Raw genomic sequence first — 576,716 nt, 5'->3', positions numbered from 1 at the left:
GTCTGAGGACTCTGTGCAGAGAAGGGTGAATCCCTTGCACTGGTAGGCCTTGCTGAGGCTCACCACCCCAGCGTGACTGGTCTGACATTGGTGTATACCCGTGCATCATCTTCTGCCCTTCTTTCACAACCTGACTTTATCCAGATTTCTTTTTCATTGGCCTCAACTTCATCTTGCAACTGTCTAACCTCATCCCATGTTTCTAGAGCTGAGAAAAACATAAGTTGGCAGCTGATTCCACTTGTTTCAATCTTTCTGTTAAGTGTCATATTATTTCTTGCACAATATTGAGCAATATGGTCAGCATATCTGTTACCTGCCGCCACATAGTAATTTCCTGACTGGTGAGCAACGCACTTAACCACTGCTATTTCTTTTGCCAATTGTATTGCTTCCAAAAATTCTTTGACAGTTTTGCCATTTCGTATTGGAGATCCTGAAGAAGTCAGGAATCCCCTCTGCATCCAGAGCTGACCAAAATCGTGCACAACCCCAAAACCATATTGACTATCTGTAAATATGGTTATTCTCCAACTTTTCTCAATGTTGCATGCCTTTGTTAATGCCACCAATTTGACTACTTGTGCAGGCTTGACTCCCAGTAAACAAGATGCTTCAATAACCTCTGAAATCTTACATATAGCATAAGGTGCACTAAGTCCTCCTTCTGTTCGCATGCATGAGCCATCTACAAAGAGCTCATGATCTGGTTCTTTTAAGGGCACTTCCTTGATGTCTTGGCGGGGCTTAGAACACATTTCAGTCACATCCAGACAAGCATGATCCACTTTATCTTTCACTTCTTCACAACAGGGGTCTGGTAATAATGTGGCAGGGTTCATTACTGTACATCTTATTACTGTCACATTCTCTGCTCCCAGAAAACTCTTTCATACTTAGTCATCCGACTAGGAGTAAGGTGCTGTGTTCGAATTCTTGTCAAGAGAATTTCAACTGAATGTGGGGCGTAGACTTTTACTGAATGTCCCATCACAATCGACTCACTTTGCTCCAGACTCATACAAGTAGCAGCTACTGCTTTTAAGCAGCCACGTAAAGCTGAAGCCACAGTATCTAGAGTAGCAGACGTTGACTCGATCCTTCCTTTTGAGTCAAAGCTGAAAGTGCACAACCCTCGCTCTCACAACAGAAGAATGCAAATTCTTTCGTATAATCAGGCATGTCTAACTCAGGGGCCTCGCATAGACAATTTCACAGTTTCACAAACGCGTCCACGCACTGATCATTCACAATAATTGGATCCTTTACTCTTTTCCGGTTTAATTGAATAAGTGGTTTTGCCAGCAGGGAGAACCCAATAATCTACTGCCTACAACACCCAACCACTCCGAGAAACATTCTCACTTCTTGTTTACAAAACTGCAATATCTCTGTAGACACCTTGTGTCATCCTTCAGCCAGATGGTTCACTAACGCAATTGTGTCAGTGACACAATCTTCTTGTGGCACTTTTTCAGGATTTGATTAAAAATTGAGGGCCTTTCAGTATTACCTTGAGGAACTCTGCACCATGCCATGACACGGTTTTCTAACTTAAAAGCAAACAAATACTGGCTATCGGGGTGTAAAGGAATAGAGAAAAAGACTTGGCATAAATCAATTACTGTAAACCAGCCTGCATTCCAGGGTATCTGATAAAGAATCACTGGTGGATTTGGCACTACTGGGCAACAAGGCACTACAATTCTATTGATTTTCCACAAATCCTGTACTATCCTGTATTTTCCGCTAAGCTTTTGAAGTCCCATTATTGGCGAATTACAAATACTACTCATCATTTCTTTTAAAATGCCTTGTTTAATCATTCAACCAATTTCTGGAGCAACTCCTGCTTTCTCTTCTGGACTCATTTTGTACAGTTTGGTGTTTGGATAAATTGCTCCTTCTTTCACTGTCACTTTCACTGGATCTACATTTGACATCAATCCAATACCTTTTCCTGTAAAATCCCACACCTCTGTATTCACTGTCATTCTTAACTCTTCTGGTAATTAATTCTCGGTAATCAAGGAATACATCTCATCTACCTCAGGGTCTTGCTTAGCAAGCATCATCTTATATACCACAGCTTCATCAGGGGTTTGGAAAGCAACACCATCCGGTGTGGAATAAATCGTGCAATTCATTTTGCACAGTAGGTCTCGTCCTAACAAATTTACAGGACTGGAACCACAGACTACAAACCTATGCATGTCTTTAAAATTTCCATTATGTACCTCCATTGGCTTCGTGATTGGCGTTCTAATCTGCTAATTTGATACTCCTACAACTTGGATCGTGTCTCCAGAGAGGGGTAGGTTTGGGATGTCTGCTGTTCTCACAGTAGACTGGGTAGCACCAGTAACCAATAGAAAAATGATATCACTACCTTTCACTTTCTCATCAATAAATGGACTTGACTGATCTACTGGTAAGGATACGCCAAGCATGCACTCCTCTTCCTCCCCCCTCAGGCACCGTCATTGCGTATATTCCATCTCGCCGTTATCATACTGTAAAAAATATTGTGTGGCCACAGAATTTTTCTTAGAACTTTCTCCTGGAAATCCGGTGCTTGCACTGTATTTCTGAGGGTTCACATTGGCATTAGAGCTGGTGGCAACGGATACTGTGGAGTAACTACCTGCCGCGGCTGATTCATACCCACTTCATTCTGCATCTGTGGATTTAAATTTTGATTTGGCCCATTATTATTCTGAACGCTCTTACACTTGTTCTTCCAATGTCCAAGCTTTCTGCAAGCATGACAAAGAAACTTCTTTGCTTCCTCTCTATTCGCTCGACTTCTTACTCTACTCCCAGTCACCATATGATCATTCTGATTCTGCTCTTTCACCTGACTATCAGTCTGAATATTTAATTTATTCTCCTGCTGTTCTGCCAATTTTACTAGTGCCCACACCATTTTCTCTTTCAACTTTCTATGCCTTGCCTCAATATCGTCTCCCCAATATTTTGCATATTTTAAAATATCATCAATCGGTTTTCCCTGCCAACACAACATGTGCTGCTGAATCACTTGACTAATCTCCGGTTTCAAACAATACACACACCGATACACAAAATGTCCCATATCGTTATCACCAATATTCTCAAAACTACTATACTGCTTAAACACTTGTAATAACCGCTCATAGTATGCATGTACCGACTCCTTTGGCTCCTAAGTTGTCCTATCCATCTTCACCCAATCTGTTTCTTTAGGAGGAATTTTCCCTTTCTGGAAAGTAATTACTTGGTCCTATTTCTTCATCACCTCTTCTGATGGTGCTCCAGTTTTCGAATCTCTAGCTTACTCCTCATTTGGCCAATCAACTGTGATCTTACACTCCGTTCATAAGTCAGCATGTACCACAATATCAAACAAACCATCCAAGTCCTTCACAGAACCTTTGAAACTTTCACAAATCTTTCAACCTGTTTGTACCATTCAAACAGGTTTTTCTCTCAACCTAGGAAAATCATTTGTGAATGACAAAATATCCTGTCTGCTCCAAGGAACATGAACATATCCACCTCCAGGAACCTCTCTCATGGGACACAATCTCTCTGCCTTTTCTGATTATTTTAGTAGGAATGCAGACGATGCTTCTTTTGCTTGTGCTTCCTCCTTCTTTCTTGTCCACCTAGTTCTCCACTTGTCAATGTCTCCCCACTTCTGCAAAATGTTCATCAACTCTTTTATCTGTAGTCTTTTACCACATACATTCATGTTCTCCAAGTCCTTATCAGTTAACTGCTCTCGATATGGTTTCTGTAATAATTTTGATCTCCCTATATCCACTCCAATTTCGGAAACACGCTCTGTCAATCTCTCATGGATCAATCTACATACAAATAACAATTCCTCATTATTATAAAGATTCAACTTTTCTATTCCCAAATTTCCAGCTATCATTTCTTCCAACTCCAATTTCAATCTGTAAATATGTAAAATCTTTGGTGTTGGACTTTGTTCTTGTATTCCCTGTGCCCATCTTCCTAAATCTTCTGGAGTGACTGCTGTCAAACGTCTTGTTCCTAAATGTACCACGGACCCTTTTCCTTTCGAATTTCGGATAAAGCTGAGATACTGATTTTTTAAATCTCGACTCAATTGTCTGAAGCTTGGAGCGTTAGTTTACAGACCCCCAGTACAAAAAAAAAATGTTTTAAACACTCTCATGGAATTTATTGCACCCTATGTCCTAGGCGTTAAAATTTTTATTCTCATAGGAGATTTTAACTATCATGCGGATGTAGAACAGGACTCTGATACAGACCTATTTCTAACCTCACTACAGACTTTAGGATTAATGCAGTTGGTAACAGGCCCTACTCATCAGGCGGGTCATACTTTAGACCTATTGTTTACTAATCTAACTAAACTTACTGTGGAACAACCTCAACCTTGCTTTGGTCGGACCATTATCTTTTACAATTTGTCATTAATATGGTGGCACCGATAATCCATCAGGACAATGACTACACCTCAATTAGATCTTGGTGTAAAGTCACTTCCAATTCATTTGCCACGTATTTTGATGCTGAGGATATACCATACATAGATAATGTAGACCAAGCAACAGAGACCTTTGAAGAGGCTATTTCACATGCCCTGAATAAACTGGCCCCCATGTCAAGAGTCAAAATTAAGGTTAAAGCATCCCCTTGGTTTACACCAGCATTAAACATTGAAAAACGTGCTTGTAGAATTGCTGAACGGCGTTAGAGGAAGTCTAAAACCATTGAAGATCAAATTAAGTATAAATTTACCCATCGCTCTTATTTAAATCATATTAAACAAGCTAAAACAACTTACCTAACAGCAATGATTAATAATGCCTCCAGCTCCAGTAAAGAGCCATATAAAATTCTGAAGGAATTTACTACTCCTCAGGTCAATAAGCGTACTCTTCCCCCACTCAAGAGTGGGTCAATAGAGTCTCCTCTTCATTCGATGAAAAGGTTAAAGCTATCTATAGATCCTTTTCTCATGACAATACAAGCAATGTTGATTCGCATTCAGTGGCCAACAGCCAATTGCAAGTGCCTTTGCTGGATGTCTTCGCAACTGTAGCCTGCGAACATGTATTAGACGCCATCTCTAGAAAATGGAAAGCAGCGCAAGTTAGGCCTATCTTGAAAAAGCCATCTTTAGATCCTAGTGTGCCAGGCAATTACTGTCCCATCTCGCTACTGCCTTATTTTGGGAAGGTGCTTGAATCTTTGGTAAATAAACAGCTTACCGTCCATATGGAAAGCCATGAATTACTTGATTTATTACAATCAAGATTTCGGGCAGCACACAGTACCAAAACGGCAGTAGTAGAGATGGTGGATGACATCCGGTTAGCTCTGGATAAAAGAGAATCAGCTTTGCTGGTTCTTTTGGACCTGTCCGCTGCTTTCGACACCATCTCCCATGACATTTTGAAACAACGGCTCTGGGAGATGGGAGTCCGCGGGAAAGATTGGGCTGGTTTAAAAATTATTTAAAAGACCGATCCACTACTGTACATGTAGATACTATGGTAGCTTGTAGTAGACCAGTAAGCATCGGAGTTCCGCAGGGTTTCATCCTGAGCCCAATGCTTTTTAATCTTTATGTAACTCCTCTGGCCAGGATAATCAGGTCATATGGGTTTAAGGCCGTGTCATATACCGATGACACCCAGCTGCTGATCACTTTTGGTACCGATCCTGCTTACACAATGGTCCGGTTTAAAAACTGCCTAACTCATAACAATAACTGAATGGGCAAAAACAAACTGCGGCTGAATGGCAGTAAAACCGAGATCATTCTGTTTGGCAGGGCCGAGGAGTATTGGTCTAGCAGCTTGTGGCCTCTGGCACTGGGCCCCTGCCCGTTCCCTAAACAAGTAGTCTGCAACTTAGGAATAACAATTGACAACAAGTTATCTATGAAAAATCATGTCAATATTGTGCTAGGCACTTGTTATGGGCTTCTGAGGAAGTTGCGTAAAATTTTTAAATGGCTACCCATTGAAGCCAGGAAGCCACTGATTCAAGGCCTAATTGTGAGCCGAATGGATTATAGGAATGCCTTATTGACTTCCCTAAACAAAGACCTCTTCTCCAAATTGCAAGTTGCGCTAAATACGGTGGCTAGGTTATTCTTAAACCTTCCACCTAGATCTCCCTCTGCCCCAAGTTTGCGGTCTCTCCATTGGCATCCAGTTAGAAAAAGAGATCACTTTAAAATCTTGTGCCTCACCCATAAAAGTACATATGGTACTGGTCCCGGCTATCTAGTGAAAAAAACGCTCTCACCCTTTCGCGTCCGTACTTCACGTAGTGGAGGTCGATCGTTTTCTTTTCTTGCTCTTTATCTCTGGAACAAGTTACCATCTCACCTCCGTTCTATGGTGGACCACCAGGGTTTTCGTAAAGAACTGAAAACCTGGCTGTTTGACTAATAATTATGTAAATCAGGACATGGATTAGGCTGCTGGACCCTCTGCAAGCGCCATGAGACCTAGGGGTGATTTGTGCGCTATACAAGAGTCTCTGACTTGACTTCCAGTTGTAACTCTTTTCAGAGTTTCAATTAAAGGTTCCCTTATTGGAAGATCCATTAAGGAAATGACTGAATCGCACTCACTAGCTTGATCACCAGATATTACTATCTCTTTTCTGGAATTATTCAAAGGAATTGTTACAGCTTGAGGTTTTGGGCAACTCACTTTATCTCCACATAATGGGATAACAGGACCTACGGTCACTGGTACTGTCAATGCTTCAGTATTTAAATTCAATTGACTTATTTTCTGCACAATTTTCTCCTTAGTTCTATCCAATGCTTCTCTTTCCTTATCTTGAAACACCATATTAACTGATGTATCATGTAAAATTTGAGGAATTAAAGGTGTTATCGGTGCACTTGGGGTAATTCTACTAGGTCCTTCATGATAAGGTGGGGGTTTTTTAGTTCAAATATCCTCCAACAATTCATCATCTGATTCACCATATCCCGTCACATTCATATGTTTTGTATTCTCCTTACACTTGCTCCCTGACTGTTCCTCAGCCATTAACACTGGATATAAACCTTCTGATACCATATCTCTTCTCCATTGCTTCTTCTGACCTTCTCGGGATTCATGCGAATATCTGGGGAAAAACCCTCTATATTTCCCACCTCAGCATTTCTCTCGTTCAAATGACTCAGTCTCCCACTCTTCCAAAGCCTCATACTGAGTTAACATAGGTCTTGGTTCCAACTCATTCATTCTCATTCTCAGATTTTGAAGGCTTCTCCCATTAAACGTACCATGTTCTGGAAAAGCTAAAACTGCATCACCTGTTGTATATTCTATCCAATTTTCCAACCATACACAAGTATGATATCCTCTTTCCATCATCATAAAGGAAGCAGGCGTTTCCAGCAGCGGAGTAGGAATTCCCTCTCTAGTCAACACAGGCTTATCTTTCATAAAGAAATTCTTAATTTTCTTTATTAGCGAAATTGTTCTCTTTTCTGCATACATTCTAGATGCACAATATATGAAAGAATACTCTGCAAACCCTTGAAGACTTTTTTCGGTGTGTCTCACACCAGCAGTCAAATCAGAATCCAACATACAATCTATTTTTAGCCAATGCTAACAAAGCTTCTATTTAATGATCAATTAAAACTCAGACTTGCACTATTTGTTTAACCAGCTAGCGCGGTTTCTATCTAACAACCAATCAGACTCGTGCTCATGTTTGTGGTGTCACCAATGCCAGCGCGGCCTTTTTATGATGTCAGTTTTGCTCCTTACTACTGATCCCTCCTTTACAATTTGCTTCTGTCTCACGCCAGCTGTTTCAACCAATCCGAGCACGGCTCTCTGTGATGTCAGCACAAAAACGTATTTCTTTACTTTTCTTCAAAATAAAATCCCTTAGTAACAACATCAAAACATTTGCTACTCTGCCTGTTCCACTAAAACAAAGAATAGATTTTCGACTTACTCTGGAGTGTCAGAATTGCTCCTTCTCCTACCGCGAGTAAAACCCTCTGTTTACCCTTCATTCAAGCTCGAGAGAACCTATTACTCCTTTAGTGTTACCCTTACTAGGAGATATAAGACCAAAGTTTCACCAGCGAACTCTCTGCTGTCACTCACACTCTACTCTTATACGAAAATAATCCCTACTTTAACACTGCCAGCCTTGTGTACCTTCTCAGAGCTATTCCAACAGACGAGTAACCTCACTGCAGCGTGGCTTCTCTCACCACCCACTATTCATTTCCCCGGGATTTTCCGGACAACATAAAACAAGACACTAACTCTTTTGTTAAACATAAATCAATAATCAATAGTTCTCAACAAATTAGTCAATAATAACCATAGCTCTGCTACCAGAAAACTGAACCAGCAGTGATCCAACAAAAGATACTCCAGTAGCATATACTCACCTTGGCCCATAAACTCACACAACACACACTTAGTTGAGTAAAACGCTGGAGTCAAAGTCTATAATTTTCCCTATAGTTTCAAGATTAGTAATTCAACACTCCTAACTAACCTTTCACTGATCAAAAAGTTCTTTCCTCTGGTAGGTGGACCATTTGTTGAACTAGTTGATGGTGAAGATGACATAAACTAACTTATTCTTTATTTAATACTAGCAGCCCGCCCGACGTTGTCCGGGGGCAATCAGGCTTGCTGGTATTCCACCCGCCGACATGTAATTGCACTGGTCCCGTACTTTTAAGCAGAGTTTTGGGCGCTGGTACTTATCCTTAACTCTGCTTAACCCCAGGCTCACTTCCATTCCCTCGTTGTCCGAGGGCAATCAGGCTTGCTCCCAGTCGCCGAAACCGAGGCCCCCAACCACCTCCTCAGCCCAAGTTCACCGCCACCTTCAGTGCCCCCAATCATCCGCACACGCCCTGCTCCTAACACTGTGGCCATGCATCCGACGCTGCAAACGAACAAAGCCAGTATACACGCCCCGCTGCAGCGCTAAACTTTACCTGTCATCCTGCTCCAGTCCGCCTTACTTCACCGCTCCTCCCCGCGGTTCACGTACCTCAGGCCGCTCCAGTGTGGCTAAGTTCTCCGCTCCTCCCCGCGCTGTTGTCCGCCGCTCCTCACCGCGGTCCTGTCCGCCGCTCCTCCTCGCGCTCCCGTCCTCCGATGATGATGTCAACACGCACGTGGTTAGCGCACACGGCCGGCGCTACTTCGAAGGGACTACTTTTTTTTATTGTACATTTTTTAAATAACGTATATATGTTTTTTTTTATATAGCCTATGTCCATCTACTGGACCTCCCCTTTCCAACGCTGTATTGGGTGTTGCGATTGGTGGTGTACTTTTCGAGTTTACCTGGCTCAAAGGACACAGTTCTCTCTTTATAATAGCAGTATAGATAAATAACCACAGACTCGGGAAAGTTTTAAATCTTTATCTAAATTAAATGCATGTGAACCATCTCAAATACACAGTACAGTCACCATTATCGGTAGGAGAGAAAAGGCAATCATCAATCAAATATACCACGGACTTACTCAATGAACGATTTCTAAGGGAAAGGAGAAGATAGAGAGAAAAGAACATCTACAAATATGAGAATTTTATAGTTACGAAGAATGGTGTGAAGACCAACCCCCTGGCCAAAGGGCTTGTGAGGGTCCTCTGGGATAGGATAGGCGACAAAGGCTTCAGGACAGGATTCAGAACAGGATAGATGACCTCTCTAGAATACTGACGACTGCATCGCACCCCTCTCGGACAGTCTCTTCCTCCTCGAGATTCTTCTGCGATCTTCTTTCTAACCCAATTAATTAGGATAGAGGTCTCAGCATTCGATTCTTCATCAGCATCTCACAGCTTCTCTCCTAGCAGCATCCCCCGCTCACAGCATCTGCATCTCCCGATCTCTGCAAAACGTCCTCTTCTCTCAGCATTGGGTTCTCACTAACTAACTAAACTTATCTCAAATATACCTTTCGTTCTACATGTTCCACCCATTAATGTTTCAATATCGTAAAAATACTAAATCTTATTGGTCAGGCAAGGGGGAAAGATCATCACAGATATGCTTACATATTATTAAATTCAGTTAGTCCATTGTTCACAAACCCATCTCCCTTATTTTTATTCATAGGTTTTATTTCCCACCCGCATTCACATTTCATCTGCAACATTTGTTAAAAATTTAACATGTAGGTGCATACAGTTGAACTTTTCACAGTCCGTTCTCAGAACCGGGCAGGCTGCGATCTTGCCCTTCTTCTGACCTTTGTGTCATCATTCCGAATTAAATTTCAGTGCCCATATGTGGTTGTCACATGGCTCAGCTTACTTCAGTTATACATGAGAGGCCCAAATATGCACTAGTGATAAAGTCAGAAAGACAGATGTTACTTTAAAAAACAAATGGTTTCACTGTCTACCAACCATCCCTACTCTATTCCCCTTTACTCATTAATACTTTCCCCGCATTAGCATTAGTAGAATAGCGTGTTTCCATTTCAGTCAAGCAGATGCCATGCACACGAGTCTTCAAGACTCCATTTTAGTGCCTTCTGCTCATGCGCAAGAATTTCCCTCCAAGCATTAGTTCATCATACTGCGTAGATGCAGTTGATGCATGCGCAGTAAAGTTTTCCCCACTTATAGCGAGATTAGTCCTTCGTTCATGTTCTTAACATTAGTAAACACATGAGCAAGCTTCACTTCTCATGTTGGTGTGGTGCGCATTAGTTTTAGACAAAACGTATTTAATAACCTGTTTGTGAGTTAAAGGAGTGGATTGCTTCCGAGCAAGTCTCTTTTCTACGAGTCCTTGCTCCATCACCTATAGTTCAGAAGTTTCGCAATAATTGGCCTCGGCTTGGCACCCGGTGGCGGCGGTGGAGCTAGGGATCTGTGCGCTCTATCAATGATGAAGACGTCGGAGAATGCTTCTTTACCCAAAAGCGTTATTAGCAAAGTTTCAAAGTAGTATCCAAGTTTCCTGTGTTCGTTGTCTCCGCTATCCCCATAAAATGCAGATTGTTGCGACGAGCTCTCGCTTTAAAATCTTCTGACTTCGCCATTAGTGCCGTCAATGTTTTGTCCATTTTCTCTTGTTTATTCTCCAGTTGCTGTTGTATGTCTTCAGCGTCCGAGATACGGTGTTCCGCCATGTCTATTCTTTCCGTGTGCCTGTCAAGGCGCTCTGACATGCGTTCTGCTCGCTACGTTAAGGAGTCTATTTTTCCATCAATGTTGGACAAGTTGGCTTGTAATGTCGAAAACATGGACTGGACTTCCCCAGTGGTTGCAGCTCCCGCCTCTGTTGTGACTGGTTAAGTAGCCTGTTGGTCATCTGGGCTGCTTTCAGTTATCTTTTTGACTGCTGAAAATGTAGTTTAGATTGGGTTCTGTCTGTTTTTCCCATTGCGTAGTGCTGAGGGTTGTCGTCGCACTGGCTGTCCCGCGTATACGGTGTGGCCTGCTAGATTTTATGAAAAAGTTGTGGCCAATTCTGATTCGTATTAGGTGCTTTGGGCTAAGCCGGTACTCTACAGGCTCTGCTCAGGGTTGGCACTCGCCAGAGGGATTCACAGTGGGGGATCTGCAGTCTCTGTCATGTGTTGCAGGCAGCCGATGTCGGCACAAGTTTGGTTGCGGCTACTCCTAGATCTCAAGGTACACTGGGCTGCACAGTATTGGCGCTGCTGGGCCAATTGCACTGTTGGAGTACAGCTTATGTCGCCGTGTGTATGCTAGTTGTAATTTCGCATTACCCCGGCATGCAGAAAACAGGTCATTGAGTGTGGGCGCCGGTCCCAGCCCCTGCCCCCATTTCTAGCACCGCAGGGCTCCGTCTCTGAAGGATATTGCTTCACGGGTGAATGTCTGACATCCGTTTGTCATTTATAGCGTAGCCTGCTCTTGGGGTGAATAGGGCTTGGCTGTGCTCTTGATTATCACGCTGGGGCGCTCTCGGTTGTGCTACGTACTCGCCACCTGCACTTACAGCTCCGTTTTTGGTAACCCATGCCGATCCCGGCAGTGTCTACCATTATTTTTCCCAGTACGGGTTGGTTACGTATCTACTCCTTCCCACAAGCTTTCTTTCCCAACTGGCATGTATTATATCGTCGTCCTTTCCCTATTGTTGCGAGGGCTGCACGCTAGGCCGCTCACACTGCTGCTCGTTGGGCTGCCGATTCCAGACGGTCTCCGCCTGCAATCTGCTTCAGCGCCTGCATCTTACCGGCGTGTTTCAGAAGGGGGCAGTGGTACCAGTGGAAAAAGCGTCGCTGAAGCAGTGGATCCACCTCGGGCAGGGTAGAGTTGGCCCCGTGTCGCAGACCAGCGGCCTCTTGTTCGTGCAAGCTCCACAGTCCGCGCCCCGGTCAAATAGTCACGGGCATTTTTTTTCTTACTTCGGAGACGTTTGGGACAGTAATATCAGGCTTCCTGGGGCGCAGCTTGTTTCTGATTTGTTTATCTCTCGTTTTTAGTGCATTTGGCAAGTGTATGAGGTAGGATAAGTGAAGTATTTGCAGGCAACCGAAGGAGCTCGTTCAGGAAGCAGCCATCTTCTGGCATGGCTAGCTCAGCCAGACCCCTGATAGAACTTACCACTCATACTAATGTTTATTAAAGGTTTCATTCCGCATCATATAGCTGTCTGCCTTTGCACATATGTAACTTTTACGCAATCACTGGGATCTAGGATTGTCTGCACTGTGTTTATATTGTTTGACCTGCAGTTCCTGCAGGAGTTACGATTGTCTAAAAATTATGATACTCCTGATCCATTTTGTTTCTTACAGGTGCTTGTAGGGCTATGGCCCATATTGTATCAGGAAATCCAAATAAAATTTGTTATTAAAAAATATATATATATATTAAAAGTTAGGCAAACAAGTAAAACCTGAAAATCTGCTAGGTATGGCAATGGCAGTAACATTTTAGGTAAAAAAGGACTTGAAAGACTTATGAAACAGAAACATAGTCAGGGCAAACCTAATCTCAATCAGAAGGGAGCTCCAGAGGGGTGGAAAAACCTGCAGGGAAGGCCTGAGCAGAATTTCTCGCATGACCACATTTCAGGATGAGAAGGTTGTAAGAATTAAATCCAAAAAACTTTTTAGAGGTTTATTGAAGATCAGCACAGCATAACTCCTGACTGGATGGCAGCAGGATACAACTGCCTTCTAAGTGCAGAATGCTACATTAACAAAGCTCTGTTTAGAATGCAGAACCTATACAGAACACAACAAGTCTCATGCCTTAAAGTAATATATCAAAATACATATAAATAATGTATTTGTACTAAATACAAAATGTAACACATCTCCCTCATTAAATAAAACACATAAGTAATAAACCAAAACTATACCCTTATACAAAATCTTGTAAGGAAATGGGCCTGATCCTGACCCGAACATTGCTTTTGATTCTTGATGCTACAGAATAACATTTTGGTTCATCACCACACTTGTTATCATGCATAGAGTTTTCCTGGTACCGGTTTACATTTTGTACAGGACACTTAGCTACTTTCCTTGAATTCCAAACTTTACCATCTTGGGTAACAACAGTATTCCTGAAAACTTTTTTTATTTGAATGGGTCTACCATATTTACTCATGCCTTTACTGACCAGAAAAGGTTTGAGAATCCTGACCCAATCACCAACTTCCAAATCATGTTCTCTTGTCTTCCATTTGTTATTGTACCATGATGTGACTTTGTCCTGTTTACAAACAAATTTATCAGCAACTTCCTGAATATCAACCTTGTTCTCTACTACTCTTTTACACTTTTCCTTAAACCACCAAGGGCAAATAACTGAAGCTGGTTCTCTACCCTTAAGTAATTTAAAAGGGCTAATCTCCGTGGTAGTGTGTGGAGTAATGCGATAAGTCCATAATTTTTCCCTAACAACATTCAACCAATCACCTTTTTCCTTAACAGCATCAGCTACAAACCCTTTCAACACCCGGTTAAAGTGCTCAACCTGGCCGTTCTCATTGGGTTTGTAAAGTGATGTGCAAATATGTTTAATCTGACAATCCTTCAAAAAGTTCTCCATCTCTGCAGAGACTAATTGCACTCCAATATCGGAAATCAAAGTGTCAGGACAACCCTCCCGTGCAAAAACTTCTCTAAAGAAACTAATGACAGCACTCGTAGTAGCCTTGGCGACAAATTTGACCTCAGGCCATTTCGAGTGATAGTCGATGATGACCAGTGCAAAACGTGAGGTTTCCGGTAAAATAGAAAAAGGACCAGAGATATTAAAAGTAATCTTATTCCATGGAACTTGAGGCCATTGAACAGGTTTAAGCGGAGGAATATGAACTCTTAACATTTTGTCCTTATCACAACATTCACTACATTCCCTGACAGTGCGATCTATGAATCTGTCCATGCCTGGCCACCAAAAATACAACCTTACCAAACGTTTCATCGCAGAAATTCCAGGATGTGTTTTATGCGCCAATTTTAAAATCAAATCTTGCACACCATATGGTGGAATACATTTTCCAGATTTAAATAGAAAATCACCTTCATATAACAATTCATCAGCAATGTGAAAGAATGGTAATAAATCTGATCTAACACTATTTTTGCTAGGCCATCCCTCCAGCACATATTTCTTGAGATGTACATACACTTCATCTGTATCTTGTGACTCTTTCCACTTTCTTTCAGTAATCTCTTGATATTGAGATGGAATTACATCCGTAATTCCCAACACAAAATCTATATCTTTAACTACATTCACCTTGTCTGAACAATCACTACAAGGAAGACGTGAAAGAAAATCCGCAGTAACATTTTCCTTTCCAGGAATATACTCTACAGTAAAATGATATTCTTGCAATTTAGATGCCAGACGTGCAATTCTTGACATAGAATTCCATCCTCCACCAACTGATAATATGTTTATTAGAGGTTTATGGTCTGTCCTAAGCACAAAATTGCTGCCCCAAACATAAATTCTAAAATGTTCCACCGCCCACACACATTCGAGCAACTCTCTTTTTCTATGACCGCATATCTGCGTTCTGTTTCATTAAGTGTTCTAGATGAAAAAGCGACATTCCACTCAGTATCTCCATCTCGTTGGGACAGAAAACAACCCAGACCATACAAGCTAGCGTCAGTAGTTATAATGCACTTGTGGCCCATCCTAAACGATTTCAAGGTAGGAGCACTAACAATATCATTTTTAATATCCACAAAAGCCTTGTCTTGTTCATCCTTCCACTCAAAGACAGCCTTTTGCCTCAACAATTTCCTTAACGGTTCCATTTTGGTTGCGAAATTTTCTACAAACTTACTGTAATACTCACACATACCTGAAAAAGAAAGTAGTTGTTCTCTATTGACTGGAGCTGGTGCCTTGAGAATAGCCTCTACATTAGATTTCTTTGGAACTAAACCCTCACCTGATAATGTATGTCCTGAATATTCAACTGATTTACAAAACAACTTACACTTATGTGCCTTTGAAGTGAACCCACTAGCCTCCAGTCTTTTGCAAACCTGATCCAAGTGTGAAACAGCTCCAGAGGGGTGAAAAAACCTGCAGGAAGGCCTGAGCAGAATTTCTCGCATGACCAAATTTCAAGGATGAGAAGGTGCTTCTGGTCTCGAAGTAACCACCAGCAAGCCACAACTTACAGCCAGCTAGGGAGTTTAGACCAGGAAAAGTAGCATATAAGTGATGCAATTTGAAGGATTTTGAAAAAAAAGAGGCTGCCGTGACCATAATAAAGCATTAAAGACATATGATAACATGTCCATGCCCCAGAGATAAGATGAGTTGCAGGTCGAACATACACTTTAAGGGGGAGAGCGAGGAAGACAGAAGGCCATACAGAAATAGCAATGCTACTTTTCAGTCTGGATAGGTCAAAGGTACGAATTCTGGTATGGAAATCAGAGGAAGAAAGTAATGGGCCAATACAACCTCGTACTGCTAGATGGAATGAGCAGGCCAAGCTTAGTCTGCTGGGATGTAATCTAGGGTTCAAAAGGAATTAAGAGTGAAACCAAGAGTGTCAGAAAAAGAAAATAGGAAGGATTAATACCCAAAGTAGTAAGAGAGGAAAACATGGAGTAATTTAAGATGGTTGTTGAGGGTGAGAAAATACTTCAATTTTAGAGGGATACAAGGCTTGACTTAGATCTTGGCAGGACTCCCATTGTCCCTCTGTGGCAGTTTTTAAGTACTCCGTCGAGCTGACAGATTAGTGCCCGCATTATTTAGAGTGTTTTCCTTTGCATAAGCGACTTACCGTTGACGACGCAGTGTACTCTTCTGCTGACTAACATTATTCCTTTGCTGTCAGGGTGGAGGGATTGCGCCAAGCCTATTTAGATGTCACAGTTGTGCTGGCATTGTCCTAGTGGCGGATTGCCGATGAAAGGATTCCGTGACAGGACGTATATGACATTTTACTTTTGTTGTGTTTTTTGGATAAATGCTTTGCATCACATACCTGATGTGTTTTGGCCAATTGTCTTCACCTGCATACACCCAAGCCCAAGGAACTGAAGATGTTTTCCCAATCCCCCTTACAACTGTCTCCCTAGGAAGAGAAGGTCTTGCAGATCCTACATCCTGAAGGCTTGACAGAAATCCCTGGTCTAGTGGAGACTGGTAAGTTAACATTTTGAAGGTATCACTCAATCTAAATGCTCCCTTTTATTTTAATGTAGCTGTGGCTATTTTGTTTTGCACCTTTTTAAAGCATATAGCATAGCAATCTCCTCATTCACCCCAGCCTCCTAACCAGCCCAACCTTCTGCCCCACCCAGGTCCCTTCCTCAACACATTTCCTAACTCCTACCCCAATCCCAAGCACACCCACATCTTTGCAGGCACCCACTAAAACCACAGACACACACACACAAAGAAACACAAACATGCACACACCATTGAAACTACACCACAAGCACCACAGCCACACCAACCACCACAACAACACACTCATCAAAAACAGCCCACTCACACAAAAGCACATCCACACACAAAACAACAGCAACCAAAAGCAAACACACACACTCACCAGAATATCAAACACCAGACAAACAACACACATCCAAACATACACAACAAAACCCAGACCCACGTGCAACTGCCAAAAATACAGACACAAGCACATCACCCGAACCAGCTCTTCTACCTTCAAAGCCAAGTCCTCCACCACCCCTTCTACCCTTACTCCTCCTTCCCAATTCACATATTTTCTGACCTTGACCCCTACCAAAGATAAACATGCCCCTGCCAAGAAATAGCCTTGCAGTGCCTGCTCAGTGCCCAATAGATGCCCCTTCCTGAGGAGGTTACCCTTTTGACTGAGTTTAGGAGCCAAGTTATGGGTGAAAAAGCCACAAGGTGTTGTTGTGGGAAACCTTTTTTTCTACATTTTTAAAATGTTATTGAAAAAAGTACGAGAGATCTATCTCAAATATTGATAAAAATATTTATTTTATTTTATGTTATTTTAACTTAAGTGAAAACATAAACACATGGGCATTAAACATTTGAAAAAGTTACTAGTTAGAAAAATTTGAAAATGCAGGAGTTGGAACAGAACAGGAATGGCCCGGATTCCCGTTCGAGCATCTATTATTGATCTAGAACCAGGTTCCAGACGGCCCCTGTGGAACGCCCCACTTGTCTCCTGGTCCAGCAAGTGGATATGACACAGAGTATCAGCACGCTCAGTATACGTGTCTTGTGAAGGTAACAGACAGCAGGAGTTAACAGGGCTCTTCTCTTTCCAGGGGGTTGGCTGCAAATATCTAATTTTACAGACAGTACCTTCCTGGGATCAAGTTACTCCTGGGCCGGCTGCGTGTATCAGAGGCCATAACTTGTCTCCGGACAGAACAGCCCTTGACTGGAACAATGGACTGTGGTGGCAGCTCTGGCCTGCAGAGGACTGTAGAGTCAAGTCTGGTGTACAGCTACCTGAGGTGGAAGCTCTGGGCTGCAGAGGACTGTAGAGTCAAATCTGGTATACAAGGTACTGCGGTGGAAGCTCTGGGCTGCAGAGAACTGTAGAGTCAAATCTGGTGTACAGGGACCTGAGGTGGAAGATCTGGGCTGCAGAGGACTGTAGAGTCAAATCTGGTATACAAGGGACTGCGGTGGAAGCTCTGGGCTGCAGAGGACTGTAGAGTCAAATCTGGTATACAAGGGACTGCGATGGAAGCTCTGGGCTGCAGAGGACTGTAGAGTCAAATCTGGTGTACAGGGACCTGAGGTGGAAGCTCTGGGCTGCAGAGGACTGTAGAGTCAAATCTGGTATACAAGGGACTGCGGTGGAAGCTCTGGGCTGCAGAGGACTGTAGAGTCAAATCTGGTATACAAGGGACTGCGATGGAAGCTCTGGGCTGCAGAGGAATGTAGAGTCAAATCTGGTGTACAGGGACCTAAGGTGGAAGCTCTGGGCTGCAGAGGACTGTAGAGTCAAATCTGGTATACAAGGGACTGCGGTGGAAGCTCTGGGCTGCAGAGGACTGTAGAGTCAAATCTGGTATACAAGGGACTGCGATGGAAGCTCTGGGCTGCAGAGGACTGTAGAGTCAAATCTGTTGTACAGGGACCTGAGGTGGAAGCTCTGGGCTGCAGAGGACTGTAGAGCCAAATCTGGTATACAAGGGACTGCGGTGGAAGCTCTGGGCTGCAGAGGACTGTAGAGTCAAATCTGGTATACAAGGGACTGCGGTGGAAGCTCTGGGCTGCAGAGGACTGTAGAGTCAAATCTGGTGTACAGGGACCTGAGGTGGAAGCTCTGGGCTGCAGAGGACTGTAGAGTCAAATCTGGTGTACAGGGACCTGAGGTGGAAGCTCTGGGCTGCAGAGGACTGTAGAGTAAAATCTGGTGTACAGGGACCTGAGGTGGAAGCTCTGGGCTGCAGAGGACTGTAGAGTCAAATCTGGTGTACAGGGACCTGAGGTGGAAGCTCTGGGCTGCAGAGGACTGTAGAGCCAAATCTGGTATACAAGGGACTGCGGTGGAAGCTCTGGGCTGCAGAGGACTGTAGAGTCAAATCTGGTATACAAGGGACTGCAATGGAAGCTCTGGGCTGCAGAGGACTGTAGAGTCAAATCTGGTGTACAGGGACCTGAGGTGGAAGCTCTGGGCTGCAGAGGACTGTAGAGTCAAATCTGGTATACAAGGGACTGCGGTGGAAGCTCTGGGCTGCAGAGGACTGTAGAGTCAAATCTGGTGTACAGGGACCTGGGGTGTAAGCTCTGGGCTGCAGAGGACTCTAGAGTCAAATCTGGTGTACAGGGACCTGGGGTGGAAGCTCTGGGCTGCAGAGGACTGTAGAGTCAAATCTGGTGTACAGGGACCTGAGGTGGAAGCTCTGGGCTGCAGAGGACTGTAGAGTCAAATCTGGTATACAAGGGACTGCGGTGGAAGCTCTGGGCTGCAGAAGACTGCAGAGTCAAATCTAGTGTACAGGGACCTGAGGTGGAAGCTCTGGGCTGCAGAGGACTGTATAGTCAAATCTGGTGTACAGGGACCTGAGGGGGAAGCTCTGGGCTGTAGAAGACTGTAGAGTCAAATCTGGTATACAAGGGACTGCGGTGGAAGCTCTGGGCTGCAGAGAACTGTAGAGTCAAATCTGGTGTACAGGGACCTGAGGTGGAAGATCTGGGCTGCAGAGGACTGTAGAGTCAAATCTGGTATACAAGGAACTGCGGTGGAAGCTCTGGGCTGCAGAGGACTGTAGAGTCAAATCTGGTGTACAGGGACCTGAAGTGGAAGATCTGGGCTGCAGAGGACTGTAGAGTCAAATCTGGTATACAAGGGACTGCGGTGGAAGCTCTGGGCTGCAGAGGACTGTAGAGTCAAATCTGGTGTACAGGGACCTGAGGTGGAAGCTCTGGGCTGCAGAGGACTGTAGAGTCAAATCTGGTATACAAGGGACTGCAGTGGAAGCTCTGGGCTGCAGAGGACTGTAGAGTCAAATCTGGTATACAAGGGGCTGCGGTGGAAGCTCTGGGCTGCAGAAGACTGTAGAGTCAAATCTGGTGTACAGGGACCTGAGGTGGAAGCTCTGGGCTGCAGAGGACTGTAGAGTCAAATCTGGTGTACAGGGACCTGAGGGGGAAGCTCTGGGCTGTAGAAGACTGTAGAGTCAAATCTGGTATACAAGGGACTGCGGTGGAAGCTCTGGGCTGCAGAGGACTGTAGAGTCAAATCTTGTGTACAGGGGCCTGAGGTGGAAGCTCTGGGCGGCAGAGGACTGTAGAGTCAAGTCTGGTGTGCAGGGGCCTGAGGTGGAAGCTCTGGTCTGCCGGTGTTTTTTGGGGACATCTTTGGTCTGTATGAGGTCGTGTGGCAAGGTGTGGGCTGCAGGGCACAGTGGGGCAAGGTCCGTATTTCAGGGTGGAGCTAATAGTGGCTGCTGGGGCCTTGGGTCCAGCTCTGGGCTGTTGAAGACAGCACCACCCGTCTGCAAAACTGGGAACTGTGAGTCATGGTCCTGGCTGCAGGCAAATGTGAGGCCAGGTCCAGGCTGCAGAGATCAGAAAGACCGACGTTTTAATTTTGACTGCCCACTTGACGAAATTGTGTGACCCTCTGTAAATCTCCGTGTCTCCCTGTGCCTTAGTCGTCTTACTCTGTAGGGTGGTACTTAGTTCCCTTTAATACATTTCTACATGTCAGTGTCATTGAGAGCAGAGTTTATAATAATAATAATAATAATAATAATACACAGGTCCTTGCAGCTCTTAGGCAGTTTGTCAATGACCCTCCTAACTCCTTCCTTTCCTAATCCTAAACCCTACACATTTCTCATTACTCTCCATCACTGAGCCCGTGCGCAGCCTCTCAATCAGTGGTGCTGGAACCATTATCAGAGTGGGGCACTGCAATCAATGTTATATCACTGAAGGCATAGGGGTGGTGAAAAATCCTAGAGTCACACAAAGTGAAAATGAGCCACATCTATTCAGCAAGCGTAAGTGTGTAGTATGTAGCTGGTGGTGCATTTTGGACTGCACTGTCACAAATATATTATTAATGCATGGTGTAGTAGCACACTGTCATTTACAGACAACACAATCTCCATTGAAATGACCTCTTTATTGGTACAGACATATTTTACTGATAAAACTATATAGCACACTAATGATAATGGGTGAAACTCGAGTTTCACTAAATATTTGCGCATCACTAGGTAATGTTTTGTTTTGTTTTGATCCTATTAAAATCTTTGTTTCCATCATGCTTTGGAATTACAAAAAAGCACTTATTATACGCTTTCATACCTACTGATATTTTTAAATATTTGTACAGGTTTTAAAGTTCATTCTTATGTATTTAAATGTTATTGTGTGTTTGAAAAAGACAGCCTATGCCTCGCATTTCACACCAGCAAGATTGTCACTTTACAAATTCCTCACACTTTGCATTTGGATAAAGAACACTAAACCCCAATTCCCATGTCAAAAGAATAAGCAGCAGTTTGTCAGAAGACATAGTCTGACATTTGACCTCTGCCTCCTGCACCTTCAGAAACCCAGCATGGTTACATTCGGGGTGTGTAGCACTCCAGCACCCTTTCTTCCAGTGCCTATTCTATCAGTGTATTGGTTATAGAGCTATATTGTTTCACTTGCAGCACTGTCTGGCAGTATACACAACTTAATATATGCACTGGAACTGCCAAAGTATAGCTCCCTCTGGTGAAACTCGTGCTGTTACATGTTTGTCCTTTGTCAGCTACTGTAATAGAAGTAAACATCATTTGAATTCCCTCTTCTGCCACATCCTGGAGTGTTCCCTACAGGCCATGCTTTACTGTGAAAAGTAGATCTGTGACATGGCTCATCTGACCCAATTGACATCTGATCTCTGTGGCCTAGTAACTGTGTTGCAAATGGATGCCAAGAGGCTTAGCTGAGCTGACTTTCGTGTGGAGAAAAATTAGGTATTTCTGTGTGTGCCTTTGTGAAGCAAATGTTTCTACATTCGGTGCTGACACAGGTTTAGGACATCCAGGGGCTTTCCCAACCTGTGTTGTTCTTTAAGCCAGGCCCTGGGGTTTGGCGCTGCACGTTTGACCCCTGCCTCTGTGTTCTATAGTCCCCATTTAAAACATTTCTTGATGCTATCAAACACACACATAGCGTTGTCATACCATGGCCAAAGCATTTTGAAACTAGTAGTATGCAGCAGAATCACCTGAAATAAATTACATCACACAGGTTCTGTTGGATGAATTTTGTGGCAGGGTTAGTAAACATAGTTTTGGGCTAACGTATGGCAATTTTTTGGCAGTCAGGGATGAAATGACCTAAAGTGACTGCCCCCTGGTATTGTTTAGCTTCTGGTGTTGAATTTTCAGGGTATTTTATTCAGGGTATTTTAACATTTATATAGCACTTACAACAGCTATGTGTTACACTGAAGCGCTTGCCTACATCGGCAACAATCTATGCCATGTAGAATGTGCTTTGAAAGATACTGGGGCAGATTTACAAGCCCCCTTACTGTCCTTGTAAATGTGGCCCCTTTACACGTAGCACTTTGTGTGAAAGGGGAGTTCCATGGGTGTTGCTGTGGGTGTTCCCATGCAACACCCATGGAACGAGACACATTTCCAGATTTACGAGGAATCGTAAATCTGGAAATGCGTCTGAATGCTATGCCCCCCAGGGGAGGTGTAGGGAGGTGCAACGAGGAGAAATGTTTTAATTTCTCCTCGTGTTTTCGTCTTTCAATGCGCGCTGCATTTTACAGCATGCATTGAAAGAGGAAAATGCTTGTAGTGATTGTTTTTGTGCAGGAAGGTGCCCCTTCTTGCACAAAAACAATCTCCCCATGACGTAGGCATCCTTACACCATGGTGCAAGGGTGCCTGTGCCAGCGCATGGCAGTTGTTTGTGCGCCGGCATAGGAATGCGACATATTATTGTAAATATGTCGCATTCCTGTGCTTTGGAAGTGGAGCAGCCAAAGGGCTTCCATTGCCGTGCTGCAGCACTTCATCATAAATCTATCCCATTGTCTTTGTATTTATGACTAATATGTGAGAATTATTTCCATTTTCATACATGCTGGCCTCTAATGCCTGGTTACCATGTTATGTGGCACAGTGCTTAGCATGGTGATGGATAAAGAGAAGGTCCCTTTATGTATTTTTATGATAATAGTTCACTTAGCTGGTTGGGGGCTTGGCCTGACGCCGATGAAGTGAGCAGCACAGCTTGTGAGCTCCGGTGGGCAGGCCGCCATCCAGCTCCATTCTGAGGTATCCGACAAGGAAATAAACCCTCGCTGAAAACCCCCTAGGCAGGCAGAGCCTAGGTGTGAGGAAAATGCCCATACCAGCAAGAGTGGACAGCCGATTTGAGGATCAGCAGCCGTAACTGTGAGGCTCCCACAATGGCAGCGCCTGCCAGCAGGGACTAAGGGCAACACTTAGGAACAGCAGGGATGAGCAAACAGGACGGTGGGGCACTTGGTGAGGAAGAGGCGTGCCCACCGATACTGTCTGCAAATAAGACCCCCTTTTGGAGCAGTGGGTACCCCTATCGAGGTACCGCCAGAACATCCGGGAGGAGTGCGGGATGTCCCAGAGACCTCCCCTGCAGTAGCCTGCAAGGCTGAAGAGATGCGTTGCGGCTGCGGGAGCCCTGCAAAGGAACACAACAGAAGTTGGAGACGACGAACTACCAAACTTCTCTGCATCATGAGGTGAGACTGCCTACTGAAAATCCCCAATCTCAAAGCGAATGCCCGACAGACCGACACTCCAGGACATACTGTGGGCCGTAACCTCCTTAAATGAGCAGCTGGAGGCCAAGATAGACTCCATAGGCACAGACCTGGGCATCCTTAGAGAGGTCCACAAGCGATTAACGGAGCGAGTGTTGGAGAACAAACATCAACTGTCGGATACCTCCCCGGATATCGCAGCAATGAAAAAACAACTGGCAGCCCTTGAAACAAAAGTGTGCACACTTGAAACCCGAGCAGAAGATGCCAAAAACAGATTGCGCTGGAACAATCTCCGAATCGTGGGCCTGCCTGAAAAAGCGTCGGGCCCCAGCATGGTGGACTATCTTGAAAAATGGCTGCACTCCAAAGTAGCGCCAGAAGGACTAAAGGGGTTCTACGCGTTGGAGAGAACTCACCGAGTACCGGTGAGACCGCCTATACTAGGAGCCCCGCCACAGGTGGTAATAGCAAAACTACTCCACTATAAAAACAGAGACCATATTTTAGCCCAAGCACGCCAAAAGGAAAACATAAATGTGAACAATCTAATAGAATGAATCTTCCCAGACTTTTCCAGAGAAGCGCAGAGGCAACAAAGCCAGAGCGTGAAGCAAAAGCTGCGTAAACTAAACTACAAATACATAATGCTCTACCCAACCCTGCTATGGGTGACGATACCGGGTGGAACTGAGTTCTGAACCCCACAAGAGGCCTTGGAATGGCTGGAGAGGCACCAGGGAGCAGGACCGCCTCGAGAACCCAGACAAAGAAGACTGCGAGGGTGAAGATCCCACAACCAGCTGGCCACAAGGGATGATTTGGCCCCCACACAGGGGGAAACACAACTAGAATGGCAAAATAAATGAAGGTGTTGGCACTGATGAGCGGAAAAGAGAAGGAGCGCTCATCCCCTGAGGAAAGTGATGGAGCAATAGAGTCCGGCTTTGAGCAGGGGTCTAGTGAGTCTGAGGCTCTGAGCACGGTGCTCCCTGAAGTGACACCACAAACAGCTGAAGTCCATTATTTAAGAAGCACGTGGCTGCAGTAACCAAAAGGGGACTCAGAGGGACACATGGCGTCCTTGATCCAACAACAAGGTGTTGGGGTTCCTTTGGGGGTAATGTTGCAGGGGCTTCTTGATGTTCCTAAGCTGGCAGGTGGCTCTGAGGACTGGAGGAGCAATGGACCACCCCCTTTGACCGAACGAACTGCAAGTAGCCACTTGTGGACTTACCTTTTTAGTTTGGATGGGAGGCGTTTACCTACTTGTTCTACGGAGTGGGAGTTGGGAGATTTGTTTATTGTTACCAAAGGGGGAGGGCCTTGAGTTGCACTATTCGTAGAAAGAGTCACTGACTGAAGTCACCCACGCACTCATCCCGAGCAGACTGGACTATGGAAACGCTCTCTACGCCGGCATCATCAAATCCCTACTCTGCAAACTCCAGACTGTACAAAACACCGCGGCTAGACTCGTCTTCGGTATCCCCCGGCACAAACACATCAGCCAGCCCCTGCGGAGACTCCACTGGCTCTCCGTGGAGAAGAGAGTCACCTTCAAGATCCTCCCCCATGCCTACAAATGCATACATAACAACGGACTCAAATACCTCAACGACAGAATAAACTTCTACGGACCCAAAAGAAACCTCTGATCTGCCAACCTCGCACTAGCTGAAACCCCACATATCCACAGAGCCAGAGCAGGCGGAAGATCATTCTCTCACATTGCAGCCAAGACCTGGAATGTACTATCGACAGACATCAGACACGCTCCCTCCCTGGACACCTTCAGGAGGGCTCTCAAGACATGGCTCTTTGGCTGAACGAATTGAACCCCCACACCCCCTCCACCCCCCAGGCCCTTGAGACCCTCACGGGTGAGTAGCGTGCTTACAATTACCTGATTAATTGATTGACTGCTAGGAATACGTGCCGGCTGAGGAGACTGGACCAAGGGGGGAAGCGAAGTCCTACACATTCAGGGTCAATAACATATGGCTGGCACACATAAGTATAAATATATATGGCTTGGAACATTAAGGGCATGCATACAATGGCGAAGAGATATAAAGTGCTTTGCAGGTGAGGGGTCCAAATAGCCCTACTGCAGGAGATGCACCTCACGCAGAAAGAGGGCACAGCGTTGCAGAGGCGCTGGAGAGGCCAAATTTATTACAGTAAGTATTCGACTTATGGATCCAGACCGGGCTCCCATTACAGCTCATAGAATCCCTAATAGACCTGGACCGCCGCTATGTAGCAACTCGCGGATGGTTGGAAGGCCGCAAAATGAGCATAGTGAACGTCTACTCCCCAATACTAAACAGGATGCCTTTTTTACCCAACTTAGTCACTGCCAGGCTTTATATTTTACTGGCGCTATGATAATGAGGGGTGGATTTTAATAGCGTAGACGATATACACATGGACAGATCCCACCCCGCACTACGAGGCTCTTAGGCGGTGTGAGCTTCACTAACATTTAGTATCTGGTGATGCAGCTGGGGATTGCTGGAATCCTGGAGAACCCTACCTGTGGTAGGGATTACTCCTACTTCTCTGTAGTTCACGAGGTACATGCACGATTAGATGCCTTCCTATGCACGGCAGACATACAAAGTCTAGTTCATACTATACAATATCTTTGACACACAACATCAGATCATAACCCAGTGGTGCTGACTCTGGTGTGGACGCGCCTCAGACCTGCGATTCCTAACTGGAGACTTTGCCCAGATGTCCTAGAGGATCAGGTGTTTCGAGAAGCGATTAGAGGTATAATTACACAATACTTTACTGACAATGCAGGAACAGCATCTTCACCGCAGGCGGAGTGGGATGCTTTCAAGGTGGTTCTACGGGTCCTTTGTATAGCACAAACCACGGGGGTCAGTCGCACCCTCCTAAGGAAGGTTGAAGAGGTGGACAAGACTCTTAGGGGATTAGAACACAGACGACCAGACCACCCGGAACTCCAGCAGGCAGAACAAGAAGCCAAAGAGGAGGTAGCAAAGCAGACGGACAGGATCAGGTGCTTTGATTACAAACATTACCATGAGCGGACTCACGCGGAAAGTCAGGGTCCCGGTTGGCCTGGGTGTGTACCAGGCACTATACTCAGGAGAAGATAAATGATGTCTTTGCTAAGTACTATGCTGGGTTGTATAAGGGATCTACACAGTGTCACAGAACGACAGCCCGGTAATATCTGGAAGGATTACAGGTGAGACACCTAGAGCCAACAGAGAGGGAGGAACTGAGAACTGATATCGCGTTGCATTAAGTGCGGGCTGTCATCAAGTATATGGCTTGTAACACGACCTCGGGCACCGATGGGCTACCGGCAGAATTTTATGCTACATACTTAGAAGAACTATCCCCCAGATTGGTTTCAATATATCACACTGCTCTGGACACCAGAATACTGCCAGAGAGCACCAGAGAGGCACTCATTGTTTAGGTGCTGTAACCAGGGAAGCCGGCGCATGACTATACAGCTTACAGACCATTATCCATGTTGAACATGGATTATAAAATATTAAGCAAGGTACTAGCGACCCGACTTTTGCCACATTTGCTGACATTAGTTCACATGAACCAGGCTGGGTTTATCCAGGGCGGAATGCTGCTATTAACATACGGCTCCTAGGTATCATGGATTCAAAGATTCACGACAGGCCAGAGGCGGCGCTGTTTGCCGTAGACTGCGAGAAGGCTATTGAGAGCCTGGAGTGACCCTTTCTGCATGAGGTGTTGCCTGCAGTAGTGCTGGGAGAAGACTTCTTAGCTTGTGTAAAACTGGTCAACACAAACCCAAAAGCTAGAGTGCTCACAGAAAAGACTATCTGCCTTAGGCAGGCAGTGGAGAGCGGTACGAGACAGGAGTGCCCCCTATCCCCACTGTTGTTTGTCCTTGCCATGAAGCCACTGAGTTGCACGGCGAGAAGCGGGCAAGACTACACAGGCCTGATGCTCAGAGAGAAGAGTCATTACATAGCCCTATACGTGGACGATCTCCTACTGTTCCTCCGGAATACATCCATGGACCTGGCTGGAGCCCAATCCATGTTGGCACAATTTGGCAGACTATTTGGTGTCAAGGTCAACTGGCAGAAATCAAATTTGTTTCCCATGATGCCCAACAGACCTCCGTCGCCTGACTAACGGGGCCTCCAGAGGGAAACTAATTGCCTGACATACTTAGGAGTAAAAATATACCATGGCCCCACTGAGCTTTTAGAGGGCAATGTGGGTAGAGCGATACGCTCGATCCGATCCTCAAAGGATTTTAGAAGTCCTTGCCACCATTGGTAGCTGGGCGAATAGCTGTCCTAAAAAAATATGGTGGCACTCCCACAACTGTTGTACTTTTTTGGAACCCTCCCGGTGTGGATACCGCGAACGACATTCAGTGACCGTATCCTTCATATGGGGGACAGGCTGCAGGAGGGTAGCGCTGGTCACACTGCAGCACACCACGACAGAGGGTGGATTCGCAGTCCTGTACTTTGAAGTATACTATATAGCAGCTCAACTGAGCTGGATAATCCAGTGGCTGGCGGGTGGGAAGAACCTGGATAGAGCTCAGTACCCATTCGTGCCGACCATCCCAACACTAGTGAAAATATTGATGGGTATGAAGACAAACTTGTCGGGAGACACATCCAAGACCAGGGTGGTGGTGCGCTGCTGGGAACGGTATTTGAGGCGGGTAGGTGCTAGAATACCCTAGTCTCTGGACCTACCCATGGTCCTGCTTTGCTACCTCCCACAGGGGAGACACTTGGGAGGGACGGGAGGATTGGGAAGAGGCAGGTATGAGAGTGATGGGAGACCTCCACCGGGACTCTGAATTACTCCCCTTCGAAGAGCTTTGGACGGAATATGACTTACCAGGAGATCAGTTTTCAAAGCATAGGGCTCTCACAATGAGGATACGGAAACACTGGGGCACAGGCACTGCAGAACCTCGGGCGCTTGAGGGCTGCCGGTACATAGCACTATCTGCAGGAGCGATCCGATAGGACATACGGAAGCCTCTGGAACGATTATGAATGTAATGGGAGCAAGGTTAAAAAAGGGCAAAATGACACAGTTTATGGTAGTAGGAAAAGGGTGAGAAGGGTCCATGGATAAAGAAGATGGCGATGTGCCGCAGTAAAAATAGGGAGTGTGCATTCAAATTATGGTAGGAACTGAAGAAACTGAATGAGAGGCATGAAAGATGTGGACAAAGGTAGAGAGAAGAGAAAACTCAGTATAAGAAAAGCTAAAAGCATCATAGTGAAGAGAAACAATCACCACAGAATAGGCAGCAGACAGTGAAAGAAATAGAAAGGAGAAAAATTTAAATGAAGATTAAAAGTGATAAGAGAGATGAGAGATACATAAGAGAGGACAGAAGGTGACACATTGGAAAAACAAGATGGCGAGAATGGCGAAAAAAAAGATACCCAGGAGGAGTTAAGGAAAGGAGCATGAAGAATGACAGTCATAGGAGAGTAGTGAGCAGTATAGTGAATGCCAACCAGCCTAACTCCACTTACTGGAGTATCATCATATTCGAAAGTGTCGTGCACATGTTCTCTGGTAAAGAAAAAAAAACACGGAGCATTCCATTAAGGTGAAACACTGCTGAACTAGCTAGTCCTGATCCCTTGGTGCCAGTCTGGCTGATTGGTAAGATTGAATTGGACTTAACATGCCAGGTAACCTAAAAAGTCTGAGGGTAATTCATATGCCAGAGTGAAAACCACACAAGGTCATGTAGTGATAGCAGGGAAGAAGAACATCTACAATAGGCTTTACATATGAGCAAGGGATTAGAAAGAAAATGTTACAATGTAAATATATTTCTATACGGTATCACTCACCCAACTTCAGAACCAACAGCCTAAACATTAAAGGCAATTCTGTGGTTTGTTTAGCATTTAGCTGGTGTTGTACGAAGGAAGTCCACCCTTTCCTTAACTGGGCCTCTCTGCCGATCGCAAGATTCAACATTCCCTTTCCTCCACTCCTTCCACGTGTCAAACTTTCCAAAACAATGAGTCATGATTGACATACGGTTCTCAAATCATCATATTCTTATCCCCAAGAAAATACTCCTTGGTCTGAGTTTGCCCTCTTTCCTCGTAAGCATAATTATCTATTGGTGTATTTGCCCAAGTCTCGATTTTCATTTGATGTGAGTTTACTGTGTGTGTCCATGTCATAGATGGTACAGGAAAGAAGGCAGGCCTCTCTCCAAGCGAACCAATCCACCCAAGTAGCCGTCCGAAACCTGCTATAAACAAAAATGCTTCAGCAGCAGCATGTTTGATTTTCCCACTAAGCTAATTGTATAAAAAACACTGTTTGTTTACAGTACCATCAACTCTATGGCTCGGACATCTCAGACTATTGTGATATTTTACTTGCTGTTGTCCACTCCGGCACTGATGCTTGCCAACCCCCGGGGCCCTATACCTTGTAGTGTAGTTCCTATTTTCCCTATAGGCCCTGCGCATTGGAATAACATAAACAGTAGTATAGACGTAGAAGTGCGGTCTTCCAGGTCTCTACTGACTATGCTAAACTTAATTGGGTTTGTTACCAACTAGCTCAGAGGTCACTGGAAACTTTCTTGACTGAATAGGAAGTGATCAGCTTCCCTGGTACAGACAAGAAGGGATTCAGTTTTCCAACAACCGCATAAACATGACAACTTTGCTCCTTAGAATAAGAGTCAATCTCTAGAGTCATGTGAAACAATAGACAGTTATTTTACTCAGTCAGTTGTGCAGATTACTTTCACCAAGATGCAGAGAATAGAGAGACGGGCGTTTTCAATAAAAGGTATTATTTATTGAACAGTCTTTCTTCTCATGCAAGAGAAATGAATTGCCACAATTGCAAGACTAGTTATTATAAAAAGTGCGTACAGTAAAATGAGGATTGCGAAATAATACTGTAAAAGCATTGATATGGTTTCTTAGCCATACAATGGTTAAAATGAATAAAATATATACATTCATATATACATTTGGCTAACGTACTCAACTGGTGCTTCTAACTACGCCTACCCCAGTGTACCTGACCTAAGCCTAATACTTGGGAGGGAGTAAGTAAGTAGCAGTTTTAGTTAAGATGGTTTTGCCACGGTTTGCTTCAAGAATTCTCTCTAAGGGTTTATTCAACACCATACCTCTGAAATAGAATGTTGGAGGTCTTGTATCTCCTTCCAGGACTCGATATCCCAGTCACTCGCAAGAGTAGGCTGGAAACGCCGGAGCTGGATTTTCTCGGCAGGAGAAAAGACAGCGTTTCTCTCAGCGCGTCAAGGAGGAGGAGGGGCAGCGTCCGTGGGCTGCTTGCATCTGCTGGGCTCTGCAAGGGATAGCTGTTCTGCTCCTGTATTCACCACACCATCGCTATCATCGATGTTGCCGCCTTTGCTTAAGGCAACGTTGGTAATATTTATACCTGAAAGGTGCCTTGTTTGACGTAAGTTTTTGGACATAAGACGTCAATAAAGATGTCACTAGGAAGTGATCGTCCTTTCAGTGCTCATTAGAGTTCTATTACTAATCAAAACATAGCAAGCGGGGATTTCCCAGGTTGCTGAGTTTTATCTTGTTGAAGAACTCGGAGTGTAATCTAAGAATCTTAGATAGTGGCTTCTGCTGTGTCATGTACTGTAATGAGCTGCAGAGGCGAGTTTCAGGAATATGGCTCTGATCGTTTATGCCATTATAGGGGCATGAATGGATTATAGCCGTATGGGGGCATAAGGTCACAGTATTGATCGGGGTCCTAGATTAGAACACGACACCCACCCCACGAATTTATGTCCATCAAATTACTAAAAACTAAAGCAACAAGATGCATGTGTAACATTGCCCACCCCAAAATACATATTTGCATTTGAAATGGCGTATTTTGAAATACATGAAAATATAGGTACTGTACGTCTTTAAGCATAGAAATCATTCAAAATTATAGCATATGTAATCAGTGAACGATTTTGCGAAAAATTTACACATGAAATATCTCTTTATACAGAAAAGAAGGGCGAGATAATTTCATCACATAGAAATGCAATTGCTGTAACATGTGCTAGAGGCTGATGTAAATTTATTATGTCTCTAGATTTACCTAAAAATAGAAGTTCTGTTCTTTATGAATAGTTTTACTTTTAAGCAAAGGTTTTCGTGCCAGAAAAAAGGTAAATATTTTGAAAAAGTGTTCAATTTAAAAAAAAAAAAATTCTTGGTGAACGGGGAAATAGAGTTCCAACGCTTTTCAGTAGTTTTTGTTGATCAAAACTGAAGGCCGAATTCAGAGTTCATGGGAACGCTGTGTGTCGGAATGCTTTTCAAAAGTTATTGTTTCTGTTCATGGGAGAACATCATATCAGACAGGCTCTCAAAAAATTGGTCTACAAAATCAGGTGACAGTTCGACCAAGTTCGATAACGCTGTAACTTGGCAGGTGTGAGAATGATTGCTATCATCAAAGTCTGGATCAGCAATGCTCACAGAGGGTCGTACCTGGGTGATGTCGCTTTTATTTCTCGCTCCACTGTTACCACCTAGTCGTAGCACAGGAGTCTCAATGAATGCTGTCATCAGGATTGGTAGCCGCTGGGGACAACACAATGCGTGAGCCGTTACAGGACTTAGCAAAGTATCGATATCCATTGGTACTGCTGATGGAAGTGCAAGACAGGTGTCCAACACGCATTCATCTCCGCATAGCATACATCGAAGCACAGGTAAGATGCAGGTCTGCCATATAGGTCTGAATGAAAGAAACCAGGTCATGTTCAGATCTCTCAGCCTGGCCAATCCAAGGACTCTAGTTATTCGGTCCCGGTAGCGTATTGCTAGGATCGTTTCTTCCATTCCTGCCGGAGTCATGTCTGTATTTTGGCTTGCTATATCGGAGCAGGAGGGTCAAAAATAAAATGCCTGCTACAAGTCCCAAAATCAGGGGTATGCCGCCAAAGACTGAATGGACAAAATTGGGAATGATTCCAAGAATTGCTTTGAATGGTGTTAACAGTCCCGTAAAAATCGTCTTAAATATGCCTGGGATACCTACGGCATCTGACATGTTTAGAATTTGGCTAAGCATTTCTGTGAAATGCACGGGGCAATTTGTTGATAAAAGGTCATGTATCTCCGAAGCCGTCCTTGCAACTTGGAGATCATACGTCTCTTTTGATGACGTGATGGGCACTGTTGTCTGCAAAAGCACAGACTTCATTCTGCTTAAAGTATCAATTCGTATAGAAGAGACATTCAAACGAGGCCATATGGGAGTCTCGGAGTCTCCAGGGCCGTTTGGAAACAATGCTTGCATACAGCATTTGACCATGGAAGTTACTTGTACGAGATATGCTTTCCCTGGCAAAAGGCCACAACAGCTGTGATCCGTTATTAGAATGTAACTCCCGTTCGAGAGTTGCTTAAAGAAAGGCTCTATCTGTGTTGCAGGTGTGACATGTTATTATTATTATTATTATTATTATTCTGAGTTTTATATAGCGCCTGGTTACCAGAAAGGCATCCCAAGTTGGTGGCATGAAAGGTTGTTTGAAGTTCCTTCAAAGGCCCCGTGTAAATTAATACCCTGGCACAAAAGTATACCGCTTAGTGAATGTTTGCAGTTTTCACCACTAAGAAATACATTTTTGTTGCTGTCACTATAGCATGTGTGTGTATATGGTAATTTCCATGTTGACTTAATATACCCTTTACCCAAACGTTCATATTGGCCAGTCGGTATGTATTCAAGGCAATTTTTAAATCGGAAAGTTGTTATCGGAATTGTGATAATCCCGTGTATTATCTATTCAATGACAGGACTTTCTGACACTGTCAATGGTAATCTCTCAAGTTTTTCGATGCTCAGGATTGTATAGTCTGCTCCTTTCTGTGCCAATCTGATTTGTTTATCAGTAAGGTTAAAGATGGAAAACAATGACGTTGTGTTGATTAAACGCCATGGCACATAGCCTGAACGAAGATTTTGCAGCGTCCAGCCTAACTTTACAATAGAACGCAATTGTGACCATGGCCATGCTGTAACATTAGCAAGTCTTTGTCTATTATATCTATGGCAGATGATACAATACTGTCCAGTGAATATATTCTGGAGGACAGAGTCATTAACCCATTGTCCACTACAGAGAGTGATTTTTCCAAATTAATACGATCAATTTCTCGTATTTTTTCAGCTGTTTCAATTTGTGTGACTTTCCAAGCCTCGTTGTAAGCCGCATATATACTGGTCGCTATGAAACGTTTTTGGCGCTGTTTGCGTGGTCCCAGAATGAAATCGCGCAAATCAGCACCATCTTTAAGTAAAGATAAGTGTTGCTTAATTTCTGCCAGTGTGGATGTTTCTAGCCATTCGAGGCACAGTTTCCCTACACTGCATGTTGTTACTATCCCTGAATGTTGTCTCTGGGAGTATCTAGGGTCTGGTCTGGTCATTGCTAACCCCTGTGTTTTATTCAGGAATCTATCTTGACAGTTATTTGTGTCAGTAGGCCAGTCCCAGAATGAAATCGCGCAAATCAGCACCATCTTTAAGTAAAGATAAGTGTTGCTTAATTTCTGCCAATGTGGATGTTTCTAGCCATTCAAGGCACAGTTTCCCTACACTGTATGTTGTTACTATCCCTGGATGTTGTCTCTGGGAGTATCTAGGGTCTGGTCAGGTCATTGCTAACCCCTGTGTTTTATTCAGGAATCTATCTTGACAGTTATTCGTGTCAGTAGGCCAGATTAACCACTTTTTCCAATCAGGATGCGTTCTGTTTAGATGTAAAATTTTAGATACGTCTATTTCAATATCTGTGGTTGCATTATCAGGTATTGGCTTTGGAATAGACGGTTTGTTAAGTTCTTTAATCTTAGCTAGGCCAAGACAGGTTGTTTGGTGAATTGTGTCATTTAAGAACATAATTTTGTTCTGGGATCATGCAGGCTCGAAATAATGCTTCTAGGCCTTGTACCTGCCAATCTTTTGTACACCAGATGTTTTTTGTTTCAATGTTATTTCTCCAAAAATCAAAACCAAATGTCATCATTTTTTCATAAAATGCTTCTGAATATATCAATTTAGTATTTGTCAGCATTGTTTTCAACCCTGTTTTATATTACTGGTGTTAAACCCTGAGAAGTACTGGAATTTCTCATAGAATGTTTTAGAACTGCTTTTAGGTGGAGTAGCACAATGTTCCCATTGGTTATATTTAAAAACATTTCTAGGTTGTGCAGATTTATGTAAGTAATGGTCTCCGTAATGTGAGAAGCAATACATTTGTTCATAACTAGACGATCATGTTCTGTAAATCTTGCTGACAACACTAAATCAGACATCATATTATTAATACTTTCAAAATCCCAATCATCAGAAAATGTACTTGGTTTTACAAAGTCACTTAAGGAAACCTTGAACTGGTGAGGATATTTCAGGATTTCGACCGGACCATATATTTCATAGTCAGGTTTGTCCCATACTACCCCGCCGGGTATTGGAATGGCTGTGACATTTACTGATGATAGTTCTCTTTTCTTCACGGGGGATGATCTGTGTGGTTTGAGGACTAAGTTGATGTTCTGACTTGCTGTGTCCATTGAACTGTTATAAACTTTTCTAAAATTAAAACTAAAATTAGGCATAGTTGGAGTATAAGTACCCCTGAGATAATCCAATGCTCAATCAATGGTGCATCTAGATATACTTCTTTGATTTGATGAAAGAGTCCTGTTGCTTTTTCTTTAAAAGTCTTTGTTTCTGGCATCACTTCCGGGTCGTTTTGATCTTCAGAAAAGGTGTCAAAATTGATGAAGTAGCCAGAGGCAGTTCTGTCAATTGTTGGAATTGCTTTCTCAATTTGTCTTTCGGTAGCACATTCTGATGCCACATCATTGTAGACTGGTCTTTCTTGACGAACTGTTTCAATCTGTGTTCCAAGTGGCACGAGTTCCATGGCATTATTGCATAGTCCCTCTTTGTGCACTGCAGGTTTATCAAATGTGATTAGTCTTTCAGTTTGAACCTCTTGGATGGTTGCAAGTTTGGGTATTCTGTTGTTTCTCGGGAGTCCACTGGGCCTACTGTTGATTATAGGCCACATGCTTGTGGTATTACCAGGTCGATTGATACAACTCTGTTCTCCTTTTTACCAGCAAGAGGCGGTAGTACTACTGATCTTGTTCCGTTGATTGCAAAGACAGGTACTGCTTTTCTGTAAGAAGGCCCAAATTCCTTCTTCACCGCTATTTTTTCTCTGACTAGATCCCCAATCTTTGGAATCCAGACAGGTCTTGCTGGGGCTGGTGGTGCCTCGTCAGTGGTAGCCGGCTGTTGCTTTAACTTTATGTTGCTTAAGGATTTTCTTGTTTCATTCAAGTCCTGTAAAACAGCCAAACGATCTTTGAGTCAAAGTCTTTATTCTTATCTTCTACCACTGATACCTGACTATCTAAGTCCTGAATGTGCATTCTAGTTCCGAACAATAGTTCGTATGGGCTGAAACCTTTTAGAGAATTTCTTGGCAAATTGTTAAGACTGAGCTGGACACTTATTAAATGTTTGACCCACCCATCACCCGAACCTAATACCTTCGCTGTTATAGATTGCTTTATGTCCCGGTTTTTTCTTTCCACTACACTGTTCCCTTCGGGGTGTGATGGACAAGAGTATCGCAACCCAACGCCCATGCTGGCCATGGCCTCCTTATAAGCTCGAGAGCTGAAAGCAGGACCCTGGTCAGAATGGAACATGGCAATTGCGTATGTGCCGATAAAGACTTGCAGATCTTTTATAACCGTTCTGGCGTCAGCCGAGCGTTGGGGCCACATTTTTTAAGTGAGTTTAGTCTTAAATGATATACAATGGGACGCATTTCTCTTGTTTGATTATGCGTATAGATCGCCTTATGCTTTCTATTAGAGTTCCTGACACTACGCTGGCCGGTTCTCCACTGCGATCTCTGTTGCAGTCTTCACAATTTTTTGCAAAATAATGAATATCTACGCTCCTTCCCGGCCACCAGTACTCTGATTGTAATTCTTTCAGAGAGTCCCTGATTGTTTGGTGTCTCAGACCCAACCCCATATGTGCTTCCTGTAGTAGGAAGCCTCTCCTGTTCATGTTTGGAATTACCCTATCCCCCACTCCAGGGATTCGAGCAAAAGGAACGCTTTTTTGTGGCTACGGAAGCCGGTTTGGTTGCTTCCGCTATGGCTGTATTAGCCAATGAATTCCCTGCAACGTGAACGCCATCACGTTGATGACTCAGAGTGTGTATCACGTGAGTCTTTTGTAGTTCTTTCTGTAAAAGAACTACCTGTTTCCAAAGCATTTTATGCTTGATTGTGGCACCTGTGTCATCTTTGTAATCATTTTCAATCCAGCTCTGCAACTTATTGTTGTAAGAGTTGATGCAGAAATGCGAATCGCACACGATTAGTGTCGGGAATTCACGTTCTGCATTTTCAAGCGCCATCTTTAAAGATCTAATTTCAGCTCTCTGAGCCGAACATTTTCTCAACGATTCAGTTTTTGTTATTTTCGGTCTGAATTTACCGCACAGCCAACGACCTTTAACAATCGCACAGGCTGCATCATAGGATTTGTTTTCTACATTGTAGTGCTGTACAAATCTGTCAGTATAGATTATACAGGAGTATTGTTGGAGAGGCAGAAGTTCGATTGGCAGAGGATATTCTTGCTAATATTTTAAATCATTCAGTTTTTCGAATTGCGGAGCAAAATAGTATTTCATGTCGTCCGCAGCAAGAGAATTTTCCCACTGTATCCGTTTCGGATCCAGTGACACTGTAGGCAGGTTTACTGGGCTGAATAGCGCCTCGAAGGCAGATTTCGCTGTGAGGTCATTGATCCTTTTGCCATGTGCTAGTTCTCGTTCATTTGCTATTGCAGTTTGTACTGCTTTCACAGTATTTTCTGTGAGACTGAATGTTTTTTCTGCTTGGTGTACAAGTGAGATTTGTAAGCTATTGGTACCTTTTCTCCCTCATTAGAGGTCAGGTACGTGAATCCGCATCTTCCTGGGATGACTCGGATTACAAGGTTGCGTGTGTTATCGCGTGTTTCTAATTTAGTTTTAGCTAACATGTCTGTTTGCAGGGATCTCAAAACTTCTGTGTGTTTTTGAGTCCAGTTGATTGGTTTAAAATCAGGTTTAATTAATTTGTAGAGAGGTTTAACCCTCTCTGCATAATTTAGAATGTAAGTTCTACCGAAATTCAGGAAGCCTAGAATCGATTGTAAGTTCTTCAGCGTTTTTGGTGCTTGGAGTACAGCGTACTTCTCTAAGAAGTTGTCCGCTAGGCTTTTTCCTTCACTTTATAATTCGTATCCTAAAAATAATACTATCAGATGGGCAATTCTAGACTTTTTAAAGTTGAATTTGTAACCCTCTGCTGCAAACCCAAGTATAATGGTGTTCACTCTTTTCAAGTGAGTATCCAAGTCGTCGTCTGTTAGATAGATGTCATCGACATAAGATAATGCCTCATCATCATACATTTGTAGTAACTCGGTTACTCTGGCGGAGAATAGTCCTTGGCTGTTCTTGAATCCCTGTCGGAGTCTACAGAAATTTTTATGAGACCCCATTACTGAGAAAGCGGTCAAATATCTGCTTTCTGGTGCAATATTTTGACAAAAGAAACCATTAGATATGTCTAATGTTGTTTTATATTTTTTCCGAACTATGTTATTCATTAGTGCAGCACTATGCGAATTTTGTACTGCAAATGTTTTGCAACATGCGTTAAGGTGTCTGTAGTCCAAGACAAGACGATATGAATCGTCCGGTTTGGAGACAGGAAACAAAGGATTGTTCATTTGAGAGGTGCATGTTTCAATCACCCCCTGATATTCAAGTTGATCTAAAATCTCCCTGACTTGTTTTTTAGCTTCTTGCTTAATGGGATACTGCCTTTGTGCAGTCGGTTGACTTTTTAACTGGATTTTGTGAGGAGGAGAGTCCTCATCCCATCCTACATGATTTTTATATAATGCTGGTGCCTGGGCCCATTTCCTTGCATATATATATATTTAGTGTGAATCGGAATGTGATTCGAGAAGGCAGGCATAATCATTTCTTCGCCAACGAGGGCACTCCCTGACAAACTCTGGGGGCCAGTCTTTTTCAGCTAACAGGCTGTCATAGCCTTTTGAGAGGTTATCCCAAAATAGACCCCTTATTTTCCTAGTCTTATCACCCTCTATACGCAGTGTTATTTCGTATATCTTATGAGGTTCGCTAACTCTGGTGTCGGCAGTTTCTTCTTGAATGTATTCATTCATGTCCACTGTCTCCAGATGACTCATCAGGATCTTGCGAGCTATGGTTATTTCTGCTGCATTGTCTGTGCCCACTCCCCGTTTTTCAACTGTGTCCTCAGTATTCATGGCATGTTCGATTACTCTAATACTGGCTACCTTCTTTCTTGGAATTTTTACTTTGAGCAGGTTCCTTGTCTTTGGACTTGGTGTGCTCTCCTGGGTCTGACTGTCCTCTCCTTTCCGATTTCTGCGAAAAAGATCGAGAGGGACGTGTATCAATACTTTGATATCTGTCAGGCTTCTTCAAGTTATCCCTATTTCTAAGGTTATATCTTTTCTCAGAGGGCTCCCTCTGGGGAGACTGGTGGAGTTCTTTCCCTCCGTCGAGGAGACCTTCCTCTGGACTGGAAAACTTTTTCCTTGGGAGTGGATTGTTTATTTCCATCCCAGCTCTTTTTAGGAGTGTTTGAATTATTTTTAATAAATAATTTTTCAGGATTTTCGAGCAGTTGGGGCTTTACTGGTTTTCCACCCAAGCTGTCTCTACCTAGTTCTTCATAACATTTTTCTATAATTCTGGCAAGCTCAATTGGTTGATCTGTTATATCTGTTTCCTTCAACTTCTGGCGGGTCGCCACAGATGCTGCTTCTCCTTTTATGTTGGCTAGTAATATAGCCGAGACCTGCTTGAAGTCTTTCAGTAATTTCATACCAAGAGTTAAAGCAAGTTCTGGACCGTATTCATTCTGAATCTGTTTTAGTACATCTGGTATTACTGCCATTGACGAACACCATGTGTTTTTGTGTAAATGGAAGCAAAGACTGTACCCCAAGTGTCACAGTCCTCCACGTGTGGTGCGACCCCCATTGGAAGGCAGATGGTCAGTATTCTGTGTTTCTCAATAGTGGTAGTATTCAGAAATACTGCCTCTATTTGAGTAATTTTCTGCGCTAACCAGAATGGAATTTGTTCCCGTTTTATGGGTGTTTTACCAAGACATGATTGTATGTTCTGTGGTGTAATTTTATTGGTGTTCCCGTGATGAGGGGTCAGCTGTGGAACATTAACAGCTGTTTGGACTGTTGCAGTCCGCATTACATATTGGACTAATTGTCTCTGTATTTTGATTAAGGTTTTTAGCTGTGCTAAAAGTTCTTCTTTCGACATTTTTGCAATGTCCGGATGTGGTGTGTAGCTGGCTAGTACCGGCCATGTTGCTCCTGGGCTACCTAGTGGACCGAGCCTGGTAATATGATCATTATGTTTTAGGGCGCCTTTAAACCAGAGCAGGTGCTCTTGGTATTTTAATGGGATTTCAATCTCCTCAAAAGGAGCGTACTCTTCCGGTGGATCCCCTATTTTGTAACAGTGGAACTCGTGTGTTGCGGTGTTTGCCGCTGGAAATTTTATCCAAGAATAGAATACCTCTGTCTGCCGATATTCGTGTGCCTCTATCATGAAGACGACTGTGCCACCTTGTGTGGTCAGTCCATTTTCTATAAGTTTTGACGTTATAGTTTTTCTTATGTTGACAGGGATGATTTTCGCATCCGGTGGGTAAATCCCTGTTTCATCTGGACCCTGCTGAGTCGCATTTACTGCGGCATCAACGGTTCCATTTTCAGTGTCTGACATTTTATTGTCAGAAAGGTTTTTGCAGAGCAGGTCTCAAAGGAGACAAAGATTAGGTGCACAATATTTTGGAACACTGTATCCTTCAACGTTGAACAAACCAGAGCTTTACATAGGAATCTCTTCCTACTAAGTTTGGGCAGATTTTAAACTTTCACCCACTCCAGACGTCTATTGGAGTATTTACGGGAGAAAGGGGTCCGTGTGAAATATGCACGACTGAGTTACTCTAACGTCTTGTGTTAGTTTATCGCCTTACCAAACGTTGGGCGCCATGTAGTGTAGTTCCTATTTTCCCTATAGGCCCTGCGCATTGGAATAACATAAACAGTAGTATAGACGTAGAAGTGGGGTCTTCCAGGTCTCTACTGACTATGCTAAACTTAATTGGGTTTGTTACCTACTAGCTTAGAGGTCACTGGAAACTTTCTTGACTGAATAGGAAGTGATCAGCTTCCCTGGTGCAGACAAGAAGGGATTCAGTTTTCCAACAACCGCATAAACATTACAACTTTGCTCCTTAGAATAAGAGTCAATCTCTAGAGTCGTGTGAAACAATAGACAGTTATTTTACTCAGTCAGTTGTGCAGATTACTTTCACCAAGATGCAGAGAATAGAGAGACGGGCGTTTTCAATAAAAGGTATTATTTATTGAACAGTCTTTCTTCTCATGCAAGAGAAATGAATTGCCACAATTGCAAGACTAGTTATTATAAAACGTGCGTACAGTAAAATGAGGATTGCGAAATAATACTGTAAAAGCATTGATATGGTTTCTTAGCCATACAATGGTTAAAATGAATAAAATATATACATTCATATATACATTTGGCTAACGTACTCAACTGGTGCTTCTAACTACGCCTACCCCAGTGTACCTGACCTAAGCCTAATACTTGGGAGGGAGTAAGTAAGTAGCAGTTTTAGTTAAGATGGTTTTGCCAAGGTTTGCTTCAAGAATTCTTTCTATGGGTTTAGTCAACACCATACCTCTGAAATAGAATGTTGGAGGTTTTGTATCTCCTTCCAGGACTCGATATCCCAGTCACTTGCAAGAGTAGGCTGGAAACGCCGGAGTTGGATTTTCTCGGCAGGAGAAAAGACAGCGTCTCTCTCAGCGCGTCAAGGAGGAGGAGGGGCAGCGTCCGTGGGCTGCTTGCATCTGCTGGGCTCTGCAAGGGACAGCTGTTCTGCTCCTGTATTCACCACACCATCGTTATCATCAATGTCGCCGCCTTTGCTTAAGGCAACGTTGGTAATATTTATACCTGAAAGGTGCTTTGTTTGACGTACGTTTTTGGACATAAGACGTCAATAAAGATGTCACTAGGAAGTGATTGTCCTTTCAGTGCTCTTTAGAGTTCTATTACTAATCAAAACATAGCAAGTGGGGATTTCCCAGGTTGCTGAGTTTTATCTTGTTGAAGAACTCAGAGTGTAATCTAGGAATCTTAGATAGTGGCTTCTGCTGTGTCATGTACTGTAATGAGCTGCAGAGGCGAGTTTCAGAAATATGGCTGAAATATGGCTCTGATCGTTTATGCCATTATAGGGGCATGAATGGATTATAGCCGTATGGGGGCATAAGGTAACAGTATTGATCGGGGTCCTAGATTAGAACACGACAACCTCTCACCGAACAGGCTTTCAAATCAAATACAAACACATACAAACACACACACACTCTTGCATTCCTGGCATACAGACAAACACACTCTCGTACACATTTGGAGGCCGAGAAACACAAAATGCACTTGTTGCTTTATCTTACATGCAGGGTGTTGTGTCCCTGATCTGGAACCAGACCACCATTAGCACTTCAGGCCCCCAAGCTAAATAGGGAAGGCAAAAGACAACAAATGGGCACTGCATGATGGTGCTTACATCCATGCAGGGGTGCCCAGAGGCTCTTTATTTTCCATGCTGCGTCCCTACATCATAGTCGTGACTATTGGGACTGGTACGAATAGGGGTTTGTGCGAGCACCCCTCTGACTAGGGCTCACATGAGCCACCCCAACGGGGAACACAGAACACTCCTCCAAAAACATGGACCAAAGGGAAAAAAAACCCCAACAAAAACATGCCACATTGCGTTGCAAGAACAGTATGCACTAGAGATTACTGTTCGATTCATAAAATCAGTACAATACATTAATACAGTGGCGGCTGCCAGTAACAAACGGCGGAAGGAGCATGGGGGAAGAGTGACTGAGTGCGGGGATTAATAATAATAATTTTAAAACGTACGGCACCGCGCTGCTCTCAATACACGGGGGGAGGTGGGGGGCGCGGGGATGTGGGCCGGGGCTTTAAAAATAAAGTTTAAAAAATAACCTTAAGCTTACCTGACCGGGTGTGTCCACGCCGCCTCTGCTGACTGCTCCTGGGCCGGGTTCCGGTGCGTTGGCGCCTTCACTTCAATGTCTTCTGGGTGAGAGGCTGCTCAGGCTAGCAACCCCCCAGCCAATCCAGACGCTGCTCCAGCTGAGGGCAGGGATACTCCCTGCCCGATAGGAGACTGAGGGCTACGCATGAAGCAACCATCGGTCTCTTAAGGAGAAGGCTACTGCGCATATTTGGGCTGATCGTAAAAACGATCAGCTTAAAATCGAACATGCGCACTATTGTGCACTGCTGCCTGCTGTCACTCACCCTGACAGTGCTGCCGCTGCCCCGCCCCCTTCAGCGTCCGTGGCTTGTTCTACTTCTGACGCTAATTCCAATCAGGAGTCATGATTGCTGCAATTAATGTCAGAAGTAGAACTATTAAATTCTAAATGGGCCATGGCATAAGTGGGGCAACGCCCCCATTCCCCTTCGATGGACGAACCACCACTGACTCTGGCCCTGATTTAGAATTTTGCGGACCAACTCTCGGTCTTTCCCCGCCCCCAAAAGTTTGAGTCACGCAGACTGCCAGGTTCATGTCTACTTAGTAATATTTATTATATCTGCCTAAACTTTCCTCCACAAGGGAGTACATGCCATCAGATGCCAGCCATTTGACCATCTACCCTTATTTGAGTAGGAGGTCCGACAACTTTTTTTTGTTGCTACACCAACTGTATTATTTTCTTGGTATCCAAGAACAAAAGCATATTCCACAGTGGGCATATCCATAGTGAAGGCCCTCATGCACCAACCCCACACCCACCTAAACACGCCCGTGGCTTTTTCTTTACTGTCTGTCTCGGCCACGAGTTTCCTGGTGGTGAGGGACAGTAAAAATAAAATAAATGACCCATACACCATGTGAGAAACCTCCTGTGGTGTTAAGGCTATTATTGTTTACTTTTTAGTAGCTTTGGGTGTTTGTTTTTTGGAAAAGTAAAAATATTTAAAAGTTAAATGTAAGCATCCGTCAACAAAGACAGACATGCACCAAACAGTTCCTACAAAACTATAGAGTTCAACACTGGACTGAGGGTGAACTCTAAACTTTGTGGGCAGAGTAAACATAGGGTGGCAGACATAAAGTTCTCGACAGCCTCACTGCCTTTAATTGTTCTGCCAGACTCTTAATCACACCACTTGTAACTGTTATCGCAAATCTGATTGTCATTGTGAGATGTAAAGAAGCAGTCAAGGTGTGTAGCTAGTTGGGGCCTGCAGTGGTTGACTAGATTAGAGTCTTCCAGCTGGTCTGCAGTATGTACTTATTCCATGCCTGGTCAGTGGTGATGGCTGGTTTATGGAATGGTACATTACTGAGTTAGGGACAGGACCGTGCCAGATGTGTCTTAAGTGAGTGCAAGAGTATTAAGCAGTATAAGGCAGTTTTTATACAGTCTGTATGAGCTACAACCAGTTTCCAACTGCTGGGAGTTATGGTATTAGTATAAGTTTGAGTCAGAAGAGGTTATATATGAATTGAAATTAGAATATAATGCCCAGGCTAACCACAGGAAAGCTCTTCATAATGATACTGTTTTGATCCGGGCAGGGATGGGGGAGATGAAGTTAGTAAAATGTAATTGGTGCATGGTATCCCTCGGACTACAGAGTATCAACCGCTTGCAATAACACCTTACCAACCAAATGATTCCTCAAAAAGAAAATCCAGACGCCATAGTCCCAAAAACCTTGATCCTGCCGAAGATTGAACGATACCAGTCTAGTCCCAGAGTTGCTCAGTATTTCAACTGTCGAGGCCCCACCATAGAGGTTCCCAAGGCGTCTTTTTTTATCCTGGTTGGGATTCTTAGCTGAAACCAGTTGCCCTTAAATCGCCAATACCCCACCTGCAACTTTGGATAGTGAACAGAACAAATAACACAAACCAATCACAATAATCAGTACATCAAAAGACTGAAAATAAACGGTATGCAAAATGGTGGGATTCCTGCTTGCAGCGTTGAAAGCCTAACTTTTGGCAGTGAACAGTGTTCTTCCAGAACTATGAATTTTTAAAGCCCATCTGGGATTCTATGCAGCATAGCTACAAACCATTAGCAAAGCCAACAGGTCACAGAGGCAAGATCTATTGGCTTTGCCAATGTTTATTTTATTGATGTGACTATGATAGAAATGGACTAGGACCTAACGGAGTCTTTACAAATTGTTAAACCAACTAGTATTCCTAAAAACACTGAAGGTGAAATGACCTTGTCGCTAAATTCAGAACCTAAGCTTGTGCCTGCATTTATCTGTCATTTCTTAGTCCTCTCTTGTGAAACTGTTATATCCTGTGTTGCCTGTGTTTCTCTACCATATGTTTCCTTCTCTTTGCTATGTGTTCTTCTTTAGACTGCTTAGTCCTAGTGCTTAGGTTGCTAGGTTATTATAGAATGTTAAGGTTGTAATCTTCAGTTGAAGACTGTATCCTGATGAAGCAACACTCTGACAGATCTGGTGCTGTACTTGTATTGAAGAATAAACTTATCTACAAGTTTACTACTCTACTGTGATTACTGGATGCAACATAAATTGGCGACGAGGTGGTCAAGTCAGCACTTTCCTGAACCCACGTTGGAATTTCCTCAAGAAGATCTGGTCAGATTTCAGTGTTCATCTTTCGGAATGGTCATTCTTTGAATACTATTTTTTGACCATCAACTTTATAATTTTCTTCACTAATCCACGGATTTACTGAACTTTCTACATGAACTACTGATCTATTTTGAACTTTAAAGATCATCTTCTACATCAACCATCGAGATAAGTCTTGTTTATTTCTCATTTTATTTCTTTACACTATTGGGAGCTTCGCTGCATGTACTTTTCATACTGGTACACATCGATGCAGGCTCATAGACCTTTTATTCTAAAATTTGACTTTGGAAACGTTTTTTTTTCCTTTTAAAACGTTGTACTGCCACATTTTATTGCGTATTTTTTCGTTTATTTTACTTCAGTTTAACTAACTCATACTCTAATTCACCTGTGAGCTTTCTCCGATTTATTTTCTTTAAATATCGTCGAAGTTTTTCACATTTACGTTTCTGCGCTGTTTGAATTTAAGAAGTGACAGTTACCTACTTGCTTTGGTTCTCGAGAACTCTCCAGTGCGCTTCAGTGACGTTCTTCAGAATCTCCGGCCATCTTCGCTTGTTCTCCAAGAGCCGGAAGCCATCACCACGTCATACGTCGACGTACAAGCATTACGCAAGGTCATTGTGTTCTGTCTCCTAGCAACACAGGCAGCGCGGTGCGTCTTCGCAATTTCCAATGTTTTCTTCATACGCATTTTGTTTACTTTTCTACAACAACTTTATTTAACATCGCGTCTTCTGGCCTTTTAATTTGCGCTCGTTCAGACTGCTGCAAGAAGGTATTCATTTTAAATTTCTCAACTCTGCTTCTCATTTGTACTTTCACGCTGATACACACAGCTTTCCACAGAATTTCAAAGTTCTTGTGTATCTTTCACGCTGATACACGCATCTGTTATTTTAAACTTCTAAACGGTGCTTTTCATATGTACTTTTACGCTGATACACACAGCTTTTTACAGAATTTCAAGGTTTTCGCGTATCATTCACGCTGATACACACAGCTTTCAAACTTTCAAACTCTTGTTTATATTTCATTTTGATGCAACTATTTTACAGTGTTTCTTGTCATATTCACAGTCTGAATGTTTTCTGATTCAACTACCCTTATTCAAACAACAGTTTTACTTTTGAATTAATTATTTCTATTTTCTCATACAATTTGCTATGGCTCAACAAACTGCTGTTCTTCCTTCTCCGTTCCTTCCAGAACCAGGTACTCCTAAAATTAAGTGGATTCAGTGGTTTAAATCATTTAATAGTTATATTATTGCCATTGATGCTGTAAAATTTTCTCCTGTTAGGAAAAATGCAATGTTATATAGTGCTTTGGGTGCTGAAGGTCAGAGAATTTTTGATCATCAGCCCCCTGTAATTAGACCACCTTCAGATGACTGGAATGAATATACTGAAGCTATTGCACGTTTAGAAAAGTATTTTAAAGACGAACCGACTATAATTGTTGAGAGACACAATTTTTATACTCGTAAACAGAGAGAATATGAGAAAATTGATACATTTTTAGCTGAATTGAGGGTTTTAGCTGCGACTTGTGAATTTGAGGGTCCCATTGACCAATATCTTAGAGATCAAATTGTAGTAAATTGTTTTAATAACAAAGTTCAAGAGAGGGTTTTATGTTGTCGGAATCCCTCGCTGCCCGAAACCTTAGAACTTGCAAGGGGCATTGAAAGATCAGCTACTGCCTCTAAAGAATTGAGTATTAATAAACCTACTCAGGTTGATTTAGTAAACAAGTTTCATTTCAAAACACAAACCAACTTGACAAGTCCACTAAAATTGAATGGAAGAAAACTGATAAATCTCCTGCTTGCTTTCGATGTTGTTCAAAGTCACATCTGGCTAATTCTACTTCGTGACCTGCATTAAAAAAAACAATGTACTAATTGTAAACAAATTGGACATTTTTCCACTGTGTGCAAATTTAAATCTAAAACTATGTTTTTAGAAGTCACAAATTCTCAACAAGTATCTGATGTAAGTGAAGAGCAGGTTGTTAGGAAAATTCTATTGTCTGTAGACTTAGTTGATGATCAAGATGACTCTTCTGATCCTTTCTGTGATCTTAAAATTGGTGAAATTGTTGTGAAAGTTACAGTTGATTCAGGGTCGCCCATCACCATTATTACTGATGTTCTTTTCTTGGATAAGTGGAAAGGAATTCATCTTTTTCCCCCTGACATATGTACTGTTGCGTTTAATGGGAAAGTCATTGACTTAATGGGTTATTTTGTTGATAATCTCACTTTTGAAGATCGTTCGGTACAAGCTAAAATTTATGTTTCTAAGAATGGATACAATGTTCTTGGTTGGAGAGATCAAGGGAAGTTTCTTTGGTTTTGAGCCCAGGTACTAACAACCCCATTTCTTTAAATCGTTCTAGGGCGGTTAATACTCTGGTTACTGAAGAATTATCACTTGAGAAAATCATGAATAAACACCAAGCCGTGTTTTCTGACACTCTTGGTTCAGTTAAGGGGTTTTGAACACAGAATCATTTTGAAACCTGATGCTGTGCCTGTGATCCATAAGGTTAGGCATGTCCCTCTTAGCATTAGGGAGAAGCTTAAAACTCATTTGCATCAACTATGTGAGGATGGTGTTATTGAGTACATCATTCTTCATTATGGGTTTCTCCAATTGTGGTCGCACTCAAAAAGAACTGTGATGAGCTTAGGCTATGTGTAGACCTTAGAGCTGTGAATAAAAACATACAAGTCGATTGCTTTACCCTACCACGTATCCAAGACATGTTAGCTCAATTGAGAGGTACCAAAGTTTTCTCTACCATAGATTTAAGGGCAGCATATCATCAGATCGAATTGTGTGAAGAGTCTAGAGACCTCACAGCCTTTAATACTCCTTTTGGTCCTTACCGATACTTGAGTTTACCTTTTGGCCTAGCTTCGGCGGCCTCTGTTTTTCAGAAACTAATGTTTCAACTGTTTGTAGAGGTTCGTGATGTTTTAGCTTATCAAGATGATATCTTGATATCTACTAATTCTGTTGAAGAACATCTTGTCAAGTTAGATCAGGTTCTAGGCATTTTGAATAAACATGGTATGACTGTTAAAAAACAAAAATGTAAGTTTTTGTTAGATGAGGTTGAGTATCTTGGTCACACCATATCTCATAAAGGCATTGCTCCCAAACGTGACCTTTTGTAAGGAATTAGAGATTGTGCTCAACCCAGTAATAAGGACCAGTTAAGATCATTTTTGGGGTTAAGCAAGTTTTACTCAAGGTTTGTCCAGAATTTTGCACATTTAAGTGAGCCGTTAAGGATACTCACCAGAAGTAATGTCAAATTTATGTGGGGTAAGGAACAGAAATTGGCTTTTCAATCTTTGAAGGATTTAATTATAGGAGCTCCTGCTCTCAAACCTTTTGATGAAAATTCTGTGTCATACATTACTGTGGATGCTAGTAATGCTGGGATAGGAGCTGTCCTGAGTCAAGTTAATGCTGGTAATAAAAATATAATAGCTTTTGCCTCCCGTCATCTCACACTTTCTGAAAGAAACTATAGTACAATTGAAAAGGAAGCTCTAGCTTGTGTGTGGGGAGTTAAGCATTTCTCTACTTATGTTTGGGGTCGTGAATTTGTCTTGATTTCGGACCATAAACCGTTGATTTTTATTTGGAATGACAAAGGTTTAAGGAATGCAAGTCCTAGATTGGTTCGACTTTTCTCGAAGCTCTATGATTTTAATTTTGTGATGAGACACATGCCAGGAGGGAAAAACTTTACTGCTGATTTTTTATCCAGATGCCCTTATAGCTGTTCAGATTTTGCACCTATTCTTGATGACAAGGAAGTAGTTGTTAATTTGTTGGATGGTCTGGAATTAGCTAGGGAGGTTGTGTCTGAGCCTGATTGGGTCAAAGCTTCTTTATTGGACAATTCTCTGTGCACCTTAAAAAAATATATTGCAGAAGGTTGGCCAAGAGAAAATCAGGTTGACAAGGATCTTCTTCCTTTTTCAAAAGTTAAAGAAGAATTGAGTTTGGAGGGTGATTTTATTCTGAGAGGTCATTCCCTTGTTCCTCCTGTGTCTATTAGAAGCAAAGTTATTAATATTGCTCACAGAGGTCACGGTGGGATTACGAGTACAAAGAAGAGATTAAGACTTTGTTATTGGTGGCCAGGGATGGATCTTTGTGTGGATTCCTTCTTGAATGATTGTGTTGAATGTTCACATGCTGAGAAGTCTTTACGCACTGTGAATCAACCTTTGTGTCCTGTTGTTTTTCCTGACAGTCCATGGGAGAAATTAGGCATGGATTTTTTGGGCCCGTTTGGTGGATTAAATTTAGGTTTTAGATTTATTCTTACCATTGTTGATTATCACTCTAAATGGGTTTCCTTCAAGTTCCTGAAGGAGCCTAATACAACGAATGTAATTGAATGTCTTAAACAACTTTTTCAATCTGAGGGAATTCCTACTTATCTGGTTTCAGATAATGGTGTACAGTTCATGTCGCATGACAAGAAGGCCTTTTTGAAGAATTTTGCTGTTAAACATCTTACCACTGCTTTGTATAGCCCTCAAGGTAATTGTTTAGTGGAACGTGTGAACCGTATCTTGAAGGATGCTGTTCAGTTGGCTATTTCGTCTGGGCTTAGTGTCCAGGAAGTAGTCAGTGATCGTATTTGGTCTTATAACAACACCCCGCATTCGACTACTGGGGTTACTCCGTTCTTTTTGTTAAGAGGGAGACACTCTTTAAATGAATTATCACCTGGTTGGGTGGTAATAAAACTTACCATGATGAAGGTGCGAATTTGGATCAAATAAAAAAAAATGTTGAATTTTCTCAATGAAATCTAAAGTTAGATATGATCTAGAGAAGCATGTTAAAGAAATTTGTCTCAATGTTGGTGACAGGGTTAAGATTAGGAGACCATGTAAAGTGAAGGGTTCAAAATTTTATCCTGAAACTACTGTTGTACAAATTAGCAAGCATGCTGTCAAGGTACTTGGAGGAAAGTGGTGGATCAAAAGAAGGGTTGCTAAGACTAAAAGTCCTAGTTTGGATCTTGTCGAGTTGGAGACGGAACCGGATGTTTTGTCCCCATACATGTCTGATGTCCAGAGCTTGCATGATGATGGTCATTATGGGGTTGAAAAGAGCATGGTGAGTGAGGTGTGTGACGTGAATTCTTCCCTTTCTCCTGATGCAACTGCTTCCTGTTCTCAGGTGTGTGACGTGAATTCATCCCTTTCTCCTGATGCCACTGCTTCCTGTCCCAGATCCAGTTCTAGAATTAAGTCCAAACCTAAGTACTTAGAAGATTATGCCATTTGATTACCATATTTGTTTTACATCTTCTTATTCCTTAGTAAGTTTTATTTTTATTTTCTTTTTATTTTCTTTTATAGGAAGGGAGGTGTGTTATATCCTGTGTTTCGTGTGTTTCTCTACCATATGTTTCATTCTCTTTGCTATGTGTTCTTCTTTAGACTGCTTAGACCTAGTGCTTAGGTTGCTAGGTTATTATAGAATGTTAAGGTTGTAATCTTCAGTTGAAGACTTTATCCTGATGAAGCAACACTCTGACAGATCTGGTGCTGTACTTGTATTGAAGAATAAACTTATCTACAAGTTTACTACTCTACTGTGATTACTGGATGCAACAGAAACCTTTGCCTGGACTGACAGGGTCAGCCTGATAATGAATGCTCATTGCCTGAATCAATTGTCTAGAGTTCAAAAGGATAGGTCAAGGATAATGTACATTCTGTCGTGGTTAAAAATGTTATCCTTAATAGGCCAATCTGCTGTTCTTAAGTAGCCATCCGGGCTTAGATAGGCAATAATAATAGGTTGACCATCAGATTACCATCACCGCCTGATAATGGTGATATCAAGAACAGGTTTTGCACTGAAAGTGAAACCTTCAAGTACAAATCTATGCCGCAATACTTTTCTCACATTGTATGCATGTTGTATAGTGCAGCACAAATGCTAACTTGGAAAAGTGTGGAGACTTTTAAAAGTTCTCCCAATGTTATTCCTGCCATGAAGAGGTGTATTTTATTGGCACAAAGCCATGTCTACACAGGCTAGAGATAGGGATTTGTACTACAACTACTGGATGGTTGCATTGGAACGTCTATGGTTCCCCCTGGAATACCCCCTTGACACAAAGTAGTGCAAAGCTTTAGGATAGGGTATTTTACAATGGAAAACATGATTTGTATTGGAAAATAAATCAAAAACACAACTTTGCACCAGGTTTGCATCCCAAAAATGGTGCAAAACTAGTGCAAGGTGTTAGTAAATATGGGCCATAGTATTTACATTCCAGAGCAAAATTATATTTGGATAGAAAATTGCCCTAAAAGTAATGCAAATGTGTGCACTACATTGAGCTTCCTTGTGCCGAGTGGCTGTTGTATGGGATGTACCTGGGTGTTCCCATGCTACCTCCCATGGTTAGTGATACAAAGCTCTATCTACTAACAATAGTAAGCAGGACTTAGCACCAAAAATAAGAAAGAAATTTACAAGCACAAAAAAATTGATTATGTGCTTCATACATTTTTTAATTGTCTTTCGATTTGGTCAATTTGAATCTATTGTGGGCTAAACTTGTGAGTAAGGGTGTTCCTGGGGGCTACTCTCCTTATTAATAGAACAAGGGGGCTGCATTCTGCAGCACACATGGAAAGAAGAAAACGCCTCGCACAGGACAGTTTTTGTGCAGGAAGGTACCCCTACATTAGAGTAGGCAGTAAACTGTGTGCCGATGTGGGGGGGGGGGGGACAGGATTGCACTGTATTAGACAAATGCGGTGCATTCCTGCCCTTTCACATTGGTGTTGGGCAGCGCAGCAAGAAGCTTTGTGGCGCGGCTCTGCGCCAATTCCCCGTAAATGAGGCCCTGGTTGTGGATGGAAAAGCACATCATTGAGTGAGCAGCACATAATGGAGAGAGCAACACGGAGACTAAAGATGGATATTTAGTGGGGTGAAAAAGGCACAAGAGAGAGTCCTACAAGTCAGCAAACAAAAGGATGCTAAAGAGGCCGCGCTCCAGATGAGGGACACAAGATGAGATAAGGAAAGCCATTGAATAAGAAGCAAACAAACAACAATGATAATAAACCCTATCACTGGTTAGCAATGTGCGGAATGTTAGTTCCCTGTAAACCCTTGGTAAGCCGTCAGTAGGACTTTGCAACCACACAGTATAGGCAGACCCAATAAACCACGATTTGCCTGTAACACTGCTTGTAATTATTTATAGAGTTATGTGCACGGCACACTACTGCAATCTGGTGTTTGGTTCTATAACTGTCTCTGAAAAGAGTGAAAAATAACCTGTGGGCTTTCGTTTTTTATATGTATTTGTAAACTACGCATCACAAAATGAAATTGCTTCTAGTGGTCGGTGTTTTGGCTTTACGCTGATGAAGTGAATAGTTGTTTTTCAGTTAATATTCTTCAATCTGAAGTTTTTGGATTACCTATTTTGACATAAATCTGACACGCGTGTAATTGGGCAGACAAAAACATCGACTACAAAATAACCTGGTTCTCAAAATCCAATAAACATATTTAATTATATAAATGAAAAGAGGCTCTTGTTTTTTTGGTTAGCCTTAAGCAGTAATCCATCACTGTGGCCGCCACTACAAACGTCATTGACAAAAATGATTGAAAATATTTCATATGTCCTTTTTAGGGCTCGCACAGCCAGAGCCCTTTTGTCTGAGATTCTGAAAGCTACTCACACACTCCTGCCTGTGAGCAGGCTTTCGCCGCCCGCCATTGGCTTTAGCTGTTTTGTATACGAAAATACGGTATGCAATTGGGTAAAGGCGGGTGCATGTCCCGCCCTTGCTCCTCCCATTCCCACTGGTGGCTAGCATGCGCAGCAGCGCGCGTTCGCCTCTTTGACAAATATCACTGCTTCCTAAAATGTGTGACCATAGCAGCACGCTGCACGTGATGCTTAAAGAAGGCGCCAGCACGTTTGCCGCCCCCTATTACGGTTCTCACTACCTATACTTTTTCGTCCGACTGCTCCCGATATTGTGACTTTTATGTAGCCACATAACATATGCAGCTTGCACTAATACGAGCTTGCGTGCTCTGTGGTCCAAGCGGAGGGGGGGAAATGTATTGTGTTATTTTATTGGGTTCAGAGACAGGGGGAGGGCCGTTCAGTAATGGTAACATCCATTCATATTCACCACAGCCTATAACCAACTGGCACCAACCACGAACCCTCGTCCTCAGACTGTGCGCACTGCCAACCTTCCGAGACAGTCGGATGGCTCCAACAAATTTATGCATGCCTCGTCTCCGGAGTCCGGACACTCTCCAGGAAGAGTGTGCACCCTCCTCACATTGAGTTTGCACATGCTGCTGCACGAACACCCTCCCAAGGGGGGTTTGGGGGGGTGGACGACGCAGGGAGGTCCCCCACCCCCCGGGCGGTTTATGGAGGGGCGGGGGGGGGGGATGGGGTTTTTGGAGCACTGTCGGGCATTTTGAGTTTGGGCTTCCTTTCTATAGCCCAATTGTAGCCCAACGTATAAAGGCGTTGGGCTACTGCTCCCAGACACCATTTTGTCTTTTGGTGACCTGGTGGCTGGGAGCTTTAGTCAGGGAATTTTTTACTTTAGCCAGGGAATTTTTTGTGATGAAGTTAGCGTATTTTTGGGCTTGTTATAGTAGAGTTTTCAAGTGCCTTACAAGGGCATCAGGAGATTTTAGGGGCTCGAAGCGCTTCGGCTTCTGGTCGGAGCAGGTCGCAGGGATTTAGTAATTGGCGACGTAGCAGCGGCGGTGGCTGTTTGCACTTCGCGAAACGCCTGAAAATGACCCCGGTTTTGGAGCGGGCCGCCTGCGTTCAAAAAGAGCGGCCCCGGTTCGGCGTATCGTGTCCGGTGGCAAAGGCAGCAGGGGCGAGGTAAGCAGGGGGCTGCGGGAGGAGTGTGAAAGGGGGGAGCACGGACGCGGCATTGCATTTGGAGGCGTTGCCCATCTTGGTTCCTGGGCAGTGGGTTGCTTCTTCCCCCGCGCAGATGGGAAAATGCGGGGGGTCAGAGCGGCTACATCGTATGCGGCGGCGGTGGGGGAGGGGGAAGGGTTTTCTTTGGAACCGTTCGACGCGCCCCCCAGACTGACTTGTTTAAGGGAGGGGAGGCACCGACTGGCTATCGCCCCTGGTTCATCGGAGAACGATTTTCCTTCAGTTGGCAAAGAAGTTGATGGGGTACAGCTAGGTCACGGGCACCCATTTCTTTTTCGTGTCAGCAATTGGAGGCGCGTGAAGCTGGGAGCGGTGAAGGGGAGTGGGCAGCAGAGGTGAGGCCTCATTCCTGGGCAGGTTTTTTCAAAGTTTGGGCGCGGGGAGGAATCTATGGGGCTGCGGGTTTTGGGGAGGAGGCATATGGTTTATCCCCCGCCTTTTTCCCCTGCGCCTTCTTTTTTAGGGGAGGTGGTGTCATTGTGTGGCAGTTTTGCAAGGAAGGGGGAATGGGCCCGGGTTGGGGGGGTGGGGTGGGGGTTGCTTCCTCGGGGGGTGTCTCCTAAGAAGGTCCTGGAGGGGGGAGAGGGTGGCGGAAGTCGTTTGGATTTTCAGAGGTGGAACTGGCTCCGGCGGCAGGGGCGCAAGCATGGTGGGTATAGACCCCCTTTTCTTCTTGAGCGGAGGGCGTTAGGGGCATTGGGGTTGGAGGCCACAGGTACCTTAGTACCCCCCCATCAGAGTGAGCCCCCCCTTAAGGGGTGCAATCCAGCAATTCAGTCATTATGATGAGGAGGCGTGGTTGAGGTCTTTTGGGGCTGGTGAGGATTATAGGGGAGTTTGACATGCGGGGGCTGCCCCTGCTGTCTGGTTCTTTCGGGTTGTTTTGAGTGGAAGGGGGATAGGCACGGGGGGACCCCTCTGCCTTTCCCCCGGGTAAGTACGGTGAGTTCTGGTTCTGCCAGGGTGGTGATCGCTTTTTAGAGTGTGGTCCGTGGGCCAGGGGAGATTGTAGGCCAGTTCGTTTTTTGGAAGCTCCCAGCACTCCAGTCCAAACTTTGGTTGTCACAGGTTGGGGAGCGCCACGGGACAGCAGACTCGGTAGGGCGAAGTGCGGTCCCACTACACCGAGGAGAAGGGAGAGTGGAGCCTTGCGCGGCACATTCCGTACCGGCGGGGGAGCCCAGCGCGGCCAGAACACGAAGGTCAGGCGCGACCTCGCTGGCCCCAGCGTCAACGGGACTTGTTGCTCAGCAGGGCCACTGGACAAGAACGTGGAAGACAGTTAACACAGGGGGGAGTACCAGCGTGTACAGTCGGCTCCCCCATCTGGAGATCCTCTACAGATAGAGGAAGCGATTGTATTGGATTATTATGACAACCCCGATGAAGGGGAGTGGAGGGACAATGAGAAAGGGGGGGGTGCCTTCTCATGTGTCTCCTAGTGTTTTACAGGCACTAGAGGCGGTCCAGCCCAAGAGGGCAGTGGCGTTGGGACCCGGAAGAGAGCGCGGCCCCTCAGTGAGGGCTCCTCGGACGGTGGATCCGGTTGAGCGAGTTGCATGGAAATCGGCGCCTGGTCGGGCAGCCTTGTTAGAGCTAGGTGAGAAGGTTGTCCCACGGGCCAAACCAGCAATGGTGTCGGTGGGGACAGGGGGTGAAGTCGCATTGGAGGAGCTGGGTGGTAAGCTCCATAAAGGGAATCTGTTAAAGAGCAAGGTGAGAATGTTGTCCCACGGGCCAAACCAAAAAATGGTGTCGGTGGGACAGGGGGTGAACATGTACGGGAGGAGCCGGGTGGTAAGCTCTACAGGGGTAAACATGTTAGAGACCGAGGTGTGGGGACTGGTGAGGTGGTTGCATCAGGCACTAAAGTGGAGAGTGGCAGGAATACAGAATGGAAGGGCAAGGTAAAGAGCCTTTACAGAGTAAAAGAGCTAAAGTTTGTAAGAAAAAGCTCCCGTACATGGGTGCGCATTTGATGTTGGCCACGAAAGAGTGCTTTTGCACGGGGGAAATACTTTGACATTTTTGAAGCTACTTAACTGGGAGGTGCGGTCCAAAGAAGGGTCGAAGGAGGAGGAGTATGAGCTGGCCTAGCAGCCTAAGGTGCCATTGCCAATTGAAAACTGGACGGCGGCGTTTTGGAGATAGGACAGCATCTATTGCAAAAAGTTTCCTGAGCGCTGCGTAGCTATTCTTTCAATATATGAATGTCATCCAGAAAGCGCAGTTTGCGGGTAGCGGGTGTGCATGGGCCAATATGATGAGGAGTTCAGGGCCCGTAGGCTTTGGGAGGGGAGTACAACGGCTACACAGTCAGGATCAAGAGCGTGCTGGGAGTTTAATAAAGGCATGTGCACAAGGGAGTATTATAAATTCTGGCACATGTGCTCTCAGTGCGGGAGGAAACACCCCTTAGTCAGGTGTTGGGGAGTCAGGTCGCAAGGTAACCAGCAGTGGCAACAGACAGGTGCTAGTACATCTGGCCCACCACAGCAATCCCCGGGTGGTAGGGGAGGTAAGGGATGTCAGGGGCCTGGTCCCAAGAGCCCCTACACCAGTTAGACTGGCGGCTTTGTCTCAGGGTTGAGGGATTATGAGGATTTGGAAGCAAATCAGGTGCTGTTTGAGGGTTTGGAAGAAGGGTTTCGTTTGAATTACAAAGGGCCTCAGCAGAGGCGATGGGCCCAATATTTGAGGGCAGCAGTTGAACATAAGTCCGTGGTGCATGTCAAGTTGGACAAAGAAGTCCGTGAAGGTAGGATGGCAGGTCCTTTTGATGACTGGCCAGTGGATGATTTGATTGTTTCTCCAATTGGGGTGGTTCCTAAAACAAGAAGTGGATCAATAGGCTAATACAACACCTATTGTGGCCTGAGGGGTTTTCAGTACATGACTTCATTGATGAGGAAGCAGCTTCAGTGTGAGATTACTCAGTTGACGTTGCTATGTCACTGGTTGTGACCTCGGGCGCAACTGCAGAAATGGGGAAATGCAACATAAAATATGCATTTCGCTTGCTTCCTGTACATCTGGATGATTGGGGCTTTTGGGAATACAGTTGAAGGACGATGGTATGCGAATAATGCATTACCGAAGGGCTGTTAAATGTCTTGTGATTTGTTGGAGTGTTTCAGCGCTTTTTTACAGTGGTATTTTACACAGCACACTGGTAACACACTACTTAGACATCTTCCTTTTGGTGGGTTCCCCGGGCTCCACAGAATGCCAGGTAGCGCTGGACACGCTCCATGAGCATCATGGGGGAGCTGGGTGTGCCACTGGCACCTGAAAAAGCAATGGGGCCATGTACGAACATGTCATTCTTAGGCATTGAAATTGGCTCAGTAAGAATGCAGGCACGGTGGCCAGTAGATAAGAAAGAAACATGTTGGGGCTGTTGGAAGAAATGCTGGCAAAACATAAAGTAACATTGAAGGACATCCAGGTTTTGTTGAGCCATTTCAATTTCGCCTGCGGGATAGCCAGGGCTGGGGGGACTTTTTGCAGGAGACTGGGACCTGCAATGTCAGGACGTCAGATGCCTCACCACGATATCCGCTTGTCGGCTGGCAGGATGGGGACCTGCGCATGTAGAGGACAATTTTGCATTCTTTTATCGGAATATCATTGGTTCGAGATGATGACTTTCGTTGGGATGTTTAAATCTTTTCTGATGCAGCAGGCAGTTGGCGTGCGGAGAAGTGGCCTGAGCAGTTGAAATATGGTGGAAGGTACATTGCCTTGTTGGAGCTTTTTCCGGTGCTGGTGGCATTGACGCTTTGGGGTGAGGATTGGGCACATATGAAAGTTCTGTTCAGGATTGACAACTTGGCAGGGGTGGAAATTATCAACAGGGATGAGCATATTGTGAAGTTGTTGCGGGTGTTTGTTCTTGGCTGCTTTAGGCATGATGGTGCATGCAGGGCACTTCATATCCCTGGTGTGGACAAGGACATTGTGGATGCTTGGTCTCGTTCGCAGTGTGAGAGATTCCGTGGGTTGGCCTAGGAGGGGAACAGGACACCGACCCCAAAGCCGGAACATCTGGGGAATGTAGGCGGCGCAGGGTCATGCAGCTGAAGAACCGGGTTTTAGAACCTAGCGGCGCCAGGGGCATGCCCAATGTCTTCGGGTTCACCTATCTTAGAATACAGAGACACAGGATCCTTCTCGTTGACGTCATCGACCAAATTTATTGGCTGCAACCAGGAACAGAGATCTACGAAGCACAACACGGGTGGTTCGTCAGAGACTGTACAATTGTAGGGGAAACGTCGTTTACGACACAACTTTTAGCATGCAGTGCTATTACAACGCGGTTTTTAAATCGCATTCTATTACAACGCATGACTCTGGGGGGCGTTCAAGGATAGGGAATACTTTTAATTTACTATCCAACACCTTCCCTAGTGTCAACAGGGACTGGTGTTGGAATAGTAAATTAAAATATTCACTATCCAAAACCCGTTTGTATTATGCGTTGTAAAAGAATGCGTTATAAAAACCGCGTTGTTACAGCATGTGTGCTAAAAGCATGCGTTGTAACAACGTACATCCCAATTGTAGTATTGCAAGACATCGTCTTTTATGCCAAAAATCACATTCCTGACTAGTATCAATTATTTACGAACTGTCCAATCACACAGTGACATTTCAAAAGATATCGCATAACGACAAGCCCACTTTCAGTTGTCCAGCCCACCATAATAGACAAGGCAAAATACAACATTCTTGCTCGGACAGGCCGGACAAAACCCATAATAAAAGGACCTCAACCCAAACCATAAATAGGCCATAAAAGAAGGAAAAGAAACAGATGAGAAACAAGATAGAAGGGTGTGTGCATGTACCATAAACTCAGCAATGTCCTGCTCTTTGATCTCTATCTGACCAGCTGCCTAACAAGGAACTGGCTCAACAAGATCAGCTTCGGGCAATGAAGTCAGTTCGTTCAGGTCACACAGATGTTGACTAAAGGTGTACGTGTCCCAAAGACTCGCTCGGCCGTAGTCATCGGCCTATGTGAGGGCAACCACAAAATGGCTGCCGTACACAAAATGGAACCCAAAGGTTCGGAACGAAATCCTTGAATACACAGTGAATCCATCAATCGAACATGACGAAAACACTCGTACATACCGCACTCGTTATTTGCGGTCTGCTGATACCAAAATCGTCACAATACGACAACCTTTATTGAACGGGTTTAGAATCACGGAACCTCAGACCCTCCTTTTGCCCTTTCATAGGCAATAAACCCAAACTCATGTCAGCCTGAATCCAGGTCTATATTCATCAGATCATCAAGATGTTGCTGTAGCATCATCCTATTACTTAGCAACTCTCTCTGGACAGGTCTCCTAGAACACGCAGTAGCACAAAGGCCACATATAGCAGGAGCACACTGAATGCAAAGACAGAACAGGAAAAGGATAGCTAAGATCATCCCAATGACCATCAGAATCTTCCATCCCCAGGTGGATAACAATCCCCCAAACCATCCCATTAACAACCAATCTCCTTCGTCCACATGTACAGACTCGGATATCTTATGTAGCTTGGAAATGGCTTGTTACACTGTTGGAGCTTTGTCTGGAATAAAAACGCAGCAGCTCGATTGAATCAATTTGCATACCCCTCCTCTATCTGCAAGTATGACATCTAACACAACTCTGTTCTGAAGAATCATAAGGCGATCCGACTAGAGCTCAGCAGTCAAGTTACTAAGGGCACCGGCAGTTTCGACTATGGTGGACTCAACCACTCTCGTCAGTTGTCGAATGTTCCTGCTGTTAACCATAGGTCCCCAAAACGGCAGAAAACCCTTCAAGAAATCTCCTAAATCTTGTCCTGCAGTATCTTCCTTACTGAAGACACCTCTAACAACTCTCGTCTTGTGGTAATCTGCCGCAGCTGTATACGTAGAAGGCAACAGGAACGAAACAAAACATGTGCCCGAGAAATCAGGGGGCAACCATGTGTACGCTCTATCATAGCAAACAAAATAGGTACCCTTAGCCGCTAGAAACGATGGGGAAGTCTGGGACGCAAAAACATACGTCTCAGTGCAAACACTCTTCCCTACCTGAGCTCTCGGATTCTTGCCATTACCTTGCAGACAGTAATGACCCCGATGGGGTACAATCCAAATCGGAGAGGATCTTTTCGCTCGCTGGTTCTCACTCAGACTAACTCCATATCCAGTAACGTTTCATTTAATATACTCTAGTGTCTCATCTCTCGGGATAGTCTCATAAGAACTAATTCCTCTAATCATATCGACTATACCCTTGACTAGAGCACTATTCTTTGGACTATCCTTCACAGAACGTAGGGGGTAAACTTCACAAGCATAGATGAACATCGTTCTGTATGCCCACACAGAACCATTGTAGCTAAAAGGCAGAACCAGGTAAGGAATACCTTTATCAGTAGTATGAGGCATAAGACTACACACCCAACAATTAGTCGTGTTCACTACTAGCTGGTGTTGGTGCAGAAGCTGAACAAAGGAATTATTGACGAATTCCAATCTTCTAATAGATTCATGTTCGGGCAGAGGGTGAAAAGAATGCGAAGAAACAGTAGGAGGAGCATAGGTTGTGTAGTGGGTGCAAATGTCACTTTGAAAGAGAATATTATATATCCCATCATAAACATCATTAAACTAAACAGCATCAACAAACATAATATTAAAAAACGTTTTCTGCTCATCACTGTACATATTTTGCTCCTGAAGCTCGTTCTTTCAACAGGTCTCTCCATCTCGAAAATTTCCATCCTCTAACTGCGCTGTTCGCGGCGGTTGGGTCTTCCGTGCTAAGGAATGCGTCTGTCAGTCCAGGGAACGCCCTGAGACCAACCAGAACCGTCGAGCTTATGTCTTCGGCTTGCACTCCCAAGTCTTTGCACCGCGACCTTACAGCTGAACCAGCATGGCGGTTCGAAAAACAAAAATCAATCAAAACAGTTCCTCGGAGGAGAGAACATAATTTCAAAAATAGCAAAGAAAAATAATTTCATTTTATTTGTCCCACGACTCTTGGTCACAAATTATAACGGCCTTTGCCAGGCAATGTCTGATCACGGAACAAACGTTCAGGTTCAGAAGTGTCCAAACAATTTGACGGAGGCACAGCTTCTTGCAGAAGATCGTCGCTTTCTTGTTCAGAGTTTGTCCCAATTAAACGTGCATCGCTAAAAGGCAGAAAACGAGGCACGGTTTCAGTTTCAGAGTCAGGAATACCATTCTGGACCCACTGGTCGTATGTCAGAGGCAAAGGGGCCCTCTTACAATGTACGCCGTGGATCCAGTTCTTTTTACCGCGCACTCGCACTGCTGATCGCGGGACAGTAGCACCAAGTAGGTCCAATCCAGCGGGGCTTGGTCCGCTGGAAATTTGTTACCAAAACCCAGGAACCAGGTTCGATAACATGTCCTGGATCTTCAGATGCTTGTGGCAATGTATCATGAACCTGTTGGTACAAAACACGCAATTTAGCCGTCAATTCGTAAAGGTAATCAAGCAATACAGGGTGCTCTATTTCACTAAATTTGGTCGGCCGCGGAACTCCCCATATATTTGCCGGGCGACCAAAAACAACTTCATAGGGACTAAGTCCCATTCGCGAATGTACAGTCATTCTTGTTGACAGAAGTGCTAATGGCAAGGAATCGGGCCATTGTAGACCGGAGCTCGCCTGAATCTTGGCCAGTTTTAGCTTAAGGGTGCCATTATAGCATTCTACCAAACCAGCTGATTGGGGGTGATTTGCAGCATGACATTTTTGGCGGATTCCTAAACCATCACACACTCTCTTCATCACTTGACCCACAAATTCACTCCCATTGTCACTCCAGACCATTCTCGGCAATCCAAAATCAGGGAAGAATTCCTTGACAAGGGTTTTATCTGTGGACAAAGCAGTGTTATCTTTCAGGGGATATGCTTCTACCTATCTCGAAAAGGCACAAACAACCATGAGCACATATTTTAAGTTGTTGCACCTCTCTATGTGGATGAAATCTAGCTGCAAAACCTCGAACGGATACGTCGGAGGTGCAAAATGACCAGCTGGAGTTGGAGTTCCCTTACCAGGATTGTACATCAGACAAACCATACAATTCTTAACCAGGTTCTCTGCACACTTAGGGATTCCAGCATTTTGCCATACTGGAGCCACCAACTTACAAATCCCTTTCACACTGATATGAGCCATTCCATGCGCCATCGTAACCACTGGAAGCACATACGCATCGGGTAACAACCATTGCTGATGCTCTGACAACTCAACCCAACAACCATTCGAATCCAATTTACCCGTACTTTCTCTCCATTCATTCAACTCTTTCTCTGTAGCTTCAGCTTGAATGGACTTCACGCTCTCTATCGTATCTTCACACATACTTCTATCTGGAACCCATCTCGCCGGACCTGCAACATACATTCGACTCATTACATCTCTCGCCGTTTCTTTCGCAGCTTCATCTGCAAACGCATTACCACGACCAACATCATCAGTAATTTTCTTATGCGCACTGCATTTCACGATCGCAACTTGCAACGGCAAAGTAGGTGACTCAAGAAGTTCATTCACCAACTGACCATGCTGAATCTTGGTTCCACGCGAAGTCAGGAACACACGCTCTTTCCACAAACGTCCAAAACTATGAGCCACACCAAACGCATACTGGCTATCAGTGTACACAGTCACTCGTTTCCCTTTCCACAACACACACGCTCTTGTCAATGCAATCAAATCCGCTGCTTGTGCTGAATTATGTGGGATACGTGCAGCTTCAACAATCGGATGCAAAGTCGTAACAGCATATGCCGCAGTCGTATCACCATTCGGAAGCTTGAAGCACAAACCATCAACCCATAAGGTACCATCACACTCTGCAAGAGGAGTGTCCCTAAGGTCTATTCTACCTTTTGTTTCTTCCTCTGTCCTAAGGAAGCAATCATGCTGTTCAATAACATCTGTCTCAACTAAAATCGGCAACAACGTAGCTGGATTCAACGTATTACATCTCTTTATGTGCACATGACTCGCTAAGAGCGTTAACTCGTAACCTGACAACCGAGCACTAGTTAAGTGCTGTGTCTTGGTCCTGTTCAACAAAGTATCCACTGCATGTGGAACCATCACAATCAACGTATTATCCATCACCAAAACAGCAGACTGTCGAATAGAGACAGCCGCTGCCGCTGTAGCTCTCAGACAACTCGGCAACGCTCTAGCTACCGGATCTAAAGTCGACGAAAAATAGGCACATGGACGTTGTTTATCGCCAAACTGTTGTGTCAAAACTGACAATGCATATCCCTCTCTCTCATGGACATAAAGTGTAAAAGGCTCACTGTAGTCGGGAGTACCCAACACAGGAGCCGAACACAACGCATCACGCAATTCTGAAAAACTCTTCTGACATTCGTCAGTCCAAGGAATAGGATTTGGAGTATCCTTAACAGTAAGAGCTATCAAAGGTTTCGTAAGAAGCGAAAAATTAGGGATCCACTGTCTACAGTACGATGTGATACCCAGGAAAGCACGCACTTCTCTCTGTGTCTTTGGCACACTCATTTTCGCAATCGCTTGAATTCGTTCTCGGGTCAATCTTCTTCCCTCCTTCGATAGGAGGTGACCTAAGTAGGTCACTTCTTGTCGACAATATTGCAACTTTGAAAGAGACACCTTATGATGGAAATCAGACAAATGACGTAACAACGACAAAGTAGCCTCTTTACAAATCTCTTCATTTGCAGCAGCAACTAACAGATCGTCAACATACTGAATAAGGGCAGCACCATCAGGTAAGACAATCGAATCAAGTTGTGTTTTCAACGCCTGACTATAGATGGATGGACTCTCACAATAGCCTTGAGAGCGCGCTTGAACCGGAAACTTCGGCCTCGTAAAGAGAAGCCAAAAATATCCCTACTCTCCTCGGCAATCGGGATGCTGAAGAAAGCATTCTTCAAGTCAATCACCAAAAACCAGGTAGCAGAAGCCGGAATCAAAATCAATAAAGCAGTGATATCTTGCACAACAGGAAATTGCGGAACTACGATCTTATTCACCTCGCGAAGATCGATCACAAACCTATATACAGGCGGTTGTGAAGAATCTGTATGTTTCAAAACAGGCAAAACCGGACTATTGCACACATTACCTCACGTTTCTTCAATCACACCTTTCTCAATCAGATCATAGATGATTGCTAAAAGTGCTCTCTCACCATCACTGGAAATCCGATATTGAGGAATACGTGGCAATCTAGCATTCGCTTTCAACGTTACAACATATGGTGGAATCTCCAAAAGACCCACATTATTAGGACCAGTAGCCCAAAGAGAATCAGGAAGAGAAGACAATTCAGCTGGAAGTCGATCTTTAGACAAATACATCGGAGAGACCTCTCTCTTACCCAATGTAAGCTGTACTCCTAAAGGAGAGCAATGTAGCGTCGCATACAATCTTTTCAACAAGTCTAATCCCAACAAGTTCTCGCCGCAACCTGTCATCAGAATAAGGGGTGCTTCAAATTCACAAGGTCCAACAGAAAGAGACAAAGGACTAGAAATCGGATTACTAACTAGGGCGCCAGAAAAACCTACTGAAATATTTGTCAAGGCAGACAAAGGTGCACCAGGGAGTTTAAAGTGCATAATAGAACTCTTCGCTGCACCAGTATCTAACAGAAAAGGCTCTGACACACCTGATGTAATCACATCAACAAAAGGTCCACTCTGATCTACTGGAACTGAAACAACTCCCTCTCTTTGTCTATGGCTGTCCTAGCAATCATTACCATCCATATTCTCACCTTCGACATAATAGTCGTCCGCATAGTACTGAGCCGTCCTACCAGACGCACCATTCTGCTGATCAAAACTATTCATAGAATTCTGTGGAGGCAAGGAACGTGCATTCTGAGGAAACACACCACGTCCTCTACCTCTAGGAGCTTGCTGAACACCTGGACCTCTCACACCAGAAGCACCATTCGTGCGCTGTAACAGAACCGGACAACTACTCTTGAAATGACCCTCTTCTTTACAATACGCACACTGATTAGGGCCTACAGGAAAACGCGGCTGAGAAGACTCGAACCTTTGCGAGTTTCTCTGATACTGCTGAGGTTGCTGATAATCGCGCTTATCATTACAAGGCGGATACGCTTGCTGCAAAAGAACCTTTGTCTTTAACTCTTTAGTCTTTTTGTCGGCTCTATCTTCCTCTTCCTTATCCCTATTCCCTTAGTACTGTGCAGTAGCCAAAATCTGTGCTGACGACGAAACAGCCCAAGCACTCTCAGAATCCTTCAACTTAGTGCAAAAATCCGGAAGCAAATAATGCACGAACTTATCAACAAACAATCATTGACCACCTTCCATACTCATGTCCTGGCCACTATGGTCGATAAACATCTCTTCAAACCTAGTGAAGAAATCGGCCATACTTTTGTCTTTCTTCTGCTTACATGCAGACAATTTGTCCCAGTTTACACGCATAGCAGGCATCAACGTCTTCATGTAATTAATATTCCTACCAGGGAGTTCTGCAACTAAAGTTTCAGGTTTAGCACCACCAACTTGTCGGCCATCTGCAGCACCAATTTTAGCCCATGTATCACCTAATTCCTGCGCATGATCCGTATGACGAATCAGTCCCCATAAAGGCTGTGGAACTACATTCCCAAACAACATGTCTATGTCGGCTAAATTCATAACACATGAGTCTGCAGTCTGTGATAATTCCTTATAGTACCCTGCAGGATTTTTACGTGGATCAGGCAAAGTCTACTTAAGGGCCAAAACTTCAACTCGCTTCCACGGAACATGTACCCAAACATGCTGAAAATGTGGCAGAATAGGTGGATTAGCGGCTACATCTCCCGCTCTCCAAACTGGGGGAACCTCTCTCATCGGATTTTGATGCACTGTCCTCCTAACAGAAGAATCAGGCTCAAACAACGGCTGAGAAGGAGACTCACTCCTAAACGACAACAATGTCGCAACTGCCCTTTCAACGTCGAGACCCACTATAGTTCCCTTCGCAAACTCAGACTGTAGGCGGAATAACTCAGACGGAGTCTGTCCCAAATCACCATCTTCCCATTCTTCACGAAGGAACGTACACATCTTCTCAAAAACATATCTCTGCTTCGGGGCTTACCATTGACGGAAGACATCCATAACAGACTCTAAATTATATCTTAAAGAATGAGTCACCCATTTACGCGCTAAATGATCCAATACTTCCCGCTCATGGGGACCAGGCAGTTGGCTACGCAACTGTGTACGCGCCGAAACAGGGGTCATACCCAATGACCCAAAGAGAGGAAAAAAGAGACCAGTAACAGTATCAGTCATTCTCTGTTGAACAGAAGGAGAAGTTGACATAAGAACAGGAGACAAAGCAGACTGAGAGGAAACCAATGTAGGAACAATAGCAGACGAAGTAGCAAGTACAGGAGACCAAGTCGTAGGAGTTGGAGACGGAGCAGGTAGCAAAGTCGGCGGCCCTGGAGAAGGCTGCACCAAAGGAATAGGAGCCAACTGAAGAGGAGCTGGTGGTTGTACAATAGCAGGAAGCAAAGCAACCGGAGGTTGCGCAACTAAATGTTGCGGAGGTGCTGTAGCACTCTGCACATAAGGGGGGGGCGAACTCAACAAATGTGACATCAAAGGATCTTTCTCAAGGTCCTTCGTTGCACCTTACTGTTGAGGTGGCAAAGCTGGATAACACTTATCAATCGCCATTTTATGTTGCCTGTGCAACTGCTCGCTCGCTTGTTTTTCTTCGTTATCTTTAAACTGTATAGCAGCTTGCATTATCATATCTCTCTTTTATTTCTTTTTGCTAACTTAATTTCTTTCTGTTTGGCTTCCTTTCACCAGAGGTGGAAAGAGTCAAACATCGCCGGCCGGGCTTTCTTCTTGAAAAGTTTAACTTCTAAATTATCTAAACTCTCAGTGTCATAACTACCATATTGGGGCCACTTTAGGACACCATCCTTCCTAGTATATCTAATCCATACTTCATAATATGTGATAGGGCCCACGCCCTGTTTTAAATAGAGCTCATAGGTCGGAGTTCCAATCGGAGGCACTGGACACGAGTCCTCCAATCGGGAATCCCTATTACAACCACAACAAAATATATTTCCAAGTCTGCTAAAACCAGGCATCTTCGCTCACTAGTCTAGCTTCAAACTTCAAGGGAATATCGAATACGATAGCCTTGTGAATACACGAGTCCCTCAACTTTGGAGCTTGCAAGTCCCAAATCAAAGATCCCAAGGGATACCCAAAACAAAACTAAGGACTGGGAGAAGCTCCACTCATACTTAACTGAAATATCGATGACGTCGCCAGAAGACCCGTCTATTGTCTCGCTCTACAAATCGTCAAAAGGCTCCAAGACAGGGCGACAGTCAGGGCAGCATTCCTTCGTAGCCGTCGGAAAGCGGGGAACCTCGCAGCAAAGACTTTCGAACCTCGACGACATACAGGGGTCGATGAAGTGGCAGGCCTTCCTCCAGAATTTGCACACGAAGCTCCTCACGATCTTCAGGCTTGGACCGGTACCGCTGAAGTCGCCCCACATTGGGCGCCAACTGAAGAACCGGGTTTTAGAACCCAGCGGTGCCAGGGGCACGCCCAATGTCTTCGGGTTCACCTGTCTTAGAATACAGAGACACAGGATACTTCTCGGTGACGTCAAAGACCAAATTTATTGGCTGCAACCAGGAACAGAGGTCCACGAAGCACAACACGGGTGGTTCGTCAGAGACTGTACCATTGTAGTATTGCGAGACATCGTCTTTTATGCCAAACATCACATTCCTGACTAGCATCAATTATTTACGAACTGTCCAATCACTCAGTGACATTTCAAAAGATATCCCATAACGACAAGCCCACTTTCAGTTGTCCAGACCACCATAAATGACAAGGCAAAATCCAACATTCTTGCTCGAACAGGCCGGACAAAACCCATAATAAAAGGACCTCAACCCAAACCATAAATAGGCCATAAAAGAAGGAACAGAAACAGATGAGAAACAAGATAGAAGGGTGTGTGCATGCACCATAAACTCAGCAATGTCCTACTCTTTGATCTCTATCTGACCAGCTGCCTAACAAGGAACTGGCTCAACAAGATCAGCTTCGGGCAATGGAGTCAGTTCGTTCAGGTCACACAGAAGTCGACTAAAGGTGCACGTGTCCCAAAGACTGGCTCGGCCGTAGTCATCGGCCTATGTGAGGGCAACCACAAAATGCCTGCCGTACACAAAATGGAACCCAAAGGTTCGGAACGAAATCCCTGAATACACAGTGAATCCATCAATCGAACATGACGAAAACACTCGTACATACCGCACTCATTATTTGCGGTCCGCTGATACCAAAATCGTCACAATACGACAACCTTTATTGAACGGGTTCAGAATCACGGAACCTCATAGCTGGTGGTAGGTTCATGGTCAGCTTCTACTCAGGCAGGTTATGCTCGGGCCTGGAGAGAATTTATGGCATCTGGTGCTTGTCGGCGGGAGGTCATGGAGCCGATCATAGGATGCCATGCAGTTTAGAGGCATTGCCTGTAGTTTGTAGGGATGGTTTTGAGGTATGTTTGTTTTCTACGCTCATGTTTTGGTTGTTTTTGGAGCATTTAGGGTATCCAAGCTTTTAGGTCCTAGGTTAAAACTAGGTATTACCTGGCAGGAGGTTTTCTTTTCTGAGACGAGACGAGGATTCATATTTGGCTGGCTAGTGCTAAAACCGACCAGCGAGGTAGTGGTTAGGGAGTATGGCTGGAAGCAGTTTCCACGTTCTCTTTACATTGGGCCAGATGTTGGCAGTTCATGTCCGGAGGGGCTGTTGGTGTAAGGGTTTTTTGACATGCGGACGGGGGCAGTGTTATGGTCTATCAACAACGCATGGTGCTGTGTAAAGCAAGGGGGCAAATTGGTTTGGATGGGTCTCTGTTTGGGACACATTCTTTTAGAATCAGGGCAGCAACAGAGGCTTGCAATCGGGGCTGATCCAGAGGGGACTTTATGAGGCCTGGGCGCTGGTCATCCAATTGTTTCCAACGTTATGTGCGGAGTACTGGAGAAGAAGCGCTTGCGTCATTCTCCTTTTCATGACTCTCATATTGTGTTTTCTTGTTACAGGTTCTGTAGCGGGCCCTCGCTCCCAGGAATTGACCATTTGGATAGTGGGTAACTCTTTCGTTAAATGGGCTCAAGTTCCTGCCGCCAGTTGTTACTTTGGGAAAATGTTGGGTTTCAAAGAGCGCTTGTTTTTAAACTTGTCTGGAAAGGGAAGGGGGGGGATGTTGTGAAAGGAGTTAGTTCCTGTTTTGAACAAGTGGTTGGTGGGTGGCCAGTGCCCGGATGTCCGCCTAATTCATTTGGGAGAGAATGACCTTTGTGGAGGGATAGGTGTTGTTCTGTTAAGGGCAATGAAAAGGACCTGGCTCTTTTCTGGAACAGTGGTCTGGTTGCCATGTTTTGTGGATGGAGCTTGTGCTGCTTAGGATTTGGAGGGGAGCTCGGAATCCCATGGCGATGGATTGGGCTCGTAAAAAGGTCAACCAGGAGGTTTCTAGATTTTGTAGGAAGTTTAGGCTTCAGGAGAGTGTGTCATAGGGACGTTCGGTTTGAGTCAGTGGAGTTTTTCAAATGCGCTGGGGTCCACTTATCCAGGATGGGTATGGATCTTTATTAGTGGGAGGTCAGAGAAGTTCTATCCAGGTGTCTGCATGTACAGGAGTGTTCGAGAGAAGCTTACAGGAGTTGGTGGATTGGGGGGGCGGGGACTTGTGGAAGTTTGCCAGGGTTGGCAGAGTTTTTGTTGTTTAGTTTAAAGCTGGGGTCCTCGATAGGGACTGTTTAGGCAGGTTGATTGTTGGGGTACTTACAGAGGTTGGGTGATCGTAAGTGGTGAAGGGGCAGGCAGGGGAGTTTTGATGTAACAGATGGTTTAGATGTATACGCTTATATGTTTATGCATTGAATTATAGTGTTGGTAGTTTTGTAATGCTGTAATGGTCGGGTGGGGGCAGGTTTCGGAAAAATGTTAGGGGTGGGGGAGGGGGCGGGGTCAGGTAAATGTTTATTTAGTGAGGTATAGTTTTGGAAGGCATTCGCCGAGGAGTTTTTCATCGTTTTGTGCACCTGTTCCAATAAAGCGGCCCTTTACACTCAAAATCTGACTGTGGTCTGCTTCTCCCCCCCACCCCTCCCTCCCAAGGCGGGGTTGGGGGGGGTGGACGACTGCATGGAGGTCCCCCCTCCCCGGGCAGTTTGGGAGGGGCGGGGGGGGGTTTGCGGGCATTTTGAGTTTGGGCTTCCTTTTTATAGCCCAATTGTAGCCCAACGTATAAAGGTGCTGGGCTACTGCTCCCAGCCACCATTTTGTCTTTTGGTGACCTGGTGGCTGGGAGCTTTAGTCAGGGAATGCTTTGCCCCGCCCTCCCTCCCTTTTTAATGAGATTTTCAGCAATGTTTTGCAATTTTTATTATATTTTATCCCGGGTTCTTTTCTTTCCTTCTTTCCCTCTTTTTTCTTATATTGGTTTCTTTGTTGGTTCTGGTGCGCAGGGTAGGCTTTATGTATTGTCGCTTGGAGCAGGTGCAGTGCTGGGATTAGTGGAAGTTTGCAAGGGTTGGCAGAGTTTTTGTTTAGTTTAAAGCTGGGGTCCTCGGGGTACTTACAGAGGTTGGGTGATCGTAAGTAGTGAAGGGGCAGGCAGGGGAGTTTTGGTGTAACAGATGGTTTAGATGTATACGCTTATATGTTTATGCATTGAATTATAGTGTTGGTGATTTTGTAATGCTGTAATGGTCGGGTGGGGGCGGGTTTCGGAAAAATGTTAAGGGCGGGGTGGGGTAAATGTTTATTTAGTGAGGTATAGTTTTGGAAGCCATTCGCCGAGGAATTTTTCATTGTTATGTGCACCTGTTCCAATAAAGCGGCCTTTTACACACAAAATCTGTCTGTGGTCTGCTTCACCCCCACCCCTTCCCTCCCAATAAAGAGTGCACGCACTCTCGAGTTCGCTTGAGCAGTCAGTCTGCTGAACATGGAAAACCTAAGGTCAGCCAGTGTCACCTACTTTTCAAAATCTGTTAGAGAACAACTAGTATAGAAAAAGACTGCTCCCGATTTCACCTGTTTTAGGATGAAGAAATTCCAAGTAGGCCCTACAGCGATCGGAACCTGTTTTCTTCCTTCAGACAGCCTACAGATCTTTGCAGCAGGCGATTAATACTCTTTGTTGTGGTTATTTAAAAGGGCGTTAGTCTTGCAAGCAAGAACTTGAAAGAGCAAACATATAGAACCATGCAAACAGGATCAAGGCAGGGAACTGCGGGTGAAAGGGCACCCCTGCTGGTGATAGGCATTATCGGCAGGAGTCCTCGGGCACCAAAATAGCTTTCTGCACTATTTTACACTACACCTTCCTCAGATCCAGGCACAGAAGCCCTTTAGTGGTTTTTCTGACACCACTAGCAGAAGAACACTCTCCACTTGTGAACGGCCTCCTGCCTGTATTTTCTGTCTAGGATCCGTCGGCAATAGAAAACTGCACTTTCAGTTCTCCCTACCCACTGAAAACTGAGTTTACACGCACTACATGCTTGGTAGCCAGTTTCGGGGATCCCTGCTTGTGGGCTACGCTTTGCTCTGCTACTGCGTTTGGAAGGGTAACTGTGGAACCCTTTTAGAGGAGAAAAAGCATCATACATTCTATTAGAAAAACAAACATATAATCAGTCAGTCTAACTAACTTCCCCTATCGGTATCTCGGGCATAAATTAGGCAATCTGTTAGACGCATGCAGCTTCTGAATTCGCTCTTCAATATACGGTCAATTAATTCAATTTACTTTTAGGTATTTGAATTAGTGCATACCTGCCTCAAGAGGCAGCAGAGATCCTGTCGGAGAATAATCTTACTGCATGAAATTACAAATCTAAGGTGCTCTAAACGGAACAACATGGCGTTTATAGAACTAGTATAGCTTTCTTTCTAGTGCATTCATTTAAATATATTACGGAAACCACAGCCCAGCGCCGTGGCGGCGTGTTAGAAGAATCGCTGTATTGTTTGGTTTTCCCTGTCAAAATTATATTTAGTAATTCGGGCTCGGAGTTAACAAACAGGCTCGCCGGATGAACATGACTCCCTCGCAAAAGCCCTCTGAGTGCAGATTCGAGCTGGCTGATGTGGAGGCTGGTGAAGCAAGCCTTTGCGATCATGCTATAGGTCTCGCATTTACGCACGTTTAAGCTGTTGGCATTGTAAATGACAATGCCTTTTATTTAAGTTTTAAAAACAAAAATAAAAGGCATTTTTATTTGCAATGTCAATAGCTCAAATTTGTTTTTCATGTTTTCACTCGGTAGTAGGTGCAATTTTTTGTAGTAGATATTTTAGTCCATTATCCGTACATTCGCATACATTTGCACCCAGCTATTATGGATTGATAATTCAAGTTGAGAACAAAACTCGATTCTCACGGAGCAGTTTGTGAGCGAGCACTGCTCTCTGCTGGTCAGTGAGATAAATACAGGTCTCAGCGTTCCTTCGCAGAGATTATGCGCAACAGTATTCTCAATCGAGATACAATACATTGTTTCAATAATTGTTCTCTAATAATCACATTCATATAATGCTGGCTTCTGTTTGCACCTTTCACATATCTAATTTTGTTTTCCGAACACTCACGTTTTCAGTATTGAATGAATGAATGACAGTTTTATAGAGCGTGACTGATGCCCAAGAGCTCAGGTCTAAGAGAACAAGGAAAACGGTGAGAGGGCTCTGGCAGTTTAAGGGTCTTGATAAACCACGTTTTTAGTGCCTTCTTAAGGACAGCCTCGGAGTTGTGATTTCTTAAAATCTCCCTGGAGTTCAGTGAGTGGCGGCCAAGACCCCAAAGGCTGTCCCTCCTTCAAATCTAGGAACCCAAATGAGGAAGAGGCGCGAAGAAGCCTCCCTGGCACATAATGCCCAGTCAGGTGCTGGAGGTAGGATGGACTTTTTATTGCTAAGACCGTGGAGACAAACATAGGTCAGGGGTCAGACTAGGGTCTGTATATAAGGTCACTGAGAGATAGGTATGGTAACATTTCCCCATCTATAATACTTCTATTTCGAGTATATCAAACTGTAGATAATGGCCAGGCTCCCACTCTGGCGTCCTTCATGGTTAAGATGAAAGATCAAATAACCCTGAAGTCTTGTGAGGAAAATATCTGGTGATGAGGAGGCGTTTAGCCAGGTCTCTGTGAGAAATATTGTGTCGGATGCGAGGGAGTCAATGAGCTCCCTTATGTCACATGGCATTCTGGGAATGAGCTTACATTTAGGAGATAATAATAATATATTTTATAAAGCACATAGCTACCTCACATGAGGTGTCTCAGCGCTAGAAGCAGGACTCTGCACCCTAGGCACCACTTAAAACTCTCAAACCTCCTGCCTGAAAAAACAGGTTTTAAGTCTCTTCCTAAAAAAGTTATTCTGATTGCCCCTGACGAAGCGACAGGGGCAAGGCGTTCCATAACCTTGATCCTCAAAGAACTACCTCCAGAGCGAGCTCTCTTTACCCTAGGAACAATCACCAGCATCTTCTCTGCTGATCTAAAGTTCCTTAAAGGTATGTGCGGTTTCACTAGGGATTGAAGGTATCCGGGCCCTTTATTGTCAAAAGGTTTGTGACCGTAACACAGTGCTTTGAAAGCTTCTCTCTGATTTATCTGCATCCAATGTCATTGTAAAGATATAAATAAAATATGTTGCTGTTAAGAATGCCATTGATTTGCCATTGTTTAGCTGTTTGTTGGGTGAGGTATGGGAAAATGGAGACTTACACACCCCACATGATGCTAGTCGCAGACATAATTAGGTGAAAAGAGTGGGCATCAAACTTTCTACATACAGGGTTATTTGCTTCGAGTTTTCAGGTTGTGTATGTTAGCCAGTCTTTCAAAGTTAATCCAATCGAGGTAGAGGATGTGACGCTTGGCATATCATAGCATAGGCAGGGACGACTTGCCCTTTTGCACCGCAGGTGCGGGTGAGCAGTTGCAGCCTTTTTAGGTCTCGCCCTGGCGAAAGCGCGCTCTCGCCGCTTGAACTATAGCTGTCGGCTCAGCCGACAACGAGGGGAGACAAGAGCTGGCCACGCGCACAATGAGGAGCATGGCAGAGTCGGATTCCAACGTGCGCCTTGGGATTGCATCACGAGCGTGAGTCAGTCTCGGAGCTGCCGATGTGCAGTTCACGTGACTGACTTTGGAATGCAGGGGGAGTCTGCAGAGGGGCGCGCTGCGCTGATAAACAGGCAGGCTACAGGCTTTAAAAATAGCTCGCAGCGAGAGGTACGGCGGATGACATTTTCACACTTCAGTGACCGCAGATGGGCGCGGGCCCCGATAAACAGGCCGGCTTTGAAAACCAGAACGCTTATATATGCCGTGGTAGCCTTTTATTACAATAAAAACCAATGACGGGTGGGCAGAAAGGTTTACAGACTAGGGTTCTGGTTAAAAAAACTGTATGCTTTATTATCGCCGCTGCACACCGCGCTTCATCGTAAAGAATGGCAGCCGCGTGCATTCCCTGACCGCATTGCACGTCTATAATTTGTAGCATTTCTTGGTTTATCAGACGCGTTAAGAGGGCGCCTGCTCCAAGTGCAGCATCCACAGAGTGGGCATGAACGGCCACGCACTCGCAGTAAATCGTACTGAAGACTTCAGAGGGGCTTGCGTGAGTGGACACAGCTGGTGGGTCTTATTTTTGTTTTTCAGTTCTGAGAAAGTCAATGGGATGCGGGAGTGAAGTGACTGAAGGAATCATGACCCGTACAGCTGCTGGTGAGTACCGCCTGGCAGAGAGGCTTAGGTCCTGGGGGAAGGGGCAACAGCGCCTGTGGCAAGAAACACCGGGTGTTTAGCGGGGTCACAGGCGTTTCACCTTGTGTTGTCCCCTGCTCACTGCTTTCAGGCCAGAGGTATCCTGGGCCATCCTTCACCACTGCGTGCCCCGGCTTTTTATTGCTCCCTCCTTGGGACCGTGCTGGTGGCACCCCCTCCACCCATCCTTTCTCCCTCCCTAGTTTGCTCTCCCACTGCTTTATCCCTGTTCTTGTAAATTAACCCGCATTTCACTGCACGCAGCCAAAACGTTACTTTTACGGCCATGATATGTGCAATTTCACTTTTGCGGGCAGCGGCGGGCACAATGGCAGCTGCATTCCTTAAAACATGTGCACAACTCGTTATTGTTTCCTGCCTTGGCTCATGTACAGCTGTGGGTTGTATTCCAGCGACTGCCCCTCGACAAGCCCTCTCAGAGTGGCGCCCAGCCACTGGCAACGACAGCTGGCAAGCCAATGCAGGCAAAGCCACCTCCCATCTGCACCACGAGCTCGGAAGTGAGCTCAATGCTGCGCTCGGTGCCCCTTTCTTCTCGTTGTGATCGTAGGGCTGACAATGTGGGCTAAAAGCTTGTTAGTGGGTCGGCACACAGATGCTTCTGCAGCCTACATTTGCCCTGTAAAAAACCTCATAGTGTGTGTCTAGGAAAAAGTCAAATGGTGTCTTCTTTTGGACTTCTCGCAGTAGCTGATCACAATGCAATACATAGAGAAGAAAACAGCACCTGGGGTGCTTTCACCTGTCGTGCGCATCTCTGCCTGTACGTGACATCATGCACAGTTCACACAAATGCAATGTTGCCTGGTCGCCACAGCGTCCAAGTAACACCACCACATAAACATGTTTTAAATATTTTTTCTTTTACTGCAGCGTGCACAACATGCTTCTACAGAGTCTATCTTTTTTGTCAGTTCTCTAATTGTATCTCACTTGTGCAGCTTTTGAAATCACAGCAGGTCATGGAGACGGAAGCAGCACCAGATGTGCGTCACTTACCAACCACCCTGTGCCTCTGCTGGTTAGTGGCTTCATGCACTTTTCGTTTACTGGCCTTCTTCATCCCTACTTCTGTGGACTTGAATAGACAAACAACATTTTTTTTCCCCTTGGCTTCATTACGTTCACTGTGCTCTTTACACAGCTCGCCAGTTTACAAAGCAAGTTATAGTCTTTGTGGGAAGTTTGAGATCCTGGTGTTTATGGCAACTGTGTGTTCCACACAACTCAAATTACCTGCTTATCTTGACAGACACCTGGCTGACTCACACATCAGCTCCCATCATCGTCATAGCTATCACCCCAGGTATAAGATCAGAAGGCAGGACAATTACAATAACTTTTATTTAAATATTAATTAATAAAAAAATTGAAAGCCATTGTTATTTGTAATATCAATACATCTAAGTCACGTAAATAGAACACATATTGCATTACAAATGCTATGGGTGTCACATTTGCAAAAGTTATAACTATTGGCATTGTCATACACAATGCCAATAACTCAAACATTAATGCTGCGAGACCTATTGCATTGTAAATGCTTGTTATTGTCTGTCATGGAGGGCTACTCCCAATGACTAGAGTGCAAAAGCCTGAATAGAAACAAATGGGTAAATTAAAAACGAACTGGAGCAGATCTCTTCCTGTGCTACAATGCAGGTACCACTGCACGGAGCAGTGCTGCAGATAGCAATCCAGACTAAATAAAATATGCAAAAACTAAAATCATAAAACAAAAGAAGGACTCATCAAGATTGAGTCTGCCGCCAAGTCAGCGACAGGTATCCTCAATTAAATAGTAAATACAAGGCTATCAAAAACCTGCCTCAGTGTGGAACAGGCGAGAAATAGTGGATAGGTTGAGGCCCATGGATGCCTCATTTAGCCTTGGATTCCAGATCACTCAATCAATCAGGTTTTTTGTAAAGTGTGACTACTCACCTGCTAGGGTTTCAAGGTGCTGTATGGGGGATGAATCCGTGAGGTATGAGTAGGATCTTCCTCCAGCCGACGTCTTGCAGATCCATGGGAATTTGGACAGAGCAAAGATGTCCAGTGGGCGTGTAGAAGGAAAGGTGGTGGTTGGGGAGGCAGGTCCGGTATTGTGGAGGGCTTTATAGGCATGCATGAGGAGCTGGAATTTTTTTGTTGATCGGGATCCAGAGGAGGTCTCTCAGGTGACCAGTGATGTGTGGCTGCGGCGAGGGATGTTCAGGATGAGTCTGACGGAGGTTTTTTCGATGTTCTACTCTTTCATTAGTTGTTCAGTGGTGCTGGCGTAGAGTGCATTGCTGTACTTGAGTCTTTTGCTGATGAGAGCATGGGTGAACGTTTTCCTAAACTCAGTGGATATCCACTTAAAAATCTTCCGAAGCAGGTGGAGCGCGTGGAAGCAGTATGACAAGACAGCATTGATTTGGTGGTTCATTGAGAGCAAGGAGTCCAGGATGGTGCAGAGTTTTCATGCGGGTCCGTGAGTTTGGGGGGTTTCCAAGTGCTGCGGGCCACCAGGAGTCATCCTAGGAAGAGGAGGTGGAGCCCAGGATGAGGACTTTGGTCTTGTCTGAGTTGAGCTTGAGCAGCTCAAGGTGGCTCATTCAGGTGGTAACTGCCTTCATCCCATTGTGGATGTTACTCTTTGCATCTTTGGGTTTATCTGTGAGGGAGAGAATCAGCTGTGTTTCGTTGACGTAGGAGATGATGTTGAGTCCGTGGCTTCTGAGGATGGCTGGAAGCGGGACCATGTAGATGATGAAGGTTGAGCTCGAGGAGGAGCCCTGAGGCAATCCACAGCTGATCTGCGACCCTTTGTGTTCGGCCGATGAGGAGGGAGTGGATCCATTCTAGGACTTTGTTGCGGATGCCGGGTCTTGGAGTCTTGCACAGAGGCTATGGTGGGAAATGGTGTTGAAGGTGGCCAAGAGGTCCAGGAGGACGAATGCTGCAGTTTTGCCTCGGTCGAGAAGGGTGCTGTTGTCGCCTGGTTCTAAAGCTCGATTGGGAGAGGTCCAGGATGTGGTTCATTTCGATGAACTCGGTCATTTGGGCATTGATGGCCTTCTCAATGACTTTTGCTGGGAGGGGGGAGGAGAGCAGAGAGATGCGTTTGTAGTTCTTGATCTCTACATGTTTCCAGACTTCAGGGAAGGTGGCAGTTTCAATGCAGCAGTGGATGGTGCGGCAGAGTTCGGAGGCAATGAACATTTATTTATTTATTTTATTGAAAGAGTTTAATAAAGCACGGTCGTGACCCATCCGGCTATCTGAGCGCCGAACAAATCGCAGACAGGTTATATATAAAAAGTAAATGGCAAACAGTTATTAGAAAGAACAACATGAACTGCAGAGCATCCATCTAGCAGGCTGAATCATGATCAGACATTATCAACATTACAGTCATCCTGAGTCACTCAAAAGGGTTGTTATTAGAGATCTTTCTTCATCAGATTTTCATCTCTATTTTGAAGGCGGTAGTCGAGGGGTTGGTTCTGATAGTGGGTGGCAATGAGTGCCATATTCTAAGGGCTAGGCAAGAGAATGAATGGTTGTATGTTCTCTTCTTGTTGGGCTTCTACAGTTTTAGCAGTAGGGAATTGGCACTTCTCAAGGAGCATCTGCCTCTGACCATTCTAGTTTATTGGCCAGGTAAATGTGAGTGTTGTGGTGTAGAGCCTTGAGCCACGCAAGCTATTTTCAGTAGGACCCTTGCTTCAAGCTGGAGCCAGTTTGAAAGTTTTAGGTCTAGACTGATATGATCACATTTTTTAGATCCCGTGACTAGTCTAGCTGATGAGTTCAGCACAGCTCTTAATGGTGCTGATCTTGTTTTGGGAAGGCCTGCGAAAGTAGCAACCCTGTAGTCTAATCTGGAAATGGCAAGGGATTGTATTGCCATATGAAGATCTTCAGGGGGTAAGATGTCAGCTCTGTTAAAGATGTGGTGAGGGCAGGGATCCGTGTGGACTCTGGAGTGGATGCTCTTCATGATCCTGAAGTTGTTCTTAGAGGTGAGGGTAGTCCACTTGGTCAGGGTCTGCTGGGGTCTGGAGTCATTGGCTGCAGTGATTGCAGGTGTTGTGGGCGGGTCTTGGGTTGCAAAGCTGTCGTAGATTTCTTTGATCTTGGGGTGGATGAAGGTGGCAAGGTTGTCGCAGAGCTCTTGGGAGGGGGAAATGTCTGCTGTCTCTGTGCTGGGTTTGGCAAATTATTTGACCATGGTGAAGATTTCTTTGCTGTTGTGTGCAATGGCGTTGTTGATGTGTCCCTGTATGGTTGTTTTCTTTGTTTCTGACTGATGAGGTGGTTGTGTGGGGTGATGGAGGTTTTGAAGGCTGCATGGCCTGTCAAGGTCTTGATGCTCCTCTATCTGTTCTCGAGTTATCCACAGGTGTGCCTGGACTCTTAAAGGGCAGGAGAGAACCATCTGATCTTCTTGGAGGCGTGCTTACCTGGGGGTTTCCAGAGGGGAGCCAGTGAGTTGGCTCAGTTGGAGATTCAAAGGTGGGGTACGTGTGCTAAGGCGTTGACGTCCATTGATGTTGGTGGTTGGGTTTTGCTGAGGGAGGTGGTGAGCTGGTCTTTGGCAACGTGGGTCTTCTGTGAGAATGGTGGTCGATGTTGTGGTATACTGTGGGTTTTGTGAAGGAGAAGTGAACACAGTGGTGGTCGGTCCAATGTAGCTCAGAGGTGTGGCTAACAGAGATATTGTTGCTTGTGGAGAAGATGGGTTTGAGCATTTCTCCTGCTGAGCGGGTTGGAGAAGTGACCAGTTGTTTGAGTCTGATGGTGGCTAGGTTCTCCAGTAGGGATGAAGTGTTGTGGTCATTGAGGTTTGTGGAAAAGATACCAGGAAGCAGGATGAAGTTGGTTCAGGTATTTAATGGAAAGGCATCTGGTCACAAGTCTGGTAAAGGTAGTTATGTCCACATCATTCCAACCCCCAACTAACCCACTTTTCAAATGATGCAGCATGTGCACCAAGGAACAACAACCAACACGAGATAGACACGAGTCACCATCTCGTGCTATCTCATGCTATACAACACACCTCCCTTTCTGTAAACAAAAAAAACCAAAAAAACAAAAATAAAATACACATAATATAATGGTGTAACATATAAACAAAATTCATCTTGAACATTCTATGTACAGCAATCATTGGTCCATACAATAGGTATCATTCATAGTAATACTAATTCATTACAAAATCCTTGTACTTTTCAGGAAGACGATGAATTCTGGAACATTTTTTTGAAGAAATGATGGGGAGTGTAGGTGTAACATCTCCATGCGGAAAATTTCCATGCGGAGAATTTCCTTCATTGCTAGATTCAAAATCCAAAAATACATTACTGTCACCATCCGATCTAACAGCTTCCTTGCCCTTAAATATAGAAACCCTGTTCAAATTCCAAACACTTCCATCATCAATTCTAACAGCATGCTTAAAAACCTCAATAACTTCCTTAGGATGTGACCAGATCTGACCTCCTTTCAGAACACCTTCCTTTTTCTTAATACGCACTAAATCACCAACAGAAATCACATGTTTACTCACTGATCCTTGCTTCTTCTCCATTCTTTTCTTCATCTCATCCTTATATGCACTCACTCTATTGCGAACCAAATCATAGTCAACCTTTGAAAAACCACAATGATCACTTTGATTTTTTTTTAACCACCATGGAGTTAGTCGAGTACTGGGTTTCCGACCCCTTAAGAGTTCAAATGAGCTGACCAATGTGACAGAATTTAGTGATGCTCTATAAGACAACAACATGGATTGAAAAGCATTACGCCAGTTCAAATTACCTTTAACAGAAAGTTGGATAGCTTCCTTAACTACTCTATTGAATCTTTCAACCTGGCCATTGGCCTCTGGATGGAAAACAGCGATCTTATTGTGTGTTATCCCACATTTATTAATAAAACACTCAAAATCCTTCTTGGTAAATTGCGGTCCATTATCCGTTACTATCTCTTCCGGAATTCCTTCCCTGCAAAAAGTTTCATCCAAAAACTCTATCACATTTTTAGTTGTTATGTCCCTTACCATTTTGACTTCTGGCCATTTCGAGAAATAGTCTTTCAAAACAATGCCAAACCTTCCTTGTTCAGGTAAAACAGCAAACGGACCAATAAAATCAAGACCTAATTTCCGCCAAGGACCAAAAGGATACTCCACAGGGCAAGGTTCAGATCGCAAAGGAACAGCAGACTTGTCACTATTGGCACAATCTGAACACTTCTGGACATAGTGTTCCACACAGCTATCTACACCTGGCCACCAAAAGAAATCTTTCATTCGTCTCCTAGTAAACGAAATTCCTAAATGCCCTTCATGAGCAATGCTAATAATAGTATTCCTCAAGGAAAGAGGAGGGATAAATTTGTCACCTCTCATGAGCAAACCATTTTCAATTGCCAATTCATCTTGCACTTTAGCATAACTCATCATCTCGCCTTAAAATTTCCTTTGTTCTGGCCACCCTCGCAAAATGTAGTTCTTAACTTCAGTCAATTCAATACTTTTTTCCATTTCCCTTGTCCAAGATTCCTTACTTAAATCAAATTTCTCCCCATATACCATTATAACATCTTGGGAAGTAAATGCAACCTCACATTCCTCATCGTCAGAAGGAACTTCACAAGAAGTGTGCAGTCTGGACATGCAATCTGCATGGACGTTAGTTTTCCCCTTTACATAAACCATTTCATAATGGAACGATTGTAGCCTGGAAGCTAGTCTAGCCAGACGAGCTGACATAGTACGACCTCCACCCGGTGCCATCATATAAATAAGAGGCTTATGGTCAGTTTTTATTGTGAACTTTGTGCCCCATAAGAAAGTTTTGAAATGTTCAGCTCCCCAAACTGAAGCCAACTATTCTCTTTCAATAACTGAGTAATGTTTCTCAGCATCCCTTAATGCCCTTGAGGCATATGCAATTATCCATTCCTTTCCACAATCATTTTGCATGAGAACAGCACCTAACCCAGTGCTACTTGCATCAACCATGATAGTACACCTTTTCCCAACAACAAAAGGTTTCAAACAAGGTGCATTCACAATAAATGCTTTGAGACTTTGAAATGCTTCAGTCATCACATCAGACCATAAAAAACTTGCATTTCTCTTTAAAAGAGGTCTAAAAGGATCTACTTTTGATGAACAATTTGGAATGAATTTAGCATAAAATTCCATTAGTCCTAAAAAAGCTACTAATTATTCGTTTGAAATGGGTACAGGAGCTTTAATAACGCTTTCAACATGTTTCTGCTTCGGTTTAATCCCGGCACCACTAATGGAGTGCCCTAGGTATTCTACTTCTTTTTCTCTGATTTTACATTTATCAAGACGAAGAGTAAGACCTTTAACAGACAGCGCAGATATCACTTTTCTTAAATTGTCATCATGCTCCTCAACATTTTTCCCAAATACAAGTATATCGTCTTGAAAAGCGATCGCCCCTGTCAAACCATCAAGTGTCTCTTTCATAAGTCTTTGAAAGACTGAAGCGGCACTAGCCAATCCAAAAGGCATACGTTTATATCTGAAAAGACCTTCGGGTGTAATAAAGGCCGTCAAGTTTTTAGATTCATCATCCAAGACCACTTGATGGTAAGCACTTGCCAAATCAATGCATGAGAACACCTCAGCACCCCCTAATGTTGAGACCATCTCATGAAGATTTGGCAAAGGATGTGCATCAACCCAGATGGAGTTATTTAGACTGCGAAGATCTACACATAGTCTCAATTCGCCATTGGATTTAACCGAAATCACAATCGGAGAAACCCAAGATGACGACTCAATGGGCTCAATAATATCTTTGTCGCACAAATCTCTGAGCAAAATTTTAAGTTTATCCCTATATGTAAGAGGGACATTTCTGGCTCTGTGTCGAACAGGAACAACGCCATCATTAAGCTTTATAGTGTGTTTGAAACCCTGATACTCACCAAGTTTCCCACTGAAAACATTTGAAAATTCCGATTTCAATTTACTGAGCATAACGTTCCCATCAGAATTGCTAGTGCCTACAATGGAATACACAGGAGGATTAGCTCTAGGGTCAATCTTAATGCCCAGTTGATCTTGGTGTGGCCATCCTAATAAAGACTGGCCTGACCTTGCAACATAAATCTTTCCATATGTAGATTCACTTGCAGAGGTAATTTTCCCCCCCAAAAAAACCTACCAAATCAATTTTGTGTCCTGTGTAACCTCCTGGAGAAATGTCAGACTTGAGTAAAACTTTGTTTGGCTAATTCTTTTCTACTACATCTAAACCAATTAGAGTGTACCATGCACATGTATCAACAAATACATTTATAATCATTCCATCTGTAACCACATCACAAGATGGAAACTTACTTACACCCTCACTTCCACAAATATTAATGACAGTGTTGATATCATTTTCATTTAGCAATTCATAATCATCAACATCTTGAACAATGTTAACTCTCTTAGTGGTAGATTTGCAAAATGTAGTTAAATGCCCTTTCTTATTACACTTTAAACACATTTTATTAAGAGCAGAACAGGATTTAGAATTTGCTAAGTGGTTGGGACTTCCACATCTGAAGCAAATCCATTGAGTGTTCTTCCTTTCATTTTTAGTATATTTAGGTTTCCAATCGTTCTTATTATTAGAATAGTCGTTTTTTGGAATGAAAGATTTCTTAAATTTTTCTCCTTCTTTTGAAACACTAAAAACATCTCCTTTTTCGTTTCCTCTTATTTCCTTCACAAACTTCTCAGAATGTTCAATTGACCTCGCAATATCAATAGCGGCATTTAAAGACATATCTGATGTTGTCCAGAGTCTTTCCTGAACCTTTTTATTATTTGTTCTCATTAGTATTTGGTCTCTCAATACTTGTTCATAAGTGATATGCTCAAAGTCACAAGTAACAGCAAGAGATCTGAGAGTAGATACAAAATCTTCAATAGATTCATCGGCAAGCTGTTTACGAGAATAAAAAATAAATCTCTCCATAACAACGTTCTTTTTCTTGCCAAATCCTATTTTCAATTGTTCTGCAGCGCGGTCATAAACATTCCTATCACCAGGATTGATTAAAGCAAGTAAGGTGAGAAACTCTTTTAATCCAATTCCTCCAAGACAATGTTTTAAGAGAGAAAGTTTTCTCTCGGGTTCACATTCTGTCCCTTCCAAAACCTCTACATAAGCTAAAAAAACTGGTTCCCATATTTCCCAGTCCATGGGTGGATCACCTTCGTTTGCCAAAAATGAGGGAGGAGGAATAATACCACTTATTGTTTAATATTGTACTACTATTTTTAATAATGTATTCAAATTTTTTTTTTTTTTTTATAATAGTACAAAGTAAAACCAAAACATCCAGAATTAATTGGTACCTTAATCCAAGACTTAATCGTATTTTGAGTTTTAATCCGAGGATTCCATCAGTCATAAAGTTGAAATGTCGAAGAAACAATGAAAAGTTACTTTAAATCGGAGTTTACTCTTCCAAAATGGTCGCCGTGGTTATCACGCTTCTTTTTAAGGAAAATAGAGCTTGTTTTGCCAGCGTTTGACGTCACACGCTTATTCTTGTTTGAGCGTCTATTTTTAAAGGAAATAGATGTCCTCGCTCATGCTCAAAAGGGACCTCGCGCTGACGAAATCACAAGGTAAAAGTAATTATTAAGCAAGTACCTTGATATAACAGTAGCGATTCCGTTGTCATAGCGATTTTGCCGGCAAGAAGTGTAGAAGCAATATGTTCGATGAAATAAACTCCGAAATAAAAAAAAAAAAAATGAAATTAAATAAGTTTGAAATTTATGAAGAATCCTTCTCCTTAAGTACGATTTATGAGTTCTTTTCCCCTCGTCGCCAGTGTGGAAAAGATACCAGGAAGCAGGATGAAGTTGGTTCAGGTATTTAATGGAAAGGTATCCGGTCACAAGTCCGGTAAAGGTAGTTATGCCCGCATCATTCCAACCTCCCAACTAACCCACTTTTCAAATGATGCAGCATGTGCACCAAGGAACAACAACCAACACGAGATAGACACGAGTCAAAATCTCGTGCTATCTCGTGCTATACAACAAGGTTGACCAGGTGGAAATTGAGGTCGCTGAGGAGGATGTAGTCCATTAAGTCGAGTGCATGGTGAGCGATGGAGGGTGGTGCTCGGGTTAGTCTGGAATGGCGATGGAGGTATTCCATACTGGGTGAGTGGTCGTCGGAGCTGGTTGTGATTTTGTGTACGATGGAGATGCCTCTTACCCACTGGTTGGTGCTGTGCTTTTGGATGATTTTGTAGCCGTTGGGGATTGCGGTTGCGAAGTCCGGTGCTTAGGTAGGGTTTATCCATGTTTCTGAGAAGAAGCCGATGTCGGGGGAGATGGAGTCGAACAGGTCCCATGATGTGTCTTTTGAGGGAGTGAATGTTGAGTAGGATGCACCGAAGATGGTCGGGTCCTGTTACTGAGGATCGTGTGGTCGATGGTTCTGGTGTACACAGGCAGGAGAAGACACAGTTGTAGCAGGTGAATATGCCATGGGTGTCCTTCTATGATGCGAGGTGGCAGGCTGTGGAATGTTTAGGGTTGAGTGAGTGAAGGGTGCTGGCATCATAGTGGTGGAGTCCACGGGGACCAGAATACGTGGCGCTGGGTGTGGTCCAGGTGTGAACGGGCACAGAACGGCTAGCCTTTAGCACACCCTCTGCACACGGCTAGGCAGCAGCTGCTCTTAAGTAGTGTTTGGGAGGCGGGATGGCTGGTCCGCTTGGAGGTGGGAAACCGCGCTGGAAGGGGGCAGGCCACGGGGAACACGCAGTGACAAGGACAGGAGGGGGAGAGGGAACGAAAATGCGAACCAGAGCGAAGGTAAAGGACAGAACAGAATTACAACTGGACAGAAAAAAGAAGCAGAGAACAAGACAGAAAAGGCAGTAAAAGGAAAAGAAAAGAAACAACAGCAGACAGGAACAAGAGCTCACCACTGAGACACCAGGGATGAGGTACAGAAGGGAGCCTGCTGGTGGAGGAGGGCCTCAAACTCAGGATCTTGGGTATCTATTAGGTGGAGCTGCATGGCGGGGGAGCAACACAGGCTGACAAGGTCAGTGAGGTCACTGACTCCCAGAAAGAGATACTATCTAGAAAGATTCTCTCGATCAGTGGTAGAAGTGGGCGGGAACGAAAGGGCATGGCGTGCCCCTACTTCTAAAAAATATTTCAGTCCGTTCCCCTACTTCTTACTTTCATAAAAAGAATCCTGAGACGGCAAGAACAGTCCTACTGAAAAAACGAGAATTTTTTTCATTCAGCTTCCAGGGGCTGCTCGCACTTCTCTGTGAACTCCAGAGCTGCAGCAGCCCCTCCCTGACCTCGCACAGACCGAGGGCAGGCCCATTGTCATTCCGATTGAGGCAGATTAGATTATCCCATTTGGATTGACAATGTGCCCGCCCTCTGCCTTTAGCACATCAAGTGAGTGAGATCGGAGTTGGTGATTACCAGGGCCGGACAGGGTACAGAAACCGGCCCTGGCAAACTGCTCAGCGTGCCTCCCCTGGGGTGAGGGGGTGTGCAGCACAGCAGCTTGCGCATATGTGCTTTCTGTTTTGGGCAATAAATCTACCTTCTACCAAGTGAACTCACAAATAAGAATTAGTGGTCGTATTTCAGAGACCAGTTTCACCTAGACCTATAACAAAAAGCTTCATTGCACTAATATCGTAATGCTTTGTACCTTCCTGTTCTTTACTACAGACTTCTTGCTACCACCCATTGCCACTTGTGTTCAGCGGTCCTTATTGTCGGGAGTTGAGAGACATTTCTTGATTTTCTCATCCTCAGTCATTTGCAAATCAATAGGATTACCTCTCTTTTGATATTAGTCCTTATCACCGTCAACCCTATCCCTGTGTTATATTTGTTTATTTATTTACTATGCATTTATTTTTATAGTTTTATATAGTGTAAACTTAACATAATAGGTATAAGAGCACTTTACATTAAAACAGTTTCATACATACATTTTTCATGTTTTTTCCTGCGAAATTCACAAAGTACCAGTATTAGGTCACAGATAATATTTCCAGTTCTATTTCAGTTTTGGCCGATTTTGTTACAGGGGGCCGATATTGCCGACCCCCAGTAACAAAATCAGCCTCCCAGGGGCCCAAAACCGGCCACCACCCTAGCAGCCTACCGGGGCATGAGCTAGAGCAGCAACCGGGCGGGAGTGGTGAAAGGACAGGAGTGGTGAAAGGACAGGAGTGGTGAAAGGACAGGAGCGGTGAACTGGGCAGGAGCGGTGAACGGGGCAGGAGCAGTGAACGGGGCAGGAGCAGTGAACGGGGCAGGAGCAGTGAACGGGGCAGGACCAGCGAACGGGGCAGGAGCAGTGAACGGGCAGGAGCAGTGAACGGGGTAGGAGCAGTAAACGGGGCAGGAGCAGTGCCAGGGCAGGAAAAGTGATGGGGCAGGAGAGGCGACTGGGCAGGAGAGGTCACGTGGAAGGAGAGGCAACAGGGCAGGAGAGGTGGCCGGGCACAGAAGTGATGGGCAGGTGACATGACAGGCAGGTGGGGGCAGGAGAGTTGATGGGCAGGAGAGGTGATGGGCAGGAGAGGTTACGGGGCAGGAGAAGTGATGGGCAGGAGAGGTTACGGGGCAGGAGAAGTGATGAAGCAGTAGAAGTAATGGGGCAGGAGCGGTGATTAGGCATGAGCAGGAGCAGTGAATGGGGCAGAAGCAGTGAACGGGGCAGGAGCAGTGAACGGGGCAGGAGCAGTGAACAGGGCAGGAGCAGTGAACGGGGCAGGAGAAGTGACAGGGCAGGAGCAGTGAACGGGGCAGGAGCAGTGAACGGGGCAGGAGAAGTGACGGGGCAGGAGAAGTGACGGGGCAGGAGAGGTAGCCGGGCACAAGAAGTGACTGGCAGGTGACATGACAGGCAGGTGATGTGATGGGCAGGAGCGGTGAACGGGGCAGGAGCAGTGAACGGGGCAGGAGCAGTGAACGGGGCAGGAGCAGTGAACCGGGCAGGAGCAGTGAATTGGGCAGGAGCAATGAACAGGGCAGAAGTGACGGTGCAGGAAACGTGACGGGACAGGAGAAGTGATGGGACAGGAGAAGTGACGGGACAGGAGAAGTGATGGGACAGGAGAAGTCACAGGACAGGAGAAGTGACGGGACTGGAGAAGTGACGGGACTGGAGAAGTTATGGGGAAGGAGAGGCAACAGGGCAGGAGAAGTGACCGGGCAGGAGCAGTGAACGGGGCAGGAGCAGTGAACGGGGCAAGAGCAGTGAATTGGGCAGGAACAATGAATGGGGCAAAAGTGACGGGACAGGAGAAGGGACGGGACAGGAGAAGTGACGGGACAGGAGAAGTGACGGGACTGGAGAAGTGATGGGGAAGGAGAGGCAACAGGACAGGTGAAGTGACTGGGCAGAAGAAGTGATGGGCAGGTGACATGACGGGCAGGTGACGTGACAGGGAAGGAGAAGAGTAGTGACCGGGCTGGAGAAGTGACGGGGCAGGAGAGGTGACGGGGCAGGAGAGGTGACGGGGCAGGAGAGGTGGTGAGCAAAAAACAATTGATTTTTAAGCCCAGATTTCGGAACTGGGGTGAATGTATGACATTGTTCTGCATTCTGTCGATCAATTACTCTTTTTGCATTTGTCTCCCCGAGTGGAACGGGTATGCCCAGACGTGGGTTCCCTGCTCTCCATGCCACTGGAATCCAGCTATCCTGGCTGATGAGGGCTAAAAGCCCGAAACCGGTCGCAGGATGCTCGTTTCCAGTCCAGGGAGGCCCTGGCTTGGCAGTTCAGGCTGGGCTGTTCCCATGAGGCTCAGGATCAAGACTGATTTGCATATGGCTGGTTCCAAACTGGAATGGTGCGCAAAGAAACAATGATTTAGGCCCAGATCTCTGTACTGGAGTGAATGTATGATATTGTTCTGCATTTTGTCCACCAGTTGTTCTTTTTGCGTTATTATGATTGAGCAGCTAGCTGGCTGACATGAATATGAAGGAGCCTTTGTGGGTTTCCGTGAGCCTAGATTCTCCTGAAGAGTCCCTTTCTCTTCTGAGCCCTGCTTAACACATGTGTACAGGAGGAGCCCTGTATTCATGACCTCAAGGTTTGAGACAAAAAATAATCATGGATTTATGAACAACGCATTAAGGGAACATGTTGTTCCTGCTTATATTTCACATGCTTTACATAAACCTGTATTCCCTATGAGTGTTTGCTTTTTCCTGAATTAAACCTCAAATAAACATGTTTATCCATTGTTTTAATTAAATAACAGTATAAGCTGTTACTGGTCAGTGAAATGCTAAACGTACTAAAAATTGGTATGTTTTGCTATTTCTAGCCACACCCCTGACTCCGCCCACTGATTCAATCTTCGATTATTCCTGCCCCCTGATTCTCCACCCACAGTTCCCCTACTTTTTTTTCCCCACTTCGACCACTGCTCTCGATGATATAGTGCACTGGAAGGAACATGAATGTAAACAACGTAGTATTATTAATGTGCTATAAGGCATTACCGTGCGATAATCATCAGCCAAGAAATGCACTAGGAGTCTAAGGCTCATAATAAGTTTAAATGACAATTGCCTTCAATATAAAGTGCTATTAGTAGTTGGGATAATTGACCACAAATCTCTTTTTCAGAGTGCACAGTTAAGTGAAGCAAGTGGTGGCAACTCTTGTAGCTTGGACATACAGTGTCAGATTGTGATCTAACACCTTGCTGGGGACGGGGGGATGGAAAGTGCAGGTAGTGAGTCTACGATTTACCACCTTAGGGACTGGGCCCACTCTGCATGGCCTGAAGATGTACCATTAAAGATAATGTGGTAAACCCTGTGTCCCTCAGAAACTGGAAGTAAGCAATATAATCTACAGTGAGTTCTGTCGGGTAAACCAGTTGCTTAGTAGAGTATTTTTCCCGAATAACAATCAAGTGACAACTAATCGATGTGTAGTCATTTGTTTTTGGATAAGGACAAGAGTCAAAACACACCACAAGCAGAGATTCAGTTTTTCAGAAAATAAATCTATTGTTTATAATAGTAAATTTAATATATGACTATCAAATACACAAGTGGCAGAATAAACAACATAAATAATGTAACTTCGGTGAACAAAGCGAAATAAGGTGCATATGTGCTATGGAGGATAAATAAAACATATTAATTAAATACACCTATATTAAGCCTGTTGACCGCCACCGAGGAACTCCATTCCCCAGCTGCCTCAACCCATAGGAGGAGTGCTGCAACGTTTGAAAGGCACCAGAGTGCCATATAATCGCAAGAGGCGTCCCAGAGCGTGGGAGCCTCTCTATGCCAGCCCGTTAACCACCGCAGGGTTCTCCATTCTCCAGATTCCTCGGCCCACAGGAGGAGGGCTGCAACGTTTTCAAGGTGCCGAAGCGCCATATATTCGTAGGAGGTGTCCTGCAGCGCAGGAGCCTCGCTACACCAGCCTGTTGACAGCTACAGGGGGACTCCATTGCCCAGCTGCCTGGCCCATAGGAGGAGGGCCGCAGAGTTTGCAAGGCGCCGGAGCACCATATAATCACAGGAGGCGCCCCGGGCGGAGACCAGGCCAAGAGCAGGCCCATCCACGCCTGTCAGTGCAAGTAGGAGCTGGGGTGGGCCCCCCCTTAAATCTGCCACTAAAAGGTACTGAATTTTAGGTTGTTAGCCCCAGCCTATTGATCTGTTGGCCCCCTGAGATATAGCACCCTGATTTGTACCTTAAGCTTTTTCCTTAGCGTCAATGGGGAAACAGAGGGCTGCTCCTACCCACTGCAAATTGAATAGAAAGAAAGGACACCCTACCTCAGGATATAAAGGCCCCAGCTAGAGGGTCCAACAGATATATGCGAAGGGGTGATTAACCTAGGAGCTGACACTGCACATAACAATCACATGGTCAAACCAAATAGACTCTACAGTTCATGTTAGAAATATATATATTTTTATTTTTTTAAGATGGCAAGGATATAAACATTAAATATAACTTTCGTATCACAAATACATTTAGATCATAAATAAGACATACATAGATATGGGGGCAACAACAAAAGGGAAGATAGTCCTACCCAGTACCGGCCACACTTCAAACACACTGTCTCACTCACTTCAGTCTCTTCCCACTCTATCTCATCTTATACCATTCACCATTCATTCTACCATTCATTCTTCTGATCCTGGCGAGTACAACACATAGGTGGTTAATGTGTTGTATGGATCGGGATGTTGGTCCAGGTAGATGATTTTAACTACGGGTCCTGATGTAGTTAGGACAATAACCGTATTCCTGGGCACACAAGCCGACGCGCGTTTCGGTGACAGGCCAGTGAGGCCGCACCTTCGTCAGGGCTAGGGGCAGTATACTGGGAGGGGCACAAGGGTAAAATCTGCATGAGTATTTAACTCTGTTGTTAAGAGATAACAGGCATCTGATGGCAGCGTGTTATACAGGGGCACCACTGTTAAAGGTTTTCATATACAGGACTTCAGAGTGATTCAGATCCGGGATAACCGGCACGTCAGCGCTGTGTTTTTTTCAATGCCCAGGGGTCACACAAGTTCTTAATAATGGTTGGCATATAGCAAGCCGGAGAGACCGGCACGTCAGCGCTGTGTTTTTTTCAATGCCCAAGGGTCACACAAGTTCACAGTAATCATTGGCATATAGCGAGCCTTCCGTGAATTAGACAACCGTTTCTAGACGGGGTTTCAATTGTTTCTTTACTTTATTAATTTCCTCCGTGGGTACCGGGCCGATGCAGCGCCTTCTCTACTCGGTAAACTGCCTCCGCAGGAGACTAACTGAAGCAGAGCCTTATTCCTGAGGACTGTCTCCTTCAGATGGGGTTCCGCCGACCGCGTCTGCCGGCCCACTGCTGGAGACTGGAATCTGTCTGCCGGCCCACTGCTGGAGACTGGAATCTCCAGTCTCCAGCAGTGGGCCGGCAGACGCGGTCGGCGGAACCCCATCTGAAGGAGACAGTCCTCAGGAATAAGGCTCTGCTTCAGTTAGTCTCCTGCGGAGGCAGTTTACCGAGTAGAGAAGGCGCTGCATCGGCCCGGTACCCACGGAGGAAATTAATAAAGTAAAGAAACAATTGAAACCCCGTCTAGAAACGGTTGTCTAATTCACGGAAGGCTCGCTATATGCCAATGATTACTGTGAACTTGTGTGACCCTTGGGCATTGAAAAAAACACAGCGCTGACGTGCCGGTCTCTCCGGCTTGCTATATGCCAACCATTATTAAGAACTTGTGTGACCCCTGGGCATTGAAAAAAACACAGCGCTGACGTGCCGGTTATCCCGGATCTGAATCACTCTGAACTCCTGTATATGAAAACCTTTAACAGTGGTGCCCCTGTATAACACGCTGCCATCAGATGCCTGTTATCTCTTAACAACAGAGTTAAATACTCATGCAGATTTTACCCTTGTGCCCCTCCCAGTATACTGCCCCTAGCCCTGACGAAGGTGCGGCCTCACTGGCCTGTCACCGAAACGCGCGTCGGCTTGTGTGCCCAGGAATACGGTTATTGTCCTAACTACATCAGGACCCGTAGTTAAAATCATCTACCTGGACCAACATCCCGATCCATACAACACATTAACCACCTATGTGTTGTACTCGCCAGGATCAGAAGAATGAATGGTAGAATGAATGGTGAATGGTATAAGATGAGATAGAGTGGGAAGAGACTGAAGTGAGTGAGACAGTGTGTTTGAAGTGTGGCCGGTACTGGGTAGGACTATCTTCCCTTTTGTTGTTGCCCCCATATCTATGTATGTCTTATTTATGATCTAAATGTATTTGTGATACGAAAGTTATATTTAATGTTTATATCCTTGCCATCTTAAAAAAATAAAAATATATATATTTCTAACATGAACTGTAGAGTCTATTTGGTTTGACCATGTGATTGTTATGTGCAGTGTCAGCTCCTAGGTTAATCACCCCTTCGCATATATCTGTTGGACCCTCTAGCTGGGGCCTTTATATCCTGAGGTAGGGTGTCCTTTCTTTCTATTCAAATTGGTCTCTCCCCCCTACTACCTGCCCATATCCAAAAGCTACCCACGGGGAACCCCCTTCTTTGCTTACCTACCCACTGCAAAACCTAGCCCAGGTTCTACCTTAGATGACTTTTTGCGACGTTCTGTGGGGGTTATTAGTAGGAAAATTGACTTGGCGAACAGCGTTTGTCTTTGACATCTCTGCCTGAGCCGTTTCCTGAGCAATCACAAGCTCTCCCTGAGCCTCATGTGTCAGCCAGCATGCCCCTCTGCCCCCAGCACTGATCCTCCACTACAAGTCTTGGGCCCTGATCAATTAGCCATTTCCACCGGCACCAAAACCTTGACTGTTGCTACCACTGGGGAGTGTGATGATATTATGGCGAGAGACCAACCATCTGCATGCCCCACTAATTTGACTAAATCTGAGGCAACTAACAACAGAGTGGGCAAGAGGAAGAGACTGGACAGAAATGCTATAGCAAAAAGATTACATCCAGAACCACCCATTGTGTCTTCTACCCCAGCCCTGGCTTCATACTGTGAAATTAGCCCTCGATTAATGAGCTGGGTGCAGGATTCCTTGTCAGTTCTAGCTGGGGTAAATGTGTAAAAGTGTAATATCTTCACTTACTGCATCTCTGATGCCTATTATTGACCGATTAAGTAAGGTTGAGGAAGCTTTGGTTAAGTTGAGGAACACTTTGCTGGCGCAACATTCTGCAAGATCGTCTCTACCTGACCCACTAGGTTGCACTACTGACATGGCATATTGAACACACCCCTCGCCACCCCTCAGCAACTGCTGGAATGACAGATTCTTTCCTGGCTATTAGGGGTACTGCCTGTTGTTCTAGTCCAGCGAGGCCTATTCAGGTATCACGGGCATGTCCACAAAATTCTTTCAAAGGCACTAGTGGGGATCCTGTTCAGCAAGTTGAAGTGCGTGGTTCATCTCAGCGCACTGGTATTTCAAGGGGCCATACGTTGCAGCTGCCCCCTCAGGCTACCCCTTTTTTGACGTGATTTTAAGAAATGTACCCCCATTAAACAAGAGCTCACGTGAGGATCACCAGCAACTGGTCAGCAAGGTTGTCCACTGGGCTAACATTCGACTTGGTGGCTATACGCTAGGTCATAACCAGATAAATATTGTGAGTGGAGTTCCTTGGGTGGGTAATACGGCGAAACCAGACAACACTGATTGTATTGTTGTTAACTTCAAAGATAGAAGAGTGGCTAATGACATCTTAGCCAAGTTAAGTTTTACTCACCGTGTGCCAACTGCTATTGAGTCTCTCCCGCTTGGCTACTTTTATAAACCTCAGGGTCGTCTGCCCACCCTTATCCCATCTGGGCCTACTTTCCCAACCTCTACCAGGTTCACTCCTCTTTCCCAAGGATTGACTTCCTGGCGCAGTTACTCCCTTGTGGCCAAGTGATGTACTAGTAGAATGTGTGAAACCTGGGATTGATATTGAATATACGCCATCAATGTATTACAGTTACAGAGCTATTCCCATTGAGGTCACTGCAAGTCAAACAAAGCAATCACTATCTATAACCTCTCGGAGTACTGCGGGATTAGCCGGCAAATGGTACAGGTAAGATTGGCTTAGGTTCATTGAGTGCCATGCTTTCATATGTCTCCAAGAGACTTGGCTTACTGACCCTGTTTATGTGGACGGGTACCCTATCTCATTCCAGCAGTAGCTAGTAACATGGACAGGGCTAAGTATGAGCTGACATGTTTATTTCTCTCACATTTCCGGCAAAGGTGTTATGGTCAAATTGTGATTCAATATACTATCATATGGTCCTGTTTCAGTGTTCTGCAACAAGATTGTTGCTGATAAATGTATATAATAATGTATTTGATCATTCCAAGTTTGATTTAGCATGATCTCTCCTTAAAGATATTGAGAGATTCACTAATAACATTCAAGGTGGCTATGCTGTGGTATTCTTGGGGGATTTTAACTTAAATGTATGTCAGTTCTCTCAGGAAAATATCTGTGGGCTGGAGGATGAGCCTGGGGTTCCTTTTACCCACTTTGTACATTATCCTCTTGGCGAGAAACTGAATCTATGTCTGGCTAAATTTAACCAAATGTTTTCCTTTGATGCTTTAAGCCTAATACCAAATACTACACCCGCATTTGTGGGGTGAGGGACTTCGAGACACATTCATTTTATTCTTTTTTTTTTAATCATTGAGAGATTGGGTTCTAGATTACAATCTTGCTGATTCCCCCCTCAGTGACCATAGAATTTTGTATTTGTCGCCAGGGTCGGATTGGGATCACAATTCGGCCCGGGCACTGACGAAAAAAGTGGCCCACATTCAAGAGGCGTGGCCCACATTCAAGGGGCGTGGCCCACATTCAAGGGGCGTGCCCTTTCATGAAACACCAATTGCACAGACAAGGAATGAAAGTGGGGGGATACTGTTCTTGCACACGACACAGGGCCAAGGTGACAATGGCCTACATGCTGAGCAACTAAATAAAATAGCAAGGCCCCTTTTTGTCACAAAATTATTCCAGCCCTCCAGCACAGGAGCACCTGGCCCACATTCAAGGGGCGTGCCCTTTCATGAAACACCAATTGCACAGACAAGGAATGAAAGTGGGGGGATACTGTTCTTGCACACGACACAGGGCCAAGGTGACAATGGCCTACATGCTGAGCAACTAAATAAAATAGCAAGGCCCCTTTTTGTCACAAAATTATTCCAGCCCTCCAGCACAGGAGCACCTGAAAAGCAGCAAAGCCCCTGCTATTACTAACCTACTCAGCCCTCCCAAGACCTTCAGCTCAGGAGCACCTGAACAGAGGTAAGGCCCCTGCAATTAGTAAATGAATCAACCCTCCAGGCCTTGGGAAAATGTCCTGGCAGGGGAGCACAAAACACAGCTTTCTGGGTCATCCAAGGTAGCCAGGTAGCCAGGGGGGAGGCTGAGGTAAAGCTGGTGCATGGGAAGTGCCTTCCCAGTGTGTTCTGGCAGTTTGAGTATTTACCATTTACTGTAGTATTACCCTTGTACCTGTGTATGGTACCCTTTTGTAACTTGCACACGTCACTTTTCTCTTGTAACACACTGTTTGCTACCTCTCACTTTTGTTTGCTTTAGATACTTGCACAAGTGCCACCATTGCCTACGTAACGTTTGTTCTTGTGCTGGAGTGTCTGCGATTAATTGCAGTATTATACCTCTACTTGTATTTTGTACGCTTTGGTAACCTGCACACATATCTCGTTTTCCTCCTGTAATGTATCGTTTGCTCCTCTTGTATTTTGGTTGCTCACTATTGTCACTTTTGATTCATGTAACTTAACGTTTGCTTTTGTAATTTGTCGACTTATAATTTTCTCCTCATGTATTATTGCTGTTCCTAGTGTGAAGCGCTCTGACACCTTCAGGTAAAGTCTGCGCTATATAAAATTGCATAAATAAATAAATGATAACAAAAAAATTCCAAACATCACCAGGCCCCCACAGCAAGACCCATTCTTCCTTGCCCACTATGCCCTGAATGTGAAGGGCTGTGGGGGAGGTGTTAAGACTAACACCGTTTCTGGGCTGCATGGGCCCCAGGGGGGCCGAGGTGAAAATGGCTCAAAGGCCTGAGAAACACCTGGCCCCCAGGGAGGCCGATTCTTGCAAACAATCACCCCTCCCCAGCCCAGCCTCAGCTTGATTGCTTGGCAGGGCAGGGGTGAAGGAGAGCCCACAGCTGACAATCGCTGTCCGGCAGCACAGCGAGGCTGCTTTCATTTTTTCAGTCTCTTGTCTCCGTGTTTTTTTTCTCCCCTTTCCTAGTCCACTCTCTGTGGACTGGGACAGGGGAGAAAAAAAACGGCCCACAGAGGGCACTGGGGCACCGGCCCTTCGGCCCATTCCCGAATGCCCGCCTTGCCAATCCGCCCCTGTCTGTCGCTACATGGTTCACTGATTTTGAGAATGTCTGTACTGGTCTATCCTTCTCGCTATTATTTTCTAGGAATCGTTGGGTGATACTTGCCTGGTCTAAGGAAGATGAACCCACTTTCCGAGCGCATTTAGTGGCCTCTGTATACTCCAACCTTCTGGTCTGTTTATCACATTCTGGGTTGGGGTCCGATGCTTCTCAGCTAGTTTTGATAAGATCTGCAGGGCAGCATTTGACCTCCTTTTGGTCCCAAACAATATGGACCATAAGCCACCTGCAAAGTGGTTTGATGTTAACTGCACCCATGCACATAACCAGCTACCTGCTGCTTTGAAGAAAATTCCTACAGGACAGGATATGATGCAGAGATGTAGAGCTCTGTATCGAGGCGCCATTAGAATCATAACGAATACTATCAGAGTGGTAGCTTTTTCATTACTGGTGCAGGCTCGTGAACTAAGGGACTGCAAGGCCTTTTGGGCTACAGTGAATCACAGCTTTTTTGAGGCCAAAAAAGATCCTGGTATTGATACTGTCATTCCTTCTGATATCTGGGGCGCCGACTTTACCAAGCTTTATGCTGTCCCTTGTTTATTGCACTCAGATACCCCAATCATATCTCTTTAGTTTCACCTCAGCTGCCAACCGCCCCTTCTAATGTGTCCCCGTCTCCTGCAAAGTTTTTCCTGGCCCATCTTTTGAATTGGAAGAGGTTATGCAGGCAGTGGCTAAGCTGTCGGGTTGGGTACGCTCCTGGCCCAGATGGGCTCCCCTCTGATATGTTTAAAGCTAACACCCCATTGTGGGCCCCTCCATTGACAAATGTTCCTAATGCCACCTTAGTTACTGGCCGCCCCCACAAGAACTGGTGCCATGCGACTTTTTTTTAAAAAGGACTCAAACAATGATCCCCTCTGTTATCGTCCCATCTTACGGATTAATTCCACCGTAAAGACCATGGCCGAATTCTGTTGGACTGTTTGCAGTTATGTGCTGAGGAGCGTAACATACTCTTGGATCTTCAATTCAGCTTCTGATCCTGCCTAGGCACAGTCGAGCAGTCTTTAAATCTACATTTACTAATTGCCAAATATACTGTGCCCAAGCGTGGCAAATTGTATTTGGCTTTTATGGATTTGATTTTTGCGTTCAACACTGTCAATAGGTCCATATTGTGGGGCATATTGACCGATTCGGGGTTGATTTGTGCATTGTTTATTTTCTTAGAGAACTACACAATGATGTCACTGCAAGTGTAAGGTATGGCCTTGGGGCCAGGGGGTTTGGGGGACGACTATGCCAGCTTTTAGCCTGTAGCCTAAAAGCTGTGTGTTTGGCCCCCTTCCTTTTTTCTATTTATATTAACAGCCTAGAGGATAAATTGGTGGAACTTAGGACAGATTGTCCTCATGTAGGTGACCGTGGTATTCCCACGTTGTTTATTTATACAGACAACACTGTCCTAATTGCCAGGACTGCGAATGGATTACAATGCCTACTGGACTATTTTTGTAAGTTTATGGCCAGTTGAGATCTTACGGTCAACCAAAATAAGACCTCTATAATGATCTTTGTGGGGAAGGAAGTAGGACAGTGTATCCTTTTTAGTAAACAGCAAGAAACTTGGCTCTGTTCTCACTTTTTCCTATCCTGGTATGCCCTTTGATACATGTCTCTCATGGGGACCCTAGAAGTCCAGTAGAGCTGTTGCCTTTACTATTCGTGGAGGCCGTTCTTGATTTTGTCTGCAGACTTGACCAGAAGCCTATTAAGGAATTCTAGACTGTTTATAAAACCAAATACTGTGCTGCTGCTTTGTATGGGGCAGGGATGTGGGGTATTGAAGATCAGGGGGGCCTAAAAAAATGAGAATGGCTTTATTAAGAAGCTCCTAGCTCTCCCCCAAAGTACTAGCTCTTTTATTTTCCAGACGGAGGTAGGGTTTGGTCATATTAGCAACTTCATTATTCCGTTGGCCGCGGCCGCGATTTCGCGGCAGTGCGGCACTTCCTCAAAAACAGGCGGGGCCGCGTCGGCCGTGCGCAGCACTACGAAGGTAGTGCTCGCGACGTCCAATGGCCGACAGCAGCACTTAAGGGGTTAAAATTCAAGCCCTCCTTCTGTGGCTTTGAATTTGGGCCAAAAGCCAGACTTCCTTTTAACAGGGCTGTGTTTTAGACTGCATAAACTCGACCCCTTTTCGGAGTACACCTTGGATGAAGTATATCCAGAACATCCGTAGTAGTTTGGGGCGGTAAGTCTTGTTCATCTCCCTCAGCAATGCGCTAGCAAGCTCAATTGTGACTTCGAAGAATGCGTTTTTAGAGGGATGTCTGGAGGGCAGAATGCAGAGGACTGTAGCCAAGCCAACGGTCCAGACATTTATTGGGATTTGTTTGAGTGTCAGTCCTGCGCCATACTTAATATGGGTGGGCAATTTGCATCACAATTTTTTACTGGTTATGCACTGTGCACTTTCTGGCTGCCTTTCCGTTACAAGACTCCTATTTGTTTCAACCACCCCTGTGTCCTTATGAAGGCCAATCACCCAAACTACCTTACATTTTATGCTATTCTTTACATTTTACTCATTGTTGAGGAAACACTATCTGCTGCCTATTCTTAGGGCGGCAAATATTCGTTACTGTAGAGTGGCTTTTATTTACTTTCATGCTTTGTCCACTATTAAGATCTGGATTTGTGCTGCTGTATACATTGAACATGCTATTGAGCAGAGGGCCACTGTTATTATGTGATGTTTTATGAATGTTATATGGATATTTAGTGGATTTTTGTATACTTTTTATTCATGCTTCGATTGTTCTTATATTTTTATGGTCTAACTAGACCGAATAAAGATATTTGATGATGATGAGGTGTGGCAGACTAGGCATAAGCTGGGTGTCACCCGTGTACATATCAAAGGAACTGCATATAAAGATTACAAAGAAAAAGGGAACTGATGGACCCTAGTGGAACACCATAGCTTAAGATTTTTTGTCTTTAGATAAGAATGGAAAGAAAATTATGGTCTGGGTGACTCCATAAAGAAAGAATGTTATCCAATCAAGAACCATACTAAAGACTTTACCAGGAGGTTATAATCAATGGTGTTGAAAGCAGCCATCACATCTAATAGGACCAGCATTTTGACGCTACTGTCGTCTGTGAGCTACCTCATGTTATCCATGGCGGATGCTACCACCAGTTCTGTGCTATGTCCAGGCTGAAACTGGCTTGGTGGCTATCGGGCAGGCTAGTATTCTCTCCAGGACCAAAAACAAATATATTCGTTAAGCAGATTCATTTTTTCTTTAACAAGGGCTTCATCACTGCAGATTTACAAAGACTGGGGCAAATGCTGTCTCAATGAACTGTTAAAGAGAAGGATACGTTTGTCTTTGCTGGCCAAGAGAAGTGACTTCATAAATTTTGCTGAGCAGAGATTTCTGGGACAGGCTGAGGGGCTGCGGCCCTTGATGACTAGCACTTACTGGTCACCACAATGGGCTTAAGGATGTCCAGGCTGTCACCTGAGTTGCCACGCTATACAGGGTATCCCCATGTTATGGACTGTTTCTGAGGCAATAAAATTTCCAAAGTTTTACACTTCATCTATAAAAAAAAGGTATTGTCCTATAGCGGCTGGTGTTAGAGCAGAGTGGCGGGGCTGGGAGGTGGACGGCGACGAATATACATAAAAAGAAGAAAAAACAAGCATTACCAATGCAATAGGTCTCGCAATTGTGAGTTTTTGAGCTTTTGGCACTATAAATGGCAATGCCTTTTATAAAAAATTAAAAGGCATTGTCATTTACAATAGTTCATTCTTTTGCAAAAGCAATACCTATTGATTGGCCCACTGATTCCGGTCCAGGTTTTACCGACTGCTCCCGCAGAACGCCGCATCCATAGCAAGAGAGAGGAGGTAGAAGACGCCTCACCGTTCCTCGCTGCTTTGACGCCGTGCCCTCTAAGGCTTCAAAGCTGATCTCCGCTGTGGCCCTATGAGGCCCCCCGCAGCCCCCACAGCTGCAGCAGCTTGAAGCTTGTGACACAGGAATTTGTTAGGCAAGAAACCATTGGGCTGCTTGTATAGCCATCGGGCTGCTGTGTAGCCTGTGCGAGGAGCAGGTGGGCCGCTGGAAGTGGTAGAGGTGGAAGAGAGAACGAACCAAGAGGACCCGGAGTGTGTGCAAAAGGTGAGGGATAAGGGCCAAGGGCCCACTCCAGTAAGGGCCCTGGCAAGTAAGCATGGGCGGAAAATCCGTTCCGCTTGCGGATTTTGCGGATTTTCGGTAAATTCGCGATCCGCGAACGCTCACGAATTTACCGAAAATCCGCAAATTCGCACGCAGCGGATTTTTTTTTCTTGGTGATACAATTTTGCGGCGTGCGGCTTAAGTTCGCAATTGCGAACATGGAGGTGCGGCGGGCAGCAACAATCTCGCACTCGCGAAATTACAAAATTTGCAATTCTGCACAAGAAATCCACTAGCAAGCAGCATAGACCTTCTGAAAATGATGATTTTTATCAGAATAACTCCTCAGGCTGACATTTGCCTGCCCTTTTTTGGATTTGAGGCCTTTTGACTTTCTTTGGATCACTTTTGGATTAGAAATCAACTTTCACAAGTAAGTTTGTTTGGGGCATTACATTTGCTGTTCTGCAGAAAAACGAGTTTTGCTAAACTGAAAGCACTCAGCAGGTGCAAAAGTTCAAATTCATCATTAGTAACCATTCCCTGTAGTGCTTCCTGACTGGGGCCCCTCCAGAGTTCAGTTGCTAGTTGCAACAATTGTATGACCCTGCTCTGACCCTCACAGCTGATCATAGAATAGCTACAAGTAGGCCACAAAGGTCCTGGAAAAAAAATTGCACTGCAACAGAAAGCAAATTACAGATAAGAAAGCAGGTGCCAGACTGGAATTTTAAAACAGTGACACATTAATAAATCAACCCCAAATTAATTCAAGTCAGTTGAAGTAGGGCATGTGTGCTTGCTTTTTCCCCCCATAATCTACAGTGATGATGATGAACCAGAGGGTGGCATTGATGTACCAGAGGGTGGCATGGGTGAAACAGAGGGTGGCAGTGTTGAAACAGAGGGTGCTGTGAACCTGTGATGATGAACCAGACGTAGAAACAACATAGTCGCGACCGTTGCGTGCTGACAAGTAAGTTCGCAATTGCGAACTGGTACAAAATCCTCGCGAACTGGCAGAAACCCTTGCGAACACTATAAAAACCAAAAAAAATCCGCTAATTCGCGAGAATTTGCGGATTTTGCGGATTGCGAGTTCGCAAATACGCAAATTCACGAATGCCAGATTCGCAAAATTTGCCCATGCTTACTGGCAAGTACAGCTGCCTTAGCACGGCGGCTGCAGTGAGAGTGGCCTCAGGTGGTATCGCGGCGGCGGCCTGATCGGATCAGGTGCAGCCTGCGATCCGGCCTTGAGAGCCCCGCTTGATTTACCCTTCACCGCAGCCATCACCCTTCACAGCTGCCTTTTCCCTTCTTGTCCCAACACAAACTCGGCCTAGATCCTGCTGTAAACCTGTTGTGCCAGTATCCAGTGTCTGCATTTACGGAACTCAAGCAGTTCCAGTGCCGCCACAGCCCCCACTTGAGAAGTTAAAGGGGCCCAGTTAGGCACAACAGAGTCGTCACAGCCCTCAGTCCATAGCCTCTTACAGCCTTTACAGCTTCATACAGTTTCATATAATTTCAAACAGTCTACAAAGCCCACACAGATAAACCACAGTTAAACCAACTGACGAGTTGGACATCAGCACTGTGAGCCATGAGATCGGGCAGAGTAAGAAAAGCCCCAGCAAAACAAAAACCAGAATTGCAATCCAAAGCAGCCAAATGGAAGAATGAGGGCAGGAGGGGTCTTAGAGACACTAGCCCACAGGATCAACGCCCTGATAGTCACGAGACAGAATGAGAAAAACGCAATGGCAAGTTAAATAACTCGATGGCCAATGTAACACTCAATTCTGAGAGCAGTTTGCATCCTAACGTCACTGACAACATCTTCTTACCCCTGGAAGGCAGTAAAACAGCTGCAAGGGACAACGCAGCCAGCACACGGCTGGGTCTGGAAGAACAGGATCTAACTAGGGCAGAAGGAACACCTCCAAGGAGAAACCCTAGTCTCTTTCAGCCTAAAATATACACAAAGTTCTCCTTCCTGAAAGACCCTGGAACAGTAATATTCTCAAAAACTCCACCATAGAAGGGTTACAATCTCCTCTTTTACCCCTAGTTCCACACAGCCTCGACCAATCATTACCTTCACCGGCAGCGAAAGAAACCGTTGTTCAAATTCATCTTAATGGCAGACTTCATGTAAGTCCTCGATACAAACTAAAGGGAACTATTACGTAAGGCAAGCAATCGAAGAATCAAATCAACTCGAATCAAACGCACCATGCACAAACAAGGAGCATGATTGTGAACAATTGGAACAACAACTTGCACATCAGAAGGACAACAATAATGACCAACCCACCTCTTTACAAAATAATCCATTGGTTAGTTTATGCAACGCTCAGAAAACTACCCTGTACTCCCAACTATTTAGGCCAGCACCCGAGGACCCATCAGAGCCAGCAACTTCGATACCAGACCAGCTAGGGAGACCAACATCAGGTTCATACCCTCAGAGTCCTCAACCCCCCCTTATATAGCCGAGACTATCAAAAGGAAGGGCGCTTTTACCCTACTTCAACAAATGAGGTCTGACAAGGGACCTGCCCTGAAGCTTCATCAATGCCTTTTACTGGCAGTTGACCAGCAGGAGGAGCATAAATCGGGCCAATCAGCATTACAACTGAACAACTCTCTCCAACAACTCTCATCATCCAACAGTTCGGACGGAATATTGCCCGTGGCAGGTCCACAGGTATCTGGCAAACGTAACGAAACATCACATATAGTGCAAGGAGAGCCGCCCCCAAATGAAGATCAGTCTGCTTCGAATGGTGACATGTACTTCTTAGCTTCTCAAGAGTGGGAGGAATTAGTCGCCTCTTACAGTCACGACTCCAATAATCTTCCAAAAATTGTACAGACAGGTAAAGTAACACAAGCTACAATAACAAAACTCTAATTTGGGAATCTTTACTAAATACCATGTAATATTCAACTGCGGCCATGCAATACAAATCTCACAAATTGGATCTTCAGCTCACAGTTTTGCAAACTCTAGCTGACTTCACTTCAGGGAATGATAGGAAGTTAGGTGACTTGAACGGCCTAATAAAGAGAGGACAGGAAGTGGCCTCCAAAATACAGCCCGTGAAACAAGAATGTTCCTTCGCCCCAATTGTGGATAAATTACAAATGCTTAAGACAATATTGGGTGATTTGCTGACCACCCTGAAATTAACAGTTACAACTCAGAACATAGATAGTAACGACAAATTGACGGCAGACGAGACAGCAATGGGCCCACAACTAACAGGGTTGATACCATCAAGGTGTGAATTTTTATCAGAAGGAAACAGTCCCTCGCAAGGCATTAAAACCGGTTCATTAAACAAAAATAATTTATTTTAAAAATCTGGAAGCAAGCAAAAAAGAAAAGGTAGGAACAAGAAATCAACAGTCTAGGCCCTACATCTGGCCACCCATCTCCATCCTGGCTCAGCCACAAATGATCTAATAAGCAATGAAACATTAGACTCAGAAGCTCCAGTACTGGCAACATTTATGAGGGTCTTGACCCCAAGACCAAATCCAAAAAAAGCGTCAGGAAAGGAGTTCCTGCCTCCCAGACAGCGTTAGCAATAATTCAGAGGACGAGATGGAATTAATAGTGGAATCGTCTGGCAGTATCTCCTCTTTAGACCCCTCAATTCAGGGGAAGCATCTGGTAAGCATAAATCTAAGGCTAGAATCACCTACAAATATCTCTGACAGAAAGGTGCCTATTGAAGGAACACAAGTCATAACATCAAAGCCAGGCTCAGCCTCGCAGGACGCACAAAAAGAGCATCCTCTACCCTCAAGTCAAAATCACGAGCAAGATGCTAGAACGCACAACACAGCTCGTTTCTCTTCTGTCCAACTGATATTCCCACATAATAACCATAACCCAGAAACAATCAAAGTATATTCTCCTCATCAAGGGCTCTTTGTCAATATAGCACATAAGAGTGCATGGTTCATTAAATCAAAATCGGGACTCATTTGCACATACAGCAACTAGTAGTTACTGCACACAGCCTCAAGACCAGGATTCCAGTGAGGCAGAAGAGGGAGACACTATAATATTCCATCCTCACTACAAATCACAAGGTCATGTGGATATATTGAATAGAGGGAACATTTTACACCTTTTACATTCCATCACACCCCATGCCAACATCAAAACTTCTGACTTACTGTCAATTTAATTCTTGCCACCTAACACTAGCCAGGGCCCGAAGCGACCAAAACAAAATGGCGAACCTCAGAGGGTTGCAGGAAGAATCTTAGGTGAAAGAAACAGATTTAAAAACTGGGGGATAACCCTGAAATCAATCCCAAAGCCATTATATCCAACACCTTTTCTCAGTACAGATGCAAACAATCCAAGTCTGACGACTTTTTCAGTTTTGAAGGGAGCAAGGAGCAGAACACCAGGTACAACGACCGAGGCCAACTTAACAATCGCCCTGCTACCAACACAAGGTCTATCTGCCCCACCACATCCTTTAATAAGCAACAACTGGACAGGCATACATCGGCTAATAACATCTGCATGTCCAAACTGACATTCGACGGTTGTAGCACAGCCACCGCAAACAGAACGAGATGGAACCTCCATATGTGTTTGGAACATGCTTAGCTTCTAAAATGCATGATCAAGAAATTCTAAATTATCTGAAAACCTTTGATATAATCTTGCTTCAAGAGACCTGGGAAGACAAGCCCTTCGATTAGCAAGGTTACACCTCCCACTCTTTTCCGGCGACCAAGGGATCCGTCTTTGGCCAACGCTCGGGCGGTTTATTGTTTCTAGCCTCAATAACCAAAATAGGAGAGTTTATTCCTGTAACAATGGATTTAACATCTCCAAGCTGCATTCAGGCTGTGAAAGTAACTCTTATGCTTAGCCAACTAAAGCAGGATATAATAATAAGAAATGTCTATGTGCATCCTAAACAAAAACAGTGAAGGAGTTGGCAACAGAGTTACAGAGAGTAATCGAAGAGTAAGTAACCGATCTCATTATCCTGACTGGAGACTTTAATATGCACCTTCTAGGGTTCACTCAGGATGATGACTCAACGCAGAAACTCTTGAGCACATGGGGTATCCCAACGCAAGGCCTAATAGAGGCCATCAAGCCTTCAAGGACTGCGAAGAACTTGCTCCGGGAATTTGAACACTTAAATATGAGAGCTCTAAACAGCCGGTTTAAAGAAGATAATCCACCAGTAGCTACATACCACTCGACTACAGATCATCTCACTTAGATTATACCTTTATGACTCTCTCTCTGTTTAATAAAATCGCTACCTTCAAGATTGGCAACAACAAATTTAACGATCATTTGCCACAAGAGTTGTGTCTTTAAACAATACCTTGCGAAATACCAGAAACCAGCAACTCTATCGTGCTGGAAGAAAGAAGTAATCTTAAAAAAATACGGTGCAACTAACAACATAGAGGAAATAACATCAACAGCCAAAGCCTTCTACAGCCAAGGAGCAGCTAACTTAGCCTAGCCCTTGGAAAGCTAGGAAAAGTTTGTCACATCCCTAGGAAAAAAAATCTCAAATAGCCAAGGCCTGAAACAAAGAAAAAGTTGTTGCTACTCCAACTAACGCAGCGAAGAGCCCTGTCACAAAAAAACAAAAGCGAACCTTAAATCCAGTCTTAAAGCAACAACGCAAATTCCCAAACAACCAGAGTCTGCAAGGAACTCTCCACTAACTAAATACATCATTAAAACGGAGGAGGTAGGCAAATAAAAGCGCAAAGGAAAATGAATTATGGGCAAAACTTCTCCATGACGCAAACCAGAAAAACAGCGCCAAATTCTGGCAATCAGTAAACAAACTGCAGCAGCCTAATCATCCTGGCATAGACTCAGTTATAACTGAAGCTACTTGGGCTGACCATCTCTTTAAACACTTCAATAATCAGAAACCAGAAACAGTCTCTCCCCTTGTCCACACGGGAAACGATTACATCAATAACTTAAAAAAGGACAGGAATAAACCAACACCACCCAAGCGATGTCGACAGCGGACAACTCAAACCGACGCAGCCGGAGACGCAGCCGGAGACAGCACCAGGCCTTTATTGCCAACTAAGTGCAGAAGACGAGCAAAAGGGTTCCTTGGCTACAGCAATAAGGAAACAAATAGCCAGAGGTAGACTGGCGGGAGCCCCTGACCCAAAAGGCATACCACCAATGTTGTACAAACAGGATCCCAAATTTTGGTGCAATGCACTGGTTCCAGCGTTAGGACATGCTCTAAGAACCACAGCATGTCCGTAGTCATGAAGAAACTCAATCATTAGCCATATATATAAGCAAGGAGCGAGGTCTGCTCCAAACAATTACCGCCTTATAGCCCTTATAGACACCGAGGCCAAATACTACACGGGAATTATATTAAATGATTTGGCTAGCTGATCTTCTGCGAATCACATTATACCTATAACTCAAACAGGTTGCCATCAAGGGCATGGCACTATAACTAATATAATAGCCTTAACTATGCTTATGGATGCAGCGAAGCGGGGTAAATAGCCCCTATATTTCTGCTTCATAGACTACTCACCAGTCTTTGATCACGTTGACCGTGCCAGGCTCTGGCATAAGTTGGACAGATGGGGGATACCACCACCCCTCTTAGACCAACTCATACAACTGCACACTAATACGTGGATCAGAATTAAACTAGGCGCTGAGAAGCACCTTTCAAGCAGAATCACCACTACAAAGGGGTTAAAGCAAGGATGTGTTCTCGCCTCCTTGTTATTTAGCCTTTTTCTGGCAGACCTACCAGGAGAATTGGATAGTTGCTCTTCACACGCCCTGAAGCTAGGTGGTATGATATTGACAAACTTGCTATATACTGACGACTTAGTTCTGATCAGCCGGACTCCCATCCGCCTTCAGCACCTTCTAGACGCAACTCACAAATTCTAGGAACAGGATGCTCTAAAAATAAACTTAAAAAATGCCAAAATTATGGCAGTAAACCATCATAAGAAGGTATACCCTAGCTGGTATTTGGCCGATAAACGTCTAGACCAAGTAACGAACCATAAATATCTGGGCGTGCTTTTAGATCAAAATAACTCCTTCAAGCCGCAGCTGGAGTGCCTGCGAAGGAAGTGACCTATTTAGCACTAAAACCCTTGAAGAAGGTGCTACCGGACCTCACACTTGATCCTTTTTTTTTAAAGTTCTATGAGCCAAATTGCAGCCTACGATTACTTATGGTAGTGAAACTCTGATTGGAAGAGATGCAACAATTCTCGATAGTGTAATATCAACCTCCTACCGAGCGATTTTCCAGTTTCCCAAATATGTTTTGCCGACCCAAATTAAGCTGGAATTCAGGTCTCCAAAACCAGGCGGTTGAAAGAAAGGGAGCCTTAGTAAAAAGCTGGCATAAAATCAGAGCTGCTGACATAGGGTCCTTAAATAATCATCTCTGGGTCGAGCTGTACTGCACTGGAAAACTGGTAGCCAACGTGTACCTTCAGAAATCTACTAACACTAGGTCGGGCTGACGCCTGTAACACCTCATTGGGCCACTCGGTTTTCAAAAACTAGTAGCAAAGACAACAAGTCTCGTATCAGCCGTAGAAGACAAGAAAGCATTATCCAAACGAGCCCATGGCTGGGTTTTGCTACAAAATGATGATGTCCTTAAACCCCAACCCTATCGCAAGGCAGGAACTAAGAATGTGACCAAGGAAAAATTCTTAAGACTCCACTCAGGAGTCGGTTCAATCAATCCGTTTTTACCGCCTTGGGAAAGAAGAGGAGGAGAACCAGCCTTGCCGCCTGTGAGCTTGCGGCACGGAGAATCTCATTCACATCATATGTATTTGTGACAAGCTAAAGGACATATGGAAAACTTTGTTAAAACCATTCTTTAACCAGTACGGAGTAAGGACCTGAAAGCAGGCGGTAATGCTGTGCTTTAATCCAACTTTAGTACAGCTAAACAGCCGCCTTACAATTTTATTTGACTTAACAGCATTAGGACTGAAAAAATGTATTCTCAGCAGGTAAAACCTAGTCCCATGAAATGGTTTTGGGCACCATTTGAGCCAGCCCCGTAAAGCTCACAACGGTTTCTTATAATGGCATCGGAACGTTAAAATCAGCAACTTGTGTCAGGGATGTAAGTACATTCAAGATTAATTTTAAGTTTTCATGTATTACAGAAAGCAGTCTATTGTAAACATTGTAATCCTTGTATTACTGCAATGCTCTTTGATTTTATTGTTAAAGAACTGTATGCAAAGGTTTTAATTAATCACACATAATAAAATGTACTTACTTACTTACTATTGTATTGCAGAGCGCGGTGTCCATGAAGCGGGCGCTGCGCTCCTTAAAGTAAAAAAAAAAAAAAAAGAAAGCACAGTGTCCCTGAAGCGGGTGCCGCGCTCATTACTAAAGTCAAAATAAATAAATAATGAAACCAAGCGCGCTGTCTCTGAACCGGGCACCGTGCTCTGTATGAAAGTTAAAAAAAATTTAAACCGAGCGCGGTGTCCCTGAAGCAGGTACCATGCTCAACATCAAAGTTTTAAAATAAAACATTTAAACTGAGCATGGTGACCCTAAAGCGGGCGCCGCACTCAGCATGCAAATACAAAAACATAAAAAAGCAGCTGCATTGTCCCCATCAGTGTCCTAAAACAAAATAGTGCTCACCCACTAGACAAAGTGGACATTGTAGCAAACCAAGTGAAAAGTCCAGTCGTTATGGGCCGGAACAAATGCAGACAAGGCCGTACCAAGGCAGGACTAACAAGCCTATTTACGAATCAGAATTCACCATTTAAGAAGGACAATGACACAAAGCCAATGACAAATATGGGCGGGGAGTGGGCGGGGCGGCTAGTGCATACCCTAATACAGCTTGCATTGCAGAGCGAGCAGCGCATGTGCACTGCCGCTAGGGTCGACCTAAAAAAACAATTTAACCGCTGCATCGCCGCTCTTCTACTCCCCTACGGCCAATCCTGATGCTGCTCTTATGCATGAGAGCAGCATCAGGATTGGCTTGAGCGGCCGAAATGTATGACCCAGAGAGATTGAGAGCATGTGCCTGCTGTCTCCAACCCAACAACGCACCTCGGTTGGAAACAGATCAGTGCAAATGTTGATTTTGGCCATCCTAAGACGGGCAGTGAAACCGACATGCGCACTGATAGCAATGCCCACTACTCCCCCTCCATGACTGTCCCCAAGACTCGGCACTTAAATAAAACGATAAAGCCTCAAAGTTTGAAAAATAATACGAGAATAAAACTGGTTTATTGAGTGTGGGTGGGGAAGATATGAAGAAAGGATTTCCTTCATGTGAAATCAAAACTGATGGGAGACTTGTTACAGTGCTTGTTGATTCATATGCTTGGTATACTATTATTGAGAGATGTTGTTGATAATTTGTGATCTAATAGAAGGTTACTTTCTCTTGACGTATCTCCTGGAGGGTATACTGGTAATAAAATTGATTTAGCTGGCTATTTCTGGGCCACTGTGTATTTTCAGGATGGCCTACTCATGGCAAGGTGTATGAGAAAAGAAAGGACAATCTTTGCTAGAGTGGCCGCATCAAGAGGAGACGGGCATCAGATTAGATACCAGGTCCAAACCACAAATTCAGGTACTACATCCAGGAAGGATCTCAAGACCTGGCTCTTCAACTGAATCTCTACATTCAGACAGATCAGCAGCCCCCACTCATCGCCTTGAGACCCTCACGGGTGAGCAGCTGCGGTATACAAACTCCTGATTAATTGATTGATTGATCCTTTGATAATAACGTCACAAGTGGATGATTTTGAACACGATTTAAAGCAAAAATACAAGGATGTGTTTAGCGAGAAATTGGGTGACTTTCATGACTTGAAATACCATTTAATACACAAAGAAGATGCTGTTCCAGTTTGACATAAGGTTAAGAATGTGCCACTTCCGTACACAGTAAAGTTCAAAGTGATGCTAAATAACTGGTGTAAAGAGGAGATTATTAACCACATCGATGCTAGTGTTATTTTCCTCCTGTGCTGACATTTTGGATATTCCATTGTTCATGACGAGCTCAGCTCGTCATGAGTGTATGGAGGTGTACACCATGACGAGCTGAGCTCGTCATGAGCGTCCAAGGAGTTAAACCGGTGGAATGTTCTCCTTGGTTCTCTTCAGTAGTTGTTTACCATCAGGCCATGTTGGATGGTGATTCAAGAATATTCATCACACCGGAAGGATTCTTTTGTAACTGCAAAATGGCTTTTCGGTTGGCCAGTGCCGCTTCTGGGTTTCAGAGATTAATGAAAGAGACGCTTGAAGGCTTACCTGGTGCTAAAGCTTTCCAAGATGATCATTTGATTTTCGGATGGGACACAACAGAACATTATAGGAATCTAGAAAATATTCTATAAGCATTATCCAACAAGGGTTTGACTTTAAATATGACAAAATGTAAATTTTGTAAACATGACATGGAATATCTCTGACTATTTTCAAATCTCCCATTGCTGGTTCAAAAGAACAATTGATAGCCTTTCTTGGACTAACAGAATTTTACTCAAAATTTATTCAAAATTATGCTTCTAAAGTTGAAGTTTTTAGAGTTTTACTAAAGAAAAATGTCAAATTTGTATGGATTGATTCTATTACCCAAACATGTAATGAAATGAAAACCCTGACTGTTAAAGCACTTTGGGGTTACAAGCCCCTTGCAACACTTTTTCTCTGCCTTTACGTCACTTTTTGTGACGCAGCGGCGGCATGAACTATGTCCCACATTGCTGCCCATTTACAACGTGACACATCTAGGGAGAAATGTCACATTGTAAAGCCCTGCGCCACATTATACATGCATCAGGTATAATGTATGCAAGGTGGGCGTTCCTATGCGACTAAGCCTCGTAGAAGTGACTCAGTGAAATCTACAAGATTTCACTGCGCCACTTCTAGGACGCCAAAGCGTCACAACATTATGCTTTCTTGGAGCAGGTGTAAGGATTGACACAGTGTATTGAATATAGGCTTCCCCCAAGCATTGCTGGAGTTGCGTCATGCTTGCAACACAACTCCAACAATGTGTGACTTTTGTGCAGACAGATGCGTCAACATTTCTGATGCATCTGCCACTCCTTGCGCTCTGGTGCGCCATATTGTAAATTTTACGCATCCATGGTACCACAAGGGGTTCTTGCCCAGTGCAAGGAAACCAACGCATCTCTACTCTAATGCATAGATGAGTCAGTTTCTTGTAAATAATCCCATTTGTCTTAAACCATTTGTCGTGGGTGAAGAATGTGTGGTAGTAATGGATGCAAGTAATTTTATTTTAAGAGTTGTTTTCATGCAAAGCGAGAATGGAAAAGAGTGAATTGTTTCCTATCCACCTCGAATATTATGTAATGCTGAAAGAAATTATTCTGTAATAGAGAGGGAACTTCTTGAGATTGCTTGACAATCAAAGCATTTTCGGATGTTTTTATGGGAAACTAAATTTGTCTTAAAAACTGATCACAAACCTCTTGCCATTGCCTGGTGGTTGTCGTAGGATGACAGCCAGGTTAGCTAGATTGCCATCCAAGTTACAAGTACATCAGTATAAGATTGAGCATGTTCCTGGTAAAAACATAGTTCATACGTGTTGTATGTCAAGGCTACCTTTAACGGATGAGAGGAGAATCAGGAATCTGATGAATATGAGGTTTCATTCTCCTATATGGATATCAATATCAACAATAACGAGAATGCAGTCCTTGATAAAGTGAAATGGGATAAGGAGATGGAAACAGATTTGAATGTGAGTGCAGTGATTATGGCAGATGAGTGTAGCATGTCTGGTGAATTCATGAGTTATTTTAGGGTACTTGAAGAGCTTTCTATAGAAAATAGTATAGTCATGAGAGGGGACAAATGTGTACCTCCTATTAGTTTGAGAATTATTTTTTCATCATGCCCTCGAAAGTATATCGGAATTTCGGGCAACAGGAGGCAGTTATGGGAACATTTTCAGATGCCAGGCATGGACACAATGGTGGATCAGCAAGTCAGATCTTGTTATATTTGCTCTAATTGGGACAAATCGGCTAAACCAATGATTACAGAATCATGTCCAGTTGAACTTCCTGATGGACGTTGGAGGAAATTGTGAATAGATTTGATTGGCCCATTTGCCATTTGGGATTGTTGTGGTGGATTATTTTTCCAAGTGGCCTGAGATTAAAATGCTTAAAGAAGCCATATCTGAAATAGTAGGGGAATTTTGGGCTGAATTATTTTGTAGAGAAGAAATTCCACAAGACATTGTTCCTGACAATGGGCCACAGTTTATTAGTCCATATATTCAAGATTATTCTACCAAATGGGGATTTAGTGATAAGAGGATTTCTATTTCATCTTGAATCCAATGACCAAGTTGAGAGATTCAACAGAGTAGTGAAGGAGGCTATTCAATTGGCAACTAAGGGCGGAATCGACTGGAGGGAAGCACCACAGGCTATGTTGTTTTCTTATAGAGCTACTCCCAATTCTGTGACTTTGGTGAATTCTTTGGAGTTGCTAAGAGGACGAAAACCCAAATACTACGCTTGTGCCATTGTGGTTAAAAAACTTAGAAGGGGAGCAGTTTTGAAATTGACTTTCAAAATGTAAGCAAGACTGTGAAGATTTACAAACAACTTAGGGCCAGATGTAGGTAATTCCTTTTTACCGACTCTTAAATACCGAATTTTACCGATTCGGTATTTAAGAGTCGGTAAAAAGGAAGGGGGCAGATGTAGGTAATTCTACTTTTTGAATTACCGAATCGGTAGGATTCGGTATTTACCGATTCGGTAAATACCGAATCGGTATTGCCCATTGATTCCTATGGGCCATGAAGCCCATAGGAATCAATGGGCAATACCGAATCGGTATTTACCGATTCGGTAAATACCGAATCCTGCAAGGGTGCAGGGGGTGTCACTTTGACACCCTCTAGCACCCCAAATACAGGCTTGTGTGCCATGTGGCACACAGACATGCCTTAGGGCATGTCTGTGTGCCACATGGCACAGGTGTACATGCACAGATGTGCATGTACACCTGAATTCGTATTTTACCACCCAATCGGATTGGGTGGTAAAATACCGAATCCTGAAGGCCTGTAGCACTGTCAACAGTGCTACCTACATCTGGGTTTTACCGAATCGGTAACATTACCGATTCAGTATTTTACAGAATCGGTAAATTTACCAATCACCAAATACCGGTCGGTAACGGCTGAATTCGGCCGTTACCGACCGGTATTTGGGCTCCTACATCTGGCCCCTAAATATGGTCACTAAAAGAGAATCTTGCAGTAAATAATTGGTGAAAGTTGGTGATTATGTACGACCAGGAAAACCAGGGTTTCTGGAAAGGAATTAGCATGTTGGTCTGATCTTGTGAAAGCTAGTGAAATGTTTAAGAATGCAGGTGATTGGTGGAACTGAGTGGAATCTCCATCGGGTTTCTATATAGAAGGGTCAAAGGACATATGTGTGAAAAATGGTGTGGACAATGGTATTGTGTTTTTGGACTTGCCTGTGGCTGAGCATGGTTGAGACTACACCATTAACCAAGAGTGTACCGTGTGGTGAAGCTAAGCAGGCAAATCCTTCTATTGATCAGGGAAAATCATCCTTGGAAAAATAGGAACAATTGTGGAATACGTAAATGCTTATTAGTCTCATGATTATATTTTGCATTGAATATTACCCTATGTTATTTATTGTTATCATTTCTTTTGTAGAAAGGGGAAGATGTGTGGGATGTTTCCTTTCAATATTGTTCTTAGGAGGTGTGCCAGCATGGGCTGGAACGTTGAGGTGTGGGGATAAAAGGAATGCGTGCCCTGCATAATAGGTCAGTTGCTTGGAGACACAGGAGACAGTTACACTCCTCTCTCTTGGTTGCTATTTCTATTAAACCCTTTAATTTAATTATTCCATGTTTATTTGTTTGCTTCTACTTTGCCTCCAGCTTCATTCACAACAGTAGCCCCTTCTCACTTCCTCTATCTCTACTGACTGCTAATTTTAGATTTTGTTTCATTTCAAGAAAAAAAGAGGGTTTGTTTCTTCTGCGTATAGGAAGAGATTTCTGCTCCTGAACTGGGAATGTGGCATCAAGTGCGGCCGTCAAAGCGGCATTGAAATTATGTAGATTACTGAGGGTACTATCTGTGGAGATGGACCAGATATGTGTTGAAAAGTCTCTAAATGTTGAGGTCATAGTGTCCTGCTAGAAGGTTTTCCAGTTAGCCAGTGTGGAGGAATCTTTGAGATTGGCAACTTAATGTTAGATGGAGCCCCCTAGTGCTCAGACCATGTTAATGAGATGAATTTATTAACAGAAATAAATTCACAGGAGGAGAATAATGTGGTTTAATAGTTTTCCAGTCGTGTGTGTGCTGGCTCATGGTTTCAGAACTAAGGGCCTCATTTACAAGGAACTGAGGCATCTGCATAGATGCGTCAGTTTTCTTGCGCCAGCGCCAAATGTCCTTGTGCCACCATGGATGTGCTGTATTTAAAATATAGTGCTCCATGGCGCAAGGATTAACAGATGCGTCTTTTGGCACAAAAGAAACTCGTTGTTGGAGTTGCTCAGGAAAGTGATGCAACTGCTGCACTGCGCCATAACAGATACGCGAGTCCCATTCAAAAAGACCTGAGTCATTCCTTACGCCTGGTCTTAGCAGGCGTATGGATTTTGACGCCGTTAAGGCATAGATTGACGTAGTCAAATGTAAATTTCACCGTGTCAGCTGTACATGGCTTCTTGCGTGGGAACGCACACCATGCATACATTATACCTGATGCAGGTATAATGTGGCGCAGGGCTTTACAACATGACACATCTCTCTAGAGGAGACACGTTGTAAATGGGCCGCAATGTGGTGCATTGTTTACACCGCCTTTGTGTCACAAAAAGTGTTGCAATGCTGGTACAAAAGTGTTGCAAGGGGATTGTAAATCTGCCCCTAAGATTTAACAGTCAGGTCATTTACAAAATTCAGCAAAGTGTCGAGCACTGTCTCTAACCGCAGGCTAGGGTTACCTTGTAAGCTGCGTTAATATTGGCAATTGCTAACTACAATCTCTTCTACGAAGAAGGAGTTCTGACAGCGCTAAATAAGGTGGTTGATGGCCACGAATGGTTAGAGGACCAGCAGTGAGCTTGATAGTCAGAGTTCATGAAAGCAGTGCTTGAGCTGTGAAAAAAAAAGTGAAGGGGCCCAATGTGTTTCGTATGAGCCCAGAACCGGTGCACCCGAATGATCTAATTTCTAAATACCAAAGATTGGTTCCACCTCATGTCTCTTTCATCCATCACCCTACATTCCCTGTCTCTTCATCTCACCCTCACCTGTTCTTTTTGTTCTCCGCTTTCTTCCTTTGTCACTGTTTTCCTATCATTCTCTTTCACCTTCTTTCTCTTTTTTCTGTCTTTCTCAATCTTGGTCTGAGTCGAAGTCTCATGATGAACAAAACAGCCCTGGTCCCTAAACATGAGTGCCCGTGCTCACCACTAACAAACCACAGGCACAATTTAAGCAGTGTTAGTAAGGGTGTTAGACAAGTGATTTCTGTTGTAAAGCGTGAGAGTACTCAAGGCATGATAGGGTTCTCTGATTGATGCACTGAGTGTGTGACTCTGTGGTAGTAGTCAGAGTATCCTCCGGTACAGAGTGCAGGTAACGGTGCTCGTGTGAGCTCTATTCTATATCAGGTACAGAGTTGTTGCAAGTGGCAGACTCACATCCCCACCTCTGGTTTGGAGGCTTCAGGTGCATGAAGCATGTGGGTTCCAGTGTCTGGAGCAGTGTGCTAGTGAAAGATGTGGTGGTGAGTGTCAGGGCCATCTTAATAGCATTATAGGCCTCCGGACAAAGCAGTGCACTGGGATTTGCCTACTCACAGGAATAAAAATGTTTAACAGAAAATTAGTGGTAAATTCCGGTCTGCATGGGGCCACTATTTTCGCGAGGCCCCGGGCAACTGCCCAGCGTGCCCATGTGTTAAGACAGCACTGTTGAGGGTCCCAAAGTGGGGGAAAGTTTGCAAGAAGCATGTGGATCATAGCCTGGGGTTATGGGTTCAGCAACAGTGCCTTATCCTCCTGTATGGAATGTGCCAGCAATGAATGAATCTGGTCCATGTCCTGGATGCATGGAAATGTGTAAGATAAAGACAGTACAAGGTATCTCCTGCAGAGCATGTTTATTAGTGATGTTAGTGATGTGCAAGGTGGAGAGAGCGCTTGAGACCCTGCCACAAGTGAGGAAGAAATTGCGTGTTGGCAACGTGCAGCGTTATGTTTATTCATGTCACACCATGGCCGGAAGTGCTCGCCTTCATTGGTTACAAGGCAGATTTCCAGCATCAGGTAAACGGGGAGCATGAGCAGCCCTCCAACATTTTGTGGAGACTAGGAGGACTTCCTTTTCCTTCAGCGAAGCAGGATGCACTGGCCCATTCTGATGCCAGCTGGCCAACATCCTTAATAAACAGTTTTGGCCACGCATGATGAGTGACCCAAGCATGGGTTGGCGTTTCGGACGAGTGATTGAAATACTCATTCTTTTCTTTGTGAGAGTCAACTACCAGCTGGGCAGGAAAGATGCGCCTGATGGGTATGAGTTTATGAAGTCTGTTGAGAAAGAACACCTGCCCCTTCTCAACCAAACACAACCCCCATCAGTTAGCCCAAGAACCGTCACATTCCACCCTGGAAAGGTGCCCTGTTCTAGTGGGGTGCTGTCTGCGTCTCCGGCTCCGGTACTGGGCTCCATGAAGCCCTTTTCCCCCACGTCCACCTCTCCAGGCCTTGGTCAGGAGTCTTCTCTGCTCTAACTCTTTTTATGAGCCAGATCTTGCTCTTTCTTCCTCTGCTTCTCCTTCTGCTTCTCCACCTTCTCCTGTGCTTTCTTCTCCTTTTCCACAGCAGCATTCATCTCCTTTAGTTTACGTTTGATCAGAGTGCGGTCATGAGAGTTGTTGATGCCCAGGCTCTGCAAGAGACAGAAGAGCAGCATTAGATGTGAAACCCAGGCTTGTGATCATTCCTATAAACACGTTTGTGGACCAACTATCACTCAACTTCCAAAGTTTACGTAGACATCTTTTTAGGAAAATGTTTACTAATATGACTATCCTCACACAGCATTATAGGTCTAGTGATAAAAGTAGGGCGTACTGGGGCTTTTGGCCCAGAAATAAAATGTAGGTCTGGATACCTTCATATTTAGTTATGAGATCTAGGCAAGACATCAGTGTCTGCCCAGCTCTTGTTTCTGCACATCATTTAGCAGAGGGGAGCTGCTTGGCCTCCGACGGAAAGATTCAGCTGGTCCTACCCATCAGAGAGCCTATGATGCCCGTTCAGCCAGCACTGTGTTGCTAGGTGACGGCATTGGAAGGCCCACCCAATTTTCAATAGGGTGTTCAATGCTGTGGTGTCCTGCCTAGAATCACCATGCAGGGCATATGGGTCCTGTTCAGAAAAATATCAAAAATATCCTTCTAATTCTGAGTGAAAACACTAAGGGGGTTATTAGGATGGCGGGCGGACTTTGCCCACCGGCCATCCTCGTGGTAATAGGGACCGCCCGCCATAAGGGGGGGGTCCCGTGGGGGGTATTAGGATGTGCCCGCCACAGTGGCGGGCACATCCTGCATGTCACGCATTGTCAATGCTTAAAAAGCACTTTTGCATTTGCATAATCAAAGCGGCAGGCACCGTGCTGTGCCTGCCGCTTTGATTATGCAAATGCAGAGGGGTACCACAGGTACCCTCCCCGTGTGCACCCCCCTACTCGCCTTCACTCTGGGGGCCCGCAGGGGGTCCCCAGAGTGAAGTCGTCATGCCTTTCCAATGCCGCCACGGAAAGGCATTGAAAAATGCCTATCATAATATGGCTGGCGGTGTCTGATAGACACCGCCACCATATTATTCCTTTTCCACCACGGCCGCAAGGCGACTGGGGCAGAAAAGCGGCGGAGGGTGTTTCCGTCCGCCCAGGTCCCCCCCACCAAACTAATATGCCGGGGGGAAATCACTAGTGGATGTCGGGCGGATTGCCCCCGCCAGGCTGGCGGTGGCCACCGCCAGCCTGGCGGGGGCAATCCGCCCGACATCATAATGGGCCCCTAAATGTGGCATGGACATTTATTTTCCATATGCCATTTTTGTTCCTAAAAGCAAACGATTGTTGGGCCAGATTACCATGTTTGACAAACATGCTTCCACTTTGAGCATTTTCAGCAAAAATATCATGTTGTTTCAGTGGGGAATTCAAAACAGTCGTTTGTCCTCCACAGGGCTGGTAAGTCTAATGAAAACTCTTGCTGCAAACGCAGGACTAAAACTATGCTGCGGCATACGCCTAGTCCTCTTAGCTGACAAGAACTTGACTGAGGGGTTCCCGAAATTAATATGACAACCAGAAACAGACCTATTTTGGAAAAAAAGTATTACTTGCTAAAATCCTTGTGTTTGTTTTTCCATATAGATAGTAATATCAAATTTTGAACTATTAATCTGAAAATAAAAATGAAAATGTTCCTGGACGTCTTGATTTCAGCTAGATTTCACGATCTACTAGAATCAGTGTTTTATGTCCCATGTTACAGAATGAATGACTGTTCTAGATTGAAAACTTCCCTTAAGTCGATATTAAATAAACACTAAATATGGATTTATTTATTTACTTTTTCCATTTTATACTTTAATAAAAAGTCTAATTATTGATAATAAAAATAGGGCCAGTTGTACGAACATTTCATTTTGCGAAACTCTAATTGAGATTTTTTGAGACCTCCCCATTCATTCCTATGGTCCTAGAGCCCATAGGAATGAATGGGAAGACAATCTCAATTTGCGATTCTCAATTAGAGAATCGCCAATTGAGATTGCAATTTCAAGGGTGCCAGGGTGTCAAAAGGACACCCTGTTGCACCCCTGAAATCTGCATATGGGTATATCTTGCACACAATGTAATAACAGCAAACAAGTAGATAATGAAGCCAGGGAGAAACAACATGTAGGAAGCACAGCAACCAATTAAAAAGTACAAAATTGAATTTATTTGTAAATGTACATATTTAAGGTAAAAACATTTTAAACTCAAAAAACATAAACATAAGAACAAATTAAGAAACCAATTAATTCAATTCAAAGGGATTATCTTTCTAACACGATTACACAAAAATTCATAAAACAGTGGCAGAAATAATCATCGACGCGCGTTTCGGCGTTTTAACGAGAACGCCTTCCTCAGGAGCCACAATAAAATCTGAAAAACATATGTAAAATGAATTCAAAACACACAGGGGAGTATTATCACTCCTATCATCAATATACTAATATATATACCTGAAGCTATACCTAAAGCTGTGCTTACCAAACAATTCTTCCCTACTTGTGCAGTTAATAAATATAACTGCACAAGGAACAACCTAGATAATTTATATTTGAGCAGTGTCATATTGATTGGGCAGTACAAGACATGGATTAAGGACCCCCATTAAAGTAAGTTCACACAAGGAACTACCAATACTCATTATCAATGATCAAAAACTGTGGGCATTCTTATTTATTTGTAAACATACCTGACCAAGGGGAACATAGGTGAAACTGTTCACTCCGTATTCCTTAGATAAGTGTCACAGTTGGAATAGAAATATATTTCTTGTTGTCAAGTAGGCGCAGTCACTTTTTACTCCAATAAAGTTTTAATCTGTGGCAATCAAAACATTCCTATTCAGGATACATCAAAAAAATACATATCCTATTTGTTCAGTGCTTGGATATGTTGGGCCTGTTTTGCTTACCTAAATTAATTGATGCATACAAGATATTCGCTGATTCAGACACATGATTCCGCAGTTAATTTATATCAGCGGGCCGTAGAGATTTTAGTGCTGGCAGGGAAGATCGATGAAAGCATTTAGTTGTCTTTACATAAAAATAAAGGAGCCCCAAGCTAGTCTAAATTCTATTGGCCTCTAAGTTATATGAATCTTACCGATTGTTGAATCAATATGTGTGGTTGCACCTGGGTTAAATGACGAATGCCCACAGTTTTTGATCATTGATAATGAGTATTGGTAGTTCCTTGTGTGAACTTACTTTAATGGGGGTCCTTAATCCATGTCTTGTACTGCCCAATCAATATGACACTGCTCAAATATAAATTATCTAGGTTGTTCCTTGTGCAGTTATATTTATTAACTGCACAAGTAGGGAAGAATTGTTTGGTAAGCACAGCTTTAGGTATAGCTTCAGGTATATATATTAGTATATTGATGATAGGAGTGATAATACTGTTTTTAATTCATTTTACATATGTTTTTCAGATTTTAATGTGGCTCCTGAGGAAGACGTTCTCGTTAAAACGCCGTAACGCGCGTCGATGATTATTTCTGCCACTGTTTTATGAATTTTTGTGTAATCGTGTTAGAAAGATAATCCCTTTGTATTGAATTAATTGGTTTCTTAATTTGTTCTTATGTTTATGTTTTTTGAGTTTAAAATGTTTTTACCTTAAATATCCCTGTATCTCGAATCCCATAGCTTACTGCATGAACGACAGGCGGGGTTTCGAGCGCACCATAGCACCGAGCTAGTGATGCTCTCGGTGCTAGATGAACTGAGAGGCATGGCTGACGGCAAAAAACCGAGCGCCCTGATTTTATTAGACCTGTCAGCGGCGTTCGATACCGTCAGCTATGACCTGCTCCTGGGAAGACTGGAGGCCTTTGGGATCAAAGGCTTGGCCTTTAAGTGGTTGCAATCTTTCCTTTTGGGAAGGACACAGAGGATACAACTGGGGGAGTCGTTATCAGAGGTGGGATTCTTAGAGTGCGGGGTACCGCAGGGTTCCACACTGTCCCCTCTCCTGTTCAACCTTTATCTGCAGCCCCTGATTGCGTCTTTGGCTGAGATGGGTTGCAGAGTCTTCAACTATGCTGACGACACTCAGCTTGTGCTGAGCATTGATAATACAGGGACAGCACAAATCCAAGCTCAAAACATCTTGAGGTTTACCGTGGGGTGGATGACGGAAAACCTACTAAAGATCAACCCGGATAAGACCGAGGTACTGGCAATTCCTTCTCCACCTCTCCGTGGAGTGATCTGTATTGGCCTGCAGAGCTTGGATCAGCCCCAAAACCTAGTGCCAACGTGAAGAGTTTGGGGATTAAACTAGATTGTGATCTGTCAATGTGCAGCCAAATTTCCGCCGTTGTTGGAACCTGCACGAACATCATTAGACAGTTGAGAAAGTTAGCCCCCCTCCTTTCTCATTCTATGATGCGCTCAATTGTAGCAGCAACCGTCATTTCACGGATCGACTATGGGAATGCCCTGTATCTTGGCCTCCCAAAAACATTGACAAACAGACTTCAAGTCGTAATGAATGACGCCGCACGACTGATCTTCGGAGTACCCAGACGAACAAAGGCCTCCCCTCTACTCCAAAATCTTCATTGGCTCCCTGTTAAAGAGAGGGTTGAGTTTAAGAGCCTCTGTATAGCGCATAAGGCGATTTATGGCCATGCGCCGGCATATATTAAAGCCCGTCTGGAAGTATACAGTCCGAAGAGAACACTCAGATCATCAGACTCTCAGCTACTGGTTTGCCCCCGCTATAAATTAGTGACCAAGGGAGGGAGAGCCTTCTCTGTTTTGGCCCCTCAGCTATGGAACAAGCTGCCTGAGGGGCTACGCAGGGAGGTGAATCTCCTACGTTTCAGGAAATCCCTGAAAACATTGCTGTTCAGAAGAGCCCTGACCGCAATGTAGGCCTGTAGTGGTGTCTCTCGGAGGAGTGAAGCTAAGTTATTGTAACAACATCTATTTCCAATGCGCTTAGAGGCCTGTAGGTGATTGAGCGCGTTACAAATCTAAACTAACAATAACAATAACAATAACAATATGTACATTTACATATAAATTCAATTTTGTACTTTTTAATTGGTTGCTGTGCTTCCTACATGTTGTTTCTCCCTGGCTTCATTATCTACTTGTTTGCTGTTATTACATTGTCTATTTTCCCTGTATAACAAATCCAGTTGTCTAGCAGGGGGTCCTTGTTATTTACGCCTATATCTTGCACACACACATGCCCTAGGGGCATGTTTGTGTGTAAAATTAAACTTTGAAAAATGCACTTCAGTGCATTTTGTCAAAGTTTTTGCAAATTACCATGAAGTTCAACTTCATGGTAATTTGCGACCCTATTCGCGAAATAGCTATTTTTTTAACTTTAATACATTGCATTTAAGGAATTTCAATTTGAGATTCCTTAAATGCAAGTATTCACAATTTTGTGATTTCTTAATTTGCGATTTTTGCATTTGGGATGATGCATCTCAAATGCAAAAATACTGGTTGCAAAGAGGCAGATTCTGAGAATCTGCCCATTTGCGAGCAGATTTTACCTTGATGCATCTATGCCTATGTTTGCTTTAAAATAAAGTAACATTGTTTTAAATGCAGCCTATTTTCCTTAAAGGAAAAGGGGATGAAAAAGAAAAATTAAACGTTTCTGATTCATTTTTTAAGAGTAGGCAGTGGTCCGTGGGACCACAGCCTGTGCTTAAAAATCATTTTCGCTGCCAGTCACAAAGGGGGAGGGCTCAGGGGACCCGTTCCCATTTGTGACTGACTTACCACCTACTTGAAGTAAGTGGTAACCTACAATTGTTTGGCAACAGTATTCAGTTTGCAAATCAATCGTACATGCCCTTAAGACTTGCTATTAGGAATGGACTCCCTTGGCATGGCCCTACCTAATAGTGACTTTCAAACCCTATTTTGCTAGTCAGTAATAGGGCACGGAATCGCAAAATCGGATTAGTACATGCCAGAAGCCGTTTTAGCAGTCGCAACCAGCCCTATTATCAGTTTAGGACTGCTGAAAACAGTCATACATCTGACCCATAGTGCTTTGTATATTAAAGGGACAATATCACAATGAGATTTCAGAAACAGATGTAGGGTCAGCTTTCCCAAGATGCCAGGCAACACAGTGCAGCGCACAAAGTTCCTTCGCTGCGTTGCGGACAAGGAGAGAGCAGGAGAGCACCATATCTACAGAGAGATGGCACTCTCCTTCCCTTTCCCTAGCGCCGGTGCACAATCTGATAGCTGAGTGCCATGCCCACACCTCTTTGCACCTAGTGCATCTATCTGTGTGAGTCTAGCATAGATTTTGAACTGGAAGAGTATCCTTTTTGCACTGGAAATTGAATCCAACAAAACGTTTTGCGCTTGTCGCCGTTACTTTTGTCACGCAAACACAGAGCATAGGGTTTGTAAATAAAAATCTGGCCCGATGTATATCCAAGAGCACTTGGTGCATTCCAGGATTTAAAGCATAAACAACTCTCAATAATAAATATAATACATACTTATTAATCTAATGAAGGTAATAATTTATTAAATAACATGTCAAGGTTAAACTATTTGATATCTTAATCAATCAAACAAATAAGTCTCCATAAAACCATTATATACCTACATACAGCAAGAATATTACATAATATAACGTTTCATGAAATATATACACTTTTTGGATTGTTCAGAGTCAAGAGAAATTTATCAACCAAATTAATTCTAATATGCAGCAGTTGTATCATGAAAATGCTGAAAATCTCCTAGTTCTTACTAACCGGCAATTCCCAACAGCACTGGCCTTCTCCTTCAGGACCTACAGAGGCAGTAACTGGCACTAGACTTTATTATATGTTCAATAGGATAGTCACATATTCTTAAGACACATATAGGTGTCATTAGCTAGAATTCCTCACTTTTGATCTTAGCCAGTTTCGATGAAAATCACTCAAGAGCCTTCGGATTAAGAAAAGCAGATATTCAGAATCACAACCCTTACCAGAGCTCTGTGAAGACCTTCATCATTTCTCTGTAGACAAGGAGTGAGTCCGAATCAAAAAATCTCCCTTTCAAGTAGTCATATCTTCAACATTAGATACAGTTCCCTCTACTCCATCCCTCTATTTAAGAAGTTGAGGTGATCCTATCCACTCCGAAACCCACCGATGCTACTACACATCCAGAATCAGCATGGCTTTTTACACAGTTAGTACCTCATTTATGGCATTTTAGCATTGGGCAGCACAGCAAGACACAGCACACCATAATAGTATAAGGAGATTTTAATAATGTATTGGGATGTGATGCACAAAGAAATTCACTCCCCAAGGTAGTTCCAGCATGTGGAGTAGCCAAAGCGGTTATGGGAGGAACTATGGGTAGTAAGACTTCAAAGCAAGAGCTCAGTTCTGTGATGCTAACCTGTGAATTAAGATTCCTTAATGATCCTACTCCTTCTAATGTGACTTAATATGGCAACTGGGGCACATCTATTTTAGATTTTAATTTTGTAAACACGGACGCCTGGCTAACAGTGAGGAATATGTGGGTATTTCACTGCAAAGATAGTGACTAAAAATCCACTCGCTGCATACGCTTGTGTTGGGAAAAATGTGAAATTCCCTTTTCATGATGTAGTTGTTAAGGATAACGCATGCGAGAATCCAAGCAATGCATTAGAAGGGCAATTAAGTGGAACCACGAAAAATACAAGCACTTCACCTCGTACCTGAGGAACGCAATCCACTCTAGTGTTGAACAACTATTGCTGATATGGCTAGACGAGAGTGATGATAACAGGGCATTGGTCCTATCTGAACTAATTAAAATTAATGTTAAGACATCCCCCTTCATGATGACTTCCAAGAGTGTTGATTATGGGAGCGGCAAGAACCGTATTGGTAAATGGTTTGATCGTAAATATTGGATCAGGAAGAAGGATCTGCCAAATTCTTTGGTGAGACGCTATGAGGCCGTTGATTTAAAGGAGAATTTTATTAGTTTGGGACAAGATTATAAAGAGTTGATCTGGGAAAAGAAGCATGAAATGCACCTTAAGACCTGGGAAAAGAAGAAACAAGAGGCTAGGGATAAGAATTCTAGGAGCTTTTGGTCACTTATTACATGGGGATATAATCAGAGTGGGATAAGTAGGCCATGTGCATAGGGGCATGGGAGTGGGTTTCACCCTTTACTAGGCTTTATGCCACTGAGACGCCTGAAAATAGTCCCCAACAGACTACAACCCTGCTTACTCAGTCACCTACAGGAATGGACAGTTGGTACTTTTTAGATGCTGAGGTAGAAGAGGTTATTCTACAACAAAGGCAAAAAAAAGCAGTGGGCCCCAATCTTGTACCAAAACACTCCTAGATCATGGCATACGGTGATAATTGTCTCAATGTTAAAGAAAGGTGTGAGAATGGATCCATCCAACTATCGCTCAATATCATTATTTGATGGTGTGGGCAAGCTCTATGGGAGAGCCCTCTCTAACCGCTTGCAAGAGTGGGTAAAATCTAAAACAAATTCTATCAGACAACCTAGCAGGCTTCATGAGGGATATGGAAGGATTTACCAGGCCATGTGCTTATATTCCATCTGCATAAATGATGTTAGGCAAAGGAGGGTCCCCCTCCCCCTTCATTGATTTAAAGTCAACTTTTGACTCAGTGGATAGAGACCCACTACGGTTGGTGATGCAGCAGCAGGGGCTGTATGAGTACTTGCTAACAGTCATGCAAAGCTTTCATAAAGACACAATAGCTCAGATACGACATGTGCCCAAGGAGGAAACAGGTGTGAGCCAATGGTGTGTTTTAGCTCCCTTGTTCTCCTCATTATTTTTGTATGATGTAGGCTCATATCTAGACAGCTTAAAGCTGGATAGCTTGAGACTTGGTAATAGGAGGATCTCTGTGTTACTATTTGCGGATGATGTGGTCCTGTTATCTCTCACCGAGCTTTCAATGCTCAAGGTGATCAAGGGGTTTGTTGACTATTGTTTGTGAAAACATTTGATTATTAACTAAATCTATGATAATTAAACCAAAGTCTGTGCTAAGATGCTCCTTTTATGTGAATATCGAGATGCTGGAATGGGTGAACTATTTTCAATACCTTGGCATACGATAGGGCTTGGAGCCAGCCCAGGGAAAAGGCAGCGGCAATGCTAAAGAAGGTAGCGGTTAGGGGGGAGTACTTGAGCACGCCATTGCATGTATACAGAACAAAGTCAGTGTCAGTAGCAAGATATGGAGCCTCTATTTGGGGTTTTATAAATGTGTCTACAATCCAGAAAATAGAGAAAAGGTTTTAAGATCAATATTATCCGTGGGGCTGGGTACGCCCCTAGCTGCACTCCACCTGGAATTGGGCATTAAACCCATTTCGGACATCATCGCCCTCACTTCGATAAACTGAGTTTGCCAACATCGGACTCACCATGCAGGTACATACACCTGGAATATATCAGAGTGGTAGCTTACCATCCTATAACAAACAGGAAGCCTTGGTGGGAACATGTTTGAAGCATGCTAAAGTGACTCAAACATGAGATTATTTATGAGGATCCCTCTGTGAATAATGGGCAGACACACATTAGGATCGAGGAGGCCTACTGGCAGCATAAACCCAAAATGTCTACAACTCTAGCAGCATTGGATCTTTGGTACAAGGATTTCAAAAGCTCATGCTGATTAGAACCCGATCAGATGACACTTACCCTGAGGTAAGTCGTGCGCCACGTGTCAAGTTCCACTTGTGGACTCGCTCACCGTAACAACATACACTGCTAGATGGAGTAACGCTGTGGGTGATGATCTTTGTGACTGTGCTAGTGGGGAAAAGGAAAACATTACCCATTTTATGTTATCCTGCACAAACACATTGGGCACCTGGAGGAAATGGCTTACTCCCCTATTCAGTGCTTATAATGTATTGAATGGTGCAGATGCCTTAGACCTGTGTTGTAGGATGGACCACCCAGTGATCTATTGCACAGTTTCCATGTATATCTGGAGTGCTTGGATCATGATTGGGAAACTGAAGAATAAGGGAAGATCAGGCTGGTCTTAGTCTATTATTATTTTCACTTGTTGTGTGTGCCAATAGTGTGTTTTTATGTTTTGTAACTTATTACACTGCCATGATAGTCATGATAAGGCAGAAGTAAAGATTGGATCTTATATTTTTATCCTTGTTTTAATAGATTGATGATTTGTAATGATTTTATTGTGGTTTAGTGCTGGGCTGCACATAGGCAATTGTTGTATACATGTATCATGCATACTGTCAAGGCAAATGCTAATAACAATAAAATAAAATATTTTGGGTTCACAAGTATTCAGAATCCTCCCAAGCACTGCTCCTCAAGGTTGCAAACAAATGTAAGATATTAAAAATCAATAGGGGATAGATTTCACAGTCCATTGTATTATCCAATGACAGTCTATTTTATTGTCCAATGTAAGTTTTTCTGGTTATTGTTAGTGTTCATCTGCCACATTTAATATGAAAGCTGTTGCTGGGTAGAAATAGGAATACTGCTAAGGCCTCAGTTAAGGGTTTGGTGTTAAAAACAGCCAAACTAACTCATTCGGTAAATAGAGATCCACTTGGTTGGGGGAAATACCACATAACACTGATTATGAGTTTTTACTATGTACTGCAGAATTGGTATTTACCTCTTGTGTTAAAGATCAAATATGTGCTATTTGCCAGGTGCAGTAATTATGATGCCCTAATTAATAGCACAAGCATAAATCCATTTGGAAGTCTCAGGAGACAGAAACGAATCCAAAGACACCAGAAACAGCCAGAGCAACACTGTGAGGAAGTGTCTACCTCTAAAACATGACAAACAGAATCCATTGCCATCCTCTGATATCATTCAGTCATCATAAGCAGGAACCTAACAAACATTTTCATGATTGACCCCAGCATGATAAGGAAGTATACGTTTATGGACCCTGAGCTAGAAGTCATGGCCATGGAGGTGGTAAGACACCAAGACCGTCCATTTTGCCATCCCATGCTGAGCACACCAAACATAACACAAGAATATCCTGCATGAAGGACAAAATCAATACTGTATCCACACATCAACATAATGTTAAGAACATTAAAATAACAGGTTCCACACCTTGATATGCTAGATATCTAAGGGGCACATGCACCAAGGTATTTTGCAATCGCAAACAGTGTGATTCGCAAAAATCGTCCGTTTGCGATCGCAAAATGTCCTTTCGCAATGCATGAAAGTTTTGAGATTCGCAATTTAGGTATTTGCAATTTCTTGCAATTCCCTAAAGTGAGAATGCAAATAGGGAATTGCAATTTGCGATTCCCTAATGCTAATGCAAGCAGCCTTTCCTAAAGGCCAACTGTGCATTTAGGAACGCTAATTAGCATCAACTTCAAGTTGATGCTAATAGGTGCATACTTTGAAAAATGCACACAACTGCATTTTTCAAAGTGCCATGTGGCGCACACATGCCCCTACGGCATGTGTGTCCCTTAAATGTGCACCTGTCATTTGTTAGAGGTGTCTCAGGGGGGCCTTAGGCCTCTGGGCACCCTTGCCTTTGCATTACCTGATTTGCGATTACCAACTACGTAATCGCAATTTAGGCAATGCAAGACCATTATTATATTATTATTACATTTCTTATATAGCGCCAGAATCGACCCCCGAAGGGGTATCTCCGCGCTTGCCTTGGGAACCCGTCCTGGTTTTTCCCTGTGAGATAGCCCCTACAGGGCATCCCCAAGGTGAAAGCCAGGCATCCCGCCGCGGGGGGCCGTTGTGGAGATTAAGCAAGCTTAATGCCCAGAGTTGCAGAGTGTGAACCCATGATTAGGTCAGGCACCGAAGCGAGAATTATCGAGTCCGTGGACATTTGGGCTCAACACCCTGCCGCGTCGGGAATCGAACCCTGGTCCCGGGTCTGACCTCTGCTTCTGACCTCTGCTCCAGGGTCTGCCTGCTCTAACCAGTGAGCCACACTTCGCCTTTAGGCCCATAAGAAAAAATGGAATCGCAATAGCAAATAGCGATTCCCTAATTGCTTTTGCGATTCTTAAGGAATCGCAATTAGAGAATTGCTATTTGCAGCCTGTTTTGATGCATTGGATTTTGCGATTACCAAATAGTGATTTCTTAAAAATAATTATTTGATAATCAGTAAATGTAACTTTCCTGCATGTGCCCCTTAGTGAGTTGCCAAGCACAGGCACGGACGCATGAGAACTGGTAGTGGTTCTCCTCCTCAGCTCTACCTCAAGACCATTCTCAATATGTCTGGGGTGGAAGTCATGAAAGAAGGTCTTGAGGTTGAAGGAATCCAAAGTAAGAGACATAAGAGTTGTAATGGAATTATATTTGGTTGCTAAAAAGTTGACTTGGTTGAGAATCCTCATCATTGTGACCGATGATATTTGTTAAACATATTCACATTGATGTATGTATGTATTGGCATAGGAGCTAAAAACTCTCTAAAGTACAGCTGACATGTATTGAGACTGGATCACAGTAAGCACAATTCATTGTAATTTAATGATTATGGGTTGGTTTGCCTGCCAAGTACATTGAGGGGATGTGTCACCACAATATGACTATTGTTGCTTCATGGTAGGATCACTGCATTGTGGTTTGAATGTATATATTCATATACACAACCCACATATAAACACACACACACACATATCGTCATGTCCTCGTAAAATAAACTTTGCCTGACGAAACACAAAACTTTGGAGCCCATGTCCCCTCTGATGGATGAGTTACATCTGGGATTGCGTGCGTACACACACACACGTGCACACCCAAACACACACAGACACACACACACTCGCCTACTGGCACCAGCCAGTAGGTAGTTATAGTTAGGACCAAAGTATCCATAGGAAATGTTATTTTGTTTTTTTTGTCAATAACTTAGGAGCCGCTTGACGAATCTCCACTAGATTTTCCCTAAAATTCCGCTTTTTGGCTCAGCTGATGTGTAGAAAGGTTTGTGGTGGTCCGTCAAGTGGGGGCCAAGAAAAAAGGGGGTCCCAAAATGCATTTTCTTCACGTTAAGTCTATGGAGATTTTTCATTTTGTGAACACGACTTCAGCCGAACGGCAGAACGGAATTACACCAAATTTTGCAGACAGCTAGATGTTGGTCCAGAAAGTGTGTTTTTTGTGATTTGGTGTAAATCCGTTCAGTAGTTTTTCAGATATGTAACTTTAAATAATTTAGATATCTTGGGACGCAAGTCCTTGTAGTAGACTCGCAGATCATACACAAATTTGATTGGTGGCCAACACGTCAACCAGAAAGTGTTGGCAGTCATCTTGGGACTCTTCTTGAAAAGTTAAAGCACGCATGGTGTGCTGAATGTTGCAGGAAAGCATGTATTGCCTGCAGTAGGAGAAACTCATTAAAGAAAAATAGTGCTTACAGACAAAATAAGACATATCGTTTAACAAAAGAAGTAAAAGGGCCATTCCTCGTGGGAGGTTACAAATGAAGACAAGGCGGTACTAAGGAGGGACTAGCAAGCCTATTAACGATTAAGAAACCAACATTTACAAAGGAGAATGACACAAGCCAGTGAGAAATAGGGGCAGAGCTTCAAGTCCATACTTGAATACAGCATGCCTCGCAGAGCAGCACATGCACTACCCAGGCTCGACCTAAAAATAAAGAAAAGGGAGCATGGAAGGTATAACCTGACCCCCCCAGATATAGTGGTGGGGGGCCTGAGTGACCCAGCAGGGGGTAGAAATTTTGCAGTGGACTCGCAGATGGACCCGCTGCAACATTTTTTAAAAAAGCAATCGCTGGCTCCAGCACTTGTATTAGCATAACTCCCGGGTGGGCCAGGTCCAGGGGGCTCCGCTTCCCCGGGGCATTTTTAATTATTAATACGGGCGGGCCCACTTGGCCCGCCTGCAGCCCCGGGGACCGCCCGATGGCCTCCCCTGCAACCCCAGGGACTGACTCCTCCCTGGGGCAGAAACGCAATAATTAGGGGGGTACAGTGCAGACCCCCAACCCCAGAGACCACCACCTGCCAGGGGAAAATAGGAGCAAAGGAGGGGCCTGTGTGGTGCCCCTCCAGGAGCCCTACATGGTCCTGGGGACACCACCCCCAGAACTTGCTCCAGCAATGTTCCAAGGTGTCTGGGAAATTCCAGTTTGCTATGGCATGGCGGGTGCTATGGCACCATCTATACTTGCTGAAGGAAAACGCTGCTGCTGGAAGTGCCGACCGGCATTTAATCTTTTTAAAAAACGACCCGATTTTAAATGTGTAATTGATTAGAAATCCCGCTCTGCATTCTTGAAATTACTTTTCCGCATTGCCTGCACACTAATTGTTAAATTACTCACCACTTTGGTGAGCTTCGTGCTCTGTCTTTCCCCCTGACCGCCATCTTAAGTGTGGGACCAGGGCTCGTGACGCTCCCAAGACGCCATCTTTGGGAGTGTGCTAGTCTTTTTGTGGGGCATTTAGCAAACACTATTTAATGGGCTCAGAAGCCTCGCGCATTACTCTATACTAGCGCTACTTCTTGCTGAAGGAAAACGCTGCTGCTGGAAGTGCCGACCGGCATTTAATCTTTTTAAAAAACGACCCGATTTTAAATGTGTAATTGATTAGAAATCCTGTTCTGCATTCTTGAAATTACTTTTCCGCATTGCCTGCACACTAATTGTTAAATCACTCACCACTTTGGTGAGCTTCGTGCTCTGTCTTTCCCCCTGACCGTCATCTTAGGTGTGGGACCAGGGCTCGTGACGCTCTCAAGACGCCATCTTGGGGAGCGTGCTAGTCTTTCTGTGGGGCATTTAGCAAACACTATTCAATGGGCTCAGAAGCCTCGCGCATTACTCTATACTAGCGCTACTTCTTCCTGAAGGAAAACGCTGCTGCTGGAAGTGCCGACCGGCATTTAATCTTTTTAAAACACGACCCGATTTTAAATGTGTAAATGATTAGAAATCCCGCTCTGCATTCTTGAAATTACTTTTCCGCATTGCCTGCACACTAATTGTTAAATCACTCACCACTTTGGTGAGCTTCGTGCTCTGTCTTTCCCCCTGACCGCCATCTTAGGTGTGGGGCCTGGGCTCATGACGCTCCCAAGACGCCATCTTGGGGAGCGTGCTAGTCTTTCTATGGGGCATTCACCATACCCTACTTAAGGGCTGACTTGCAGGCGCACAGCGTCTGCGCGCAGCGTGCGCTCCCATGGCGTGCCGGAGGTCCGCCAGAGGTAAGCCCGTCTACGCCCGTCCACGCCAGGACGGGCCTAGGGGCTACCTACTCTGCTTCTTCTACATCTGCCATCGCTCCTCCCGGTTTTACTATCATTTATACAAGTGAGGAGTTGAAAGTGCTCAGATATGTTTCATCGACACGCTGCTCTATCTGAATTTTGCCTATGAATAACTTTAGTTGCACATACTGTGGTTTTACTACTGGTAAGATGTTGTTATGTAACTCTATGAAACGTCTATATAAACGTGGCAAATCTAGAGGACGATCTGGTGTATTCAAGCCTACCATCTCCTGCTAGAAACTCCACTTCTGGAGTGTAAACTGTAGGTCACTCCCTAAGCATAAAAAGAATATTTACGATTTCATAGCTGAAGAAAACCCGACGCCTTGTTTCTTACAGAAACATGGCTTCATGAAAGCTCCGGTCCGGATATTGCTATGGCCATTCCTGATGGCTATGCAATAGTCAGGAAGGACAGAGATACTGCTAAAGGGGGTGGCATTGCCATAGTATTTAAATCCAACTATACATGCAAATTTGAGGCCCTCCCTTTGCCGGGTTGTGAAGCTGGACTTTTTAAGTTAGCCATTAGTCCCCAGTTCACCCTGTCAGGCCTCCTGATTTATCGTCCCCCTGGCAATTCCAAAGCCTGGGCTTCATCCTTTGCAGAAACCATCGCTCCTATACTCCTGAAGGCCGCCAATTTTACCATTCTTGGCGACTTAAACCTTCATTTTGAGGATGGTCAATGCAACGTTAGCAAACAGTGCCTGTCGGAGCTGGAAGCTCTTAACATCCACTTGTGTAATGCGGGGCCTACTCATATTGCTGGGCATCTATTAGATCCTGTCCTTTCCAACCTTCATATGAATGTCCTTCTTCTGCCCGCCCTCTAGAATGGTCAGACCATTTTGCTGTTTATTTTTTTCTTTCTCGGACTAATTTACCGTCCTGCCATAACAGCAATAAGAAGGAGTATATTTGTCGATGGAGTAAACTCGATATAGCCAGTTTTAACAGGCGTTTGATGAGTACTTTACCGGACATTGAGTCATCGGTATCTGTGTCTAATATCGCAGTATCCACCTGGTTAAACTCGGCTATTGATGAGTCTCTCCCTCTGACACTTAAGACTTCTTCTTCCCATCGCTCTCCTGCGCCCTGGTTCTCTGACGATTTAAAACGTATGAGATCCAATTGTAAGACTTTTGAAAGGAAGTGGAGACGTTCCTACTCCCCTTCCCGTAAAGTGGCCTATAAGGAAGTTCTCAAAAACTACCACCACCACTGTAAAATGGCCAGAGCTGTACACATTGTTAATACTGTCACGACTGCCCAGAATTGCCCCTGCACCCTTTTTTTGGTGGTGAAAAAACAAACAGGCGCGGACCAGGCACCTGCTCCTCCCGTCCTAGACAAGGCTCAGTGCAATTCTATTGCAGAATTTTTTATAGAGAAAGTAGAACGCATTTACAACTCACTTAACTGTCATGATTCTGATAATACGCTGTCATCTGGACCCGCGCTGACTCCTGTGATTCTGCCTTCTTTCCCGACCAAACTTACTGATTGGCTGTTGTTTGATGACACTTCTTTCTCTTCCTGCCTTATTAGTATTAAGTCTGGCTCCCCACGTGACCCGTTACCGGCCAAACTCCTAAAACAATTGGACCTTGGCCCAAGCCGCGTGTTAATGCAACTTCTTAATATGTCGCTACTGGAATACACTGTTCCGCAGGAATGGAAGCACGCCATGATTGTCCCTTTGTTGAAGAAAGCTGGAGCGGATGCAGCCAATTTCTCCAACTTCAGGCCCATCTCATTGCTCCCTATTCTTTCTAAGATCCTGGAGAGGCATATTAACACACAATTAACCCATTTGGTGGAGAGCTCGGGATTTTTACATCCATCCCAGTCAGGCTTCAGAGCACATCATTGTACCGAAACCACACTACTGGGTGTGACCGAGAGGTTGCGACACAGTGTCGACCATGGTGAAACATCTGCCCTCGTCTTGCTTGATTTGAGCGCGGCGTTTGACACTGTGTCGCATTCCATCCTCATTGAAACTCTACGGTCCCTGGGAGTGGAGGGTTCTGCTTTTGCCTGGCTAGCCTCCTTCCTAGGTGGCCGCACTTTCCAGGTCTTTTCTGCCTCTGCCTCCTCTAAAATTTGACCATCGGCGTATGGAGTTCCTCAGGGGTCTATACTCAGTCTCCTATTATTTAATATCTATGTCAGACCTTTAGCTATCATCATTGAAGAAGCTGGTCTCATTGTATACTCCTACGCTGATGATACCCAAATTATTTTCTCTCTTTCTAACAAGGAGGGCAATGACATCTCAGCACTGAAAGTGGGTCTGACTCGAGTCTCTGAATGGATGAAGAGAAATTTTTTGAAGCTTAACGGTGATAAGACCGAGGTGGTGATATTGGGCAAGGGTAAAGACCTATGGGGCCCCCATCATTGGCCTACCGACATGGGTTCCATCCCTTTGCTGGTGGCCGTGGTACGCAACCTCAGGTTTCTCGTTGATGAGAATCTTACTATGAGACAGCAGGCCGTGAAGGTGGCCTCAATGTGTTTTGTCATCTTGAAATGGCTTCAGAAGATTTTGTGGATGCTACCACCTTCGACACAGAGAACCGTGGTCCAGGCACTTGTGATTTCACGCTTGGACTACGGTAACGTTCTCTATCTTGGAGCTGACCAGAAAACAACTAAAAAACTCCAAGTTGTTCAGAACGCGGCTGCCCGGCTTCTCTGAAATGTTCCGAGGAGAGCTTCCGCCTCACCAGCACTTCATGACCTTCATTGGCTTAAAGTTCCAAGCCGAATCAAATTTAAAGCCCTGTGTCATTTATTTAAAATAAAACAAGGCTTAGCTCCTAAATATCTACAGGGCCTAGTTCAGGCTTATAAGCCCAGCCGAAAATTACGATCTTCAGGAAACGGCGATTTCGCCGTTCCCAGATTTAGGCTGATTAAAATGGGAGGTCGTTCTTTCTCCCATTTGGGTCCGAAGATGTGGAATGCCCTACCCGTGACCCTGAAGACGGAACGTAATCTTCTCCGTTTTCGCAAGGGACTTAAAACCTGGCTTTTTCAGCAGTAATGTCGGAAGTCCTTCTAACTGCAATATCACTCTGCTAGTTCTTCTCTAGTCTGTCCCTAGCGCCGGAAAACCCACTGTGGGTAGCTGTGCGCATTATAAGTTTAATAAAATAAATAAATAAATGGTGGAAGCAGCACACCCGCCATGCCATAGCAAACAGTGCTCCGCTTGGAGCAAGCGAGAGTATTTTGCTCTTGCTTGCTCACAGAGAAGCACTTTGCTTTTACACACAGGGAGCTACATGTCAGCAGCTCCCTGTGTGTAAAAGCAATGCCGGCTCCCGCAGAAGGCAGGAAGCCGGCAGGGACTGCGGGGGCCTTTAAGCTTCCGCCGCAGTACCCAACGAGGAAGCCATGCCCCAGGGATGGGGTCCCGGGGCTGAAGTTGGCCCGAGGAGGGGGGATGTGCGGGCCCCCCTTCCCTATTAAAAAATATATTAATGAAGGCCTGGACCTGGGGGATGGGGTGCATGGGCCGAAATAGGCCAAGGGAGGGGGGCAGCATGGACCCCTCCCCTTTTAAAAAAAAAAGTATAAAGGCCTGGCCCCTGAGGATGGAGTCCCCAGGGCCAAAAATGGCCCAGGGGTCGTAATCGACCTTGAAGTGGCTCCCTCCTGTTGTATTTTCTTAAACAAAATAAAAATGGGCCAGACCCTGGGGGATGGAGTCCCCAGGGCCCAAGATGGTCCATGGATTTGGGGCCACGCAGCCCCCTTCCCAAAAAAAATTACAAATGTAAAAGCTGGCAACTTCCCGGAGGCCCCTCCTTCTTTCTCCACTACTCTGCAAACGCACCTCCTGGCGTGCTCCTGGTTGGGGGATGAAGTCTCCTTGGCTGATGAAGACCCTTAGGAGCCATCAACCAGCCCCCTTTCTCCACCACTCTGCAAACATGACTACTAGTTAAAAAAAATCATAGAAATTCACTGGAATAAACAAAGATTACATTGACATTTTCATTAGGAAATGGAGTTTAAAAAAACATAGAAATTCACTGAAAAAAAACAAAGCTTACAGGGACGTTATAGTTAGGCTCAGGTATGTGATCAAGGCCAAAAGGTACAAAGAAGAAAGAGGGAGAAAAGATAAAGACAAGATAGAGAGATGTATGAAGGAGACATAACACACATGTTTGGCTGGGTGACCCCTGTGAGAGAGAAAAATAAATAACATGATATGGTTTGGACAGTATTCCATTGGTTGCCAGAGAGTAAAGTAGTACATCACAGACTTTCTGTATAAATGTCAATGAGATAGGGGAGAGAGATTACTGTCCTTCATTTCAATCGTATCCTTCTTCACAGGGGTAAATGCAATTCTTCATCCGCATTGAGGCCATGCGGTGCATTCGAGTGAAGTTTCATGATCTATCTACTCTCCAACCTCTGTAGTTGTAATGTTCTGTCCCTGCCTCTTTCATTCTTTGTACATGTGCCAACCCATTGTCCTCATGATCTTCCAATCCTCATCATGTGATAGGGCATAGTGTTTGTCAACTGCATACCTCATATCCTGATGCTGTACTGCACGTATATGCTCCATTATTCTTTTCCTCAGAGGACAGATTGTGCTTCCAATCTATTTAAGTGCACAACAACTCTCGATGATGTCCACTACATACTGGAAATTGCACATGGTTTTCTGTTTGATGGATATTTGTTTCCGCCTTATGTCAATGATGGTTTTGACATTCATCCCTATTCTGCACTCCTTGAATTATTGCATTTAAAAAAATCCCTTGTTTTGTTTATCTAGCCGGTTGTCAGAGCGGTGATCCATGAAATGGCTCCTCACCAGTCTGGCTTTGTGTCTTTGATCGGTGATACTTTTTTATATGTGACCTGTGGTTTTGGTCCTACGGCTTTGGCAAGGTCATTGTCACTGAGCAAGATGTTACAGTGTCTGTGGAGGATTTTTCTGATTTCCTTGCTCTTTTTGCTATATGTAGTGATCACTCTCAGGTTGTAAGAGTTCCCATTTTGTTGGACTAGGTTCTCTGCTAGGATCTCCGTTCATATTCTGTTCATATTCTCCGTTCATAGTCTCTTTGCTTCTTGTTCAATATATGATGGTGGGTATCCCCTCCTTACTTCTTTAAATTGGGCTTCAGTATCTTCTTCTCTGGAAAGGTTTCTTCTAGGAGATACTCTTGATACGAGGGAAGCTGGTTCCATGCAGAACACTATTTGTAGCGGTTGGATTCCGGTACATAGTTGATTCCAATTAAAGATTTTGGACATAAACTCAAATATCCAAGAAGTCAATCTGTTTGCTGTCCATATTATTAGTAAAGCTCAGTTTGCAATCAATGTAGTTGATGGCTTCAAAATACTCCTTAAATTGCTGGTGTGTCCCATTCCAAAGACACATTGTCTATATTATGCAGCCAGATGATAGCCCTGATAAGCAGTGGCAAAATAAAAAGGGCTTGTGCTCTCCAATTAAAACATGGTAACATTGGCATACACATGATTGGCACCTTTAATTTCCTTATAAATCCCTGGTATAGTAAAGGGCACAACAGATAATCAAGGCCTCTGAATTAAATGCTACTTGTGGGCTGCAGCTCTCATTGTGCCTCCTACTAAAGCAGTTTTTAAAACATGTCTCAGGCATGTAAATGTAAATGTATTTGAGCTTATATAGCGCACAGCTACCCACAAAGGGTTTCCCGGCGCTTGCTTAGGGAACCCGTCCTGGTATTCCCCTGTGAGATAACCCAGGCAGGGTATCCACAAGGTGAAAGCCAGGCATCCCGCCGCGAGGGGCCGTTGTGGAGATTAAGCAAGCTATTGCCCAGAGTCGCAGAGTGTGAACCCGTGAGTTGAGAAGGCACCGGAGCGAGAATTATCGAGTCCGTGGAATATTTGAGCCCAAGACCCGCCGAGGCGGGGAATTGAACCCTGGTCCAAGGCCGATCTCAGCTTCCGGGTCTGCCGCCTCTAACCCCTGAGCCACACTTCTCCACATGCCATTGCAGCCTAGTTTAAAACTGCCATTTCAACCTGGCAAAATAAACCCTTTGCCAGGCCTAAACCTTCTATTTTAATACTTATGAGTGTCCCCTACGATAGCTCTAAATGCCCCTGAAGCAGGGTGCATGGTATTTAAAAATGAGGACATTTATATTTAATGTTTTACATGTCCTGGCAGTGAAAAATCTACAAAGTCGTTTTCCACTGTCCAAGGCTGGTCTCCCATAAGCTAACACTGGTTTATCCTATTACATTTAATAAGGGCTAAATTCAGTTTGAGAGCATCGGCAAGAAATATATTTTAACGGCTTTGATAATAATGTAAAATCCAACTTTTTTATAAAGCCCAAGTTTAATTTACTATTTTAGGATATTGTTATTTTCATTTCTTAATATAAAACCACCTCTCTGTCAGTACCTAGGTGTTAACTCACGCCTGCTGCTCCCTGGAGTGAGATGTGTATTCCTCTCAGGCAATGAACACAGGGCTTGGGCGTGGGTCTTCCTGAAAAGTTAGTTGAAGAGCTGTGCCCCTGCCCTGATTATACTTCAAAGGGGTCTGCACTTGCCCACACAGATGAACCTGACACCAGGCTTATCCTTGCCTTTGTTTCACTAGTCTGGCTGGAGTCAAACCCAGAGGAAAGGGAAGAACTGCTCTAAATCAGTTTTAGTGTCAAGGTCCCCCACCAACAGACCTGCACTGGGCATAAAAGTCTTTTCCCCAGAACATGAAATCAGAACATTCCTGGACTTGTGAAAACTCTGAACAAGGACTGCCTTGCTGTCTGAAGCCTGAAGGAAGACTGGACATGCTTGCAGTGAACCCAGGAAGCCTTAAGTGACTCCAAGGGTCAGTTGGCGGACCTCTTTTGTAAACTACAGGGATACAAGTTTCCAGAGGCCTTTCTTGATTCCCAGCTGACCAGACCCAACTGGATCTTACCTGGTCCCTTCTGCTGCCCTCAGGTTCTGGACCCTTGACTGAAGTAAAAGAGCACTTCATCCTGCCTAACCAAACGTTTCAGTGGATTTGATTCAGAGCAACGCGGAGCCTCTCGGAGCCATGCAGCTCCTGCTCTATCATGGTCAGCCTTAACTTGTGACTTTGTCCCAGTTCAGTGCAACCTGCAGTTGGCACTTCATGCCTCTTGGTGCTATTTTTACATTAAACTTGAAAAAACTCATGCCTTCGGTTCCAAATATGTTATGTTGTTGTTTTCGTGTAATTGTATTTATTAAAATATTCCCTATTTTTCTAAATTAGTTTGGGGATTTTTCTTGTGGTATATTTTCATTTTATTACGGTTCAGTGTTAAAACATTAGTTTACACACTTCCTCTAAGTTAAACCTAGTTTAAAACTGCCATGTCAACCTTGCAAAATAAACCCTTTGCCAGGCCTAAACCTTCTTTTTTAATACTTATAAGTCACCCCCAAGATATTCTCTAAATGCCCCTGAAGCAGGGTGCATGATATTTAAAAATGAGGACATTTATATTTAATGTTTTACATGTCCTGGCAGTGAAAAATCTCCAAAGTAGTTTTTCACTGTACAAGGCTGGCCTCCCATAAGCTAACACTGGTTTATCCTATTACATTTAATAAGGGCTAAATTCAGTTTGAGAGCAGCTGCAAGAAATATATTTTAAAGGCTTTGATAATAATGTAAAATCCAACTTATTGATAAAGTCCAAGTTTAATTTACTATTTTCGGATATTGTTATTTTCATTTCTTAATATAAAACCACCTCTCTGTCAGTACCTAGGTGTTAACACACCCCTGCTGTATTCCTCTCAGGCAGTGAACACAGGGCTTGGGTGTGGGTCTTCCTGAAAAGATAGTTGAAGAGTGGTGCCCCTGCCCTGATTATGGGGTCTGCACTTGCCCACACAGAAGAACCTGACACCAGGCTTATCCTTGCCTTTGTTTCACTAGTCAGGCTGGAGTCAAACCCAGAGGAAAGGGAAGAACTGCTCTAAATCAATTTTAGTGTTAAGGACCCCCACAAACAGAGCTGCACTGGGCATAAAAGTGTTGTCCCCAGGACATGAAATCATGACTGCTTCGGGCCAAGCTACCAGAGGGTTAAACACAGTTTATTTAGGAACTTCAATGGTTCCCCCTGACAAGGATTGAGATCGTTATTCTAAGTGGGTTTTTACCCCCCCCCCCCTGCCCCCGCTTCAACAAATAATCACTATTTTTACACAGTGTGTCTCAGTTTGCCACTAAATTAACAAATATGAAAGCATGAAGAGAGATGTGTGTACCACAAACCTAGCTGGGAAGAAACAGTGCCAGCCCAAGGTCGGTTCCCGGGAGTAAGATTCATGAGTGTTTATATGAGGCAGGCAATAAGTAGGTTGCTATCTGTCTTTAGTTTCTTTCTGAATTACAAGAGGGTGGGACTAGATCTCATGTTGACTGGGTTGTTGCTCCATTTCCTCGCTGTGCGGATGGAGAAGGCCTCCCTTCTGGTCATTCCTTTCTTACATTTCTATGTCTCCAGTGTGGCACTGTCTTGGCTGCTGGTCTGCAGTGGATGGTTTATTAGAAAGGTATGCAGGGATGCTGGTACTGAAAGCCTTATAGATTGTAAAGCGGGCCTTGAAGGTGATGCAGGTCTCAAGGGGGAGCCAATGCTGTTCCTTAAATAAATAAATCCGTATTTGTAAAGCGCAAACTTATAAACCTTTACGGGTCTCAAGGCGCTGGGGGCCGTCGTGGAAATTAAGGGCCAGATGTCGGAGCCCTAATACTGGTCGGAAACGGCCGATTTTGGCTGTTTCCGACCGGTATTAGGGTTTTCAGATGTAGGGGGCTGAAAATTACAGAATCGGTATATTTACAAATTCGGTAAAATTACCGATTCAGTAAATTACCGAATCGGTAAATACACAGATTCTGTAATTACAAATGTAGGTGGCACAGTTTACAGTGCCACAGGCCCTTAAGAGTCGGTATTTTACCACACAATCCTATTGTGTGGTAAAATACTGAATTCAGGTGTGCATGCACATCTGTGCATGCACACCTGTGCAATGTTAAACACAGACATGCCCTTAGGGCATGTATGTGTGCCACATTGCACACAAGCCTGTATTTGGGGTGCTAGAGGGTGTCAAAGTGACACCCCCTGCACCCTTGCTGGAATCGGTATTTAGCGAATCGGTAAATACCGATTCGGTAATGGCCATTGATTCCTATGGGCTTCAATGCCCATAGGAATAAATGGGCATTACCGAATCGGTATTTACAGAATCGGTAAAAACCGAATCTTAACGATTCGGTATTTACCGATTCTGTAATACCTACATCCCCTCCCCCCTCTATTTTACCACTTCTTAAATACCGAATCGGTAAAATTCGGTATTTAAGAAGTGGTAAAATGAAATTACCTACATCTAGGCCTAAGTGAGCTATTGACCAGAGTCATATGGTGCTGAGGTGCCTCGGATCAAACCATAAACCCTGTGCTCCGAAGTCAGCTGCCCTGGCCGCTGCCCCACACCTCTCCACTCCTTCAATGTTTGGGTGATATCCACCCAAATGTGGATGTTTGCAAGGGTGCCAGTTTGGTGTCATGGAGGCCACGGAGCAGAGCATTTCGTCCATCCAGGTGAGAGATGGCCAGTGCTTCCACTGTTGTTTAAAGTTGACTGCGGTAGAAAGGATTTCAGGTTTTTTCAGGACGGACAGCAGGTACTCTGTTTTCTTAATTTTCTTGGCTATATGTTCTTTGGAGGTGAAGTGAGGTGGGTGTCAAGGGCGAATTCAAGGGATTTCAAATTTTCTTGGCAGTGGGTGAGTGAAGCTATCTATGTTCATGTCGGAGAGCTACACTTGAATCTGTGCTTGTTTGCTAGTGTTAGTGAATAAGAGGAAATTAGTCTTGATACTTGATATTCAGTTCTGGATTAGCTCGAAGCAATCGTTGAATGACATTATCCCCGGAGATTTTGAAATAGTGTTGAGTGTATCGGCATATTGATGGATCTTAATGTTGAGCATGGATTCATCAGACTTCATGTATATGTTGAAAATGAGGGAGCAGTGGATTACTGTTGTACTCTGCAGAATAAGGGGAGGTTCGGAAATATTGAGATTTCCATCTGTACAAACTTGAGGAATTTGGTGAGTAAGAGTTTAATATTTGCAGGTATATCAGAGAAATATATTTGAGTTTCTAGGATGTGGATCAGAACTTTGTGGGTGGCTGTCTAAGGCTGTAGAGAAGTTAAGCAGGATCAGGAGGCAGGGACCATTTTTATCATTAGTGAGGTGGGCAATGTTGACTACTTGGGGAGTCGGTGTTTCTTCTCTGAAGTGTGATCTGAAGCAGGATTGGTAGCCCTGTAGAACCCTTCTTGGTCACCTCTCATATTCAGGTGAATTCTACATTATGGATTTCTCCAACACAAATGAGGTGAGTGTTGGGGCAGTAGTTGGCAAGATTGTTTGGTCCAGGGTTTGTTTCTGCAGGAGCAGGTGGAACTCCCCTTTATTAAGGACATGCAGGAAGGTTCCTTGGCTGAGGGAGATGTTGATGATGTTGGGCAGGGGGAGACAGGAGTGTCCTGGTCGGAGGCTGACTACTTGCAGGTGGATCAATAGGGGACAGGAGGCACAGTGGATTTCTGCTTTGTGCTGTCAATAAGGTATCTCAGTTTATTGATCGACTTGGCTGAAAAGGTGATGGCATTGTATTTGTCTACTGACTGTGGAATTGGAGGGTCCAGGAGTGTGCGCATGCAGAGCTTTGAAAGGTGTTGCACTTCTATTAGTTGTTTTGTTGACTGCAATCTTGCAGAAGGTGGCTTTAGTTTTGGTGATGGGGGATCTGTAGAATGCCGACTACTCTGATTCAGGTGAGGTCATTTGAGGCATCCACTCACCTCCAGTTCTGTTCTTCTCAGTATATGTCACACTTGTGTCTAGGAGCTCTGAGGTGTACCATAGTGTAGAGGGTGTAAACATAGAGGATGGTGTTTCAGATGTGTGATGTTCTAGAAAGTTGTTCAGAATTGTGTAGTGTTCATCGAATATTTCAATGACATCTAATTTGGACTACTTGGAGTTTACAGATGAATGAGTTCCTCTTGAGGGTGGTTACAGGGAGGACTTTAAAGGAGGAGAATGTGTACCTCCCTCTTCTTTGGTTGACCATGGTGCTGCGGAGCGATGTGGAGGGTGAAGGGGGAGATGACGAGGTGGTCTGTTCAATCTAGCGGTAATTGAAAGTGAGGATCTTAGGGTGAGGTTGAATGTGTCGCCTCTGGAGTGGATGTATTCTGAAACGTATTGACAGACACAAAGCTGAAGTGAGCAATGAGGGACTCATTTACTGTCTATTTGCTAGAAGTGGTGATGAGGTTAAACTCTCTTAGGACTGTTGAAAGGGAGTTCTGAATAGAGGAGGAAGTACTGAAAACTGAGATTTCTTCTATTAACCTCATAAGTGCTGCGCCTAGTCCAACGGCCGACGGCACCACTACCTCAGGAGTGCTGCTGTCGGCCGTTGGACGTTTGAACCTCACCTGCGCAATGGAACGTTCAGCACTGGAGCTGGACGTTCCATAGCTGCTAAGGTGTTAAGTTCTTGCAGGATCTGGATATCAATTTTGAAGGGTCTGTCAATGATGCTGAGAATGGGAAGTGGAAATCAAATGATGTGTCCTTGCATGACTAAGGTTGCAGGGCAGGATGATACAAGTCCTCCTCCTACCTTATGTGTTCGATTGATACATTGAACGCCGTAGCCTAGATGGACCAAGATCTGGAGGATATGTAATGGTGGGTGTGAGTCAAGCTTCTTTGACAACGAGCACATTTCGTTTATTTTGTATGATGATGTCAGTTATGCATAGAGCGTGGAAGGCGGATCTCTTTCTACATTGATGAACTGTAACACACAAAGGAACGCAAGTCTCCAGACTCTTACGGGCTACTTCTACTCACTGCAGAGCGCAACTGAATTACTTTTGTAAAAAGTTTGGGCCCATTGAGAATACCTGCCCACGTACACACAATTTATAAAAAGCTATGTTAATTCAAAAGGCATTGAATAAAATCAGTCTCGCTTTAACATGACCATTCGATTTTGCTCTGCGAGGAGATAGGTGGATGTTAGCTATGAGGGAAAAGTAGTGGAAGTGCACACTTGCACTTCAAGGATTGCAATGGTGAGTTAAAATATGCAGTTCCAAAACACCCAGATTTTGCCCGCCCTCCTCCAGCAGTGGTGTGACGCTAAATGATCCCCCTGCCCAAGCAGAATGTGATGAAGGAGGGCCCGTGAGCCTCAGATATCTGACAGATATTCATTGGCCTTGGGCCGATGGGGTCTCTGAAGGTTTGGGAGCCCCCTGAAGGGTTAGGCCCCCCTGTGCCGTAGGCGCTGCAAGGGCCTTTGTTAAGTCCCTGCCTACTGAACACGATACACTCAGAATCAGGGCCTGAGTCAACTAAAGAAAGGAGAGAAGAAAGTAAGATGGTGCCATTGGGAAGTCTGAAGTTTGAAAGTGCTGATTTTCTTACCAAACTCTCAGCATATGTATTTTTTTCTGAATTTTATCAGAAACAACTTGATTTATGACGCCTGCATTTCGATATTAAGTAGTGTGACTTGGTCTTGGTATATAATTGATGCTGATTTAACGTTGTTCCTTTCTACAGTGGTAGCCAGTGGTTAGATCTAGACATGCCGGATAGGCTCCTGTGGAATTACCTCATTTGGGAAAATAATGATGAGCATCTCGAGAATATAATATCATCATGTGTAAATGTGTAACATTTTTAATGTGATTTGTGCCTTAAAATTAAGCTATATTCGACGTGTAATATTAAATTCATAAGGTGTCATAACACCTGAATACATTCATTTGTATTAAAACCAGGCTGCAAGTTATCAATAGGAACTCTAGAATCTCGAAGGCGCTCAGATCTTTGGCTTTAATCCTCATACCTTCAGCTTTGCTCCATCCAGATGAAGTAGCTGCTGCCCATCCACCTCGCGAGCTGCAAACTCCGCCACATATTGTTCCATGTTCAGGCCCTCCAGCCACTGGCCCACCTGCTCAGTGGTCCAGTTAGTTGCCAGAGTGATGGGTTCATCTAAAAACTGAAGAAAAGGGGATGCTGACACTCAGGGCTCAGACCAGCAGAGTCTTAGTTTATAATGATTATTAACTGATGCCCATGGAAGACTCCAAAGCTGAAGCTGATGCTTGGGACTCCTAAAGAATCGCACTGCGACTGGAACTACTTTCCTGATGATAGATACACCCTATGGCCTCACTATAGACAATCTTGGCTTCTGTACATATGCATTAGACTCCTTGGGGGAGAGTCCAGCTGTAGCTCAAGTTACCACAAAGTTTTCGGAGTATATGTCCCCTCATTAAAAAAAAAAACATTATTTCCTTCCCGACTTCCTTCCTCCCTTTACAATTCCTTTTTCCACACTTTCCTTCTTCATCTCTTCCTTCCCAGCGTGTTTCCTCCCTCTCCTAGCTCCTCTGTCCTGCATTCCTTCTTTCTTTCCTTTTGAATCCTTTTCTACCTTGACCCTCCTTTCTCCCTTCTTTTCTTTTTTCCTTTCACGAATCCTTCTTTAATCAATTCCTTTCTTTCACCCCTCCCCTATCACTCCCATATTTGTTCAAATTTTTCGCTTCGTTCCTTGCTCGCTTCTCTTCTCTCCTTCCTCTTTCCTTCCATCTTTCTTTCCTTCCTTCCATCCTTGCTTTTTATTTCTTCCCTTGATTGCTTCTTTTTTTCCACCTGTGTCCCTACCCTCGCTTCTCCATTCCTGCTGTACTTCCCACCACACATCCAACCTTTACTCTCTTCCGTTCTCCCTTCCTTTTTTCCATCCTTCCCTGTTTTCTCTTCCTTGAGTTCTTTCTTCCTTGACTCCTTCCTTCCTGTCACCTTTACATCTCCCACCCCTCCAACTTAACATGCTCCCTCATTACTTTCCTTCATTCTTTCCTCCATTACCTGCCTCCCTCTCTCCCTTTCTTCATTTATTCCATCCATCATGACCTCTTTCCTTTTTTCCGAGCCTCTCTCCTTCCTTCCGTACAGTATACGTATTAATACAACGGATCAGGTGGCACTGGGGTCAAGAGGTCTGAGGGGTGCACAGAACCACAGTTATACTGCCCAGCTGTGGCCATTTTCCTTCTGTACATCAGGGGCGGCTCTAGGCTCATGGTGGCCCTGGGCAGGGAGCGTAAGGAGGGGGCCCCAGAAGAGGGGTTCCTGGCAGGGCGGAGCACGGAGGCCAGTGAAGAGGGGGGGATAAGGGTGTTTGGAAGTGGAACAAAGCCGGAGGCCGCCAAATCCTTGCCAGGGGCTGCCATGCAAATATGTATCCATCCTCAGAAGATTATTATATTAAGGATATATATTTGCATGGTGGCCCGTGGGGTTTGGTGGCCCTGTGCAGGTACACAGCTTGCACATGCCTAAAGCCACCCCTGCGTACATTATGACACATGGTGTCCTTGCTGTATCACTGCTTCTGTACTTCCTTCGTTCCTTTTTATGACATCCCCCCTCCCTTTGTACCCTTTTATATTTTCAGTTCTTTTTTTCTTGTCATATTACCTTTTTTATTTAAACACCTGGACTCATCAGTTCTGACTGCCTTCCCTTGCCCTCCCCCCTCCCCAACTCACCCCCAGCACACAAAGGACTCCTGAAGTTCTTTCTGACTGCCCCCATAACACAAAGGTCTCACCTCATCCGATGACTGGGATAGCGTGTGGTAGGGGTAGGAACATTTTGTTTCAGGCGCAGTCGTGGCTGTAATTTTGGGGCTGCTGCTGGGAGGCGTGGAATCATCGCTCAGGGTAGATTCCTGTGTCAAGGCAAATAATACAGAGCCGGTCAAAGTTTGCAGTGAAAATATTTGTTTAAAAAGTAGTGAAACAAAACAAGCAGAGATAAAAATAAATTAGAAAAGTACAAAATTGAGTACATAAATGAAGAATATACAAAAAGGTGAAAAAAGTGAAAATATGAATGAGAACTGGATGCCATTAGGGACAAGTCTAGGGTTAGTTTTAGGTTATATTTAGGGTTTAATATTGCATGAAGGATAATGTATGGTAAGTTGTGCGAGATAGGATTAGGTGAGGAGTAAACATCACAGTTAAGACTCCAGTAAGATCTAAGGGGCGCGGTAAGGCTTGGGTTTGGTTAGAATGGTTTCAAGGGTTAGATCGGGGTTACATTTAAAGTAAAGGATAGTGCAAAGGAAGGTGTGAGAAGAAGGTGCTAGAGACAGGTGGCACAGTAGGTGTTACAAGGACAACACATCCTACGAAAAATGGGAAGGGTTAAGGAGACAGTTACAGCGAAAAGGTTCGTGTATGTATATAAAGATTACATACACTCATGGGAAAGGTAAACTTGCTAGAATCTCCCTCTCAAAATGTGCAGCCAATTTAAAGCAGCCAAACTTCCAACTCATTGCTCATAGGCAATGTATTGACCATACATACCAAACACACCCATATACAGTGTGCACTGCATAACATGGCTTTGGAAAGAAAGTTCCAGGTTCCCTAAGGTTACCATCTAGTAAAAGTACTACCAGAAAGTCACTGATCCAATCAGGGCAACATCATGGGACCGACCAAGGCCCCTTTCTGTATGTTGTGTATTGTGTTGACATGAGGTCTTACCTCAGAGCTCTAGTGTATGTTGTACTGACATGAGGTTTTCCCAGATAGTTACAGCTCTATGCAGTCAGCAAAAAAGGAGCCTTTTGATCAGTGAATGAAACCTCAAATAGTGGTGCTCCTATCTAATTTTATCTAGAAGGGAGTTCAATCACCTTGGGGCTAAGAAGGACAGCAATAAACTACACAGGATGAAAACATATTTATTACTCAAAGAAAATGAACAAAATGTACACAATTACCTTGCTAAAATAAATGACACAAACTCCGTGCACAAGAAATAAATAAACACACACAGGTTCCAAAACTAACTCACAGTTCACTCCCAGTACATAAAATATAATTTCACTTCACAGTGGCGGCTCCTCTGCAATGGCGGAGGAGCGTCGCCCCACTGCCTGGCTCAGAGACAGCAAAAGTAAAATAAAACAAAACTTGCGCATTGTTTTATTTTACATTTGCCGGCTCTGAGCCAGCGTTGTTGAAAGGGGCGGGGCTGAGGCATGGGAGAGGAGAGGATGAGTGCGACGTGCACTCCACTCCATAAGTGCCACATATGTGTTTTTGCCAGCCATCTCAGGCCCACCAAACACACACATGTGCACTTAGGTTTTCTCTAGCACAGCTGCATTGAGCAGCCAGACTGCAGAAACCCCACAGACTCCCTGGTCGGAGCAGGGCGTTTTTCCTGCCTGCTCAGACCAATACCCGCACTGCTCTGCAGCACGGGGATTGGATGGGAGTCCATCCCTGGGGCTGCTGAGACCTCATCCGGGAAGAGGAGGAGAAGCAGTGCGATGCTGGAGGCGGCCGGCGGCTGAAGTTAAGTTTTAATTTAATTTTATATTGCATTCCCAACCCCACCACCTCCCTTTGCTTATGCAAAAACAACAGTTGATGGACAGAAGGCAGAACAATGACATACATTCACCCCAGTACAGAGATCTGGGCCTAAATGCATAGTTTTTTTGCTCACCATGCCATTCCAGTTTGAACCCAGCCATATGCAAATCAATCTTGACCCTGTGCCCCATGGGAACAGTCCAGCCCGAACTGCCAAGCCAGGTCCTCCCTGGTCTGGAAACAAGCATCCTAGGATCGGTTTCGGGCTTTCAGCCAGGATAGCTTGATTCCAGTGGCATGGAGAGCACAGGACTCACGTCTGAGAATACCAGTCCCAGTCAGGGTGACAAATGCAAAAACAACAGCTGATGGACAGAATGCAGAACAGTATCATACATTCACCCAAGTAGAGAGATCTGGGCCTAAATCCATCCTTTTTTTGCTCACCATGTCATTCCAGTTTGAACCCAGCCATATGCAAATTCGTCTTGGCCGTGTGCCCCTTGGGAACATTGCAGCCCGAACTGCCAAGCAAGGTCCTCCCTGGACTGGAAACAAGCATCCTAGGACCGGTTTCGGCCTTTCAGCCCTCATCAGCCAGGATAGCTTGATTCCAGTGGCATGGAGAGCACGGGATTCACATCTGAGCATACCCGTCGCACTCGGGGTGACAAATGCAAAAACAACAGTTGATGGACAGATTGCAGAACAATGTCATACATTCAACCCAGTACAGAGATCTGGGCCTAAATCCATCGTTTTTTTGCTCACCATGCAATTCCAGTTTGAACCTAGCCATATGCAAATCAGTCTTGACCCTGTGCCCCATGGGAACATTTCAGCCCGAACTGCTAAGCCACGTCCTCCCAGGACTGGAAACAAGCATCCTAGGACCGGTTTCGAGCTTTCAGCCCTAATCAGCCTAGATAGCTTGATTCCAGTGGCATGGAGAGCACGGGACTCACGTCTGAGCATGCCCGTCCCACTCGGGGTGACAAATGCAAAAACAACAGTTGATGGACAAAATGCCTAACAATGTCATACATTCACCCCAGTACTAGCCTGGCTGATGAGGGCTGAAAGCCTGAAACCGGTCTTAGGATGCTTGTTTCCAGTCCAGGGACTCCAAGTATTCAGAGTTATCCAGTTTGAACCCTTTCTCCATTTGTTTGGGATCTAGTGATCTGATCAAGAGTCCAGAATGGGCTCAAGCCTCTTGGGGTTCCTCAGGAAGGCCTTTTCAATACAGAGATTACAGATGGCTTTGGGCAAGTTACTACTTCTGCACCAATGACAATACATTCAGTCGCAGGGGGCCATTTTTGTGCCCAATTCTTTTTACAATTTCTTGTCACTGCTGCACTCCAGGTTTGACCCTTGTTATTAACTATGCCCATGTCTTAAGTATATTTTTTTCTCCCAGGGTTCTTGCTCAGCTACCGTGTTCCTCTTGACAAGAGCGGTCTTCTCTCCTTCAAAGGTGACCTCTGGGTGGAATGCAGGGACACCGATACTTGAAGTCATTTGTTTACTGCAGACCACTTCGCAGGGGACTTTACTGTATTAACTTGGCCTGGCCAACTTCCCCAATATTTGCTCACAGTGGGATATCTCCCTCTAGAGATTTTAGATGGCAAGCAGCACACAAAGGCTGCTATCATTAGAGGTTTCACTTTTTAGAACTTTGATTGGGTATTTGACACTGTGAGCACAGCTTCAGTGACTAGGTAAGTCAAGAGTTTGATCTTTTCTTGCAATTGTATCTTCTAAAGTAAATGATGCGTGTTTCTCTTAAGTTTTCCTTTTACACTGCCCATTTTCATTTGTTTTGAGTGGTTTTTAAGGAAACCCCTCTCCTTTTTGTGTTGAAGCGTAAATGTACTGGTCAATGTCTGTTGTTTCTCTTTGCGCGTGACTTCATGTTATGGCTGTCTTTTTGCTAGCTCTTTGGAGAAGGAGAATGATGGAGAGTGACTCCAGCCTATCACCCCCATAGCATAGGGATTAGGCCGATAGACAGGGACCCTGTCTTACATATATAAAGGCATTTTCGTATAATTTCCCTTAGAGTAAGGCTTATGAATTTAAGTTAGGGGATAGATATATAAGTACTAGTCATGATTCACTCATTTGCTAACATGCCGATCTGTTTTTCATGGAGCTATGCATATTATGGGCTCCGTAGGCCTTAAACGAGACAGACTCCATTTTGCTTTCTGCCCGGTAGCTCGAGAAGGCTTTCTAGGTGAAGAGTAATGTTTTAGTTTCAAGCTGTTGTTCGCTTGGAGAGAACCGGTTCAGGCTGACCCTTATCGAAGGAATGTATTTTTCTCCACTCCGAAGACACAACTTCAGGCCGGCCGGCTGGGAAAGTGTCCTTGGTACGGGGAGGTACAAGAATTTGGTGGGCGGCAGGTTACTGGCCGTGAATTTCCATGAAGGAACGGGCTTTGATATTAGCGAAGGTGTTAGTCTTTTTGTCAGTTAGTCCGTAGGCGGCATCTAGCCGTTAGCATCTCTGCCATTATTCATTTTCCATGGTGGATGAGTCGCCATCTTTGGAGTCGGAGAAAGATTTAAGACCGAAACTCTCTGAGATAGACTGAACGAGAAGTAGCGCGGAGCGCACCGATACAGAGAGAGAGAGAGACGGTAGCTAATAAACAGCAAGGTTCCGAGGTCCTGAGGGAGAGCAGACGAGGTTGAGCCTAGCGGTGCAGACGTGTACTTGTGACGGCTGAGGGTGACTGCAAGGCAAGCCAGGACCCAGAGACGAGACAGGAGCCTAGATGACTGCCGAGTCCAGACTTCCCACTAACCAGGTGATGTCCGCCCAATTCATGTAGTATGTGCACTCTAATCTTTACCTTTTATTTCCTTTGTAAATGTGATGCTGCATAGTAATGTGATTTATGTCTATTGTTAATAAATACCCTAATTCATATAGAATTATCGTGTACCTGGTGTTCGTGTTCAATCTGGGTAAACCGCACTCCTAGTTGAGCGCTATTTAGGTGAACGGATGAGAAATCCCGATCAGGTAAATGGTAATCGAATAAAGAGGGAGTGAGTGGACCTTTGATGCCAAGAGCAGGAAGTACACTATACAATCTGGAACCATATTCAAAGTTATTATTTTAGTTTTGTCCCAAGTAGATTGCTGAGATATCATCCCAATAATGGTTCATAGGAATGTGGTCGTCGTTGATATGCGGCGTTAATGAGAACGTTGGGGGGGAGACCAACGTGTATACCCACTGGATTGTGGCTTGAATAAGTGAGAACGCCAGGGAGGATACTGGCGCTTAGTTTCGCAGGATCGCGAACAATTTGGAAAAGGGAGCATTGGGTTCTGCAGGCCCATGTGTAGACACACCGGATTGTGTGTCAGATCTGCCCTAGGGTAGAACGGTCTGGGTCGGGGTGACCGCGAGGCCAACTGATGTGAATAAGATATTGTAGAAAATCCGTATATGTATATTGTTATTCCCCATTCTTAGGTGCAACCTGTATATTTATCTGTATATCTACTCATTGTGAATACGATCTAAGGAGGGAAGGTGAGTACGTTTTGGCTGGGTCACAGGGGCCCCTGGGGGCTGATCCCATCTAAACAGAAAATCCAGCCATTACATCTGGCGTCACGAACTGTTTACGAAGCCTGTGTGCATTGTGTTGTTTTCATATCGTTGGTTTGCGCTCGGCTTGTACGTATGAAATTTTGTTTATAATTGTGTATATAATTTTTGCGTGTCATTATGTTTGCGAAAAAATCATCGTCGGTTTTCAAATTACCGATCCAGATTCCCGGTTGGGAGTCTACGCCTTACGAGGCCTTGGCCAGTGAGTGGGCTGATTCTACTGGTTTGAGTGAAAATTGGTCTTCATGCTTGGAGCAGGCGGAGCCTGCCGATGTGGTTTCATGCCTACAGAAAGCGCCAGTAGTGAAGGGTGATGAGCTTCCTATTTTAGGACGCAGAGGGTGGATTGTTCTTAATGCATACAGAATATTGCATAAGAGGTTTGTTCAACTACAGAAACAGTTTAAAGATACGGAAGGACAGTGTGTTGAGTTGCAAAATGCGCATACTTTGTTGCGTTGTCAAAATAAACTGCTTGCCGACAAACTTGAAACATATCAGACCATTGCCGAAAGAGCTGCGGTCCGTATTGCACGATATAAATATAAACATCGTCGTGGGCGCGTGTCTTCCCGCAAAGTGCGTATGATTGTAGCAAAAGCTGGAATGGATTGGAACCCCGATGAGTGGGACGGTAATATCTGGGATTCTCATACTTCTGACTCCTCGGCAGAGGAGGGTGACAAGCGCGAGTCTTCTCGCTCCGGACGTGATTGTAAATCTGCTTCATGCATTGATTTGACTCCCGATTGTGACCGTGCTCGTTCTTCCCGTGTGGATGACGTAGCTTGCCCTGATTGTTCTGTTAAATCTAAGATGCGGGCTTCCTCGGAAGCTCTTCCCGCAGTTTCTGCTCACCCAATTTTTCGACGGAAATTACAACAAGCCCCTGGTAATCCGGGTGGTATAGCTCTTGATTGTATTGAAGATTTTACTCAGCAGGAAATTAGTGACATCCTGCAACGATTTAAACAACGGCCTGGTGAGACCTTGCTTACCTGGATGGTGCGTCTTTATGAGCTTGGCGCTTCCGGTATTATGCTCGATGCTGTTGATTGTTTACGATTTTGCTCTTTGAGTTCTGATTCTACTATTCAGGACCATTTTCGGAATTATAATGGTAATGCTCAAACTTCTTTGCTCCAGCTTGCGTCTGATGGCTGTAATCATAAATATCCAACTGAATCTGATTGGCCCACTGATGAAAAGCCGTGGTATACTCTGCGCGATGCGTCGCAACGTTTAAAGGAAGAAGTCATGAAAACGTGTATCTTCCTTAGTACTGCTGACAGGTTATTGGATGGTCTTTTAACATCTTCTGTGCGTAACCGCATTATACGTACTTCTCCTGTTGCTTATAAACAGGTCATGATGACATTATTGATTAATCAAACTGGCAATCCTTTGTCTGCTGTGCTCGAGTCTGTTCGTCAGCTTGGTGAGCTGGGTGAATGGTTTAAACCTGAAAGACAATCCCGACCTGAGCGTCGTACTGGTGGGGACTATAAGTTCTCTAGACGTGACATGTTTCTTGCTCTCATTGCTGATGGTGTCAAAAGGGAAGAAATTGATGGCGAACCTAATAATATCCTATGGGATATGTTTCGTAAGCGTGGTTTGGATCGGAAGGAGGGTGCCCGTCGTGTACGAAAGAATGAGTATGATCGTGGTTCGGATGACAGTGCTGATGAGAGACGACGTGTGAATTCTGATCGCCGTGATGATCGGCGCTATGAACGTGGTGGTTCCCCCCGTCGTAATGATGGGAGGGGGAGAGAGGATGATCGTGAGAGGGGAAGAGATGATCGTGGCTCCAGCAGACGTAGAGATGCAGGGAGTTATTCCCCTGACGTAAGGAAGAGGGAGGATCGTAACAGGCTCTCTGACCGTAATTCGCAACTTTTTGAACCTGACACTAATCCGTTTCGTACTGGAGACGGATATGAACAAGAAATTCTAATACCCAAGAAAACTGAGAACATTTACCCTGATCTGTCTTGGTTGACGTAACGCAGGAAAAATGACTAGGAAATAGGTCAAGCTCCGGTACGCAGGTGGGCCCACAGAGATTACAGACCCTATGTAGATATTGAGATTTTTTGGAAACATCGTAATATCCAAAGGGCCCGAGCGTTAGTTGATACTGGGGCGGAGGCCACTTTAATTCATGGTAAGTCGAGAAAATTTCATGGACAGTCTTTCACAATCACCGGTCTGGGTGGTAAAGAGACACCCGCAGTTCAAACTGCACTTGAAATTAAAATTGGTAGAATTCCTCGTAGAGAATACTCTGTGTTGGTTGTGCCACTTTTGGAATACATTATTGGAATTGACATTTTGAGAGGTATGACTTTGCATTTGAATGATGGTTACTATCAATTTGGTACTAGACAGTACATTTCGACCAGACCCGTACGGGTTGGCCGTTTACGTATGCCACCTATTAAGATCCCTTTAGCGACGAAAGTGATTTCTCAGAAACAATATCGCATCCCAGGTGGTCATGAAGAAATTACGGCTACGATTCAGGATTTGGTTGACGCGGGAGTCATTACTCCGGTCACATCTGCTTGGAATAATCCTGTTTGGCCCGTGCGCAAAAGTGACAACTCTTGGCGCATGACTGTTGATTATCGAGAATTGAACAAACATACACCTAAATTGACTGTTGCAGTGCCTGACATTGTTACATTGATTGAGAGAATTCAAAAGCATCCAGGTACGTGGTATGCTTCTATTGATATTGCTAATGCATTCTTTTCAATTCCAATTGCCCCCGAATGCCAGGAACAATTCAGTTTTACATGGAATGGACGTCAAATGACGTTCCGGAGTCTTCCTCAAGGCTATGTACATAGTCCTACGATCTGTCACCGGCTGGTGGCGGAACATTTATCTGAGGTGCCCACGATTCCACAAGTTCAGATTTGTCATTATATTGACGACATTTTGATTCAAGGTGAAACGCAAGACCAGGTACAAACCCATTTAGATCAAATCATTGATTGTTTGCGAGCAAAAGGTTGGGAAATTAATCCTGACAAATTACAAACTCCATCCCAAGCTGTAAAATTTCTAGGAATTAATTGGCATGAGGGTCACAGAGAGGTGATTCCACAAGTTAAACGAAAAATACTTGATTTTGCTGTTCCCAGAAACAGGAAAGAGGCGCAATGCTTTATTGGATTGTTTGGATTTTGGCGTCAGCATATTCCCCATTTGAGTCAGATCTTGGCTCCATTGTATCGTGTCACTCGTAAAAAGAATGCGTTTGAATGGGGTGAACCTCAACAGACTGCTTTTAATTTGGCTAAAGAAGCTATTCAGTATGCTTTGGATTTGTGGCCTGTGAGTGACGGTGATGTGGATTTGAATGTGTCCGTGGAAGGCCTGTATGCCAATTGGAGTTTGTGGCAAAAGCAGGGCAGACAAAAAGTGCCATTAGGTTTTTGGACCAAAAAGTTACCAGAGGCTGGTGAGCGTTACTCACCTTTTGAAAAACAGTTGCTTGCTTGTTACTGGGCTCTGGTGGATACCGAGCAATTGACTTTAGGCCATGCTGTGATTTTGAGGCCTGAAATTCCCATTATGCAGTGGGTTTTGAGTTCACCGAAGTCCCATCGAATTGGACATGCTCAGGAGGCTAGCGTGATTAAATGGAAATGGTACATTCAGGACAGGGCACGTGTGGGTCCGAAAGGTGTGGCGGTTTTACATGAGCGAGTGGCGCAGGCGCCCTCCAATGAGGCTGAAAGTGAGTGTTCGGTTCCCGTAGTGCAGGAGTCTCCCGTGAAGTGGGGTAAATCATTTGATGATCTGTCCGCGGAGGATAGAAAACATGTGTGGTTTACGGATGGTTCTGCGAAGTTCATTGGTGACAAAAGACATTGGAAAGCTGTCTCTTATAATCCGATTACACAGAAATTGTTAAGCACAACTGGAGACGGTAAGAGTAGTCAATATGCTGAACTCTATGCGGTTTATCAAGTTTTGAAACAGGAATTACCAGGTACATGTCACATTTTCACTGATTCTTGGTCCACTGCAAATGGACTAGCGTTGTGGCTGCCGACATGGCATTCTCATAATTGGGAATTGCATTCTAAGGAGTTGTGGGGTAAAGAGTTGTGGCAGGATATTTGGGAATTGCTTCCGCAGAGTACTGTAACAATCTTTCACGTGGATGCTCATACTCCAATCGACTCCCTTGACAAATTTTTCCATAACATTGCAGATGAACAGTCTAAAATTTCTGAGGCAGTGGTTGACATGCAGGATTCTGATTTGGCGGGATTGGCGAAGTGGGCCCATCAGAAAGCAGGACATTTTGGAGAGAAAGCCACTAACAGGTGGGCTGCCGATAGAGGAATTCATATTCCCTTTTCTTTAATTAAAGATGTCATTCTACATTGTCCCATTTGCCAGCATTCTAGAAAGAAAGAAGTGCCTCAAATTGTTCGAGGCCACTTACATCGAGGTAAATTGCCCGCCCAAATTTGGCAGATTGATTATATTGGTCCGCTCCCTATGAGCAGAAACTGTCAATACATTTGTACAGTGGTTGATACTTATAGTGGCCTTTTGGTCGCTTTCCCTTGCAAGAATGCTACCCAAGTGAATACAATTAAAACGCTGGAGCTCATTATTTTGTACTATGGTGTCCCATTCCAGATTCAATCAGACAATGCATCCCACTTTCGTGGAAGATTGGTGCAGGAATTCTGTACGGAGAATAACATAGATTGGGTGTTTCATATTCCATATTATCCACAAGCTTCAGGACTGATTGAGAGAATGAATGGCTTGTTGAAAGAACAGTTGCGCAAGTTGACTGATGACCGTTACAGCCAGTGGAGAGATGTCCTACTTCAAGCCTTATTAATTTTAAATAATCGTCCTTTGTTACATGCTGAATCTCCTTTGATGCGTTTGTTTCCTCCACATGTTGATGCAAAACCTAATTCTGTTTCGACCACTGTCACATATTGGGAAATTACCCCCGGTGCTTTGGCTCCATGTAGAGCAACCCCAGGTTCCGCAGGCCTCGACCTGCATGCATTAAATGATGCACAATTCCCAGGAAAAGATCGAATCATTGTTGAAACTGGCATTGGTGTCTCTATACCTGCTGGTAGTTTTGGATTAATTGCCCCTAGATCTGGCCTGGCCCTGAAAGGTGTACAAGTACTCGGTGGAGTGATTGACAGTGATTATCAGGGAGAGATTAAGGTTCTCTTGCTTAATAGCAGTGAGACTGACTTATTGATCAAAAAGTCTGACTGTGTTGCTCAGTTACTGATTATGCCTGTCTTCAGTGGTGAGATCAAGAAAGGCTCTGCCCCAACGTTGCTAACTGTGCGAGGACAAAAAGGCTTCGGATCGTCTGATCTTCCTGGAGCTAAAATATGGGTGCAATCGCCTAAAAATCCTCCTGAACAGGCTGATATTATTGCGACCGGTCATGACAACACCGTTTTGGTGATGAAGCCAGGGAAAGATGGCTGGGAAGCTGTCCCAGCTGATAAATGTTATTTACGAGAATGATTAAGGCCTGTATTTGTATTGTTTCAGATCATTCTTTGGACTGCTGCTGCAGGATGTGTCGGCGTTGGACTCCTTTTGGCTTGCTACGCCGGGAGAGGAGAGGATCCACCGACGCCGGTTGATGGGATAATAAGAGCCACGCGGTCTGCGTGGCGTTCGTCTTCAAATTTCTGGGTCACACTCGCGAAGCGGGTGACGAACTCTCCGCATTTTTGCCTCACTCCTATGAAGAGTGTTACTGACATTCTAGCGACCTGTTTGGTAGCTGTCCCTGCATCCACTGAGACTTTGCGCCATGTGTTTAATGTATCCAATGCCCGACCTATTGTTATTCTGGGCGATTTTGCGGCCCACGAGTTCTGTCCCTCATGTACTCTTCTTCCAGACCTTGATATCCCTATTAATTCCAGAATTACTACTTTTAATATTACCCCTGGTGACCTTTGCTTCGTGATGACCTGTAATCCTAAGGCTATTACCGAGTGTTTGCGATTGAAACTCCAAGCCGCTACTACTTTTTCATTTCATCAACGTTTGTTATGTTCAAAGAGACTTCCTAATTCATGCCTTTCAGTGAAGAACAATATGACCTGTAAACGTTTAGTAGTAGCAACTAGCCATTATCGTTCAATGTTATTGCCAGCTGGATGGCTCTTTTCCTGCGGGAATTCATCTTGGCCCTATATTCCTGCGAATATTTCTGGTGGCCCATGTGCCATCACTAGATTAAGTTTGCTAATGTTTTCTTCACATCCTCCTTCACATTCCCGTATTGTCCGAGACTCAATGTCATTACATGAAGATTGTGATTCCTCTGTTCATCTTTATTCCAGATCAGAATATCTTGGTTTAGCTTTTTCTATTATTGGTGTTCCAGCATTGGCCGTTTATAATGCCAAAACAATCGGAAAAATGGCCTGCTGGATGGTGAAGTCTATAAATCAAACGTCTACTGTTTTATCAGATTTATTATTAGATTCCCAAGGTGAACGTAGAGCTATTTTGCAAAACCGTGCAGCAATCGATTACTTGTTGTTAAAACATGGGCACGAGTGCTCTGATTTTGAAGGTCTATGCTGTTTTAATTTGTCTGACCATTCTAAAGATATCCAGTCCCACATTAACAAACTCCACGACTTGACTGCAGAAATCAGAGAACATATAGATCAGGGTTTCTTTGACTGGCTTTTTAATTGGCTCCCTGACATGCATTTTATGCGACAAATTTTAGGGGGGGTTATTGTTGCTGTCTGTATCCTTATAGCAATTTGTTGCTTTATTCAGTGTATCCCTTCCCTGCTACAATTTTTTAGACTTAGTAAGGGTCGTAGATCAGTCAATTTTGTCTCATATTATTCCTCTACTGACGTTAGTTCTATTTAGTTTGTGGTTAATAGACTGGAGTCAAGGGGTGTAATGTTATGGCTGTCTTTTTGCTAGCTCTTTGGAGAAGGAGAATGATGGAGAGTGACTCCAGCCTATCACCCCCATAGCATAGGGATTAGGCCGATAGACAGGGACCCTGTCTTACATATATAAAGGCATTTTCGTATAATTTCCCTTAGAGTAAGGCTTATGAATTTAAGTTAGGGGATCGATATATAAGTACTAGTCATGATTCACTCATTTGCTAACATGCCGATCTGTTTTTCATGGAGCTATGCATATTATGGGCTCCGTAGGCCTTAAACGAGACAGACTCCATTTTGCTTTCTGCCCGGTAGCTCGAGAAGGCTTTCTAGGTGAAGAGTAATGTTTTAGTTTCAAGCTGTTGTTCGCTTGGAGAGAACCGGTTCAGGCTGACCCTTATCGAAGGAATGTATTTTTCTCCACTCCGAAGACACAACTTCAGGCCGGCCGGCTGGGAAAGTGTCCTTGGTACGGGGAGGTACAAGAATTTGGTGGGCGGCAGGTTACTGGCCGTGAATTTCCATGAAGGAACGGGCTTTGATATTAGCGAAGGTGTTAGTCTTTTTGTCAGTTAGTCCGTAGGCGGCATCTAGCCGTTAGCATCTCTGCCATTATTCATTTTCCATGGTGGATGAGTCGCCATCTTTGGAGTCGGAGAAAGATTTAAGACCGAAACTCTCTGAGATAGACTGAACGAGAAGTAGCGCGGAGCGCACCGATACAGAGAGAGAGAGAGACGGTAGCTAATAAACAGCAAGGTTCCGAGGTCCTGAGGGAGAGCAGACGAGGTTGAGCCTAGCGGTGCAGACGTGTACTTGTGACGGCTGAGGGTGACTGCAAGGCAAGCCAGGACCCAGAGACGAGACAGGAGCCTAGATGACTGCCGAGTCCAGACTTCCCACTAACCAGGTGATGTCCGCCCAATTCATGTAGTATGTGCACTCTAATCTTTACCTTTTATTTCCTTTGTAAATGTGATGCTGCATAGTAATGTGATTTATGTCTATTGTTAATAAATACCCTAATTCATATAGAATTATCGTGTACCTGGTGTTCGTGTTCAATCTGGGTAAACCGCACTCCTAGTTGAGCGCTATTTAGGTGAACGGATGAGAAATCCCGATCAGGTAAATGGTAATCGAATAAAGAGGGAGTGAGTGGACCTTTGATGCCAAGAGCAGGAAGTACACTATACAATCTGGAACCATATTCAAAGTTATTATTTTAGTTTTGTCCCAAGTAGATTGCTGAGATATCATCCCAATAATGGTTCATAGGAATGTGGTCGTCGTTGATATGCGGCGTTAATGAGAACGTTGGGGGGGAGACCAACGTGTATACCCACTGGATTGTGGCTTGAATAAGTGAGAACGCCAGGGAGGATACTGGCGCTTAGTTTCGCAGGATCGCGAACAATTTGGAAAAGGGAGCATTGGGTTCTGCAGGCCCATGTGTAGACACACCGGATTGTGTGTCAGATCTGCCCTAGGGTAGAACAGTCTGGGTCGGGGTGACCGCGAGGCCAACTGATGTGAATAAGATATTGTAGAAAATCCGTATATGTATATTGTTATTCCCCATTCTTAGGTGCAACCTGTATATTTATCTGTATATCTACTCATTGTGAATACGATCTAAGGAGGGAAGGTGAGTACGTTTTGGCTGGGTCACAGGGGCCCCTGGGGGCTGATCCCATCTAAACAGAAAATCCAGCCATTACACTTCACTAAAGCTGGATCACCTGAGGGGGTGTCTATACAAGCCATTACACACGCTTCATGGGTGGGGGTGGAGAGGTACCCTATTCTGGTGCATAGTGCCATGCAATGGCGGCTCCTCCACAATGGCAGAGGAGTGGCACACCACTGCCGGGAGCAGAGCCAGCAAACAAAAAGTAAAGCGATGTTCTGGCATGGTTTTATTTTTTGTTTGCCGGCTCTGAGGCAACTTGTTTAGGCAAGTGGGGCATGGGAGGGAGGAGGAAGAGGGACTGTGCACTCCCTAGGTACGCATATGTGTTTGGCCCGCCGGCTCAGGCCAACCAAAACACACATGCGCACTTAGGTTTCTCCAGCCCGGATGCATTAAGCAGTTGGGCTGGAGGAACCCCACAGACTGCATTGTTGTATAGCATTTTAGGACCCCAGTGTAATTTTCCCGATTCATGCCCTTATATGGGTATAAATCACCTTGTCCTTATATAGGCATAGAAATCATAACCATATTTAGACATGACCGATCCAGTCCAAATACGGCATGGCTACTTCCACTAGTTCCGAAAAGCCACAACGATTTCTTGGAAAACTCAGCTTCAGCAGTTAGGGACTTCCCCTTGCTTGAATATTGATTTGTCCAAGAACTCATGGAGTTTTCAAAGAACTACGACTCTTTGATGATGTTATTATGTCCAACTGTACGTCAAACTCAGCACCTTCAAGGTATTAATATGCCCACACTTGCCATAGCAAACACACGGTGGTTTGGAGCAGTTCGACTATCTACTTGCCCGACGCATCTCGCTACAGGAAGTGCCGAAGGAAGCTGACCCTCCAGCAGACGTACTGAGAGAGACGCTGTCTTTTCTATTGCTGAGAAATCCAGCTCCAGTGTTTTCAAGCTCCCCTTGCGAGTTTTAGGAAATCGAGTCCAGAAACAGAGAGATACCAGACCTCCTTCATTCTAAACCAAGGTAAGGAGCTGATTAGACCCTAAGAGAAATCTTGGATAGATTCATGGCAAAAAGAATACTAAACTTATGCTACACCACACTTACTTCTTCCCTCATACTACACTTAGGTTAGGTGCATCTGGGAAGGCATATTTTAGAAGCACCACTTGAGTACTTTTAGGCTTTATTTATTTATGTATGTATTAGTTAATCTTCAACCTGTCCCACTCACCTTCATCTGCCCTGAACGTTCAAACCATCATGACCCTCATTCAAGATTGGATGAACTGCAGCCACGTCAAACTCAATCCGGACAAGACCGAGCTGGTCCTGACCGGAGGTGGCTGCAGTCCCTGGTCTTCTTCCTTCTGGCCCCCCTCCCTTGGTGCCCCTCAACTCCCGGTTCCCAAAGTGAAAACCCTGGGAATCTTTCTTAATCCCCAGCTCACTGTTCTCCCACAAGTTAACTCCGTGGTCTCTTCATCTTTCTTTTCTCTCAGAGTAATTAGGAAAGTTTCCCGTTTCTTTCCCCCCCCCAGCTTTAAAAATCATCATGCTGGCCATGGTACTGTCCCGTATAGACTACGGTAACATAGTCTATAACGGAGCCCCTGCATACATGATCCATCGATTACAACTGGTGCAGAATCAGGCGGCCCGCCTGATCCATGGCCTTCCCAGATATCATCGGGTCACCCCATTACTCAAAACTCTGCATTGGCTCCCCATAAGAGAGCGTGCCCTGTTTAAACTCGGCTGTCTTACTTATCAAGCCAGAGCGGGCACTGCTCCCGAGTTCATCTGCTCCCTCATCAAACCATACTGCCCAGGCAGAGAACTTCGCTCGGCCCATTTGGCCCTCCTTACCATCCCCCGCTTCAAAAAGCAGAGGGCGGGCGGAGCGAGATTCGCTGTCCTGGCTCCAACCTTTTGGAACTCCCTCCCGATTGCTCTGCGCACCTCACTTTCCTACCCCCTGTTCCGGAAAAACCTTAAAACTTTTTTGTTCACTCAAGCCTACCCTTAAATCTCTCTGTTGCTGCCATCCACTGATCACCACTAGCGCCATGAAACCGCTGGGTATGCGAGCGCTGTACAAATGTTTTTAAATTCAAATTCAAATTCAAATTATGGCTTAGAAACCATGCCATGCTTTTACAGTTTTATTTTATAATACTCTTCCTGCTGCACGCATTATACTTTACAGCCAGTCTTATGATTGTAGCAGTTCATTTCTTCTGCATGAGAAAGAAGAGTGTTCAATAAATACTTTTATTGAAAACGCCCGTCTCTCCATTTCTCTGCACCTCTTGTGAAATGAAGCATGCACAAATGACTGAGTAAAATATCTGTCTATTGTTTCCATGACTCTGAAGATCAGGTTTATCTTGGGGAAACAAAGTTGTCATGTTTATGCGGTTGTCAGAAACGAATCCCTTCTTGTTTATTCGAGAACGTTTCTAGTGACCTCTGGGCTAGCTGGCACGCACAATTAAGTTTAATATATTCGATAGAGACCTAGTCAACCTAAGTCCTACGTCACATCTATATGATATATTATTCCAATGTGCAGAGCCTATTGGGAATATATGAACTACACTACAGCATGACTTCAGCCGAGCTTCTTTCCTGCCCGTCTTTCCCTGAGTCTGGATATCTTAATCATGTCTTAACCATGGCAGTACAGGTCTCTGTTTAGACCATTCTGATTGTCTTCTGGACAAAAACGACGTGTTACTAGGCTGTGGCTGCTATTTAAGCCTTTTTAGTGTCAGGGACATCAGATAGTGCTTCAACGCCTCATTAGCAGTAATCAGCGCTATATAAATGCAATTACATTACAAAACAATGCATATCAGTGCAGGATTTGCGAATGAGGTCGTTTCTTACATAATGTAGTGCTTGTATCCTGTATGTCCATTTGAGAAGAGCTCTGGGTTGAGTGACGAAGCACAAGATGCATTTCTTGTTCCTGCCGTTTGCAGCGAGAATGCATTTCAGAAGAACACAGTGGAGAGACTGGCAGGTTCCAGTGCAAAGGACCATGTTTCCGCCTCCAGCAATTGATTCGGCTCAGTTGAAAGGGAAAGGCGGTCCAGCTGCATGCGTTTCTGAAGCACCGTTAATATAAACCCACGCGTTTCTGTTGTAAGGGCACTTATTTCTATTTATAGAGCTGCGTGTTTCTCTCTTCCTTGCTCTGCCTTTCAGACCTCTGGTGAATCCTACCTTTGAGATGGAAGGTGCATGCGGCGGTTCTTTCAAGCCTGGGGATGTGATCAGGACTGACTGAGCTCACCAAATGTGCCATCATTTGGGAATCATAGTGGGCATTAACATCTCTCAGTGGCCCAGCCCCTCCTATCACCAAAATGGTACCGGAGGTTACCAAGATCTGCCCCACCCCAGGGGCCTCGGTGCAGGAGTACCTCTCACTATCAGAGTGTTAACTGCCCAGAGAGGAGGGCATGTGCCCACCAGCCCTGGCATGGGGGCACTGGATGGTTATGAGACACAGCACCCCTTTTAAACCAATGGGTGCTGCCAACAGGGGAAACTGGGCATGTCTGGAGTAAACAGGCGCCTCTTTCCTAGGGCTAGGGGTGCCACCTGGCCGGTTCTCTACCACCACCAGTGTTTTAATGTCCCGCCACTATAAAAATAAGCAAAATTACCTAAAGGCAGCATTTTTAGCTCTTATCTGCACAGCTTCAGACAGCAGATGTAAATAGCAAGCACTAATAAACGTGTTTTAGGGCTGCGTTAACGAAAGCCGTGTTAGAAATATATACATGAACATTTGTTTAAAATCCCATTAGGTATCATGCCAAGGCCTTTGCAGACTCCTCAAACAATAACAAATGGGCGGTATTTTTTTCCCAGGGTGCATATTCCACAGGAGTCCAGGTCTGGATAGGAGTGGGCACAGATACTGGTGGGCTTCGTGAGGATGGGGAGCTGGTGAGCTGTGCAAAGAAAGGGCAGCTCCTTGCAGTGGGAGGAGAGGGCAGCTCCTTGCAGTGGGAAGAGATGGCACTCGCACGTGATGGCAGCACCTGGCACTGTGGTAGTGTGAAATGTTCATATTCTTGGGCACTGTGAGAAGCTTGCACTTTTAGACAATATGCCGAGGTAACACAGGTGTGCAGGCTAGGAAGCGGGCTCTATCGAGCAGTGTAAGAGGCACTGGGGGCTGTGTGAGAGGGGGACTCTAGGAACAGTGATAGGGGGGCAGTGGTGGCCAGTGTTGTCTTTATTCAGCACCAAGACATGCCTGTGGATTTACACATTGTACATGGAGTGTAACACAGTACTCTGGAGGTTTTTGAAAAGCCCCCTTTAGTCACAGGTCACAAGGCGAGACCACCCAAAACACCACCTGATAAGTCAAGGCTTTGGCAAAAAATAAGCCCTGCTCAGTCAAAATTATTTTAATTAGAGTGAAACTTACCGTCCGCACACTATGTGCATACACTAAGCACAGAAAACCAACTCATTCTTCACAGTCACACAGCTCACTGCACCACCAACTGCAAACAGGAAATCAACAGGAAACCAACTCACTGCACAGAGGAATCCAGCACCTATCACCCAAACCACCTACTAGAAACCATCTCATTGCACACAAAGCCTACATGGGCATGAGTCACTCCATTCAGGTGCACAACTCACTATGAACGGGAACCCAAATGACCACACATAGGGACCAGGCTTAGTGTGCACAGCAACCAATGGTTACTGCACACTAGGACCCAGCTTGCTTAATCTCCACAACGGCCCCCACAACGCTAAGGATGCCTGGCCTCCACCTTGGGGGTGCCCAGGAGTGGACGCCTCACAGGGAAAGCCAGGATGGGTTCCACAGCGGTATTCGTACAAGCGCCTTGAGACCCTTGCGGGTGAGTAGTGCGCTATACAAGTATCAATTTACAAGTATCAATATACTCTATGCACACAGACAACGCACTCTCAGGTGACTGCAGTAGTGAGTGTCACAAAAGCCATTTGAGTTAATTTCCTGCCTATGATATCTTGTCTACTACCTTCAAGACTTGCAGGCTAGTCTGAGCCACTACCCTCCCACCAGTCCACTCCTTTCCACAATTCCACTTTCCATCAGAAATCCCTCCCCTCTAGGAGAGCCAGGGTTCAGCTTCTATTGAGACTTGCGTTTCACAAGGCAGGAGCTACATCACCAATCACTCAATCAGCATTTGTAGAGTGCACTAATCACCCTGAGGGGTAACCAGGCGCTGTATGGGGTGTGGCTACTTCAACAGCCACGACTTGAGGCCATCCCTGAGTTTGGAGGTGAATGGGTAGGCTGTTCCAGGCTTTGGCAGTGAGGTGGGAGAAGGAGCATCCTCCAGCTCGAGTTCGATGGATGTGGGGGTTGATGGCCAGGGAGGTGGACCGCAGGTGTCTGGTGGGCTGGTGGAAAGTCAGGAGGTTGTTCGGTTCATCCGGTCCCGTGTTGTGGAGGGCTTTTTGGGTGTGCATGAGCAGCTTGAAGTGGCATCTCTTATTGACGGTAAGCCAGCACACATGATCCTCCATTGTTATGTTTACAACAATCCCTAAGGGTGTGAATGTGTCTCCTTGCCCACAGGTATCTTCTTCTAACATTCTCTCTTTTGACAACAGTCCTCTTTGTAGATGAAAGCAACACCATGCCTAGAGGGCCATCTTCATCAAGCGACGCTGTGTAAGGTATGGTGGGATCTGTAGGCTCAAATATGTGATGGGAAAACCAAACCACTAGGCACTGCTACCCAAAATGACAGGGATGAAGGTAGCTGACCCCCATGACACGGTGCAAGTTAACACTACTACCACAGTTCTTAAAGATAATGGTTTTAGATGAGGGGGAGGAAGGGGAGACCAACGAGAAGTGATCTAATGTTTGGATCAGTGGCAAAAACATCACATTATATTAATTAGCTCATTAGTTGTACACAAGGCGTACTTAAACGTGCCAGCACTGCTGAGATTAACCGCTTCTCCCCGGGTTTTGCCATTTATTACAATTTGACAGCACCTTTTATGGGATCCATCTGTACTGAGATTTTTCTTGAATTAGCGTTTGCTGAATTCCAGAAGCTTGCAGTGAAACTTTATAATAAAAACTAGCTCAAATTGTGTTTGATCATCCCTCCAAGCAAAGAAAATGGTGAGAGGGGGAGGTAAACCCAACACGAAAAGTTCAAATGTAGTAAAAAACTCACCTCTCTAGCTTTGCAAACCTAAGCAGTGGTACACTTGCCATATGTCTTTACTAATTGTTATAGGTGTTACTGTCTAGGAGAAGGGAAATTGGAAAGGGGCGGGGTCTAGTGTAGAGATTATCAACAGTGGAATAAGAAGGTCTGGGATCTTTGCTCCACTACGCCGACTGATTATGGCCATATACCATATATCTTCACCATATATATTCCTTCTTCTGTTCCCTTATTTGCCAATATCTTAGAAACAAGCTAAACACCAGTTATTGACACTATTAAAAAACAGGTAGTCTGCATTTAACAGAGGGATGATGCTCTTACCTGTGATGCTGATTTCTTGGGACTGAACCCCTCACTTTTTGGGGAGCATGTTGGAGAGACTGTGCTCCCTGATGAGGCGGATCCTTTGCCACTGTCTGAGAACCAGGAGAAGGGCATGAAGGGGGAGACACAGGACCGTGCAGATCCCTCCATGGATTCCCTGAAAAGAGAGATTAGCAGTGCCTTAGCATAAGGTCGGACATGTTTGGGTCCATTTACAAATAAGTTGCATATTAACACCCACAGACTTAATCCTAAACGTGAGTGTAAATGTACAATGTTTGTGAATTCACAAAGGTTCACAGGAGTATGCCTGGAAAGTTACACCCATTGCAGCTTTCCAGGATTACTGCATGGAATTTCATGTCATGTGGCATAAGCTATTTCCCAAAAGCAGAGTTAAACAAAGGGTATAATTCCACACTGGGGAAATACACCCATATGCACCACTACAATATTTGTTTCTCAACAGGGATAACATTTTTCCATCTGGAGAAAGCATTTCCCCTAAAGCCGCACAAAATCTGAGGGTGTTCCATTATCCTCCCCTGTCCAAGAATTGCTATTCCCGCAGTTTGTATTTACAAATTCATAAGGAGAACCATGTCATGAACCTTGCGCTGCCAACCCTTTGCATGGCATACAATTATTGCCTTTAGCAAATCAAGACCACGATCTATTCATAGCACTTACAAAGTCAAATCAGTGGTCAAAATACAGTCAACTTGGTCTGGTTTGGTGCCATAAATTGCCGCTCAGCTCCGGGATAGCTATGGACCCATTACTGGAAGACAGAGAGGGTGAAACGAACGCACTTGCATTTGTCAGAACATACCTGCTCCAGAAGGGTGAGTAGTTATCTAAAGTTCCTTGAAGCTTTCATCATTTATTTTAATCTACTTGTCATGATATGCTGAATCATTCTGCTGCAGCAATTTTGTTACTTTGCAATATATCGCCACTGTGCTACAAATGTGCTGGTTTGTAAGGTGCCTTCATTGTTACTTTTCTCAGAAATTTGATTGTTTTTTTCTTGCCTCACCTATTCATTGATGGGTTACACCGTAGGGTTCCGTCTTCTCCTTTTATATAGCGGCCATTCACTGACATAATTTATTGCAAATAATTAGCTTGATCTTTTCAATTGTCTTAATATTTGACATATCCTGCCTTTTCACAAGCTAAGTTTAAAAAGCATTGGCTATTAAGATCTAACTGACTGGTCTAATTATTTATACAGTGTCTTTGAATATGTTCTTATACTTAGGGAATTTTATGTGCCATTATGGTATTTGTAGGTTACGGTCTGATGGAAAGAGTAAAAACATCTTATGATTTTTATAAATCTCCTTTCCACCTAGCAAACAAAAAGACTTCATAAAAGGTTCTGATCATTAGTTTAAATTTTCAATTGATGCTTCCTTGATGGAACTTGCACATCAAAGCTTGCACCTGTCAGATGATGTGAAGCCTTCAGCTTCAAAAGTGGCTGCCTCATACGCAAACAAAGAATCCCCTTCTGTCTAAACAACCAAAAAAGATCCTCCTTGATACATCAAATAATCTTCTATCCCGCAATAGAAATTATACAAGAAGAAATAAGGGCTCTATTGCTGGTTATGGAGGAAACAAAAAAAAGGCTTGGCAGAATTGAGAATTAATGATCTTAGGTGGAGGCCAGAACCGACATCATCGAGTAACAAATCAAATATATTAATATGATTACATATCTTGAAACTGAAGTATCGGAGCTTGTAAGGCACACCAAAGACTTAGAAATTGAAAATTACTGTAATAATTTACTAATCTAAGGAACTACGGATAAATTAGAAAGAGAGGATATGATTTATTTTCTAAAAGATGTTCTTTCCCAAATTACTTAACAATCCAGATGTATCCAATGGCAATATTCAGAGAGCTCAAAGGCTTGGTAAAAAGGCTGATGTCATGGATTGCATTGTTAAACACAGAGGTAGTATTGTGGTATTCTTAGACATCACAGACTTGCTGAAAGTTATCACGTCAGTGAAAATTAAGAATCAGTCCAGGGATTGTAAAAATAATTTATATTTTACAAGATGTGGCGTAGACAACTATAGCCACAAGATAGGAGTTCCCGGATTTAGGAACTGCTCTGAGAAACATAAATGTGACATTTGGCCTAATGGTTCTAAGAACAAAACTACTACTTATAGTGATCCAAACAAGCTTAAGTTGTACATTTGTAAACAAAATAGGATAAGATGGACGTGGTTCTAAATAACTTCGATCTTACCTTTGTTATGTTTGCTATATTTCTACTGTTGAATTATTTGATTGCCTTTTCCTAAAGACTCTGACTTTTCATGCTTTTGGATTGTCGAAGATACTTGCATGCAAGTCCCACATGTGTCGCTTCATTTTCCTTATTTTCTCCTGAGGTATTTATTCTATGTTAATGTCATGTGATATTATTCACCTACATTACTATAGAGTTCATCTCTGGCTTTGACAATACCCCATCCCCTAGTTTCATCATTAGTATGTTACTCAGTTTCTTCCTTGTGGTTCTAGACTGTCTTTTTTCTTATGTGTTGTTTCTTTTGACCTTATTTTTACTTTCTATACATTTGCCTAGTATCACATTATAGTAATTGTTCTTCTTATTTTATGCCTTTAATTTATTATTTTTGTATGGTCTTTGGCTATTTCATTTTATATTTGTTCTTAATATCTGTCAATGACTAGATTTATTTCTTGGAATATGAAGGGCCTTAACAAGCCTATACAAATGGAATGAGATCTCTCTCACCTATCTAGGTTGGTGTGTTAAGAATGCATAGCTGCAAGAAACGAATGTTTCAAAAACTGAGGCTGCTATAGTAGGAAGAGATTGTGTGAGTAACATTTTATATTATCCTGCTCTTGGCAAAAAGAATAGAGTTATTATACATTTTTAGAAATCTTCATGTGAGGGCTCCATAATTGTATTCTAAGAGTAGATTGCTGTTTTAGAGGTTTTTAGATGAGGTTCCTTTAACTACCTTGATTGCATATGGTGCTAATTTGCCTGACATATCTGTCTGAAAGAATATAAAAGGTTGACTGCTAGTATTCAGAATGTCCTCCTAATGTGAGAAATCCACTTGTAAACGTATCCCTAATAAAATGTAAAAGGCCTTTCAGAATATGATATCCTGCACGCGTTATCATGCTCTTGGAGAATTTGTAACCCCGATAAAAGAGAATTTTCTTTCTTCTCTCCAATCCATTCAACTCACTATAGAGAGGGCTGTATTTTGTCAAGTAAACACTTAACTACTAACCTTGGTAATTTTTAAATTGGGTACATATCATTCTCAGATCATTCACCTTTTATTTAAGACATTTCCAATTCCTCCACTAAAATGCAGTAATAATAGATGGAGATTAAATACAGATTTAATGCCTGATCTTTTCCAAGAATTCTAACTGAACACAAATCAATTCGAAAAATGTTAACTGTTGGAAGGTATCGCAATTCAAAATCAACTGTCATCTAGAGAGTTCATTGTTAATTTCACATCTAAAAAACCTATGTATTAAAAAATTGAAAAAGTTATTAGATCACATCAAAATATTAAAACAAACTTGGTACACCTTAGAGACTCAGGACTCTCTACAAGACAAGCTTAAGGTCCACATTTTTTTATAGTATTCTCGATGCAAAATTGAAGTCAAATTTCATGGTGGGCAAAACAAAGTTGGTACTTTTAGCAAACTAACTAACAGTTAAAAAATATAGATCTATTATTGTGAATGGTAGATTCATGGATGCCCTTTCTGAGTGTTTTATTATTATCTCAAGTATTTATATGCACAAGAGTCCATAATTAATAAACACACTTTCACTGAATATATTTTGCCAACTCAAAACACTCCTATGCTAAGGTAAGTTTATACAAGTTAGAAAAAGATGTATATGTTGGTGAAAGCATTAATGCTGTCCATGCGATTTCCGATTTAAGCATTCCAACTTGATTTGAATTATTTAACTATTTTTAATTGTGAGGGAACACTTCTACTTCCTTTGCTGAAGCCACAATATGTCTTCTGGTTAAACTGGATAAGGACATTACTTTTTGCAAAATATTCAGACCTATCGCTCCTATTAATTCTAACTGTAAAATGTATGAAAAAATTATACCTTTAAGAATTGAATTGATTATTCCTGATTTGATTGGATTTAAAGAGTCTGGTTTTGTTAGTGGATGTCTGTCTTCAATTACTTTTTTACATGTTTATCAGTAAAACCGCCCTTTCTAAATTGCAATTTGCAGCTTTAATATTGGAGATAGAAAAGGTGTCTGACTGATTGTCAAGGGTGTGACTTTAGGTTTAAAGCATTGGCATGTCATTGGTTTGCAACTGGTATGGATCTAATATTTGAAGATGATTTTTTTGCTTTATTCTGACCCCAAAGCTACTACTTATGTTAATGGCATAACTTTACTTTACAGAGGAGTATGCATCAATATTGTCCTCTGTTCCCCCTATTAATTATACCCTCACCGGAACTGTTTTAACCAGAATTCAACAGAATTCCAATGCTAAGGGATTGTCATATGACAAAATTGAAAAACATTTTGGGAAGAGAGAATTATGTCCTTTTATAGGTTAAAGGTCCCCAAAAAATCCTTACCTTTATTCCTTGAGGAGGTTAACCTCTTTTCTTCTATTTCTATTTTAAAATATATTTATATGAATCAGAAAGATTGTCCCTGAATACATTCTGTGTAAAGCAATGTGCCCACAGTTTGATATAGCATGGAATATCTCTAAAATTTAATATCTGGATCTTTGGTTCACTAACAATGTCAAAAAAGGGTCAAGATACATTTGAATTTTATCAAGCAAAAATTGTCTAGTTTAACTGAAAAATGTAATACTTTGTTCATATCCTAGTGGGGAGTTGAGGTTGGATACTTTTAAACTGAAGTTTCTGCACATAAACTTTAAATCAATCTCTATGTTAAAGCTCATCTTCCTAAATCTGTTTTTTAATTACAGACTTGTTATTAATCAATTGTTATGCAACTCAAAGGCATCTGGAATTGTAAGTGCTACGTTGAAATCACTAAAGGGCATAAAAGTGTAACATTCCCATATTTCTCTGTATATCGTATGTCCCTCTCATTGAAACAAGCTGAATATTGGTTATTAGACTCAAATCATGATCAATTACCTATTAGAGTTAATATAGGGAAAAACCTAATTTTCTTATTATTTGTTTGGCAGAATTTATATCTATGGCGCACAAGCCAACTTTGTACTCTTTTCATATCTTCAGAAACACATGCAGAACATTTAATCCAATCTTGTTTGTTATGTTAACTAAAAATGAGACCTTTCTTGCCTCGTTTAGCTGGTACAATAGTGCTTTTACAATTAATAACAAAGTTGAATATTGGAAACAACTGAAAGAAAAAAGTACTAATTGAACTCACCTACATATTATCCACAATACTTTCAACCGTTCTCTTATTTGCAAAGCAATTTTACCCTGCCTCATACTTTTTATGCAGAATATGAGAAAATGTGACTTGCTATGGCTGATAGAACCAGATTTTACTCGCAACCTTCTCATTCTAATGGTGACCCGTCTTGTGGGATAGCTGCAACATTTCAATGCTTAAATCTCTAAAATGTATTCTATTCTTTAACAAACCAATGTTCCTACTAAAAAAAACAACAGCTGTACTGGGAGTCAGGCCTCAATATTGTTTGGCCTTCACAGATATGGAATGACATATAGAGTAAAGGTCTGGCTGCATCCAGATCAGTGTTTGCAGCTGATACTTTATAATTGTTTCTTAACAGATGCTTTGTCACCACGGGTTCTATCACTAAACTGGATTTGTCTTTACCAATTTTATGCTGGTCTTCGTGTACTTTCTTTCACTTATTTTGTGAAAGCCCTTTGATTAGTGTATTTTGGTTAAATGCATGGAAGCAAATCAATCATGTCCTGTCCTTCTGACAATTTTTTAAATTTTTGTTGCGATTTTGCGGTTCTCATGCAGCTCTCAGATTTCATTTCTTAACCTTAGTTTGTCTATTGGCCTCTATTAATTGTAGCTGTAGTTATGTTAACATTCAAATGCCCTCACACTTCTCCAAATTATCAGGTGCCTACTTATTCAAAACTGACTGTGGCTGAATATATGTTTCTGGTACCACAGTTGTACCAGTATGTTCATAGGGGTGTGTAGTATTGTGTGTCGCGGAAACTGTATGTGAGAGTAAGTACAAGTGTTATTGAGTGCTTGGTATTCTGTGAGACAATCTGCGTGCATATGAGGGCTTGAGTAACTGAGTGTCTAGGTGTATATATGCAGAGATCTGCTTATACCAGGATTTTGTGTGCAATGTGTGTGTGAGAGTTTGTATGGTTCTGTAAACGTTGTATGACTGTGTATGTGAGGGCATGTCCGAGTGTGTATCTTGGCTTGCGTGTATCTGAGTCTGTGTGGATGTGAAAATGAGTGTGAAGTGTGTAAGTGATACTTTTACATGTAGAGATGTATCTAGCGGTTTTGTGTGTCAGTTTGCTTGTATGTCTGCATAAAGTGTGTTTCACCATATCCAATGTGGTATGTTTCGAAGGTTATGGGTGGATGCCTACGTGTATCATCACATGGTTTTGTATGTAGGTCTTTCTCAGTCTGTGTATGTGAAAGGGTGTGCATGTGATTCTAGCTGCAACTCTGTGTAGGCTTGTTCTGGAATGCAGACTGCGGTGGGTCTAGATGTTTGAATGTTTTAAATGTCTGCACATGTATGGGTATGTTCAGGAGTGTGTGGCAGTCTATATGTATAAGAATGTGATTGTAGTTGACGTGGCAGCTTGTGCGTCTGTTTTATGTGTGGTAGTAAGTTTGTATGATAAATTGTGATGGTCAGTGTTTGCGTCTGTGGTCACTGCAATGCCAGCTGGTGTGTTGAATATACACACTTCCACAGGATGGCACATGTAGCTGCTCACAGCTACATGTGCCATCCCGTGGAAGTGTGTATATTCAACACTTGGCGTGATAATCTAGGTTTTAGTGCTGGATGTTTGCATTATTTATTTACTTTGTGACCGCTCTACCGGACAATCTTTAATAGTCGTCCAAGATTTATAATAGGAAGATTTGTAATCATACATGATTCACTGCATGGAACAGAACTTGATGTTTATACAAGATTTCTATTCTCGGCATTCGGATACTGTTTGCAGTTTGTTGTATGTGTGTGCTCGTTGGCACGTTTTTTTTATTGCCGTTGTGTGGAGAACGTGAATCCACTGTACAGGAATTATCATACCTGATGTGTATATGAGGCGTGCATCCACTGTAAATAGGTGTCTATTGCTAATATGTGAGTGTGATGAATTCACTGCACAGCCGTTGGTTGTGTGGTGTGTATCCACTACACTGCTTTTCATTATTCCTGTGTTTATGTGAGGTCTGGATCGGCTGTTCAATGATCATGATAGCTGATTTCTGTGGGGGTCGAGTATTCATTGCACATTTATCATTGCCAATGTGTGTTTTAGGTGAAGTGTGAGTTCCCTCTATAAGTGTTATTATTGCTGATATGTGTGTGAAAGGTGTGTTCGTGTAGATGGGTCTATGATGGACAGGCACTTCCTTTCATCACAAACTGCTCACCTGCTGCCCATGGAAAGCCTATGGAGTCCCTTCTCCTTCCTGCTCTTATTGGATGAAGCTCGTCTCAGGGTCACTCTGCAAGAAAGCAACAGAAAATCACAACTATACACGGGTAAAGCACGCAAGAGCATCACAATCACCTCTGCATAGTAGTATGTCAGAAGTACATGTAGAAAATATTGCATACATTGCATATCTCAAGTCTTGCAGGTTTCCGCTCCTTGAACGCTTTTGTGGACTCCGTTTTCCCACGAGCAAGTATACAATTATTACTCATGGGAAAATCAGCGAACACTTGCACATTTGATTTTTATTTTTAACACTAATGAGAAAATATTTTTCCCTGTGACGAAATCCCCTCCACTCCACTCCACCTCCACCATATTCGGTGGTGATACAATCCCCTACTTACACTGGAAAGAGATTTACTCTTACTTTTGTCAGGAGTTCTAACCTTTAACACAGTGGGATGTGGCTTGGGAGATTTTTTTGATACCCACAATCAGCGGCGGAGCGTGGGTTGCCAGCGCCCGGAGCAAGGCAATTATTGCACCCCCTAACCCGTGGAAAGTTAGCACTTCCTCAATTCTACTAGTACACACTTTTGCTCCTTTCAAATTTTGCACCCCTGAGGAATTTTGTGCCTGTAGCCCCGCCCATGCTACGCCACTGACCACAATCATGTAAGAAGATTGTGTTTGAGCACACACTTATAGGGCATTCTAGCCCTGGAACGCCCCCTCTCACCCTACTCCCAGGTCAGTAGATTTAGGTTGTATGGCATTACAACGCGGGCTTTTACCACGCGTGCCATTACAACGCTGCTTTTACAATGCAAGTCGTTACAACGACTTGCGCTGTAAGCGCTGGATAGAGGAATAGTTTAATTTTCTATTCCAACTCCAGCCCACGTTACAGTAGGGAAGGTGTTGGAATAGAAAATTAAACTATTCCCTATCCAACAGCGCCCTCCAGCGCAAGTCGTTGTAACGACTTGCATTGTAATAGCAGCGTTGTAATGGTAGCGCGTGATAATACCCGCGTTGTAAAGGCTGTTCCCCGTAGATTTACATCAACGCAAATTTTTGTGAGAGCAAATTTGTTATGGAGTGCTAAACAAACATTTGTTAATTCTAAAAGTGGTTTTGCACTCATGAGGGTGCAACTACTGATCTGTTCACATTTACATAATGAGTCTGAACCTTGCGATGATCCGAGGAGGGATTGGTTTCGATCAACTCCTCAGTGAGGAGCTGTCCATTTCCATACCCCACCTTCACAACTCCCACTCTGTGCTCCCTCCCCCCTCTCAGAGAGAATCCTGAGCAAGGACTCAGGGACTGGAACCTGCTGCTCCTTCCTCCATTCTTACCCCAAATCCAAGAACTTCCGTCGGGTCTTCTTGTCAAGCCCCATGGTGGGGCTACAGGGATCCGGCGGGCTGGTGTCTCTGCTGTCGTCTGAAACACAGATATTGGAGAGCTGTGATGTCAGAAGTCAGGTATACATGACTGCACCCAGCCCAGAGAGGCCTACACCACCAGCCACAAGGAGTGCTTTACACCATCAACCTCCATGTTATGTTCCACAACCAACCCCCATGAGTCATGGTGAGAGTCAATCCTGCACAACTGAACCACCCCCTACAGTGTTCGAAGAATCAACATATCTGCCTCCAAGGGAGCGGGAGAGAGAGTGAGAGTGTGTGTGCATGTGTGTGGGAGAGAGAATCACTGCTGATCTTTACGTATTACTACGGGAATACAAATGTTTAAACACCTCGAAGGCCTTGTTAATACCATTACCACACTCTGCTCCAACTGCAATGAGTTCCCTGAGAGCTGCTTTGCATTCTTGCATATTCATGCAGTCATTTTTGCATTTTAATTTGCATTTTAATTTTTTACTCTTTCTTCTCCTTCCATTTCCTTTCCTCGTAAAAAGAGGCAGGTTGTCTCACTGGTGCTGAGTGTGCTCCTGAGGGGGAGGGGGAGTTACAGCAGGGGCTTGTGGGAATGTTATTGTTGAAAGGTCTAAAGGAGCCCGCTGCCAACCCATCTCCTCTCCAGCGTTACTGTCATGTATGTACCAGGAGGCAAAGGTCTGCAAGCTGATGGAGAAAGAACTTGAAGGGAACATCCAACCACTTAAATGGAGGAGGGGTCTATCTAATTGTTGACCACTTGGCACTGCCCATCCGCCCCAGAGGAAGGGAGGGACAAGACCTCAGGTTTACCCTCATATGCATCTGGCAGACTGTTTGTGAAATGTGCTAGAAGCTGCAGAGTCAAGTGAAGTATGAAACTTCTACAGCACATGCAATTACTTTTCTGCTGCACCCTCATACGTCCCATGAGCAGGCAGTGGGATTTTCTCAGTGTGATTAAGAAAAAGGTCTGCTCTCTTTTGTGCATCTTGTAGCCAGTGCTGTCCAGCATTCTCCCCTTACTGTCGGTCTGCAGCTGTGTAGACGTCTAGTATTCTATGGGTTGTATATGGTTCCCTTCAAAACCTTCAAGACATCTGTACATAAATCTATTATTAAGTGACCTTAAAAGCTTTACTCGTTATAGGCTCAATGCAGTCCCCCTTTTTAGCTCCTGTGGCGGAAGCAAGGAGTTTGTGCTTGTGCTCAGCTTTTGCAGCTCCAGAGGAGCACCGCTGCGCTCCCCCAGGCCGAAGCAGGGCTCAGTAAATCCTCTCAAGTTAGTTGTTTCCAGAGGGCTAGTGGACAGGGTGTCTTTCGCACATTTCTACCCAGAGCAACAGCCTCAGACAGTTCTCCAAGGCAGCACAATTAATCTATACAGCAGAGATATACCAACCCCCAGTGAATCAACATAGAGTTAGTGCCTTTACACCATCCCTTAGGGCCCAGGGCGCCAAAGTCGGCCCTGGAGGGCACGACTCATGCCAGATTTTTCAGATAACTACATTGATCCAAGTGGGAATATGCTAAAAATCTTGCATGGATCCGGCCCTCCAGGAAGGACTTTGGAGAACTCTGCCTTAGAGCCAACACTCTTACACCACTCCCACCGTTGGCGCTGTTATGGTTCTTACATCTTCCACCATTTCTAGAGTGAATCGTACAACACACACATCTAACTCAAAATTATGACAAACCTTCTGAACTGCACTCACAATTCACTCCTAGTTAGGAGCCAGATGCCACTGTTCTCCCACTAGACCTTAGAAGACGCTTTATGTATTAATCCTCTGAGCACAGCTCCGCTTACCTTCACTGTGCCGCTCTGCCAGGCGTTCTCTGCGGTCGCGGCGGGTGTAGATCGGGGAACTGTCGGAGCTGTGGCAAGACTTGGGCGGAGAGTCGGTGGACGCAGACAACAGGGCCTCCTGAGAGGAATCGTTAGTCAGAGTTCGGTACCGGGTCAGTGGGGATGAAGGCAGCTCCTCCTCCTCCAGTGTCCGCTTGACAACAGAGGTATCGAAAGAGAAGGCTGTGTTGCGGATGAAGGGTGAGGAGGCATTGGAGGATGACGTCTGAAGAGCAGAACAGAGAGGAGATATCATGATGAGTGTACGATAGGTATGAGTCACCCATGGGTCTGAGTACTGAGAACATATGGTGGATAAGACCCCATTATAGATTCAACTTAATACAAGGCCAGATGAAGGGTGATTATTGATGCAGGGAATCATTGGGAGTTAGGAGGATGTTTGAGGTACAACCTTTGAACCCCTAAGGAATCCTTGGGCCATATGTATCATCAACCTGATTTGCGATTCTGAAATAGCGATTATTTAGAACTCGCTATTTCAGACTCGCTAATAGGGATGTATGTACAAATTCGCAATTGTTTTGCGAATTCTTAGTATTCCTTAATTGCGATTAGCAAATTGCGAATTGCAATTAAGGAATACTTTCCCATTCATTTCTAAGGGCTAGGAGGCCCATAGGAATGAATGGGAAGTTATTCTCAATTTGCGATTCTCAATTTGAGAATCGCAAATTGAGAATAATTTCAAGGGTGTAGGGGTGTCCAAAGGACACCCTGTTGCACCCCTGAAATAAGCATGGGTGCACATGTGGCCCACATACATGCCCAAAGGGCATGTATGTGCATCACAACAGCAAATTACCACCAACTTGAACTTGGTGGTAATTTGCGATTCCTTAAGGACAATTTGCATTATTTTTTTGCTTCATACATTGGGCCATATGTATCAAAAAAGTCATTTTGCTATTCTCAAATAGCGATTTTTTGCAAATCTCTATTTGAGAATCGCAAAATGCTATGTATGTAGGATTTACAATACATTTTGCAAATCCTACATATTCCTTAATTGTGAATCGCAAATTGCGATTCACAATTAAGGAGTACCTCCCCATTCATTCCTATGGGCCTAGAGGAACATAGGAATGAATGGGGAGTCATTCTCAATTTGCGATTAGCAATTAGCGAATCGCAAATTGAGAATGCATTTTCAAGGGTGCAGGGGTGTCAAAAGAACACCCTGTTGCACCCCTGAAATTAGCATGGGTGCACATGTGGTGCACATACATGCCCTAAGGGCATGTATGTGCTTCACATTGCACTTTGAAAAATGCAAAAAAGTGCATTTTTCAAAGAAATCACAAATTAGAACCAACTTGAAGTTGGTGGCAATTTGAGATTCCTTAAGGCCAAATTGCACTTTTTTGGTGCTTCTTACATTGCATTTAAGGAATCGCAAAATTTGCGATTCCCTAAATGCAATCGCAAAATTAGGAATCGCAAATTTAGCGATTACTTATTTTGCCTTAATACATACCATTTGGCAAAATTGCATTCGAAAACAACAAAATTCTGCGAATTTCGGCGTTTGGGAATGCAATTTTGCTTGATACATATGGCCTATAGCATTTAAGGAATCGCAAAATTTGCGATTCCTTAAATGCAATTGCAAAAAAAGGAATCGCAAATTTTGTGATTCCTTGTTTTGCACCAGATTTTCCATAATACATACCATTTGGCAAATTCGCATTTGCAAACGCCGAAATTCTGCGAATTTTGGCGTTTGCGAATGCGATTTTGCTTGATACATATGGCCCCTTATTGTTTACCTTGCACCCTCAGCGATACTCACATTAAACTCTCAATGGAAACTTCCCTCATGATGACCCAACACTACAATAGAACGAAAATTAGCTGGGACAAACCTGACCTCTTTTTATATTTACGACCTGTGTCAAAAATAACAATGATGCTGTTGCGTATGGTGGGAATTATTGATCTTTTATGGTTTACATTCACAATCTGTGTAGTAAATGACAACAATGCTGTTACCTATGCTGTGCACTTTTAAAAGGCATAATTTCTAACAAGGGCTTATTTTGTACAAAAAAAATAATAAGTACAAGCCTCACAGATTTTTAGGAGCTAACTGCCAGAGCTGCTGGATGACGGGGTTGCCGGATACCAAGACTGCCTATTCTTGATTTCACCTTACACCTCTTTCGTTCATCATCCCTGCTTTTTCCCTTTGTCACTCTTATCTATCTCTTCCTTTTTCTTTCTCCCTCTTCTGCTTTTCACTTCCTTGTTCTTGGAACAAAGGTGATCATGAAAAGCAAGTCCCAGGCCCAAAAATGAGCGTGTGTGCCTCTCACCTACAGCCACTGGCACAAATTATGAACTGCCCCCATATATATATATCCTATTCCACCATGTTCTTACTATTGTCCTGAAAGTACCAGCACCTCCTGTCTTTGAATGGATAGTACTATCACATTGTGTTTTGGTAAACATAACTAATGGGCTCATTGAAAGTCAATGACAAGGGGGAGATCCTAGATCTTTTCATCGCAAAAGATAACCCTACCCAATTGGAATCTGCATTGCCTTGTGATTGGTCTGACCATCATCAGGTCAGCTTTCGCATCACAACGACTTCGAGAACAACTACCACACAAGTACTCAAACCGAAAATTTGGAAAAGAAATAAGAGAAACATCGATCTCATCGAACTGACATCACTCAGTGATAACATCCTATTACCCCCTGAAAATATGGTAGATGTACCAGAGCTCACAGACCACTATACTAGATCCATGAAGAATATTCTTGATTCATCTGCACCCTTACAACTAAAACACTACCCACAAAAGACTTGCAACCATGGTACAATGATAGCCTCAATACTGAAAGACACAACCTCAGATTAGCTGAGCGAAAGTGGAGAGCCTCTCCAACTCTGGAACACCTCACAAAGCTAAGACCCCTCAGAAATACATATCACAAAAGCATCATAAATGCCAAAGCTCAATTCTTCAGAAACCAACTGGATCAAGCCAAAAATCGCCCTAAAAAACTGTTTGATCTGGTCAAGCAGCAATCTAAGGGGCTACCCAATTTCTCCCCAAATGGACCTAGTCTACTACCAAACAGTGAAGAATTTGCCTCCTTGCTGAAAAAGACTAAAAACCTGAAAACTGACCTTCAGACTTCACGACCTCAATGTCATCAATCACTAAACACCAGGATCTCCCCTACTGGTATACGTGATCTCACTCACCTTCTGGAATGCATCCTGAAAAACAATGCCTCCTGGATTTCATTAGAAACAATTGAGCATAACACTATTCTCAAAATGCTTACAGACTTGAAACCCTCAAATCACTTTAGGGATCCCCTTCCCTCCACCCTCTTCCATGATATCAAAATGTCTATTCTCCCATTCTGGACTAGGATTGTAAATGATTCACTACTTCAGGGATAAATACCGGACTGCCTAACAGCCGTATAGGTCACCCCTATTTTAAAAAACACTGATGGCTGATCCAACCAACCTTAACAATTTTTGTCCCATTTCCAACATCCCAATGCTGTTTAAGGTTCTTGAAAAATGTGTTCCTGTCCAACTTTGTAACCACTTTGACCAATTCTGCCTCTTTGACTGGCACCAATCTGGTTTCCGCTCTGGGCACAGCTCTGAATCGGCCGTGACACATATAGTGGACGATGCTCTAAAAAGTCTGAATCAAAACGAATCTTGCCTACTAATCCTTTTGGACCTCTCTTCGGCCTTTGACTCGGTAAAGCAGGATTACTTACTCAATTTACTAGAGCACAGGATGGGAATATCAGGGTCTGTCTTAAATTGGTTCACTTCATTTCTGCAAAACAGAACGCAAAAAGTCAAGGTCAATCAATCCCTTTCTAACACTGCGCCATTCACACTTGGGGTCCCACAAGGCTCCTCTCTTTCCCCCACTATCTTCAACCTATTCATGGAACCACTAACAGAAATACTAAGGGCATTCAACATTCACTATAATCTTTACGCGGATGACATCCAATTGTACTTGAAAAACTCATCCTCGGAAGACATCTGATCCCTCAATCCTATTCTTCAAAATACCCAAAATTGGCTCTCATGCAACCACTTCAAACTTAACACTCAAAAAACTGAATTCCTCCTAATCGCCCCACCCAAATAGATACACTCTACAAGCGATTAGATGAAGCAGTTTACAGCATTCAATTGCACCCCACAAATCATTGAGTCAGCAAGATTGCTAGGAATAATCCTTGACAAAAACCTTAATATGCAGGAGCATATTAGTGCCACCACAAAAGGAGTAAACCTACAAATGAGCATAGTACGAAAACTAAAACCTTTCCTCCCTCAAAATGACTTCAAGATGGCCGTACAAGCACTCATGATCCCTAGACTGGAATATGGAAGGGCTACTCTCTCAGGCCTGCCTAGAGCCACAACAGCCTGTCAATGTGGCTCACTCAACTCGGCGGCAAGATTCATTGCAGGGTTAAGAATGTTCAATCACATCTCCCATGACCTGAAAACCCTCAATGGGCTCTCTTATGAAGAAAGAACTCAACAAAAAATTGCTTGTATGATGCACAAAGCTCTGCATTTCAACACCCCAAGTTATCTCGCCAACAAGTTTGAGCTGTCTAGATCCTCTAGAAGCTCCAGCACCTTTCTGGTAAAGCCACAACGTTTCAACAGGAAGACAATCTACAACAGAGCTTTCTCTGGCATCGCCCCTAAAATCTGGAACTCTCTCAAACTCCTGTTAATGTACAAATTCTTGGAATAGATCATCAACATTCTGCCTCTTGAGCTTATTAATCCCCTATCCCTTATGTACTTTTAATATGCTTAAAGATGGTCAGGGATCCTGTTACTTGTGAACAATATTACAATACAGCAGAACTCTAAGGGTTATCGGGGTATTGAACACTGCAGTGAAGACAGAAGACTATTGTGTTTTGAATTTGAATAGAGCTTCGAAGGTTACACATGGATAAGGAAAGTGTAAAGAACTCCTGTATGAAACAAGGAGAGAACCACAGAGAGGATATAGGAGCCGGAGGAGCCCTAGAAGACTCAAATATGTTATTATTTACAAATGAGTTGATCTGCTTATAGTATTGTGATAATTTGGTTTTGAGATGGTGTTTTGTTGTAGAAAGGGGATGTGTGGTATCGTAAGGGATGGAATGTGGATCATTGATGCTTGGAACTGTGTAGCATTCTCTTAGATTGCTATGTTGGGTGTAGAATGTTATGTGGTCTGTTGATGTGGAACTATTGTAGGTGGATCGGTGGATGGAACTTTTATCTGGAGTGAACTATTACTATCATGACCACCTGTCTACATCTCCTTGTTGGAAAAATTATTCAGGACACTACAGAAACAAGAGGATGCTATCAATCAAGAAATAAGAAATCCTCATTTAAATGATCAAGTATTACATTATATTTCTAACACATAAGAATACAGTCTGAGCGCACAGAAGACTATTAAGGACGCTGATGTAGGACATCATGGTATATTATAGTATGACTGCCAACCTCTGCAAGGTATGGGTGATACTTGATACATGGCCTATTTCATGGTGCATTGGGTGGTAACGGCTCACCACACAGAATTAATAATTTAATTACAGAACGAAAGAATACATCAAAGTGGAACCAGAAAAAGAGAAGAACCTAAATACCTCATCATGCTCTGGTTGTTCAAATTCATTGATCAAGGATGGCAAACAATGCAAGTGGATTGCTTTCTGTGCACCCCAGCAGACTGCAGAACACGCTTTAGCCACAATGTATAATGGGTTGAAGACCTGAAGTCTTAGCTTGGCCAATAATTGAATCCTCTAATTTGCAACACGTTGGAAGATAGCGCTAGGAAACCCTGATAGGGTAGTCTTGCACTTTATGAATTCGTTATAATTCCTTATTATTAAGATGTCAAGGCTGGATCTGTATGTAATTACTGGTATTTGTAAACGCATCCTTTGCTGTAGAGTAATGCATGGATAATTGGTATAGAGCATCCTTGTACACCCTACTACATTTAGATGCCATAGTTGGACTACTGTTACAGTAGTGATACCGTGCAGATCTAAATTGTGTGAAGTAATTAAGTCCCTCACAAAAAAGACAATGGAATATACAAAGCAGAGCAGATACTTGGGTTCAAGTGAAACTTGGAGACGGGGCCAGAATTTTAATAAAAGTGTATACTACCATCGGCCTGAAACAGACCTATCTGGAAAGCTGGCCAGAACCAATTCACATTCTCTGTACTTAGACAAGTTACAACTTTGCCTATGCAGACGACATTGTTCTCTTGAGTCTAACTAAGGTTGGGCTGACTAGGCGATTAAACGAACACTCTGGATTTCTGTCCGCAAACAAGTTGGAACTTAATTTGTCTAAAACAAAAACAATGCTCATTTTAAACTGACTAGCCCCACAACATAACATCTGGCTGGAAGGTAAATTACTTGAGAAAGTACTTGGGATACTATATAGATGAAAAGTTATTCCTTTTTGACCAGAAAAATTACATGACACAGAGAGCGGGGACCTTAACATTCGCCTTTAGGTCTTTGGCAAAGAAGTTGGGGTGACCATCACTAAGGCCGCTCTTGTCGACTATATCCGCCAAAGCCCTGCCAACTTTATCATATGCTAGCGTTGCGATGTATGGAAAGGACTCGGAGATACTTAACAAATTAATAACAAGTATTTATAAAAAGATTTTTCAACTTCCCCATGACCGCCTCGCCTGTGCAAACACGCTCAGATTTCGGACTAATGAATGAATCATTGGGCAGGGTTTATACATATATAAAGATGTGGTACTGGATTAAACAGAACGCAGAGGAAAACAGCCTCAATGAATCATTAAGGTTGGAATTGGAAAAGGATAAAAAAATTGCAGCCCAATCAATTTTTGGCCAGTTCGATTAATGCAACTTGTACTACTAATCTCTGGAATAAAAACATGCCTTTTCCAACATTTAAGTTGGCACTAAATAAAGCAGAAAAATTTAATTAGCTGATAACGGATAAAGCATTTTTTCCCAACGATCTCATTCATGGACAGTGATTGATAACTACAAAACCCTTAAACCAGTAGCTTACTTAGATGCAACGTTCTCTATTTACAGCAAAAGACAACTGATGCCACTGCAATTTGGGTAATTCCCTACTTTGGCTGATGAACCGCACTCAAAGCACATTGAGTCAAAAGAATGCCGTCTTTGCGGCAGTAAAAAGGAAGATTTTATTGACCTTAAAGGTCACTGAAAGAATCTGCAATCAGCGTGTATTACTTTTTTAAGGAGAGCTTTCTTGTACAGAGGAGTGAGCTCGTGTAGAACTGCCATCATCAGAGGAGTGGATCCAACTGACTCCCAAATGAATTGTAAATTGATAATGTTTTTACAAGCTCACGATCAAGCACTGAAAGATGCAGCACTTCAACGAACTAATCTGTTTCCATTCGCTAACGTATTGAGGAGGAGATGAAACAAGCGGTGATTTCCGATTACTATAACTAATCCCCGGTACAATTTGTTAGATCCGGGACTAGGTGATTGATGGATTAATCATTTCGGCCAGAAAGGAAGCAAATAATAGACTGAAGCTGATAGACCTATAGGTCTTCTGATACACCTTTGATATGTGTACATATTGATTTATAAGATGTCTTTTTTTACGCTTTATGATGTGTTTTATCATGCAAAACAGTAACTGTTTTAAACTGAGATTGAAGGAAGTCGTTTTTATGTAAATTGTTACGGTTTTTATTAACTATACAATAAACGAATATACATATACAAAGCGGAGCATGTGGAATGTATGTCATGTAGACCATGTGGTTGCTATTCAGATAATTGAAACATGTATGTGCCACCTAGAAACCAAAGATGCTGCTTTTCCCCCTTAATGACTCCTACACACTCGTTTTTCAGAATAAAACTCTGGCTTTGGGAGTTTAATTCTGAAAAACAAAAACTTTGTAAAAGTTTGGTGTATGGCCATCAAAACTGACAGCAGCTTTCCACTGAGCATTTTATACATTAAACGGAATGCACTAGAGATGACCGCCGGGCTCTAAGTTTGCCAGGTAGAGTACCGTCAGAATGGCGCCTGTAAGCTAAATCAGGCCCATAAGCTTTTTGGTGTGCCTAATATAAAAAGTCACAGTACTTTCATTTTTAAACTATGTACTGTCTCTTCAGGCTGGTAAGTACGAGGCAATTATAAAATATTGGCCAAGCTATTTTCAGATTAATGTGGAAATCTGAGATAACTTTGGTCATAAAAGATGAGCACATTGTGAGCGAACACTTCTTTGTGTATTGGGTTTAGCAGGGGCAGTGCTTGATATGCACTCACAGACACATCAATGAAATAATTGCCACTTAAAAGTCTGCCAGAGAGTTCAACAGTTGTAGATCATGGGTTGCCATAGGGACGAAAGTGGTTCTGTCAATAAAGCCAAAACATTATTAAATTCCACAGTGACTAAGGATGCCTCAGAGGTGGAAAGCAAAGAGAAGAGCCCATCAATTTACTGCCTTGCTATAAAAATCAAAGGCTTGACAGTGATTCCTGAAGCCCCAACGGTGGTTGCTAGTTATGGCCTGGTAACTAGAGAAACAAACCTATTAGTAGGTCACTATAAAGGGGATTCCTGTTCTTTTCCAAGAGTGGGAACACCAAGACCTGTTTCCAAGCAGTTGTGTTGCTCTCTAGGGGAGTAGGGAACAGAGATTTCCCTCAGTGTCACGGAGAAACAAGCATTTGCAATGTAATAGGTCTCGCATTTCGATAGTTTAAGGTTTTGGCATTGTAAATGAAAATGCATTTTATTTATCTGTTTTGATAATTAACACATAAATAAAAGTCATTGTCATTTACAATGCCAATAGCTCAAACTCTTGTGAATGCAAGACCTATTTCACTTCAAAGAAGCGGCCACCATTGTCCTAGGCTGCTCGGAAAGTGAAAGCAGGCATGGTGTGCTGAATGTTGCAGGAAAGCATGTTGTGCCTGTAGTAGGAGAAACTCATTAAAGAAAACAGTGCTTACGGACTAAATAAGACATAGCGTGCAACAGCAGATGTCGGCATACACCTTTGAGAGGTTCAGGGGCTGCCTGTGTGACGTCTCTAGGTGGATGAATAACAACAAACTAAAACTGAACAGAGAGAAAACCGAGGTGCTGTTCTTTGGTGAGTATGCCTCCCCGACATCGGGTTTGTGGTGGCCGGAGGAAATGGGTTCTCCACCCTGTCTGTCCTCTATAGTAAAAAAACCTGGGTGTAAAATGGGACGCAGAGATGACATTTGCTTCCCAAATACGTTTCATTTCATCCACTTGTTTTGGAATTCTGAAGGGATTAAGGACATTTCTATTTCTTCTGCCTGAGAATTGTGGAAAACTAGTTGTTCATGCTACGGTGACTTCAAGGCTTGACTATGCCAACAGTCTGTTCTTTGGTCCTGGCATATTTGATAAAAAGTCTGCAGATGGTGCAAAACGCAGCAGTGAGACTGATTAGAAGAGTGCCATTCAGACAACACATTTCTCCACTTGTCAAACAGCTCCATTGATTGCCAGTTGCACTGCGTATAGAATTCAAGGCCTTGACAATTGCTTTCAAGGCCCAGAATGGGAGCGGTCCCAATTACATCAAAAAACGTATCTGCCTTTATCAGCAAAAGTGGCTGTTACGTTCTTATTCACAGAATCTGCTGTGCGTTCCCCAATTCGTAAAGTTTGCATTGGAGAAAGGGCTTTCTCAGTTAGAGCTACCAAACTATGGAACTCACTTCCGATAAGACTTTGGCGTATACCGGATGAAGGGGAGTTCAGGAAGCCCTACAAACATGGCTCTTTAGCCGGGACTAGTGAACTCTTTCAGTTTTGGAGACCCAATACCTTTGTTGCATGATCACGCAAGCATCGGGACACCTCTGTTTGAGGTAGCTGTTGCGCTTTACAAATGCTGTTGTATTGTTTTGTAAAAGGGCCTGTCCTCATGCGAGGTTACAAATGAAGAAAAGGCTCTACTAAGGGGGACTAACAAACCTATTAACGAATCAGAAGCCAGCATCTGCAAAGCACATTGACACAAGCCAATAAAAATATGGGCAGAGAGAGGGCGGAGCTTCTATTCCATACTCTAATACAGCATGCCTCGCAGAGCAGCGCATGCGCTCCTTAGGCTCGACCTAAAAAATAAAGGAAAAGAATGGTGCCACTGCACAAAGTCAATGTCATTATGGCTGAGATACCCGCCACCCCCTCTCAACACAATCCCCAAGAATGGGAATACGGAAACATTTCTGAACTTTTGGAAGGCGGGAGGGAGTTACCCTCCCGGCCGTATTTATTAAAATATGAAACAAAATTAAAACATTAAAATAACAGTTTCATATCATGTACAATTTCATTTCCATATATCGATGTTTTGGCTGACCTTAACATATTTCTAATACAAAGGTTCTCCTAGCCGATACTAACATCCTACAAAACATTTTTAAATTGAAATTGTACATCCTAACGTTAAGGGCCAACGGCAAGGTCGTAACCGGTGTCAGATCCCTAAACCAGAACTACCACCTCACTTGTGAGGGGCGGCCACACAGAGGACTGTACCTCATGTGCACATACCAATTTCCCTTGTCTTGACGGGGGCCCCCATTAACTCGACGCCATTTTAAGGTCGTCCGAGGACTCGTGTGAGGTGTCTAGAAGGTAGCATGGACCCCCTCCCCACCCCACACAACTTACCACATCTGCCGTCGCAGATGTCCTGGCCCCGGGAAATTCCCAGGAGGGGCCCGTAGCCCCTCCTATCCAGGGAGGGGCCTTGACCACCTTCCCTTTCCTTTCGGCGTCCCATCCTTAGAAGGGACCGCCTCCCCGTTGAGGGGCCAATGGCCACCTCCCCCCGGGCGCTCCCACCCGTAATGGGTGACGCCCCCCCATAGGGATCTTCCAATTACTGCTCACCGATCATGACCTTACCGCCCGACCGAAAATAGATACGACATTAAACTAAAAAGGACTAATCACTAAAGACAGAAGATGCTCAATGTATGAACTGTCGAAACATCACTGATCAACACTGGTGCAAATACTTTATTCAATAAAACATACTGTACGAATTTATCCACTTTATTGCACAATGAATAACAACTTTTAATCAAAAGCAACCTGTAAGAAAATCGCGTTTACCACTTTATTACATAATGAATCACAACTTTTAAACCAAGTAACCTGTAAGAAAATTGAGTTACCACATCACGACTTTACTTCAAACCACTTGCTGTATCCAGGGGCTGGTGGGTGGGTCAAAATTGGCTCTTCGTTCCGTCTCGAGCTCACGGGCAGCGGGGAGGTGCAGCTTCAGAGCACAGGAACAAGAGGATGCTACTTTGGCTTGTCGCTCCTTTTATCCCTCTTCGGGCGGGCGTAAACCCGCCTCCGCCCGCCTCCGGGGGCGTGGCTGGCGGCTTCGGTGTCTAGGACAACCCACTCTAGGGCGGGAAAAAGCGCGCCCCGGCTACGCCGCTTCGGGCATACCAGCCGGGCCTCGCCTCCCGCCCAAGATGGCTTCCCGGGGGATCGGAGTACTCCACCATACGTTCGGGGGGACCGATTGGTCGCCCCTTTCCATATGGCTGAGATACCCGCCACCCCCTCTCAACACAATCCCCAAGAATGGGAATACGGAAACATTTCTGAACTTTTGGAAGGCGGGAGGGAGTTACCCTCCCGGCCGTATTTATTAAAATATGAAACAAAATTAAAACATTAAAATAACAGTTTCATATCATGTACAATTTCATTTCCATATATCGATGTTTTGGCTGACCTTAACATATTTCTAATACAAAGGTTCTCCTAGCCGATACTAACATCCTACAAAACATTTTTAAATTGAAATTGTACATCCTAACGTTAAGGGCCAACGGAAAGGTCGTAACCGGTGTCAGATCCCTAAACCAGAACTACCACCTCACTTGTGAGGGGTGGCCACACAGAGGACTGTACCTCATGTGCACATACCAATTTCCCTTGTCTTGACGGGGGCCCCCATTAACTCGACGCCATTTTAAGGTCGTCCGAGGACTCGTGTGAGGTGTCTAGAAGGTAGCGTGGACCCCCCTCCCCACCCCACACAACTTACCACATCTGCCGTCGCAGATGTCCTGGCCCCGGGAAATTCCCAGGAGGGGCCCGTAGCCCCTTCTATCCAGGGAGGGGCCTTGACCACCTTCCCTTTCCTTTCGGCGTCCCATCCTTAGAAGGGACCGCCTCCCCGTTGAGGGGCCAATGGCCACCTCCCCCCGGGCGCTCCCATCCGTAATGGGTGACGCCCCCCCCATAGGGATCTTCCAATTACTGCTCACCGATCATGACCTTACCGCCACAGGCCGGATAGTTGACCGGCTATCCGGACCCCCCCCCAAAAAATCCTACCTAAAGGTCATGCTGTAAACTCTTTAGCCAGGCTACGAGGTCTCCTATGAGTAAAGAATTCCCCATCCGGGACAAATGGACCCCATCCTCCAGATACATACTGTCCCCCCTGATACAACCATGAGGAATCGAATGCAATGCACTTGTACGAAACAGTCTAGCCAACTTGTTATTTACTTTCTTCACCGAATGATTTATAGCAGACACAGAATTCGCCCCCCGCCACACTTTTCGTGGAATCATATGGGACCATGCAATTGTGCACCCTGGAACCCTTCTCGCCAACCAACTCACTGTGGATAGTATCGCCTCGAGAAGTAGTCGTCTACCAGTGGTCACCAAATCATTGCCCCCAAGATGCACTATGATTATAGATGGCGGTGACCTTGTCCGCCCTAACAAACCCTCGACAAAAGGTTGAAACTGGTCAATACAGAGCCCGCCCCTTCCGTAGAAGGTCACCCTGTACCCGTATTCCCCAGCCATGTGAATCATGTCACCTGCTTTGAATACGTCCCCGGCACGCCTCACGTATGAGTGGCCCACGACCCACACCACTTTTTCCGCAGCCGGTGATCTTTGACCGCTGGTTCCCAGGTGTCGGGTCGACTGCACAGTCCGCCCCGCCTCGTAAGCTTGCGAAACTGTAAACCAAACAAAAACAAGAAGCGTGAGTACATGATTACAGCTTCACAACATGTGCAACCGCACATACCTTTTGTAACAGTTCGAGGACCAACGCCCCAATTGTTTCACTTTTTCCACACTCAGACCCCTGGCTGTAGCCTCTGTAGCAGCCCCTATCCGGAAGGAATGGGTCCCAAAATCGCCCGGGTTCAAGCCCGCGGCCGAAATTGACATTGTTAGCACCCGCTGGAACTGAAACCTCGTCAGTGGGGTGGCATCAGTGTGCCTCAACAGGGTCCCCCCCCATGATGCCGCCCTCTGCGCCAAATATTCCTCAACGCATACGACGGGGCACATGGGAGATCCGGGACTCCGATGGACTACTATACTGTCCCTGATCGCACCCTGATCGGTCTTGGACCTGGGAAACGAGACCATCATCGTATCCCCCTTAACTAGAACGTGCTCTCGGCACAGTCCCCCACCCCCGTATCCTGCTTGTTCCTCGCCACCAGTTCGCTTACCCGCATAGCCCCATGAAATGCTAATGCAAAAGCGGCCCTGAATAACACTGTTTCAGACTGGGATGAACAAGTCGCAGGGAGAACGGAAAATAACCGAGCCAACCTCTCCAGACCTATCGGTTGCCTTTCATCTACTCTGCGACCCTCAAGGCGTTGCCACCCACGCAGCGCTTTCTGTACTACGAAAGATGCAGTAGGGTCCTGGATCCCATGAGCCCGCGCCATGAAGGAAATGGCGGCCCGATGCCTCTGGGCCGTGGCTACCGATTTGCCTGCCTGATGTAACGACAGCAAAAACTTTACGACATATTCTTCCTGGCCCCAAAGCTCCCCCCTAACCAAACCCAAAAAGGACTGATAAGAACGGAACGCCCCTTCATATGCCTTCCTCGTCCTGGGTGCTAAACTCTCTCCCACGAGGTTTTGTAGTTCGGGGCACCGAGAGACCAGAGAGCTTCGGGGAATGGTGCCGACACCGGGTCCGCTGTGGGCAGAAAACCCTAGAAGGCCTGCATACGGAAACGAGAAAGCGCATCAGCCGCCTGATTCAGTACTCCTGGCACATGTCTTGCCCTAAAGAGTACGTTCAATTGCATACATAGTAACACAATTTCCTTAAGCAAACTCAGAATCCATTTGCATCGTGCTGCCTGACTATTGATACACTCAACCACGGTCATGTTATCCGACCAGAACACCACAGAGTGATCCCGGAACCCCTCAGGCCATGTTTGTAGGGCCACCAGAATAGGGAACAGTTCGAGAAACGCAATGTTGCTCGTCAGCCCACACTCGTGCCACCATGACGGCCATTTTTGGGCCAACCAGTGATTACCGAATATGGCGCCAAAGCCTATACTCCCCGCCGAATCTGTCCACAGCCCCAACTCCTCGGAGGACACCGCCGGCTTGTTCCAGACCACCCGACCATTGAAATCCGCCAGAAATGCCAACCAAATGCGCATGTCCTGGCGAATCTCGGCCGAGAGCCTCGTGCGATGGTGCCCTTCTTTAAGACCAACCATGGCTTGAGCAATCGAGCGGGAGAAAGGGCGGGCCATTGGCATTACTCTAAGGGCAAAATTCAACTGACCCACAGTTTGCTGCAATTGATGCAAGTTCACCTTGGTTTCCCGAATACATGCCTCAAGGGAGGCCCTGAATCTCCCCACCTTTTCTTTGGGCAGCCGGAAGCAACCTTCCAGTGAATCGAGCTCTATTCCGAGAAACTCGAGCGAGGTTGATGGCCCCACCGTCTTACCTGGTGCCAATGGCACACCAAACTGATTCATCAGACCACAAAATTCACTTAAAGCTTGTGCACATTCCGGATCCCCAGCTGCACCCAGGAACAGAAAATCGTCAAGATAATGCATAACATGCTGAAACCCCGTTATTCTTGTGAATACCCATTGCAAAAAACAACTGAATTTCTCAAAATAAGCACAAGATATGGAGCATCCCATTGGCATACATTTATCCATGTAATAGCGCCCCTGAAACATAAAACCGAGGAGACGCTGATCGTCTGGGTGTACCGGGAGCAACCGGAACGCTGACTCGATGTCTGATTTGGCCATCAGCGCTCCGGGCCCCAGGCGATTCAACATGGCGACGGCCTCATCGAAAGATGCGTACCGCACCGAACACACCTCCGGGTCTTATCGCATCATTCACCGAAAGACCTCTCGGGGCGGACAGGTTATGTATTAATCGAAACTCACCCGGGTCCTTCTTGGGGACCACTCCCAAAGGGGAACAAACAAAATTAGCAACTGGTGGCGTGTCGAATGGTCTGGCAACCCGACCCCGGGTCAACTCTTTCACAATCTTCGCCTGTACTACCGCCGTATTCTGCAGGACCGACAGTTGGTTCCTACACTGTGCCTTACCCTGAAAATTCCCCACTGGGATGCGGAAACCATATGAAAACCCATCCCGCAACACCCCAGCGGAGACATGATCCGGGTATTCATTGAGCCAAGGAATCATTGCCATGGTATCAACCGGGGTAGGTAAAGGCGCCCCTCGGACTATTTCAGACCTGTTTGGCGCTTCCCCTACCTCCGTTATCACCCGTCTTGGCTCTGCACATGGTCTCAGGATGCGAGGATTGCCCACACCCCCACAGTCGTGCCTAAACTTGCATGACCCCTGGGGCCTCGTACACTTTCCTCTGTTAAAATTCCAGCAGATGCCCTTTTTGCCTGTATTGCCACTCGATCTCGAGTGATGCTCATTACTTGAACCTGCCCGAAAGGGCGCCCCAGATGAATGGCGGGAAAACTCTCCCCCGCTTCCCCCCACCAATGGTGCCTTTAACATGCCTGAATTCTCCATCTTTTGCCAAGAAATGGAGTCGTAACAATCCCACGTCAAAGATGTGTCGAACTCCTTGGCCTTCCTAAAAACATTATCATAACAAAACCACTGGTTGCCCTCATATGACTGAGAGTACTCCATAATACGTGTCTGGTACACGGGTAACTCGGCCAACATTTCAGGCCTTCGTTCCCCCATAATTGAAGTGAAAATGCCAAATGCTCTGCCCCAATTACCTATGTTCTCATCGACCTTAAAAGCGGCCATCTTGGCGCGCCAAACACTCGGGTGCAAAAACTCTTTTTGACCCTTCACATGCTCGATCTCATAATGATCAGTTAGCAAAGAAAACATGTTCACATATTTCTCACCCCATATCCTCTCCTTGATTTCAATCGGAATATGCTGAGCCACTTTCTCCCTTCTCGAGGGTACAGACCCCTACCCCGCAATCGGCTTACCTGAACTAGAGGCTGTAACCGTAGTCGCTGCCGAACTCGTGCCCGCCGCGGTTTCACCCACTGGAGCCTGCGGGGGGAAAAAAGGACATGGTGCCTTTGCGGCCTCTCTTGACTGCCGCAACTGCCTCATTACTGCCCTGGCGTCATCCGCCGTGGTGCCTTCGCTATCTTTCCCCAACCACGCCGCCTGCTGTGCAGCCAACTCGGGAGGCATATCCTCCCCGTTCACAGGGGTGACTACAACAGGGATTGGTTGCCCCTCCTTCGGGACCGGGATCGGGGCTTCAGTCAGTGTATCGGGGAGTGCCGGCGGGCGCCTCGGGAACCGGGGTCTCTCCCCCAGTTGCCCCCCTCTTAGACCTTCTACCTCTCCCGCTAGGGACTACTCCCGGCAATGCTGGTCCGACAACTCGCTTTGGGCCTCCTACACCGTTCATTGCCGCCATCTGTTTCTTCATCTCAGCCATGTCTTTCACGAGCATGCGGAGCATCTGATCGGTACCGACCCGCTTTCCGACCTTCTTGCCCGGCATTCTCGAACGATGATCTCTGAAAGAACAAAGACAAAATTACAACGCTCAAAATTGGCTCTTCGTTCCGTCTCGAGCTCACGGGCAGCGGGGAGGTGTAACTTCAGAGCACAGGAACAAGAGGATGCTACTTTGGCTTGTCGCTCCTTTTATCCCTCTTCGGGCGGGCGTAAACCCGCCTCCGCCCGCCTCCGGGGGCGTGGCTGGCAGCTTCGGTGTCTAGGACAACCCACTCTAGGGCGGGAAAAAGCACGCCCCGGCTACGCCGCTTCGGGCATACCAGCCGGGCCTCGCCTCCCGCCCAAGATGGCTTCCCGGGGGGATCGGAGTACTCCACCATACGTTCGGGGGGACCGATTGGTCGCCCCTTTCCATTATCCATGCACAGAACTGCAACACATACAGTTATGTACGGAAAAATACGTACACACAGTACAAGAAAGGATTTTAGAGAAGTTTCCCAGAAATACACTTGAAACATGAGATTAACACTGCTTTGCAGGAGTACCTCTGAAAACTGTCATTAATTTCAGAAGTCAATGCATCTGCACCAATGCGGGTCGATAATCAAGGACGATAGCAGTGGCACAGCAAGACTGCTGTGGTCCCTGGTGTAAGCAAGGGAAATGGACCACCTTACCCCATGGGTGTGTTGCAAAATGCAGCCGTAATAGGAGTTGAGAGGGCTCTTAAGAGCCTTGGTCGTGGTGCCAATGCAACTGCAGCACTAGTGTTAGCTGTGCCCCAGGGTGAAGCTCACAGTTCTCCTAGATCTACTCAAGTACTGAAGGGAACGTAGACTTGAGAATTTAGTGCATTCTTCCCTACATGCACGCACACACAACACGCCCAGGTAAACTTAACATAGGAGAATCTAGTTAGGGGTGGTGACTTTTTTAACAGCACCTTCACAGCCAGGAACTCTACTGCGTTGTAATGAAGCTACCCGAGTATACTGCGAGGAGCAGAAAAGACCTCCTAGCTGCAACGCTGTGCAATAGGTTTCCTTGTGCAGGATGCACCCATGGGTGAGGCATGCTGTGCCAGGGAATCCGGAGAACAGATGCTGTATTCCCTCCGCATTCACCATCCCGATCAGAGCACCAAAACGGGGCAGAGCCTGCTGAATGACAGCAGCAGGGAGGAGGGTGGACTGCCTCAGCATTTTTCATTGCGCGCATGTCTCTATGGCTGGCCGTCTTGCGACGGCCAGCTACACATGCGCACTTTAAAACTCTCAACCCAGCTGTCTTAAGACAGTTGGGTTGAGAGCAAGTCCAGCCTCCAGTGCGCTGTGGAGCGCCGAGTCAGGCTGCTCCCTCCAATTAGGGTGCTGCTCTCATGGTGTGAGCAGCACCAGGATTGGTCAAGGAAGTTGCAGCATTCAGTTCCTGTTCAGTGGGCGAAAGGACAGGCCCGGCGCGTAGGACGTTGTGTTGAAGGTAAGTGCTTAATATTTTAATTGTATTTACCTGCACACCCGCCCACCATCCCATAGATTGTCAGCCCCACTGTGATGTTGCAGGGGAGGGCAGCTAGGATGCTCAGGTGCAGGAGGAGCCTTCAACTAGGATGAGTAGGGGCTGGGCGGTCAGAAGACAACTTGGGTGATGGTGGAGGGTGGGACTGACGCTAGTAAAGTCGAGTGTGGTGGGCAGCGTGGTCACCTTACGCCTTATCATTTTGAACATTGTTTTCATTCGCAAATGAGTGGCAACAGATGTGTTAGTCTAATTAAGGCAATAAACACAAACCAAGGTAACACATAGAATGCATTAGGTTGTCCTAGAAACGGCACAGGACTGGAAACAGGGTGTGTTGTGCAAAGACAAGGAGTGAAGTTGTCACCCTACGGGCTGGTGTTCCATCTGTCTGTGCTCCCTGTCTGGCGATACCCCACAGACTGCAGGGCACATGCCAATGTACCTCAAGCATATGCACTAACATGCATGTAGTTTTAATCTCCCAGTGTTCGAAAAGTATGGCAACGCTCACAAACACATACTCAAAAATATGAGAACTGGGACGTGAACATTGAAGTGGGGGTTATAATCTTCTAGTGACAGCCAAGAAAGTGGGAGTGGGACGGCAACTAAATACTACTTACTCTTCCAATATTGTGTAGCATCGGCAAAAACAAATCAAAATGCATCTGATACATCCACTGCTCCCAGCCAAGCCATTCCACAGGCCTGCATAGGTATAATCATGTATGCATAAGTCACCAAGCAAGGGCATACTTAGGGAATGACGAAGAGGCCATTTTTTTGTGAATTTACTAATCTAAGAGGATGGACACTATTTTGGATTGATAAATAAAATATTAATTTTTGCTGCATAACAGCGTTCTTTGTACTATGGATTAGCCCAGCAGCAAATGGCCATCCCAAAAAACTAAATATTAAAAATATGTTAAGGCCTGCAAGTGGTGTGGGCAGCAATGGAGGAATGGATAGGGGGAAGCAATTGCGAGTGGGCACGGGGTGAGAGAGCAATGGAGGCGCTTGAGCTGGGCCCAAAGGAGGCAAAAAAACGAATAGAAAGAAAAGTCAGGTAGTGGTGGGGATAGCAATGGATGACCTTAGGGCAGTGGTCTTCAAATAGTGCTACACAGGGACCCCCTTAAGCAAAAGGTTTTGGAGTAAGGCCCCCCTCAAACCTTCAAAGGGGTGGATAGAGACAAGGGTAAGATGCTACTAAACAAGGATGGATTTATAGTATGTGGAACCTTTCAAACCCAGGTAAAAGGGGGTGGGAGAGCAAGCATCCATACTTGTTCAGACCCATGCCAGTGCAGGTAACTCAGCAACAAATTGTTTGCTACTGGGTGGTTGGTTTTCTTATTTTAGAACACTTAGCGAATGTGTGCTGTGAGTGTAGCATCTTGGCATCAAAGTCTATCAGAAAACAACAATGGGAAGAAGAATGGCAAATTGTAGTATGGCTATAAAAATGGAAATAACTGTTTTCAAAGCTTTTCCAAATCTAAAACAATCTTCATTTACTTAAATAACAAATAGCTTTGAATTGGCCTTACCTTGTTTTGCACAAGCACAGAAAGCAACAAGTTGTTTGAGGATTGGAGCTCATGGCTCTATTCATTTATGAATTCATAGATCCAGAATAAGATGATGGAGGACACAGGAGCTCATTGAAAGTTGGTTTGATGAATAATGCATCGCCGCTTCAAATGACCGCTCCTTGGCAAAAGGAACCAAAGAAGGGATCGAATTGTCAGTGAAAACTGGGCGGCAGCATTCTGGAGGTGCGGCCTTAGAGGAGACACTGATTGGCCTAAATAAAGGTTACAACCATGACCGATTATCACTTCGCAATGATGATTGAGATGCATTGATGAGAGGTTATATCACTTGCAAGGCTTAGTAGTGTCACTACCATGAATTTTCCACCACAAGGTGTACTTTAGATAGTAAGCCAAATCTCTGAAAACACACTTTCTGCTAACTAACCCATACTTAGGTGATACCTTCTCAGTACATGTTGTACCTGCCATAACCCTACTGAAGCAGTGCAGAATCTGCTGGAACACTATACAGAAACTACAGATAGAAATAATGTAAATAATCAAAGTTGCACAAAACAAGGTCAGACACCGCTGAAGTCAAAATCCAGAAAGAGTGTTAAAGAGTCTTGTATGGGAAAAACTAAATGTAACACCTCAGTAACCTGAGGAGCTTACAATGACGGAAAATTGAAAATACAAGCAAACTATTTTTTATATACAATTAATAATCTGGACAGATTCTCTTAGAAACTAAAGTCATTAGATCAAGATGAAATAAAATACCCTCAGTTTTAATGGGATAAAGGTTTGCCCAGTTATTATCTGGCACTTTTATAGAGTAGAACTAGTTAGCATTGCATGGCACCCCCATGAGTGTACAAGCAAAATGACACAGAACGTACACATTGTGGGAGCAGCAGACATATTCATGGAGGACTGACTCCAACTTTACACAGTGGTTGAAATGGAAAGATAAAAGTGCAGGTACTCTATACCAGAGTACCGGCTTGCTTTTGAGAAGTTCCAGTACTCTCCAATTAAAAGTAATGCACCTCTGCTGAGAAGTGCTGGTACCCTCCCTCTCAAAATAAAGAAGTGCAGGCACTCTGTTCCGCCCCATTTAAGGCACGTACCTGGTAAGTTTCACAGGTGCATGCGTGATATACTGCTCCATTCCAGGTTTTTTTTTTCTGAACTCTAGTACTTGCAGTCTCGTTTTATACAGAACTAAACAAGACTACAAGTTCCAGAATAAAATAAAAAACCTGGACCGGAGCAGCGCATCAAGCATTGGCCTTGGAAACTAGGCGGGGCTGCTAACTTTACACATGTATGCATGTTTCTCCTTTTACTACAACTAACAATGAAACAGAGGAAATTCGTGCATTGGCAGCTAGAAAAAAACACCTATCAAGTCGTACATTAAAACAAATCTGGGTAAAAATATGTTTTATTGAATAAATATGTAGTACTTGATGGGAAACGTCAGCTACATGGCTCAATAGTAGGGTATTCTAATTAACTGCAGCGGGTGGCAAACATAATGGTAAAAAGCAAATGTCAAAATAATTATGTTTTTACCAACAAACAGACAATAAAGTCTGCAGATTGCTTAAAATAATTGCAATGTGCTTTCTTCCACACTGCTCAGTCTCCCTGCCCACCCTTGCTTCCTTACTGAGCTTCCAGTGTTCTTGTAATGGGCTTTAGGTTGAAAAGGAAGAGTTGGATTAAAAGCCCAACTGCCTTTAAAAAATAATGCCATAAAATACAAAACAACTGGAATAGGTGACACAATATTTCAGAAAAACTGTGAGAAAATGTATGGGACTTGTGAAACACTAGGGTTGTGTGGAGTTGCGCCCTCCTTCGGTAGACTCCAAGCCCCACATGGGGCATGACCCAAAGTTTGAAGAATACTGCATTACGGGGAAAGGATGAGGGAGCAAGGTGAAGCACACAGTGGGGTGGGTACTTAGGGGGAGAAACAGCACACATGGGTGGGAGCTAGAAAACATGTATTTTCCCATGGAGTACTAAAAGAAAAAGACAAAAGTAGTTCCCCGAATGTGAGCAGTGGAAGAATATACGTCACCAATCAATAGGATGACAAAGAAGCTGTGCTGTAGGGGACGTACAAACACAAAAAGAGGAATACAAGCCACTGAATAAGAAGCAAGCAAATGAGAGAGACAATAAAGCCAACCAATGGTTCGAAATGGGGTGAGCCGTAAGCCTACTGTTGATTTTTGGTATGGTCGATAAAAGATTTTTCACAAAAAGGCAACTCATAGCTGTTTGGTTGGCAAGACCTAAAAATCACCTTGGTCCGGGTCATATGCATTGACCAAGGAGAGCAGCCCACTAGCTGTTTATGCACTTTTTTTAAACGCAAGCCCCTCTGGAAACTACATAATGTGGGTAGGATAATGGTGCATCACAACATGGCTATTATATTGCAAAACCTATAGCCAGGAAGATGAAGATAACTTTGCATAGATTCATTCCATTTGCAATATGTCTGCCACTTTAGCAATACAGATTTGCATAAACAGATTTAGCTCCAGTACATATCACAGAAATAATTTTGCAGCAGGCACAGACGCCTTGTTATCATTAGTGCACCAGGTGCAGTGGCACTGGGGCTGCTGCACCCCAAAAACTTCAGTATTTTACTGCCCAAAGGAGAGGAAGTAGGGTCCATTTTCCATGCCTGCCCGAGGGCCTCTCATGGCATCTTTGCTATGCTCAGGAAATAGATATGTAATAGAGGTATTACTAGAGATTTTAGCAGGAGGTGAACAAAATGAATGTGTGATTTTATTAAAAGTTTGCCAGTTTGGCAGCTGCATGAAGTTGGTGGCTTTTCTTTTTAAATATAGCAAATGAAATAGCCCACATAAAGTATATTTTGAGCAAGAAAAAACCTGTAAAACCAATATTTGTTTGCTGAATTTTCCCTTTAAACATTTTTCTGGGAAAAATATCCTGTAAAAATGCTTATGCGGCAAATACCAAACCCACAAGCGAACACGTTTGCAAATGGCAAACTGTGAAGTGCAAAGCTTATCAGCTTGGTAAAATGGTAGTGAAATAATTATTTTGTACACCCTTAATCACAACAAAGGGATTCTAGTCTATATTAAACTATTATTTTTTTCCAAAAATTTAGTAAATTGACTTTGCAGTATTTATGCTACCCATGTAATAAAAAATGGAACAAATTAGTTTGCCCTCAACAAAACCACATTTAAAAAGTGGAGACAAAATATTTTCTTCATTTTCTTCTTTTCTTTTTTATTTATTTTATGTCCCACAGTAATCATGAGTCAGGTGCAAACTGCGCTGTAACACTGGAAAGATTTCAGACAAATCTCTTCAAGTGCTACCTGGAGAAAATTACACAGAGAAAACAGGTTGAAAAGAAGGAAGGCATACGGTTGTACCATTTGGTAAGCTGGAAACGACATGTCTTTGACTTGTGAACCTTGTAATCGCCCACTAAAATTGCCCATGGCATGACTGCATGATTGCTGTAATAGTATTGCTCCCAGCCGGTTTTACCAGTGGATGAGTTATCATTTTCTTTAGTGCGATATGTTTTGTTTCGTTCTCCATTACACATGCTTTGTCTTGTTTGGGTTTTTTTTAAACCGGTGTAAAGTTTTTGTAGTTTCATCCTCAGCCCTACCCTTGACTTGCTAGTAGAGGCCTCTCAAGAGGCTGTAAAGAGACTGTATGTCATTCTCTCCCTCTCACAGTCCATTAAAAAAGACAGCTTGGACATACCCATGCATGTCGGTTTGTGTTCTGTCAATACTGTGAACAGCCCCCTGTTACCAGCATGCCGTTAGAGTTGTCAAGGCAATTCATCAAGGGGCATATTATCAAGGACCGGTTTTAAAATTATCGCCGTTTTATCGGCAGGAAACTGCTGATAAAGCGGCGAAAATGGCCTTGATAATAAGCCCTTGTTAATTCCCATTCTAACGAAGGGAGGAAAACAATATAGAGGGCCTGGGGGGGGGGGGGGGGCAAGAAATTGATAGGGCATCTATCATTTAATCTCTGCAGGATGGAATCAGGCTGCAATAAAGGGGGGTAGGGCGTTATACTCTGAGGCACAGAAATCCAGCCATGGATGAGCGGATCTCTCCAAGATCTTCTGAAGGAGGAGTAGACAAAGACACAGAGTCCCTGAATAAGGAAGCCTCTGTCTGAGAGGGTCTGCACTGCAGGCCCATTCTCCTTCCCCACAAAGAGAGAGAGGGGAGATTATTCTGTCATTAAAGGCATATCTCCTGAGGAAGGAGATAAAGCGTAGGTGGCCCCATCCCTATTGGCGGTTAATATAGGCCCTCATCACCTGGTTGTCTGTCTGGACACACACAGCATGCTGATGAATTAGAGGAGAGAAGTGCAGGAGTGCCCTCAGTAATGGAGCCAAACCCTTCTAATTAGAAGATAAAAGTGCTTGCTGACTCGACCACCTTCCTTGGGCTTTGAGATCCTTCAGAATTGCATCCCAAACCCTCTTGCTTCCATCAGTTGTCAAAATTACGAGAGGTTTGGGCCTCAATAGAAACCTTGTTTGAATTTGCTGAAATTAGCTACCATTAAAGGCACTCTTGAGTCCCTGTGGTCACTGGGATGAGAGTCTTGATGTCGTCTGAAATTGGACTCCAAAATTGCATAAGATGGTGGATTTTGGGGTAAAGATAGAGGTACCCCAGGACAGAATGAAAAGAGTGGATGCAATTTTGCTTTAACTTCTTAGCCAGGTCCTTGCAGTGTCTGGCCACTTGCTAGAAGACTGGGCAAATAAGAGAAGAGTTAGCTATTTCTTTCTTTAAGAACACTTGTCCCAGATCTGTCCAAAAAACAGCCCAATGAATAATAGACACTGCAATGTGCTGAGGTGCGATTTCTTAATGCTGAGGAGAAATCCATGTTCTTACGAGTACTTTGCAAACCTGCTGGGTGTCTTCTTCTGCCTTGAAAAAAGAAGAACAGGCTACTAACCAATCATCCAAGAATGGTTATACCTGAATACTCCACACATGCAAAATACCCACCAGAGGACCCAAGAATGTCATTAAAATTGCTAGTGCTGAGGCAAGGCCAAAGGTTAATACTTGAAATTGATTACAGTTGCCCATCAATGAAAATGGTAGGAATCTCTGAAAGTGTATGTGGATGGGAAAATGCAGATTTGCATCCAACATGTCTATCGAGGTCAAAAAGCCTCCTGGTCGGGCGAAAGGTACAATGGTCGGTAAGGATACAATCTTGAACGACTAGTGAGGAATAAACTGAATCACCCTTTGAGGTCCAATGCCGACGAAAGTCCCTTGAAACCTTCTAAACAAGAAACAAGATTGAATAGAGTCCTTGATATTTCTCTGACTGAGGTATACCAGAATTATTGCCACCTTCTTCAACAACAGCTGGATTTCGTCCAGCAGGGACTGAAATCAAACAGCACAATGAGAGAAAGGAGTCTGGCAGAAATGCTGTATCTCCCTGAACATATCTAGTAGCCTACTGACACAATTTTTAAGTTCATAGCCCTTATATCGGTTATTACAAAACGCCTGGTCTTTTGGAACAATAGTAGACGTCACCTTACCGGCCTCATGTTGGCATAGTCCTGCCTTTAGTGGAGGAAGAGAGGATGTGGAGGAAGAGGCAGGCTTCTACCTAGACTTCTCAATAAGAAGGTACTTTGCCCCAACCCCTATCTTGAAAGGGCTGGTTATTGCCCTATGCAGATCCAGGGTCAAATGATCTCTTGGACCCAAATCCACAATTTCTGGGAAAGGAGAGAATAGAAGTCATCAATTTCTTGTTCTCAACAGATTTCATCACTATATCCTCCAGCTATTAACCAAACATCTATGATCCCCCAAATGGCAGTTTCATCAGAATCACCTTGTCGGTCACATCAGTCATCCAGGAATGCATCCAAATATGTCTGCGATCCGCAATTGAAGATCCAGGAACTGCTGCTGCCACACACAGATTATCGAATTATGGGGCATATTACCAAGCAATAGCGATAATTATCGCTATTGCTTGGTTAGCGGGAAAAAAATATCGCCGAGCACAGAGGATTTTTACCGCTGAGATACCTTGATATTATCAAGGTTTATCTCAAAAGCGGTAACAATCCTGCGAAATGCATGAATATCGCTGTAAAATCAGCGATATTCATGCATTATCGTGACAATGCTCTTAGCCATGTTATCCACCTTCCATTGGATAACATGGCTAAGAACTGCTTTTAGCAGGCGTTAGCTTTTGGAGATATTCGCGCTTAGCGCGAATATTTCCAAAAGTTGTTAATAGGAGTTAGAGATGTTAGCGACTGTTTTCAGTCGCTAACATCTTGGCACGCCCACTTTGCATGTCATTAGCGATAATTATCGCTGACATGCAAAGTGGGCCCCTAAATGCCCGCTATCGCCTACAAGCTGTCGCTAACTGGTGTTAGCGACAGCTTGGTAATAGGGCGATAAAATTATCGCCGCATTAGCAGGAAAAAGTCCCGCTAATGCGGCGATAATTCCCTTGGTAATATGCCCCTATATATCTCTGAAAAATTAGACCTATTGTTCCATCATCAAGAGTATGGAACAACAGCCTTTGTGCATCTGGTCTTCCAGTGTTTGAAAATCATTCAAAAGGGATTACACTGTGCAAGTCGCATAAGCATTAGGTCTAATGGCAAAGTTTGAGGAAGCATACACTCATTTAACTGCACCCTCTTTCCTTTCGTCTGCAAGGTCAGTAAAAATAAAATCTTCTGAGGCCAATTTGCCTTGTAATGAAAGGCCAGCCAGTTTGCCACCTGGTCTGCACCAGGAATTCTTCAGCAAACTTCTCTAAGGGATAATGTTTAGTCACAAATCTTGGAAACAACTGTTTATCATAATCCTTCCATTCATGGGATAACATTTGTTGAACTGTGCTACAAAAAGGGAGAGACTCTGGCTCAATCAATCAATTAGGATTTATAAAGAGCGGCTAATCACCCAGTAGGGTATTCAGGCACTTGCACGGCCCCGGAGACGTATTCGAACAGCCAGGTCTTGAGAGCCATTCAGAATTCTGGAATTGAGGTGATGGTCTGGAGATGCGTTGGGCCAGGTCTTTGCTGTGATGTGGAAGAAGTTGTGCACTACACTTCTGCTTTGGTAGATGTGGGGAATATAGGAAAGTGACAGGGAGAGAGAGCGTAGTCTTCTCAATGGTTGGTGGAAGTTCAGGCGGTGGTTAATGTAGGAGGGTTCTTGGTTGTGAAGAGCCTCAAATGCGTGGGTCAGCAGCTTGAATTGGCCAGTGGAGTTTCCTGAGGTGGGATGTGATGTAGGTTTGTTGTAGAAGGCCGAGGATGAGTCTGGCTGTGGCGTTCTGTATGGTCTGACATCTCTGTAGAAGGTGTGGGGCGATTCCTATGTAAGGGCATTGCCGTAGTGGGGCGATTCCTATGTAAAGGGCATTGCCGTAGTCCAGTCGGCTGGTGATAAGGGCTTGTGTCATGGTGAATCTCGTGTGCTGGGGAAGCCACCTAAAGATCTTACATAGCATGCACAGAGTGACTCTAGGCCCTAGTATTGTGAAAATCAATCTTCTTTACTTGTTGCCAAAAGTGGAGGTGGAAATCCCAGATTGTTTCTCGGATGCAGCATTAATTCAGTAAGATAAGAACCCTTGGCACGATCCCACGAATTCGCAAGATCGTGGCTGGAGGAAAATCCTTTGACTTAACTGCGAAGACCTCTGCACCTCAGGCAATCACCATTGCTGCTGCAATTCAGAAAGGACCTCAAGAACTGGCTCTTCAACTGAAACGCAGATCCCCTCACCCCCACTCAGCTCCTTGAGACCCTTAAGGGTGAGTAGTTGTTCTTTATAAGAAACTGATTGATTGATTGACAAAGAGACCTCTGACCTAATTGTCATGGTCAGCAGGGTCGTCACTAGGGTGGATGAAAAATGTTGCTCCGCCAGCATAGTTTGTGGAGTTTTGCACAACACGGGTTCCAGGCCAACCACCAAGCGGCAGAGTTTTTTCTTGAATGGCTTGCCATCATTAAGTTGGCGAACGCAAGTGAGAATTTGCATCCCCTAGCATAATTTTCGGGCACTAGATTGTAGAGATTTCTTCTCAGCGCAGAAGGTCGCAACTGTTTGCATTAAGAAAGCTGCCGTTTGAGTAGTAAATCCACTGAGTTTTTATGCTACTCAGTGGAATTCCGCGTAGAGCAACTCCGCTAACTCCGCCCACCCCTAGTTTTTAGGTTGGGCTAGGTAAACAATATATATGAGCCTGGGCCTAGGCAAATTTGTATTACACCAAAATAATCAGAGTAATTTTGGCAATTTTGCATTACTCTTTTGATGCGAAATTACTGAAAATGAGGTGATTACGACCGTCTGTGTACTTTGGAATAACTAGGGACAAAAATGCTTACCTAACATGGCAGGAACACAGCGTGACCGGCTGGTGGTTGCTGCTGTTCCTGTTCTGTTGCATTTAGCGCTATTTTCCTAGTACAAAATGCACCCTCTGGTTAATTTTTGATGTGAGGGTGCATTTTGCTCTAGGAAAATTGTATGAAATTTAGGCTATACGCCTCACATAATTTCGCATAATCATGTGGAATTTTGCTGAAATTTTGCAAATTTAGGCTACAACCAATTACGCAAGCTATGCTCCACCTACAATGAGACTGGGCATTCATTCAGGGTGTAAGGACAGGACGAGGAAGATAGGAAGATGGGTGAGGAGCAAATACCATTTGCACCTTGCATTAACCATTTTTAATTGCCCACCATGAAACTGAACCAGAGCTGAAGGTGCGGGCGCACCCTCAGGGGAATGGTAATTTACAGCTAATAATGGCTGAAAGCATTGCGCAATAAGGTTAGCCGGCTATTAGCAGAAAAGAATTACACTTAAGATAGGCAAAAAATGTTTAAAAAAAAGCACACTGCGTCAGACTGCTTTAAGTACCTGAAAATGAACCTGCAATGCAGGAAAACAGCAGACTCAGCGTCGACATTCTAAGCATTCTGATTGGTGAGTCAGTTTCAGCACTCCATATGGTGAGATAAGTGAAATTGATAATCTCAAAAGATGCATGCCAGAGCCCTACAATGATGGACCAGTCGGGCTCTGCAAATTCTCCAAAACCCTTCGTATTTGACAAAGCGCTACTGACAAGTGTCTCCACGGTAGGAAAGGTCAATGAAAGCTTTCAGTGTGCCTCAAGGGAATGCTTGAGTCATGAGTCAGACATATTGGTTCCAAAAATACCCCTGCCATGTTCTTGTGAAGGAGATTAGCATTAGCATCCAATGAATCAGGGTTGCTATGAGTAAGGATGCGGCCTAACGGCCAGAGCTGCCGACCTTGGAGCTGGGAAACCAGGTTCGAGTATTGGCGTGGGCTCAACATCCGGTGATTCTGGGCAAATCACTTATCTCGCCGTGGCTACTAAAAGTGAATGTGTCCTTGTGTAAGGTAACTGGTGCTCATGTAAAGCGCTCCAATAGCTTCGGTTGAGTTTGTGCTAAATACAACTGCAAAAAAAAGGAGAAAGCTTTATTGCACAGGCGGAAGCAGTTCACTGTGGGCATTGGGTGTCCAGAGGAAACCCGCGATGAGTCCGGCCTAATGAGGAAGTCTCTGGAACATTTCCCGCGCCGCCTGACATGGTTAAGCGTGCAGGGGTTAACGAAGCATGGCAGCCCAATGGAGAAAACAGTGTTCCGCCTCTTGAAGCTGCCCATCCTTCCCTGCTCCACCGCTCCTACTGGGCGCGTGTCCTGTCCCATTACACGCATGCGCAAAGACATAAGCGCATTTCGGTCTCCCTGTCTGTCTTGACTGGCCGTAGCATGGCCATTGAAAACTCATTCCCCCCAAATATTCAAAGATTGGAATTTGATCCTGTCTTTAAATCCAAGAGCGCATTATGCCCTCCTCTGCTTTACAGAAGAAGCAAAGAAATACGGGAACCACAGGCTTGCCAAGCAAGAACACTGCCATGGTGGCTCAGTGAGTTGTACATTCACGCAGAATTAGGCGGTTGTCAGCAGGGCACGAGTCAGATGCCTGGCCAGGCAAGTTCAGGCTTCCGTTCTCCTGCAGTCAGGGACTTTAGAACCGTTACATTGAGTAACAGTGACAGCTGTTATTTACTCCTCCCAAAAGTAATAGGAGGTGCAAAATGAAAAAAAAACAAGGGGCCATATTATCAAGAAAGGGCGATACATTATCGCCGCATTTATCGGCAGGAAACTGCAGCTAAAGCGGCGATAATGGGCTTGATAATATGCCCTTGTGAAATCCCATAGAAGCCCAGGTTCTTGATAATATGGCCCAAGATGTTTTAATTAACATTTTTAGTATCTGGAAATGTACGTCACAGTTCAATTGCTAAGCATGTCCTTTCTGATATCACTGAGAAATGCAAACCAGACAAGCCCATATATTTTTTTTAAATAAATTCTGGTCTCTTTGTGTCTTTACTGCAGGGAAGATTTCTTTTCTGCTTGTTTTGTGTGAATAGTTCTGGAAGGCACCTGGGCTAGCTAAGGTGTGTGGCTTTGCAAATGATGCAGAGGCAGCTAAACTTAACATGTTTGATGGACAGTCATTTTAGTTTAGCTCAGTAAGAGGACGTGTGCTCATTTTCAGACAGAGGAGGACAGGCATAAACAGAGGGGGACAGAGACAGACAGAGCAGGATGGGGACAAACAGAGAAGGGCAGGCGCAGATAGAGGCTGAAATACAGAGTCAGTGAGAGGCATTCGTATACATAGAGAGGACAGCAGTGCTTGAAGTGGAAAAATAGAAGTGCAGGTACTCTATACCAGAGTGCAGGGTGGTCACGTTTTGTCATTGTGAGTGGCCGCGTATGCTCGCGACCGCTCGCGATGAGAAACTGCTTGTTCGCATTGAGAAAGCTGCTGCTCGAGTAAAAATCTACTCGAGCGGCAGAAAAGGGAAAGAAGGGACCGCTTGCGCTGTACAAGGTGCCGTTTGTGATGATTGCACAGTGCGGACAAGCATCCGCACTGTGCAGTCACCGGGAACAGCATTTTTCTATGGAACTCCGCCACTTGCAGGGCTCCGCGTAGCGCAGCAGAGTTTTTTTGACACTTCGCAGAGTTCCGCGTAGTACAACTCAGCGACGTCGCGCTTGACGTCACGCTTAAGAAGTGCCGGTACAGTTTCCCTCTCAAAATAAAAAAGTGCTGGTACTCCGTACCGGACAGTACCGGCTCATTTAAAAAATTGGAGGACAGGGACAGAGAGAGGTGGTTAGAGAATCAGAGATAGACAGAGACGCACAGGCACCTTCAGAAGTGGACAAGCCCAGATAGAGACGGACAGCAACAGACAGAGAAGGACAGGCACAGATAGAGAAGAACAGGCACTGATGGGAACATACAGGTACATACACAGTGGACAGATTCATATATAGATTGGCAGGCAGAGACAGGGTAGGAGAGGAGCTGACAGGCACAGACGGAGATGGACAGGCACAGACAGGGTAAGAGAGGAGCTGACAGAGAGAGGAGGACAGGCACAGATGGAGAAGGACAGGCATGGACGAGGTAAGAGAGGAGCTGACAGAGAGAGGAAGACAGGCACGGATGGAAACGGACAGGTACAGACAGGGTAAGAAAGGAGCTGACAGACACTGAGAGAGGAGGACAGGCACAGATGGAGACGGACAGTGCCGGACAGGAGTTACCTTGCGCTCCACGGCCTCCTCCCCGTCGGTGGAGCTCACGCTGTCCCTCAGGCGGGACCTGGTCGGGCAGTGCCGCCGTCCTTTCACCGTCAGCTGAGCCCGGGCCTTCTGCAGGCTGCTGTCCAGCCGCGCCGTCTCTGGAATCACAGCATTAAAGTCTGGGAGTGAGAGGGAGGCGGGAGACGGAGAGGTGACATGGAGAGACAGGAGCACGGAGAGACAGGGAGAGCGAAAGGGCGGCGGGAGACGGAGAGGTGACAGGGAGAGACAAGGGCACGGAGAGACAGGGAGAGCGAAAGGGAGGCGGGAGACGGAGAGGAGACATAGAGAGACAGGGGCACGGAGAGACAGGGAGAGCGAAAGGGAGGCGGGAGACGGAGAGGTGACATGGAGAGACAGGAGCACGGAGAGACAGGGAGAGCGAAAGGGAGGCGGGAGACGGAGAGGTGACAGGGAGAGACGGGCACGGAGAGACAGGGAGAGCGAAAGGGAGGCGGGAGACAGAGAGGTGACATGGAGAGACAGGAGCACGGAGAGACAGGGAGAGCGAAAGGGAGGCAGGAGACGGAGAGGTGACATGGAGAGACAGGAGCACGGAGAGACAGGGAGAGCGAAAGGGCGGCGGGAGACGGAGAGGTGACAGGGAGAGACAAGGGCACGGAGAGACAGGGAGAGCGAAAGGGGGGCGGGAGACGGAGAGGTGACAGGGAGAGACAGGGGCACGGAGAGACAGGGAGAGCGAAAGGGAGGCGGGAGACGGAGAGGTGACATGGAGAGACAGGAGCACGGAGAGACAGGGAGAGCGAAAGGGCGGCGGGAGACGGAGAGGTGATAGGGAGAGACAGGGGCACGGTGAGACAGGGAGAGCGAAAGGGAGGCAGGAGACGGAGAGGTGATGGGGTGAGACATGGAATACATACCAGGGATAAAGGCGGGGAATGGCGAGGGGGCAAGGAAGAGGCAGAGGGAGAGGGGAGAAAGAGGTACGACAGAGAGGAAGTGAGATTGGGACAGAGATGAGAGAAACAGAAATATGGAGAGACAAAAAGACATAGAGGAGGAGGTTGACAAATAGAAAGAGAAACAGATACGAGGGAGGGAATACGATAGTAGTGAGAGAGAGGGACAGAGAGAAAGAGAGACAGAGACAGAGAGACAGAGAGAGAGCGAGAGATAAAGATAGATATTAGGGTCCGACAAGGATATAGACAGGTGTGCACATATGGAGAGAAGTAAGAATAAAGGAGGTAGGAACAAGGAGTGGGAGGTGGAGGTGAGGGGTGGAGGAGGAGAGGCAGGCAGTGCGGGAGCAGGGAAGGGCCAGTGGATAGTGAAGAGGAGAGAACAGAGAAGGCAGAGAGAGAAAGGGGTTTGTGGATGTAAGGTTGGAAGGGTGATGTAAGAGAAGAGATGAAAAAGGGAAAAATGAAACAATTTTCAAAACAGACAAAACACCAATCAGAGACATCCAACATTATAAGAAACTCAGAGCACCAGAGAATGACCAAGCATAACATGTAAGGTGTGGAAACCTGTCAGCTACTTTCATGACCCTGACGTGTTCCCTGTGAGGCACATTAATATTTAACATCCCATATGTAATATAAGAATGAGACATGAAACTGTAAGACCCGGCGTGTGTGAGGGACCCTGTCATTTACATTGTATACCTGCCAAGTGACGTATAACCCAAACAGGTAACTTGCCCCTGAGGTTTTAAAAGAACGTGTTATTTATGAACGCGTCTGGCACCTCACATGTAGTATGTAATGTGCTGACACAGCATAGAGGCCAGACTAATGTTTATGGTAAAAGTCGGGATGAGGCCCTCAAATTAACCCTGTGATCAATGACAAGTGTGACATTTGTCCCTGACGTAGATCAAGCTAAATGTTATTTTATGCTATTAATCTTATGTTGTATAGTGCTATATTACGTTGTTTTCGCGTATGCTAAGTTTCAAACAATCCATAACATTGGTGAAGAGCCTAAACAAAGTGATATGCTGATGGAAATCAGGTGACAACTGAACAGAAAAGTTTGCATCTTGTACTTGAAAAGCCCCATATTTTCAGATTGTGTCGTTCTGTTATATTGTCATGTTGCGTTATCATATGTTATCACGTTACTTTATTTCGGCCAATGGCCATAAAAGCAATACAATTAAAAAGGGAGCACAATACAATACAGCCGGAAAATATACAAAAACCAGACATAAAATATTCATAGACATATCCACTCTTGGCCTAAAAACACAGGGCAGACGCACTAACACTTCACCAGAGACAAAAGCATATTATGGTCAGCCATGCCTGAAAGTACAGTTTTATACATATCAAGCTGTAGTAAGGACATTTTTTGTCGATTTGCCATATGCTCTCCAAAAAGTTAGCAATGGAGGAAACTATGACCGGGGACGTGTCTGCTGTACATATCCTTATCGCTACCCTGTATTGGACAACACCTGAAAGGGGGCACAAAGGAGCAATCTAACCCCTTCACTGCTTATAAAACCTTGGGCAGAACAAGAGGAGTGATCATCAGTTTCTTCAGCACTTCTGCAGACACAACACATTTTGTTTCCACCTTGTTGACTATTCCATTTAGCGGTAAAGGTAGAAAGCGGTAATGAACCTAACCTGACCCTTATATAAAGGGTTTTTGTAAATTGGATGGTCAATATCATTCATGCAGTTTTCATAATAAGAAGTGGGAATGAATTCTATGAAACCATCAGTCATTTTGCCCGGACCCACCTGTTTAGAAAATGTACCCTCCTCCAGCTTACAGTAGATGATCTTCATTCTCATATTTGCAGAACATGGAATAGTTTCAGGGGACAACTGATACTCAGTGGATGGTCTTCACTCTCATATTTGCAGGACATGGAATAGTTTCAGGGGACAACTGATACTCAGTGGATGGTCGTCACTCTCATATTTGCAGGACATGGAATAGTTTCAGGGGACAACTGATACTCAGTGGATGGTCTTCACTCTCATATTTGCGGGACATGGAATAGTTTCAGGGGACAACTGATACTCAGTGGATGGTCTTCACTCTCATATTTTCAGGACATGGAATAGTTTCAGGGGACAACTGATACTCAGTGGATGGTCGTCACTCTCATATTTGCAGGACATGGAATAGTTTCAGGGGACAACTGATACTCAGTGGATGGTCTTCACTCTCATATTTGCGGGACATGGAATAGTTTCAGGGGACAACTGATACTCAGTGGATGGTCTTCACTCTCATATTTGCAGGACATGGAATAGTTTCAGGGGACAACTGATACTCAGTGGATGGTCTTCACTCTCATATTTGCAGGACATGGAATAGTTTCAGGGGACAACTAATACTCAGTGGATGGTCTTCACTCTCATATTTGCAGGAGATGGAATAGTTTCAGGGGACAACTGATACTCAGTGGATGGTCTTCACTCTCATATTTGCCGGACATGGAATAGTTTCAGGGAACAACTGATACTCAGTGGATGGTCTTCACTCTCATATTTGCAGGACATGGAATAGTTTCAGGGGACAACTGATACTCAGTGGATGGTCTTCACTCTCATATTTGCGGAGATGGAATAGTTTCAGGGGACTACTGATACTCAGTGGATGGTCTTCACTCTCATATTTGCAGGACAAGGAAAGGTTTCAGGGGACAATTGATACTCAGTGGATGGTCGTCACTCTCATATTAGTGGAATATGGAATAGTTTCAGGGGGCAACTGATACTCAGTGGATGGTCGTCACTCTCATATTTGCAGAACATGGAATAGTTTCAGGGGACAACTGATACTCAGTAGATGCTCTTCACTCTCATATTAGTGGAATATGGAATAGTTTCAGGGGACAACTGATACTCAGTGGATGGTCGTCACTCTCATATTTACAGAACATAGAATAGTTTCAGGGGACAACTGATACTCAGTGGATGGTCGTCACTCTCATATTTGCGGAAGATTGAATAGTTTCAGGGGACAACTGATACTCAGTGGATGGTCTTCACTCTCATATTTGCAGGACATGGAATAGTTTCAGGGGACAACTGATACTCAGTGGATGGTCTTCACTCTCATATTTGCAGAACATGGAATAGTTTCAGGGGACAACTGATACTCAGTAGATGCGCTTCACTCTCATATTAGTGGAATATGGAATAGTTTCAGGTGACAACTGATACTGAGTGGATGGTCGTCACTCTCATGTTTGCAGAACATGGAATAGTTTTAGGGGACAACTGATACTCAGTGGATGGTCGTCACTCTCATATTTGCAGTACATGGAATAGTTTCAGGGGACAACTGATACTCAATAGATGCTCTTCACTCTCATATTTGCAGAACATGGAAGAGTTTCAGGGGACAACCAATACTCATATAGATTCACAGAGTATCAGGACTGTTTTACATAGTCTAACCAGGTTAACAGAACACCTCTCTGCGATTTATCGAGACCATCTCTTAATCCCGCCCTATATTCTGCCAGCTCAGGCGTAGACCAAATCCAAAACCAAAACAGAAAAGGTTTCAGATGCCGTAGGGGTACAATAGACCGGAAACTTAAGTCATGTTTAAAAATCAATGAGGTGCTTTGGGGAAACTTAATAGCTGATCTTAAAAATGTATTCTCAGCCACCTTCACGGCTTTCAAATTAACATATCCCCAGAGTTAGGCTCCATAAAAGACTACAGCTTTGGCCCTACAGACCTCAAAAAGGGGGGTAACTGGATTATTTTATCACCATTTACTTGCAAAGTGCATTGGCTGACATCAGTGTGGTGAAATGTGGTTGTCCAGAGACATAGGTCTAGATTTAGTAACATTAGTACAATGATAAGCATAGCTATGTGGGGCAAAGTAGAGTAAAGATCAGTGCTGATCAATGTTTGCATGCAACAACTTTATTTTGCACTTAAAGTTGCCACAAGTGCAGTGCTTTGTGTCACGGCAAATCCCCCCCTAATTATTGTAGTCTATTGTTTTGTAATTGTATTTATACAGTGCATACTAACCCCGATGAGGCACTGAATCGCTTGGTGCTAGGCAGAACATCAGTGCCTAATTTGTAAAAAAAATAAGGACGCCACTGCAGCTTGCAGCACACATTGTCCCTGCCATGCTGCCAATGATACTAACAACACCACTACTTCCCACCACACTCCTACAAGTGTCACAATTCTGACTATTCTAGGCCCCCAAAGCTATAAGAATGGCCTGGGCAGCAGGTAATAGTACTTTTTGATGACTAATGAATTAATAGTTAACTGTTGTTGTGATCATCTCTAAATTAGCCAGACAGTGCCACCTTGTGGCAGACTGTAACAAGCACTGGTGTTGACAATTATGTGCCCGTGCTGAGCACCGGAAACCACTGGTTCAAATTAAGCACTGTAGAAAAAACCTCCAGAACTCAAGCTAGTGTTTAGTCCTTTGTTGGTTATTGGCATTAGTTGTTTTCACTGAAGCTGACCATTCCATGCATCTACTCCACTTTCTTTGTGGTAGAATAAATTAATAGGAGTTAGGTGTGATCGTTATTGGGGGGAGGTGCATGTGAATTCCTGCTGATGGTTGGTGGGGTTGATAGATGGCACAAGGGAGACTAAGAATTGTTGGGTTGCAAGGGTCTGACCATCAAAGTACGAGAGGTTGCAATCTTTGAAATTAGTTCTGAACAATTTGCAGGAATAAAATAATAGAGATACACCTGCATGTGACTTACAGTAAGTTGTGCTCAGAGAAAGGAGTCATACTGAAAATGGAAGGAAAGGAGAGGGATCATTTGAAGAAAAAAGGAAAGGCAATAATCATACGTTTTAAATAAAGGTCAGTGTTTCATGCAGGGTTTTAGGAATAGAGAGGATGCTTTTTGCGATGAGGATGCAAAACTGTATTGTTTGCATGTGAGGTAGTGCTATATTAGGTCATATTGATAGGCACTAAATTAGGCTCCCGCTAGACCACTGCTCCAGAAAGGTCAGCTGATTAGCTCAGGGGTTTTAAGTGTAAAGCAATTTCTGGGCGCATATATGAGAGCTTTAGACTGTGCTCAAAGGGAGCTGTAACCACAATATCAAAGACTGTAAGAAAATATATGACTAACCAATGCAAGCTTTGAAATTGCTGGGGTGGTTATGCTCACAGCTTTAATTTACAAAAGCAAGTGGACTCCATTTGGATACCTTAGAGTTTGCATTGCAAAAGTGGAGGGTGAGGATAGCTTCCTCGGATGCCTGCCCTTGTGTAGCTGGAGAGTGGAGATGCAGACAATGCAGTGAGGCGGATGGTGACGGGGCTCCCATTAGAAATTCAATGAAGGGATTCCAGGCAGAGGAGGTATAATGTGATGGGAACAACATAAACACACAAAGGTTTTCAAAAAAGCGTGATCTACTAAAATAGTGCAACCTGGTTTTGCATTACATCATTATGCGGAATGAAACCAGACACAAATATGAGACAAGAGGAATAGCACATGAGATTCATAAGTTTAACCTACACAAAATGATGCATTATATGCTCATTGCCCTTGGATGGTTATTTCATTGAAGCTGGCAAACCCAGAGGAAACCGCTGCCACTATGAAGTCCATCCACTAAGGGGGCCCATAGCACAACTACCCACGTCACACATACTCCAGAGGACTGCAACCCATCAGTGCCATGCTCATATTCATTCTGAGTGCCTGTACCTCTTCCGTGACGTTTCCAGGTGCTTGGAAACAAGCAATTGTCCTCCCATTGCTTAAGAAATCCTCTGCAGACCCTTCAGTACTTGCCAACTACAGATTGATCTCCCTGCTACCGTTCCCGGCCAAGGTCCTAGAGAAAATTATTAACAGACACCTCAATGAACACCTGAATGACCACCAACTTCTCAACACCACTCAGTCTGTTTTCAGATCCAACCACAGCATGGAAACTGCCCTCATTCCTGCAATGGATGAAATCTGCTTGACTATGGACAGAGGAGGCACGACGGCCCTCATCCTCCTGGACCTCTACGCAGCAGTTGATAGTATCCTACCCCATCTTCATCCAATGCCTACACAACATCCGAATCCAAGGACACACACTCCAGTGGATCAGCTCCTTTCTGACTGGAAGGACCCACTTAGTCAACTTAGCACCATGGAGGCCTGTGACCTCATCTGGGAAGTTCCACAATGATCCTACTTGAGACCCACCCTCTTCAATGCACACATGATCCCTTTAGCCAGCATCTCCACTCTCACAACATCAATGTCCTTTCCGATGCCAACAACACATAACTCATTCTCTACCTCACAGACAAGACCCCCAGTACCGGGATCAAGTTCAATGTCTGCATGACTGAAATCACCCACTGGATGAAAAACAATGGTATAAAGCTGAACACCGACGAGGCAGAAATTGTGATGTTCGGGAAGAACACATCACCATGGCACTACCCCTGCTGACCAACAGAGCTATGACCGACTTCCATGCTCACCACCTTCACCAAAGACCTCGGGATCATCACTGACAGCAAACTCGATATGATCACCCATGACAATGCCGACACCGTCTCAAGCTTCCATACCCCGAAGATGCTGAAGAAGATTTTCAAATGGCTCCAAATCAAGGACCCAGAAAGCCATCACGCACTCCCTGGTCATGAGCAAAATGAACTATGGGAATACCCTCAATGCTGGGATCAACAAAAAAATGCACCACAAGGCAGCAGACCATTCAGAAAGAAGCTGCCAGAATACCTCTCAACCTCCCATGCTGCACTCACATCACACCACACCTGAAGCAGCTCCACTGGTTGCCCATTTGCAAACAAGCACAATTCAAACTCCTCATCCGCACTTTCAAGGCATAAAAGAACAATGTCCCAACATACCTCAACAAGCATTTACAATGCAATAGGTCTCGCAGCATTAAAGTTTGAGTTACTGGCATTGTAAATGACAATGCTTTGCATAAATTTTTTTTTAATTTGCAATTGGTATATAAACATTGTTTATGAATGGTTAGCTGATGTGGTGGTGTCCCCGAGTGATGTGGTGGTGTCCCCGAGTGATGTGGTGGTGTCCCCGAGTGATGTGGTGGTGTTCCTGAGTGATGTGATGGTGTCCCTTAGTGATGTGGTGGTGTCTCTGAGTGATGTGGTGGTACCCCTGAGTGGTGTCTCTGAGTGATGTGGTGGTGTCCCTGAGTGATGCGGTGGTGTTCCTGAGTAATGTGGTGTGTGAGGGTGAGAGGGTTGTGGGGGTGAGGGGTGTGAGGCTGTAAGGGCGAGTGAGGGTGTGTGAGGGTGAGGGGGTGTGAGGGTGACGTGGTGAGGGTGGGTGAGGGGGTGTGAGGGTGAGGGGGTGTGAGTGAGGGTGGGTGAGGGTGAGTGATGGAGGGTGAGGGTGTGTGAGGGTGAGGGGGTATGAGGATGAGGAGGTGTGAGTGAGGGTGGGTGAGGGTGAGTGAGGGTGTGTGAGGGTGAGAGGGTGCTGCTTTGGAGGAGGGCGTGAAAACATATGTAAGTGCTCATGGTCAAAGCAATTAAGATGTAATCCACCATTCTCCCCCGCTCCTGGACCCCATTCATATTCTAATCACAGTTTTCCCTTTCTCTGAAAAACGCCAACTACTTATAAGCCGGCCCCCATTCCCCTCCCCAACACCCAGCTCTGCAGGTTGCGAGGGAGGGATGGATGGATAGATGGATAAACACACACATACATTACAACCTTACTTTCTTAATAAATCATTGTCACTAGATCGTATTTATTAATCAAGTATAAATTCACTCACTGCTCTATCTCACGCTCAGGAGCAGTAACACTCGGTCCCTGCGTTCTCTCCCATGCACTCACCAATCTCTCTCAAACAGACGCATGTATTTTTCTCCCACGCACATGCATTTTACCCTCGCTCTCTCTCACACTCAAAGCTGATTCCCCTTCTATATCTGCCTGCCCTCTACGGTTGCCCTTCTTTTCGCACATTCGCCACTCTCTCCTCCACACTTTGATGCAAAACTCACTCACACCCAGCCCTCTCGCTCTCTCTGTCCCGCTTAGAAACATGCACACACTCCGTCACACATACATATAGTATTCTACAAGCAGGGCAAGTAACTTTGAAACGTGGACTACCTTGTACTTTTTCTGGTCCAGTATTTGTACTGTACGAATTTTAAAACTCACTTCCCCAGATCTCTGTACAAAATACATTTAATTAAAGCAGCACAACTGAAAGTGTTGATGGCACGCGCTCCCTGCGAAAAACTTTCACCTCCAGTCTCGACAAGCCTGCAGGATGGAGGGGGTGGGAAGAGGGGTGGAAGCCACAACCCACGGAAGAGTGGGGGTTTCACTGGTAAACGAGGCAAGGGTTAAAAGGATTATGGCCTCAGTTCATCTGGGCGGGGGGCTGGAGGTAGCGATATAATTATGGCACCGGGTGGATTAGGCGGGGCGCGCCGCGCACTAGGCATCACTGAGGAAACACAACTCGGAACTCTGTTGGTACAACTCGCAGTGTGCCCATCTGCTGAGAGCGGAGCAGCGTCACAACCCCGAGCCTGAAGCGCTACCAGCGGAGTTTGCGGTGCCCTGTCTGTCCCTCTGCTAGCCCCCCAGTTACATTTCTGCTAATGACCCGCTGTTCCCCCTCTGATTACAGCAATATTTATTTGTTGGTTGTGATGCGCCATTCCCTAAACATGGCACCCGTGGCAGCTTAGTCAGTCAGCACGCGCACTATGGCCCAGTTCCCATGGTTCGTTCCTTTTTTCTTTTTTGTGACATCAATGCCGGAGACAGAATTTATATAGCGCGAACTTTACCCGAAGGTGTCAGAGCGCTTTACAATAGAACCAGTTACATTACAAAAGGACTTCAGAGTACATGAATAACATCAAGGATGCAAACAGATATCTTAGTTAGAGTTTTAAGGGTCCGTCCGGAGGCCTGAGTGCACAACAGCCTTAATCACCTGCCCCTCACAATAGAACGATTGACGAGCAATCAGTGCGCTACGATGATGGATGCGAAGGACATGGCAAAGTGCAGCCTTTCTATTGATGAAGTCACCTCTCGTCATGTTCCCCCGTTCTCATTCAACCAAATCATGAACTTGATTTAGGGTCAAAGTTCAGCGATTGGGCGCTTCCTGCCGGGTGTAGAAGACCCGCCCCCCACGTTCACGCGCCGGAGTGCGGAACCAGTCTTTCTAACGTTGATAAATTAAGTACCAGTACACTTAAAAAAAGCACAACATTACGAGCTCCGAAACAGGAAACACCCTCTCAAACAAACATTGGCAAACTGGTGCGAGGTTTCCTATTTTTAATGCATAATTTATTGGTAGCACATCAAGAATAAAGAAAAAGAGAAAATACTTCCGCCTGAGCATGCAGATATAAGCTGTTCCTCCGCATCTGCAGGTCTCCCTAGGCATAGCCCCTCTTCCCAGGTAGGTGTCATCAGTGCTGCACTTCACACCTTGTGCTATGCCTCCTCCCAGGTAGGTCTCACAGGTGCTGCCAGCCCTCCACTCCCCGGGTTATAAACCCTCTCGCCCCCACTGACAGCACCTCACCCAGGTAGTAGAGCGCCCAGACGGCCCTGGCCTGCAGCAGGGGCGGCTGCTGGCCTCGCAGGGACCCCGGGAAGCTCTGCACGTCCCAGCGGTAGAGCAGGTCCAGCAGAGCCAGGCCGGGCACCCGCAGCAGCACGTTGGCCGTCTTCTCCATGCCTGCCCCGGTGAGGCGGATACATGAGCCCGGACCCCGGCTCCGAGGGACAGCAGACACCAGCACTGCCCGAGCACGGAAGAGTACACTGACACTGCGTATGCGCAGCTCCCGTGAACGGGGCGTGGCCACGGCAGACGTCCACAGATCAGGCAAACGTCATAATGCCACTCTCTCTTACTCTTGTTCCGAAGCGCATGTGTCGAGTACGTTAGCAGACACAACAACGTCATCATCACTGAGAGGCTGCAGAAGTCCGGAGTGGCGGTAAGTGGGCCTTAATTGTAGGGGGGGGCGGCGAGGGTCTCGGTGCGCTCGTGTGTGTATGTGTGCCACGGCAGGGGGGTGTCTCTGTATGTGTGCGTGCGTGTATGTGCGCTCGTGTGTGTGTCTCTGTGTGTGCGCATGCGTAAGCAGGGGGAGGTGTGCCTGTGTATGTTTGCACTTCCCAGGAGACAGGAGATGGCCACAGTGAGTGCGTTCTCACGCGCGCGGTCCGCTCCGATCGCCTTTTGGAAGATGCGCGCGGCCAGCGCCTGTCTCCTGGAAAGCTGAGTCGCTGACAAAAGGTCTCTGGCGAGACCGCGCTTTCGCGCGGTTAACGCCACGAGACCTAAAAATCACATGTATTTTCACAAACCTTTCAGACACCTCCACTCGCCTGAACAACTCACACGCATCTGGAAAACCAGATCCGGGGGTTGAGTTTTCTACATCGCTCCTAAAGTGCGGAAAGACCTGCTGTTACACATAAGAGTCCCTTCCTCATTTCTTGAATTCCATAAGAAGCTGAAGACCTGGCTTTTTGAGTAGTCCCACTAGGCCCTAAGAATGGCTAAACTCACACATGCTCAGCACCAGGATATCCTCCTGGGTGATAGTGCGCTTTACAAATCGGCATAACATAACATAACATAGCATAGCATAGCATATAATAGCATAGCATAACATAACATGACATAGATGCATTCTGAGAGCAAATTTGAAGCAATAAAGCATCGTATCACTTTAATGCTGTTGCACAATAGTGCTCTAATGGCGTTATTAGTGCACTTGTGGAAGACTGCATCATTGGCACACAGCTCTTACTAGGTATGGCCCTGCTCAATTAATTACTCTTCACACAGTGCTGCTGATTTTCACACCATCCTGGGTTGTGTGAATGTTAGTAAATGTCAACCATAATATGTGACAACATTTGAGAGCCATAGCTGTGTTTGACATATTGCATGATGCTCTTGATCAAAACACTACAGGATTATTTGTTGATGTTCAGTGGCATTTGGTAATTGCAGTGCATGAGGCATGCGGGCAACAGTCCCTCTGGATCTCAGACCCGACAATGATTAAAACCCCACTGTGAAACGGGTCCCTATCAGGCCCTATACTGATGTACTTTACAGGAAAAATAATGGTCCTTTTCGCAACAACAATATCTAACAATGATGGTAAAAGTAATCCTTATCAGTGAGATTGTTCCCGTTTGCATTTCACAAACTTTAATTTACTTCTTTAGGACTATTTGCGTTTTACAGGATGTTGTTTTTCTGTAGTTTATTATTGCAGCATATTAATCTTGGATTTTACATACTGCAGTGGTTAAGTTGTGAAAAAATAAGTGCTGGGGCTCTCGTCAGATGGCAGCTTGCACCAGCTCATTTCTCCTTTTAAAACAAAACCAACTACGGTATACACCTGTTACAACGCATTTGTTACAACCCACTACTGTTACAACGCGACTTTTACAACGCATACCATTACAACGCATTGCGCTGGGGGGCGCTCTAGGATAGGGAATAAGTATAATTTACTATCCAACACCTTCCCTAGGGTCCACGGGGACTGGAGTTAGAATAGTAAATTATACTTACCACTATCCAGCACCTCAAAGCGCTATGCGTTGTAATGGTATGCGTTGTAATGGTCGCGTTGTAACAGTAGGTAGTTGTAATGGTATGCGTTGTAACATGGTACATCCCCAACTACTAGCCATGAAACCCTACAAGTGGGGAGAGGATGTGGCGTAAGGGCCAGAGCTGTCGACTTCGGAGCTGGGGAACCAGGTTGCGTCCCGACGTCAGCTCAACATCCTGTGATTCTGGGCAAATCAATTAATTTCCCTGTGCCAACCGAAAATGAACGTGTCCTCAACTGGTGCTTATGAAAAACGCTTTGGGTCGAGTTTGCGCTACATGTGCTGGTGTTGATGATTAAGTGCCGGTGCTGAGCACCGGAAACCACCGGCTCAAATATAGCACTGAGGTTCTGTGAATTGAGTCACCCCCAGGAGTCTTTGTCAGCTTGAGTTGTGACTGAGTGTTTATAACGGGCCACGATTGAGACCTCTGACGTCGAGGATCAAAGCAATGCAAGGTTCTCAGAGTGCCTGTCATTGGGTCAAGAAGGGATTCACATGCTCATTCAATCCTTGGTCGGTCTGCAGAGCGCACAGTGTGATGGTGACATATGCCACTTTAATTGTGAGTATATGTGAAAATGTGTGAAAGAGCTATAAAGCTGTTGAAATACTGACCGGGCGAAAGTAAAAGAAAATGAAGTGCTTATTAGTGAATGTTTATGGGGTGATAGTGAAGTGAAGAAGATGGAGGGAAGCACATGCAGAAGGAGAGAGACAAAAGTGTGCAGAAGAGAAAGAGATGTGGTGTGAACTATTTAGAGGAAGGATTTCAGAAATATGTTAGGAGAAAAAGGATGTAAGAGTCTAACAGAGCGGCTGCAGAGGAAAATGGTGTGATGGGGAGACCACTAACCCTTCCACAGGTCTGAGTCATGTCAAATTTACAATCTCAAATTCTCAAAATCGAAACATATACAATTTCAACTTTTCACAACAATATCATTGTGCAACATTTAGCTGATACTGCAAACAAGCATTGGCAAAACAAATATGTTTGGCGTGTTTAATGGGCATTTTTCTTATTTACTGACGTGTCTAGATGCAACACAGTAACATAAAGCTCACAGGGAAGCATTAAAAACGAGTCAGATGTTCTGTGTGAAGCACAGGATTTTATTTTTACATGTTTAAGGGATGCCCTAATAACATGGGCTATGCCTCTTGGAAAGGATTCATACTTACACTTCTCTTGCAGTTCCCTGCTTAGAGACCCCCCATTCTCCATCCCACTTAAAGCCCTGGTAACTGGTATGTGCCACAAAACATTACAATTCGGCTACTCTGTATTGTTTCAGCACATGAAATGAACATGATGGGCACAGAGAGCACTGACAGGGCTGTAAAGGAATCACTCATGCACTTTCTGCTACAACAGATGACTGTGCCTTCTTTCCGGACACAACTCTTGGGTGGAGGGACTGGGACACCACTAGAGGCTGGCAGGATGCCCCTGCTCTCTGAACATGGGCAGTGCGACCCCCTGTGTATTTTCAGCAGCATTTATGGGCATGGACCGGATTCCAAGCTGTGTTCAAATGTCTGTACACAGCATTTAATTGGATTTTGAACCTTTTTTCAACAAGATTACAGTAGCAGACATGCCAACTCACACGGCGGCACCATGCGTCACAAGATATCGGCTCCCTTCACACGGCCAAGCACCCTGTGAAGATCCGGCATCACACGGTGGAGGACAATGTGAGCCAGAAACCCAGGTAGAGAGTGTTTTTTCTGTTTCTTTGTGGACTCTCTGTACAGCGAATGCCCAGGGGGCTGTTTAGCAGCTTCCCAGAGACATCAGTGCCAAAGTCTCATCTTTTGTTTTGTAGTGAGGGGAGAGGGTCTCAGCACGGGGCTGTGCCCCACTTTCCATGGCCCCTCCGACACCCGGTGATGCAGAAGCCTGCACTCAAAGCAGGATTAATGTCTCTGTTTTTAAACAGTCGGACTTCAATTAAAAACAAGAACATCAAAGAAGTTTTTAGTACGCAATGGTTACCATTGCTTCTTAACACAGGCCCGTTTTGTGCACCCTAGTAACGAGTGCAACAAGCATTGGCAAATCCAATAGATTTGCCCTTTGTGACCTATTTGCTTTACCAATGTTTTTAGTGATGCCGCGCTGCAGCATCCGCAATGCAGTGCAGCTCGTCTAAAGAAGACAGTCAGCTGCGTCATTTTACAGGTGCACGCAACCATGCACGCATGTGTCTACAAAATGATCAAAGTGCTTTTTTTAATTTACTGATCTGAGCTGCATCAGTAAATAAACAGAAACAAAGCGGGAAGGCATGTTTATTTGAAGAAAAGGGAAGCAATACGGTGGGCAGAAGCAACACATAGAGTGTGACATGGGTGGAGGCAATATGGATGGTGTAGGAGAAGTAACACAGACAGTGCTTAATTTGAACAGTGGTTTCGGGTGCTCGGCTCTTAATTGTCAACACCGGTGCTTGTGACAGTCTGCCACAAGGTGGTGCTGTCTTGCTAATTTAGAGAAGACCACAACAGCAGTTAATTATTAATTCAATATACATTCGAAATTACTATTACCTACCATCTAAGCCACTCTTATTGCGTCGGTGGCCTGAAATAGTCTGAATTGTCACAATTGTAGGAGTGTGATGGTTTGTAGTAGTGTTGTTACTAACATTGGCGTTTTTTCAAAAGACAAGGGAACCCTAAAGGTATGTTGCAGGGACCTTGGGTAGTTTACATATTTTACAAAACAATGGTCCCTACATTTGGACAGAATGAATTACACACAAATAATCAAAACACCTGATAAGTGTAGTGTCTATTGTCCAGCCGGACAAGAAGTTTTAATTAAGCGTTTAAGTCAATAAAACTAAAATATAACAACACTGAAATAACAAGTGGCCACAACCGTGACCCACAACATACAAGACAAAACAACGAAAGCAATGGCCAAAAGGGCAAGGCTACAATAAGTCTGTGAACTTGTATTCAGTATTTACAGACGTGAATTTTCATAACCACAACTTTGCATTTTTACAATATTTCAGTATCATATTGCATAAGGGGTTTTTTTGCAAGTCGACGACGTTTCGATGCCTTATTAGATTGTGGGCATCATCATCAGGACAGAGAATTAATCATTGTTGTCTTATTTCAAAAATATCACTATGCCTTTCTGCATTACAGCGAGCATGGTGATATCGAAATTCAAAAAGAATATAGGAGCAATAGCTAGTCACTCGAGGTGGTATCAAAGAGCAGCCTAATCACAGATAAAATCGTCTGTGTCCAAGGTCTGGCCAAGAGCATAATAGCTCGTTTTGAAAAACTGGTGACTCGGTAGCGGATACAACAGTCTGGTGCTCCTTGTTATTTCAGTGTTCTTATATTTTTGTTTTATTGACTTAAACGCTTAATTAAAACTTCTTGTCCGGCTGGACAATAGACACTATACTTATTAGGTGTTTTGATTATTTGTGTGTAATTCATTCTGTCCATATGTAGGGACCATTGTTACTATCATTGGCAGCATAGCAGGGACAATGTGAGGTGCAAGCTGCAGGGACCTCCTGATGAGAGCCCGGACACTTTTTTTTTTTACAAACTAAGGACTGAGCACAGAGGGTGTGGGTAGGCACAAGCAATACATAGGCTATGGGTGGGGGCAAAAAAACATGGAGAGAGCAGGGGGAAAACACATAGAGATTGTGCACTTAGAGCAATGTGGAGCGCCTAGGGGAAAAAGCAAAGAGGAAGAGCGGAACAGAGAGCTACGTGGAACTGGGTAGTTAAGAAGTACAAAGATGAGAAAGCAACACAGGGGGAGAAGCACACACGAGTGAGTATATCCTAGGAGGGATGGGGAGAAGCACTCAAGCAAGAGAGCAACATGGCGGCAAAACGAGGAGTACAGGACTGAGCAAGATAGAAAATATGCCATCTCGTTGAGTGCTTAACCAAAAAGAAAAGAGTAGTGCCTGAAAAGTAAGCTGTGGGCTCGCACATACATTGTGTTCATGCTCCAGAGGTGGGACACACAGCGGAAAAGCAAGGCAAGCTCACACAAGCTAACAAATACGAATCAAGCAAATGAGAGTGAGAGCATAGCCAACAAATGCTAAGCAAAGATTGGTGGTTAACCCATCTGTCGTCTTTTTCAAACAGTTCACGGTGTCTGAAAAGGCAAGGCTTAAAAATACTTTGCCCATCCAATCACATTTTGTGCAGGAATGTTTGCACACAGTTTTAATCCTTTCTATGTAGGTGTCAGCCCAAAGGGCCAGATCACCATTGGACTACTTTTCACGAGTGCAAATTGTGCTCCCACTAATCTGTGTGAGTGTGGGAAGTGCTAATTAGCAGGTGCCCAATGTGTCCTCAAATTACGAGTTTGCCACTCAGGCGTGCCAATACCAAATGTTATTTTCTATAAACACTGCATGTGCGTGATTTGCTACAGTGAGTTACAGCAGGTTTGACCTGCCGCAAATCAACGCAACAAACACCCAAAGTTTGCACCCTACTGTAAACCCACTTTGGGAGCAAACAGGATTTTGTGTCCAAGACTGGACTTCTGGTAGGGGCGAACTGGCTATTCATCCATTCTGACACTTTCCCAGTGGCTGCAGAACAGGGGCTGCTTTTAGAGGAGGGTGGGTTGCCATGGGCCAAACCTGTCACAATGCTGCATTCCACTCGGGCTTTCTTTAGTGTGGGACTTCTCTGGGCATATTTGCTTGGGCTGGTTGTGGTTCCTCGTCCAGCCCTGATTTCCGGCTTGGGCAAGATAGGTATTTCGAAAACCAGCGTCTGTTGAGCAGTTGTGCATTAGGAATGCTGGCCAAGGAAGCCGATCTCTTCCTAAGCCATTAAATATTTTCCACTTAGAACAACAAGTCCATAAAACCCACTTATTGCCTCCTAGCACGTTAAAAACGTTTCTTTTTTTTGTAAATGAGACCACTGGTCGCTGCTTTTTGCCATTTGAGTCTTACTACAGCAGGCTCTGCCCCTGCTCGTATTTGTGAGGTTCTTGCGGTTTTGGCTCGTTTTCTGGCTGTGCCCTGAAGCTTTGGTCTTGGACGTTTGGTTGTAATCAGTCTGTTCCGCACTTTAGAGCCTTTAGGCAAGCATGCGCTGTACAAATCAAATAAACAAACTGACCGCTCTGCCCCTCCCCCACTATACATCTGAGCCCGGATGTTCTTTACTAACAGTGTTTCCTGCTTGATTTCTTTTTGCAGTTTTCTATTTTTTACGCTGACATTAGCAGTGTGCATGTGCTGCTCTCGCCATTGCGAGGACCTTTTGGAATCATTACGATTCAGAAGTATACTTGAAGCCCCACCCCTCTTTCCATTGGCACGTGTCAACGTTTATGTTAAACGATGGCGCATGATTGGAAAGCTGACTTCTCGGTTACCGCCTTGTCCACTTGTAGGACGGCCCACGTGGACAGGCCAACGCCATCTTTGTTTCTGGCACAGCGCAAACTGCCATGCGCTCGTGAAGCCAGCCCTCCCAGGACACCAAAACAGGGTTCCCTTCACAGGATCACACGCCGCAACAGCCAACTACTGGTCTGTAAGTTTATTACAACTGTGCGCGCACACAAAAGTCTCCGCTCCTCCCACCCCTCCCCGCGTGCTTCCATTAAGATTCCTCACCCGAAGCGCTCCTTCTCTATTTAACAGAAATTGTAGTGCAAGGGTTAGGTGGACTGATTGGAGGAGTGGGTAACCCAATATACCCTTGCGGGCTCAGGCAAACAATATGGTTATGGCGAAGTACCAGCAAGGGATTTATTTCGAAAAACAAAGTTTTACAGTGCGATAGAGTCTATATTACTAAGACCTATCAGCTGAAAAAGTCAGTCACTGTTATGTTTACTGATATCTGTTCAAGACCTCATGGAAGCTACCACACTAGCCCTGAGGAAGTCAAACAATTTTAAAAGTAACAATTCTGTTCAACAAATGAGATTCAGAGAAAAATGAGAAGCAACACAGGAAAATTGTTTTTTAAGGAAACTTATTATTTATATTTTCAAATCAAATTCAAATTTTGCAAGGGTTCATAATCAAAGTGATTGCAAATAAATCTTAAGTATAAGGAAACGACAAAATCAATCCATTAATACATAAGAAAATAAATCCAGTCTGTAGATAAAATAGAAAGTTGACTCCTTTTAGAAATAAACAGAAAGTCAGATGCAGGGTGTAGACATGGACTGGTGTGTCGACGTTTCGGTCTCAAAGGTTTTATCCAAAGACCATCATCAGGACAGTAAATTTTAATGCAGTACAGATATAAGTAGCCGCAGCTACAAACAATGCCCGCTTACTCACCGGTAATATCCATTACTCCGAGTCCTGGTCTCCCCGTCCCATTCCTTATCAGTGAGCAGCTAGTCTGCTCCACAGAAACCTATAACCTAGCTGAGCTGTTTGCACTTTGCCCAACATGGCGTCACCATCACGTGACAATAAAGGGGGAAGTGCATCACCGAAACATCCTGAGAATACCGAAGAAAACCCAGAACGAAAACAGACAATCACCCAAAGAAAACCCAAGACAGGGAGGGAGGGAAGGGCTCAGGAATGGGACGGGGAGACCAGGACTCGGAGTAATGGATATTACCGGTGAGTAACCGGGCATTACCTCTTCGTCCTGTCTCCCCGTCCCATTCCTTATCAGTGAGTCCATACCCAAGGACACAGTGATTGCAAGAAAAAAACAGACCAAAATGTGCGAGAAAAAACAGTTCCATTTTAATCAACAGAAACAGTACATATTACAAACCATGTACCGCAGACAGGACATGAGTCCCAAAGGCAGCAGATGCCACCATCCCCAACTGAAGCCGATAATGGGAAACAAACGTATGGGGAGCAGCCCAAGTGGCAGCATTACAAATGTCCCTCAAGGAGGCCCCCTTGAACATGGCCCAGGAGGACGAAACGCCCCTGGTTGACCTACCCTGAACAGAAGAAGGGAGAGGACAGTTGGCAGAATCGTAAGCAGAAACCACAGCACCCCTGACCCAACGAGACAAGGTGGACAAAGAAGGCCGAAGACCCAGCCCGAGAGTCCATAGGTGACAAACAAGGAATCGACCTTACAGAAACCAGACGTACGCTCCAAGTAGATGCGGAGAGCCCTCAGCACATCCAACGAATGGAGGATCACCTCCTCAGGAGAGGCAGGATCCGGAAAAAACACCCGGAGAACAATATCCTCCTGACAGTGAAAAGAAGACAACACTTTAGGCAGAAAGAACTGACTCAGGCGGAGAATGACCTTCTCAGCGCAAAAGCGCAAAAAGGGGGGAGAAGCCATCAAAGCCCCAATCTCACCGACCCTCTGCCCAGAAGTAATGGCCACCAGGAAAAGAACCTTAGCAGAAAGGAACTTCAGGGCTACGGAGTCCAAAGGTTCGAAAGGAGGACCCGTCAATGCCTGGAGAACCAAGGGAAGATCCCAAGGAGGCACAGGAGAACGGGAAACAGGACGCTGAAGCAAACAACTCCTCAGAAGACGAGCCACCAACGGAGAGACAGAGGACACAGAGGAACCCCGAAAAGCAGGAATGGCAGCCCACTGCGACCGCAGGGGAGAAACCGCAAGCCACAAGACAAAAACCATCCCTCAAGAAGTCCAACACCCTCACAGCCTCACAAGAGGCAGAAGAGAGACCCTTCCCAAGACACCAGGAGGAGAAATTCTTCCAGTGATGGGCATAGGACTTCAAGGTGGAAGGGCGCAGAGAAAGCTGGAGACATTGGGCAACCTCCACTGAGCAACCCAGACCCAGCAAACTCAACCTCTCAAGTGCCAAACCCCCAGCCGGAGGCGGCGCAGGGATGCAATCCCGAGAAGAGGAGCCCGCAGAGGTGAGGGACACAGGGGAAACCTCAAATGTGGGCAAACAGAAAAGGTCAGCAGAAGGGGAATCCAAGACTGCAGAGACCACTCCGGTACCACCAGGAGAACCTCCGCCCGATCCAACCGAATCTTCCGGAGGACCCGCGGAATCAAGGTAAATGGAGGGAAGGCAAACACCAGCCCCGTCGACAATGGAATCAAGAAAGGATCAGTGGCCCACGCCAACCAAGAGGGAATGATGCTGCAAAACAGAGGAAGAAGGGCAGAATCCTCCGAGGCAAAAAGATCCAGCCAAGGACGGCGGAACCTGAGGACAATCAGATCGAACATATCCGGGGACAGACACAGGGACACCGAGGAGGGGAACACCCTGCTCAAAGAATCCGCAGGCCCATTCTCCTTCCCCGGAAGATAGATCGCCGTCAGAGACAAGAGACTCAACTCGGCACAAAGCCCGATCTTCCGGGACAGGAGAAACAGAGATCGACACATGCCCTCTTGGTGATTCACATAAGCACGAACCACCTAGTTGTCCTTCTGCACCGAGACCAACCGACCCCGAAGGAGAGGAGCGAACCACAGAAGAGCCAACCAAACCGCCCTCAACTCTTTCCAGTTCGAGGACTGGAGGGACTCGAAACAGGACCACCGACCCTGAGCCTTGGAGGCACCCAGAACTACACCCCAACCCAAGGCACTGACATCCGTGGATAATACAACCACAGACTGAGGAGGAAGGAGATCGTACCCCTGGGAAAGAGACTGAGGGGACAACCACCACTGTAGATTCACCCGAATCCCCGGAGTGACAGGTATTAGAGTCTCGTAGTCCAGGGAGTCAGGATCCCAGTGCGACAGGACATGATGTAACAGGGGATACAGATGTAGCCTGGCCCAAGGAAGGATATGCAAAGTGGACGCCATCTCCCCCTGACTCCGTAACCAGAGACGGGCAGACACCCGGTACTGGGACGGAAGCCAAGAAAGGTGACGAAACAAAGTCAACTGGCGCTCCTGGGAGAGGAACACCATGCCCAGGTCCATGCGGAAGAGAGCCCCCAGGAACTTCATGGACTGGGAGGGCACCAGGGAGGACTTACGGTGGTTGATGAGGAACCCAAAAGAACCCAGGAGAAGACACACCGGGTCCACATCCGACAGAGCCTGAGAAAAAGAAGGAGAGACAATCAACCAGTCATCCAGTGTTGTGTCCCATGGAGGTGGGCAGTCTCGAACACTGCCTTGAGACATTTCTTTTAGGTGGAAACTACAGTTCCCATGATCCTCGGCGATGCGCGCGACGCCTCCTTTGATGACGTCACACGCGGAAGCTTCAAGACGGAGCCGGGGACAACAGCGCTTCGCCGTTGATTCTACTAGCTGCACGAAGACACGGTAGGATTGTTGATCACCGAGTTCCAGTGTATCCTTTTGTGAGAGCCTTTGCTCGTCCGATTTCCGGTTCCTTGAGTGTCCCGTGTGAGCCTTCTGCTCGTGTGGAAGGTACAATTGATTGTTGTTTGGAGCTCTCGGCTGAGGCTCCATTCCTAGTGATCCTGAGGAGAAGCTATTGTTCGACTTGCTTCTGGCGGTATTTTCTCTGGACTCTCCGTTCTGGAGAGTGAGATTGACTTTGGTGGTGCGAGAGCCCGGATCTGGGCCTCGGACTGAATTTCCTTGTTTGTATAACATTACTCAGTGACACTGTTTTCCAAGCCCCCAGGACCATTGGGGTATTGACTTTGATATTGCTCTCTGAAAGAAGAGATACATTGTTTATTTCTTTACGGAGGTTCCTTGGGTTCACTGAAAGTGCACATTTTGGACATCATGCCCAACTAATGTTTTTCCTTGTTAAGCTGAAGAAGTATTCAGCATTCTTTTGATCTGGTCCCAAGTTGATATACAGTCAAGTATTCCTACATTGGAGTGTCCTGCTTCTATTGTTCAAAGTATAGCCCTCCAGGTGAAGTTAACCAGGAGTTCTTATAAGTTGTGGGATCTGAGACTAACAATTGCATTATCTTTTGGATTTTCTTGCAACAGGGGTTTAATGAGCTTCGCCTGGCAGGCTGTTTTCCATTGCCCTCTGTTGAAGCCATTCCTGTTATTACAGTTGGTACGTGTTTGCTATACTAGAGTGTTAGGAGGTCATGTACTGATGATCGGAAAGATAACCTGTAGTTTCTTGCATTCTAGATTTGTGATATATATTCTACATTCTGATTGCCAGGCAAAGCCAACCTTTTCCCTCCCTACAGGTAATAAGCCTATGAATCCATCTAGCTCGTGTGGGGGTACATTGAGTACTTTATCTGGTTAAAGTGTCTCTAGTGTATGTGCTTGACTCATAGTGCCTTGTTCTCGTTTCAGCTTCCTCTCCCTGCTGTCCCCTTCCTACCCTCCCTGATATCCCTCACTTGACCACTTCTCTGTGTCTGTGTCCATTCAGACCCAGGGGCTGTCGAGAGGTGGAACCCAGTAAGCATCGTACGATCCTGAGGACACCCGGACCTGACATCCAGATAGGGAAACACCTGTAGCCCCCTGGAATGAAGAACACCCACCAGAAGGGCCAAGAGCTTGGTGAAAACCCTGGGCGCCGAGGAAAGGTCGACCGGGAGCACCCGGAACTGGTAGTGAAGGTCCCTCACAGCAAACCGGAGAAACCGCTGGTCCGCCGGATGGACAAGGACGTGCAGATACGCATCCATCAGATCCAGGGACGCCAGGAAGCCCCCTGGAAGCACCAGAGGCAGGATGGACTGCATAGTCACCATCTTGAATGGACGATGGAGAACAAAGCGATTGACCTGCTTTAGATCCAAAACAGGACGAAGATCCGAAGTATCTTTCTTGGAGACCAGAAAGAGGATCGAATAGCAACCCTCGCCTCTTTCCAGAGGAGGAACTTCCACAACAGCATTCTTTACCAACAGAAGCCATACACCTGCCAGCAATGCCTCCCGTCGCAGAGGAAGACGGGGCAGGGGAGTCCAAATGAAAACCGGAGGAGGAGGAGAGGAAAACTTTATCCGGCAACCCTCCGACACAGTCTGAACTGCCAAGGCATCTGGAACCGACAACCACTGGGACTGGAAGGACTGGAGGCGACCACCAACTGGCAAAGGCAGATAGTCATTGGGAAGAGGAGGAAGCGGTGGCGGCAACACCGGCAGTGGCCAGGGGCTTGGCACCTCCAGGGGCCCCCCCGGCCACGACCCCTGCCACGAAAGGGGTGAGGAGCACCCCGAGCAGGAGGCCCAAAAGCGCGACGGTAGCCAAACCCACGCCCCCTAGAAGGAGGGCGGACCGGAGCCACCAGCTTGCGGTTCTCCGCTGATTGCTTGACCATATCCTCCAGCTGGGGACCGAGCACCTTGGAACCTTCAAAGGGCAACTTAAGGAGGACCAACTTCTGGAAAGACTCAGCCTTCCATGAACGCATCCATATATGACGGTGGGCAGCGACTGAAGCACCAGAAGCAGCCGCCGCCCCCCCCAAATTGTCAAAAGAAAGATCCGACAAGTACCGCACCTGCAACTCCATCAAAGACAAAAGAGGCGTGGACATTGCCATGAAGGGGTAGATTGAGTACATGTGTACAGAGTACATGGGACCATATCCTTTCCCACCTAGGAAGGCTCGATAGGCATCCCTAACATGCAGTAGTAATGTGTGTTCCCTCTATGTTGTGGTGTCTTATATTGATTTGTATGATGCATTAATCATTGCAGAGGGTATTGAGGCGCTTGGGCAAGTGTGTATGTGTGAGGTCTCCAAGGTGCTTATACGAAGATCCAGGTCTTCTGTTTCCTGTGCCCTCAGAGAATTAATCAATCATTTGTGGCTCTGCTTTGAAAATGTAACCCTCAGATAAAGAGCTTAATATCAGGATGGTCAGGAGGTGGTCATGTCAGTTCAAAGATCTAGAGAGGCATCTTCCCGTCGTGTATCCCAACTGCTTTATTACATTGACAGATCCTCTGCTTTGAGGGCAAGTTTCAGTGAAGACAATATAATTTACTGAAAACAAAATCCAGCACAGATTTTGCGTTTTGATTCTAAGAGTGTAAAGAAGAGAGTTGCCCCAGGTTATAACTATTGGAACCCAGTTTACAAGACAATCTTAAAATCCCACAACATAGCAGACACTCCTTCCTCCTTGTGTAAAGATGCTTCATTGGATCCACCACAGCTCAGACGTAGAGCAGTGGAGCAATGGGGGAGAGCCCGAGCAGCAGGAAATCCATTGTTGGAAAGTACTACCCCTAAAGCCTCTTCAGACAAGCTTACAACAAACTCCCCTAAGGAAAGAAGAAGCAGGTGCAGGCACCAGCTGTCTGTGACGAGAACTGGCCCAGAGCAGCCAGCACAGGGCTTCAATCAAGAAACATAAGAGCGAGGTCACTGCAACGACCAGAGACCACACAAGTAAGATTATGAAACTCAAACTACAACGACAACAAGAGGAGTCTGCTGGGGCAGACAACGCTAGACACACAGACACCAGCCCCAAATATTGCAGGCAGTGGTTAAGGAGATAATCAAACACATAAAGAGAGACAAAAAGGGAGACTTGATCAGAACTGTTACAAGAACACCAAGAAGAACCTGCAACGAGAACTGTGAGACACATCTAGCTATAAAACTAGCACCATCAACAGGCCTAATGCCCAGTGTCTTTACCAAAACTGCATCAAATCACAGAAAGAGCTTCACAACTCTATGTACAGAATTGCACCAGACAAATACTGATAGATACCCTGGGGTACGTCTTCGTAATTTGACCCCGGAGCAAACAAGAGAATATGCGGGGGTCGCAAAACACGGACCCATTCGTAATCAAGGCCAGAAGAGTATGATTGACGTCCAATATCTGCCAGCATTTCTCAGATGCCCTGCGTACCTTACTTACACCAATGTCTACTTCTGAACAGGGTGGGGAGGCTGCATTCTCCTGTCTGCCCTCTTCAGAGTGCATGCACACGTATACACTAAAAAAGGCGTGCAGGACACTCATCAGCTGGTGGTGGATGTCCGGCATCTGCAAACCTAAATGACCACCTTATAACAATAATTTGTTCACTAGATACACGATATGTCTTGGTACAATAGAACTTATTGTACCAGAATATCATTCATAAAATATTATTCTTCAAAAAGATCGTAGTCAGAGTATTGATTAACACAATATTTTGAAGATAACTATATACACATTTAAATACAACATTATTATTCTCTACTCCACATTTACGTACCTTGAAGATATATGCATATCTTTATGGCACGTAAATGTGGATTTAAGAATATTTAATCTATACTTATCTATACATATTTACCTTCACGATATTACGATATGCAATAATCTGGAGTTTTTAAAGGATAATATTTTTGTGCATGATATTCTGATGTACAATCACATCAGCAACTATGAGATCAGAATCGATACGAAGAAATGAAACGTTAAAATTCAGAAAAAGTGCAGTTTTGACACTTACATATCGACTAAGATAATGATCCTCTTTTTCCAGCCACAGGGTGAAATGTTTCTGTGTGCATTGAATATCCGCTGGTGAGCCCTCCCCTCACTATGAGAAGGACAGCTGTCATTGCATCGGTCAGTGCTCCTTCTCCTCCTACCCGAAGGGAAGAGCTTAGCTTACTGTATTCTTCACAGAGAACAACACCCCAGGCTGATCACCACCAACGAACAAAGATGCAGTCCAGACACTGAAAGGAGTAAATAAATCACGGGAAAACATTCAAGCTCCTGCAAAGCACTGGCGATTCTGGTTTGAATGACAGGACTACAGAGCAGAATTGAGACAAATCACACCCGCTCCCCGGCTCACTGTATCCCCTCTCTCACCACAAGCAAGCCATGGCGTGCCTCCACACTCGGAAGGACTGATGCAACAAAATGCAAGGGTCATCATCACCTCTTTGCCGAGTTCAACCACAGAGGAGCCGACAACAGAACGAACACGCCCCGAACAGCTAATTGATAGATGAAAAGAAAACAGAGTCTCTGCCTATTGCGAGAATACAGTCGGAGCTCAGATGGAATATAATATTTCTCTATGGACATCCCAGGCATCAAGGGCGGACTGGTCGAACTGGGCAGCGGGAGTTCCCCCAGAGTCTGGAAGGATGGGGGGCAGTTCTGTTACTGGGGGACGTTTTTGTAGCAGTTCAGCAGTTTTAACAGCACTGCAGAGTACCTTGAATAACCAGTAGTTTTCATGCAACAATAAAGTGTCAAGATAATTCAGGTGATAAATGTACCTACTGGAGAGAGATCGGAGTTTTGTCTAGTGGCAGTTTTGCCTCATCCATGGTAGCGGAGAGGGTTAATATGCCTGCCTCCTGGCCCATAGGAATGCATGAGAAATTATTCCTTATTTGCGAATTCGCAAAATGCAAATTCGCAAATAAGGAAGATTAAGGAATCGCAAAAAAATTGTGATTTTTTTCATACATTCCATTTTGCGATTTCTAAATAGCGATTCCTTAAAAATCGCTATTTAGGAATCGGAAAATGGAATCTTGATACATCTGCCCCTGAATCTCTTAACCTGGCTCTCAGCTACGGGCAATTCCCAAAACCATGGTGTGCCAGGTTACCTCCGTATATGAGCTTGGGAACAAACTATATCAGAACACTCATAGAGGGATCTGAAATACAAGCATTCTGAGGGAAGTGTTCTGTCAAAACTTGAATAGAAGAATTCAGACAAAGATCTAAGGGCAGCTCGTCCGTTGGAACGGAGGAGCGTCGCCCCACTTAAACCCCCCCCCCCCCCCGAGATAAAAAATAAAATGGTCATTTATTACCATTTCATTTTTCATTCCCCATCCCAAACAAAGCGTCAGGACAGGGGTGGGGCTGCTGCTGAGTGACAGAAGCAGGGAGGAGGTTGGGCTGTCTATGCACTGTTTAAAGTGCGCATGTCTTTTTGGCTGGCCGTCTTGCAACGGCCAGCCACACATGCACACTTCAAACATCTCTAACCCAGCTGTCTTAAGCAGTGACAGGATTGTGCAAGGGAGTTGCTGCATCCAGCTCCTGTGGAAAGAAGAGGACCGGATAGAAGGACGTTGCATTCGCTAAGTTTAATTTATTTTAATTTTATTTTGGGTACGTGCGTGCCTGCCCTCACATAGATGTCTGCCACGACCTGCATTAATCAAATACAAAATCGGCCATTCAGGGGCAACAGAACACATGCATACTTTAATGAACTTATGCAAAATATCGGGGTTGGTTATGATCACACACACTAATACAAGTGAGTATCAGGGCCTCTGCAAATACTCAAAACCGATGGTTAAACCCCTGCCATCGTAACAGATCTTACAGCAGTTCAAAACAGTGTCCAAGTATTGAACTCTATAATTTTAGGTATTAATGACCATATCATTTTATCTTTAAAAATAATGTTTCATAATTTAATTCGTACAAATGTTATAAAAAACATGACATAAGCTTCAAGTTCCTTGCATTAATAAAAAAGTGTGGGGCAGATTTACAAGCCCCTTGCGCCCCTTTTATGCCACTGTTGCGTCACTTTTATGACGCAGGGCCACGCAAAAGATGCGCCATGGGGCGGGGTAGTTACATTGTGACGCATCTGGGAGATGCGTCACATTGTAAAGAAAATAAATAAAGCCCAGCGCCAGAAGGAGGTGTTCCTGCGCTGGGGGGGTGGGGGGTCGTTCCGGCGCAGGAACGCCTCCTAAAAGTGGCTGAGTGAAATCTACAAGATTTCACTTAGTCACTTTTGGGCCATGCTGAGTCAAAACCCTGTGCCTTCTTGAAGCAGGCCTAAGCATTCACGCACGATTGCAAGAATAGGCCCCCCCACCCAGAGCATTGCTGGAGCTGCTTTGCGCTTGCTACACAACTCCAGCAATGCTCTGTTTTTACGGCACAGATGAGTCACGCATCTATGCCGTTTTTGCCCCATGGTGCGCCGAATTGTAAATGCGGCGCATCCATGGTGGCAGAGGCATGGCGCACAATAACTGGCGCAACCCTGCTGATATGCAGGGATGCATCCGTTTTTGTAAATCTGCCCCTATGTCTTTTCACATATATTGCGTCAATTCCAAAATTCATTTTCCATCATAAAGCAACAATTTTTCTTTCCATGGTGAATTTGACTTTTCAAAAATGCTTTGTAGTAAAAAAAATATAAATTGGAGAATTCAATTCTTGGATTCTGTTTTGTAACTGCGATTGAAAGTATATTTACATATAGGATTATATTTGATTTAAAATAGAGCAAATCAAGCTGCAAAGAAATAGTTCAGTGTTCACAATGTGGGTTTTACAGTAGTTAGGTGTCAGAACTTCCTTGCCAATATGAATCAAGGGCACCCAGCTAATCCTTGTGAGAAGTATTGCAACTGTCCCTGATAACAGTATCTTGCTACTGGACAAAAGTGAGAACAAATGTGTTAAGTCCCTATTGAGAATGCAAGAAGTACAGTCACGTTGCCACTATGCCTTGATTCTGCTCTAGAACCTATCGCTTCTTTTGCTAAAGGGAAATCACTGTTGTGTGGGTGCATATTTTGGACAGTTGATGAACTGAATGTTTATGTAAAAGAACTACAATATGTATTAGCACGGGCAGGCGCCCTTGAGATTCCATTGGTTGCTTATGAAAAATCATGTTTAAATACCCTGGGCCTTGGTCAGTTTTGGTTGATCGCCAACAGATCCACGACAAGGTTTAAAAATAATACAGAACAAATATTGGAACTTAGTAACTTGGGAGTGGTTGGCATCATCTGCCAATGACAGTCTTACAGACTTTAAAAATGTAAGGGAGGTATAAAATTTAAGGATTTTAAAAACTATATTAATCCCTCTCATGCGAAGGCCTTGCAAATTAAACTCAAACTTGGCGCAAGCCCTCTAGCCATTTTTATATCTAAATGGCTATCAAATAGATTGAGTTCTTGCCTCTGTCCTGCCAGCGATTTCTTGAAGGAGATTGAGGAACACTTTTTATTCTTTTGTGTGGCATTCCATCAGTCAAGATCAAAAATGGATTGCCCTCTGTACTCAGTCCCGGGAGAGTGGCACTGATATATGCAATACAGAAACTTTAAATAGTATTTGCTGTATGAAAATCTGAAAATCTTTACAATCAGCTTGGCTTATATGAATGAAATTCATCAAGCCTAGTTATATATTAAGATAACGATTGTAGATATGTGTATGAAATTTCATGAATGTGCTATATAAGCAGTTTAGTTATTTTTATTACATTTGTTGATATTGTCATTAAGTGCCCACAATATTTTGGACATCATTATATTTTTGACACAATATCTGTGTCTCACAATATTTTTGAAATCATATTGTGGTGGAATACCAACACACTGGGAATTGCATTGCTTTTCTCAGTAAATTGCACTCCAAGTATAAAATGCCTACCAGAAAAGGCGAGGGTTAGATGCTCTTTAAGCTAAGCTCTGTTTAGGCTGAGCTTTAACATAATAAATATAATACAAATTCCTGGAAAAAGATTAATTGATGGGATTGCTAAACCAATATTCCTTTGTGACAACGTCTATGAACCTCACATACTTCGAAAGTAAGGTATTTGTGCCAGTAACATTTCTGAAACTGCAAAGTGTGTATACAAGATTGCTTGTACATTTGACCTCACATGCTCCACTTAGTTACAGAATAACAACAGTAATTAAAGTAGTGTTAATATTGCATTTGTTTTAACACAGTTGAGTACATATGTTTGTACTGCCTGGGTGGTAATCTATGAATGTAATTGTACTGTAGCACCAATGTCTGCGTGCCATTCTATTTTGCAAGGGGTGTATCACAGATCAACATGTGATCCCTCAATAATACTGGGTCCTGGTATTACGGATACCCGCAGTTAATATCCTCCCTTATGTCTGGGACACTTACAATGAGAAACATGGTGCATTAATGTATATATGATACTACTGCCAAACTTAAAGTATGCCAATGTGGCTGTAATATGGATTCCTTGGTTTTTGGAGCTACCATCATATTGTAAATGAGAATTGCAGTGGGAAAGCATGCTCCTGCAATTCTGCAAACTTGAACTGCAGATTCGCAGGAATAGCACCACCAATGCATGTCAATGGGAACTAGGGTGAGGCTTATTACAGCATAACATAGGAAAGCACACTTGAAAATTCTGGTCACCTCAGGAGAACGACGAGTCTATCGAGTTAGATAGACGCCCTACAAATTCAACAAAGCAAGACATCATACCCCCGGGACGAGGTGGTTGAGATGCTCACCGCAACAATCTATAGAAATTCACTGAAAATACAAAGGTTTAAGTGACATTATACTTAGGTGAAAATGGCAGTTTAAACATAACATTTTAAACTACAAAAAACAGATGTTTACCAATTATAGTTCGCTGAAGTAACTATAACTCGCAACCCCGACGTGCAGTGATGTCATCAAAAATATCATTTCAGATGTCATCTATGTTCATGAATGATGTAATATGTGAGGTTATAAGGAGTTCATGCCCCCCCTCACTCATGGGCTTCCACTGTGCATGGCGTAGATTTGGCCATAGGGCCTGGCCTGCCCCATGGACACCCATCCGACTTATTGCTTTCTCTTTTTTTTTTTATACCCTGGACCCTCGCAGGAGTAAGGGGGTTGTGCTGGCTCCTGTAAGGTTGAAGACCTTCCTGTTTCATTGAGTGGTGTCGTCCTGCTCTGCGTCTAAAAGCGCTGGGATGCCTCCGGGTAACCATGCGCTATATAAGTATGTACTCATTCATTCATTCATTCATTCATTCATTCATTCATTCATTCATTCATCCTGTAGGAGTCCTGCCAGATCACTGCAACCCAAACCTTGCTTGTTTTAAATGTTGTCCATGGAGAGGTCCTTCTGGGAACCATTCTTAGGTCCCGGGGATCAGGGTACTCCGAGCCCCTAATGCTTATTTGTTTTTCATTTTCAGATCACAAAGACAAAGTGCCCGTGTGCTGTATTGACTCCTGCAACATTTCTCTTCATGTTGCTGCCGTTCAATCAGAGTGCGAACTCCTGTGGCAGCGAGATGGGCGACAGGTAAAAGAAAAACGCTTGGTCAATCAAATTGCTATACTATTTGAAGATGCTTGTCCGCAGGACACCCGCGGATCTCCTGTGTACCCAACGGTGCAGAAACCTATACATTTGTATACTTCATTTCTCAAAAAACTACTAAACAGATTTAAACCCAACCATAAAAGGCATGTTTTCTGGGTAAAGGCTTACTGACACATTTGATGTCATTCCGTTCAGCTGTTTTGGCTGCAGGGCTGTTCAAAACTCCTATAGAAATTGCTTTTGGGAATCCCTCTTTTTCCTGACCCCCACTTCATGGATCACCCCGAGCCTTTCCGGGGCAGAGCGAAGGCAGATGAACTTCTTAAATAGAAAGTTTCGTAAAGAGTTGTCAAATAGTGCCAAAGTTATTCACAAACCAAAAAACTCAATTACCTATTGTAGGTAGGCCCTCATTATAACTGGCGACTGTCACTGTGTTATTTATATATGTAAAACTGCACATTGCAGCAGCCCAGTAGTCCCTGGCTTTAAAGAGGTCTACTTGTGGTGCAGTAGCGAGTATTGCGCAAGAGCAGAATGCTGTCACCTACAGTCAGGTAAGCCGGTTGGTGAAGTCGGCTGACCCTGTGCCCCATACTTTGGTGAGTGGAAGCAAAATGTGAGTACCACTGCAACAGACCGATGGATGAAGAGGCTGACTGTAAGCCACTGCGAGAAAGCATGTTTGGTATACACATACACATACAACCAAAGGTATTGGCTAAAGCCAGACCTAAAAAGGAAATTTCAGAGGCACAACTGAAAGACGATGATCAATGGTACGAAACCCCTGGGTAACCCTGAAATAGACACAGACCAACAGCAACTGTAAACACAAAGATGGAAGAAAAGCACAGCATCTTAGCAGAATATCTACTAACAACAAGAATACAAGCACGGGCAACCAATGGCCAACGTGGGGTTCAGTGGTCACAGGCTGGTGACTGGAGAAGGAAGAACAGACAGACTTGGAAATCAGAACGACAATAAGGATGACATTTTTGGTTCCTATACTTAAAGAGGCAGGGTTCCTGCAAGTTAAGCCTGCTCTCTTGTATTTACAATTATTAAAGAGCCCCCGTATCTTCTTTGATGTTGCTAGTTTTTTAGTGGGTGCTGCCCGGATCAGGAAAAGGATTAACTGTACCTAAATGAACTTGGATGATGTAAATTAGAATGTCAGTTTATCCTGTAAAAATGATAGCGAGGGTAATTAAATTGGTTGATGGTTTTATTTTTTCCTACCGGGATTTTATTAAATTTTAGGGAATTTTTTTTATGGTTTTATATTCTTTTTTCTACTCTGTGTAAATAATGTATATTTTGTACAGTACCATTGTCTTTTTATGACATTGATTTATCGAAATAAAGTATTCTGACTGACTGGCTGACTGTAGACAATACAACCTGGACCCCATACAGAACATCTCCTCTGAGACTTTAGCGAGCAGAAGGCCTAGTGCTTAATTTGAGCCTGTGGTTTCCGGTGCCAGCAATGCACTTAATCATCAACACCGGCGCTTTCAATGAGCACGATAAGGACACATTCATTTATGATAGGCACGGGGAGTGAAGTGTTTTGCCCGGACTCACAGGATGTTGATCCGACCCGAGACTCAAACCTGATTCTCCAGCTCTGAAGCCGGCAGTCTGGCCATAGCGACACATTTCCTCACCACTTTTATGGTTAGTAGTTGGTTTTCTTTAGGCGGCGCTATCAGGAGAAATGGACTGGTGCACGATGCCTCCTGACCCTTATGTGTTTACAAATGAACCGGGGGTAGGAGCGCACAGGACCCGCTCTGTGCGGAATGAGCCTGGGTGCCTTGAAGGACAACAACCACATTCACCGCAGTCAGCAGAAAAGACAAGAGAGCATCTATCAGCGGCTCTGCTTGTGACATCACCAAAGACTATAAAATACCATATAAAACCGTGGCAGTACCTACCGGCAGCACTTACAACTCTTAAATGATTCAATGAAGCATCATTGACCCGGCACTGCAGCGTATTTGTAGGACAGACACCACCCAGACAGGGGTCAGGCACCGCCTTCTCTCTCCTCCCAAATCCCCGAGCCTCATCTGTTCCTAATGCAGAGCAGCCATTCACCCAGCAGGAGACTGTGAATAAGTGATGAGAGATGCAGGCGGGGCTGCCAGTGACAGGCCACGAGGGCCCCTCAACGACTCCCAATGCACAGCAACAAGGCCGCGGGGCTGGAAACCAGGGCACAGGACCGGTGTGGAAGTGACAGGATCAATGGAAGCAGGTCAGAGAGAAGGGAAGGCCTGGCAAGGACCAGGGAGCGGGGAGGGTCTGGCAAGAACCAGGAAGAGGGGAAGGCCTGGTGAGAACCAGGGAGCGGGGAGGGCCTGGCAAGAACCAGGGAGTGGGGAAGGCCTGGCAGGAACCAGGGAGCGGGGAAGGCCTGGCAAGAACCAGAGAGCGGGGAAGGCCTGGCAAAGACCAGGGAGCGGGGAAGGCTTGGCAAGAACCAGGGAGCGGGGAAGGCCTGGCAAGAACCAGGGAGCGGGGAAGGCTTGGTAAGAACCAGGGAGCAGGGAAGGCCTGGCAAAGACCAGGGAGCGGGGAAGGCTTGGCAAGAACCAGGGAGCGGGGAAGGCCTGGCAAAGACCAGGGAGCGGGGAAGGCTTGGCAAGAACCAGGGAGCGGGGAAGGCCTGGCAAGAACCAGGGAGCGGGGAAGGCCGGGCAAGAACCAGGGAGCGGGGAAGGTCTGGCAAAGACCAGGGAGCGGGGAAGGCCTGGTAAGAACCAGGGAGCAGGGAGGGCCTGGAAAGGACCGGGGAGCGGGGAAGGCCTAGCAAGGACCAGGGAGCGGGGAGGGCCTGGTAAGAACCAGGGAGCGGGGAAGGTCTGGCAAGAGTGAGGGAGCGGGGAGGGCCTGGTAAGAACCAGGGAGCGGGGAAGGCCTGGTAAGAACCAGGAGAGGGGAAGGCCTGGCAAGAGCGAGGGAGCGGGGAGGGCCTGGTAAGAACCAGGCAGTGGGGAAGGCCTGGTAAGAACCAGGGAGCGGGGAAGGCCTGGCAGGAAACAGGGAGCGGGGAGGAAATGGTAAGAACCAGGGAGCGGGGAGGGTCTGGCAAGAACCAGGAAGAGGGGAAGGCATAGCAAAAGCGAGGGAGCGGGGAGGGCCTGGTAAGAACCAGGGAGCGGGGAAGGTCTGGCAAGAGCGAGGGAGCGGGGAGGGCCTGGTAAGAACCAGGGAGCGGGGAAGGCCTGGTAAGAACCAGGGAGCGGGAGGGCCTGGTAAGAACCAGGGAGTGGGGAAGGCCTGGTAAGAACCAGGGAGCGGGGAAGGCCTGGCAGGAACCAGGGAGCGGGGAGGGCCTGGCAAGGACCAGGGAGCTAGGAAGGCCTGGCAAGAACCAGGAAGAGGGGAAGGCCTGGCAAAGACCAGGGAGCAGGGAAGGCCTGGCAAGAACCAGCCAGCGGGGAATGCCTGGCAAGAACCAGGGAGCTGGGAAGGCTTGGCAAAGACCAGGGAGCGGGGAAGGCCTGGCAAGAACCAGGCAGCGGGGATTGCCTGGCAAGAACCAGGGAGCTGGGAAGGCTTGGCAAGAACCAGGGCGATGGGAAGGCCTGGCAAGAACCAGGGAGCGGGGAAGGCTTGGCAAGGACCAGGGAACGGGGAAGGCCTGGCAAGAACCAGGGAGCGGGAAAGGCCTGGCAAGGACCAGGGAACGGGGAAGGCCTGGCAAGAACGAGGGAGCGGGGAATGCCTGGCAAGAACCAGGGAGCGGGGAAGGCCTGGCAAGAACCAGGGAGCGGGGAATGCCTGGCAAGAACCAGGGAGCGGGGAAGGCTTGGCAAGGAACAGGGAGCCGGGAAGGCCTGGCAAGAACCAGGGAGCTGGGAAGGCCTGGCAATAACCAGGGAGAGGGGAAGGCCTTGCAAGGACCAGGAAGCGGGGAGGGCCTGGCAAGAACCAGGGAGCGGGGAAGGCTTGGCAAGAACCAGGGAGTGGGGAAGGCCTGGCAAGAACCAGGAAGTGGAGTGGGGAAGTGACAGGATCAATAGAAGCAGGTCAGAGAGAAGACCTGGCCAGGACCAGGGAGCGGGGAATGCCTGGCAAGAACCAGAGAGCGGGGAAGGCCTGGCAAGGACCAGGGAACGGGGAAGGCCTGGCAAGAACCAGGGAGCGGGGAAGGCCTGGCAAGAACCAGGGAGAGGGGAAGGCCTTGCAAGGACCAGGAAGCGGGGAGGGCCTGGCAAGAACCAGGGAGCGGGGAAGGCTTGGCAAGAACCAGGGAGTGGGGAAGGCCTGGCAAGAACCAGGAAGTGGAGTGGGGAAGTGACAGGATCAATAGAAGCAGGTCAGAGAGAAGACAAGGCCAGGATCAGGGAGCGGGGAATGCCAGGCAAGAACCAGAGAGCGGGGAAGGCCTGGCAAGGACCAGGGAACGGGGAAGGCCTGGCAAGAACCAGGGAGCGGGGAAGGCCTGGCAAGAACCAGAGAACGGGGGAAGGCTTGGCAAGAACCCGAGAGCGGGGAAGGCCTGGCAAGGACCAGGGAGCGGGGAAGGCCTGGCAAGAACCAGGGAGAGGGGAAGGCTTGGCAAGAACCAGGGAGTGGGAAGGCCTGGCAAGAACCAGGAAGTGGAGTGGGGAAGTGACAGGATCAATAGAAGCAAGTCAGAGGGAAGACCTGGCCAATGCCAGGGAGCGGGGAAGGCCTGGCAAGAACCAGGGAGTGAGGAAGGCCTGACAAGAACCAGGGAGCGGGGAGCAGGAGATAGAGAGTGTAGGTGGGCAGCAAGGAGGGGTAGGCAGTGGAGGTGATGTGAAGCAGGGGGAAGGAGATTAAACATAGAATGAAAACTGGAGGAAACTAGGGAGAATTGCATCAGAAATGAAACGCATTCAAACAATAAGGTCGAGAGAAAAATATCGGGAAAACAATTAAGAAAAAGGGTACAAAACATTAGAAAGAATATATTAGTATTAAGGCTAAAGGGCTAAACCAATAAAATAACAAAACAACAATTAAACATATGGAGCTAAGGGTGGAATGCGTTGTTAATAAAGCTAATTAAAAACAAATACAACTTAATTAGGAAGAAAGAAAACATCACAATAAGTAAAAAAAGAAGCTGATAAAAGTGGTGTTTCGCTGTCTGTCCCATATACAAAACACAACGAAAATATGAAATAGAATAAAATAGAATATTAATAGAAACATTTAAAGCTACTTCGGGAAAAAAAACATTTATAATCTAAAAAATACTATGAAAATAAATTCAAGGAAAGTCACATGAATCACTCTGAATAACACAATATTAATGGGAAAGTGATCAAAGCTCCCTATGTAACCACATGGAAGTGCTGAGCAGGGGGTACAACATGTCGTGTCGTGAGATAGAACACGAGAAACTCCAAAATACACTACCAGGCAAGCCAGCTAATTATCTATAGAGGAAGACTAACAATATTTAATGTCAAATATATATATATATATTTTTATTTCATATTGAAATATCACTCACTCCAAATACAGTTCTTCAGTAAATAATCCTAAATATTGGAGAATGTGTTTAACAAAGACGTACACCCCGTCTAAGTTCCAATGAATGAAATGCTACAGAGTACTTTACATAAAGTACACCTTAGAAGGATATCTACCCGTGGTCAAGATTCTCTAATGCAGGACCCTGATGATTAGACACAGGGTCAGGGATCAGAGAGATCGAAAGAGATTAACAGTGACATACCTGGAAAATGGAACAGAACTGGATCTCTCAATAATCCTGACTCGTAAAAAATAATATTTACTTTGGGACACTTTACCCAATATTTAAAAAAAAATGGCATCAAAAACATAAAACAGGGAATCCACGTGCAGGGTGGATAATTTCTCAAAGCTTGGGGACAAAAATTAAGATCTGCATCTGCTGCAAGGAAATGCAAAACTGGAAAAAAGAGGCAGAATCAAAATCCTACAGAGATCAAAAAGCCACAAAATTGCAATTGATGCAAATGTGTAAACATTTTGCATATACTAGAAAACCCGTATATCTAGTCAACAAGAGGTTATTTAGTTGACTGAATGAGGTTGTAAAGAAGATTTGGAGGCAGCACAGAGGAAAGGGATGAAAGAGATGAAGAGAGCCATGGAGGAGATGTATCAGAGGAAGAAAGGACTCTGGGGAAGAAATGGATCATTAAAGCGAATATTGAAATTAAGAAATGGCAAATTAAGAAAACTAACTAGGATAATAACTAAGGGGCATATTATCAACAAATAGCGATATTTATTGGTAAGTAGGCTTAGTGGCAATTTTTTTATTGCCGCCCATCACTGGATTTTATCGCTGAGATAACGTGCTATTAGCAACGTTTATCTCAAAAGCGATAAAATTCCAGGCGATAGCGGCAAAATCCGTGAATATCGCTGAGAATACAGTGATATTCACACATTATCGCTAACAGGGTCTTAGCCATTATAATATATAATGGCTATAATACATATAATGGCTAAGAACTGGTCTGAGCAGGCGTTAGTTTTTGGAGATATTCGCGTTTAGCGCGAATATTTCCACTGCTACGCCTGTGTTGGTAATAGTCTATAGCGATGTTAGCGACTGCTTTCAGTCGCTAACAGGTTGGGTACGCCCACTTTGTATGTCATTAGCGATAAATATCACTGACATGCAAAGCGGGCCCCAAACCGCTCGCTATCGCCTACAATAGGGCGATAGAATTATCGCTGCTTAGCGGCTAAAAACAGCCGCTAAAACGGCAATAATTTCCTATTGCACCCCCTTGATAATACGCCCCTAAGTGACGAAGAGCAACAGATTCAAGAGAGGAGGGGGGAATAAGGAGCAAAGTAGGTGAAGTCAGCAATGAAGGGGAGCTGATCAAGAAAGGGCGAGAGAATAAAGGGAAGAAGAGTATAAATAAAGAAGAGACATCCAGAGAGAGTCATCCAAAACACAAGAGACTAAGAATAAGAACAATTGCACACATGTCAAAGTCAAAATAGATTTCTTTCAATTAATTAAAGCCACATATATTTACAGATCAAAGCAATATTGAAATTTCGGAGCAATTAAAAAGATAAAACCAGGGCAGTATAGTCCAAGGACTTTTAGGGACAGAGACGACCGGACTGGAAGATACTTTTAAGCATGAACCTCCAGTGCCTAATATTATTACTCCCAGTTTTTTGTACAAAAGTGCAAAAATGTCGGTGCAAACCGCGCGGTAAAGTGCAAAATGAAATCGTCATATAGGTCGGACTGTACAGGCTCTGCAATTACCTTTTGTTCTCACTGCCTAATAATCCTATCGGGCGTGCGCCTATGGCGTCTCATGATGTGACTTCCGTGCTTCCAAGCTGGAATATAGCGGTGTTAGTGCAAACTGCGCTCTAAAGTGCAAAATGAATGATGTACTCTTGTGCTGATAGGGCCGCCGCAACCATGCACTCTCACTCCCTTTTTCCAGGCTAGAAAACAGAAATATTAGTGCAGCCCACCCTCTGAGGAGCACAGATTAAGAGCTGTGGTTAGGCCGTGCTGGCAGCTCCATTAGGGGATGTGCTGGATGCTGAGTGAGTGTCGGCCCTTTAGCAGCCTGTCAGCAACCTGTTTGCTTTTAACATGAATGTTATGAAGGATGCAATCACTTGGGGGCGTCGCCCTTCAGGCAGAACAGTAATGCACGACGCCACATCTGATGCCATGTTGGTTATTCCGCACCAGGCTGTTTGGTGCACGCGGGCTGCCCAGAGGCATCCACCCTGCAGTTGGCAAAATGCAAAAAGGGTATTATTCAGTGGCGGTGCGTCCATTGGGGGCGTTGGGGCGTTGCCCCACTAGCCTGGACGACCGCCGACTGGACTGTATAATAAAACGTTATTTCCAGCAAACCAAATTCCATTTCAATTAAAAATCGGAGCGCCGAGCGCACCAAGGCCACGGGAGAAGCCCGACAGGATCGGGCATCCATAAGGAAGTGGGCCGGCCCGTGGGGGGGTGGGGCTGCGCAGAGTGACAGGCAGGCAGCACACAGGGAAGGCAGAGGGTGACTCACTAACGTACTGCGAGTGCCGTGCGCATGCAAAAGGCCGGAGTTGTCGAGATTTCGACTGGCCCACGCATGCGCACACTTCAGACCTCCCCCCCCCACCCCCCCTCTCTATCACTATAGATAGGCATGGACCCGGGACCCCGGGTCTCAAAATGGGCAGATTTCAGTCTGCACTTTAGCCAATCCTGGCGCAGTGGCGCTGCTAACTCTGCGCCAGGATTGGCTGGACTGTTGTGGGACTGAGTGAGTCCGTCGTCGTCGTGACTGCCTGCGTGTGTGTGTGGACTCACTCGGACCTCCTGCTGCCTGGACGGGCCTGCTTAAGCAGCTTTGCGATTGCGTGCATGTGCACTGCTGCAGCAGCGTAAGTCGTGTGATCTGCACTGCATTGACTGTCTGGTGATCTGATCATCTGACTACATCCGATCCGGACCATCGATGATCGATTAGCACGACCGGACTGGCGATCAGATGGCGGATGCGAAGTGACTGCTGAACGCAGGGACACTGCCTATGAAGGGTGTCGTGGTAACTGGTAAGTCGAATTAAAACCCATTCAAGCGGGGCTATAATTAGACGGTGACCCCTCAGCAGTCTTTGTGCTGCGGATACCGCGAGGCAGTGAAACAAACCACACGACACGGGCCTGGCTTCAGGTCCCGTTAGCTGCCAATTGTCAATGATTTTCAACAGATGTGCAATTAGGGCGGATTAAATACGGGAACACACGTGGGAGCTCCGTGCGCAAGCAGCCAGGCAGTTGTAATCAATACGGCAACGTTAGTTTCTGGCTAGGACAAAAACAAAAGGGAACTTTTGCAGTAGTATGCAAGTGTTTGCTTCCCCCTCCACACCTTGTGACAGAACGTGCACATCTGCACTATGCACACAGGCCTCGGCCTGCGGCTCTTCTACAGTAGAAAAGTGCTGCCAGTGCCATCAGTCTGCTTCTGGGGCGAGCAGGGGCCTCTGGCATCCACAGCTGTGCAAAGCTGGGGGTCCGGTTGGGGGTTCAGTGGTCGGGCAGGCTGTGCGATGAAAACGCAGGCTTTCGAAGCAATATCTTAACACGTTCCTTTCCCACGAAAAAAGAAACTATGGCCATGTCATGTGGTCTTGTTTAGTGATTCTGGAAGGGATAGGAGCGACTCCTTTCTATGTATTCCATTTACTTCTGACTCTGCTATTGTAGTCATTTTGGAATGTTTTAGACAGCTGCCAACCACTTGTGAATTGCTTTGTTCTTATATTTGCCCTTATAGTTGTGGATTTTCAACCAATAGTTGGGCTTTGCTTACTCGTCCTTTCTCTAGGCAGCGCCAAGACATCGGGCATTCGAGCACTACATAAAACTCAATATCATAACATTTTAAATAGGAAAAGTTCTGTCTTTTTGCTTTTTTTTCCAATTCTTTTTAGTCACCTTTACATAGGAAAACAGAGTAGAGTATTAAAGTACTGGTTAGGTGGCAGGCAAGCCGATTGATAAACCCTCTTTCAGTTTCCCAAATGTGCCTACATGGTAGAAGAATAAAAACATGCAATCCTTTCTTTGGGTATTCACTCCCACTGCAACTGAACCATCCCACAGTATTTGAAACACCATCCACCCACCTACCCCGCCCCTTTTGAATGGCTTTTCACAACTAGAATGAACAGTTCACAGCTGAATGCACAAGTTCTCTGGTTCCAGATTGTTCTTCCATACACATTTTTCAATTCTTTGATCAAATGGTTTTGATAATCCTTAATTCTACTAAGCCGGAGGTATTCAATGCGTCATACGCACTGTTTTGCCATTACTGAAATCTACTGGGCCCACAGTTACCATGATAGTTTAGTATAGAAGGTATCAATTTTAGGCTTTGTGAAGTGTGTGTCCTTCACCTCCACACACTGTGGCAGAACGTACGGTACACCTCTGCACTACGCACCCGAGCTTTGGTGCTTCCACAATGGACATGTCCCGTAAGCAGCACTGGAAATGGATGAATTATTCAGAAAGTGACACTTCATGCATTTTTTTAAAAACATTGCTACCGTGGACAAATGTAACAGCACATCTGTTCTGGTTTGTTTACAGACGTTTAAAAAAAAATCTTATGAGGGTAATGCTCCTACTGCAGCGAACACTGTATATCCCAAAAGTTCCAGTAGAATAGCAACACATTGACTGTTAGTACGTGAACTTGCTGAGGTGATTTGTGTGCTATGTGCAGTATGGCCACAGGCTTGACTCGTCAATGTGCCCACTGCAAAACACAGCACATAACATGCAGGTCACAGATTGGCCCCAAGGACAAATGTGATAGCAAGTCTGTTCTGGCTTTCTTTGTTATAAAGACAGTCTGCATTGTAAAATTACTTTTGAGGGTAAAGAGGTTGTTGCATAGAATGTTAATATGCCTATTACAAAGCATTGGGAATAACATACAGGTCACAAATGTGATAACTTTATTTTATTACTGATAGCTTGGTGGGTTACTGCTTTGGTTGCAGATAACCTTCTGTTTGTGCAGGGGTGGGCTTCTGATTTCTGAAAAGTTTAAAACAGCTGGTAATTGCCAGAAGTGCTAAAGTCTGTGGCGATGTTAGATTTTAGCACGTCGTCACACCTGGCAGAATCTAATAGAGCAAAAGGGAATTATAGTGGCATACGGATGGATGTGGGTGCACTATCTTACAGCATAAGAAGGATGAGTTGAATACCACTGAGGATCTAGCCTTCCTCAGAATATTGAGGAATAATGTAAATGAATGACTAAGTGGAAAACCAGTTTGTTGGCTTTCTATTGCAGAATGACCTTACTTGCCGGGGGTCTTATTTAAGCACAAGCATTCAGAGAGATTGTGTAAAGCTTTTGGGGGGTTGTATAAGCTAGCTAGTTGGAACAGTGGTTTGATTTTGCATCAGTTACTATCATTAGTGGTATGTGGGCAGAACCTATTTACAACTGTTCCTTATTCCGGCTGTCAAATGTTGCTTTGTGTGTGTACATCTGCCAGTTGTTTTAATCTTTAAGTAAGCCCAGTTAAATATGAATGTTTGCTCAGTACTGCTACGTATTATACAAACCAAAGAACACAAACCTATGTTAACCTGTATTCGTGTTGATCATCCATTCACTTACGTTTATGTAATTGCCCGACCTCCTGGGTATACTGAATAAGCAGCTACCTATGTTAAATGACAGCTCTTTAATAATGTAATCCCTGTACTTTCACAATTGCTTTATTAACCTTAAATCTCCTCAAACCCTCCTTGGGGAGTTCAGGATCGCTCGCTGCGCGAGCTCGCTGCGCGAGCAGTATTATTATCAGTTTCCGCCCTACCACTTTCAAATGTCACCAGCCGCCACTGTCCGCAGCCAAGGCTTGCGTTCGGTTAGTCACACAGGGCATGTCCATAGCATGGGAGTCAAACGTTCTTCCTGCTGATGGCAAAGTCTGCTCTTAGTCAAAGAAGGTCTCGGAAGCCGTTTAGGCAGGCAGGCAATCTTTGAAAACAGCCGAAGCGTGATTTACAAGACATGTTAAGCAAGACTGTGGGCGGGGCTGTTTGTAGGAGATGACAGGCATCCAGGCGTGGCTTCTTTTGCTGAATTTTTGCGTGTCTCTGTTCATGAGATCTTCTTTATATGTTCGTTTAAGACTAATTTAAAAGAATGATGAGGGAGCGCCTGTCCCATAGCGGAGTTGCCTTTAGGTCCTTCGGGGCCAATCCAAAGCCCTGCGCCCTGTTTCTGTCAGAAGACCTGCTTGTATTTTTGATCCATACCAGGGGGCGCAACGTTGTCTGGTCTGAGTTCCTTCATAGTGACATGTACTTAAGTATAGAGCTTCTTTGTACTAGTGCTTGATCAATTAGGCCAAATTCGAACCGGAGCTGAGACGAGATGCATTTTGAGGGAGGTGAAATAAAAGACGGACTACCTTGCCTTGAACAAGGGAGAGAAGAAACATGAGCTGCTAATGAGCAATGATGCAAAGGGAGGAACGAGACAGCAAGTAAAGAAGACAGTAAAGACAGAAAAGAGGTAAAACACAGAAGGCTGAAAAATCATGGGACAAGAGCAGGATAAGAGAGAGAATTGAGCAAAGATCAACATAGCAAAACATAATGTCAAGCTGGTCCAGACATCAACCTCTTTAAAGTATATTTATCTTTATTTTGTTTTTGCAGAACATATTTCATATCTTAATTACTTCTTGGTGCTGTAGAGAGAGTTAATAGAGTTACATGTGAGACAACATTCCTGGGATTACGTACGGTGCTAACATTTTTCCTGATGTGGGGTCATTTACTAATAGTAAATTGTATGAATTGAAGTACGTGTGCCGGTACAGCAAGTATCACATTGTACAAATGCAAATTTGAGAGTTGAATAAATAGTATATAATCTGTAATTATTGCAAGATTCCAACTATCAGGACCATTGACTCTCCAATTTACAACTCATGGATATTCTTAAGGGTATTCGACAAAGCCAGATTACTTACAAGGACAACTGAAGACCATTAAGAAATCACTGACAATGAATGCCATGAGAAAGCCCCAAGCCTGTGAGCCGTGACGGGGCGAAACGTGCTGATTGCAGTCCTTTGAATGGCAACAATGAAATAAAAGAATCTATGAAGCTGTTTTATTTAGCTATCGAATTTGTAATTGTACAATGAGATAGATACAATGACAGCACCACTACATAACTCATACATTACATAGACTTGAGGGGGGCCATACTCATGTGACAGGGTGCGAAACGGACACACCAAATTTAAGTATCCTTTCCCTTCTAACAAGAAGGCATTAATGTGCAAATACTGAGTCTGAAGGTCAGATCTCTATTCTAAGACATTACATGATAAATTACAGTCAAGTGAAGCTCAAACCTGGGGAGTCAAAATAGATGGGCTTTCAGATTTGATCTATAGAGCACAGTGTATTGGGCACTGCACATGTCCACGGAAAGGTAAATCCAGAGGTGGGGGCCAGTGAAACTGAATGTTCTGCCTACTCAAATGTACGCTTGGTTCCGGGGACCTCTAGGTGGTTTGCTTAGTCAAGCTAAATAGAAGAGGGGTTGGGTAATGTGCATAATTTCTTGGATGTCTATGGGTGCAGAGACGTCTAGGAAATTGTATGTGAGGCACATCCTTTTGAAATAAGGCAGGCCTTCTCAGGGAACTACATTTATTGAATATTAGAGGACCCCCAAATCAGCGTGTTAAGACCTGGGGTACTGGACAAGGTACCTTGTTCTCTTTATCAAAAGACTGCATTGAAGAAACCTTGATAATCTCATGTGTTATGGGCTCTGTGCACCTCAGTCTAATGTGAAAAATATATCTCTATAAAAGGGTTGTATGTCAAAATATCCACTACAGAATTGCTGTGCTACCACAAAAAGAGTGGCCAAAATATCAAGGACCAAGCAATGGAGAAGGTAAGTGCATGCATGTAAATACAGATTGACTGTTCTTAACTCTGCATCTACATACCTTGAATATGCATATAAGTAAAGGTGCATATATGTGAAGGTAAGAAGAGTAAACCTATAGTTACCTATATATACTTATCTTCATGTTATTTTGGTCCCTGATATTTTGTCCAAAATATTCTGGTATCACAAAATTTGGGGGTCGGAATTAAGGTTGAATACCTATTAAAGGGCTTATTTTGCATTTGTGCTCAACATCTGGGAATCTTAACATAGCCCTTTGAGGACTGGCCTGATATTTGCTTTAGTGAGAGCTGCATCTTCAAAAGAGCGTGAGGATAATACCCAGCAGAAGCATCAAGCAGAACACGTTATTCGTATGTCAGTGCTTCTCATCATGTACTCGGTTGACAAAACTGTAAGGCCTATGCCAGTACACTTGGCACTCTGATAAGTCAACTCTGTGCAGCATCTCAGGGAAAGTACACAGGAGGTCCAGTGCGTAGATGGCCCACCAGCATCATCCTACAGAGGTTACACTTTGGTGTGAATAGGCACAGATCACCTGTACTGCCTTGGGCCCTGCTGTTTTGTCGTCAAGTAGATGCAAAGCACCTAAGTGAATTAAAATGAATTGTATTAAAGTCATCTAAGTACATAATCTGCACATTTACGTCTTGATGTACCTGTATCATGAACTAGGAGGTGAGTCGGCTCAACGTGAATGTAATGTCATCAATCCACACAGTTTGGTAACTTGCAATGAGGTATGCAAAAAAAGTCTTGATTCTGGCTCTCAGTGTAATGGGACATTAGTTCCCGGAACACATGCAGTCTGGGCATATGGCCTCCGCATTAGTTTTTGGAACTGTTCAGGCTTTTAAATGGACATAATTCCCTGTGTTCTACAGGATCCTCTGAATCCGAGGAGATTATGGGGCATATTACCAAGGGTGGCGATAGGGAATTTTCGCAGAGCGGCGATAATTCTATCGCCCTATTAGCAAGCTATCGCTAACAGCAGTTAGCGACAGCTTTTAGGTGATAGCGAGCGGTTTGGGGCCCGCTTTATTACTTTCCCATTCATTTCTATGGGCCAGGAGGCCCATAGAAATGAATGGGAAGTTATTCTCAATTTGCGATTTGCAATTTGCTAATCGCAAATTGAGAATAACTTCAAGGGTGCAGGGGTGTCCAAAGGACACCCTGTTGCACCCCTGAAATATGCATGGGTGCACATGTGGCGCACATACTTGCCCTAAGGGCATGTATGTGCGTCACATGGCACTTTGAAAAATGCAAAAATGTGCATTTTTCAAGGAATTCGCAACTTACCACCAACTAGAAGTTGGTGGTAATTTGCGATTCCTTAAGGGTATTTTGCTAATTTTTTTTGCTACATACATTGCATTTAAGGAATCGCAAAATTTGCGATTCCTTAAATGCAATTGCAAAATAAGGAATCGCAAATTTTGCGATTCCTTATTTTGCACCAAATTTTTCTTAATACATTCCATTTAGCAAATTCGCATTCGCAAAGGCCGAAATTCGGCGAATTTCGGCCTTTGCGAATGCGAATTTGCTTGATACATATGGCCCTATGTGCATTGTCACCATGAGGAGGAGTCACAGTACCTCGTGACACAAAAGACTTTTCGAAGAAAAACAACTTGCACACATTCAGGCTCAATAGTGGATGGCAGGAAGGCAGGAGTATGCAAAGCATGTGTATCTACAGCCACTCATGCCCCCCCCCAAAAAATATATATGTATGTATATACATATATGTGTGTGTGTGTATATATATATATATATATTGGCTGGAATTTGGTTTAACAGGAGCCAGACCCGCCCGCATTATGTCAAATGAAATGAAGGTACGATTAATTTCGACTGTGTATGAAAGGCATCTGCGTGGCAAGGGAGTGAGAAAAGAAAAATGTATTTTCGTTCACGAAGGACTGAAAGACTAACATATGTTCGATATTGAGTGCAATTGGTGGCAGCAAATGCAAAATAACATCGGAAGAAAACATGCATGTAACCGCACTTGGTGAACTTTAAATACAACTGCAATGTCCCCATAATACTAAGATGAAGGGAAAACGAACTGCAAGTTTAAAAATAGACTTAATGTGCGACAATGCTTACATTGCATTGTGGGAACTGAAGTATTTGAAGACTACATTGGAGACCGGTAGTCCTCAAAATGCTAGGAAATGCAAAATCCCGTGAAAGTTACCTGTGAACAAGGCTACTGTGACAGCTGAAACGCGTCAGGTTTGGATTTAAGACTTCTACAAAAGATTATCTGCTTGCTGGCACCCTGCGTAGATGATGAATAAATAAGTGGTTGTCGGACAGTCCACTGTGTGGTGCATTTCTTTCAAGAACGTGGAGGAAGTTGTGCTGGATGTCTTGGGGATGCTCCGTACCCCTGCACCACCTGCCCTGTGAGGTTGAGGCTCCTTAACGGGGAAACTTTTGCTGGAATATATATATATATATATATATATATATATATATATATATATATATATATATATATATATATATTACCTACTCGCGGTCGCCAGCAGGTAGTTATAGTTAGGAACTTGTTTCTAATCAAAACGTGTTTTTTCTTTTCCCAATAACTTTAACGCCAGTTGACAAATCTTGGCAACATTTTCAAAACTAGTGGGGTGCTCCGGTTAGCTCCTGTCTTGAAGGTTTCAGGTTGATTTGTCAAGCAGGAGCCGAGAAAAAAGGGGGGGGTCCCAAAACATGTTAATTTCCATAGGAAACTTTAAACAAAGCTACAGCCCGAACTTATGAATGGAATTACACCAAATTTGGCAAAAAGGTAGCCCCTGGTTCAGAAAGAGCCCTTGTTGTTAAATGGTGTAAATCCGTTCAGTAGTTGCTGAGAAATTAGAAAAAGAAAAAGTGTTGATATCTGGGGCAGCGGCATTGTGATTGTCTGCCAACACTCTAAAACAGGAAGTGTTGGCAGCTGTGACTCGGTAGAACTGAGTCACAAGAAAACAGTAAAAGATAAAAAACAAGAAAAGGGGGCAGGGTAGAAACACCCTGACCTCATATACCTGCTCAACGGGTCCCATAAGTACCCCCAGGGCAAAAAAAGCATTTTTAAAAACAATTTAGGCGGAATTCATGTTTGGGTCGCGAATCCCGCCGAAGTAAAAAAAATAATTAATTATGCTCCCGAAAGGGGCCAGGTCCTGGGGGCATTGTAAAAAAATAATAGCCGGGGCCCGTGGGGGCCCGCGCCGCCCTGGGGACGGCCACCTCCCTGGGGCTATACAGATTATGTGCGGGGGCACGCTGCCCCCCCACAGCCCCGGGGATCACCACCTCCCCACGGCTTATTGAGAAAATAATGCGTGGGGAGGTCCCAACCCCCACGCTGACCCAGGGACTGCCACCTTCCTGTGGCTTCATTAAAAAAGGGCATGGGGCCTCACGGGCCCCATAAGCCCCGGGGACCGCCACCTCCCCGGGGCTGCAATAAATATTTTGTGTGGGGTCTCTCGAGCTCCCCCCCACACTGCCCGGGGGACCACTACCTCCCCGGGGCATTTAGAATTCAAAGCTGGGGGTCCGTTATGGACCCCCAGGGACCACCACCTCCCTGGGGATTTAAATTTTGGGAGGAGAGCCGCACGCCCCCCTACTGGAGCCCTCCATGGCCCTGGGGACCGCCACCCCCAGAGCCAGCTCCTGCAGTGTCCCGGGTTGCACTCCCCTGGGACACTGTTGTTTGCTATTGCAGGGCAGGAGCCATGCGGTTCCCGTACAAAAAAGCACAGAGAGGCAACATAAAAGTTTATAGAGCTTAAATGCACGGCACATAAATCAGAACCGGATTCTTCCTTGATTTCAGAGTGATGACTCTTTAATAGTTTCTTTCCGTCACATCAATTGTGAAATGATGGTTCTAAACAGCCAACACATTTTGCCCCACAAGGGGCTTCCTCAGGGCAAATTCCACAACGCTCAAATCTTTGAATTGTTTACTTTCGTCCCAAAATTGTAATGTGTAAATACTTTTAAAAAACGGGGCATCAATCCATACAGTAAGGATATCCTCAAGAGTACGCTTCAGATAGTTTTCCCATTTGTTAGTGCCATATTCGTTGTTTTCTTGGACCGTGTTGCTAACGGTTCAAACTGTACAGTAAATTTCCCAAAAATACAAATTTTTCATCAGGTCAATACGATAGTTGACTCCTGAGAGGCGTGATTCACAGGCCTCGCTGTGTATCAGCGTTCCCACCAGTCAACTAGATCAAACCAAGCCGCCCTGCCATAGCAAACTGCTTTGCTTCATTGAAGCGAGAGCAGGGAAACCTACTCATGTTTCAATGAAGGAAACCAGGATTGCTTTTCCACAAGGGGACCTACATGTCAGCAGCCCCCCTTGTGGAAAAGCAATGCTGGCTCCCGGGGGAGGCGGGGAGCCAGCCGGACCGTGGGGGCATTGCGGCTCCCCCCATGGTCCCCAACGGAGCGGCCAGGCCCCTGGGGTTGGGGTCCCCGGGGCGAAAAGTGGCCTAGTAGGGGGGGCCACACAGCCCCCCTCCCCAATAATAAAAAAAAGTAAAGGCCGGCCCTGGGGAATGGGGTCCCCTAAGCCAATAGAGGCCACAGGAGGGGGGCACGCAGCCCCCCTCCTTGAAAAATAAATATATATATATCTGTGGCCATGCCTCGGGGGATGGGGTGCCTGGGGCTGAAATTGGCCATGGGAGGGGGCCCACGCAGTTCCCTTTCCCGTTTAGATTTTTTTTAAATAGGGGTCAGGCCCTGGGGGATGGGGTCCCAAGGGCCCCAAAAATGGAAAATAAGGGGGGCCACACAGCCCCCATTCTGAAAAATAAAAGCTGGCATTGAGCCGGAGTCCCCGTCTTCTCCCTGCAGCAGTTAGGGAATTAATTCTCCTTGAATACTGAGGGTCCCTGGGGGCCAACTAGGCCCAACTTACAATGCGCTAGGGGGGGGCTTTTGCACAGTGGTGCAGGGAGGGGCGGGGCATGACATTACAAGTGTGCAAACACACCCCCTGGCGCTTTGTAAATTGGGGGATTAAGTCCCCTTGAATCCTGAGGGTCCCTGGGGCCAAATAGCCCACCAGGTACCTCCAGTAAGCGCCACAGTGCTGCACTGCAGAGAGGTGTCTGAGGCCACGCTCCTTTTTACACCTCTCTGCAACGCAGCTCTGTGGCGCTTACTGGAGGTACCTGGTGTGCTAGTTGGCCCCCGGGGACCCGCAGGATTCAAGGGGACATTATCCCCCAACTTACAACACGCCAGGGGGCTCGTTTGCAAAGTGGTACAGGGAGGGGGCGGGACCAGATATTACAAGTGTGCAAACACACCCCCTGGCACGTTGTAAATTGGGGTATTACGTCACTTGAATCCTGAGGATCCCTGGGGGCCAACTAGCCCACCAGGTGCCTCCAGTAAGCGCCACAGAGCTGCGTTGCAGAGAGGAGGTCCGAGGCCATTCCCATTTTTACACCACTCTGTAAACGCGCTTCTGGTGCACTGCTGGTGGGGCGATGAGGTCTTGTTTCCTGAAGACCTCAGGACACAAGTGGACTTTAGCGTCTGAGCTGCAGTGCGCCAAATGTCGTGTTTGCAGCGATGTCACTGACCATGTCATGAATGATGTAATATGCGACTTCATCAACAGTGCATTACGGGGCCGCGAGTTATAGTTAGCTGAACTAACTATAACAGCGGAATTTCTATGGTTTTGTACAAGTAAAATGTCCAACTAACTATAACGCCCCTGAAACCTATGTTTTTTTCAGTGAATTTCTAAGGTTTTTTCAATGCTAATTTCTAACTATAACATCCCTGAAACCTATGTTTTTTTCAGTGAATATATATGTGATATAGACCACAGGCTTGTGGTCGAAATGCGTCATCCTGACATGCTAAAGCAATAAACTGATTCATTGTATCTTTAACTGGAGTCTGTGCCCTTGTTTGGCCCGCTGCGGTTGTTCACTGTGATTCTGGTTTCATATATATATATGTATATATATATACACACACAAACATACATATATATAGATGGTCTATCAGGAAACCCTCTTCATCCATTGGTCTGTTTAAGACATTTAAAGCTTATCGGGTGATAAGCTGCATCCTTTATAAATCCAGATTTATTGATTGAACTTGTACCTAGAACAAAAAGTCTTTGGTTCTGTGCTGGATAAAATCAATTACAAAGGAACATCTCTTGATAAAGATTCCAAAATGTATCCTCTAACTACAGCTCATCTGTATTTTTCCAATGTGCCTCAATGCAATTGCCTGTTAGCGATGAACATGTGTCTACGCTAGCATCCCAATTGTCTTTCCTACAGGTGATTGCTGCAGATTCTTAAGCCCCAAAATGGCTACTCTACAGAGGGGTTTCTACCTAAAGTCTCAACATGTGCCCAGTGAACATCTACCCTGGCGTCACTAAAGAAGGCTAGGAAATCTGACTACAGCATGTTTGCCAAAAACTACAAAGGGTGTACCACAAATGTCTTCAAAGGTGAAGCAGTAAATGGAAGAAGTCAGTGATAGAGACGGGTGAAGCAGAATCCAATGAAGGAGCAAGTGATGGAAAGATAAAGGCAAATAACAAGAGAAATACTGCATTTATATTGCAGTTATTTATTTAGGTGCATTCATAGTGTCAACATGGTTTCCTTCAAGCTCCAAGAGAGGAAGAGGTGACTGCCACAGTGAATGTTTATATGCAGCCACCAGGGATGGGCGGGGAACCGAAAGCAGCCCTGGCAAAAATACTCAACCCGCATCACTTCCACCTCACCATGCCCCTCTATTTCTTTTCACCCACCCTTCTCTCGTCTCTCTCTCTCTCTGACCTCTCTACCCTCTCTCTTCCTCTCTGACTCTTGAAGATCGTGCATCAGCTAAGCCCCCAGACCTTCCAATACTGGTCTGTATTGACTCCAGCCCACCCCACCCCGACGGGGAAATGCACAATGGAATAAATGGCCAGTCCATCCCAGCCAGCCACATACTTCCTTTTGAGAAACATGTGCGGAGTGGGCCATCTATATGTGGACAATTTCCCAGCTGAGGGAATTTTGTATTATTGGAGAATCCATCTTATACTTTATACAACTACATCACACTTCATTGCTTCATTCAGAGGAAACACTTTTCAAAGCCCTGAAGAAGTGAGTAATTTATTTTAGCACGAAACACGTTGGCTACACTCAAATTAAAAAATATGTTTTTTTTTATTAGGATTATGAATTAAGAAATGTCATTTTAAGAACGAAGGTAATGGAGTCTGCATTATGTTAAACAACTGTGTTAATTTGAAATAGGTTGATCTGTATACTGTTACAAGCGTAAAAAGTAGTAGTACTGAGACACCTATTTTGCAATACCTTTTGAGATACCTCTTTCACCCTCTCTGACCTCCATATATCTTCTATCACGAGCGTATTCATACATGTCGACAATGTCATAAGAGACAATCCTGCACAATGCATAGTGTAAACAAAGAGAAATCGGTATAAAGATATTTTTATCTGAAGTCAAAGGGAAGATTTCTTTCTACAAATAGTAAGTTTTGAAAAAACAGGCACAGGTAGGCACGTGGAAGCAATTTTATTCAGGCTTAGAAATATGGGTTTTATAAGATTTATTTTTAAGTTACTGATCATGGTGGGGAAGCGAGCTGCATTCCCTTTACTGCCTTTTTTCCAATGCTTGTATGTTTTTGAGCACTATCAGTTAAGTCATTTTGAGCCCCTCTCTCAATGCAAAATTGTAGCCCTATCTCTATATTTATGGAAAGTTCCAGCTTTTGATTTTTAAGATCTGAGCTCCCCAACGTGTGGGATTCTATTTAATTATGTGAACTTGTGTTCATAGATATTTCAGTGCTTGGTATACATGCACAGTTTTAGGAACGAACCCACATTACCCATAATTTCAGACCCTTGAACCGTTTGTACTAAAGTTTACAAAAGAAATGCAGGCTGTTCACATATTTTCAGGGAAAACGTTAATGCAAAATGGCCATCAGGGTCAAAGTTATAGACCTCCCACAGTGAGAGAGAGAGAAGCAGAGAGAGGCAGACAGACATACAGACCAGTGGACCAACAGGCAGACCAATATGTAAAGATAGATAGATAGATAGATAGATAGATAGATAGATAGATAGATAGATAGATAGATAGATAGATAGATAGATGAGAGAGATAGACAGACAGACAGACAGACAGATAGATAGATAGATAGATGGATAGATAGATAGATAGATAGATAGATAGATAGATAGATAGATAGATAGATAGATAGATAGATAGATAGATAGATAGATAGATAGATATGGGGGTGGGGCAAGCCGAGAATGACAGGATCACATCTGACCCCTCCCCCTCCAAAGGGGAGAGACTGAGCTGCCTGCTGTCCTGGGAATATAGAGAGCGAGGCATGCATTAATGATCAGCGCAGGCTCTGGCTCCGCCCAGTCCTCTCCCAGCTCCGCTGACAGCGTGGGATTTACAGGCTGTGCCAGTGCAACTCAGAGCGCTGGATAATGAGAGCGCATCGCTGGACTGCAGCAGCGCCTCCTGAGATGAATATATCCTCAGTGCAGAGTCCTGACTTTCATCCGCTCACATCCTGGTGTTTCATCTGCAGCCACCCCTCCCCCGCCCACATGCACGCACGTACTATGCCTCTTTCTGTCATTGGGAAAGCTAGAACTGCCAGCTGGTGCCACCAGTGCAAAGGAAAGACCCAGAGAGGCTAGGCTCTGCCACCAATGTGAAGCCCAGACAGGGTTTTAACCCCTTCGATGCGGGTGACAAAGCCAGCTAGTCATGGGCGTTACCTGCGCTGCACGCATGACGAGCTGGCTTTGTCACGTAACACGGGTTTTTCGAATTTTCAGCGCGGAGCGGGAAAACCCGCTAGCCCACATGTGGTTAAGTGAGCCGGATGGCCCAGGAACGGCTCCTCCTCTGAGGCGCGTTGCCCCACTGCTCTCAGAGCAGTGGAAAAGGGAAAAATAAAAATATAATAACAACGCTATTATCATTTTATTTTTTGTAGCAATGGGGCTGGGTTAGGGCGGGATGGGCTGGAGGCGCAGGGAGGAGGAGTGGTTTGAGCACAATAAGTATGCATGACGGTCTCGGGCCAGCCGAACAATCATGTACATTTTGCATGTTCACCCCGGGCAGTAACACACATCCTGGGAGGAGAACATGCACAGGCTCCCAGTCCCCGTCTGAGTGCCGAACCACGGCGCTCAGACCAATAACAACGCTGCATTGCAGTACTGTGATTGGCTTAGGGGAGCCTGTGTGTTTCCTGCTTCTTCAGGACTCGGAGCTAGAAAGAGAAGCGGAGAGACAACGAGGAGAGATGGTGGAAGTGGTAAGTGTTTTTTAAATATATTTTTCGATTCACCCCCGCCCGCCACCCCCGTTCCCTACCAGCCACCACTGGCCGGATCCATCCGCGTCTGAGAACAGGCAGTAAACATAAACCGGGCATTAAAACGGGTCTCTGTTGGGCTCTGGGTTCATCTGCTTAACTTTTTGACTGTCAAAACCAGTGATCAATTTCTGAACAAAGAAATCTTAAGGTATTCACATTAGTCATTTAGTTCCCATTTACAAATTAAATGTTGTACTCCGTGGTCCAAGTGGAAGGCATCAGAAGGGCATGACTGCCCATACTTTTTAAAGATAAACCGTTCCCCTACTTTTTGTGGGAAAAAGCAACCGTGGGACGTTGATTTCTAGAGTTGAAATGCTTTAGCTGAAGTGTAAGGCAGGGAGTCTCCTGTGATGGGAAACCGAGGGAGGGGCAGGCAGATAAACAAGTCATCTTGCCAGAGTGCCTCTTGCCTGAAAGAAAAGTGAAATGTGCACAACAACAGGTCAGTCTGCAAATGGAAAGAAAGCAAGGAAATCATATTGGCTTTAATTGATGGGATCACTTGAAGAGACACATTTATTCTTTTTGTGAGGTATTCTAAGTGAGCTACCAGGAAAGCTATCAAGTGTGTACTTTTAAAAGACAGCTGTAAAAAAATATGCTTCCTGATGACACACATTCATTCTTTTTGAGTGGTACTTTAAGGGAGCAACCAGCTAAGCTATAAAGGGCCATATGTAGGTAAATGGCATTTACCGAATTGTAAATACCGAATTTTACCGATTCGGTATTTACAATTCGGTAAATGCCATGTAGGTAATTATTCTGTAAATATTACCGAATCGGTAATATGCGGTAATTACCGAATCGGTATTTACCGATTCGGTAATTGCCATTGATTCATATGGGCCTTGAGGCCCATAGGAATTAATGGCAATTACCGAATCGGTAAATTCCGATTCGGTAATTTTACCGATTTGTCAAGGGGGACAGGGTGTCACTTTGACACCCTGTAGCACCCCTGATTTTGGCTTGTGTGCAATGTGACACACATACATGCCCTTAGGGCATGTATGTGTGCCACATGGCACAGGTGTACATGCACAGATGTGCATGTACACAGAAATTCGTTATTTACCATGCCATTGTATTTCATGGTAAATAACGAATTTCTAAGGGCCTGTGGCACTGTTTCCAGTGCCACCTACATCCCAAAATTCCGATTCTGTACATTTACCGAATCGGTACTTTACCCATTCGGTAAAATTACCGATTCGGTAAATATGCAGAATCGGTAATTTTCAGGCCCCCTACATCTGGAATTTCGAATACCAGTCGGTAACGGCCGAAATCGGCCGTTACCGACTGGTATTTTCCCACCTACATATGGCCCACAGTGTGTACTTTTAAAAGACCATTATAAAAATAATACACTACGTACAGGCTGCAGGAAAAGTGGGATTACTAAGTGAAAGAAAATGAAATATTTTGTAAAATAACCAACATTCTTTAGGACTTTCAAAACAGAGAGAATGAGAGAGTGTGTATGCGTGTATGTCTGTGTCCATGCAAAAATCCCAGGTCAAATCCGACAGCTTCACCATCACATCCCACTAAAAGCACTTGTACTCAGCTCAGCCCAGGGGTTCCAAGAACAGCAGCTTGTCCGAGAAGTCCAGAAAGGTCAGACCCTAAAACCAGTTTGAGGCTATAGGGTACATGCACTGCAGCCAGTGTGAGAGACTCAGAGAGGCCAGGTCTTGCAACTAATCTGAGGCCTAGAGAGCACACGCACTGCAGAAAGTGAGGAAAACTCTGAGAGGCCAAGCTCTATAACCAACGTCAGGCCCAGGCGGTACATGCACTGCAGCCAGTGAGACAGACCAGAGAAAAAAGGATCTAGTGTCTGCAGCCGGTGTGAGAAGGGGAGACCCTTAGGGTCCAAGCACTGCAGCTTGCAATAAAGACCCAGAGAGATCAGGTTCTGTAGACAGCCAAGGAAAGGACAAGTTCTAAATGCAGGTAAATGCACACTTTTGTGCAAGGTAAAAAAAAATTGCAATTCACAAAGGAATTTTACGAGTAGTATCTTTACGACTGTGGAGTCTCAGCATTCCTGACACACTTAAAAAGATAGGCAGTCAACTGAAAAATCGTAAACTTACACAAAAGTGTACATTTATCTTTGTGAATGAAGCCCTAAGAAAGGCCAGTCTGTGCAGGGAGTGAGTGAGTGTGTGGGGAGTAGGGGGTTAGGTGAGGGAGCGAGGGTCAGTGTCCAGGCTCTGCAGCCAGTGAATGAGAACTAGAGAGCTCAGGCTTTGCACACAGAGCCCTGGAGCCATCTAAAGACTAGGAAGGGTCTGCCTCAGCAGCCAGTTCAAATGATAGAGCAGTAAAGAGGAAGGAATAAAGCACGATAAAAGGGAACCGGGAGGCAAATAAGGAGAAACACTTAATAGAAAGAAAAATGAGGTGACGTGGCACGCATGAGGGAAATAATGGCAAACGAATGAAAGAGCCTTACAAAATGTATGGAGAAATGGGGGGCTGTTAAATTGTAAAGGGGCGCAACGTATACACAGAAAAAGGTAGGTGATAACAGAAAAGGGGGATAAAGGAACATAATGGACAGAGGTAAAAGGTCAAAGAGTAAGAAAAAAGAGAAAAGGACCAGAAGGGACGTGCGACACAAAGGTGAGAGAAGGAGAGTTAAAAGAAGATAAAAAATATTTTACGGACACAGAAGAAATGATATGTGGTAAACAATGGGAATGCGGCGAAATGGAGCAGGGAAGTTGGGAAACAGCGAGTGCGGGGAGCTCGCTCGAGGCAGCGGGGGAGGGCCACCAGGGACCCTGGAGGGAAGCCTTCTAAGAGGCACGAGAGATGAGAGAGCATCCATCCCCCGCAGGCCTCGGCCCCGTCCTCACCGTCCACAGTGATGGATAACAGCCGTCACCGGCCCCAACTGACGCCAAGCACTACAGCAGGGACAAGCAGGCCCGGACTGGCCGTTGCGGGCACCGGGCAATCCCCCGGTGGGCCGTAAGGGTGGGGGCCGTTTTTTGGGGGGAACAACGTTTACAACGCAACTTTTACCACGCACTACCTTTACCACGCAACTTTTACAACGCAAGGGGTGCTGTAGGATAGGGAATGGTTTAATTTACTATCCAAAACCTTCCCTACTATCCACGGGGACTGGAGTTGGAATAGTAAATTAAACTATTCACTATCCAGCGCAAGTCGTTGTAACGACTTGCGTTGTAAAAGTTGCGTGGTAAAGGCATACGTTGTAAAAGCATGCGCAGTAACGACATACATCCGTTTTTGTTACAGGGCCGTTTTGGCAGCATAGCTGCAAAATCAGCCCTGTAACAAAATCGGCTGAAAACCGGCCCTGGCAAAGAGCTCGTTGCACCCCCAAACCCCCCTGGGGGGCCGGCCGAGCACTTTGCCAGGGCTGGTTTTGGTTCCCAGTCCGGCCCTGGGGACCAGAGGCTCTGGCCTAGCTGGAAAAGCATTATGAAAGCATCCAGTTTTCAGACACAGCTCGCGCTGACAGTCAGAAGCTTTTTGTGTTTTTGGAAAATGAAGAAGGGGTGGAGATTCGGGACCATTTCCTTCAGAGCAAATTAGAAAATGCTAGCAGCATCTCGGATTCACACCTGTAAATGACTCGTGCATCTGCGAATTGGCATCAGAAGACAAACTGCGTATAGGACCCCAAGGGATTTTCTCAGGATTACACAGTTTCATCCCCGAGTCTAACTCATGGTTTTCTGCTTTCGCGGTCTTCCATTAGCCACCACCAGCAAGGTTTCCACTCAATGTCTCTGGTTCTGAATAGCGCGTACTAACACAGCCAGCCGCCTCGAAGAGTTTTGCCTAACTGCAATTACTATATGCATTTTCTATGCTAGAACCTGTCCTTTTCTACTACTAAGGGGCTTATGTCAAGCCTAATATGACACATCTGCACAGCCACCAGGCACACGTTACTCCCACTCCCCCTCCCCATATGGATCCTCTCCATCGACAGGCGATGGTACAGCCCACCTCCCAAGACCCCGCCCTTTGCCGATTCCATCATTCTCCGGGCAGTGAACAGTCAGGCCCCCAAGGACGTAGGGAGGGTGGGGTATGGAAGGAGGAGGATTTTGTCACCCTCAGATTTAGCAGAGGGGGGTGAAAGGCATAATATCCCCTTCCCCCAGACTTTGAAGACTGAAGATTGAACAATGGTAGACACAACTATCTGAAGCCATGCTGCACATCACAAACTCTGAGTTTTTGTTTAATTATTTAATAAGGGATGGCTCCTCTGCTAATATGGAGGAGCGTCGCCCCACTGCTCTCAGAGCAGGCGAAAGGAACAATAAAATGATAATATAATCATTTTATTTTTCAGAGCTACATGGCTGGGTTAGTGTGGGGTGGGCAGGTGTCGAGCCTGGGAGAAGTGGTTTGCACTCCTTAACACCTTAACTGCTTCGAACGTTATGCGCCAGTGCGGAACGTTCTAAAAGTACGGGAGGGGCCACATCGGCCAAAGGACTTGCGCAGCACTACCGAGGTAGTGCTTGCGATGGACATTGGCCGACACCCGCAGCGAACGGGTTAAGTGTGCATGATGATTTGGCCGGCCGTCTTGGGCCGGCCAAACAGTCATGTGCACTTTGCTTGTTCCCCACCAGGCTGTAATGCAAAGCCTGGTAGAGAACATGCACAGGCTCATAGTCCACGTCTGAGTGCCGAACCATGGTGCTTAGACCAATCACAACGCTGCATTGCAGCGTTGTTTTTGGTTTAGGGGAGCCTGTGTGATTCCTGCTTCCGGGACTCGTCAGGAAGTGAAGCTGAGGAGAGATGGCAGCCGTGAGAAGGTAAGTGTTTTTTTTTCATTTAGAGTTTGTCTGCCCCGCCACCCCCGTTTCTTGCCAGCCGCTTCCGTATTTAATTGCTGTCACTGAGATGCTGAGTCTCTCCTAAAATCATTCAGTTTGCATAAAATGAAGGGGTCTCCACAGAGTTTGCTCCTAAAGTTACAGCTTCTAAGGAGACTCTTTTAAAGGCCAAAGTGATTTCAGACAAGCATTTTCAGTCACTAAATTTGATGTACTATGCCTGTGAGAACATTCCAAATAGAAAACCTCTAGATCTTATAACTACACAGAAGTATATCTGTGTATATAGTGTTAGTTTGATTTAAGGAATTAGAATGTATTTAGAAAACTCTATATGCTCTATATACTTACACTAATTAACAATAATTCAATAAGTGAACTCAAAGCACTGATTTTTGGTGTTAAACGGAAGGGCGAAGGATGTAACCATGTCTTTGAACAGCACATTGTGTAGCCAGGTCTAAAATTTTGGCACCCCCACTTGACCAACTGTGTGAACACTGGCCTATCACTTTACTTCGCTATGTATCATTTTCCTTAACCATCCAGTTTGAGAGCACAATGAAGTAATTCTGCGTTGACCCACAGATGCCCCTTCACATAAGTCTAAATCTAATAAGTCGAAATGCAAGTAGTATATGTTTTCAAAGTGGCGGTTGTGGCTGCATTGTAAAAGAGTTCAGAAAAAGGGCTGGGATGCCTCTGACATCCCACCGACCCACCTACCCACTGGGGATGATAAGTGGGACATCCACTGGTTAGGATGTTCCACCTGCAGGGGATCCCATAACTCGGTTAACTGTGATGAACCGGATGTTACCATTCCATTTTGCAATGAGGATCAAGGTGACGCAATTAGTTTCTCGTTGTTCCTTTCATTTGATACACCAGTTAACCTTCCAGATCAATCGAGCCACAAACAGCAGAACTCAGAACTAGCCTCCGTCGAGGCTCATCTTCCTGTTCTGACGTGGACCGCCGGTCCAGTTCGGTCCGCCATTCACCTGTTTCCTCTTCAGTCACATAGTCTACACGGCCTCGACTCCGCCTTAGCTTAACCCCTTCCATGCTTATAACAAGCCCAGCTCGCCATGAGGCACAGTGGAGCTGTGCTCATGACAAGCTGGGCTCATCATAACGGTCGCGGTCCGCCCACGCGTAATTGATTCCCAGCATGTGCGGGAGAATCAATCAGCTCCACTGTGCCTCATGACGAGCTGGGCGCGTCACGAGCACCGCGGCGCCGCAGCCCCCCTGACCCTGCGCCGTGGGGGAATTATCCCGCGGCGAAGGGGTTAATAAGGGTTATTGCTCTCAAGTTTCTGGCCCAGAACTTTCTGTGTTTATGCCAGCCATTTCTTCTGTGATGGTGGTTCACCCATTCACTACTGCTCCTTCTGAAAGCATTATTTACTCAACTGCACTGACCGCACATCTCCACACACCTGAATCAGACTCCATTGGTCGTACATCTCCACAGACCAAATCAGACCAAATGACTGCACTCCATCACAGAATGAATCAAATGCCAATGACTGTATACTTCTACAGGTCCAAATAGACTCCACCGACTGCACAGCTCTACAGATCACAATAGACTCCACTGCCCACACACATCTTCAGACCGAATCAGACTCCCCTGACAACAGACAGGCAGACTCATATTCCAAAAGCCACACACCTCTACAGACCAAATGAGATGCCACTGGCCACCCACCTAAGGAAATTGAATCAGACGCCATTGACTGCACATATCCACAGACCGAATCACAGTCCGCTGAGCACAGACCTCCGCAGGCCAAAACCGATTCCGGTGACCCAATCAGACACCATTGATGGTAAAACTTCATAAACCAAATCAGAAATCACTGATTGCGCAACTCTACAGACACTATCAGACTCCGCTTGACGCACAACTTCCCTGACCGTACAATTTCTCAAACCAAATCAGAATCCATCGACAACACACATCCAAAAATCCAATCACTATGCTGACCACACAACTCGATATATATCAAATCAGACGTAACAGACCGCAAACATCAGCAGACTGATTCACTGACCACACTCTATAAACCAAATCAGATTCCACTGGCCGCACACCTTCATAGCTCGAATCTGACCCCACTCTCCGCACACTCTACATACTGAATCAGACTCTACGACCTGCACACTTCTACATACCCTAGCATACTCCACTGACCACACAACTCAATAACTCAATCAGATGCCACTGACCACATACATCCACTGACGGAAGCAAGCTCCACTGATAACACACTTCAACAGCCTGAATCAGACTCCACTAACTGCACAAATTCACAGGCTGAACCAGACTCTACTTACCACACCTATCCACAGACCGAATCAGCCTCCACTGACCGTTTCAGTCTTTACTGACCACTCAACTTCACAAACTGAATCAGACTCTGCTGACCTCAAAACCCCACAAACCCAAATCAGAAGTTGCTGACCACACACCTCAGACTCAATCAAATGCACGCCTTCACAACACGAATCAGACTCCACTGACAGCATACAGCGAAGGCCTCAATCAGACTCAACTGGTAGCATGCATTGAAGGCCTCAATCATACTCCACCGACAGCATACAACAAAGGCTTAAATCCGACTCCACTGACAGCATACATCGAAGAACCCAATCAGGCTCCACTGACAGTATTCATCGAAGGACCCAATCACACTCCACTGACAGCATCAATTGAAGAACACAATCAAACTCCACTAACAACATACATCGAAGGACCTAATCAGACACCACTGACAGCATACATTGAAGGACACAATCAGACTCCACTGACAGCATACAGCGATGGCCTCAATCAAACTCCACTGGCAGCATACATCGAAGGCCGCAATCACACTCCACTGACAGCATACATCAAAGGCTTCAATCTGGCTCCACTAACAGCATACATGGAAGGACCCAATCACACTCCACTAACAGCATACATCAAAGGACCCAAACAGACTCCACTGACAGCATACATCGAAAGACCCAATCAGACTCCACTGACAGCATACATCGAATGACCCAATCAGACTCCAATGACAGCATACTGCGAAGCCCTCAATCAGACTCCAATGGCAGCATACATCAAAGGCCTCAATCAGACTCCACTGACAGCATACATTAAAGGCTTCAATCAGACTCCACTAACAGCATACATCGAATGACCCAATCAGACTCCACTAACAGCATACATCGAAGGACCCAATCAGACTCCACTGACAGCATACATCGAAAGACCCAATCATACTCAACTGACTGCACAGTTCCACAGACTGAATCAGACAGTACCCACCACTCAACTCCTCAATCTGAACTAGAATCTATTGATTGCACAACTTTGCAAAAAACTCATACACTGTTGACCACAAACTTCCACAAAACGAATCAAACTCTGCTGTAAACACAACCCCACATATCAAACCAGACCCAGTTGATTGAATAAGACCCCTCACACCTCCAGAGACTGAATCAGCCTCCACTGACTGTTAATATCCACATACTGAATCAGACTTTACTGACCGTACACTCCCACAGACAGAATAATATGCCACTAACTGCACAAACCTACAGACCAATTCATACTCTACTGACCATACCTATCCAGAGACCGAAACCGACTCCAGTGACCGAACTCCTTAACCGACCAAAACAGGCTTTGCTGCCCACACACCTCCAAAGACCAAATCAGGTTTTGAGGGCTTCTAAGAAGGATGCATGAGTCTGAATTTTATGCAGTTCAAAGAATGGACAAGCAAGGTCAGGATTTTGGAACTGGTAGTACCACCTCCTCCCTATCCCCGACCGTTTACGTAGACCTGATCCTTAGAACCTGTGGCAACTGGGCAAGGACATTGAGGAGGCATGAGTGAAGAATCTTTCTTCCAATGTAACAGGACGCATCAAGATCATAGTACATTTCGTACATGGAACCGGCCACTTTATCGTGAGCATGCTTTTTGACTAGGAACCGATGCAGTTTTCTCCTAGCAGAGAACCTATCCTGGCTTGAATTGTCACCTCTGGCTCTACACTATCTCCTATTCGAGACAATATTGCCACTTGTACACACTGAGGGTTTCATTATGTTTTGGCTGCAATCATGCTCCAATCTGATAGTGTGATTTGAGTGTGGAACTGTGTCTCTACAGCTGTGCATGCTGCTTGCTCTTGGAGTCCCCACCCCAGACTCTACCTTACTGTCTTTCCCTGTTATTCATGAAGTTACTGGTCCCTTCAACTGTTGTGCAATTCGTTTCTGCCTTATGCCTTAGCTGCCGATTTTTTTATTGTATTTTGTTGTTCTAATACATTTTAATAAATAAAAAATAATTAAAAAAAAATATATATATATATATATATATATATATTTTTTTTAAATTATTTTTTATATATATATATATATATATAAAAAGAAGATAGTGTGGTCTGTGACTTACCGAAAACATCATCTGTGTCTTTGAGCTTGGAGGAAGACATGTTGCCGGAGATCTGCAAGATAGAAAAAGAGAAAGGAACAGCAATGTGAGAGAGAGATAGATATTGTGATGGGCAAGGAGAGAAAAGAGGGTCAGGACATAGGCCATGCCAAGTTCTATTGCTAAATTACAAGCCATCTTGATACTCTCAGAGCCAGCAGAGATGAAGGCAAAGCCATCTGCGTGTTAAATGAGTGTGTCTAACCTATTGCTGACTCTTTTCTTGTTCTACCTTGGATACATACAAGGTGAACCATAGTCCTGGGGGTATAAATGAGGAACAGGAGCTCAGGATATTTTGTAGAGCCTATTCTTAAAATATGAACATCACACATCATCCTATTGATTAATCTTGCTCTCTTTTTCTTCTTCTTTTAAAAAATTCTGCTTTGATTAGCAGAGATATCTAAGGAATCCCTATTAAGACTTTGGGACCTATTCTATTTTCCAGTCTTTAACGAAAAGTGTGACATACCCTTGAATTACTTGAATATCAGTTCTGGAGGTAAAATGTGTAAATGGTTTGGTGGTGTAAAAAGTCACACAAAAGTGGATTTTCTGGGTGAGAATTTGTGAGAAAATACCTTTTTTCTATTATCATCCCCCATTTGGCCCCCATGTTTTCCTAGATTTGATGCTGGTTTACTGATTTTGAACACTGGGGCATTGACATCCAGCATCCACTGTATGTGCTCTGACCCCTAAAGTACATGTGAAATTGACTAATACCTGAACTGAATATTTAACTTACCTGTAAGCTAAATATGCCAATCAGATATAAGACTATAAGGGCCCGATGTAGGTAATCCCAGATTACCGATTCTTAAATACCGAATCATACCGATTCGGTATTTAAGAACTGGCAATCGGGATATAGGTAATTTTACCGAATTACTTACCGAATCGGTATGATTCGGTAATTAATGAATCGGTATTTACCGATTCTGTAATTGCCATTGATTCCTATGGGTCTTGAGGCCCATAGGAATCAATGTCAATTACCGAATCGGTAAATACCGATTCTGTAAAATTACCGAATTTGCAAGGGGGACAGGGTGTCACTTTGACACCCTGTTGCACCCCTGATTCTGGCTTGTGTGCAGGTACACCTGTGCCATGTGGCACACATATATGCCCTAAGGGCATGTATGTGTGCCACATGGCACAGGTGTACATGCACAGATGTGCATGTACAGAGGAATTCATTATTTACCATGACATAGTATGTCATGGTAAATAACGAAGTCTTAAGGGCCGGTTGCACTGTTTTCAGTGCCACCTACATCACAAATTTGAGATTCGGTAAATTTACTGATTCGGTAATTTACAGAATCGGTAAGTTTACCGATTCTGTAAATATACCGAATCGGTAAATTTAAGGCCCCCTACATCTCAATCACCAAATACCGGTTGGTAACGGCCGAAATCGGCAATTTCCGACCGGTATTTGGTGACCTACATCTGGCCCTGAGTCCCTAGTATATGGTACTTTCTGTACCCAGGGATGTAAGTCAAATGTCATTAGTAGACCGCAGAACGGATTGTGCCACCACTACAGTGACAAAGTGAAAATATGACTCTGGATCTGCCACTGCAGCCTTGCATGACAAGTTTATAACTGCAAATTTGATGTGACAAATACCCCCTTTTCGGAGCCTAAACCTTCCCTTTAAATGCCTAATTGTCCCCACTAAAGTAAGCTTTAAGTGCGTCTAGGTCCAGGTGCATGGTATGTAAAAAGTAGGACATGTGTAGTAAAGTTTTGTAAGGTCTGGCAGTGAAACATCTCCAAAGTCGTTTTTCACTGTGGCCTGTCCAATAGAAAACCACTCGGTTACATTATAACATTCAATAATGTTTAACTTCTGTTTGGGATAGCTAAAACCATGGTTCAAGGACTCAAATTAATAGTAAATTAAAATCCAAACTAGTGCTAAAGTCAGACGTGAAATGACTATTTTGAAAATGCCACTTTAAGAATATTCGCCATAAGTTGGCAGGGTATGCTCAGACGTGAGTCCCTTGCTCACTTTGCCACTGGATTCAAGCAAGCCGGGCTGAAGACGGCTGAAATGCCAGAAACCAGTCCTCGGAAGCTTGTTTCCGGTCCAGGGAAGGCATGGCTTGGCAGTTCGGGCTGGACTGTTCCCATGAGGCATAGGATCAGACTGATTTTCATATGGCCATGTCTGAACTGGGGTGGCAGAGTGGGCTAAAGAACGGTGATGGATTAAACCCAGATCTGTTGACTGGGTGTGAGTGTTTGATTGGTTCAGATGCTCCGTCCATCACCACCCCCTTTTGTACGACTTTAAGAAAGTTGGCACGTTCCTGCCTAAAGCCTCTAGTTGCAATTTCTGAGATAATCCTTTCTCACCAAGAGGTGGCCAAGAGGTCCTGGACCCTTGGCTGGTGTTAGAGTGTATTCTCTCCCCCTCAGGATTGCAGAAGTGGACACTTCAAAACTTTCTTTGAACTTATTCCTAAAAGAACTAGAGGCTACCAAGGGACCACCTCAGAACCGCAGCCTTAGAAGTAGCATTTCCAATTGGACTGAACTTGCTGAATTGCCCCGCTGAACACAGCCCAGCTTTCAGAAACGTTTCTAAATCCTAACATGTAGGTTTCAATTTGACAAAGGCCAAGCAGCACCCTGACATCATCGAGCTCTCCATTGGGTCCAGCCAGCAGCCCACACTCCGGATGAGAAAATTCCTTGAGAAGACATTTTAACCAGGAGAAACCTGGTCCTGGTAGCCGACCCGTGATCCATTGTGGTCAGCCTTAAATTTTGACTTTGCCCCAATCTAGGTTGACAAGACCGCACAATTGGTGCTTTGCACTTTTTGGTCCTAGAAATATCCAAAACTAATAAAAATCATATGTCTAGTTCCCTACCTGATTTATGTCATTTTGGTGTCTATTTGCTTGGTAAAATGTACACTGTTTTTTTTATAAATTTGTGAAAGTTGATAGTACACATGCAAGTATTATCTTTCTTTGGACATGTGTGCCGCTAGCTGATAAGATTTTTTCTTTGGAAATATCATCTATATAACTACACGTGATGCAGTTCTCTAGATAGTCCATAATAGTATTGAGAAGCCCCTCATCAGACATTATTTCTATAGGCACACAGAGATGTCACTTTCCAGAATTATATCTGTACCTACAAATGGATATCACAAAGTATTTCCTTTGTTAGACATCATGGGCCAGATGTAGGTAAAATAGATTTACAGATTTTTAATTACCGAATTTTACCGATTCGGTAATTAAAAATTGGTAAATCTAAGGCGTGGATATGTAGGTATTTCCAGATGTGGAAATACCGAATCTGTAACATTCGGTATTTACCGATTCTGTAAATACAGAATCGGTATTTCCCATTGATTCCTATGGGCTTTGAAGCCCATAGGAATCAATGGGAAATACCGATATTGTATTTACAGAATCGGTAAATACCGAATTTTGCAAGGGTGCAGGGGGTGTCACTTTGACACCCTCTGGCACCCCACAAATAGGCATGTGCGCCATGTGGCACACAGACATGCCCTAAGGGCATGTCTGTCTGTCACATGGATAGGTGTGCATGCACACATGTGCATGCACACCTGAATTCGGTATTTTACCAAACAATAGGATTGTGTGGTAAAATACCGATTTTGTAGGGCCTTTGGGACTCAGAAGAGTCCCACCTACATCTGAGATTTACCGAATCGGTAAAAATACCGATTCGGTATTTTACAGAATCGGTAAATTTACCGATTCGGTAAATTTACAGATTCTGTAAAATTGTGCCCAAACATGCCAATTCTTGAATACCGGTCGGTAACGGTCGAAAATACCGATTTTCGGCCGTTACCGACCGACCTACATCTGGCCCCATATGTACAACTAGACAGGCATATCCTTCCTAATTCATAGTATCCTTACACATGCTGCACGTCCTTCTTTGAACATGGCATTGTTCTTCCTCAGGAATAATATCTATAACTGAAGAGGTATGTTCACTCCTAGTTGATAATTCTATATCTAATAACCATGTATTTACATAACGTCACGCCTGAAACATCCTTAGGGTTTCAGACCCACAGAAAGCACATCATGACTGTTCATATGTATGCTGCTGTATATAAACTCAGTAGCACACAAACGAAGATATTGATTTTTTAGATGTAAGTGCCACATATAGAAGGCACATCTATTAATGCCATTATTCTTTGCAACAAGAAAATCAAATCTACTCAAATATATTCACAGCATTTAATTTGAATTTAAATTTATGTTCTGAATAATTGTTTTTGAGTTACTAACAAGTCGATAATTTCATTTCTCGTTTATTATTGTTCAACAATGGGCACAGTTTCACAGAATGAAAATAAGGGAAAATGCACCACAGCTCTTTTCTGCTAATTATTTATTCTGGGAAATTTAACAAGTACAATATAATGATATATAAGTTAAGAACAGAACCACATTAGCTCAGTGGCCCACAAACGAAGATTAGAAATAGTACCAGAACATAAACTGCAAGTCAAAGTTGTTCAAAAGAGCACTGAAACATGTACAATAGTTTACAGAAGTATCAGAAGAAAGCATGAGGGATCTGTTTCAACACGAAACAAAGTATTTTTCAGATTGATTATATAACTCAGCCCAACAATTTAAAATATTTAAATCTATGCTGTGCTTAATCAACTTTAAAAGTAGTGGTTCATGAGGTATGCATGCAGACACATTTTCTATGATTGTATTAATAATTCCCTTATATTTCATTAGAAAATTATTTGGATGCACTGCACTTCGATAGAGGAAGAAAAAGTATTCCTAATGGATGTTCCACACAGAAGAATCAAACATCCAAAAGTTAACTCTTTTGGAAGCTCTAATGACATCATACAGCTACAAACCTATTCAGTTTATATTTGGTATTGGTCTTTAAGTGGCTTGCTTTCTCTCTCAGAAATCTACTTCTATGTATTACATAGAAAAACTGGGAAAAAAACATTAAGGTCCAGATGTAGGTATTTACAGATTCTGTATTTTAGAATCGGTAAATGCTATGTAGGAAATAATTCGGTAAGTATTACCGAATCGGTACGATTCGGTATTTACTGAATCGGTATTTACCGATTTGGTAATTCCCATTCATTCCTATGGGCCTCCAGGCCCGGCAGCAGATGCGTCACGAATCTGTCCATTTTTGCCCCATGGTGTGCCGCATTGTAAATGTGGCGCATCCATGGTGGCGGAGCCGTGACGCACAATAACTGGCGCATCCCTGCATATCAGCAGGGATGCGCCAGTTATTGTAAATCTGCCCGTGTGTTTATGTTTTATTGGACCCATGCATTAACTCAGAAGTTATTTGAAATTTCCTTTGGTGATCAAGGATGTCAACAACAAGTAGCTCGTTGTGAAGTTTCTGTGTGAAGTTTTCACTAATCTGACAGTTGATCTGTTAAAAGAGATTTGTATTGAGGAAGGCGCTCCCTTGGTAATAATAATGGATAATGGTACTCAGTAACATCTTAAAAGATGCAGGTTTTTTGAAGTCTTGTGGAATTAAGCACAATCGCAACTCTTTTTACAACTACAGGCCAGTGATATGGTGGAGAGGGCTTATAGGTTGGTCAATTGCACAATTGAGTTGGCTGTGGCAAAAGGTCAGGATGCTGAGAAGATGGTGTTGAACATGGGCATATCGGGTTTATGAAATTCAATTTGAGATGATGCGTGGTAGGGTTCCATGCACCAAGTTGATTTCCGCATGGACAAAGGAGTGGGTGCTGCACGGTGGAAGAAAGGAAAAGTGGGAATGGAGAGATTCTGGTGACATCAGAAAGGGTAACTGGGTTAAGGTTAAGTCTGGCTGAGTTGGGGCTGGACTCACTAAGTTCAAAGGGCCTTTCAAGGTTAGAGATGTGCACAGATATTTTATTTTTCTTGAGAACGAGGAGAGTTGAAACAATAGGCGAGTTGCACTGTACCAAATGCTACCCAGACTACTTCCACGCCCCTCTATGGTTTCCCGCCCCTACAAGCCTCCTCAGTACTACCGCTCTTACTAGGCTCTTTCTTGATCACTCTATGGTCCTCCCTAAGTGGGCTGTTTCCTGTCCTCTTGTCCGCTCTCTCCAGATGTCTCCTGGAAAACAAAGAGCACTGAACAGATTCAGAGACGCGGACAGACAGACGACGTGCAGGGCCGCAGCAAGGATGCCACGGACCCCGCAAGGCAAATGGCGATTAAACTATAACAATAAACAGAGTTCAATGGGCCCCTAGGGCATTTGGGCCCTGGTGCCATAGTACCTGCTGCCCATTAGTAGCTACGCCCCAGAGAACATGGTCAGAAACAACTTGTTGGAGAGAGAAATTAAGAAACAAAATGAGTTGGATGGAGCAATGAACAGACAAAATGAGCTGAGCAGCTTGAGAGAGAGACAGGCAGATGAATGGATGTTTGCCCATGCGGAATAAAAGATGAATCTAGAGGCAACGAGTTCAACAGCAACAAAACAAGAAAGTATTTGTACAAACACATGGAAACTGCCAGGGACAGACATAAACCACAAAGGTAGATGGACAGGACACAAGTAGATGGACAGGCAGGGATGTGGACAGCCACAAGGAGATAGGCAGAGATTGACTAACAGTGTGAGATGAATAGACACAAACACACCAGAGATAGAAAGACGTGGTGGAAGGCAACAAGGGGTGTGCAGATACGGAAACATGAACACACAGAGATGTGGACAGAGAGGAGTGGATGCAGGGAGATGCAGAAAGAACAGCAACAAACAGATACACGAGAAACACGCGGAGACAGCCTAATACAGTCTGGCGGACAGGCAGAAATAGACGATAAAAAAAAGAATGACCAACACAGAGAACAGAGAGAAACAAACAGAGGGACAGACAGTGATGGACAGAGAGACTGACGGATGGCTCTCCAAGGAAAATTTACTAACGTAGAGCGATGGACAACCATAGAGAAATGACCAGTGAGCTGCTATTACGCCTCATGCTACACTTGTGCACACAATATGTGCATGCCATTGAATATGAAGAAACCCCTGTTATGTGATAGTAGATTGTGGTCCCTTATACCACAAAAGCTGATATCCAGAAATCATATTCCCTATTTTGTCCCAAAAGTCTCTATTGTGATAGTCCAACATTCTTGTAGACATAGTTAAAGTATTTGAAGTGGAAAAAGTTGTATAGAACCAGAGCACAGCTTGCTAGGCGAAGGTACCTGCATTGATAAAACTAGCAAAAGCTTTACAGATTGATGACTTCTAGGGTAACTATGGGCATTAAATACACCAGCTGTCCAAACCCCAGAAGGTTTGAAATGGTGACACCTCATTCTAGAGAACATCTGCGTGGTCAGGAGCTGCTCGTTGCTGGAGCGTGAGCATCAGTTCGCAGCAGCTTCCCACACATTTTAGTGTTTGTTGAGTGTTGCCGGGCCCTGGTGCTTGGATGGCGCCTCAAGACACTCAACCACCTCCAATCCATGATAATCTGTTGCTGTTTGATAGATATGGGCTGGTGTGTGGGGATTTCTTTATTCAATAGAAATCACACTTAAGAAAGTACCTTATATATCTCATACACAATACAGATCAGCATATTATAGACACCTGCCTATTGCACCAAGCATTCGGATGACCAACCATCTTCTAACCATTTCAGATGACTAACCCATTTAATATGAGCGCACACATAACTGTTCAGCTAATGGCCAATCTATTCCTAGTAAGCACCAAACTGCTGGCACATCTGCTATGACAATCTTACAGGAAACACTCTCTGTATTTTAAGGGAGCCTTGTCCCCAAAATGTGCAACACCTTAACTACCTTATGCATGTCTAAACATGGGCTTGATGGAAAACTACAGTCTTGTTTCTGATGACAATAATTCCCTTATGTTGGGATTATATTCTAGCTAGAAGAATTGTTTTGAAGCACACAATTTCCTTAAGTACTTCGTTATCCGTGCTATTGGCACTTAATTTGTGTGTGATGGGTGAGCGGGGTTTCATAACACCATGTCTCGGATGCCGTATCTGTACAATAGCCTCAATGTTACATTGAGGGTACATACATATATGCAACACGAACATTATGTACTGTTTCCCACAATACCATTAAGTTATCATAGTGGCTTTATGTTGTTGGGGTACACGAGGATTACGTGCTTTCCCTCTAAATTCTTTAAAATAGTTGTCTTTTTTCAATTGGTGCCATGAGGTTTAACATGGTTTGCATTCTTTGACATTTGATGCTGTTGTTTTCCTTTTGGGGGGTGGGGGGAAGCATGTTCATCGAATTTGGTACCACAAAAAGATGTTCGTTTTAGGTTGTTTAGTCAGTAGGGAGAACTACCACTGTACTATTTTGCAAACCATTAGGTGTTTATTGAGGTTGTTTTTTCACAATGCAGTTCTCTAATAGATTAATTTTAAATAGTTTTGTCTATTATAGAACTTGTGTTCTGTGCAGAGAATATAGTTAGCTTTATACTAAGGACAACTCTTCGACTGACAGAGTCATTTTACTGTGCCTTTTTTACACATCGGTCGGCTCTCAACTATGCTTGAATGGTAGGGCAATAGAATTGATATTCAAATACGTTAAGACAGATATTTAATGTATCATTTGCATTTTCTTAAATTTGGCAATCACGTTTTTTACGTGTTTATCTTTGAAGGGCCATAGGAATTTGACCTTATACTGTTAGCATGTTATTAAACAACCACATATAGGTCCAGGAATTCTACATTCGGTCTTTTATGATGTTTCTTACAGAAATCTCGACACTTGCCAAGGTAAATCTTTTTAATAAACGTTTAATTTGCCGGACGCAGATGGATTAGTGATGCTAATGACCATATGTAGGTTACGTTTGTTTATACAAGTTCATATGTCTGATCTTATGCAAGAACTATTATTTGCATTTTGACCATGAATTGGTCCTATGAAAGTCTCTATAAATCCACTAATGGTCTCCCTGTACTTTAATGATTAAAGTCGATTTGATGTTGTCTGTTTGTAAAAGTCCATCGCCTTTAGATAAATAAACCAAATACAAATTGCCTATACCCCTATAAACATATCCAATATACAATTTGGCTACATGTTTGAGACGAAGACATGAATATGTATTTGCAATTGTCAGAAAAATGCTATGAAAAATTAACACGTGTAACTGAAATTAGGTGATTTACTTGTCAACACTATATCATCTTGTAGTGTCTGTAATTCTTAAGATTGTGAATAGGAAATGTTTTTAACTGTACATATTGTGAATGTCTGTACAAATTGTAAATAAGTATTTGTTTTTTGTATGTATTTTTGTAGCCCTGAAGAAGTCCTTGTCGGATGAAACGCTTTGGCTACTTTCCGCTGATGTGGTTTTTAGAAGAGAAAAAAGACGAATAAAGATTTATTGAAAGAACAAACTCTCTTCATATGCGTTTGTTGTGACTCAGTGTCAATTGTCATGAATATTGTTGTCATGTCTGACATAGAAGCTTATACATGAACAGTTGTATTTCAACACATGTCACCACTAATTTGTGGGTGCTGAACCACCACTATGTTAGTCTGTTTTTGAATGTTCTTTCCATTAAGGAGTAAGAAGGGCTGTACTCCTGGTTCGTTGCACCACCGAGAATAATATTTCTTCTTTTCTCAACACTTTGTCGGCAAGTGCAGGACATTAGTGCCTTGACCCTTCTTTCTCTCTTATGTTAACAGTTTGAGATAAACCTGGGCATCTCATGACTCTTCAAAGAGGATACCAATGCTTCTTTGGAACGCATTACAATAAAGGCATGAGACATGTTAGTCATGGTTAAGCCGGGGGCACCATGTGCAAGAGGCTCAGAATATGATATAGACTGATGTCATGTAATTGGAACATGTTTAATAAATCCCCGGGATGAGAGGTTATTCCGACTTTATGTTGTGGTATCACAGAAGACGGAGAAGCACACTGCATTATTATTGAACCTTACCACATGGGAACTGATGTGGAAGACTGGCAATTCTGTGCCGGGTCAGATATATTTTCTTACTCTGGCTTCAAATTCTCAAGCAAAAGCAGCACACTGCTCCTTTCATTAGGGGAAGCATCACAACCAACAGACACAGAGGAAAGACTGAGTGACCTTCATCTAATCAACAACCAGGCTGTACTTTTGTGGCATTGCTGGTAGTTCTGGTCCCACGTAGCTCAACCTCACAAAGAGATTGAGGAAACCTCCTAAACCGGTATGTTGTCACGTCTAACTCTATATGGACTTTCCTCAAGGGATGTATTTGTGGTTAAGTAATAAACACTCAAGGCGGCAGTGAGGTATTCTATGTTGTAAGATGGTACTTTCATATCATAAATAGATAGTAGAATTACACAGTGTATGAAAGAGCGAACAAAAAAAATTATGCTGATAAAAAAGCATTTTTAAATAAGACAACTAAAGATGGTGAGGACAAAGGGCTGAATGCAGGTAAACATCAGACAGGTCCAAGAAAACAAGACTAATGTCTATACTGCAAACCCTTAAGGTATGCTTTGAGGTGTCCAAAATTTGCTGCAAGTGTGGAAAACGTGAACTCTTGGCTAAAATGTGTAAGGAGGGATTTAAAGGGAAAGTGGCTTATATAGGACAGGAAGCAATCTGTGAGGGTGGTGATAGTAGTGCGTGCTGGTGCAAAAGAGGACCAGTCTAACAAGCAAACACCAGAAGCTTATTGCCAGGATAAAGACAGGGATGCAGATTTGATGGTGGGCCCCAGGCACATGTACACCATCATACCAAGGGAACTCCCTGAGGAAAGATGGCCGTGAACTAGTGCTTGATCTGTAAAAAACAGAAAAACAAAAGTGCCGTAGCCTTAGGTTTTTCTAAAGAGTCCACATTAGGAGTTGCCAATGACAGCATTGTTAAATACAAAGGCAGCCTAGTCTTGATTCCACCTCATGCCTCTTCCTTCCATCATCCTACACTTTCTGTCTCTTCATTTCACTCTCACAGATTATCTTCTGCCCCCGTGTTCTCCCTTTATCACTGTTTTCCTATCTTTCTCTTTTGTCCTTCCTGTCTTTTTCCCTCTCTTGGGCACATTTTGATGAGGGTAAATAAGTCCAGTTCTTAAAATTGAGTGTCGGTGTCGACCAAATGCACCCCTTTCAGAAACAAAGCAATGCTATGATTTATAGGGGGGAGCAAAATTAATATTCTTGGCTGTGTGTCATTCAGTATTCGGGTCCAGGGACGTAAGAACTAAGGAAATATATATGTAGCAAACAAGAGACAACCAATATTACAATCCGTGCATAATAAAATTCACATATTATTTTAGATCAGGGAGTTCCCTTGGAGATACCCAGAAGGGACCATCTCACAGGGAAAGCCAGGACGGGTTCCCCAGCGGTCTTCAGCGCCAGGACACCCCGAGATGGGGTAACAGTGCGCTTTACAAGTATCATCATTCATTCATTCATCCACATGCACCTCAGCACTCTTGATCACTGAGAAAGGCAGAAAAGAGAATTTGATACAAATGTGTGAATGTGTTTTTGAAGACATGCAGGTGGATTTAGAGTTTGTAGATGCTGGACACCTACTATAAAGTGGCAAATGCCCCATTTAGAGTGATTGATATCTTTACACACTAAACAGGGAGGACAAGACATCTGTCACCTTTTAACAAATGTATCGTATCTGCCAAAATTTAGAAAAAAAGAACATACAGGAGGGTCATGGAAAGGCTGTGTCCACAAAATAGTCTTGAAAGGAGTGTTGCTAAAGCATTTATCAAGGGCAGCCTTGGGGAAAGAAGAGATGCAAGTGTTGTTAGAAGAGATAAGGGAACTAAAGGCCTTACCCCAGGCGGATGGCTGTTTAAGATTCTGTGTGGACCTGAGAAGTCTGAACCAGAAGATTGTGTTGGACAGCTTGTCCCTGTCTGATATCAAAGAAATGGATGTGTTCCTCAATGGCATCGCTTCACAAGATTATCTTTCTGACTGGCTTGGCCACTAGTGGATGTCAGTAAGTGAATACCAGCCTGATTTGCAATAAATCTAATGTTCATATTTCCAGGATGTCATTTGGGTGGAACGCAGAAAGAACATAATCAGTTTTACACAAGGTGTTCATGATCTGAAGAGATAAAGGAACAAAGTAATTTAGTTTTGAGAGAAAATGTGCACTTAGGCTACACAATGTGAGAGGAAGGGGTCAGGGAGAGAGGCTGCTTTGTGCATGCTACAAGATTAGCTCCAGTCCCAGAGAACAAGGATGAATGATGATGCTTTATGGGTCTATTAAATATTAAGCAACATTTGATCCATGCTTTGCTGACAAAACAGAGACATTTAAGTTGTTTCTGATAAAAGGGTAGGAGTTTGTGTGGCGAGCATACCATATCCAGTGATATAGGGCACTGGCTAATGCATCCATTGAAGAGATCTGTGTGTAACTCCTTGGTCCTTGAAGATGTAGGGTGCATCCTGCCTGGAGAGCTCAATCCCAAGCCGAGGTAAAGGTGAGGTGGGACATTCACAGAAAAACAGACAGTCTGTGCCCCTTACTTCAGGGTGTTATATACAACAAAGAAAAGTCTCCTTTCTAAATACTGCTTGTGGATGTAGGTGTGAAATATCACCCCATGCCCAGCTGCCCTTGGAGTAAGCATATTTATTTGCTCTTTTCCTCTTGCTTCTAGGACCAGAGGTGGGTCAAATGTGTGTTAATTGCTAACACCATTTGTAAGCAGACAAATAGTAGACTTGCTATATAAGTTAAGTCATAATTATTCCTTAATCCTGAGATATTAAAGATTAGGCCTGGGCAGTAAACTACGCTCCGTTCACGGAATTTGCGGTGTTTTATGCACTCCATGCTCCACGGAGCATGCGGTGCTCCGAAAAACTCCGCTCGGCATAACACAGGTTTGGAAAAACCACCACCCGGTCAGATTTCTCAACGCAGGCAGTCGCAGATGTTCACGCCTGCTCTTGTTGAGAACGTATGCGAGCATGTGTGTTGAAAAAGCTGCAGCTCAAGTAGAAAATCTACTTGAGTGGCAGAAAAGAAGTAGCGCTCTCTTGCGCTGCGCATGGTGCAGTTCGTGCTGAAAATTTGGGACAAACACGCGGCGCTGAGAATTAATGTGAACAGCTTGTCCAAACGCACTCCACCGCTTATTGTGGCACCGTTTTTAGTCACTTTGCGGAGTTCCGCTTAGTGGAACTCAGCAAACTCCGCCCAGGCCTAATAAAAATGCAAAAAAAACCTTGAATTTTCAAAACATTTGTGTGGTATCTTCCTTTTCTTTGTTCCTATAATTATCATTAGTGTTTCAATCCATGCTGTAAAATGTTTCTATGAAAATGTTTGAAGATACCCAGGAAAGTCAGTCGTGACGAGAACTTGGTGGATGAGATGTTCAATAAAGAGTACCCACTTACCAGACGTACCGTTGTCATTAGTGCTGGAGTATGACTCTCACTATCTGTGAAAATCGGGACAATTTCACATGAAATACAGGAATGTGACTGAAAGTGTCAGTGGAGTGGGAGAAGTTTTTGCTCAGGTTGGTAATAGCACAGAGCATTTCTGTAGGATTTGCATCTCACTCAATATGGAAAAGCAGAATTGGTGCATAGTGTAGAGACAGTATTATCTGCAGTGTGGGTTTGCAGAATATTTTTCTACCTAGATTTGGCGCAACCTGTTTTATATGGCTATGGATCATAAGTATAGTTGTGCAAAATTCATATAATATACTTTTGTGTAATTATGGTGAATTGTAGGAAAAAGATGCAAAATTATGTGTAACTACTTGAAAAACAAATTCATAGTTTAGAACTAAATTTTAGTCTAAAATGTGTCCTAGTGCACGGGCTACGTAGGTGCAGGAATTCGTTATTATAAACAGGCAATTATTTCTAGGAAAACTGAATTCTATGAGGGTAGAATTGTGGTGGCAAGAGACCCCCAGAAAGAAATTTTTAAGGTCCTGACAGAGTTGAGGAAAAATAAGGAGCAGAATCCCTCTTTCACGCAGGATGACTGCCATAACTTCCAGGTTTTTTTTTCCAATAAAATATCGGATCTTTTGACAGAAATACATCACACCCGAGACTTGCCTGCTCTGATCAACCATCTTTGATAGCTCCTTTGATTGCCCACTCCCTTAGCACGCTGCCTCCGATTACTAAGGAGATGCTGGCAGGCCTGGTGAGGTGAGTAAAGTCAGGGTCTCCAGCAGACCCTTGCCCTCCAAGGATATTTAAGCTAGCACTACCAGGAATAGAGGACGATGTTCTCTCCCTCCTCAACAGCTCCCTGGAAACTGGACTGGTTTAAGGAGGCTCGTCTGATCCCGCTTTTGAAGAAGCCGGGTGCAGACGCTAAGATTCTGAAAAATTTTAGGCCCATTTCACAGCTACCTGTTTGAGCTAAAATACTTGAACAACATGTTCTCAAACATCTTTCTTGCCATCTTGAAAGCAGTTGTTAGAACAGAACCAGGCTGGCTTTAGGGATCACCATAGTACGGAATTGGTCATGCTTTCCGTGCTTGATGATCTGAGACGCAGAGCAGATAATAAGATCCTGTGCGCCCTGGTGCTGCTAGACCTCTCCGCTGCATTTGACACGGTTAACCATGACCAGTTATTGTCGCGTCTGAGGGGACTTCGGCATCCAGGGAACTGCGCACGCCTGGCTAACTTCATTTCTTCAAAACCGCTCTCAGAGAGTCCAATTGGCAGACCAGGTTTCGTCGCCAGCCGGCATCACCTGTGGAGTTCCCCAAGGCTCGGCACTTTCACCTCTCCTCTTTAACGTCTATTTCCAACCTTTGATCTCGGCACTAAATCAGATGGAATGCCGGATTTATAACTATGTCGATGATACTCAAATTGTTATCCAAATTGATAACTCATCCTCGGTATATGTTAGACTGCAAAATATTTTGAAATTCACGGTTAATTGGATGTCCGCCAATTCATTAAAGATAAATCCGGACAAAACAGAGGTGTTGCCGATTGCCATAACATCCAGCCCCTCAAATGATCTATTCTGGCCAATTGAACTAGGGCCTTTTCCAGAACCAGCAGCTATTATCTTGAATGTAAGCCCTGAAGAAGTCCCCTGTGTGGGACGAAACGCGTCGGCTGTATGGTGCTTCTTTTACACCCTTGAAATAAAAGATTTTGGAACTCAAGAGAATACCATAGTTCGCGGCCATTACCACCAACATCACACCCCTCCTAACCCCTACCCAAGGAGTTTTGTAACCATCTCTCTGGATAGTGAAACAGCAAAATTAGACATTTGTAGGAGCTTCTAAGAACAACCTGAAACCAGCCACCTCACAGAGACCCGTCCCATCACAGAAAGCAAAAACACCCTGACCATCTGGAACTTCATCACTGTTGAAGAAATAGCAGAACTCATAATGACCACCCACTCAGGGACCCCATCGGATCCTGCACCCCACCAAATCTTCAATGAAGGACTCCAAGCAGCAGAACCCTCTGAAAAATACTCCTGCCTCCATCTGCACTGCCACCCTTCCAACACAGAATAACATGCAGCTTTCTACGTGCTGCTGAAGAAACCTACTGCAAACTCCACCAAGCTCACAACTTACCATCCTATATCACTCTTGCCATAGCCAACAAAGACATGAAGAAGGCCAACAAAAGATGTCTACCGGCTCACACCACCAATCAGCAAAACCGCGTCATTTCGCAATCAGGATTCCGACCCAATCACAGCAATGAAAAAGCCCTGGTTGCAGCTACCAATAGCATCAGTCTGATCATGGACAGAGGATGAATGGCAGCTCAGCCCCTTTTTACACCATCTCACATCCTATCCTAATCCAATGTCTGCACACGTCAGGATCCAAGGACCTGCTCTTAAGTGGCTCACCCAATCCCTCACCAGAAGGACCCAATTAGTCAACATGCCACCCTACACATCAGAAGCTCTGGAACTCATCTGTGGGATTCCTCAAGACTCTTCCATCAGCCCAACACTCTTCAACAAATACATGACCCCTTTAGCAAGCATCATCAGAGCCCACAATATAGAAGTCTTGTCCTACTCAGATGATACTCAGCTTGCATGGCCAAGATCACCAAAGGAATATAAGACAACTGTCTGAAACTCAACTCACACAAAACGGAAGCTTCCACTTGCTGAAAATACTGAAAAGGATTTTCAGATGGCTCCACTAGACACCAAGCAGGTGGTCATGCAAACCCTCATCAGCAGCAGACTCGACTACAGCAACAGCCTCTATGCTGATGTCCCCAAATACCTAACCAGTAGACTTTAAACCATCTAGAACACAGCAGCCTCCTTCATACTAAACGTCCATCATTGAGAATACATCTTGCATCACCTCAAGACACTACACTGGTTACCGATCCACAACAGAATCACATTCAAGCTGCTCACATTCATGTTCAAGGCACTTCACAAGACGGCACCAGGATACCTTAACAGTAGAACACATTTCCACTATCCTAACAGAGACCTCAAGTCAGCAAGACTAGCCGCCACACAGGTTCCATGAACACACAATATTAGAAGAGAGGGTCGGCCCATCTCCCAAAACATGGAATGTTTACCCTCGCCTCATAAATAAATCTTCCTCCCTCGTGAATAACCACGTAAAGCTGAAGACCTGGGCTTTGACTAGATTCACGGAGTCCAGCAACAGACATGGTTAGGCATGATAACCTCACGGGTGAAGGAGCACTCTACAAATGCCATAGCATAGCACAATTGAGTTAGTTTAGACTTCAGTTTACTATTTTTGGTATTCACAAACTATGAATGTAAATTTACTACAAAAGTGTAAATTACATGTCTCCACCCCCAGAGTAATGCAATTGGCTTACTCTTGAATACGTGGGAGACGTTTCTCCCTAAACGCCTGTCTGACCTTCCCAAAATCCCTCCTACTCCTCCCTAATCCTATCCCCTTTTGTGGTAAGTCTGCCCCTTTTCCTACACACTTTCTCTAGACTCACCCACCTTTACTACAAAAACCTATACTTAAGTGTGTAGAGACTCGTGCGCATTAGTATTCAAGATGGCGGCGCGGTTACCAGAGGGAGCCCCGGAGATGCAGCCGACAAGGTAAGTGGTGTTTATTCTTTTTAAAAACATTATTTAAGTATTTAGGGAGGGCGGGAGGGAGGCGGGTAGTATTTAGCGAAGGCGGGAGGGAGGCGGGTGGCGCGTAGTGGGGCTACGCGAAGTGCGTGGGTGGACGTAGTTTCTGTCCCACTTCGCGTAGCTTCGCATAGTCCCACTACGCCTACTACGCCCAGGCTTAATCACAATGCTGCCTTAGCAGCATTGTGATTGGTCTGAGCACTGATGCTAACTGGGAGCCTGGGCATGTTCTCTGTAATACAGGCTGCATGGAATGGCGAAGTGGGCATGACTGTTTGGGCCAGCACAATAGGGCCAGCCAAACAGTCACTACGCACTCAGGATGGTGCTATCACTCCTCCCTGCACTGCTCTGTGAGCAGTGCAGCCTTACAAAGCTGCTGGTAGTAGGACAAAATAAAAGGACAATACCACGAGTTATTAGCGAATGCTGTCCCTCTATCTCACCTCTCAGCTCCAAGACACCTCAGCATTCGAGAGCTTTAAAAACCTTATTCTTTTCTATTTTCATTTTATTTTTCCTTTATTTCACTGCTAAAAAGCAGTGGGGCGACGCTCCTCCGCCTTAGAGGAGGAACCGCCACTGTTTGAACAATTTGAACACAGTAAGAGTTAAATAGGGTCTGTGGGTGGTTCTTGATACAATGAAAGATGCTAAGAAAGCAGAGAAGGATGTGACAGGGATGGTCTGTGACCAGGCAACATTACATTATAATTAGAGTGCAATCGTCCGGTGCAACCACAACAGCACAGCACAGTCTTTTTTCTTACTAAAAACAAGTCCAACCTGACTGCTCTCTATTGACTTTTGAGACCGTGCTCATTACCACACAAGACCAACACCTGAACTGCAGTAACTTAATGATGATGTATCTCAACAATGAATGCCTGAGACATCTTGATTACAAATACAGCCAGAGCAAAACACGTATCGGCTGATGGCATAAAAGCTCATTTGCATTGCGCTAGGAGAAGAAATCATTATGCCTTGGACAAATACAACTTTACACTATACAACCTAGATACTATTACTTCGAAAACTGCGTGGAAAAAGCACCAACAAATAGAAGCAATCTGAACATTGCTCCTAGGAAAGTACATCTGGGAACCCCCTTGATGTTCTGGAAGGATGCACTTGCATGTTCCTCCATTGAATCGCTGGTGGTGCCTGTAACTAACAGACCAGAGCAGTCAGAACTGTCACTGACTCCTGCTGGATCTCAAAGAGAACTCTGTGATGCCCTCCTTTCAAACCCATGTTCATCAAAACTATCCCCCAGGCATGTCCGGCTGAGAACAGAGCCACCTCTGGAGGACTATATGTCACCTGGAGCTAGGACATCGTCAGATTGCAATTTTTCTTTTTTTTCCAATGTGGTTTTGCCTCAGTAAACACACTTTTTCTGTTAGCAGATGTAGAATAGCATGAGCAAAATGTATCGGCAAAGCCAACGAGTCAGCAGGTATCGCCATTGAAAGGTGAGACCTATTTACTTCGCCAGTGCATGTTTCTTAACTGTATAAAAATAGGCACACCACCGTGTCAACGTAGGCCTGCCCAGGCATGAAAACAAGTAAAAATACAGGCACATATTCCGTGTACAGCATGGGGTGGGTGATATCTATAACATGTCTGATGTTACTTTAGGAACAAGCATTCAAAATATGCACTGTGGTGTAAAAATGGTTTTGGCGTAAGCATTTTTTAATGGCATTTTGCATCACTAAGTAACCTCCACAAATCTGCATAACACGAGAGTAGCTCATCATGTTCTGCATCGACCGTTTTCAAGTGTTTATTAAAATAAATGTGTGTTGCATTTCTAACATTTTCATAACTGAACGCTTTGTATTTGCAGATTTTTAGCATTAGGTTTTAACACAGTAATCTGCTTTAAAATGCAGCGGGTTAGGTCTGGCTTGACAGTGCAATTGCCGCCTGTCCTTTTGTGATCAAGAAGGGCGTTGGCTCGGCACTGCCCGCATGTTGGTTCACAAGAGTACACATTTTGATTGGACAGAAGGTGTGTGCTTCCACAGCAGAAGAAAGTACCCTGCAAGAGCTGTAATCATTTGTTCATCAAGTTGCACGAGCCAGAGTCTTTATCAAGTCAAACTATTGAATTATAAAAAAGTTTGACCTTTAGTTCAAACACATGCCACTGCAGTTCCAAAAGTCTCCTAAACAACAAGATAATTATGATGATGTTTGGTCTCCACTGGCAGGTGTACAGAGATGGAACACAGCAGTCAGAAGGAATGTGTTGCTGTTCTGCAGTCCCAACCATCCCCTTCCCTTTCTATCATTAATTTCAGAGATACCTTAACATGGATCAAGAGAGAATACTGTTTCTTTTTTATTTATAATTCCGAATTTTAAGATTCATGGCCCTGAGAGACTTTTTTTAAGCTCTAAGTTATTTAATAATTTGAATGTATTATTTAATTTGTATAATGACATTACTAATATTATATTTTATTTCCTTCATATAGTAAATACAATGAATTTAGTTATTTGTTAATATACTGTCTTTTTAAATTAGACTTCTCTAATTGTTAAAAAACTCTTACTTCTCATTAACGCTACCCTTTCCTGCACCTTAAAAACCCCTTACTACTTCTAAACACCACCCTTCCATGAACCCTAAAAACACCTTACTACCTCCTAAACCTACCCTTCACTGAACCAAAAAAGCATACTATCCATTAACACTACCCATCACCCTATACTACTCCTTAACACTACCCATCCCTGCACCCTAAACATCCCCTACTACCCCTTAATGTTATGCATCCCTGAACCATTACGTCCCTACTACCCTTTTATGCTACCCATCCATGTATCCTAAAAATCATTGTTACTCCTTAATGCTACCCTCCCTGGCCCCCAAAAACCCTTACTACCGCTTAACATTACCCTTGCCTACAACTTAAAACTCTTTTACTACCCCTTACAACTACCCTTCTCTTAATCTTACAACTCTTTACTACCCTTTAATGCTACCGTTCATTGAACCCTACAAAACCCTTAACACTTCACTTCCCTGAACCATACTAACCCTTTACTATCCCTTAATACTAGCTTTCCCTGAATCCAAACCCCTTGTTGTTACCCTTCCTAGAGCCCTAACAACCCACTATCATCCCTTAATGGTGCTCCTCCCTCCACCCTAAAACCTTTTACTAAACTTAACGGTAACCTTCCCTGAACCCCATGTCTTACTACCTCTAACCTTTCCTGAACCCTAAAAACTCCCTACCACCCCTTACGCTACTAGCCATGAGCCCTAAAAGCTCTGTATTAACCCTTAATGCTACACTTGACTGAACCACACATACTTCTTACTACCCCGTTTTGCTCACTAAAGGACTTTGTGTGCTGAAAGCAGGGGAGAACCTAAGAGTGAAATATTGGCAAGAACTGAAAATGTCTAAGGCGATCTTCAGGGTCCCACTTTTGATTCCTGTTGTTTCTATTGCCCCCTTTCTCCTCATAGTTATCAAGACCCCAGGTATCGAGAACTCTGTGGAGGAGTTACCGGCTGAGACTAGGGACATCTTTATTAAGCCTTTAGTGCATTGCGCGAAACGGAAAAGCTTACCTCTTTAAAGAGTTAGAATAATGCTCTTAGCGTATCAGTGGGAGCTCTTTCAGGACTACATTCTACTGTGTGCATCTTTCTATCTATCTATCTATCTATCTATCTATCTATCTATCTATCTATCTATCTATCTATATTACCTACCGGCGGACGCCTGTAGGTAGTTATAGTTAGGACCTAGTTTCCATAGGAAGAGAGTTAACTTTGGCGCTGCTTGATACATTTTCACGAAATTTGCAAGAAAGTATGCTCTAGTGGGCTCAGCTGCTGTGCTGAACGTTTTGGGGTGAGCCATAAAGCGGGCGCTGAAAAAAAGGTTATAGTTTAGAAACTATAAGTCGTGCCAATAATTAACTTAAGGCAACGAGTCATAGTTTTTTAACATAAGTTTAACTATAAGTATAACTATAACTGCTGAATTTCTATTGTTTTGTGCGAGTAAATTCAGAACCTAACTATAACGGCCATTTGGGAGAAAATGAGCACCAACCCACTAATGACGTTTTTTTACACAATATTGGGTGTTTTGCTGTTATACCCCAATTCATAAATAGGCACAATCCGGCTGTTATGAAATAAACACAAATGTACAGATAAATGTGCAAGCATTGTTTCTGTTTCTTTTTAAGCAATTATTGGTGTAATATTAGCATCAGCGTTTTTGCTTATTCTCTGGTACTATTAGGAACAGAAGTAGAGTACTTTTCTTTAGACACATAAATAGTGTTAGATGATCTAAAAACCACTTTTCACAAACTTCACCTGTTTTCACAGCTTCCTACAAATTTTAAAAGACTCTAAAGTAGTATATCTGTGAATGACAATGTACACCAATTAATAGTGCAATCTAATTTGAATTCTTTATAATAATGGCCTATCTAGGTAAGATATATGTCCAATGTCAGGTCTGGCTTGACAGCACAACTGGCTGGATGACATATTTTTGGCAATTCTTTAATATTTGCATAGAGCAGGCTTTAGCTTGGCTCCACCTAGAAAAGTATTACTAGCTCACCTCATGCTATCAGCTGGTGACATATCATTTCACCTTCCAGAAAGTGCTTCCATTAGAATGCATGAGGAATTATTCTAAATCTGAAAAGTCAAGTCAACTATGCTTTTTATTGCATCCAGTTATTTTTCTATTTATGCATTTTACACAGAAAGTAATACGATTTGCTATGTTTTCCAAGCATTGACAAAGTCAGCAGAACAGGCGTTAATATGTTAAAAAACAATTGTGCATGCGAACAGCATTTGTGAATGGCTATGTTTACATTTGTTGGTTGATTAATGCCAGACCTATAGGCTTTGCCAGTGCTTGTTTTAGGTTAGGTTTAACAGCACAGCAGTCTAAGTACACCTATTGATTTCAAAATGCCTACAGGAGGCTTTGGGGCATCCCCTTTCACCCATTCACTTTTTTGTTGTTAAATCAGCATCGTTTGGCCATTAGCTTCAGACTTCGCATTTTCATATCTTGGTTCAGCACAGAAAAGTATCACTCTCTCACCTATGCCACTGGCTGTTCAGGTGATCTTTCCTCCTCCAGTTGAGTGCATGTTGGAACCAGTGCTTTCTGTTTGACTGAAGGGATACCCCCAGACCGGCAGACCCTACTGCTCCCATCAATTGAGGGTGATTACACTAGCTGCATAACCTGTGCTTACCCTGTGGTAGCATGGCACTGCGCAGTCAGGCTCCCCTCAGAGGCAATGTGTAAAGCAAAGGCACAGCAGTCCCTCGCAATAATTGCACTGAGCATCACAAAAGAGACTTCACACAGGTTGTATGTAAATAATGTTTGTATTCAACAGATATATCCAATCAACATAACATGCACATCATATACTTTTGTCCAAAAACACATTTGGAGATGTTACTAACATTACAAGGCCCACTCGTATTGTTATGATCTCAATAATATGCAAATTGTGGACAATTCCTAATTTACCCCCGCCTTCAGAGAAAGATCGAGAGCACCCCTATGTGGTGCACGCTGTCCACCCCTTTCCAAGCCAACAGTCCTAATTCCATGCTCACACAGTGCTACCCATTGGGATTTAGAAGCCTATGAGTGCACCGCTCCCTAGATGTCACAGGTAGATGGTGTAGGTCCCTCAAGGGAGGTCTTTGATGTCCCTGAGATCTACGGGGGAACAGGACGCCAGGCCCTTGGAGAGTATACACTTCAAGCTCGGCCCAGGCTATCCACTATTCAGCTGGGGCGCACAGTTCCCTTCAAGGGCAGTAATCCTCCATGTGCACACCAGAGTCCTCTGGCAATGTGCACCACACAGTCTGGGTTCTCCGGTCCCATGTCTCCACAAGTGTATCTCACCCTTTGCTGAAGGATGGCACCATTAGTTATACGGTTGTGTGTCTTTGAAGTTAGTGGTGGTGTATGGGGTTTCCTTTTGAACCACAGATGTCTCCCCTAAATTGTAGGCCTTACTGTCATGGGGCCATGAATGTAGATCTTAATCTTTAGTGGGGGCGTGATTCGGCCCATCGAAGCCTAGTGTCATAACCTCTCCCTTCAATCTATCCCATGAAGCCCTCAAATGGCAGAGGTCGTTGTTCTAGTGGTATGCCCATGGTTTATGGCAGTCACTTGGGAATGCATAGATGTGCTCTCCCGCCCAATGGTGTCCACCTGAGCCAGGCACCACAGCACAGGGCATAGAAATGTCCATATTCTATAAGTATAATTTCTAAGGGAGTGATGCCGAAACCCCCAGTAGCATTGGAAAGGGTTTGGCATAGCAAATACATTGACAGGAAACATCATGAGGCTACTACACGGCAATTCACTATTGCAGTCAGAAGTGATGTCCACCACTTCCCAATGTTAACCTATGGGGAGAGCAAGCTTCATAGTTAGTGAAAACACACACAAATATTCTTAAATACCTGGCAAATGTGTGCTAGTGCGCACACAGATCTGCAATGGCAGGTTGGACATATAGTCCCCAGCACAAGGGGGTGCAAGTGCACCTGCCGGAGTCTGCAATGGCAGACTGGACACAGGTTTACTAATACAGGTGTCAGTGCGCGCACACAGAGCTGTAATGGCAGGCTGCATGGTGCACACATACAGTGGCCTGCAATGGCAGGCTGCTCATGAGTTTAATAACAATAAATACCAGTGCGCACACTCCGATCTGTGATGACAATCCTCACACCTTTGCCACTAGCACCATGGATGCAAGTGTGTGGGGCCCTGGTGTTAGAACTAGGTCTGGGCGTAGTTTGCAGAGTTTTGCTACGCGGAACTATGCAAAGTTGCAAAAAAAATCAGCAAAGTTCCGCCAGTGGTGGAGTGCAGTGTGAACTGCAGTTTGGGCTGGTATTCCTGCAGGTCGGGTAGAAATTCTACCTGAGCAGCAGCTTGCGCTGATTGCGAACTTACCACTTGCAATCGCGAGTGGGGACTAAACTCAGCTGCACATCGCGAAGCAGAGTTTTCTGCACTCCGCGAGCTACGCGGAGTGCGGAGTGCAGAAAACTCTGCAAACTCCGCGAACTGAGCTAAGTGCACCACCCAGACCTAGTTAGAACACCGGAGATACAGGAATGCACTCACCGGCCTGCGTTGGCAGGCCGGGCGCCTATCCCAAATGCCATAGGTGCCAGGGTGCATCCTCAAGACTATGACAGCAGGCTGGACACGCATTCAAAACAGCATATGGGCTGGTGCAAACTCCCAGATCTGCGTTGGCAGACTAGCTCATATTTCAGAACTCTGTGTCAGTGCCCCTTCCTAGCCAGCCTTCCTAGGCGCAAGCACTTCCATACTGACAGGACAGTGAGGGTGTGCTCCGGGCCCTGAGGCTCTACAAAAGAGTTGGTGACACCCCGAGAGTATCTCCTGGGAAGACCAGAACTCCAAGGCAGGGGAAGCCACACATGGGAGGTTCCTTATTACCTGTGCTGTCAGCCTACCACCCCTGCACCCATCAGTGCTTCCCTGGGGTTAAGGGGGGGTTGCCCTTATGGTATGAGATGACCCACTCAGGGTTGGCTCAGGCGTAATTGATACAAACCTAGGCAGGGGCGCCAAGGGGGCCCACAGGTCTGCAATGGCAGGCCCGATAAATGGTTGACAGGCTATCCGGTGGGTGCCACACTCAGTGCTACATCCCACTTTTAGCCAGTGTTGTATCTACCCTGGGTATGAGGTGTACCTGCCTATGGGGCCTACAGCAGTACAGTACCTAAACCCATCACATACGCACCACCTGTCTGCTGTGGGTGAGGTGGGTGAGCACACCTTCCCTCTCGAGTACAGGGGGAAGGTGCCAGGGCCGGACTGGGAACCGAAACCGGCCCAGCAAAGAGCTCTCCCTCCCCCTCTCCCCACTCGGGGGGTTGGAGGTGCCGCCGAGTTCTTTGGTGGGCCGGTTTTCGGCCGATTTTGTTACAGGGACGATTTTGCAGCTATGCAGCAAAAACGTCCCTGTAACAAAAACGGCCCCCTGGGGCCCAGAACCGGCCCCCACCCGTGCGGCGCACCAGGGGATTGCCCGGTGCCTGCTATGGCCAGTCTGGCCCTGGAAGGTGCCCAGATTCGTAAGGTCATGCGGAGAGAGTCTGCAAAGACTAGGAAGAAAAATCAAAAACGTTTTGGGGTAAATTCCCCAAGGAAGGACCATGTCCAACACTGCATGAGTTGCAATACATGACCAGACTACTTTATCTCTCTTAGGGCCCGATTCACAGAACTAACTTAAGACAAAATCCTAAACTTACTACTTTTGGTATTCACAGAATAGTCTTAAGTTTCAGATTTTGTCTTAAGTTTGTCTTAAGACAAACTTAAGACAGACTTAAGATAGACTTAAGTTAGGATTTTGTCTTAAGTCTGTCCTAAATTTGTCTTAAGACAAACTTAAGACAAAATCCTAACTTATGTGAATACCAAAAGTAGTAAGTTTAGGATTTTATCTTAAGTTAGTTCTGTGAATTGGGCCCTTAGCTTCTCAACCTGTTGGCTCCTCATCACTGACACATGAAAATAGACAGCAACTGTAGGTGGTGGTGAACGAAAAAGGCATGAAGAGGAATGAAGACGAGGTAGCCTTGGCATTCTGAAAATCTGGCATTCGTCAGCACTGACAAAGGACTCCTAAGGAAAACTTATTTTTTATATAATAAGCAAGGACATTAATAGGGATAGGTATAACTTGCCTAATTTGCTCTATTGTATCTATGCAAAATTACAGCAACATTATGTCAGATTACGCAGAATTACATGATGAGAGTATTCCAGCATTTAGTGCTATCTTCTTAGTGCAAAATGCACCCACCCATCCACAATGGACCGAGGATGCATTTTGCAGAAAGAAAATATCGCTAAATGTAACAAACATGAACAGCAGCAGCTAACGCTCGCTATGGTCGTTGTTTCTGTGCTCCTACTGTAGGAGGTTTATGCCAATTTACTCATAATTGCATGAACTGGTATCATTGTGTAATTTCTGGTAAGTGATGCAAAATTACCGAAATTACTCCTATTACTTTGGCGTATTTTAAATTTAGTCCAGGTCTAGACATTCGCAGATATCAGGGCTTATATGTGCTGCCTCGACAGGATACAAACCAGAGAAGGATTCAAATGAAATATTAATGATTTCATGGGCTTGATAAAAAACATTCAAAGTCTAGACTACAGCTCTCTAAGCAATGCAGAGAAGAGAACTCACCACTGGCTGTACCATTCGTACGTTTGAACTTTAGTACAAAAAAATATCTAGCTGCCTGACGCAGTGCTATGACACAACATTGGTGAATTACATTGATTTTTCAAAATGTCAATGTGATTTTCATTACATGATTTAACGTAGAAATGTAGGGTATGTGTGTTTTTCTTTAATTTGACCCTTTAACAGGGGAGACCCCTCTAACACTCCGCTGTCCCTTCTGCCCTGCACCCTTCTTCTTCACTTTCCTTCTGCATATTTGGCACGTTTCCTGCACCTGTTTGTGCTTGGTCTTTCAGTTTGGGTGGGTTTTACCCGCCCAGGAATGGAAGGTTGAGTCCTCGTGAGTGAGTATGTGGACTGGCATTACCTCACTGAGTTAGGATTGCGATGATCGCTGCCACCTGTTTTAGAAGAAATATACCAGACATTTGTTTAGGTTTTGCTATTCTGGAACAGGCAAGAGCTGGAGAGTGAAAAAGCATTCCTGTAAAACGGGCAAGTCAATTGACAAGGTTATTGTAACGTGGCCATTATCCTTTTTTTAAGTTCAAAATAAGCTTTATTGAAAGTTTTGAAAAAGTCATATAAACAATTTAAATACACGAATGCATATAACTGATACAAAAAGAATAAATGAAACACCTGAGAACAAGAAATGGCAATTATCCTTATGTTTGCTCTAATATCAATTCTGAAATGATTTAAACAGTTCTCAGGACTTTTTAAAAATAATTTCTTTTGTGTTTGGTCTTTTGGATTTAAATTCCAGCAGGAACTAAATACCGGACTTCACTGCTTTCCCCAATATTTTCAGTGAGCTGGACTTAAAAATACAGCCCACTCAGGCCACAAAAAAAAATAGCCAGGTACCAACCATACCTGTGATGCTGTGCGGAAATGCAATATTCGAACTCTAGTTTGTAATAAACACCCACGTTGCCTTCTGACTGCTTCTGGGGTCTTCACACTCAGAGAGGGAGGGATCACTGTTGGTTTATCCAAGACAGTGGAAAAGGTGAGGAGCGAGTGAGAAGTGGAGGCGAGGCCTTTCCTGGTTTCTTGCACAGTCAGTGCTTACAAGGATATGTCTGTACACATCCCAGGGCACAAGTCCTAAAAAAAGAAGTGGGGGGGACTAACCTAGTTAATCAGTATGCAAGTGGCATCGCAGCGCGTGGCATCGCAGCGCGTGACAACACAGCTCATGACATCACAGCGCGTGACATCACAGGAACTGGCATCACAAGAAGTGACATCATATCTTAAGCCCTCACATATATGTTTAGCTGGTGTATCATGAGTACATTTGAGCACATTTCGAGTATACTTGTAAACTCTCCTGATTTAGGCAGAAGATTCACACTTTTGTATGCTACATAGAAAACAATGTTACCTTTTGTCAGCGTTAAGCTTTCTATAGCCATAGTGCTTTAAAAGAAATAGTGATATTTAAATTATTACTATGCCTCCTCAAGAGTAATAAGTGTATATAAATGCAATTTATTTGTGCAGATGCTGGGAAAGATCAACACATCTGATGTTCTAACAGTGCACGCAAATCTCCTAAACAGAGCCTGAACAAAGTGAAAAGCTGCCTCTCCTAAGTATGTGTGAAGTGCTAACAAGGTGCGAGCCTTTGTTTCCCCTCTGCTGCATTTGCACCAGGAGTGAGGCTCCTGACTGCTGCCAGCCTGGAAACTCCAACAAAAGGAGGCTTGATGACCCCTGGACTCGGCCTTTGTTATGGCTGAGTATCCCAGCAGGAGTCAGAAATAAGAGAGTCCCGTCCCCGCCTGCACGTTGCTGTGATCAAAAGCAGACAACAATGTGCAGGGGCATGTGTCCCGGTGTTTGGAAATTACACCGGGACGAATTCAGCATCTTTTTTAGTGGGGCCCGGCTTATTGGCAGGGTGGACGGCATCCACACTGTGAAAGAAGTGGGGGGACGCCTTCCACCCGCGTGACACATGTCCGACACATCCTATATCTAAACCAACATAAGTCCTGATTACCAGTATCCCACAGAGCGGTGAGATATTTATCACTCTCAAAAAATGCCAACACCGCAGCCTGAGGTATTTAAAGGGTGCGATAATACCTCCTATTCTCAGTTTCCTCTTTGAAAAAGGGGCATAGCATTCAGTCTTCAGTGCTTACTGCAGAGAATTCTGCATGTACCTATACTTACAAGGCATTTTCCATGTTAAATTGTAGGGAGTACGGTAATGCCAGCTGAACTCAGAATTCCAACATGTGCATTAGCAGGAGTTACCAAGAGTAAGCAAATATATTGGAATTTAACCTCTTGCCTGCTGATGACGAGCCCAGCTCGTCATGATTCAGAAAAGGGGGTGGTGATGAACAGAGTGTCTGAATTAAGCAGACCACTCTTACCCAGTCCAAAGATCAGGGCTTGATCCATCACCGTTATTTAGCTCACTGCACCAGCCCAGCTCAGAACCTGGCTATACCCAGATGTGAGTCCCTTGCTCATTGCACCATCAGGATTCAAGCAAGCCGGGCCGAAGATGGCTGTAATGCCAGAAAGCAGTCCCCGGAAGCTTGTTTCCTTCCCAGTATAAGAATTGGCTTGGTAGTTTGGTCTGCCCTGTTCCCATGATGCACTGGGCCAGGGACAGACTAATTTGCATATAGCCAGGTTCTGAGCTGGGATGGTGCAGTGAGCTAAAAAACGGTGATGGATCAAGCCCTGATCTGTTGACTGGGTATGAGTGTTCTGTTTAATCGAGATACTCTGTCCATCACCACCCCCTTTTCTGAATCGTTTTGTCCACCATAAGCGTGGACAGGTGTACTCAGATGTGAGTCCCTTGCTCATTGCACCATCAGGATTCAAGCAAGCCGGGCCGAAGACGGCTGTAATGCCAGAAACCGGTCCCCGGAAGCTTGTTTCCTTCCCAGTATAAGAATTGGCTTGGTAGCTTGGTCTGCCCTGTTCCCATGATGCACTGGGCCAGGGACAGACTAATTTGCATATAGCCAGTGTAGGAGAGTAGGGTCTGCTATCCTATGGTCACCCCAAATTTTTGCTTTTTGCTTCACTGGTTTCTGACTTAATATGGCTGTGGGCCTGCTAATCAGACCCACAGCCTGCTGTTCTCTCTCTAAATTACTGCCAATGCACTCTAGGTGCATTACGAATTGGAACTGGTTCACCTTATGAGCCCCTGTAATAGTGCACCCTAGGTGCCCAGGGCATAGGTGTATCCAAGGCCTACCAGGGGCTGCAGCACGTATTGTGCCACCCCTGGCCTGGCCTCCATATTTGACACAACTGGCTGATCACTCAGCTGGGGTAAGTCGGTGTAATCACCTCTTACTTAGGCGCAGTATGTCTGTGCCTAACCCTAAACTGGACACATATGTTCCTATCAGCCACTCCTATGGAAGGCCTCATCAATCCTGGAGGCAGAGTGCGTGGAAATATGTGAGATGGTGCTCTAGCATGATCTGGGCCTGTCTGCAGCTGTCGGGAACAACTCCCTAAGCTGTTCCGGGATATTGCCATACCATATACTCTTAAGTGCATTATAATCCTCGCGGTTAAATGCTATCTTTGGTTTGGCTTTATCAAAACATGTCGAGTAAGGTGTCATACGAATTGGAATACTATCCCCTCGCCAATTCTGGCGACGGGGATAGCATTCCACCCTTCTAGAGGGACACGACATGTGTGTAGCCTTAACCCCGGTTAAAGTTAAACAGAGCCTCAGCTTCACAAAATGGACGCTGCCACCACAGACACAAGTCTGGCCTCCTGCTGCTGACCGAAACTCGGCAGATGGTGGCCTGGACAAAGGGTTTCCTGCCTTGGGAGGTGCGAGCACCACCCCAGACAGGATTTTGTGTATTAGGTAGGACAGGGCTGAATAGAATCAGACATGCCCGGGGCACACAAGGTGTCCCCGTGCATAGGCCAGTCCAAACCGGTTCTGGGGCCTTCCAGCCCCAGTCCTGGCGCGGAGCTGGACAAAGGAAAGGGGGTGTAACCGCCCCCCTTCCTGGTTCCACCCAGAGGAGGGACCTAGTAGGTGATCCACCCCCAGTTTGGGAATAAGAGGGGGAGCAGTGCCATTGCACAGCAGATCATCCCGAAATCAACTTAAAACTAAGAAGAAGGGGGGCGTGGCCAAGATGGCGACGGAGTGAGTCGCTCTCTGGGTTCCCTCCGGCGCCGACTTTAACAAAGCACCGAATAGCACCCCCGGGACCGTGCTCTGACCGGTGGTTCTGCTGCCAGGGGGCACCGGAGCATGGTGGCTGAGTTCTGGTGGCGGCGCTAGTCCATCGGAGCGTTCAGCGAGGAGAGGCGCGCTCTTGGAGCGGGAGCGGTGGAGGGCCTGTCCGACGCCGGACTGGCGTAGGAGGGAAGCCGACAGGAAGTGCAGGAAGAGCGGACGCCGTAAGGGGATGGAGGTCGGCCCGATGCCTGGAGCGGCACCTCAGTAGCCGGCGGGATCTCCGGAGGTCGGCGTTTGCCCCGCTGCCCCCTCCCCGTGTGTCGAGCTGTGTGGAGCGGCGGCGGAACCAGGGGCTGTATGCGGATCGGAGGAGCGGAGGCCCTGCAGTACGGAAGGAGGTGAGCGCTTGGTGGCAGCCGGAGGGGGCTCAGGTCCGCGATTTGGCACGCGGAGGACGCCGGCAGAGCCGGGCTGCTGGACAGGACCTGCGAGGAGGCGGCATTGGGCTCTGGCCGAGTGCGAGGACGGCCTGGTGCGGGATGGGCGGCCCCCCCTGAGTGGGCCCACTGAGGATTGCAGCCACACGTAGCCTACGTGTACAGAGCACACTGCACGGCGGCGGCCTATGGTGGAAGGGGAGGCGAGGCACCTGAAGTCTCAGCTGCGGCCTACGACCTGAGTGAGGCTCGGCTCGGAGGGCCTGTGCCGAGCAGCGAACCTGGGCGCCATACCATCGGGGAGCAGTGGCCCGGGCCTGTGAGGCGCTCTCTGGTCTTGGGGGACACGCGCACAACTGAACTGTGACCTGGTGGGGGCTATCGCACGATCTGAAGGGCTGGCAGTGGAGTGGAGCGGACCTGCTATAGCGGCCCCGGCACCTCGGAGGAGGACACAGGGAGGCCCGCGGTGTGGAGCGGGGGAGGAGGGGGCCCGCCTCGGCCACCTCACCTCGCGGACGGCTATTGCGCAGTGGGTTGTGGTCACCGGCGAATTGTGGACTGCTTGGGGAGACGCACACGACCGACCTTGTGATGGCGAACAACCAGAGGAGGGGGAAGATTAACAAGGATGGCCTGACCAGGGGCTCCCAGCTCCCGCCATCGCCTGGGGCGAGCTCCTCCTCCGCGTCGGGGGACGGTGAGGCGCCGGTCACAAAAGCATTCATGACTGAGCTGTTTGCCTCCATCAAAGATGACATCTCAGAGCTGCGGTCCCAGCTTGCGTCGGACCTTAGGGAGGTGAGGAGAGACCTGGATGGGGTTGGCGAGAGGGTAGCCACCCTAGAGGACCGTGATCTTAATTTGGCTAATGATGTCCATCAGCTGCAACAGGATGTGCTGTGTCTTAGGGAGCAGAATCTGAACCTGCAGTCCCATGCGGAGGACCTGGAGAACCGCTCCAGGCGGAACAACGTCCGTATTAAGTCGGTGCCGTGGGACGGGGAGTCCGGCGATCTGAGAGGCTATGTCCTGGCGCTGTTCCAGCAGATCTTGGGCGACGACGAACTTACTGATGTCAAGATGGACAGGGCCCATAGAGTTGGTCTTCCTAGGCGCGGGGGGGGCCCTCCGCCAGACATCCTAGTCTGCGTCCACGATTTTCAGTTGAAAGAGCGCATTCTGAAGAAGGCCCGGGAGGCTTCGTCTATCCAGTTTCGTGGGCACCACCCGCAGTTGTACCAGGATTTGGCGGCTTCTACTCTACAGAAACGGCGTGAGTTCAAACCAGTGACTGCCTTCCTGCGGGACCGCAATATTGCTTACTCCTGGGGCCACCCGTTTCGCATCATATTTCGTTGGAACAACAGGCTTGAACAGATCAGGTCCCTTCAAGTGGCAATGGATCTACTGGGGATCGACGGACCGGATGCTTCACATGGCGATAGGAGTCCCTCTACGAGGGGCCGGCGACGGTCCCCCTCCTGGCACAGGGTGGGCGGGGAGGGGGGGGGGAGGGTGCCTGACAGGTCCACCAGCATGCAAGAACGGAACGACGCGGTGGCCTCGGTTGCCACCGCCACGCTGTCTGCCTCTCAGCTTGGTTCCGGGGCGGCGTGATTTCTGAAAAAGTATCTGGCTGGCGCCGGAGGGGCGCACCCCTGCAGGTATCGTGGGCTCGTATGTACTTTGTGAGAAGACGCCCAGGTACGAGATTTCTGGGGGACATCGGCCGATGTCTCCTCGCTATCCCATGGAGGACTCTTTTGGACTTTCGTTGGTTTGTGAGGGGGTTTCCGGGGGGGGGAGGGTCTTGGGGGGGTTGTTTGGGGTGTTGGGGTTGGGGGCGAGGGGGGGGGTTGGTGGTGACGCGGACGTGTTGTGGATAGTGCTGTGTGGTGGTGAGAGGGAAGCTGGGAGGTGCTGTTGGTATGGGAGATGCGAGGCGGGTAGGCATGGGACTCGAGGTTGGGACAGTGGGGCGGAGGGCTGGCGGGAGCCTGATCTTAACACGTGTTGTCACCAGGGCATCACCCGGCAGGGGGGGAGGGCATGCCCCCGAGATATAGAGGATTCTGTTTTTCTGTTTCCCGATGCCTGTTAGCATAGGGACCTGGAATGTTAAGGGACTGAACTCTCCGCAGAAAAGGCAAAGGGTGTGGAAATATATAACGGACCACCAATTAGATGTAGTGGGTCTGCAGGAAACTCACCTTACACGCACAGATGAGCTGCGTTTTAAGCATAAGGCGTATCCCCTAATTTACAGATCCTCTGCGTCCACAAAGCACAAGGGGGTGGCCCTCCTCTTCCATGCTTCGCTGCGTTTCCAGCCTGTGGCGATACGCACGGACAGGGAGGGCCGCTGGTTGATGGTGAAGGGGCTGGTTCAGGGGAGGCTCTGTACTTTTGTTGTGCTGTATGCTCCTAATACTGGCCAGAATAAGTTTTTGCAAGGTTTACTGCATAAAGTGGGGGATTTTGTTGAAGGGCAGTTGTTCCTCATGGGGGACTGTAATTTGGTGTGGGACGGGGCGCTGGACTGTTCTGGCGCTCGCAGGGCGGATACTGGTGTGTTCTCGGAGATGTCACGGCAGAAAGTTACGGAAATGGGGTTGGTTGACGGGTGGCGGTTTCTACATCCAACGTCCAGGGACTACACGTTTTTTTCTCATGTACACCACTCATATTCACGACTGGACCACATATTCCTTAGCCAGGCTCTTAGAGGAGATGTCCTTGACTCCACCATACTGCCCCTCTCGGTCTCGGACCACAGCATGCTGGTACTTACTTTGCGCTGGTCGTCGGCGGGCACCGGGCAACGGAAATGGTATTTCCCGGCTTCGGTGCTTCGGGACGAAACCTCTAACAAGGCGCTGCGGGTGGCCATCAGGGAGTTCTTTGCCCTCAATCCACCGTCTGATACCTCGGTACCCAACACGTGGGATGCCTTTAAGGCGTCCATCAGGGGCACTTGCTTGGGCCTTAACGCACAACTCAATAGGATGCGACGCAAGGAGAGGGAGGCCCTGGAGGCTGAATTGGCTTCTCTCGAGCAGACGCATAAACTCAACCCCTCGAGGGTGACCCTCCGGCCTCTCACGGCGGTACGGGGGAAACTGAGGGCTCATTACAGTAACAGGGCGGAGTTCACCCTACTGAGGTTGGGCCGACAGTCCTACTCTTGTGGCAACAAGGTGGGGAGGCAGTTGGCCCGACAGCTTCGTGACAGGCGGGAACGTGAGTACATTGGAGGGATCCGCGACTCTGCTGGACAACTGCAGCATCGGGACGAGACAAAGGCGGCCATCTTCGGTCACTTTTACTCGGACCTCTACAAGGGGGAACAACTGGACGCGGCTGCCCAGAAAGAATACCTGGGACGTCTGCCCCTTCCGCAGGTGTCTAGAGAATGGAATGAGCTCTTAGGGGCACCGATTACCAGGGAGGAAGTGCTAGCTGCTATTAAGAACTTGAAGCTTCACAAGGCGCCCGGCCCGGACGGTTACACTGCTGTGTTCTATAAATCTTACGCTTCCGAGCTCTGCGAATTCTTGGTCGCCCTGTTTAATGACGTGGCCGCCTCTGGTTCTTCCACTGGCTCCCTGGCAGAGGCGATGATTACGGTCTTGCCAAAACCGGGGAAGGATCCGGCACATTGCGCCTCCTTTCGCCCGATAGCGCTTCTTAACTTAGACGCCAAACTATATTCGGCGATCCTGGCACGTAGGCTACAAGACCTTATGCCGGCGCTAATCCATCCGGACCAGTCTGGCTTTATCAAGGGGCGCCAGACGCATGATAACACCCGTCGGGTGGTGCATCTCATAGAAAAAGCGGAACGATTTCGTATACCGGCAGTCCTAGTGGGCCTGGACGCCGAGAAGGCCTTCGATAGGGTGGACTGGGGGTTCCTATTCAATACCATGACTGCCTTTGGTTTTTCGGAGACCTTCATCACTATGGTGAGGGCTAATTACTGCTGCCCCCGGTCCCGGGTCGCGGTGAATGGTCATATGTCAGCGTTCTTTGCTCACACTCGAGGCACTAGGCAGGGTTGCCCTCTGTCCCCCCTGCTATTCGCGCTGAGCATCGAGCCGCTGGCGGTAGCGGTGCGGGAGCATGGCGGGATCCGGGGTCTGCCATTCGCGGGGGAACAGCATAAGATTTCGCTCTTCGCGGACGATGTCTTGTTCTCTATTACTGATCCGGAGAGCTCGCTCCCTTGCGTCAGGGAGGTCTTGTTGGAATTTGAGGGGGTGGCAGGCTTTAAGGTCAGCTACAGCAAGTCGCACATCCTGAATCTTACCCTGTCGCAGGTCGAGAGGGACCGGGTGCGCCCGCTGACTCCGTTGGCCTGGGCCACAGGTTCGATTGTCTACCTGGGGATCCATCTGACTCCGACGGTGAGCGGGCTGTTCCAGGCCAACTTCCCGTCTTTGCTGGCGAAGTCCCGGGCGGAATTGGATAGGTGGAAGCCAAAATTTCTGTCATGGCTGGGCAGAATCCACGCCGTGAAGATGGTCCTCCTCCCTAAATTCTTATATTTGTTCCAAGCCTTGCCTATCCCCATGGGCAGCGATTTCTTTCGACGGCTCAAGACTTCTTTATTGCGCTTCGTGTGGCAGGGGGGTCAGGCGCGGGTCTCCTATGCAGTTCTTCGTCGACCGAGATCGGAGGGTGGGGTTGGGCTCCCGGATCTGCAGTTATATTACAAAGCGGCGCAACTGAGAGTTTTGGTGGAGTGGTCGCAACAGACCTCCGAGAAACACTGGCTCCATATGGATCGATGCGTTGCCGGTAGGTCAATCTGGGACCTAGCCTGGAAACCGAAGAGGGACCGCCCTCTCAATGCATATATCAGCACGCCCACTAGCACGGTGTTGAAGGTGTGGGACTCACTAGCGGGAGATGACCGTTGGACCACGTTCCCTTCACCGTTTACGCCCTTGCATTACAACCCAGCTTTCCCACCGGCACTACATGAGGGGCCGTTTACGGTGTGGAGGGAGGGGGGATGTCGGGCGTTGACCCATTTGTTCCACGGCCTGGACACCCTCACTTTCGCTAACTGCATGAGAGATTATGGGGTCCCCCAGACTGAACGTTTCCGGCATGTTCAGCTGCTTCACTGGGCTACGTCACCTGGAGTAGTGGAGGCGGCTACGAGACCACCGACGCCGTTTGAAGCCTTTATATTGCGGACGTCTGCCATGAAGGGGGCCATTTCCTTCATTTACCAGCTGTTGCTTCAATCGACAGTAGCTCCTAGACCTCGTTATATGGGGCAATGGGAGGAACTGCTGGGGCGAGATGTCTCGGACGCGGAATGGTCGGCGCTGTGGCGCGATTTGACGACCTTTAACCATTCCTTGCACTTGAGGGAGGCCCACCTCAAAACGATCATGCAATGGTATATGTGCCCGACTAGGCTTCACCGCATTTTTCCGGGGACCTCAGATAGGTGCTGGAGGGGTTGCGGACTTCTGGGGGACTTCCGCCATATCTGGTGGGACTGCCCGGTGATCCGTCCGTACTGGGAGGAAATCCTCTCCCACATGAAGGACATATTGACTTATCCCATTGATGAATCTATGGCCTGTGTCCTGCTAGGGCTGCGAGACCCTGGCCTCGTTTATCAGACCAGGGCAGATAAAAAGATTTTGTGGCTGTGCCTCGGCGCAGCGAAGCTCACACTGGCTGCGGCCTGGAAGAAGAAGGAGGCCCCGGCGGTCTCATTGTGGCATGCGCGGCTGTGGAGGTTGCTCAGTCTGGAGAGAGTGGCGGACATCTTCCTGGGCCAGTATAAGAATTTCCGATATCAGTGGGGTCCTCTGGTTACGTTTCTTTCTAAGGGGTTACCCTCGGCCGTATGTCCGGCTTCTTTGAGGTTGATGCACCTCTTTCAAGTGTAATGTGGATATGAGTGAGTGTTGAGTGAATGGCGTCACCACCGGGGGGGAGGGAGGGGGTGGGATAGGGTTGTTGGTTGTTTTGGTTTTTTTGGGCTGTGGAGGACCCGCGAATTGATTATTTGCACCGCCTGTATGGAACTTGGAGGTGGGGTCCGGCACATTGCGGCACTGGTCATCTTAGCTGGACTGACCTACTGATAAGCTGGTAAACACTGTGTACAGTGGCCCTAATTGATATGTTGTCTCGAGCCTGGACTGGATATGCGTATGATATGATATGGTTTGGGTCATTGCTGATGTACGTACAAGGAGTTTACCTTGATTTTGTGCACTGTGCGGTTCCCCCGCAGCCCTATGTTTATTCTCCTATGCAACTCAAAAATAAAAATTTTACAAAAAAAAAAAAACTAAGAAGAAGACTGGACTTCGACATTCTGCTGCACAGAAGACTGAAGAAGAATCTCCCTTGTGGCCAAGGAGTGACCACCCTGTGAACACAGGTACCAACCAGCACCTCGACGTCTGCTTTGCCGCCGCCTCCCGCCGGAGACCGAGCCCAGAGCCCGACAAGAACCAGACTCCCAGACCTCTCAGAGCCCGATCCACAGTCCCTGCAAAGAAGGGACCCGTGGAGGCACCGAGTGACGTGGGACCGGACCTCTTGGAAGACACTCGAACAGCTGACTGCGCAGCTTCTGAGGCATCCTCGACGTTGTGCTTTGGGGACTGAGAACCCCCACCACCGAGCAGCCCTTGCACCGAAGATCAGCCCCCCAGCATCTCCACGATCTGCGTGGGGCCCTTTTGCACTGTGCCACTCGACGCGCCATCCCGGCCACTAGCCACGTGGTCAGCGGCCATCTTGGCGACGAACCCGAAGATTTAAACAACAGGTCTGGTTGCTCCAGACCTACCCAAGCTCCTGTGAAAAGGAGCACCCGCTCTGACCTTGCTGGTCCGAGTGAACAGCATCTTTCAACTTCTGCGTGGCTTGCATTTGCCAAGGCCTGTTTGCTCCGATCAGGTCGCCGATACCGCCAACAGCGAGAAGCCTACGTGGGACAGCTTGTGACCGACTCCTGGACGTCCTCGACCCCGGGTATCCACGTGGCTGCAGAAAGAAGCTACCCGACAACGCCTGTTTGCACCCGACATCGCCTGGTTCCAATCTGGTTCCACGGTAGTCACTGGCTAGTGACTTTGAACACTGTCCCCTCTGCTTTCAGGTCTTCACATCATCAGATCCACCCTTGGATCCACCGGAACTCTTCTCATCGAGCCGCCTGCAGCATCTTCTGCTCCAAGCACCATCGACCAGCGTGACGAAACCCGACACAACTTCGACCCTGTGCACCCGCTTCCTGTGGGTGAGGTAACTCAGCTCCGCCGGTGCTCCTGCACTGGTACACATCCCAAGGGCCTGTGTTTTAAGTTTCAGCTCCGTAGGTCACTCGGAAGGTTCCTAACTTTCTAACTTTGTGCTTTTTACGCACCATAGACTTTGTATTGAGAAGTGCGTGCACTTTGAACACTGCACCCGAGTCCCGTGGGCCTTTCCCGACTTAGTTAACTCCAGTCTCGAATAGCTCCAGCGATTCCCAAGGCCCTAGGCCTCTTCACTTTCCTCCTGGTATCCCTTATACCACTTTCTTAGTATATGGTTTAGGTGGCCCCTAGGGCTCATCCATATTGTGCAACTTTTGTGTATTTTAAACTGTCTTGTGATTTAACGCTTGTGCTTCTGTGCTCATAAAGAGTCCAGGGGATTTTATAGTTAATAAATCAATATATATTTTCAATATATATCTGTGTGGTGTCCCTTTCATTTGGTATTCAAGGGGGTTGTGTATGGTATAACAGCTGGCTTCACATGCCTTTCAGAGTTTAGCCTAAGACTGCTTTGTCCACGTTACCACTAGGATAACTGGTCTACAAGGTTGAATTACAACCATCATCATAAGGGTTGCTTGGCATGGTACAAAGTGATCACTAGAATTAGTGAGCATTATATACCAGGCCAACTTCTCACATTGGTGAGCAGCGGATTGGGATCTGAGCTTGCTGTTGTTTTACCATTACAATCTTTGAGATTATCATTTGAAAGATCATACAGGTACCTGCTAGGTACATATAAAACAAGACTAGTATACTTAAGTTCTACTGAACTTAGTTGTTGTAGAGCAAAGGGAGTAGCACACCCTAGCTACAACTACTAGATAGGTTTAGTAGGTAAACACCAGTGTAGGTAGATTGCAACACATCCACCCACACTAGAGCAATGTCTGGAACAGAGGGGTCCAGTGGACTTACTCCTGTTGAGAGTGACCCTCCAAGGGCACCATCCCAGTTTGCTATTTTTCCCTTTAAGGAATTAAGACAGCTTTGTGTCTTAAGGGGTCTGAAGACAGGGCCTTCCCCTACTGCAGACCACCTAAGAGAGCTCTTGGATCAGTCTGAAGCTCTAAAGACCTCTAAAGCAAACCCCAAAGGGAATGCTGAAGGAGGCCATCCTTCAGAGGATGACACTGTAGACCCCCCTGCCCCTATCATCCTAGTAGATGAGGAAGCCTCCACCACTGGAGCTCCTCAAGTAGATGAAGAGGAAGAGGAAGAAGAAGAGGAGGAGGAGGTGGAAAGCAGTGAGTCAGATGATGACAGAGATAGTCAGGTGCTGGTCAGTAGACTGAACCAGGCTAACTTAAGTCAACTTGGGAATGAATCAGGTAACAACCCATTCAGACCCCCAGGTGGACTTAACCAGGAGCCTAGGAGGAGAAGGATTCACTCAGGTGACTCTGACAACTCCTATGCTTCTAGAGGTTCTCATGGTCACTCCAGAAGGAGGATGACTAGCCCTCAGAGAAGGGAACATGAGACCAAATTGAGAGAATCTCAAATTAGAGAGGCTGAATTGAGAGTCCAGAGACAAGAGTTAGAGATTGCCCTGGCCCAAGAGAAACTTGCTAGAGCAAGACAGCCTAGAGAGAGTGGGGTAATAGAACCCACTGGTGGCAGCAATATCCACAAGGATAAAGACAGGTCTTTTGATAATAGAAACCTGAGTAAGATTGTGCCCCCCTACAAAGCTGGGGATGATATCCATAAATGGATTACTGCAATGGAGAGAGCCTGCAGAGTACAGCAGATCCCTCAGGAGCAGTGGGCAGCAATCTTGTGGCTCTCCTTTGAAGGTAGAGGCCGAGACAGACTCCTCACAGTTAGTGATGGGGATTCTAGAAACTACCTGGTCCTGAAGAGTGCTCTGATTGATGGGTTAGGCTTAACCACTGAACAGTACAGGTTAATGTTCAGAGATACCCAGAAGACACAGACTCAGGACTGGTCTGAATTTGTTGAGTGTGCCACTAAGGCTCTGGAGGGATGGTTGCTGGGAAGCAAGGTTACAGACTATGAAGGATTGTATAATTTGCTGATGAGAGAACAAATTTTAAATAATTGTCAGAACCAGCAGTTGCATCAACATTTGGTTGACTCAGATTTGACCTCTCCCCAAGAATTGGGAAAGAGGGCAGATAAATGGGTAAGAACCAGAGTTAAGCAAAAGAACCAGAACCAGAACCAGGGTGGTGACCAGAAGAAAACAGACCAGAAGGGTGGGGAGCAGAAAGCTAAAGACCAGAAGTCTTCAACAGGGCCCCAAACTGAGACAGAGGGTGGGTCCCAAACTTCCAAGAAAAAGAAGAAAGAAGGTCAGAAGAAACCCTGGTGTAAAACTTGTAAAAACACCTCTCACTGGACAAGTGAGTGTAAAAAGGGTGGAGCCCCCAGCACTGCAGCCCCTAAGGCACCTGCACCCACTAGTACAGTCAGCAGTGCTGGTCCTCAAGCCAAGGGTTTAGTGGGAATCACTTTGGGAACTGGAGGAGATTCTGACCTAGTCAGAACTCTTACACAGGCTGTTCTGGTTTGTGAAGGGGACCTAGATTTGGTCCCTGACATAAGTCCCAGTAATCTGGGCAAATACAGACAGACACCTTTGATTAACAACAAAGTGGCTCAAGCTTACAGGGACACATGTGCCAGTGTCACTATGGTGACACCTAACTTTGTGGACCCTGGACAATACATGCCAGGCGATGATTACCTGGTGACCAATGCCAGCAATATCACTACTACACATAGTGTGGCACTTGTTAACTTTTCCTGGGGAGGGGTAACTGGCCTAAAGAAAGTTGTGGTTAGTGCTGATCTCCCAGTAGAATGTTTGTTGGGCAATGACCTGGAGAACTCTCTATGGTCAGAAGTTGAGTACAGGACTCATGCAGAGATGTTAGGGATATCATCACATGTCCTTGCTGTGACCAGGTCACAGGCCAAAAAGTGCCTCTCTGAACCTCAGGTCTTGGATCCTGGAACAATGGACCAAGTACCTCCCAAGAAGAAGAACAGGAGGGTTAAGGCTGCGCCTTCCCAACTGCCTACAAATGAGGATCAGGCTTCACAGGAAACTGATCTTGAGACCCCTGAAGGAACTGTCCCTGAAGAACTTGAACCTGATCAGGTTGAGTTTCTGGGGACAGGGGGACCTTCTAGGGCAGACTTGGGGCAGGCTCAGTTAACCTGTCCTTCTCTTGAACCCCTCAGACAGCAGGCTGCTGCTGAGGCTGCTGGGAATGCTCAAGGTGCCCATAAAGTATATTGGGATGATGGACTCCTTTATTCAGAGGCTAGAGACCCCAAGCCTGGTGCTACCAGGAGGTTGGTTATACCTCTGCAATTTAGGGGCTTCCTACTCACCTTGGCCCATGATATTCCTTTAGCAGGACACCTAGGCCAGAACAAGACTTGGGACAGGCTTGTCCCTCACTTTCACTGGCCTCACATGTCTGAAGACACCAAGGAGTTTTGTCGCTCCTGTGAAACCTGCCAAGCCAGTGGTAAAGCAGGTGGAACAACAAAGGCCCCCCTGATACCACTACCTGTGGTGGGGGTTCCCTTTGAAAGAGTGGGGATTGATATTGTTGGTCCAATGGATCCCCCTACAGCATCTGGGCACAGATTCATACTGGTGGTAGTGGATCATGCCACCAGGTACCCAGAGGCAATTCCCCTTAGGACCACAACAGCTCCTGTTGTGGCCAGGGCCTTACTTGGAGTTTTCTCCAGAGTGGGGTTTCCTAAGGAGGTGATATCAGATAGAGATACCAACTTCATGTCTGGATATTTGACAGCTATGTGGAAGGAATGTGGTGTAAACTACAAGTTCACCACTCCTTATCACCCACAATGCAATGGGCTTGTTGAGAGATTTAACAAGACCCTAAAGGGCATGATTAAAGGATTACCTGAAAAGCTCAGGCGAAGATGGGACATCCTTCTGCCCTGCCTTTTGTTCGCCTACAGAGAGGTCCCACAAAAGGGGGTTGGCTTCAGCCCCTTTGAATTGTTGTTTGGGCACCCTGTAAGAGGACCCCTGTGTCTAGTGAAGGAAGGATGGGAGTTACCTCTCAAAAAGCCTAAACAGGACATAGTGGACTATGTACTTGGTCTCCGCTCCAGGATGGCAGAGTACATGGAAAAGGCATCCAAAAACCTTGAGGCTAGCCAAGAATTACAAAAAGCTTGGCATGACCAAAAGGCTGTCCTTGTTGAATTTCAGCCTGGACAGAAGGTATGGGTGTTGGAGCCAGTGGCCCCAGCAGCACTCCAAGACAAGTGGTCTGGACCCCATACAATTCTGGAAAAGAAGGGAGAGGTTACCTACTTGGTGGACCTAGGAACTCCCAGGAGCCCCCACAGGGTGCTCCATGTGAACAGATTGAAGGCATATGTCAGCAGGGCAGACATGGGCTTGCTCATGGCTACAGATGAGGGACAGGAGGAAGAGAGTGACCCTCTCCCAGACCTGCTCACTCAGAACCCTGAGGATGGCTCAGTTGAAGGTGTGGCCTTAGGTGGCAGCCTCACTGAACATCAGCAACATGACTGCAGACAAGTTCTACAGGCATACGGGCATATGTTCTCATTGACACCCAGTCAGACTAACTGGTGTACACATGTGGTGGACACTGGTGACAGTCTTCCTGTAAAGAGCAAAATTTACAGGCAACCTGACCACGTCAGGGACTGTATAAAGACTGAGGTGCAAAAGATGCTGGAATTAGGTGTCATTGAGCCTTCAGAGAGCCCCTGGGCTAGCCCAGTGGTTCTGGTCCCCAAACCTCACACCAAAGATGGCAAGAGAGAGATGAGGTTCTGTGTGGATTACAGAGGACTCAATGCTGTCACCAGGACAGATGCACACCCTATTCCAAGGGCAGATGAGCTCATTGACAAGTTGGCTTCTGCCAAATATTTGAGCACATTTGACTTGACAGCTGGCTACTGGCAAATCAGGTTAGCTGAGGAGTCTAAAGCCAAAACAGCATTTTCTACCCCTAGTGGGCATTATCAGTTTGTGGTGATGCCCTTTGGTTTGAAAAATGCACCTGCCACCTTCCAAAGGTTGGTGAACCAAGTCCTCACTGGGTTGGATGACTTTTGTGCAGCTTATCTGGACGATATTGCTGTCTTTAGCTCCACCTGGGAGGATCACCTGATCCACCTGAAGGAAGTGCTTGAGGCTCTGCAGAAGGCAGGCCTCACTATCAAGGCAACAAAGTGCCAGATAGGGCAGAGCAAGGTTGTATACCTGGGCCACCTTGTAGGTGGAGGCCAAGTTCAACCACTGGAGAGTAAGATCCAGACCATCAAGGACTGGTCCCCTCCAACTACCCAGACTCAGGTCAGAGCTTTCTTGGGCCTGACTGGGTACTACAGGAAGTTTGTTAAGAACTATGGGTCCATTGTGACTCCTCTTAATGATCTGACATCTAAGAAGATGCCCAAAAAGGTTCAGTGGACAGAAATCTGTCAAAAGGCATTTGATGACCTGAAGAAGGCCATGTGCTCTGCACCTATCCTGAAGAGTCCTGACTACTCAAGAGAGTTCATTGTCCAAACAGATGCTTCTGAGTTGGGAGTGGGAGCAGTGCTTTCACAGCTTAATGTAGATGGCCAGGACCAGCCCATTGCTTTCATTAGCAGAAGGCTGACCCCCAGAGAGAAACGTTGGTCAGCTATAGAGAGGGAGGCCTTTGCTGTGGTGTGGGCCCTGAAGAAGTTGAGACCATACTTATTTGGCACTCACTTCAAGATTCAGACCGACCATAAGCTCCTCCTATGGCTTAATCAGATGAAGGGTGAAAACCCCAAACTACTCAGGTGGTCCATTTCCCTACAGGGGATGGACTTTACAGTGGAGCACCGCCCAGGGACTGACCATGGCAACGCCGATGGTCTCTCCAGGTACTTCCACTTAGAACATGAAGACACAACTGGTCAAGGTTAGTCTAATGTCCCTGCGTTTGGGGGGGGGTTATGTAGGAGAGTAGGGTCTGCTATCCTATGGTCACCCCAAATTTTTGCTTTTTGCTTCACTGGTTTCTGACTTAATGTGGCTGTGGGCCTGCTAATCAGACCCACAGCCTGCTGTTCTCTCTCTAAATTACTGCCAATGCACTCTAGGTGCATTACGAATTGGAACTGGTTCACCTTATGAGCCCCTGTAATAGTGCCCCTAGGTGCCCAGGGCATAGGTGTATCCAAGGCCTACCAGGGGCTGCAGCACGTATTGTGCCACCCCTGGCCTGGCCTCCATATTTGACACAACTGGCTGATCACTCAGCTGGGGTAAGTCGGTGTAATCACCTCTTACTTAGGCGCAGTATGTCTGTGCCTAACCCTAAACTGGACACATATGTTCCTATCAGCCACTCCTATGGAAGGCCTCATCAATCCTGGAGGCAGAGTGCGTGGAAATATGTGAGATGGTGCTCTAGCATGAGCTGGGCCTGTCTGCAGCTGTCGGGAACAACTCCCTAAGCTGTTCCGGGATATTGCCATACCATATACTCTTAAGTGCATTATAATCCTCGCGGTTAAATGCTATCTTTGGTTTGGCTTTATCAAAACATGTCGAGTAAGGTGTCATACGAATTGGAATACTATCCCCTCGCCAATTCTGGCGACGGGGATAGCATTCCACCCTTCTAGAGGGACACAACATGTGTGTAGCCTTAACCCCGGTTAAAGTTAAACAGAGCCTCAGCTTCACAAAATGGACGCTGCCACCACAGACACAAGTCTGGCCTCCTGCTGCTGACCGAAACTCGGCAGATGGTGGCCTGGACAAAGGGTTTCCTGCCTTGGGAGGTGCGAGCACCACCCCAGACAGGATTTTGTGTATTAGGTAGGACAGGGCTGAATAGAATCAGACATGCCCGGGGCACACAAGGTGTCCCCGTGCATAGGCCAGTCCAAACCGGTTCTGGGGCCTTCCAGCCCCAGTCCTGGCGCGGAGCTGGACAAAGGAAAGGGGGTGTAACCGCCCCCCTTCCTGGTTCCACCCAGAGGAGGGACCTAGTAGGTGATCCACCCCCAGTTTGGGAATAAGAGGGGGAGCAGTGCCATTGCACAGCAGATCATCCCGAAATCAACTTAAAACTAAGAAGAAGACTGGACTTCGACATTCTGCTGCACAGAAGACTGAAGAAGAATCTCCCTTGTGGCCAAGGAGTGACCACCCTGTGAACACAGGTACCAACCAGCACCTCGACGTCTGCTTTGCCGCCGCCTCCCGCCGGAGACCGAGCCCAGAGCCCGACAAGAACCAGACTCCCAGACCTCTCAGAGCCCGATCCACAGTCCCTGCAAAGAAGGGACCCGTGGAGGCACCGAGTGACGTGGGACCGGACCTCTTGGAAGACACTCGAACAGCTGACTGCGCAGCTTCTGAGGCATCCTCGACGTTGTGCTTTGGGGACTGAGAACCCCCACCACCGAGCAGCCCTTGCACCGAAGATCAGCCCCCCAGCATCTCCACGATCTGCGTGGGGCCCTTTTGCACTGTGCCACTCGACGCGCCATCCCGGCCACTAGCCACGTGGTCAGCGGCCATCTTGGCGACGAACCCGAAGATTTAAACAACAGGTCTGGTTGCTCCAGACCTACCCAAGCTCCTGTGAAAAGGAGCACCCGCTCTGACCTTGCTGGTCCGAGTGAACAGCATCTTTCAACTTCTGCGTGGCTTGCATTTGCCAAGGCCTGTTTGCTCCGATCAGGTCGCCGACACTGCCAACAGCGAGAAGCCTACGTGGGACAGCTCGTGACCGACTCCTGGACGTCCTCGACCCCGGGTATCCACGTGGCTGCAGAAAGAAGCTACCCGACAACGCCTGTTTGCACCCGACATCGCCTGGTTCCAATCTGGTTCCACGGTAGTCACTGGCTAGTGACTTTGAACACTGTCCCCTCTGCTTTCAGGTCTTCACATCATCAGATCCACCCTTGGATCCACCGGAACTCTTCTCATCGAGCCGCCTGCAGCATCTTCTGCTCCAAGCACCATCGACCAGCGTGACGAAACCCGACACAACTTCGACCCTGTGCACCCGCTTCCTGTGGGTGAGGTAACTCAGCTCCGCCGGTGCTCCTGCACTGGTACACATCCCAAGGGCCTGTGTTTTAAGTTTCAGCTCCGTAGGTCACTCGGAAGGTTCCTAACTTTCTAACTTTGTGCTTTTTACGCACCATAGACTTTGTATTGAGAAGTGCGTGCACTTTGAACACTGCACCCGAGTCCCGTGGGCCTTTCCCGACTTAGTTAACTCCAGTCTCGAATAGCTCCAGCGATTCCCAAGGCCCTAGGCCTCTTCACTTTCCTCCTGGTATCCCTTATACCACTTTCTTAGTATATGGTTTAGGTGGCCCCTAGGGCTCATCCATATTGTGCAACTTTTGTGTATTTTAAACTGTCTTGTGATTTAACGCTTGTGCTTCTGTGCTCATAAAGAGTCCAGGGGATTTTATAGTTAATAAATCAATATATATTTTCAATATATATCTGTGTGGTGTCCCTTTCATTTGGTATTCAAGGGGGTTGTGTATGGTATAACAGCTGGCTTCACATGCCTTTCAGAGTTTAGCCTAAGACTGCTTTGTCCACGTTACCACTAGGATAACTGGTCTACAAGGTTGAATTACAACCATCATCATAAGGGTTGCTTGGCATGGTACAAAGTGATCACTAGAATTAGTGAGCATTATATACCAGGCCAACTTCTCACAGCCAGGTTCTGAGCTGGGATGGTGCAGTGAGCTAAAAAACGGTGATGGATCAAGCCCTGATCTGTTGACTGGGTATGAGTGTTCTGTTTAATTCAGATACTCTGTCCATCACCACCCCCTTTTCTGAATCGTTTTGTCCACCATAAGCGTGGAAGCGTATACTCAGATGTGGGTCCCTTGCTCATTGCACCATCAGGATTCAAGCAAGCCGGGCCGAAGACAGCTGTAATGCAGAAACCGGTCCCCGGAAGCTTGTTTCCTTCCCAGTATAAGAATTGGCTTGGTAGTTTGGTCTGCCCTGTTCCAATGATGCACTGGGCCAGGGACAGACTAATTTGCATATAGCCAGGTTCTGAGCTGGGATGGTGCAGTGAGCTAAAAAACGGTGATGGATCCAGCCCTGATCTGTTGACTGGGTATGAGTGTTCTGTTTAATTCAGATACTCTGTCCATCACCACCCCCTTTTCTGAATCAGCTCGTCATGAGGCACAATGGAGCTGAACAACAACAAAATTAAATATGTATGAAATCCAATTACAAAGGCTACACAAAGAAAGATAAATCTCATAAAGAAAATAAAAACAGTATTGCATCATAACACAAATGGCATTTTCAAAATTTTGAGTATTTTTATTAAAAGGGAAGGTAAAGAAAAAGCGGACAAGAAGAAACTGAATAATGTATGACCAAATAAAGAAAAAGGAGGATGGCAAGTAAATGAAGGGAATGTGAGAATTAGAGGTATACAGAAGGTTATGTTGTGAAATTGGAAATGAATGAAACAGAAATCCAGGAAAAATTATATTCAAGGATGTTTGGGGACTTCAACAGTTTTAACATTAATAGAGAAAGGGCATGAAAGGTATGAGGTCATCGGAAGCCAGATTAAACCTCTCTTAATGACTGTGTGCAATTATGAAAAATTAGAGGTATCCAATCTATGATTGTGACATATCAAGTTCTACCATTTCAGCTAAGAAATATTGTCAAAATGTTTCTAGTTAGTAGTAATAACCTGAAAGGCAACCTACAGCAGGAGAAGATCCATTAACACGCCTTTGGTCTTGTCGCCGGACTATATATCCGAACAAAAACTGATAAAAAGACTATGTGGAAAGCAGATGAGACAGAATAACGGAGAAATCTATTGCCACACTCGCTGCCAAAAAGTTGAGAGCTTGGAGAAAAGAAAGAACATGTGAAGAAGGTCACTGTTAAAGGAGCCACAAGACCAACAATTATTATTAGGTAGAAGTTTAATTTTGAACAAAAGGAAGGAGTTAGAAACAACCTACTATAGAAAAAAATGGTCTGAGTAGTACTGGTTGAAAGAGGAGTATAATGAATCTGCTGCCCAGTCTGTTCCACACCGTGATTGAAAAAGAAGACTGAAGGTCCTGTTTCGAAGCAAATTCGGTTTTGGTTTTGGTCCTGTTTGGATCTTGGAAGGGAAGCTGTTTTTTATATGAAAGGAGCTTTAACTTCTGTACAGAAGTAATGAGAAAGTGTAAGATCATCAAAGGTTTTATCTAAGTTGGGAGAGAGATTAGTAATGTTTTCACAAAGAGTGTGTATGAGCAAAAAATATGTGTGTCTATGAGAAAGAGGCATATGGGAACCGCTGCATAATTCCTCAAAGGAAAAACACTCATTATTAGAAATTATTTGGGAAATGGATGTAATACCAGAGGCGAGCCAGGAGGACCATTTAAGTACTTTATTAGAAATAGTGATAGCAGAATTGTACCAATTGGGGACTAATAACAAGAGTTGAGAAGGAGAATATATCTGGGAAAAGTGCTTTATGGGGATATTAGTAGAGTGGTTCAATAAAGGAGAAAACATAAGCCTAGGTTCCTGAGAAATAAGGACAAATTGAAGAAAAGAAAAGGGAAAATTAGAGAAAGTTTGAGAGATCGCCAAAGGGGAGTAGAAGTATTAGAAGAACCTAAAAAGGACCAAATCTGTTTAAGGACAAAGGCCGAATGATATTGTAAGAAATCAGGAAATTTAACAGCAAATTTAGTTTCAGCTTCTTGAGTTTCGATAAAGAAATTTGAGCCGGACCCTAGTTCCATAAGAACTTAGGTAGTAGGCTATCAAAAGAACAAAAAAAGAAGTGAGAAAGCCAGAGAGGGAGCATTTGTCGATAAAAGTTAATAATGGGCAAGAACATCATTTTAATAGTGGCAAGTCTGCCCTACCAAAAAAGACAAAGAGGGGACTATTTGGCAGAGAGGGAGGTAATTTTCAGACTTAGAGCTTCTATATTAGCCATAAGTGTTTCTTTAAGGGATGGAGAATAAAGAATTCCTAAACATTTAATCCTAGAGGAATTCCATATGAAACCAGTATCTTTAAAGATATCTTCAAGACAAAATTTATGAAGAGGCATAACTTCAGATTTGTCAATGTTGAGTTGATACCCAGATACCGAAGAGTAGCGGGATAAAAGGCTGAAGAACTCAGGGATAGAGGTGAGGGAGTCAGAAACACAAAGTAATGTGTCATCAAAGTACGCTGTCATTTCAATATTCAGGTGCTTATGGATATAACCAGTGAGAGCTTGGGAGAGAAATCGGGATTGAAAAAATTGTTCAAAAGCAAGTATAAACAGAAAAAAAGGAACGTGGCAGCCTTGTCTGGTGACTCAAGGGAGGGGAAAATATGAAGACTGATGACCATTAAGAGATGGAATTAGAATGAAAAGAGTATAGAGTTTTAATGTACTGTAAAAATTTAGAAACAAAGTTGTGCCACTTGAGAGCTCCAAAAAGTAGATTTCAGTTAACTCGATCTAATAATTTTTCCACATCCAGGTTGACTGCAGCCAAAGGAATCTTAGTTTTGTTAGCTCCATGAATAATATTTAAGATGGTGCGAGAATAATCTGAACAATTACGGCTCTAGACGAAACTGGACTGTTCAGTGCCGATTAAAAAAGGGATCAAATCAAGATCCAGACGAATGTCTCTTCTATTTGCTCCTGGAAGTTAAGAGCCTTGAGGTAATTTTTACAATTCCTGCCGGAGGACTGCAGGAAGACTACAGTGCATGCCCTGGGGACTTCCCAGCTGGACTATTCCAACAGCCTTTATCTGGGGCTGCCAGTTTATCTCGTCTGCAGGCTGCAGATAATTCAAAATGCTGCGGCCAGATTGATTAGTTAGGTGCCGCTTTGCCATCACATCCCCCCCCGTACTTGCGGCGACTCCATTGGCTCCCTGTTAGCAGGAGGATTGAGTTTAAGTCACTCACTCTGTCCTAAAGAGCCACCAGAGATCAGGACCCAGGTTACCTCGGGCAGAGACTGCAAGTATCCCATCAAGATCGGGCCCTGATGTCAAACCACCTGCGACTTCTTCAGGTGCCTCACTTCTTTAAAGCCAGGATAGGTGGCAGATCTTTTGCAGTGAAAACATGCGAAACTGTGGAAAACTATGCCCGTCCACTTTTGCTTATTAGATTTACAGGCCTTTAGGGAGGCATTAAAAATCTGATTTTTCAACCTGTTTTATTGAGCCGTCTGTGGTACCCCACACCCCGAATCCGCAACTGTGCCAGAACACCTCAGCAGAGGTAGCTGTGCGCTCTACAAATTGCATTTGATTGATTTGATTGATTAAGGTCTTTATCTTTCTTAGGAATTAAACAAATCATGGCTTTCGTAAAAGAGTCAACCTTAGTGTCAATAGATAAAATGTGTTGAAAAAAGAACATATGAGGAACCAAAAGAGAAGAACATTTGGGATAAAATTTGACTGCAAAGTCATCCGGGCCAGGAGCTGTATCTTTTGGGAGTTTAGAGATGACCACACGTACCTCAGCAATAGAAATATTAGCTTCTATTGGACAGAAATCATCCTGTGGGGTTTGTGGTTCTGGGATCGAATTAAAAAAAGATTCCATAGAATCGTCAGTGGGTAAAGTGTCCTCAGTATAAAGCTGTGCGTAGTATTCTGCGAAATGGGTAATAATTTCCTGATCTTTAAAAAATCTATTACTGGAGGCATCATGTATTACCTGTATCCCAGATTTCATTTTTTTTTAAAGTAATTGAATAACATCTTACCTTTTTTGTTAAAAGCACTATACCACTGTGCATTTACTTTTAGTAGAACATTAATAGCACTAGTGATGGAAGATCTATTGAAATCAAGTTTTGCTTGAATGAGTTAGTCTAAACCAGCTTTGTGAGAGGAAGAATGATGTGCATGTTCTAAATTCGCTGTATGTTGTAAAAGAGTAGAGGGTTCTCTGGCAGCAGCCTTTTTTTTTACTCAATTCGTAATTTATAATATAGCCTCTCGCAGTAGCCTTGAAAGAGTCCCAAACATGGTGAAACTTGATATCTGGACTAATATTGATCTAAAACAAATCATTAATGAATTTCTAAAAACCCATGACACATTGCTGATCTCGTAACAGCCAATTGTTAAAGCGCCATCTATTAGAGCGAGTGGAAAATTGGGAAGCCTCTAATTAAATAATTACCAGGGTATGGTCAGAGACAAGAATAGGACCTAGTTCAGCCTGTATGAGATGTTGTGAAAGGTTCTTTATCATAGAACTCTGTGTCTTGACTCAGATGCAGGGCATTAAGGCCACCTTTAAAAACAAGCACGCTTAACAGCTCATGGAGAGGACACAGAATACTGGCAGAAAGACTAATTGTGACATAAACATTGCACAGGTCACACCCCGGACTATCAAAAGGAGTTCAGAGGCATCGCCAGAGGCAGATTTTGCTCTATACACATGCTAAATAACAGAAACAATACAGACTGAACTTTGTCTGGCTGCTGATAAGAGGAGTGATGATTATTCACCTCAATGGTCCTCATTTTATCCACCCAAGAATGTGGAGAAGCTCATGGGCCTACCGGAATTCACCCCGGAGACCTACAGTTTACACTGAGATCTCTATAGTGCCCAATTAGTGACATCGCTATCGAACAAGCTCCTCTTTCTATTGATTATATGTAGCACGGAAGGTTAAAGAGGCATGTCAGAGGTCACTGGGGCACCTGAAAAGGGCCTGGAAGGTGAAATGGCAGAACATCCTAGTTGGCGGATGGAAGCTTTACGAATATGTACATTTCTGAAATAGTAAAGATTCCATTTGGATCTTTTAGCCTGTGACTTCATAGGTGGAGCTAAGAACTTTGGGTGTGTAACACACACATTCCCTTTGCTGAAAATCCCCCTCAGTGTGCTCTATGCAATGGACCTAACACAACGGACACATTATTTTGGGACGCTTAACTCCTGACTAGAGATGTGTGAAGCTGCTGCAATGCAAGTGAGGTCTTGTGAGGATCTTGATTATTACCCATCAGTAGACTTTCTTGCTTTCAGTACATTCACTCGTAGGTGTGGTTTTTCGACGCAAACTTACAATATGTCCTCACGGGTGCTAGCTTGTTTATTGTTATGACTACATTAATGTATATACTGTAAAAAATCAATAAAAACTGATTTAAAAAAAGTGGGTGGGGTGCTGGCTGGTGGTAAAAATCAATGGGCCATGTTCGTTTGAGTAAACTTTAAAACCATTTTCCCACAACTCTGAAACAGGGAAGATGCTGGCGTTCTTGTTTAAAAAAACATTTTTTAACATCTTGGAGAGGGCACAAAAAGCCTTGATTTAATGTGAAAACACACGAGCAGAAAACGTTACTAACTATGGATGGTAATCATTGTATTTGGGGCCATTCCATGAAATGTGGGAAAATAAATATTTGCATATTTTTACACCCTGGGGTCTTATGTGCAGCTTTGCTGAATATTAGTGTAGCCAGTCCGTCTGATCGAATTACCAAATGAATATCTTGGGGCACTGCTTACATTTCTGTATCACTATGCCATAAACTACATGCATTATACGTAGGGGCAGCTTTGTTTTGTGACAGCTATGGGGCTCTTTCGACTATGGGCTTCTAGCTAGTAGGACCCTGATATTTAGATCAGTCTTCTCTTGAAGAAACATGCTCGACCGCTTTGGCCAAGCTACCAAATGTTGTGTTTTTGTTTTTAAAGTGTATGCTACAAAAATACGATGATTTGTTCCTAACAGAGTTATCAACACATTTGTGATCAGGAGACGGAATCCAGATTTTCTCTTTGAGCAATGTGTGAACATTTCTCTAGAACATAACTGGTGTGCCCTGGGGCTGATTGCCCCAAGATGGTGGCTTTAGGGGTATTTGACTTTCTGAAAGTTTGTTGTTAGGGTAAGGTTTTCTACAAAATCACTTACATTAGGAATATGGCTTAGTGTCATAACCAGCTGGGTGCGGTGTTTCCTAAGTTTAGCGGGGTGGTCTGTTGCGACCCAACTTTAGGCTATTGGGACCATGTGTTGTCCAGATGTTGTGGAGCAATGTTTGACCTTAATGGTGGTGCTTGAGAAAAACAACAAGTTGACAAGTGATGCCATTCATTTCTAACAAAAATGTTCAGCCACAGATAGACATGTAGGCAGTAATGGGCAGACAGAGACAGATGGGCAGATACAGACAGAAGGACAACACCGATACACTGGAAGACACCGAAAGATAGGCAGATAGATATACATGGGGGAGACGCAAAAGGGTGGGCAGGCACACACAGATGGGCAGACAGACAAATTGACAGTAGTTTCTGCTCAAAAAAGCACAAGTGGGTGTTATGTAGTAAGTGCCCCTCCCAATGTAAAAAGCAGGAGGAAGGCAAGGCCAAGGCTATGATAGGCCCTTGGTACCTGTAGCTATGTCAGACCAGTATGCCTGTTTCTAGGAGCAGAAACTATAGAGCTTCTGACTGGAGATATCCATGTCTTATGACGGTTAACTCACATTTTCGAACCTTTTTTAGACAACCCCACATTGACACCCTTTCTCTGGACCTACCTACAAATTCCTCTGGGGACCTTCTACCACTCATCCTCTTCATCCACCCCATTTTCTGGTTTAATCCTCCACATTAGCCTTGAGAAAGTCTAAGGGACGAAACACGTGTTGGCTAAATAGATACTTGTTTATTAACTGGCAATATGTATACACAAGGAAGATTTGCATTTTAAACTTATGGTCATGTGATTTCTTGTAGATACTAACTGGTTTGAGTGCTTTGATGTGACAACCTTTTTTTCTGTTTAATGTTAACAAGACAAGACTACAAGTACCAGAATGCAGCCTGTGGTGCCTGAAAACTCAGGACAGGCCGAAGGCCTCACAGAAGACAATAGGTCACTTGGCAACTATGTAAAAACTGTACAAAATTGGTTGGTGATTTACAATCTTTATTCTTGGAAAAAATGTATGAATAATGCATTAAGTTGTGAAAGGGTGCAGATTCAGATGGTAGAATTCTAGTGCCAATGGGCAAACATTCACCCTCCTCTAAAACAATGGAGCGTGCGAAAAACTTTAAAGCCCACCACCAAGAAGCCCCCTGGCATTCTGACCTACGTCATATCACCACCTCTGGTCAGAATGTGCAGTAGCAGCAGTAAAAATAGAAGAGTCTGATGAAAAGAAACCTGCGCTGCTGGCGCGTCTGTTCCTGAGCACATCCTCAGGTGCGCTTCCACACGCCCCGCTGCTGCAATATTGCTTCGATCCATGTCTCCGTATCAAAAGGACTTGGCGAACCACTTCAAGGGACGAAAGAAGAAACAAATGGATAGACATAGGAAGCGATGAACAGAGTGCGAGAGAGATAGGGACAGACATGGAATGAGATGGGCACAGGGCTTAAAATGGGCAGGTACTGTCCGGTACTGAGTACCTGCACTTATATAATTTGAAAGTGAGAGTACCTGCACTTCTCTGGAGCACACAGGTACTCTAAATAGGGAGTACCTGCACTTCTGTATTTCCATTTAAAGCACTGACTAGACAGTGGTACGTGCAAGAGACAGAGGAGGTGAGATAAAGAAAGGCAAATCCAGAGGGATGGGCACGCATGGGTCCTCATTAGGAGTACTGGAGAGTAGTATCCCTGGGCTTCAGCTCACATCGGCTGAGCGGATGTAGGTTTAACAAAACAAATATGTAAATAAAGAAGAAAGCCTGAGTGACCTTGTCATTTCAACCTTGATGGGATTGCCTGTGGAGAGATGTTTTGCTAGCATCATCCAGTCAGTTTGGGGCTCCCGAGCGAGCATGTTAGGATTAGGTGGGGGCATAACTGGTGTAATTCTCTCTAGTCTAATCACTCATAATGACTACAACATTACTGCAATAATGCATAATTGTGTGAGAAGCATAAATCAGCATTTAGTGATATTTTCCAAATGCACCCTTGCATCCAAAATGGGCCTGAGGATGAAAATAGCACACAATTGTACAGAACACGCACAGCAGTAGCCCATTGCCACTCACTCTCTCTTAGTTCATTGTTTCTGTGCTCCAGCGTTATGATTTTTGCCCTGAATTACTCTTAATTGCTCACGCTGGCATAATCATGTAATTTCTGTAATTTTGCATCGCTAGAGCAATGCATAATCACTGAAATGACTTAGATTATTGTGGCATATTTCAAAATTCACCCAGGCCTAGTTAGGATGAGCACACTGTGCTCTCTGTTATCATTAAAACATGAAATCCCTTGCATTCTGAAACAGAAGTGCGCATTCATGTCCCTGTGTCTGTGGGCAGCAAAGCTTGGAGCAAGGTAAGGGCCACATAGGAGAGGTGTGAGGTAAGGGAAGAAGGTAAGGATTGCACAGGATTGGTATGTGGTAGCAGGAACAAGGTATGGGCCGTAGTGGAGCAGTATGAGGTAGATGGAAGAAGGTATGGGTGGCAGAGCAGAGGTCTGAGGTAGACGGAATAAGGTAAGGGCAGGAGAGGAGAGGTGTGAGGCAGAGGGAACAAGGTAAGGGCTGAAGTGGAAAGGTGTGAGGTAGACGGATGAAGTTAGGAGCTGCAAAGGAAAAGTGTGAGGTAGACGGAAAGGGGTAAGGGCTTCAGAAGAGAGGTGTATGGTAGACGGAAGAAGGTAAGGGCTGCCGAGGAAAGGTGTGAGGTAGCGGGAGGAAGGTAAGGGCTGCAGAGAAGTGGGATGTGGTAGCCAAAAGAAGGTAAGGGTATAGAGAAGCAGTGTGAGGTAGGTGGAAGAAGGTAAGGACTGCAGAGAAGAGGAGTGAGGTAGATGGAAGAATGCAAAGGCCACAGGGGAGAGGTATGAGGTAGAGGGAAGAAGGTATGGGCCGGAGAGGAGAGGTGTGAGGCGGAGGGAAGGAGGGAAGGAGGTCAGGGCTGTAATGGAGAGGTGTGAGGTAAAAGGAAGAAGTTAGGAATGCAGTGGAGAGGTGTGAGGTAGATGTAAGAAGGAATGGGCTGCAGAGGATAGTTGTGAGGTAGAGGGGAGAAGGTAAAGGCTTAAGAGGTGCAGCAATGGGTAGAGGGAAGAAGATAAGGGCTGTAGAGGAGCAGTGTGAAGTTGACAGAAGAAGGTATGGACTGCAGAGGAGAGGAGTGAGGGCGAGGAAAGAAAAAAAGGCCCACAAGGGAAGGGTGTAAGGTAGAGGGGCAAAGTAAGGGTGGCAGAGAGGTATGAGGTAGAGGGAAGAAAGAAAGGGCCTCAGGCTAGAGGTGTGAGATAGAGGGGAGAAAGTAAGTGCCGTAGAGCTGTGTGAGGTAGAGGCATGAAGGTAAAGTCTCAGGAAGGTGTGAGTTAACAGTGAGAAAGTAAGGTCACAAAGAGGTGTGAGAGGGGTGGGAGAAGAAAATGGACAGAGAAGAATGCACATAGAGAAGTGAAAAGGCAGAGGGATGGAATGATAGACAAATAGACACAGAAAAGAGAGGTAGACAGACAGCGATCGATCTACATAAAGGTATGGATGGACAGAGAACTACAGACACAGAAGATCGCAGAGAGATTAAAAGGCGCAGGGGGTGAGCCTTGGCTATACACTGTATGAGGAATACTTCAACATGTAATCTCCAGCTGCCCAGTTCTTCTTGAGGAACGTAAATCTCTCCTGAAGCAGGAATGGAACAAACTGGGTATTCGCTCATGTCGGCGGGCTATTATTGCCTCTCTAAATCCCAACAACAACGCCCTAAATATCCAGTTGGCCAAGTCTGTCCCCTTAGCCGCAAAGAAACTCTGCTGCCCTCCATCCTAGTGGATGCCTCCTCGGGACCTCGATCATTAAAGCAGCTTTGTCTCTTTCTGTACTATCGGATGGTTAAAGTCAGCATTGTGGGGGGCGGAGCTAGCTGACGAGCAAGATGGCCGCTTGCTAGGCGAGCTTCTCGCAAAACGCCCAAATATCCTTCATAATTATCCTTCAAAACAACCCAAACTACCTGGAAATGTCGAGAAGATCGTGAGGAGTGGCAGTGGACCAGTTGGAGTGCCATCAGCGGGACCCCGTAGCTGATACCGAGTGCCGGACTGAGGGACACGAGACTGCGGCCTGGGAGGTGAAAGCGAAAGTGGATCCGCGACACACGGTGGAGAGCTGGCCCGCGACGCAGGCTACGTAACGGCGCCAGGCTTGCTGTGGGTGCCCGCTGTGCATGCGCATCAGATACCCCGGGATCAGGATGAGGACCGAGACTGCGGACATCGGGGACCCTGACTTCCCGCTTGCGGTCGTGAGTGCCTTGGAGTGCGGGGGGCGCTCGCAGCACAACACGGGCGGCCCGACGACACCTCGACCTGTGCGGCCTGGCTCCACGACCTTGCTGGGTGAGCCTTTGCGCCCCCCACTGCAGATGTGCCTTGCCCTTGAGGATCAGGTACGGGGGCGGATTGGTAGAGGAGCTGCGGGTCCCGCATGAGTGCTTGGCAGGCTGAGGAGCTGGGCCTGACTGGGCGGTCATAGTGTGCTGCGCATCGCACCCGGGCCATTAGACATACGTTGGTCTATCTGCTTGAAATACCGACACGGCCTTGGGCCTATATTGTGGAGATACCCATTGGACTGCATATCGCCCTCAAAGTGGAACCAATTGCCAGTGTATGGCATTGTGTGCCCTGGAGGCAACTGTTGGGACCTTCTGTGTGCGTTTCCCACCACCCCCTTTGATGTCACTGCGCCTCTGCCTGGTTCACATGGAGGTGATCGGGTGGCGTATCGGGGCCAGACATTTGCAGGACAATCGTGCCACTAAATTGCAGTGGTGCGGCGACGTGTGGCATAGGACGCGGCGGGGATCCACAGCCTGATACTCTGAAGGAGGATGCTTGGATACAGGACAAGTGAATGGTGAGAGCGTCGCAGCGCAGTCCCCCTACTTAATCACTGGTCTGGCTGCAGGTCTGATAACCTGTACCAGGGGCTTAGGAACATTCTGTATCCACAACAAAGAGACTCGAGTGCAGATAGGTCGGTGGTGGCGAGGGAGATATCATTTGGCGTACTGTCCTTACTGGAGTGAGCTGCCCTGTGAAATTGGCTATGGGTGGAGCTGGAATAGTTACACCAGAGGGGCCGAACACATACCATTGCATTATGGGGAAGCCGGACCATACCAAAACTCAATTTTGATCAGTCTAAAAAACAAGCATAGGTCTCGCAGCATTAAAGTTTGAGTTAGTGGCATTGTTAATGACGATGCTTTGCATTAAAAAAAATTATTTTCAATTCGTATATAAACATTGTTTGTGAATGGTTAGCTGTTGCTTATGCTAAGCAAAGTTGGCAGTGAAGCTGTATAAATAAATGATTGCTAGTAATCGTATTGCTAGTACCATCAGAAGACTAGACTGAATAATCGCAGGGGCTCCAGGAGGAACACCGTAACCGTAAAAGTGAAGCATTTATCAATGTAAAATCATAAAATAGTTTTAAAACAGTTCACAACCACAATTAGTTAAGGAAATGGCTTGAGATAAGATATTCTGAATGAGCATTTTGGGGGAATTCAAGGGGAAGTGCAAACCTCATTAAAACATTTTTGAAGAACTGTTTGTTTGCGGGTCTTCACCAGGGCAGTTCACTTTATTTTCAGTCTCAGCAGGAATTAGAAGGAAAAGAACTATGAATGTTTCTCCATGTTGCCCCACACCCAGCTATGAGCTGTAATGCTTTAAGGCTAGGTCCTGAGCTATACAGACTCAATGGAGTCAGCATCACTGAAAATGACTTTTATGGAAGCACAGAGTAATTGTTCCATCTCACAGCGATTCGAAAAGTAAATAAGTGGACATAATAATTGGTCATGAATGAGGATTTTTTTTGCATGAATAAATAAGTCTATTTCCACGACTTAACAGGGACAAGTGAGACAGCACTTTAGCATGCCCCGTTCTCAAAATATATACGTCTGTGAAGTATCCCCCTGCAACTAGTCAAAGCAATTGTACTGCTTTGAGAGATTGTTTTATTTCTGTTCACTAGATATCTGATTATGCAGATTATTTTTTCTCTTATACCAGTCAGCCAAGCTGTGACACTTGTTGTTGATGTTCAAAAGACGTGCAACACCTCATACTGTTAGTAAAGTGAACGTTGGCCATTAATAGATACATTTCTTTATTCGGTTAAATAATTACCCATAAAAGATATAAAACAAGATAGTCATGCAATAAAAACGGATGCATAAAAACCCTCATTATACAAAATATATCAAAGCTGATTGAACCACCCCCAGATACAATTTTACAAAGCATCATAAATACAAACTTCACAGACTACACGCAGATGGCAGTTAATCCGGAGTATATCAGTAAAAAAACGAAACAATACTTCCAGAAAGGCCCATACATCATGGCCATTACTGTGCAGCATTTTTAAACACGTCCTTTCTCTTAAGGCAATTGCTCACTGTTGTGTAACCCTTAAGCAGCAAGACTGGAATGGCCCTTTGATACACCGATGCACCCCACTAGCCCCCTCATGCCATGTTTTTGACCCCTTTGCTTCTTTAACATTCTGGTGTCCTCCTCCCCCTATGCATTAACACCCCGCTGTACTGAGTTTCAGTCCCCCTCCCATCTCCCACCTCCAATGCGTTGTAACCATCCCCCTTTGTACAGTGTCCATTGCGTTATATCTAGGTTGTACTTTACAGTCCACATAGTCATTTAAAATAATGCCCTAAAAAGTGTCTTACCAGAAGCACCCGGTTTGTCAGTGTGGACGCCCAGCACGGGTTTAGCCGAAGCGAAAGCGCACACACGCAGTCCTTACGCACTGCGCATGCGTGCTGTCAACTTTGCCTCGGAGCGCTTGGCAGTGTCCGGCTCCCGTGAGCTGAGGGAGACGTGCGTTTTTTAAGCCTGTAGAAGTGTCCGGGGCTCCCGTGAGCTGAGGGAGCTCCGCATTTTCGGAGCCTGTACAAGAAAGAGCCCTGTGAGTGGTGGGGGGAGGGGTGCATGTTTGTGTGTGTGCGCGGGTGTCTGCATATGCCTGCGTGTGTGTGTGCGCGCGTGTCTCCGTTTGTGTATGTGTGCATGTGTCTGTGTACGTGTGTCTGTGTGTACCTGTCTGTTTGTGTGTGCGCGTCCATATTCATTGTGTGTGTGTGTGTGTGTGTGAACAGCCTGCCGGAATCGGAACGTGTGTTCACGCACTTGACCTGATCCGATTCCGGCAGGCTGCGTGCGCGTGCCAGTCTCTTGTCTCCTCTTGGTAGTCCTTGAAAGCTGATACGCCTGAAACGATCACAATAGACTCGCTTTGCGACAGCAAGGCTTTGCCTTGCAATCGCATGCGCGAGACCTAACAACAAGAACAAAGCACGGAGGTCCAATCTGCGTCGCAACATTCAGCGGGAGCAACTGGATGTGTGATGAATAACGACATCCAATCCATGTTTACTACAATACAAGCCGCCATGTCTAACATTGACAGGAAAATCGACTCCCTGACATACAGGGTAGACAGGATGTCTGAAAGACTTGACAAACACACAGAAAGAATAGACATGGCGGAGCGAAGAATATCAGAGGCAGAAGATGGCCAAGTGCAACTGGATGCAAAGCAAACGAAGATGGAGAAACAACTGGCGGCGATGCCAGCAAAGACGGAGGATTTGGAAGCTCGGTCCTGCAGAAGCAATATTCGCCTGATGGGAATTTCGGAGACGACCAACACAGGCCCAATGGAACAATATGTGGAAAAGCTATTGGTCTCCATGCTGGGACGGGACACTTTTTCGGATGTGCTTATTGTTGAGCGGGCCCACAGGTCATTAGCTCCAAAACCACCGACTGGGTCCAGACCGAGACCGGTTATTGCCAAACTACTGAATTACAGGGACCGTGACACGGCACTTAGGGAAGCCTGAGAAATGGGTAAACTATCACACAAAGGCATGGACATTTCCATATATCCAGATTTCAGGTCTTCGGTACAAGAGGCGCAGAAGAAATTCATCACAGTGAAACAGAAACTGCGGGAACTAAAAATTCCATACGCCATGCTCTACCCGGCCAAGCTTAAAATCACTATTGATGATAAGGCACGCACCTTTACTGAACCATCGGAAATAATGAAGTTTTTGCAGCAACGAGGCCAGTTGGACGCAAGGAGAAGATCACCAAGAAGTGCACACGGAGAGCAGTCCAACACTTCCAATGTTGAATAACTATATAACATGGACATATGTTTGACACCGCAGAGACCAGTGCACGTGATGTTTTGGGTGCCATCCCCTGGGTGGTGCTGGACTACAAAACTTGAACACTGGAAGGACTATGATGTGCTGGTCCAGATAAGTCGCCTGTTAATATGTATAGTTTATAATTTTACCACGGAAAAATAACTGTGAATGCCTTTTACTTAAGGGGCCGCGCCTGTTGCTGGTTACGCGGCTCTCCTTGAATTTGAAGCAATACTGATATCAGGTAGTGAAGTTATTTCATGTTTGGTAGGGCGTTGTCCCATGTGGCTTACGCTGCAAGCAACGGGAGTGCAGCTCTGACCCCCACGTGTGAACCACACCAATTTTATACTTTTGCTTCCTTTTTTATTTTTTGGGTAAATGTTGATTGTTACCATTGGGAGTGTCTCCACTAGTACCGGGAAAGTGGAGTGGGAGGGGGAGGGCATGGGGGGTGAACAAAAAATTCCGACCAGCGGCAATCTTACTACCAGACTCAAAGCAGTTACTTTCAAGCAACATAGACACATACATTGGATAGATGTCTGAACACCGACAGATGAATGACGCCTTGAGACAGCGTAGACCACTGACGCTCCTATCCTGGCACATCAGAGGGTTGCACAACCCCCAAAAGATACGCAAGGAAGTGGAGTACCTAGCTAGACATAAGATAGATGTGGCTTGCTTACAGGAGACACACCTGACTGACACTAGAGAGAAACAAATAGGGGCCAAGTGGGCCTCTTTCAGGCTGGCATCGTCCTACTCCTCCTACGCCAGAGGAGTCCTGATATGGGTAAAACGCACAGTGCCCTTCATGCTTATAAAATCTGTGCAAGATGATCAAGGATGCAATTAGATACTACAGGGCTGCTTCGGGGGTACGATGTTGACAATTGTAATTGTGTATGGCCCAAACACAGACAGCCCCTCCTTCTAGGCACAAATCTGGGCACAGTTAAATGACCTCCAAACTGGCACCATACTCTGGTGGGGGGGGGGGGGTGTCCAATTTAATACCTGCCTAGACCCCACTTTGGACAGATCAACTTGAACCGACAGATATGGTAAATATTCGGCCAAAGTGCTCAGGGAAGGGATGGCAGACTGGAGCATGGTGGACATATGGAGGCAAAGGCATCCGGACAGGAGGGAAGACACATGCTTTTCCTCACCACACCTCACGTGGTCCAGACTTGACTATTGGCTGGTCTTGCGTGATGTAGGCACGTGGACCATTGATGTAGCGCACTTACCTAGAACACTGTCTGATCATGCCCCAGTTCGAATTCACCTAGAAATCCCGACGCATACACCAAGACAGTTCACATGGAGACTAAGACAGATGGCACTGCAAGACCAGGCAATACTAAACTTCTTTGAGTACAATTCCGGATCGGTCCAGAGTACGAGAACCCTCTGGGAGGCTTTCAAAGTCACCATACAGGGACACTGCATAAGCAAACATGCAGGCATACTAAAGGATATACATGGACAGCTGGAAAGAATAGAGACTGACATTAAAAGATTGGAGCTTGAATTTGCTGATACCCAAAATGACACGTTGTTGCCCGACATTAGAACTCAAATAGACAAATATAACAAATTTGCAGATGTGGAGGTGAAATACATGTCACGCAAATATATAGCCAGAAACTATGGAGAATGGGGTAGACCTGGCAGAGCACTGTCATATAAACTCAGACCCAATCACACCACGGAATATATTACGCCGATCCATGACGCACAGCGCAACACAGTATATGACACCCCAACTATTTTGGAATGCTTCACCAAATACTATACCTAGTTATACACTGCCCAGGCAAAGACCTCCACATCAGACATAAGAGACTATCTAGACGACATAGCCTTGGAGTGGTTGTCGGATACCCACCGAAAGTACCTCTGTCTCCCTGTCTCAAAAGATTAGATAATAGACGCCATCAACTCCCTCCCCAATAACAAAGCCACAGGGCTCGATGGGCCCCCGGGTGAGTGCTATAAAGAGTGCCGTGATATACTAGTGCCACACTTTGCAGAAATGCTTGAAGAAGCTTTCGAGGAAGGTACGCAGCCGACCACACTAAGCGAGGCACTACTGATAGCACTCCCGAAACCAAGAAAGGACCCAACCAAATGTGACTCATAAAGGCCCTTATCACTGATAAACATAGACGCTTTCAGCCTGATTCATCAAAGACCTGTTTTGCGAGTCTTTAATAGCGATTCATAAGGAATCGCTATTACAGACTCGCAAAACGGGATTCATGTAGGAATCGCAAAATAAAATGTGATTCCTACATATTCCTTATTTGCGATTAGCAAATTGCTAATCGCAAATAAGAAATAACTCCCCATCATTCCTTTGGGCCAAAAGGCCCATAGGAATGAATGGGGAGTATTCCTTATTTGCGATTAGCAATTTGCTAATCGCAAATAAGATAGCGATTTAAAGGGTGCCAGAGGTGTCCAAAGGACACCCTGTAGCACCCCTTAAATGCACATTTAAACAGGTGTTGCGCACACACATGTCCAAAGGACATGTGTGTGTGCAACATGCAACTTAGAAAAATGCTTTTAAAAGCATTTTTTAAAGTTTTCGCTATTTACCACGAGGTTTGACCTCGCGGTAAATAGCGGGCCGAAATTGCGAATTCGCAATTTCAAAATGGATGATGAATTGCATTTAAGGAATCTCAAATAGAGATTCCTTAAATGTAATTCCTCGCAAAATAGCGAAATCGCTATTACCGATTTTTGCATTTGGGATGATGAATCCCAAATGCAAAAATCGCACTCGCAAAGGGCCAGATTCTAAGAATCTGGCCCTTTGCGAGCACAATTCAGCTTGTTGAATCAGGATGTAAGATCCTAGCAAAAATAATCGCGAACAGACTACAACCACTACTTTGCAATCTGATACTACTGGACCAAGCAGGGTTCATGCCGACACAGTCTGCCACTCACAATATACGAACCATTTTCTCATTGTTTCACCAGATAGATCAGGATGTGCCAGCGACCGCTGCACTTTTAGATGCCACCAAGGCGTTTGACTCGGTGGAGTGGAACTTTATGTTTGTCACCCTTCGCAAGATGGGATTCCCCAAACCTTTTTTAAAATGGATTTCCTTCCTTTATGTAGCACCCAAGGCACGAGTCAGGATAAATGGCTACACATCCAACCCCATAGAGGTTACTCGAGGCACTAGGCAGGGGTGCCCACTGTCACCAATGCTTTCTGATATAATCCTAGAACCGCTGGCCTGTAAAATACGTCGGAAACATTCTGACACAGTTGGAATTGTATTGTTTGCTGACGACACGGTCCCCTACACCACATATCCGGCTAGGAATCTAAACCCGCTCATTAGAGGATATGTTAAATATGAACAATATGCCGGCCTCTGTATAAATTGGGATAAATCTGTTGTGATACCACTCACCACAGTCACATTGGAACCTGAACTGGACTTTCCACTGAAGTGGCAGACGGACCCAGTTAAATATTTAGAGGTTTGGATCCACCGAGATCTAGAGTTAGTTATCAGGGAGAATTATGGTAAGGCAAAGGCGAGGCTAGAAGACCAAGTAGATAGATGGATAAAAATACCTTTCTCAATGGCTAACAGAATAGCCCTTCAGAAAATGATAGTCTTACCTAAATTCTTATATCTGTTCTGGAATATACCGATATGGCTAAACAAGGCCTTTTTTGACAAACTACGCTCTCTACTGCAGAGGCTGACATGAGCTGGCAGACAGGCTAGAATGAGCTGGAAAGTACTTACACAACCATACCACATGGAGGGCTTTGAGGCACCAGATCTCCAATTATACTTCATTTGCGTGCAAGCACACCATGCCCACTACTGGACACAACCACACGCTTACAAACCTCACATCACAGTGGAAAAAGATAGTATTTCTCCTATGCCACTACTGGCACTCCTTGCTGACCCAGTAAGATACACGCCAAGAGATAAGATCCATACAGTCAAATGCACCTCGAGGGCATGGCATACGCTAGCACACAGGGCACATAAATTACCAATATACGCAAGAGCGCTGCCCACGGAGAGGCACCCTAAACTAACAGTAACTCAAGAAAAGAACACGCGAACGTTACTTATAGACATGGGACTAATCACTATGGGTCAAATGTTCCCTCATAACACACTCATTAAATGGTCAGACCCTTCTCTATGCGCTCACCAAACCCCCCTGAAGAAATTTGCGTATCTGAGACTACGCACAGCGATCAGGTCTTTATACCCAACCTTCCTGGCCGAACCAGAGCAATTGAACACACTACAGTTGTTGCGGACGGCTTCTACTCGGAAAAACCTGGTAAAACGACTATACAACGCGGCACAGGAGGGACATGCTGAGAAACCTTCTGCAGCGCTAGGCAGATGGGTAAGAACGCTAGGCGAACCAATTACTGATCAAGACTGGCAATACTGCTGCACACAGCTCACTCTGCTCACGTCCAATTGCAATTTACGCATTATACATTTTAAGTTTATTCACCAAATATATTACACACTTGCTAAGCTGCACAAGCTGGGCCTTAGAGAGTCAGATACCTGCCAAAGATGCAACGCACCAAACGCAGACTTCTTACATATATCATGGGCATTCCCACATTGCAGAAATACTGGGGAGAAGTCACGGCCACGCTAACAGAAATGCTGTCGGAACAGATCGCGAACACCGCCTTGGTGTGCATTTTGGGGGTCAAAAAGCTCAAACACGCTAGACGTAGGAAATTTCCAGCAATGGCACTGCTGCTTGCAAAAAGACGAATAGCAATAGGATGGGGTAGCCAAAGGCCACCCAGGCTCAAAGACTGGGCCAGGGGCATGGCCTACAGCAAAGAAACGCTAGAAACCTACGCAGAAGGCGTCCCACAAGCCTCGAGGCCCAGGGATTTTTGGGAACCAATAGTCCAATACCTACAGGCGTCGACTGAGACAGAGCTGTGAGCTGACTAATGGCGTTACAATGTTACCGTATCACCTGATCAAATGCTCCATACAGAGACTAGATATAAGATAAGGTATATAACAACAGCGCAAGTTGGGGTCGGTGGTCACAGATACTCTGATCATGGATGGCTGCGGATGTGAGGGAGTACATCCTAAATGTAATGTGTATAATATCTACTGTACTCATAAGTGTCATATGTAACTACCTGCTTGATAAGTGTAATGTACTATGTGATATGTAACTGCTGGTTGGAAAGAAAAATAAAATATAATAAAAAAAGTCAGCACTGTACATGCCACTGAGCAGGGCACGGTTTAATTACCATTGTCGGTATTATGAAACCTCAGCCATTGGATGCTGCTCTCATTCGAATTTTTACATGTCTACCAGAAACTACATTGTATTATCCTCATCATCCTTTTTTCTCTGGACTCAGTTTTTGTTACAGTAGTGCTGCCTTAGTGATGTGTGTTAAATGCATCTGGCCAACATGTCACTATGGGTGATGTCTCTGTTCCCCCTTGCCCAGTTCCGTTCTTTGCAATGCACTTGTTCCTTTTTTGATTTATTGCGAAATATATACCGGGCTAAGGTCACAAGGTGAGAATTTTCTGGACCCGTCCCAACGGCCCATGGTTCACAGAATTGATCGTGAAAAATTGCTGCTATCACTTGTTACCGCATTTGCACTTTGTCCTGAATGTAAAAAAATGTTTTATCTTTCTTTTTAACTTGATGCTTGCAAACTAGTAATAATGATTTTGTTGTGTTTTTTTACCTTGGAGCTTGATTTAATATGATTGCAAATCTAAATCAATGCTCCTGTTTTTAGGTATGTGTAATAATCCTTCCGCTCGCTAGCCTTATTGTTATGTAGTTAAATACTTGTGTTTTTATTTGATTCGTTGTTTTTAAACTTATCTGTTTTTGTTAAAATTATAATTGTTTATAATTAACCACACACTAAACAAATTACTTATTCCCGCCTTAGCCATGCGCAGATATAGGGTGAGAGAGAGAGGAACAGACAGATGAACAGACCTAGAGGAATGAATGGAGAGAGATCTACATAGAGAGAGGCACACAGAGAATGAGCCTGGCATAGGGACAGACAGAACGATGCGCATACAAGTGGGAAAGCGTCATTTTGATTTCAATGTGAGATAACTTAGGAGTGCATCATACTCACCTATAGTTGGCAATCAAATATTATGTGTCTCTAATTTTACTAGAGAAGGGGTAAAGTTTATTTATAATATTCCATGCAAAGGTAAACGGGAATAAACTCTGTGCATAAACGTGACTAACGGAAAGTGTTGCAAGAACGTGTGAGAGTTTACGAGAAATTAAAGTACTAACGTGAAACTGTGATGTTAGTACTTATTGTATGTGGATAGATTGACATCTAAGCAATTGGATGTGAAGTTAGAATGTATTATTATTAATCTAGTGGAAATGAGATAATGGTGAATTATCTACATTTATTAACTACAGAGAACATGTGCACATTTATGTGGCCCAGTGCATTTGTTAAGTTGGCTATTATTTTAGGCCTAACATGTGTTCATTTAACTTCATGTGTGATTTATTTTAGTCCAACGCTGTATTTCAGTGCAAGTGTACGTTGCAGTTAACATTTGATGGGTGCTGGAATATTTTTGCTGTACTCTGTCTCCACTGCAGGTGTGGATAGAGCCTTACTAGTTAGCATAGAAGAGTTATTATTTTGTTTGATAATGAGGCGTGAAAGAACTAAGTAGCACGAGAGGAATGTGGTAATGAGCACGGGGATGAGTTACATGGAGGAGAAAAAGAATGGCCAGGGACAAAGAAGATCACTTATCTGTGTGAGAAGGGAGTTGGAAGAATTAAGCCTGGCCGATGGAAAAGTTCCAGAGAGAAGGTCACGTGGGACATGCACTTTTCGAATGAAGTTGATAATTGGGGTTGATACTTAGGGGAGACAGGCACCTTTTGAGATTTCGTAGGATGCTGAGCTATGCTTGTGTGGCTTCGTGCTACTTGACCCATAAAGTACGTCTCTTGAAGTCTTCACTGCTGACACCTTCCTTGAACCTGACAATCAGCTCTTAGAATAGGGGATCTTTGCTAGGACAGTGTTTGTAAGGTGGGGTTGATGCTGTCAGTTGAGACTCAATGAAGCAATTTGACCCAACTTTCTTTTTTCTGATTGTTTAGTTCGTAATAATTGAACTTATCATACTTTCCCTTTTGTATTCAGCGCATCTCTTATGGAGATGTGAACACATTTGAAACATTTTGTATTTTTATATGCTTATGCAAGAGTGCTTTAAGTGAGTTTATTTTTGAATTTGTAATAAACCTTAATTTTTCAATTTGTTACAAACCCCACTAAACCTTTTTCCTGTTATGGACTGGGATATTGTGTGACCTAATGGGGTACACGTTGACATTTTGAGAATGAAAATTGTTTTTATTTTTTTGCCTCTCATGCAGTCAAAGATCCGTGGGTAGTAGAAAGTAAATGGTCTCAGGTTTTCTCAGTTGGGATTAAGCTGGAACAGAAGCAAATGGACAGACAGAGAAGGACAGGCAGGTGGATACTTAGACAGGGGCTTCACACGCGCGCAGCGGCCATTAGTGGTCTCGGCCCACTGCCTGTCTTCAAAGAGTGAACTATGGGCCTCATTTCACGGCTCCTTCGCTGCTGGGCTGACCGCTCGATAACTGAGGCCTGACGGCTCCCGGGCCCCTGGGGCTTCCGAGGCAATCGCTCTATTTCCGAAGCTCTTCCCTTCATACGAAGCTTCCGCTCGGGTTTATCAGTGCTGGAGCGCAGCCTCCCCGTCATTTGTAACAGAAACCTCTATTACCACAGAACGGCTCCGGCTGGGACCACGTGTCCTGAGCCGACCAGAGACCGCGCGAGATGGGTCAGCGACGGGAGGAGGTGGGGTGTCACCGCGGGAAATGAGCAGGGAGAGATAAGGAGGGCTCTCACCACCAACTTTCACCTGGAAGAGACACACTCTCTTCAAGGACTTGGAGAGGGAAGAGACAGACTTTCCACGGGCTCTGACCTGGAAGAGACAGACTCTCTCCATGGGTTCAGCCTCTGACCTGGAAGAGACTGACTCTCACCACGGGCTCTGACCTGGCAGAGACAGACTCTCTCCATGGGCTCAGCCTCTGACCTATAAGAGACAGACTCTCTCCATGGGCTCGGACCTGGAAGAGACAGACTCTCTCCACGACTCTGATCTTGGAGAGACAGACTCTCACCACGGGCTCTGACCTGGAAGAGACAGGTTCCCACGACAGACTCTGACTTTGGAGTGACAGCCTCTCATAACGGGCTCTGACCCGGAATAGACACACTCTCTCCATGGGCTCTGACCTGGAAGAGACACACTCTCTCCACGGGCTCTGACCTGGAAGAGACAGACTTTCCATGGGCTCTGACCTGGAAGAGACAGACTTTCCATGGGCTCTGACCTGGAAGAGACAGACTCTCACCACAGGCTCTGACCTGGAAGAGACAGACTTTCCATGGCTCTGACCTGGAAGAGACAGACTCTCACCACAGGCTCTGACCTGGAAGAGACAGACTCTCACCTCTGGCTCAAAACAGGAAGAGACAAATCTTCACAAGGAGATTAGAGCTAGAAGAGACAGACTCTCTCCATGGGCTCTGACCTGGAAGAGTCAGGCTCTCACCAAATGTTTAAAACGGGAAGAGACAAATCTTCACCCGGAGCTTAGGACTAGAAGAGACAGACTCTCACCACAAACTCACAGGTGGAAGAGTCAGACCCTCACCACATGAAGAGACATAGCTTCTCCAACAGCTCTAGTCAATTCTAGACAGGCTATCGCCAGAGGCTCATAGCTAGAAGAGATAGACTCTCAACATGGTGTTTTTGCTTGAAGAGGCAGGCTGTCACAACAGCCTTCGAGACTTCATTCATGCCACAGTGTCTAGCTTAAAAGAGACAAACTTTCACAAAGGACAAAAGAATGGAAGAGAAAGACAGTTTCGGGGATGGAAGAACAAACTTCCCATGTTGGGCTCAGGGTTGGAAGGGACAGGCAGGCATCCTCCGAGATCACCCAGCATAAAAAACACAGACTCTCACCATTTACAACAGGTTGCAACTAAGAGACTGGCTGTTGCAAAGGGCTCAGGACGGAAGAGTCAGAGTGCAGCCATAGGCTCTGAGTTGGAAGAGACACACTCTCACCTTCGAGAAAAGGTTGGAAAAGACAGACGACACACTCTCTCCATGAGCAGAAGAGACAGACTCTTCATGTACTTTGAGAGGGACAGAAGACAAGAGACAGGCTCTCATTTTTGGCTCGGAAGTGGGAAAAATAGATCCTTCTCATGGACAGAAGGCTCTAAGAGACAGACTTTTGGTGTGGGATCTCTGCGATGGGAGTGAAAGACGTTCAAAAATATGCTGAAAATACTCACATTTATCAAGTGGAATTTGGAAAAATCAGAATTATTATTGAACAGAAGCTGATTCAATTTTTATATCTACAGAGCCGCCTTATCTAATGCAGCAGACATGGAAGCACAGACAGGAAGATGCAAGGAGTTCTACGGAGGCATATGTTGTCCACACTTAGACAGAGCTGAGGGGCTCCAATAGGCCCTGTAAAGGGACCTGTGAAGGAGAAATGACAATAAACCCGCTGGAGACCGCAGGCGTGGCTTTTCCATAACACCTGATCTTGCCGTGGCCCGTTTTTTGTGTGCCGAGCACCTTTTATTATCAATTTTACAGATTCAGGTGGCGGGAAATAGCAATGATACATGAGGCAGAGCCACCATGTGCGGATGTATGATGTATGATGTTACAACGCATACTTTTACAACGCATACCTTTACAACGCATTCTTTACAACACAACATCCATTACAACGCATTCCATTACAACGCATGCCATTACAACGAATTTTTAAAAACTACCTTTACAATGCATTCCACTACAACGTATACTACCTTTACAACGCATACCATTACAACGCATAACATTACATTGCATGAATGGTAAGTATTGGATAGTGTAGGGGTAAAAATTACTATTCTAACTCCAGAGGGGTGCAACAGTAGGGTAAGTGTTGGATAGTGTAGGGGTAAAAATTACTATTCGAACTCCAGGGGGTGCAACAGTAAGGTAAGTGTTGGATAGTGTAGGGGTAAAAATTACTATTCTAACTCCAGGGGGTGCAACAGTAGGGTAAATGTTTGATAGTGTAAGGGTACTATGCATTGTAATGGTATGCGTTGTAATGGTATGTGTTGTAATGACTGCGTTGTAATGACATACGTTGTAGTGGTATGCGTTGTAGTATCATGCTTTGTAATGGTTCCGTTGTAATGGCATGCGATGACCTCTAGGTGCCTGCCACATGGTGCAGGGATCGTCAGTTCCCCAGGCTCAGATGCGGAGGGCCAGAGGGGAAGGGGGCCCTGCTGGGGCACCCAATGTCACTGTCCGACAGCTTTTCGGTGTCAAAAAGGCTGACATGTTAATGCCGTCGGAAACCAACATCATAACCCTGACGGCTTCAGACCGAACAACGGGCTCCATGAGCCCGTCAAAAGGCGATGGACGCTGCTGTCTCCGACCGCACACATCCTAATGTGTCATTCGGACTGCAGCCGTGGATAGGGCTCAGACTGCAACCGAGAATGAGGCCCTTAGTGTTAGTCGACATTCATGTAAGTCAGTATAGAAAAGTCGATAACAATCTTAGCAGGCTCTATGCTGGAAGAGGCTGACCTGACCTTGGACCCTGGAGACATACAGAAAGGCCCTCACCACTGAATCCGGACCTGGAAGAGACAGACATTAACATAACCTAGGGACTGTGGCTCTTCCAATGAACTGGAAGACTGGAGAAAGACTATAACTGACATTTGAAATGAGGAAGAGACGACCATCATGGATAGTAGACAAAAAGAGACAGGCTCGTGCATGGAAGGGAAATGTTTTCACCACTAGCTGCGTTCCTAATAATGCTGTATTCTGAAAAGACATTCAGCAACACAACCCCACAAACACACAAAACAAACCACATTCCCGATTACAGAGGCCACCTAGATCTGGCTCCACTTTGCGCATCTTTCCTTCAGCACCCTACACTTCCTTTCTCTTTATCTCTGTCTTTCAAGTTCTTTTTCATGCCTGCTTTTTCCTTCGTCACTATTTTTCTACCTTTCTCTTCCTCCATCTTTCTCCCTTTTCTCCCTTTGTCTCTCTTGCTCCAGGTCAAAGTCTGACGTCCCGTCTCCATAAACGAGCGTAGGTGCTCACCTCTAGCGATCACCTGAACAAACTGGACATTGAACTACACGCACACAGCAAAACACCAGACATTATCAAACAATGTCTCCCCGTTTAGTCTGATGGCATTCCCAGACCAGCATTGAAAGGTGCAATAAACAGCGAATGTACTAGGATGGTTGGTGCTATCCTCATGTGAAGTAACCAAACATAATAGGGAGCTTTGAGCGGGAAAGTTAATCTATTACTGTGGGCGCTTGTACACCCAAGAATTGACCAAATAGCCACCCCAGGCTAGAGGCTTCGTTATGCGCCCAAGACAACAAAGAAAAAAAAAATCAAATTATGGAGCACAAACATAGCATAAGATGCAGCAGATTAACTATGATATTAGTCACATATTATTTACCACAGAAACATAAAGAAGATATCAATTGGTCAATAATAGAGAAAGTGAAACCATCAAGTAACCGGGGGCATATTATCAAGAAACTGTGTTAACATTATCGCCGCTTTAGCGCCAGAAAACTGCCGACAAAGCGGCGATAATGGGCTTGATAATATGCCCTTGTGAATTCCCATAGAAGCCCAGGTTCTGGTGTGAACATGGGCTTCTATGGGAAATCTCTACGGCGTATTATCAAGCCCATTATCGCTGCTTTAGCAGCAGTTTTCTGCCGCAAAGCGGCGATAATGTTAACGCCGTGCTTGATAATAGGCCCCAAGCCCTTTTAAGACAGGATCATCGCTAGATTGTTCGTTTGGGAGCCCATCTCAGGGGCCTGAATCAGGATCTGGAACAGAGAATATTGAAACTTGGATGCTCTTCAACTGTTATTGCATTATAAATTGAGACCACACATCTATTTAATGACACAATACAGGCAGTAGGCATACCCCACTGGGCCACATCATCACAACATTAAGTATACATGAAGATGTGACGCACAACCCGCCAAGCACGAAATATAAGCACACAGAAAACATAGATAAACTTTACGGTTTCCTGCAAAGAATAATGTCACAAAGCGCATTGGAGATGGGTTGGTGAAACAGCTGGTTACACCAACTTACAAAGGTAGGACTCTTCCTGAACAATAATGCAGAATTTGAGAGCCATAGCATCCAATACCTGGGTCAGAAAACATTTTTACCGCTCATGACAATTATACAGATGTTTTCCCTTGCATGTCTAGAGGTTGTTTGACCAGTGATGTGGCTCGTTGTGTGTTGTCACGTGGTTATGACAAAGCACAGTGCATCCATTGTTGTACATATGAAAAAATAAGGTCTAAATTCCAAAGAGCAGTTTCATGATTAACATGACATTGTCACCAGAGATAATGTCCTGGCCAGTCTCTGCGGTTTTTAATTATATTTTATTTAATCTTAGAATAGTATCCATGCACCGAAACGGTGGGTAATATACCAAGTGCCCCTTTCATTTCATGAGCTATGCAGGTGTAAGGAAATTCACAGAGTGCCATAGACCTGATGAAGTCTATTGACTAATGTTAAGCACACCAAAGAGGTAGAAACATATCAACGGTTAATGCAACTACTATATGTGAGAATAGACATGGTTATGGTAGCCCTTACAAATATCAACTAATCTTGTGACAGTGGGAGTAAACATAAAGATTATTGCCCACCACTACCCAATGTTAGTTTTGTAATAACCCTTTTTACAACTAAGAGCGCAGTTAATACTAGACATAGCTCATCTAGGCAGGAAGCCTGAATAAGGCTCATCTTGGACTTGCATTCCAGGAAGCATTTCACTTCTGTGAGTAAGGGTTTGTATCCTTTAGATAAAATGTGACCTAGACTGATATCCAACACCGTTAACAGTGGATTCATTTCCACCCCTCTCACATTAAATGGGACGTGAAGTGTCTTATATGTGAAGAGACTACATAGAGAGACTGCATTTATAAGAAGTACAATGAGCAGGCGGAGTGAGAATGAGGTGCTGTGCATATAAACCAATGATAAGGGACAGTACAAAATGTGTGCATACAATAATGAGCAAGGACAGCATTAGGTGCTCTGCTGTGCACACAGACCAATAAAAAAGGAAAGAGAGAGTAGCTGTACGCATAAACCAACGAGAAGACACAGTGTGAGGAGCTGTACGCATAAACCAACGAGAAGAAACAGTGTGAGGAGCTGTACACATAAACCAACGAGAAGGAGCAGTGTGAGGAGCTGTACCCATGAACCAACGAGAAGGAACAGTGTGAATAACAGGGCATAAAAACTTAGGACAGTGTGAGGAACTTTGGGGCATATTATCAAGGCAGGCGAAATGAAATTATCGCCGCTTTTACGGCCCTTTTCGGCCGCAAAGCGCCGATAATTTCATCGACCTATTAGCAAGCTGTCGCTAACATTAATTAGCAACAGCTTTTAGGTAATAGCGAGCGGTTTGCATGTCAGCAATATTTATCTCTAATGACATGTAAAGTGGGCGTACCCAACCAGTTAGCGACTGAAAGCAGACGCTCATGTCGCGATCGCCAATTAGCAAGGCAGGCGTAGCGATAAAAAAATTTGCGCTAAGCACGAATATCGCTAAAAACTAACGCCTGCTCAGACCAGTTCTTAGCCATTATATCCAATGGGAGGTGGATATACTGGCTAAGACCCTATTGACGATGATGCGTGAATATCGCTGGTTTTCCAGCGATATTCCCACATTTCGCCGCTATCGCCAGCTATTTTATCGCATTGGAGATAAACGCTGCTAATAGCATGTTATCTCTGCGATAAAATCCGGCGATGCTTGGCGATAAAAAAAATGTCACTAAGCTTCTTTAGCGATAAATATCGCTAGTTGTTGATAATATGCCCCTTTGTGCATAAACCAGCGATAAGGGACAGTATGAGGTATTGTGAACAGAAACTAATAAGAGGCAGAATAAAGAGCTGTGCACAGAAACACATTAGAAGGGGCAGCAGGAGGTTTGGAAAATGAGGTGTATGTAAAACACACACACATACAACATAACATATCTATTATTATGAGGACTGGCCATTTACTGTAATGAAGTGTGTATGTATTATTCTAACTCCATGCGCGCTTTGACAGTAGGGTAGGTTATAAATCAGACTGATGCAAATATAACTGCACTTTTAGTTTTTTGATACGCTCACTCAAAAGTACTTAAACACACTACCGGGACTGATCCTTCTAACGCACCAGCCCTCACAAAGATAGTGACTTGTTCAGCCCTCACAGCTTGGGCTACACACACACACACATGCACACAAACATGGCCAGTTCAAGAAAAAATTATATGGAGGTGAAAATGAGACTCTGAGCCCATACACCTGTGAGGGCACACAGGTGAGCGCTAAGGCAGAGGTCCTCTAACTGTGGGGCCTGCCCCCTTGGGGGTATGTGACTGCATTCAGACCGCTTGTCTACACCATAAGAGTGCAATTCACTAAATTGTTTTTGATATGGTTTAATAATTTCTGATCAAACCAAACGAGTTTCTTTGGTGTGATCTAAAATTCTGTTTGTGACATTCAAATTGTAAATATTGATATGTATGTATGGTTTGTGTGTGAGTGTGAGATTGGAGTGCTTATGTTGATCAACCACGTATGAAAGACTTTGTTACTAGTGTACATTTTATGCTAATGTCATTTTTATGAAAATTGTATTATGTATTGTTTGTTTTCTACTTATCTTGTGTATCTTTGGTGAATAATAACCAACAAAAATTTTGGGGAAAAAAATATGATAAATAAAAAGCGATGTATTTTGACAGACAGTCAAAACCTACACTCAGTTTAATTCTTTATGTAGATTTATTCAATTCCCTCTAGTAGAAGTCACAGTACTGGCATTTGTTTAGTTGTTTTGTGATTGAGAGGCTTGGCCTTACTGTGGGAAGCCCACACCCAGTGTTGCTTTCCATGCATTCCAATGGGGGCACAAATTGTGTCTGTAAGGACCTGTAAATGAAGAAGGCCTGGCAACACACCCTTGCTTATTTGGTGCGTTTTCAGGCTGACTTCATTTGCATAGAGAGTTTGAAGTGCATAAACATGTGGAGCTGTAATCCTCAGTGCCCTGGGGCACTGTCAGTGAGCGTGATAGTGAAATCAAAGATGTTGCTAAAAACACAATATTCAGTTTCTATTTTTTTTTTCACTTTCAGGTGATTGAATCTAAAAACAACATGAAAAGACCCTAAATGAAAAACACACGCAAGTTAAACTAATCAATGGAAAATGTACTTTTTTTTTACATTAGGAAACCTCAGTTCGCTAATGTGATCCGTGCAGATGTGCGTGACCAGAGAGTCACAACATTGAATACTGGTTGGCGCACTGGGGAATTGTGGCTTTATTTATGGTGCGATGAGGGTTCAGCCAGTGATAAAAACATATGTAAATCATTATTTATATCTATATATGTGAGTAATAAGTAATCAGGGTATACCTAAAAGCATTTTTACATGAGTCCATTAATAGCACTCCAGAACTCAACTGGAAACATCCTTACATTATCTCTCAAGATGAATAAATTATTGACATGATGGAGCTCCAGGTAACTCCATCATTCAAAGAAAAGACTACCACCCAGGCAGCCTTTATGTTTGGTGCTTAACCAATTCCACAGGTTTGGGCGGTACGAGGGGCCAACAAGCCCAGGGCCACTGGAATTCTGCAGCAGGAGAGCATCAAATCTTTTTGGGAAGATTGACTAAATGATACTACAAGAAAATGCTAATTATACAGCATAAGGTGCACATCTTGTGATTATATTGCTTCGTTATTTTGAAGTTTTACATTAGTTAACACTGGGCATAGATTTCACCTCATTAGTATTGGTTTAATGCCCAAATATTGCAATAAGCAAAAGAAAGGTAACCAGTCAACCTTTGCATAGGGCGTGTGTCGCTGTGTTTTAATTAAATTTTGATCCAATTTTTATTGTTAAAATCTACAGATTATGCAGCAGTAACTGGGTCAATGGTAAATCGATATCTATGCAAAAAAGGTTGTGGCTGCAAAATCACATAATTTCAGTGGCCTTGATTAAACCCCAGTTATGGCTGCTTCACAATTATTCCTTGCTTGCATGAGGGGCCAGTGCATACTTGCTGTGCCACTGCAGCTTTGGGCCTTGGCACAATGGCCCACAGGAAGGGAAAATTGAAGCAGATGATACACTTTAGTTTGGGCATCGGCGAGATGGCAGTGACCGGGTTGGGGCAGAATGGGAACCCATGTTTTAAACAAAGGGCGGAGGAAACAACCCATTTCACAAGGCAGTAGCTATATTAGTGAAGCAGGTGCAGTGGCAATGGGGTCTAGGGGTCTAAGGGACCCACTGGATCACAATTATGACTGCTTGGCATGGGCGTGGGGGTTCATTAGGGCCAATGGCACCTTTACTCCAAATAGGAAGGCGGGAAATACATGGATGCTAACATAATTTTGTTTTAAAAGGGAGATGTGGCCTAATGGCAAGGGCTGCTGACTATGGTACTGGGAATCTGGGTTCAAGTCCCGGTATTAGTTCAACATTTTGGGCAAATCATTTAATCTCCCTGTGACTGAAAAAATGTATCTGACCTTGTGTAAGGTAACTAGTGCTCCAACGCCCTTGGACCAAGTCTGTGCTCTATAAAAAAAATGTTAAGGGACGGAGAGGCTGTTTTAAGGTTGGAGTGATGATCAGACATGGTGGGGCATGGGTGAAAGAGGAGATAGACTGCTATTTAGGGCTGAAGCTATCATTAGTGTAGTAGGTGCAGCTGCACTGGGCCCAGGCGCATGAGGGCTCAAAACAACCAAATTATGTGGAGCACAGTGTTTTGGTCAATTTCTGATTTTGTTTGATGAATTTGCCTTATTATATGATGTAGGGAAATAATAGGAATACATTTCATAGACACATACACACAAGTATAAAATGCAAAACCCCAATACAAACATTTCAGGTGAGGGATAGTTTTAAACCTATTTCAGTGGTAAAGTAGCCTTGGCTAATACATGGACGCGCCGAAAGATAACTGTAGGTTCTGCAGAAATACATAGGTCATAGTGCAAATTAGTTTTAGGAAATACACATAAAGGGCCACATGCATCAAGGTATTTAGGAATCGCAAACGGTGGGATTCGGTAAAATCGGCCGTTTGTGATTCCTAAATACCTTTTTAGTATGCATCATGCATTTCTGGAAAAATCGCTATTTTTAGCGAATTCCAAAAATGCGATTGCTCTTAAGGAATCGCAAATTTGCGATTCCTTAAAAGCAATGCATGATTAATTTTAAAATTGCGATTTTGCAATTAGGGGGGGCAAATTATCACGAGGGTGAACCTCGTGGTAATTTGCGAAAAAGGTTTAAAATGCTCAAATTAGCATTTAAAACACTGTCATGTTACAGACACACATGTCCCTAGGACATGTGTGTGTGAAACATCCATTTAAAAATACATTTCAGGGGTGCAGGGGGGGGTCCAGGACCCCCCCTTGCACCCATGGAATGCATTAACATTTTGCGAATTCCAATTTGCGAATTCGCAATTCCCATTGATTCCTATGTGCCTTTTGGCCCGTAGGAATCAATGGGAAGGTTTTCCTTAATTGCGATTCGCAAAATGTGAATCGCAATTAGGAAAATTAAGAATTCGCAAAAATATTTGCGAATTAATCATGCATTGCCGTTTGCGATTTCTAAATTGCGATTCCTTAATTTTCACAATTTAGGAATCGCAAACGGGTGCAATGATGCATGTGCCCCAAAATGTTGTAAGGTGAATGCAGATAGCCTGAAACACATAAATAGATTATATTTCTTTGCAGACTCAAACATGACAGGACATAAATCATTAGTATAGATGTCACAGAAAATGTTACCACATCTCTATCCGTTAAACAAACACAACGAGAGGCCGACAGTAGAAATTGTTCTTGCACTGTCATTAAGCATTGTTCACAGGGTGTAAATAAGGGTGGATTCCGCCTTAGCGCAAGCCTTTGGAGCATATGTTAAAGTCAGATAGGCTGGGCACATGGACATCAAACAAGAGGTAATCATTCACTATGCAGATAAACAAAAACGTGTTTCTATGTTCTCAGCCTTATTTTGAGAACTAGCATACCAGAGGGGACTTCTGCTAATGTACATAATTCTTGGAAATATTGACATGTTTTGTCAATATTTTATCTGCCCAGCTTACTATTTGCATCATGTAGGAATTCGTAATCCGTGTTTTTGTGTGGCTTTCACAGTATATATACCACTGCCTGTAATCCAGAACTTTGAACTTCAGACTTTGGTCTCTTTCTGAGACTGGCTGATTTTCCCAATTGATTAAAACCATATTATTGCGTACAATTGTTCTGTCTTATTTTAATAATAGATTTTTCCCTCCAACAATACGTCTCACATTTATGGTGGAGTATGAGCTACAGAAAAAGTACTCATGAAATAATCTCATAAGCTCTGACCCTTTCACTTCCCCAACCCTTTCCATAAAGTTTTGAATTGGGGCCTGGCTTTTAAAGGTTTTGCTTTGGAGGGTTCAGAGCAAAAATATTTGAAGACCTCTGAACTAAGGCAATATGCATTGAAACCAATTAAGAAGAATAGATTGCTCTCATACCCATACAGCAATGTCCTGGCAGTCTTCGGCCCTAGGCAGTTATACCAATGAAGGGGGTCTGACAAGGGACTTCCATACATAACCAATAGTAGGCGCAGACTGAGGGCCTTGTGGACATATACCAATGAGAAGGGAGAAACTTGCGGCCACAGCCGAGTAAACACACAATGCGCTGGGGCGGTGCAGAGGTTACGTGCACCGAAGCGTAAAGATCAGGGACATGCTTAGGCCCTCTGCCCTTGAATTAATGAGAATGGCAAGGCTTGGAATCTGTGAGTGGGGAATACTGGTGATCTGTCCACATAAACTAAAGAGTGGTGCAGACTGGTACTCTGCACACATAAGCCATTGAGTGGGGCAGACTGGTGCTCTGTGCACATAAACCATTGAGTGGGGGCAGACTGGTGCTCGGTGCACTTTAACTATTAAGTGGGACAGCCTGGCGCTCTGTCCGCATAAACCAACGAGTAGGGCAGACTGGGGCTCTGGGCACATAACCCAACAAGTTGGGGCAAACTGGGGTTTCGTGCACATAAACTCATGAGTGGCGGCTGACTGGGGCTCTGTGCACATAAACCAACAAGTGGGGCAGACCAGTGCTCAGTGCACAGAAACCAATGAGTGGGGGCAAACTGGAGCTCCGTGCACCTAAACCAACGAGCTGGGGCAGACTGGGGCACCGAGTGCATAAACTATAGAGTAGGGGCAGACTGGGGCTACCCTGCACATAAACCTATGAGTGGGGGCAGATTGAGGGCCTGTGCATATAAACCAATGAGTGGGGCAGACTGGAGCGCTGTGCACATAAACTCGTGAGTGGGGCAGACTGGGGCTCGGTGCACATAAACTCGTGAGTGGGGCAGACTGGGGCTCGGTGCACATAAACTCATGAGTGGGGGCAGACTGGTGCTCTGTGCACATAAACTCATGAGTGGGGCAGACTGGTGCTCTGTGCACATAAACTCGTGAGTGGGGCAGACTGGGGCTCGGTGCACATAAACTCATGAGTGGGGCAGACTGGTGCTCTGTGCACATAAACTCATGAGTGGGGCAGACTGGTGCTCTGTGCACATCAACTCGTGAGTGGGGGCAGACTGGGTCTCTGTGCACATAAACCAATGAGTAGGGGCAGACTGGGGCTCTGTGCACATAAACTCATGAGTGAGGGCAGACTGGGACTCCGTGCACATAACCTATGAGTAGAGGCAGACTAGGCCACTGTGCACTTAAACCTATGAGTGTGCGCAGATTGTACATAAACTGAGGGGGGGTTGACCGGAGCTCCGTGCATATAAACCAACAAGTGGAGCAGACTGGGGTTCCATGCACATAAAACAATGAGTTGGGGCAGCCTGGGGCTCTCTGCACATAAACCAATGAGTGGGCAGACTGGTGCTCTGTGCACATCAACTCATGAGTGGGGGCAGACTGGGGCTCTGTGCACATTAACTCATGAGTGAGGGCAGACTGGTGCTCTATGCACATTAACTCATGAGTGAGGGCAGACTGGGGCTCTGTGCACATACACCAATGAGTGGGGATAGACTGAGCTCTGTGCATATAAACCAATGAGTGGGGGAGACTGGTCCTCCGTGCACATAAACCAACGAGATGGGGCAGACTGGAGCTCTGTCCACATAAACCAATGAGTGGGGGCTGACTTGAGTCCGTGCACATAAATCAATGAGTTGACGCAGAGTGGGTCTCCGTGCACATAAATCAATGAGTGGGCGCAGAGTGGGTCTCTGTGCACATAAATCAATGAGTGGACGCAGAGTGGGTCTCCGTGCACATAAATCAATGAGTGGACGCAGAGTGGGTCTCCGTGCACATAAATCAATGAGTGGGCGCAGAGTGGGTCTCTGTGCACATAAATCAATGAGTGGACGCAGAGTGGGTCTCCGTGCACATAAATCAATGAGTGGACGCAGAGTGGGTCTCCGTGCACATAAATCAATGAGTGGGCGCAGAGTGGGTCTCCGTGCACATAAATCAATGAGTGGACGCAGAGTGGGTCTCCGTGCACATAAATCAATGAGTGGACGCAGAGTGGGTCTCCGTGCACATAAATCAATGAGTGGACGCAGAGTGGGTCTCCGTGCACATAAATCAATGAGTGGACGCAGAGTGGGTCTCCGTGCACATAAATCAATGAGTGGACGCAGAGTGGGTCTCCGTGCACATAAATCAATGAGTGGGCGCAGAGTGGGTCTCCGTGCACATAAATCAATGAGTGGACGCAGAGTGGGTCTCCGTGCACATAAATCAATGAGTGGACGCAGAGTGGGTCTCCATGCACATAAATCAATGAGTGGACGCAGAGTGGGTCTCCGTGCACATAAATCAATGAGTGGACGCAGAGTGGGTCTCCATGCACATAAATCAATGAGTGGACGCAGAGTGGGTCTCTGTGCACATAAATCAATGAGTGGGCGCAGAGTGGGGCTCTGTGCACATGAACCAAGGAGTGGACGCAGAGTGGGTCTCCGTGCACATAAATCAATGAGTGGGCGCAGAGTGGGGCTCTGTGCACATGAACCAAGGAGTGGGGGCAGACTGGTGTTCTCTGCGCATAGACTAAGGAGTAGGGCGAGCTGGTGCTCCGCGCACATAAACCAGTGATATTCGGAAGGCTCTCTGCATAACAGAACCAGGCCTGTGAGCATTAACCAATTAGAGAGGCAGACGGGGCACTGCGCACATAAATCATGGAGCTGCGGCGCTCTGCCGTTCTGTGAAAAGACATAAGATTAGACAGAGACCCTGCGAACAGGAACCGATGAAGATGGATCCAACGAGGCGATACAAGCAGCAGACATTGAGCAGGGTCTGTCTATAGACCAGAGAGTGGGGCACAAGGCAGACGTGTGCACATAACTGGTGAGACTGACGCCCTGTACACAAAAAGCAATGTAAAGGGTTTGAGCCATTATCCAGAAAGCAATGAGCAGCGACAAACTATTGTGATGTGCACAGAAACCAGTGAACAGGAACCGGCTGAGTCAATGCTCAATGAGCAGAGACACACTGGGGCCGTATGTACAGGAGTCAGCTGACAGGGACAAAGAGTGGCAATGTGCACAGAAATCACTGAGCTCAGGCACACCAGGCCATTTGTACAGGATCCAGTGAACAGGGACGAGCAGGGGCAATGTGCAAAGAAATCACTGAGCAGAGACATACTGGGCCACAGGTACAGGAGCCAGTGAACAGGGACGAGCGGGGGCAATGTGCACAGGAATCACTGAGCAGAGACACACTGGGGCCACAGGTACAGGAGCCAGTGAACAGGGACGAACAGGGGCAATGTGCACAGGAATCACTGAGCAGAAACACACTGGGGCCGTATGTACAGGAGCCAGTGAACAGGGACGAGCAGGGGCAATGTGCAAAGAAATCACTGAGCAGAGACACACGGGGGCCACAGGTACAGGAGCCAGTGAACAGGGGCGAGCAGGGGCAATGTGCACAGGAATCACTGAGCAGAGACACACTGGGGCCACAGGTACAGGAACCAGTGAACAGGGACGAACAGGGGCAATGTGCACAGGAATCACTGAGCAGAGACACACTGGGGCCACAGGTACAGGAGTCAGTGAACAGGAACGAGCAGGGGCAATGTGCACGGAAATCACTGAGCAGAGGCACACTGGGGCCACTAGTACAGGAGCCAGGGAACAGGGACGGACAGGGGCAATGTGCACGGAAATCACTGAGCAGAGACACACTGGGGCCGTATGTACAGGAGTCAGTGAACAGGAACGAGCAGAGCCACTGAGCAAAGAAATCAATGAGCAGAGGCACACTGGGGCCGCATGTACTTGAGCCAATGAACAGGGAGGAGCAGGGGCAATGTGCACACAAATCACTGAGCAGAGGCACACTGGTGCAGGAGCAAGTGAACAGGGACGAGCAGGGCAATGTGCACAGGAATCACTGAGCAGAGACTCACTGGGGCCGTATGTACAGGAGCCAGTGAACAGGGACGAGCAGGGGCAATGTGCAGGGAAATCACTGAGCAGAGACACACTGAGGCTGTATGTACAGGAGCCGGCGAGCAGGGGCAATGTGCACAGGAATCACTGAGCAGAGACACTCTGGGGCCGTATGTACAGGAGCCAGTGAACAGGGACGAACAGGGGCAATGTGCACGGAAATAACTGAGCAGAGGCACACTGGGGCCACTAGTACAGGAGCCAGTGAACAGGGACGAACAGGAGCAATGTGCACGGAAATCACTGAGCAGAGACACACTGGGGCCGTATGTACAGGAGTCAGTGAACAGGAACGAGCAGAGCCACTGAGCAAAGAAATCAATGAGCAGAGGCACACTGGGGCCGCATGTACTTGAGCCAATGAACAGGGAGGAGCAGGGGCAATGTGGACACAAATCACTGAGCAGAGGGAAACTGGGGCCGCAGGTGCAGGAGCCAGTGAATAGGGACGAGCAGGAGCAATGTGCACAGGAATCACTGAGCAGAGATTTACTGGGGCCGTATGTATAGGAGCCAGTGAACAGGGACGAGCAGGGGCAATGTGCACACAAATCACTGAGCAGAGGCACACTGGGGGTGCAGGAGCCAGTGAACAGGGACGAGCAGGGGCAATGTGCACAGGAATCACTGAGCAGAGACTCACTGGGGCCGTATGTACAGGAGCCAGTGAACAGGGACGAGCAGGGGAAATGTGCAGGGAAATCACTGAGCAGAGACACACTGAGGCTGTATGTACAGGAGCCGGCGAGCAGGGGCAATGTGCACAGGAATCACTGAGCAGAGACACTCTGGGGCCGTATGTACAGGAGCCAGTGAACAGGGACGAACAGGGGCAATGTGCACAGGAATCACTGAGCAGAGACACACTGGGGCCACAGGTACAGGAGTCAGTGAACAGGAACGAGCAGGGACAATGTGCACGGAAATCACTGAGCAGAGGCACACTGGGGCCACTAGTACAGGAGCCAGGGAACAGGGACGAACAGGGGCAATGTGCACGGAAATCACTGAGCAGAGACACACTGGGGCCGTATGTACAGGAGTCAGTGAACAGGAACGAGCAGAGCCACTGAGCAAAGAAATCGATGAGCAGAGGCACACTGGGGCCGTATGTACAGGAGTCAGTGAACAGGAACGAGCAGGGGCAATGTGCACGGAAATCACTGAGCAGAGGCACACTGGGGCCACTAGTACAGGAGCCAGGGAACAGGGACGAACAGGGGCAATGTGCACGGAAATCACTGAGCAGAGACACACTGGGGCCGTATGTACAGGAGTCAGTGAACAGGAACGAGCAGAGCCACTGAGCAAAGAAATCAATGAGCAGAGGCACACTGGGGCCGTATGTACAGGAGTCAGTGAACAGGAACGAGCAGGGGCAATGTGCACAGGAATCACTGAGCAGAGGCACACTGGGGCCACTAGTACAGGAGCCAGGGAACAGGGACGAACAGGGGCAATGTGCACGGAAATCACTGAGCAGAGACACACTGGGGCCGTATGTACAGGAGTCAGTGAACAGGAACGAGCAGAGCCACTGAGCAAAGAAATCAATGAGCAGAGGCACACTGGGGCCGCATGTACTTGAGCCAATGAACAGGGAGGAGCAGGGGCAATGTGCACACAAATCACTGAGCAGAGGCACACTGGTGCAGGAGCAAGTGAACAGGGACGAGCAGGGCAATGTGCACAGGAATCACTGAGCAGAGACTCACTGGGGCCGTATGTACAGGAGCCAGTGAACAGGGACGAGCAGGGGCAATGTGCAGGGAAATCACTGAGCAGAGACACACTGAGGCTGTATGTACAGGAGCCGGCGAGCAGGGGCAATGTGCACAGGAATCACTGAGCAGAGACACTCTGGGGCCGTATGTACAGGAGCCAGTGAACAGGGACGAACAGGGGCAATGTGCACGGAAATAACTGAGCAGAGGCACACTGGGGCCACTAGTACAGGAGCCAGTGAACAGGGACGAACAGGGGCAATGTGCACGGAAATCACTGAGCAGAGACACACTGGGGCCGTATGTACAGGAGTCAGTGAACAGGAACGAGCAGAGCCACTGAGCAAAGAAATCAATGAGCAGAGGCACACTGGGGCCGCATGTACTTGAGCCAATGAACAGGGAGGAGCAGGGGCAATGTGGACACAAATCACTGAGCAGAGGGAAACTGGGGCCGCAGGTGCAGGAGCCAGTGAATAGGGACGAGCAGGGGCAATGTGCACAGGAATCACTGAGCAGAGATTTACTGGGGCCGTATGTATAGGAGCCAGTGAACAGGAACGAGCAGGGCCACTGAGCAAAGAAATCAATGAGCAGAGGCACACTGGGGCCGCATGTACTTGAGCCAATGAACAGGGAGGAGCAGGGGCAATGTGCACACAAATCACTGAGCAGAGGCACACTGGGGCATTACGTACAGGAGCCAGTGAACAGGGACGAACAAGGGCAATGTGCAGAAAAATCACTAAGCAGAGGCACACTCAGGCCCTATGTACAGGAGCCAGTGAACAGGGAGAAGCAGGGGCAATGTACACGGAAATCACTGAGCAGAGACACACCGGGGCCACAGGTACAGGAGCCAGTGAACAGGGACGAGCAGGCGCAATGTGCACAGGAATCACTGAGCAGAGACACTCTGGGGCCATATGTACAGGAGCCAGTGAACAGGGATGAGCAGGGGCAATGTGCACAGAAATCAATAAGCAGAGGCACACAAAGAATGGGACTTAAAGGGGATTAAGTCCCATTCTTTGAAAACGCTTTTGGAAAAGGGGATTAAGCCTTATTCTTTCAAAATACTTTTGGCATTTATTCCCATACTAAGTATTTACATCCATTGATGACATTTTAGCATCTAGGAATGAATTGTATTTATCCTTGAATATTTTGATGATGTTATTTGGAATAATTTGACATCTCTCACCCTTTTCTTTTTGAATGTTATGTTTTGTAGAATGTAATGACTTGCAATAGATGTATGTTTTCATTTTTTGTGTATGTTTGACTTATGTTTTTGTACAATTAAGACAACAAGATTGTTTGGCCATGTATGTGAAGAACATTGTCTTCTCTTGCTAAAAATAGTATTTCTCTTTCTAAAAAAAGTATGAATAAAAGGCGCAATTAATTGCAGAGATAAACATATTAGGTTTTGTTTATCATTTCATTTAGAATAAGACTTCTTGAAATACCGTGAAGTGTGGGTTTCTCTTTTTGTAAAGCAGACTCAGGATGGGGCCTGAGTCACAGACACCCAATGTTCAGACTCAGGATTGGGCATGTGTCACGGATAACCAATGCTCAGAATCTGGATGGGGCCCCTGCAAAGACACCCAATACTCAGACTCAAGATGGGGCCCGTGTCAAAGACACCCAATGCTCAGACTCAGGATGGGGCATGTGTCATGGATAACCAATGCTCAGACTCAGGATGGGGCCTGAGTCACAGACACCCAATGTTAGGACTCAGGATTGGGCATGTGTCACGGATAACCAATGCTCAGACTCTGGATGGGGCCCGTGTCACGGACACCCAATGCTCAGACTCAGGATGGGGCATGTGTCACGGATAACCAATGCTAAGAATCTGAATGGGGCCTGTGTCATGGACACCCAATGCTCAGACTGAGGATGGGCCTGTGTCATGAACACCCAATGCTCAGACTCAGGATGGGTCCCCTGACATAGACACCCAATGCTCAGACTCAGGATGGGGCCTGAGTCACAGACACCCAATGTTAACACTCAGGATTGGGCATGTGTCACGGATAACCAATGCTCAGACTCTGGATGGGGCCGTGTCACGGACACCCAATGCTCAGACTCAGGATGGGGCCGTGTCATAGACACCCAATGCTCAGACTCAGGATGGGGCCTGAGTCACAGACACCCAATATTCAGACTCAGGATGGGTCCCGTGTCATAGACACCCAAAGCTCAGACTCAGGATGGGTCCCGTGTCATAGACACCCAATGCTCAGACTCGGGATGGGGCCCGTGTCACAGACACCCAGGGCCTCATTTAGGAGAAGTGACCCATCACTGCATGAAAACAGCAATGCAGCACTTCTCAGTATGCCTTCCTTGCGACATGATGGATGCGTCATATTTACTGTATGACGCATCATTTGCAAGGAATGACAGATATGTCAGTATTACTGACCTATCTATAGGCACAGTAATGGTGCATTGTTGGAGTTGTGTCGGAAGCGTGACTCACTTTCAGCAATGTTCAAGCCCAATGTGAAAGGGCCTGCGTCACCCTTACGCCTGCCATGAGGCAGGCGTAAGGTTTTAACGCATTGGCATCCTAGAAGTGGCTACGACCCTTTCTTGTGGGGGAACACTCACCCTGCATACATTATACCTGACGCAGGTATAATATAGCGCAGGGGTATACAAAGTGACGCATCTGTCTAGATGCGACACTTCGTTACTATGGCGAAACATGGTGCATTATTTACAGGCCGGTGCATCACAAAAAGTGACGCAATAGTGTTGTTAAACTGCTGCAGGGGCTCATCAATAAGCCCCCCAATGTTCAGACTCAGGATGGGGCCCATGCCACAGACACCCAATGTTCAGACTCAGGATGGGGCCGGTGTCACGGACATTCAATGCTAAGACTCAGGATAGGGCCGGTGTCACAGACACCCAATGCTTATACTCAGGATGGGGCTTGTGTCACAGACACCCAATGCTCAGACTCAGGATGGGGCCCATGTCACAGACATCCAATTCTCAGACTCAGGATGGGGCCGATGTCACAGACACCCAATGTCCAGACACACAATGTTCAGACTCAGGATGGGGCCCGGGTCATGGACACCCAATGCTCAGACTCAGGATGGGCCTGTGTCATAGACCCTCAATGCTCGGGCTCAGGATGGGGCCCGTGTCACGGACACCCAATGCTCAGACTCAGAATGGGGGCGGTGACACGGACACCCAATGCTCATACTCAGATTGGGGCCACTGTCATATCATTCAATGCTAAGACTCAGGATAGGGCCGGTGCCACAGACACCCAATGTTCAAACAGCCAATGTTCAGACTCAGGACAGTACCTGTGTCACAGACACCCAATGCTCATACTCAGGATGGGGCCCTTGTCGCAGACACCCAATGCTCAGAATCAGGATGGGGCCCATGTCATAGACACCCAATTCTCAGACTCTGGATGGGCACGTGTCACAGAAACCCAATGCTCAGACTCAGCATGGGGCCTGTGTCATAGACACCCAATGCTCAGACTCAGGATGATGCCCGTGTCACAGAAACCCAATGCTCAGACTCAGGATGGGGCCCGTGTCACGGACACCCAATGTTCAGACTCAGGATGGGACCTGTGTCATTGGCATTCAATGCTCAGACTCAGGATGGGGCCTGTGTCATAGACATCCAATGTTCAGAATCAGGATGGGGCCCGTGTCACAGACACCCAATGCTCAGAATCAGGATAGGGCCTGTGTCACAGGCACCCAATGATCAGACTCAGGATGGGGCCTGTGTCATAGACACCCAAAGCTCAGACTCAGGATGGGGCTTGTGTCACTCAATGCTCGGACTCAGGATGGGGCGCGAGTCACAGACACCCAGTGCCCAGACTCAGGATGGGGCGCGAGTCACAGACACCCAGTGCCCAGACTCAGGATGGGGCCTTTGTCACAGACACTCAATGCTCAGACTCAGGATGGGGCCTGTGTCATAGACACTCTAAGAGCAAGGACAGACTGAGGCCAGTTTATCGTACACCAAATATTCACAGTCAGATTGGGCCTGTTTAGAGACATGGTGGGGCCTGTTGCACAGAATCCTAATGTTCAGAGATGGATTGGGGGCAGTGTCATAGACACCCAATGCTCAGAGACAGGCTGGGGCTTGTGTAATTGAAACCCTATGAGCAAGGACAGACAAAGGCCAACTGCGCAAACACCCAATGTTCAGAGACTATGGGCCAGATGTAGGTAATCCCAGATTACCGATTCTTAAATACCGAATCATACCGATTCGGTATTTAAGAACAGGCAAATGGGATGTAGGTAATTTTACCGAAAAAAATACCGAATCTGTAAGTTTTGGTAATTACCGAATCGGTATTTACCGATTCGGTAATTACCATTCATTCCTATGGGCCTGGAGGCCCATAGGAATGAATGTCAATTACCGAATCGTTAAATATCGTTTCGGTAATTGGGGGAAACATTGAAGGGTGGCAGGGTGACACTTTGACACCCTGTTGCACTCCTCAATTGTGTATGGGTGCACATGTTGCAGACATACATGCCCTAAGGGCATGTATGTCTGCAACATGGCACTGAAGCAATTTGCATAAAATTGCTTTTTGTTTTTTTTTCTTTATTTACCACCAACTTGTAGTTGGTGGTAAATAACGAATCCCAAAAAGGGGAAAGCACTCATTTGAGTGCTCCCTACATTGCTAATTCGGTAATTTACCGATTCGGTATTTTAAGGAATCGGTAATTTACCGATTCCTTAAAATACTAAGGGCCAGATGTAGGTAATTCCGATTTACCTACTCTTAAATACCGAATCATACCGATTCGGTATTTAAGAGTAGGTAAATTGGAATTAGGCAGATGTAGGTAATTTTTAATTTTCAATTACCGATTCTGTAGGATTCGGTATTTACGGATTCGGTAAATACTGAATCGGTATTTACCATTGATTCCTATGGGCCTTGAAGCCCATAGGAATCAATGGGAAATACCGAATCGGTATTTACCGAATCGGTAAATACCGAATCCTGGCAGGGGGAACAGGGTGTCACTTTGACACCCTGTAGCACCCCAATTGCAGGCTTGGGTGCCATGTGGTACACATACATGCCCTAAGGACATGTCTGTGTGTCACATGGCATAGGTGTACATGCACAAATGTGCATGTACACTGGAATTCGGTAATTTACCACCGAATAGGATTGGGTGGTAAATTAAGAATTTCTATGGACCTGTGGCACTGCAAAATGTGCCACCTACATATGGATTTACAGAATCGGTATATTTACCGATTCGGAAAAATACCAAAGCGGTAAATTTACCGAATCGGTGAATATACCGATTCTGTAAATTCCGAGCCACCTACATCTCAAAAACCTATTACCGCTCGGTAACTCCCAAAATCGGCCGTTACCGACCGGTAATTGGCAACCTACATCTGGCCCTGAATCGGTAAATTAAAGAAATTAGCAATTTGGGCACCTACATCTCAGTAGCCTAATTCCGGTCGGTAATGGACGAAATTCTGTAATTTCGGCCGTTACCGACCGGAATTACGCTTCCTGCGTCTGGCCCATAGTGAGGCCTGTTACAGAGCCACCCAATGCGCAGAGATAGATTAGGGCCAGCTGCAAAGACTCCTAATGTTCAGAGATAGATTCGGGCTGGTGTCATAGACACCCAATGCTCAGAGATTGGCCTGGTCCTGTGTCATAGACACCCACGAGTAAGGACAGACTGAAGTCAACTGCATAGACACCTAATGTTTAGAGACATATTGGGGCCTGTTGCACAGAATCCTAATGTTCAGAGATGGATTGGGGGCAGTGTCATACACACCCAAAGCTCAGAGACAGGCTGGGGCTTGTATCATTGAAACCCTATGAGCAAGGACAGACGAAAGCCACCTGCACAAACACCCAATGTTCAGAGACATAGTGAGGCTTGTTGCAGAGCCACCCAATGCGCAGAGATAGATTAGGGCCAGCTGCACAGACTCCTAATGTCCAGAGATAGATTGGAGCTGGTGTCATAGACACCCAATGCTCAGAGATTAGCCTGGTCCTGTGTCAAAGACATCCTACGGGCAAGGACAGACTGAAGCCAACTGCACAGAAGCCTAATGTTCAGAGACATGTTAGGGTTTGTTGCACAGACTCCTGATGTTCAGAGATAGATTGGGGTCTGTTGCATTGATGCCTAATGTTTAGAGACGACATGTTGGGGCCTGTTGCACAGAATCCTAATGTTCAGACATGGATTGGGGACAGATTCATAGACACCCAATGCTCAGTAACAGGCCAGGGCCTGAGCAATAGACACTCTACGAGCAAGGACAGACTCAAGCCAAATGCACAGACACACAGTGTCAGAGACATAGTGAGGCCTGTTGCAAAGACATACAATGCTCAGAGATAGATTGGGGCCTGTTGCACAGACTCCTAATGTTCAGAGACATGTTGGGGCCTGTTGCAGAGACATACAATGCTCAGAGATAGATTGGGGCCTGTTGCACAGACTCCTAATGTTCAGAGACATGTCGGGGCCTGTTGCACAGACTCCTAATGTTCAGAGACGTGTCGGGGCCTGTTGCACAGACTCCTAATGTTCAGAGACATGTTGGGGCCTGTTGCACAGACTCCTAATGTTCAGAGACATGTTGGGGCCTGTTGCACAGACTCCTAATGTTCAGAGACGTGTTGGGGCCTGTTGCACAGATGCCTAATGTTCAGAGACATGTTGGGGCCTGTTGCACAGACGTCTAATGTTCAGAGATAGATTGGGGTCTGTTGCACAGATGCCTAATGTTCAGAGACATGTTGGGGCCTGTTGCACAGATGCCTAATGTTCAGAGACATGTCGGGGCCTGTTGCACAGATGCCTCATGTTCAGAGACATGTCGGGGCCTGTTGCACAGACTCCTAATGTTCAGAGATATGTCGGGCCTGTTACACAGATGCCTAATGTTCAGAGACATGTTGGGGTCTGTTGCACAGCCTCCTAATGTTCAGAGACATGTCGGGCCTGTTACACAGATGCCTAATGTTCAGAGACATGTTGGGGCCTGTTGCACAGCCTCCTAATGTTCAGAGACATGTCGGGGCCCTTTGCACAGACGCCTAATGTTCAGAGACATGTTGGGGCCTGTTCCACAGACTCCTAATGTTCAGAGACATGTCGGGGCCTGTTGCACAGACGCCTAATGTTCAGAGATATGTCGGGCCTGTTACACAGATGCCTAATGTTCAGAGACATGTTGGGGCCTGTTGCACAGACTCCTAATGTTCAGAGACATGTCGGGGCCTGTTGCACAGACGCCTAATGTTCAGAGACATGTTGGGGCCTGTTGCACAGACTCCTAATGTTCAGAGACATGTCGGGGCCTGTTGCACAGGCGCCTAATGTTCAGAGACATGTCGGGGCCTGTTGCACAGACACCTAATGTTCAGAGACATGTTGGGGCCTGTTGCACAGACGCCTAATGTTCAGAGACATGTCGGGGCCTGTTGCACAGACTTCTAACATTCAGAGATAGATTGGGGTCCGTTGCATAGACGCCTAATGTTCAGAGACAGCCTGGGCCCGCTGCACAGATATCAGGGACAGGTTGGGTGTTTTGCATGGACACCTTACGAGCAAGGTCAGATTGGGGCCAATTGCACAGTCATGTAAAGTTCAGAGATAGATTGGGGCCTGTTGCACTACACTCTGAAATGAAATGAAATGAAATTAAATGAAATGAAAAGGTGATTTGTATAGCGCGGCTGCTGCCCGAGGGCGTCCAATCGCTCTTGTGCTCTATACACAGACACTACAGGGCAGGGACATACCAGGCCATAGCTACAGAAATTATTCTGTATGGAACATTGAGCTCTCTATTCACAGACACTACAGGGACTGACCGGGGTCCTGGCCACAAAAATTAATCGAGGTAGACCCTCTTCTGCTCTGTACACAGACACTACTCTCTGGTGCTCTATGCACAGACACTATTGGGCAGAGACAGACCGGGGTCCTATCCACAGGTCCTATCCACAGAAATGTTTCTGTATCGACCCTCTTCTGCACTATACACAGACACACTACTTTCTTGTTCTCTATACACAGACACTACTGGGCTGGGACAGACCGGGGTCCTAGCAACAGAAATGATTCTGTATGGAGCCTCTTGCGTTCTATGCACAGACACTACAGGGCAGGGATTGACCGCGATCACAGCTACAGAAATGATTCTGTATGGAGCCTCTTGCGTTCTATACACAGACACTACTTTATTGTGCTCTATACACAGACACCACTAGGCAGGGGCTGACTGGGGTCCTATCCACGGACAAAATTCTGTATGGACCCTCTTCTGCTCTATATACAGACACTACTCTTGCGTTCTAGACACAGACACTACTTCATTGTGCTCTATACACAGACACTACTAGGCAGTGACTGACGGGGGTCTTATCAACAGAAATGATTCTGTATGGACCTTCTTGCGCTCAATACACAGACACTACTGGGCAGGAATTGACTTACCAGATATGAATGGGCAGGGACAAGCTGTGCGCCTATGTACAGAACCCACAGACCAGTGACAGACTAGAGCAGGGACTAGGAAGTTGGGACCCTCGGTACAAATATATTGGGTTAAGGACAGACTAGAGTCACATTCCTGACTACGGACAGGCCGATGCCCATGTACATAAGCTACTGGCCAGGGGCAGGATTGCTCCTGTGTACATAAATTGGGCAGGGACAGGTTGGTGCCATGTGTACATAAACTATTGGGCACGGACAGGTTGGTGCCATGTGTACATAAACTATTTGACAGGGACAAACTGATGCCCTATGCTTAAAAACTATTAGCAAGGGACGTACCGGAGCCCTGTGCACGTATACTACCGAGCAGGACATGCCGAGGCCTCGTGATTATAATAACCAGGGACAGGCTGAGGTCAACTGCACATAAACTATTGGGAAAGGACAGAGTGGTGACCTGTGTTCATTAACTATGGGGCTGCGACAGTGTAGGTCTTGTGCACATAACCTTCTGGGGAGGGACAGGCTGAGGCCCTGTACACACAAGCAATTGGACGGGACAAACGGAGGCCCTATGTACATAAACAAGTGGGCAAGGACAGGTTGAGGCCATGTGCGTATAAGCGAATGGCCAGGGACAGGCCAGGGAAGTATGCACATAAACTATTGGCCTGGGACAGGAAGAGGAGCTGTGCAAAGCTACTGCTCTAGGATGCTTCCTCTAGGTCTAGGGAATTAGTTATTCAAAGCCAGGGCCTGACTGTCCTAAAGGGCAATCTCTAGGGCCAGAAGGGGAGCTCTGGCAGGACAGTGTGTGGGTCGTTTTGAGGTTGTTTCTGGGCCCGTTTTATGGTCTGGTGCGCCAGTTTTTAATGTTGTTTTTTTTCTAATATATTACCACGGACATTGTCTGCACTGCAGCAAGCATACATGCACGCAGTCTCCCATAACTTGCAAAACACTTATAAGGAGTGTCTTTACAAGTTAAAACTGTCACAAAAGATATTTCTTTCTGTCCTTTTTGTCTTTTTGTCCTCCTTTTTGGACTTTTTTGTTATAGATCGCTTTTCCCTTCCCCTCCCCCTCTCCTCAATTAAAAAACGCACAAAATACTAATAGGTAGAGACATAAAGTGTATTGTGGACTGACTCACCTTTTTTAACCCACCTTCACCTCACGACTACACTTTCCCTGCCCGCTCACACGCATGCACCATATGGCTGGAACAAAAGATCTCCGATAAAGAGCCCCTTCACGGGTGCCCGTCAGACATTGCAGCGCCAGTCTGACGAGGAGCAGAACCCATATGATGAAGCATGACACCTAGCTCGCTGGGTGCGTGAGGGTTTTAGTTCCAAAAAGGGATCTTCCCCCTTTTTTCCTTTCTTCTACGCCACACACTCACACTGTCCTTACATTCCTACCGGGGAACTTTGTACCCTTTTTGTGTTAATAGACAGAAAGTTGTCATGCAATATTCGTTTTCTGTTTTCCTTCAGTACTTCGCGATATGTTATATTTTATAAACACCAAGTCATTGTACCTCTTGTTCACTTTGTATTTCTCTTGAAGATGAATTGCTTCATTACTTTGATATGAATCATTCAATTATTCCTTTTCAGGTTTTTGCTGCATTTTACATTGATTGTTCTCTAATAAAGCATTTTTTAACTTGAAAAACTGCCACAATTATGCAAATATGGGCCACTATTTATCTGTCTGATCCACTGGTGGTGAGGGGGAGAGGGGGCTGGGGGCACGTTTGTTTTGGTGCCCTGTCCAATTTTCTGTCCCTGTTCGACCCTTTAAAAAACAAGAGGAAGATTCTGTGCCCACAGAGGGTCTCACCTCACAAAGACAGCAGCGCCCCCTGCTTCCCTCCGCGTGCCCGCCCCCTTACCCCCGCCACCCCAAATCAGAGCATTTCCCCATCCCTCCCCTCCTTCAGCTGGAAGGCTCCTGCTGCAGCCTACCCGGCACCCGAGGGGTTAAGTCCCGGGGACTCTTTGGCAGGGGCCGGCCCGTTTTATTAATTTATTGATCAAAGCAGAATAGACTGCAGCTTATAAATGTTTAAAATATTCCAAACAGTGTGTCCTGCTTTGGAGCAGAGAGGGGGAAGGGGCACCTCTTGAAGGCACACTGATCTGTGGGTGGGAGGAGGGAGGTGGGAGGGTTGAGGGGCAAACAGTGCAGAAGAGAGGAGAAATGGACACACACCTTTTAATGGTGGGAAGCTGCCTCCGAGCGAGGCAGCGGCGCAGGGCGTCCAACCCGCCCCAAGCCCTCCAGCCCCCTCTCCACCCGAAGGGAGATCACAGGAAGGAGAGTGAGTGCACACAGTGGTAGGGGTGATAGGGCCTTTAGGAATGAGGTAAGGTGAAGGGGTGAGGCAGGTGAGTGAGTGAGAATGATAGGGGGGCGAGCGAAGGCGGAAGAAGGCCAGATGAAGAAGTGTGAGAAAGGGCAGATAAAGGTATCCTGCGGTAAGAGGAAGGAAGGGTGGGATCAGAAAGTCAGAAAGGGAACACCAAAAAAGAGATAGAAGGGAGGAAACAAGAGAGAGAAGAAGAAGAATGCGATGGAGAGGGAGGAAGGACAGGGTGTAGAGGTGAGGAAGGAAGAGGTAGAGCAGGGTGAGGAAGGAACTTGAAGAAGAGGCTGAGGAACTGTGACAATAGACAGTGCGAGGAGAGATGAAAAAAGACTAGGGAGGGCATGTCGAGAAACGGGGAGGGTGGAAGAGGTAAGATGAGGAAAAGAAAAGAAAGCCAGGATAATGAATGAGGGAGGAGAGAGGAATGGCAAAGTGAGGAAGACTGGGCGAGAAAAAAATAGGACGAGGAAGGCCGCAGTGAGGTAAGAATATAGAATGGTGTTGGAGGGCAGGACGAGGAAAGACGAGGTCACCCTGGGGCGATCAGGAAGCAGCAGTGATTCTGCTGCCAGGGCAGCGTCACGGGACAGAAGGGCCAGGCACTCAGCACTCACCTAGGGACAGCAGCATCCCCAGCAGCTGTCGCGGCTGCCTGCAGCACCTAGGACAGCTCTATTCGCCTCTTCAGACGCTCCACGCAGGGCGGCCGACAGCTCACCGCTCCGCCGATGCTTCCAAGCAGGGTGCGGGACATCCCCTGCCACCTCCTTCACAGGGTACGTCCTTGTCCTTTACTTTCCATGCAGGTGCAGGCCTCCTGCTCAGGTACTCTCCATGCACGGGTAGTGCAACTCACAGACAACTCCTCGGGTGCTCTCCATGCCAGGGTAAGACAGCTCACTGCCTCCTCGGGTACTGTCCATGCGGAGGTACCATGTCTTCCTGCCTCCTTCTCGGGTACTCTCCATGCACGGATAATACAGCTCACTGCCTTCTCCTCAGGTACTCTCAATGCACGGACATTACAGACTACTGCCCTCTCCTCGGGTACTCTCCAAGGGGTGGGTAGAGTATCAATGCCTCCTCAGCAGGTACTCTCGTGCATGGCCGTCTTCTCCCCAGATGCCCATGCGAGTTAGGACAGCTCGGCGCTCGCTCCCCGGATCCCAACAAAGGGAGCGAGACTCTCCGCTGCCAGCCTCACCCCCAGACAACAGCTGCTACACCTCGGATACTCTCTTTGACGGATGTAGGACAACTCCCCGCCCCTGAGCCCGAGCCGGGCTCTCAGCCCCTCTCACTGCAGCTGCTGGACAGCTCCTCCGCACGAGCGCTCTATGAAGAGTGTTTGACAGCTGTCCCTCCCTCCCTCCCTCCGCACTCTCCTTGCAGGGCAGCCCCTTCTCTTCCTGCGGGCTGCAGTGTGTCAGCTCCTCTTCACGGTACAGGACAGGCGCTTCCTCCTTCCGCTGATGCCCGGGCTCTCACTCTCCCCTCCGCCTCTCGCCCTCCCTCGCTTTATTTCCCCCGACCCTCCTCCGCCGAGGAGCTGCTCCCCGCAGCGCTGTGACCCAGGCAGTGAAGCCGACGCCGGATATGTGGCGCTGACCCCCCTCCCCCTCCCTCTTGAAATCTCAGCAGAGCTGGGATGGTCTCTGTCCGGAGGGTGGGGGAGTGGATTGAGGTGGAGCGGTGGAGGGATGGCCGATTCATGGGAACCCGGAAGCAGCTGAGGCAGGAGGGCAGGGAGAGAGACGGGGACGACTTTACCTTCCCAAGCTGCTCCCGGTCCTGCGGGACTGATGTACGGCAGCCCAGCGGGGTCAATACGCAATACTACCACACACGCATCCCTTAACTGAGTGTGGGTTCCTTGGACTGCGACTAATTGCAGGACGTGGGTCAGGGGTTAAAGAGAAGAAGAGAACCTTCATTTCGGATCATAAATGGAAGGTTCCCAAACCCCATCTCTAACACTTGCGGGGGTTCACACTGCTAGGCCCTGTGGCCCGAACATTTCTGCCATCTGGTGAAGCGCTTGATAAAGCTGGCGTTCGGCGGTGTGGGAGTCCAAAGCTGCTTAAGGCTTGATGGGGAAATGGAGGGGATGAGTGCCACTTCGGATAACACTCGGGAAGGGGGGAGAGAGGAAGGGAGGGGGCTGAGTGGAGGAGCGAAATGTTTCTAATGTAAATGTAACAGCCATTAAAAGGCTAATGGTTTGGACAGGCGCCTAGAAGAATAAACATGTCGTTTAGACAGTGTGAGAACGCGCCCTTCATTGGTTTATGACAACGTTTTGAAACACCCAATTTGCGTAACATTCCCTTTGAAGTCTGTGCTCTGGACACACACATTTGAATCCCCTAGTCCGCATTTTCTGGACTGTAAATTGTGCGGGGTTGCTTCAAAGTTCACACCATATGACTTTAACAGCTATTTACATGTTATCATTTCATATTTTTCAAAAAGGTACCCACATTAGAGTCATGTAGTATGTGGGAGAAGGAGTTGGCGTCGATGGGTGGGGTTGCTCTCAAATCCTTGTCTCCGCTTCTGGGGGTGCTTGTCCCCAGTCTAGGATGGTCATTCTCTCCCTCTCTCTCTCTCTCTCTCTCTCTCTCTCTCTCTCTCATTCTCACTATAACTCCTAACCACCCCCCCGCCCCGTTTCGCCCCCCCCCCCCCGCCCCCAATGATAAATGTGAATTGGCAAGAGATTTCTACCTATGGAGACCTGGCTTTAACTTCAGTTTTCAGGACGTGATTAAAGATCATTTGGTTTTGGCCAGGTCACTTTTTCTCTCTGTGCCACAAAATGTAAATACATGCCAGATAATGAAGAATACGTGTAGTGACAGGTACATGTCTTAGGTTTGAAGAAGCTTCGCTGCCTTTTGGTTAGGTTCTCCCTATAGAAATATCATAAACACACATACAAGTCATCTAGAATCCTCATTGTATCAGGGTCCAGTTTTTAAACTTTGCAGGTTGTTGTCCCAGAAATGCACCTTCTCTCCACTCTTCAGGGGTTGGTGACTTAAGACAGGAAGGCCTAGGTATTGCTTGATGCCCTGTAGACGAGGCTCGCTAGAGTCTTGCTGCCTGTTACTGCACATAAACAATACATATAGCTTGCTGTAGCGAGGCAACTATATTATGCATTATATGGTCGTGTAAATCATGTTCCATCTTGAGGCTTTTAGCCTGACAGGTTCAAGAGCTCAAAACAAGAAGACGTGGATACATTTAAAGTGACTGTACTGAAATATTTACAAGGTAAAAGAAAAGCAGGGGGCCGCAACTTTATGGACTGTCTGAGGGACTGTGAAATGAACCAATCTCAGGAGATGTGGAGGAAAGAAGATATCTGGACCAAATGGCATACATCGATTACCGCATCAACAAACCTACTCATGAAACAAGGAATGACTGTAGGAGAAAAGAACACTCTTCACAAATACCTTCACTTAACGCCTTCTGCTAAAAGAAACTGTAAGACATTCTTGAAAAAGAGGGTGTTTACCCATTAAAAACTTGGAAAGTCTCCATACAGAAATATGTAAAAAGTTCACTCTGCCTTTTTAAAAAAATGTTCGCACAGGACCAGAAGGTACTACAAATCAATAAATGAGTAATTCGCTATAAACAAGCATTGCTACACCCCATCTTTGTTACTTTTGCTTCGATCCTTCAGTGATGGCCTTAATTCCTAACCATGAGGAACTAGTGAAGTGCATTGAATGGACTACAGAAAGCAAGGCAAGCAGACTAAGGGCCGATTATGATGTTGGCGGTCGGACAGCCGCCATCACATCAGTGGCGGTCTGAACACTGACATCCCTTTGATCTGACCGCCCTAGTACAATAAAGGTGGTTGAACCAACACCAGCCGGACGGGACACCACCAGGATCCTAACGTTGCGGCGGTCAGAAGTGCATCTCTGAACCGCGGCGGTGCAGAGGCAGGCACCGCTGTCAGGATTACAATATCACTTACTGATGACCTTTACATGATGGGGATCCCTCCATGTAAAGGTTGTCAGAAAGGGATCGAGGGAGCTCCAAACAGGGCCACTGGGCATCAGAGAACGGAGAAAACTGTGCCGGGGGCACATGTAGTGGCCCCCCTACATTCGCGTTGTCATGTGTGCACATGGCCATGTATGACATAGTGCATGGCACATGGTGCATTGAAGTTCTAAAGACGCTGCAAGGTGGTGGCATCCGATGCAGCACATTCCTGTGGCTGCAGCATGTCCCCAACGAGTTCCGAGGGCCAGCCCTGCGTCCTATCAAACTTTGGTAGTCGGACCGCCGCATGCTTGTGGGCGGTCACCGGACCGCTGCAATCGCGGTCGGCGGTCCAACTGCATCATCATAATTAGGCCCTAAGTGAGAAGTCAGCAGATTTGACTGTAACAAATGTGGTGAGGTGATTCTGTCTTTTTTTGGGGCTGCCTAGAGTTAGTGGCAAAATAAAAATACATGGGTAATAGCTCTAGAGGAATATTGTATCAGTCCCTAAAAAGATTCCCCTCAATTATAAACTAATATTGTCCTATTTCCATCTCACAGGACTCATTAAAGGTCTATCTAAATAGTTATGGTTCTGTAATGCAGACCATACTCCAGTAAAAAGAGGCCACAGATATGCAGATATTTTAGATCTCAGTGAGGCTTTTCATGCCACTGACAGCCGTGGTATGTTACCGACTATGTAACTTAATTTGATTTGTATATATCAATACCTTGATGTTGAATTAGAGAGGTAACAGTAGTATAGGTTAAAGTTGTGTTAGGTAAAGATGACCCACGGACCTACTGCTTTTTTCCCTTTCTGTTAAGTTTTTCATGATTTTGCAGATAAACAGTCAGTTGTCCCTCGCTTCAAGAGACTACTGAAGAGTTTGATCCGGGCAATGAGTACTTTAAACAACACCTTGCTGAGAAAAAGAGAGTTCATTTTGCAAAGGAGTATTGCAGACATGTGGGAAGGTTAAATCAGCAGAAGCAAAGCTGGTAACCAGGTACAGAACACATGCCCCTGCACCCCCTGTGCCACAAGGGGTACCCCAACCTTTCAGGGAGCCCCCATTCAGCCCAAGGTCAATGAATATGTGTGTGGTATGGGAGACTCAGGGGTGCCTCTTCACATTCTACAGGGGGCCACATCATTTTTGCATTGTTCTACTACTGGTAACCAACACAGATGTCTACCTTGGCATCAGCTTTTTTGGCACAATGGGTGGGATAACAGATTTTACTATAAGGTTGAAGCCCATTTGTTGGCAAAAGATCGAAAGGTCTCTTTGGCCAAGTTTATGTACTAGCTAATATATGATCCGAAATTAGATTAAGAAAATTGAACTTCTTCATAATAAATGTTTCTAACTAATTTTGTGAGTTTCTAAATGTACATCTGCATTTGATGTGAGATTACAAAACTGGAGCTTTGACCCCAGTTTATTCTGGGATTGTGGTAGTATGTAACTAAATCGACCTGCACTATACTGACTTACAACTACGTTATGAGCACTATATCATTGTCCACTACATCACCAAGGTACATTATGAATGTAGTTTACCACTACATTGACCACTATTTCAACCATGCCATTATCTTTTATTAACATATAAATAATATTCCTTTTCTGAACCAAAAAACCATCATGCTTAATTTCATTTTTTTTGTATTTTATTTAATTATTATTTTCACTTCCTTTAGCCTATTTCTTATTCCTATAAATATTTTTTGTGAGTGAAAAAGTTGTTCCATTTATCAATCTATCATACCAAAACATACTTTTTAATAGATCTGTAAGTAATTATTATTTATTTACTGTCTACTGTACCTATCAATATCACTATCCCTAACCTTGAAATGATTCTCTTTAATGAATGTGATTTACTTAATCCTTCTAGATCCCAGTATGTAAACCTAATGGCATCCCTAAGCTGTCATTTATTTGACTTATTCTTTTTAGATTATATCTTCATACTAGCTGTAATTTTTATTTATAATTTATTTTGTGAAAATGAAGTTGCTAAATCAAAAGGCTGGTAGGAGTTTATGGAACTCTGCAAAGGGACAAAAAATCTCTGCCAAGCTACATGGAGTTCTGCAAGTGGCGGAGTGGGTTACCTCGCGCTGTTTGCACTGATTTTTAGTGCTGGGTGTTTGTCCTGCACTATAAAATCAGCGTGAACAGCATCTTGCACAGTGCAAGAGGGTGCTGCTTCTTTCTACCGCTCAAGTAGATGTTCCACTAGAGCGGCAGCTTCCTCAACGTGAATGGAAGGTTTTCTCAACGCGAGCGGTAGACACCATCTGTGACCGCCCGCATTGAGAAATCTTGCAGGAAAGTGGTGTAACGTTATATTTTCCTCGCTCACGCTCGCCAACTTATAGTTGGCAAGCGAGGAAAAAACTCCACTCCACGGAGCAGAGAGGAGCAGAGTTTTTTCACAGCACCGCAAGCTCTGCAGAGCGCAGAGTGTGAAAAACTCCGCAAACTCCCCGAATGGAGCCGAGTTCACTCCCCAGGCTTACTAAATAATATATTTCGATACGTGGGGAGGCAAATCCTTTCAAACACCGCTTTTTATTTACTTTGAAATATAGTAATTATGTTACCTTTATTCTAGGTTTGAGTTTTTATATTAATATTCTTGTACTAACCATATTTTTTTTCCTTTTTGTTAGAAAACGTATGTACAATTTATAAATGGAATAAGTCAAGGGACAAACTCATGAGACCCTCTGTTTTTTAATTAAATGTAATAATTAATCATTATTCATACTTTAATTGGTATTATTTGCTTAATATTAATTGAAAAATGTACTCTTACTGTTCTTTGATTAACTAGTGACAATAAACATATTGGTGGTAGTTTTGAAAAATTGCTCTATTGTGTGGACTAAAAGACAAGGAAGTTTGGACTGGAGGAGGGTGAAGTTGTGAAACTTTGGTTACCTCTACTTCGTGAAGTTGTAAAAAAAATCAGTGAAACGAACATTCAGTGAGAGTATTTTCCAGCCAGAATGTTTTAGCACAAAAATTCTCCCACAAAAACTGCATTTGCAAGCAGTGCTTAGTTTGTGAAAAGCTAAGTGCCAGGGCCCCAGTCAGGAGGCCTCCGCAGCTTTGAACACCCATGGCCACTGCCGGTGTTGCCAATGACAGTACCTACATAAAACAACAAACCTTCACACTGCTACAAGTGTGATAATTCAGACTATTGCAGGCCTACAAAGCTATTAAAAAGGATTGGGCACCAGGTATTAGTTGTTTTTAATGTTTACTAAATGAATAAACAATTGCCGTTCTGATCATCTCTAAATTATACAAACAGAGTCAACATGTGGCAGCTGTCATGAGCACTGGTGTTGACAATTAAGTGCTGATGCTGAGCACCGGAAACCACCAGCTCAAATTAAGCACCAGTTTACAAGTAAACTTTGCCCAAGGATGAAGTTGACACACATGTGCAGGCTTTAGAAAGTGTAAAGCCATGCTTTTTCAAAAGGATGTGGCCTTACCTTCAGCTGGAGAGGCGTTTGATCCCCAGGTTGCAAGGCCCTCGTCCGAGGTACAGATACTACTCCATACTAACTTCCCCTGCATTTTACGGAGCCTGTCCATCGTATCTTTAACATGTCTGATATAAAAGCAATAGTGCACTTTTGTTTTCAATGTATCAGCTCTGGTTTGGTTAGTACCATCCAGATGATTTTCGGAATTATACCATCTTTCAAATACTCCATGTTGAGAAGTGTTTTTGGAGGGCTTCCGCATGTCCTGCTACTTGTGGCGGGAATACTGGTTTTAATATTTCTGCTGCGTCTACCACTCGGAACACATAAATAATTGGCTTTTTCTGCTTCGGAACACTTTGGCCTACTTTTTTAAACAAAATTAGCCAAACAGCATTTGTTTTCTTTTTTAAGTACCAGGACTTTCAGTGGGCTTGGGATCTCAAATAGTATACTGACTTAAAAGATTTTAAATGAAGATTTTAAGAGTAGTTTAAAAACATTTTTAAATGGTCTGCTTGCTTTTTGGATAGCTTTTATATATCAACCCTTAGTATGGGGACTGGGTGTTATATTTGCGGGTTAGGTCCATGTAGTGAAGCAGCTAATTTCTTAATTTGTCCTCACAAAGATGGGAACTTTGGCACATATTTGCGTGCACAACAATGTTGGATTTGTTTTCTTGAAAATTAACTTTTTTACACATCTAGCTTTGCATAACATTATCACGATGCCCTGAACATCATGTACAAAGTCTCTTTTCGCACAATGTACAAATATCATCTCTATCTTCCTCCACGGGGGACAGGGCTATTTACATATCTATAACATCACTAATCTTTATGCACATCACAAGGCTGCTTTCTATTATAAAAGATGAGCATCGCAATAGATTGTGAGAGGAGGAAATTCAGCTGACACCGAGTATCCTTGTGTGCTCAAAAATCACCATGCAGCGGTCTGAGATCTTGTTTGGGGTATCCAGTTCATGACCAAGACGGGGTTCTTAATTCTCTCCCATCAGGTTATGCGGTTGGATTGTGCCATGGTGGATTCTTGGCTGTACACCTGCACACGCTCTAGGTACATTTAGAGTAGGCTTTGCATAGTAGGAGTTACGCTTGATTACTCACTTGTTTTACATGCCTGCATATGCACATTGTTTTAGCACCATGGTAGAACTATATCTACTATTCACACTTTTGGTGCTAGTTCTCATTGTTTTGCTTCTGTCTATTAATCATTGCAGCACATATAATATATCCAAGAATAACATTGGTTCAATAAATATATTGAAAACATCCCACTGTGGTGTATTTTCTGTACACTTGTCTGAGAATAAGTAAGCACAAGTGATTGAGTGAAAGGTTCTGTACTGTTTCCATGATCCCTGAGGGGTCAGGATTGTCATTTTTAGTAGGTGCCAGAAACCATTCACTCCCTGATAAGGTTGGGGGGGGCTTACACTGGTATTGTGAGCTAGCTGGTCCAATGGCTGACATATCTTGCAGGGGTGTCTTGAATCAGTCTGGACGCCAAACCCCAATTTATGTTGTCCAACAAATGTGCTGATCCTATGGATTAGTAGGAACAACACGGCAGCTGTGCTTAATGCTTCTTGGCAGGTTTCGGGTCATCTTTAGGTCAGCCTGCCTTGAATGAGAATGAAGAAGTGATGCGTTGAAATGTATTAGCTACGGTGTGTTCAGCAAAAGACCTGAAGTGAAATATTGATATTTCAAATATGAGGTAAGCTGTGTCTTCCTATCAAGGTTGCTTGTCCTCTCCACATAATGATAGAAGCCAAATAAATTATTAATTAAATAACAACTTCTTATGCATCCCATTGGTGCAGTACCCTCTAAAGTGGAAATGTCTCCCTTTTTAGAGGATTACTGAATCAGGACAATTGGAGAAAGGAAAAAGTAGTTTGCAATCTCTACATCTGTCTTGATTCTTGCAGTGGCTGCTTCACAGATAGCTTGAGATGAGAGTGTGGACTGCATACAAGCTGCACTTATACATATGCTGCTGGCGAATTAGCCCACTAACACTATGGATATAGTCCAACTAGTACAATTTGTGACAGAGACTGATGGTAAAAAATATGTTTACTCTTCTTCGAAATGCTTCTGGACAGAGGCCGTTTACACACTGCAAGTAAAAGGGTCCTAGAAGCGACCAGGCAAAAACAGGTAAAGTTCTATGTAAAAATTTGAGCAGAAAAAGTATAGACCGGAAAATATGAATCAAAATCTAGACGAGAAAGACAGTACAAAAATGCCTACCTAACATAATTTTGACCTGTTAAAACTTCCAGCCTTAATATGATTGGGGGTAAGTAATTGATATTGAGGTTAGGGTATTTGACACTTTTGCAAGTAGCCATTTTGTTATGTTCTTTCTTTTTTAGTACACAATTTGTGTCTTTATTTTGTAGGATTTTTTTTGTAGTTCATATTTTAATGTGCTACTGTAGTTGTACCAAATCACCCCAACTGCATCTCTTTTCTCGAGTGTGACCAAAGTACAGCATTAAAACAAACACAAGTAGGCGAGATGCATGAGTGCCCAAACTAAGATAGCAGCCATCTGCTCATTTCTGACATTCCCACTCTAACAAAGATCCTTTTCTAACTATTTCTTGCTTTCATTTTCCTTTTTAGGTTGCAGCCTACCAACACAGTTGCGTTGTATGGTTTGCTAAGACATCTTAGGGACATTCAGAAAGTTGATCTAGGAATGCATTCCACCTGTGGCTCACCATTAGCTTTGTAACTCACATTTTCTGGCTTTCTATTTGATGCTTTTTTTGCTTTAGGCTGTCCAGCTCGAGTTTGTCCCTCCCTTTGCCCAAACCTTGTTTACTATATTTTTCCATAACATCGCCTTCTGTAAACAGGTCTTTAAATCTTGTTCCTATCTTGTCACATTTGCTGTGCATTCAAAGACAGAGGTCAAATGTCAGGCTGTGTCTTCCAGGGAACTCGGTGTTCATATTTCATTATCTGAATTCAAAGTAAGAGGATTTATGTGACAATCATGCTGGCTAGGGTGGGCCTGCTTGAGGAAGGCTGTGCAGATGTTATTTTTTTTCTAGCATGCACCAAAATTTAATTGTCTGTAAATAAACTGTGCTGATCATCAAACCAATACATTGGGTGAATACATTTACACACACTTTTCGTTTGTTGGCTGTATACTTTTATCAGGAAAACTGTATGTGAGTGCAAATATAATGGTCATTTCAATTGAATATCTTTTTTCTGTAATGACAGTACACTACCGTAGCATGCATACTCCATGTTACCGCACTCCACTCTACTCTGCACCACTCCAATCCACTCCATGCCACTGCACTCTACGCTCTACCACTCCACACTACGCCACTCAACTCTACTACACTGCATCACCGTACTTTTCTGTGCACTGCACTCTTTGCCTCTCTACTCTATCCACTCTCCTCTATGCCAATTTAATCTATTCCACACTACTCTACTATGCACCATTGCACTCTTCACCACGGCCCTCCGTGTCACTCAACTCTATGCCACCCTACTCTACAACACTGTGTGCCACTGCACTCTACACCAATGCACTCTACACTACTTTACTAAAAACCAATGCACTCTACCGCAATCTAATCTGAACCAAATCACTGTATGCCACTATTTTCTATGCCACAGCACTCTACACCACTATATTCTACTCTGCACCACTGTACTGTACGCCACTGATCTCTACACCACTCTACTTTGTACTACTGCATTCTATGCGACTCTACTCTGTGCCACTGTACTCTATGCCAAAACACTCTTCTATCTACCACCACACTCTATGACAGTATACTCTGCAGCACTGCACTCTTTGCCACTCTACTTTATGCCACTGAACTCTACACCACTGAACTCTGTGGCAATCCACTCCATCATTATTTTTTACACTGCACCACTGCACTCTATGACACTCTACTTCACTCTTCTCTGAAACAATCTACGTTGCCACTGCTGTCTACACCACGCTATTGTACTATGCGCCACTCCACACCATTCCACACCACTGCACTTTATGTGAATGCATGCAACGTCATTTTACTCAAAACCAATGTACTCTATGCCACTGCACTCAATTCCAATCTACTCTGCATTACTGCTGTGTACGCCAGTATACTCTACGCCACTGCAAGCCACTCTACACCATTGCACTCTACATCACTTTACCCTGTACTACAGTACTCCACTGCTCTCTACACCTATGCACTCTACGCCACTCTGACCTACAGCACTGCACTCTATGACACTCTACTCTACAGCACTGCACTGCCATCTAATTCTACTGCACTCTACTTTGTGACATTCTACTATCACTGCATTCTACTCTGCACACTCTATGCCAGTCTTCTGCACTCTACGCCAATGCACTCTATGCCACTCTAATCTACTGTGCACCACTACACCCTGATGCTGCATTCTATGCCACTTCATTATATACCTCTCTACTCTATCAGAATTGCTCTACTCTATGCCAGTGCACTCTACCCCACTCTACTATGCACCACTGCATCTTCCCTACTACACTCTACACCAGTCAACGTCACTCCACTCTGCAAAATGGCACTCTGACCCACTACTCTATATCAGACCATTCTACCCTGCACCACTCCGCTCTACGCCACTTCACTCTACTCTAAAGCAATCTACTCTACACCACTGCACGCTATGCCACTGCACTTTATGCCACTCTACTCCACTCTGCGTCACTCCTCTCTACACCACTGCATTCAGTTACATCCCACTCTACTTTATTTATTTTTATTTGCGGGTTTGTATCGCGCTAGGATCATCTCCGGAGGAGTATCTCCGCGCCTTTGAGAACCTTTTCAGCTTGTAACAATAGGTAGGCAGATGTCATTAATTAATTAGGAAATAAGAAGGTTTTTAACTGTTTCCTAAATGGGAGGTACTCCTGACAAAGTCTCAAGGAGAGAGGAAGGCTGTTCCACAATCTTGGTCCGGCAATGGACAGAGCTCTTCCACCTTGTCTGGTCTTTCTAGCTCTTGGAACTTGTAAAAGACCTTGTTCACTGGATCTCAAGGATCGAGCAGGCCTATAGAGAGAGAATCTATTATTTAGATACTCTGGGCCTTTGTTCTGGAGACTTCTATGTAAGCATGGGCGAATTTTGCGGATCTCGCGTTCGCGAATTTTGCGGATTTGCGAACTCGCAATCCGCAAAATCCGCGAATTCCCGCGAATTTGCGGATTTTTTTTTTTTTGTGTTCGCCCGTGTTTCTGCCAGTTCGCGAGGGTTTTTACAATTTCGCAATTTGCGAACTTACCTGTCGGGTCGCAAGTTTTGCGAACTTGTTGTTTCTACGTGTCCAGCCTGTTTGGGACACTCTTCTTCATCACTGCCACTCTCTGTCACCACTGCCACTCTCTGACTACTCATGCCACCCTCTGGCCCACCCATGCCACCCTCTGTTTCATCACAGCACCCTCTGGTTGTCCAGTCAGTGTACATTATTGTGGCAACGCAAGCACACCTTCCCTGCCTCAAGTGACCTGAATTAATTTGGGGCTGATTAATGTGTCACAGAATATTTTTTTAGCTGGCACCTGCTTCCTTAGTGCTTCCTGATAAGTGATCTTTTGCACTTGCTAAGTGCTTTCATTGTTGCAAAATTAGTTACAACACCTGCCCTGCCCCAACTGACAATAATGAATTAGGGGCTGATTAATGGATTTTAACTTCCAGCCTGGCTCCTGCTTGTCTCCCTTAGCTGTAATTCAGGACCTTTGTGGCATATGTGTAACTATTCTGAGGTTCAGAGCAGGGTCACATAATAGTTTCAACTGGCAACTGAACTCTGGAGGGGCCCCTCAGGAAGCACTACAGGAAATGGCTACTAATGATGAGCCTGAACTTTTGAACCTGGTAAGTAGTTACTTTCAGTTTTGCTAAGATCGTATTTCTGCAATTTTGCACTTATTCGCGGGGCGCGAACTCACGCGAACTCACGCGAACAGTGCGAGCAGTGCGAGCAAAATCCGCTGCTCGCGGATTTGCGGATTTTGCGGGAGATTCGCAAATCTCGCGGATTGCGGATTTCCCGAAAATCCGCAAAATCTGCGAGCGGAACGGATTTTCCGCCCATGCCTACTCGTTAGTTATCAGCATGGGCTGCTCGAGATGCAACGATTAATAAAAAAAATGCTTTTCAAACAGACTCCTTTCTGTTCTGAAATGAGGGAACTGCATGAACTCGATGTAACTATTCTGAGGTTCAGAGCAGGGTCACATAATAGTTGCAACTGGCAACTGAACTCTGGAGGGGCCCCTCAGGAAGCACTACAGGAAATCGCTACTAATGATGAGCCTGAACTTTTGAACCTGGCAAGTAGTTTCAGTTTTGCTAAGATCGTATTTCTGCAATTTAGCACTTATTCGCGGGGCGCGAAGTTGTACTGGGAAGCCGCGAACTCACGCGAACAGTGCGAGCAGTGCGAGCAAAATCCGCTGCTCGCGGATTTGCGGATTTTGCGGGAGATTCGCGAATCTCGTGGATTGCGGATTTCCCGAAAATCCGCAAAATCCGCGAGCGGAACGGATTTTCCGCCCATACCTACTTCTATGTATAGTGCACCCTATCTTGTATTTCACCCTTTGTTTGATGGGTAGCCAATGTAGGGTGTTCAGAAGAGGCTTCGATGGTGTGCGGGGAGGCTGATTTAGGACAAGACGGGCCGCCGTGTTCTGGACTACCTGCAATCTCGCAATAACTCCCTCGTTTACTGATAGGAGCATCCCGTTGCAGTAGTCCAGTCGACTCAGTATAAGGGCCTGCACTAACGTTCTCCTAGTTGTATCAGGGAGCAAGGGGAAGACTTTCCTCAGCATAGCGATCACATGGAAACATGAGCCCACTACTTGATTGCTGTTTTGTTTTAAAGAGAGCTCCTGGTCCAGACGCACACCGAGATTTTTTACCACCTGCTTTGGCTCTGGGACTGAGCCAAGATCTTGCGGCCACCAGTCTGGGGACCATAGGAGCTTTGCCTCACCGAACAGCATCACCTCCGTTTTTGCCACATTGCATTGCAGGAAGTTTGATGCCATCCAGTGAGCTACTGCCTTCATCCCCAAGGAGAAAGAGTTCCTGACCGTATCCGTAAGATGTTTAAACGGGAAGAGGAGTTGGGTGTCATCCGCGTATGACATAGGGATGAACCCATGGGATCTCATGATGTTTGCCAGGGGGGCCACATAGATATTAAACAGGGTTGGGCTTAAGCAAGACCCCTGTGGCACCCCCTTTGAGATCCCCAACTCCTCTGACCGGTAGGCACCCAAGGTGACGGTCTGGGTGCGGTCGGTCAGGAAACTCCTCAGTCATGCCAGAGCTACACCTTCCAGACCGATGTTGACAAGTCTGGTGGTCATGATGTCAAGTGACACGGTGTCGAACGCCGCAGACAGATCCAGCAGAACCAGGATGACGGAATAACCCCCATCCTGGTACATACGTAGATCGTCTGCGACTGACAGCAAGGTGGTCTCGGTGCTGTGTCTCGGCCTGAAACCCGACTGAGAGGGATCCAGTCCATGTGTCTCCTCAACAAACCTGGACAGATGTCCATTAACAAACTTCTCCATCATCTTGCCCGTAAAGGGAAGGAGAGAGATGGGTCGCAGGTTGGCAAGATCCGTCCAAGGAATGGTGGTATTTTTCCTTAGCGGTCTACCCAATGCCCGTTTCCAATCTCTCGGGACTTCTCCCGTGCTTAATGACAGATTAATCAGTTTCTGTATGTCTGGACCAAGAATATCAGCCAGCATAGGCATGATCCGGGCGGGAACAGTATCCTGCGGACTACCGCTCTTAATTACTTTTATAAGGGAAATGACTTCCTCCAAAGAAATAAGGGGAAAGTTTTTTAAACGATTGGCCAGTGTGTTCTGCTGTATACTATTGTGAGGGAGGTTGTTAAGATCGGCCACTTCCATTGATTTAGTGGCCAATATCTTAGCATAGATCGTGTCAATTTTCTTCATAAAGAAGGATGAGATCCTGTCACATAGTTCTTGGGAAGCAATCTCCGCCGTCTCGCATGCTACAGGCTTGGTAAAAGTTTGCAGGATTTGAAAAAGAACTTTAGAGTCCTTCCCAGCCTCTGCGAGTTGCATCGCAATATGGCTTTTCCGAGCCATCCTTATTGCCTTATGATAGGATCTAAGGGATGTTAGGTAGCATTGTTTATCCTCCGGCTTCCGAGAATATCTCCACAGCTTCCTAGTCTTTTGTTTCATGTGTCTCAGGTCTTCGGAGTACCAGACTTCTTGTCTGGCTGCTTGGCGGGGTTTATACATTTTAAGTGGTATAGTACCATCAATTGCTTCATTTACAGCATTTGCAACGCCATTGAGCTCAATTGGCATTATTCCCTCATGCTCGTTAATTATGGGGGCTTGATAGGCTTCTCGAAAGGTGTCCTGTGTCAGTTTGTGCCATGGTCTTCTTTTGGTCGCCAAAGCAGTCGGTACACTTGGTTTACACATGGGCTTAGTGTAAAATTTTAGAATAAAATGATCGGTCCATTCTGCTTGAATGGGGGATGGGCACATATTTAAAAATGAGTTTGAGAACACCAAATCCAACGTATGGCCTGCCTCATGTGTGGGTCCCTGATTCATTTTTTTCAGACCTAAATGTTCCATATCAGTAAGAAGTGTTCTGGCCTCCATGCATGTCTCCAGTTCACTGTGGAAGTTGACATCCCCAACTAATAGGAAAATCTGATTGTTTAAGATGAATGGAGCCAGAACCTCCATAAGTGCGATCGAAAAATCCACACTCGAACCTGGGGGTCGATATAAAACCGCACCCCTTCTGTTCTCCCCAGAGGTAGAGCTAAGTTTAAAAATCATTAATTCCATCAGGGGAGTACTAATTTCCTCCAGTGTAGTAACAATTAGCTCCTCCCTATATACAATTGCTATTCCTCCACCTATTTTATGTGGGCGGTCCAGTCTAGAGATCTTATAGAGAGAACAACATGAAAGGGGTGTTTCCCAAATAGAACAAATCAAAGTTTAATAAAAATTAACAGAATACCCACCAATTCACAAAGAGAGTAAATATATTCAAAAAAAGTTTTTAATTTTCATTTTGACAATCAACACGATTTTTTTTGGATAATAAATAAAGTGATTCCATTTGTACAATACATAACATTTGGAAAAAATATACATAATCAGAAGCATACAAAATTAGTCTAAAAACTAGGACACGCAAAAACACTTCAAACCGGACAATAAATTAGATCCACTCATACATCCAAACATACCTTTTATACAATCAAATTCATACTCAGACATTCACATCCATATCACTACACACAGGGACAAGAAAAGCGCCGACGCGCGTTTCGGACAAGTGCCAATAAAGGCTTCCTTCATCAGGGCGCACTTCAAATATTGTATGGACAAGCAGAATAGATAATGTCTGTGACACGGTCCTGGCAAGCGGTCCTAGTAGCAGCAAAGCTGTGGGTGGGTATTCTAAATACCCAACAATAATGAAGCCCCTTTAAATATGTGGTTCACAATCCCAGGGTTTCATCGGTCATGAATAGCGCATATTAGAATAGGTCCACAAGGGATCCAAGTGTACGAGGGAACCAGGAATAAAAGCAGTACCATGAAATAAATTCCAAGTATCTCAAAACGAATAGCAAGCACTGATGCAGAGCAGTAAGGGGTTACTTACTGCTCTGCATCAGTGCTTGCTATTCGTTTTGAGATACTTGGAATTTATTTCATGGTACTGCTTTTATTCCTGGTTCCCTCGTACACTTGGATCTATTGTTGGGTATTTAGAATACCCACCCACAGCTTTGCTGCTACTAGGACCGCTTGCCAGGACCGTGTCACAGACATTATCTATTCTGCTTGTCCATACAATATTTGAAGTGCGCCCTGATGAAGGAAGCCTTTATTGGCACTTGTCCGAAACGCGCGTCGGCGCTTTTCTTGTCCCTGTGTGTAGTGATATGGATGTGAATGTCTGAGTATGAATTTGATTGTATAAAAGGTATGTTTGGATGTATGAGTGGATCTAATTTATTGTCCGGTTTGAAGTGTTTTTGCGTGTCCTAGTTTTTAGACTAATTTTGTATGCTTCTGATTATGTATATTTTTTCCAAATGTTATGTATTGTACAAATGGAATCACTTTATTTATTATCCAAAAAAAATCGTGTTGATTGTCAAAATGAAAATTAAAAACTTTTTTTGAATATATTTACTCTCTTTGTGAATTGGTGGGTATTCTGTTAATTTTTTATTAAACTTTGATTTGTTCTATTTGGGAAACACCCCTTTCATGTTGTTCTCTCATGTTCTCGCCCTGGCGGGTTGTTCCCCTGTTGTAGTTTTTTCCTAGATTCAGGGCCCCTCTTCTGTTTAAAGAATAGAGATCTTATAGTCCATCGGGATGCCTAAAGTAATGGCTGGGACAGAATGAGGCTTGAGCCAAGTCTCCGTTAAAAAACAGAGATCAGGCTTCTCTGTGGATATCAGGTCCCACACCTGTGAAGCGTGCTTTGATAGTGAACGCACATTACATAACAAATGTTTGCTTCCTATAGGAGTGGGATCCTTGATAATCTTTACTGGGCCGGTATTGGATGTTAGACAAGGCCTTGCGGGTGACACTCGCAAGGAGCTCTTGGCCACTAACTCAGAGCTGAAATGTATAGAACAGTTAGGGCAAGTGAAAGGGCCTTCTAGATTCGAACGGAAAGTGACGGCACATGTATAGGACATACTGGGACATAAATCCCGTAGCACCTGTGATGGATATGTTATGCGGCCGGCATCAGGAATCCTCATGGAGATTGATGAAACAGCCATGGTAGTACCCCGCCCCTAGCCCCGTCCAGGCACGGACGGGCACAGACGGGCTTCTCTCTGGCTTGTCTCAGGCGCGTCCTCAGGCACTCCCCTGCGCGCGACCGCTGCGCGCTCAGGGCAACGAGAGGGCTAAATAGCCCCTCCTTGTGGAAGGCTAGACCGCTACCTGATACACTAGCGGAAGTGAGGAAGTTAGTCAGGCTCTTACCTGTCCGCCCTCAGCTCTACGGCAATAATTGCCGAGTCGGACCGGGGCGGGCAGGCTACAACATCGAGCACTGACTGCAGAGTGCAGTGAGTGCTCGACTCGACGCCACTCTGCTTTACACTACTGCGCTCTACACTACACCACTCTACTTTAAACCACTGCACTCTAGCGAATTCACTCTACACCACTTTACTCAAAACCAATGCACCATGCGCCTCTGTACTTATGCCAACTATTTTGCACCAGTGAAATGTATGCCACTATAACCTACAACATTCTACTCTATGGCACTGCACTCTACACCACTGCATGCTACATCACTCTGCACTACTGTACTCTACATCACTGCTCTCTTCACCACTCTACTCTACATCACTCTACAACCCTACACTCTATGACCCTGCACTCTGACACTCTACTCTGCATGACTGCACTCTAAGCCACTGGACTCTACTCTGCACCACTCAACTCTATACCACTCTACTGCACTCCACACCACTACACTCCAAGCCACTGCACTCTACTCTACTGCACTCTATGCCAGTCTACTCTACACCTCTGCACTCTACCTCTGCACTCTACCTTGCACCACTCTACTCTATGCCATTTCACTTACACCACTCTACTCCATTCTGTGCCACTCTACTCTATGCCATTGCGATCTACACCACTACAATCTAATCTGCACTGCTATTCTATGACACACTACTCCACTCTATGCTACTCCACTTCATGACAATCTACTCTGTTGTACACCACTCTACTCTACAACACTCTACTCATCGCTACCCAACACCCTCAATGCCCCTCCACTCTGCTCCACACCACTCCATGATACTCTATGTCACTCCACTCTTCAAGACTCGACTCAACTCTGACACTGTACGCCACTTCTCACCACTCTATGCCACTCCATAACACTCTACTTTATTCCACTTTATAACACTCCACTCCACGCCACTCTCCTTTACCCTAAGAACTTTTAGCCTTGTTGAACAGCTGCCACACTGGTGCACAACATGGCTAAAACATATTGAAAAAGCCAATAGCTCTTGTATAGGCGAGACCTATTAGCTTTGCCAATCCTTGTTTCTTCTGCTGCACTTACCCTGAGTTTTGACGTATCCTGTGAGCCTCTCTTTCATTGTGGTGATGCTGGTTCTGGGACGTTTGTCTGTCAATGGACTGCTGGCTGCTGCTCTGCTCTTTGATCCAACGTTTTAGTCAGAAGAGGAGGATCCTTTCAGGAAGAGGTGCGGCTTCTGCCTAAAACCCTCCATGTGGAAGTTTTAGCTGCTGCAATGACATAAACAACCTTTTTTGGCTATTATCTTATTATATTCAGTCTTCAGAACATCTTTAGCAGCTTTTTACTGCATTTCTTTATTTTTCACAGTTTACTCTACTATATAGTGAGTCAATCTTTATTGAAACTGCGAATTCCTACCGTACTCTCCATATTCTTTGTGCTGTCATTTATGTTCAATATTGCAGATATGGATGGTAATACTATGTCTGGTCATGCTTTAAGCGTAAACAAACAATTTCTCCACCACCTATTAAATCTAAAATTGTTGACTCAGCAGAGCCATTACTTAATACAATTTTAGTCCTTCTAATCCTGATAATATTACTATGGCAATTAGAAATATTCATAAAGATGTTGCTTTCAATTAAAGTTACTAATAATATAATCAAAGACAGAGACAATAAGGTTATGTTAGACAATCAACCAATCAATATTTATTTGGTTTTGCTAGAAAACCATAAAAGTACACATATAAAATACAGTTAAAATCAGCCAAGGATGAGAATACAGAATTTAAACATGGCAAAGACTGCCTGAGAGGATTCAAACATTTCATCGTATAGTAAAAAAGTCTCACTCAAACAGACAGCAACAGATAAAAAATGCGCCAAGTTAAAACAGGTCAGCACATCCGGTAATACCATTGGATAAAGCAGTGCAGGTCAAACTTGTGCAAAATGTTTGTCTGCAAGCAGTGGAACAATAAAAAGCTTTCTAAGTCTTTTATAAAAAGTGGAAATCATTATCACAACTGCATGGGGTGAACGTAGTACTTTCAGAAATTCCTCGCGCACTGCTAATAAGTGGTGCATTATATTCAGTCTAAATCATATTAAAAGGGATCAATGATAAATCAGACGTGTTCTAAACAAAGTAAGGTTCAATTAACATTGCTGTCTGAACTAATAAATAGACATTAACAGATGTTGTATCCTTAACTGATAATGCTCTCTTACTTGTACTACAGGTTCCAAAAGCTCTCTTGCTCCAAATGTAATCCACTCCAACTAGAGACTTTGGGTGATCAAATAACTCAGGTCAGCCCAACTAAATAAAACAGTCCCTAATTAACGCATGCGCTGGATACTAGTGGCTCTGTCAACAAGCAGCTGGCCGCCTTCCACGAGACGAACGGATCCCTCGACACCTCGCAGTCTGGCTTCCGGGCCAACCACAGCACCGAGACCGCCCTGATCACAGTCACCGATGACATCCGAGCGCTGCTCGACAACGGAGAAACAGCGGCCCTCATCCTCCTCGACCTCTCCGCGGCCTTCGACACTGTCTGCCACCGTACCATAGTACAACGCCTCAGCAACGTCGGAGTCCAGGAGAAGGCACTGGAGTGGATCATCTCCTTCCTCGCCAGAAGGACACAGAGAGTCCGCCTCCCTCCGCTCAGATCTGAAGCCACCGAAGTCATTTGTGGCGTCCCTCAAGGCTCCTCGCTCAGTTCAACCCTCTTCAACATCTACATGAGCCCCCTCGCAGACATCGCACGCCAGCACAACCTCAACATCATCTCCTACGCCGACGACACCCAGCTGATCCTCTCCCTTACCAACGACCCCGCCACCGCCAGAGCCAACCTTCACGAAGGGATGAAAGAGGTAGCCGAATGGATGAAGAACAGCCGCCTGAAACTGAACTCAGATAGGATGGAAGTCCTCATCCTGGGATCCTCACCCGCCGCTTGGGACGACTCCTGGTGGCCCCCCGCCCTAGGCAGCGCACCCAAACCAACAGACCACGCACGCAACCTGGGCTTCATCCTGGACTCCTCCCTCTCCATGACCAGACAAGTCAACGCCGTCTCCTCGTCGTGCTTCAACATCCTGCGCATGCTACGTAAGATCTTCCGGTGGATCCCCACCGAGCCCAGGAAGACGGTCACCCAGGCCCTCGTCACCAGCCGCCTGGACTACGGCAACACCCTCTACGCCGGAACCACCGCCAAACTCCAGAACAGACTCCAGCGGATCCAGAACGCCTCAGCACGACTCATCCTGGACATCCCCCGTCGCTGCCACATCTCCGGACACCTGAGAGACCTGCACTGGCTCCCGGTCAACAAGAGAATCACCTTCCGTCTCCTCACCCACGCACACAAAGCCCTACACAGCCAAGGCCCAGGATACCTCAACAGCCGCCTCAACTTCTACGCTCCCAAACGCCAGCTTCGATCGACCAGCCACGCCCTCGCCGCCGTCCCCCGCATCCGAAGAGCCAACACAGGGGGACGGTCCTTCTCCTACCTCGCCGCCAAGACATGGAACTCCCTCCCCACCCACCTCCGCCTGACCAAGGACCACCTCGCCTTCAGGAAGCAACTCAAGACCTGGATGTTCGAGCAGTAGCAGATCCCCCTCCCCCAGCGCCTTGAGACCCTCTGGGTAAGTAGTGCGCTATATAAATGCGATGATTGATTGATTGATTGATTGATTGATTGATTGATTGATCTGTCTAAGGCTAGGCAGTCTTTTAATATTAAACAATTAAAATGCTTGGCTAGACGGACCCAAGCCAAAATCCACAGGGGTAAGGGCTGCAACATCAATACGTCCACTAGATAATCGATCCCTGGTTCATTATGAATAATAAAGGAGGATAAACTCGGGGGGAGGGAAAGGAGCTTTCTTAAACACATATTTTTGAGAACTTGCAAGGAAGTCACATTGGCGAACCCCCATGTATCACTACTGTATTTCGCTCTATAAATATCAACCATGGCTTTAATTGGCTTACAGACCAGACTGGAAGCAGAGTTGGACACAGAAGACATACTCTTGGAAAACATGTACCCTCTAGCCATTATCAAGAGAGCCCAAGATAAGGAGTGTCAACTAGGACACACAAATAAGAAAACATGGGGTCTCTTCTGAGAGCAGTGCCTTTGACACAGTAGAATCTAGTCAGTAGACCGTGGGCCTACTACCATAACAGCAACGTAGAAAAATGTTAATCAATTACTTCCAGTTGCAGCAAAAATCCTTCTTATATTCACTACTAGAGCAGGAAAACCGAAATCTGCAATATGATTTGAGAATTTCTAATTTGCCCCAAGACATAGAAGAGGCTGACTATAGATGATATTGAGAGAACAATTTACCTAATCTACCCAAGTTGAAATGTACTGAAAAGTTTGAGATTGACATGGCTTATCATATCCCTTAACATTGCCAGGAAAATCAAAATACACCCAGGAAAGTCATATCTATAGTCCTGCGTCATAATCATCTAGTCATAATCAGAAATTACTTATTTGATGGTTAATAGATATAAAATGTTTATACATGAAGACGTTGCAAATGAAACAGTTGCTATTCATAAATAATTCTCAGGAATTCAACTGAGATTTTAATATGTTGAATTCAAATCTGGTATCTTTGACCCTATAACTACTTGAATTTGGAAACTTGAGATTTCAAAAGCATTTTATTACCCTGCTGATCTTCAAGCACTTCAAGCTCATCTTGCTCGTCATCATCCTTCCTCTGTGGTCACACATGAAGCTGAAGAATAAATGACCAGTTACTCTTGTAGTTTTTCTTTAACAAATTGTTGGCCTTCTGGTTCTAAGCTCTAATTGCAGGTTCATATTTTAGCTAAATCTTAGACATGCCCCTGTGTGCTCCAGATTGGTATTTTTGTTGTATTTTATCCATTCCATTTTGCTGTACAAAGTTTGTCTTGTTTGCCTTTTATGTTTTAATTGTAAGAGCTATTTTGATGCTTATTATTGGTCACAAGTTTTATTGACTACTAATTTGGACTGGTTACTATGTTTCCCTATTTTTCTAATCGCTTCAAGGAGAAACAATGTTGCTTTAAAATTATTTCATCAAATGTTAAGGGTTTACAGCACCCATTTAAATACAGGAACATTTTAGAATATTTAGCTAGACATAAATTTGATATTTGTTTAATTCAAGAAACTCACATTATCGATAAGCTCCTATCCATTATGGATACAAAATGGGTTGTGAATATTGTAGATTCTCCATCCATTGGTAAAAAGAATGGTGTTGCAATTTTCTAAAAAGCTCCAGCTTAAAATCCTTGCATTTCATGCTAATACAGATGGTAGTTTTGTAAATGCTAAGGTCAAAATTGATTCTTTTGTTCTATATTAGATTAAAATGTATGGCCCCATAGATGAGAATCCTGCCTTTTGAAGACATATCACTACTAACATTATAAATCTAGGAAACGTTCCCTTATATTATGTGGTAATTTTAATTTAAAGCAAGATCCGTGTTTTGATAGAATTTTCTCCACCAAATTTAGATCCCTAAGTATCATTAATCATTTGAGACTTTGTTTAAGAACTCTAAACTTGTTGATCTTGGGAAAATACACTTTCCAACACATAAAGATGATACACTTTTCTCACCCTGTAATTCTCAAATTGATTATTTGTTAGCATCAAGAAATTCATGGCATTCAATTTCCATTCCTAAAACTGGGAAAATTGATATTTCAGACCATGAAATCATTTCTATGTTATTAAAATTAGATGATGTTTCTAGACATAGCTGGCGTATGAATGTTTATATTGCTCTGAATAACAAATGTAAAATGATTTCTGCATTTGAAGATTATTTCACAATCAATATTGATGATGTAACATCAAATGACATATGCTGAGATGCTTTTAAAACATGCATTTGAGGTATAACCATTTCCATGATGGCCCATAAAAACTAACAATTTCACTTGAAACTATTTACTTTAGAAGAAGGAGTTGCTAAGTTTGAACCTCGCTTTACTTCCTAATAATAGTCTCTACAAATTCAAATTTGAATATCTTTGCTATGAATATAATTCCTAGTTTAGTAAAAAAAAGCTGGATTGCAAATATCACAGGAGAAAATAAAATTCATTTTAATGCAAATAGATTTAGAAAATTATTAGCTAACCGTCTACATATTAAAAAAAGATAGGACTCAAATTCACGCTATTTGTGGAAAAGATGCTTAAGTAGGGGCATCTACTACAGATATTATTGCAGACTTTTTTTAACTTTTATTCATCAATATATATTAAACCAGAAGTAACTGACATTACTATAATAGATTCTTTAGTGAAATCTTGTAACCTGTCTCCCATTTCACAATCTACTAAGTCTAAACTTGACTCACCTATAACTATGAATTAAATTACTATTAATTCCTTGAACCCAAAAAAATCCCCTGGAACTTATAGTATACCTGCTGAATTGTTCAAAACATTTTCTACATAACTTACCCTATACTTATTTATTTCAGATCCTTTACTGAATTTTGTAATATTGTTACTGTATTAGGTAATACACAGACGCACTCATAATTGTACTCCTCAAACCCGATATAGATTGCATGCTAACTTCAAATTATACTCCCATATCACTAATAAATCAAGATTGTTAAGTGTATGCAAAAATTCTAGCCTCAAATGTTAAATTATATCATTCATATAAACCAAACAGGTCTCATGAAAGTAGACACTCTGCTAATAATACCACCTTTGTATTTCATGTCAGAGAAGCCATTCCCTCTTTGCCATTTTTCCCCTCTGCTATGTGACCATTGGGAGGCATATGTGGTGCTTCCGAACATCTATGCACAGTGTGACAGGCCCCACATGGTGCCTGATACACGATGCATAGATGTATAGAAACATAACCTTTACCATTGCAGCTTCTGTTGCTGCCAGCACAAGACACAATGGTAAAGGGTATGTTTCCGACCCTCGTGCTGGGGGTCACATCATAATATCAGGAGTGGAACCGCCGACTACTTATCAGGCGGTTCCACTCCCAAAATGATGTCAGTTGGACGCTTATCCGACCATCATCGTAAAAAGGTCCTGCGTTTTTTCCTTAAATTATATATACTGTACACCTGATATGTTATATAATACTGAAATTATATGGCAAAGAGAGAAAATGAAAGTATTAGTGACACAATATCGAAATCAACAATATTGTGTAACACAAATATCATGTCAAAAATATTGTGTCCCTATCCGTACAATGATAAGCACAAAAATAGTGTAAAAAATATCGTTTCACACTAATATCATTAAAATCATACACAAATATAGTTTCTTATTATATATATAGTTTAAAGTAGTGAATCATAAATATTTTAATATATACCATTAACATGTTAATTAAATAAATCTCACTAATATGTAATACTATATATAAATATATACTTATATAAACACATACATGTGTGTCTATATAAATAATTTAACACAATTGTTAAAAATATATATTTTACATTAGGTTATTTATACAAAATGTATGCACATACATATGTATGAAGCATACAAATATATTTGAAGCATAAAAAATATGAACAATTCAATTCCAAAACATTTCATAAATTTTCAAACATATAAAATATAAAACATTTAGAAAAACAAAAAAAGGCATTTATCAAAAATATTATAAAAACCAAAAAACAAATACAAATATAAACTAATATAGAATTATAAAACTTGTAATGAACATATTTAAGCAATATTAGGAAAAGTATTGGAGTCTGGGAATTATAGATATACTATTCCCACTCATGTTTACACAACATTAGAGAAAATGTAGGACTTTGGAGGGGTTACATTTCTTATTCCCACCGTAAACAGCACATTGGTAGGGAAAGTGTTGGACTTTGGAGGAGTAAGATTTACTATACCCTCTCCAGTCTAAGCAACAGTAGGGAAAGCATTAGATTTTGGATGTTGGACTTTGCAGTGGTCAGATTTACTATTCCCACTCTAAACAACACAATATTAGAAAAAGTACTAGGGTTCAGAGGGTAAGATTTACTATTTCCACTCTGTGCAACAGTAGGGAAAGGATTGGATTTCAGAGCGGTTGCATTTTCTATTCCCACTGCAGTGTATGCAACAGTAGGGAAAGTGTTAGACTTCGGAGGTAGAAGGTTTACACTCCAGTCTGTGCAACAGTAGGGAAAGCGTTGAACTTCAGAGGGAGGGATAAGATTACATTTAGACATTATTACTGAACATAATGTGTATATATATATATATATATATATATATATATATATATATATATATATTCACTGAAAAAACCATAGGTTTCACACCAGTTTTAGTTAGCTGGAAATTTTACTGACATAAAACCATTGAAATTCCACGTTATAGTTAGTTGGACTCACTATAACTTGCACGCCTGCAATGCACTGCTGATGACGTCACATATTACATCACTCATGACTTGGTCAGTGACATCACTCATGACATCACTGATGACACCATCCAGTGAATGTGTGTCTTTCTGAAATATCAATATGTTTTATATATGTATTTGTAAAGGTCGATGGACGAATAAATGTTTAAATAAGTGTTTTAATGAATGTTTTTTTTTTATTGATTGGTTAACTAGCTTATTAAGTGTATCTTAGTGAATACATATATTTGCGAGTAACTTTTAAATATTGAAATGTATGCATCAGTGTTTCACTTTGTGTATAAGTGGCTGTATGGGTTGGTGACTGACTCACTGTTTGTATGTGTTTTGAAGACAGCATATGTACAGGACTGTATGGATGGATGAGTGTGTATATTTGTGTGTTAGTGAGTAAACGACTGTCTCACTATTGTCTTTATCAGTAACAACATATGTTTTAAGCTAGTATATGTGAGTATTGATATATATAAGTGAGTATATGTGAGAGTGAGAGATTGTAAGAGTTCCTGTTTAAATAAGTATGTGTTTCTATAAGTGATTGTTTAAGAGAGTAAGTATGTGTAAGTTTCCTTAGAAGTAAAGTGGTAGTGTGTGTATAGCTGTATATGCAAATAAATGGATGTTCAATAGTTTATTTGCATGTGTGAATATGTGTGTGAGTAACTTTTGGATGACTGTCGGTGTGTAACAGGATGTATAGGTCTATCACTACATATGATGAGTGAATATATGTATAAGTGACTATATTGAACTGTTGGTGAATGAGTGGATGTGTATTAGATGGTGGTATTACTGAATTGGTTGTTGTAACTGGAATGGGTATCTCCACTTTTTTGAAAATGTTAGTTACTATTTTTGAATATGTGTTTCAAGGGTTACTTTACAGTGAAAGGAGGTCTGTCACTCTGTCACATATATATAGCCCAATGTAGCCCAATATATATTTTTTCAAAGTTAATTTTCGTAAAAACCACTGGAGCACATATCTTGAGACATAGCAAAGGCACATCGGGCTACCAGTCCCTACAATTTTGCCAAGTTTGGTGCAAATCCATGCAGCCGTTCGGGCTAAAAGTGAGTTTGACTGCCCTATGGAAATTAACATGGGGAAAACACGTTTTGGGACCCTCTTTTATCTCGGCCCCCGCTTGACGAATCCCCCCCAAACTTTCAGGGAAGGACTGGAGCGAAGCGGGCCACCTACTTTGAGAAATTCTCGAAGATTCGTCCACCGGCGCCAAAGTTATTCCCAATAGAATTTTGCGGATTTACTATGGAAAGTAGATCCTAACTATAACTACCTACGCTGTCACCTCGTGAAAACTCACTGGATTCCGGTCGAGTTTATCAAACAAAGGAGCCGTGGCCACAGTTTTCTCAGTGCAAGGAAGTTTATTCAGGCACGATGTCCAACGCGTTTCGGAGTTGTAGTCACTCCTTCATCACGGGCAATAAACATTGTTGAAGTGCAAGTAAATAAAGTGAAAGTCACATGATTATGAATATGAAAAACAGACTCCCTCAGCGGGGATTACTGTGTGATCGACTTGGTAACATACAAATTGAAACAATTCATGTATACTATTGGTGCTGTAGTTTATGATAAACACTATTGAAATTACCCCACGATTGAATACATCGTTCAACAAAGCAAAATGAATCATGTGGTTTGATCAAAAATGTGAGACATATATATATATATATATATATATATATATATATATATATATATATATATATATATATATATATATACATATATATATCCATCTATACTACTATAATAAAGGAAGAACTTTCAGCCTTTGAGGCGGGTAAACTCGGGAACCACAGCACCAATCCACACACCCAATACACCGTTGGAATCGTCAGGGTGTGTAGATGGTTATAGGCTATATACATTTTAAAAGAAAACCTTATTTAAAAAATTTACAGTAAAAAAAAAGTAGTCCCTCCGAAGTAGCGCCGGCTGCGACGTGCGTGCTCACGTCAGGAGCGTGGGGAGGAGCGGCGTCCAGGAGCACGGCGAGGAGCGGCGGACATGGCGCGGGGGAGGAGCGGTGACGTGAGGAGCAGCGGACAGGCCAGCAGCGGTGCGAGCAGCGGACAGGCGGGAGGAGCGGCGGCTGAGGTAAGGGGACCCATGTCGGGGCAGGCGGGGGTCGGGGCAGGCAGAGGACGGGCCGGGCGGGGGCTCGGGCTGCTGTACAATGTCGGGGCGGGTGGGGGTCAGGGAAGCCTTTTGCTCCTGGACAAGGACGGGACGGGATGCTAGTACTAATATAATAAAGAGAGAGCCCAAACGTTTGAGGCGGGTAATCTCAGGAACCACAGCACCAATTACAACACCCAATACAGCGTTGGAAAGGGCAGTTGCAGCATAAGGACATGGGCTATGCAGACGCCCACCATATACATTTAAAAGGTAAAAGAACCGTGCCAGCAAAGTAGTCCCTTGTGGGCATGTCTGCGTTGTGCTGTGGGCGTGTGCTGGGGGCGTGACAAATGCTGGGGGCGTGTGGTACATTCCACCCTTCATGCCATGTCTCATATCATGTGCTAATCCCACCCTGCTCCCTTTAAATACCCCTGCACCCCATAATCATAACCCACCCTTACTCCTTAAAATACCCCACCACCCTTAAACACTAACCCATCTTAACCCTATAAATATACCCTGTACCCCAAAACCCAAACCTATCCCTAAACACAAAAAATACCCCTGTACCCTGTTATGGCTGTCTTTCTGCCAGCTCTCTGGAGAAGAAGAATGATGGAGAGTGACTCCAGCCTATCACCCCCATAGCATAGGGATTAGGCCGATAGATAGGGACCCTGTCTTATACACATAAAGGCATTTTCGTATTATTTCCCTTAGAGTAAGGCTTATGAATTTAAGTTAGGGGTTAGATATATAGGTATTAGTCATGATTTACTCATTTGCTAACATGCCGATCTGTTTCTCATGGAGCTATGCATATTATGGGCTCCGTAGGCCTTAAGCGAGACAGACTCCATTTTGCTTTCTGCCTGGTAGCTCGAGAAGGCTTTCTAGGTCAGGAGTGATGTTTTAGTTTCAAGCTGTTGTTCGCTTGGAGAGAACCGGTTCAGGCTGACCCTTATCGAAGGAATGTATTTTTCTCCACTCCGAAGACACAACTTCAGGCCGGCCGGCTGGGAAAGTGTCCTTGGTACGGGGAGGTACAAGAATTTGGTGGGCGGCAGGTTACTGGCCGTGAATTTCCATGAAGGAACGGGCTTTGATATTAGCGAAGGTGTTAGTCTTTTTGTCAGTTAGTCCGTAGGCGGCATCTAGCCGTTAGCATCTCTACCATTATTCATTTTCATGGTGGACAAGTCGCCATCTTTGAAGTCGGAGAAAGATTTAAGACCGAAACTCTCTGAAAATAGACTGAACGAGAAGTGGCGCGGAGCGCACTAATGCAGAGAGAGAGAGACGGTAGCTAATTAACAGCAAGGTTCCGAGGTCCTGAGGGGGAGCAGACGAGTTTGAGCCTAACGGTGCAGACGTGTACTTGTGACGGCTGAGGGTGACTGCAAGGCGAGCCAGGACCCAGAGACGAGACAGGAGCCTAGATGACTGCCGAGTCCCGATTTCCCATTAACCAGGTGAAGTCCGACCGATTCTTATAGTGCGTGCACCCTAATCTTTCTCTTTTATTTCTTGTGCAAATGTAATGCTGCATAGTAATGTGATTTATGTTTATTGTCAATAAATACCCTAATTCATATAGAATTATCGTGTACCTGGTGCTTGTGTTCGATCTTGGTAAATGATACTCCTAGTTGAGCATTGTTTAGACGAACGGATGAGAAATCCCGATCAGACGAATGGTAGCCAAATAAAGAGGGAGTGAGTGGACCTTAGATGTCATGAGCACGGAGTACATTATACAATCTGAATCCATATCCAAAGTTATTATTTTAGTTTTATCCTAAGTAGACTGCTGAGATATCATCCTAATAATGTTTCATAGGAATGTGGTCGTCGTTGATATGCGGCGTTAATGAGAGCGACGGGAAGGATACCGCCGTGTAAAGCCACCGGATTGTGGTATAAGACTAAATGAGAGCGACAGGAGGGACACTGTCGTGTAGGTTTCGCAGGATCGCGAACGATTTGGAAAAGGGAGCATTGGGTTCTGCAGGCCCGTGTGTAGACACGCCGGATTGTGTGTCAGATCTGCCCTGGGGTAGAACGGTCTGGGTCAGAGTGACCGCGAGGCCAACCGATGTGAATAAGATATTGTAGAAAATCCATATATGTATATTGTTATTCCCCATTCTTAGGTGCAATCTGTATATTTATCTGTATAGCTACTTATTGTGAATACGATCTAAGAAGGGAAGGTGAGTACGTTTTGGCTGGGTCACAGGGGCCCCTGGGGGCTGATCCCATCTAGACAGAAAATCCAGCCATTACATCTGGCGTCACGAACTGTTTACGAAGCCTGTGTGCATTGTGTTGTTTTCATCTCGTTGGTTTGCGCTCGGCTTCTACGTATAAAATTTTGTTTATAATTTTGTATATAATTTTTTGCGTGTCATTATGTTTGCTAAAAAATCACAGTCGGTTTTTAAATTACCGATCCAGATTCCCGGCTGGGAGTCTACGCCTTACGAGGCTTTGGCCCGTGAGTGGGCTGATTCTACTGGTTTAAGTGAAAATTGGTCTTCATTCTTGGAGCAGGCGGAGCCTGCTGATGTGATTTCGTGCCTACAGAAAGCACCAGTGGTGAAGGGTGATGAGCTTCCTATTTTAGGACGCAGAGGGTGGATTGTTCTTAATGCATACAGAATATTGCATGAGAGGTTTGTGCGACTACAGAAACAGTTTAAAGATTCGGAAGGACAGTGTGTCGAGTTGCAAAATGCGCACACTTTGTTGCGTTGTCAAAATAAATTGCTTGCCGATAAACTTGAAACATATCAGACCATTGCCGAAAGGGCTGCGGTCCGTATTGCACGATATAAGTATAAACATCGGCGTGGACGTGTGTCTTCACGCAAAGTGCGTATGGTTGTAGCAAAAGCTGGAATGGATTGGAACCCTGATGAATGGGACGGTAATATCTGGGATTCTCATACTTCTGACTCCTCGGCAGAGGAGGGTGACAAGCGCGAGTCTTCTCGCTCCGGACGTGATTGTAAATCTGCCTCGTGCATTGATTTGACTACCGATGGTGACCGTGCTCGTTCTTCCCGTGCGGATGACGTAGCCTGCCCTGATTGTTCGGTTAAATCTAAGATGCGGGCTTCCTCGGAAGCTCTTCCCGCAGTGTCTGCTCACCCGATCTTTCGACGGAAATTACAACAAGCCCCTGGTAATCCGGGTGGTATCCCTCTTGACTGTATTGAAGATTTTACTCAGCAGGAGATTAGTGACATCCTGCAACGATTTAAACAACGGCCTGGTGAGGCCTTGCTTACTTGGATGGTGCGTCTGTATGAGCTTGGCGCTTCCGGTATTATGCTCGATGCTGTTGATTGCTTACGATTTTGTTCTTTGAGTTCTGATTCTACTATTCAGGACCATTTTCGGAATTTTAATGGTAATGTCCAGACTTCTTTGCTCCAGCTTGCGTCTGAGGGCTGTAATCATAAATATCCAACAGAGTCTGATTGGCCCTCTGATGAAAAGCCGTGGTACACTCTGCGCGATGCGTCGCAACGTTTAAAGGAAGAAGTCATGAAAACGTGTATCTTCCTTAGTACTGCTGACAGGTTATTGGATGGTTTGTTAACATCTTCTGTGCGTAACCGCATTATACGTACTTCTCCTGTTGCTTACAAGCAGGTCATGATGACACTATTGATTAATCAAACTGGCAATCCTTTGTCTGCTGTGCTTGAGTCTGTTCGTCAGCTTGGTGAGCTGGGTGAATGGTTTAAACCTGAAAGACAATCCCGACCTGAGGGTCGTACTGGTGGGGACTATAAGTTCTCTAGACGCGACATGTTTCTTGCTCTCATTGCTGATGGTGTCAAAAGGGAAGAGATCGATGGTGAACCTAATAATATCCTATGGGATATGTTTCGTAAGCGTGGTTTGGATCGGAAGGAAGGTGCCCGTCGTGTGCGAAAGAATGATTATGATCGTGGTTCGGATGACAGTGGTGATGAGAGACGACGTGTGAATTTTGATCGCCGTGATGATCGGCGCCAAGAACGTGGTGATTCCCCCCGTCGTAGTGATGGGAGGGGGAGAGAGGATGATCGTGAAAGGGGAAGTGATGATCGTGGTTCTAACAGACGTAGAGATGCAAGGAGTTTTTCCCCTGATGCACGAAGGAGGGAGGATCGTAACAGACTCTCTGACCGTAACTCACAACTTTTTGAACCTGATACTAATCCGTTTCGTACTGGAGACGGATATGAACAAGAGATTCTAATACCAAAGAAGACTGAAAACATCTACCCTGATCTGTCTTGGTTGACGGAACGCAGGAAAAATGACTAGGAAATAGGTCAAGCTCCGGTACGCAGGTGGGCCCACAGAGATTACAGACCATATGTAGATATTGAGATTTTTTGGAAACATCGTAATATCCAAAGGGCCCGAGCGTTAGTTGATACTGGGGCGGAGGCCACTTTAATTCATGGCAAGTCAAGAAAATTTCATGGACAGTCTTTCACAATTACCGGGTTGGGTGGTAAGGAAACACCCGCAGTTCAAACTGCACTTGAAATTAAAATTGGTAGGATTCCTCGTAGAGAATACTCTGTGTTGGTTGTGCCACTTTTGGAATACATTATTGGAATTGACATCTTGAAAGGTATGACTTTGCATTTGGATGATGGTTACTATCAGTTTGGTACTAGGCAGTACATTTCGACCAGACCCGTACGGGTTGGCCGTTTACGCATGCCACCTATTAAGATCCCTTTAGCAACGAAAGTGATTTCTCAGAAACAATATCGCATCCCAGGTGGTCATGAAGAAATTACAGCTACGATTCAGGATTTGGTTGACGCGGGAGTTATTACTCCGGTCACATCTGCTTGGAATAATCCTGTTTGGCCCGTGCGCAAAAGTGACAACTCTTGGCGCATGACTGTTGATTATCGAGAATTGAACAAACATACACCTAAATTGACTGTTGCAGTGCCTGACATTGTTACACTGATTGAGAGAATTCAAAAGCATCCAGGTACATGGTATGCTTCTATCGATATTGCTAATGCATTCTTTTCGATTCCAATTGCCCCCGAATGCCAAGAACAATTCAGTTTTACATGGAATGGACGTCAAATGACGTTCCGGAGTCTTCCTCAAGGCTATGTACATAGTCCTACGATCTGTCACCGGCTGGTGGCGGAACATTTATCTGAAGTGCCCACGATTCCACAAGTTCAAGTTTGTCATTATATTGACGACATTTTGATTCAAGGTGAAACGCAAGACCAAGTACAGTCTCATTTAGATCAGATCATTGACTGTTTGCGAGCAAAAGGCTGGGAAATTAATCCTGACAAATTACAAACTCCATCCCAAGCTGTGAAATTCTTAGGAATTAATTGGCATGAGGGTCACAGAGAGGTGATTCCACAGGTTAAACGGAAAATACTTGATTTTGCTGTTCCCAGAAACAGGAAAGAGGCTCAATGTTTCATTGGCTTGTTTGGATTTTGGCGTCAACATATTCCACATTTGAGTCAAATCTTGGCTCCACTGTATCGAGTCACTCGTAAAAAGAATGCGTTTGAGTGGGGTGAACCTCAACAGACTGCTTTTAATTTGGCTAAAGAAGCTATTCAGTATGCTTTGGATTTGTGGCCCGTGAGTGAAGGTAATGTGGATTTAAATGTATCCGTGGAAGGTCTGTATGCCAATTGGAGTTTGTGGCAAAAGCAAGGCAGACAAAAAGTGCCATTAGGTTTTTGGACCAAAAAGTTACCAGAGGCTGGTGAGCGTTACTCACCTTTTGAAAAACAGTTGCTTGCTTGTTATTGGGCTCTGGTGGATACCGAGCAATTGACTTTAGGCCATGCTGTGATTTTGAGGCCTGAGATTCCCATCATGCAGTGGGTTTTGAGTTCACCGAAGTCCCATCGAATTGGACATGCTCAGGAGGCTAGTGTGATTAAATGGAAATGGTACATTCAGGACAGGGCACGTGTGGGTCCGAAAGGTGTGGCGGTTTTACATGAGCGAGTGGCGCAGGCGCCCTCCAATGAGGCTGAAAGTGAGCGTTCGGTTCCCGTAGTGCAGGAGTCTCCCGTGAAGTGGGGTAAATCATTTGATGATCTGTCCGCGGAGGATAGAAAACATGTGTGGTTTACGGATGGTTCTGCGAAGTTTATTGGTGACAAGAGACATTGGAAAGCTGTCTCCTATAACCCGACTACTAAGAAATTGTTGAGCACAACTGGAGACGGTAAGAGTAGTCAATATGCTGAACTCTATGCGATTTACCAAGTTTTGAAACAAGAGTTACCAGGTACATGTCATATTTTCACTGATTCTTGGTCCACTGCAAATGGACTAGCGGTGTGGTTGCCTACATGGCACTCGCACAATTGGGAATTGCATTCTAAGGAATTATGGGGTAAAGAATTGTGGCAAGAAATTTGGGAACTGCTTCCGCAGAGTACTGTAACAATCTTTCACGTGGATGCTCATACTCCAATCGACTCCCTTGACAAATTTTTCCATAACATTGCAGATGAACAGTCTAAAATTTCTGAGGCAATGGTTGACATGCAAGATTCTGATTTGGCGGGATTGGCGAAATGGGCCCATCAGAAAGCAGGACATTTTGGAGAGAAGGCCACTAACAGGTGGGCTGCTGATAGAGGAATTCATATTCCCTTTTCTTTAATTAAAGACGCCATTTTACATTGTCCCATTTGTCAGCATTCTAGAAAGAAAGAGGTGCCTCAAATTGTTCGAGGCCACTTACATCGAGGTAAATTGCCCGCCCAAATTTGGCAGATTGATTATATTGGTCCGCTCCCTATGAGCAGAAATTGTCAATACATTTGTACAGTGGTTGATACCTACAGTGGCCTTTTGGTCGCTTTCCCTTGCAAGAATGCTACCCAAGTGAACACAATTAAAACCCTGGAGCTAATCATTCTGTATTATGGTGTCCCATTCCAAATTCAATCTGACAATGCATCCCACTTTCGTGGAAGATTGGTGCAGGAATTCTGTATGGAAAACAATATCGACTGGGTATTTCATATTCCATATTATCCACAAGCTTCAGGACTGATTGAGAGAATGAATGGCTTGTTGAAAGAACAGTTGCGCAAGTTGACTGATGACCGTTACAGCCAGTGGAGAGATGTCCTACTTCAAGCTTTATTAATTTTGAACAACCGTCCTTTGTTGCATGCTGAATCTCCTTTGATGCGTTTGTTTCCTCCACATGTTGATGCGAAACCTAATTCTGTTGCTACCACTGTTACTTATTGGGAAATTACCCCCGGTGCTTTGGCTCCATGTAGAGCAACCCCAGGTTCCGCAGGCCTCGACCTGCCTGCTTTAAATGATGCACACTTCCCAGGAAAAGATCGAATCATTGTTGAAACTGGCATTGGTGTCTCTATACCTGCCGGTAGTTTTGGATTAATTGCCCCTAGATCTGGCCTGGCCCTGAAAGGTGTACAAGTACTCGGAGGAGTGATTGACAGTGATTATCAGGGAGAGATTAAGGTTCTCTTGCTTAATAGCAGTGAGACTGATTTATTGATCAAAAAGTCTGACCGTGTTGCTCAGTTACTGATTATGCCTGTCTTCAGTGGTGAGATCAAGAAAGGCTCTGCCCCAACGTTGCTTACTGTGCGAGGACAAAAAGGCTTCGGATCGTCTGATCTTCCTGGAGCTAAAATATGGGTGCAATCGCCTAAAAATCCTCCTGAACAGGCTGATATTATTGCGACCGGTCATGACAACACCGTTTTGGTGATGAAGCCAGGGAAAGATGGCTGGGAAGCTGTCCCAGCTGACAAATGTTATTTACGAGAATGATTAAGGCCTGTGTTTGTATTCTTTCAGATCATTCTTTGGACTGCTGCTGCAGGATGTGTCGTCGTTGGACTCCTTTTGGCTTGCTACGCCGGGAGAGGAGAGCATCTACCGACGCCGAGTGATGGGATAACAAGAGCCGCGCGGTCCGCGTGGCAGAAGTCCTCCAATTTTTGGATCACACTCGCGAAGCGAGTGACGAACTCTCCGCATTTTTGCCTTACACCCATGAAATCCGTTACTGACATTTTATCAACCTGTTTGGTTGCTGTCCCTGCATCTACTGATACACTTCGTCATGTATTTAATATATCCAATGCCCGACCTAATGTCATTTTGGGCGACTTCTTGGCCCATGAATATTGTCCCTCATGTACTCTTCTTCCAGACCAGGATGTCCTTATTAATTCCAGAATCACTACTTTTAATATTACCCCTGGTGACCTTTGTTTTATGATGACCTGCAATCCTAAAGCCATCTCTGAATGTTTGCGGTTGAAACTCCAAGCCGCTACTACTTTTTCATTTCACCAGCGTTTGTTATGTATGAAAAGACTTCCTAATTCATGTTTTTCAGTGAAGAACAATATGACTTGCAAAAGTTTAGTTGTTGCCACTAGCCATTATCGTTCAATGTTGTTACCGGCTGGATGGCTCTTTTCATGCGGGAATTCATCTTGGCCCTATATTCCTGCGAATATTTCTGGTGGCCCATGTGCCATCACTAGATTAAGTTTGCTAATGTTTTCTTCACATCCTCCTTCACATTCCCGTATTGTTCGAGACTCTATGTCATTGCATGAAGACTGTGATTCCTCTGTTCATCTTTATTCCAGATCAGAATATCTTGGTTTAGCTTTTTCCATTATTGGTGTTCCTGCATTGGCCGTTTATAATGCCAAAACAATCGGCAAAATGGCCTGCTGGATGGTCAAATCGATCAACCAAACATCTACTGTTTTATCAGATTTATTATTGGACTCCCAAGGTGAACGTAGAGCTATTTTGCAGAATCGTGCCGCTATCGATTATTTGTTGCTGAAACATGGACATGAATGTTCTGAATTTGAAGGTCTATGTTGTTTTAATTTATCTGACCATTCTAAAGATATCCAATCCCACATTAATAAACTCCACGACTTGACTGCAGAAATTAGAGAACACATAGATCAGGGTTTCTTTGACTGGCTCTTTAACTGGCTCCCTGACATGCATTTTTTACGACAAATTTTGGGAGGGGTTATTATTACTGTCTGCATCCTTATAGTGATTTGTTGCTTTATTCAGTGTATTCCTTCCCTGCTACAATATTTTAGACTTACTAAGGCTCATAGATCAGTTAGTTTTGTTTCATATTATTCGTCTACTGACGTTAGTTCCATTTAGTTTGTGGTTAATAGACTGGAGTCAAGGGGTGTAATGTTATGGCTGTCTTTCTGCCAGCTCTCTGGAGAAGAAGAATGATGGAGAGTGACTCCAGCCTATCACCCCCATAGCATAGGGATTAGGCCGATAGATAGGGACCCTGTCTTATACACATAAAGGCATTTTCGTATTATTTCCCTTAGAGTAAGGCTTATGAATTTAAGTTAGGGGTTAGATATATAGGTATTAGTCATGATTTACTCATTTGCTAACATGCCGATCTGTTTCTCATGGAGCTATGCATATTATGGGCTCCGTAGGCCTTAAGCGAGACAGACTCCATTTTGCTTTCTGCCTGGTAGCTCGAGAAGGCTTTCTAGGTCAGGAGTGATGTTTTAGTTTCAAGCTGTTGTTCGCTTGGAGAGAACCGGTTCAGGCTGACCCTTATCGAAGGAATGTATTTTTCTCCACTCCGAAGACACAACTTCAGGCCGGCCGGCTGGGAAAGTGTCCTTGGTACGGGGAGGTACAAGAATTTGGTGGGCGGCAGGTTACTGGCCGTGAATTTCCATGAAGGAACGGGCTTTGATATTAGCGAAGGTGTTAGTCTTTTTGTCAGTTAGTCCGTAGGCGGCATCTAGCCGTTAGCATCTCTACCATTATTCATTTTCATGGTGGACAAGTCGCCATCTTTGAAGTCGGAGAAAGATTTAAGACCGAAACTCTCTGAAAATAGACTGAACGAGAAGTGGCGCGGAGCGCACTAATGCAGAGAGAGAGAGACGGTAGCTAATTAACAGCAAGGTTCCGAGGTCCTGAGGGGGAGCAGACGAGTTTGAGCCTAACGGTGCAGACGTGTACTTGTGACGGCTGAGGGTGACTGCAAGGCGAGCCAGGACCCAGAGACGAGACAGGAGCCTAGATGACTGCCGAGTCCCGATTTCCCATTAACCAGGTGAAGTCCGACCGATTCTTATAGTGCGTGCACCCTAATCTTTCTCTTTTATTTCTTGTGCAAATGTAATGCTGCATAGTAATGTGATTTATGTTTATTGTCAATAAATACCCTAATTCATATAGAATTATCGTGTACCTGGTGCTTGTGTTCGATCTTGGTAAATGATACTCCTAGTTGAGCATTGTTTAGACGAACGGATGAGAAATCCCGATCAGACGAATGGTAGCCAAATAAAGAGGGAGTGAGTGGACCTTAGATGTCATGAGCACGGAGTACATTATACAATCTGAATCCATATCCAAAGTTATTATTTTAGTTTTATCCTAAGTAGACTGCTGAGATATCATCCTAATAATGTTTCATAGGAATGTGGTCGTCGTTGATATGCGGCGTTAATGAGAGCGACGGGAAGGATACCGCCGTGTAAAGCCACCGGATTGTGGTATAAGACTAAATGAGAGCGACAGGAGGGACACTGTCGTGTAGGTTTCGCAGGATCGCGAACGATTTGGAAAAGGGAGCATTGGGTTCTGCAGGCCCGTGTGTAGACACGCCGGATTGTGTGTCAGATCTGCCCTGGGGTAGAACGGTCTGGGTCAGAGTGACCGCGAGGCCAACCGATGTGAATAAGATATTGTAGAAAATCCATATATGTATATTGTTATTCCCCATTCTTAGGTGCAATCTGTATATTTATCTGTATAGCTACTTATTGTGAATACGATCTAAGAAGGGAAGGTGAGTACGTTTTGGCTGGGTCACAGGGGCCCCTGGGGGCTGATCCCATCTAGACAGAAAATCCAGCCATTACATACCCCAAAACCCAAACCTAGCCCTGAACCCTATAAATACTCTGTACCTCAAAACGCAAACCTACCCCTGAACCCTAAAAACACCACTGTACCCCAAAACTCAAACATACCCCTGAACCCTAAAATACCCCTGTACCCCAAAACCCAAACCTAGTCCTGAACCCTTAAAATACCCATGTACCCCAAAACCCAAACCTAAACCTGAACCCTAAAAATACCCCTGTACCCCAAAACCCAAACCTAGCCCTGAACCCTAAACATAACCCTGTACCCCAAAACCCAAACCTACCCCTGAACCCTAAAATACCCCTGTACCCCAAAACCCAAACCTAGCCCTGAACCCTAAAAATACCCCTGTACCCAAAATCCAAACCTAGCCCTGAACCCTTAAAATACCCCTGTACCCCAAAACCCAAACCTACCCCTGAACCCTAAAAATACCCTTATACCCCAAAACCCAAACCTAGCCCTGAGCCCTAAAAATACCCCTGTACCCCAAAACCCATACCCATCACTAAACGCTAAAACTACCCCTGTACCCCATACCCCAAAACTATATCTGAACCCTAAAAATACCCAAACATCCCAAAGCATGTACCTCAGTACCCCAAAACATATACCCCTATACCCATACTTACCTTATCCAAACATTAAAAAAAAACATGCTTTTACCATTCATGCATTTACAACGAATTTCATTGTAAATGTATGCGTGGTAAAAATATATAAAATGTAATGCCATGCGTTATAAAGGCATTGCGGAGTCATGGTACTTTCGTAATGAAAGTATGCGGAGTGATGGTATGCGGAAAGAAAGTTGCGGAATAATGAGCATTTACCATCCCCCGGTAAGTACATTGGTGGCACGGCGGCCCACATCTCCAGCAACATACTCATATTTTTGGACCACACATTTGAAAAATGCACAGGTCTCTCTCATTGATGGCCAGCATCGACTTACACTTTCAGACACACCTCCCGCCACAAGTTCTAGAATTGCGAACTTTAAAGCTGGGGAGCTACGTTTGAATCTCGGCATCAGCTCAACATACTGTGATTCCTGGCAAATCACTTTGTCTCCCCGTGCCTACCACAAATGAATGTGTTCCTCTGTAATGTAAATTGTGCTCATGCCATGTTGTCGAGTTCGCGCTATATATTATTGCAAGGAAAAATAAATTAGGGAAATTCGAGTTCACACACTACTGAACGCGCACTCTTAAGTGTATCAGCAGTGCACTGTGAATCGGAGCGTTTCACAGGCCTGCCACAGATAAGAAATGCTATCAAAACGAAATCCTACAAAACAATATACTACTGGCCGGTAGCAATTTATACCCGGACAACGTCGGGACGGGCTGCTAGTATATATATATATATATACATATATATATATATGTACATGTGTATATATTATATATATATTAAAAACAATAAAAGCAATTTACAAAACTCAATGAAATAATTTTCAATTAGGAAATAATTGTTATATAATTATTACTAAGTTACCTTCCCACAATATACCCCTACAAACCTAGCAAACTTCACAACAAATATGACTACAATCAACAAGTATAACACAATTTACATAACTGATAATCAATTACATAATTGATTAACAATTAATAATCAACTGTTACTTATTCCTTAATTAACTTCCCACCCTATAAACTCAGCAGCCCACATCTAAAATATAACTAAAATATATAATTACACAATTTACATAATTATTAATCAATTATGTATATAATTATACACTAACAATTACTGTTAATTATGCAATTAACTTCTTGTCCTATACCCCTACAATTCTACCAACCCACAGCTAAAATATAACTAAAATAAATCAGCATTCTATACTGTACGTCATTAATAATCAACTCAATAATTAATAATACATTAATTGGTAATTATTGATCACTTAATGTCCCGCCCTATACCCCTACAAAGCCAGCATCCTGCACCTAAAAGATAAAATTATTACACAAGTTCCATGTTTAATAATCAATTAAATAACTAGTACATTAAAAATGAATTGTTAATTCTTTATTACATAATTAACTTTGCACCCTGTTCACTTACAAATGTAGGAACCTGCACCTGAAATATAAGTAAAATAGAATAGTCTTACATAATGCACATAATTACTATCAATCACATACTTACTAGAATATCATTATTTAATGGTTACTTAATTAACTTTCCACCAAATCACCTTACAAACCCAACAACCCACTACATCATTATAAATTACTATTAGCAATTAAATTAAAATTTCTAAATCACTTAGAATTACAAACTATATTAAAAAAATAACAATTATGCAAACAATAATAACACATAAAATTAATATACATACTAAAACACATGAAAGTGATTTAAAAACAGTACTTTCCACAATTATATTATTGAAAACAATATTAACAACAACTATATTATTAAGAACAATAGTACTTATCTGAAAAAAACAATATTCGTGACAATGATATTTCTGCATCATGATAGTTTTGTATCACAATATTTTTTCCCTATAATTCTGTCTCCTGATATTTACAACAATTTTGTTCAAACACCAAAATTAAAAATATTTGGTATTTTTTCTAAAACTCTATTAAAAACTGTCCCTTTTAATTCTGATCAATTAATTTCTAAAATTACTGATAAAATTAATAATTGGTCGGCATTGCAAATGACCTGGTGGGGAAAATTGAATCTATCAAAATGGTCATTGTTTCTCAACTATTATATGTCCTATATATGCTACTTTCATAGCTACCTCTTACAGTCAGACAGATTTTTATCTCAACTTACATGGAATGTCAAGCTTGCAAGAATAAGTTATACCAAACTCAATTTGGTTAAATGAATATTGGTCTTGGCCTCCCTGAAGTCATAAAACAAGACTACTTATGGTTTCAACTGATTGATCCTGTATCCTCTCCTAGGTGACTCCTAATCGAACAAAAATTGGTAAAGATTTTCCCAGTATGAGCCTTATTGTCTATTACTAATTTGAATGCAACAATAAAAAGTTCAATAATCATAAAATCAACTAAACTAATACTATTTGATTTTGAGTCCTTATTTCATTTTCCTATTTCGGCCTCCAAAAATATCTTTGTGGGATAATCCCCATATAAAATGGAACCATAATATCACTTTTTGGAAATCTTGGTTTGAAGCATGGATAATTGACTTTTTTTGTGAAGGTGATTTTGTTTATCTTTTTCAAAACTACAGCTTAAATTCTTATAACCTTCCTTAGATTACTGTAAATATAAACTTTTACGTAATTCCATTTTGAAAAGTTTTCCTAACACTATTCCAGTGGCAAAAATATGATTCAGACTAAGCATGGGCTGAAAATCCATTCCGCTAGCGAAATTTGAGAATTTTTGGCAATTTCGCTGTCTACGAATCGCGCGAAATTGTCAAAGAATTTGCAATTCGCAAGTTGGTGGAATTTTTTTGCTTGGTCGCGCTTCAAAAATACAATCTCGCGCGTGCGGCGTTGATTTACCGTGATTCTAAGTTCGCCGAGTTGTTTTCCTCCCGGTTTGCGTGCGCTGCGCCATTTTTGATCTTGCTGCGTGATCGCGCAAGACTTTTTGACCGCGAGTACGTCATGGCGTGTATTGGACCACGTGTACGTCATGGAGTCCGGCCATCTTGCAATGCGAGACTTTCTGAACGCGAATACGTCATAAGGGCCTGCGATCACGCATCGCGAGAGTAAACAATAGCAAATACGTAGATGCGCCGTGCAGCTGACATCCGGCGGGAGATTTGAACATCTCGCTTTCCCGAAATCGCAAAAAGTGCAATTCTGCACAAGAAATCGATCGCTGGCAGCATAAACCTTCTGAAATTGATGATTTGGATCATGATAACTCCTCAGATTGACATTTGGCTGCACTTTTTTGTGCAAGGGGTGCATTTTTGGGGGGTTGGGAAGAAAGAAGTGCCCCAGAGTCTCCAACTTCCTGTTCCTGTCCAACAGGCTTCTCCCAGTGCTTTGTCCATGTCCTGGTCACTTTTCATTTGCATCTGGAGCTGGAAGAATTACTCTTTGTGGCTGCTGGTGGATATTTGTATTTGAGGACCTTTTGTTTGGATCACTTTTGGAGTTGAGATTTTACAAGTAAGTTTGTGTTGTTTGTTTGGGGCACTGCAGTTGCTGCAACTACAATTTATAAACTTTTTCACAACTTTAAAAATATATATATTGTGGTAGCCACAGTATCCAGTAGGCCCAGTGCTAGTCATGGGTGCATGATACAACCGTTTCTGTGAGTTCTGTTGAACTTAAATATCGTTTACGGCATGGATGGCATGGAATTGAATAGCTCACTGTTATATCTATGTGGAAGTTTTGTGTAATTTTGGGGGGTGTGTTAAAGCCACACTAGCCAGTAGGCCCAGGGGTAGTCACTGGTGCATGGGCCAAGTCTTTCTGTAGGGTCTCTTGAATTTAAACATCATTTAGGGCATGGATGGCATTGGATTGGGGTGATTTTTGTTTGTATTTGATTTTTTGGGTGTTGTTGGGGCCTGGTAAAGGGCCTGGCCATGTGGGTGGGGGGCATTTTGATGCCTGGTCCAGGGCCTGGCCATGTGGGTGGGGGTCTAGGGGCCATTTTGAAGCCAGGCAGTGTGCTTTGTGCCATAGTCCTGCACCCATTCTGCCTTGCTTTCATCCATTATACCCAGGGGTATTCAGTGGTGCATGGGCCATGTCTTTCTGTGGGGTCTCTTGAGTTTAAAAATCATTTAGGGCATGGATGGCATTGGATTGGGGAGATTTTTGTGTGTATTTAGATTTTTTGGGTGTTGTTGGGGCCTGGTCCAGAGCCTGGCCATGTGGGTGGCGGCCATTTCGAGGCCTGGTCCAGGGCCTGGCCATGTGGGTGGGGGTCTAGGGGCCATTTTGAAGCCAGGGAGTGTGCTTTTTGCCATAGGCCTGCACCCAATCTGCCTTGCTTTCATCCATTATGCCCTGGGGTACTCAGTGGTGCATGAAAAAACTCTCTCTGCGTGGTCTCTCTTCTATTAATTTAAACATCCATTTTGGATCAGAATTGCAATTTTTGATTTTGGGTCTTTACGTTTTTGGGTGTGTTGTGTTAATAATATTATTAAATGCCTAGTTGCAAATATTAATTGAAGCACAACATATGCAACATTTATTTAACTGATGTTCCAGTGGCTTCCTTTTCTTTTAGGTGCACAAAGACTGAGAACCAGGAATCATCCTCATCATCATCACTTGTTGTAGTGCCAGGAAGAAGTCCTGCTGCGGTGTGTGTGCACAACGTCACGTGATGTCACCTGTGGCCACAGACAACTCTGCAACTCGCGCAACTGCGCCCTACTGTTCTGACATATGAAGAAGATGGGCCCAAAGAAAGTTGGCCGTAGCTCCTCTACCAAAAAAAGTTGCCAGTGCCACTGCCAGTAAGAAGGAGCAGAAGAAGCAAGTGGCGCCACTTACCAAGGAGACTGGTGTGCCGACAGACACTTTTTTGGGGAAAAAACAAACTACGCCTGCAGCAGCGGTGTCCGCCGGGGACCAAGTTGGGAGCAGCTCCTCTGCTTAATTGGTCTCAGTGCCACCACGCCAAGTTAGGCACAAGCCCATGAGTGCCGCAGAGGCAGCCACTTTAATTGCTCTTTCACCATCGACCAGTGATGTTGGTGTTGACTCATCGCAAAGTAGCATCCAATCAACGCAGGGTGTAACTCATCTGACTAGTGTTCAACCACAGCCGCAACGACAACCACAGGTGCAACAAGGAGAGGCGCAAGGAGAGGTGCAAGGATAGGCGCAAGGAGAGGCGCAAGGAGAGGCGCAAGGAGAGGCGCATGGAGAGGCGCAAGTAGAGGCATATGGAGAGGCGCATGGAGAGGCGCATGGAGAGGCGAATGGAGAGGCGCATGGCTCAATCAATCAATCAGACAATTTGTAAAGCGCGCTACTCACCCTTTAGGGTCTCAGGGTGCTGGGGGGGTCCGTAATTGCTCGAAAAGCCAGGTCTTGAGTTGCTTCCTGAAAGAGAAGTGGTCCGGGGTCAGCCGTAGGTGGGTGGGGAGGGAGTTCCATGTCTTGGCCGCCAGGTAGGAGAAGGATCTTCCTCCAGCGGTGGCTCTGCGAATGCGTGATACGGTGACGAGGGCGAGTCTGGCCGATCGTAGCTGGCGGGTGGGGGTGTAGAAGGTGAGGCGGCTGTTGAGGTACGTGCGTGGGTGAGGAGTCTGAACGTGATCCTCTTGTTGACGGGGAGCCAGTGCAGGTCTCTCAGGTGGGTCGAGATGTGGCTGTGGCGAGGGATATCCAGGATGAGTCGTGCGGAGGCCTTCTGTGGAGGCCTTCTGTATGCGCAGGGGTCTTTTCTGTAGTTTGGCCGTGGTTCCTGCGTAGAGGGTGTTGCCGTAGTCCAGTCGGCTGGTGACGAGTGCCTGGGTGACTGTCTTCCTGGTTTCGGTGGGGATCCAGCAGAAGATCTTACGGAGCATGCGCAGGGTGTTGAAGCACGATGATGATACAGCGTTGACTTGTCTGGTCATCGAGAGGGAGGAGTCCAAGATGAAGCCCAGGTTTCGTGCGTGGTCCGTTGGCTTGGGGGTGGTGCCCAGGGCAGGGGGCCACCAGGAGTCATCCCAGGCGGAGGGTGATGATCCCAGGATGAGGACTTCCGTCTTGTCTGAGTTCAGTTTCAGGCGGCTGTTCTTCATCCATTCGGCGACGTCTTTCATCCCTTCGTGAAGGCTGGCTCTGGCGGTGGCGGGGTCGTTGGTGAGGGAGAGGATCAGCTGGGTGTCGTCGACGTAGGAGATGATGTTGAGGTTGTGTTGGCATGCGACAGCTGTGAGGGGGCTCATGTAGACGTTGAAGAACGTGGGGCTGAGTGAGGAACCTTGTTGTACGCCACAGATGACCTCGGTGGAATCGGACCTGTAAGGGGGAGGCGGACTCTCTGGTTCTTCCGGCGAGGAACGAGATGATCCACTCCAGAGCCTTCCCTTGGATCCCGATGTTGCAAAGGCGCTGTACTAGGGTGCGGTGGCAGACAGTGTCGAATGCCGCAGATAGGTCCAGGAGGATGAGGGCCGCTGTTTCCCCGTTGTCGAGCAGGGATCTGATGTCATCGATGGCTACGATGAGGGCGGTCTCGGTGCTGTGGTTGGTTCGGAAGCCGGACTGCGAAGGGTCGAGGGATCCGTTTGTTTTGAGGAAGGCGGCGAGCTGTCTGTTGATGATCTTCTTGATGACTTTGGCAGGAAAAGGGAGAAGCGAGACGGGCGGAAGTTCTTGAGGTCGGTGGGGTCCGCTGTTGGTTTCTTTAGGAGGGCGCTGAGTTCGGCGTGCTTCCAGCTCTCCGGGAAGGTGGCGGTGTTGAAGGAGATGTTGATGATGTCCCGGAGTTGGGGTGCGATGATGGAATCTGCCTTGTTGAAGACGAGGTGAGGGCAGGGGTCGGTTGGTGATCCGGAATGGATGGTGTTCATCGTGCGGTGGTGTCTTCTGTGTTGGCCGGGGTCCAGTTGCAGAGGGTGGTGGTGGGGGTGCTGGTTTGGTGGTTGGATGCGTGGTCTGTGCGCTGAAGCTGTTGTGTATGTCGGCGATCTTGCGGTGGAAGAAGGTGGCGAGTGAGTCGCAGAGGTCTTGCGAGGGAGTGATGTCATTGTTTCCGGCGTTGGGGTTGGGGTTGGAGAACTCTTTGACGATGCTGATTGCTGTTGTGGGTGTTGTTGTCCAGTTGTTCTGTAAATGTTGTCCTTTTGGTGGTGCGGATCAGCTGGTGATGTTTGCGGGTGGCGTTCTTGAGGGCAGTCATGTTTTCTGTGGTCTGGTCGTGGCGCCAGGCTTTTTCAAGGGTGCGGCAGTTCTTCTTGGATGTCTTGAGTTCGTCGGTGAACCAGGAGGCTTTCTTGCTGCCGGGTCTGCTGGGAGGGTTCTTAAGTGGAGCGAGGTCATCGGCGCAGTTGGTGAGCCACTGTGTGAAGTTGCGGGCTGATTCGTTGGGGTCCGTTGCACTGGCGAGAGGGTTCAGGCTGAGGGAGGTGGTGAGCTGGTCGGTGGTGATCTTGCTCCAGCTCCTGCGAGGAAACTGTTGCGGTTGGTGGTGGGTCGTGGTTCTTCTGAAGCTGAAGTGGACGCAACTGTGATCAGTCCAATGGAGTCCGGTGGAGTGGCTGAAGGAGTTGTGCTTGCTGGAGGAGAAGACAGGGTCCAGCGTGTGGGCGGTGTAGTGGGTAGGGGTGTTCACCGGTTGCTTGAGTCTGAGGTTGGTGAGGTTGTTCAGCAGGGTGGTGGTGTTGGTGTCGTCATTTTTCTCCAGGTGGAAGTTGAGATCCCCTAGGAGGATGTAGTCAGCGGAGTGGAGGGCGTGCTGGCTGATGAAGTCCGCTGAATTAGGTGCGTGGTCCCGGGGGTCTGTAGATGAGGGTGCCTCTGAGGGTGGTTTTGGGGTCGGTGTGTATCAGGAAGTGAAGATGCTCGCCGGCAGTGAAGGTGTCGTCGGAGGCACAACTGCCCTCAATGCTTGTTCCTCCAGAAGTAGGGGCACATCAGCACATCGAGATATCAGCCGAGCAAGCCACTCCTCCTGATGATCCATTGTCTTCCAGATCCCCAGCAAGGAAAAGGTCGAGGAGGGCAAGTACAAGTTCCCAAAAGCCCAAAGACCCCAGCGCCCAATTCCCACCCCCCCAAAAGTCTTTAAAAAAGGGACAAGGGACAGTCTCTCTTTCTCTACTTTCGCCGGCGGTGACTTGTGGCCAGGTGGTCACACAGCTCTCTACTTGAGCAGGGCTTTCTGCCTCGCCACCTCCTGCTCAAGGTAGGCCACTCGCAGGGTCAATCGGTGCATACGAGTCTTGCAGGTACTGTGGGGGGCAGCTGTTGTTTTCGCTGTTCAGCGGCGGCAGGTGGCTGCCGGACCACGGCGCCGTACCGCTGGAGTATTGCGCTGGCTGTATGACCCAGGGACAGCGGAGGAGGATGCAGCTGTTGTGGATGTTGACTGCGAGTCATCCTCCTCCTCCTGAGCCATCAGCCATCGATATTCGGCGACAATTGCCTCCAGCTTCTGTTGCTGGGCCCGGATGGCCAAATACTTCCTTGTTAGTTTAGAATGAGTATCTATATGAAGAAAGAAAAACATACAGTAACCAATACTCTTTAAGATTAACACAAAATACTTCAACAGAAAGTTGTGTCACAGTAGCACTAGCAACTTGCAAGCACAGTACATAACATTTGTAGCATGTATTTATCTAACCTCCCACTTTGTCAGCCTCTGCTCTAACATTAGTGGGAGTTTCAGGAATTCTACTAGCACTATATGGACTCACTACATTAGACTCAGACAGTACACCAGTCTTCTTGTTCTCTCTTGTTTAGCGGAATTAGTACATAAACTTGTGGAAGCCGGCATAATGCCAGCGCAGTCAGCTTGCACCCAAGAAAAACAGACGCAAGCCATGATGACGCAGACTTGCGTTACTGTTACCAGTCCAGTGCATGCAGGTGGTGAAGCTTTTACTTTTCTATTACGGGTGGCACTGGCCGTACTCTGGTACAAGGGCTACTGCTCAATTATTTTAACTTTCACCCTGCCCTGCCCCTGACTACTACAAAAGGAAAATGAAAAAGACAAATAATATGATCATCTATCCCTTCACAGAATATTTGCTCATATAAGGGATGACTTTAGGTGCTTTGTTTTTATTGATTGAGTGAACACCGATAGGCCACACACGAATGACAGAGTGTAAAAAAATTATTAACAGAGGTAGTGAGTGGTCCCCGTAATCGCCGGAGGAAAGCACTTGTGAGTTGTGGCTTGACTTGATAATTTGAACTATACAATTTAGATACACAAATATGCTGTGCTTGCAAACTACTGTTAGTCAAGGGAGTATTCTGAAAAATTACCACTTCTACTTTCCTCGGCTTTATTACTCTGACACCGCGTGCGGTGTTACATGGTCTTCAAAGTAACACTCTACATCCAGTGACCGTCTACTCTGTCTACATACAACTATGCTATCTATGAGGGAGATACCATCCAGGCATCCATCCATTCAAAGTAAATGTCAATCATTCTTCTTAATGTCTCAACTGGACAAACCTTACTTTTTCTCACCGAAAATCACCCTTTTTATTTTATTTTGTAAACTGCCAGCCATGCAACCGTGCTTGACTTGCATTTGAATTTGAACCAAAGGATATTTTGCGTACACATGCAGTTTCTGTTTCCCCCACCCAGGAAGTCCCCTTTTCTTTCGCTTTTACCCATCCTTGCTTCAGACTTCAACCGGCCATGCATCACATTCCCAGCCACCTGTGCCTGCATTCAAAAACACGTATCATTCTTTGCCAGTCAATAATTTAACTCGCCCGTCCTTCCTTACACCCTTCTTTCCCTTTTCGTTCATCCCATCCATCAAGTTCATCTCTGATCTGACTTGGCTTCTCGATAAAACTTTCACAGCTGAGTTGAAGTCAAATTTAGAGGAGGCCATTGGTTACTCGTCAACTCCAGCCGCTAAGCCGCTAATGCTATTGCTAATGCGAAGTCAAGGGTGAATGTCTTCTACCTGGTTGACAAAAACTTAGTTCTAAATTTGTAAGTCTTCTTAACAGTAAAGTGTACTGGTACTGTACAACATATACACCCCTGCAGTGAGCCTACTCTGCAATCTCAATAAGTAAGGAATATAATAGCTTACCACTGCCTGCCACTGCCATGGCATCCCCCATAGCAGTTCCTGCTGGCACAGAATCCGCCCCTGGAGTGACCACCTCCGCGCTGGCCCCGGCACTGGTGGTGGGCTGTGCCGATGGTGTTACGCCTAGAAAATACATTTAATATTTTTAGATGCCATATACACCACACCCTATTTTGTCTAGGTATGAAAAGATATGTTACTACATAAACAAATTTAATTATTTGTGACTCTTTAGTCTAAACTAAAAATTCCCCTTTCGTAAGAGGAGGGTGTTTTTTATTTATGCTTAGCCATAACATGCTACACTTTTTGGCACAACTGATGAATGCCTGCTTTTTAACACACACCATTTTTCTCATACCAGACAGATGCTTCCCTTCTACGAACAAGAGCCATATGTTACTCAGAGTCGTCATCATCACCACCAAGACTTTAGGTTCCAAACAGGTGCGTGCTCTCCCACAATTAATGTGTAAAATCAGCCACTATTCAGTTTTCAAGAGTTCACCATTTATCTCATACTAGCAGCCCGTCCCGACCTAGTCCGGGAGCTTTCGGGCTTCCCCCTACCCCCGCCTGCCCCGACATTGCCCAGCAGCCCGTGCCCCCGCCCGCCCCGTCCCCCGCCTGCCGCTTGGCGCGACCTTCGCCTGGCCTGAGTAAATGGAGGTGTTAGTCCTTGTCCCCCGCCAGCCCCGACATTGCCTTTTGTAACTCCCCGTCCCCCGCCTGGCCTGACACCCGCCTGCTTACCTCAGCCGCCGCTCCTGAGTTGACAGATCCTCGCCGCTGTGCTCCTTACCGCCTGTCCGCCACCGCTCCTCCCCTGCACCATGTCCGCCTCTCCGCTGGTCGCCCCGCCGCTGGCCTGTCCGCTGCTCCTCACGTGACTGCTCCTCCCCCGCGCCATGTCCGCCGCTCCTCTGACGCCGCTCTGACGCCGCTCCTCGACGTGAGCACGCACGTCGCGGCCGGCACTACTTTGGGGGGGGACTACTTTGTTTTTAAAATACATTTTTTAAATAAGGTTTATTTTTAAACGTTATATAGCCTATATCATTCTACACACCCTGACGATTTCTACAGTTATCGGGTGTGTAGATTGGCGCAGTGGTTCCGGAGTTTACCCGCCTCAAAACCTGAAAGTTTCTCCTTTATTATAGTAGTATAGATGAAGTTAATTTTAATAAATGTTTTTATATAATGCACAATTGAAATTTAATATACAGAGTACACACAGAGCTAGTTGGTTTACTTGTAATAAAGCTTTAAAACTTACATAGACTCTGTGGTTTTTTGTCATGAGTGAGTGAGAGAAAGGGTTTGTCATTTGCAAGCATGAGTCCGTGACTCTGAGAGGTCGGGACTCTGACTCCGTGGTCTTATGTTCTGGGTTGTATAATCATTGGGGATCATCGCTGCATTCGGGAGCTAAATAATGACTCTGACACACTAACTAGTCAGTAAGGAGATTGGGGGTTCAACTTCTGTTATGACTGAGGTATGTGGAAAGTCCAACTGCGCCTATTATCACCAATGCCCTATTTCTTATCCATAGTTCTGTATGTGCAGAATAGTCCCTGCAACAGTAGTAGTATGTCCTCCTATTCAATCAAAAAGTAAACTAGTATCTTATTCTTGGTGGCCATTGACATTTTATTGTCAAAGCATAAACATTAAGAAGACTTCAATAGACATTATGGACAACCCAGAGGACTGCACTCAGTGCATAGAGCTATTGATGAATAGAATGGGAGTTTCGTTTAACTCCTTTTGCCAACTGTGCAAGCTTAGCTAGACACACAGGCAGATTAATAAAATAGTAGTAGAACAGAGAGTCATAGTAGAGGCAGGATAAGAATTTAGAAACAGTCTACAAGAAGATCAAAGACGACTTAGGAAAAAATAGAATTATGATGAACGTTTGGTTTAAATAGGTGCTGTAAAAGTTCGGGAAGTATAATTATTAATATTAACAGGAAAACGTACTGGGGCCAGCAGAAGAGCCCTCGTCGGACCGATCCTGGCCTTCATGCTCCGCCGGCGCCGCCACTGCCACCTCTGTCCTCGTGCCCCTGGGAGGAGCCGATGTACATGAAAGAAAGACACAAACATGGATGATTGTTGTCAACGAAATCAAACATTTCAAAAAAACAATAACAAGTTATTTCGGGGAAATAAACAACAATTGCACTACATTTATTGACCTATCTGATGTGGTCTACTAGGATAATAGTATTGCTGGATTTGCGGACCGTCTACTTGGAAAGTTATGTAACTCACTAAACCAACTACGAAAAGGTTCTACTAGGACTGGCATCACTCAGCAGCACGCAAAGTGACAGACACAGTCCGTCATGATTGCAGACCACAAAAGAATTTCCTACTAAATAACAAGTCATAATATACTCAACTTATCAATCCACCACCAAAAATTAATACAAATATTTTTAATTCGAAAAAAACTAATAAAATCCACACGATCAGAGAAAGAACGTACTTAAACAAAATATGTTAAACTGGATTGTGGCATTGAAGGTTAGAATAGTACTATAAAAATATTTCAATGGAGTTTAATCATTTAGAAGGCTGTGAGTAATTGAGATATTATAATGCAACTTTACAATATGTATTTATTTAGTTCACAAGGAGATGACTGACTGGGTAACATACCTATGTCTGCAGGTTGCACACCAATTTCTGTAGCAAGTTCATTAACCCAATGAGCTATTTCATGATCTCTGCAATGTTAACAGATTTTTATGGCGTCCCCACAGTGAAGCAAGAAAATATTCTCACACTCGCCCCACCCCGGTTAACACTGAATTGAGGAATAATCAAAGAGGGAAGCTCATCTGGGGTAAAAATATTATACTGCCTGTTTCCCTTCCATGTACACTCAGTCTCAACACAGCTTTATTCAATTTACCAGACAAATAATAAAAGCACATATTCAAATACTTAGGAGTTTAAATATAATGTATTTGTTATATTATTGAACATGGTTGAAATACAATATTCAGAAAATATTAAGACAGTGATCTAAGACATTAATTTATCATGGATAATAATGTTGCCAACCTGAAATAACAAGCCATCCCTTATTTAAAATGTTGTAACAATTTATATAAAAGTTTCAAAGGAAAATAATTGTCTCTCTATTACTACTTTTCACCAGTTCTGTTTTCTAATTACAAGGGCGCCCCTTATGAAATGTACGACAGCAGTACAGATGTTAATTGAGTCCAGCGAATACAAGTATCTAAAACCATCTCTATAAGAACAGGGAAGTTGCTCTCTCAATAATGGGAGCAAAAATCTTGCTCTTACTGTTTTATAAAGTGCACAAAATAATACAAAGTGCAGGGTGCTTTGTTTAGACAGATTATCACAGGGACAATGCATGATCTCATTCAGCCAACCTCCTGGACATGGAAAAGCTACCAAGAAGTGCACTGTGCCTTACCAAAACCCTGTAAGATAACATCTATAGTGCAGGTTCATAATACAATTTAAATAAAACTGAACTAACCTCAACAAGACTCAGTATCTTGTATTGTGTCTGGGACTTCTGATGCTGTAAACTAGCCTTAGAAATAAATGTAGATTTAATATATTTTGCTTTAAGGGGGATGTTTTGAGGGTTGTTGAAGAAATCACATAAATCCATCTCAGAAAGCATGCGTTTCAAACAACTGAACCAAGGGATCTTCTCAGCTTTAAACACAGTGATACAATCCCCAATGATAGCTCTCGAAAAAATGAAATCCTCTGAGAGCCACATTTTTGACCATAATAGCAAGGGTGCGAGGCCAATGCGGTCCTTGATATATTCTAATCCCTATTCAAAATGTTAGAATGTTATGGGAGTGGTTTTGGGCACCATCAAAAAAAGTCTTTTAATGAAGTTATTCTCTACAACTTGAAGCTTGTTACTCCTACTGTGCCCTCAGACTCCTGCCCCATAAGTGGCAATAGAAAGACATTTTGTTTTATAGACAATTAACATTTATTTTAATGATTTCTGTACCAATTTAGTTGTGAACCGAAAAAGAGCATCCGTTGCCTTGGTGGTCTGATGCACTCTAGAGGTCAATAAACGGTCCCTTGGCAACTGTGTGTTTACCCGGATAAGAATTTTTGTAAACTTTTTTTAGACCTTATTTCCCTACATTGTAAAGGTTTTCAATGTTGTTGACTTGAGGCCACATACCATAATATATGATTTCTTAAAATTAACTTTTAAACCTAGAGAGGTCATAAAATCTATAAAAGCATTAAGGGATTTCTGAAGGCTTATAGCTATCCTTGCCAGGAGGACAGTGTCATCAGTATATGAGAAGAATGGGACGAAAATACGGCCAATGCTTGGAAAATCGCGCTTCCTCTACAATAAATATGCCTCTATCCCATTTGTATAAACAAGAAATAAAAAGGGGCTCAAATGCGGCCTTGACCAACCCTCTCAGCCGAAGCAATTGGCTGTGTTTTCTTGCCATTCCTGCCATATTGTATCCTAACAGTTGTACTAGAATGTAGCCTGTGTATGAAGACTCTGCACATGGGTGTTGGGGAGGAGTCCTTCTGTCTCGCCTTCTCTTTCTCGAACTCTATGCCCTACTCTACCCTTTACTCCTTCCCGAAAGGCTGAGCACACTTCACCTTGACTGAACCTATGTACATGGTTGCACTGTTCAATTTTTAGCAAGGAAAAAAAAATTTAAGGAGAAAATGTTCTATTGTCTTTGTCATCTACATGTTGAGTCATTGTTTGCAGTCAATCATGATGTTTAGCCAACAGCATTTTCCATGCTGTCAATTTCTGAACTTTGGTTTGGATTAAATGTATTCGGAAAAGCTTGGTTAGAAGAATGAAGCGCGTGTATTTCAGAACAAGGCTCAAGGGAGATTACAACACTTCATTTGTACTCAACATTAGATCATAACCTGAGATTGACTCAACAGAAAGTGATCGATAATAAATCCTGATCCTGACTCATTTAAAGACGTGTGGGTTTTTCAGTCATAGGTTCTTGCGGGAATTGCAGGGGACGTAGGGTGACCACCTCACTCCAGGTTATTATGGACACAGTCCCCACCCCTGAACTTTCCACCTATAAATCATTGGTTTCAGGTGCATTGGGCAATTTAGTTCAATTGAAGTAAAAGAAGACTACAAGAGACCAGAACGTATTAAGCTATCACACAAAAGTTCAGGGCTAAACACAGCATCCATAGTGACTGAGATACTTTCAGCCTCTTTGTTCCAGACGTTTTTCCTATCCTGAATCATCGACTTCCAGCACCATCTTCAAATCCCGCAGAACAACCCTGTTTCTTTTTCCTGCATTTCACTTTGCCATGACTGAGGGTTCTCAAGAGGCTGGTGGAGCCAACTTGGGCCTGCACTAGCCAGGGCTACTAGAATTATGTGGCAGGGGCATAACAAATTACGCGGCAGGGTTGGTTATGTGTCAAGAAAAGGCACATAATGCTGCATAATGCGGCACATTTTGTGACAATATTACTTCCTTATTTTGACATTTTTATACAGGTTGACACTGTCTGGGGAAAGGATTCACCGCGTAGTATCAGTTTGAGATCAAAATACATTATTAAGCAATGGAAAGAGAGCCAGATAACCTTTGCAATGGGCATTCCACTGCTCGACTACTCAGGTTGCTGTCTTCTTAGTGACATTTTGATGTATTTGAGCTAGAAACAAACTTTTTCATAAAAATTTGAAGATTATGTAGCAGATGTGGCAAATATGGCTATTCTATAAATATGCAAGAGAGGGGAAGCGGAATCCTCTGTTCCTAACTCACGGCGGTCTGAAAAAAAAATTTGAAAAAAATAAAATCGCAGTGCGCCGTGAGTTAGGAACGAAGGTTTCCGCTTCCCCTCTCTTGCAGATTTGGTCACTGGGCCTTTAGGCAGGCCCATAAGCTCACAGCTGCACGTACTGTTTTAATAAACACACTAATTTGCGTAAAAAAATTATAAGACACATTTTACCAGTAGGTGCGCAGTTGGGTAACCATTCTTTAATATATATTTATGCCACAAATTTGCATAATTCCAGTGGCCCTGATTCAGGGGCGGCTGGTGACATTTGAAAGTGGTGGACGTAAACTAATTTGCATATTGCACCACAGCGAGCGAGCCCGAACCACCTTGCATCCATCCATACATCATTCATGCATCCACCCACCCATCCATCCACCCACCCACCCATCCTACATAATGGATGTCATTTTGTGAAAGTATTAATGCATTATGTTGTCATTTTAACACTTGTTAACACAGTCGGGCGTAGGTTTCAACATTATTAGTACCAGTGTAACACAGAATGATGACAACAAGTCCGGGTCCGCACCTCCTCTTCTCCTCAACCCCTTGGCACCTTCACGTCGTCGAATGGCACTGGCAGCCCCTTGCAGCCAATCCTGGCGCTGCAGGGGCACAGGTTACTCTACGCCCACAGCACGCCCATTAGGAGACCGAAGAGCTCCTAATGGGCATGCGCAATAAATCACAAACACAAGTGCGCATGCTTGGGCACGGGTAAAAAATTCACCCTCCGTCCCCACGCATGCGCACTCGTGTTGCTGCCTGCCTGGTGACAATCATGTCAATCAACATGACGCCTCCCGACGTCATGCTGACTTGCATGCATTGTCAGTTCTCCCTCGGTGTCTCAAGCGGGCGGCTGCGGGCGGGGGGCTACGCCCCCACGCCCCTATGGACGCACCGCGCCTGCCCTGATTGTAGCCAGGGAATTGCAACGCAATTGTCTTACTGTGTTTGGAGGGCCTAGCAGAGGCAGGCAGCATTTCATCAGAGGCAGAGTTCAGTACAATCTGTGTTCCAGGCAGCCACCACTTGTGGACAAGTTGTGAGTGTACTGGTTTGCAAGCACAAATCGTTGGTTCACAAGTACGCCGGGCTGTTAGATGTGGCTGTTTGCTGGAACTGCAGTGGACTCGAAAGGTTTTCTGAAACATAGCTTGTGTTTGAGCAGTAACATTGCAGTGTGTTAGAATGAAGCATTGGAGAGGTCACAGTTAATGAATGGCATTATAAACAGTCATAAGTCCTGATGAGTCTCTTCAAAGATTCAGATGGATATTTATTTATTTTCAATATTTCTAAAGCGTGTGATCGGCTGAAGACATCTCATTATCGAAACGTGAACTAATGGCCTACCCTGCCTACAACTAGGTCTTAAGTTGCTTCCTAAAGCTTTAAACAGATTGGTTTGGCACCTCAAGCCAACTGGAAGTGAGTACCAAGTGATGGCAGACTGATCACCAAATGATCCACCGCCTTGTTGAACTTTCTTTTTCTTAAAAGCGGAAGACGCACGTAGAGTTCTAGAAGGAGAGTACCAATAAAAAAGTTAAAAATAAATAAATCTGGATATTAAAATGTTTCTTCAGACAGTGCTGATTTAAGACAAGAAGTTTAATCTGAAGTAATGTACATCTCCTTAAACATAAGGTTGAGGACTGGCTAAGAGACTTGTGTGCCCGGCACAGATAAAAAAAATCAATTCATTGTTTACCATATATAGCATAAATTTACCTTAATATGGGTTGCTTTTGAGGGGTCTTACGCTGTTAGCATTTTTGTATTCTTGATGTCTCCAGTGGGTAGACAGACTACCCTCCTGTCATCTACCATTTTCTGGTCCCGTCTGTTTTAGCCCTGTCTTGCCGTGTTGAAAGTCTTGGTTTTAAATATTGAGAGGGTGAGATTGTCGGGGTAAGTCTAAGGGTCAAGTCAAGTCAAGTCAAAAACATTTATATAGCGCACTACATACCCAGAGGGTTTCAAGGCGCTTAGGGAGGGGAGGTGGATTATTTGTCAAATATCCACGTTTTAAGCTGTTTTCTGAACGCTAGGTGATTCTGGGTGAGGCGAAGGTAAGCGGGGAGTGAGTTCCATGTTTTGGCAGCCAGGTATGAGAAGGATCTGCCTCCCATGGTGGTCTTGTTGATGCGAGGTACAGTGGCGAAGGCTTGGCTGGAAGAGCGGAGTTGGCGGGAGGGGGTGTAGAAGGACAGTCGAGAGTTGAGGCAATCTGGTCCGATGTCGTAGAGTGATTTGTGTGCGTGGGTAAGCAGTCGGAAAGTGATCCTCTTATTGACGGGTAGCCAGTGGAGGTCTTTAAGGTGACCGGAGATGTGTTCGTTGCGTGGGATGTCTAAAATGAGCCTGGCTGAGGCGTTTTGGATTCGTTGTAGTTTCTTCTGGAGTTTTGCGGTGGTACCTGCGTAGAGGGTGTTTCCGTAGTCCAGTCGGCTCGTGACTAGAGCGTGGGTGACTGTTTTCCTTGTTTCGGGGGGGATCCAGCGAAATGTTTTTCTGAGCATGCGAAGAATGTTAAAGCAGGAAGAGGATACGGCGCTGGCTTGTTTGTTCATTGAGAGTGAAGAATCCAGGATGACGCCAAGGTTCCGTGCGTGGTCTGTCGGGATGGGTGCATTTCCGAGGGCTTCCGGCCACCAGGAGTCGTCCCATGCAGAGGGGGATTTACCTAAGATGAGGACTTCTGTTTTGTCTGAGTTCAGTTTCAGACGGCTTTGTTTCATCCATTCGGCGACTTCTTTCATTCCTTCGTGTAGGTTGGTTTTAGCGGTGCTGGGGTCCTTGGTGAGAGATAGGATCAGTTGAGTGTCATCCGCGTAAGAGATGATGTTGAGGTTGTGTTGGCGGGCGATGGTCGCGAGGGGGCTCATGTATACGTTGAAGAGGGTGGGACTGAGTGAGGATCCTTGTGGTACGCCGCAGATGATTTCGGAGGCCTCGGACTTGAATGGTGGGAGGCGGACTCTCTGGGTTCTTCCGGTGAGGAACGAGGTGATCCATTCCAGTGCCTTACCTTGGATTCCGATGTTTCTGAGGCGTTGTAAAAGGGTGCTGTGGCAGACTGTGTCGAAGGCTGCAGAGAGGTCGAGGAGGATGAGGGCCACTGTGTCTCCATTGTCCAGTAGAGTTCGAATGTCGTCTGTTGCTGCGATGAGGGCGGTCTCAGTGCTGTGTTTGGCTCGGAAGCCAGATTGTGAGGGGTCGAGTGATTTGTTGTCTTCGAGGAAGGCGGCGAGCTGGTTGTTGACAGCTTTCTCGATGACTTTGGCCGGGAATGGAAGAAGCGAGATGGGGCGGTAGTTTTTGAGTTCGGTGGGGTCTGCTGTTGGTTTTTTCAGAAGGGCGGTGAGTTCAGCGTGTTTCCAGTCTTCTGGGAAGGTAGCGGAGTTGAAGGAGCAGTTGATGACGTCTCGGAGGTGCGGAGCTATGACGGAGTCTGCTTTGTTGAAGATGTGGTGGGGGCATGGGTCTGTGGGGGATCCAGAGTGGATGGAATTCATCAGGCGGATGGTGTCCTCGGTGGAGATTGGGTTCCAGGCGTTAATGGTGTTAACGGGGGGAAGATGGTCAGTTGATGGTGGGGTGGGTTGGCTTCTGGGTTGGTTGTCAAAGCTGTTGTGGATGTCAGCAATCTTGTTGTGGAAAAAAGAGGCTAGGGAATCGCAAAGGGTTTGAGAGGGGGTGATGTCGTTGGAGTTGGCCGAGGGGTTGGAAAATTCCTTGACGATGTTGAAAAGTTCCTTGCTGTTGTGGGCGTTGTTGTCAAGTCGATCTTTGAATGCTGTTTTCTTGGCTTTTCGGATCAGTTGGTGGTGAGTACGGATGGCGCTTTTGAAGGCGTCCTTGTTGCTGGTGGATGGGTCTTTTTTCCAGGCCTTTTCAAGGGAGCGGCACAGTTTCTTGGATTTCTTGAGGTCGTCGTTGAACCATGAAGCCTTCTTGATGCCAAGTTTGTGTTGACGTTTTTTCAGTGGTGCTAAGGTGTCGGCGGTGTTGGATAACCAAAGGGTGAGGTTGGAGGCGGCTTCGTTGGCATTAGAAGAGAGGGCTGGGGAGGTTTGAAGGAGTGATGTAGAGATCTGTTCTGTGGTGATTTTGTTCCAGTTTCTTTGTAGAGTTGGTTGGAGGTGGATGATGGGTTTCGGCTTGTTGTAGGTGAAGTGAACGCAGCTGTGGTCCGTCCAGAGGAGATCTGTAGTGTGGCTGAAGGAGACATGGTTGCTGGAGGTGAAGATGGGGTCGAGAGTGTGACCTGCGATGTGTGTGGGGGAAGTGACCAGTTGTTTTAGTCCGAGGTTGGCGAGGTTGTCTAAGAGGGTGGCGGTGTTGCGGTCGTTGCTCTTTTCAAGGTGGAAGTTGAGGTCTCCCAGAAGGATGTAGTCTTTGGAGGGGAGCGCGTGTGGGGTGATGAAGTCCGTGATGTCTTCACTGAATTTTGCGCGTGGTCCTGGTGGTCTGTAGAGGAGGGTGCCTCTGAGTGTGGTCGTGGGGTCGATGTGGATCTGGAAGTGAAGGTGTTCGGAGTTAGCGAGGTTGGCGTCGGAGCTGGTGGTGATGCGGATGGATTTCTTGTGGACGATAGCGATTCCTCCTCCTGTATGGTCGGTGCGGTCTTTGCGAGTGATCTTATAGTCTTCAGGGATAGCGATGGCGATGTCAGGGGCGGAGGAAGCGTTCATCCATGTTTCCGTTAGGAAGGCGACGTCTGGAGAGATGGTGTCTAGTAGGTTCCAAAGGTCAATGGCGTGTCTGTGGACCGAGCGGGTGTTGAGAAGGATGCATTCTAGGCGGTTGGGGTCGGGAATCTGTGTTGTGGTCGCAGCGGAGATGTTGTCGGTGTCGCTAAATTTGCAGGAGAGGCAGGAGAAAGGTCCATGGGTGTGTCCGGAGCGGCTTGGACGCAGTTGGGGGCGCGACCGGGGTTAAGGGCTAGGAGGGTGGCGGCATCGTAGGTAATGCGGGAGGGCTGGGCAGTGCGAGGGGCAGGGGGACTGGCGCTGGGCGCGGTCCGGGCGCGGACGGGCGTAGACGGGCTTACCTTTGGCGCACCTTCGGCGCGAATGGGGCGCGATCGCTGCGCGTGGACGCTGCGCGCGGGAACTCCTGTCATATACGGATAGTGGAGGGGGAGGGGCGAGGGTGACTCAGCTGGGAGGCGGGGCGGGCTGACCACGAGAACAACAACCAACAAAATGGAGGAGGGGGGAGCACAACAGAGCGCTTAGGAGCAACGCGCTAATACAGCAGCTGAAACAGTCAAATTTTGAGTCAAAGCGCGTTCTATGCAAAGCGGCAGCCGGGCAGATCAATGAGAGGCACAGAGGATGCAAATGTTACACAAGCGCTGCAATAACGAGACCAGAGCGCGCCAGCAGCTGAAACAGTCCGATTTAAAGCCAAAGCGCTTTCTATGCAAAGCGGCAGCCGGGCAGATCGATTAGGAGGCACAGAGAATGGAAATGTTACACAAGCGCTTTAAAAACGATACCAGAGCACGCCAGGGAGCACTGGGAGCGACCACTCCGGCCAAAGCGAAGAGCGAGTCACAGCGCTTCCAGGTAGGGAGGCGCTGTATGTATCTTGTGGGAGGGTGACTCAGCTGGGAGGCGGGGCGGGCTGACCACGAGAACAACAACCAACAAAATGGAGGAGGGGGGAGCACAACAGAGCGCTTAGGAGCAACGCGCTAATACAGCAGCTGAAACAGTCAAATTTTGAGTCAAAGCGCGTTCTATGCAAAGCGGCAGCCGGGCAGATCAATGAGAGGCACAGAGGATGCAAATGTTACACAAGCGCTGCAATAACGAGACCAGAGCGCGCCAGCAGCTGAAACAGTCCGATTTAAAGCCAAAGCGCTTTCTATGCAAAGCGGCAGCCGGGCAGATCGATTAGGAGGCACAGAGAATGGAAATGTTACACAAGCGCTTTAAAAACGATACCAGAGCACGCCAGGGAGCACTGGGAGCGACCACTCCGGCCAAAGCGAAGAGCGAGTCACAGCGCTTCCAGGTAGGGAGGCGCTGTATGTATCTTGTGGGAGGGAGACTCAGCTGGGAGGCGGGGCGGGCTGACCACGAGAACAACAACCAACAAAATGGAGGAGGGGGGAGCACAACAGAGCGCTTAGGAGCAACGCGCTAATACAGCAGCTGAAACAGTCAAATTTTGAGTCAAAGCGCGTTCTATGCAAAGCGGCAGCCGGGCAGATCAATGAGAGGCACAGAGGATGCAAATGTTACACAAGCGCTGCAATAACGAGACCAGAGCGCGCCAGCAGCTGAAACAGTCCGATTTAAAGCCAAAGCGCTTTCTATGCAAAGCGGCAGCCGGGCAGATCGATTAGGAGGCACAGAGAATGGAAATGTTACACAAGCGCTTTAAAAACGATACCAGAGCACGCCAGGGAGCACTGGGAGCGACCACTCCGGCCAAAGCGAAGAGCGAGTCACAGCGCTTCCAGGTAGGGAGGCGCTGTATGTATCTTGTGGGAGGGTGACTCAGCTGGGAGGCGGGGCGGGATGACCACGAGAACAACAACCAACTAAATGGAGGAGGGGGGAGCACAACAGAGCGCTTAGGAGCAACGCGCTAATACAGCAGCTGAAACAGTCAAATTTTGAGTCAAAGCGCGTTCTATGCAAAGCGGCAGCCGGGCAGATCAATGAGAGGCACAGAGGATGCAAATGTTACACAAGCGCTGCAATAACGAGACCAGAGCGCGCCAGCAGCTGAAACAGTCCGATTTAAAGCCAAAGCGCTTTCTATGCAAAGCGGCAGCCGGGCAGATCGATTAGGAGGCACAGAGAATGGAAATGTTACACAAGCGCTTTAAAAACGATACCAGAGCACGCCAGGGAGCACTGGGAGCGACCACTCCGGCCAAAGCGAAGAGCGAGTCACAGCGCTTCCAGGTAGGGAGGCGCTGTATGTATCTTGTGGGAGGGAGACTCAGCTGGGAGGCGGGGCGGGCTGACCACGAGAACAACAACCAACAAAATGGAGGAGGGGGGAGCACAACAGAGCGCTTAGGAGCAACGCGCTAATACAGCAGCTGAAACAGTCAAATTTTGAGTCAAAGCGCGTTCTATGCAAAGCGGCAGCCGGGCAGATCAATGAGAGGCACAGAGGATGCAAATGTTACACAAGCGCTGCAATAACGAGACCAGAGCGCGCCAGCAGCTGAAACAGTCCGATTTAAAGCCAAAGCGCTTTCTATGCAAAGCGGCAGCCGGGCAGATCGATTAGGAGGCACAGAGAATGGAAATGTTACACAAGCGCTTTAAAAACGATACCAGAGCACGCCAGGGAGCACTGGGAGCGACCACTCCGGCCAAAGCGAAGAGCGAGTCACAGCGCTTCCAGGTAGGGAGGCGCTGTATGTATCTTGTGGGAGGGTGACTCAGCTGGGAGGCGGGGCGGGCTGACCACGAGAACAACAACCAACAAAATGGAGGAGGGGGGAGCACAACAGAGCGCTTAGGAGCAACGCGCTAATACAGCAGCTGAAACAGTCAAATTTTGAGTCAAAGCGCGTTCTATGCAAAGCGGCAGCCGGGCAGATCAATGAGAGGCACAGAGGATGCAAATGTTACACAAGCGCTGCAATAACGAGACCAGAGCGCGCCAGCAGCTGAAACAGTCCGATTTAAAGCCAAAGCGCTTTCTATGCAAAGCGGCAGCCGGGCAGATCGATTAGGAGGCACAGAGAATGGAAATGTTACACAAGCGCTTTAAAAACGATACCAGAGCACGCCAGGGAGCACTGGGAGCGACCACTCCGGCCAAAGCGAAGATATTGGGTGCATGGATTGTAAGCTTCCTAATAGTAATGTGGAAACACATAGATTTCCTTGTTCTTCTTTCTTGAATTAGATTATGGGCCTGATTTAGATATCAGAGGACGGGTAACTCCGTCACAATGGTGACGGATATCAGGTCCGCCGAAATAAAAACCCCATAAGATATCATGGGATTTATATTTCAGCTGAAGGCATATCTGTCACCGATGTGTCGGAGTAACTCATCAGCCAAAATCTAAATCAGGCCCATTGTATAAAAGATAACTTTTGTGAAATTATTGGCTTTACTATTTAATGTGGTTTTATATAGCTTCATTAGTAGCCTTGGGCGAAGTTCGTGGACTTGCACTACGCGGAACTCCGCAAAGTGACAAAAAAAATCTGCCGCACTACGCAGAGCTCCACGAGTGGCGGAGTTCCATAGAAAAATGCAGTTTGCAGTGATTGCACAGTGCCGGATGCTTGTCTGCACAGTGCAATTATTGTGAACGGCACCTTGCACAGCGCAAGCAGTCCCTTCTTTCCTTTTCTGCCACTCGAGTTGACTTTTTACTCGAGCGGCAGCTTTCTCAACGCGAACGGGCAGTTTCTCAATGTGAGCGGTCGCGAGCATACGCGACCACTCGCAATGAGAAACCTGACCCCTCTCCCCTCATTGAGAAATCTCACTGGAAGGTTTATTTTCCACGCTCGCACTCGCCAACTTGATGTTGATCAGGCACAGCCGGTAGTAGGTGTAACTGCAAGGCGGTGACGTAGGGAGGGGGAGGGGCAGGGTGGGGGGTTGTAATCTATGGATTACGGATTATAACAGGTAAGTAAACTTATAAACAAAATAAAACTAATTTTGTTGTGTGCACTGCATCGCATTTGGTGACGCAGTGCACACATCAAAATTCATTTTATTTATTTATAAGTTTACTTGTTATAGTCCGTAATCCATACATTACAACCCCCCACCCTGCCCCTCCCCCTCCCTACGTAACCGCCCTGCAGTTACACCTACTACCGGTCGTGCCTGATGTTGATGATAGCAAACAAGGAAAAATCTTGCCTGGAGGTTTATTTTCCTCACTCACACTCGCCAACTTGACATTGGTGAACACGAGCGAGGAAACAAATTCTGCTCCGCTGCGCAAAACTCAGCGAGCGAAGCGGAGTTCACCACCCAGAGTTATTCATTAGTAAATATGATACATAAAAAGACAGCATGCAGTCATTGTCAAATTCCCACATTACATTGTTCTGCTAACAGTCAGGATTATTTGGACGTGTCACATATGACATGTTGCCGCTTGATAGCGATGTGTTGGAGAGGAGGATGCAGAGAGTCAGATAGAAGATCCTGTTTCCACTAGTGAGAGAGAAGGGTGTTTTGGGAGGTGAATAATTAACTTAGAGACCTTTTAACCCATTGCATGCTGCCGCGATTCTGCGCCTGTGCTGCAAAATCACGAGTGGGCGGGTTTATGATGTCCCCCAGCCGTCATCAGCACACGAGCGCCGTAGTGCATGACGGATGGGGGCCGTCATCAGCATGCAAGGGGTTAAACCATGGGCACACACAGCAATTACCCAGGGGACCCCACCTTCCACAGGTCCCCTGGAAAAGTGTTTTTTTTTCTCTATATCTAACCTATGTCTCTAGTTCAACCTCTTCTGTTCAGCCTGCCCACTTCTACCTCAAATTCTGTCTGTCTACTCCGCGTCAACTGAGGGATCTTATGACACAAGCCCAGGCTTATTGTAACTGTTTTAGTGCCCCTTTTCTGACAATGTAACACATAATTGAATATTATTTGTCATCTTGCAGGATTTAATGAGTTGAAATTGCAGAGTTCAACTCACAGCTATTCCGAAAAGGGGACTCTAAAATATATCTTTCAGAGGGCCCCAAAAATGGAGTGACCTCTGCATGTCAAGCCAGTAATCTCGATGGTACCAAATAACGGGGACACAAGAACGACAAACTATCAAAAGGTAAGTAAGTATAGATTTTCTAACCCTAACTAAACATATATGGAATTTGACTGTATATGTCTTCACGATGCATAGAGGTGGAGGAAGGCATGGTAAATGTATACTTCCTCTATATGCACTTCCCTTCCTATATTTTGTCCCTCAATATTCTGCACACAACATTAGTTTTTCTCGATATTCCTAGCCTTGATTTTCCGCAGTACAAACCTCAAATATCCTTATGATGACAAAGTGTCAGGCAAGGGTAAGAGAGGGTATCGCCCAAGGCTTGAAATGAGAGGAAGATTGAGCTTCTCTCCCTGCCAAGGATCCCCTGGGGGACCTGTGGAAGCATCTTCATCTGTCTCTTACTGTGCAGTGAGGGGGAGTCGTGCAGGAGGTGGCTATAATGAGGGATTCCCTCCCTCCACCCCCCTGTGGGGGTGGGGAAGGTTTAATAAGGAAGCTTGCATCCCCTGTCCATGCTGAGCAGGTGTGGGTGTCAGGGCCCAGGGCTATTCTGGGGAGCGAGGCATCTCTGGTGCTGAATGGACAGCTCCCAGCACGCATGCGCTGGGGGAAGGGAGATGAGATTCAGCAGCAAGGCAGGGCCTCCTGAGCAGGCATGCAAAGTTTCCGTATATCACTGGGAGACTCCATATAGTGAGGTAAAATTCACAATGATTACTGCACAGATTTTAATCTTTGACATCACCATTCACCACGCCCAAGCGGCCCCCGCCCACGATAATAAAACACCCAGCACCTCAAAGAAAACTCGTATATCTTTGTACTTCAATTGAATGATCCTGCATTATATGTAAAGCGCTCTGATACTTTCGCGTCTAGCTAGCGCTATATAAAACCTATAAATAAATAAACAAATAGCTGGAAGCATGGGTGTAGATTTAGGACTTTTGGCTCAAAAACAGACTCAGCCTTGTGTCTTTCTGAACAACAGTGTGGCAACTCCAAACACGGTATGATGTGTGAGTTTTTTAAGATGATTATATATTTGTCCTAACTGGGCGCCTAGAGACAATGTCGTAACCTGCACAATATACGTAATTAAAAAATAAAATATATGTGGCATATCATGCCTCGACCTGCTCACAATCCTTTGAGTGGGTGCTCACTACTGTGTAAATGTATGCAGTCATGGCATGCAATTATGCAGTAGTAAACGCATTTACGCCTGCTAGGAACGCTTTTGTTAGTATGTGGCAGGTGTCAATAGAGTCATTTTCAGCTGTAAACGGGCATTTACGACTGGAAATAGGTTTGGGAATCAGGTCCCAGGCCCTGATTAAAGGAACAAGGAGGGTGAGAAATCTCCCCACCGTTTCCATCAATATCTCCCACTTTAATGGATTCAAATAGGATTGACTGTTAGTGAATTACAACCTAATTGGGAAGGGTGGGGGAAGGGTCGGGGCTGAGCTGGGACCCTTCTCTTTTTATGGGGGTGGGGGGAGCGATCTCAGGATACTCATAATAAATACATTTACATCTAGTGAAAAGAAATGGAATTAATTTACGTAGGCTGGTTCTCCTGAACTGTGGGAATAATTATATATTTTTTTCATGAGTAATAAATTATCGGGCTGCAAGTCTTTGTAATTACAGTTTCTTTGGCAAATCAATTCTCTTGGCAAATGGATTTCTTTTTGTTAGAAACGTGATTCGTTTTTTAAGTAAACAGACATTTCTGTCTTTCAGTTCGTGTTTTTGTAGCAAGTGCATTTTTTTTGTCTTTCAGTTTGGTATTGTTTTTTTGGCAAAGTCAAGGGGAAAAGGAGTTTTGCCTGAAAAAGGACTAAACATGAATGGGATTGTTGGCTTTAATTACTCAAATAACACACACAAACACACACAACACACACACCTCGGCCCCCGTCTGTCCCGATCACCCCAGCTCCCTGCCATTGCAAACAATTGGATGTTGTCTACGGCTATAATGCTTCGAATTAAAGTAGTAGACACAATGTGAATTTCAGCTTCCCTGCTTAGGTAACACGTGTGTGATCCTGAGCATGTCACGCTGCCCCTTTGACCTCAACCCGTCATGGGGGTGACGCCAAGGAATACGCTGATCCCCTTGAGACCCCGACATCTGGGCGATTACCTTGGCTGTCTTGCATGTTACATACAGAGTGTGAGGGGCGGGGTGGGTTGGGCTCATAGAGGTGACCTTCCCACACCCAGAAGAATTAGGGCGCGGTGCACACACAGGGTGTAGATTAAGAGAAAATGTTTGCAACTGCAGGAGGTGTGTGAGAGGAGAGGGTGTGTACATGGTACTCTCGGGGTACCTGCCCTGCTCTTGCTTGCAACAAACACAAATACATCGTTTTTTTAACTAGACACACATACACAGCGTATTTGCAGAGCACACTTTCACTCCGTGTTACCCAAATTAATCGTACTGACTTTATCAACTTCGGAAGGATGAAAGGCAGACTGGACTTGGCAGGGTACAAACCTGTGTCCACAGAGTGAAGCATAAATCCCTTCAGCAGTGCACGAGTCCCCGAGGCACTGACCCTTGCCCTTCAGCTGGTCATACAGTGTTTAACGGGGGTCATATGAAAAGAACACCCCCTGACCCGAGCCATCCTGGGGCTGTGGATGAAACTCTCACACTGACGGCTTCCGTACAGACACCGTGTTTTTAAAAATCATTTTGATTCTATAGTTAAGCCTCCCCCAGTGCAAACGCGTATATGCCTATATTCAAAAGACTGAGTGTATTGCATAGTAATGGCATTTGAGGGTCATTCGGGGGTCGGGGAGGTAGGGGTTGCTTGTTATGCAGGCGGTGTCCTGTGAAATGGGGGAGAAGGGAAGAAGAACCCTTCGCCTGTTAGGACTGAGACCGAGAGAGCTTTGGGGTGTGGGGGAGGGAGCACCCAGTCCGCTTCCTAGTGAAAGAGAGGGTCTCCGGGCAGGGTTGGATTGGGATTAAAACTCGTCCCGGGCACGCATATAAAAATCGGCCCACATTTGCATAATGCCTTCCCTCAAATCACTGTTTCAGCGTAACTTCACATAACAAGCATTTGCAATGCAATAGGTCTCGCATTTGCGAGAGTTGGAGCTATTGGCATTGTAAATGACACTGCCTTTTATTAATTTGTTCTGAAAACCTACAAGTGGTGCATAAAAACACACTTTGTACGTATAGTCCTTGCTTACGAGAAGCAAGGCTTGCAGTAAAGGAGACTACCAGCCTTGCTTCTCATAAGCAAGGACTACAAGTACAAAGTGCTTGTTTAGGCACAGCTTGCAGGTTTTCAAACGCATAAATAAAAGGCATTGTCATTTACAATGCCAATAGCTCAAACTCTCGCAAATGCGAGACCTATTGCATTTGTCGTGCTCGCCCGCATTCTAGAAGCTTGTTAAGGGATTGGAGGTGGCGGGGACGTACTGATAATGGTAGCGCCTCAAATTCCTAATTTGGCCCTAAGATCGGGACTGTGCCTAGCATGGTGAGCAGGCCGACATGTATAATGCCGTTTCTGTCATTGCATCCAGATATATGCTACACGTAACATCGTACCTACAACAAGTCAGCACTATTGACTTATAAATGGCTGTACGTTGCAGAAGCTGAAAAAGCAGTAACAATGGCTTGTATATAGATAGAGAAGCTTTGAGGTGTTACGAGCCCCGATATTTTTTTTTTTGTCGTGCTCGCCCGCATTCTAGAAGCTTGTTAAGGGATTGGAGGCGGCGGGGACGTACTGATAATGGTAGCGCCTCAAATACCCAATTTGGCCCTAAGCTTGGGACTGTGCCTAGCATGGTGAGCAGGCCGACATGTATAATGCCGTTTCTGTCATTGCATCCAGATATATGCTACACGTAACATCGTACCTACAACAAGTCAGCACTATTTACTTATAAATGGCTGTACATTGCAGAAGCTGAAAAAGCAGTAACAATGGCTTGTATATAGATAGAGAAGCTTTGAGGTGTTACGAGCCCCGATATTTTTTTTTTTTTGCCATGCTAACCCGCATTCTAGAAGCTTGTTAAGGTATTGGAGGCGGCGGGGACGTACTAATAATGGTAGCGCCTCAAATACCCAATTTGCCCCTAAGCTCGGGACTGTGCCTAGCATGGTGAGCAGGCCGACATGTATAATGCCGTTTCTGTCATTGCATCCAGATATAGGCTACACGTAACATCGTACCTAAGACAAGTCAGCACTATTGACTTATAAATGGCTGTACGTTGCAGAAGCTGAAAAAGCAGTAACGATGGCTTGTATATAGATAGAGAAGCTTTGAGGTGTTACGAGCCCCAATATTTTTTATTTTGTCGTGCTCGCCCGCATTCTAAAAGCTTGTTAAGGGATTGGAGGCGGCGGGGACGTACTGATAATGGTAGCGCCTCAAATACCCAATTTGGCCCTAAGCTCGGGACTGTGCCTAGGATGGTGAGCAGGCCGACATGTATAATGCCGTTTCTGTCATTGCATCCAGATATATGCTACACGTAACATCGTACCTACAACAAGTCAGCACTATTGACTTATAAATGGCTGTACGTTGCAGAAGCTGAAAAAGCTGTAACGATGGCTTGTATATAGATAGAGAAGCTTTGAGGTGTTAAGAGCCACAACATTTTTTTTTTTGGGTCGTGCTCGCCCGCATTCTTGAAGCTTGTTAAGGGATTAGAGGCGGCGGGGACGTACTGATAATGGTAGCGCCTCAAATACCCAATTTGGCCCTAAGCTTGGGATTGTGCCTAGCATGGTGAGCAGGCCGACATGTATAATGCCGTTTCTGTCATTGCATCCAGATATATGCGACACGTAACATCGTACCTACAAGTCAGCACTATTGACTTATAAATGGCTGTACATTGCAGAAGCTGAAAAAGCAGTAACAATGGCTTGTATAAAGATAGAGAAGCTTTGAGGTGTTACGAGCCCGATATCTTAATTTTTGCCGTGCTCGCCCGCATTCTAGAAGCTTGTTAAGGGATTGGAGGCGGTGGGGACGTACTGATAATGGTAGCACCACAAATAACCAATTTAGCCCTAAGCTCAGGACTGTGCCTAGCATGGTGAGCAGGCCGACATGTATAATGCCGATTCTATCATTGCATCCAGATATATGCTACACGCATCAGTTTACACTAGTGAACCACCCCTGAAAACAAGTGAGGCCACTTCAGCACAGGGCCCCTGCCCCGCTCAGTATGCCTACATTAATGAGAGGCCCAGCGAGAGAAAAGGGGTGACACCTCTACCTGTTGCTGTTATATGGGAGGTAATGAGCGCCCATCTCCCTCCAGAAAGGCCACTTAGACACCCATTGGGCCGCTGGTGGCATCGAACAATAGAGACACCGCACAAATCAGCCCCCAAGCTGCTCAAAAGCAGCCCTCAGGTGGAACTCGGACCCCGGCCCCTCGGGCATTGCCAGAATGCCCTAGTTACCAATCTGACGCTGTCTCCAGGGCCCGAGGGACTGAGACAGCCCGCTGTTGTGAGTGCGGGTTATCAGAGACGGAGGTAGCGCCCTTTGAGCGGTGGGAAAAGGCGACTATTGGTTGGCTGAAAGGGCCAGGGGTCAGGGGTAGCTATGGAGTTGGGACAGAGCCACTGCCTCAAGCATGGGCCAGCCGGAGCTCTGGGGTGTAGAGTTGGAGGAAGCCCACCCAGTGCGAGGTGGAGGTAGCCCTCCTGTCTTAGGGATGATGATAGGTAGCCCCTCCCCCTCCTGGGTCAGGCTCCGGGTGTCAGCATGCATTCGTCTCATTCCAGAACGAGCCCTTTTAAGAACAATTCACTCCAGATGAAAAACAGAAGACGGACAAACATCGCGCTGGATGGATTCTGATCAGCACCAGTTACGCTGGAGAGGCGCGGGGATCCATTGTCCGGGCACGCTGCTCGGAGGGTTGAATCACCACAGAGCCCCTCTGGGGGATGTCCCACCCCCTCCAAGCCACCCACCCCCTCAAGTGTGATCCGGGAGAGAGGAATCACAGCGGGAAACGCCACTGGATGAGCCGCAATCGCAGGCCAATGTATGTACAATGCCCCATTTTGGGAACACAACACTGAACAAATAAACAATAGCATAACACCATAACATAACAACTGTGAGGCTCAGGGAGCGACAGCCCCTTCTTTGTGAGGCAGATGTGGCTCAGGGTTCCAGTGTTGGACAGAACAGATGGAAGTAGTTGCGATACTGTGAGTACCACATCCAATGAACTGGGTGAGTACCAGTGTTGACTGAGTGTGTTTATCACAATTGATGGAAAGATACTACTAAAGGCACTGGAGTGTAGGTACCATAGCACATACAGAGTAAGGCCCATGGTTGACAGTGCAGTGTCACCATTGCTGGATTGTGGGAATTATACCTGGTGAAATGAGGGTACTGTGGTCGGTGGAGTTTTGGATCAGCGTTGGTTCACAGATGCACCTGTCGAAGAGGTGGCTACCACAATTGTTGGCTTGTCAGGCACAACATTTGACAGAGTGCAAGTAATTACCACTCTGTGGACTGTGGGTGCCACAGATGGAATCTGGGCACCATGGCTGGTGGTGTGCAGACTGGTGTATCCGATAGTGGAGTGCAGGCATCACATGAGGGATGCAGAAGTGCCTGCAGTGCTGTTCAAAAGTGCCTCTGGAAACAAGACCCACAGGATCTCCTATCTCTACTGCCAGGTCCCTGCGTCCTCCTCCTTCTAACAACAGTATTCATGGGTGGTACCTTGGGTGGTACCATTGGTATTATCGTGGGTAGGTGGATGAAGTTTTCAGGGGTGGTTCACTAGTGTAAACTGATGCGTGTAGCATATATCTGGATGCATTGATAGAATCGGCATTATACATGTCGGCCTGCTCACCATGCTAGGCACAGTCCTGAGCTTAGGGCCAAATTGGTTATTTGTGGTGCTACCATTATCAGTACGTCCCCACCGCCTCCAATCCCTTAACAAGTATCTTGTCCCTAGACTCCGCTTCACATTTTACCTGTAGCCACACATGTCTCTTTACTTTGAAAATGTGCCTATCGCTGTACAAGGGTAATTAGCCAGGGTAGCAGTGGCTACTTCTGTTGTGCACCTTGGTACCTTTGGCACGGGCTCGGCCACCCCTGGTCTTAGGGGTCATGAAGGAAGTGGAAGGAACAGAAAGTAAATTGAGCTCTGAGGGCATCATCATTATCAGGCCCTGGTGTGGGGTGTTAATTCCATATCTCTGGATGTAACAATACCAGGGGTTCCGTTTACTCTAGGGGTTGCCAGGATGTTGAATTAATGATAATTATGTGCTGAGCCATGAAATTCCCTGAGTAAAGAGGAATTACTTTGATACACTTGTAATTCTTATTTTCACTAGAGGTTTAACCCCTTCGATGCTGATGACGAGCTCAGCTCGTCATCAGCCACGGGGGGCGTGTGCGGATGACGAGCTGAGCTCGTCATCTAACGCGGCTTTTAGAAAAAAGCCCCGTAGCGCGAAAATAACCGCCGCAGCGATGCGGTTAAGATGCTTTCAGGGCTGAAATCTCTGAGGAAAAAGAAAGTCAAGGGTGTTTCCGCAGACTTTTTAAATCCTGTTGGAGCCCTTAACCTTGTTTACAGGCCATATGGGCAATCTAGGCAGCTTGCAATAAGACCAGCGGCAGCTAACTCACCCCATGATATTCAGCCCGGTGCGGCACTCGCAGCAATCGTGGTTTGACGTCCAAGAGCAGGAAAGGTAATGAACTTCCCTTCCTGCCCAGTGAAACACGACTCCTGATGAATCCGGGAGCTGCTCTCAGCATGAGAGGAGCTCCGGGATTGGTGGAAGCAGGCTAACCCTGCGCTCATTTTGAGGCTGGGGCTGGCAATCCCCTGGCAGTTTCACAGGCATAGGATTGATGGGTGTACAGTGCGCATGTCGGCTGGCCTTGGTAGTCAGTAGGCCAATCCAGTGGCGTCACTAGGGGGGTGCGGGGGGGTGCGGCCCACACCGGGTGACACCATCACATGGGGTGACACCAAAATGCTAAATTTTACTGTCTGTGACCAGTAGGAGACCGCTTGTTTTTTCGCTGGACGCGTATAGTCCAGGGTGTAATCCGCCTTATGCTGCCAGTAGATCGAATAGGAACAGTTTGTAACTGGTGAAGTACAGTGAGTGCCCGCTGATTTGATCTGCTAAATAGATGCTTGCCTGGTCTTACATGTGCCCGCCCCTCCGTTGCGCTTAAATACAGCAATGCGCTTTGCTAAAAACTTCCTAAAACAATGATTTTCAAAGTGAACACATCAGAGCAGAAGCGGCGGGCGGCTTGTTGCCTGTGAATGAAGAATGAGTCACAGTTTTGTTACTTGTTGCTGGTGATGGGGGCGAACGGACATGTCTGGACCCTCCCCCTAAAGTCATGGCCTGGAGCCGCCTGCTCTGGCCTCGGATTGTGCGCTCCACCAGGCCACAGCCTCCCTGTGCCTCCCGGTCTCCAGCGGTCAGCCGAGAGGATGCTGCTAAACGAGGCTGCTCAGCAAGTTTCCCTGGCGTTTAAGGGACTCTGCTCTTTCACTTTTTGGTGGGATGTTTGTCTTTTGGGGGATTTAGGCAGATGTCGACGATGCAATCCCTGCTTGACAGTCCGATTCCACCTGTGATCGTGAGGCTGCGGAGGTGAGGGCAGTCCTCATGACCTCATCCCCGGCTGCAGCTTGACAGACAGTTTACCTTCTACAGACACCGGAAGCAACCTGTGGATTTCTCCAAGTTCTTCAGCTTTTCTTTCGAAAAGGGATACTGTACAGCCTTTTATTGCCAGTCAGAGATAGTAATGTAAGTTGTTGCAAGAAAGTATGTTGTGTTTCACATACTTCACAGAGACATCGGGTTGTGAAACGGAAAATGAATACTATGTACCCGTATGAACCCCAGCTCACGGGTGCAGTGGCTGGCACGAGAAAGCTCAAATGTGGCACTTATTTGGCTAAAAAGGATCATTTGTGGACAGGCCTTCTGCTGAAAATCAGTTGGCGCAGCAGCAGTTGAAAGTTCTCTGCTCGTGGCCTTTCCTAGACAGAGGTTCAGCCAGGGTGCAGGAGAGCGCCAAACAGCCGGAGTTTTCACACCAGCCAAGCACGATTTGCTAGACTAATGTGCCGAAGCCCGGCTCCCATGCATCAGTTACTTGAGTACAACCTTGGCTGTGGAATTTGCGCGCCACCGCAAAACGCACCGGGCACACCGGCAATGAGTCCACGTGCGACTTTGGGCAGACATGCACAAGGGTTCGCCATGCTGGGATGGTACTTTATTTGGTGCACCTGCCACTCTGGTCTATGGATGGTGCTGGGGGTGACAAGGGATGGGGCAATGTGGGAGTTAGCACTGAAACCATTCTGTATGGTCCCGTTATTTGGCACTGGCGGACTCGGAGTAGATCCATGGGGTAAGTCGTGAGGGGGTGACACCATGAGTTACCAGCACTGGGTGACACCAACCCTAGTGACGCCACTGGGCCAATCTGACATGCGCACTGATAAGGGCAGCAGTATTCCGGCAATAGGATTCAGTCATGACCTCTTGCCTTAAGCTCTCGCTGTACACAGAATTTTGCCATTTTCTTTATTGCTGTTTGGCTGCTGCACTCGCAACAGGCGGGCGAGGCTCCTACGCCATTTAGGAGCCAGCCCTGAATAAGGCCCTGGGTAGAAGTGGATGAACCACTGAAAGCGAGAGCCAGGCTTGAGCCAAACACTAGGCAAGTGGCTCAGCTTTAGGTCCTCTGGGAATTACGAACCCAAACTCTGGGAATCTAGAAGCCAAAACAAGACGAGCTTTCACGGCAGGCCACATGGCCTGGTGGCTACAGCTGTTGACCATGTGGTATTAGGAGCCGAGTTGCAATCTTGGCCTCGACTCAGAATCTTGTGATTCTGGATGAATCTCCTTGTGCTGAAAAAAAATAATATGTATCATAGACTGCATCTGTTGTGAGGCACCGCTGCTACCTTGGGCAAGGTTAGCAATATGTAAAACTGCCCAAAATAAAATGTGGATTTGGTCTGTCACCAAACATCCGATATCATCCTCCAAGAACTAAGTGCAAGGCAGTATTCTTTGATGCCAGAAACAGATCCTAATTTAGTGGTTGAATTTTACAGTGTGAAACTGGGAAATCTGGACTCAATCCCAACTTGACCAAATTGTGTGATCCTTGGCAAATACTTTATTTCACCAAACACCTTTTTTGCTCATTATCAAATCGAAGAGCATCTTCAAATGCTTGAGTTCAGAAAGCGAGGTGTACAAAAACCTATCTTGTGTTCGAGTGAATAACCTGTACAATTGCTCCATCTATAATAACAATATAGGGCAGGTATACTGTAAACATGACAACCGACATCTTCGTTCGCTTAATGTTTCTCAGTTCGTGTTCAAAAACTCTCACATTTAATAAATACGTTTCAAATAATCTGATGTACTGTTGTTGTCTGTTACATGATTTATATGCCAAATATTTGTTTATGGCTCGGCTCGTGCACGGGCTCATAGCGCGCTCACCTGCACCCCTGGGTGCCATGTTTACTGTCTGCAGCTCCCCTAGTTGTCATTCCCTGAGGCTCTTGACAGCAACTAGGGGGGTACCGAGGGGCTAAGAACGGGCCAACCGTGTGATGTCAAGAGGCCAGAGGGTGTATGATGTCACTTCCTGCATTCTGCTGCGTTGACGCTCAGGTCCTAAGGCTTAGAGACTATGATATCTTTTTGTGCTACAGGACTGTCTCCTTCGCGCAGTTTCCAGCCGGCGCAGTGAGTGTCTTGCTGATTTTCTGGCCAAAGTTCACATTCCCTAGTCTAATGGAGACCCCTGGGGGCAGAGGCCTCGGACGCCTCCATGAATTGAAACATCACCTCCTGAGAGTGTGAGGCTGGCAGACGTGGCGCGCCCATTGGTTACGCCGGCAGCCGGTGGCGGGGGCAGGGTGACGGCTCCAATCAGTGTCAGCAGCATTAGAGGCCGGCGCCGAGCTAGAACACGACCCGCAGGGCCAATCCACTTTAAAGGGAACGGATCGGGCGGCGAGGCTGGGCCTTCGCGGGCGGATAAGAGCAAAGCCCCAAACCAGAGCTGACGCTTTGGAAGAAGCCAGCAGGCTCACCACAGAGCCCAAACGGATACCGAAGAAGCGAAGAAGTTACGGCGTGTCCAATGCAGTCCCAGGAGAGTCGGATCCATTTCTGGTTTTCATGATCTCCAGGTGAAAGAAATACACGCAGTGAACCTACATGGACCTAATTCACATATACAACAGTTATCATGACAACCTTCATGAATCCAGCTCTATCGGAACTCTGATGGACTCAGGGATAGGAGGAGAATGGAGATGAAAACAATGTTATTTACTCATTCAGTGAAAAAAAGGAAGCAAATAGAGAGGAGAAGGAAGAAGGGAAAAAACGAAGAAATAGAAGAAGAAATGCATTATGGAACTGTTCTCGGTCAGTGATTCACTCAGTTGAGACAGAAAACGCAAAAAACGAGTAACAGGAGAGAAACAGGAAAGTTGGAAGAGGGAACCGAAAGCATGTAAAAACAAGCATTTGCAATGCAATAGGTCTCGCATTTGCGAGAGTTTGAGCTATTGGCATTGTAAATGACAATGCATTTTATTTATGTGTTTAAAAAAAACCTGTAAGCTGTGCGTAAACAAGCACTTTGTACTTATAGTTGTTTGTTAGGAAAAGCAAGGCTGGCAGTAATGGCACCTGTTTTACTGCCAGCCTGGCTTCTTATGAGCAAGGACTATAAGTACAAAGTGCATGTTTGCGCACCGCTTGCAGGTTTCCAAACACATAAATAAAAGGCATTGTCATTTACAATGCCAATAGCTCAAACTTTCGCAAGTGCGAGACCTATAGCATTGCAAATACATGTTATTTGGGAGGGAATGAGCGCATTTGGGAAGAGAGGAAGAGGGTGCAAGAAGTTTCTGTATCTGGTGCCAGATGCAGGTGCCAGGTGAGAAGTGGTATGTTGAAAAGCGGCGCACTGACCAGAGGTTGGTCCAGGGTTTTAGGTAGAATGAAGAAAAGTTGGCAACGGGAGAGGGGGGCCCCTGGAATGGACAGGGCCTATATAATTAGAGCATGTTTAAACATATACACTAAAATTTGCATTGCCTGCTATCCTACCCACATATTTGCATAGAATCACAACAGCATTTGACATATACGTGACCATTTCTCCGTGCACTTTTCAGAGAGGCCAAGGATTGGATGACCACGTGTTCTGAACAGCTTTTTGCCTCTGACACGTACTGAAAGAAACTCACACTGCCGTTAGCCACAACTTAATTGTGCTCCATTATAAATACGTGGGTGCGACACAATTACAATTGTGCGTTAAACAATGTAATCCGCTTCCTAAAAAAAAGAAATAACAGAATCCTGGTAAAAAAAGGAAACAAATCAAAGGAAATGCATAATTAAATAAAGCATGTGAAATGTAAGCGGGAATTACATGAATTACCTTAACATTTTTTACACTCATTCTTTTTGCATAAGAAGTTAAGCAGACTAACACGGAGCCGGAAAGGGACCCGCTTCAATGTCCACGTTAAATTACTACTGGGTCTGAGACCCAGCCCTCTTAAAGCCTTGTGCTGGCCTTTGTTGGTTGTGGAAGGAAATGCTGTTTGCTAGTGGTGGGCATGCCAGGAAGTGTGCATGAATGGATGAGATGGCTTCACTGCGCACTCTATCGGGTATTAAGACATTGCACAAGAGTTATCTTATGGCATAATATGAAAGAAAAGTATACATTGTTTGTGCTCCGCATGCTACATATTTACTTTGAGGTTTGAGTGCCCCTGAAACTAATAAGTAATATAATGAGTAAAAACACATGTAACCGGGGGTGTCCTCATGAGAGGTTACAATGAGAGAAAAGGCGGTAATAAGGAGGGACTACTAAACCTATTAACCAATGAAAAGCCACCATTTACAAAGGATAGTAACAGGAGCCAATTAAAAAGATGGGCGAAAAGTGGGCGGAGCTTAATGCTCATATCCATTACCTACAATTGGACCACCGCATTTTCTTATCCATATCCTGACTACAGCATATCTCGAAGAGACAGCGCAATCGCTGCCTAGGCAAGACCTGAATGAACGAATGAATGAATGGGAATTTGTAAAGCGCGCACTAACCCCAAGGGCATCAAGCGCTAAAAAGTGGAGTAAGAAATAGACAGTAAATAGCTGAGTAAAAAAAAAGGAAGTGATAGGGAGGATTCTGCAGTGGGTTTAGGGAATGAGGATAAGGTGGTTGGAGATAAAAAGGAAAGAATATAAGGTGTGAAGCATAGTATAGACTAGAAGAGGAGAGGGAATGGTTAGATAATGGGGAAAAGTGATAAAGAAGAGAAGGAGCTGACCAGGAAAGATAGAGGAAAAAAAAAATCTAAGCAGAAAGAGATTGAAGAAGAGCAAGAGACAGGAGTAAACTCAGTGGGACAAAGACAGGAAAATGTGGAGTAAAGAGCCAAGGAAACGGAGTACACACAGAACTGCTGGAGTGCATATCCCAAGGATGTCCGAAGTAAGTCCGAGGACGAGCACATCCACGCCACATTTTCAGGATAACTACTGAATATGTAAACACTTTCAATTTTGCTTCTTTGCGAGTCAGTCTATCTTGTGTAGATTTTGTGACATACTGTATTGGTCCATCTCCCCTCAGATCTATGGTGGACATTCCTGGACAGCTACTCTGTGCGGTGTACCTTGTAGCGTTGTTTTGTTTTTCCTGGGTCCTTTTCGGTGGTCTATGGGACAGTTAGCAGCTCATCCCTGAAGTGTTTTATATAGGAGTCCCATTGTTCTTTCACTGCCACCTCATCCTGGACATAGCCCACATGGTGACGTGGCCATTGGAGCCGCAGGACAGGGAAAGTAATTTTTCCAGATGAAACTTTATCTGGCTGACATAAATACCCACCCACACAATTAATTTTAAAGGGGTAACACTAGGACCAATAAATGTGTAGGAGCATACCAGTAGCTGCTGAGATGGAAAAGATGGCCCGCATGGCTCTTGACAGCAGGCATCTGTGACTTGGGTTCCCCATACTGATTTTCTATTGGTTTTAGTTATTTGTTTTTGTTTGAGTTCACACAATCATGCATGTGCACTATGTTCTTCTTGTGACACGGAATGAGATACTGAGCTGGGGATCTGTGATCTGCAGAAGTACACACGAGCAGCCTCCTTTTCTGAGTAGAACTACCATCAGCCTACTGGACAGCAGAAGTTGGAAGCAACAAATTATAGACATATGACAGGCCTTTTTTTTACCTGCCACTTGTCAAGGAGAGTTGCCGACTAGACGCTTCTGTGTGTTATGCTGGTCTATCCATCCCCTGAAACCTCGTCTTTCATTCTATTCATGTGTGTCATGGATGGAACTCATGTATAAGCAGTAGCATATCAAGGAAGCAATGAATGAATGAATGAATGAATGAATGAATGAATGAATGTTGGGTTTATAGAGCGCGTGGTTACCCTGGAGCGTCCCAGCGCTGTACCACTGGGGAACCCGTCCTGGCTTTCCCTGTGAGATGGTCCCTTTACTGGGCATCCCCAAGGTGCAGCCAGGCATCCCCAGCGGTGATGGGGGCCGAAGTGGAGACTAAGCAAGCTATTGCCCAGAGTTGCAGGGTGGGACCCCATGGTTAGAGTGGCACCGAGGCGAGATTTATCGGGCCCACTGACATTGGTCCTGCACCCTTGAACCCTGGTCCCGGGCCGACCTCTGCCTCTGGGTCTGCCTTCTCTAACCGTTGGGCCTGGTGCAATACAGGGAAATGAACTCTTTTACTGCTTTTGGGGTAGTGAAATACCTAAAACAAAAAAATGGGGCGACCTGTATCCTTAGGAACCTGGGTGACTATAGTTTGACAACCAAATAGGTTCCCTCAGAGGAAGCTGGGAAAGAACGCCTTATCTTCCTAGGCTGAAGAAATACACGCGGGCTCAAATAGATGGAGATGGACCAACTGTTTAATGGATACCCACAAACATGTGTGCACAACCCTGCACAGACACAAGGTATACACATATGGTACAACTATCCAGATCAAAATTATTAATTCAGAATCATGAATGAAATGAAGGTGCTGTTTGTGGACGGCGCAGTGTTAGTGGATTCTGTGATACGTGGTGAGCAAGTGTGCAGAGAACATATACAAGAAAAGCACAAATGTTGACTGAAAACTGCACACATTTGTGGTATGTGGAGGCCTGTATTAGGGGTTGCAAGTCTGGCAATCACTTATTAAAGTCAACAATCAAACCGTCGACGATTTGACCCCAAAGTTTCAATTTGGAAGAGAATCTTCACCAGGACTTTGAAAAGAAGACACCTACAACAAATTAAATCATAAAGACAAACATTAAGGGGAGAAGCCTACATTCATAACATATAATGAATCACAATATTAGAAAATGACACATAAAAATATGTTTTGAGGTAACCTTATCTCTCCTTTAGAGGTATGTAAAGAATGTAGTAATTCTGAATGCAACAGAATATGCACACCAATCTGAAATAAGGATATGCACAAGGCTACCATCAAAAGCATAGGCCAAAATAACTAATAAACGTGGTAAAAAGGACACATGAATGCGCATATGACAAAATGCATGTAAGTATGAACCCAGGAGCATGGGGAACCCTGTAGGCCCATGCGAAGCCAGCGTGCTAGAGTGAAGCCACAGTGCACAGTAAACATACAAAGTGAACCGAATCACACGGGAAGAGAAATTTAGCTTACTGTGGAGAGTGCCAAACAGGTCATAAAATAAGTAGTGGAGGCCATTCTAAAACAGTGAAAGACACGCAGCAAACGAATCGATTACAGGGTTAGCGCGCTGATGAAAGTGAAGACCCCACACGGCTTGATATGTCAAATAAAAGATTGAAAGTTCACCTCTTAGGGAGATATGGGAACGCTTACTCGCCAACAAAAATGGTAATGCTAACACTTCTGGATTTTCTGTGGAATCAATGCAATTAACGTAAGAATCAGCCAACAGAAAATCAATCGTAAAATGAAAAAGAAAAGCGTGTTCAGGAGCCAAGGACCCGTACTTACTCCGTGTAAGTTCAATCACTGTCTGGGAACGCTGGTCAGCACGCGGTCGTGCTCATCTATACATGGGCATCCGCACACATTTTTCCAGGGTGGGGGGGGGCAACATTTTTACTTCATAATCCATTCTCCGACATGATTGAGCACAAGTATTAAATAAATAAATAAAACATCTAATAATACAAATAGCTTAAATAAACAAAGAAACCCATAAAGGGGGGGGGGGGGGGTGAGGGGGAGAGAGAACAATCTTGTGAGGCGCCACAGCAGAGGACCTGGCAACTACAATGAAACAGAGGAAAAAACTAAAAATGGCCAGAAAAAAAATCCATAAATCAGATTGATGTGGTTCTAGAGAGATCCACATCAGCAAACCTTTCATTGATGATACAGTGGGCAGTTGTGTCAAATTCAAGAGCTAGTAGGATCCCCCATGCTAAGCCACATTGTCTAGAACAATATTAAATAAGCAACTCATCAAGTACCAAAGCCATGACTGATCCCATCTATCTACTTGGACAGAAACTCTCAGAGGAATCTCCTCTTTAGAGTCTGTGGAAAAGCAAGAGAGGGAGATCACAGTGCAGACGTAAAGGCCAGGTGCAGGAAAACTGATACAAGGAAAGCAGGGGACTGATAAATGGGTAGGTTTTAGGTGTACTCCGCAAGTCATTGAACACGGAAGTGGCAGGGCTACATGTCCTCTAATGCACACCTGTTTAGAACAGAGGCAGAGACCAAAAGGCAAACAATAAGTATGGACAGAATTGAGTTCATGGGTTTGGTGAGAAGGAGCTCTGACAGACCTGGGAGTAACATTTATCTAGGAGTAGGGGGGGGCAAGAAAATGGAGGACGAACTTGATGCCAAATTTTACGTTATTTAGGGGTCTTGCCCATTTTAAGGGAAGAAACTGTGTTTTGAGGTGACTTAATAAAAAGGTGATGTGATGAGAGTAAAAAAGTACTGTAGATAGGGGGGGGGTGGGGGCGGGGGGTAATGAGGAAGCCCCAGCTCTGTCTGGTGTTGCTAAAGCTAGGACACAGGTGCTCAAGGCTAACAGAAACATTTAGGAGAAAAGTAATCTGCTAAAGAGGCAGGTCAGAAAGCAATACATCATAGCAAGTAAGTTTTGCTGGGGAATGATGAGCGATGACCAAAGGTGGAGATAGACGAATACAGTTGCTTCTAGTTTTAAGAAAAAGGGGTTGGGGTAACCAGTCAAGTGGGCATTCTACCTCTTTATTTGTCTAGATGGTCCGGGTCAGACATAATATAACCTGGAATCACTGAGATATGGCAGTGCTGGCCCGATACCGATAAGTTTGAGAAAGGACTAATAGATCAGTGTGAAGAAGGTGTCTGGTAGGCCTAAAAGGAGGCCAATATGCCAATGCAAACTGGACAGGGCCTAGAACCCAAAAAACTAGATAAAGTGGTGAGAGAGATAGCCGAGAGTCAAATTCAAGCTAGGTTATTGCATAGTAGATGGTAATGGTATGATGTATTCGTTTTTCATTGACCATTCCATTAGTTTAAAAACTAAAGGGGTAGAGAATTATTTTTAGTTTTTTCTTGTCTCAATAATAACATGAACTTTATTCAACGTTAAAGTTTGTCTGTGCTGATTTCATTGCTCCTTTTCGTCCTTCAATGACAAGCCAATTAGTGTGATCCCAAAGAAATACTTCTCCAGTTGCTAGCCCCAGAGAAGTGGCTTCAAATATGCACACCCCATGTTGACACCATTGCATACACACACATGCATAGTCTCCACATCCATTCCTGCCTAAAGAGCTGCACTTCACACCGACAATGCCACTATGGAGTTTGAGGTTAAATTTTGTTCAAAATAGTGACATCCTACACAGATCTCAATAGAAGCATAGCACTTTGCAGACACTTCTTCAAAAGAAATAAACCTCTCAAATGCACCAAGGAAGAGTCCTTCCTTTCTGAGACACTTACCGTTGGTGCTATATAATTACGGTGACAAGATGCCTGCAAGTTACGGGGAGAATTACTTTTCTAGACCTGGGTTTTGATTTTACATTTTTAGCTAGTGTGTTAGATCAATTGATTGAAATAAAATTAACCTAGACTACAGTTCCCAGAATGCACTGTATGGCAAATCAAAACTGGAAAAGTTGTGCCCTGGTGAGATTCATCTGGTCATCCTATACATATGACGGATACTGCCCTGAAAACTGTATATTCGCAGACAGTGCCCAACCACCACAATGTCACCAAAGCTCTGCAGTTCACCCAAATAAAGACCCACATAAAGGATGTGCCTCATACCAATACTTATTTCTTCCAAAAATGAATATTGACCACACCAAGAAGGTAAAATAACAATGCAGTGGCATGGGGTACTTAATACCAGCACAGTACTCCCAGTGACATAGCCCACACAAGTGGATTTAGCTGCAACTCCCCGCAGAGGCCCTCCTCAGAAATAACCCCCAAAGCACACACAGAAAAGAGTGAAACCCCAGAAATATTCCACCACAACGAGCTGTCAATTAATTCATTCTATACTGCCAGCCACCCTCCTCCCTCCCCCCAATAAAAAAAAGCAATCTTTTTTCTGTTCATGAAATGAGGGCTAGCTCACTTCACACCACAGGTACTAAACCAACTTCTAAGCGGAGTTGCATCACAAACACACAATGCGCCTCCTCTCAAGTTTTGCATAACCAACTGAAACGCTTACCCCTAATAAAGCACCTTACATAGCATTCCTCTATGTACCAATATTTCACACAGCCCGAGATGTACTTTAACAAAAATCAACATCTTCACCAATTAAATAAACGATTTATCATACCGACACTTTGAGGATACCAAAAATAAGCAAAACATGCAGTAATCTGAATGCTAATTTAAACAACATTTTGAATCTAAAAGGTGTAAACAAACTCTAAAAGCAAGAACGTCAATATAGTTTCAGTGATGGCCCTTGTGCACTCACTATTCAGAAATCAACGAAGGTTTTTGCCTGAAAAGCAAAGGACATGACTACAGGGCCCATAAGGGGCCCGTTTCAATATCCATTGCTTAACCCCTTCGCTGCGGGGGTTATTCCCCCGCTGTGCTGGGGGGGTAGGGGGGCCGCACAACGCCCGCATGCTCATGACGAGCTGAGCTCGTCATGAGCTATAGTGCTCCTGTGCTCATGACAAGCTCAGCTCGTCACAGGTGCATTGGCTCCGTGGAACGTTCAGCACAGCGGGGGAATTATCCCCGCATGTGAGCGTTCCACGGGCCATGACGAGCTGAGCTCGTCATGAGCACCGGAGCACCATGGCTCATGACGAGCTCAGCTCGTCATGAGCATGGAAGAGGTTAAATCCTTACAAAACATAAGGAGTATGGTTTTAAAAGACCACATTTATGAACATAAAGCTCCAGTGCACATTTTATAAACTAATATAAGGAAAACAGTTGATAAGGCTCATTTTAAATGTTTTCTACACCACGCATCATCCAGATATCGCATTACCTCCAGGAATGGTGAACTTCCTCACCTGAGGAAAACAATGCTATTCAAAGACGAGAAACAATGAAAGTAGGGCTTTACTGACAACGTCTATAAACTGGAGCTAATGTGTTTGGGTGTGAATAAACCCACGCTGGCCACTTTGTGACCACTCTGTCTTGCTTTATTTAGTTATTTATTTTTCGTATTTTTAACATTTATTTTTTTCTCGCCATCCCGACGCTGCACTTTGGAATAGAAAAATGTCAGAAAAAGACATTTCCAGCAAAAGTATTACTTCCTTTTTAGAACCATTTCAAAGGTGAATGAAAGAGGGAAAGTATAGGAAAGAGAGGAAGCCAGTTCTTGGAGTCACGGTTTTCAGCAAGTGAGGAGCTTGTACAACCGTAGATTAGTTTTCGGTTAACATCACGTGACGTGTTTATTTTGACGTTTTGGCTGCATTTTGCAAGCCCGAGCCGCCTTTCTTACACTTCAGAACTCTGAAGCTAGCAGGCAGTTAGAAAAGTGAAAATAAAGACAAGGGAAGGGTGTAAAGACACGCAGCACTTGCAGTGCAAGGGTAGTCGAGTGAACTTAGTATCGTACATAGCCCATAACTCCACCAGTTAGCATCACGCCAGCTACACTCGCTCCCAAAGCCAAACTTCACAAAGGGCTGTGCAAGTGCTAAGAGTAAGGGCAGGTGAAACCTTTAGTCTGGTAGTCTGGTTCTGCTGCAAATGAAGCGCTCTGTTGCACAAAGGCGAGGTCGTCGCTAGATAAGAGATTCATGATAAATATTATAGTATGCAGCACCAAGGAATAAGGCAGCGAAAATGCGCACCTGACAGCCAGACGGTTTATCAGCATTAGCTGATTGGCTCCTGAGGCAGAAGCGGGAAGTAACTTAATTCTGTCATTGTATTGCATTGGCGCAGCATGTTTAACTTTTAATCTGCACTTCGTTTTTAACCCCTCCCCTGCTGATGACGGAACCGCTCCGTCATCAGCTACAGTTGAGCTGTGCTGATGACGGAGCGGTTCCGTCATGGCCCAGCCGCCGCACCTGCGCGGCGCTGATTTCGCACCTGCGCGGGCGTTCTAATGAGCGGGGCGGGTCATGACGGAACCGCTCCGTCACCAGCATAGCTCAACCGCGGCTGGTGACGGAGCGGCTCCGTCACCAGCATGCGGCCGCCGCGCGGCCGCCCCGCCCCTTTAGCGCTGCGGCGGAATAGCCGCCGCAGCGAAGGGGTTAAAAACATTAAATCTGATCACCTTGCTCACCTCACCCTCAGCCGATTATGTGCTGGGTTCGGGAGGGATAACACGCTTGCATTTGGTCTACAGCAGGAGTGAGCAGACATATTGGGCAGGCAGCACAGGTAGCACGCTAGTCCTTAGCTCCTCGGGGACTTCAAAAGAGGATGACAACGCGGGTGCACTGCACTAGCGGATTGGCTCCTGAGGCGGAAGCCGGGAGTAACTTAATTCTGCCATTGTTTTGCATTTGCGCCGCATGTTTACCTTTTAATCTGCACTTCGTTTTTAAAAACATTAAATCTGATCACCTTCCTCACCTCACCCTCAGCCGATTATGTGCTGGGGACGGGAGGGATAACACGCTCGCATTTGGTCTACAGCAGGAGTGAGCAGACATATTGGGCAGGCAGCACAGGTAGCACGCTAGTCGTTAGCTCCTCGGGGACTTCAAAAGAGGATGACAACGCGGGTGCACTGCACTAGCTGATTGGCTCCTGAGGCGGAAGCCGAGAGTAACTTAATTCTGCCATTGTTTTGCATTTGCGCCGCATGTTTACCTTTTAATCTGCACTTCGTTTTTAAAAACATGAAATCTGATCACCTTGCTCACCTCACCCTCAGCCGATTAGGTGCTGGGGACGGGAGGGATAACACGCTCGCATTTGGTCTACCGCAGGAGTGAGCAGACATATTGGACAGGCAGCACAGGTAGCGCTTGTCGTTGGCTCCTCTGGGACTTCAAATTAGGATGAGAACACGTGCGCGCAGCAGACGCACGCAGTGGACGCACCAAAGGCAAGCCCGTCTGCGCCCGTCCACGCCCACCCGAGACCACTATAGCCTACGACTCCTACGGAAAATACTTCCTTTCATACCTATCCTTCATCGCAGGACATTAGTGCAGGCTATGGTAACAAGTTGTTTAGACTATGGCAATGCTTTGTTGGCCGAAGTGGGAGAGATGCTCCTGGCCAAATTACAAGTTGTTGAGAACACAGCTGCAAGAATAATTTTAAACCGTCCTGCAGGTTCTTCCTCAACCCCGCCGCTCAGAGAATTACATTGGCTATCTGTGAAAAAGAGATCCTTCTTTAGAATCTGCTGTTTAACCTATAACGCTCTCAAAAATAAAGACCCCCTCTACTTACAAAGCAAATTGCTTAAATACTGCCCCTCCAGGAGACTCAGATCTAGCTCGCTGGGGCTGCTACAGGTTCCTCGAATCCGTCTCACCCGGACCGGGGGCAGAGCCTCTTCATATCTGGCCCCAGGATACTGGAACCAGCTTCCCCAGGCTCTGCGAGCTACCCCTAGCTATGGCACTTTCAGAAAACAGCTGAAAGCCTTTTTGTTCGAATCCACTCTTTAGGCCTTCTGTGCTCCCTTGCAGGATCCCAATCGTTTAGGCAGCGTGAGTTGAGCACTTAATAAACCAACTAACATAACATCAGTAGTGGCTCAGCACACAATAGGACACTGGGGGACGAGGGAAGAGCACCCACCGGAAAAGACATCTCCCTTCTGTGGAGAAACGCTGGGTTCTGCTGAAGTGGAATGAATACCTGTAGGGCAGGTGTCAGGAGTCCGGGTGGACAGGGAACCAAACCCGCCCAGGCAAAGTGCTCGGCTGGCCCTCCTGGGGGAGGTTGGGGGTGCGGCCGAGCTCTTTGCCGAGGCCAGTTTTCGGCCGATTTTGTTACAGAGCTGATTTTGCAGCTATGCTGCATAAACGGCCCTGTAACAAAAAATGCCAAACGGCCCTGTAACAAAAAGCGGCCCCCAGGAGCCCAAAATCAGGCGGCGCACCGGGGGATTGCCCGGTGCCCGCAACGGTCAGTCCGGGCCTGCGGGTGGAAAAATTAACCGTATTCAAAGAGCTTGTGTTGCAAGCTGGGGTGGGAGGTACTGATTGAGGGTCAAGCCACTATATCTGGTAATACTTGTTTGATTTAATAATGTTAATTGTAAGTGTACTCGACTTATGTCACATTTTATCTTTAGGCACGCACACTCCACTCCCACTCCCGTTCACCCCTTCACGACCCCATCTAAAACCCTTTGCTGCATGCTCCAGTCATTCAGTTCCAGTAACTTTCAAAATGGGTTAAAACTTCAGTAACTCCTCTTCGATGAAAGTTAAGCGCAACGGTTCTCTTTTCAGTTTTCTGACTGAGACAAACATAGCATAGCCATGGGAAGTGAACACTGCGGATGGTCGAGCCGTTGAAAGCAACACACAACACTTCACTAAGCTGTCCCTTCAGCCTGAGGTGGGGGGGCGAATCTCGTATCCCCGCAAATGTCACTCTTGGGCGCTCCATAGCAATGCATTTCTAGGAGGAGACCCCGGTGTCCTGGGGATGTACACTGAGCTGAGTGCGAGGGGTTTCCTGAGGGGACGGTGGGCTACAGTAAGCCCCTATCACCAGTGACAACAGCAGGGGAGGCCTTAGGCATGTGCAAGTTGTGCACCTGCACAGGACCACCAAACCCCAGGGGTCACCACGCCAATATATATCCTAAATAAAATCATCCTCTGAGGATGGATACATATTTGCGTGGCGGCCCCTGGCAGGGATTTGGCGGCCTCTGGCTCTGTTCCACTTCCAAAACACTCCCCCTCTTCACTGGCCTCTGCGCTCCGCCCGGACCCCTTCGTCCAGGGCCCCCTACCTACACTCCCTGCCCAGGGCCGCCATGAGCCTAGAGCCGCCTCTGACAACAGCTGCTAGTGAGTGCGTGGTCAGAGTAGAAGTGCGTCATACGCAGCGGAGGTGAGTGCACTCTTAATATTGACGGCCTTGCAGATAAACACCACTGTGTGGGCTGTCAAAAATGACACAAGTAGTCACCATAAGGCAACAACTTGTATCATTTTGTGTGAGCCTGCTGCCTCCTAGTTGACGGTGGGGGCTGACTTGGGGGAGGGTAGAAGGGGAAAGTTACGGAGTGCCTGAGAAAAAGAAACCAGGCATCTAAATTGAATCGAGCCGCACCATCCACGTCACCACCTGGACAGCCCGCACTGGACGCCTGGCGATCGGGGGGTGGGGGGGGGGGCAAGCACCTCTCCTTGCCCCCCACACGGACGCCCATGCTTCTATAGTTATATAGGCTGTCTCTCACGTAGCGTGCACGTGGAGAGAGCAGACTTAGGCGGCTCGCGAGCAAGACCAGGTGAAAGCAGTATATTGAATGTACTTATTTGCAAGAAATACCCAAAGACCAATTTTAGTGTGTCATTCAATGGAACATGCAAGAATGATACAAGTAATTCAAATTCAAGGTAGGGGTGTAATTAATCCTACTGTGGAAATGAAAAAATGAAAAAAAGAGAAAAGACTCACAAGGCCCCAGTAGGATAAACAATCAGGGAGCATGAAAGTATTGAGAGGCTATCACAAACTGTAATAAAGACATCTGCGAGAACAGCACGGTACTAGATAATTACAGTCAACAGAGACATTGGGAAGGACAGCGCATGGAGCGGGGTGAATACCCCGTATAATATAAGTAGGGCTCCCGGTTTTATGGTATTTTTTTTTCCATTTCCATCTGTATTTATCCATATTTATTTTTTGCTTATTTTCTCTGTATTTTTCCATATTTATTTTAGATTTTGTGAAAAAAATGAAGCTTAATCTGGTATAGTTCCACATTTATTTAACCGATAAATAAGCACTCATACTTGAATGCCTGCCGGGTCTCAGTGATATGAATACCCACAGAACATAAATAAATGCCCTTATATGAGACTATGCAAATTTCATTATCAACCATGTGCATATCTACTGCTGTTTAAGCCTCTTTATTAAACTTCATTTCTTTTTTAACCCCCTCACCTAGCCATCCACACAGTCATTGGCCTGGCAGTCATGGTACAGAGTATTTAGAATCACTCAAAAAGCAACCCAATTTCCGTTTTTATCCACACTTAAAAATAAGTACAAACAAGGAAATACATGTTTTTCTGTCTGTACTTATCTGTAAAAATAAGTAAAAATGGAAAACAGGGAGCCTTAAATATAAGCATGGAAATGACATTCATCATTTACAAAATGATGTGGAAGTCAGTGGAAGTCAGAGAATGGTTGCTTGTCTCCAATCCTCAAGACTGTTCATTCCACACGGATGATCTGTCTTAGTTCACTGGTCACCAATCGACATGCCATGTTTCCATCTCTTGGGTTAGGTGTTACCTGTTCAACCACTTGCTATAACATCTCTTCTACAGTGTGCTGTCATCCCTGGAAATGTTCAACCAAGGGGCCCCCCTAAGGGTTAGTATAATACAGCAATTAACAGGGTGAGAAGTGTGGCTCACTGCTTAGAAGCGGCAGACCCTGAAGCAGAGATCAGGCCCGGGACCAGGGTTCAATTCCTGACGCGGCAGGGTCTTAGGCTCAATGTCTGCGGACTTGATAATTCTAGCCTTGACGCCTACTCTAATCATGGGTCCCACGCTGCAACTCTGGGCAATAGCCTGCTTAATCTCCACAATGGCCCGACAACACTGGGATGCCTGGCTTCACCTTGGGGGTGCCCAGGAAGGGGCATCTCACAGGGAGAGCCAGGAAGGGTTCCACAGCGTTATACAGCGCCGGGACGCCCTATTGGGGCAGCTGTGCGCTTTACAAGTATACTACATTCAATGGGCCAGTCAGGGTTCTGGGCCCCAGTGCACTGCACCTGCTGCACCAATTTTAGCTACAACCCTGTGTATAAGTTATATGTCTGCATTACAATGTCCGTGGAATACATTTTGATTTCTTGAAGTAAAGTGAATATAAGATGAAGGTAGGAAGAGCCCAGGTGGCAATGTGAATTGCAGGGCTTCTCCAAAGTATTCCAGTCTTTAGGGTGTCAAGGACAGGACACAGAAAGTCTTTTTAAAGTTCAAGGAAAAATCCCTGCCATTCCACACTCTTGTTCTCTAGAAGTGGAATTCCAGTAAGTAGGCAAACCTCTCTATATTGTGCCTTTATTTTGGATCTCCAACCTACCTTCCCCTTGTCACTGCGAGACAAAGATTATGGCAGGGGGACAACTTGGGAGGAATCAAGTGAAACCAGTAAAGCCTGAAACCTGTCCCAAGGTTGGACTTGTGGAATACACAAGCTCTGTCTAGAAACTTGGTTTAACTATGAGGCAGAAACTACCAGCCAGTGTGCTGAGATTTCACTACCAGAATATGAAGTCTCACACCAGTGGCAACTGTGAAACTCTACTTTGCTCTAGTGGGTCCTTGACTGACAACACCCCTTCATCAAGTTTGGGAACACAAACCTGGAAGTTCTGTAAAGTGCATTGAAGGAACAACCTCACTCACTTCTACGGTGAGTAGCTGGAGGTGCTTCTGCATGAAGAAGAAACAACCTAGCAGTGAGGAGATGAGATGAAAAGAGCACATCACAGCCAGCTGTGACTCAGGGAAGGATCAGCACTCCAGGCCATGTGATGAGGCCTTGAAACTCCGAGGCGCTGCAGGGTGCACAGAAGCTGAAGCGTCTGCAACATTTTGTCACTTATGGAGATCGCAACCACACCCTGAGGTCTCCCTGTAACAAGACACAGTTCCTGCAACTGTGTGACACCTAAAGAACCTAGACTACACTTTAACTGTTGCATCACAGAAGCCAAAGTGCTTAGAGAAGGTGTTGTACAGTGCTTTGCTCCTCTCTTGGGCCAGCACTCTAGATCTCTCTGTGTGTTCCTGGTTCTGGAGTTCTCCTTCGCCCTGTTGGCAGTTGGAGCTCTGGTCGGATGAGGGGTTGACCTACCTGTATCTGTGCTGCAATAAAGCTTCTACTTCACTTACCTGTTCCTGAGATATTCATTTGCTCTACAACATTTGGCGATTTGGGCTGGTGAGGTGTCCGACCACTGCTTCCTTGTTTGGTACAGCAGCCTATGAAGATTATACAGTGCGGTAGTGCTTCAACTCCCTCAAGAACCCCGTGTGGTGCGCAGCGTGGACGCTGACTACTTCTTCCGTATTGGCGGTGACTGTCATATCCAAAAGAAAGTTTTGGTGGATTTCTTCGCTGGATTTCCTGCTCGTAGCGGTGAGTGACGTCATCCATACCAACGTCTACGAATCCTGGTGAGTCAAATAGCAACGCAAGCCTTCGACCGCATAGCAACGTGAGCAGCAGCGTCACCGAAGCGAACCCCACTCCACCTGGTGAGTCGCGTAGCAACGCGAGCAGCGTCACTGTAGCGCATCCTCCTTGCGCGTCCAATCACGCTGTGCCTGGAACGTCTGACGTGTAACGTAGCACACGCACGACGTATTCGGCCATTTTGGAAGTGTTTCCCTTCGTTTTGTTTACAATCACCTAGGATTCACTCCGTGTAACCGGAAAGCGCTGTAGACAGTAAACGGATCTTCGCTACCGATCTGAAAAGCGCTGTAGACAACGGATCTTCGCTACCTTGTTGGAGTAAGCGCCAATTTTAAAACTCTATCTTTACTTTACTGACTAGTTTATTAATAACTGCCATTTTGTCCGTTACCCATATTTGTGGTGTATAAAAGAGGATTCCTGACTCATGGCTCAATCAATTAACGTTGCTCTTCCACCGCAGTTCCTATCTGAGCCAGGCAATCCTTCAATAGCGTGGGAAGACTGGATAGTCATGTTCAACAATTACATTGAAGCCCTAGATGGAGAGGATTATTCACCTAAACGTAAAAAAGCTCTTTTAATGACCACGTTGGGTAAAGAAGGACAACGTCTTTTCAAATACCTACCGCAAGTACTACCTTCGGGGTCACAGGTTGACTTAGATGAGTTTAAAGAAGCGGTAGCAAGGCTAGAAACCCGGTTTGGTAAAGAAGAAAACCTTATTCTCCAAAGATATACATTTTATAAAAATAAACAATTGGCTGATGAAAGCATTGATGAGTTTGTGGCTAGACTACGCGAACTATCAATTAAATGTAACTTTGGACAGATGGCGGACGAACTGATCAGAGACCAGCTAGTTGTCCAAGCTAACAACAGGAAAGTCCAAGAACGTCTGTGGGCAGCGAAGAATCCAACTTTGAAAGTTGCAATAGAACTAGCTAAAGTGGTGGAAGAAAGCGAAAAGTGCATGAGAGAGTTACAGAAGAGTGGCCTAGAAACAAAAGTTGCAGAAGTGTCCAATAAGAGTATTGTTAGTGATAATAGTGATGATGAGACTACAGCTATTGCAATTGTTAGGAAAAAGGGTTATGTCCTTCAAAAAAAGAATGTGCAGCAATCATCTTATAGTAAGAATAATCAAAAGATGTGTTCTAGGTGTGGAAGTTTTTCTCATACTTCAGATGGGAAATTTTGTTTTGCAAATAACAAAGAGTGTCTGCGCTGTGGTAGAACGGGACACTTCGCAAAAATGTGCAGAAATAGAAATAATTCAAGAGTAACTGTTATTAATGAATGTGACGATTTGAAACGTGATGTGAACAAAATATTGGTTCTATCTGATACTGTATGCTCTTGTAGGGACCAGAGAGGTAATCCGTTTAAGGATGACTTTGTGATTGATGGGAAAATTATTTCTCTCATGGTGGACACTGGTTCCAAATGGACCATAATTCCTACTTCATTAATGAAGAGTGTGTGGGGTGAAAGAGCACTGAAGGCATGTGACATTTTTCCGTCTGGTTACCAAGGCGAAAAAATCGACATGCTAGGTTTCTTTGAAGCCAAGATTGACTTCAAAGGCAGATCAGCACATGGTAAGATATACGTTTCGGTTGATGGGCCGGCAATTTTGGGTCGTCACCATCAATATGACCTGCACATTGTAGTTGACCCTAGGTCTGATAATCCAGTCTCTATTGTTGAAACCTCATCTTTGGAAGACATATTGGGGAAATTTAAGAATGTTTTTAGAGATCAGTTGGGAGAACTTATAGGCTATTCTCATCGCATTATTCTCAAGGATGGCAGTTCCCCCGTCCAACACAAAGTGAGGAGAGTGCCTTTTGCTTTGAGGAACGAGGTTAAGGCTACTCTAGAGGAAATGCTCCAGGGAGGAATCATTGAACCCATAGAAGCGTCTCCATGGGTTTCGCCCGTAGTGATCTCACAGAAACCTGACAATAAAATCAGGTTCTGTGTAGACCTTCGTTCATTAAATAAGTGTGTTGTAGCTGATGTGTTCCCTTTACCAAACATTGGTGAATTGGTCTCGACTCTCAAGGGAGCAAAGTTTTTCAGTAAGTTGGACCTTAAACATGCGTACCATCAAATTTGTCTAGATGATAGCTCCAAACACTTGACTGCATTCATCACCAGCGAGGGAACATTTCAATTCACTAGGCTACCCTTTGGGCTAGTCTCTGCCGCTAGTGTATTCCAGAGACTTGTCACTGAAGTTTTTAAGGGCCTTGACAAGGTGTTGTACTTTCAAGACGATATCTTGATCTACGGTGATTCTTTGCAGGAACACAATAGGATTTTACAGGACGTGCTACAAAGAGTTGATGTGGCTGGTTTAACGTTGAGAAAAGAGAAGTGTGCTTTTCTGTTGAAAGAAATAGAGTATTTAGGTTTTTGCTTGTCGGAGGAAGGCATTAAACCAAAGAAAAATTTACTGGAGGCCATTGAGCTAGCACCTTCCCCAGTTGACAAGGATCAACTTCGGTCCTTCATGGGTTTGATCGAGTTTTACTCGAAATTTGTGAGGGATTTTTCTTCAAAGACTGCTTCCCTGAGATCCTTGCTAAAGAAGGGTGTCACGTTTAGTTGGACTATTGAGCATGAATCTTGCTTTAAGATGATCAAAGGGGAACTTAAATCTGCAAATGTGCTTACCCCTTTTGACACTGCTCGGTCCTCTATTTTAATGGTTGACGCAAGTGCCATAGGTCTTGGTGCAGTTCTCTTACAAAAACATGGAAGTGTAGAAAAAAACCATCGCATTTGCGTCAAGGCCTCTATCTACCTCGGAATCTAATTACTCTGTCATAGAGCGCGAGGCTCTTGCTGCTGTCTGGGGCACAAGTTACTTTAGAACCTACTTGTGGGGGTACAAGTTTGTTTTGCGTACGGACCATAAACCTCTCTTAAATGTTTTAGCTCCAGGTGGGGCTGGGAAAGGATCTCCAAGGTTGGCGAGACTGGCCTCTCGCTTACAAGAATATCAATGTGAGATCGAGTTCGTTTATGGGTGGAAGAACATCCAAGCAGACTGCTTGTCAAGGCTTCCTGTTCGTTCCACTAGGTGTGATCCTGAAGTTATGTTAGATGATCTTGCTGTTGCTGTGATAGAAGATGTTTTATTGGTGGGAGGTGGTTCGTTTTCCCACATTGAGTGGTCAAAGGGCATGGAGGAGGATCTAGCTTTAAAGGCTGTTATCAATCTTGTCTCAAAAGGGGCAAGAAGAGAAAGTACAGTTGATCCTCTAGCCAGACCATTCTTGAAGGTCCTGGATGAACTTTCTTTGGAAGGGAAAGATGTTTTGATGCGAGGCGACCGCTTTGTTCCTCCTAGTTCTTTAAGAAGTAAGATTCTTGACTTCGCCCACGAGGGACACTTAGGTCAAAGTCTCACTCAACGTCGTGTCAAACAAAACTTTTGGTGGCCCTCCGTTGACAATGATGCAGTAGATTGTGTGTTAAAGTGTAGCTTCTGCAAAGAAGGGGAGAAGCGTTTGAAAGTTTTGGGCTCCCAGTCTCCACAAAAAATAGGGTTTGAAAATGCTCCCTGGCATAGTGTCTGCATAGATTTCATAGGCCCCATGAGCGAGTTACCTTCTGATCAGCGTTTTGCCATTGTTATAATCGATTGCTTTTCTAAATGGCTTTGTGTGCAATTTGTAAAGGAAATTAACACTGACACCACCATTAACTTTTTGAAGGGTGTTTTTCTTAATGAGGGTTATCCTTCTGTCCTTATTTCAGACAACGGGACTCAACTCACATCCTCAAAAATGACTTCTTTTGTACACGAATGTGGCATCAGGCATCAGAAGACAAGTCTTTACAATCCACAGGGTAATGGCCTTTGTGAAAGAGTGAATCGTCTCATAAAGGGGGTGATTCAGATGTTTGTAGAGTCTAGTTGTTTTTCACATGAACGTGTCCAAGAACTTGTCTGGGCTTACCGGTCAACACCACATAAGAATGGTGAAAAATCTCCTTTTGAACTAATGCGTGGGCGTGCACCAGTGACTAAATTGACTCCTGCTTGGTTGAAGAATTCGGATAGTGAGGTGCCCCTATCCCAAAACAACACTCCCTTACCCATCTCAGTGGGTGACCTTGTTAAGGTTAAGCCGGGTAGGCACACTAAGGGACTTAGTAAATTTAGAGGTCCCTACAGAGTTAAGAAAGTTTTTCCACATTTCATTGTCCTAGCTAATGGGGAAAGTTGGAACTATAGGAGGGTAGCACTCTACCAAAAGCAGAAAGATCCTTCTTCTGATGACCTGTTTGCTACTGGGCTTGGTGGTTGTAATGGTTATCTATTGTCCTCTGGCAGTAGTTCTTCTCCCATTCTTTTGCCAACTGGACGGGGGGAAGTGGGTAGTGGAGATGCTTCCACATCTTTATGTGCACATAGTGGTTCTTCGATTGATTCTGCTCCTGTCTCTCTTGTTCCCACTTCTTCTTCCTCTTCCTCGTTTGAAGTCAGGTTGAGAAGCCCTCGCTCTCGCCGTCCACCCACATATCTGAATGACTATGTACATTAATCTTTTTCTTTCTTTCTTTCTTTTTCCTTTCTTGTGTTTTCTTTTCTTGCAAAGAGGGAAGATATGTTGTACAGTGCTTTGCTCCTCTCTTGGGCCAGCACTCTAGATCTCTCTGTGTGTTCCTGGTTCTGGAGTTCTCCTTCGCCCTGTTGGCAGTTGGAGCTCTGGTCGGATGAGGGGTTGACCTACCTGTATCTGTGCTGCAATAAAGCTTCTACTTCACTTACCTGTTCCTGAGATCTTCATTTGCTTTACAACAGAAGGTTGACAGAAAAATAAGATCACATACTGCAGTCAGTAATTTTCACCATCCTTTGTTGGAGAACTTTAATGACCTGCGATGGGCTCTTCACATTGTGTGGTGGTGGTGGGTGTATGCTTGGGCCAGAGGAAGTACTGACTGAGTCATCACAACTATTCTTATTGGGCCATGCAGGACAGCACACCACCGGGGCTGAGCTGCTCTAACCCTCAGCTGACGGAAGTGGACCGAAGACTAGAGAACAAGCACTCAAGGTACAGTGCAACAGTGTGGCAGTCACGACGGAAGCTGTGAACTTTAGTACTATTTATTTTCATGTTATTCATCTATCCTAGCCTTACAAATGTTAGGTGTGGGGGTGGTAGGTGGGAACTTCAAGGGGCCTTAAGTGAGCTACAGACATCTGTTCTTCCTAGATAGGATTGTTCCTTACCTTGTACTGATCCAATAACTTAGACTTAGACTAACGGGCTACTCCTACATAGTGATTGATAATCAGATTACTGTGTACTATTTATGCCCTCTGAAATTTGTATATGCAGTATTGAGTGTTGGAAGAAAAGAACGTTTCTTATATGCATAAGTACTGCCTAGGCATTGATTTATTGGCTACAATTATGTTGGAATGGGTAAAAATGATGTCAAGGAGTATCATGATGTGTGCAGGCCCAACTACAACAATACCAATTTATTTATTTATTTATTTTGAAATTTTTATATAGCGCGAACAAGATCTTCGCAGATATCAGAGCGCTTTATAGAGGAGGGGAGCATGTATACGCAGATACATCAATCATGTTAAAAGTACATTGAAGTGATATCATAAAACAAGTAAGTCAATTTCAGAGTCAAAATAAAAATACAAAGGGTTCGAACAAGTAGTACAGATGAGTATCGAGTCTTTGTAGTTTTTCCCCAGTAGTGGTTCAAGTGTATTTAGCCATGAGGATCGTTTTTACTTCTTTCTTGAAAAGTATGGTAGAGGTGATGAACCTGGTTTCAGGGGGGAGCGAGTTCCAAATCCTGGGAGCCATTCCCGAGAAAGAGCGTTTATAGGTTTTTCCCTCGCGGAATCTTTTAGGCTTTAGCAAAAGATTGTTTGTGCCTCTAGTGTTTCTGGAGCCTCCAGAAATCGTCAGCTTCTGAGCGAGGTATCTAGGTATCTAGGTGAGCTCAGGTGGACAGCCTTGTGCGTCAAACAAGCGATTTTCAGGTGTATTCTGGCTTCAAACGGCAGCCAGTTCAGGGATTTGAAGTCAGGGGAAATGTGTGAGTGTTTTTTTGATCCAGTGATAAGTCTCGCTGCAGCATTTAAAGAGGCTCTTATGGGTGCCGTAGTAGCTAGGGGGAGACCGCAGAGGGCGGTGCTGCCGTATTCTATTCGAGGTATGACTAGTGATTGTACCGCAGTTTGGAAGTCTTTGGCTGGAAGGAAAGGTTTACGTTTCCTAAGGGTGTTGATTTGGTAGTTCGCTCCCTTAGTTGCCTTGTTGATGTGTTCCTGCATGCTGAGATTGGTGTCAAGTGTTATGCCCAAAGATTTCGCTGAGTCCACGATGGTGGGTTGAACATTAAGTGCCGTTAGGTCTTTAAGCCACATTTGTGCGGTAGTGATCTTCGCGGGTGGTGAGATCAGAAGGAACTCTGTTTTAAGGGCATTGAGTTTGAGATGATTAGCGGCCAACCAAGATTGGGTGCTTCTGATCATTGAGTTCAAGAGCGTGATGTCTTTGGGTGATTGTAGTTTGAGATAAAGTTGGGTGTCATCAGCATACATGTGGAAGTGTACATTGGATTCTTGCAGCAAGGTGGTGAGAGGTTCCATAACTAGGTTGAACAAAGTTGGGGATAGGGAGGATCCTTGTGGTACGCCTAGCGATACAGGTCTTGGCGCGGACATCAAGTTGTTGCTCTTGAATTTCTGCGACCTGTTATGCAGAAAGGACGTGAACCATTTGAGCACAGTTCCAGATAGGCCCATTCTTGTGTTTAATAGTTCGAGTAAGTTCTCATGTTTGACGGTGTCAAATGTGGAGGAGAGATCAAGGAGGATGAGGAGGCAGGTGTCGTTATGATCTAAGATTTGGAGGGCGTCGTCGATTATGTGAGTCATAGCAGTTTCAGTACTGTGATTTGCTCGGAAGCCTGATTGATGAGAGTTGAGGAGATCAAACTGAGTAATGTGTTTAGTCAATTGTATTTGTGCGCATTTTTCCAGCAGTTTGGCAAGAGTCGGAATGTTGGTAATGGGACGGTAGTTGTTTAGGTCAGAGGGGTCGGCTGTAGGTTTCTTTAGCAAAGGTGTGACTTGTCCGACTTTGAGGGAGTCGGGAATGATCCCTTGTTGAAGTGAGCTGTTAATGATTTTGGTCCAGAGTGGAAGGAGCGACGGGGTAAGGACTTTGACAGCGTTAGCAGGAAGGGGGTCCGTGAGGTGATTGGATGGTTTCAGAGTGCTGAGCAGTTTGCCAATTTCTTCTTCCGTGTAGGTGACAAAGGTTGACCAGGTGGCATTGTTTTTTGGTTTAGTGGGTGCTATGCGGTGGGGTTTGGGGTAGAGGCTTGCGTCCATGAGGAGATCATTCTTTATGTTGTCAGTTTTTTGGTTAAAGAAAGAGGCGAAGTCTTCGCAGGAGGGAGCTTCGCACATAGTGTTGAGAGGTTGGGGTTGTTCTTTGGATTGTGTTCGGATAAGCTCAAACAGCTTTCTCGGACGATTTTTGGCTTGGTCGAGCTGACGGCTGAAGAAGTCTGATTTTTATCGTTTTATTTTCCTGAAGTAGGCATTTCTCTTTTTCTTCAGGTTTTTTAGGTTCAGTGCAGAGGGAGCTGATCTCCAGGTGCGCTCTGCCATTCGCATGGCGCGTCTATCGTCATTGAGACTCCCGTCGTACCAGGGATTGGAGATTTTTGCGGTGGCTTTTTTTAGCTGCAAGGGTGCGACTTCATTAATTATTGAGGTCATAGTGTTAAGATAGTGATCAGTCAAGGATTGGACGTCCTTAACGCCAGCAGGAGGAAGTAGTAAGTTGCAGCTGTTGGGGGCAGAGAGTTTGAGTTTAGTTTTTTCATGTCTCTTTTCCAGACTTTGGGCCTGGCGGATTGAACAGGGTTAAATTTAACTTTTTCATTGATGAAGAACGTGATAATATGATGTTCCGACCAGTCACAGGGTTGGATAGATTCGAGTTGGATAGAGGCCTCTTTGGAGATGATAAGGTCAAGGATAGAGCCTTTCTCGTGTGTTGGACTGTTGCAAATTTGAGTAAGGTCAAGGGCGTTAAGGAAATTCTTCAGACCTTTTACCACTGCATCATTATGATCGTTCCAGTGGAGGTTGAAGTCACCAAGGTATATTTGTGTGAGTTGTCGCCCGGAGTTGGTTGAGATCATGTCCATGATTTGTTGGGAGAAGGTAAGGTTGTCACCGGGTGGGTGGTAAACGCCATGAAGAGTGCAGATCGGCTTGCCCTTACTGATAATATCGAGGCAGATGTATTCACAGGACGTTGGGGAGGGTAGGGAAGAGGAAGTTACTTTCAAGACAGAGAGGTTGCTCCTGTATATACATGCGATTCCGCCACCTTTTTTATTGCCAGACCTGTCAAGTCTAGTGATGTGGTAGTTGGGGGGAACCAGAATGTCCATTATAGGTGTAGAGGATTCTGTTAGCCATGTTTCAGTCATGATGATTAAGTCAAGATCCAATTTTAGGATGAGATCGTCGATAGCGGCGGAGTGTCTAGCGGCTGATCTGCAGTTGAGGAGAGTGCATTTGAGACGGGGTGTGTCGAGGGTGGAAGGGTGTTCTAGAGCGAGGGGGACTTTACTCAGGTTACTATGGATAGCGATTCTGTTGTTCAGTGTGGGGGGGTCTAAGGGGATTGGAGTGAATCGTGGGAATGGCAGTGAGAGTGTCGGGTGTGTTGCTATGGGGAGCTGAGTCATAGGAGCGGAGGAGGGTGATTGTGTCTAGGTCCGAGAGAGGGTTGCAGGAGCGATGGGGGCGGTTTTCACGATTGTGAACAGGGATTGAGGTCCAATGCGGTGGGAGTCGAGTGCGAGAGTTCGCCGCCCGGGTGGAGGACCAGTTGGGAGGGGAGGTGATGGTGGAGGCGCGTGAGTGGTGTCTGGGGTGTGTGCTGAGTATTTGTTTGATGTTGTGAATGTCTTGTTTGATCTGGTGGAGGGTGTTGGGTGAGGGGTGACTGGAGTGTGATAGACAGAGTAGTTGTTGTTTGATGATGTACATGTCTTCTTTGAGCTGGAGGAGGGAGGCCGTAATGTGGTCCACTGTGGGAAATGTGTTGGAGGTGGGGATGGGAGGGTCGGGCGTGGATGACATAGGGGAGAGGTTGGTGGTGTGGATGAGAGTATTGGTGGTAGGCGTAGAATGCAGGGTGGAGGATGGGCGTTTATTAGTGGTGAAGGGGGTGGAGGTTGGGTAGTGGGGCGTGAGACTGGGGGGGGTAGCGGGATTGTAGATGGTTCTTTTTTGAGAGGGTGGAGTTGAGTTGATGGAGGTGGTGTGTTCTGTGTGATTAGTCAATGGGAGGAAGTGGGGGCTGAGAATGGGGGGGGATAAAGGGTGGGGTTTGCCTTTGTGTGTGTCGGTCTGATGTTGATCTAGGTTAGGCGGGTTGCGGGTGGGAGCTGTGGTATCAGGGGTGAGAGGAACGGGGATGAGAGGAACGGGGATGAGGGCTGGTGTGTAGGGGGAAGGGGTGGGGTGGTTGTTGTAAGCGGGAGAGAGATCTATGTCTGTGCTTGAGGGATGTGGGGTAGCTACGGTAGGTGGGTGAATGACTAAGGTGCCGGGAGTAAAGGGGTGGTGCATGTTGTTTTGGGTGGGAGCTGTGGTATCAGGGGTGGGAAAGGGGATGAGGGCTGGTGTGTGAGGGGAAGGGGTGAGGTGGTTGGTGTAGGAGGGGGAGTGATCGACGGGAGTGAGGTAGTTACGGTAAGTGGGTGAGTGACTAGGGTGTCGGGAGTAAAGGAGAGGTGCATGTCGTTTTGGGGCTGGGCTAGGTTAGAATGAATGTGGTTTGAGGCTGTGGTGTCAGGGGTGACAGGAATGGGTGTGGTATGAGAGGATGACAAGGTGAGGATGTAGGGGGGGGAGGGGGTGCCGCTGGAATGTGTGGGTGAAGGATCTATGTCTGTAACTGTGGAGTGCGAGGTAGCTACATTAGGTGGGTGAATGTCTAAGGTGCCGGGGGTGGGGGGAAGGTGCGTGTCGTTTTGGGGTTGAGCTAGGTGATTGGGGGCTGTGAATTCAGGGGTGATAGGCCTGCGGGTGCTATGAGTGGGGGTCCGATGACTGGCGAGGTGTTGTTTGAACATGGGGAACAGGTTGTCTAGTAGTTCCAGGTTCTTGTCTGTGGATTGAATTAGGATGATCCCGTTATTGTATATAGTGATGGTTGTTCTGCCCGGGAAGAGTTGGGATGGAGTGATGGGGAGTTTTAGGCCATGCGCGAAATTCCTGGAGGTGGAGACGGTGAGTAAGGTGCGGAACGTGTTTCTCCATTGGGCTCTGCGTGTGGTGTGGAAGATAATATCAATGTTCAGTGAACCATTGACTGGTGAGAAGTAGGTGTCTGCACAAGGAGTTTCAGGGTGGGACCTCAGGAAGTTGTGTTTAAAGCGTTTAGCGGCTTTTTTAGTGAGTGAGGGTGGGTAGTTGATTCTATATGTGTGTTTGCCGACGGGTTCCATGATGGGAGGACAGTCTAGGTAGGTGTAGGAGGGAGGGTGTAGGAGGGAAGGGTGCACTGTCCTAAACAGTTGCGTGGGCCTAAAGTGACACTAGTGAGTGCACAGTAATGCTATATGCAGAGTACAAATGCAGACAATCATAGTGAGATAATGGTAAGTGACACTAGTGAGCTGCCAAGGTATTTGAGGTAGTAATCTGTGCATACAGGATTGACTGACACTAGTGAGCTGCCAAGGTATTTGAGGTAGTAATCGGTGCATACAGGATTGACTGACACTAGTGAGCTGCCAAGGTATTTGAGGTAGTAATCGGTGCATACAAGATTAACAATTGAGATGGGTGCGAGTTGCACAAGTGTAGGGTGCGCAATAAGGAAATAAGGGAGCAGAATACTGCGGGCAGTTAGCACATATGCGGTAGTAATCAGTGTATACGGGAAGGGACAATGTAAGTGCAGGTTACATCAGTGACAAGTCTATGTGAGATATTCGACAGTACATTTTAGGAATAGGAGTGAATTCGATGTAGGTTATAAACAAGTGCAGAACAAGTAGCAATATAATACTGACAAAATACTGGAATAAAACACTGTGCAAACCATAAAAATATCTAATCGAAGGTGACAATAGTGAGTAGTCAAAAATATGTACGGTACAGGAGTCCGTGACAGAATACCATTGCACACACAAATTATATGAACCAACAAGTGACATTAGTGAGCAGCAACGAAAAATATATGAGGTACAAAATATGAAATATAGAACTGAGAAAAATACTTGAATAAAATAACTGTGCCGACCAAAACAAATATCTAAATCGAAGGTGCCAATAGAGAGTAGTCAAAAATATGTAAGGTACAGGAGTCAGTGACAGAATACAATTGCACACACAGATTAAATGATCTGAGAAATATATGAGGTAGCAAACGGTGCATTACCGGTGACGATAAAGTGGGACGTGCAAGATACAGTTAGGAATATAGAATATAGTGCTACTGTAAGAGGCAATAATATATGGGTAGCAATCGGTGCAGAAAAAGTGAAATGTGCTGGATACAATCAGGAATATAATAATAAATATCACTGTGAAAGAGCAGACTATCTAAATCCAACGTGAAAAACGCCCAGCTGTGTAAATTGTGCAGCCGATAAAAAGTAGTTCCATGATACAGACAGGTGCGCACCCAAGTACGGTAGTTGGGCTTAGTCTAGAGTGGTGAGTTCTTAGTGTCAGTTCAGTTAGAGAATTAATTAATAGCTCAGCAAACAATGACTAGTCCAAGATGGCGACCCGAGAGAGAGACTGGACAAAGATGGCCGCCACAAAGGGGGAAGGAGACATTAGTCCTCTGTTTATTGCTATTGCTTTGTGAGCAGGGAGGGCAGTTTCACTTTCATGCTAGCCCGGTTTCAAGGTTGCTGTGATGGAGTCTTATCTTGAAGGAGCCTCGTGGGCCCAGGCGGTGATTTATTGCCTTAGTTTTTTAGACCCCCGCCATTTTGAACAATAGAGCTTTGAGAGTGAGTACCGGCGAGTGTAATAAATACCTTTTTTGTCTTTCAGCAGTGCGTAGCTCTCACGGGTCCGCTGTGAGAGAATGTGACAACACTGTGTCTGCCAGCAACCATCGTCCCAGTCCCCTCTCAGCCCTCAAGTCCGCTAGGGTTCCTCTGCTGCGGAGCGGGCGGGAGGGGGGGGGGGGGGGGGGGGGGTTGTGGCCTCGTCCCGGTGCTTTGCCGCCGCACCAGCGTCTTTTGCTGCCGTCGGGAGGGGTCCCTGCTTCAGGACGTGAGTGGGGGCGGGGTCCGATGATCGTCCCGCTCTGATCCTGGTGCCTGCTGTCCGCTAGCGGAGCTCTGCTGCGGAGCTCTGCTGCGGAGCAGGCGGGAGTGGGGGGTGGGGGAGGGGTTCCGTTGTCCTCGTCGTTTCATCCTGCGCTGCTCCCGGTGCTGCAACCAGCGTCCTTCACTGCCGTCGGGGGGGGTGGGGGGGTGGTCCGTTGTTGTTGCCTTCGGTCCCGAAGTACCAGCCAGCCTCTGCCTCTGTTCGGGAGTGGGGGAGGGGTACGGTCTTCGTTCCGCTTTGGTCCCGGTGCCGGCTGTTGATGTTGTCCGGTAGCAGCTACCGACGTCCCAGGCCTCTCTCAGCCCTCCGATGCCACTTGGATTCCTCTGCCGTGGTGCGGGCCGGTCAGAACGTTGCTCCGCATCCCAAGCCTTTCTCAGCTCTCCGTCGCTGCAGGGCTCCTCTGCTATGGTGTTGGCGGGTCACAACGGTGTTGCACAAAACATCCCAAAATCATTCCACAACGTTGCTTCTGTTACTATTATTCCGGAAAACGATTGCTGGCTGCTGCTAACAGGGATATACCCGGTTAAGGGATCCCAAGCACGGGGAGCTCCTTCAGGCAGCTCCTACCAGGCGGCCATCTTCGTTCGGTGCAATGCCAATAAATGCAATGTCAACGTATGCCATAACCTGTGTTCATATTACAATGTCAATGCTCATAATTACAATGTCAGTGAGTCATAATCGATGCCTGCACAGCAGCGATAATACCACCAGGAGCAATCTCAATGTATGCCATAATCCATTTACAAATGGCTGTGGCATTGCTATGCTTTAGGCCACCTGTGGTGGCACCTGTGTTTGCCACCCAAGGCGGTCGAATTTACGTGCATGTGATAAATGCTGGTGATTCCTGCGGCTGCTGCCCTGCAACATCCACAGCTAAGAGAGGGGAAGTTTGCCATCCCCAAAACTTGTGCCCCCTTTTCTATGCCACTGACAAGCAACAATGTTGTTACCAGTAAAAGCGATGTCAATGTATGTCATGAGCTAGGAATGCATAATGATATCGATAATGGTAAACCCAATACCAATGTCTGCTATGACAACTGTAAACAAGCAATTGAGTATGTCGATAAAAATTACACCTGCGACTGCCATATTATGTTTAAGCGTTTCAGTGTACTTATACCATTGCTGTCGGATTTACCCAAGGTGACCTCCTCATCAACCCCAAGTCAGAGATACGTGGTCAGACAGGCCCTGCGACCCGCACCCTTGCTATCGGATAACAGATCACAGGTGGGGTTGCTCTTAACTAAAAGATAAATGCACACCAAGGGAATACCTTGATGGATCCCAAAGATAGATAGCTGCACCACAAACAGTTCCACAGCAGTTGGCCCCAATAAAACATGTTTGGCCAAAGGCTCGCATTCCCCAAAAATACCACAAAGCTAGATGCCACATGTACAAAGAAACACTCAGTCAATCAGGACATGGCATGCACCATACATAGTGAGCACACGGTCCTCATGCTGAACATCTGGACACACACACTGACCCATAATTGCTCTTCCCGAGGTCAAGAGCCATCTGTGTCCTCATCAGATTCCCAACCGTGTAAATGTACGACTGTAATGCCTTTTAGGAATGTAGAAATCTGTTTATGGTACTTCACAAGATGTGTATAAAACCAGCCAAAACTTTTTACACTGAGAGACTATCCTCAGACTCATTCTTTCGATAATCTGCCGGCCACTGCGTTTAAATAAATCAACATATTCCTGTTTTGCCAAAGCCTCTCGCATTTCATTTCTTAAAGGTAATTTCATATCCAAGCAACATTTATATGTCTCACTGAGTTCTGTCTCCCGGAGGCAGGCTTAGACTGCTTAACTTCTCTACTCTGAGGGTCAAGTACCCAGTGGTGGCAGCTTTGGGACAGAGGCGGGGGGGGGCAGTGTGGGGGAATTGGATAAAAAAACTTTTTGTTGTATTTATTACAGCCACCGCTGCACCCTCTTCTGCATCCTCCCTCTGCAGCGCCTTAAGCACACAGGCTCTCAGCCTCTCCCATACAATCACGACACTGCATGAGCAGCATCGTGATTGGTTTGAGCAGCTTTTTTCACCGCTCAGGCAGTACCATGGAGCCTGTGCATGCTCCCCATAGGACTGTGCAGCACAGCCCCGTGGAGAACATGCTAAGTGTGCATGAATGTTTGACCGGCCCTCTGGGGCCAACCTAACAATCATGCGCTTTGGGAGTGCAAAAACCCCTCCTCACTGTGCTGAGCCCCGCCAAACCTGGCTCCAATCCCTTGCAGAAAAATAAAATAATAATAATGATTTGTTATTATCATTTTATTTTTTATAATTCTCAAATAGCAGTGGTGCAATGCTCCTATGCCTTAGCGCAGGAGCCACCACTGCAAGTACCAAAGGGATGTACTTGGTGCTAATTTTGGACCCAGCAGTACGATTAAGCTGCAGGGCCCTTGTGGTGAAAGGCTCTTATTGTTACAATCTGCCCGGACCTGCTGAAAAGTTTCCACAGCAGCATGGGTATCAGTTCATCAAAAGCCCAGTGGTAAATTTTCGGACATTTCTTTTAAAGCTTGGTGGTACAATGTTTGTCACAACCATAGACTAGATACTGTCTTTGTTTATCCTCTTCATTTGGAAACAAAACGCATGGACTTATGGCGTCCCATTACATCATACCTTGACAATTGTGCTAAACGTTCTTTCAAGTTACGATCTGACCAACAGGAAGTTTTAAAACCCCCCTAATTCATTGCCTTGATGTTCCTTGTTTCTATATTTTCCTATTGTTTACCATTATAATCTCCCTTACCCTTTATTTACAATGCATTACCTCATTTGCTTTCCTTTTTGTAGCCCTTTTCAATTATTGTTCCTTGACTTATTTTTTATATCTCTTATGCTCCATGTATTGACACCCTTCTTTTTTGAACAATGAAATTTTCTTTGAACTGTAAAAGCCCAGTGGTAGCAGGAACAACATTACACGCCCTTTGATTTTAATGACATCACAGGAGGTGACATCGTATGACCCTTGACTATGTTTTTTTTTACAAAGTTATGCCACATGACCTTAAGCATGATGACATCATAATAATTGATGTAGCTTAAGTTCCAAAATAACTGCATTTAACAACACAAGACAGACAGATATCTAATTTAGGCACTACCTACCTCTATTATATTGCAGATTTGGTCTTTGAAATCTCTGGGATGTAATTATTGCCCTGTATTGTAGTGAACGAGCAAAGCGAAAAAGCTATGGCTCTACTAGGGGGTTTCTCCCTAGCGAAAAGTTTGAAAAGAATTTGGTGATATAACTCAATTTTCACATAAATTTGCTAAAAAGTCCCAGGCTCTGAAATTGTATTCATTACATTTTCACATCAAGTCATGGTGTGCCAAGCCAGTGAAACCTGACTCTCCCTAGGAGTTAACTCCCTTTTTAGGTCTCGGCTAGCGTAGGCTGCGCACATGCGCAGTCTCGCTGGCGAGAATGAATGACTCTGAGTAGCGAGGGTTAACCCCGCCCCTCTTCTCCATTGGCTGGCATCCTAAACGGCGGCCAGCCATTGGAGAAGAGGTCTCAGCTACTTTATTCTCTCGCTGTAAGCCCCATCCTTTTCGAATGGGGGGGGTGTGTTTTTTCAGTTTGTTCTACCCTCTTCTTCACTGGCTGGAATGGTAAACAACAAGTCAAAAACACGCCTGTTGTTTACATTCTAGCCAATGGAGAAGAGGGGAGAAAGAAAAACCCGCCCCTCCAGTCTAAAGAGGACGGGTCTTAGAGTAAATGATTTTGCCATCTCTAAGGTCATGTGTTGCAAAGGCAGTGACAGAGGTTGCAAGGGGCAAGCAAGGGGTCGCAGCTGCGACACCTGATGGATCCAAGCATAGGAAGGTGAGGACAGGACGACTGAAGTCTGGCTTGAACAGATGATGGTTGTGTTTCAGTACTAGGCGCCATTAGAATGCAGTTGCGGCCAGTACAGGTAGGAGTGTAGGAGTAGTGGGGAGGGGTAAGGGGTACGAAAGTTCACATACAACAGTATAAGTTAAATACAACTTAAAAAAAATAAAACCACGTACCTTGGGCTCGCTGCATCGCCGACTCGGTGATGCGGAGAGCGCAAGATGCGTGGTTTTCCTTTTTTTAATAATTTAATTTAACTTATCCAGTTGTATGTCGACTTCCCCGACCCCCACCCCGCTCCGCTCTGCCTCACTGCTGTTACTTGTGCCAGCAGCCACTGTCAGAATTATGTGTTACGGTTCTACACGTGCCTTAACTAATGAAGATTTGCAAAGAACAATCAGCCTGATTCATCATTGGGAAGTTTTGCGAGTCTGAAATAGCGATTCATAAGGAATCGCTATTCCAGACTCGCAAAACGGGATTCATGTAGGAATTGCAAAATAAAATGCGATTCCTACATATTCCTTATTTGCGATTAGCAAATTGCTAATCGCAAATAAGGAATAACTCCCCATTCATTCCTATGGGCCAAAAGGCCCATAGGAATGAATGGGGAGAATTCCTTATTTGCGATTAGCAATTTGCTAATCGCAAATAAGATAGCGATTTAAAGGGTGACAGGGGTGTCCAAAAGACACCCTGTTGCACCCCTTAAATGCAAATTTAAACAGGTGTTGCTCACACACATGTCCAAAGGACATGTGTGTGTGCAACATGCAACTTAGAAAAATGCTTCTAAAAGCCTTTTTCTAAGTTTTCGCTATTTACCACGAGGTTTGACCTTGTGGTAAATAGCGGGCCGAAATTGCGAATTCGCTATTTAAAAATGGATGATGAATTGCATTTAAGGAATCTCAAATAGAGATTCCTTAAATGCAATTCCTCGCAAAATAGCGAAATCACTATTACTGATTTTTGCATTTGGGATGATGAATCCCAAATGCAAAAATCACACTCGCAAAGGGCCAGATTTTCAGAATCTGGCCCTTTGCAAGCGCAATTCAGCTTGATGAATCAGGCTGAATAACTTTCAGCATTCCGCTAATTGAAGTAGAGCAGCTATACTGCAGTATGTGAACATGTCAAGTTTTAAATGGACGTCTATATTGCTTAGAGTGAAACTGCAGTTTAAAATAAATGCAGACCAAGAAAAGAAAAATGTGAACAGGGTCTGCGTCTCAGTTAAAATATGAGTACTCTCTGCGTCTAAGTTGACCATCGAGACATGCCCAAATGAGTCTGTAACTCGAAAACAAGCTCTATTGGATATGTGGGATCTAACCTGTTGATAATCTATTTCATGGTCTCGCTGTAAGTGTATCTCAAGGAAAGTCAAAGGATATTAGCAGACGTAAAAATATCCATTATGTTATATTTAATGTTCTACTATGGAGAACGGCCCTGGTGCATTTTAATTCTATTTAATTTTCTGGGTGGCTTTAAACTTAGGTTACAAATATTCAGAATATTCTGCCTTACTTTTCCCTAAGAAGATGTTTTAAATGGGAAACAGCCTTTACAACGAGGTTTTTACCACGTTGTGCCTTTACTTCGCATTTCTTACCACGCAAGTTTATAGAACATTTATGGCTTTACAAAGCGTGCATTTAAGGTAAGTTCAGGGGGTGGGGTATCTCCCCAGAAATACATTGTTTATATATACACAGATATATAAACAATATAAACAATGTGTGGTAAAGGCATAAGTTGTTAAAGCACATGTGTTCTAAAAAAATGCATGGTAGAAAATGCGATAAAAAGGCATGCAAAGTATTTCCCTGCATTGTTCCGTCATAAAACAGTCTTACATATAGTTGTTTTATAGTGTTCGATTGATTTGTAATGGTATTTCTATCTGCATGCTACACTGAACACAGTGTACCCATTTCAGCACTAAAAGACAACAGAGTGAAAAGCATTATCCTTTCCTGTAAAACTAGATGTCGGAGATAATGGCCTGTAGCTGAACTGCAGGGTTTTGACTGGGAGCCTAGGCTCAAATCCCAGCTCCTTTCCCTCATTTGACATATTTGGGCGTACCTATATCTTAGTTCAAAGTGTGTGCTAAATAACATAACCAGTTCACGTTTTATTTGACTGAAATACTATGCCATGTTAAATAATATTGAGAAATTATTTAGTCTACATCAAAGAAGTAATTGTCTCTTGGCTTCCTTCTGGCCTTGTCTGCAGGTCATTCTTTCCATGTGCATGTTTTTAAGTTAGTTATTTCCATAAGAGTCACTTAATGCAATACCTTACCTTATCTTTAAAAAAAAATTTATCTTGCCTGCGTGGCATTACAATAATTTGAATAGAGGTCAGAACAGGGTATGCAGTTCCTGTAGAGGTGGACCAAGAGGTCACTAAGAGAGCAGGAAAGGGCAGGACGGGGTACTCCAGGTACAGGAAGGAAGACAGTGGGGGTTGGGGTGAGAGCTCCTATAAGGAGCAAGGACCCTCACACACCCCAAAAGGTGTTATGCTTCATCATAGAGCAGCTCCCCGTTGGGCCGGTGCTTCAATGCCCAACGGGCCCCGCAAGGGGGGCTTTTAACCGGAGGTCTTCATTGTAGTTTTCCAAAGGGCCCTAGTTGAAGGAGTGTGGGAGCGTGTGCGAGATGAGTAGGGTGGGTGTGAGTGTGTCTCTGTGAAAATAGCTAAGAGAGTCCAAAATAACTTTCTTTGCTGGACGTTGAAGCTATGGTTAAAACCGACTATGTGAGTCGTTGCTGGCTAGGAGAATTACACTCACTGCAGCTAAAGGTGGAGGTGAAGTGGGGGAGTGGTCAGTGGGTCGACATGTTTCATGCCTCAGTTCAAGGACTGGGGGGGAGAATAACCTCATCTACTCTGTAAGAGAATGCTCAGAGGCTGCTGTAGTACCGGTCAAGGCCCCAGACTGCCTTGACCCAGGAGCATGGGGGATAGAGACAGGGAAGATACTGAAAGGTAGCCAGGGGCATTGTGGTCAAGGGTATAGGGTCAGAAGGCCAGCCCGTGATCCTGGATGTGGAGGGCACCACTACAATCCACGGACGGTGTCGGTGAGTGAGCAGCTGGATGCCCCCTTGGAAGCCAGGAGGTGTGAAGGTACCAGAAAGAAATCCACTGACATGCCAGGGTTGGAGGCCCCAGAGCAGTAAGGGGACCACACAAAGTGGTGTCCCGGGTGCTGCAGATGGAGTGCCCAGGGAGTGGCAAGGTGAAGGGTGCGAAGGATATGCCTAATGAGGACAAACGAGAGGGTGTCCGCGGGAGCTACCATGATGTCGCACAACCTCCGGATTGTCAGGGTAGGTGGGCAGGCAATGTGGGGAGGAGTGGCAACAGACGTTGCTGAGGCTAAACATATCCTCTGGAGGGGTCCTCCGTAGGAGAGGAACGGGGGTAGGGTGGAGACAGGAAACAATGGGGGAGAGAGCTGTCCAAGTGGTGAGCACTATGGACCCAGCGTGGGAGTGCCGTGAGAGCTGTTATAGACAGGAGAGCACTGCCGCAGGTACAGAAAACCATTAAGATAATGGGGTAACCCAGAAAGGTACAGGACCTGGGTGTAACACGTTATTAGAATACAATGGTTCAAGACCTTTATAATTTTCAAACTGAATTTATCAGTGAATGTTCATTAATTCAACAAATTTAGGAGCATATATACATTGAACAGCTCTGTCCAATAATGCATATGTTTATAAAACAATATAATGATCTGGGCATAAAGGCAAGCAACAGTATCAATAAAGAGCAATATTTTTAATCCATTGCTTCTCGGTCAAGCAAATTTACAAAAGTTCATAGCTGCAAAACATTACAGTTCATAGTGGTTGCCCCAAGTGGAGCGTGCAACATAGCAAAGAGGTGCCAAAAGAATGTGGATGGTGGTTAGAAAGAAAAAGGAAAAATCAAATAGATAGTGACAAAAAATATTCAAGTTAATTGGCAAAGCAGTAACAGATCATCATTAACCCATCCTGTGAAACCTGACCACTAAATTATTTAGAGGAGATTTTTTCATACATTTTCTAGATGAATATATCATACATTTTTGCACATCAATATAGAAAATAGTAACGGGGTCCAGGTTATATAAATATATATACAGCGTCGACGTTTCGACTCGTCTTAGGGCCATACGGTCATTTTATGCCTGGGCCATGCGAGTCTTCATCAGGACAATAAAAAAGTGGGGCAACCAAGGGATTATAGATGTCCCTACAAGAGAAAATGAATACGTATTTAAAATGTTGCCTAAATCTAAATGACTAGGAGAATATGCCCATTTATTCAATTTGCTTACCCTGAGCGGTGTAAAGTGGTGAAAAATCCCACGTAAAAGACAGGCGGTTCTATATCCTATAGAAAAAATGAATGGACAGTATGGACTTGTCAAAGCCAATTTTTGGTGCGATTAATAGTCGAACTTAAAAAGGCCAATTTAAATACCTTGTAAACTCCAGATCGAGTCCGAGTTTCATTAATTGGTGGTTGATTGATGTTACCCTAAAATAATTTGTAAAGTGTATGTATTAGGGTCAGCAATGCCCCATTAAAACACTCAATGATACAAATAACAATGGATAACCACAAAAAAGATGGTTACCTGTGATTGGGTTCTGCCAATTTTGAGAATAACCTCCTCAACGGTTTATTTTATGAGCCCATACTGGTTTGGAAATAAGTGCTCTAATTATCCAGCGCAGTATTCAAGTAACTACAAAGTAAGACCAAATAGACGAATTAAGTACACGCTGGCAGTGTAAACCAAGCTCATATGGATAGAGCCTCTACTTCCTACCACGCTTACCGTATATGCGTCTGCTTGAAGGAGAAGTCACGGAGGCTGCAAGTTACTGTGAGCCATCCGAAACTAAATGAACCGCCGTTCGATTTATCGATATTGAAGAGGGACCAAACCCAGTTGATGTCGGGTTTATGTGTCCAGGTTATTAAGCATTACAAAACTTTCCAGAGTAGATTGTATATAGGTGATACATTCAGCCACAATACTCTATTAAGGGATTATTAATAAATGACAGAACTTTGATAAATTTTTTGATAAATTTTAACAAGAGCGATTCACGAGTGAGCAACGTCAGCCAGGTTGATTACAGGATTATCCGGTTTAGTGTTACCATCTGTAGTGCTGGCGTCTCGTCTTGATTTCGCCATGGGAGTCTTGCTGGAATTGCGGTTGTTTCTTCCCCCTGCCTGTTCCTTCGTTCTCGGTCACACCGCGGGTCCCCCTGGGTCTCCCCCAGGGGCGGCTCCTGCCACGTGGACCCCACCATTGGTCCTCGCCTAAAAAAGGCTCTTGTCCTTGGTAATTCTGGGCCTGGTTATTAGTACCAGAACCTGTACTTGTACCAGGACGTTCCGAATCACTGTCAGAACTACTACCAAATGAAGACCCTGAGAAGGTATTGTATCTCCGATAGCCCCCACGTCCCCGACTCAACAGACCACCTCTCTGATATCTTATGTAGTATCCCTCTTGAAGGGCTAAATGCCGTATTCTTCAGCATACTAGCCGCAATGTTGCAAAACTGTAGGAGCTCCCTTGGTGGAGCATTTTACTACCTTTGAACATGAACCAAACAGCATCAAATGTTGGATTATTGAAAAAGTGAGAGCAAATGCAAGGAGTGGAGATTTTAATAGCACTCTTAGCAAAAGAGAATGTAAATGGATACATCTCCTTGATACGGTTAACAGGGGATTGAATGAATTGGAAGAAATGAATAGGCAGGTGGCACTCTTATGAATCTGGGTTTATGTGCAATTGAGTATCTGCCTGTATCCGATGAAAATCTATCTGTAATGGTTCCTCTTGAAATGTGCATTTGAGTATCTACCTGTACCCGAAGGAAATTTGTTTGTAATGGTTTTCCGTAAAAAGTGTTCTTGTATATTGAATATGTTGAAAATGTGTTTCTATGGTGTCTATGAATACTATGTGTAATGTATATATGCATATATTTTGTTTTTAATTGAGGGGTTGCCCTTATCCATACTATTGGATTCGTTGATCACTGATGAGCATTATCAATGATCCAACAGTTTGATTGTTACAGAGGGGGGTCTCTGATCCGATACAATGGTGTTTAAAGTTATGTATGTCTGATGGTCCCTGATGGTTCAATGGCCTGGGTTACTGCAACTCTAATGATAATAGACGATGAGTGATGGCTACGTGGTCGATTAAGATTTCAAAAACAATCTTTTTGATGTTACGGATATATTTCTGGTTCCGATTGAATTTGCGATGGATTTAGTTCCATTATTTAAAACCGATCCAATATGGCCGCCATTAAATAGGGACCTTTGTAAATGTAAATGTATGTAAATGTATGTGTCTTGTAAAGCGCACTGCTGCCCTGAGGCGTCGTGGCGCTGTAGACCGCTGGGGAACCCGTCCTGGCTATCCCTGTGAGATGGTCCCTACTGGGTATCTCCAAGGTGAAACCAGGCATCCCCTGCGAATGTGGGGGGCCGTTGTAGAGATGAGGCAAGCTAATGCCCAGAGTTGCCGAGTGTGATCCCTGGTTAGAGTAGGCACCGAGGCGAGAATTATCGAGTCCGCTGACCCTGGTCCACGACCCTGCCACTTCGGGAATTGAACCCTGGTCCCGGGCCGTTCTCTGCTTCCGGGTCTGCCGCCTCTAACCAGTGAGCCACACCACTCCACACCACTCCTTTGGGATATGCATCTAATTCATTCAGTTAAATAAAGGACCACTGATCCAGTTAAGACGCTGTGTAATATAGCTTAGGGTATGAATTAGGCAACCCTATTATAACCGTAACTGGTTTTTGATTTACTCTCACTACCCAAACCAAGATGGCCGACGTTGCTCACTCGTGAATTGCTCTTGTTAAAATGTATCTAAGTTCTGTCATTTATTAATTATCCTTAAATAGAGTATAGTGGATGAATGTATCACCTATATACAATCTACTCTGGAAAGTTTTGTAATGCTTAATAACCTGGACACATAAACCCGATATCAACTGGGTTTGGTCCCTCTTTGATATCGCTGAATCGAACGGCGGTTCATTTAGTTTCGGATGGCTCACAGTAGCTTGCCGCCTCTTTGACTTCTCCTTCAAGCAGACGCATACGGTAAGCGTGGTAGGAAGTAGAGGCTCTATCCATATGAGCTTAGCTTACACTGCCAGCGTGTACTTAATTTGTCTATTTGGTCTTACTTTGTAGTTACTTGAATACTGCGCTGGATAATTAGAGCACTTATTTCCAAACCAGTATGGGCTCATAAAATAAACCGTTGAGGAGAATATTCTCAAAATTGGCAGAACCCAATCACAGGTAACCATCTTTTATTGTGGTTATCCATTGTTATTTGTATCATTGAGTGTTTTAATGGGGCTATGCTGACCCTAATACATACACTTTACAAATTATTTTAGGGTAACATCAATCAACCACCAATTAATGAAACTTGGACTCGATCTGGGGTTTACAAGGTATTTAAATTGGCCTTTTTAAATTCGACTATTAATCGCACCAAAAATTGGCTTTGACAAGTCCATACTGTCCATTTATTTTTTCTATAGGATATAGAACCGTCTGTCTTTTACGTGGGATTTTTCACCACTTTACACCGCTTAGGGTAAGCAAATTGAATAAATGGGCATATTCTCCTAGTCATTTAGATTTAGGCAACAGTTTTAATACGTATTCATTTTCTCTTGTAGGGACATCTATAATCCCTTGGTTGCCCCACTTTTTTATTGTCCTGATGAAGACTCGCATGGCCCAGGCATAAAATGACCGTATGGCCCTAAGATATAACCTGGACCCCGTTACTATTTTCTATATTGATGTGCAAAAATTATGATATATTCATCTAGAAAATGTATGAAAAAATCTCCTCTAAATAATTTAGTGGTCAGGTTTCACAGAATGGGTTAATGATGATCCGTTACTGCTTTGCCAATTAACTTGAATATTTTTTGTCACTATCTATTTGATTTTTCCTTTTTCTTTCTAACCACCATCCACATTCTATTGGCACCTCTTTGCTATGTTGCATGCTCCACTTGGTGCCACCACTATGAACTGTAATGTGTTGCAGCTATGAACTTTTGTAAATTTGCTTGACCGAGAAGCAATGGATTAAAAATATTGCTGTTTATTGATACTGTTGCTTGCCTTTATGCCCAGATCATTATATTGTTTTATAAACATATGCATTATTGGACAGAGCTGATCAATGTATATATGCTCCTAAATTTGTTGAATTAATGAAAATTCACTGATGAATTCAGTTTGAAAATTATAGAGGTCTTGGACCATTGTATTCTAATAGCAGGTATAGAAAAGGTGCAGGAAGCATTTGTAGGGGCACACTGGCCCCTAACACGGTGTTCACCGTAGTGGGAAAAGAAGGGGGAGAAAGGGAGGGCCAGCGGAGGTCCATCCGGTACTTACTGGGTGTAGCTGCTCATGCTCGTGGCTCCTAATCATGTCTGGACATCAGAGATGGTGTCCGGACACTGCGGGGTGGTCTTAAGTACCCCCAGGGCCGCAGCTACTAGTTCTGTGGCAGGACTAACCGGAGTAGGAATAGCGCAGCCGCCATGTTGGGTGTGAATGCAGTGCAACACTGGCACCATAATGGAAAGGAATACAGGGAGGTTGAAGCTGGACTGCTTGGTCTGCTGGAGGAGATGAGAAGTGTGTAGCAGTCCTCACTGGGGTGGTGATGGTCATGGCGCAGATATTACTTGTGCAGTCAGTGATGTGCTCCTTGTGACGCAGCTCACACCGGGAATTATGGTGAAGGGAACGGGTATGCACAGGGAGTGGTTAAAAAAACAAGTGTGGGTGGAACAATCCCGGGAGGCCAGCGGATGGCCGACCTGTGAAGTGGAATGTGGTAAGCTAATTGAGCCTGGTATGTCTAGATGCATAGAGGTGACTCAGATGACTTGTTACTAGCAGACTCTCTCTGAGCTTCACGGGCTCCCAGTTATGCAGAGGGTTCAGTTCAAGTCGCTATGCATAGTTTTTAAGGCTCTGCATGGCTTTGGCCTAAGCCATTACAGAGTAGCTTTGAATGGTATGTCCCCTCGCATAGCCTCCGTTCCTTCTCAGCTAAACTGGTGAGAGTGACCAGGTTTAGAAGAGTCAGATTAGTAGGAAGGGCCTTCAGCATTGCAGCAGCTTCGGCTTGGAATAGACTCGCAACCGAGCGTAGGCAGATGGAAAACCTGCTGCCATTTAGAAAGAAGCTAAAAATGTGGCTCTTTCCTAGGGCTTAAGTCTGTGGCCATGGCCTTTTAGCTCCATTGAACCTGTGCTCCCCAATATACTCAGAGGCTAGGTGGTCTCGTGTGTTTAAGCGCCAGGATACCCGTAGGTCATTGCACCAGATCGAGGACTGACGGATAAAGTCCCTCGCCAGAGGAAATCTAAAAGAAATCACCCTGAAACACGGGGTCCAGGCACTGCGCACCCATTTTTGGGCCAGGAAATCAGCATAATGCTGATAGGAACCCCACTTCACACTGAAATGGAGCTTTTGTAAACAAAAGGACAGCCACTGTGCATTCCACTGGAATTGCTAGATCCACGCCCTCACTAGGGAACCCGGCTGGGTTACCTAGTGAGTAACTTTTAATTTCATCTACACACGGTTTGCACGCACACCACCAGTATTGTAGCAATTCTGAAAACCAGATATCCCCCACACCGTAGGTCCTGAAGAGACCCTATATCCTTATTAGGGTCCAAATGCCGTCGACAATTAAGAAAAGCGAACCTTTGAAAATAGCACTTCATGGCTGTATAGATGTTATGCAATTTGATGAAAGAAAGTGGACGCTTTGATGAACAAAAAATCTATTTGAACCTTGCACATCATTTTTCACAAATGTTATTCTAATGCTTTGGTTCATAGTGTTCACTTGGGACACTTTACACAACTGTAAATATTTGTTGTTATATGTATGAAATTATTCACTGCAACTTTATATTTTCAATACAACTTATTGAACAAACATATTAGTGTATCTGCAGCTTCTTTCTCTCTGACATCTCACACAACCCCTGTTTTTATACGCGATTTACGCTTTGTTTTTTCAAATCATTATTGAGTATCTATTCCACAGGAACCACTGCTTTCTCTTAAAATAGGATACCCGTCAGGTCACAGTGCGCTTTATAAATACTGTTTACAATTACAGTCAATAATTAGCTACATGTTACAATTCCACCCAAGAGGCAAGATGTATAGCGGAAAACAAGGTTCTCAAAGTCAGGATATTCAGAAGATCACTGCCCTACCTCGGACCATTGGATATCGTCGTTGAGCCCTGTGATGTGTGTGGCAAGTCTGTAAACCCAACGTTATTCTTTACTGAAGAGAGTTTGGTGTCTGATGTTGGGGTGAGACTCACGTATGGGGAGAGGAGTTGGTCTAACGGCTACAGCAGTCAACCTCGAATCTGGGGAACTGAGTTCGAGTCTCGGCAATGACGCTGAACATCCTGTGGTTCGGGGCAAAACATTTAATCTCCCCGTGCTTAACAAAAAAATGAATTTGTCCTCATGTAATGCAACTGGTGCTATGTACGCGCTCTGATACCCGATTCGGGTCAAGTTTGCACTATATTAAACTCTGTAAAATAAAAAATAAAAAATTGTATATCATCAGAAGTGTGGTGCATCTCAATGTAGTGGGAGAGCATTTTCAATGTGGACCTACTGCACCTGATGTTGCTGCGGTGTTCAGTGATCCTTCTTTGCCACGCTGGTCGTCATCCCCACATATCTCTTCTGACATGGAGAAGTGATAAGGTAAACACAGTTCTGCGCTTTGCAGTTGGTGTGGTGCTTTTGGGTCCGGGAGTCAGAGGGACTTAGTAGGATTTCCTTGGAGGGGGGTGTGAGGGGACAAACGCTACACGATCCACAGAGGTAGTGACCTGTGATCGGGGGTAGCCCCCACCGTTGGAGTTGGCGTGGAAGCCATTTGGGCAGTGGTCTAGTATGGACAATGTTGAGCCTAATGTAAGCTGTGCATCTGAATGCGAAGCATGGTGTGGCTGGTGACAGCTCGTCGGTGTGGAGGATAGACCAATGTTTTTTGTTGATTTTTTTTATCATATTAGATTAGGGGATGAAAGAGGTGACACAGGTGATGGCGTCACAGGGGGCTCGCTCAGGGTGTTTGAGGAGGCCTTCCCTGTTGTTGCGTGCTCTTTTGTAAGCTTTTTGTACCACGCCTTGGGGGTAGTGTCTGGCTATTATGTCTGTTTTTAGTGCTTGTGCCTGGTCTTTGTAGTCATTGACGGTACTACTGTTACGGCAGAGTCGTAAAAACAGACAGAGCGGGAGGTTGTCCCGCAGGTGTTTAGGGTGGTGGCTATCGTACCTGAGTAAGCTGTTACTGCCAGTGTTTTTTTTGTTTGTTTTGGTCAAAGTCTTACCCTCACAGAGGGTGATTAACAAGTCAAGAAAGGGTAGTTCTGATGTGGACAGATTATTGCTGAATGTGAGAAAGCGATTGAGGGTATTCATCCATTTGCAGAACTCAACGCAAGCTGTGTGTGAGTCCTGCCATAGGCTGAGGATATCATCGATGTATCTACACCAGATCACAATGTTAGTCAGGTAGGGATTGTCACTCATCTGGATGTGTCTTCCCTCAAAGTCGGCCATGTAGAGACAGCTCAAACTGAGAGCGAAGGTGCTGTCAATCAAGGTGCCCTGGGGCTGGTGGTACAGTTTTTCCTTGAATTGTAAGAGGTTCTCCTTGAGAGCGAGTGTGCCACATTCCATGATAAATGTGGTTCAAGGTTCACCCCTGAGACTTGTTTATATTACCTCCAGAGTGTCATCCTGGGGTATGTTGGTGTAAAGGACTTCTACGTCAAGCGTGACGAGAATGTACACAAAGGTGTCATCCCCCAGGTTCTCAAGGATATTCAAGGCTGCAGTTGTGTCTTTGAAAAGACAGAGATTTGGAAACTAAAGGTTGCAAGAAGAGGGGGCGTGGCTTAGGCGCCGATGGAGACGGCAGCGTGAGCCGATAGCTCCGGGCCCGATCCCGTTATTTATCCTGTAGAGGCATCCTGATTGTAGCTCATAACCACGGAGCTTATACCGGAATACCAAGGGCATACTCTGAGCCCAAAATCGCAGCTGTCGGGGGTTCCGCTATGTCGTAGGAGCCGCTTGCAGTACCGGTGGGGCGGAGGCGAGCCCAGCAAAATGGCGGTGAACATCATCAGCCGGATCTGATCAACGCCAGGAGGCCTGCGGCGGAGTCGTTGGGTAGCCTGAGCTGGCGAATGAAAGGAGTGTGGAGCGGACATCGGATAGCGGCCGAACTCCTGAGACCGGAGGGGTTAGAGTGGTGAGCGGGTTGAGGCGGATCCGGACTGGCCGGCCGAAGACTGCACTAAGATGGCGGCCGCCGTCGGCATTTCTTGCAGAGGTCTGCATTCCCGAACCTGCGGCCAGCGGACTATCGGCTGACTCGCGGCGCCCGTAGCGGCTGGGTGGCAGAGTGGTGTACGTAGCCGACGGCTGTGCTGCGGAGCCGTGAACTTCTGGGGTGCCAGCGGGAACATCGTAGCAGCGGCAAAGGCCTGCCGTTGATGGGACTTTTAGAGAACCCCGGCATCCTGCGGCTGCGGAAGACACACGGAGAGCGAGAAGGGGGACGCTGCTGACGACCGACAGCTGGCGGGCGTGCACCCTCTGAGGCTCTGGTGAGTGCGGGGTTGCGGGCCTGCGCCTGGCACTGCGGAGGTGGGGGCGGGGGCAGGCCTGCGGTGCTGCACAGGCGGGGAGTGCGGGGATGCGGCGGCCTGCAGGGGCACAGACATGCCCAGAACGGAGGTGAATGCTGACAAGATGGGTCGCCTTGCACTTGGCTATTGCTGGGGCCGATAGGACACCACAGTTGGATATTAATTGGATGTGCCCTTTTCTGTTGACCAGTTCGCGCCCTGAACCTCTGAAAAATACACCATTGGGGCACCACTTAGGAAGCAGCGAGTGCTAAGTGCTAACTATACAGACGCTAGCCTTAGAAACATTTTAGGTGGCCAGAGTACACAGCACAATGCACAGGGGTGCACACGTATACTGGGAGATCCCTTGCACCCGGAGGTGGCCTGTGAGGGAGACGTTAACAGAACTGTTTGATGCGGGCGGCCCAATTGGGACAGTGGGCCTCTAGAGTGAACCCATAAGAGGGTGCGGAAATCAATAGGTGGCATATTGCCCACGAGACAACCGGTGAAGCACTGAGAGCGGCGACTGTCAATGAGCTGGGATTCTCCTGCGGAACACTGGACACCCCAAACCTCCAAATGAAACCCAAAAATAGGAAGGAAGATGCGGCGGACCAAGATGACACCCAAAATGGCGGAGACGAGAATGAGGGCATGGCGTCGGAATGGAGGTTGAACAAACGCCTGGACCAAATCCTGGAGGCCATCACGGCAACGAAAGACTCCTTGCACCAAGACATTGTGCAGGTTGCGACGGGGCTGGGACTCCTGAAGGCAGACCACTCGAAACTGGTGGACAGGGTAAAGGAAACTGAACTGGTGGTTCAAGATCTGAAACCGGCGGTGGTGACAGTGGAGCTTAAGCTGGAGGACGCGTTGCAACGGCTGGCGACCCCTAGAGAAAAAGGCAGAGGATGCCGAAAGTCGAAATCGGCGCAACAATGTAAGGGTGGTTGGCCTGTCGCAAAAAATAGAAGGAACAGACATGGTCGCTTACCTGGAGAACTGGTTCAGGATGCAGGTTGCCCCGGAGGGCCTCTCCTCCTTCTTCACGCTCGAAAGGGCGCATAGGGTCCCGGCCAAACCGCCCTTGCAGGGTCATCTGCCTCAGCCTGTAGTGGCTAGAGTCCTTCACTATAAAGATAGGGATCTACTGATACAGAATGCACGTGCATCAGGGCCTTTTCAGGTAGAGAACAGCACTGTCACGATCTTCCCGGACTACGCACAGGAGATACAAAGGCGTAGGGCTCGTACTTGTCTGTTAAAAAAGAGCTCAGAGATGAGGGGATCCAATATTCGCTGTTGTTCCCGGCCAAGCTCAGAATTATCATAGACGGTACGACACAGTTCTTCCAGATGCCCAAGGAAGCTTGGTCCTGGCTCGAATCCTACAGGGCGGGAACGGATCGTAGAGGCAAAGGAGATAGAGGACAGCCCAGACCGCCAAGGACGCACAAGCCGCAACGGATCCGCAAGAAAAATAGAATCCAACAGGCCCTACAGCGCTCGCAACTGGCAGCTGATAAGCAAGGCGCTTTGGCGGCGACAGCGGCGATAACGGGATCCCAGAAGGAGGACTCGAACAGGGACTCGGAGTCAGTTGAAGGTAAAAGACTGTCGGGCACTGAACTATCGGATGTGGACAGCAACCAGGGGCCAGAAGTGACTCCTAGGTCAGCGAACGATTTGTAGCCTGCATAACCTTTTGTGTGGAGCCCCGCGTATGAACTGCAAATGGAGGGGCTGGAGTACCTGGTAATCTGTATGAACAATATGACAATACCATGCTACTGAGCGGGATGGTGGGGCTAGAGGAGGGGGGGGGAAGCTGCCACCTGCCGGGGCTTGACCACGCTCCCATTGCCCTTAAGGCAACCTGTAGTGGTTACTGCAGGATAGTACAGTGTGTATTGTTGTGGTAGTTTGGATGGGGACTGATAATTTTTTATTGGGTCCTGTTCTGGGGGGGAAGTTTATGGGTGTGTTATGGGGCGTTCAGAGGGTGGGGCTCATTGGTTCTGGTGTGGGCTGGCGGGGCTTGAAAGGAGGACTAATACGGGACATCGACAATGGGGACATTACCTGAATTGAAATGTATCACATGGAACGTTCGTGGGCTGCATACCATGTCTAGGCGTCATAGGGTGCATGCATATTTGGTGCGACGCGGGATTCAGATAGCGTTGCTCTAGGAGACCCATCTTACCAAGCATGAATGTACTGCACTGTAGAAGCGGTGGAGGGGCCAGGTGTTTGGTACGGCCTATTCCGCATTTGCTAGGGGGGCCCTGATATGGGTTAGAGCGGGGGTTCCCTTCCAGGTCACGAGTCATACTATTGACTCTGACGGCAGATATGTGGCGGTTGCGGGGAGACTATATGGTCGCGATGTAGTGCTCTGCAGTCTGTATGCCCCGAACACGGATCAGCCCAGGTTTTTTGACAAAATCTCAGGCACATTAGCACATTATCTAGCGGGCCCGGCCATACTGGGAGGAGATTTTAATTCGATTACTGACATCACATTGGACAGATCCCATCCGCCATTGGTTGAGTCCCAGGTGCGCAGGATAGCGAGGCAGAGGGCGGGTTGGCAGGACAGATGGGGACTGCTTGATGTATGGCGAGGGCACCATCCAGAGGATAGGGACTATTCTTTCTTTTCCGCACTCCATGAATTGCATGTTAGAATTGATACGATCCTATGCGACAGCACAATCCCTTCCCTGGCCACGCACTCTGAGTACCTAGCTAGGACCATTTCTGATCATAATCCCCAGTTGATATCCCTTCAGTGGCAGCGGCTGAGATCAGCGATCCCCAAATGGAGGTTGAACCCGGCCACCCTAGAAGATCAGGTTTTTGACTCCGAGCTTCGGGAGGGTGTTGAACGTTATTTTATCATAAACAGAGAGACTGCGTCTACTAGGGCAATAGAATGGGACGCTTTCAAGGTGGTGGTGAGAGCGTTGTGCATTGGTAAACAGTCAGGAGAAAGGACGGTGGTTCTGGAGGATGTCAGGAAAGCAAAGGAGGCACTGAGGGGCATAGAGAGGCAGAGACCAGAACAGAGGGCACTGCAGGAGCAGCTTTCAGAGGCTAGGGAACTAGTGGCAGCAGAGACGGAGAGATTGAGGTGCTATGATTATAAGCAGTACACAGCGAAGGTTCATGACGAGGGGGACAAGGTAGGCACGCTACTAGCAAGACTGGTGAACCCGGAGCCAAGGGGATGCCCAGTTTTGAATATACGGACAGAGGCGGGGGGATGGCCTATTCCCAAACTGCGATTGTGTCGCGCTTCTTGAGCTACTACACGACCCTTTATCAAAGTCACTTGACAGCGGACGCCCAGGAAATAGAGGACTATCTGGCAGGTATTCAGTTCCCACAGCTAGAGGAGGATGATGCTGACAATTTAGGTCAAGCGATCACCTTGGCTGAGATTAGGGGAGCGATAAAGAAAATGGCGAGGAATAGGACACCGGGCGTGGACGGACTTCCGGTAGAATTCTATGTCCGATATATTGACATATTGGCGCCTCAATTGATGGAAGTTTATAATGAAGCGATGGAGCAGGGCCTACTGCCCGGATCTATGAGGGAGGCGTTGGTCATCCCCCTGCTGAAACCTGGGAAGGAGGCAAGCGATGTGACCTCCTATAGACCGCTGTCCATGCTGACAGTGGATTACAAAATTCTGAGCCGACGGCACTGGTCCATGAAGATCAAGCAGGGTTCATTCCCACTCGGAATACCTCGACTAATATCCGCCGCCTCATACGCGTGCTGGGGGGCGACTTGGGTGTGGATATGATGCCAGTTGTGTTGTCTATAGACATAGAAAAGGCGTTTGACAGCCTGGAATGGGAGTACCTAGATAGGGTGCTGGAGAAATTCGGCCTCGGGACTCAATTTCGACGCTGGACGAAAGTCCTGTATTCCTCCGCTACTGCCAGGGTGCGGCTGGGTTCGGTAATATCTGCTGCATACCCGGTGAAGAGGGGAACAAGACAGGGGTGCTCACTTTCACCCCTATTATTCGCGTTGGCGATTGAGCCTCTGGCGATTCTGGCTAGGTCGGGAGTAGCGTACGGAGGCCTCTTATATGGCGGTACCCAGCAGCATATCTCATTGTATGCGGATGATCTGTTGATGTTCCTAGAGGACACAACAGTAGCACTACAGGGAGCAGTAGACTTGCTGACAGGGTTTGGGACACTGTCGGGCCTTAGAGTCAACTGGAGTAAAACATGCGTTTTCCCGCTGCGTGCAGATGTACCCCAGCCGCAACTATCCGCGGATATGGTGTGGGAGCGATCGTGCTTCACCTATCTGGGAGTAAGGATCTATCATGATGCTGATGACATGTTGGAGGGGAACATAGGACGCTGCATACGAGCTCTGAGGAGCTGTATGGCGTTTTAGACCACCCTCCCCTTTATGGTAGTTGGGAGAGTAGCGCTGCTTAAAATGGTGGCCTTGCCGCGATTGCTCTATTATTTCCATACGCTGCCGCGGTGGATCCCACCCCGGTTCTTTCGGGAACTGCGCACGCTCACTATTGACTTTCTGTGGGGTCACTGGAGATGGCGGGTGGCCTTGGATACACTGAGGCGGCCAAAATCGGAGGGAGGGATGGCAGTACCTAACTTCGAACTTTACTATCTGGCGGCGCAGCTGCAGGTCCTTACACAGAATGTGGCGCGGGAGTTTAGGGGCCCTGACCAGATGCGTAGAGTGGGAATACAGAGACATGTCCTTTCCTACATCATCATGCAACAACGCCTTGATGTGAGAGACCTAACCATGGAGGAGAAGACCCTGAGGCAGTGCTGGAAAAAAAGCCAGAGGAGGGCGGGAGTAGCGCACCCCTATGCACCCGAAATACCTTTGGGCATGTTGACTGCATTTCCGCACAGGGGGGATTGGTCCCCCCTCATGGAATGGGAAGATTTGAGTTTCCACATGATAGGTGACCTGTATGCTGATGGCGAGTTATTGCCATTTCGAGCTGTGCAGGATCAATTCGGTCTACCTGACGGAAGTTTTCTCTTGCATATGGCTGTAACGTCGGCGATAAGGAAGCATTGGAAGACTGGGCAGTCGGAACCACAAACCACGATGGCCTGCCAATATGTGGTGATGGCAGCGGGGACAATTAAGGCGGTCACATGCCTACATTCTCGAATGTTGCACGAGGGACTGGAACCCCTCACGGCCCTCAAACAAAAGTGGGAGGAGAGTGTTCGGAAGCCCATACCGGATACGGCGTGGGGGCATATCCTGAGACGGACGTGGAAGGGATGTAGGAATGCTAGATTTCAGCAGGTGCACTTTTTTGTGGTACACAGAGCTTACCTTACCCCAGGGAGGATTCGGAGATACTTCCAGGTGGCGGACGCAGCATGTCCTAGGTGCACGATGCCTGAGGTGGAACTGGATCATATGGTGTGGGACTGTCAGAAATTGGGGCCATATTGGTCCGAGGTGGGGGCGCTCCTCACTGCAGTTACTGAGAGGCAAGTGACATATGACATAGCGACCTGTCTATTACTCTGGTTCCCTCACACGAAGAAAACGAAAATAACTAGTAAATTCATAGACCTAGGTCTGATCGTAGCACAGACGGAGATCACCTGGCATTGGAAGTCAGCTGAGGGTCCATCTAGCAGGCGGTGGGCTGCCGAACTTCTTAAATGGGCCCATAGTTAAGGTACTGGTCGGCTCAGGCAGGCTTCCCGCGCAGCGAATGAGAAGAGTTTGGAAATGGAGAGGGCGTGGGAGGGACTAGTGCGCATGCTGAGTGACTGTCAGACCAGCGAATAGGTCTAGGGAATGAGTACTTTGCCTGGAACTCCGTGTGATGCACTGACAGTTGAGTGTAGCTCTTTCAGGTACTGTCCGATTAGGAATACATGGGGACCAGACCCACACCAGCAGTAGTTAGGGTGGGAGGGTGGGAGAAGGGTAGCTAGGGGTCCTGCTGATGGTACAAGGGATGACAGATCAATAAGTACCTAATGTGAACATGAGAGTTGTATATCTGCTCAAGGTGCTTCCCCATTCAGGCATAGGCACACTGAGTTTGGCCCTCTAGGAGACACCTACACACAGTGGTTGGTTGGTCGGGGAGGGCCGCTGAAATGCACTGACTGGGTTTATCCGCTATTCCCATTTGCGTTGGGGGACAGGTTATATGTTGGGGTTAGGGATTGGGCAGACATAGAAATGCAGATCCTAGATCGTCTTGCCGAGCAGATGTCATTGTTTTCTTTGATTCCTTTGTTGGTGCTTTCCGGCTATCGCCGCCCAGCCTCAGGGATGTGGGCTAAATGGCTGTGTGGTGCATAAACTACGACCAGTGTAAGATGTCTGTAGGAGGTGGGAGAGTTGGACCACACGAATGTATGTTTCCTGAATCTGCAATAAAAACACAATTTACCAACAATAAAGGTTGCAAGAAGTGGTTGCAAAATTGTGACTGGGGTTTGAGGATGGACCCAATCCCGGACACTATTGGTCTCCCTGGTGGCGGTCGAGTCGCTTTGTGGATCTTGGGGAGGGAATGTCCTGGGTTTGTCATTGACCAAGAAAGAGGACACTTTTTTACTTCTCCACCCTTGTGTTTCTGTTGCAAGGATGATGGAAGTAATGTTTTTTGAGGCGTCCTGTAGGGTCTCTCCTGATGGGAGTGTAGTAGTCATGGTTCGATAGCAGTCGTTCACATTCCATTTTGTAGTCAGTGGTGTTAAGGATGATAATCGCACCACCTTTATTGGCCAATTTTATGGTTACTGATTTATCATGGCCCAAAGTACGCATCGCTTCTGTCTGAGCCTTGGACATGTTGGAGAAGGCATTTTTACAAGGACCACATGCCACATCCTGAAGGACTGCTTGTTCGAAGGTAAGGCCCTCGGGCGGAACCATCCCCATCGTAGGTGTGAAGGTAGAGAGGTTGTGCAGGCCTTAATCTGTAGTGTATGTGGGTGGTTTATCCAGAAAAAAAGGCATGAAGTTGTATCTTCCTAAAGAACCGATGTAGTTCCTGTGTGATCCTGAAGTTGTTTTCCTTAGGGGTGGGAACATACCCCAGACCCTTGCTGAGGACGGTGGTTTCCATCTTGGGGAGGACTCTAGTCAATAGGTTGATGATCAGTTTTTCTTGACGGCCATCTGACTCCTGGTTTGTCTGGAGGTCTCCTTCTCTAGAGTTTGCCACTGTTCATGCTTCTGTTGTCCACCTCTTCTTCTTCCTCTCCCTCTGCCCCAACCCCTGCCTAAAAAAGATGGAGAAAGTAGGGTTGGGGGAAGGCATGTGGAGGCCCTTATGGGTACATCATTATCTTTTCCATACGGGGCGCTTTGGTAAGGGAGACCACCTAGCCCATCAATGGTGGAGGTTGTTGTGCGTGTCTGCGGTTGTTGTTGTAACCCCTGCTCTTGGAGCTGGAGTCACTGCTGGTTGAGGAGTAGTGTGCCCTTGCTCTGCTACTCTCGTCAGAGGACACATTGCTAGTTCCCCTGTAGTCCTCCTTTCAATAGGGATAGACTAGTTCCTTGTCGAACTTCCTGATTTCTTTTTGTAGTCCATTAATCTTCTGTTTGAGTAGATAGTCTCTGTTATCATTGATTTCCGTGTTATTTCTGCTAGTTTATTCTTGTATGCAGTGATCTGGATTGTGGTTTTAAGGGCGTTTTCTGCCATGGTAATCTTAATGAGGAGGTAATCGGGCAAACGTTTGGCAGTATTGATGATAAGAATGAACCAATCCCTGATGCACTTCCATGCTACCAGAGACAATGCCCTTCTGAAGACCATGTCCTCTAGGAAGATGCGTGGCATGTTCCTCACGATTAGGCCCCCAGGGGCGATGTTGGCATGCAGATATTCTGTCATGAGCAGACCGTGTAATGTTATCCTTACGTAGAGTCTTTTCATTGTGGTCAGTGAGTTCCAATCCTCAGTCTGGGTGTTGCCCGTGGTGATGCCCTCGGCTCCCAGTAGGGGTGGTGAGTATCTCAGATACCATGTCGTCGTCAAAGGAGAATCCCTGGGGGATTTCCATGGTGGTGGAGGGTGGTCTCAGGGAAGGGGCACAGGAAAGGGAGGCAAGGGGCAGGGGTGTATGAATGAGGAAAAGGGGAGGTAGGTGGGGGGGTGGAAAAATGGGGGGAGAAGGAGACAAAAAGGGGGGTCACAAAGAGGGGGATCTCAGACGGATATTCTATAGATCAATGGGTACCCAATAGGCTACTCCTATTCACAGGTCCCACAGTACACAGACCGTGCTCAGTCGGTTCTCACAAGGAGGGACGGGGCCTTAAGAAGGTCCAGCATACATGCCCTAGTGCATAGAGGTCAGAACAGGGTATACAGTTCCTGTGGAGGGGGACCAAGAGGTCACTAAAAGAGAAGGAAAGGGCAGGAAGGGGTACTCCAGATAAAGGAAGGAAGATGGTGGAGGGAGCTCCTCCTATAAGGAGCAAGGGCCCTCGCACACCCGAGAGGTGTCATGCTTCATCATAGTCTTATCTGAAACAACAGGAGTGTAACCCGTAGACCGAGTTGAGATCAGGGTAGGTACATGAATATCAGCTGGCTTGGAGGCAGGGTAATGAGAAGGCGCAGGAGGCCGCGTTGGAGTGGGAAATGCTAGTACAGGCCCTCAGGGATTATTGTGCCCCCAGCGACTCCGAAAGTGAAGAAGCGACTCGCCCCGAGTCCCGATGAACGTCAGCACTGACAGTCCTATTACCTTCCCCGTGGGTCACACAGTAGATCCTATGTTGATAAGCTCCCTGGCGCTGGTGGTGGGGGGGGGGGGTTTCACAGGTAGTAGGTATTTTGGGGGGGGGTTTATTTTGGGCGTTTTGGGTTTGTTTGGAAAAGCAGATGACGGACAGTGTGTTATCCGGACCAGCTCCAGCATTCTTCTGACCCCTGTTGCATTTCGCCGCCCGACCCCAGGGTTGCGGGCCAGTTGGCTGTGTACAGACTTTACGGAGGGGGCCAGAGGGCTTTATTCTATATATGTTGCTTATAATACAATGCTGGTCGCTACTGTACTGCTTTACTGATTCCTGCAATAAAAATATATTTAAAAAAAAAAAAAAAAAAAAAATCAGGGTAGGTACATGAAACAAACAACAATATCTCAACCGGGGACGATCCGCACACAAACCTGGCAGTTATCACGGAATTCAAATCTCTCCACACCGCACACGACCGTGGCGGTGCACCACCGAGTGCCTTCATGTCTGCAACTAAGCCAGTACTCCACAGTGCCGCCCGCCACCGATGCTCCGCCCGGACACGGCTTATATCGACCCCCGCTCGCTTCACATGGACTCATCCGACCAGCCTGCCTCCGCGGGAACGCCCCCACCGTTACAGCCTTCACAAGGGCTCCGATGCCCCCCATGCACTGCTATTTAATTGACAACCTTGTCCTGATGATGATCCAGAGTCATTGGATCAAAACGCCGTCGACCCTTCAGTGCGATTAAAGGCGCAGTTGTCGTAGTTCTAACGGAATCAGTCTCAAATTTCTTTGCCAACCATACATTTGTGTCTGGAACGATCCCAATCACTGTATATTATTGCTCACATTCTGCGCCGTTCTCTTTCGCTGATTCACCAATTGTCACTTGCGTCCCCACTTCTTGTGTCACTTTCACATTTCCACCCCAAGGTCAATTCGGGTTGTTCACGCATTTTAGCTTACAGTGCTGTTATAACTGTATTCTTTCTTATGTGATTTTTCCCTTGTTCTCCAATGTATGATGCTGTATGCACATTCTAAAAACCTACTAGGAGTCTCCTGGTTTGTCCTCTTGAGTAAAGTTTTTGACTTGCATACCTAACCGTTCTCCTTATCCAGACCGGTTGAGATATTGTTGTTGTTTCATGCTTCATCATAGGGCAGCTCCGCATAGCTCAGCTTGTGCTTTGGCTTGTTGACAAGTGCTGGGATGACTTTCCCATTGAATTATGCAGTTTGTCTTTTAACTGTGAGAAATGTTGTTATTAATTTAAACTGAACAAACTGTCTCTGGTCAGGTCAAATCAGAATGCAAAATTTCGCACAATGTACAAAAAATCCTTCGAGGGGCTGTCCTTCCCTGTTCATGCCCCTCCGGTATCACACTACGCAGATGGCAAGCTCATTGTAGTTTTAAGACGTTAACAGATATGTATGTACACATGACATCTACCTAAACCCAGAGTGCCAATATTATAATAAATTAAGGTTGCTAAAAGTACTTAAAACGGGAAGTGGGAGCTTCGAAATGTCTGTGAGAGCTCCACTCACTACAATAGGAAATAGGCAGTTCAAATACATTGGCAGCCATGATGGCATGGGAGCCTCCAAACAATAATTCGAGCTGTGGGCCACAGGTGCAGGTCCGTAAGGTGGCCATAATGGAATGGGAAGCTTCCCGTGTCCTCTGCAATGCTCTTTGTTCTCTTTGCCATCCATCATGAACAGAAAGCTTTTGCAATCGGAGCGCGCCTAAGCACCATATGCTCTTAATCAAATCTGGGGCAATGCAGCAGCTAAAATTAGAATGTGGAAAAGCAACTCATTACATAGACTCTGCACAGCAAGGCAGGGGCAGCGACAACATATTTACCAACAAGCTAAATAAGGAAGGATTTTTAATTGCTGGACATGGCTTCACACCGACTTTGGCCAATTGATGATATTAGAGAAAATCATATTTCAGAACACTATCCTGCTTTCAGGGAATTGCTTTTAGTTTACTTCCTGCCCGGGAAGATGAGTTTCACCTCTTAACAGCCTCCCCAGCTCCATCAGCATAATTCAGAGAAGACCACAGGGTGTCGTTTATCCCGAGCTGGCAAATTAGGTGGCGAAACGGGCGCAATAGTTATATGGTATAGTCGAGCAATCTAAAAGGGTGCGCGCGCACACAATTTAGGCATTTGCAAGAGTGATATAAATGTACACATGTGAGTTATACGTAAGGATTTAAGGAGTAAACACGTAGTCAGCCAATCACAGTACATCTACTGAAAGCATACATGGCGGCAGATCCGAATCGCGCGGGAGACTCGCGATTTTGGAAGCCAAAATGGCTTTATTTATTTCAGCTTTCATTGAAATTGGATCTGCTTCAATAGAAGATAATGGGGAAATTAATTTCCTCAATGTTAGTTTTCGAAATATTCTAGTTTCTTGTTCTGAAATATTGGCAGTGTGTGAAAGCCTGATTTTCATATGGCAATGTCTGAACTGGGGTGGCGTGGTGAGCAAAATAACAATGGATTAAACCCAGATCTGTGACTGGGGGTGAATGTTTTGCCAATGTGCAACATTCCGTCCATCACCATGTGAGTTTTTTTTTTAGTGTGTGAAAGCCTCACGGAAATAAAACGACAGAATTGTAGAATACAAGGTTGATATATTGCTGAGGAAGGCAACATTTTATGAAGACAGAATTGGACGTGCAGGGAACAAGCAAAGGGAGATATTTGCTATTCTCAGGGAACTAACGCAGCTGGATAGTAAAGCCCCAGTAAATGATCGCCTGGACAGTGACACCTTCCAGAGTTTCTTCCTCCAGAAAGTACAAGATATCATCAGGGACATCACAAAAATTTCAGCTGATCCTACTCTCCTAGCTGCCCATATTTCCCAGGAGTCGACCTGGAATTTGGACAGCTTCCCATGCTTGGATGTAGGGAGTTTGGCAGCTATTGCCTGCCAAATTAAATCAGGATTGAGTATGGATCCGTGTTCCCCCCAGAATATTTGAAATGGCCTTGCCCGGCCTGGAAAGACAGCTGTTAAGTTTATTAAATAGGTCACTAGAGTCTGGACATCTTCCAGCGAATTTGAAGGAAGCCAGGGTCATCCCCCTCCTGAAGAAAGCAGGAGCGGATATTAAGGCTCTAAAGAACTACAGGCCTATTTCTCAACTCCCATTCTTAGGAAAGATCTTGGAAAAACAAGTCCTGAATACGCTGGCTGGCTACCTGGAGGAACATGGTCTACTTCACCCAAGGCAGGCGGGCTTCTGACCACAGCATAGCACGGAATTGTCATGGCCACGGTTGCTGACAATCTGAGAATCAGGGCAGACAATAAACAGCCTTGTGCCCTGATTCTATTGGATTTGTCAGCAACGTTTGATATGGTCAGCCACACCATTCTGCTTGACCGTATCGCGAAGCTGGGAATAACAGGACAAGCATTTAAGTGGCTTAAGTCCTTCCTCGCTGGCCGGACCCAAAGAGTGCAGCTGGGAGACCAATTATCCGAGGCTAGTACTGTGACCTGGGGTGTCCCCCAGGGGTCTGCACTATCTCCTCTGTTATTCAACATCTATCTTCAACCCCTTGTGGAGTAGTTAACGCATAGAAATTGCCAAGTTTTTAACTATGCCGAGGACACCCAACTGCTGGTTCAGTTGGAGAATTCTAGGGAGGCAAAGGAATCTGTAAAGAACTTTCTTAGATTCACTGTAAACTGGATGACCAGCAACCTTCTGAAAGTTAATGCTGAGAAAATGGAGGTGCTGGTTATTACCAATCAAGAAAATCCTTGGTGTGAGCTGTTCTGGCCTTCAGAATTAGGGATAACGCCAACTCCCGGAACAGTGGTTCCTAGGCCTGAAGATTGACGCAGATCTATCTATGGCCCCCAAGTCTTGGCGGTGGTAGGTTCCTGCGTGGGAGTGCTCAGGCAACTCTGGAAGCTGGTACCCATTCTGTCTGCCTCTACATTGCAATCCATAGTGTCCGCCACTGTCATCTCTCGGCTGGACTATGGTAACGCTCTGTATTTAGGCCTCCCGCAGAAACTCCTGAGGAAACTGATGGTTGTGCAGAATGATGCGGCCAGGTTGATCTATTCCCTGCAGAGGAGCTCTCATGCGACCCCCCCCTTCTTTTGGAATTGCACTGGCTGCCTATTACATTTAGAGTGCAGTTCAAATGTCTTTGTATGGCCCACAAAGCCATCTTTGGAAAGGCTTCTAATTATATCAAAGAGCGCTTGAGGAAGTACATTCCGGGTAGAGCTCTGCGCTCTGGCAAAGCCTGCAAATTGATCCAACCTAGATTTAAGCTCAAATCTAAAGGTGGCAGAGCTCTGTCGGTACTCTTTCCGCAAATCTGGAACGAGCTACCTGCAACCTTGCAGGGAGACTCGATATTACTTTCTTTTAGAAAGAATCTAAAGACTTATCTGTTTAAAAAGATAACATCAATACCCTAATGGGGTTTGATGGTGGAATGGGGTCTTGGGCTACAGCAGGTTATGTACTTTTTCTGTGAAAGCGCTTAGAGACCAGTGGTGATTTGCGCTATACAAAAACATTGTAACATAACATCACATAACATAACATAATGTATGAGTGTTAAAGAGCAGTCATGAAAATAAGAGAGCGGCTCCACACACACAAGTAGCGTCAGAGCAACTTAACATATGCACAATTAGTAGAGCATGCTGTCAAAAGACAGGGGCAGCCACAAACACAGAAGTGAAAAAACATGCAGCGACAGGCACACACAATCAATGAATCATTCCAGGCACCAAATCCCGCCCGCTCTGACCTTCAGCCATCTGGAGGGGTTTAGCAGAGGCGAGGAAGAGGAGCAGCCTGGCATCTGAGCAGGACACATTTTTAAGGAGTGACAGTCAGAGACCCATCTGCACACTCAAGGGACACGTGATCATAGAGGCAACCTGTTAACAAAGACAGAACAATCATGGGGCCACACTCAGCAGGTGGGCAGGGGAAACAGCCTTTACAATGAAGCCAGAGGCCCGCATGCCTTTACCACGCATGTCATTACTAGGGATTTTATTGTAAAGGCATATTTGAGGTAAACGTTTTAAAGGTAAGTACAGGTAAGTACTACGTTTTTTTAGGGTTTAGGGTGGAGATGAGTGTATGGGTGGCAAGGGTATTTTTAGAGTTCAGGATGGGAATGGGTTTTTGGGTGGCAAGGGTATTTTTAGGTTTTAGGATGGGGATGGTTTTTTGGATGGGATGGGCATTTTTAGGGTGGGTATGGGTTTTGGGTGGCAAGGGTATGTTTAGGGTTTAGGTTAGGTATGGGTTTTGGGGTGGCAAGGGTATGTTTAGGGATTAGAGTGGCTATAGATTTTTGGGTGGCAAGGGTAATTTCAGTGTGTAGGTTGGGTATGGGGTTTTGAGCGGCAAGTGTATTTTTAAGGTTCAGGATGGGCATGGTTTTTTTAGGTGGTAAGGAGGTTTTAGGGTAGGTATGGGCTTTTTGGTGGTAAGGTTAAATGTGTGTGTGCGCGTGTGTATATATATGTGTTATAGATAGGCTCAGTTTCCACTCCTAGAAAAACAGAGAAATTCAGCTGTTATAGTTAGCTGAGCTAACTAGAACATGCACACCCACAATGCTCAGTTTACGACTGGGCATAAAACATCAATCATGACATAGTCAGTGACAACACTTATAACATCATCCAGTGAGTGTAAGTGGTTACAAGTATATGGATGTGTCAGTGGCTATATGAGTCACTTTATAGGTGTAGTAAGTGGCTTTGTCCGTAGCTATATGGGAAAGTGTGTGACTGACTACATTGGGTGAGTGAGTAGGTGTGTGTGGTTGTATTGGTGAGTGATTGGTTTTGTTATTGAAAGTCTTGGTGAGTGAGTGGGTGTAATGAGTTGTATGCATAAGTGAGTGGCTGTGTCAGTGACTCCATGGTAGAATTTGTGGATGTGTAAATAGTTGATTCGGTGATAGAGTGTCTGTGTCATGGACTTTGTGGTTGGCTGTGAGAGTGGATGTACACAAGTGAGTTTCTCTGTCAGTGACTGTATGAGTGAAAAAGTTGGTGTGGCAAAAGTCTGTATGTGTGAGTGAGTGTGTGTCTGATTGTATGGATGTGTGAGTGGCTGTGTGAGTGGCTGAATGGTTGAGTGAGTGGGTGTGTCAGTGAGTAACTGTCTCAGTGAGTGTTTATGGCTCACTCAATGGGTGTTTCATTGCCTGTGAGGGTGAGTTAGCGTTTTAGTCACTGACTATATAGCTCAGGGAGTGGCTGTGTGAGTAGGGGTGTGGCTAAGTTAATGTCTGTCTTAGAGCATGTTTGGAGTAGTGAGTGGGAGTGGGAGTGTTAGTAACTGACTGACCGGATGGAGGCATCCATGCAGGATTGACAAGCCGGATGTGCGAGTGGAGGCCCATTGGTGGGCTTGGAACATCTCAGACAGCGGCACATAACTGAAGCACACACCACTAGACCCACAAACCACCACAGACTCATTTGAATCGCCCATTGGAGGGCTCATATTTTTAAGTGGGAGGTGTGGCCTCTATGCAAAAATGACTGTCGCACCGCTGAAGAGTAATGAGCACGAAACGCGTCCTGCGTGAATCGACAGGCATGCTGTAAACTGGATCCGCCCGCCAATCCGGTTTTTACCTCATGAAGGTTGCTGCAGTGGATGTCAGAGTGCGTCTCCAACAGGTGGGAACCTTGGAGCTTTGATATGTATATATATATACATATATATACATATATATACATATATATATATATATATATATATATATATATATATATATATATATTCCACACTCCGTTGTCTCCTTTGTAATCTCTGCAAAACCACGGACACGGACCACAAAGTGAGTTATGGATCTTTTGCTTTATTTCGATGCCGCCATTATGCGTTTCGCCTCCTCAGGAGCCTTGATCACATGACATAACGTTGCGGTACAGTTTTTTTGTGAAAAAACAAAGGTTACAGGGGATGTTATAGTTAGGCTCAGATTTCACATGCACAAAACCAGAGAAATTCAGCAATCATAGTTAGCTGAGCTAACTACAACTTACGCCCCGCATTCACTGCTTATGACCTCACATATTAAATCACTCATGACATGGTCTGTTACATCACTGATGACAGCATTCAGTAACTGTACGTGTTTTTTAAAAAGTCTATGAGTGTTAAATATACATACCAATGTGTATTTGTGAATCAGTGGGTGTAAGACTGCCTGATTGGATGATTCAGTGGGTCTGTGAGTAACGGTATAAGTGAATAATTAAGTGTCTCAGTGAATGTATAGGTGAGTGACTTGTTGTGTGAATGTCTGTATCTGTCTGTGAGTTGTGTCTAAGTGGTTGTATAGGCATGTGAGTGGGTACGTGAGTTTCTGTATGGGTGAGTGATTGGTTGTCTGAGTACGTGTATGGGTGTTTCAATATCTGTGTGGGTGGGTGAGGGTAGGTGTAACTGCCTGTATGGATGAGTGTGTGGGTGAGTCAGTGGCTCTATGGGTTAGTGAGTGTGTGTGTGTGTGTGTGGCTGTATGGGTGAGTGAGTGTGTGTATGGCTTTGTCAGTGAGTGAATGATGTATCAGTGTTATATGGATACGTTTCTGCATATGTGAAAGGCAGTATAGGTGAGTGTTGGAGTATAGGAGTGACTGTAGATGTGACTGAGTGATTGCGAAAGTGACTGTATGGGTGAGTGTTTGCTTGTGTCAGTGACTGTATATATGAGTGAATATGTGTTAGAATCTCTATGAATAAATGAGGGGTAGGTGAGTAAATGGCAGTGTGATTAGCTCTATAGGTGAGTGAATTGGTGTGTGTAGTAGATCTATGAGTGCCTGTGTGTGAGTGGCTGTATGAGTGTATTTATCAGTGGCTGTATTGGTGAGTGAGTTGGTGTATGAGTGGCTGTATGGGTAACTGAGTGGATGTATGTGTGTAGACATATGATTCAGTGAGTGGGTGTGTAAGTACTGCAATGGGTGTGTGAATGGTTTTTAAAATGCTAGTGTAGATGTTGGAGTGGGTGTATGAAAGGTTATATTGGGGTGTGAGTGGGTGCCTCAGAGATTCTGTGGATAATGTCATCAGTGATGTCATTTGAGATGTCATGAGTGATGTCACTGACCATGTCATGAGTGATGTAATATGTGAGGTCATAAGCAGTGCATTGTGGGGGGGCAATGTATAGTTAGCTCAGCTAACTAACAATGCACAATTTCTCTGGTTTTGTGCATGTTAAATTTGAGTTTTTACTATAATGTCCCTGTAACATTTGGCTTTTTCAGTGAATTTTTAAGGTTTTTAAGGTTTTTTAAATTCTACTTCCTAACTATAACGGCCCGGTAACCTTTGATTTTTTCAGCAAATTTCTTAGGTTTTTAAATTCTTATTCCTAACTAGAACATCCCTGTAACCTTCCTCATGATTGTGCACTGTAGTGGCATTGACCTAGGCACATTAACTGGAGTAGGACTGGAAATCCTACCGAAGGACACCTTTGCTGAACTAATGATGCTTTCCCCTCACACTGTCATGGTGTACTTTAACATATGTCAAAGACAGAAATGGAAGTGGACTGATCAATTCTGTCCACAAATTGACAAAGCCAAGAAATATGTTAATAAAACTGTTTCTGCATTCCTGAAAGACCATCGCATGGGCTGTATCTATAACAACAATCTGCATTTTGACATGCATGGAATATATAGAAATGATGGAAAGCACTTTATAAATAAAGGCAACAGGGCGCTTCAAAGTAACCTGAAACTCTGCATCCGTTCTTATGTGTAGCAGACATATACACACATCCAACGCAATGGCTCTTGTCAGAGCCACCCTAGTACCCAAAATATTGTGGCTTTTTTTCTTACGTTTTTTTTTTTAGTTTTGACAATCTATCCCAGTGGATACGTCGCGAAAACAGAAAACGAAAGCAGACATTTAATGACCACCAACACATCTCATCCAAAAATGATATGTATAAAAATCCCTTCTGAACATTGCACTACTCTATATATATATATATATATATACTTCTTTCAAAGCATGTTTAAACTTATATTTTTGTACTAAGTTCCTTTAAAAACCATCTTTCAGACCTATTTTCCATTTGTGCGGTTATCTGGGACATCGCGAAGATGTCATTAACCGGAATTATAGCATCTTTTCCATGAAGTCTAAAACACATATAGCCAGACATATTACAGTATTTTACTCACTAGGGATTTCCTACAATAGTCACTAAAATCATGTTTTTCTTTAAAAACCATCTCTAAAACGTATTTTCCGTTTTCACGGTGACGCCGGAAAAACGGAAAAAAACCGCAAAGCAAAAACTAGAATTCAATTGCCACCACCACATAAAAAATGTATAACTATATAATTAAATCTAACAATCACACTAGATATATCCCTATCTAAATAACTGTATAAAAACATGTATCAGAATCTCAATATCTCTATAACAGTGTGTATTAATGATTCACTGATATATTTTTGTTGTATATTTTCACCAATATTCATGGTGTTGCTACAATAGTCGCGACGTCCCCCTGATGGTACACATAAACCACACTGGCAGTCACGTTGTCATTGCGAATATCACACACAATTAAAAAGATCTATTTTGGACACATAACTTGTGTCACTAACACCCCCATTTCTCAAACTTATGTTATGTTTTTCAGAAATTTTCCACCCCGAGAACCATTCCCGATCAATAAAATGGAGGCCACAAATTTCTGTTAAGGTTCCATCCAGCCAATCAGAGCATTCCAGTTGGTGCGTGAATTCACGATGAATTGCGAAACACGGCAAAATATCTGCGGTCAGAGATATCACTATAATTTTCAGCAAAAACTACTGAACAGATTTACACCAAATAGGAAAAAGGTACTTCCTCGGACAACATCTACCTCCCTGACAAATTTGGTGTAAGTCCGTTCAGCAGTTCGGGCTATAGGTGTGGCTAAAGGTTCCTATAGGAATTAACATTACAAATGCACCCTTATTTTGTGCTCCAAATTCTTTGCCCCCATTACACGGATTACCCCCAAACTTAGTTTAATTAAAATTTTTGTTGAGTAGCGTACTCACATTTGTGGGACAATCCTTACAACAGGGCAGCAATCCAAATAAGATCTGTCTAAAATGTACTTTAAAGACATGAATTTGCACATTGCACTTTATTATGAATGCACTGAAGTAATAACTGCGTTTGAACTGTGGTGAAAGTAAGCTACTCAGCAAAATGTTTAATTAGTAGGCTGACAGAGGCAGCAGGACAGCAGAGTCAGCCGGTTAACCACAGGGGTACAACAGCGATAACAGGCTGACAAAGACAGGCAGGTGAGAGGGGAAGAGATTAAAAGATACAATAAGACTTCAAAGACCCCAGGCACAGCTTACCGACAGACACCTGACACAGGCAGCAGGAACCCTGTGCGAGTTTGTCTCCATGGCCAGTCTCAATGGCCCGCTGACTTTAGTTGAGTCTCTGTGGAGACTTGTAGCCACTCCTCTGGTCACTGGCCCCCTACAAGGAAGACTAGCCCTACTATCTTGGGGAAGGCTCACATGGTCTTGACATGACAGCACTATCAGGAGGCAAAGTGGTTCTGTACCACCATTACTCAAAAGTAATTTCAGTATCTTTTGGGTGTTCAGTCTCTGATAATATTACTTGTCTATGAAACATTTTACTCTCAACTCTGTGGTCACCGATTTGTGTACATGACAACCATCAATTACATATGTAGCCATGATAGTGAAAAAAGACTACGAGAGTGCAGCACTGTTTAGAAACACTTAAATGTGAGTCACTATCGAGGCAGTGTATGTAGGGCAGATGCAAACAGCAGACCTGGGGTGACCGGTGAAAAGCAGCAGGAATAATGTACTTTTAAGATGTAATATTTTCTCAGAAACATAAGTCTAAATAATGCCAGCGCTGTCAATAAAATGGTGAATGAAAAATAAATGACATACAGAAGAGTCAAGGTGCAGTTGTTGATTTTATTGGGTCACACAAATAAATCCAACAACTCTTAATTTTCAGTGCAGTAGGAAGCTGCAGAAACAGGTAGCAGATGAGTATGTAAGGTGCAAATATGGATCAGTGGTTATTGTGCTGGCGCTTAATACATCACAAGGGGCGATTGATGGCTCGGGGCTATATGTCAGTCTTTTCCAGATTAGAGCCTTATATTTAACATAGAATTTACCCACAGGACAAAGAAAATCCACTGAGGAAAATCCACACAAGACAAGATTCAAAGTACAAACCATGAAGGTATGTTAAAAATGAAGAAGTCAAATACAGAAGGCAATAGGTATTGGATAGTCACATCATATCAATATTATCTAAATGCAAATTAATGCTAAATATCATGGACAGTGGAAACTAAGCCCTAATCGAATTAACAGCTTGCACCTGCTAGGGTCTAACACAAAGCAAATGAGAATAAAGAAGCCTTTGTCATGAGGACTGCTCAGAAGGGCAGGAGAGAAAATCATTCTTAATACACAGCAAACTAGCCTGGAGTCTGCTCTCCTAGAGAGCCAGAGGAATACAATAAATATTCAAAGACTTAAGTAAATAAGTCTTCGCCATAAAGTCTGCCTCAATGGAAATCAGGAAACAAATCTTGGTTCGTCCCCAAAGGGTGAGCCATTATACTCCTATAGACAGTGAAACTGTGCAGTCAATATCACCTGACAGAGAAAGTAACAATGAACTATCCAAGAAGTAAATACAAAACATATCACATGGTAGTATTGACATTTGCACTACATTTAATGAATACACTGTACTATGCCTTACACAGAAGACAATGTCTCATTGAATAAACAGCACCTCCATTCGGTCAAAGGAAGGGACCTTCAATTTGTTACAGTTGTCAAATATGTGCTGTCCAGGAACATCTAAAGCAGAAAACATTACATTTTGAAATTATTACAGTGCAAGTGAGACACTAGAGCTAACTTAATTTCGTACTGCTAAACCCAGGCTAGGAGAGGGAAGATGAGTTGGTGTCAGGCTCTGCAAAGTGCATGCATTAAAAATGTGCAATCTGAAAACACAAGTGGGCCTAAAGCCGCACTCATGTCAAGCTAACAGAACATTATTTTAAACACAGTATATACATTTCATTTACAACTCTTTAACATTGGTTAATATGCAGAATTATTAATTAGGGAATCAGCTCCCACAATTGCATGGGGCAATGGCTGCAGCTACTCAAATATTTTGTGCCAAAGCCCTGCAGTGGCACATTTTCCACCCGGGAGGTGTATACCTTCATCCCCCCCCTACAGTGCCCCTACGTAGTCGGTGATATAGGCCTCAATGGGTACTATATTCTTTTCAATGCCCAGCCGGACAGAGAAATTTTAATTTTTCAAAATAAGAACAATCTTTGTTACACTAAGAACACAAAAGAATAAATAATGGGGCACAATCCAGCACCCGGAATCTTCAAAAGGAAGAGAGACAGTGAACAATAAGCATACAATACAGAAAGAACACAGGCAGTAGTATGAGCAGTGGTTGCTTGATTTTGTCATACAATGAGGCAAGCTAACCCACATAGTAACCACACTAGTCATATATACTCATAGCAACTAGTGGCACTAATTATTCTGTCGACGGCGTTTCGATCCCAGGCTCATAATAACTGGGATCATCATCAGGACTAAAACAATAAATTTGCCTGGTATTTGAGAACAATTGCCTGTTGGGATAGAAAACAGGAAAAAGGGGGGGGGGGAATAGGGGGACCTGTCAATTACATTTATATAGTCTATTTGCCAGCATGTTTAGTACATTAACGCCTACTGTCTGTGACTAACATGCCAGAGTGTGGTTGGTATACACTGGTGTTCAAGTGTAGGTGACGACTGTGTTGAAACCATGCTCAGACCGGGCGTGGGAGGATGGGCTGCATGACTGTGATGATTGAGAAGCGGCATGGAAATTACCTAAGTAAATTGTGTGGTCAACGACTTGAAATGACATGCATACACTTCCTGTAATCAGCGGATGGTGAATGGTGAAAAGAATGAATTGGTATGCCCATTAAGGGAGGCTGCGAGCGAGGAGTGTGCCCAGTTACGAGTGGAATAACTCTGTTGTGCGGTGTGAGGCTGGTGAATTTCGACAAAAAGGTGAGTGGAGCGGCGAAAGAACGCTGTGTATTAGCGCTAAAAATTGAAGTCCAGACGGTGATAAGGTGAACTGGCATGTGGAAGCGATAGTTACCTCGGGGGCTGCGTTGCAGGCCCTCTAAGTGAATTTTACAGTGAGACGATGAGGAAACCGGCGGTTGGGCCGATCTGCAAAAAAAATCGGTGAATGAGTAAATGTCGTGGGTCGTGGGGTGACGCATTAGTGAAAAATTAAGAAACTCTTACTCAATGGAGTAACCCTTCGGGTTGAGAAGGGGTAATACTTGAACTTCGAGGAACACAATGGTTCCGCAATGCCGTGAAGTGGGTCTGCTGTTGGGGAAAGAAACAGAATGAAAATTGGGTGGACTAAAAGAATGTACGAGGGCATGGATCTAATGCTGTGGGCAGAAAACAGCTTACCATTCAAAGCTGTGACGGTGATGCGTCCAGGGTTCCTTGCAGTGTGGCAGGAACTCCTTAAGTGAGCCGGTACGAGAAAATTAAAGGGCGGGTGACTGGGCGCCATATTGGGTGAGTGATTGATGGAAATGAAAGAAAGATTTGTGGGAGTACATGACCCGTGATGGTATGCGTAGTCAAGGAAACATATCTGTGCACCAGATTAGCAACAATGTTAGCGTGAATTGAGAATTATGAACGTTATTATAACACACTTTATATTAATGGACAATTGCAGTACATCGCCCCGGGGTTGAAATTGCGGACATAATGCAATGGGGGTAAAGCTTAACCATTAAATAATACAATACGAGCTAGGCATAATGCAGTACTGGCAGGGCGCTACATCCTTGAGAATCCTTGTACCAAATTAATTCTACATAAAACACACAACAGGGTTACAGTCTAGTTAAAAATGGACATAATGATAGCAATAAGCTGCCGTAATTGCATAAGAAACTGTTCATGAGTCTAGAGGGCACAGAAATGACAGTATATTAAATTTTAGGAAGCGTGAAGAACCTATTGAGACAGAATTAGTGACATAATTGTACATTCTGGAAATAGATCCGAAGTTTAGCATTTTAGTTCAGGGTTCAAAGTACCAGTTCATGCCATTTCCGGACCTGGGGTCAAAAATGTCTTGAGGGGAATACTGCGTGGAGTAGGAACAGTGTTACTGCAATGTTGCCCAGTCCTCGTTTCTGTTCAATCCACCTCTAATCGTATCAAGCAGAATTATTGACTTCAACTCCTCGCTGTTCAATAACATAGCCATGTTACTCCCTCTGGGTGGGAGTTTTAGTACTCTCAGGACTGTCCACCTGATATCATTTTCCGAGTGGTTTGATGTTGTAAAGTGTTCCGCAGGAGGGGCATTCTGTGTCTTGCACCTTATCCTGCTCCGGTGTTGGCAGATTCTTGTTTTTATTTTCTGTGTTGTCTGCCCAACATACAGTAAAATACAAGGACATTGAATCAAGTACACCACATTACACGTGTTACAATTTGAGAAATCTTGACTGTTTATAGTTATGTTGTTAAAGAGGGAGGATCATCCATGCCGCTACGGTAAAACGACCACGTCTACTCGTACAGGTTCACGACGACAGTACCTTTACACACGCTCAGGAAGAGGAAGTGATTCGACTTCCCGGATATTAAAAATTTCTCGACACCGGAAACGTGAAACTTATGTGGGGAAGATTATACTGCCCCTCACAACAGACTAACATAAGAACTACTAGAGGGGCAGGAAAAAGGGATATCAATTGAAAACAAGAATTTGAAGGATCCAACCATATGGTTCCGGTGAAGTATTTATTTGCCCTGAAGAAACTCCCTGGAAGGGAGTGAAACGCGTTGGCTGATCTTTTTTGTAAAGTGCCTGGTGATTTGTATTTTAAAGGAACGGATAAAAATAAATAAAGAACTTTTCTACATACACGAGCAATACTCTCTTTGGACTTCTTTTTGGTGTGCCCCCGCAAAAAATTGAGCAAAGGATTTCCCTTCCATTTTGAATTCACAGACATTACAGGATCCGCATTTAGAGTGGCCAATTAAAGGGGAAATCCCCCATAAAGAGTCAATTGTTGTTTGAGGGATTGGACGTACTAAATGATCATTAAGGTTACAGCTTTTGCCAAAAGGCAAAGAGTGGTCTCTCAATGTTTAAGGTCCCTGCATTTATTATTGGCCAATGTTGCAATATTGATTTCCTTATTTTGTTAGAAATGGGTGAAAATGTGGTGACACAAGCAATTCTTTCAGTGTTGCTTTTAGGTTTCGGAGTCAGAAGGATTTCTTTAGAACAGTACCATGCTCTCTTTGAAGCACTCCTCACTATCCTTTTCCGATAACCGCGGGCTTTTCATTTTTTGGCCTTTTTAAAGTAATCTTCTTTATTAGAGCAATTACGCCTTATTCTCAAGAATTGTGAGTAAGGAAGGGAATCCCTTGGTGCCCTCGGATGGTTACTGGAGTAGCTAAGAAGGGTATTTCGTTCCGTTGTCTTTCTATACAGGCTGGTGAGCAATTCACCTTCAGAATGGAAAATGTTAATATCCAGGAATGCAATAGAGTTCTTCTCAACAGTTATTGTAAAAGAGAGACTTGCACAGTTGTTATTCAACCAGTGTAAGAAATGTTGTAGAGAGTCTGTGTTGCGTCGCCATAAAGTTATCATCAATATATCTTCGCCACATGGTAATCCCATCAAAAAAGGGATTAGAGGATGTTAGGGTGGATGTAGTTTCTGGATGGTCCATAAACAGAATAGCCAGGTTTGGAACAAAAATCGCGCCCATCAAAGTGCCTTTGATTTGTTGAAAAAAGCTACTTTCAAATGAGAAAACGTTTTTTGTTAGACATAATTCAAGGAATTGAAGAATGAATAGGTTTGGGACAGCATGTGGGCGAAGGCGTTCGTCAAGTATTTTTTGGATGACCAGTAGGGCTGCAGTTTGGGGAATGTTCGTGTAAAGTGGTTCTACGTCCATGGTGCAGAGTGAGTCAATGTCAGGGTCAAATGGGTTTATCATAGCCATATTGTCTCTAACTTAGCAGGATGTATCAGGCACAAAATCTTTAATAAAGAAATCTACGTATGAGCCCAAGGGTTGAAGCACTGACCCACAGGCAGACACTATGGGGCGGCCTGGAGGAGTATTGGCATTTTTATGGACGTTCGGTAGAGTATAGATTACCGGGGTCCTGGGTGATTTTACATTGAGGAAATAAAATTCCTTTTTGGTCAAAAACCTTTATTTATAGCATCTTTTGTTATTTTTGTGATCAAAGCTTGAATTTCTCGGGTGGGGTTGCCAGGGAGTCTCTGGTAGTGCTCAGCATTGGCTAATTGGCGTAGGACTTCTTCTTGGTAGGCATTTCTGTCCTGTAGGACTATACCACCACCTTTATCTGCACTCTTGATTACCAGGTCACCATTACTTTTCAAAGTGCCAATCGCTTGTTTCTCCTCTAGAGATAGGTTATAAGGGATAAATCGTTTGGTGTGTTGTAAAGTGGCTAAATCCTTAAGGACCATTTTCTCAAATGTGAGAATCTCAGTGGGAATCATCTCTGAAGTAGGTGAGAATGATGAAGGAGGCCGGAATGGAGTATTAGCAAGCAAGGGCGGAGAGGGGTTCTGTTGGAAAAATTCTTGTAAGCGTGTCCGTCTGAAAAACCGGAGTAGTTCTGTCTGTACTTCAAGGAAGATAGGTAGACTTGTGGGTACAAATGAGAGTCCTTTTTTAAGGAGCGAGAGTTTAGAGTTGACTAATTGGTACTTGGATAGATTGAAAATGGGTATAATCTCTGAAGTAGACATAGTGTTATCGTCTGTATTTACCACTGATAAAACATTTGTCGTTTTTGTCATTCCCCTGGTTGGTTGTGCCAACGTTGTGTCCATTTTCCTCGGCCGCTCCGGCCGATCGGGCGTGTCTTGGTGACCTCTGGATAAAAAACTACTGCTAGTACTCCCACCTCTATTTGCTGAGCTTGAGCCTTCCCCTGCATCTGAGGTGTCTGAGGAGTCTGCCGATGTATCAGAAAAACCTACTAGGTTTTGACGCGTGTTGAAACTTCCCCAGGGTCTGAAGTTTTGTGGGTTTGAGTAAGATCTGTTATTATAGAAATATTTTTGCAAATATGGGTAGGTGTTTTCTACGTGATAAGCCTTAATATCTTTCTTGATCTTGTTTGATTTTTTATTTTGTTCCAACCGGTGAAAGTCGGTGATTGTTTTCTCTACTTGCTCTAACAGTTTCTTGCTTTCAGCTGTGGGGTTAGAATCTTGTAACTGTTTTTCAATCTCAAGGATTTCAGTTTCCAAAGATTTAAGTGTTTCTGTTGCGGTGTCTATCCCGAGGACAAGCCAATGTCTAGAGCAGGTTGTGCCAATGTAGCTGAACCCTGTTATATACTTGGGGTTGTCTGTGAATATTCCTGGGACGTTCCTCACTTGCAAGCCTACTGGGATAACCTCGAATTTAAGGTAATCTGTTAGCATCAGAATCATTAATTGTAAACGGACCTGTTTTTTCTTTAACCTCTCTAGTTGTCCTGGGAGGGTTGAGTTAATTGGGATGGGGCCGTCTGGGGTTTCAGAGAGAAGGCATGGACCAGAGCATATTTTCTTCATGTAGTCATCTGAGTACAATGGTGCATGTGCCGACATGCTGGGTGATCATCATTCTCACCTACTTCAGGGATGATTCCCACTGAGATTCTCACATTTGAGAAAATGGTCCATAAGGATTTAGCCACTTTACAACACACCAAACGGTTTATCCCTTATAACCTATATCTAGAGGAGAAACAAGCGATTAGCACCTTGAAAAGTAATGATGACCTGGTAATTAAGAGTGCGGATAAAGGTGGTGGTATAGTCCTACAGGACAGAAATGCCTACCGAGAAGAAATCCTACGCCAATTAGCCAATACTGAGCACTACCAGAGACTCCCTGGCAACCCCACCAGAGAAATTCAAGCTTTGATCACAAAAATAACAAAAGATGCTGTAAATTAAGGGTTCTTGACCAAAAATGAATTTTATTTCCTCAATGTGAAATCATCTATACTCTACCAAAAGTCCATAAAAATGCCAAAACTCCTCCAGGCCGCCCCATAGTGTCTGCCTGTGGGTCAGTGCTTGAACCCTTAGGCTTATACGTACATTTCTTTATTAAAGATTTCATGCCTGATACATCCTGCTACGTTAGAGACAGTATGGCTATGATAAATTTGGTCGAACACTATCCATTTAACCCTGACATTGACTCACTCTGCACCATGGACTTAGAATCACTTTACACGAACATTCCCCAAACTGCAGCCCTACTGGTCATCCAAAAAATACTTGACAAACGCCATCGCCCACATGCTGCCCAACCCTATTCATTCTTCAATTACTTGAATTATGTCTAACAAGAAACTTTTTATCATTTGAAAGTAGCTTTTTTCAACAAATCAAAGGCACTTCGATGGGCGCGATTTTTGCTCCAAATCTGGCTATTCTGTTTATGGACCATCTAGAAACTATATCCATCCTAACATCCTCTAATCCCTTTTTTGATGGGATTACCATGTGGCGAAGATATATTGATGATATCTGTATCATATGGGGACGCAACACAGACTCTCTACAACATTTCTTACACTGGTTGAATAATAACTGTGCAGGTCTCTCTTTTACAATAACCTTTGAGAAGAACTCTATTGCATTCCTGGATCTTAACATTTTCCATTCTGAAGGTGAATTGCTCACCAGCCTGTATAGAAAGATAACAGAATGGAATACCCTTCTTAGCTTCTCTAGTAACCACCCGAGGGCACTAAGGGATTCCCTTCCTTACAAACAATTCTTGAGAATAAGGCGTAATTGCTGTAATAAAGAAGATTACTTTAGAGAGGCTAATACTCTGGCCAAAAAATTAAAAGATCGCGGTTATCTGAAAAGGATAGTGAGAGTGCTTCAAAGAGAGCATGGTACTGTCCTAGAGAAATCCTTCTGACTCTGAAACCTAAAAGCAACACTGAAAGAATTGCTTGTGTCACCACGTTTTCACCCATTTCTAACAAAATAAGGAAATCAATATTGCAACATTGGCCAATAATAAATGCAGGGACCTTAAACATTGAGAGACCACTCTTTGCCTTTCGCAAAAGCCGTAACCTTAAAGATCATTTAGTACGTGCTGCCCGGAATGCTCCAATCCCTCCAACAACAATTGACTCTTTATGGGGGATTTCCCCTTTAATTGGCCACTCTAAATGTGGATCCTGTAATGTCTGTGAATTCACAATGGAAGGGAAATACTTCCTCTTTAACAACATAACTATAAACAGTCAAGCTTTCTCAAAATGTAACACGTGTAATGTGGTGTACTTGATTCAATGTCCTTGTATGTTACTGTATGTTGGGCAGACAACACAGAAAATAAAAACAAGAATCTGCCAACACCGGAGCAGGATAAGGTGCAAGACACAGAATGCCCCTCTTGTGAAACACTTTACAACATCAAACCACTCGGAAAATGATATCAGGTGGACAGTCCTGAGAGTACTAAAACTCCCACCCAGAGGGGGTAACATGGCTATGTTATTGAACAGAGAGTAGTTGAAGTCAATAATTCTGCTTGATACGATTAGAGGTGGATTGAACAGAAATGAGGACTGGGCAACATTGCTGTAATACTGTTCCTACTCTATGCAGTATTCCCCTCAAGAGATTTTTGACCCCAGGTCCGGAAATGGCATGAACTGGTACTTTGAACTCTGAACTAAAATGCTAAACTTCAGATCTATTTCCAGAATGTACAATTATGTCACTAATTCCGTCTCAACAGGTTCTTCACGCTTCCTAAAATGTAATAAACTGTGATTTCTGTGCCCTCTAGACTCATGAACGGTTTCTTATGCAATGACATCAGCTTATTGCTATCATTATGTCAATTTTTAACCAGACTGTAACCCTGTTGTGTTTTTTATGTACAATTAATTTGGTACAAGGATTCTCAAGGATGTAGCGCCCTGCCAGTACTGCATTATGCCTAGCTCGTATTGTATTATTTAATGGTTTAGCATTACCTCCATTGCATTATGTTCGCAATTTCAACCCCGGGGCGATGCACTGCAATTGTCCATTAATGTAAAGTGTGTTATAATAACGTTCATGATTCTCAATTCACACTAACATTGCTGCCAATCGGGTGCACAGATAAGTTTCCTTGACTACGCATACCATCACGGGTCATGTACTCCCACAAGTCTTTCGCTCATTTCCATCAATCACTCACCCAATTTGGCGCCCGGTCACCCGCCCTTTAAATTTCACGTTCCGGCTCACTTCAGGAGTTCCTGCCACACTGCAAGGAACCCTGGACGCATCCCGTCACCGCCTTGAACAGTAAGCTGTTTTCTGCCCACAGCGTTAGATCCATGCCCTCATACATTCTTTTAGCCCGCCCAATTTTCATTCTGTTTCTTTCCCCAACAGCAGACCCACTTCCAACTGCCAATCACGGCATTGCGGAACCATTGTGTTCCTCGAAGTTCAAGTATTACCCCTTCTCAACCCGAAGGGTTATTCCATCGAGTAAGATTTTCTTCATTTTTCATTAACGCCTCACCCCACGACCCACGACATTTACTTATTCACCAATTTTTTTGCAGATCGGCGCAAACGCCGGATTCCTCATCGTCTCACTGTAAAATTCACTTACAGTGCCTGCAACGCAGCCGCCGAGGTAACTATCGCTTCCACATGCCAGTTCACCTTATCACCCATCTGGACTTCAATTTTTAGTGCTAATACTCAGCATTTTTTCACCGCTCCACACGCCTTTTTGTCGAAATTCACCAGCCTCACACCGCACAACAGAGTTATTCCACTCGTAACTGGGCACATTCCTCGCTCGCAGCCTCCCTTAATGGGCATACCAATTCATCCTTTTTACCATTCACCAACCGCGGATTACAGGAAGTTTATGCATGTCATTTCAAGTCCTTGACCACACAGTTTACTTAGGTAATTTCCATGCCGCTTCTCAATCATCACAGTCATACAGCCCATCCTCCCACGCCCAGTCTGAGCATGGTTTCAACACAGTCTTCACCTGCACTTGAACACCAGTGTAGACCAAGTACACTCTGGCATGTTAGTCACAGACAGTAGGCGTTAATGTACTGAACATGCTGGCAAATAGACTATATAAATGTAATTGACAGGTCCCCCTGTCCCCCCCCCTTTTTCCTGTTTTCTATCCCAACAGGCAATTGTTCTCAATTACCAGCAAATTTATTGTTTTAGTCCTGATGATGAACCCCATTATTATGAGCCTGGGATCGAAACGCCGTCGACATATTAATTAGTGCCACTAGTTGCTTAGAGTATATAGGACTAGTGTGGTTACTATGTGGGTTAGCTTGCCTCATTGTATGACAAAATCAAGCAACCACTGCTCATACTACTGCCTGTGTTCTTTCTGTATTGTATGCTTATTGTTCACTGTCTCTCTTCCTCTTGAAGATTCCGGGTGCAGGATTGTGCCGGACTATTTATTCTTTTGTGTTCTTACTGTAACAAAGATTGTTCTTATTTTGAAAAATTAAAATTTCTCTGTCCGGCTGGGCATTGAAAAGAATATAGTACCCATTGAGGCCTATATTGCATCTGTTTCTCATATGTGCTTCCCTATGGACCACTGTTCTAAAAAATAATCGATTCCCGAGGTCCCTAGTTACTTTTCGTGTTACTGTTCCCTAAAATAGACCTACGTAGTCAGTGGCAGCTGCCACCAACAAAAAGTGGTGAGGTGGCTGAAGAGGGTGCAGAGGGAGCCGGAACAGGGAGCGCAGGGGTTATATATATTTTTTAAAGGAGACTTACCTTAAATTGATAGCCGCCTTGGTCTTCCTGTGCTTCCTAGTCCCAGCAGATTCTGACACAGCATCACAGACTCTCTGTGCAATCCCTGTGCTGCTCTCAGGAGTCTGTGCTGTTTCTCCAACTTGGCTGTGCAATACAGCTGGGTTTGAGAATCCTAAGTGAGCATGTATGTTTGGCCGGCCTAAGATGACCCGACAAACACACCTGCATTCTTAGAAGTGCATCAAGCAGTTCTCCTCCCCCATACCAGGGCCCCGGCCCCTTCCTCCCTACACACGTTGGCTCTGAGCAAGTGGGGCAATATCCCTCCGCCATTGCACAGGAGCCGCCCCAGTATGTAGTGATGGATGATAAAACTACTCTTTCAATTTACAGACCACAGATTGTATACGCCATGGATTAGTACATATCAATAGAAAAGCCTAGGAGGTTAGTGCATTTGCTGCAGGCATCTAGGAGGTTCTTGACTCTGACTCAAATATCTCCTTCTCCTGCCACAGCATGACAGATGTAATTCTTACCTTCTTGATAAGAGTTCCAGGAGCCTCCTCCTCTCCACCCTGGCACCCGCTATCTATTGCTAATCTAAGGCATTACATTATGTCTCTCAATTTCCAGGCATAGCACCGGTTTAACTAGCCAAGATTTGGACCAGCTCCTGTAAGATAGCTCAGTGGTTAATTGTACCTGTTGTAGGGACCTGTGGCCATCCATTGTGATCCTTTGCGCCAAACTGAAGAAGCATTTCCATCCTCTCGCTCTCACTGACCTGTGGTGACCCCAGCGGTGCTTCCCGCAGTCCAACAACCATCTCATTTTGAAGCGAGCACAGCACCAGGAAACCCAGGCTGCAATTCTGTACATAATTTGAGACGTTTTGAGGAGGCTTCTCACACTAATAGATGTAACGCTTACAGTGTGGATGTAATGAATGTTGACTGTCTTCAGACTTTAGGTGGTACTTTTAGTTCATTTATATATCCACTAATATAGCTGTAGCTGGAACGTGTTTCACTGAGGTTGACAGTTTTACAAGGCGGTAAAATAACAATAACTCAAAAAGTCCCAGCAGACCTTTTGTTTAATAGTAGATTTCTCCCCCATGAGTCTTTGCACCGGAAAGTTGTCCTTAGCATCTAGGACAGTGGATCATGGGTCATTATATGTCTGAGAGATACATACACGCACCTGCGATAGATGATTTGCTGGTACTGACCTGTAATTGTCAGATCATGCTGTAATTGCTCTCCATTTGTGTGGAGGGAGGCAACTTCCGGCTGGTTGGAGGTTGGCGGTCTAGTCTGCCAACTCCTCCATATAACTGGATGCTGGGCGAAGAGGGCAGCGGACGCGCGTGAGCATGCTGTTACTACGCGGCGCTAGCTGCGCCGTTTCTGAGGCTCTGTTCGCAATACGCTCTCTGTCATTTTTAAAATGAGCTGGTTAAAAATGAATTGCACTATACATTTTAATAGCGTCGCTGAATTTTTAAGGTGTACATAGGTAGTCTCGAAAACAGTTTTTACCTCTACATTTGTTGCCAACTTTCCTGGGTTGCTCTCCCCGGTCCACTGCGTTTTTTTTCCCGTTTGTGTGGTGGGTTGGCAACTACCGGCTATTTGGAGGTTAGTGGTCTAGTCCACCAACTCCTCCATATAAACGATGCAGGGCAGGGCGCACAGCAGACACGCCCAGCGGGCGTGCCGGTGGTGCGTTAAAAGCCAGCCTGTCTGCGCCCATCCACGCCCTTCCATCGCCAGGAGCCAGGAGCCCTGCTCATTCTAAATCAGATCAAGGTACTGGCCCTAGGCTAATATATTCAAGTAGGGACCTACTGTGCCTTAGGGAAAACTTCCAGTGTTGGTGCCACTTTCACTTACTTGATAGGGTGGAGAGCCTCAATTCCCTGGAAGGCCCTTTTTCATGTATATATTGTAGGTACTAGAGCAAAGGCCCTGATCAAGAGCTAAACAACCCAGATGGCCATTCACTATTGGGTCAATTTCGTACAACTTTGAGAAATGTCCCCGTTATCAAAGCTATAAGACAGGACCCAGGGCAGGCACTAGCCTCCCCTGGACAGAGCTGGAAGGGTTTTCTGGGCAATGTTAGATCGCTACCAAAACAGGCGATCGAGATATGGGATTTACTTAACTCAGAGAAACCAGATCTAGGTTTTTTGACTGAGACATGACTATAACCTGGTTCCACCCCTGCAATTACCATAGCATTTCCGGAGGGCTACAGGATTCAAAGATTGGATAGACAGACTAAAGTGGGTGGCGGGATAGCCATAGTCTATAATGATAGGACTAAAGTTCCTATACTGGAGCAACGTAGTAACGATAAGATCGAAATCCTGATTTTCCAGATGGAGTTACTTCCACAGTACAGTTGGAAAGGCGCCTTAGTTTACCTGCCCCCGGGTCCTATTACTGAATTTTCGCTTCAGCTGGTGGAACTGATTGCACCTTATGTTATCTCCTCCAAAAACGTTATGTTGTTGGGAGACTTAAACGTGCATGGTGAGTGTCAGGGCAATGCTGAGGCGGTGTCTTTTCTGGCTGACCAAGCCGCATTGGACCTAACTAAAATTAATGACAGTCCAACCCATAAAGCTGGACATACTCTGGACATTATTTTCTCCAACTTGCCCCACATTTCATGTAAAGCCCACGGCTACTTAGTTGGTCGGACCATGCAATCATTGACTACTAAGTGCAGGGACCCAGATGACAGGCGGCGCCTGGCCCAGATTACCGGTTCCTTTATAGGCAATGGCATAAAATTACCCCGACTCCTTTTCAGTGGTCTTTACATCACCATGGGATTCTGAACCTAGGAATGTCGAGTAGAGCCTAGCCCATTTTATTGAGGTGGCTAGAACCGCCATCGATCAGATTGCCCGACTAAGAACTCGACCTAGTAAATCCAGGCAAGCCCAAGCTGCCTGGTTTACACTTGAGCTTCGTAACGAAAAAGGACATTTGCAAAAATTTGGAGAGGTGATGGCAACGGACCCATCTTATTAATGATAAAGAGAAATATACCTTGCCCAGTATCACAAAAACATAAAGCTGGTTCGGAAATCCTATATTGCTCAACAGCTAAGCCAGGCAGAGAATACACCCATAGTTTTGTTCCAGATCCTGAAAGCTTTTACAAATCCAAAAGCTTGTGATCTGGAGGAAGCCTCATCTCAAATCCTCTGTGATAAAATAGCTGATTATTTTATACAGAAAATGTATACTATCTATAATAAGATCACCTCTGCTGGCAGTCCGCAGTTGGTGACCACGTCCATAGACCTTTCACCTTGCCCGAAGGTAAATTCACTGGTGAGCTTCCCTCCTCTGACTCAGGAGAAGGTGGAAACCTTAATGTGCAATGTGAAATCAGGTTCGCCGCTTGATGTTATATCTACCAGATTCTCTTCCTCTCACCTTAAATAACTGTCAGCTCCAATTCACCCTCTTTTTAATTTGTCACTGAAGGAAGGCCATCTGCCATCGGCATGGAAGGCGGCACTGATCATTCCGATCCGCAAAAACACCAAACCCTCTATGGAAGATCTTTCTAATTTACGACCAGTTTCCCTCCTACCTTTTATGAGCAAACTGTTGGAAAAGCACATAATAAACACATGTCGGACCATATCGAATCGGCAGGCAGCCTTGATCCATCGCAATCAGGCTTATGGCCGAAACACAGTACCTAAACAGCCCTGGTGGCTGCTACAGACAACATCAGGCTAGCACTTGATAGCGACTAATCCACTCTCATGGTGTTATCAGATCTTTCCACCGCATTCGATACGGTCGACCGCCAGATTTTGTTCAGGAGACTGGAGGAATCTGGTACTGGTGGAGTGGCACTGCAATGGATGACAAGCTTCCTTTCTAATCATTCCCAGACAGTCAATCTGGGTCCATATCGTTCTACATCCAAGGAACTGACCAAGGGAGTGCCCCAGGGCTCCTGTCTAAGTCCCACCTTCCCCTTCTCCAACAGCTCCTTTGGCTCCGCTGCGCAAACAAATAAAGTTTAAGATCTGCTGCATCATCCACAAAGCAGTGTGGGGTAAAGGACCTACTTACCTGGCGGAGAAACTTACCTGATACACTCCCGTAGGGTTCTCCACTCTGGTTCTAAATCTCCCCTAATGGTCAAGAAGTCAAGGACAGGGGGGAAAGCTTTTTTCATATCTGGCTCCCCTCTACTGGAACCAGCTTCCCATCTCATTGAGGCAGTGTCTGGACTATCTGCAGTTCAAAAAGGCTTTGAAAACTGTTCTGTTCTAGACTTGCTCTTTTGTGACAGCTTTCTTATGTGTTTCCGTGAGCGCTTAGATACCCCTTCGGGGGTGATTCAAGCGCTATACAAATCCATAAATAAATAAAAATAAATGAAATTGTGACTTTCTGGTGCAAAAACTCATCGAAAAATAGACATTTTGGGTTGTAAGGACGTATCATTATTGTAGTGACTGGAAGAAGTTTTAAAGCATATTGTCAGACTGAGCGAAACATGAGTCAGATATTAATGTGTCCCTTCTGTACATACTTCCGAACAACATGGCACCCACGATCCTGAGAAAAAATGTATCAAATTTCCTGACATGTAACTCATAGAGCTAGTAATCAGGTACAAATATAACAAAATACTATAGCAAAGGAGTTGTTACCAAACATTCAAGTGTGCACACAAATACGAAAAATAAAAGGCTAATAACATAATGTTATTATTATTTTATTTTTATGGTACTGGCCCAGTTTTGATTAAGGGGTGAGTTGTGGCTGGGCTGTCAGCCAGCAGAGGGAGGAGTGGTATATGCACATAAGTACGCATGACGAGTTGGCCGGCCATGTTGGGCTGGCCAAATCGTCATGCGCACTTTGCATGTTCTCCACCCAGGCTGTATCACAGCCTGGGTGGGGAACATGCCCAGGCTCCCACTGCCTGTATGACTGCTGGCTAATCACGATGCTGCTATCAGAAGAGTTGTGATTGGCTGGGAGAGACAGGGAGCCTGGGTGCTGCCTGTTCCTGTCGTCGATGGAAGAAGAACTGAGGAGAGGCGGCAGCCAGGTATGGGCAGTTTTCTTGTTCTTTTTAACCCCCCCTCTCACACCACTACGACCCCAAAGCAGCCGCCACTGACAAAAACCACACAGCACTCTTCTCTTGCCTAGCCCCACAATATGAAACCAAATCCCTGAATCCATAAGAGCAACCCTAAATCTCCTGACATTCAGTAAATATCTAAAAACATTCCTTTACAGGCTCTTTCTGTCATAGCTCTTTCTCTGTCCTTTCTAGCTAGCATAGCTAGCCCAGTGCACAATGATTGCCACAGATATCCAAGGATGTCATTGGATGCTGATGTTACAAATGTTCTATGTACTGAAATGTTCTATTCAAAGCACCCGCTTCAGCTAAGGCCATGCTCTAGGAACACCATAAATAAGTATACAGATAAATACATTAATTGATAAGCAGTAACAGGGTGGACTCGTTTTTAAAGACTATAGTGAATTTGAAGTAGACATGATGTAACCCTCCAGGTCACTCATGTGTGCTAACAAGGCAATTCTAAAGATCCCACGAATCCGCACGACCAAATTTGGGGGTCGATCTTTTTCTTGCGTCTTCCCAGTTTACTGGTACCAGCTTCCCTCCATATTTGCACCTTTCCTGACCACGGCACATTTAAAAAACTCCTAAAAACATGTTTGTTTTTATTTTCTCAATGCCACTGTACAGTAGCAAGTGGTGTGAGTCCTCGCACTATGCAAAAGAGTTTAACATCAGATAACAGAGCACCTCCTTAAATTTATGAAAAAGATTATGTTATATGAATATTATGAAAGTGTTTTTCTATATAGTTCTAAATGTTTATGTGGACTACAATAGTCTAATAAACTGGATTTCATTTTGAACTGCTTAATTCCAGTCTTGTGTTACTTGCAGCATGACATAGCCATCCTACGCCAGGTGTCATTGCTAGATGAATCTTAGCCATGCCATGGCAGTTCTCATGAATGAGTAAATTAAAATGAATTTTAATAAAGTACAACGTTACCCAGAGAGGGCATCCTAGCCTTACCCAAATTAAACTGCAGCTGTGGAATAATAGGTGAGATAGGGTTAGAGAAGAGCAAAGTTAGGATGGAGTCTAAAAGGGAGATCTTAGGTACCTAGAAGGTGAAGCAATGACCAAGAGACCTAAAGCAAGTGAAGGGAGCATGAGCAAACAGTGTGCTGAGGCACAAGGGTAAGTGCGGGTGGAGGAAAAAATGGTGCAATGCCAGGTACACAATGATTTCAACAAGAAGCTCTTCTGACCTCGAAGCCAATGGAATGAGAGATGGAAGTGTGGCAGTTTAAGCCACAAGAAAGCCAGGCTGCTTGGAACCTACGAAATTAGACAATTAGGGTTGTCAACCTAAAGAGCATTCCCCAATTATGAGAGGATTCCCTGACTCGCCATACTCCTATCCCGTGAGGGGGAAGGCCTTCCAATAAGTCTGAATTAGAAGGAGACAGGTGGAGACCACTTAGATGATGCTTTAGTGACAAGAATTCATCAATTCTCACTCTAAGCATGTAGTCTAAGACTGCAAGCTGAGGAGAGGTTCTGAGCCTCTTAGGGCACCATATGATGACTACTTTGAAAGAGGGCTGCTCAGCCTCAGCGCGTCAGACTCGCGAGTGCTGCATCATGGGGCTGTGGAATCAATCAGAATCCATCCTGGCTACTTCCCAAAAGGATGATAATATGGGTGTTATTGCTGTCGGAAGATTTCTGTATTTCTGAAAGAGGATGCCTGCGAGACCCCATGAAGAAGGTCGATCAGTTGAGGAGAATAGAGGAACTCCCACTGCTTGAAAGCAAGAATTCTGAAAACAGGTGATGCCATTTCAAATATCCTTTAATGTGCCAGTACATGCATGAGAAAACACAACATCCCAGCCAACTCTAACCCCATACATCAACCCTCAAACATCCTCTTTCTTCTATCCTCTTCCTCGCCCCATCTGACCCCATGAACATCTCCTATATCCTACTCACAACCTAAACCTCACCAATGCCCTTTTCTCCTCTTTCATAACCCAAATTGACCTCATGAACACCTACTTGTTTCTAACACCTCCTCAGCTGCAACTACTAGAAAGTCAATTGTTGAAAAATGTGTTTCTTCTTTGTAAATGCAAATCTTAGTGGTGGAACAGGTGGTATGGACACACCATGGCTTGTTGGCAGTTGTTTGGCCAAGGTATGTCTGACTGCACTGGGACTAGTGCTGCTCCCAGGTGCGGCCCGTGCAGGTAAGAGTGGGGGGCTCTGTGGGCGGAGTCGACAGACGACCAGGGAAACTTACATTTAAAAAAAGTAAAACCACTTACCTTGCTCTCACCGCATTGCGGAGTCGGTGATGCGGCGGGTGTAAGGTAAGAGGGTTTCGTGTTTTTTTCATTTAAGTTTCCCTTGTCGTTGTCTGTCAACTCTCCCTACCCCCACCGCACTTTACCTGCATGGGCCGCGTCTGGCTGCTCCTCTATATATTTCCCTTAGTGGTGGTCCCTTCACCAGATCATGCCTTCTGTCATCTGCTTTCTCCTTATATGGTTCACTTTGAAGGAGCAGTGGATTGTTGGTGCCCGTTATGATTGTATAATACATGGGCCTCTGTAATTCCTGTATGAAGGACAGTTATTAATTTCTTTATAATTGGCAACTTGTGGTGCACCAAGTCGCTGATTATGAAGAAAATGCGTCAGATCTCGACTATTATAAGGTTAATACAGTCGAGTTCTGATGTCACAATCCTGCAGACATACCCAGCAGTGGAGGTGAAAGGTAGGTGATGTCACTGAGAATAACTGAGGCAGGTGTTTAAAGCAACAAATGTTGCTTTTCTTTCTTCTGCTCTATTTGTCAGCTTACAATGAGAAGCAGACAGAACATATTTTTTGCGCTCCTTAGATAGTTAAAGAAAAGCTAGGATGTCCCTGCATGCTTCTGCACATTTGAGCTACTGCAGCTTTTGTTTTTTTGTAAACTTACTTGTATTGAACTGTATCTTTTGCAACAAATAACTGACAGGTGTTTGATATGTTTAATTTTTCACTAGAGGTTTTATTTTCATTCTTCCTGTTTGAAAACATGATCACTTTTAATATGAAAGAGCTATGCACCAAGCTTTTAAGTGGTTTGTGGGAAAGGTGATGGTGTGAATATGTACTACATAGGATAAAGAACCTTTGCAAGTCAGAGTTCCATAACAATATAAATACCTTTTTCCTTTATCTAGTAATGAAACTTCTCAGTGACTAGCAATATGCTTATAATGTGCAGCAGGGGGTACTTTATCCCTTATATACTGTATTATATTACATGTTTGAGTGCTTCTGTTGCAGTTATAAAAACTAATATTTCGGTTCCCCTGGAATATGGATTTCATCATCATAATCACTGTCCTCCAAACTACGCTGCGCTGCTTTAAGCTTGTCTACGCTACTAGAATTATGCTGCATGGGGGACCAAACAGTGCAGCAAGGTTTTCTGAATCACGTGCAAACATTGCAAATTATGTAGCACATTCTCTGGCAGCAGCATTTAATCAATGTATACTAAAAAAAAAAAAACATGCGAAAGAGACCTGTCAAAGCAGATAGGATCATATCAGGCCTTTTTCAACACTGAGAACCCGGTATGGCTCAATGATCTTGTGACCAATAACCAGACCATCGTTCACAGGGGGCAATGATGAACATAGACTGCACGTTGTGCAATACATATCTAACAAGTCATTGCAATGTGGAAAAAAAAATAGGGCTATCATTGGCTGCCAGGAGTTTGACTTTGTCATTTCCTCTTTTGTTTTGTCATGGTTTTGGTAAAACTTTATGGATGATGATGCTGCCAGGTCCTCGCCAATATAATATAACATGGCTAAAAGCAATAAGAACAAAAATGCTCAAAAAACACACAAATTGTCATAGTAGTCCCTGGCACATAAAGAAAGTGCTTCGAATGTGGATGTGTTTCTTTTGAAGAGCAGAATGCCATCACTCACAGTAACATTAGCCAATGTGTACATTGCCCTGTGCTGTATGCTGTAGTAGATATATATATATATATATATATATTCACAGAAAAAACCATAGGTTATAGTGGATATATAGTTAGGAATTTGCATTTAGAAAACCTTGAAAATTCAATGAAAAAACCATTGGTTTTAGGCCATATATAGTTAGGAATTAGCATTTACAAAACCTTATTTTCCTCGCATAAAACCATTGAAATTCCATATATAGTTAGAAGCGCTAACTATATATCGCGCACCCGCAATCCACTGCTGATGATGTCACATATTACATCATTCATGACATGGTCAGTGACATCACTGATGACATCACTGATGACATCTGAAATGACATCACTGATGACATCACTGATCACAACATCCAGTGATTGTATGTGTCTGTAAAGTTTAAATATGTTTCACATATTGAAGAATGAGTGGATGTATAACTGTCTGGATGAAGAATTTAGTAGGTGCATGACTGACTGTATGAGTGAGTGATTAAATGTGTCTCACTGAGTGCATGGGTTAGTGACTAAACTGTCTTAATTTGTGCATCAGTATGTTTGTTGTTGTGTAAGCTGCTGCATGTGTTGATCAGTAGCTATAAGAGTGGCCATATGGGTTATTGATTGGTTGCCCAAGTATTTGAATGGGAGGCTGAGTGTGTGTGTGGGTGGCTGGGAGGTGCGTGACTCTGTGCATAGATGTGTAAGCAGTTGATTCACTAGGAGTATGAGTTCAAGAGTGCATGTGGAAACAGCTATATGGGCGGTTGACTATGCATGGGTGTGTTGGTGAGTGAATGGATTTCTCATTGCTACATGTGCAAGTAAGTACGTATGTAAAACACAATACATGTGAGAGTTGAGATATATAAATAACTGAACATAAGAGCCAGTGAATGTGTGAGTGGCTGTATCGATCACTGTGAGCTTGTATCAGGGATTATATAAGAGAATAAATATGTGTTATTATATGTTTGAATAAGTAAGATGTGTATAACTTTATAGTTGAGGAAATGGAGGTGTGATTGATTCTTTGCATGACTGACTAGGTGTGTGAGTAACTCCATGGATGAGTGACAGTCTGTGAGTGTCTGTTTATACTGAGTGTATGTAAGGTTATATTAGAGTCTGAAGAGGTTCATTGTATTATCACATAAGTGATGTGATCAGTGATGACAAATGAGATGTCATCAGTGATGTCATTTGAGTTGTCATCAGTGATGTCATCAGTGATGTCATTTGAGATGTCATCAGTGATGTCATTTGAGTTGTCATCAGTGATGTCATTTCAGATGTCATCAGTGATGTCATCAGTGATGTCACTGACCATGTCATGAATGATGTAATATGTGACATCATCAGCAGTGGATTGCGGGTGCGCGATATATAGTTAGCGCTTCTAACTATATATGGAATTTCAATGGTTTTATGCGAGTAAAATAAGGTTTTGTAAATGCTAATTCCTAACTATATATGGCCTAAAACCAATGGTTTTTTTCATTGAATTTTCAAGGTTTTCTAAATGCAAATTCCTAACTATATATCCACTATAACCTATGGTTTTTTCTGTGAATTTCATTGGTTTTTTGATAGCAAATATGAAAAGCTTTAAAATGTCAAGTACGTGAGAGATAAAAACATTTTCGTATTTATGCACGCTGATGTGCTTTGAACGCTGCACCCCCCCCCCCCTCCCCTCTTTTGTCTTAGTAGTACTCTCTCTTTGCAGATACTGAAGGGTAGTTAACGCAGGCCTTTACCCCCGTTGTAATCCGTCGTGCCTCCTTGTCTCTCCATTTGATTGATTGTTGTCCAAGCATTTACTGTTTTAGAATTGGTTCTCTTTGGATCATTCTCTATTTACAAACAAGCACAAAGTCGCAATACTCTGTTTAGTCTTTGCAGATAGTGAAAAATCGTGTAAAAAAATAAAAGTAATCGAGCAAAATCAGTAGGCCACTAATTGGATCTCTTTTTGACCTCGCTAAAATAGAAATATTAGGAACAACCCTTCATGAGAAATACGAAAATAGTGAGATGAACTGAGCTCCACACCATGAGGGCTGCAAGACAGCTCGGCTCCATCACCCATCCCGCACAAAATAACGACAAACCCTATGCAAATATTAAAAATATAGACAACACACCAGCAAAGAAACAGGGTAAAACATTTTATTAAAAAACTATTTACATAACGTTGGTTTATAAGATGATGTCAGTAGTGGACCGATGTGTGAATAGATCGAAAACAGCACAAGGCTCCAAGATCCGGATGACAAGCTCCTGGATGTTGGGTGCCATAGTTTAGAGTTCTGAATTTCAGCCTTTTTCAATGCCTGTGCTTTGTTGAATCAAAATGGCGGCTTGACACAAAGCTGACTCAAGCGTTGCTACTGATGCTATGCAGACCAAAACTGGTTTTCAGTTTGTACATTTTTCTAGATTTTTCAATCCAAGTTTGGTTGACTTTGTAGAACGATGGCTTCAGATTTTCAACATACGGTGTGGTGGCGCTGACTGGGAGGGGGCGCTTCGCTCCTGCCCCCTCCCCAAGTAAGATTTTCATACGTGAAAGTACGTTAATGGTTTTGGTCCCTGAGATGCTTCGATGTCACTGCCATTCTCAAATAGCATAAGTTCTGGATGTTGGGTGCCATAGTTCAGAGTTCTGAGCAGCGCTTGTAACACTGTCTGAAGCTTATTTCCACCTACTGCAGCTTCACTATTCTCAAAGTAAGTGAGTGTCGTTTGTGGACCTGACTGCATTTGAAAACAATGTGATATGTTACCTTCCTAAACAGGTTGACGGAGGCCCCTGAGGGGCGGTGTGATGGCCATGGACTCGGAGAAGACGCTTGGCTCCGACACCCTCCCCAAGTCTTATAGCACTGGTGTAGCCTGAGATCGCCCCCGACATAGGCGGCCGGCTCCCGGGGTCCGGCGGAACTTTTTGCCTTTTGATGACTCTTCAATTCTGGACCTTGTCCCACAATCCGTTTGACCTGAAGACAAGCTGTAGTGGGGCGCCCCTTTATCGTTTTAGTTGCCATTCCGCCCGCTTTAGCTACACTGTGCCTCTTCCGCCATTCAGCTGTTTACCGGCCGCTCTTGCGACTACAGCGTCTCGCTCACCATGTAGTTGAGATGCGCCCGCTCTTGCGGTGCAGCGATAGGCGGCTGCCACAGGACTCTCAAAATGGCGGCCGGCTCTTCGGTTTTGGGCCTGGTCCACTAAAATGACCCTGGGACACCTTGGAACTCGGACGCTTGTCTGCTAGGGCTTGGGTCCCATTCTCGAAAAGCGTCCCCTCAGCCGTGAAGATTCTACAAAAGTCTTGGGGGCCTCCGACTCCCGCAGGCTTCTGGTGGGGAGCGGCTGCCATGATTGCTCGTGGAATGGCCACGACGGAGCTACGAGATGGTAGTGGTCTCATGCTGACGCCAGCTTTAGTCTGAAACATCCAGAAACACTGTAGACTACCAATTCGATCAGTTCCGGTAGCGCCCCAACATGACCCGGAAGAGAAGAACTTGCCCTCCCCTCTTTGACTGATGGTTCTTGTTGCCTGTCCCCTCTGTTGTCATTTAACAGAACTTTTTGGACTGCTGAAAGGGGTTGTGTTCCGAACGCTGGTTGGTGGAGACATTTAGACTATATTCTTGACCTACGTTGTCGCGTAATGCGTTTTATGACACGCCGCGTTAGCGCACCCGGAAGTGATCCGAGGCGCGGCGCGCAGCGCGTAACGTAAGCATAACAGGTCATGTGACTTGTTAATAAAACTTTTCATTGGTTCATTTTACTTTTGTTAATTTAATGATGAAAAGCTTGGTCATATGACCTAAAAATTATGCTTTTTATTATTTTCGAACAATATTTTTTTTTCAAACATATGTTATAATATTCCAGGCTAATGTACTTTCCCGGAAAATTTACAACTGTCTTGCAAGTAAAATATATTCCTTTTTCGAGAAAAAGGGCGTTTCTTCCTTCCATGACGGAGCCGTTGAGTAAAAGAGATTCGGCCTGCTGTCTTAGTCGCCGATACGCCTGATTATCAGATTCTTATCGATCACTTTATGTTGCAGACATGAAAAACACAACTGCCCTTGACCATTTATCTTTACTGCGTTCCTACATATTATACCTTTTATCCGTCATGTAATTGGACTGCTTTATTTCACTTGCCTTTTACTGATTCGAAAACAGTCACTAAAAGTAAAAACTTTACAAATGTAAATACTACTACCGTGTTTTGTTTTAAAAACCTTTATTGTGAAAATGTCAGTATACAAATACGGGCCTATAACCACGTGGGCCGGCCACGGAGCAAACTGAAATCGTATATGATGAGGAGACATTTACACTGTAGAAGAACGTAACGAGCGGGCCATTAGGTGACAAGAACAAAGGTGTCTAACAGTTGCGGAATCGGTGGACGTACATTTTGTAATTAAAATACGACAGGGCCACTTACAATAACATTTTCTAGATATACATTTGCGGGCAAGGAGTTACGAGTCCCATTTATACCGGCGCCATTTTGGGCGAGGCCGGGCAGGTCCAAGATATAGTCAAAATGTCTCCACCAACCATCGGCCAGACCAGAACCCCTTTCGGCCCTTTATGCTACAAGATGGTGTCTTCCATTCAGAAAATATTGGTGGCAGCATTTTGAAAGGAAACAGAAACAGCCGTTCTCCTAGTGAGTTTCACATTGTTACATTTAGGAAGAATGTTGAAGAGTAGTATGTGGAAAATCTGAAGCCATTTTTCTACAAACTCTCAATCAGACTTGGATGGAAAAAAAAAACCTGAAGAATGTACAAACTGAAAACCAATTTTTGTCTGTATAGCACCAACAGTAACGCTTGAGTCAGCTTTGTGTCAAGCCGCCATTTTCATTCAATCAATAGCGTCCCCCTGCACACATTCAGGGACCTGGTCGTGTCTTCAGATGAAACGCATTGTAGGAAAAGAAGCAGAAAGGAAAAGGAAAAAAGTTCCGCCGGACCTAGTGACGCTGCAGCAGGTGCAAATAAGCTTCAGACAGTCTTACAAGCACTGCTCAGAACTCTCAACTGAGGCACTCAACATCCAGGACTTGCCATTCGGATCTTGGTGCCTTGTGCTGGTTCCGACCTATTCACACATCGGTCCACTACTGACATCACCTCATAAGCCAACGGGGCACCCCACGCCGACTTTCGGCGCAGCATTGTAGGATGGCCACACCAGTGCGGCAACTTGCTGGACACAACATCGGGGCAATCCAGATCTCGGCGCGTTCGACTCACTGTACCGCAACAGTGACCGCAACTCAGCTGGACACGCCGTCTTTCGGCGCAGCATTGTAGGATGGCCACACCAGTGCGGCAATTTGCTGGACACCACCTCGGTGCCATCCGGATCTCGGCGCGTTCGAGTCACTGTACCGCAACAGTGACCGCAATTCAGCTGGACACGCCGTCTTTCGGCGCAGCATTGTAGGATGGCCACACCAGTGCGGCAATTTGCTGGACACCACCTCGGTGCCATCCGGATCTCGGCGCTTTCGAGTCACTGTACTGCAACAGTGACCGCAATTCAGCTGGACACGCCGTCTTTCGGCGCAGCATTGTAGGATGGCCACACCAGTGCGGCAATTTGCTGGACACCACCTCGGTGCCATCCGGATCTCGGCGCGTTCGAGTCACTGTACCGCAACAGTGACCGCAACTCAGCTGGACACGCCGTCTTTCGGCGCAGCATTGTAGGATGGCCACACCAGTGCGGCAATTTGCTGGACACCACCTCGGTACCATCCGGATCTCGGCCCGTTGTGCTGCCTTCGGCCTATTCGCACATCGGTCCGCTACTGACGCCGCCTCACGTGCCAACGGATTTTCTACGCTTTTTGTAGCCCTATGCCGCATAACAGGTCATGTGACTTGTTTATAAAACTTTTCATTGGTTCATTTTACTTTTGGTTTCCTAAAGATGGAAGGCTTGGTCATATGACCTAAAAATAACACTTTTCATTGGTTTAGAACATTTTTTTTTTCCCAAACGATGAAAGCCCCACCTTGTTTCTGGATCATTCAGACTGAAGCTGGCGTCAGCATGAGAGCACCACCATCTCGTGGCTCCGTCGTGGTCATTCCGCGAGCAATCATGGCAGCCGCTCCCCACCGGAAGCCTGCGGGAGTCGGGGGCCCCCAAGACTTTTATACAATCTTCACGGCTGAGGGGACGCTTTTCGAGAATGGAGCCCAAGCCCTAGCAGGCAAGCGTCCGAGTTCCAAAGTGTCCCAGGGCCATTTCAGTGGACCAGGCCCAAAACCGAGGAGCTGTCCGCCATTTTAAGAGCCATGTGGCAGCCGCCTATCGCTGCACTGCAAGAGTGGGAGCAACTCAACAACATGGTGAGCGAGACGCTGTGGCCGCAAGAGCGAGCGCAACTCAGCTAGATGGCCGCCACCTGGGGAGGCCCGTTCACGCCGGCTCCCCCACGCCCCCCCCCCGGGCCGCCGCACGCCAATTTTCGGAGCAGCATTGTAGGATACCAAAACCAGTGCGGCAGTTTACTGGACATCACCTGGGTGCCTGACGTACATGTTGTGTCAGCCATGTGACACTGGACACAGACCGCTACTGACGAGGCCTCCCCCCGCACCACCCGGGACGCCCCACGCTGTTTTTCTGTACTGCATTGTAGGATCCCTAAACCAGTGCGGCACCCAGGCGACATCACCTGGGTGCCGTCCAGAACTCTGCACGTTGTGCTGCCTTGGGACTATTCGCACAACAGACCGCTACTGACGAGGCCTCCCCCCGCCCCACCTGGGACGCCCCACGCCAATTTTCGGAGCAGCATTGTAGGATCCCTAAACCAGTGCGGCACCCAGGCGACATCACCTGGGTGCCGTCCAGAACTCTGCACGTTGTGCTGCCTTGGGACTATTCGCACAAAAGACAGCTTCTAACCATTGTTGCTTTTTGTGTTGAGAAATGTTTAAATGTTTTTAGTTTTTGTTCCGTTCGTTAAAGTTAGTAGTTAATAAAGTTTTATAACCTTACTTTGTTGGAGTGTTATCTATTTTTTTAAAAACGGGTGAATGGGGCCTTGAATCGGGTTATTGTCATGTGTGGGCTTTGGAAGTGTGCTGCTGCAGGATCGGACATTTCAAACTCAAATGCACGTTCTTTTTCTTACCTTTCCGAAGCATGGAGCGCAATAGCAAGCAGAGAAAGGGTGATGCACGTGTTGAACACTACCTGACCTGGCAAGTTGCTGGCAGTGCCCCCCCGCCCGCTCCTGAAAGAGGGCACACACACACCGCCGCCCCGAGTACTTCACAAATCTTTAAAAGACCATGCGCTTGTTCATGAGGCTTAAATGGTTTATCACCTCTTCTAGAACCCCTGCATCGACCCTCTGACGTTTCATGGAAAAATTACCATGTAACACAATACCAAGCCCTGTCAGCTGAAACCCCCAAGGAATCGTGGGGCATATTATCAAGGGGGTTTATCTCCGCTTTTTTGGCTTTAAAAGCCATGAAAGCGGAGATAAAATTATCTCCCTATTACCAAGCTGTCGCTAACACCAGTTAGTGACAGCTAAAAGGAGATAGCGACCATCTTGGGCCCCGCTTTGCATGTCAGTGATACTTATCACTAATGACATGCAAAGTGGCGTGCCAAGATGTTAGCGACTGGAAACAGTCCCTAACATCGCTACCTTCTATTACCAACTTTTGGAGATATTCGCGCTAAGCGCGAATATCTCCAAAATCTAACACCTGCCCTGAGCAGTTCTTAGCCATGTTATCCAATGGGAGGTGGATAACATGGCTAAGAGCATTAGGTCGATAATACATGAATATCGCTGACTTTTCTGCGATAATAGCAAGGTTTATCTGCGATAAAAATCGCCGATGTGCGGCGATAATTTTTGTCTCTAAACAAGTTAGAGACAAAAATTATCGCTAGTTGTTCGTAATATGCCCCCGGGTTTTTGCTTGCAGAAATCGGGAGGCGGGAGACTAGCACTGAAATCAGTAGTCACACGCCTGAATCAGGAGGATTGGCATGTCTGAATTCTCTACAGCTGGGGCCATAAACTACATCCGCAGGGTTAGGTGATAGCCTGGGACCAGCCTGGCATCTAAAATGGCTGCCGTGCACGACAAAATTGTGGCATTCGAAAAAAGGCAAGATGGCGCAGCCGCTGGAAGAGATGTATCAACATATATCAGCCTCCTCAGCCACCCTCAGGAAACATAGGGGATTAGGATACGTCTCCCGCACCCCCTTATACCTAGTACTTTAATTAACGAAGCACAAAATGGCGAATTCCCGTTTCGCTACCAGTTTGCGGCCCAGTTCGCGGCCCGTGAAGCGCTTCTACCGTGAAAAATCATTTTTTTTTTATTTTCCCCACGGGACCCTTTAATAACCCCAACAACATTCCTAGGGGGTCAAGAGGGGGATACCTTGCCCCCTTTCATTAAATTCCCCCTTAGTTTTTCACCTTTTCTTCTCTCTCGATCCTACCGAGAGACAAGATGGCGGCCGCTCCGGACTGTCACGCAGCAAAAAAAAAAAAAAGCTCACGCACAGCCGCTGGAAGAGATGTATCAACATATATCAGCCTCCTCAGCCACCCTCAGGAAACATAGGGGATTAGGATACGTCTCCCGCACCCACTTATAACTAGTAATTTAATTAACAAAGCACAAAATGGCGAATTCCCGTTTCGCTACCAGTTCGCGGCCGCGCTTCTACCGTGAAAAATCATTTTTTTTTTATTTTCCCCACGGGACCCTTTAATAACCCCAACAACATTCCTAGGGGGTCAAGAGGGGGATACCTTGCCCCCTTTCATTAAATTCCCCTTTCGTTTTCCACCTCTTCTTCTCTCTCGATCCTACCGAGAGACAAGATGGCGTCCGCTCCGGACTGTTTAGAATGTTGACAGACACCGGAGAGCCAATCAGCTTTCTGCGCGCAAAGTTCCGATAAGCGAAAAGTAAGCGGACCGGATCGCTGCCCAGAGCGCTGTTACAGATATATATCTTGGTTTGAACGTTAATTTCTCAAAAACTACTGGAGCACATATATTGAGACCTAGCAAAGGCACATCGGGCTAACAGTCCCTACAATTTTGCCAAGTTTCGTGCAAATCCATTCAGCCGTTCGAGCTAAAAGTGAGTCCAACCGCCCTATGGAAAAATGAATGGGAAAAACGCGTTTTGGGACCCCCCTTTTTTCTCAGCCCCCCCTTGACGAAACTCCACCAAATTTTCAGGGGCTGCTCAGAATCAAAATGTGCCATTTTCCTGAAAATTTCAGCCGATTCCGTCCACAAACGCCAAAGTTATTAGACATAGAATTTTCAGAAGTCCCATAGAGAAAAAATTCTAACTATATATACCTACTGGCTATCGCCAGTAGGTAATATATATATATATATATATATATATATATATATATATATATATATATATATATATATATATATATATATATATATATATATATATATATATATATATATATATATTACTAAAGTCTAGGGTGTAGGCTTGCACTGGAGATAAAAAAAATTGTATTTCAAGCACAAAGCATTTCAGTTCCAGAGTTGAATGTCGAATGTACACACAGTAAGATGAGGGCAATTAGCATACAGAAAACTATGCTGGCTTTACACTGCAGACTTTAAAAGGAGGTTTAAGTATTTCTTCTAAATGGTGCACTGGGTGCAGGACGGTGACCACAATAAGCACCTGATGGCTATATGTACAGAATGCTTCCACACAAGCCCAGAGCCATTAAAGGGCCCAGGACAGAAATAATGGGAAGCAGAACTGGCCTGCCCAATAATTGAAGTAGAGAGGGGAAATGTTTTTAGTGCCCATAGGAGTGTGAATAGAACAAAGGACCACTTACAAAGTTCTTACTGGTATCACAATCCTGCAGAATTGAACAATTATGACACAATAAAGCAGTGCCTTTGCTGAAAGGGTGGTGGGGTGATGGGCACTCTATCACACCTGCTGTGGAACTCTCCAAAACTAGGGAACTACTGCAAGGTGGTTTCGAAGGTGGCTGTCGGCACTTGCAACTAATACATGGTGAGAGCTCTGGGTGGTACTGCTGGGTCTCCCCTATCAGGGTGCCCGGTCATATAAAAGAAAATAACCTTTCTTGGGGGAGTTTTATATAGCGCACACTCGACTCAAAGGTATCAGAGCGCTTTACATGAGCACCAGTTCCGTTACAAACAGACACATTCATTTTTGCTAGCCACAGGGAGATTAAGTGATTTGCCCCAAATCACAGAATATTTGAGCGTCACTGCCAAGACCTGGATCCAGTTCCCCAGCTTCAAGGTCGACCACTCTAGCAGTTAGGCCACATCCTTTCCCGTTGACCTTGGTGGCAATTCACTCTATCGTATGCCTTTGGGGAAAAGTCTAACTTCCCACTGAGAGTCAATGGACCCACAAGGTGTGCGAGCTTTTAACACTTGAGAAGCTGACCCCTTCTGTCAAGCAAGACGAGGGGTTATTTGATACTCAATTTTCTCCCTTTCTGCGGCACCCAGCAAAGTAATTTAGGGAACTAACTTGCCCCGAGTTTGTCACGGTCATGCAGGGCTGGCTTCATAGTAAGACAATCTTTTCTGGCGTCGCCCCCACCAATTACCTCTTTCTCCACAGATTCCCTCACTACTACCCACCAACAGGGTACCTCATCTCTCCATAGCTCCTCTCTCATGCATTTATTTTGTTTTATAGCGCTTCTTACACCAGTGTAGGGTGTCAGAGCACTTTAAATCACAAACACATCATACAGAGACAATGAATCTTACGTGTGTAAATCAGTGTATAGGGAATGTTACATAAGACAATGAGGTTTACAAGGTGCAGTCATCACATGCCATATATACTAGTAGGCAGTATATTTTAAGAGTGTTTGATCTGGAGAAGCACAAACATAGGATTTAAAACATACTACAGTGGTTGAGGCTGGCTTTACTAATAAGAATGTACTTCTCACTAAACCTATCCTTTTTAGCAAATTTAGAATAATGTGGAAAAAACAAAATGTTATAACCTATACTAAAATATGAACTAAGGGAAAAAAACGAAAAATTCTGACCTATATTATGCAATTTGCATGCAGCTCATTGATGACAGTTCATAGGTCACTCTGCTATAATCCCATCACTCAAATTACTTTAATATTTTCACTATACTAATCCACAACTAATCTTTTAAGGGTTCCGGAGTAGCGTGCCACACGCCGAAAAAGCGTTTTGAAGCCTCGTCGCGGGTAGTAAGCGCTATATAAATGCAATTACAATACGATACAATAATAGGAGTGCAACTTATGAACTGTAAGTAACAAAAGGATCTCTGTGACCCAAGCAGTAACTCACTGAGCTATCCACATAAAATACAGTTCTGTGATCTGTGTGGTTCATGCTCTTTGCAGCAGGCATATTAACCCTCTGGGCAACAGTATGGGTCAAAAGTACCACTAGACAAAACTCCCATCTCTCCCTAACAGGAACATTAATCATCAGAGTTATCTTGACATTTTTATTGTTGCCAGAAAACTGCTGAACACACAAGGAACTCTGTAGCAGGTGCTTTTAAATCTGTACCTTATTTCTAAACACAGCCCACCCCCAGCAGAGCACCAGGAGCTCGTGCACCGATCCCATCACCCTAAACCCTGACCTGAGGCCATGCATATTACCCCTGCTAAAATGACACAATGTTTTGGAGACAGGGGCCTACGAGGGGGGCCTCCGCCACAACAGAGTTGGAGACTAAGCTACGGAGGAATGGGGATGAAGGGAGTGTGGTGCCATGAGACTGGGATGCGGATATCCTGAATGAGGAGGGAAGATGTTGGGGTGGTTTATGTTTTTTTTTCTCACTCAATGGTTGTTGATAAAATTATCAGGGGGGCTACTCCACAATAGCTGAGGAGCGTCCCTACACTTGCTGAGAGCCAGCATGTGCGAAAATAAATATTAATCTTAAATCGATTTATTTTTCACCTGCTGGCTGAGCCAGTGTACCTAGGAGGGCTGTGCTGGGGCCATGGGAGGGTAGGAGGACTGGTTTGTGCACTTCTAAGTGTGCAGGTGTGTTTGGTCGCCTGTCTTAGGCTGACCAAACACACATGCGCACTTAGGTTTCTCCAACTGGGCTGTATTGCACAGCCAGGTTGAAGAAACAGCACAGACTCCCTGTCCTGGGCGGAGCATCAAGCCAGTCTGCAATGAAAAACCATAATATGCATTAGCAAAGTGAATAGGTCTGGTCTTAATGTGCAATTGTATGCAAACTGCATTTGTGCTCGCCTATGCTGGTATAATAAAGCCACACCAATTGGTTCTACCAATGATTTTGTATTAGAGTATTTGGAAAGAGAGTTCTGACTAAAACAGTAAAAAGAACAAGTCAAAAAGGGCTCTTCTCTATATGCATTTTATTTGTGTGTATGGCATTTATTATGAAATTATTCTGTGCACTTTGTAGATGTAAAATTGTTCTCACACATTGCAAGGCAAGCATTGGGTAGGAGGCAGAATGCCTCACCAAAATGCAAATGAATGAGAACTACTCCTAAGGGTAGAGCCAAAGATTGCTCTATGTATATTTAACTAATTTTAACCAAGTATGTTGAAGACAGCTGCAAGGTCAAGCTGGGCCTAAACACTTTTACATTCACTATACAATCTATATAGAAGATAACGAATTTAAATTGAGATGAGTCTGTATTTTTGAGATGTAAAATTGTTTCTCATGCACTGCAATGCTAGCACCCGATGGGAAGTGGAATGGCACACCAAACAGCTAATAGCATTATTTGAGAGAGAAACACCCTTGTGGGTAGAGCCAAGCCAAATCTATGTATTCTGTTAAAGCATTGGTAAAAGTAGGTCATGCAGACAGCTGCACTGTCAAACCAACTAAAACTGTGGGTTATGTTGATGCTGTGGTTTTCTGTGGGTATTAAATCTTCATCCCGTTCTTAACCCTTTCGATGCTGATGACGAGCTCAGCTCGTCATCACCCACGGGTGTCGTGTGCTGATGACGATCTGAGCTCGTCATGGTGCCACTAAAATGGCATTTTCCAGCCCAGGGGGGGTAAAACGCCCAGCAGCCATGTGGTTAATGGGAGAGTGCAAAATATTATAGGAAACACTGACCTCTAATAGTTGTGATGATTATCATATAACTACCCCTGTCAAAAGCAGATTGCCCAGACACTTTGAGGTATTTCTTAGTTCATGTATACGTCCACATCTATCAAATATGATATGATATACTATTTATATTGCGCACAGCTGGTCCAAGGAGTGTCCCGGTACAGTACAAGCTGACAGTCAGAGAGGAAAAAGCTAGGCCTGCCAAAACAACCAGGTTTTCAGTTTAACCCCTTCCGTGCGGGGCTGTTTCCCCCGCTGTGCTGTGGGTGGGGGGGGGGTGCGTACAGCGCCCCCATGCTCATGACGAGGTCAGCTCGTCATGAGCTACAGCGCTCCGTTGCTCATGATGAGCTGAGCTCGTCATGGCCACACCCGTTCCAATGGAACGCTCAGCAAAGCAGGGGAATCAGCCCAGCATGCGAGCGTTCCACGGGACGGGCGAGGTCATGACGAGCTCAGCTCGTCATGAGCACCGGAGCGCCGTAGCTCATGACAAGCTGACCTCGTCATGAGCACTCAAAGGGTTAAAAAGAAAAAAAGCCATGGGCCACTTTTGGAGCTTAACTCCCAGGGGAGCTTATTCCAGGCTGCTGAACCCAAAAAAGTAAGTGATCTACCTCATGCTCTCTGTCTACGGATCCTGGATGTGCATACAAAAAATTATTGGTGGATCAAAGCTGTCTTGAAGGGTTGCAAAAGATGTATCTGGTACTTAGATAGGTAGGTCCTTTGCAGCAGAGGGCTGCATGAACCAACACCATAGACTTGAATTTCGCTCTATCCCTGATGGGCAGCCAATGGAGATCCCAAACATGAGACCTGATACGTGTCTGCCTTTTAGAGATTAAGCAAAAGTCAAGCTGCTGCGTTCTGGATCACCTGAAGTTTATCCAAGAGATATTCTGGAAGGCCGTTTTAAAGGGCATTGTCGTAGTCGATTCGAGGTGTAATCAGTGCCTGGACAACTGTTTTCTTTGCATGGAAAGACAAGAGTGGCAGAAATTATACTATTCCAACATCCAGCTCCCCCCTAGAGCAAGTCATTGTTTCAACTTGCATTGTAATGGCGTGAGTTTTTACAACCCGGCGGTTGTAATGACCGCGTTGTAATGGCATGCGTTAAAAAAGCATGCAATGTAATGTGGCATATTCGTATTGGGAGCTGCAAAGAGAACCGAATCAGAGAACGGTCAGCCCAAATCAAAAGTTGTGGGTCTTCCATATGTAGAGCCATATTAGAACAAACTCGGTCCAATATGTGACCCCCTGATGAGTTGATTTTGACACATATTGGTCCAGGCTGACCTGATTCATTGTCTCTTTAAATTCCATGGCCTCGCTATCATTTAATTTATCTAGGAGTAAGTTTAAATCACCTTAAAACAAAAAGGGTGAGTATCTTAGGGCAAGGTGGGTACTGGCATTATCCACTGATTTTAAAAAGGCTACTGCTGGACCTGGTGGCCCATGAACCAGACCTCCTGCAACTGAGCGCTGATGTGATAGGCTAATGAAAAAAGCATTGCTTCTGCTCCCATTAGTTCAGTAATCTTAGTACATTACCATCCCCATGTTTGCTAGTCCACCTCCCCTCCCCTCTTTCTGGTCCATCCTAGAAATCTTGAAGCCCTGAGGTATGGCCATGGCACTGAACATCGGAGAGCCTAGTTCTTGTTGCACACACAAAATCGAGACTTCCCTCATCTAAAAGATCAAAGATGTTGTTGTGTGCGTGTTTTTGCAAAGAGCGCACGCTGACTAAGGTGGCCCTGCTCAAGGGCGTGCTCGTTTTCACTGTCCTTGTTTGTGTCTCCGTCTGTTTCCAACTATCCCTAGTAAACTGGAAGTTACAGTCAGGGCAGCAAGTATTTAACCTAGCCAGTGGGTCCCGGCGCTCCTTCAGGCATTTACTGGTAGGCACAAGATACAGAAGCTCAGTTCTGCTGTATTTAATAATGGGATTACCCTCTGGAGACACCCGGGCAGCGTGGCTAGCGCCGGATGCTTCCGGGATGCTGACGGGTGCAGACGGGCTTGCCTCAGGCACGTCTGTCTGTGCTGCGTGTCCCTGAAGACTCTTTCCTCCCTTTCACGAGTGCGAGCCCCCTTCCCCAAATTAGAGGCAACAGCAGGTATTCAAATTCAATGTAAACATAGGATTGCTTTTCTTAAAAAGCATTAAAACGAGTACCTAAGTTTCAAATTGTTCTCAATTTAAAAACTTGAAAGTGCAGAGTGAGACTCTGCTAGTTACTGACCGACCTTCAGCTGTAGCGTCAGCGCATCTTTTCTCTTTTCAAACATGAGCCCCAGTGATGGCTAGTTCATGCACAACCAAAAAATGCCAAAAAAAACAAAGATCTGTTTTTCTGTTAGTAAACTCCAATGGCTGCCTCAATCCTCACAGTCTTCCGATCATTTTTTGAGCACTGCACTGTATCTGTTGCCAGTGTTCCTGTGGGTTGATATGACACCACCAGTGAGTAAATAAGTCAGGAGCATCTGAATGATCTTTTTTTTATAAATAGCTGGTGTTTGGAGGTATTTGCATCAGGGACATCTTAATGCCTACTCTGGGATGGTGCAGCCTCTTGATGTAAGGGATGCTGATGCTGCAGAGAAGGAACACAGTCACTTCCCCGGTTTGAGTCCGTAACCAACACTTTGGTAAAATTGCACTGGCTACCGGTGGAAAAAAGAATCAATTTCAAGGCCCTGTGCTTGGCCTTTAAGATCCTAAAAAAATCTTCACCCCCCATGTTATGTCATCTTATAACGCATTACACTCCCAATAGATCCCTCAGATCAGAAGGACAAAACTTGGTCACGATTCCTCGTGTCAGACTCGCCCGCACGGGCAGACGTTCCTTCCAATATATGGCTGCTAAACTATGGAACGCACTACCACTGTGGATTCGAAGCATAAATGACCTTTTATCCTTTAGAAAGGCAATTAAGACCCACTTGTTCTGCTAAGCTGACCCTAAAGCTTGTGGTATGTTACGCTCTCTCCTGTCTGGTTCAGCGCCGGGACGCCCCTTCGCTGGGGCAGCCGTTGTGCTATATAAGCAGCTGTAACATAACATAACTTGCAAAGCTGCGGAAGTGAGCATACAGATGTGGTAATGTTGGATCAGCGTCACAGATATCTGGACAAGAATAGTCTGTTTTTGGTTTACTTATATGTGCAGTATCGGAGCTATTACTCACATTTGGTTTCACAGTATGGCTTAAGGATCTTCAGCACGACAATTAATCACATGCTTTTTTATGATTAAAGTAACTTCCTCTAGTGGTTAAATGGTGCCAGCTGAAAGGCTGCATCCAATGATATTACCCACACGTGGATAATTTTCAAGGCCATAGCACTGGGTTATCATGGCATTCACAAAGTGCACGCCTTTAGGAAATGAAATGTCACTTGCCCCTTATATGAAAATGGCATTCATTATCTGCTGTAGAAAGTAGCAAAATGAGGCCTAGAACATACCATGTGCCAGAGCAACCATACTTTGATAAGCACAGATGACACAGACATTTGAAACAGATTCATGGGTTGCAATTATTTCAGGGTGAAGGTGCTCTTTGTTGAGGCCATCAGGTGCTTCAAGCTGCCCAAGTCGAATCTGTATGCTGTGAGGATAGATGCTGCATTCATCCTGTCAATCAATCAGGTATCTTGTAGGGCATGACTACTCACTCGTAAGGGTCTCAAGGTGCTGGGAGAGGGCTGCTGAGCCATCGAATGCACTGTGGTTCAGTCGAAGAGCCAGGTTGTGAGCTGATTCTTGAATTGAGGCATTGCCAGTGTTTGCCTCAGGTGGAGAGATAGGGTGTTCCAGGTCTTTGCTGTGAGGGAGGAGAAGAATCTTCCTCCTACCATGGTCTTGCGGATGCTTGGGACGGTGGCCAGGGCCAACTGGGTGGAGCGGAGAGCTATGGTGGGTGCGTGGAATGCGAGACGGTGGTTGGGGTACACAGGTCCTGAATTGTGTTGGGCTTTGTTGGCCTATGTGAGGATCTTTAAGGTCATTCTGTTGTTGACAGGGAGCCAGTGGAGGTCTAGCAGGTGGTTGGAATGTGGCTGCAGCGGGGGATGTTGAGGATGAGTCTGGCAGAGGCGTTCTGAATGTTCTGCAGTTTCTTGAGGAGTTTCTGGGTTATGCCGACAGAGTGCGTTGTTGTAGTCAAGTCTGCTGCTGATGAGTGTGTGGGTGACCATCTTTCTAGACTCAGTGGGGATCCACTTGAAGCTCTTTCGGAGCAGGCACAGCTTGTGGAAGTACGCTGATGAGACGGCGTTGATCTGGCAATTTATAGTGAGCAAGGAGTCCAGGATGATGCAGAGGTTTTGTGCGTGGTCTGTCGGTGTGTGGGGGGGGGGTATAAGTGCTGCAGGCCACCAGGAGTAGTCTCAGGCAGAGGGGGTGAAGCCCAGGATGAGGACTTCTGTCTTCTCTGAGTTGAGCTTGAGGCAGCTGTCTTTCATCCAGGTGGTGACAGCTTTCATCCCGTCATGTTGTTGGCGACTCTGGGTTCGGTTGATGAAGAGAATCAGCTGGGTGACGTCAGCATAGGAGACAATGTTGAGTCCGTGGTTCCTGGAGATGGCTGCAAGCAGGCCATGTAGATGTTCAAAAAAGTGGGGCTCATAGAGGAGCCCTGAGGCACTCCGCAGCTGATCTCCGTGAGTTTTGAGTGGAAGGGTGGTCGTTTGACTCAGTGTGTTCGGTAGGTGAGGAAGGAACAGATCATTCCAGGGCTTTGCCACGGATGCCGGTGTCATGGAGTTGTGTGCATAGGGTGTGATGGGAGACAGTAACGAAAGCAGCCAAAAGGTGTAGGAGGATGAGGGCTGCAGTCGAGGGCTGAAGTTGAGGGCTGCAGTCGAGGAGGGTGTGGCCATTGTCTGTGGCAGCGAGGATGGCAGTTTCGGTGCTATGGTTGCCTTGGAAGCCGGATTTGGAGATGTCCAGGATGTGGTACGCTTCAATGAACTCAGAACTCTGGAAGACCTTGGCTGGGAAGGGGAGTAGAGAGAGGTCCATCGGGTCCTGTATGGATTGTTCTTCATGTGGGACCACCTTGTAGGCCATCTCCTTCTCCTCTGCCTAGTGGTATTTTGCATTTGTTGCTGTTCCTTGATTGGGGTATTGATCAGGGCATTTTCTGCATGTGCCGCAGCATATATGGTCAAATGTGTTTTGTTTAGTATTTATGTCACTGGAAAAAAGCTAGAATTCATTCAGTATCCCATGTAAGTGTGCTCTGCTGTTTGCACCTGCTTGCAGACGGTTCAACATTTCAGTGCTATTTTCACTGCCACAAGCCAGGTAAAACATCTGTTATCATTGGGTGGACATGTTGCAGTTAGGAGCATTTACTTCATTTCCTGAGTATACAATAAAATATGTTTGCTAGTATTTTTTAAATGAGGGTGCTAGCAGTGTTTACCATATGATTTAAAAAGTGGTGTTATTCTAAGGCCATAAGCTATGCACCTTTTACACTACTATGGGGAGGAGATATGAAACTGCATTTTGTGCAAGCACCCGGTATGTAATTCCCACAGAATTCTGTGTTGAAGAAGACAATTTCTGATTCAATCTAAGCCACTGTTTAATACATTGAATTTGTTTTAGCAGAGATGAAGGTCTCCACTGAATCTCTAACGGGATTAGGCATGCAATAACATGGCTCTGCAGATATTCCATATACACCATCTCCAATAGATTTGTTACTTGTTACCAGTTATATATAATGTTTTCAATCCAGTTGATAGATTATCTTTCTGCAACATTTGATTCTATAAATGTGCCTACCGGTGTTTATCTTAATTATCGCCTTCTGGGGACTTCGTTTTTAGCTGTACAATAACTCTAAATGCCTCAAATGCTTTATTCAGCCCCCCTCCCCCATATGGCTTTTTCCATTACATAAATATCCCAGTATTCTAAATATTATGGATTTAAAGTCATTGTAATTGCATTTATATAGCACTTACTACCCCTGATGAGGCATAGAAGCGCTACCCCGGAACCCAAAATGTATTTGTGGTGAATTAGTATAGGGAAATATCAAATTAATTTGAGCGGGGGACATGTCAGTTTGTTATTTGGGTTGAAAAGGAAAGTGGAGGGATACAGGGATATGCTGTATATTTATGTATGACTATGGGGGTTATGTGAGGAAGAGCCAACTCTTGAGTAGTCTTTTGAAGATAAGGTATTATCCGTGGATCTTATGTTTGGGGGTAAAGTGTTCCATAGTTTGGGTGCTTGAACAGAGAAGGAGGAGTATGAACATTCTGGCTATGTCCTGCAATTTGTGTACTTGGATCTTTATTATTTATTGCTCATTTGTGTCCAGGTGTTAATTTTTGCAGTTAGTATGTTGTGCTTCCAATGTATTTCAATGTGCATGGACACTATTACATATATTCTATGTGTGCCTTTACATGTTATTTGTTTCCTGATATTTTGTTGTATCCCATTGATTTCATATTCCTTAAGGGTAATCCCTTGTTTGAGTGCCTTGAATGTATTGCATTTCCAAAAGCTATTTTGTTTTTTTACTTGCCACTCTGCATTGCCCTCGGCATGAAAATGACTGCTTGATAGGATATCTGCTAATAATGAAGCCTTTCAGTTTGCTATGGTTGGATGTGCACCCATTTTCTGCCTGTGTCTGGGTCATCTTTCAAAAAGTGCAAATGGCTACAAAAGATTTTGGTTTCAGGCTGTTCTATGTTACACATTGCTATGAATCTGAACTGCAACTGGGAAACTAAGATCAATCCTGGATTAGGGCGGCTCAGCAGCAATGATCTTGCTGGACCTGAGTGCCGCCTGATATACGGTATACCACCCAGTCCTCATTCAGAGAATAAAGGAGGCAGGAGTAAATGGAAATTCCCTCAATGGCTAACCGATTTTCTACTACTGTGAATCTTCCAAGTCCAGGTGGACTCCTCCATATCTACAACCTTGTCATTAAAATGTGGAGTATCCCCGGGATCCTCATTGAATCCTATCCTTTTTAATCTTTATGTACGCCCTCTGGCAGAAATTGTGCAAACATATGGGTTCACGATTGTCTCATATGCATATGACACTCAGATTGTCCTCTCTCTCTACAGGTATTAAGAACGCCCCACAGCAGCTAAAGGCTTCTCTCAAGCATGTCACTAGCTGGATGTCAGACAGTCATCTAAAACTGAATGGAGAGAAAACAGAGGTATTTGTGGTAGAATAGAATCACTCCATTTGGCACCAGCTCCATCAGTGAGGAGTTTAAGTTTCTGGACTGATGAAAGGCTCACTATGGAAATCGAGGCTAAAAAGATGGCAGCATGCTGCTTCGGACGACTTCTCGTCTTGACCTGGCTTCCTATCAACCTGGGCAGAGTAGTAGTCCAGGGCCTCGCCAACTTGCGCTTGGACTAAGGTAACTCCCTTTACTTAGGCAGTCCTGAATGTTACCAGCTAACTGGAGATAATGCAGAATGCAGCAGCACACACACACGTTTCAGAATCGCCAAATGCACCTGAGCTGCCCCTGTTCTGACAGCTCTTCACTGGCTGCGCGTCCAAAACAAGAACACAATTCAAGTCCCTCTTACTTGTCCATCGAGCTCTACACAGAAAAAGATCCCTCCCAATTCAACGTCCAATCTCTACCTATGAAATGAAATGAATTTGTATTTGTAAAGCGCACTTATCCCCCAACCGGGGTTTCCTGGCGCTGAACGCATACCGCTGTGGAACCCTTCCTGGCTTTTCCCTGTGAAATGTCCACTCCTGGGCAACCCCAAGGTGAAGCCAGGCATCCCAGCGCTGTTGGGGCCGTTGTGGAGATTAAGCAAGCTATTGCCCAGAGTTGCAGAGTGGGACCCATGATTAGAATAGGCACAGAGGCGAGAATTATCAGGTCCGAGGAAATTAAGCCCAAGACCCGCCGAGGCGGGAATTGAACCCTGGTCCCGGGCCAGACCTCTGCATCAGGGTCTGCCGCTCTAACCATTGAGCCACACTTCTCCACATACCCAAATGAGCCTAATGTTCCAAGGGTCAAGCCTTTCTTCTGGTTCCTAGGATTAAAAAAGTAAGGAGAGGAGGCAGCTTCTTTAGAGTTCTAGCTCCTAAGCTCTAGAACGAACTCCCTTCCCAAAGGAGACAGCAGAAATCTCGTTTAGGAAACTACTGAAAATCATCTGTTCTAGTGACTCATAGATATCCTTATTCAGAGTAAAGGTCTTTACCAGCTCTGAGAGGACGTTGGGTAGCCATGCGCTATATAAATACTAGAAAATTGAAATAGAATCCGATTTTCTCATCTTTTTCTTTTTCTTAATTTCTCTGTTTTTTAGCTACTAATAGTTTTTTCTTTGATGTGGCCCTGCTCTCAGCCCCTTCGGTTAAATCATTAGGATATTCACTCATTTGAAAACATATTTTTACTCTCTCCAAACGTTTTTAGTTTTTTTGTCCAATGAACAGTTCATTCTTACTCTCCCTTAAGGAGTGCTCCACTTTAATTTTTTAACACAGCGGCTTTTGATATTTAATATACTATTTGTTGCAGTGTCTTTACTAAAACCACATTGTCCCACTTACAAAACAAATTCAAATGTTTCCTTGTTGAATACGATACTCATTTTCATGGAGGATCTTAAAAAACATTTGGAATATTTTAATCTCTCGATCCCACATCAAAAGGAGATTGTCTGTGTAGAAGAGAAACAACAACATTACTGTAAAATAGGTTTCATGTTGCTCAATTCATGCAAATCCCGTCTCCAACCAGCTAATCATGAGGTGGATATAGCTGAGGGTAAAGAATGTATCCCATGGCAGTCCCTCGTCTTTGCAACATTTATTTAAAAAAAATAAAGACATTGGTTTTTTAAACCAGCTTTCATTATTTCCATGATCATGTTCCAATCTGGCAATAATTACGTTTTTAGGAAATATTTATGTCATAACCCAAAGTCCTACGCAGTACATGTACAGAGTGATGCTACATCCATTGTTGCAAAACAGTAACTATCATTCCATGGCTCAAATTACGCACTGGAACGGCGGCTTAGAATAAAACCTTGTGAGAAATTATGTGAAATTGGAGCTCATTATTTTAAATAGTTAAAAATATAACTAAATATAATTTAATCTGAAGAAAAATATACACAATTATACATATTTATTATTTTATCCCCCCAAAATTTAACAACCGTTTTCTATTTAATGATTATTGCTACACTAAATATTTATAAAATGCTATTAGATTACTTTTAGGTAATATCCAGCCAAACAAGGTAATAGGGCGCTCATAGGCAAAGACACATTGATCTTGGGCAGAAAGGATGTATTGCATCATAAACCCCGCGTGACGCTTTTCAACCGTCTTGCGGTCTTGTTCACACACAGGGTGCAAGTCAGGAGCATCTTACACGTAAATAAAAGGAAACAAAGATAGGACTACATAACTTATGGTCAATGTTTACATAGATACCTTCAGCACCGTTTGCAACAAATTAAAATCAACTCCTGTCTCTCTAAGCAAACACAAGTCATACTTGGGGTCCTGAAGGCTCAATCCTCTCCCCAGCCCTCTTCAATCTCTTTATGGAACCCCTTACCATCATTCTGAAACAAGCAGGAGTTAAATATCACCCACATGCAGATGACACTCAACTCTACTATAGAATCAAACCTCCCAGTGACATCCGACACCTCAATGTCACACTAACCAAGATTGAATTCTGGTTTAATGCAAACCACTTAAAACTGAACCCGGACAAAACAGAACTAATACTGTTCGCTATTAAAAGTAACCACCTTCCTATCCAAGACTGGCTCAAGAACCTAGAAGCCCTAAACTGCTCTCTCACCCTATCTGACTCGGTTAAGTCTTTAGGCATTACCCTGGACAAGAACCTATTGATGAAGGACCACATCAAAAACTCTTCAAAAAGTGCGCTTTACTCACTAAAACGCCTGAAGAAAATGAAACCTTTCATTTCCCAAGACGATTTCAAGACTATTGTCCAATCCCTAGTTCTTTCCGAATTAGACTACGGGAATGCTATCTGATGTAATCCAGTACACAGGATCAGTATGAAGAATCAATTTATTTCCAGGAAACAGCTTACACAACCACAGTGCAAAGAAGCAACTCTCTCTCTCTGCCCAACTCCCACATACAAAATGTACAGAGATAGAGAAAACATAACAATTCTAAAAGAGTATTCCAAATGAGAATACTACACACTTTCCCCTTAAAAAAAGAAATAAAAATAATAATCCATACTAATATAATAAAGAGAGAGCTCAAACCTTTGAGGCGGGTAATCTCAGGAACCACAGCACCAATCACAACACCCAATACAGCATTGGAAAGGGCAGTTGCAGCAGAAGGACATAGGCTATGCAGACGCCCACCATATACATTTAAAAGGTAAAAGAACCGTGCCAGCAAAGTAGTCCCTTGTGGGCGTGTCTGCGTTGTACTGTGGGCATGTGCTGGGGGCGTGACAAACGCTGGGGGCATATGGTACGTTCCACCCTTCATGCCATGTCTCATATTGTGTGCTAATCCCACCCTGCTCCCTTTAAATACCCCTGCACCCCATAATCATAGCCCACCCTTACTCCTTAAAATACCCCAACACCCTTACACACTAACCCATCTTAACCCTATAAATATACCCTGTACCCCAAAACCCAAACCTATCCCTAAACCCTAAAAATACCCCTGTACCCCAAAACTCAAATCTAGCCCTGAACCCTATAAATACCCCTATACCTCAAAACCCAAACCTACCCCATAACCCTAAAAATACCCCTGTACCCCAAAACCCAAACCTAGCCCTGAACCCTAAAAATACCACTGTACCACAAAACCCAAACCTACCCCTGAACCCTAAAATATCACTGTACCTCAAAACCCAAACCTAGCCCTGAACTCTAAAAATACCCCGGTATCCCAAAGCCCAAACCTAGACCTGAACCCTAAAAATAACCCTGTACCCCAAAACCCAAACCTATCCCTGAACCCTAAAATACCCCTGTACCCCAAAACCTAAACCTAGCCCTGAACCCTAAAAATACCCCTGTACCCCAAAACTCAAACCTAGCCCTGAACCCTTAAAATACCCCTGTACCCCAAAACCCAAACCTACCCCTGAACCCTAAAAATACCCCTCTACCCCAAAACCCAAACTAGCCCTGAACCCTAAAAATACCCCTGTACCCCAAAACCCACACCTATCCCTAAACCCTAAAACTACCCCTGTACCCCATAACCCAATACTATATCTGAACCCTTAAATACCAAAACACCCCAAAACATATACCTCAGTACCCCAAAACATATACCCCTATAACCATACTTACTTTATCCAAACATTTTAAAAAAACATGCTTTTACCATTCATGCATTTACAACGAATTTCGTTGTAAATGTATGCGTGGTAAAAGCATATAAAATGTAATGCCATGCGTTATAATGGCATTGCGGAGTCATGGTACTTTCGTAATGAAAGTATGCGGAATGATGGTATGCGGAAAGAAAGTTGCGGAATAATGGGTGTTTACCCTCCCCCGGTAAGTACATTGGTGGCCCACATCTCCAGCAACATACTCATATTTTTCACCACCCATTTGAAAAATGCACAGGTCTCTCTCAGTGATGGCCAGCACCGACATAGACTTTCAGACACACCTCCCGCCACAAGTCCTAGAATTGCGAACTTTAGAGCTGGGGAGCTACATTCGAATCTCGGCATCAGCTCAACATCCTGTGATTCCAGGCAAATCGCTTTGTCTCCCCGTGCCTACCACAAATGAATGTGTTTTTCTGTAATGTAAATTGTGCTCATGCCATGTTGTCGAGTTTGCGCTATATAATATTGCAAGGAAAATAAAGTAGGGAAACTCGAGTTCACACACTACTGAACGAGCACTCTTAAATGCATCAGCAGTGCACTGTGAATCGGAGCGTTTCACAGGCCTGTCACAGATAAGAAATGACTGGCCGGCAGCAATTCAGACCCGGACAACGTCGGGACGGGCTGCTAGTAAACTATAAAATTAAACTAATTAACAAAATCCCGCAATTTGACAGGAGTATGTCTGATACGAGAGCTTTTTCTCAAATTGACAACATTACTGGGTTCAGCAATAACATTACCAAAACCTCTGACATCATCACATGGTATACGAGAAAATGAATCTTGGACATTGCTAGTATTCATAGAAGTAGACACAGCAGTGTCAGAAGTTGATACATCACAATTACTGGTGTCAGAAGCAGATAAATCACAACCAAAAGTGTCCAACAATACAGCATAACTTTCATGATTGTCATAAGATTGGATAGACCAGACTGTGAAACCATCTAAGAATTCCCCATTCTACATAAGGAAATACGTCTAAAATTCCAAATCTTTCCCCCTTCTATTCTTACTGCTTTACTAAACTCTTCCAACACTCTGCATAGATCAGACCATTTAGCCCACTTATTGCCATGAAAATCACCAAATTTAACACGTACAAAGTCCCCCGCCTTGATCTTAGAACTATTAGTGGGCACATGCAATGAGTTACCTCTCATCTTTTCCTGATACTTCAAAACTTTATCTCTAACCTGAGAAGAAGCAAATGAAGAATCATATGGAATCTTAATTTTAATCCACCAAGGTAATAATTTGGAACCTGGTTTTCTACCACGCAACATCTCGAAAGGAGACAAACCAGTAACAGAATTAGGAGAAGTGCGATATGACAACAAGGTAGCACGTAGTGCTTTTTTCCATTCCAAACCACTTCTCACTGCTAGTTGAATAGACTCCTTAATAACTCTGTTAAAGCGTTCTATTTGACCATTGGCTTGAGGATTATAATTGGACACTCTTTTATGTGTTATTCCACATCTCTCAAGAAACAAAACAAACTCTCTGCTGATAAACTGAAGGCCATTGTCTGAAACAATTTCTGCAGGAATGCCCTCCCTACAAAAAACTTCATCCAAAAATTCAATCACCTGTGCTGATCCAACCTTATCAACCACCTTCAACTCAGGCCATTTGGAGAAATAATCAATTAATACCAGAGCAAACACATCCTTATTGGTAGACAAATTGAATGGGCCAATAATATTGATTCCAGGTTTCTTCCAAGGACTCGTAACAAATTCAATAGGAGAAACACCAACAACTATAGGTTTGACCGATTTGTCACTCTTAGCACAAGGAGGACATAATCTGACCCATTTGTCAACCATGCCATCAACTCCTGGCCACCAGTAGAACTCTCTTATGCGTCTTTTGGTGCTGGACATACCCATATGACCCTCATGAGCCATGGAAACAATTTTCTCTCTTAGTTTTAAAGGAGGAACTATCTTATCCCCTCAAGTTAGAAAACCCTGATCAAACATTAGTTCATCTTTTATTTTCCAAAAAGATGAAACATCACCAGATAAATTGCGTTCCTCAGGCCAGCCAGTTGCATAAACTCCACAATATCAGATAAAACACTATCTTCACACATAGCTGCTTTCCATTCAGTTTCAGAAATAACCTCAGGCCAAACTTTGGATGTCTCACCATTGACATCTTCAATAGAAAATGCTACATCAATATCACATTCAACATTAGCAATATCAAGAGTGTCTGATAACAGGAAACGAGAAAAGCAGTCAGCATGCACATTAAGACGGCCAGGAACATATTCAACTACACACTGAAATTCTTGTAATTTTGCAGCCAAACGAGCAGTTAAAGTTCTACCACCACTAGCCGCTAGCATATTGATTAATGGCTTGTGATCAATTCTTAAACAAAATTTGGTACCCCACAAAAATTGACGGAAGTGTTGCACAGCCCAAGTACATGCTAACAATTCTTTCTCAATGGTGGAATAATTATATTCAGCACCCCGTAGAGTCCCGATCCTTCTCTGGTAACGTACCCAGGTTATGGAACTCACTCCAGATTGACCTCAGATGCAACCCCTCCGTCCCCTGCTTCAAAAGGGACCTGAAACTCCTTCTATTCAAGAAGTACTTCACCGACCAAGTCAACAAACCTAGACTTCAGTAACCTAGCTGACGCCCAGCTCACTTGTCCATCAAGGATACATGGTTCCAGGCCTCTTTTCAATCTCTTGAGCTTCCTCCCTACCCTTCACTGTATGTGCACTCATAATGTGTTATCCTCTTGCACCCTTGTGTCCTGCTATGTAGCGTGTGCCTAATTATTATGTTTAGCTTATATCTTTATGCATCCCAATGTCCTGCTATGTAATGCAACTTATGTTCCCCTGTGTATGTTAAGCGCTCTGATACCTCCAGGTCTAGCTAGCGCTATATAAAACTTATAAATAAATAAATAAATACTCTGCAATTGACTTAGCAGATATGTTGTGTCTCTAAGAAAGAAGCACATTTTGTTTTACAAAAAGTGCTAGAAAAGTATCTACATATTTGGAAACGTTTGCATACAAAGATCCTATGGAAGAGACTATTGGTCTTCCTTTTGGGTTTGTAATATTTATGAACTTTGTGTATGAAGTAGATTAAAGGTATAATTGGGTCTTTAGTCAGTCATCCTTGAGGAGCTCAGAGTCTCTCCAGTATTCAGTTCTTTCATTGTATTTTCCTAAATTCTCAAAGTAAGATTCTCCTCCAGTTTTGTTTGCCATCTAGGATCATGCAGTGTGTGATGTGCCTTATTGGCATTCTTTTCTTTAGACAACACTTAAGTATTGCCACCATTATCATAGGGTTTTATTACTACACACTAACAATTTCCTTTTTGCCTGGTTAGACTTTCTTTTGTCACTTTTGTAGTAGTCATGCGTGGTGGGGTTGAGAAAAAGACCTGCATCCAACTCACCGCCGGTGGGCAATGAAGGACTAAATTATGAAGCAGGGTCATCTAAACGTCCTGCAAAAAGAAGGTAAATTATGCAGCAAATGTTTTAGCAGTATTATTTTGACACATTTAAGCTAAAAATAAAAATCATAATTTTGCTGAACCCACCACAGTCCCAAAAAACTTGCTTTCTAGTAAAAAACGAAAGGAGGTTTCTTAGGATTGGAATTATATTTTACAATAGATACTTCAGGGATTATTTTTTTATTTTTAACTACCTGCCCCCTGATTTCACTAACAAAAATTTCTGATTGTTCAATCCCTTTAGCGATATTTAATACAGCACTGAGAGAGGATTCTGTCCCCATCCATAAGCGTTCCTGAATCTTCTTACTCTTGGGCTTCATCATAATCTGATCTCTCAAAACTTGTTCAAAATTAATTGTTTCGAAAGCACAGGAAGCAGCTAAAGTGCGTAATGCAGCTACATAATTCTCAATAGATTCATCCTCCTTCTGAGCTCGTGAATAGAACTTCAACCTTTCCATGACAGTATTAATCTTCCTGCCAAACCTAATGCTCATCTGTTTAACAGTAACCTCAAATACATTGATGTCACCAGAACCTTCCATAGGAGGTAGGTTTGCCAATTCCTTCAAACCTGCTCCTCCCATACAATTTCTTAAAAGCGCAAGCTTTCTCTTAGGAGAACAACCGTCTTCCTCCAAAACATCCACATACGCCAAAAACATTGGGTACCATAAGTCCCACTCCATTTTTGGTTCACCTGCACTTGGTAGGAAATGCAGAGGTGCAACAATATTGGACATTTTTAATGCTAAAACAAGATAGACCCTAAAGAAACAAATAATTAAACATTGGTGATGCACATAGTATAATACAGAATACACAATAGTCTGTTAAAATAATTATCTAAAATAAAAAAAGTAGTCACCGATGTCAAAATCGTGATGCTATCCGGAATCCACAATAGTCTGTTAAAGTAGTCATTTAAAATAAAAAACGTAGTCACCGATGTCAAAATCGTGATGTATATATTAGTTCCAGGTCATAGAATAGGATGGAAACAGTACCTGAATTGACCCTGAAAATCTGATAACAATTCTCAATCTTGTCTTGCGTCTTGCAGCTATCGTGTAAGTAAAAGTTAAACAAAGATGGCCGACAGACGTTTTACGTCTCACGTTGTTATGTCATTACGTGCCGTACTCCCGTAGCGTAAGACGTTGTCAGCCGCGAAGACGAAGAGGACAAGAATTCACACGCGCTCTCGAACACAGGTATTCCTTTCAAAAAATGCATGAAGCGGAAATACAACTTGCTGCTCGATTAACTATGCGATATTAATATAGTCACATAGAATTTGTCACCAAAGTAGAAAAACTGTAGCTAGATGCAATTTTGACTGGTTTTACCTTAGTCCAGTACAAGTAACACTTCTGTGGGATCAAAACACTTGCCGAAGCTCCAAACACGACAAAATCCAAAATATTAACCGCATCCTTGCTAGACTACATTCCCGCTGTGCGCTGCAATTTTTAAAATCCCATTGTTTGTGACAAGGTCAACTCGTCATAAGCACAGCGTAGGTAACACCAATGACGAGTTGACCTTGTCACAAGCATCAAAGGGGTTAACACAAAATAGTCACCCGCTGGTGCAATCAAAGCACAGATCTATCGAACTGTCAGCCGCAGGTGCCATCAATACACAAAATCCATAAAACACTTCAGAGAAAAGTGAACGCTATTTGGAAAAAAAAAAACTTCAAAACGAAAAAAAATAAATCTTCTTAGTAGGTATCTTTCAACACTCCCATCCTCGTCGCCAAAATTGTGATGTAATCCAGTACACAGGATCAGTATGAAGAATCAGTTTATTTCCAGGAAACAGCTTACACAACCACAGTGCAAAGAAGCAACTCTCTCCCTGCCCAACTCCCACATACCGAATGTTCAGAGATAGAGAAAGCATAACAATTCTAAAAGAGTATTCCAAATGAGAATACCTCACTATCCTAACAGGAATGCCAAAAGCTCACCTAGCCCCAGGTCAGTCCTTAACATGGCAGCTCGTCTGATAACTGTGGTAAATAGGTTTGAACACATCACCCCAACCCTCCACTCCCTCAACTGACTGCCCATTGAAGGTAGATGTATCTACAAATTGGCCTGCATCCCACACAACACCCTTCACTCACATTCCCCCAACTACCTACACAGCAAACTGGTTAAAGCGGGGAGATCCCGATCCCTGAGAAGCTGCAACTCACTTCTTCTCATCCCTCCGAAATTGAAAAGGAAAACTACTCAGTCCCGATCCTTCTCTGGTAACGTACCCAGGTTATGGAACTCACTCCAGATTGACCTCAGATGCAACCCCTCCGTCCCCTGCTTCAAAAAGGACCTGAAACTCCTTCTATTCAAGAAATACTACACCGACCAAGTCAACAAACCTAGACTTCAGTAACCTAGCTGACTCCCAGCTCACTTGTCCATCAAGGAAAGATGGTTCCGGGACTCTTTTCAATCTCTTGAGCTTCCTCCCTACCCTTCACTGTATGTGCACTCATAATGTGTTATCCTCTTGCACCCTTCTGTCCTGCTATGTAACGTGTGCCTAATTATTATGTTTAGCTTATATCTTTATGCATCCCAATGTCATGCTATGTAATGCAACTTGTGTTCCCCTGTGTATGTAAAGCGCTCGGATACCTCCGGGTCTAGCTAGCGCTATATAAAACTTATAAATAAATAAATACTCTGCAATTGACATAGCAGATCTGTTGTGTCTCTAAGAAAGAAGCACATTTGTTTTACAAAAAGTGCTAGAAAAGTATCTACATATTTGGAAACGTTTGCAAACAAAGATCCTATGGAAGAGACTATTGGTCTTCCTTTTCGGTTTGTAATTTTTATTAACTTTGTGTATGAAGTAGATTAAAGGTATAATTGGGTCTTCAGTCAGTCATCCTTGAGGAGCTCAGAGTCTCTCCAGTATTCAGTTCTTTCATTGTATTTTCCTAAATTCTCAAATGAAGATTCTCCTCCAGTTTTGTTTGCCATCTAGGATCATGCAGTGTGTGATGTGCTTAATTGGCATTCTTTTCTTTAGACAATACTTAAGTATTGCCACCATTGTCATAGGGTTTTATTACTATACACTAACAATTTTCTTTTTGCCTGGTTAGACTTTCTTTTGCATCATGTGTAGTGGGGCTGAGAAAAAGACCTGCATCCAATTCACCGCCGGTGGGCAATGAAGGACTAAATTATGAAGCAGGGTCATCTAAACGTCCTGCAAAAAGAAGGTAAATTATGCAGCAAATGTTTTAGCAGTATTATTTTGACACATTTAAGCTAAAAACAAAAATCATAATTTTGCTGAACCCACCACAGTCACAGAATTGTACATTCCACTGGCCAGGTTGTGGGCATTTCACTGGCCAGCAAATATCACTACACTTGACACCGGTGTTTGCCCCGTAGTGATTGCCATTCTTTTTAGAGGGTGCCCCTCCACACCCCAATGCCCCTGACCCCTTCCTACCCCTCCCACGGGCATATCTCCACCTGCAATAGCAGCAATGTTTAATTAGGCACTGCAGTGCAGGCGACAAAATGTCCATCTACAAAATAAAGGCACCACAAAGCCCAAATACCCTACTGGTCTTGACCAGACTTCCCTGTTTTTTCAACACATTATTCAAGAAATGTAAACAAAACCTAAACTTGTTGATTCCAGTCAGTGCCCATTGCTGGGTCCATATTGAAGAAGCCAGTTTCTACAATCTCTCCCTCACCAAGGAACCTACAGCCGCCAGAATCAACTTCCACAGCGGGATGAAGGCCGTTGCCACATGGATGAAAGACAGTTGCCTCAAAGTCAACTCAGACAAGACCAATGTACCATTGGTCTTCATAAATTCTGGCAGTTTTGCCCTACATACCAAAATTGGGGCACTGTATATCGCGGAGATCCAGTAAGAAAAGAAAGTGGACACTCATATATTTGAAGTCCTTGTCCTGAAGATGACCCTCTATACCCCTGGGTCGAAACACAGTTGACGCTAAAAGATGTGGCCTAATTAAGAGCGGACACAATTGTTACATTGTGTATTTTGGTGTTTTATTTTTTTTTCCCTGCCACTGTTTGTTCAGTCTACACTTGTCAATGTCCACAATTCCATCAATGTTTGTGTAACTGTTTGAGCACCCTTAATATTTTGTTTTTCTTCTGTGTTTCATTGAGTATTAAAAATTATTCCTTAAGAATATTTATGTACATGTTTTTTGTAAAATTAAGATAGTACCGTTTTTTCTTTTTTCTTGCACTATTTCTTTCTCTTTTTCACACTAATTGTTTTATCGTTTTCTATTTTAGCTCTTGAACCACTGTTTGGAATACAGTAGATACTACCCCGGGTTCTTGTTCTAGGGTTGCCCTTGTAGTTTGTAAACCAAAAGCTTTGTAAAGCAAGGGCTGGCTGCTCACGGTTAGCTGGGCGCAGGGAACTATTGCATGTGATATATGACCCCCAAAGTTTTTTTTTAGAGAAGGTTAAAGTGAAATTATGGCTAGCTTTGGTAATAACACAATCATATTACTTTTAACTTGAAATTCATGTGAAAAGTCACAAGCATTTCATTTAGAGTGTGAGTTATCATTTGTATGGGGATTTTGATTTTGTGAGTTAAGGGCTGTGCTCCTTACACTAGCTTGTGAATTTCAGTAAATTTTCAGTTTTAATTCGTAAACAAAACTGCACTTAGGGTCTTCGTTATCTCAGGAAAAGATTAGGCTTTTACTTCCCCTCTAGATCGCTACGTTCCACAACGCCGGCTCCGGCCACGATTCCGGCAATTAGGCGCGCTCGCATCGGGGGTCGCTCTTTTAAGTGTTTGGCTCCCCAACTTTGGAATGCACTGCCTCTGTCTTTGCGAAAGATTGACAACCTTCTCGCTTCCAGGAAAGACCATAAAACATGGTTGTTCGAACAATAATTCCACCTATTTTGTCTGTTCTGTGCGTGTAAGGTCTGACAGCGCCGTGACCTACTCTACCTGAGAAGCTGAGCGCTTTACAAAACTCCATGTAACATAACATAACATAACTTTAGCTGGTTTTTTTAATTGAAGATAGACACAGACAGAGAGACAGATATGGATATGTAGAGAGAGAGAATACCTTACGGTAACTGTGTAATGTGATCCAATATTTCGTTGTGAGACTGTGTTGGTGCTACTGACCTTGGGAGGGGACACTATATCTCCCAGAGGGCACTGGTGCCAGAAGAGGCCTCACTCCGGATTCAGTGCTATAAAATATGTTTTCAACCCTCGCTGTACGGGACAGACTTGGGTTGCGCCGGGGTGCAGTCCAAGCCAAAGGCCTGTGTGTTACCTGCCAGTGACCTGTAGAAGTCAGGCTGAGCTACCCCTCTTTCATTATTTTCCATGTCTTATTCATTCTCCTGAAATATGGGGGAAAGGAAGACTGCAGAGTATTAGGCAAAGGACTGTTGACTTAACTATGGACAACTATCTTGCATGAATGGGGGTGCCATTGACAACGAAATCGCATAGGTCAAAAGATGCCTGTTGGCTTCTGTAGGAAGGTACCTCCTGACTATGGTTGCCCCCAACTTTTTGCCCTGTGTTTTAGCTGGTTTCTGACATAGTCGGACTGGGACCCTGCCAATCAGGACCCCAGGCCTACTGCTCTCTCTGTAAAATGGATTCCATGTACCTTAGGTACATTTCCAATTGGTACTGGGCCACCTTATCAGACCCTGTAACTCAGGGCATAGGTGTACCCAGGGCCTACCAGGGGCTGAAGCATGTATTATGCCACCCTTGGTTGGCCTCCTAAATTTGACACAACTGGCTGCATGACAGCTGGGGCAAAGTCGTGTAATCACCCTATGCTGTAGATATAGTATACCTATATCTAACGCTAAAAATGGACACACAGATTCCTATCAGTCACTCCTATGGCAGGCCTTGACAATCCTGAAGGCAGAGTGCTTGGAATTGTGTGAGATGGTGCTCTGGCATGAGCTGAGCCTGTCTGCAGCTTGCGGAACCAAGTCCTAATAGCTGTTCCATGATAACGCATACCATATACTCTTAAGTGCATTATAATCCTCGCGGTTATATGCTATCTCTGGTATTGCTTTATCAAAACATGTCGAGTAAGGTGTCATACGAATTGGAATACTAACCCCTCGCCAATTCTGGCGACGGGGTTAGCATTCCACCCTTCTAGAGGGACACGACATGTATGTAACTGTGAACCCCGGTTAAAGTTAAACGAAGCCTCAGCTCCACAAAATGGATGCTGCCACCACAGACACGAGTCTGACCTCCTGCTGCTGGGAGTCCTTCCAGCGAGGAGAGCCTGGACAAAGGGTTTCCTGTCCGGGGCGGTGCTAGCACCATCCCAGAAGGGGTTTTGTGTATCCTGGGTAGGCAGGGCTTTACAGGAAGGTGACTGCTGAGTGGCACCCCGGTGCTCACTACGCATAGGCCGGTCAGAACCAGTTCCAGGGGCACACCAGCCCCTGGCCTGGGGAAAGTCCGGCATGGGAGAGGGGTGTAACCACCCCCCTCCTAGTCCCACCCATAGGCAGGACCTAGTCACCGGGTCTGCCCCTTTTCCTAGTATAAAGTTAGGAGCGGGCCCCCTTCCAAATCAGATCATCTTTGGAATCAAGACACGACTTTCTTCGAAAGGACTTCAAGGTTTCTTCTTCAAGATTCTCCCTTGTGACTAAGGAGTAGTCACCCTGCATCCGCAGGCACCATCTAAAGAACACTGCGGTCTGCTGCAAGTCCTTCCTCAGGAATCCGACGACACAGCTCGACGAGACCCCGCTTCCCTGGCACCTCTGACCTCTACTCACCTCTGCAGCCAAGCTGAGAACCGTGAGTGCGACGAGACCTCGAGGGACCGGCTATCGCCAAGACTGCACGACTTCTTTACAGCACGCCCGCCGAGTGACCCTCTGGTGAGTGCTTTGGGGTCCGAGAAGCCCCGACCCCGAGCAGCTCCAGCACCGAAGTACAGCCTCCCAGCATCTCCACGATCTGCGTGGGGCCCTTCTGCTTTTTGCTGCTCACCGCATTGTTTGGCTACTAGCCCGCTGGCTTGTGGCCTTCTGAACGACACCCGACGACATCACTGCTGCGGATGTATGATGTTACAACGCATACTTTTACAACGCCTACCTTTACAACGCGGTTTTTACCACGCATACCATTACAACGCATAATGCTTTTAGGCGCTGGATAGTGAATAGTTTAATTTACTATTCCAACTCCAGTCCCCGTGGATAGTAGGGAAGGTTATTGGATAGTAAATTAACCTATTCCCTATCCTAGAGCGCCCCCCAGAGCAATGCGTTGTAATAGTTTGCGTGGTAAAAGTTGCATTGTAATGGTAGGTCGTTGTAAAAGTTTCGTTGTAAAGGTTGTATACCCACTGCTGCTGGTCTGGTTGCTCCAGACTGGCCCTTGCTCCCTTCCAAGAGAGGAGCACCCCGGACCCTCCTGGTCCACTCAAGACGCCATTTTAGGTCCACCGCGTGGGCTTGAATTAGCCAAGGCTTTGTTGCCCAATCCTGGGTCCAGCGACGCCGACAGCTTCATCCATCGTGGGACAGCTCGCTCCTCCATCCTGGTCGCCGACAACGCCTCCTGGTCCGTGAGATCTGCAGAGCCCAGCGTCGCCCACTCACCTAGTCGAGGTGACTACCATCCGGTGCCCTCCTGGTGCCACCTGACTACTGGCTAGTAGTCACGAACTTGGTCCCCTCTGCTTTCAGGTGTCATCCATCTTCAAGATCCAGGCTTGGATCACTTCGAACTCTCTTCACTGGTCGCCTGCCAGCATCTTTCTTCCAGGCTCATGGTCCGTCTATGAGGATTCCCGACGTCTTTTGAGACCTATGCAGCTGCAGCCCCTGGGCTAGGTAACTTCGGCATTTCGGTGCCCCAGCATAGCCTCACTATCCAAGGGTCAGAATCCACTTTCGTTTTCCTCCTACCAGGTCGGGTTCGCCTGAGAACACTAACTTTGTCTTTACTAGCTACCATAGACTTTGTCCCGCATCACGTGTGAGAGTGCACACTCTGCACCCGAGTCCCCTGGGCCTCCTAGAAGTAATCTAACGATTCTTTAGCCAAGTCCTAGCGATTCCAAAGCCTATTAGTACTGTACTTACCTGCTAGTAATTTCGCATTCCACTTTCAGAGTATATGGTTTCCCGTGCCCCTCGGGCATTTGTATATACTGTGCTAACTTAAGTATTTTCGTAAGAGTTTTGTTTTGTGCTTAGTACCCTGTCCTCATAAAGAGTACAGGGCTGTTGTGATTCTAATAAATACACTGTTTATTTTCATAACACTTGTGTGGTGTCCTTTCACTTGGTGTTCAAGGGGTATATGTGTGGTATAACAGCTGGCTTAGCACGCCCTCTCGAGTCTTTAGCCTTAGACTGCTCGTATTCCCGCTACTAGGATAGCTGGTCTATAAGGTTGACTTACAACCAATCATCAATAAGGGTTGTTGGACTGATACATAGTGATCACTAGAATAGTGAGCACTGCATATCAGGCCACCTTCTCACAGCATCTACCTCATCCAATATTATTGGTGACCCTTTAACTATCAAACTATCAGGAATTCTCCTTGAAGTCCGTAGATGCCAAGGAAATTAAATGTTATGCTTCATAAAAATTACTTTAGCTATAAAGGCTTTAGTCCATGATGTAAATAAGGAAGTGCATAAGGCAGTCACAGACTCTTGCCTTGCTAAATCTGTCCTGTCTTAAAAGAAGAAGGGCTGAGCTCCAATGTACTCTCTTAGTAACATTCCTGTCGAATGTAAAGATATTAGACTCTTAAGTTAAAGCAAAACGTGTTTGTTTATATGATGACAAAATAGTGACTCTTGTTACACCTTTATAACAATGTCTCTCGGACAGATGATATGCTTTGGAAAATGTAGAATGTGTGTGATATACGTTGTGATAGCACCTCTTTAACTTCACGAGACGTATCACCTGTTGGGCAAATTAGTGAAGTCCCAGCAATCATAATGTTACTGGTGGGAACTTCTAATCTGAAGTACCTGTGAACCTCTGTCTGAATGGACATTGGTTCTAGTATTACTAAGGGAAGATCAAGTAGCTTACTGGCTTTGGTTCCCAGGACTAATTTATTTGCGTCATTACCATTTCATATGCCCCCTCAAGCAACCCCTTTTCTAATACATTTTTTGGGGGGGAAGGTGTTTTATATGGCACAAACTCGATCCAAAGTTATCAGAGTGCTTTACATGAGCACCAGTTCAGTTGCATTACAGACCGACACATTCATTTTGTTAGACACTGGGAGATTAAGTGATTTGTTCAGAATCACAGGATGTTGAGCGTCTCTGCCGAGACTTGAACCCGCTAGCCGTAAGGCCACATCCTCTCCCCCCCCTCTTGTAATCAGAGTACTGCCTTTGGATCCCATGAACGTCACGATCAGCTTAGGAAGAAGTTAGCACTCTGATCTACCACGAGCTCTAATTTTTTGCTCTTTAATGAAATTATTAACGCAAGTGGTACCCATTAATTTCCTCTCCCAAACTTGATCCAGACGACCGTATTATAATTATTTCCACATTAAAATTTTAAGAGAGAATAAGGCTGATATCACCCTATATCATTAATTGACTCAATAGTGAAGGTCGCTGGGAGGGTGATCTTGGACAAATTACTTAAATGGACTTCAGAAACTTCAATCATATCAGATGTTCAGCATGAGCTTAGGGAAGGTTAGAGAACTACCAAACAATACCTTAATTTGCATTTACTCATGGGAAAATATACAATTGCCAACCAGAGATCGATTCACTTAGCATTCATGGATTTGAGTCTGCCTTTAACTACATCAACGGAACCAAGATTTTGAATATTCTGGCCTCCTTAGGTATTGACACTACACTTTTTAGATTTTTTGGTGAGCCTACACTGGAAACAATGCACTAGAGTTAGGTACAGCTCTAAAGGTGAGTTGGCCCCATTGAACATTAGTAGAGGAATCTGATAAGGTTGTGTCCTTGCCCCTACCCTTTTTATTTTATATGTTAACAAACTTTACTGTTATCTAGTTGCCAAAGGCCAGGACATGCCCAGATTTCGGAAAATACCCATTCCCATCCTTCTCTATGCGGATGATGAAGTTTTCAGGTCTAGAATGGCAAATGGGCTAAAAAAAATCATATGGATGCCTTTGTCAGTGTTATAGATGATCTGGACCTGAATTAATCTGATAAAAACATTTATAATGTTTTGTGGCCTCTGGTCTAACTAAACTAGATCACTGGCTATCAAAGGTAAAAAGATGGAGACAGTGAACTAATTCGATTATTTGGGCATTAACTTTGATTCCTCTGGCCACGGGTCTACTTTAATATCAACAAGTTCAAGCACTTCATTCAATCCTTAGGAGTTGAGCATCGAGATTAGGGTTAAAGCATGTTAACCATATGCTGGGGATATACTAAAGTAAATGGCTTTTGATTGTCCAGTATTGGGCTGGTTTAGGAGACTGTGCAAATTTGGTACACCTTAAAGCTGAAGAAAATAGGTTTAGTCGCGGTATTGTGGGACTCTTCCCAACTTGCCCTAACTTCTCATGGGAAGGAGTTGAGCACATCACCTATTTAGCTAGCAACCAGGGGAGACTGAGTGAGGAATTCAGTGATTTTAAGCATAGCTGTTCCCGCGAAAGTTACCTCGACATCATTAAAGTGCCCTCCGATAGGAAGCGATACATCCAGTTCAGGCTTTGCAGCTAGCCCATCAATGCATTCACAAATTCTTGGCTGCATAACAAAGTACAGCCAAAGGGCTGCCCTTGCTGTCCCTGCCCACAATAATCTACTGCCCACTTCTTTTTTGCTTGTACAGCATATACCAAACCCAGGAGCAGATGTCTTTCTCCTGTCTGCAGAGAAATGGGTACCCAAGACTTCAGAGCGAATCTGCGCATACTAAAATCAGATGCAAGACCCCTGTTTGTGTGGGAAACGGAAAAATATTTGGAACATGCATGGGCAATTAGAAGGAGGGTGTTGATTTCCTCTCTGCCCAGTCCTGTGAGCAGCGTACACGCGTAATCCCTTAGAAAACATAATTGCTACACAGAACACCAAACTTAACAAGCACTGGCGTTGCCAATAGGTCTCGCAGTAGGAAAGTTGGAGCTATTACAATTGCAAATAACAAAGCCCTTTATGTTTTTAAAATGAAAACAAAATTAAAAAGCATTGTTATTTGCAATTGTAATAGCTCCAACTTTCCTACTGCGAGACCTATTGGCAACGCCAGTGCTTGTTTTGTCTTATATATGTGTGCTTTTGTTATATCCGAAGCGGTGTTTCTGCTGCCCTGTGAAGTTGTCCACACGCAGCTATGTCTAAATTTGTCTTTCCAGTCCCTCTGTGTTCATGCTGCTGTCTCTTTATTTGTTGATTTGTTTTGTCCTGCTATGTGCAGGGAGATTTTTACCCCCTTCCTGACCTGGACAGAAGAGTTTAAACGGAGTACTCGGGCCTCAGCATAACGTACATTGTTTGTTTTGTGCAGTGTGTACTTATTTATGAATGAGCTGTTTCCAGCAGATGTGCTGCACATCAGAGTGTCAAGTCACTGGAGGTAAAATGTTGGTGGCAGTGCTTGGTGAGGGGCAGTGCTTTACTGCATTATTAGCATTCAATAAATTCAAACACAAAAAAAACGTATTGTTCTGACTCCTGAGCCTGGGACTCGAACCCTGGTCTGTGGCGGAAGCAAAGAGTTTTAACGACTAGACCATGCGTCGGAAACTGTGTAGGATTTATTGAGAGGATGTACAATACGATTCGTCGTGTTCAATTAACATGTTATGTGTGAGGCTTTTTGAGAGCACCTTTGGTAATCGGTTACGCGGAATTATGCAGGTTTTTTGCCTGCTGGATGGTGGAAACAGTTAGCGACAGAGTCCTCACAAGAAAATTGAGGGAATGGCAGTGACTCACACCTTTAACCCCTTCGATGCTGATGACGGAGCGGTTCCGTCATCCGCATCGGTTGGGCTGTGCTGATGACGGAACCGCTCCGTCATCAGTACAGCCCTGGGGGAGAGCGCTGGCGCTCCCCCCCCCCTGTGCAGCGATCTTGTTTTTTTTTGCTGGGGTGGCATCGGAAGACTTTCCGCTGCCACCCCCTGGCCCCCCCACGCTTCCTGGTGACGTCAGCGCGCACAGCGCGCGCCGACGTCATCAGGAAGCG

At 45.0% G+C, this 576,716-nt stretch overlaps 1 protein-coding gene across 3 annotated transcripts; it reads right to left on the bottom strand.

Moving 5' to 3' along the window:
• Positions 1-118,118: 118,118 nt before the first annotated feature.
• SAMD14 (sterile alpha motif domain containing 14) lies at positions 118,119-375,284 on the bottom strand. Of its 3 annotated transcripts, XM_086923963.1 has the most exons (11): positions 374,595-375,284; positions 374,158-374,550; positions 276,178-276,229; positions 212,228-212,385; positions 180,440-180,704; positions 178,573-178,660; positions 177,201-177,275; positions 169,528-169,687; positions 148,933-149,052; positions 147,151-147,306; positions 118,119-118,924 (listed from the first exon to the last, which is right to left on the bottom strand). In XM_086923963.1, the coding sequence occupies exons 3-11, from the start codon at positions 276,215-276,217 to the stop codon at positions 118,763-118,765; spliced, it is 1,224 nt and encodes a 407-aa protein (XP_086780089.1). In that variant the 5' UTR covers positions 276,218-276,229; positions 374,158-374,550; positions 374,595-375,284; the 3' UTR covers positions 118,119-118,762. The 3 variants fall into 3 exon arrangements, with proteins under 3 accessions (XP_086780089.1, XP_086780091.1, XP_086780090.1); XM_086923965.1 differs by lacking the exon at positions 212,228-212,385 and having other exon boundaries at positions 374,595-375,251; XM_086923964.1 differs by lacking the exon at positions 374,595-375,284 and having other exon boundaries at positions 212,228-212,364; positions 374,158-374,547.
• Between the last annotated feature and the right edge of the window lie 201,432 nt (positions 375,285-576,716).

Source organism: Lissotriton vulgaris, chromosome 5 (genome assembly GCF_964263255.1).
Source record: "Lissotriton vulgaris chromosome 5, aLisVul1.2, whole genome shotgun sequence".
NCBI lineage: Eukaryota > Metazoa > Chordata > Amphibia > Caudata > Salamandridae > Lissotriton > Lissotriton vulgaris.
Note: the sequence above shows the minus strand (reverse complement) of the source record. Positions and strands in the feature narration are given on the sequence as shown.

Coding starts and splice junctions, on each gene's coding strand:
- SAMD14 (XM_086923963.1), bottom strand. CDS start 276,217: ATGTCTTCCTCCAAGCTCAAAGACACAGATGATGTTTTCG. Junction 212,386..276,177: donor AGACACAGATGATGTTTTCG/GTAAGTCACAGA, acceptor TCTCACTCCCAG/ACTTTAATGCTGTGATTCCA. Junction 149,053..169,527: donor CCAAGAAATCAGCATCACAG/GTAAGAGCATCA, acceptor GCCTTGACACAG/GAATCTACCCTGAGCGATGA.